Here is a 555,687-nt window from a genome sequence, read left to right as displayed (position 1 = left end):
AATCATTCACATCTAGATGCCATTTGAAGTCTTGGGACTGGATAAGTCTCCTATCCTGCTTGGACAAGTCAAATATAAAGAGACATTAGAGACATGACATCTCAGACTGGAAGACACATTAAAGATCCTCTAGCCCAACTCTATTACTTTATAAACATGAACAATGAGGCCCAGTGAGGTTAAGAGCTTTCTTCATGGCCATACAGTCGATTGGAATCTAGGATTTCCATACCTGGTTGAGTGCATTTCTATTTACCTTGTGCTCCTAAAATAGTACAACTTAATTCCAAAGTCACGGCAAATATTCGTTGAAAAAGATAATTACGCCCTGCAGTATTGGATTTTAAATAATCAAGAAAAAGTTAAAGAAGAAAAGAAACCACAAATCTATTGCTTTAAAATATTTCCCTATCAATTGGAATTCAAGTAAAGAAGCAGCTTGGTTGGCAGACTGGTTGGCTCAGTGAAAAATTAATTAGCAGAAACATTTTTATCTAGAATTTATTGTAGTTGATGCAACCTTCTTTTTAAGGAGAAGACTTTAAATTAAAAGACCAATCGTTTCTTCATCATAGAGAAGGAAAAAAAGCTTGTAATGTAAAATCCCATTTACTGAGTTGTTAAGCTAGGTAGTAAAATTCCCTGGACTGCTAGGTTTTACACACACACATGCATGCACACACACATTTGCAATTTTATTAGATAAACAGCGAGTGTGTGTCCCACTGCTAAAGCGAAGTGGTACAGAAGGAAGCTGTGAAATTCAAAGGAACAACCCTGGACATTTTGTGTTGGCACACTTAGAGCAAAGTAAAAGAGGCAAAAGTTGAAAGTGATGTTAACTGCTATCAAATCGAGCAGAAAAGAGCTAACCTAGGCACTGCAGATAAAACAATGTGGCAACAACTGATCAATAATTCCTTTTATGAAAGTACCTCTGACTTGTTTATGAAACTCTCGACAGCCATAGAAGATATTCCAAATAGCGTGTTCCAGATGTTGTGCTGCCTGAGAGCTTTTTCTAAGAAAAAAACAACAGCTGTGCCTTTCCCCCCATGTCTGTGTCCAGTAAATTCTCTGTTACCAATATAATAGACAACCATAAGCATCACTTAACCTTTTTGAACTTCAATTTCCTGATCAGTAAAATGAAGCAGGTGATCAGTTGAGAATCCCCAGGGTCTCTGAGACCATAATTCCAAGACTTGCCAAGGCCAAAATCAATAAAGAAAAGAAAATAAAGCCTAAGATAATCTGAGACTAACTTTTTTTTCCTTCTTCTACGCTTGGGCAAAGCTGTGACAAGCCCCTTGAAATGTCATATAACTTTGACCCTTTTCTTTATACCTCAAATTAAAGTAACTTTTCTTTGGTATGTTATTGAGTCCTTAAAGTAGTAAACACTGTTTTATGTAACTACAACATACAAATCCATCTTTCAAAACTGATCTCAGGGGGCGCCTGGGTGGCTCAGTGGGTTAAGCCTCTGCCTTCGGCTCAGGTCATGATCCCAGGGGCCTGGGATCGAGTCCCGCATTGGGCTCTCTGCTCAGCAGGGAGCCTGCTTCTCCTCATCTCTCTCTCTGTCTGTCTCTATGCCTATTTGTGATCTCTCTCTCTGTCAAATAAATAAATAAAATCTTAAAAAAAATTTTTTTTTTTAAAAACTGATCTCAGATAAACTCTTCAATGCAAATATAAATATAAATAATGAGTATTTTTTCAAGGTGTTATTAAAGTGTTATTAAGATATGGTAGAAGACCTGCTCTTATTGTTAAGCAAAATACCACTTGTCAAAGCCAGGGGTTGTACCCTTTTAGTAAGAAGGACCTTCTCTCTTGTTGACCAAAAACCAATCTGTGTGGTCTTTGCAGGGACTGATGTTATGCTAATGCCTGACAGGAGAGTAGGACAGAAGTCTTCTGTGTGTTGATTGCCAACTCAAGACCAAGGCCTCTCATCCCATATCTTCCTTAGTTCAGCTAATTCTCTGTATTTGGGAGGAAATTAAACTCAACACGAATTTGAGAAGTGCCTATGTGGCTCAGTTGGTGGAGCATCCAGCTCTTCATTTAGGCTCTCATGGTCTCAAGGTCATGGGATCAAGCCCTGCATGGGGCTCCATGCTCACTGGGGAGGCTGTTTCTCTCCCTCCCTCTTCCTCTGTCCCTCTCCTCCACTCATGCATATGAGCTATCACACACATGTATACACACTCTCTCTCTGTCTCTCTAAAATAAATAAATAAAATCTTCTTTAAGAAAGATTTTATTTATTTATTTTGACAGACAGAGATCACAAGTAGGCAGAGAGGCAGTTGGGGTCAGTGGGGGGGGGGGGGGGCGGCGGAGAAGCAGGCTCCCTGCTGAGCAGAAATCCCGATGTGGGGCTCTCTATCCCAGGACCAGATCATAACCAGAGCTGAAGACAGAGCCCCCACTGAGCCCCTCAAGCACCCTAAATAAATAAATCTTGACAAAACAGAAAACAAAACAAAACAAACATTAATCCCAATTCCCTGTCACCAATGAATGCTGACCCAATTTAATGTCAACTCAAATCGGATGCATGTCAAGTGTTAGAGTGGGGAGCTTCCATATGTCCCAGGATTTGGGTGGTGGTTGAACAGGAAACATTCATGATACTATTTTTTGAACAACCACAATTACGTCATTATTTTATCCCCAACAGCTAATGCTGTGCCTGGTATGTAGTAAGCACACACATTTGTGGATGGCTGAGAGAGTGAGTGAGTGAATGAATGAATGAATGAATGAATGAGTAACTGAATAGAAATCCTTAGAGTCTGGTGAGGAACTTTCTGTGATCTGATGCGGAGAGCTGGACTGCATTTACAGTTCACTCGAAAATCGCCCAAACCAGCTCCACGTCATACGTCATCTGGGACATGCAGGTAAGGACAGCAGTGGACAACCACCACATGCCTCATAGAATGGACAGAATCTGGAACACCGACACCACCACATGCCGGTGAGCTTGTGCAAGATCAGGAATGCTCTCTCGTTCACCGCTGCAGGGAATGCAAAATGGTACAGCCACCTTGGAAGATAGTTTGGCAGTTTCTCACAAAACTTAATCTGTTCCTACCATAGGATCCAACTGTGTTCCTCGATATTTATCCAAAGGGGCTGAGAACTTATATGTACACAGCACCCTGCACACGCACGTTTATAGCCACTGTTTGTAACTGCCAAATCTCGGGAGTAACCCAGATATCCTCCAGTAGGTGACTGGATACAGAAACTGTGGTGCATTCAGACAACAGACGATACTCAGCACGAAAGAGAAACAATATCAAGCCAGGAAAGGACGTGGAGGAGGCTTAAGTGCAAATGCTGAAGTGAAAGAAGCCAGTCTGAAAAGGCTACGGACTATGCGGCATTCTGGAAAAGGCAAAACGGTGGAGACAGTCAAAAGATCAGTGGTTGCCAGGGGTGGAGGGTCAGAGGAGGCATGAATAGGCAGAGCACAGAGGAATTTTTAGGGCAGCGAAGCTTCTCTGTATGATACCATAGTGATGGGCACATGTCATTATACATTTGTCCAAATCCATAGAATGAACGCTAATGTAAAATACGGATCTTGGGTGATAATGATGTGTCTGTCAGTAGACGTTTATCAACTGTAACAAATGGCCCATTCTACAAGGGGATGTTGACCGTGGGGGAGGCTTCGTATGTGTGGGGGCAGGGAGTACATGGGAGATCTCTGTACCTTTTCCTCAATTTTTTTAAAAAAAGATTTTATTTATTTATTTGCCAGAGAGAAACGGAGAGCGAGCACAAGCGGGGGGAGCAGCAGGCAGAGGGAGAAGCAGCCTCCTTGCTGGGTAAGGAGCCCGATGGCCAGACTCGATTCCAGGACCCTGGGATCATGACCTGAGCTGAAAGCAGATACTTAACCAATGGAGCCACCCAGGAGCCCCTCTTTTCCTCAGTTTCGCTATAAACCTTAAACTGCTCTAAAAAAAAAAAAGTCTATTTTAGAAATTTTAAAAAGAATTTTAAATAATACCCAGAAAAGGAGAATGAGGTGATATGCTTCCTATATTCCTTTTTCCCCAAATTAAATGCAGAACCCAATGCAGGCACCCAGTGTCCCCACTTAAGGTCTATATCTGAGTCTATAGACCTTAATTAAACTGCAGGAAGCAAAAATATCTGTTTTACTCCAAAGCCTGTCCTAGTCTCATTTTACTGTATTACTTCCATTATCTAGGAGTCTCCCAAAATATGTTATACATTCACTTCTTCTAAAATGGAAAATATTGAACATGAAATAAACTCGGTAATTCAGAGACATAGTTAGGAACACGATTTGCAGGGTAATGGAGATTACTGCTATATGTAGGACTATCTGACCGAATTTCAAATGACCTCTATTTGCTACAATTTTTGCATCCTTGAGCTTGGTACTTTTTCTGTCTTTTGTCACCCACCATCATGTCGATTTCCAGAGGCCTCTCAATCTCCTGCAAATTAGTTGGTTCTGCTTTCTGTGGGCTAAGAAACTTGGTAACCAGGTTTATTAAGATTATGTCTAAAATGGAAAAAGACAGTTGCTGAATGACAGAGAAGGAAGTTGCAAATAAAATGCATGAGCTTAGAGACTGAGATCTACAGTGTTCATTTTAACTTCTCAGAGGCCTTTTTCTTTGGGCCGTGTTCTCTATGACTGACATGATTGAAAAAATGACCTCTGGGCAGGTGAGTTATTGCTGCAAAAAAGGCACTGCTCCTTTAAAATGGATAAGAATAGCAACTAATACTATATCCTATTTTCTTCTTAGAATGGATTCTTTGTTTAAAAATAAGTGAAGGAAAAAAACCCAACCATAAATAAAGGTGGAACAATATACTATAGGAAAGAAGACCTACAGTGAGTCACATTATGTGAACAGCTAAGTTGATAGGAAAATAAATGTTGTTTTGCTCATAACACTGAGAAGTCAATAAGCAGTAAATGAACTTCAGCAGGAGGGCCAATATTCATTGAGACGTCCTTTGTAATTAAAAAACAACACCCAAACGAAACAAAGCACTAATGGTAAGCACTACTCCTAGAAGGGTTACATAGGCTGGGGAACAGATTGGTGTACTAACAGATCTGTAAAACTTATTCCAGAGACATCAATAGTTCATTAATGGAGAAGATGAAGAAGAGGTTCCTTTATTCAGGGGAGGTTCCATTATTTTAGAATTCTGTCATTTAAAGTACAGTAAAGGAATTCAGAAAACAGAAACCTAGGGTAAAATATGCAGAACACCAAAATGGGAAAAAAAACTCCTAAAAGCTCAGATACTTATATCCTTCATAATTTATTATTTGTTGGTAATTTATTATTTATTTTTGGTAACTTATTATTTATTATATTATCAACATGGTATCAACATAATTTGTTGGTATTTATTATTTATTGGTAATTTATTGTTCAATAAAGATTTACTGGCCTTTTCGTGCTTTTACTGCCACTCACTCTTCACCTGCCCCGAGACAATTACATTTCCTTTTCCTCCATCCTTCAGGATTTCTTATGAAGATCTTCAGGTGACCATAAGGATATTTCATTTTAGATTACAGGCAGCCTCTTATCTTTTAACCACCCTCTTGGATTCTAAACCTCACTTTGCATAGCAGAGATGTTAAGTAGGTCTTACCTTGTATGCCAACTCCTATCACTTGAGAGTGCCTTCCTGAGAGCAGTTACATTTGGAAAGCTTCTGAGCTCATGCTTGTGCTCGGCAGGAAGGAATCCCATGGTTGATTAATGATGTGTGCCATGGGCAAGAAGAGATGATGGAGATATGCCTGCCAAAAACTCAACACCCGGCTCCTGAGTCCTACCTACTGGGAACCAAGAGAGGCCTGGTTCATACTAACTTTTCTCTTTGGCACTAAACTCTCTGTTAAGTAAACAGATCAGCTACCTCTATCCAATACCTGCTCATGGAATAAACCAGCACTTTGTTTCTGCATATTTTTTTGGTCTTTCTTTTTTTAAGATTGTATTTATTTATTTGACTGAGAGAGACGCAGCAAGAGGGAACACAAGCCTGAAGATCGTGAGAGGGAGAAGCGCACTTCCCGCTCAGCAGGGAGCCCAATGCGGGGCTGCATCCCAGGATCCCTTGGGATCATGACCTGAGCTGAAGGCAGAGGCTTAAGGACTGAGCCACCCTGGTGCCCCTTGTTTTTGCATTTGAATAGGATGAACTGTTGAAGCGTTTCTTGATCACTTGGTGACCACATTACATAAAATATGGACATATTTTTAGGTAACTGAAGAATATTTAACACAAATATTCTTTCTTTTTTTTTTTAAGATTTTATTTATTTATTTAACAGACAGAGATCACAAGTGGGCAGAGCAGTCAGAGAGAGGGGGAAGCAGGCTCCCTGCTGAGCAGAGAGCCCGATACGGGGCTCAATCACAGTACTCTGGGACCATGACCTGAGCTGAAGGCAGCGGCCTTAACCCACTGAGCCACCCAGGCTCCCCATAACCCAAATATTCTTTTGTCTGACCAATACACACACACACACACACACACACACACACAGAGAAAACCAATCTCCCTCCTCTGAATATTTTTGACCAAATCATAGAAAGCAAGTTTTCAACTAGATTATGACAGAGAAAGACTAACAACATTGATCAAAAGGAAATATTATGATTCATATCATAGTAACAAGTTAGCCATATAATTCCATAAAACTGAAGGTACATTTGACTGAAACCAACATGGAAGGGAGACAGCTCTTCTGGAGAAATTGAAGGAGGAAAGAAAGAGAAGGAAGAAGAAACGTTCAGATATTCAGTGTTTCAGGGAATGTTGGCTTCCTGCCCTTGAGGAGTTTATAGTCTAGTTTAGGTTAGTATAGATGTGTACCCAGGCCATGCATGGAGGTTAAAAAAAAAAAAAAAAGACAAGTGTATACAAATATTTCAAGACCAAAATATCCTATCTTCTTCTTTGATAGCCTTGTTCATGATCTTGTCATGCTCTAATAAGTGGAAGTTTCTTCCCAAAAAGTCTAACAGACTTTTTTTTTTTTTTTTAAATATTTTATTTATCAGAGAGAGAGAAGGGGAGAGAGCGAGCACAGGCAGACAGAATGGCAGGCAGAGGCAGAGGGAGAAGCAGGCTCCCCGCTGAGCAAGGAGCCCGATATGGGACTCGATCCCAGGACGCTGGGATCATGACCCGAGCCGAAGGCAGCTGCCCAACCAACTGAGCCACCATGGCGTCCCTAACAGACTTTTCTTAGCGACCACCATCATTGCATTTTTTGATACCCAGAAAAGTTCAAAAGAACTATGTAACTCTTAAATAAGCAAAGTAAACCCTCACTCTCTGCTGTGCCACTTAGATGGGTTACGTCATGTGCGGTTTCACAGGTGATGGACTCTCTTTTCCATATTTATTTTGTGCTCTGGTTAAACGCTTGGAACCATTATGGACTAGCCAAAGTGTAGGTGTGGTAAGGCTGCACCCAATTTCAAGGGAAGAGTATCACTAGGGATTTTAAATGTTAGTTTTACAAGGCTTAGAGGCACTGTCATGGAAACAGTCGGGGAAACTGAGTGCAGATCAGCAGACCATTGGGACTGGCGGAAGACGTCTGACACCGCGAATGGCGTCATGAACATCGCTGCAGCCCAGGATGGAGACAAACCATGGTGGGTGGTTTGTGCTCATTCTGGGAATTTGGAAAGAACAGACGTGAGGTTTGCAGCACGGTGATGTGTGATGCTGGGCACATAGCTCCATAGGAACTGGGCTTCAATCTCTTTCCATACCGGTTGGGTAGCAGTAACATGTCTAGAAAAGCAGCCTCTATGATAAATAAGTCTGTGAGTAATATGATCATTGAAAGTAGACTTACAAAGCTTTTCCAGTTTGTTTTGACATATAGGACATCTTTGGACCTGCTTTAATAAATGTATTTTAAAATGTAGTGTAACTTACATGTTCCATTAATTATATAGTCTACCACCTAAATGGTTTGAACACAGTTTGTTTTCTAAAGCGGGTTTAATATTTTCCTCTGAAATATTTTTAAGCCATTCATTTCCATGACAAACCCTGTAATACAAAAGTAATTTCTGAACTGATCTCTGACCGAATCCCGGCAAATTTTAAATCAGCAGCATCTAAATTAGCGCTCATGCCAGCATCAGTCATTAATCTCCTTGTAAAACGGCTATTTTTCTGTTTAAAAGAAATAGTAAAATTGTGTTTTTTCTAAGTTAGGGTTTAAATTTGGAAAGGGATATATGATCTCTTTAAAGAAGATCGTCTGCTTCAGGAGGCAGTCTGTATTCCATTCTGGGTTAGAGATGGTTACCAAGGAGACAGCTCAGCATCATCAGCAGGCCTATAGGATCAGGAATCTAGTGGGCTCTCAGGAAATGCTTATAGAGAGAAAAAGAAGAAGAGAAGGAAAGAAGGAAAAAAAGGGAGGAATGGTGGAGGGTGGGAAAATGAGCTTTTTTCTATTAGAAAAGAACATTATGATGGTTAATTTCATGTCAACTCAGTTAGGCCTTGGTAGTCATATGTTTGGTCAATCATTACTCTAGATATTTCTATGAAGGCATTTTAAAAGATAGGATTAATATTTAAATCAGTAGACTGTGAGTAAGTAAAGCAGATTACCTGCTACAATGTGGGTGGGCCTTATCAAATCAGTTGAAGATCTTAATTGAAAAGGACCAACCACTATCTAGGAAGGGAGAATTCTGTCTGAAGACTGCCTTTGGAATCAAACTGTAGCATCAACTCTTCCCTGGGTCCCCACTCCTGCATGGCCTTCTCTTCCCAGCCTGCACTAATGGCCTCATGGAGAGTTCCATGTGATCACTTCAAAGAAGAGAACACATGGGCCTTGTTCACAATAGTTCTGTGTGATATGTAGCCACTCCCCAAAAGTGGACAGCTGCAGCACTTCAGCCCTTTTCTGGGACATCTGTGAAGGGCAGTGGGAGGTGAAATACCCTCAGGGGGCAGACCTTGGAGCAGTGCACTTGGTTGCCCATTTGGCTTAGAAGGAGAAATGTCCAGACATACAATTAGATACAGATTCATGGTCTATGGCTATGTGAGGTTTGATGTGGAAGGGGTTATAATTGGAAATTTGGTGAAAATTGGTCTAGAGAAGAGCTATGTGGGCAGACCACTCTGAATCAGTAAAAAATGTGACCCCAACAAAGAAGGATTTAATGAATAAATGATAGGATGAGTGATTCTATGGATACCAGTCTGTCTCTTCCCCTGCAGCCAGTCTTGTCATGGACCAATGGGTTCATGAACAAAATGGCCAGGATGGCAGGGATGGATGTTACGCATGGGTTCAGCAACAAGGACTTTCACTTGCTAAGGTTAGCCTGGTGACCACCACTGTTGCTGAGACCAACACCACATCCTTGATACAGCATCCTTCCCCAGGGTGATCCACTAGCTATCCAGTTGATGACGTTGGCTGGCTTCCATCATGGAAGGGCAATGTTCTGTCTGCAACAATGACTCCTCTAACCCGGAAGTTAAGACAGCCCCCCAGGTGCTGGGGGCTCCTCACAGTTTTGGATCAACACACAAAGAAGGAAGTTCTGTGCTGAATGGGGTAATTAATCCTGGTTACGAAGGGGAAATTGGACTGCTGCCCCACAGTGTAAGTAAAGAAGTCTATGCCTGGAGGATAGAAGATCCCACAGAAGATCCCACAGGTCTCTGTAGTCTTACCATACGCTGTGATAAAGTTGGGTAGAAACAACAGCAAGCCAACTGTGGCAGAACTATTAATGGCGCAGACCCTTCAGGAATGAAGGTTTGAGTCACCCACCACGTGAAGAACCACAATCCGTGTTTGCTGAAGATAAAAGGAATATAGAACAGAAATAGGTATTTCCTGGTAGGTAAATACCTGGGAAAAGGTATTTATAAATACCAGCTATGACTGCATGATCAGCTACGGACACACAAAAGACTCATTGTTGTGTTTATATGTATACAGTTACAGAGAGATATATAAATATCAAATATCTTTGTTTCCTTCTCCCTTCTCACCTTATAAGGTAACATAAAATATATTGACTTTATATCATAGTATTTATTTATTTACTTATTTAAGATTTTATTTATTTATTTGATAGAGAGGGATACAGTAAGAACAGGAACACAAGCAGGGGGAGTGGGAGAGGGAGAAGCAGACTTCCCACTGAGCAGAGAGCCTGATACGGGGCTCCATCTCACGACCCAGGGATCGTGACCTGAGCTGATGGCAGAAGATTAATGACTGAGCCACCCAGGTGTCCCTATATCACAATATTTAAATATTGTTAATTTTACACCATAGTATTTAATGACAGGCTATCAAAGAGAAGAGTAAATACCACCTAAGGACTTTGCATACTTTTCTGGGGTAAGGGTTAATGTGATTTCGGTTTTATGCAGGATAGTTGTGTCATGTCAGGTGTGGCTATGACCTTGTCATTGTTTTTATTTGGAGATGAAGTACAATTTAAGGGATGTGTATGGGTGCCAAGTACATGAGAGGTGGACATGGGATGGTTCATTTTATGGGTCAACACACACATATCTATACACATCCAACCACTTCTGTTTCTCTGGAGAACCCTGCCTGATACAAACAGGATATAAAATCCTATCATGCTGATATAACTACACTCTACATGTCTATTAGTGCTTCCTTTCATGGTTGCTGTTACATGGAGAGGAAAACCGGGCAATGGAAAGCTGAGGAGAAACCAGGTGTAACAGCAAGTGGTCAGAGGTAAGGCTCTCCTGCTAAGAGACATCCCAGCTTCCACTGACCGAAGTTCAGGATGAGTCTTAGATTTTTTTTTTTTTTAAGAATTATTGATTTATTTGACAGAGAGAGACACAGTGAGAGAGGGAACACAAGCAGGGGGAGTGGCAGAAGGATAAGCAGGCTTCCTGTCAAGCAGGGAGCCCAATGTGGGGCTCGATCCCAGGATTCTGAGATCACAACCTGAGCTGAAGCCAGACGCTTAACAACTGAGCCACCCAGGAGCCCCCAAGTCTTAGATTTTTAATAAAATGAAGGATGAACCCACCATTCTCAACCTTGCAGCAGGTAGGTGAGAGCAGAGGAGCCCCATGCACTAGAAAGCCCATCTCTTTCATTAGTTCTGCCAGACACACACACAGACCCCCATGCTAGCAACTCTGAGAATCAGGAGACTGGGGAAAGCTCTCATACTAGTCAAGGGGAGCCAGAAGCTTTGATCGGAGGTATAAAGACTCTACCAGGGGCACCTGGGTGGTTCAGTGGGTTAAAGCTCAGGTCATGATCTCAGGGTCCTGAGATTGAGCCCCGCAATCAGCCTCTCCGCTCAGCAGGGAGCCTGCTTCCTCCTCCCTCTTTCTCTGTCTGCCTCTCTGCCTACTTGTGATCTCTGTGGAAAAAAAAAAAGGACTCCACCAACCAAAAAAATTGTCTACAAAGCTTTAACAAAGCTAAAAGCTAAAGCTAAAACAAAGATGAGCAATGATTGATAAGGCTCAAGGATGGGTGAGAAATGTAGCAAATGTACTTAGGTATATATTTTCTTTTGTAATTTGCCCTGTGGGGGTATCTTCTTTGCTTTTTAATGTTTGCTATCTGTTTTAATAAAGAGATCTCTTCTTTGTAAAAAGAAGTTATAATTAGGTTGTAAAATAAATTAATCTTTTGGCTAATCATACCTTCGGGAGATCTGGGGTTTTTAGACTGTAAAGCACTAATGTAAGAATCGTCACTTACATGGCAGCCAGTACCCTGATCACATGCAAAGTACTAATAGAAACGAAACGATCTTTTGAGTACTTACAAACTCAATCCTATAAAGAGAAAGAAATAGCAGAGCACTGAAAGCATAACAAATTTTCTGTGTCTGTGCACTTCAGATGCTGCACTGGGTCTCCATTACAACCCAGTAGCGCTCCAGACACCCTATCTAGGATTGGGAGCTTTTTCAAGCATGAAGACTCCCTATAATATTTCCAGAATTTCCGGGATCTCCTAGAGAATGGTAGCCACATTTTAGTTTCTGATACAAACACAGAAGGACAAAAGGTTGCTAAGAATTTGGAAGTTATTTTAAATGATAATGTATATTATTACCAAATAAACATCTGCGTACAGTGGGAGCAGTAGTTCCCACGTGTGTGAGTGCCATGATTTATTGAGTCTAGGTGAGTACATGGATTCAAAGCCCATTGTAGTAATCCTTCAACAGCCTCAGGACTCTTCCGCCACTGATTAGGGAATGAGGTGTGAAACCTCTTGATAACTCTTGCTCCTTTAAGGTCTCTGTATCTGACTTCAAGCAAAGACGAGGAGGAGCTCCTCGCTGTGGATCCCATTCGCTATCCTGGCTCCCACTGACACTCTCTACAGTTTCCCAGAGGTCTCACTGCCTCGGCTCCCACCCATCCTCTCTCCCAATTCAAATCCATGCTCCACATCGTGGCCAGAGACATCTTTCTCAAAATCTCGATCTGGTCCAGCCACTTCCCCACTCAAACGTATTCATGGCTCCTCGTGACCAAGAGCAGTGGTTCTCAAACTTGAGTTCTTGTCAGACTCGTTTGCAGGACTTGTTAAAACACAGATCGTGGGGCTCCATTCCCAGAGTTTCTGACTCAGTTAGTGTGAGGTGGGGACTAACAATTTGCATTTCTGATAAGTTTCCCAGTGTTGGTGATGGTACTGGTCTGAGCACAGCACTTGGAGAAACACTGCCCTAGAGTGTAAGACCCAGACTTCCTAGAATAACAAGTAGGTTCTTCACGATCTGGACCCTGATATCTCTCAAATTCACCTCCTGCCTGGTCTGCCTTTCCGCCTTATCCATTTGTCAAATTCCTACTTGTCCAAAGCTTAAGTACCACCTTCCTCTCAGAGCATCCTCTGGGCAAAATTAATCAATTCACCTTTCAAGTCCTCCCTGACTGTGTACACATCTCTGCATCACACTTCTCTGGAATCAATTGCTTTTGCCTGTCCGCCTCCCCCAGAAGATGGTGTGCCCTGTGAAGACAAGGAACTGGAAGATAGTAGGTGCTCAATAAATATTTCTGCATGCTTTTACACCAGTATATACAGCAAACGCACACGTTTTAGGAGACATTGTGTCTCAGGCAGTTAGAAACCCTGCACCCTGCTGGCTCACTGTTGTCAGTGACTCAGAGTTCAAGACGCTGCTTGTAGGAAAGAAATACATCGTAAACACCCTGCAACTCTTTGGGACTCTGATTAAAAAGGACATATATATATGCATAAGTATATCGTGCATGCAAATAAAATGAAAAAACACGTGAAGCCTTTCCTGGAATCTAAGATTAATTAGACCAACACCAAACCAAAAACCAGTGCTTGCCTCTGAAATTCTGTATGGTTCAGTGACCATCAAAGATACCTCCACATTCATCCCAGCAACACAGCAGCTAAGCAAGGGCAACTGTATTTCAGTGATCCTTTCCATATGCTTTTTATGAATTCCCCGATAACAAAGCTGAGAAACATCGCAGAGAGTTCTCAAATGACAGAACAATTGCGAGCATAGCAATAGGAGACAGAGGAGCTTTTTAAATTTTTGAGATTCTGACTGGCCATGAGGTAATGAGAAAAAAAGAGAGAGAGAGAGAGAGAGTCTCTGAAAACATCTGATACGGCTGCAAATCAGAAGTGGACTTTCTGTGTGCTGGGTCTTAGGATTATTGTATTATTAGAGACACCTGCCCAACTGAAAAGGCGCTTCTTCATAAATCGTATTATATACAGAGAGCCTATCATTCTATTATTGGCTCCTATAGGAAGTAGAGTCTGGTTGATTACTCATTGGTTATTAGAGGATTCTGGATTATAGTTCCTCAGACAGATACACCTGGTCTGTGATTGTTACAAGTTGTCAATTCCTTTTCCTTTCTTCCTTCCCTCTGTCCTTCCTTCCTTCCAACTCTCTTGCCTGTAATAGTCATGCATACACATATGAATTTTATACACACACGCATTCTCATTTTTTTTAAAGTTCTCTTGACTTTCATAAATTAATTTGTTAAATATCTCCTCACGCTCTGGGAACAGCTGCCAAATTCGGCTTAACCTTTAACTAGCTGTTATCAGACCCTGCCCATCAGAACTCACTCAGCTTTCAAAAGGGTCCTCAGACTCATTTATTCAATAAATAACAGAGTGTCATAGGTTCTGGTGACCCAGAAGTAGATAAAATAAATATGATTCCTGGCCCCCTGAGCTCCCAGTGCTGTGGGGAGACCGCCAATGAACAAATCACATCACAAATAAATACAGAATTACCAAACACTACTGTCTTGAAAGAAAAGTCTCTCCTATGGGATATTAAGAACAAGGGGTCTAATTTAAATGAAGGAAATATGGAAGATTCCATCAGGGCCCCGATTCTTCACACCTCTCTGTCTTCAAGCCCTCTGTCATAGGACGGTTGCTGTGCCTCTCACTTCTCACCCTTCACCTCTGGCTTTGGCTCTCTGACTTGATTGGACGAAGAGGAGGCAAATGCTGGGTTAATCTTGATCCTAAGCCTGAGCACCCAAGTGTTTATTCTTGCCTGTTGTACTTCTCCCCTTACCCAGAGAAGAGCATGCCCAGGCTAGCCCACTGGTCCCAGCAGGAGGAGAGACACCCAGAGGGACCAGACCCTGCTCATGTGTTCCAGTCACTTCCAGTTTAAAGCAGAGCCTTCCACCATCCCACAGGCACATGTGTGAGCCCAGCTTTTATCAGATGACTCAGCGGACCCACAGGTGCATGACCCACAGGTGCAATTAAAAAATGATTATTTTTTTCAGCCACTGGGTTTTGGCATTGTTTGTTACACAGTAACAGCTAACTAATGCAGGGCATCTGGGAATTCTCCAAGGAAGAAGGACTGAGGTATTAAGTAGGTATAGACAAAGGTGGAAAGAGGGTCCTGAAGACTTCAGCTGAGAACAAGCTGGCCGCCCTCAGGTGAGTGAAGGAAGCGTTATGGTTGGGCAAGGGGAATGGGCTGAAGACAGAGGCCAGTCATGCCTGGCCAGGGCTTATGAGAAACCATATGAGATGGTCTTCCTAGAGAGTTTGTTTGAGATTCAGCTTTTGAAAATTGAATTCAGAGGAGAGCTATTTGTAATCAAGAACGTTAAAATCGAAGGATCGTTATCTTCCTTATTATTGCTCCAGAACCACACTGCCCCATAGGGCAGCCACCCGTCACATAAGGCTACTTGAGTTTTATTAAAATAATAGAAAATTTGAAAATGCAGTTCCTCAGTTGCACTAGCCTCCTTTCAAATGCTTGATAGTCTAGGGCTACCATATTAGCAGCACAAACAGAAGACATTTCCATTGGGGGGATGTTCTATCAGATAGTGTATTCATTTATTACTGTGTAACAAAGTACCACAAACTTAGGGGCTTAAAACAAGACAAATTTATTCTCTCCCAGTTTCCATAGGTCAGAGGTCCATGTGCACTTCGCTGGGGTCTCTGCTCAGGGTCTCACCAGGCTGAAATCAAGGTGTGGGCTGGGGTCTCCCCTGAGGTTTGGGGGTCTTCTTTCCCATTCACTGGTTGTCAGCAGAATTCATCTTGTATCTGTACCACCCAGGGACTGCTTGCAGCTCCTAGAGGCTCCCCCGGGTGCTTACCACGCATTTCCCTCTTCTCAGGACATGACAGTTTGTTTTTTTCCTTAGGCCAGTAAGATCTTATGTCTTTGGCCCTTCATCATCTTCTAAAGAGTTTCCTGATTGGGCCAGGCCCACCCAGGATATTTTCCCTTTTGAGAAACTCCAAGTCAATTGATGAGTAACCTAATCAAAGGGGTGATAGCCCATTAAACCCACTGGTCCATCCACACTCAAGAATAGGAGTTTCTATAGAGTGTGCCCACTGCCGAGGGGTAGTCTCTTGGGGGCCATCTTAAATTTCTATCCACCACCAATAGAAGCAATCTAGAAAATAGAACAAGGTTGAATAAATGAACAGAGAAGACAAATGGGTGGGGGAGCATTTGGACCCATTAGCACAGGCTTAGAGCACAGGTGTAATAGCTATTTAAATAATTTCTACATCGTGGAGGTCTGTAACAGTCTGCTTGTAATTAGCGGCTGGCAGCAGCTGGGATCAGGGTTTAGCCTGAGCAGTTTCACACAGAGCATCCGTAACTACTCAGCTGCAAGCATCCAGGGGGGAGTATACACATGCCCCCTAAAAGCAAACATGAGTCCACTTAATCGCTGACACTCCTCTATTCTATTTTCCTGCGGTTACTAACCGCCCAGAATTTCTGACCTTCTGCGAGTCTTGGTCTGCAAAACCTGATGGCTGCTTCTCGAATGAACTCATTTACTGGCTTGACACAGCCTGGCTTGGCCTGAGCAACCTGGCTTCCAGACGCTTGGCCCGGGCGACTAGCAACAACCACGGAGCTTCCATCCCTGGCTTGCAGACCTGAAAACGGCCAGATATTCTTGGGCACAGTCCCCACCGCTCACAATCTCTGTCTGGCTGCTGCCTGTCCCCCTGGGTGATGTGCGGAGGGGGGGTGAGGATTGATCAATTCTCAGGGAGCAGAGAAGGGGGAGGGGACAGAAAAAACACCACCCCCTTTTGACTTGTTTGCCCTGAATGTAGATTTCCATCACTACTTATAAGGACTCTGTAAGGCTAATTCCTCATTTTTCAAGGGCTAATGAAAAATTATGAGGAATATATTTATCATTCGACAGAGTGGGATCTATATAATTTTAAATTTCACAAAGGACTGGTTTTTAAGGGTTGCAGTTAGTTATTTTTAAGCAATTCTATTTCAGAGCTCTACCTTATTCTACAATGGCCTGCATAGTAGCACTTCCTTTAAAGTTTTTTTTTTCTTTTTTCCTTACAAGTGAAGAATAAGTGTTTGCATTCTAACTACAATCAGGGTTTCAACGGAGTGGAGATATTTTAATGCCTTCGGTGGGCATTTATCTTCTTGCCATCAGCACAATAGGACAAAAATGTACCCATATTAGCATTAATAATAAAACCAAGTCCATTATGCAGACTTTCTTGTCAGTTAAATTTGTTGCAGGCTCAGTTTTGGATTCAATTTCATACATTTGGAAGTACTTTTGCTGTCAAGCAAATTTTTGTTTTATCATTTTAATTTTGGAGGGTTTTTCCCCCCCCTCTCTCTCTCCTGTGTCTGAATTACCTTTTTTAGAGGTTGGAAAATGGCTCTTCCCACTGATAGAGGAAGGGTTTGATTTGGCCAATGTAGAGATTTTCCCTGTGATGTGAATAGAGTTAATTTTAACAGAGCCGTTTCATTTTAACAGACTCGCACAGTGCATGCCTTGCCAAACAGCTTTGTGTATGATCGTCGACTGATGTCAGCACAGTTCTAGAAATAGTATTTGATGGTTAACAGCTGCCACAGAGCCAGAAGGGGAACACGAGACATTGTGTTTCAGGAGGGTTTACAAAACTAGTGGCTATTGTTTTTATTTATTTATTTATTTTATTCCTTGACAATGGAGGAAGGATTTCCAATACCGAGTGTTGGCTTTTTAAAAAGACATTGATTCCTGGGGCACCTGGGTGGCTCAGTCGTTAAGTGTCTGCCTTAAGCTCAGGTCACAGTCCCAGGGTCGTGGGATCGAGCCCCACATTGGGCTGCTACTCAGCGGGAAGCCTGCTTCTCCCTCTCCCACTCTCACTGCTTATGTTCCCTCTCTCGCTGTCTCTCTGTCAAAAAATAAACAAAATCTTAAAAAAGAAAAAAGGCATCGACTCTTAAATAGGTCAAGTGGATCCTAGAACTTTGACACTGTTATATATTATAAATATTGTGCTCTGAAATGATATTTCATTAATTGAATATAGGCTTTATTTATCTTGCAATTGTGGATATGGTCCTCAATTATGGAACAAAGGTTTTTCTTTAGATCAAGAATTGGTAAAGTTTTCCTTTAAAGAGCCAAAGAGTAAATATTGTTGGCTTTCTAGGCGATACAGTCTCTGTTGCAACTACTGAATGCTGCTCTTATAGGCCTAAAGCATCCACAGATAATATGCAAATGAATAGGTATGGGCGTGTTTCAATAAAACTTTATTTACAAAACAAGTAGTGTGCCTAACATGACTAGGAGCTATAGCATTCCCACCCTTGCTTTGAATAGGAAGTGGAGCTCTACCATGCGTTTCCATGCAGCATTCCAGAAAGGCTAATGGTACCCACACTCTCTTAAAGGCTTAGGAATCAAGTTCCTTGCACACTCCCAGTGGAAACATATGCCATCCTTTTATGGCCACAGAGTGGTACTTAATTACATATGTATATGTGCTCTACAACCACGCTAATAATGGTCTGAGGATTACTGAGCAACACATATGCTTTTACGAACTGAGAGGATAAAGATCATGATCTCTGGTGTACAATGAACCTGATTTTTCTTCCCTTTCTTATTTTATTTAAGTTAATATCACTCTTAAAGTTTGAATTATCTTGCAAGAAGGCAGGTTCATTAACTCTGGTTCAGCTTGTGCATCAACTTAATGGGACATATTTTGTAATGATGTGAATCACAAAACAGTTCTGTGCTCCAAATGACCTATATGTTTCATTGAAGTCATTACAAGAGACGCACATGAGCAAGAAAGAGGATTTTATTATTTAAAGATAACTTACACAGGGGGGAAAAAATCCTGGGAAGAAAAGTTAAAGCATGATCTAAAAGGAAAAAAAAAAAAAAGAATATGCTAGTTGTAAAATGTTATTGCCAAAACCTTTATATGACCTCTCTGTGCCCACTCTCAACTATGAATGTATTATCATGAAAATGACCAATTTGACAGAATACAAAGATGGTGGGGGGAAACGTAACAATACCTTCCACTTTATATTTTTCTGAATTGTATCTGCACTGCTTCTGCATGTATCACATTTGTTCCAGAAATGCCATTTTAGCCCTTGGCATCTCAAAGGCAAAGTGACGGTCTTGAGTTTGAGAATGTCTGCTTAAACAGGATCCCATCCACTAACAACTTTGTGAGAAGTGGTTACTCTTTCCAAACATGCCTCTGCTTCTAGGTTACATTTTCTTCTAACAGTAGTGTTTCAAGAACTTTCCTCTACTAATGCCACCATTGTTTCTTTTCTTTTCTTTTTTTTTTTTTTAAGATTTTATTTATTTATTTGACAGAGAGAGATAACAAGTAGGCAGAGAGGCAGGCAGAGAGAGAGGAGGAAGCAGGCTCCTTGCTGAGCAGAGAGCCCGATGCGGGGCTCAATCCCAGGACCCTGGGATCATGACCTGAGCCGAAGGCAGAGGCTTTAACCTGCTGAGCCACCCAGGTGCCCCCCACCATTGTTTCTTTGTTGTCTTGTCTTTTCTTGTTTCTCCTATTTGTAACTTCCTGGAGATGGAAATGTTATCTATTTGTCTAATGGAATTCAGGATGATTGTAATACTGTGGCCTTTCTTTTGAACTTGGTCTGTTACTTGCTGTCAATATCTATGCCACGTAACCATAGCATTGCGCACAGCAGATGCTATAATGCCATCTTGATCTTTAAGGGGTTTTTCTTTTAGCAATTTAAGTTGAATAAGTAAATCATTGTACTCTAAGTTATTCCTATCCATGTACATAATTTATAAAAACTATACCTGTTATTGTGTTACTCATTTCCTAATTCGGTTAAAGCCATCTGTAGATCTCTTTGGCTCTAAGTTATCTGAAGGATGCTGTGTTGTCAGCAACCATTTTTCAATTTACTCTCACACTGTCATGAATAAACATTAGTGGTCTCAATATTGATTGCTAGAATATCTCAACCCTAACTTCATCATCACACTCTTCCAATGGCATGGAAGTGTTTTTATGGGCATTCTTCTCTTTTCCAGACCCTCCATTTCATCCTCTGGAACCCCTGTTAAGTGCCAAGCAGATTTCCTAACGTATTCCATTACTGCACAAAATATTCCCTCCAACCCCTAACTATATCTGAAACCTGCTCTTTCTTAAGGATACAGATGATTTTCATAGGATCCTCAAGAGAACTTGTTCGTTCTCACAGTACTGACATGTGACAGGGCAGGAACTGGAAGTGGATGAAGGCAAGAGGGCTTGGTACAGGCATACCCCGAAGACATTGCAGGTTTGGTTCCAGACCACGGCAATAAAGCGAATATTGCAATAAAGCAAGTCAAATCAATTTTTTCATATAAAAGTTATGTTTACACTATACTATAGTGTATTAAATGCACAATAGCATTATGTCTGAAAAAGCAATGTATATACCTTAATTAAAAGTATTTTTTTGTTAAAAAATATTTACCATTATCTGAGCTTTCAGTGAGTGGTAATCACTAATTGCAAATCACCATAACAAATATAATAATTTAAAAGTGTAAAATATTATAAGAACTTCCAAAAATGTGACACAGAGAAATGAAGTGAGCACATGCTATTGGAAAAACAGTGGTGACAGAATTGATTGGTGCAGGATTTCAACAAACCTTCTGTTTGTAAAAAAATGTAGTATCTGTGAACAGTATATCTGCAATAAAGTGAACTGTAATAAAATGAGATATGCTTGAATTTTTTAGCTTCCCATTGTGGCAGCCAAATCATCATTCCTATATCTGCATGTGGACTTCTCTTCCTTTTTGAACCTCATGCCATCTAATTGTATAGCTTCTTACCATTCTTCATGTCTGTCATCTACTGGTACAGAGGCCACCATGTTTGGAGGCATAACAGAGAGAAAGGATTCGTGTAATAATCAGCCTAATTCTTCTTTGATCCCCATATTCATCAAAGACAGTTCAGCCTCCCTCTCTGTCACAGGTTGTAGAGTCATTTCAGGGATCCTCAATTTCCAAGTGGTTTCTCTTTTTTAATTTTTCCCTTACTTTTCATTTACACCTCACCTCCAGTGACTTTTATTCCCACATTCATGAGTATGTCATGTTTATTATAATCTAGAGCACGATATCAACTTTATCAAAAAGTCTTTGAGTTCATTCTCAATCAGTCCCTGGCTGTCTTTACTTTGCTCCCTGCAAAACCATTTACTTCAGTGTCTCTCTCAATTTTGATATCTGCAAACAACTTTACGGCCACACAGGACACAGATAGATATTCAATTGTAGTTAAGTTGTTCTTAAAAACATTAATCAAAACTTCTAACAGTGGCTAAGGAGATGTTTTATACCAATGCTGCTGCTGAGGAAAATTAGAAGAGCTAGATAGCATATTAAAACATACACATACACACACACACACCCCTAACATCTGAAGATATCATAGAAATATCAAACAGAGATAATTTTTAGGATCAAAATATGAATAAGGGAAAACCTATGGGAGGTAAACCTGGTATTTGAAGTGAGTGAAATGATAAGATAAGATAAAAAGATTTGAAGTGAAAAAATGATAAATAAGCAGAGATATTAGTAGTTTCATAGATTCAAGAAGTGTTATGAACACCCAAGAAATATATATGTATAACATACATATAGTTATATATTGCTATATACAGATATAATAAAGATGCTAAAAACTGAAGACATAGAGACATTCTTAAAAGCATCCAAGGAAAAATAATAGCTTCAGAGGCAATACTATAAGACTTACAGCTGACTTTTCATCAAAGCAATGGAATCCAGAAGGCAGTGGAATCATACGTTCCAAGTGCTGAAATAAAATAAATGCCAACCTAGAATTCTTTTTATTTATTTATTTATTTTAAAAATTTATTTGACAGGCAGAGATCACAAGTAGGCAGAGAGGCAGCCAGAGAGAGAGAAGGAGGAAGCAGGCTCCCCGCTGAGCAGAGAGCCTGATGCAGGGCTCGATCCCAGGACCCTGAGATCACTACCCAAGCCGAAGGCAGAGGCTTCAACCCACTGAGCCACCCAGGGCCAACCTAGAATTCTATGCCCAGAAAAAATATTCCTCAAAAATGAGACTAAAGTACATTTCAGACAAACAAAAACGGATACCATTTTTTTTAGCAGTGGATCTACTCTAATGCAAATATGAAAGGAAGATTTTTTTTTAATTTATAATTTTTATAAGCATATATTTTTATCCCCAGAGGTACAGGTCTGTGAATCACCAGGTTTACACACTTCACAGCACTCACCAAAGCACATACCCTCCCCAATGTCCATAATCCCACCCCCTTCTCCCAAACCCCCTCCCCCCAGCAACCCTCAGTTTATTTTGTGAGATTAAGAGTCACTTATGGTTTGTCTCCCTCCCAATCCCATATTGTTTCATTTATTCTTCTCCTACCCACTTAAGCCCCCATGTTGCATCACCACTTCCTCATATCAGGGAGATCATATGATAGTTGTCTTTCTCTGCTTGACTTATTTCGCTAAGAATGATACGTTCTAGTTCCATCCATGTTGTCGCAAATGGCAAGATTTCATTTCTTTTGATGGCTGCATAGTATTCCATTGTGTATATATACCATATCTTGATCCATTCATCTGTTGATGGACATCTAGGTTCTTTCCATAGTTTGGCTATTGTGGACATTGCTGCTATAAACATTCGGGTGCACATGCCCCTTTGGATCACTACGTTTGTATCTTTAGGGTAAATACCCAATAGTGCAATTGCTGGGTCATAGGGGAAAGGAAGATTTTTTTAAGAAGGAATAAGACCCAAAGTGGTATCTGCAAGAAAGAATGAAAAATAAACACATGGATAAATTTAAATATATATTTACTGTATGGAGTAATAATAACAATGTCTTTGGGGCTTGAGAGCCCCATATACATATATATATATAAAATATATATTATATATTATATTTAATAATCATTATGTATATAATTCATTATATACTATATATATATATATATATATATATATATATACATACACAATTTAAATATATACATATACCTGGCAAAAACAGTCCAACATGTGAGGAATAAATGGTGTTAATGTGTTTTAAGTTTAAAGCACTATCAGAGAAGAAGTAAAAACAGTGATTTATATCATACTTTGAATAAATTAAAAATGCACATTGCAAAATACAGGACAACCATTAAAAAGAAGTGATTATTTCTATGTTAAATATGCATAAATAATAAGCAAAGAGAGCTGGAAAATGTAAAAATGTTGGGGCACCTGAGTGGCCCCATGGGTTAAAGCCTTTGCCTTTGGCTCAAGTCATGATCCCAGGGTCCTGGGATTAAGCCCTGCACTGGGCTCTCTGCTCAGCAGGGAGCCTGCTTCCTCTTCTCTCTCTGCCTGCTTCTCTGCCTACTGTGATTTCTGTCAAATAAATAAATAAAATCTTAAAAGAAAAAGAAAATGTAAAAATGTAATAATAGAATGGAATTAATTTAAAATATGACAAAAGAGGAAAGAAAATAAAACAAAGAACATGTAGGATAAGTAGAAAATAGATGGTAAAATGATAGATTTAAATCTACATTGGTCAGTAATGACATTAAAAGTAAATTGATTGGAGGTGCCTCAGTGGCCCAGTTGGCTAAGCCTCTGCCTTTAGCTTAAGTCCTGATCCCAGAGTCCTAAGATTGAGCCCCACATTAGGCTCTGTGCTTAGCGGGGAACCTGCTTCTCCCTCTCTGCCTGCTGCTCTGCCTACTTGTGCTCTCTCTCTGTCAAATAAATAAACAAAATCTTTAAAAAAAATAAATTTATTACATTTTCTAATTAAGAGACAAAAAATTTCATCTAAATTAGAACACATGGCTTACACCAGTCACATCTGAAGTATAAAGGTATAGAAAGGTTGAAAGTAAAAAGATGGAAGGGGCACCTGGGTGGCTCAGCCCGTTAAGCAGCTGCCTTCAGCTCAGGTCATGATCACAGCATCCTGGGATTGAGTACCACATCGGGCTCCTTGCTCCACGGGGAGCCTGCTTCTCCCTCTGCCTCTGCCTGTCACTCTGCCTGCCTGTACTCTCCCTATCTCTCTGACAAATAAATAAATAAAATCTTTAAAAAAAAAAAAAAAGAAAGCAAAAGATGGAAAAATACACACCCTGCAAATACAATGAAAAGAAAATATATTATTAATTATATTATTAATTAATTAATATTAATTATTAATATTAATATCAGTCTATATTAATATCAGTCATAGTGGACTTTTTAAAAAAAGATTTTACTTATTTATTTGATAGAGAGAGTAAGAGAGAAAGCATGGGAGGGCTAAGAGAGAGAACAGACTCCCTGCTGAGTGCAGAGCACAATGCAGGACTCGATTTTGGGACTCCAGGATCATAACCTGAGCCAAAGGCAGACTCTTAACCAACTGAGCCACCCAGGTGCCCCTAAAAATATCTTATTTAAATTCAATTCAGTTAACATATAGTATATTACTAGTTTCAGTATTTTCACTAAATAGAATTTGGTGATTCATCAGTTGCATACAACACCCAGTGCTCATTACAAGTGCCCTTCTTAATGCCCACCACCCAGTTACCCCATCCCCCCACCCACCTCCCCTCCAGCAATCCTCAGTTTGTTTGTTTGTTTGTTTAAAGATTTTATTTATTTGACAGAGAGAGAGACAGCGAGAGAGGGAACACAAGCACGGGGAGTGGGAGAGGGAGAAGCAGGCTTCATTCTAAGCAGGGAGCCTGATGGGGGCTCAATCCCAGGACCCTGAGATCATGACCTGAGCCAAAGGCAGAGGCTTTAACTCACTGAGCCACCCAGGCACCCCTAGCAATCCTCAGTTTGTTTCTTATAGTTAAGAGTCTCTTCTGGTTGGCCTCCTTCTCTGTAGACTTTAAAGCAAAAAGCATTACTGGAGAGGAGGGATAGTTAGTTATAGATCTCTATATGACAGTATTAAAATGAGAAACAGGGGTGCCTGGGTGGCTCAGTGGGTTACGCCGCTGCCTTCGGCTCAGGTCATGATCTCAGGGTCCTGGGATCGAGTCCCGCATCCGGCTCTCTGCTCAGCAGGGAGCCTGCTTCCTCCTCTCTCTCTCTCTCTCTCTGCCTGCCTCTCTGCCTACTTGTGATTTCTCTCTGTCAAATAAATAAATAAAATCTTTAAAAAAATGAGAAACAGACAAATCCATAAAGATAATGGAAAATTTTAATGTACTCCACTCAATAACTGAGAGAGCAACAGACAAAAAAAAAAAAAAAAGGTAAAACTACAAAGTAATTGAATAGTATGGGTTAAGAAACCTAAAGAATATATAAAGAATACTTTATCTAACAATTGCAGAATACACATTCTTATCAAACACATACAGAGAATTTACCAAAATTGTTTATATGTTGTATCACAAATTTAAAATAATTAAAATCATACCACATTCTTAGGCTGCCATTAAATAGATTCATATTAAATAGAAGTTAATAATAAAAAAAATAGAAACACCTAAAATATTTAGAAATTAAACAGTATAACTTCTGACTACACAGATTAAAAAGAAAGCACAGTGCAAAAGATTAAGTATTTTGAAATTAATAATAATGAAAACATAACCTATCAGAACTTGTAGGACATGTCTAAAGCAGTGTTTAGAGGGAAATTTCATCCTTAAATGCATAGATTTGAAAAAAATTTAAAAAAACTAGAAATCAATTAGCTAAGCAATTATCTCAAGAAGTTAGGTAGAATCACCTAACTGGGTGCTTATTAGCTAAGCATCCAACTCTCGATTTTGGTTCAGGTTATGATCTTAGTGTGATGTGATGGAGCCCGACCAATGTGAGATTTAACCCCCTGTGGGGCTCCAAGCTGGGCTTCGCACTGGGCACGATACTGGTTAGAACTATCTCCCCCTTGCCCTTCCCCACTTTACATATACGCACTCTTGCTTTCTCTCTAAAAAGAAGTAGTAGTAGTAATAGTAGTAAGGGAACCATAGCATAATAAACCCCCAAAAAGGAGAAGGAGGGGAAAAAACATAAACAGAAGCAGAAATCAATGAAACAGAAAACAAGCATATAATAGAACACACACAATTTAAAAAAAGAACCAACTTGGATCTTTGAAAAGTCCAAAAATTTTGATAATGCCCTAGAAATAATGAGCAAGAAACAAAAAGAGAAGAGGCACAAATGGCAAATACGAGTTATGAAGAGGTAACATCTCTACAAGCCTTACAAACATTAAGGAGATAATAAAAAGAGATTATACCAATAGATTTAAAACTTAGAATGAAATACACAGATTTGTCAAAAAACAAAACTTAACCAAAACTAACACAAGAAAAAATAGAAAATCTGAACAGTCCTATATCTGCTATAGAAATAGAATTTGTTATTTATATTTTCCCACAAAGAAAATTCCAGATGCAGCTGGTTTCCATGGTGACATCTACCAAATATTTAAGGATGTGTTAATGTCACTCTTACTCAACAGTTTCCAGAAAACAGAAAAAATACTTCCCAACAATACTTTAAAAAGGCAATATAACCTTAAAACCACAACCTAAAAAGTACATTATTAGAAAACAAAATCTGAGGAAAATCTTACTCATGAACATTGAAAGAAAATACTAAGCAATATACTAATAAACTGACTCAGTGATATGGAAAAATGTGATGCATGTAGTGAACAAGTTGAGTTATTTAGGAATCAAGAGTATTATAGCATTGGAAAATCGATTAATATAACTTTGCATCAACAGAATAAAAGATTAAAGTCATAGGATAGTTTATTTTCTTTTTCTTTTTCTTTTTTTTTTTTTGCTGGGGGCGGGGGCAGAGTTCAAGCAGGGGGGAAGTGCAGAAGGAGAGAGACAATCTCAAGCAGCCTCTTCACCAAGCACAAACTTGGTGAGATGGGGCTCCATCTCATGACCCTGAGAGCATGACTTGAGCTGAAATCAAGAGGCAGATGTTTAACCAACTAAGCCACCCAGGCATCCCCATAGGATAGTTTTTTTTTTTTTTTTAAGATTTTATTTTTGTTTAATTAATTTATTTGACAGAAAGAGAAAGAACATGAGCAGGGGGAGTGGCAGAGGGAGAGGGAGAAGCAAGCTCCCCACTGAGGATCAGGGAGCCTGAGGGGCTCGATCCCAGGACCTGGGTTCATTACCTGAGCCTAAGGCAGATACTTAACCAATGGAGCCACCCAGGCGCCTTCCCCCTGATAGAATAGTTTTAATAGAGAAAGCAAATGCATTTCACAGAATTCAATATCCATTTACACTTCTTGAAATATTTAGCAAACTAGGAATAAAAAGAAACTTCCTTTAGTCTTACATATTTATTAAAAACAAATAAATAAATAGCCCTATGGTAGACATATTCAATAATGGCATGCTCCAAATTTTCATTCAAGATTGGGAACATGATGATATTCCATACTATCCCCATTTCCAGTCAACATTATACTGAAAGGCTTAGCTAGTTCAAAAATACTGGAAAAAGAGATAAATGGTAAAAAGATGGGAAAGGAAGATAAGTATGTGTCATTATTCCCAGAAAACATGATTTCATATGTATAAACTTCAAAGGAATTCTTCATTGTTAATTATAATTAATATGCAATTTTAGCAAAATCTCTGGATGTAAGTTTAATATTAAAAAATCATTTATATTTGTATAAAACAGCAATAAGCAATTAGAAACTGATGGTTAAAAAAAAAAAAAGGCACCTGACTTTGTATGAACACAACTTGACCTCATATGATCAAAATAATTTGAGGTGGGTTATAGACCTAAATATAAAAACTAAATAATAATAATAATAATAATAATCTGTAATAATAACAACGCTTCTAAAATACAACATAGAAAAATATCTTCATGACCTTAGGTGAGGAGAGATGTATTTAAAAACATTGATAAATTGCATTGTATAAAAAATTACAATCTAGAGACACAAAAAAAGAAAGAGAGAGAGAGAGAAATACCAGGAAAAGACTAAATGATCAAGTAATAAAATGAGCAAAGATATTTCCAATATATGTAACAGATACAGTACTTGTATCCAAATCAATAGGCAAAAGTCAGGCAAAGCAATTAAAAATGAGTAAAGACATGAAGTAACAGAGCACAAGAAGACATTCAAATTGTAAATAAGCATGTAAAAATGAGATCAACTATATAACCCATTAAAGAAATTAAAATTAAAACCACAGATAGATAAAGGGGATTAAGAGTACACTAACCCTGATGAACACTGAGAAATGTATAGAATTGTTGACTCATTATATTGTATACCCAAAGCCAATATAACACTATATGTTAATTATACAATAATAATAAACTAAAACCTCAATGAGGTACCACTATATCAGAATAAATGGATACTGTATTTTGTGAAATGCTTTTGCTCTATCAGTTGAAACTATTCTGTGACTTTAATCCTTATTGTTAATGTGGAAATTACATGAATGGCAAATGCTGAACCAGATTGCATTTCTAAATGAATTCAACTTATTCATTACATGTATCACATTTTACACATTCCTGGAGTCAGATTACTAGTATTTTTGTGTCTATGTTTATTAGTAGAATTGTCCTCAAAACGCCTTAAATTAAAAAAAAAAAAAGATTATACCAAGTGTTGGTAATGATTTAGCCCAATGGATCCTCTGAGAAAAAATACAGATAGAGGGTATGAATTGGTATAACTACTTAGGAAACAGTTTGGCATCATTTACTAAATTTTTTTTTTAAGATTTTTTATGTATTCATTTGAGAGAGAGAGAGAGAATAAGAGCAGGGGCAAGGGGAGGGGCAGAGGGAGAAGCAGACTCCCCACCCAGCAAGGAACCTGATGCAGGGCTCCATCCCAGGACCCTGGGATCATGACCTGAGCCAAAGGCAGACACTTAACCAATGGAGCTACCCAGGCACCCTCCTAAATTTAAACATACAGAAAACCTGAGACCCAAAAACCGAGTCAAAGTCATGCTAGTGTCCCTGTTACTGTTCACATTCAGTTTCCTTTATTATTATTATTATTATTCTTTCTACAAAATTAGAAAGGCATGAATCACCATTATAGTTCATCTCATAAGTTATCAAGTATTTTATGGTTTTGTCGGGTAGTTCTGGGTATTTGGGTTAAACACAAAAAAAGAAGGTGGGTGGGTGGGGCTGGCTCAGTTGGTAGACCATGCAACTCTTGATCTGGGGGTCCTGAGTTTACTAGGAATTACTTAAAAAAAAGAAAAGAAAAGAAAGAGAGAAGGAGAAGAACAGGAAGAAGGTAGGGAGACGTTCTCACTAGACACTCTTCACAGTGGCAGAGTCTAGGTTAATCAGCAGGCATAACCAAAGCCAGAGGTTGGATTTTCCAACTTAGCAGAGAGCATGAACAGATATGTAACCCATGCGTTAGTTTTTGTTTTGTTCTCCAGGAAATATTTGTTCATGTTCTGCTGCAGCGTTTAGATGAGACTTTTAAATACATCCAATCCTACATCTTTTTCTTCTTTCTTCAACAAAATTTTTAAAAATCAACTGCCAAACTGAGGAATCTTCAAACACTTTGATGAAGTCCTTTAGAGTTGCGTTTGGGTTCCTAGGAAAATCTAGTTCCTTCACTTTAAGAGCAGTGGTGTTGGAGTATGGCATTTCTTAGAAAGAAAGAAAGAAAGAAAGAAAGAAAGAAAGAAAAGAAAAGAAAAGAAAAAAGAAAAATAGAAGTACTGTACCATCTAGTAATTCCACTTCTGGGTACTTACCAGAAGAAAATGAACACACTAATTTGAAAAAAAATATATGTGCCCATATGTTTATTGCAGCTTCATTTTCAATAGCATCCTGTGTCCACCAGTAGACGTATGGATAAAGAAGACGTGCTATGGGTTGCCTGGGTGGCTCCGTTGGTTGGGCCACTGCCTTCGGCTCAGGTCATAATCCCGGAGTCAGGGGAGTCCCACATTGGGCTCCTTGTCTAGCAGGGAGCCTGCTTCTCCCTCTGCCTCTGCCTGCCTCTCTGCCTGCTTGTGCTCTCTCTCTGACAAATAAATAAATAAAATATTTTAAAAAAAGAAGATGTGGTATGTATATATACAATGGAATATTATTCAGCCATAAAAAGAATGAGATCTTGCCATTTGCAACAACACGGATGGACTAGAGGGTACTATGCTAAGTGAGATAAGTCACTTATATGTGGAATCTAGAAAGCAAGACAAATGAACAGACTAACAAAACAGGAACAGACTCATAAAGAGAGAAAATGGTGGTTGCCAGAGGGGAGCTGAAGTGAGGTGGAGGGCTGGGTGGGCAGGTGAAGGGGATGAAGAGGTACAGACTTCTAGTTATAAAATAAGGAAGTCACAAGGATGAAAAGTACAGCGTGGGGAATACAGTCGATAATATATTAATAGCTTCGTGTGATGATAGACGCTACCTACACTTACCACGGTAAGCATTTCATAAAGCAGGTAATTGCTGAATCACTATGTTGTAAACCTGAAAGTAATATAATATTTATGTCAACGCTACTTCAATTAAAAACAAAACAAAAACAAAACCAACTGTGGTATTGGGACCTGAAATGATGAGGGAGGAAAACCAGTTAAGCAAGTCACTTGCTAACATAAAAAATGTCTTCACTGGCACTATTAGATTCATAAAGAGATAATTTCATCTCATCCCTCATTTAAAAATATTACGGGCACTTCGCCGCACCCCCAAGGGCCAACATACTTCAGTGTGGAAAAGCAAGATGCTTACTCCCTGTCTATTTTTCTTGTAGCCTGACAAAAAAGAAGTCTATATTCAGTGGGCTCAAGTGAATCATATTCATAAATTTCACTACATTCTTCACCCCTTCCAAAGTTGGGCTCCCCTCTTCCTTTGAGGCAGAAGTTAGCATGCAGGAGACTGACTTGGTGCTCTTGAGTGCTCAAGAGTGCTCTTGAGATGAACACCTGTAGGAGAAGGCAAAGCAGAGCTACAGTGTAGCCACTACTAAGTGTCAGTCAGCTGCACTGGGGAGCTCTGGAGCTGGGATGGCCCTCCAGAGTTGTTCTGAGTTGGGGTACTGGGGTTGGACCTTTGTACCAGGATGCCCAGCTGTTGGTTGCGGACTACCCTGGAAAAGGAGCATGACCTTGGATGAGACAGTTCCCTTTAGCCTCAATGCGGCCCAGCAACCAGGGCCAACACCATATCAATTCAGGAGGCATGTTATGGACCATCCATTATGCTATCTGGAGACACAGGCTTGAGCCGGCCTTTAGAGGCAATGTCTTTTACTCGGGTAGCCCAACTCTTTCTTTGCTGTACTTAGAGGTGCTGATCTTTGAATCTTGGGCCCCAAATACTTAGCCCAGTTGAGTTCATGGCTTATGGAATAATTTATATACCCCAATATAAGGCAAATGTGTACAAGGCAATATTCCATGAGAAAAATATAAAACAGAAGCCTTTTGGCAATTTAAATATAATATAAACTTTTAGGAAATGTAGATGAAATGGCTGTCTACTTACAATACATACTTTCATTATGTGTATTTAAAATCTCATGTTACAAACTCTCATGCAACAATCTTCTCTAAAATTGTCTTATCTTCATATACTTAACCATTTCCGTCCTCATGGGAGTCACTTTTGGAGTTTTTTAGTTTCCCAGAAACCATCACCTTTGTTTCCATCTAAATTGTTTAAGATAAAACAGTTTTCGGAATCTCTGTGTAATAATGACCTTGGAAATTGTATCCTAAGCCACAAGTAGCCATTTACTACTTGGGACCTCCACAATGCAATCTTTTAATTAAGTGCTTCTTAAAGTTGTTTTTTTTTTTTTTTCTTTTCTGAGATATAAATGACACATAACATTGTGTGTGTTGAAGGTGTACAACATGTCGATTTGATAAATCTGTGCATCCCAGTATGATTACCTCTGCGCCGTTAGCTAACACCTCTATCATGTCACATAATTATCATTGTTTTTTTACAGTGAGAACAATTAAGATCTAGTCCCTTCGCAACTTTGAAGCCTATAATACAGTATTATTGACGATAATCACTCTGCTGTGCATTAGGTCTCCAGAACTTACTTATCTCCTAGTTGCAAGTTTGTATCCTTAGGCAACATCTCCCCAATTCTCCCACCTCTTAGCCCCTGGTGACCACCATTCTCCTCTGTTTTTATGAGTCTGGCTTTTAAAAATTCCACATGTAAGTGATGGCATAGAGTATTTATTCTTATCTGACTGACTGTGCTTCCTGAAGTGGTTTTTAAAAGGCTTATTCTCAACGGTTTCCAACACAGGTAGTCAGGAGGTCATCTTACTATTCGTAACTACTAGAACTGGGTTAAAGTGTTCCTTTTCCTTTTCACTGATGCCATAACTTCACCACTCTTGGGATATGAAACCAACACCATCTTCTCCCGATGGCATTTATGATTCAAGATGAAGCAACTCAGAGGACACCACGGAACGTGGGGGACTTGGTAAAGATTCTAACTTAAGGCGACAACTTCCTCTCCGAGGGAGTATACTGGGGAGGGAGAAGACCTTGATTTATATCTGGGTCTATGCAGCAACCAGGAACTGAATGAAAAAAACGTCCCCTCTGCATAACTGTTTCCCAAGATAAACAAACCGAGAGCTGCCCTAACTTCCCAATCTCCATGCTTCCATTTATCTTTATCTTGTCTTCTCTCCGGTGTCAGATGAAACTTACTAAAGGTAAGAAAAAGAAAAGACAGACTCATCATTCAAAGCTGCACACTTGTAGCAAAGACAGATCTAAGTCACACTATTACAGAGAAGCGGGGAACCTGGTAAGACCAAATAAAGCAAATGACAAATTGCTGAGGGGGGTGGGGGAGAGAACATGCCTGAGGCAACACTACCTTATCAGAGAGATCAATGATGTGACAATATCAGTGGTCCTCCTTTATCAGAGAAGTCAGTGATGTGGCTTTCAGCCTGGGAAAGTCCAGGTGACCCTGCCTGGCTTGAAAGCCCACGACAGAGCCCGAAGCCCTTCCCACATCTACCCACCCCCTGAAGGTCCCTGTGCCCTCAACACCGATACCAACACCAACACCATTCCCAGTTGCTAAATCCAACTTTAGGGTATCATTCCTGCTTCGCTTGGTCTCCCTACAAAAGGTGAACAATTTTTGGAAACGTGCTCCTCTCTCAAAATCATTAAGCCAGCTTCTACACAGCTTTCTTCTCACCAAGCTCTGCCCGTCCATCTTTTCTAGGAAACCCTCTGCTCATGATCTACCAGGAAATGTCCCCATTCCCTAGAGTTCCGCTGCCTGCCCTCTTTCTAAGAAACTCACATATCCCTATGAATGTAGGCACATGGTTTGCTTTAAACCCCAAATTAGGCACATTCTAGCTAGGGAATCTTGGAAATGGTTGCGATAAAAGGACTGATCTCACAGGACTGTTTCATGGTTAACTGAGATCATACATATAACACGCCTAGTAAAGTGTCTGACACATGGGGTAGCACACAAACTGTCAGCCGCTCATCTTAGCATCTCTATTTCCAGCCTATTTCTCAATTTGGAGTAGTGATCTTGTGAATCATCATTTAGATTTCCCATAAACACTGCAAACGGAACTGGCCCCATTTAAAACTCACCATCCCACTTGCCCACCCCATACACACATACACCTAAGTATATTCTTCCTTTGGTAATGTACTCTCATGTCAGATAGCATCCTTGAAATGGAGAAGTCATCTTCAATACTTAATTTCGCTAAGTTGCTCTGTTCTTTTGTTTAATGCCAACACTATCCACACACGTGTTCAAGTCAGAGACCACAGCATGATTCTTGACCCCTCTTTCTCCCTCTGCCCCAGCATCCTCCCCTGCCTCAAAATTAAGAATTAAGGTAATAGGATGCCTGGGTGGCTCAGTTGGTTAAGCAACTGCCTTCAGCTCAGGTCATGATCTCAGGGTCCTGGGATCCAGCCCTTCATCAGGCTGCCTGCACAGAGGGACGCCTGCTTCTTCCTCTCCCTCTGCCACTCCCCCTGCTTGTGTTCTCTAGCTCTCTGTCGACTAAATAAATTAAATCTTTAAAAAAAAAAATGGGGTGCCTGGGTGGCTCAGTGGGTTAAGCCTCTGCCTTTGGCTCAGGGCATGATCCCAGGGTCCTAGGATCGAGCCCTACATCAGGCTCCCTGCTGAGCAGAGAGCTCTCTGCTTGCTTCCCCTCTCTCTCTGCTTGCCTCTCTGCCTACTTGTGATCTCTGCCTCTCTCTCTGTCAAATAAATAAATAAAATCTTAAAAAAAAAAAAAAAGAATTGAGGTAGCAAGAGAAAAGCCATTCCAGACAGAAAGGACAGCTTGCACAGGTGAATGGGTGAATGGATGTCCCATGTTTATTTCAAAACTGCTGCCAGTATGCTCTTTCAAGAATGTGTGTGGCAGAATTACAAGCCAATCAAAAATAATACCTAATACTTTGTGTTTGCCCCCTGTCATTTTCAGGGTGCTTAAATACACTGTCTTATTTGATTTGCACAGCAGCCATGTGAGTTGGACAAGGAAGCTATTACTTTTCCTATTTTAAACATGAAGTTGAGCCCCAAAGGGACCTCAAAGACCTGCTGGGGTTGCCTGATTTGGGATCTGTGAATGGAGCCACCCCTCTAGTGATTCCAGGACCCGTGCTCTTCTCCGCTCTGCTCTCCTCCTCCCCCCACCCCCGTGCCACCAGCTCATTGGACACTAATCAGGGCAGCAAAGGTCATATGCAAATCACTGCTTGCAAAACAAGGTCATGCATTGACTCTATTGGCCAGTGTTCTCCAGAGACACAGAATATGTATCTGTATTGTGAACAGTGCTAGTATATATAGAGTGAGTTAGAGAGATGGACAGGGAGAGAGAGAGATCTTAAGGACTTGGCTTACGTGATTATGGAAGCTTGGTAAATCCACATCTACAGGATAAAGCCAGCAGGCTAAAGACCCAGGAAAGAGTTTAGGTTGCCGCTCAAGTTTAAAGGCAGTCTATTGGCAGAATTCCTTCTTCTCAGGCCTGGTGAGTCTTTGTTCTATTAAGAGCTTCAACTGAATGGATGAGACCCACCCACATTATCACCAAGGTGATCAGCTTAATTCAACGTCCACTATTTAAATGTTAATCTCATCCAAAAAAACACCTTCACAGAAACACTGAGAAGTGTTTGACCAAATAACTGGACATTGTGACACAGCCAAGTTGACACATAAAATTAACCATCTTAACTGTCTTAGTGTGGACCCCCCCCAAAGCAGAAGTTGAGACAAAGATTCTGGGACAAGCAGTTTACATGGCAGAGCAGGTGTGTGCAAGGGTCTGGGGAAGAGGCACAGGGGAGGGAAGGAAGCCAATGAAAGGTGCATTGCCAAGCTGGGGAACTCTGGAGGCCTCTAGATTGCCAGCAGTCATTGAGGGAGGGGAGCCGTGGAGGGGAGCCATGGAGGAGAGGGGAAAGCATGAATTCTTCCTGTGTTTCCAGCCTGCCTCCAGAGGAAGCGTTGGCTCTGTTGGCCAAAGAAAGCCTTTGGACGAGGGAGTATAGCACCTGGAGCTGGGGATGGGCTTGGAAGACATGACTGGACACCAACAATGTACACTGTACTCAGTGACCTCTTCATGGGGAGGGACTTCACCATCTCCCTAGTGTCAAGGCCTCTTTCTACCTTCCATACTCTGATGTACAGTAGGACCCTTGGGAGGCGAAGTTTCATTTTCAATATGTAATTTTGTGATATAAATCATGTGGGAACAAAGATGACAGCAACTGCTCAACCAACTGTTGGACAGGTAGCGTGAACCTTCAGGAACATGGTCAGGGTTCCAATCAATCAGATGCAGTTGTAGGGTCAGTGGTCTACTGGGTGAGGCCCACAGAACCTCAACCTAACCCAAACGAAGAAATAATCAAAAAAGCTCAAAGACAGGTTCCTCAAAAAGTTCCATGTAGAATCACCATAGGACCCAGGAATGGGGACTCCTGGGTATCTCCCCAAAAGAACTGGAAAGTGGGACTCAAACATACTTGTACTCCAGTGTTCACACTTCACCCCAGCATCATTCCCAATGGTCACAAGGTGGAAACAGCCCAAGGGGCCATCAGCAGATGAGTGGAAAACCAAAGTTGAAACATTCACACGATGGTATTCAATCACAGCAGGGAAGGAAGTACTGATCCTGCCATGATATGGGCCACGATATGGATGAGTGTCAACAACATTATGTGAAAGAAGTCAGATGCAAGAGTTACAAACTGTATGATTTCATTTATAAGAAGCATCCAGAAGAGGTAAATGGCTAGTGGACTGGGAGGAGGTGGGGGACGGAGAGGAGCTGCTTAACAGGCCCAAGGTTTTATTCTGGAGTGACGGAAATGATCTGGAACCTAAGATCAAGGCGGTGGTTACACAACACTGTGAATGTACCAGTGCCACTGAGTTGTCCAGTTTTAAATGGTTAATTTTATGTTATGTGAAAAAAACTTTAGTTGTTGTTTTTTTTTTTTAATCAAAGAAAAACAGAGCTCGAGGGCAGAGACAGCCCCAGATTAAGAAATCAAGCCAGTCCACAGTGTAAACCCAAGGCAGGAAATGGATCTAAACGTGAACCCCGTGTCACCCCTCCCTCTGGTCTGCCTCTTCTTGGGATGACTCCATAAAGTAACAAAGAAACCAAATCCCTTTTCAAAACATCATTTTTACATCATTTTTTTTTTCTTTAAATGTTTTTTACCCAAGGAAAGTGTGCTCAGTGAAGGAAATATCAATACAGAGTTGATAAAATAATATCAATGGCTTATCAATGGGAAAAGCACACCCATCTCCCACTTTTGGTCCCTGAATTGAACTAACAGTAAGATGATGTCAACACATTATCTCAACTTCCCTTTTGATTTCCATATTTCAATTATTTCTTAGGCATGCGATCTGAAGTTTAACCTCTATTTCTCTCCCATAGACTTATCTCCACAGATTCCCTCTCACTGCCCCCCCCTCCCGCCCTCCATGTCATCCTTGAAGACAGTCTCTCCCATCCCCAGGACATTTGCACATGCTGCCTCTAGAGGCTCCGCCCATCCCATGCCCACCTTGTCAGAGCACATGGATCTTTTGGATCCAAGGGGAAGTTTCCCTTGATAACATCCCATCCCCTGACCCAGTCAGCTTCCCTCTATACACAGGGAGTCCTGGATTGGTTTTTCTCCCGAGCACTTAAGCAGTTAGAATTTTACATTTATATGAGTGATTGTTTGATTAATGTCTGACACCTCAACTACAATAGAAGTCCCAGAAGGGCAACACTCATGTTTATTTTATTTTATTAACTTTGTTAGTTTTATTTATTTATTTATAAAAGGTTTTATTTATTTATTTGAAAGAGCACATGAAAGAGAGCATGAATAATGGGGAAGGGCCAGGGGAGAGGGAGAAGCAGGCTCCCTGCCAAGCTAGGAGCCCAATGTGGGGCCTGATCCCAGGACTCTGGGATCATGACATGAGCTGAAGGCTGATGCTTAACTGACTGAGCCACACAGGCGCCCCTAATTTTTTTTTTTTTAATGTAGGCTCCATCCCCAGAGTGGAGCCCACACAGGGCTTGAACTCACAACCTAGAGATCAAGATATGAGCTGAGACGGAGTCAAATGCTTACCTGACTGAGCTACCAAGGCGTCCCCAATCATGTTTACTTTAGTTCATTATATTCCCAGAACTCATTACCACATACTAAAAGTATGCCTTGTCAGCAGAAGCTTCGAAACAGATCCAGAATTTAACCATTTCTCATGACCTTGCCAGCTATCAGCCAGTATCTCACTGGGGCGGGGACACTCCCCTCCCACAGGGTCTTGCGGTCCCCACCCTTTGCCACAACAGCCTGTTCTTCGCTCAGCAGCCAAAGTGATCTTTGGAAAAGATCAGTTTGATCTTGTGACTTTTCTAGGGAAGATTCTCCAATGCCTTGCCAGCCTTCTAAGAATAAAATCCAAAATCTTACCTCGGGCCTCTGACGTTCTCCCTGATCTGGGCCCAAGCGACCCTTGGGCTACATTCCCAACTTTGTTAATCTGGATTATAAACTAACTCGTGACTCTACCCCCGTCTACCTCACCGATCAACACCATTCCTCACTCTTGCTTCTTCCCTTCAGGAGTCCTTGTACAGAGAATTGGGAACTTCAAGGAAGACTTAACAAAGGGACTGTACAAAGTGATGGGTGGAGGTATAGGGAAGCTCCGGGAGAGCTCAGTGCCGGAGGGCTGTTATCGCCTCTAGGAGGGAGCAGTTCCAGGATGCTGGAGGAGGGGGTTAGGTGAAGTGTTCTAGAACACCACCCGTGAACCAGAAACCACCCTACAAGGACCTGAACACCGTCACCTTCCTCCACCCAGATCTCCTGGGGCTCCCCGTTGGCCGAATCCAGCCAACAGCCAGAGAGCACACTGGTACTCACGAATGTGGGCTCTGCCGATGAGTCTCCTGTTAGAGAGTCAGGGGCAAAGTGGCAAGTAGAGAAGCAAATGGAACAAATCTGCCATGATTATCCGAAACAGCTCTGGATATCTCTCAAGAGATCTTGGCACACGAATATCCTTCCATCTGGATCGCCTTTCTCTTTCCTGCCCTCTCCCCAACGCTCCCTCCAACCCTGGTGCCCCTTCACCGGGGTAGGTGTCCCTGCTATGTGCCAATGACACTCTGAACCTTCCCTTAGCACTGCACAGTAACCACATTAATTATCTTGTTCCTCCTACTGCATGGTAACGGCCATGAGGACAAGCGCCCAGCATGTCGAGTCCATCATTATATACCCAGCCTTATGTCTGTAGTCAGCACAGAGACACTCACTTTATATTTGTTGAACTAAATAAACCAGAGTTGTTATTTCATTTTTTAATCTCTATTTTAGCCGTAGTTATAATACTCACTGACACCCGTATTCTTACCATATGTTTGAGCAAAGAATAGACCAAAGTACTAGCTTATACATATTCAAGTTACAAAGATACTGCGGTATTTAGTAAAGGACAGTATCAGCATTTTAAGTAACTGATTCATAATTTTTATCTTTACATGTATATCTATACATTTATCTACCATATACACGGAGAGTAACACACCCTTCTAAACCACTGTTTTCTTATCTGGGATAAAATGGAGTTTGGCCAGAAGATTTCCATGGCATCTTCCAAATCTAGATTTCCCCAGTTCTAAGTGAAGGGCTGCGTTATCTCCAGAAACCTAGCATCCACAGCTTACTGAGTTCCCAGCACCCAGGCCAGAGCTCGGATAGGAGGAGGAAGTCAAGAATACAGCCCTGTGACTGTGTCTCTGTTCAAACCCAACTTGTCCACAACCTGGCCGGGCAGTCGGACAATCGCCTTAGCCCCACAGAGCCTCAGTCCCCTCCTTCGAAAAGTGGGGAGAACGATGGGCTAATGCTTGCAGAGAGCTCAGCACAGACCTCGACTCATGAAAATTGTCACGGAATGTAGGTGAACAGGTGAGCCAATGCATCTGGGATTCCAGACAAATTGCCTAGGTTAATAGCAAACTGTGTCTTATTTCTTCAGTTTCACGTTCTCTAAAACACGGAGTGATTAACATAACTTTCTACTCTCGAGTTCAAAAGTAGATATAAATTAGATCCTTGCATTGGGGGGTAAAACATTGAATATTACTAAAATGTATGGTTCAGTAATTATGTAGATGTTCCACATACTTCATCATACAGGGCAGATGCTAAATTTGCTTATTCTATATTTTATATAGAACCATAAACAGAAATTTATTATTATACATTTAAATGAACAACAGAACGAGCATGTCTGAAAGTTTTTTGTGGACAAGAATTTTCTGTTTCTAATAAAAACAGTTACCCAATTATCATATTGTTACCTAATCATTCCCAAACAAAATAGAATCTGAACTTTTATGGGGTCAAATCAGAGCTCAGGAGTTACATTATCTTATAAATCGAGTTCCTGACTATCTCGTTACATAAGAGAAGGTAGGAAAACAAATGTAATTATCAAATGTGACTATTTCTGCCAATTTTTTCCCTTAACTGTTTACTTTTTTGGCTTTGCCCATCTGGTTTTCATTTGAGGAGAGAAATCACTAATCCCACAAAGCATCCACTGATTCATAATCCTAGAAAAGACTGGTATTACTTTAGCCGCATGATTTGTTTCTCCCTCCTCCTGTGGAAATAAATGTGTAGCTTCATAGTGGATTAAAAAAGACAATTGAGAAATTTCCTATTATAAACATGTATGGTATCTCAATTTCCTAGTATAATAACAGGCAGACTAACATAATTAATTATATTTTAAATGCAAATTGTTGACAACAGTTCATCTGGTTGAAATTATTGAAGCCACATCAACTCTAAAGAAAGTCCTGCTTCCTAGTTCCTAATTTTTTAAATAAAAATAATTCTATAGTCTCTCCTGTGCCCAGCAAGCTCTTACAGATTTCACATGATATTTAAAACACCATTGCCTCAACCCCCATAGAGACAAGCAGGCAAATATAAGTGATTTATATGCAGATTTCAACCTATTTACTGAGCTTAATAGTGAGAGACAAAATATTATATGCAAAATGCGTTCATTTAAATTTTTGATCAGATCTTTCTGCTGTTTGATGGAACGAGAAAGTTATATTGGTGTAGTAGCAAATGCATTTCAGAATAGAAGTCTCAAACCACCTTTTATCTCTAATGAGAGGCCTGGACAACCGTACCATTAGTTTCACTCATTTTGATTGACAAGTGTCACCGCAGTATGAATCAATCCTGAAATTTCCACAGCGAGCGCTGAAGGCACTGAAATTATGATTTGGCTTGCAAACCAACAAGGCTGTGGGCCCCACAGAGATCCCGTTATCCACAGGATGCTAACCACATGCGGCACATTGGACAATTTTAGGAGCTACACACGCCATGGTTAAGTTGAGACTTACATTTGTCTATCAATGTGTATTAGAGAAAAAATAACCGGTGAATCGAGGCTATGATTTTATAGACGTTACTATTTAGGAAAAGGCTTGGTAGTTAGGTAAAATGTGTGAGCTGTTTTAAGAAAAATACAGAGAAAATAAGAGTGCAGGTGACATACAGAAATGACAAAAATAGTGATGGTCATATATAAGAATGAGTAAGATCTGGGCAACACCGAGCTAGTCCAGCCCCTAGTTTTACAGTTGAGGAAGATGAGGCCCTTCCTAGTTTCAAAGGGTTTGCCCCAGACCCTATGGCTTCTCATAGGTACTTCAGACTGTAACTTAGTATTCCACACTCTACATGTCCCATTTAAGATGGACTATGTTGCCTTAATACCATTTCAGCCTTGCAAAGGACACTCTTTTTTTTTTTTTTTTTCTGGAAGAATGGGTCAATGAGAAATTCAGATAAATCCTCAAGCTCTTTATGTATTTGATATTGTTTCTTTCTATGGAACAATGGATAGTCCAGTTGTCACCTGACCAGAAGGAAAAGGTGCTAATGAAAGCTGATTTCACTTGCAGCACTTTTTTTTCTTTTAATTATTGGATACATTTGACATGTAACATTGTGGAAGTTTAAGGTCTACATCAAGTTTTGTCCATCCATTTATATATTGTTACATGACTGCCCAAGCAGTGATATTTATCACAGCACATAATTATAGTACAACTTTATTGTCTATAGTTATTATTCTGTGCCTGAGAGCCCTGCGGCTTCTATACTACTGATTTCAAGTCTGTTCCGTAAAAGCCATCCCTCTGACCCCTGCCCAACCCCCCAGCCCCCACCCCCCTCCTCCCCTCCCCTGGTAACCACCACCGTGTCCTCTGTTTTAGATCGTGCATGGGAACAATGGCGAACAGTCCTGCCTTTCTCGGTCTGACTTACCTCGCTTGTCACTTTCAGCTACATTTCAACAGATCTAGGTGTGATGAGATCTGTATTGTTAATTATGAGTACAGATGTGACATAGAAGAATGACCCACTGATAATCTTTTAGATATTGTGTTAAGCCGTGAGCCTTCTTACTAAACTCAACCATGCTTATGATCTCACTTTTACCCAACACACGGAAGCCTTGGGACATTTTTCACTTTGCATGGAAAGCATATTCTGTGATACGTGCTAGAGATTCCTGAAAATGGGGGGAATCCCAGAAACACTCCACTGTGCTCTGGTGACCGGGAGGGTCATCCTTTCCTGCTGGTAGCGAGCATCTCTCCCCACCTCAATGATCAGATGGGTCACGTTGGTGGCTTGCGATGGCTGTCCGGGGGGGGGGGGGTGTCTTCACCAGCCGCGAGCTGGCAAATGCTGCAACCAGGGCCTCCGTTTCCAGAGACCTTGGGGGAGCAGTTTTGGCGGTGGGTGGAAGTCAGGCCCTTTTAGAACGCGACTTGGGAGCTTAAAGGAATGAGACGCTAATTCATTCCAGCTGAGAAGTTTCGCGAGGCAGGCAGCACAGGTGTTTTCCGGGAGAGCGTCTGACTGGGTTTTCTTCACTTTCAGGGACCCGCAGTGTAATTGGAGACGAGGAAAAACAGGTCCAAATAGTCAGAAATGGGCTTTCTTGTTATGCTGACTAGAAAGACACCGCCTGAGGCTCTTTGGAAAGTAAAGATGACAGGTGATGCCTTCTGCAGAAAGACACGTGTCCAGATAAAAATCCTCATGAATGGACTGGGTATGTGCTGTCCAACAGAACTTCCTGCAGTCACAAGCCACATCTGTGCTGCCCAGTAAGGCAGCCACGAGCCACGGGCTGCTGTTCCGCATTTGAAATCGAGGCTCATCTGAGCTGAGATGCGCCATAAGGGAAAAAAAATGCACGCTGGATTTCCGAGGCACGGTATTAAAAAGAAGAACGCAAAAATCACATTAAAATGTTTATATTGAGTACATGTTGAAATGATCTTTGTTTGCATATAGTTTTAAACATTACATATAGTATTAAAATGAATTCCACCTCTTTCTTTTTACTGTTTTTTTTCTTTTTAAATATTTTATTTATTTGAGAGAGAGAGAGAGCAGGAGCATGGGGAGAGAGGCAGAGGGAGAGGAAGAAGCAGACTACCCAATGAATGGAAAGCCAGACGCAGGGCTCCATCCCAGGACCCTGAGATCATGACCTGAGCTGAAGGCAGAGGCTTAAACCCACTGAGCCACCCAGGCGCCCTCTATTATGGTTTGAAGTTAGTCTGGTTTTACTATTCTTTAACGTGGCTACTATGAAATTTTTAATTACCTCTGTGTCACACAAATTTGTGAGTGTAGTTGACACACAGTGTTCACATGAATTTCCAGGGTATGACACAGTGATTTGACAAGTTTATACACGATGCTATGCTCACCAGAGCCTCCATATGTCACCATACGACACTATTATAATGCCAGTGACTACGTCCCCTGGGCTGTGCCTTTCACCCCAGCATTGCACACACATTTTTATTAGACACATGGAGGCTGGATCAGGAAGTTCTGAATCCGTCCTGGAGAGGGAAGAGAACGGAGGGAACCAACAGGGAAGGGCAATGATTTACAGACCGCTAAATTTTGCTTACCTCATGAGGCAAGTTTTGTAATGCAAACTCCTCCTCCAAACTGAGTGTTAGAGTGTTAGAAATGTCAGGGGATCACCAAGCACATGGCATTGATGGAGAAAGTGACACACTCAAATATTTGAAACCATGAGCAGTAAATCTGAAAGTCAAGGATAATTTGTACTTCCCCTAAACCTTCTTCCTTCAGTGGATAGGATTATGACACTGTTTGAAAAGGTTCTGTGGAATTCAATGAGAAATTAGGGTCACATTTTCTGTGCTGCTTCCCATATATATGTCCTATTTTTACCCCAACAGAGAAAGAACATTATTGTGCTTGAGAATTTATGTCAGATTGTTACCTACCTTGAAATCTGGCACCTCTTTTCTCAGATGGGGAACCATAAGGCATAGACAAAGGTGTAAGCACCCCCAGTAAATCAGGAGGATGGCTGAGGCCAGATAGGACTCATATTTCACTATTTTAATTTCAGAGCTTCCATTTCTCTAAAGGTTTAAGAAACACAACACATTAATTCATATACACTCGATGTTGAAGCTGTTATTTTTGTGTCCATTTTTCAGAAGGAGGCTTAGCTTCTGAATCAGGGCCTCTCACTGGGGGTTAGTGCAGCAGCCAGTGGAAAACAGAGTTTAATTTCAATGTTGAAAAAAAAAAAAAAAGGAATGAGAGGAAGGAGACATTTATTTTTTCTGCTGTATAGAAATCCAAGCCTTCAAGCTTTCAGCTATAAAGAATGCCCACTTATACTGAGACAAAGATCATGTTCCAATTAGGAAACTCAGGTCAAGTATAAGTTAAATAAGTTCCCATCATCCACATCACCCACAAAACCATGAAGGAGACACACTCTGGAGGCCTGAGCACTAGCGTGGCTGGTACATAAATCCTTACTTTCTAAGCACGCTCCTTCTGGGGCTTTAACATTCGCCACAGAGAGTGGGAACTGTAAAAATAGACGATATGTTTCTGAAGAAGTGAAAGACTTATTGCATAATGGCGGTAAACTGTGTCTAGTAGAACGGAACGACTGTGCATGCAAACACGGGACTCAAAAAATAGCTACCCTCCTAGACAAATGTATTTTCGAAAAGCTTCAGCCTCAGGAAAAAAAATGTGTGCCTCCATCAGGGGAGTAAAAAGCCTTGCGACCTGATCTTGGGGACACTGGAGTGACAGTAGCTAGTCTAAAACATATGGCCAACCAATCTGGGCAGTCTGTGTTGACCTCTCCCTCACCGTAAGTCTCAGGTTCTCCCTTCCTCTCTACTTCTTTTTCTCTTTGAAAGACCTCTACATAAGTGGAAAGGAAAAAATTTGTAAACAGAAGGTATCGATTTTTGCAAAAGCCGCGTAAGGCAGAGATCTACTGCTTCCTTCCTTCCTTTTCATCACCGGGAACAAGAGGAATGAGGAGAACGTTCAGACACAGACTCAGCTGTCAGACAGAAGAGGCATCACCTTTGCTTGCAGCCCTTCCCTTTCCCCGTGTGCCCTCCTGAGGTTTCATGCAGACTCTACGGATCTCTGCACAGCCAGCTCTCCCTTGATAACTACTCATCTGCCGATTCTGTCATCCATGCAACAGATATTTATTAAGCAACTAGTAGGTGCAAAACCTGGGCTAGATGCTGAGCAGGAGATGCTGGGGAGGAAGAGAGAGAGAGAGAGATGCAAAGACAAAGAAGACCCACTCACTTTCTTAAAGGAATTTAAAGTCTAGGGGAGATAGATATGGAGACTAGAATTAAACAGGGAGCATATTAAGTGCTGTGAATGTGTGGCAGGAAACCAGACGATCTCAGCGTGCCTGTGAGGGCCACGTGCAGAAGGCTTTATGCTCAGTGAACCGAGAGGCTTTTGGGGAAGGAATCGCTCTAAGAGGAGAGGGCAGGGTGATGTAGAACATGGCTGCAAATTCAGTGCTTCCAGGTCAGAGAAGAAGAGACAGGCTAAGCACAACATGGCCTTTAGTCACATCCTGAGTTTTAAGGAGTGAGGCCTGAGGGGACACAGTCTTTCCATCAGTCTCATGTCCAGTGCTCAAGTTCACGTTGTTTCCTTGCTGGGGCAACAATTTCGTCTCCCACTTGGGTTGTGGTTGGAACGCCTATGGGCAAGGCACAGACCCATGATTTCGAGCAACTGGACAGTCCAGCCAGAGCTGGATCAAAGAAGACATAGGAGAGGAACATGTGCGTCTGCCATTGTGATCCTCAGTGGCATCCTGGTGGCCTCAGGTTGCCAAAGGCCAAGGGCCCTTTGAGAGGTTTTGGCGGATGTCGGCAATTTTGCCCTCACAGCAACTGGCAGCATCATGGCTGGCAGAGCAGGATAGGAGGGAAATGAACGAGCCTGGAGAGCAGGGCTAACTGTGGATGAATGAGCCTAAGGCACCCATGGAGGCTGTGTTCAGTTTATAACCCAGTCTTGGCTGGGCATCCCCTACGTGCCAGGCACTGAACTAGACCAACCAGTCAAATACTGGCTTCTGCCCCAGATGGCTTCTGATCTGCTTGGGGCAAACAGATGTTAACTCCTACTTGTATGAGGGATTATTTCATTGAGTAAGTGCTGCAAAGGAAAAGTACAGAATTGGGAAAATACAAAGAGGTTAGGGTCAAGGTCGTCTGAGAGGTTATAAAATGTTTCCTTGAGGCAAGAAGTAGTTGGGCAAAGGAAATTGGGTGGAGATGTTCCTGCAGCTTCAGGGACGGGACTGGAGAAAACCTGGTTGTGGCTGGAGAAAAACTGTTGTGGCTCTGTTATTGGACCAGGTCTATGGACCCTGGAAAACCCAGCGTACCAAGTATATAAATAGGGAGAGGTGGGAACCATGGGAAATCAATATGCAAGGTTTCAGAAAGCTTCTTAGAAAATGTGGTGTTTTAACTACACTTTGAGATATGAGTAGGGTTTTGACTGGTGGAGGATGGAGGCAAATAGCATTCCAGGGTAAGGAAGAAACAGTAAAAGGAAAGACTCTAAACATGAAGGCAAGAGGTGAGCAATTATATATACATACACACACACATATATACATATATATATACACACACACATATATGTACATATACACACATATACACACATATATATATACACACACACATATATATATACACACACATACACAATTTTATAAAACATACGCATATACACGTATCTATCCCAATACCATGAGTAGCTGTTAATTCCTACTTTTGGAATTAAAAGCTTTGAAAGACTTGCCCAAGGTCACTGGGGTATTGGGTGACAGAGCCCAAATTTAACCCCCAGTCTAAATCTACTCCTGTTTCCTTCCTAAAAGCACATGACACATAACAAGCCCTCAGGAAGGGGCTCTCATTACAGATACAAATGTGGAACAACAGAAATGATCACACTGAGACGTGATCACGCTGGCCCCAAGGGCAGGTGCACGAAGAGGGAGGTAACGGCATATGGGAGGGAATGGCAGGAAGAATCCAGTATTGAGAGGTTCTGAAGGCCTGGTAACGTGGCCCAGGAGCAGCAGGCATGAAATGGCCAAACACCGAACTCTGGCCGAATCCATTGTCCCCAGATCCCGTAAGCTGGACCTGCTGTTTCAGTGCCTCGTAGGAGTTGTTCAGAACCAAGAACAATAAGAAATAGGAGTGAATGATCAAGATGTATTCATGGTAGTTGATGGACCCTCTGGAGATGAGGCAGGAAGACTGAGCTTTAAGGTCTGAGGCACTACAGGTGAGATAGTGTGACAACCCAAGAAGGTGACAGGTATCAGGTGGACATGCTTAGATTTCCAGAAGTGAACAGCAGTGGTGGGAGCCAAGAACAATGACCACAGAAACAGAGGATGCTGACTGAGGATAGAACGGTCACCACCACGGTTGCGCTATAGAACACTGTGGATCGTGTCAGTTACATGCTTTGTTTCAGTGGAAGCTTGTTAACATGCTGTTCGGTAATTGTGTATAGAGATCAGCCATAGTTTTTTGGGAAATTGTGCAATAATCCCTTCTGACTGTCACTCTGATTTTACAAACTCTTTCAGATTTTTAAAGAAGAGCTATCTCTAATTGACCAGTATGGTCTCTATGCTCTCGCCCTGGTAAAAATGCTTGAGAGAATTTACTCCCTGAGTGGGGGTGTTGGGGTGAGGTGGGGGTGGGGCAGTGGGCATCCTTGTTTGGGTAAGCTAGATTTTACATTATGGAATGTGGTATTTATTCTGTAGGAGACAGAGTCATGGGAAGCATCTGAAGGGGTAGGGAGGGAGATAACCAGCTCTGAGTTGGAGGAGGACTATCCCAACAGCCATGCAAGGCGTGCACGAGGCCATTAAAGCACCTTCTTCTGTCAACACTTAACCTGTTCCCCTTGGACCAGTACAAAGGGGATGTGTGTGATAGCGGGTCTTTCAGTGCCTTGTTCCTCAGTAGCTAATTAAAGTTCATTTAACTGATCTTCAACTGAAATTGAATGGTTGCGAGGAATGTAATAACAATGGCATTCTTTCAAAGGGAATTTACAAGTTCTAGGAGAAGGGAAAGTAGAGGAAACCGTTGGGTGGGTGGGTGGGGAACATTGGGTGCTCAAACCACCACCAAGCAAGTCAGTCTTTGCTCCCGCCACCCAAGCTTTTTTCACGGCCACAGATCGCTCAGATGCTTCTGCTTCGCTGTAGGATAATGCACGCATTTGAATATTTACACTTAAAAATAACAGAAATAGATTTTTTTCTTGGACTTTTTTTCCAGGATAAATTTCTGAAAAACGCAGCTATCACTGTATTTAAAGCAAGCTGCTATAACTATGTGCTTGGATGTAGCTCACAGCTCTTCCTCCTTTCACAGTTTTAACTGGGACTGTGGTTTACTCAGAACTGACATATACTTTGGGCAAAAATCTGTCTAACAGATCTCTCAGTGGAGTCTGAAAAATGGATTTCACTTCAGGACGTCGTGTATAAATTGTTTGAATGAGTGTTGGCTCTCTTATTTCTCACTTTCTGAAACCTGCTTACCACCTGCCACTTTTTTTTTTTTTTTAACCTTTCCTTCTCTGAATAGTCATCCACCCGACCATCCATTCACTCCTTTAATTGTTCATTTAATAAATATCGGTGAGGTACTGCACTGGGGATGGAGATAGGAAAAGTCTGCTACTTGCCACCTAGAACTGTGAGGTCTACAAGGGAAGATGATACCAGAGAGGCCGGAGAAGGTTCTAGAAGCTCAGAGGAGCCATGTCTAACAGAGACTGCAGAGTCAGGGAGCAATTCTCCCAGGAACTGGTACTTGAGCTGGGTCTTCAAGATGAGTAGATGCTAGTGACATCAAGAAGAAGAGAGAATTCTAGACAGAGTCAAAGGGGGTGCATTTCCTCTAGTCCCTTTCAAACTCTTATCCTGACATCTATTTTCTTTAACACTTTATAGAATAATCATCCAAAGTGGATCAAGATGGAGGGGGAAACACTGGAAACTAGCAACAGAAAAATATTTTTGAAAATGCTTGTATCAAATGTCAAAAGAATATGTCACTCCATGTACACTCAGGAAGAATGGAAACATCCAGAAGCCTGGGCTGTATCTTTCCATATCGTGAGTAATTCTTTGACTGGCCATGAGGTTTGATTTCTCAAGTCAGAAATTTAGTCCGGTGTGTTTGGTAGATGACCTGCCTCCACCAGCAAACTCTCTTTGTTCTTCATCTTGCCTGAATGCCTCGAGTTTGCACTCGAGGTATTGGTAATGTGCAGTCTTGAAAGGTCATGGACAGTGAAGACCTGATGAAAACCACAAGGGAGATGGGGAGGCAACAGATAAGTAAAGAGCATTATGTTTCTAAGGCATAACTCAACAAAATACACACCGCTCTCCAAAGGCATTAGAAAGATTGGTTGGGTTTGGGGAATTGGAGGGGTGTGAGGGAATGTAGATGCTGCTGTTTTCCTAAAACCGACTAGGCATTTACTGTGAGTCCCAGAACTGATTAATGAGGACCCCATGTCTGAGGCTCTCAGAACTGATGATCAACCTGTGGGGCACTTTAGGGAAGGATCAGGCATCCATTTACACGTGGACGGCAATTTTGCTATTTTCAAATCTTTTTGAAATGCTGTACTTGTGAGGGTTTTTCCACCCCCCTTTAAAGAAACACCAGCTAATGTGCATAGATAATTATTTTTAAATCCTTTAAAACACACACACACATACACACAAACTGCTGCAATGCTTTTTCACCGCAAGTCCATACTAAAAGATTCATAGCCCGTATCGATTTTTCTTCCCCCAAAGACATCTCAATTTTCAATAAGCGTGTAGACCTCTCTCTTTTCGTATATACTTCTCCTTGGTTTCTCTGCTATCTCTAGCCCCTGGCCACCTTCCCAGCCAGTACATTTCCTAAACATGTTTGCTTTTTCTTTTTTTATTGCTTTTTTTATTTTAATGACAATCTCTGGTTTGAGATATTTTATTGCTCATTTCCTCTGTGAAGCTGGGTTGAGACATTCAGGGGTAAGCAGGTAACATGAAATATCTCTAGGTATGGATGGATTTGAACCTGCCCATAAAAAACTCACATGGCCGAAGGTTCTGCCAGAGTGAGGGAGAAAAGTAGGGGGGATCTTCACAGAGTAACCACAGCAAAAGCTCAAAAGATGTCAAGTTTGTCTTCAACATGTTCTTACCTCCCTATTTGGAGCCCTTCTCTCTGTCTGGGTTGGGCATCCTAGTTCCTAACCTTCTAATTATTTCAGGGCATTAATCTTGTTTCCTTACATGTCAGGTTGGAAAGCAATTTTTGACATGGTGTTAGTACAACAAACAAATAAATAAACCGGCAAAACAATAGGAAATGAAACAACCACCACTAAGCCAGTTTCCTAAAGGTATTTGCAATGTGTTTCATTTATTCCCCCAACAAACAGCTGCTAAGTGCCTACAGTGTGCTAGACACGGTGCTAACGAATGGAGAAAAAACAATGAATATTCAGAATGCAGTATGCTAAATGCTATGATAGACATACACATTAAGTGCTTGAGAGCTCAAAAAAATCTAGCATCATGGGCCAAGTTTGGCATGTGTTCTGTCACGTCCTTCTCACAGCAGCCTAACTGGGAGATGCTATCATTCCCCCCATTATACAGATGAGGAAATGAAGGTTAAGAAGAATACATAAATTGGGACGCCTGGGTGGCTCAGTTGGTTGGACGACTGCCTTCGGCTCAGATCATGATCCTGGAGTCCCGGGATCGAGTCCCACATCGGACTCCCAGCTCCATGGGGAGTCTGCTTCTCTCTCTGACCTTCTCCTCATTCATGCTCTCTCTCACTGTCTCTCTCTCAAGTAAATAAATAAAATCTTTAAAAAAAAATTAAAAATTAAAAAAAAAAAAAAAGAAGAAGAATACATAAATTATTCAAGGTCACGCAGTCAATACATGGTAGAACCTGACTGACTGACTGAACCTGAACCTGCCATGACTGACTCTAAGCCCATGTATCAAGTTTTAGCTAGGCTGCTTTCCAGCACTTGGACTCCGTTTAGTAAAGAAAGGAAGAAAGAGACAGGGGAGAGAATAACATGTTCAGAGGTTTGGATGCAAGAGAGTCATGGCATGTTCTAGGACCTGAGAAGGAATCTGAGCAGAAGCAAGCCATCAGAAAGGGATGCCAGTGAAGCCAAAGAATATGACAGCTTGAACCAGGAAGGAGAGACTCGGCCAAATGAAGACCGCGGGAACCCCAGGGAATGAAGGGTGGGATTTCAGGCACATAATCCCAAGGGCTGGAGAGATGTCTTGGAGTAGAGGTTTCCTTAAATACATAAATGAAGACATCTGTTATAGGTGATCACCTATCTTCTCCCACATGGTCCAGTGACAAGGACAGGTGATGGGGGGACCAACAGATGGAATCACAAAACTTGAGAGATGGCCCATGAGATTATTTAATTTAACCACCTCATTTTCCACAAGAGGACATGGAGACTCAGAACTCTGCAGCGATTTTTTTCCTGACATGGCATAGCTAATTAGGGGTAGAGCTGTGATTAGAATTCAGATCATCTGACTCTCAAAAGGAAAGATTTCAGACATAGATTCTGTGCAAAGGATGTGAACAGACAATCCACAAATGGCCAACAAACATGAAGAAATGTGTTCAGCCTCCCTCGTAATCGAAGACTCCTCAGTAGCACAGGGAAGTAGGCACGCTCATGTATTGCTGGTAGAGATCTAAATTGTAATAATCTTTTTTGGAAGATGTCTTGGCAATAAGGAAGTGGCAATATAACACAGGGATTAAGACCAGGAGCTATGAAGTTGGACAGACAGACCTGGACTCAGATGTTGGGTCTGCCCACTGCTGTCAGGTATTAACCATTTTCTGGGCATGAGCCTCAGTTTCCCTGAGAAAAATGTAGATATTAATACTACTTATCTCCTAAATTTACTGTGAGGATTAAATGAGATTACAGCACAGTGCCTGGCATATAGAAAGTCTAATAAATGGTATTATCGTGATCATTATGTACAAAGAGTTTTACAAATATTTATTTTCCTTGGACCAGCAATTTCATGTCAAAGAATTTACCTTACAAAAATTATCAGTACGGGGCACAAAGATTTATGTACATGGATATTCATCACCACGTTATTTATAACAGTGAAAAATTGGAAACACAAATGTCCAACAATAGAGTGGGTAAATTAATGATGGTTCATCTGGTTGATGGAATACCATGTGGCCATTAAATATCATGCCGAAAAAGAACACTTAATCATCAGAGAAACATCCATATTAAGTGACAAAAACAGATTACACAACAATATATAACCATAATGCCAATTTTACCACAAACCAGGGTTACATATATGTATTCTATACAAATAGAAATTACTGGATGGCGCCTTGGTGGGAAAGAATTCACTCCCACTATACGTCCAGGCTTATCCTGCTAGCACATGTCTGTGTGAGACCTCTGTCCCCTGCATTGAGGACAACCTCGTTTAGCAGACTGCGTTGTAAACTCTGTAACAAGATTATGATAAAAGAAAGATGAAAGTAAGTTCCTTTTTCTGAGACTATCAAAACTACATAAATATTTGAGTTTAACGAACCATCTTCAACCTTCCAGATCTGAAAAGACTTGGAAGGAAATTATATTTTACAGTTGTAAACTTATCTCAGCGTGCTGGGATTTCTACATTTAACTTCTATTAATGCTTTTCAGTGCCAGCATGAAAACATCTACCTTAGACGATCTTCCTCAGTGATATTTCTTGCAGAGAGCTGATTAGACTAAATAAAATAAAGGAGTAAACTAATCTGTGGACAAACACTGAAAAGGAAGGTTAGAGTTGATTTGTTTACTAGTTTCTTCTATCAAGATATCCGAAGAAACCTACTGAGGAATTACAGTACAAATGAGAAAAAAAAAAAAAAAAAAAGAACCCAGAGGAATGAGTGATCATTTTTCCTGCGCATCTGATTCCAAATAGTTCACTTTAATAGATGTTGAAAGGACTGTTACTATGTACCCTTAGCTGTAAATCACTTAGGCATCCCTTCTAGTCATCCATTATTTGTGTAAGGTTTAGAACATACGCACCAAACAAGTCCTACAAATACAAAGGGTCCATCATGATTGGTTCAGAGCTTTCATTTACAACATAATTAAGTTATAAATGTTCTCCTAATAGTGTGCTTTTTGGCAAGCCCATCAAATTTGCAGTATCCTCATCTGTAAACAGTTGTAGGATTGAATGGAATGATTTTGAAGATTCCTGCTAGCTCTAAAATTATACACCAAACTATGCACATAAGCATGAACTAAATTTAAAAATTGGGCTTTTCCTGGGAAAGAAGTTGGCCTTAGAAAGAAGCCCTGGTGAATCTGTTGAAATTATAAAATGCCTATGTTAATATTTTTCATGTTAGAGAGACAAATTTCTGAGTATTATATTAATTCAAATTCTGATGAGCAGAACAGCATAGATTAGTTACAACTGAGATGAACATTTTTCAAGTAGTAAATGTGGGTAAGAAATTACTCAAAATTCTTGGTATACTTTGTGGACAAACAATGTGTACAATGATTTATCCTTTGGTTGTGATGATACTCTATTTTTGAAAGACACCTTCTAGTTTCAATGTATACTTTGATGTATGGTCTCTTTTGAGTATCACAACTTAATGAGTATAGGTCCAATGATGATTTTACTCTCTTTATAAAGATCTGACTACACTAAACGATTTTCTCCAAATAGCGTAGCTATTGAAGTAACAGCTAGGATTGGAAACTACGCATCAAACTCCAAAATTCATCTTTTTTCTGCTACATGACACTGTTCCCAATGCCACCTAGCTCATTTCAATGTGACTTTTTACAATAATTTGAAGGTGGCTTTTATGCACAGTGAAGATTATTCAGTGTTTATATTGCTTTTATAATTAATCTTTGACTTACTGAAGTCATAAATTTAAAAACGTATAAATTTAAAAATCCTTAATCTTTTAAATCAGAGGTTGGCAAACTGCAGCCTGTGAGCCAAGTCTGGCTGACTGCCTGTTTTGGTAAGTCAAGTTTTATGGGAACACGGCCATATCTATTCATTTACATATTGTCTTTGGTTGTTTCCATGCTAGGATGCTTGGCAAAGTCACAGATCTGCAGCGGAGACCACAGGGCCCACAAAGCCTGAGATATTCACCCTTGACCCTTCACAGAAAGTTTGACAATCCCCCTCTTGGATTTAACTTACAAATCTTATTATTCTATATTTAACACTCTTCAGGAGGCTTTAATAAATTCAGTTAAAACGACTTTAAGCATTTTTAACTGCATGTATGTATTTGTATTAGATTTCCTTTTAATGTCACTCAGGTGTTTATCTTAACAAACAAAAAACTTCTCAAGTGTTTGTATAATTCTTAAAAACCTAATAAACTATGTAGAACCTTATAACTCTAGCTATATTTCGATAACTTGCAACTATTACTATAACCTTATAACTATGTTGAGTCTTAACACTGTTAAATGTCCTAATGTTAAATGTAGAAAGATTTCAATTTAGAAATATGAAACTTCAAGCAATTAGAATTTTATTTAGGGTAACAAGACTGACTTCTTTAACCACAAGTCTAAATTCTCTTAAACAAAAATGAACAAACTGCAACAGATTCCTTCTTGACATAAAATAGAAATGTTGCAGGCTGGAGTCTCTTAAATGTACGCTAAATCATCTCAGAGTTAAAATATGGCTACTTGTGGGGCACCTGGATGGCTCAGTCGGTTAAGCATCTGTGTTCGTCTCAGGACATGATCCCAGGGTCCCAGGATCGAGACCCACGTCGGGCTCTCTGCTTAGCAGAGACCCTGTGCCTCCCTCTCTCTCTGCCTGCTGCTTCACCTACTTGTGCTCTCTCTGTCAAATAAAAAAAAGAAAAGTCTTTAAAAAAATACAATATTCTGGGTGCCTGGGTGGCTCAGTGGGTTAAAGCCTTCGCCTTCAGCTCAGGTCATGATCCCAGGTTCCTGGGATCGAGCCCTGCATCAGGCTCTCTGCTCAGCGGGGAGCCTGCTTCCTCCTCTCTCTCTGCCTGCTTCTCTGCCTACTTGTGATTTCTGTCTGTCAAATAAATAAAACTAAAGTTTAAAAAAATACAATATTCATGAAAAAATTATAGCACCCCAAATATTTCTGGGGGCTCACTCCCCAGTGATGGATGCTGCAGAATGATCAATAATCGCATTTCAGACACTGACTGGACTTTTCTTGAGAACAGTGATGAGACTTGCTAAGCCCCATTTGGAAGCCACAAGAAGGACACCATAAATTACAGGAAGGGGTGGCCACACAGTCTATATTACTTCCTAGGGTTGCCATACCAAAATTCCACAAGCTGGAAAACTCAAATTCCAGAAATGAATTGTCTCACATGTCTGGGTCCAAATTTACCCTTTTTTATAAGGATAATGGTCATATTGGATTAGTGGCCATTCTAATGACTGAATCTAAAGTTAACTAATTGCATCGGCAATGACCCTATTTCCAAGTAAGGTCATATTCTTAGGTACTAGGGGTTAGGACTTCAACATATGAACTGGGGGCGGGGGACCCAGTTCAACCCATAGCAGAGACTGGAAAGCTTAACACTATCTTTCTTGAACTCTCTTGAAGTTGGGATGATGGATATAATGTAGGTCCAGCATTCAGGCAGAATTGGAAGGCAAAAATGAATTGGAGGCCCTTTCGCTGTTTTTCTAGTCATGGTCATTTCATTTTTCTATGAGGATTTTCAGAGGACTGCTATGGTTTGGAGCTGGTGGTCCCAGTGGAGGATTCTTGACTGTGATAGCTCTCTTACTGACTGACTAGCCTTCTGACTGACTAGCCTTCCAGACTCTGGTCGCAGCAGATGGTTCTGAAGGAAGCAACCTTCACTGTGTTTGGGTGTCTGGTCCATTTACCAAGTAAGCTGTAGGGCTATCAGGTTTGAGTGGAAATGAGAGCAAGAGAAAGCTCCTGAGCTGACCCAATGCAAGCAGTTCTGCATTTTGGCTCTTATGATCCAGGATATCTAACGGCATGCAAAGCATTTGTGACTTGGGTAAGAGCACTTACGAAGCCTGTGGTAGGAAATTCATAGCAGAGGATTTAATATTTTGAGATAAAGTCACATCCTTTGGCAAGAAACTTCTTTTAAATGGAAAACCAAGTGATCCTGTGACCAGTCTTCCCATCAGGAACTGGGTGTTGTATAGATGCACTCATCCACCAAGTTGGCCTAAGCGGAAGTGGTAGACCATATAGCTAATTGAGCCTGAGCAGGTTGTGATAGCCCAGGATGCATGAGTAGGCGATTCACACTCCCAAAGCACCTAGTCCGTGAGTCTCCTTCAACACACACGTATACCCTCAGGGGGATTTTTTTTTTTTTTTTTTTTTTTTTTTTTTTTTTTTTTAAGGTAAAGAGACTAAAAAAAGCAATTGAGCCTGGTTCATGGATGGTTCTACAGGATACGCAAGCTACATCAATAGTGGGTTTTCCCCAGCATTACAGATTCACTAAGAGGTAGGGGAACAGCAATTCTCCCAATGGTTAGAACTTGAAACGGTTCCTCTGGTTGTTCAGTTTGTACAGAAAAAGAGAGAGATCAAAAGTAAGGGTCTATCCAGATGCTCAGGGACTTGGAAAAAGGAACAGGTGATCAGTTTCACTGTGGTCTGAGGAACGGGTGTCTAGACCTCCTGCAGTGGACCGGGGTGTAATGCATCCTGTAGGTTTGCTCACAGAAGAGCAGCACTGCACTGGGGAATCGAAATAGCAAGGGGGACAAGACACTTTGTTCAATGGATGTGAGCTGGCGGCTTTTCTTGATCACCCCACACTGTGCTAAAGCAGCCATGGTTAGATAGCTCAGGTACTTTGTGTTGCCAAGCGCCATGTTACTAATGGCGCACTAACACTGAGCCGCCGGCGGCACATCACGCCATCCATTAACAGGCTTCGTGTTAACTGAACTCTTCCATCACGGGAAGGGCAACCATTTGTCCTCACTGTCGTATTTAGGTCTGGGTTTACCTTCTCTGCCTGCCATGTGTTGACCAGCAATACCATGGATGAATCCACCAAACGTGTTCTTCATTCTTACAATGTTCTGCACAATGTTATTTCTGGCCAAGAAACTAATTTCATAGCCAGATTTTTTTAAAAAGCAGGTGGCTGACTTCCAGGAGACTCAGTGATCTTACTCTGCACCCATCTCTCAGAAGGCTGCCATACAGAGAGAGAAATGGCCTGCTGAAGACAGCCAAGCTATATCTTGCAAGGCACTTTCCTTCAGGATGGGGTGTATGCTCCAAGCCAGCTGCTTGTGTATGGTCTTGCTTCTCCCCTCAGCCGATCTCATAGATCTGGAAATCAGGTGATTGAAATGGGAAAGGCAGCTCTCATTATTAAGCCTGATCATAACATAAACATTTTTATTTGCATCTCTATGTCTTTGAGCTGTTGTTTAGAGATTTATGGACTCTTCCACGTGGGGAACATACGGTTCCACTGGACTATAAGTCAAGACTTTCCCCTAGTCCCTGGGTTTCTCATGATCACTGGATTTCTGACAATCAGGGAAAATTCAGGTTGCTGCTGCTCCATGAGGACCCGTAGATTCTTTGGGGTACCTCCTAGTATCGCCATAACCTGTGGCAAAAGTTAGAGATGATTTCAGCAAATCTAGACCCTCAGATGGCTCAAGCACGAAGGTTTAGGGCCTGTCACCAGGCAAAGAAGTTGGGCCAATTAGGAAACTAGCTGGGAGCAATGGCTGCCTTAAATGAGTTGTTGAGGAAGACGTTATAAATACCAACTATGGACTTGTGACAATAGCCAAAGTGATGACTGTAGTAGCTTGTCATTTATCCCCTTGCTATTTACGTATCGTTTATATGTATTAACCACTTTCCTTTGTATTCCCTCCCCATGCCTTCCATGTTTAATGAAGGGTTTTGTGGGCCATGATTAATTTTACAAGTCGGCCCATAGGTAGTGGGACATCAAGACCGGATGGTGACTGAGCTGAAGGGAAAATGAACGTTGCCCAGAGATGGATGCGGAGAAGTACTGCTCTCCCTCTGGGGAGAGGGCAAGTGCATCTGAATGTTAGGGAAGGCCTGGTGTTACTGCTCTCATTTGGTAACTTACATTTGGGAAGACCAGACCATACAGACATGTAACCCCCAAACGGGTGGCCCATCGTGGACAAGACGGATTAGAGCTCTGTAGCCATTCCATCCTCCTTTTTGTATGCCTTCCTCTACTACGGATGTGGGAATGCCACAGACTCATTTCTCAGACTTCCTTGAAGCAAAACTCAGGATCTCACTTAGCTTCTCCCGATGTGCTTGCATGATTCCAGGTTTGCCTCTGGGTTCTGCTATTCCTACTGGCAAGCATGGCCCAGGAGCCACTGAGAGCTTCTTTCCCAGGGATACACAGGTGTCAGTGGGTGGTCACTAGCCTTGTAGGTGTCAAAGAAGGGCACCTGTCTTGCTGGTGCACGTTCCATGAGGGCACCATGGCTCTGGGGCTGGCAGTGGCCACTGAGACTTACTAGGAGTCTCATCAGGAAGACATCAGAAGGCAGGCTTCCTGATGGTGGCCAAGGCAGGTGGCTCCCAAACTGGCAGTTTCCCAACTGGGCAGGCGTTTCCTGTGGCACAAGAGACAGCACCTTCTGCTGTGGCCCAGTTCTATGGGGAGAGTCGTTCCTGAAACTCAGCCTCAAGTGTTTTCCTCAACCCTAAAACCAAGTCTGAAAGCCACTTATCACCTTAGAATAAATTTGTTTCGGCCTAGACTCTCTAGAGTGGATTCCGATGTCTGCCAGGGAAACATGAGTGATTTAAAAACAAACAACAACAACAAAAAAATACCTTCCCATCTAGGTCTTAAGTCTGTAACATGTGTTAGAATTCCCCACTTTTTCATATTTTTTCAATAGGGCAGGTCTCAGTATCTTACAGGTATTTAAAAATCACCTCTCTCATGGTGTTGTCTTTGTTATGACTAATTTTATGAATATCATTCTACTGTTAGCTCTATTTTTTTTTCAAAGATTTTATTTATTTATATGACTGAGAGAGAGAGAGACAGCAAGAGAAGGAACACAAGCACGGGGAGTGGGAGAGGGAGAAGCAGGTTTCCCACTGAGCAGGGAGACTGATGTGGGGCTTGATCCCAGGACTCTGAGATCATAACCTGAGCCAAAGGCAGACACTTAACAACTGAGCCACCCAGATGCCCCAGCTCTATTTTTCATTCTCCTTTATCACCTTAGGAGCCCAGTGAGCCAATGCTGTGCCTTAGCTTTCCAGCTACTGACGTGTGCCCCCTACCAGCCACTAGCTCGTGCTCTGGACTTTTCCCTTCTCCTTGTACCTTTCCCCTCCTTCATTGAAATGTCTGTTTTATGTCCTGTCAGAATACTATCTATGGATAGTTTAATAAACTAATTTAGTCTATGTTAATTGACCACAGTGGAAATAATATTTTAATATTAAATACAATACTTATATTGTATTTATAATATTAAATATTAAATAATGTATATTATATATTATATTTATAATATAAAATAATAAAATAATATTTAGTTTTAATATTAAATAATATGAAATACGAATAAATATTTAAAATGATATTTTAATATTGATAATAAGAATGATGGCCATACCCACTGCAGACATGCATGAGCATTGACTACATGCCAAGGATGTTACGAGAATTATGCCTTTAATCCTTCAAAATTCCCAAACCTAAGGAGCTAACTGCTGTTATCTCCATTTTACAGATGAGGAAACTGAGCCCAGAGAGGTTAAAAAAAAACCGCTTGATTAAAGTCACACAGCTTCTGAACATTAGTTCTGGCCTGAGTTCCAGGTATTGTCTACTAACTCCTATGCTGTATGGTCTGTTTAAATCCAAAGGAACACTTTGAGAATATTAGGTGGCCTTGCAGCATGATGGGAGGAAATATTTTAAGATGTCCGGATGGAGGAATCTTCTAGCAACAGAAGCATGAATATTTTACTGAGATCAGGAGACCTAAACATAAGACATTAGGCACTAAATAAGAACATTCCACATTTTGTGGTAACACAGTCATTTCTGTAGTAACAAGATAAGCATTTTGGTTTATTTCGTTGCATAAGAAATGAAACTGGAAAACATGAATATTTAAAGAAGGATAAAGGTATATAGGTAAATGAGCAAAAGTAGAGGAATCTGGAAAATGGAGAAAGGTTAGTTTATTTGTATGATAAAATATTTCATTAAGGAGTCCATATTATGATAAGCTTCTAAAAGATTAAGGTAGTATAGATAAAACAGTAAATCGAGTTTAATGCAGGGTTAGATAAGAGGCTGGTAGTCGGTAATAACGATGAGATGTGCAACGCGTAAGGTCACTGATTATTTGGAAAAGAGGAAAAGGTGGACATGCAGAATGGAGCTGGTGTTTGATAAATATGGATACCTTCGCTTTTCAAAAGTTCGCATCATGCCATTTCTCTTTTGCAAAAGATCTACATTAGTACCTGTTTTTGCTAACTGAAAGAAATCAGAAGAGGATTTTCACTTTTACCAAAGGCAGGGAAAAAAATGAAAATACCTTTCAGTGTTTTGCTGCAAACTGTTACACGGGCAGTGGGCACCCCCAGCAGTGAGAGGGTCCCCGCCAAGCAAGCTCTTTCCCCGGCGATCACATTCAGCATCCGTGCATCAAGCCCTCATAGTCTAGACCTGTGTCTGAGCATTTGTGCTTTATCTCCATTTATTTTATGCATCCGCTAGCAAGATGTGTCCTAAGGCATCAGAAAAGCCTATGAGAGGTTATTTTTGGGGTCTGGGAACACTCAAAAATTTCTCCATATAAATAGGAGCTAATTGCTTCTTTGGGTATGTCATTTCAGCTTACAAAACATTTCATACAAACACCCTACTTGGGGGAAACCTGTATTTGGTTGCTGAGGAAACAATAACCATAAAAGAGAAGGGAAACTAGGGGAACTGGAAACTAACTGGAATGGTTGTATGGCGATCATTTCCACATTAACAAATAATGGGAAAAATTTAGTGAGGTTCTTAACATTCCAATGTTATTAAGAGAGTAGGGTAGCAATAAATCCTATGGGTTCCACTGCTGTCTATTTAACCCTCCAAAGTGGTTCATGAAGTCTAAAGACTGAAGGCTGGGCTAACTCGTGTGTAACTAAATCTCGATCTAGAGAACAACCAGCCAGTTAAATGGCTAATCTGGTCAGTTCCATTTGCCACACTGATGTGGACCCTTACCAGTATCTTGTAATCAAGCTGGTTTGGGCTCCTAGAGATGAATAGCCTCTGTGTAAAAAAAGATAATGAATGAATAATCAGATGCCATGAAAACCACCAAGTTTTGCAAATGCTACGGTTTCCTTATAAAATTCATGGTTACTGTTTCTGCTATTGTAACATCGAAACTATCAAATCGGAGGCAGATAATCTTAGTGATTTGCCTGATGAACAAGAAAGTCATTAGATACACACGGCTTTATGGGTTCTTTCTTTCCCCCCAAGAGTGCTAACCATGAAACTATTATTTTACAGATCCTTCATTTATCTTTCAGAATTCATCCTCTACTCTCCAACATGCAAATTAAAGGTTCTGTTTTGATACTGGGAAAAAAATGATCTACGGATAAGAGACTAGAGAGAGAGATAAATTATAGGAGCACTTTGCTCAACCACAATCACATTTTCAAACTAAAAAGTATGTGAAAGTGATTTTCTAAGAGATTTAGTACTCTGACAAAGAATAAGTTCCAAGTGAATGATCCTTTGGAGTGGAAAAAGGTTAGCTGTGAAAATGCTTGTGAAATATACTGTGGAGGATTCTCATTTTAAGATTATGGTCGTTCTTGCCTCCAGGTTCAAGTGTTGCTCAATCAGCAAGGTGCTCAATTCATAGTGATTGCTGCGCATTTCCTTGTTGATCAAGAAAATGCATAATCTCAACCTAGACACATTTACCATAGAAATGAAGATAAGAAACGGGATTTTGATTTAAATTTTCCAGTTGCAGCAGATCCAGAAAAATATATGCAAGTGAAGATTCCCTTTGAAAAGCTCTGATTCAAGTTAAGTCCAAAGAGAATGAATGCATCTCCGTGTTCCTAACGCTGTCTTCCCATTAGACAGCAAGCGTTTCTCGCTCAGAGCCCTTGTCAATTTGATTAAACTCACAGACACGTGACTGACTCCGCCTCTGTTAAAAATACTCTCAAGCCAGAGAATGACTGAGAGCAGAGTGGCTTTGTCTTTGTGAGTGGGTCCTTTAGCTGAGCAATCAAAACACTAGCTAGAGGGGTATATAGGTTTAAATTCAATACCCCACAACTGAACTGTCCAAACGCATCTCATAGCAGAGAGGGATTTGCAAGAATGCAAATTCAAGACCAGAATCCAGAATACCCTTCCAGACATGGACTTTTAGAGTTCAAAATGGCCCTTGAGAATTAGGATACTTCTTTCCAGTGGTGTTTTCGTGTTGGTGGTATAGTGGTGAGCATAGCTGCCTTCCAGTGGTGTTTTCAAAGGCTGACTTTCGAGGCCGCTTTTTGTGCATCTTGTTTGCGCATCTTGTTTCCAAGATTAAAAATCCTTCAGGTGAAAGACTAAAGGGGTAAGGTGGGGACTTGAGGAGTGTGTGTGTGAAGGTACGAGAAAGGTGGGGACTTTAGGGTGTGTGTGTGTGTGTGTGTGAGCGCTCTTCTCTTGCGTAGGTAAGAAATAAGGTAGGAGATTCCAAACCCAAAAGAGTTCACTCAGCCTAGACCCGACCGGGGTGATCAACTCCGTCCCCAGGAGACAAGCTGGAAAGTCTCCGGGCTGCCGAACCGCGGAGTCGGCCCGGACGCGAGACAGAGCCAAGCGACCTTGCGACCCCGCCACTCTAGGAGGCGGCTCGGGGACCCCGCGGCTCCCTGCGAGCCCGACATTCGCGCCGGGAAGGAACGCGAGCGAAGCTCGGACGCCTCCCCGCCGCCCACGCGGGGGCCGGAGCCCGCGCTTCCCGCAGGCGCAGCCAGCGTCGGGCGCGGCGGCCGCGTTGCCATGGCAACGGCGGCCCGTCCCCGCTTCCGGGCGCCGGCGCGCCACGCCGGGCGGAATGGGGCGGGGCGGGCGTTGCTAGGAAACGGGCGGTGGAAGTCCGCCTCCGCGGCGCGCTCGCCCGGCTTCCATACTTCACGGACGCCAGCGCCGAGGGGATGGAGGAGGGGGAGGGCCGGGGGCGGCGGGATGGACGCCACGTGCTGGCCGGGGGACGAGGGCCTCTCTCCCCCGCGGCAGGCTCGTCCAGCCGACGTGACGTGCCCTTTCCCGTCGGCTTACAAGTACTGTGTCCTGCGCCCTGGGAGGAAAAATGAGCCAAAACACTTGGGCATGGCCTCTCCCCGCACTGGCTCTGTGAGACAGTAACGTCCCCAGGCCGCCCTGAGGGCTGTTGACCGGCTCTTCTCCCCGCTCCGAAAGGAGCCATTTCTGGAGCTTTGCTGTGTCGAGGAGCCGTGCCGAGCCCTTTGCCTACACGGACTCATTTTCAATCCTGTGAAGCCGGGGCTCGTAACTTGGCTTTCAACGAAATGAAGAAAATGTGGCCAAGGTCATACGGCTGGTTGGGGGTGCCGCCAGGATTTGAAGCCCTGTCTTGCTTCAAGGTCTCTGGGTTGTTACAACGCTCAAGTGTCGTCCCTCGGCTGCTTCTTGGCTAGCACGTCACCCCCTTGGCGAGCCACACACACGCCGCACCAACCGGGTCCAGTGTCCGAAGTGGTCTGGCAAGAGGATTGAAAGAATAAAATCAAGATTGCCCCCCAAATCTGGGACATACGGTTTGCCTTCAGATATCATTGATAATTTGCAGGTGTCCTGGTCTGTAACCTACAACCGCGATCACCGCTTAGGAATTCAGATCCTTCTTCAAGGGAGAAGGTCGAAGAGGGAGATTTGCCAAAATGAGTATTGACTCCCAGCAGGTATCCCATGCTGGGCTAGGTATGGGGGAGATTAAAAGATTTTTTTTTTTCCCCTAGACTGTGTCTGTCCACAAAGAGTTTATATTCCGTTACGGAAGTGTCTTGGGTTGCCCAGGATTGTGGGCAAGGCTATTAGGGAAGTGTTTCCAGGAGAAACTAGTAAAGGGATAAAGGGAAGCAGAATAGGGCAGGAGAAGGCGGCAAGCAAGGGAGCAGTCAAGTCAAGAACCAGCCTCAGTTTGATCAAGTTCCTCTGGAAGGGAACTGGTTTTTTTAAAATCCACACACCAGTCAGTCCCTGGCTACAGGCCTTCTTGGAGGGATGGGGAACCTGACACCCAGGGCTTCCTGTTCTGAATGACTCTGGGTGAAATGGTTCCTGTAAATTAAGGGAAGGTCGTTTTCTGAAGGACGTTGGAGGTGTGAGCCATCAGGAGAGAAGTACCCAAAGGCTTCTTTGCCTGTACATCCCAAAGAAGAATCACTGGGCATAGATCCAGTGACCCAGTGAAGGGGACCTGGGCAGTATATCAAAGGCATTCACCGAAGTTCACCCTTTGCATCACTCAGATCCGTGTGCTTGTCACGTTAAGTCCAGTTCATTTTGTCACCGCTTATTCAAGATTCTAACTGATCATGGATCTAATAGGATAAATCACAGCCTGTGCCCCTGTAGCTGGTGCCAAGATTATAATCCATATCCATCATGCCATTTCTCTACTGTCCATTCTAGATTCTTCTCATCCTCAACAAGCCCTTTGCCAGACTAGGGGGCTTCCTGGGTAGGGTGACCTACATCTTCATCCTCGAGGGGGTCTGAGCTCCTTACTGCTCTGTCTTTATCAGGTAGTAGCTGTTGCAATTGCCTGCTTTCAGTTAACACTGGGCATGGGAGCAGCCGGAGATCAGGGAGACGCCAGTGGATCAGCTGAGGTATTTTCCTCCAGGAGCTAGAACCTCTAGACGTTAGTCTTAGGCTCAGAGTTATGAGGATAGGAAGGATGCATGACCCAACAGGTCACTGAGAGCAATAGTGAACCAGACTACTCCTTCCACCCCGGGTTTCCAAACCCACATATTCAACTCACTGGAGATGCAATGCAAAGTAATGACTATCGGTTTAAGGCACATACTGCATTTCGAAGGCCGGTGCCCAACCTCACAGAGTAGCATTTCTAAGTTAGTACCCACCTCTGCCTTCAGAATCTGGTTACGGCATATCATGCTAGAAGCTTCTGAATGACATTTAGTGCGATCAGTAGATTTCATAGTCATATGCCTATTTTCATACCTCCTTTGCCAAAAAAACAGAAAATGTTTTGTGGGATCCTGTATCAGTATATTAGACATTCTGAGTCTTCAGGTAGAGGAAGGCACTGCAGGCTAGAAAGATGAATTCATACACTAATTCATACACTAATCAATGCCAGTCAGAACAAAATGCTGCACTTCCAGGGTGAGAGGTATTCTACATAATTAACTTGCCACCAAGTCTCTGATTGGTGTTCTGAAGGAAGGTCACCGTCCTGGAGACATAAAGTCAGTCTCTGTTGCTCATAGGTCAGACATTCGCAGTAGCAGCACTCGATCGGTTTTGGTGAGAAGGAATGCGTCTTCCAGGCTCATGCACAGCCTCCATCTCTGCACGAAGCTAGCACATTCATGGGCCTGTGCCTGTTGCACAGGAACCATAGGAACGACAGACAACTGCTGGCTGACATTTACAGGACGAGTCATCCTGCCCACCTGGTTTCTTAAAGCCTCTTCTGCAAGGAAAGCTCCCTGGGGGGGCACTCAGTTTCCACACCAATATTTTTATTCTGTCTATCTCCTTATCTGGGGCCACCTCTCCCATCATACACATTGGATCACCAGGTGTGATGTCCTAAGCTCTGCCTGTTACAGTTTGTCTTCATTGGTCTCTTCAAAGCCCCCTCTCCGGTTGGGGGGATAGATCAGCAACTATCCAGTTGCAGTTTGTCCCAATGTACTGAGTCAGATTATCTGTGAACCAAACTGGGGATCCTTCTTCTAGCAGCTGGCTGTGGGGGATACCCATAGGTGTGAGCCAATAGAGACACGTTCGTCAGTAGCTAACATGGAGGTATAGGTCTCCATTTTGTGCGGTTTACTCATATGTTCCGGACCTGTCCAAGCCCAGTCCCACCCAGTTTCATAGTCCTTATAAGTATTTCCTGTCTCTTTCTCAAAAGCTAGCCAGTGCATCCTCTTCCATCTGTCTCCCATTACAATTCACCAAGAGTGAAAGTCTTAGTAACTGCAACAGTACAAAGATACAGGAGGCCACAGTTAATATTAGGTAGGAAAAGAGGTTTGGTTTGGTTTTGTTTTGCTTTCTTGATGCTTTATCATCTAGTACTAATCAAAGTTTTGTTTGTATATATGTCCTTAATTCAGCAAAATGAGATACTGTATGCAATCTAATATAAAATAAAATATATTGAGTTTCTAATGTATTTTTTTTTTTAAAGATTTTATTTATTTATTTGAGAGAGAGACAGTGAGAGAGAGCATGAGCGAGGAGAAGGTCAGAGGGAGAAGCAGACTCCCCATGGAGCTGGGAGCCCGATGCGGGACTCGATCCCGGGACTCCGGGATCATGACCTGAGCCGAAGGCAGTCGTCCAACCAACTGAGCCACCCAGGCGCCCTCTAATGTATTTTTTTAAAGATATTATTTATTTATTTGACAGAGAGAAAGATCACAAGTCGGCAGAGAGGCAGGTAGAGAGAGAGTGGGAAGCAGGCTCCCTGCTGAGCAGAGAGCCTGATACGGGGCTCCATCCCAGGACCCTGTGATCATGACCCGAGCCGAAGGCAGAGGCTTAACCCACTGAGCCACCCAGGTGCCCCCTAATGAATTTTTAGAAGTACAGAATGCCTCCTCCCATGAGGGATGGGAATCCCCATTTTCATCTTGCTGGTGAATGAGCTGCATCCAGAATCTTATTCTTAAAGTTAGCTTCCTGGGACTACTTGAGGTAATAGTTGTCTTTAGCAGGTCCCCCAAATGCAGACCCCGAGGAGAGAATTTGTGTGCAAGTGATTAAGCAATTTACCCCCAGAGAAATAGTAAGGGAGTAGGAAAAACAGAATAGGGAACAAAAATTAGCCAGGCAAGGTTGTGATTTCAAGTAAAGTTCCAGATTCAGTCTGAACCCTTGAGGAGCTTTTGAGAAGAAATTACCCAGTGGAGTTTATCCTACCTAAAAATAAGGGATCCAGGTTTTTATGCTTCTGTACCAGTCAGTCAGGCCACCATGGGTATTTTAACTTCCCAGGTTCTTTTGGTTCTAGGGGCATCTGAGTGTAGTGGTTCCAAAGAAAGCTACGGATAGGAAATTTTGGAGCAAGGCTTGTAGAAACTGGGGAATGGCAACACTGAACCAACAGGGAGGATTTGAGAAGAACTAGAGTTCCAAAACTTCTAAAGAAACAAATATTAATATATCAACAATTGACTTAAGGCTTCTGGTCGCTGACAAGATGAGAAAGTGAACCAAGCTTCTTTCTGTCTCCTCCCAGACATGAACTCTGAAGAAACCACTGGAGAGATATAGAGAGGTTGGATTTCCATTTGCGTGTTGATGGAGGGCATAGTGCATGACTCAGAACATCAGAGAGATGGGCGCTGTGGAGAGTTTTTCTTCCCTCACTGCCCTGAGCAGACCATTACCTCCTGTGATCAGGTTATGTTTGTGATTGTGTCTGTGTATGTCTGTGATCAGGTTAAGACTGTGACTTCACGGGGCACCTGGGTGGTTCAGTGGGTTAAAGCCTCTACCTTCGGCTCAAGTCATGATCCCATGATCGATCTTGGGATCGAGCCCCCCATCAGACTCTCTGCTCCGCAGGGGGCCTGCTTCCTCCTCTCTCTCTCTCTGCCTGCCTCTCTGCCTACTTGTGATCCCTGTCTGTCAAATAAATAAATAAAATCTTAAAAAAAAAAAAAAAAAAAAGATTGTGACTTCCATCTTGCCAGCAGACTCTCTCTCTATCGTGTCTTTGGATTGCATGCTTTCATGGCAAAGAACTGAGGGAGTCTCCAGCCAACAGCCAGCAAGGAACTGAGGCCCTTAGTCCAATAACCCTCAAGGAACTGAATTTTGCCAGCATGCATTTAGAAGAGGATTGTTTCCCACTTGAGCCTTCACATGATAACACAGCCCTGGCTGACACCTTGAGTGCAGCTGGGGTGAGAGCCTGGAGAGAGGACCCAGCTCAGCCACATATAGATCCTTGACCCATGGGAGCTGTGAGATAACAAATGTATGTTGGTTTATGCCACTAAGTTTGTGGCAATTTGTTACACAGCAATAGGTGAGTGATATTAACACTTTGCAGCTGGCCTGTAGGCTGTAGCATGTCTGCCCTGAGGATGGTTATCTGTGTACAGGTTTTATCCACCTGCTAGAGTATGAGGCCCACTTTTGGGGCCACCTCCAACAGCTAAGCTTTGCTCTGCACATAGTAGGCTCACAGTCAAAGATTCTTTGGCAGGAGCTCCAGGCATTTATGAAAATAACAAAAACTGACTGGGTTCTTAGTGTGTGCCAGGCCTTGTTCGAGGTAATTTAATCCTCACAACAATCATATCGGTTAGATTCTAATAGGATTTCCATCGCAGATGAGAAAAATGTCCTGTCCTCATACAGGACAAATCATTTGCCAAGGCAGTGACACGTGTGAGTGGCAGAGTTGGGATTTATGCCCTGGATGGTCCAGCTCCAGAGCCCACGCTGCCTCTTAGAACCGAGAAGAGATGGAGCTCGGTGCCCCGCAAACATGGCCCTTTTCTAAAGTACCATAAAGCAGTCTACCTCCTCAGCCACTTGTCAACTGGTGGAGGGCAGGCATGTATCTCATTTGACATGAAATCCCACCCTGCATATTTAAAACATAACTACAATAGGGGCCTTAAAAATTTTGGTTGAATGAGTAAGTGAATGAATGGATGGATGAGCTGCCTTTGAATAGCATGTGGAGACAAAAAAAAAAAAAAGGAAATCTATAGAATGCTCTATTTCTAGATATCATACCGGCAGACTTACGTGTCTCCCACCAACACATTTCTGTACAGTTGCTGTCAATATTAGCTCTTCTGGTGCTTATTTGCTAGCACGAGTTAGGAAATATGTGTTTTTCTTGACTTGGAATTGAGAGAAGAAATAATTCCCAAGATGTAAGTGGAGAAGGAGGCAGCTATTGTCCCTAATAAGTGCGACTGTTTTCTTACTGGTCTGACTACTCACGCATGCACAGAGAACCTTGGGTTATATCTCATTCCACACCTGTAGCAGTTTATTACCTGTAGGGATAAGTGAGGTTATAGAATGGATTGCTCTGAAGACTCTGCTTACTTGTATATGCAAATATGGCTAAATTGCTTAAAATAACAAGTTGCATAACACCCTCAACTGAGGGAATTTGGTTTGAAATGTTCAGACATCATCTTTGGGCCTGCCTGCTATAAGCATGGGAAGTGAAAGATGGCTTCTATCAACGCCAAGTTCCTTAGTGACACAGTGACTTCAGAGTGGGGAAAACAGCTAAAGTCTTGTCTCGTTTTTTCATTGTTTTCGGGTACGAGAGTCAGAATAATAGTTTAATAACAATTTCTATGATTAAGTTCCTTTGGTTTCTTATACTACAGACAAAATGCCGGCGGGGGAGTTCCATTAACTACATGGCCATCCTTTACTCCAGAAAGGTGGACTCCGCCATTGTAGGTGGTGTGTTTCATTTCCTGATAAGACTGGTACAAATGAGCTGTATTTCTGGAGCCTTTCCCCTCCGTTTTGCTGTGATCCCCGCTGCACCACATAAATCTGGTTGCTTCAGACCTGCTTACAACGTTTCACTGTTTCTTTCAGGCCCCTCAAGAAAAAGGACACACTTCTTCCCCCGATAGCCAGGATAGCCTCTCATCCAGTTTCTACTCCTCTGAACGACTTCAGCTCAGTGGTTTTCCCTACCTGCTCTCAGTCCCCAGCCTCCAGATTCCTACTCTCCTGCACTTTTCTCTTTCTCACATTTTCTCTGATCCCCAAAGCCATTGGCCTTTGCACATGTCGTTTGGACTGTATTGTTTGACTTCCTTCCCCCCGCCCCCAGCACCAACCCAGCTCTTCAAGCCTGACCCACTAAGAAGTTGTTGGCTGCATCTCAAGCATTCTCTGAGCTAAGGTTGGTGCCCTACTTGGGGCTGCTCTGTTCCCCGTGCACAACTTAAGGTGGTCCCACTGGAGGAACATTGGCCACGCCTGCTGGACGCTCAGCGCTGAGAGGGTGGGGCCTCCCCAGGTCCTATCTGGCATCTCAGCACCCAGCACAGGGGCCTGGTTCACAGAACAAATGAGAAACACATAAAATAAAATCCATTGAGTGAATGTGCTCATTACTCTCCTATTAACCTTCGTTTCTCCACTTTGGGTGGATCTAAATTGCAATTAGTACAGTTTGTAAATTTCATTCAAGATGAATGACAGTTTAAGTAAAATAAAAGCTGTTGGCACAAAAGAAAATTTCCTCAAAATAAATTAAATTAACTTTTGAAATGGATACCACATGAACCTCATGATTCAAAGCAAAAATCTGAAAACCAGTTTCTCGGATTTTAGACTGTTAGTACTCATTCCAAGTCAATCGATTTTCAGTTCTTACAGACCCTTATCATTATATGGGAATGACCTACCCAACGATGTTGTCTCTCACTCTCTCTTGCAACTTTGCTTGGAAAGTGTGATGTGCATTTTTTTTCTGCTGGTGTAATAATAAAAGGCAGGATAAATAGATTGAGACTGGCTTCTTATCGTGCTAGTACAGGACAGACAAATAGCTAAGATCTAGAGAACTCTCCTAATGTACAGTATTTATGAGCCAAAATGATTTTTATTCAGCACAGAATTCTCTCTCTGCAATGCACATGGCACAGTGTCCCTCCTTAGCTGTTATCAGCAATAATAGCAGTCTGACCAAAAAGATGAGGTTTAATCATTTGGGTGTGTTCCTAATCAGCCCCCAGTGCTCTCCTGGATGGAGGTGAATTTAAAATTGGCACTGCGAGTTGATGAAGTCGTGACTTTGTTTTTATTTTGAGGATTTTGATGGGCTTTGATTTAAATACTTTGTAAACTTTAAATCACTATTGGAGTTTTGCATACCATCTTACAATGTCTTTTATCTGTGTCAATGTTTAGAGCCAGGGCCCTATTGGTCTATCACGTGTTTTTTTTTTTTTTTTTTTTAAAGATTTTTACTTATTTATTTGAGAGGGAGGGAATGAGAGAGAAAGAGAGAGAGAGAAAGCATGAGAAAGGAAGGACAGAGGGAGAAGCAGACTCCCCACTGAGCAGGGAGCCTGATGCGAGACTTGATCTCGGGACTCCAGGATCATGACCTGAGCCGAAGCAGTCCCTTAACCCACTGAGCCACCCAGGCGCCCTATCACGTAGTTCTTATTGTGGGGCAAACTCCAGTGATAGTCTTGTTCAGGAAATTGATGTCAGCCTGACCAGTCTTACCAGGACTGACTACATAGGTCTTCTAGAAAGGCATTCAATGGCTTACCAGGCAAGAAGGGAAAGAAGAACAAAACGCAAGAGAAGGGTATGAGATACTGAGGGTGTATTGGCTTCCGATGGCTGTCATCAACATTACCATGGGCTTGGTGGCTTCCAACAACAGAAACCTATTCTCTCACCATTCCGGAGGCCAGAAGTTCCTCATCAAGGTGTCAGCAGGATTGGTTCCTTCCCATGTTTCTGAGGGAGAATCGTTCCATACCTGTCTCCTCGCTCCTGCTGGTGGTCAGAAATCCTTGGTGCTTTTTCGCTTACAGACCCATCACTGCAATCTTTGTGCCATCTGAAGACGTGGCCTTTCCCTGTGTGTGCTCCTGTGTCTAGGTCTCAGACTCCATCTCCTTTCTCTTAGAAGAATATCAGTCATTGGAGTTAAGGCCCATCTTTCTGCCAACATGCAAATGTCTTATCCAGGTGACCTTAAGATCCTTAACACAGTTCTATCTTCAAGGTCCCTACTTCCAAATAAAGTCACATTCCATGGACCTCAGGCTCCATCCTCCAGCCTCCAACCTCCAACGAGTCCATTCAAAACTTGGGCTTGAGACATTTTGGGGGGGCATGATTTAACCCAGAACTGAGGGAGATTTCACCTGTGAAAACTCCTTCCTGCTTTGACCCTCCCAAGAGCTCTCCGTATTTGACCTCTGGACTTTCTCCTCCAGCCACTGAGGCAAACCTCTGCTTCTTATTCATACTGTTTACATTAAGACCAGAATCTGAGAGACCGTGGTGAAGAGATTTTAGATCCGGATAAAGAGAAAAATCACCAAGAAACAAACCAGGAAGGAAGGCTGGTCCTAAAAATCCTAAAAGATCAAAATAGAGAACAACCAATATATAACATGGTCCCACTTTTTATTTTTTTGATGAAGCAAATTGCATATATATTCATAGAAAACTTCTGGAAGGATGTATACCATAGCAGAAGAGGTTATGTGAGGGCTCGGGGATTACAGGACCTTAAATTTCTTCTTTGTGTGTATTTACATTTTAAAAACTTATGGAATTTTAAAAATACCTCTTTATACATTAGAACTAATGGTTTATTAAAAGATAATAAGATCTCAAGATGGCAAAGAATCATCCACCTGCCCTGGTTTTTCCAAGACACCATTGTTCTGAAATCGAGTAGAGCTGGTGGAACAGAGTCCATTGGTATCTTTCCCCGATTCTCTTTTTATTACTACGAATTCCACGTATAATATCCTGGTGTTTGGTCCCCATGTGGGTGATCTTACTGAACTGTAGATGTGAGAGCTGGAAAAACCTCAAAGACCATCTGGTCTAACATCCTAATTTTACAAATGATGAAAGAGAGCCCAGAGAGGGTGGCAGGTTCTCCCAAGGTCCCACGGTCAGAAGTGGAGCTGAGACCACATGGGGCTCCAGCTGCTGTCAAGGTCTTGTGGATGGACCACTGCACTAACATGAGTCATTCTGTCTATTTTCAGTTCAACTTCTAATGAATAAATAAGCCACTTATCTATGCCACTAATAGGCATTTGTGAAGACTTATTCATTGAACAATTACTGAATACTGGCACCTTGTCCTAGCATATGCTGGCCACTGGGAACAGAAATGGATGGACAGGTCTTCAGGATTTACTCAGTTAAGAAGAAACTGTAATCTAAATGTCCCCAGGCCTACCCAGGGCTGCAGATGGGGTCATTTTCCTATAAAGGCCCAACTCTCCATAATGGCAGTTCCCAGCTGCTATCCTGAGACTTCCACGTCCTCATGCTGGTTATTTTAGGAAGTTTCAATGCAACAGGACCTGAGAGTGGGTTTTTTGCTGGGTGGGGTCTCACAGTCACTCAGCAGCAGCTCTGCTCATGTTCCCCCTCAGGCCCACTTGAGGAGTCTAAAACCATTTTTTCAGGAAGTATGATCTTCAATTTTATGTGTCAATTTGCCTAGGTCTTAGTACCCAGATATTCTGTCAAACACATTTGAAGACATTTTAAAGATAAGATTAACACATGGGTAGACTTTGAAGAAAGGCAATTACCCTCAACATTGTGAGTGGGCCTCACCCATTCAGTTGAGGGCCTTAATAGAAAAAAAGACTGACCCCTCCAGAGGACGAGGGAATGCGGCCAGTAGTAGATCTGGTCTTTGGGCTTGAACTGCAACTCTTCTCTGGGTCTCCAGCCTGGTCTCCAAAATCTACTCTGCAGATTTTGGACTCTCCAGCCTTTGTATTTGTGTGAGCCAATGCCTTAAAATCAATCTCTCTCTCTCCTTCCCTGGTCATAAATGTCCCAGGCACCCAGGGGTTTGTCAAAAGTCTCTGTGGAGAGAAGGGTGGAGAGAGCCCAGTCCCCCTTTCCCCACCTTGACCCCCAGAGCAACTCTGGGGATTCTTTTCAATAAACATATTCCCAATGTACTTTTTTCCCCCTCCCAGATCTAAATGATGATGGATGATGATGTCATTGTGATAGTCATATCTTAATAATATAAAACTAAAATTTATTGAGCACAAAGTATTAATCAAGATGCTTTAGATGCATGAATTCATCCAAACTTCTAAAGATCAGAACTGAGCCATGAAGGGGCGTCTGGGTGGCTCAGTGGGTTTGTTAGGGTCCCACGAGATCGACACAACACAAAAGTCAAGCAAAGCATTATTTCACGCCAAGAATCGAAAATCAAACCGACCAGTCGGGGCCGTCTCTTACAAAAAGGCGACGACGACCAGGACACCGACCCTGACAACGTCCCCTTACCTGGGGACTCCCCTACCCGACAGCGGCGCTGCTCCCGACAAGGCCGCTTCTCAACGATAATGCTCCTGGCGGGGCCGCTCCCCAGCAACGCTCATGACGTTCCCCACCACTATGCTCCCAAGGATCAGACGCTCCCAACGATCTGGACGCTCCCAACGACCCGGACGCTCCCAAGGGCCGGATGCTATCATCACTACTACTCCCCTGCCGCACAGACTAACCTTTATAGAGGTGGCTGAGCCCGGCCCACACACAGGTGGCCAATGAGATTGCAACACACAGGGAAAACTTTTTGCACAGTCATGCTTGGTCAACAATATGGGTGACCAACTGAATTCCAACTCACCACAGCAAATATATGCGCACCCCACTGATTGGATGTCTCTATCCCCTGGCCCGCCCCTATATCCGGGGCCTGCAAGGAAGTTCCTCTGGGGGGGGGGGGGCAGGGTCACCCAAGCCCACAACGGAATGGCTCCCTCTGACCAACCAGGCCCTTACAGATTGAGTGTCTGACTCTTGATTTCAGCTGGTGTCATGATCTCAGGGTCCTGAGACTGAGTCCTGCCTCACACTCGGGGTTCAGCCCTGGGTCTGCTTGTCCCTCTCCCTCTGCTCCTCCCTCCTGCTCACTAGTGTTCTCTTTCTCTCTCTCTCTCTCAAATAAATAAATAAAATCTTAAAAAAAAAAAAAAAAAAGAACTGAGGCATAGAGAAATTAGGAAATTGGCCCCAGATCATCTATCTAGGGATTGGCTGTGCACTCAGGCAATCCCTTGAGCGACAACGAAAATTAATGTTAACGGAGCACTTATTATGTCCTTAGTGCTGTTTGTGAATTATCTCTCATTTTTACAGCAGCCCAACAATGCAGTGACTATTATCATGCTTTCTTCCCCGAAGAAGAAGGTGAGGCATCAGAAGTTTCACTCACTCAGTCCAGAAAACCTCCAGGGTACGGAATCTGCTAGCAGTTGGCAGCCACTGCCAGTTCTGAGGAGTGGAAAGGTATGCTCAAAGCTGTGCTTTTGGAAAGTCAATCTGGCAGCACTGAAGACTGCCTCTTCTTGGCTCACCAGGCCCAGCTATAAGATTGGACCATAGTGGCGGCAAGGGCATAGCCACTCCAGGCTGATTCCCGGGCTGGGGCTCTAATCCTGCCGCGCCCCCCTCCCCCCAAACTGGATGAAGACTTTGGGCTCCGCATGGCCCCTCTCCCCAAGGTGGCTGTCTTGGCACCTCCCTCCTTTGCTGCACTTCCTGTTGTTCTGAACCCTTACCCAATTGGCCCATCCCAGCGGCAGACAGTTCCCCTGAGTAGACACTGCTCTGAAAAGCCCAAATCTACCACCAGCTGGAGCCGGTTGGGCTGCAATACTTCCTGTTGAATTGGGTCCTGGGGGCAGAAACCGCATTGTTATTTATACCCGAAGCTCTTTATTCCTGGCGCTTTACAAAACACAAAAGGCTAAGCCCTCTGTCTTAGGAGCCCACAGACCACAGACGTACAGAAGACAACAGAGAAGAATCAACATCCCCCCTCGTACACCGTGGCCCCATTCTGCCTGAGCGGTTCCTTCTGCTGCCCCTTCTAGTTCTTTCATCGCCCTTCCTCTGAACGGTCTTATTACTGAAATAGACTCCTAATTAACACATCAGGTTTCCCCTGTTCCAAAAAGTCTCTGAAATTTGCCTGTTCTCTGATGCCGCTCACCCAAAACACCCCCTGCTGTCTTTATTTTGTTCTGCTTTTTGTCCTGGCTTGTATCATTTGTTTCTTTGTATTGAAAGCTTGTCAGCTCCTGGAACCTGGCACGTATTAATTAGGAGGATGGTCTAGTGCACGACACAGCTTGATGGAAAGCCAGTCTGAGTGGGGAATTGGGCAGAGAATCAGAAAGACGCTGAAGCGAGCGGGAGTCAGGGAGACAGCTTAAGACCATGACCCAATTTTCAGACCCAGGGTGGTGGACGGGCAGCCTTCTGGGCTGTGAGTCCTCCCTGCAGCTCAGCCTGTCTTCCCCCTGTGCCATCACAGTGCACTCCGGGTCTCACCTCTGTGCCTTTGCCCAATTTGTCTCCCTCCTCCTGGATGTCCTTCCTGCTCTCTTTGCCTATCTGCCTTTCCAGGCCAAAGGGAAAGTTAATCTCCACCCTCAACCCCTAAAGCCTTCCATGGCTCCTCTGGTCCTAATTAACTGCCATTTTCATGTCACCCTTACTCTGTTTCCATCTGAGTCTCCCCCGTGATGATTGTGGTCTTCTTGATGAGCATCATCTCAGCGTGTCCCGTCATCAAAGAGAAAAGAGGTTCAGCTAGACACTGGTGGAGTAAGAAAGAGGCTTGTTAGCTGCTTTCGGTCAGATGTGAGTCTTGGCCTTCAGAGCACTCCCACACCCTGGGTCCCTATAGGGCAGCATGAGAAGAGGGACAAGCTCCACAGAGTTGCCGGTGTGAGAAGCAGCTCAGTTGCAAATGGCTTCTCCAACTTGGTGTCTTGGGCCTTTGAAATCTTGGGCTCATATTTGAAATATCTATTTCTTGTCCTGTCCACAGGTTTTAATACACGCAGTGATCACTATTGGAGCTCTGCCTGATCCCCTCAAAATCCTTTTTCCATTCTTAGATAGCTTGTAGGTTTGTAGGTTTGCTTCCAACAGCAGTGTTCTTCAGACTTCTTCAGAAGTCTTCTTCAGAAGATTCAAATCAGAAGTACCTAGAAATTTCTATGCTCCTTGAGGGGGGGCCCTTGGTTGATGACTGGCTGGTGCCCAGTATGAAAGCCCAGATCTTCGCTCAGAGTTGGGGCAGAGTCTGAGGCATAACTTCTATTCCACTGATGAGGGAGCAGGAGGCTGGCTGAGGACAAAGCAAGAGCTGAGGCCTTGCACCCCCCCCCCCCTTCATCCGCTCCCCTCCATAGGTGTAGCATTCCTCAGGCACCCTTGACTGCCATAAAATGATAAATAGTTAACTTGCTGAGATCACAATCCTGCAAGGCAGGAGTCTTCCTTGGTTTGCAAATGTCCTTCAGATTACAACAAAGAAGTTACCTTATCAATAGCCCAATTTCCAAAGACACAGAACTCAGTTCCTCAAGCCCTAATGTCACCCTCCCCTCCATAAAAAAACGAAGGAGGCGGAGGTAGAAGGAAAAGTAAATAAAGTTAAATTTCTTCTAAACCTAAATCTCATTAACAAGGATGCTTGATAGCAGGAATGTAATATTCCACCAGACTTCCAATTGTCTTTACTTGATAGCAACTAAGCCTTCAATATCCTGATAGTATTCTTTGCCCCAATAGCCCTTCTGAACACCCCTTTGTCCTCACCTACCCAACTCCTCTGTATATAACCAACCACTCCTAACAACCCGGGGCAGCAGCAGCTCTTCCTGCCCACGGGTCCTGTCCCCGTGCTTTAATAAACCACCATTTTGCACCAATGACGTCTTAAGAATTCTTTCTTTAGTCGTCGGCTCCGAACCTCCTCACCCCACCGAACCTGACTTAGGTTCTGGGACTTCATCACCACAGCTCTCCCAGGGGCAGGTCTAGGGCTGGGACTTGGCCCAAAATGACTCTTGGGTTGGCTTCTGTTGGTTCTTTGTCCTACCTGTCTTCCCCACCCCCTCCTACTGATTTGCCCTGGGGAATAGTTCCTTAGAAAATCTTTGTCCATGAATATTCATTTCCAAGTTCATTTCTGAGAGAACCTAAGATAATACATATGTCGCATCTCTTCATTGGTCATTGGCAGTCACCTCCCCCGCCCCACTCCAACCACATACTCTTCTAGTTTCCACTTTTTTAAAGTGACGCTTGACATGCTCTTTGAGGTAGCCCTTCCAGGACCTAACTCCAAGTAAATTTTGTACAAGTCAGGGGAGCCCATATTTCAAGTTAGATCATTCCACACATATCCTCTAATATAGTGAAAAGCTACCTAGTCAGTCCCTGGTAATGGGATAACAAATACACAGTCAGAAACTTATATTTATTTATTCCCTTTAGAAGATAACATTTATCTTATTTTTCCAGAATTTCCTCATTTAAAAAAATTTCTATGTAATACATTTAAGGACATCAATGTACTAAAATGTTGGTTTGTGAGATAGTGGAACCATTAGGACCAAAAAGGATTCTCAGAGCTTGTCTGTATTATTAAAACAAAGACTGTGACTTCGGGTCTTGTGCAAAGGTTTCATTTCATTTTAAAATCCCAAAGTTTGCAAAGTTAGCCAGTGAAATGACATTATTCACCCTCCTAGGAAACAGTGGTAGCTTCCCCCCAAATAACTTTGGATACTGCCAAGGTAGTCACTGATAGATTCCACGCATCTTTTTGGATCCTACATTCTTCTTCTTCTTTGTATTTTTTTTTTAAGATTTTATTTATTTATTTGACAGAAATCACAAGTAGGCAGAGAGAGGGGGAAGCAGGCTCCTTGCTGAGCAGAGAGCCTGATGTAGGGCTTGATCCCAGGATCGTGACCTGAGCCGAAGGCAGAGGCTTAACCCACTGAGCCACCCAGGCCCCCCAGGATCCTACCTTCTTGATATCCTGACTCAGGAATGCTTCTGCCTCACTGGCCGTGCCTTAAACTCTTCTGAGAAGCTGCCTCAAGCAATGAAGCAAAGAAACAAATTACCTTTTTGTCCCAGGTCACAAGTCACTGAACTCTTCCTAACTTTATTTAAATGCAACCCTAAAATCCCACCACCATTTCCCAGCTTTGCTGCAGGTGTGTGTGTTCACGTCCAACCTCCCAAGCAGAAAGCCAAGTCTTGTTCTTTGTTCCTCAGTGTGGGGCCAGGGGCACACCTGTCAACCGCATTGATCCCTCGAGGAACAAAAGTCACAGGCTACTTTGAATCAAACCAAGGCAATTTGAGTTTGTACGAGATTCAACCGATTTGTGGATCCAGGCACCTCAGCCAGCTAACGCCTCAACTGGCAACTGAAATGTACTTTTCTGAAATGTGATTTCTCAACCCCTGTTAGCTATCCGCCGTCAGATGCACCTGAGTTTTCTTTCTAGCTCTGCCGTTCTGCAATTTGATTCCTTTTCCTGCCTGAGAAATTCAGGTTTGTGTGAACTTAGGGATTCGGTACTTCAGATTTCTGAGAAAGGCAGTTTATTAGGAAACCTCGTGTTTACTCAAGTATGCGACAAGTCCCACTTGGCCAGGAGGCTAAATGTGATTCCTTGAAATTCTGTTCTGTGGACTCCCGGGAGCTAACTATAACGTTTAGTCATCAAAAGGATAATTTAGGTTCATTCTTTCTACTCGCCATCTTAAGAAGGGATTGGAGTTCACGCTGGTATTCTCTAAGAAAACGGAACTACCTTCCCGCCCTGTAAAGGCATGTTATTATGGAAAGAGCCGCCCATTTTCTGTGTTGGCTTCCTCTGTGTTTTTGGATTTAGGCATAGTGTCTTTTCAGATGTGCTAACTTTTTATGGCTGCAGCAAGGTAATAGTGTATAAATGCCGTTAGCCGCTTACCATTTGGGATTCAGCTCCACGTCTGGATCTTGTTATGTAGGCATTTTCAGAGCATTACAGCTCAGCTGTGAAAGCACTCGGGCTTAAAGCGAAAATGCAGTAGAACCTTGCTAATCTAACAACTTAATAACACTTGCCACCCCTGCACAGCCAGGACTTAATAGTAAGACTCCAAGCGAAGCTTCCTGTTTTCGGAATGCACGGAGCACATGCCACTGATGGTGGGGTTATCATAAATAACCTCTAACTATCTCTAACTTGGCTTATTAAAGCCAATGAAACAATATTACTTTATTGCTGCACTGGTCTTTTAATTCAGCCATTGAGAAGTGCCTCCTGATACTTCACTGAGAACCTGGTTGGAGCGTGCTGGCTTCTGCTATGCATCGTATCCTTAGGTACCAAGACAGGAAAATGTGCTGTTGAGCTCTGGTTTGAGTTGTACCTTAGGTTTCTTCGGGTATCCAAAGACAGTCCTTAGGGGAATGTTCAAACACGCTTTTGATTCGGAAATCCAAACTCCAAAACAGAAGATTTGTTTTACTAAGGACTTTATTCATACATATATCATTCTAATTATTTGGCCAGAATAGGTTAGTCCATTTTCTCTCTCCATGGGGGTGAGGGAAGCTTTCATAGTCACATTAAAGTTGTTCCCAATGAGGTCTGAATGATTTTCAGGGCATAGACATGTTAAATTGGTTTCTACTCACCATGTCCTCCTTCGTAAAGCAGATATTGTGTTTCAAAAAGAAGAAAGACGGGGTGGCTCAGTCAGTTGAGTGTCGGACTCTTGGTTTTGGTTCAGGGCATGTTCTCAGGGTCATGAGATCAAGCCTCGCATCAAGCCTAGTGTAGCGTCACTTAGGATTCTTTCTCCCTCTGCCCCTGCCTCTCACTCTTTCTCTCAAAATAAACAAATAAATCTTAAAAAGAAGAAGAAGGGGGGCGCCTGGGTGGGTCAGTGGGTTAAAGCCTCTGCCTTCGGCTCAGGTCATGGTCTCAGGGTCCTGGGATCGAGCCCTGCATCAGGCTCTCTGCACAGCAGAGAGCCTGCTTGCCTCTCTGCCTATTTGTGATCTCTGTTTGTCGAATAAATGAAGAAAAATCCTTAAAAAAAAAAAAAAGAAGAAGGAAAGTGTTATTTTTGACATGAAACTGATATCAGCTAAAATTTTACTAACTCTAATCAGGATCGTTTGGTAGGAAGTTTCTGTGCGTGCAAGTGTGTGTGTGTGTGTGTGTGTGTAATATCTTTATACTCTTATGTGAAGAAACTTTCTACAGATCCTAGAAGGCAGCCCTCAGTAACAAAGTTTAATGGAGGCATAAGAGGGAAAATTGATGGTTAGTGTTTATAAGTTCCCATGAAAATGACTCTTAATGTATTCCAATGAATATATTTTCTATTGAGTGTTGTGCTTGTGGAGTATGACATAAACGTGCTGTAAAAATGGTTATGGTCATTTAAAGCACCTTAAGAAATACCTTGATGTTTTGTGGTATATGTAACCCAGTATCGGGCTTCCTGTATTTGGGGCTTCCATGTGCCCAGTCTGGTTAACTCAGGATAGGGTCTAGGTGTGATGTGTGGGAATGGCTTTGTGGAGATCCCTCCTTTTTTGGCAACAAGTTCCTTAAAACTTCCAAAGTAACCGTTATTCACTCTCTTGTTCCTCCATGTATGTCTAGAGATGACATCTGTCAAGGAGGGAAAAGACACTTCAGAGCTTGTCCTGACTCGAGTTGTTCCAAGTGATGCCCATTTAACATCGCTCCTTATAAATTATGCAGACCAGATCACTGTAACCCAAGGTTTCCTTCAAGAAAATGGTACATACACATGGAGCCAGATATCTCCCTTGTTATAAACTCAGCATCAGTGAATGTGGCAGGAGAAGCCTTGGCAGCAGTCCAGTATTCCAAATACATCATAGCTGATACCTTAATCCTTGAGGGAAGACATTGCTAAAAAATCTGTGGAGAGTAACTCCCGGGGTCTGCGTCTTAACTATTCTAAGAAATTCTTTCTGGCTTCATGATCAGTATGATCTTTCCCACTGAATTCTTGGGAGCCTGCAGAAAATCTGTTGTAAATTTAAAAATAATCCTTTAAAAACATCTGTGAGATTATGTCTCTGACTTGCTCAAAACAATCCTATGACTTCCGATGACATTCAGAAGAAAAAACAGTAAGTCCCCACCCTGCCTCCAAGGTTCCTCATGAGCCAGTCTCCCCCTGAACCTGCAATGAACTTGGCCTCCCTCACTGGCTCTGGTCACTGTCCCCCCCTTGATGTTCCAGACTTGAACCTGTGCACTCATTGTTTCCCCTTGCCCAAGGCACCCCACTTCTGGTTGAATCCCCCTACAGCCATGACTTCTTCCTTCTTCAGGTCTCTGTTCAGATGTCTCGTCTTCATGGAGAAGTCTTCCTGAACCCCCCTGCTATGGACTGAGTGGTGTCCTCCTCAAATTCATATGTGGAAGCCCTATATCTCAGAACGTGACTTTATCTGATGACAAGGCCTTTAAAAATGTGCTTAAGTTAACGTGGGTTTGTAAGGGTAACACTCATCCAATGTGACTGATGCTTTATAAGAACAGGAGACTGAGCACAGAGAAAGACACCAGGCATGCGTGTGCACAGTGAGAAGATGGCCACCCGTCAGCCAAAGAGAGACTTCAAGAGGAGCCAAACCTGCCTACACCTTGATCTTGGACTTCTAGCCTCCAGAGCTATGAGAAAGTACATTTCTGAGGTCGATGTCCCCCAGGCAGTGATATTTTGCTATGACAGCCCAACCTGACTAATACATCCCCCCATCTAAAGCCCTTCCCGGGCTTTCTCCACAGCTTACTTTATATCTCTTCCTAGCATGTGAAGTATAAACCTATTTATTTGTATCTATTTTAAAATGGAGATATAATTGCCATCTAACGTGATGCTAGTTTCAGGTGTACAACATCATGATTTGATATGTGTGTGTATTGTGAAATAAGCACCATGAGAAGTCTAGTTAACATCCGTACCATACATCATAACAATTTTTTTTCCTTGTGGTGAGAACCTTGAAGACCTACTCTCTTAGAAACTTTCAAATAGATGGCACACATTATTAGTTATAGTCATCATGTCGTACATTACATCCCCAGGACTTGTTTCTTTTATACCTGAGGGTCTGTGCCTTTGACCACCTTCACACAGGGTAGGTGTTCAGCAAATATTTGATGAATGAATTAATAAATATGTTAAATAATATGCAGTAGCCTAGCTCTACGATAACTATACTAGGAGCTTTGAGCCATGTATAAACATAGATATTGAAGTCCTGTATTTAAATCAAATGAACGAACTTGTTCCCTAAATGTATATTAACTTGGACTGAAATGACTATAATTTTGGCAGGCACCTTGAAAATGACATTGAAATGAACCTAATAACTAGAGAGGTACTAAGTGGCAGCTGTGAATATTCAATCAAATTCAAGAATAGAATTTTTTTTTTCTGCTCTTATGGTCATTGTCCTATATGTGGAATAATTAGGAAAAAACACACCAGAAAGAAGTTAATATTCAAAAACACAGAGATACCCGAAAGCCTTTGAACACCTCACCAGAAATAACTTAACCCTATAAGATTAAAATTCCAGATCAACGTTAGCAAAAATACAGAAAGGGAAGAAAGGCAGTTGTAAGACTTCCCATTCCCAAACACACTGATCACCAGCAAATGATTAATAAACATGAGGTTCCCATGGCAAATAATTTCCATTTCTACCACCTGTACAGAATGGCATTACATCGCTGTTCTTGGAAAAAATGGAGGGAGGTTTCCAACACTAGTGATCTGATCGGTCTAGGAGCAGATAAACAATAGAGAAAAAATAATAAATACAGAAGGATGGATCTTCACTGTCATATAATCAATCAGTAAACACGTATTGACTATCCGCTACTACTTTAAAGTCTATCCATGGTGTTATAGGAAAATCCAACAGTAAATGCAAAAGCTTCATGTGATTTACAAAGTCAAGCAAACCCACAGCAAATGGCCATGGACATAAGCTCTGACTGGGATGGAAGGGAGGGCCCTGATCCTTACATACAGCTAGAGCTCATCAATAACTTTTTTAAAAAATTAACATATAATGTATTATTTGTTTCAGGGGTACAGGTCTGTGATTCATCAGTCTTACACAATTCACAGCACTCACCATAGCACATACCCTCCCCAATGTCCATCACCCAGCCGCCCCACTCCTCCGAACCCCCCAATCCTCCAGCAGCCCTCAGTTTGTTTCGAGATTAAGAGTCTTTTATAGTTTATCTTCCTCTCTGGTTTCGTCTTGTTTCATTTTTCCTTCCCTACCCCTACGACCCTATGTCTTGTTTCTCAAATTCCTCATATCAGTGAGATCATATGATAATTGTCTTCTCTGATTGACTTATGGTGCTTAGCATAATACCCTCTAGTTCTATCCACTTCGTTGCAAATGGCAAGTTTTTTTTTTTTTTTTTTTTTTGATGGCTGCATCAATATCTGTTGAATGAATGTCAAAATGGAAGCAGAAATACGGCAGTGGCTCCATTTCTTAAGTGATCCATGAGTCATGCATTCAAAGCTGTTAGGATTTTTTTATTTTTTACTTTTTTAGATTTTACTTATTTACTTGACAGAGAGAGAGAGCGATCACAAGTAGGCATAAAGGCAGGCAGAGATAGAGGGGGGCTGAGCAGAGAGCCTGATGTGGAGCTTGATCCCAGGACCCTGGGATCATGACCTGAGCCAAAGGCAGAGGCTTTAACCCACTGAGCCACCCAGGCACCCTGTTAGGATCTTTAAAAGAACTTGGGTCAGCAAGCTTTGTAGGGAAAAAAAAAAAAAAAAGGCTACTGGACATCTAATCCAATGAAATGGGACTCCCTACACTCCAGCCTGAAATCAGATATGAGCCAGGGTCTACTGTTGACTGCCCTCCTGGTGGCAATCATGAAGGTTCCTTTTGGCTGCCTGCATGCACACCCTCTTTCTTTGGAAAATACTATCTCAATTGGCCTTTCTTTTCTTGGGTCACACGGTTTAGGTGGAGCCAATCCCCTCTCTAACCCCTAGACATAAAGATGGGCAGTTGGATCAGGTCAGGCCAGTGCCAAGGTTTCCTTCCACTTGTTCAGAGTGATTGGTTTAGGGATAGTAGATGACTCCAGACAGGTATCTAAGATGCAATCCCAGAATTCATGCTGGGACTCCTGAGTGGGGAAAAAGCTCTGTCTTTATACTAGAATTTAAACTTTTGGGTGTAGGCTTGATGCTAGTCATTTTAATTTTGTTAATAGAGGAGTAAGCAGACTCTAGAGATAGAAAAAGTATCATGTGTGTGTGTGAGAGACAGAGAGATAACCACCATTTGCTCACTTGGATACAGCTGTGCCTGAAACTGGCACAAACTATCCAATGGTCTTGGTTATGTCACCAACAAATTCTCATACTTACTCCTACAAATTTGAGCTGGTTTCCCATGGCTTGCTAGCAAAATAACTTGAATAATAAGCAACACAGAGCAAGGTTCAAACAAGTCTGCCTTTCAGTGAGACATCAAGAGATAGGAGTTCAAATTTGGGGATGGGGAAAGTTACCTCGGTGCTCGCTGGCTGAATTTCCTCATCTGTGAAATGGGGACAAGTCATAAAACCTGCCTTATTTTGAGGATTAAGTAAATCAGTGCATGAAAAACACCCCAAATGTTAGCCAATATTGTTATTAGTATTACTCCCATTGTTAAATTTTTAAATTTTTATTTAAATGTTATTCCTATTTTTTTGAAAGATTTTATTTATTTGAGAGAGAGCATATGTGCATGTAGGGGAGGGGTTAAGGGAGAGGGAGAAGCAGACTCCCTGTTGAGCAGGGAGCCCCACAGGGGGCTGGATCTCAGGACTCTGAGATCATGAGCAGAGCTGAAGTCAGACACTTAACTGACTGAGCCACCCAGGAGCTCCATGTTATTTTCATTTTAAAAATTACTATCCCAATGCCCATGTTCTGTTGCTCTATGTAAACACACCCCTTTGACATCAGATTTGAACTGTTATCAAGCTGAGTTAACTTTCCACAGGGTCTATTGACTACTGAATAAAATAACCCTTTATCCTATCATTCAGAAAGGAAGACCATATTCATGTCTCGGGTTTGCCTAACACTTGAATCCACTAGGAGCACCCATGGCTGAACAAGAGGTCCCTGGAAGACAGGGTGACTTATCACTTCACGAGCCCATGAGGACGAGGAGGTCCAGCTTCCTCTGCACCTGCAGGACCAGCCCAAGTTCCCTTTTCTGTGGAATCCAATAGGGAAATGAGTATTTTTAGAGGAACAGAGGGAAAAGGATAATGGGAGCTTTAGCTTGAATCTTGAAGCTGTTGTAAAGGAAAATAACAGTGTCGGTAATTTCTCCTTCCTGTTTAAGCACTTTGTGAAGTGCCATCCCCTAAATTAAACTGGGAAGTAAGAAAAAACGCGTTCCCATGCCAGCATATAGACCCACAGGCCCACTTGGCCAGAGCTTTCTAGCACACAGGAGTTTTCCTAGAGCAGAGCGGGGGAACTGGGCCAGACTGCAATATAAGAATTTCCCTCTGATGTGGAAAAACGGGGGGGGGGGGGGGGGGAAGAAACTTAATCATCTCAGTCAAAAACATATGGAGGCTTTTTTCTCAAATGCTCTCCCCTTCTCCTCCCCCTTCTGTTTATTGCAGTAACACACACACACACACACACACACACACACTCTATAGAATTTCCCATCTTAAACATCTGAGAGCATACCCATTAGGGGGCACTGTAGAGTCACGCAGTTGTGCAACTCCACAGCACTGTCTCCAGACTTTTCATCTTCCGCAGCTGAAACTCCGCCCCATGAAACACTAACTCCCTACACCCTGCCCTTCCTCCCTGTCTCTGAAAACCACCATTCCACTTCCTATTTCCATGAACATGGTTAGTCTAGGGACCTCCCATTAGAGGGATCAGAGGCTATGTACCTTTCTCACTGGCTTATGTCGCTCAGCATGTTTTCAAGGTTTGTTTACATTGCAGCCTATGTCAGAATTTCCCTTTTTAAAAAAAGAGTCTGTACTATTCTGCTGTATGTACCACATGTACCACATTTTGTTTACTCATATCAAGCGATGGACACTGAGGTTGCTTCCACCTTTTGGCTTTCATGAATAACGCTCCTATGAACACGGTTATACAAATATCTGTGCAAGTCCCTGCTTTCCATTCTCTGGTGGAATTGCTGGATCACAGGGTAATTCTGTGTTTAATTACTGGAGGAACCATCATATGTTTCCCACATCAGATATACCATTTTATGTTCCTCCTACAGTGCAGAGGGATTTCAGTTTCTTCACATCTTCACCAATATGTTATTCTCTGGGTTTCGTTGTTGTTATTGTTGCTTAAGTGGCCATGTTAACGGGTGTGAAGTGGTATCTCCTCGTGGTTTTGACTTGGGTTTCCCTGATCATTAGTGCTGTTGAGCACCTTTTCCTGGATTATTGACCATTTGTATATGTTCTTTGGAGGAATGTTTATTTAAGTTCTTGGCTCATTTTTAATCCGGTTGTTTTTTTACTGTTGAGTTGTAAGACTTCTTTACATATTCTGGTATCAGTCCCTGATCAGATATATAATTTACAAGTATTTTCTCCCATTTTGTAGGTTGCCTCTTGCTCTGTTGAGAGTATCCTTTCATGCAGAGAAATTTAAAATTTTGATGTAGACCACTTAATCTCATTTTCTTTGGTCACCTGATGCTCTAGGTGTCATATCTATAAAACCAATGAAAATCCAGTGTCATGAAGTTTTTTCTCTGTCCTTCAAAACTCTATAGCTTTAACTCATATTTAAGTCTTTGATCCATTCTGAGTTAATTTTTGTATGTCATGTCAGGTCCAACTCCATTCTTTTGCATGTGGTTATCCAGTTTTCCCATCACCACTTGTTGAAAAAAAAACACACCATGTTTAGTTTCAAAATCACACATAACTGTAGACTTCGAAATCTTTCTCAGTTCTCAGCAAACACTGTGTATTTTGAAGCTCTGTGAATACGCATTTAGTTGAATACCCAACTGTTATGTTGTCTTAATGAATTGATCTTTGTATCACTGTGAACTGTCCCACTTTTTTTGGGGTTATATTCTTTATCCTGAAGTTCCCCTTGTCTGATATTAATATAGCCCTTCAGATTTCTTATTATTAATATTTGCATAGTATATCTTTGTCCATTCCTTTATTTTTTCCTTTTTTATATTTAAATTAGATCTCTTGGAGGCAATGGTTAGCTGGGTCTTGCTTTCTTATCCTGTCTGACAATCTCTGACTTTTAATTAAAGTGTTTTTATATAATGTAGTTACTGATATGGTTAGATTTAAGTCTACTATCTTAACTTTTTTGTTTTTTACTTGGTTTCCTGCCCCACCCCCCATGGCTTTCTTTTGGATTGAGTATTTTTTTTTCACTCTATTTTCTCTCTATTGGCTTATTATCGCTTATTATCCATGGCTACCTGCTTTATTTTTGGGCTGAGTTGGGTATAGAGTTCATAATATGCATCTCTAATATCACAGTCTACTTTCAAATTATGGTATACCTTGTAATGTATAACCTAAGAATCTTACAATAGTATGCATCCACTTCTCCCTTTGGGTCCTTAATGCACTTGCTGCCATACATCTTACTTCTACATGCATAATAAACCCCATAATACATTATTATTATTTTTGCCTTAAGCATTCCATTCTCTTTAAAAGAAAATTTTAAGCTAGGGAAACATATATTTTATCTTTACACACACATTCACCACATCAGTGTTCTTCTTCCCTTTATGTAGATCCAGGTTTCCAACTGGTATCATTTGCCTCCACCTAAAAAGCTTACTTAGACATTTCTTACGGTATAGGTCTCCTAGATGAAAAGCCTTTGCTTTCATTTTTGAAGGATATTTTTTCTAGATATAGAATTCTACGTTGACATTTTTTTTTTCCTTCCAGCACTGTGACAATGCATTCTCCTTGTCTACTGGCTTGCATTGTCTCTGAGAAGAAATCTGTGAATATCCTTGTCTGTGTCCCCTGTTTATAATATGTCTTTCTTTCTCTGGCTTCTCCTAAGGACTTTTCATCACTGGTTTTCAGCAATTTTGATTATATGTATTGTGATGTACTTTTTTTTTTTTTAAGATTTTATTTATTTATTTGACAGAGAGAGAGAGATCACAAGTAGGCAGAGCAGTGGAGAGGGAGGGAGAAGAAGACTCCTTGCTGAGCAGAGAGCCCCATGTGGGGCTTGATCCCAGGACACTGAGATCATGACTGAGCTGAAGGCAGAGGTTTAACCCACTGAGCCACCCAGGCACCCTGTGATGTGCTTTTATTTGTAGTTTTTCTGCTTGATATTCATTGAGCGTCTTGGACCCATGTTTTTAGTTATTAAATTTGGGGACATTTTGGCCATTATTTCTTCTAATAGATCTTCTATTCCCCCTTTTCTAAAGGACTCTTGTTTTATATCTATTTGACTCCTTAGTCTTGTCCTGCATGTCACTAAAGTTCTTTTCATTTTTTTTAAACTGCTTTTTCTCTGTGTGTTTCTTTTGTAATTTCTTCAAGTTCACTGATCTTTTCTTCAGCAGTGTCCAATCTGTTGTTACACCTATCCATTTACTCTTACATTTCATTTGGTTCCATTGAAATTCTATTCATTTCTTTTCTATAGTTTGTATTTCTTTCCTCATATCATTTCCTCTTGAGCATATTTATTTATTTATTTATAAGAACTATTTTAAAGTCCTTGTTTGGTAATTCTATTATTGCTGTCATTTCTGGGTCTGTTCCTATTGATTAATTTTTCTTCTGGTTGTGAATCATGTCTTCCTGCTTCTTTGAATGTCTAGTAACTTTAGGTTGTAATTATAAACATCACATTGTTTTGTGTCTGAATTGTGTTGTCTTTCTTTAAAGAGTTTTGAAATTTGTTTTGGCAAGTATTAATGGACTTGTGGATTCTTTTGAGCTTATTTTATAGCTTTGTTCAATTGGGTCTAGAGTATTTATTACCATAAAGCTAGTTTATCTCCACTACTATGACACAACTTCTGAGGTCTCTAATAAATGCCTCACTGGTTGTAGTATGCAGAATAAAGGCCTCCTGAAATGCCTATATCTTAATCCCTGGAACCTGGGAATATGTTAGGATACATGATAAAGGGAAATGAAGGTAGCAGTTGAATTAAATTTACTAATAGCTGCCTTTAACATAGGAAGATTATATTGGCATTTCCAACAGTTTTTAAAAAACTGTTAGAAGAAGAAACAAGAGAGATAGAGTATGGGGATTCAGCTAAGTGTTGCTGACTTTGGAGATGAAAAAAGGGGCCATAAATCAAGGAAAGTGGGTGGTCTCATGAAGGTGAAAGACAAAGATGTGAGTTCTTTCCTAGGGCTTCCAGAGAGGAATGCACCACACCAACACTTTGATTTTATGCCAGTGAGATCTATATCAGACTTCTGACTCACAGAATTGTAAGATTAATAAACACATTGTTTTAAGTCACTAAACATATAACAATTTGTTACAGTAGCCATAGAAAACAAATACAGTGGTCAGTGGGATTTTTCCACATTGACTAGGTGGAAATCAGTTGTCTCCCAGAGATCTGTGAATGCTGAGAAGCTTTCGGTTTATAGTTCCCTAGTAGTTCTTTTACCTTGCTTTGTTCCCCTTCTCTCATGGATTATAGTCCTGCTGTCCAATGTCTGAAATAATTGTATCAGATATTTCATGAGGTTGTCTAGTTGTTTATGGCAGGAAGAAAACAAGTAGTGTTGGTTATTCCACCATGACTAGACATGGGGAGTGGATAGGGACACAGAATTCAGCTCATAACAGTGCTTTTCCCTACTGAAGTTACTGTTTCAAAAAAGGTTGGGAATCTTTTCTCCCTCTGTTTTAATGGGCCATTGGCTATTCTTTATCACTGAAAGGCAGCAGCAAAAAATGTAATGAGGTAAATTTGATTTATTGGATAGTGTACCAGGATATGGTCAAGATACAGTTCCTAACCTCAAGGTCTTTTCTTTTTGTGGTGGAATTATATTCTTGATATTAAAATATTAACTGGGGCGCCTGGGGGGCTGAGTCAGCTAAACATCTGACTTGTAGTTTTGGCTCAGGTCATGATATCAGGGTCATGAGATCGAGCCCTTTGATGGGCTCTGTGCTCAAGGGGGAGTCTGCTTGAGATTCTCTCTCACCTATTCCCTCTGCCACTCCCCCTCTGTGCACACACACACACACACACACTCTCTCTCTCTCTCTGTGTCTCTCAAATAAATAAATAAAATTTTAAAATATTAACTGATTTCTTTTGGTCCATAGTCCCTTCTTCTGCCTACTGTCCCACAGAGAGACTTGTATATGCCTTGAACACTCACTTAAGCCTCTTTACTCTCACATACGTATAAGCAACATGAAAATGCTGAGACTAGGACCAATGGTGGGCAGCCTTACAGTCAAGAATGAGAGAAAACTACACACCGACAATGAAATACCCAGCAGAAAGGAGGATCGCTACAATAGATGATGACATTGAAGATCAGAGGCCCAGCTCCACAGCCCAGAACTTAGATGCATTTCCAAAAGAAATCAGGAAAACCTCAAATTAACTAGATTGGGCTGTGCCAGTAGAGCGGAAACTCAAGAAAGAAATGAAATTTTATTTTATCTTGCTTTTTTTGAAGATGTATTTATTTACTTGACAGAGAGAGACAGAGCATGAACGGGGGGAAGGACAGAGATGGACAGAGAGGAAATCTCAAGCAGGCTCCACGCCCAGCAGGGAGCCTGACTTGGGGCTCAATTCCCTGCACCCGAGACCACGACCTGAGCTGAAATCAAGAGCCAGACGCTTAACCCACTGAACCATCCAAGGTACAAGTCACATTTCTTGTACCTTGAAATCAATATCTACAATATTGTCCAGCTGGGGAACAGGACATTTCCATGAAAAGAGAGGTATCATCCCTGGGTGGTAGCTATGGGGGGTAAATAAAGTGTTGTAGAGCAGACACTTTCTACAGAAGTTCAAGGCCTCTGCAGCCCACAGAGGTGAAGAGAACATCATGAATAGTTGGTAGCCTTCTTGCAATATTAACTGAGCCTAGTGGTTAAGTTGATGCTGAGCACCTAACAAGCTAGGTGCAATGATAAAGATTCACGAAAACAGGGACACCTGGGTGGCTCAGTTAGTTGGACGACTGCCTTCGGCTCAGGTCATGATCCTGGAGGCCCGGGATCGAGTCCCGCATCGGGCTCCCAGCTCCATGGGGAGTCTGCTTCTCTCTCTAACCTTCTCCTCGCTCATGCTCTCTCTCACTGTCTCTCTCTCAAGTAAATAAATAAAATCTTAAAAAAAAAAAAAAAGATTCACGAAAACAGGAGTTTACTTTGCATAGGTAATAGATTGATAGAGCTAATCCTGGTTGCTAGGTGCCTTCTTCCACAGTCATGCAGGGCCCCGGGATGCTAGGTCTCCCAGCACAAGGAGGAACACAGTAACAATGTAAAGAATTACTAATGGAAGGAATCCTCCAAGTGCGGAGTGTATCGTGTGCCAGGCACAGTGTTGGGACTCCCCATTTGCTCCCCCCAATAATTCTTTGTGAAGAAGCTGGGGCTTCTTTACACTCAATTCTGGCTAACCCCGAGTCAGATTCTTAATCATTCTACTCTGTATCAGCCTTTTGATTTATGCTGATGCCACATTCCTGAGAAGTGACAGTTAATTCAAAAATATGTAAAGCAAAAATAAGTTTCTCACCGGAAAGGAAAGAAAAGAAAAGCAGGAGAGATGCTCCAGTAGATTGCAAAAGATTCTAGTCATGTAAATATTTTCACCAGATTGCATTAATATGAACAGTAAATAAACAGTTTATGGGGAAAATTGAATATATTAAAATTTATTCATGGAATAACAACAAGAAAAAAAGATAGCCCCTTACTAATGGACCATTTTTTTTTTTTTAGCTCTTTCATCAGAGTGAAGCATTCAGCTGAAGCCCGTGAAAATAGTAATTAATCATCATCATCATTATTTGTAGTAGTAATAGTCAAGAGTTCTATGGGCAGGCACTATTCTAAACACATGCACTTATTCTTTCAGTCTTCAGATTCTTCAATAGGATAGGTTCTTTCATTATATCCATTTCACAGATGAGGTTAACTGAGGCACTGAGAGAGTAGCTTCCTATGATAGTTACCTTGGTGTGTCACCTTGGCTGGGCCACAGGGCCCAGATATTCGGTCAAACATTATTCTGGATGTTTCTGTGAGGGTGCTTCTGGATGAGATTCATATTTAGATCAGTGGACTTTGAGTAAAGTAGATTGCCCTCCATAATGTTGGGGAGGCCTTATCCAAGGCTGAAGAGAACAAAAGGCTGACCTCTCCATGAGCAAAAAGAAATTCTGCCAGCAGGCCTGCCTTTGGACTCTATCTGCAGCATCAGCTCGTCCTAATTCACTAACACACTCCCTTTGAACTTGAACTGCAATTCTTGCCTGTGTCTGCAGTCTGCCAGCCTCCCCCATCAGATTTTGGACTTGCCAAACCTCCACAATCACATAAGCCAATTGCTTAGAATAAATCTCATTCTCTCTCTCTATCACATCCTATTGGTTGTGTTTCTCTGGAGAACCCCATGTCCCCACCTAATGCATTTGCCTAAGGTTATATACCCAGTAGGTGGTAGAAACAGCTTTCTGTCCTGCAGTCTGGTGCCAGAATCCACCCTCTTGATGGGAACTGTCCTGTGAGCCTTTATCAGCACGGTGGGTAACCTCTATTTTGTTGCTAGTAGTGATAGCTTTTTCCCACTTCATATTACCTGACTGTATTAGTAAAGATGATGCAAACTGACCAAGAAGCTAGCTGCTGTAACAAACAAACCCAACATTTTGAAGGCCAACCACAACAGACGCACTTGTTCCTTAGTGTGAGTTGACAGGGGCCTTGCTGGGTGCTAGGTGACCTTCCTCTACATACTCGTTCAGTCCCAGCTGCTAGGGGCTCTGCCATCTTCAACGTGTAGCTTCCAAGGTGACCTTGGGGCTGCCTCGGCTCCAGCCAGCCAGCCAGAAGGGGATGGGGCAGGGTAGGTCATGCATGAGAGGTTTCTCACTCACTATTGCTAAGGAGTTTTCTGTTTTTTAAAAAAAATTGGCAAGCAATATAAATTGTACTATTCTGAAATTATTTTATGTGTATGTGTGTGCTGCTCTTTCATTTTATTTCAAACGCTTTAAATTAGGAGGGTGTAAATCAGAGGCAGGTTATTTCTTAATGAATCCACCAAGTTGACTGGAAGGGCTGTTTTATATGGTGGATATTAAGAGAGAAGTTTGGAGATAAGTTTGGGGTGAGATTATGGAAGGCCTTGAAGGCCAGGCCAAGGACTTCAGAGTTTATCCTACGAGAGATCTCAAGTTCTTGGTCTTTCTCCTCTGAACTAACAGAAGTCCTCTTCACATACTCATTTAGGGCCTAGAAACACCCAAAGCACTGGAAGCTAGGGCTGGAAGACAGAGCTCCTGGGCATCTCTCTATTTCTGTTTGGTCTCTCTATATGGTCGTTACAGTATGATGGCTTCAGTGTAGCTGGACTCTTTACAAGGCAGCTCAGCACTCTAATAGCCTAAGGCCAAGGACAGAGAGAGAGAGAGAAAGAGAAACTCTAGCAGGATGGGTGCTGTGCTCTTACATAATTGTGCATTCAGAATCATGTACATCCCATTACCTTTGCCAGCTTCCACTGGTTAGAAGGCTATCATAGGTCCTACCCAAACATGTGGTGTGGGGAGTGACACAGGGCTATGACTCCAAGGAGCAGAGATCACGGGGGCCGCGCTACAGTCTGTCTGCCACATGCACTGGACGTAAGCAACGTGCTCCAGGTCACACAGCTAGTGAGCAGCACAGACAGGACTGCACCCCACGCAGTCGGACTCTGGAGTCCCCATTCTCAACGATTACACCAGAGGGACGCTCCATATGAGTGTATATTTTTTAGATTGTTTTAATTCTCCTCTTAAATTAGCACATTCTCCTCTGCATCCTCTGTAAGAAACAAAGCTGATAGGACCCTGCTTGAGTCTGCAAAGCTCAAGACCGGACCATGGAATATGGCACCTTCACGTGGGTGATGCCCCATCTGTTACTGAGGCTCCCCTGGGGACACATGCTCCACGGTTATACCTTCAGGTCACAACAACACACCCAACATATTTGTACAAATGGAGAAACCGATCTTGTCAGAAGGCTGTAAGCTTCCTTGGAACACCTTCAGGCCAGAGGCACATGGACAGGAACAAATGGGTAACATCTCAAAGGAAGGAACTGGAAGAAAATCTCGTGGATGCAGGGATTTCAGCCTTGGAAGGGACTCACGCAGCAGCTGATTTTCTACAACACAACGGGCTGAAAAAACGCATCTCTGTAAAAATAAAGAAAAGCCTAACCGAGTACAGCTGCCATCCTCCCAATAATTAGATTTGGAGGATTACTGCCGAGATGAATGGAAGATATCATATGGTCACTGCTAGAAATATTTGCCATCCCTGTCTAACTGCACTACTAGACCCTCAAGTTCTTAGCAGACCCACATATGCTTGTTTTTAATTAAAATGTGCTGAACGAACCGTTAGCTGCACTGAAATAACGAAGAAAAGCAACACAAGACAAATCAGCTAATTGACAACTCCAAACATGCTATTTTATACCCTTCAGTTACGTTAATGGAGATTTCTAATACGTTCTAGTTGAAATAATAATTACACCGTCGCAGTTACATACTAATCTAAGAGGTAGATAAAAGTATATTATCAATAACTATGGCACCAAATACCACAAATGGAGCAAAGGATTACAAACTCATCCGGCCAGGCTTTATTCTACCGAGTACGAATTGAGTGCTTATCGCTTATTACGTGCCAGGCTCCCACAGGCTAGAGTTCACTCCTGGTGTTTTCAAATACACATTTTTGTTCAAGACACATGTTCTATAGAATGTTGAGGAGTGATGCACGGTACATCTCCAACCACACGATGAAACACAACAGCAAGCAACTCTCGAGAAAACGGGCCCGTAATTTTAAGTCATTTCAAAAGCTAGTTTATGTGAAGGCAGACAATCTGGCCAAGATCTTGACAAACTACATTTTATTCAGTGCACAAGAAACCAGAGCAGCTGCCTGAAGGAAAATGTATCCTGGGATTGTGTACACGGAGCAAGGCCAAAGGGCAGCCATATTCCAAGTAGACCGTAAACAGGAGGTTTATTGGAGGCCTTTCCAAAGATCATGGCAGGATTTCAGTTGTGAGATAACCAGAAATCTGGCCAAAATGAGGAGCGATGGAAATTGTCACAAGTCTTTGGGCTATCTGGTGGAGATCATCCCTTGGCCGGCCAGTTCTCCGATCAGCGAAGGCGGATAATCAGAGTCAGGCACTGAACACCCTTGCTCTTAACATGAAGACCGGGATATCAATGAGGTAGATTAACTTCAATGCATGTAGAGTTTATTTACAACTAAACTGCAAAGCCTCTGTCTCATCCATATTCAATCAGAGAAAATTGTGGCTCATCCAAGACAAGATGTGAGCCAAGTCTGGGGCGAGGCGAAGGGTGACATCATCTGAAAGGGCTGGAAATGAAGTGTAAATTTGAATATCATCTGTATATAAGTGATAATTAAAGCTGTGAGGCTCAATACGCACCAAGAGAGAAAGTCAATAAAAATGAGGAACAACAGTGTCCCGAGCCACGTGACACCTCTGAAATGGAGATTTTTAAAAATAAAATGGTGGGGGCAAGATTTCTTTTCCTCCTGAATGATCTCAAAACAGATACAGAGCACTCTTCAGAAAAACCGTTACTCTCTGCAGATGATCACTGAATCGCCTGACGGTTGGGCGAAGCAGAAGAGATTTCCTGGAAAATTTATATTCCAAGGAAAATAAGTCAGTTTGTGGGATCTGGGAAGACCACTCCCCCACCCCCAAATGGACCATTTAGGAATCACAACAAAGAGAATCACCCATCCGAGCTGACATTTGTTGTCCTTTTCAAGTCTGGTGGTAAATTTGGGCGGGAAATAGAAGGTGCTTTCATCTGGGCGTCCGAGGACTTTGTTCATGCAGAGAAGAAATAGCTTCTCTCTTCGTAGCTGTGTTTGAACACTTCAACAGCACCATAACTAAAGCAAGAGGCACCGTGAATCAAATGAAATTAGACTGGTTCATAAGGAATTATTCATCACGAAAAGGGCAGCTTTTGCCCTAATCATCCCTCTAGAGATCTAAACTTAGGGCTTTTTTTTTTTTTTTTTTGACTACCAGCTCCCCAGACCATAGAAGCTTCCTAAAAATATCCTGTTTTTTAGTAACACTGAGCCTAGCCATGATGAATGGTGGGTGTCAAGAGCTGAACTGCGTCCCCCTTGCATCCATATACTGAAGTCCCAAACCCCAGTGCCTAAGACCATGACCGTACCTTGGAGATAGGGTCTGGTTTTTTGTTTGTTTGTTTAGAAAGGCAGATTGCCACGTGCAGCTACTCGTTTGGATGTGTCTAGAATCTTGGAAACTTGACTATCCTACATTCACCTACAAGTTGACTTTGAGAACTTGTTTGGAAGTCCTAGCATGGGTGTGCAGCTACTCATATACCCTGACCGAAGAATGGTCCAACTCTATCAGGGAAGGTAGTCCCCTTCAACTGAGTGCTTAGCTTCAGGAGGGAGGCACATGGATCACTGAGGGAGGAAGGGGACAACTGTATAGCCAGCCAGATCCTCCAAATAAAGTCTGGCGATCAGTGGGGTAACAGTTGTCATAGCCACATTGCCTTCACATAAGGGAGACAGGGTCTTTAAAGGAGTAATTAAGTTAGAAAGGGGTCATTAATACCAGCCCTCCTCTTACATGATCGGTGCCCTTATAAGAAGAGATTAGGACATAGGCACACACACAGAGGGAAGAGCATGTGAAGACACAGGAAGAGCCTGGCCATCTGCAAGCTAAGGAGTGAGGTCTCAGAGGAAACCAATCCCACCAATGTTCTGACTTCAGATTTCTACTCTCCACATCTGGGAGACAATGAACTGCTTGACCGCTCCCCACCCCACAGCCCCTGATACTTCAATATGGCCGCCCCAGCTGACTAGATCAATGGGACAAAGGAAGTAGGGCCAGCGTGTACATTCTCCATGGAAGATCCTCACCTTGAACCTTCCCTGTTATTCTAGAAACAGACCAACATCACAGATGGATTTATGTCATCTTGAGCATCTTTTTTTTTTTTTTTAAAGATTCCATTTATTTGAGAGAGAGAGAGAGCACAAGAGTGGGATGAGGGACAAAGGAGAAGCAGACTCCCTGCTGAGCAAAAAGCCCAATGTGGGGCTTGATCCTGGGACCCTGCGATTATGACCTGAGCTCAAGGCAGATGCTTAACTGACCGAGCCACCCAGGCACCCTCATCTTGAGCATCTTAATATATATATAAAACTTCTCCGAATTTTAGTCTCCTCATTTCAAAATTAGGATGAAAACTCTGGTTCATAGGACTGTTGCACTGGACATAGATTCTGAACAAGTTAACACAAATCTGTCTCCTTTACCTCTTCCATCCCCTCCATAATCAGGAAACGCTATGACTTCCCAAATATTATATTCTGTTATGTTTTTTAAAAGATTTTATTTATTTATTTGACACACAGAGATCACAAGTAGGCAGAGAGGCAGGCAGAGAGAGAGGAGGAAGCAGGCTCCCTGCTGAGCAGAGAGCCCAATGCAGGGCTTGATCCCAGGACCCTGAGATCATGACCTGAGCTGAAGACAGAGGCTTAACCCACTGAGCCACCCAGGCACCCTCTATTATGGTTTGAAGTTAGTCTGGTTTAGTCACTCCCTGTGACTTTGGAAAAGTAACTTAAACTAACTGCTCCTCATAACCTACTTTCTAAGGTCCTAAAAATTAATATTTAAATGACAATTATTTAAAGCCTCTGGTAGAGTGCTTGGCACATGGTAGGAGTTCAGGAAAGGTTGCTTTCATCCTCCTGAAGGCACGAGCCTATTATTCACCAGCAGAGAAATGTTTATGGCATTTGCTGTTATACTCATTTATTTATTTATGCCCCTCTTCAATCTAAAAGGATGTTAGTCAGCTCATAAAAATATCTCCAGAATAAATCAGTCCTCATAAGGGATAAATAGTGGGAGGTAGTGGACAAGATCATCAACCATCTTCCTATAACAGATTCAAAAGGAAGCTCCCAGGCCTGATCCCTAAAGCATTCTGCACTGCATGTCCTCGAAATGTGGCAAGAAAGAGTTTTTCTAGTGGGGCAGAGATGAAATGAAGTCCTAGCGTGCAGTTCCTTCATGGTTTTTGACTTCAAGAAAAAATACATTTAAAGTGTCTTGAGGAATAGAGAGTTGGTCATCCTTTTTGATTTTTTAAACTTCTTTAAAAATATAAGAGATACAGGGGTGCCTGGGTGGCAGTTGGTTAAGTGTGTGACTCTTGGTTTTGGCTCGGGTTCTGATCTCAAGGTTGTGAGACTGAGCCCCATGTTGGGCTCCAAGCTCAGCTGGGAGTCTGCTTGGGATTCTCTCTCTCCCTCTGCCCCTCCCTCAACTCTCAAATAAGGAGATCTTAAAAATATATATATAAGAGATACAGAAAATTACCAAGAATATTGTAACCAAACTCTCATATTCTGCTACTTAGAATGAGAAACCATTTACATTTCACTGTATTGCTTTGCAATATTTTTTAAGGAAATAAAATACTATGACTAAAAACATGTTTGACTAACCAACAGAGAGGCAATGCATCTGAATGATCCTTCCAGGACATTAGATGCTGATATACATGCATAAGATAGTTGTGTAGGTTCATGTGCATGTTTTGCAAGTGGGGAGTGGTATCATACAGTAGGTACCATTATGCATCACACTCTTTCAACTCAATGTTGTTTTCATTTTTTTTTAAAGATTTTATTTATTTATTTGACAGAGATCACAAGTTGACGGAGAGGCAGGCAGAGAGATAGAGGGGGAAGGAGGCTCCCCGCTGAGCAGTGAGCCTGATGCAGAGCTCGATCCCAGGACCCCGAGATCATGACCTGAGCTGAAGGCAGAGGCTTAACCCACTGAGCCACCCAGGTGCCCCTCAATGTTGTTTTCTGAGATGAAGTTGCACTGTCACATGTGGCTCTTGCTAGTTCCTTTTAGGGACAATATTATGGGATGAATCTTGTCCCCCTAAAATCTGTTTATCTATGTCCTCAGCCTCAGGGCCTCAGGATAGGACTAGAGTTGGAGACTATCTATTTGAACAGATAATTAGATGAAGTAAGGTCATTAGTATGGGTCTGACTCCAATATGACTGCTGTCTTTATCAGAAAAGATCAGGACACAGGCAGGTAACAGAGGGAAGACCATGAGAAGACAGAGAGAAGGTGGTTGTCTACAAGCCAAGGAGAGAGGCCTCAGAAGAAACCAACTCTGCAGACAGCCTGATCTCGGACTCCTAGGCTCCAGATTTGTGAGATAACAAACCTCTGTTATTTAAGCCACCTGGTCCCTGGCAGTCCTGGCAGATGGATACAGGCAGCCTGGAACACAAAATGCCACAGTATTCTCAGCCGTTCCCCTACCGGTGGCCATTTAGATGGAAACTCAGCACGTGGCCCCTCATGCACATGTGTGGGAGTCTCTCTAGGGCAATACCTAGAAATGGAATTGCTGTGTTACAGGGGAGGCACATTTTCAAATTTGCAAGATGCTGCCAAATTGCCTTCTAACGCGTCTGTATCTGTCTACAATCTTGACAATAGTGGATGAGAGTGCCAGTGTCCCCACATCCCAGCCAATATTTCATATTCTCCAACTTCAAAATGTATGCCAATATGATTGGCAGAAAAATATCTTATTGTTGTTTCAATTGCACTTCCCGCATTATATATGAAGTTGGGTATCTTTTCATACGTTCATCTTCCATTCTTTTTTTTTTTTTTTTTAAGATTTATTTACTTATTTGACAGAAAGACAGAACATGAGCAGAAAGAGGGGCATAAGAAGACAGAGAGGGAGAATTCTCAAGCAGACCCCCCTGCTGAGTGTAGAGCCTGGCACAGGGCTTGATCTCACAACCCCGAGATCACAAAACAAGCCAAAACCAAGAGCCGGATGCTTAACTGACTCAGCCACCCAGGCATCCCCATGCATCATACATTCTTTCTTCCTCATCTCTACATTCTCAGTTCATATCCTTTGCCTGCTTTTCCATTCATTGTATGTCTTGTTCTGCCTTACTGGTGGGAATCATATACATTGCAGAGAATAACATATCTGTCTGCTAGCTGTTACCACTTGTCTTTTAATTTGGTTCATGGTGTTATTTTGACAAAAGATTTTTAGTTAGGTATAATCAGATATTCCTCTACTCAGAGTTTGCCTTTTTTTTTTTTATGTCATCTTAAAAAAAACCAAACACATAACTTGCCTTCTCCAAAATTGTGAGAGGTGTTCTATTTTCTTCTAATCATTTTAGAGTATTTTTTTTTCTGGTGCTTAGATCTTCAGTACATCTTTTTTAAACATTTTACTTTTGAGTCATCTCTATACCCAACATAGGGTTCAAACTCATAACCCAAGGTCTAGAGTTGCATGCTCCGCCAACTGAGCCAGCCAGGTGCCATGATCTGCAGATCTTTAATTCATTTCTGTGATGGGCATGAAGTAGGAATTTTTTTCTTTTCTTTCCCATTTGAGAGTCAAATGTCCCAACACTATCTACTGAAATGTCAAATACTCTAATCAGTTAAAAAAAAAAAATCTCAGTGAAGCACCCACAGACCATCTCAATTTAAGAGTGTAATTTCCTGAAACACTTCCAAAATATATTAGGAGGCAGATGTACCCCTAGGTAAGTTAATAAGCTAACTGAAATGGGTATTTGGATATGAGCCAAGCAAATGCTAAAGGCTGTCTGTCAAAAAATGGTTTTGATATTGGGAGAGCTGGTGTTAAGCCCTTCTTCCTGACAGTCATTGGATAGTGGAGCCAGGTGTCTTTCCAAGGCCACTCCAAGTTCTTAATGATTAAACCATCAGTGGTGTATTTCTAGAAGGGTTGTTCTTCCATTGTCCCTAGCAAGGGAATGGGGCTCCTGTCCCCCAAAGCAGTGATCCATGCATGGAAGTCCCTGGAACGATGTGCTGAAGTTGGCTACAGTTTGTCTCTCAAAGATGGAGGATGAGTATTAGCGGGAATCTGAGTTTTCACTGAATTCCTTTTTTGTGACATATGCATTATACTATCAATTCAAAATAACAATTTCTTTTTAAAGCTAATAAAAAGGCAGTATGTCACTAGGACACTAAATTAAACCAGGAGAAAACATCCTTGTGGTATGCTGCTTTAAGAAGAAACAGAGAGACGAGAACTTTGAGGGGAGAGTGATTCAAACAAATTGCACTTCTAATTTTAATTATTTGAATAATTTAGACCATTGGTTTTCAAATATTTCTTGGCCACAAAACACTGTTCAAACTAGACCTTTCTTGGAAGACCAACATATAAAATAGATGAAATGAAAGTAGTTTTATTTAAAATGAAGAGGTGGGAGCCTTTGAGGGGATTTTGTGGGACCCCAAGGACCCTTTAGAATACATTGATAACTTTCTTTTAAAAATCAATGCATTTGAGAGGTGACGATAAATTATAATCATCTTTTTCACTTTCTTCATGTAGTAATTCCATCCCCTCTCCAAAATTAAGAACATATGTATTCACTCATTCTGTAAACATTTCTTGAATGTTTTCCAGGCCCTGGGATAGGTACCAAGGGAGGAGGAGATGGTTTGGAGACGGTGAGATCTGAGCAAAAGTTTTAAGCACAAGTAGGAGACAGCTGAAAGTCAAGAAGTCCAGTCCAGGCCCAGGATCCACAGGGGAAAACATGAAGGAAGCCGGCTGGCAGATTAGGGGGCCTGCGGGTGGGTTGGAGGTGCTCAGTGTGGTGAGATGCATGTGGCATCTGTTAGCAATAGCAGGTGCTGAAATTGGAGAGGCAGGGAGGAGTGAATTACCGTGTGCCTCTGGACCTTTCTAAGTTTGGACTTGGAAGACCACAAAAAAAGTGATGGAAGGATTTTAAGCAGGAGATTGACACAGTCATATTTGTGCTTTGGAACAATCACTCTGGCCAAAATGCGCATCTGAAGGGGACATGATTGAGGCAGGGAGACAGGATAGGAGATTGTTGGAGACATCCAAGAAAGAGATGATAACAGACTGACCATAGTTAGGCCACAGAGATGAAGCAGAAGGGGGTTAACTGAGACAGAATGAATTGAATGCTGGTTGGAGGAGGGAAAGGAAGTGTCCAAGGGATTCCTGGAGTTTGGGTTTGTTTGACTGAAGGAACTGGATAACTGGTGTCATTCAACCCAGCAGGGAAGATGGGAGAAAGGATTTGGGGCACTAGAGGAGTGCCATTTGGGGGCAAGTTTTGGATGAAGAACATGTGAGATATCGAAGTGGAAATATCCGGTAGACCATTGGACCTCCAGAGAGAGGTCTGGGGTGGAGATGAAGATCTAGAAGCCACCCTCAGTGTGGTGACAGTGGTGGTCAAAAAGGTAGTTGAAATCCCTGAGCGGATGTGACCAGGAAGGAGAGAAGAGTCCCAAGAAGGCAGGGGAGGGGTACCCCATGAACAGACAGAGGAAGAGCATCAGAGAAAGTGATCAGAGAGAGAAAGTGAGGGAGAGAACTCCAGGGTAGGAGGGCTACCAAGAGGTTCAGATGCTGTGCTTGGAAGACTTGTCTGACTGCTTGCAAGGACCACTGATGATGAAGGAAGCATGTACTACCTTGAGGTGAACAAGCTTCTATACTCTGATGAACAAAACACGGGAGCCTGGGCCAGAGATTCTCAACTTTAACTGCAGGATAGAAACACCCAGGGAAATTTTGGCTGTGCTGTCATTAATATCAAAGCCTGAGCCTGGACAGGGGTATATTTTTAAAGCTCCATGAGAAAGTATCATGTGTGGCCACAGTTGGAAACCACTGTTCCAGTTACGTTGTTCCCTATATTGAGCAACACGGGATTGAAACGTGTCACTTCTAGGAAAAGTCCAACAACTCTCACATTGGTCCATGTCATCAGAACACAAAAGAGTATTAAGTAGAGAAAATAGAGTCCCACGAATCAAGATGTGTCTATGTGGAGCCAATTCTTTTTGGTGGTGACAGGCCTGGAAACTGGGGGAACACCAAAGATGTTAGGGAGGGGAATTTCACAGGACTTCCCCACAATGTAAGACTTGTCCCACGAATCACATGGAATCTCTACTTACCAAATACCCTTCTGATTAATAATTAAACTTTGCCTGGTGATTTTCATATGAAAATCAATGAAATCAATAAAAATCAATATGAAAATATTTCATATTTTTCAAAATTTGGAAGGAATACATGTATAACATAAAAAAAAATTGAAAAACTACAGAAGCAACCTTGTCCCCCTCAAACCATCTCCACCTGCAACCACATCCCAAAGGCAACTGCTAGACCTGTTATTCTATTTTTGTGTCTTCTGGTGGTTACCGTCACCATGGATAATACGCTCACTCATCATTTTCATCTTTTTCATTATTGATCAATATTGGAAGCTGAAAGTTTACTTACTCTGCCTTCACTTCCCCTTCTTCCTTCCAAAGTTTGGTAGTCACAGTATTATTTTTCATTCTTCTGTTGGTTACTTTCATAACTTCAACTAATGTATTGAAATTCTATTTCTCATTCCACGAACTTGAGACAATATTTCTGAACTCCACACAGAGTGAGATGAAGGAATCTGCTTCCCCACTGAGCCCCCTTCAACTCCTATCAGCTTGATCTGTGCTTTTCCATTGTTCTGCCCAAGAGTGGGACCTTCTGGTCTGCAGCTGGAAGTTCTCTTTGCTGGGTCTACTGCTTAAGTCCAAGAGTTGAAAACGAATAAACTGCATTTGAGTTATTCTCAGTAGGTAGGCGTTACTTCCTGGAGAGCCCAGGATTGTGTTAGGACCATATTTCTCCCTCTTGGGTCCAACATCACAACTCTTGAGTGATTCAAAGGAGTATATCACAGGGAATAATCTGTGGCATGGTCAGACTGATTTTCCTTTATTACACTCTACCAATTATTCAAAATCATGGGTCATTTTAGTTTGCCTCTATTTGGACCACGATTTTCTTGCACCTTTTTGAGTTTCTCCTAAGACTTCTCTTTTTTGTTGTTGAGAGAAGAAACATATTTTATCTTCACCAAACATGCCCAGCTTCTTATTCATTCCAACTAATGCAAAATGCCTTCGTATTTTCTTCTTACAGATTTCTTGGAGCCCACTCCTTTCCTGTTTTAACTTGGACCCAGAGAAAGGCGTATGAGCGGTAACAATACAAACACTTTAATCATAGCAAACGGACGGTCTCAGTGTAAACAAAACAGTTCTCATGTTTTCATTAGTCTTGTCTGAATTTAGTTGGTGTGACTTTGTCATGGAGAGACTAATTATCTGTGGACATATAAAGAACATTCAGGGTCTGGGTCTCAGTCAACCATCCCAAGAGTCTCACCATGGTCAGCTAGAATCCTTCAGTGCACCTGGAGTGGATACTGTAACATGTTGCCAAGACCCCGGAAGGACCAGCACTCACCCTTCAGGGGCCATCTCATCTTCAGAGTGCCCTGTGGGATGGGTGAGGCTTCTTTTGCAACCGCTTTGAATTTTCACTTTGTTCTCTGTCCTGTGTTTCCTTCCCTCTCTGACAGGTATTGTTCCCACTCCCGAATAAATATCTGTCTCAAAGTCTGTTTCCTGAGGAACTGTACCTACAGCCCTACCTTTCTCTCATACCTAGAACTATAAGATGAGCAAGCAAACAAATGAATAGGTTAATTTTTTACAGGGCAGAGTGGATTATTGTGGAAGGTGGTTGTTTCCTGGGCAGGCGGGGCTGGGATCCAGGACTTCAAGGGACAGAAGCAGGAATTGAGCTTGATCAGAAAGAGGAAGAAGGGAGAACGGTGAGGGGCAATTGATGACCCCAGGGGGAACTGGAATGTGGTCGGGGAGGCTGAGAAAGTGGTAGGGATGGTTGCACCTGTGAATCTGCTTGCAGATCAAGAGCACTCTATTTCTAAATCCAGCTTTTCCTTCTGTTGTGTCGGTACTAGAGACATTGGCGGGGTTGGGGGTAGGGAGGATGGGGGCGTGGCTCTGAACTGAAGGCACAGCAGGAATCACAGCAGGTACAGAGTGATCACACTGAGGTGGGTTTGCTGCCATTCGCTTAAATTGATTTAATTAAGTACCTATTAATTAAAACTAGAATTGGTCTATACAGAACCTATGCTATAGAGGGGGGATAGGAGGGGAAGCTGGCACCCTGTGGCCTGCATTATTGATACATCAGTCCTTGTTAAATTAGTTAAAATTAACTTCAGCTTAATTCAGGATGATAGCAAACCCCAAATAATAATAAATTAGCCAAGACAGAAATGTATTGAGATAGCACATATATGTATTGATATTTCATGTATGTGTTGAAATGTCTAAGATAAACCAAGTCTGGAAGTGAGCAGGTCAGAGTTTTTCAGTTATCAGGGACATCATCTCTTATCTATATTCTTCCTCATCAATCTCAAGAAATGGGTCCACCCCATGGACTTAGATGGCTGCTTGAGCTCCAGCCTTTGCATTTGCACCATAGGATGGAGAGCAGGAGAGGAAGGACATGGCCACATTGATTTTCTTTCTTTTTTTTTTTTTTAAGATTTTATTTATTAATTTGACAGAGAGAAATCACAAGTAGATGGAGAGGCAGCCAGAGAGAGAGAGGGAAGCAGGCTCTCCGCTGAGCAGAGAGCCCGACGCGGGACTCGATCCCAGGACTCTGAGATCATGACCTGAGCCGAAGGCAGCGGCTTAACCCACTGAGCCACCCAGGCGCCTGGCCACATTGATTTTCAAGGGAGTCTAGTGACCATGTGTCGAGCGAAAGCTTGGGAGCTCTCGTGCCTGGGCAGAAGGGAAGAATGGCATTAGGGCTCCTCCACAGTCTCTGCCATACCTGTCTTCCCCCATTCCTGACATGTGCATCACTCCTGCTCTCTCTGCCCACCAGCCCCAGAGTGGTACCAACCAACACCCAGATACAGCAGTCAGTGGAACTTTATCTGCAGTCACTGCACAGGGCTGCTGCCTGGCATTTCTGGGCCAGAGAACTGGACTTCTGACTCAGTTTCCCTGCCAGCACACCACATCCACAATGGTGTTTACAATAGTAGTTGGACAGTCATTATGGAGACCATGTCACTCACAAAGGCTAAAATAAATGTGAGTCATATATGACATTTTAAGTTTTACTAGTAGCCACATTTTTTTTTAAAGTACAGAGACAACCTGATAGCCAAGAAACATCCTGATTTAAAAGGAGGCAAAAGACCCAAATAGACATTTTTCCAAAGAAGACATACAAATAGTCAACAGGTACCTGAAAAGATGCTCAACATCACTCCTCATCAGGGCAATACAAATCAAAACCACAGTGAGAGTTCACCTCACTCCCATCAGGATGGGCAGCATCAAAAAGACAAAGGCAAGTGCCAGTGAGGAGCTGAAGAAAAGGGAAGCCTTGTACACTGGTGGGAATGCAAACTGCTACAGCCATCATGGAAAGGAGAATGGAGGTTCCTCAAAAAAATGAAAAAGAGAACCACCAGAGGGTTCAGCAATCCCACTTCCAGGTATCCATCAAAAGGAAATGAAATCAGCACCTAAAAGAATATCTGTACTCTCGTGTTTAGGGCAGCATTACTTGCAACAGCCAAAATATGGAAACAACCCAAATGTCTACCAACAGATGAATGGATAAGGAAATTGTGGTATGTAGAGCCCATGGAGTATTATGCAGCCTTTAAAAAGGAGATCTTGCCATTTGCAACACTGTAGATAAACCTGGAAGACATTTTGCTACATGAAATAAGCTGGACCCAGAAAGAAAAATGCTTCAAGATCTCACTTACAGGTGGAACACAAAAACGTTGAATACATCCAAGCTGAGAGTGGAATGGTGGTTCCCAGGGGCAGGGAGGTGAGGGAAAGGGGGAGATATGGGGGAGATTCATTCTACATAAGTAGAATGAATGAATACAGAGCTCTAATGCACAACATGGAGACTATAGTATATAATGCTGCACTGTGCACTAGAAATCTGCTAAAAGAGTACATTTCCAGGCACTGTCATCACACAAGGGAAGGCTGTAAGGAGCTGGGTATGTGAATGAGTTTGACGGTTGTACACATTTTGCTCTGTATATGTATGTCAGAACATTATGGTATAGACCACATTATGTTGTATGCTTTAAACATATGTAGTTGTCACCAAAAAATAAACGTAAACATTTGGTAAGTACCAAGGAGAAAGTGAAATTAATTCGCATATGTCCAAAATATTATCGATTCAATGTTGTAATCAATATAAAATTATATCAATAAAAATAAATATAAATGATCAAGGAGATAGTTTACATTCTTTTTCTTTTTTTCATACCGATTCTTCACTTACCGCACACCTCATTTCAGACTAGCCACATTTCAGGTGCTCACATCGCCAGTGGCTATTGTGCTGGACAAAGCAGGACTATACTATTGTAAGCTATACCATTTACTTAATGTATTTCGTGCCTACTACATCTTTTTATATCACTTTTAAATTGATCAATTTATTTGTTTTTATTTTTTTTTTTAAGATTTTATTTATTTATTTGACAGGGAGAGAGACAGCAAGAGAAGGAAAAGAAGCAGGGGGAGTGGGAGAGGGAGAAGCAGGCTTCCCACCGAGCAGGGAACATCCCTGCTCAATCCCAGGACCCTGGGATCATGACCTGAGCTGAAGGCAGGTGCTTAATGACTGAGCCACCCAGGTGCCCCTAAATGGATCGATTTATTGAAAAGATTCCCATTTTCTGAATATTTATATTGCTTCCCAATCTCATAATCTTCTCATAATCATCACATTCTTCTACTAAAAGTTTCCGCCCCATCTTTGTTTCCTTAGGATAAAATTCCCAGCTGTGAGTCAAAGAGCATACATAAAGTTTGCAGGCTGTTGAAATATGTTGTTTAATAATAATATCTCCCTTACAAGGTTGTTATGAGGATTAAATGAACTAGTACATGTAAACTAATTTTATTAATTCAAGTGAGGTTAACAAAACTTCAGTTGTGCCTGGCACATAAAGGTCCTCTACAAATGGCATCTATTATTATTAGCATTATTTCTGAATGAATCTCCAGCACAGTTACATTAATTTGTGCCCTCATTAACAATGTCTAAAAATGCCTGTTTCTAGCACACTCTCTCCAACACACTTTTTTTTAATAGCCATCACAAATTTCCCAGGTTAAATTGGCTTCTTATTATTGTTGGCTTAACCTGACTGGCGTTCCTTAGTTTTCCTCTGCTTAAGATTAATTTTTCCTGAGACATCTGTCACAACCTCAGGCTAGAGTCACATACAGAGAGGGCTGGACCATTCTTCACTAGAGGGCTGAGGACAATCAGTGGCCATTCGTACCAGTCAGCTTTCCCATAGTTCCGTCCTTGTAACAAGCCTTAATATCAGCAGTTTATACAACAAATACCACATCACAAGTGAGAACCTCGGCTGAAGAAACGGTATGTAACAGGGACAAGTCACTGTCTCGGCAGATGGAAAGGAAGGGAGGCAGATGAGCAAGAAAGGAAGAGCAAAGTCTCCTGAACCTCTCCGCTCTGACCTGGTACCTAGTCTCTTCCGCTCACATCTCCATTTGCTCATCAGAACGCAAGTCATGGCAGCAAACTCAGTATCAAGGGGGTGAAGATGTATTCCCCACTATAAGAGACACTGCAAGTCACACGGCAGTGCGTGGGAACTGAAATGGGGAGCCAGTGATTGAGAACATTAATAACATGACCTACCCCACAGTCAAATTAATCCACTTACGTGGATTAATGTGGTTTATGTGGTTCCATCCACTTGAAGTCAGGAATCCCGTCTAGGACTCTTGTCCTTACGGGAGTGTTATGACTCAGCCCCCAAAAGAAACAGATGGCAGAAGTGGGTCTGCTGACCTACTTTCAATGTGTTCTAAGGACAAACTGGTCCAGAGAGAGTCAGCTAAAGGCACCTGGAAGCGCACCTCCCACGCTCTGCGTGAAGGTGCAGACTTGACAGCGAGAAGAGCTTTGTATCTCTTAGAAATCATTTCATCATCAAATAACCAGGAAACAATAAATCTCCAAATGCTTTTACAGCCCTTGAGCCAATGAAAGGTACCTCAGTTCGTTAGGAAAGAGAGTACAACACAGTCTCTTCGGAACAGGGGAGAATGGGGTTTATATCCTGGCTGCACCACCTATAAAACCAATAGCTGCTATCACCATCATCATCATCATCACCATCGCCTTTTATGGTAGCTGACTTGATCCAGCCAGTAGCACCCTGCTTGGCCACAGAGGCATTTCTATCCCAAAGGACTGACCCCTGTACTGCAGAAATGAGTCCCAGGCTCCGGCGGCCTGACTGCTTGTGAAATCGCTAAGCTACTTACAACTTCCATAAAAACATATTCCTAAAACCCCAGCACAAGAGAGTTTTGGAATTAATACACAGTTATTAAAATTAGAAGCGTATTCCACTCCAAACTGCAGGAAACCATGCTAGGAACATGAAAAACAAACAGACAGACAAAAAAGAAATGCGTGTTTCCGAAGGTATGTCACTTCATATTTGAGTCATTTATTTATATAACAAGCCTTTCTAGAGTGATTAAGGGAACTGCCAGTTACACTTAACCAACCTTTCTTCAGGTTACGGAGAAGCAAACGTTTCTTCCTGCTCTACGTGTGAGTGCCCGTGGTGGAGATTTGTGTTCCGAGACCCAGACTCTTCCCCGACTTTGGTCAGACTCTGGAAGGACTCTAGGCTCAAAGAGAAACACTTCTCATGCTGAACCAACGGCAAAGGCAAGAAAAACAACACGATCCCTTTCATCCCACAGTGCTACAGAATTTGCTTGAGCCTTTGAAAATGGTCAGGAATGAAAGTACAGTATTTTCTCCTGTATCCATTTTTAAACTCTTAGTCTTTCAACACCCGGCTCCAATCCCACCTCTGCTGTGAAGCCTTTCCTACCCCAGGGGAGCATGATTTTCCCTCCCTTGAACCCCAGTGGGTATTCCCTGACCTTACCCCCTTGTCGGCACTCTCTTCCTCCTGGTGATGTTGGCTAAGTTCCCCAGTAGCAGCAGCGGATTGTACAGATTTATTCCAATCTCCCTTCTTCTGGGGCTCATAGCGCTTGGTTCATGGGGAGCCTGTGACCCCAGTAGGACTGCTCTGCCTTTGCTCTGCATAATTAAAAAGACACATTGAGAGTGGCTCTCCTGTCTTCTCCTAGGTCATGAGCTCTAAGGAAATTAGAAGCTTGCGATTTCTCAGTGCCATCTTTTCTGGACTTCAGCAGCAAGTCAGTGCTGGAAGATGGAGAACCTCGTGACATCTTTTGAACGCCTAGATCCAGCTATGCCTGAAACTCTTACCCTAGACTTCCCAATTATGGGAGCAAACACATTCCCCGTCTTCAGTGGATTTGCGTTGGCTTTAATCATCTACAACCTGAGTGACTAATACGCTCACTCAAAACTCCTTAAGAAAAAAACAAAACAAAAACCGGTGCTTAAAGTTAAGGATTCTCTGGACCACGGAATCTTTTCGTCTTATGTTCTGCTTTTGTCCTTGTGTGGTTGAAGCTGGATCGCCTCCACGCCTGGGTCCCAGCTAGTGGGAAGAGGGCAAACACCTATGGAGGAGGGCACAGTCAGTGTCCGGACGTCCCCTCTGGAGCCAGCATTGCAGGCTCGGCCCTCGCAGTCTTGTGACATGGCCACCTCTCCCTTCTGGGGAAGCTGGGACATGTAGTCCGCCTGGATAGCTGCGTGTCCAACCATGACTCTCCTTCAGAACGAAAGAACAGATGTTGCTGCACGACCAGGGGTCTAAGGCAGCACCCCAGGCATCTGTAGATTGAGACAGTTTCCCAGCTCCACTTTAAGGGCGAGCAAGGTTGCAACCCTGCTCATGAAAAGTGCCAATGAGCAGAACTCCACGTGGGCTCCCCGGGAGGCTGGGCACCGTGTCAGTTTAGCAAAGTGGGAGCCACCTTCTCTCGAGTTCCCTTCCCTGCGTGGCTCCAAGTCAGGGCTGGCCACGGGGGAAATCAGCGCGGGACTCTAGTGCCCCCTCTGTAGAGAAGCTGCAGTCCCTAGGCTTGGAAGGCGGCCCCAGGGCACCATGCGTTGTGGCGGGCATTGCCTGTCTGCACCAGGCAATCCTTGCTTACCTGCTGGCTCGCCAGGCCTCCAGCCCCCTCTCCTGCTTCAGCTTCCCCCAGTCCTCCCCCAGGTGCAAGTGTAACTCCACCGCCAAGGGCCCAGCCCGCTCCTTCCGCAGGTCACGCGCCCCGCCCCCCCGGCCCCGGAAGTTAGTGGCCTGGGGAGACAAACATGGCCTCCTCCCTGCCCTGCAGTTCCCGGCCTTCCTCTACTTTAATTTCAGGGTTTCTCAACCTCAGCACTATTGCTCGTTTGATAATTCTAGAGAATTCTTCGTGGTATGGAGCTGTGCTGCACATTGTAGGATGTTTCGCAGGATCCCTGGATACCGGTAGCAAACTTTACCCCAGTGGTGACAAAGCCAGACTGTCTCCAGACATTGTCCAAGTCTTCTGAAGGTGAGGTGGGGAACCACACGTCTTCACAACCAGCTCTTCTTTCCAATGGCTGGCCTTGTTGACCCACGCCTTCACACGCAGAGACCCGCACAGGCTTGCTTACACCTCTCCACCAGTTCCCATAGTCACAGAAGTTCTGACCCTATAATCAATGCCTTGCCCCATGTTCCTCATATGTGCTCTGCTCGGGGCTGCGTGATGACTTGTGGGCCTGAGACATTGGACCTTCATGGACCCCTTCCTCCATTAAGAAAAAAATTAAAATTGCTGTTTTAAGGCTCTTTTAGTAGAAAACAAATATCTGGGCTGGATTCGTTATTATAGATTCATTATTACACTAATTTTAGTTACAATGAAAGCTTTTGTGGGCCCTACACATATCAATCCTGAGCCCTAGGCATCATGTGTCCAACAGAGAAGGGGGCCTGAGGTCTGCTTTTTCCTTTGAACCCTGACTGACAGGTGCACTCCCTTCACACAATTACCTTCTTTGTAATCAGAGCAAAAACAGGGGCAGCAATGATTGGCTTCGTTAGGGACCAACCTGGGTTTAGGGAAGTAACTCCAAGTCCCTGATGCCCCACTTGACGGTGGCCGAGCACACTGCGGGGAGAGAGACCTTCGCTGAGTCTGACTGTGAGCTGATTCGCTGGGTCAGTAGGAATGATAGTTGTAATTTAGGGCATTCCAGGGAAAGAGAAGTGTGAAATAAAACTCCCTTTTAAAAACACATCAAAGAAAACAAGTGTGTCTCAAGGGGAAATTGCAGACATGTGTTTTCCATGTATTTTCCATTCGATTGGTAATAATTGGATATAAATCATCAAGTGGAATCAGATGTACCAGACCCAGGGTCCTTGTCCCTACCCGGTGACGGCTGTTTCTGATTAGCTTTGGACCCCGCCGCCCTGATGAACAATGGGCGCCTCTCGGGGTCTGTGGGGGACGGGAAAGTAAGCCATCGGGCATCTTGCCTATTATTCCCACGCTTTCCTCAAGCTGTAAATCCATCAAATATGAGAGGGAGGAATATAAATTGTGCAGAGTAGGAGGAAGTGGGGGATGCTGTTTTATTCCACACTTCCCTCAGCAAGTTTTTCCACAAACGTTCAATATTCACTTCAGGATTAAAACACCTGCATTATGCCAGATGTTTCGTAGATGGGTACCTCTGTGGATGGCAGGAGGCTTGTATGAAAACACCCAATTCTTCCTGTAGCAGGAACTCTGCTTTTTTTCCACCGAAATATCAGGAAACCATTTTGAGTTGAACAACCAAACTAAAGGCGGTGGAGTTTAAGATAAATGTTATGAAAATTGCATAAAACATTATATCAAAACCCTTGGCAGTGTCGAAAAGCAAGATTTCTGAATCCAATGAGTAGCTGAAGAAGAAAATTCAATTCCATTTTTTCAGTTTGTCTGCCAATTTTATAGCACGTCATTTAAAATGGAATCTCTAAAGAATCAATTCAAATTAGCTTTACAGTTTTCCCCAAAGAATCTGCTTTAAAATAAATTGAATTGGAGCATGTGACATAATAAGTGAGCATAAAATTCATGTTAACTAGTCCGAAGGAAAAACTTCTCAGAAGGAAACAAATAATCTCACATGACTGAGCTAAAAATAGTCTTTAGATTGTCAGTTTCAAAATTGAACAAAAATAGGGGGAGTTGTTATAATAATGATATGGAGCATTTCCCCCTAATGAAATGGCCTTGAATTTTGTAATAAATTACAAAAAGAGAATCCTTTGGGCAAAAAAGAAGATACGAGACACGAGTTGCTTTCATAAATAGAGTGACACCAATGAAAATACCTTTACAGCTCAGACCAAGTAGCCTTTGTTTTTCCCTGGGGTGCCTTCACCATTGAAGACCCCACAGAGGGGGTAAGCAAGAGTTACGGTGAGGGTGATTTGTTAATAGTCTGCTGCCCTCTGTCCAGAAAACAGCTCTTGCTTCTGTATTTACTTTATTTTGATCAGGTCTATCTATCGTGAATATCTATTTAAAATCTCTTTGTAAAAAAGTTTCTTAGGACTCAAGCTTCTCAAGGACGGGGACATTTTCTTATTTGACTTGGTAACCACCTCATACCCCTCCCAGTGCCTGACACAGAAGAGGAATCCCATAAATGTTTAAAGGGGAGGCCACAAGAATGAATTAATGATTCAGTTGATTGTTTAAGTCAGATTCAACTTAGTTTTTTTTTTTTTAATTTTATCTTTGAAAAAAATTCACAGGGAAGTTGGGAAATGGGCAGTCAGTTTAATTAAGAAGGGGACAGTGGGTTGTGGTGATTTGTTTCCCCTTCTATTGGAGTCCAGAAACAAATCATGTATTTTATTGCTAAAGAAAGCTTAATGGGGATTCCTGGAGGCCCTGACTGAAAGTGAGCATAGAGGAGAAATCTACCTTCATGGAACCCAATATATTGGAAGTTGGCTAAGTCTTGAAGAATGAGCCAGCCCATCTTTTCAAGATAACGATTTATGTTTCCTTGCTTTTCTACTGTGCTCATTCAGCATAGTTTAATAAGGATTGTGTCTTATTTTTTTCTCACCTTACTTATTCCTCAATCCACCTGCTCGTTGGTCCATCCACTTATCTGATCATCTGTCCATCAAATACTTAGGGATTCAGTGATGAAAAATAATCATAGCTAATGCTCGAGTGCTTATTATATGTCAAGCATTGTTATAAACACTTCTTGCTAATGAACTCATTTAATCATGCCAACAATTCTATGAAGTATGTGCTGTCGTAATCCACACTTTGTATACAAACCAATTGCGGTGAAGCAATATTAAAGACCTTGCCCAAATTCACACTGGTAGGACACAGGAAAATCAAGATTCGGACCCAATGAGTCAGGTTCTAGTCAAACTAGACACTGGTCTGCTGTACTAATAACACAGATAGTGCCTTGGCCTTCACAGGCTTTCCATTCTAGTGGTAGAAATAGAATTTAAACAGGTAGCTGTGTAATTTTCACTGTAACGATTGCTCTGAAGGTGAAGTACAGGTGTTATAAGTGTGTGTGAAAGGGATATGTGGCCGGGCGCCTGGGTGGCTCAGTGGGTTAAGCCGCTGCCTTCGGCTCAGATCATGATCTCAGGGTCCTGGGATCGAGGCCCGCATCGGGCTCTCTGCTCAGCGGGGAGCCTGCTTCCCTCTCTCTCTCTCTGCCTGCCTCTCTGTCTACTTGTGATCTCTCTCTGTCAAGTAAATAAATAAAATCTTTAAAAAAAAAAAAAAAAAAAAAAAGAAAGGGATATGTGGCCTATTCTGAGCAACTCAGTACTGAGGAAGTTGGCCCTTAGGTTGAGATGCAAAGGGGTTGGGTGGTGAAGTTTAAGTGGGAAAGAGTGTTCCAAACAGAACAACGTGCATCTGTGTTAAGGCATAGAAAGTGGCCAAGGGGTCTTTGATGTCTACTGACGTCAGTCTGATCCAAACTCAACTTGAACATGGTCCCTTCTCCCGGTGTTCCTGATCCCATTGACTCGTACTTTGTTTACCCAGTTATGGGAGTCAGAAATGCAGGAGGTGACCTGTCATCTTCTCCCTCATCTGGTGTCCAACGGACCTAAGCGGTCACTAATTCCTGTCACCCAGTGCCTCACCATATTTAACCCATTGTCCCTCATTCCTATTGCAAACTTATTTCTTTCTGCTCCTACCCTGGTTCCTGAATCCAGCCACTTCCCTTTGTGCTTGGATACCTACAGCGTTCTCCTATATCCAGTGTCTGTCTGAAGGCACTCCAGAACCCCACATATCTGTTCTCCACACTGCAGCCAGACTGATATTTCCAAAGGACAAATCTAGTCATGCCACTTCTGTCCTCACTTAGAAACCTTCGGTGGTCTCCCACTGCTCTTAGGAAACAGATGAAAGTCCCTGCATGGCCTGGCACCATCCTAGGCACCATGCTCTACCTCATGGCTCCTTAGCCACCTTAGTCTGCCTCCCTTTGGTCTCTGCTGCTGCCCACGCTCTCTCTTTGGAGGGCTTTGGCTCCCTCTTCCTGGAATGCCCTCTTCTCCTCTTCTGGTAGTTAGCTCCTAGTCATCCCTGAGATCCCCACCTAATCCTCAGCAAGCTCACCTTACATCCCTGCTTGGGTATCTGACCTGTCTCTCTCAGTATCTCCGTATGTACCAGGTACCTCTCTGTTATGGCTGAATTGTGTCCCCCCAAATTCCTATGTTGAAGCTCTAACACCCCAATACCTCAGAATGTGGCTATATTTGGAGAAAGGGCCTTTAAAAAGGTAATTGAGCTAAAATGAGACCATTAGGGTGGCCCTAATCCAATTGGAAATAAGAAAGGGAAATTTGGGCAAAGACACACACACACACACACACACACACACAAAGGAAAGGTAAGGACATGGAGAAAAGGTGGCCATTTGCAAGCCAAGGAGAGTGGCCTCGGATGAGACTAAATCTGCTGATTCTGTGGTCTTGGACTTCCAGTTTCCAGAACTGTGAGAAAATAAGTGTCTGTCGTTGAGGCCACCGGTCTGTGGTATTTTGTCATGGCCGCGCGAGCACACTACCATGGCTGCATTCACAGCATCTGTCGTAGTTGCAGCTGACCCTTCGTTGCATTATGTGATGGCTGTCTGTCTGATGAGAACTCGGGCTCCAGAAGGACTGGAACTGGGTCTGGTTTTGCTCATCACCTCGTAATCACCAGAGCCTGGCACAGTGCGGGGCATGCCATAGTGCTCAATAACTTGCTGAATGAATGAGGGAATGTAAAAACTCATGAGTGAATGCATGAACACACACACATGAAGTAACAGTCATTACACAGTGGTTTTACCTCTGGGAAGATTCGCTTTGGGCCCAGGGCACATCCAGAAGCAAGGGCACCTTGGATTGGTTAATATAGGTATTAACATGCATTAATGTAATTTCACCAGCTACAGTGAATTCCTGGAATTTCAGGTTTTTAGTCCCTTGGAGAGAAACTGTTCAATGAAATTTAATCTCATGGATTTTATTTTTAAAGAGGCAAATATCTCTCTCTCTAGAGTAAAAAAAGATAATTCTAAGAGACATAAATCCAACCTCCTTGCAACGGGAAGAAAATATCTTGTTTCCATCAAACCACGTTGACGAATGGCATGCTGGATTTCAGCTTGGAAGGTGTCCTTGCTGGTTTCCACCAGGGCAATGACACTGTGAGAGCACTGTGGAGTTGCTGCATGGGAGGGAGGGCCCGACACACGTGAGAATTTCTGTCGAAGTCTTCCGAAGAATCCTCTTTTCCGAGAAACTCATTATTCACTTAATTATTCATTCTGTTTATTTACTGTATAGTTATTACACATAAATATGGTGCAAATCCCCAGAATCCTCAAACACCAGATGCCAGTTTCCCTCTGCAGTCCCAAAAGACGTAGCCAAGCCATCACTGTGAGAATTAAAACAACAACAACTAAAACCCAATTAAAATTGTGCCAGCATGTTCATTTCCAAAAGAAAAATCCTGCCAATGAATAAGCTTTTAGTCACTCCCCTGACTGTTTCTGTAAAGGAACAAACAAAAAAAACCCCTTAAAATGAAAACTGGCATATAATTAGTATTTGAATCACAGCTACGATGGGCTTTGTATCTGCACGGAAAGGGCATTGGCTAAGTCAACTTTATATCATCTCCCCCATTTTCAAAATCAAATGATTGAAGAAAATGGCACTTTGCTTTTCAGAATTTCCATATGTCTGGCAAAGCCCAGGGAGGGCGGTGGGAGAAGCCAAGATGGCGACAGGATTGTTGGGATCTTGGAATCTGTGGGTTACATGGTCTCTTCCTCCTGATGATCTGAGTTGGGTGAGACCAGGATGCATCCCACCTACCTGAGTATATGACTGGCATACTGAGGAGGTGAACATGGAGCCAGTACTCTTTGAACAAAGTCCAACACAGCACAGGTCACCAGCTAAGAGGAGAGGAGATCAGTCTCATGTGAGAAATGGCTGGGGGATATAGACAAAACCATAACAGCCAAGGGCAGGGCAAGGCTGACAGCTGGGTGGAGGATGTGGGTGGGTGTGTAGGGGGAGGAGAAGAGAAGGTGGGGGGTGTGTGTGTAATTTTGTATAGGTCACCAATCCTCTGGTGATGTTGGTCTGAGCACATGACTGGGACACCTCTAATACAAAGTCACAGTGTAACTGGAAGATCTCTCTGGACTTCTACTCCCATTCTAACAGAATAGTTGGCCTGAGGGTGTTGGTCACTGTGAGACCATGGTGACCTTTTCTTTTTTTTTTCAAGATTTTATTTATTTATTTGAGAGAGTGAGAGACAGAGCACGAGAAGGGGGAGGGTCAGTGGGAGAGATGGACTCCCTGCTGAGCAGGAGCCCTGACGAAATGCTCAATCCCAGGACCCTGAGATCATGACCCGAAACCGAAGGCAGATGCTTAATCCGAGATCATGACCCGAAACCGAAGGCAGATGCTTAATCCACTGAGCCACCCAGGCGCCCCTTGTGGTGACCTTTGAGATGCAGGCAAATGAGTCCATTACTGGACACACTTGAAGCTCCTCTGGTTGGGACAGAAGTCTGCGGTGCTTCCCCAGAGCTGCAACCTGACAGGACAAGTCTCCATTCTCAGTGTTCAGGTTATGAGGGTGGGCTCAAGCTTGTCCAGGTTCAAATCCCATGTCTGCCACTACTACTAAAGGCCATTCATTTCTCTATGCTTATTCCCCATCCTGAGAACAAAGATAATGCATCCTTCTTAAAGTCACCACAAGAATTAAATGTGGCAACGCATGCCAAGTGTTTTAGAACAGTGTTGGCCCATGGCAGGGATACAGGGAAACTTGGTTTTTACAATGAACGTTAGACTCAGTGCATGTGGCAGTTTAGCACGGCCCGGACTAAGCTTTGCAGTAGGCTTGTTTTTTCTCTTCTTTATTTCAAAGGCAGCTGACAGAACTGTTCATTTCACTCTTGAGTAACAAGAATATTCCTATTCCTGGCACCTCCGATTGAAATAAGTTCGGTGCCTCGTGGCCACTTTCGCTACCTGTCGCTAATACTTTCTAGTCATGTAACCTGATTTGGGGCCTTTTTGCTGAGAAAGCAAAAACATTTTCTAATCTATTTGACCACCACATCGTAAAGTATCAGGCCCACCAAAACACAAAGGTCTTCATTAATAATATATGGAGTGGGAACTCTGTATAATATTTCATTATTGCTTTCTTATTAACATAACATTAATAATCTGTTGCTGCTTTAAGAATTCATGGGCATGAAAGCCTGGTATATTAAGTTATGGCTCAAATTAGACATATTAAACAGTGACACCTGTGATATCATGAAAAAAATGTGGTAGAACTGAGAAAATCAATTTTAAATTAAAATAAAATCATTCTCTCGGTCCTATGCTTCAATTTTCAAAGCAGCCACTCTTCCAGATTAGCACTGACATAACCTCATTATCAGAGGTCCAAAGTTAAATGTGTGCACCTCAGCTCCTTCCTTCCTGACAGGCGTTTCAAGTCCAGTTGTTCTAGTTTCTCCTGGGTGGGTTGGGGGGGTGCAACGGAAGATGAGGAAACTGGAGCTGAGGGAGTGAGAGGTTACATGTATGGTTCCATGAGTTCATAGTCACACCATTATCCAAGCTGGGCACCAGGGACAGTAAAACTGGGCAGCATCTTCATAAAAGTCATAAAAACGTGGAACTGGACAATTCCTTAGAGACGAGCTAATCAACCATTTCCCAAGGTAAGATCCATGGAACATTGTCCTTTAAGATGGCTCTCTCTCAAAACACCACACACACACACACACACACACACACACAGTTCCATGGCCCATTAAATAAGTCTGAGAAACTTTTACATTCTACCTGTTTCTTGAGTGCCATAATGGGATGTTAGCATTTTAAAGTTTGGGGGACTCCTACCATAATAAGAATATCCATTTATCATCTTTGACCAAGTATTCCTAAGCTCCCAAGCTTGGCCATGGCGCTCTTTTCTTCACATAACACTTATTTATGTATAAATGGGCAATGAGGCACTTTATCTAAGCCAACCTTCCCATTGAAATTGATAAGAAAGAGGAAACTGAGGTCCAGGGAAAGTAGTTGACTTGCCAAAGAGCATACACACTGAGTGGAGAATAGAGTTCAGATCCTCCATTACTTAGCTCCAGATCACACTGCCTCTCAGAGAGATTTCCCTCTCATTCCTCAGTGTGCCCAATCCCATCATATACCAGGCATGGTGCCAGACCTTAAAGAATATTAAAAAAAAGTACATGGGGGGTGCCTTGGTGGCTCAGTGGGTTAAAGCCTCTGCCTTCGGCTCAGGTCATGATCCCAGGGTCCTGGGATCAAGCCCCGCATCCGGCTCTCTGCCAGCAGGGAGCCTGCTTCCTCCCCTCTCTCTCTGCCTGCCTCTCTGCCTACCTGTAATCTTTGTCAAATAAAATAAATAAAATCTTAAAAAAAAAAAAAAGTACATGGTCCTGGCTTCAGGAAGCTCATAATGCAAAGTCAGAGCAGATATGGAAATGTGCCAATCACACCACAACACAGACAGAACTCTAATACTACGGACCTTGAGAAGAGAATGTAAAAGTTTCTTACTGTAGGAAAGAGAAGTGTAATACAGGAGGTGTTGTCAGCATGGGGCCTTGAAGGGTGATCAGGAGTTAATCTCAGAATATTTCTCTCATACTCAATCACTTTCTAAGTTCTCACAATAGCTCTCTTATATGGGGTGATGTTTTCATGGGAAGATATCTTTGTTCACTGGAAAGTTAAAGGACTTAGAAGACAATTGTTTCAAGGATTGAAAATATTCAAAATAAATCCTCTGCCCATGATAGAATTAGTAAAAGCAATAAGGAAAACTAGAAAACCAAAAATATTTTTGAAAATGTAATAATTCATTTCTGACTACCATGCACCAAAGAAGAAATCACAACAATGAGCAGAAAGATAACAATAATGAAGATAAGACACATGAGAACTTGGGAGATGCGGCCAAAGCAGCAGTTTAGGACATTCATAGCTTACTTCATTATTTTCTAAAAAGATTTTATTTATTCATTTATTTGAGAAAGAGAGAGAACAAGTGGGGTGAGGGGCAGAGGGACAAGCAGACTCCCTGCTGGGCACGGAGCCTGATGAAGAGTTTGTTCCCAGGACCGAGATCATCGCCTCAACTGAAGTGAGATGCTTAACTGATAGCCACCCAGGCACCCCAGGACCTTCACAGCTTTAAATATAAGAAAAGAAAAAAAGCTGAAAATCAATGACCTCAGCCTCTCAAGTAGCTAGGGGAAAAAAGCAGAGTTGAAAGAAGAAAAAAAATAAGAAGAAGGGAAGAAATAATGAAACAGAAAATAAAGAAAATCAACAAGCCCAATAAAAGTGATGAATACCTACAAAGACCAGTCAAGATAAGACAACAATATATTGTTTTATAGGTGCAGTTAATGCTTAAGGAAATGTGAGAGAATTATAAAAGCCATCTGAAAGTGACAAATATTTGGACACTTGATACATACTAGAACAGTATGACCTGTATATGAGATGAAGGTTTAATGCTTTTTACAATTGCTCTGGTCTGAATATTTGTTACCCAACCCCCAAATTCACATGTTAAAATCCTAAGGTGTTGGTGTTAGAGAGTGGGATGTTTGGGAGGCAATTAAGTTATAAAGGCAGATACTTCATAAATGGGGTTAATGCTCAGGTAAGTTTACAGTGAGAAAATGAGCATCTGTAAGGAAGTAGGCTCTTACAGGTTCAGAATCTGCCAGTGCCATGATCTCAGACTTTCAGCTTCCAGAACTGAGACATAAAAGATTTTTGTCCATTAACCACCCAGTATATGGTATTCTTGTTATAGCAGCTTGAACAGACGAAGACACCATTTTAAATTTAATGAGTGAAGTATCAACCTTTACAACCAAACTTGTCTCCACCCACGATATGGCTTCCATGCTGGCTTCCATGGCTATGATGCAGGACCAAGCTGAGGCCAAGCTGCCAGGAGTTCAAGGAACATGATAGAGAGTTAGCCACAACATGCTAGTGTGCTCCATCCATTAACAGGCTGCCCCCCCCCACCAGCTTTATTGAGATATAATTGACGTATAATGTCGTGTAAGGTTAAGGTGCACAATGTGATGACTTGATACACTTATATATTGTGAAATGATTACCACCACATAATTATCCCCTGACATAATTATCTTTAAAAAAAAAAATTGTGGTATGAACACTTGAAATCTACTTTATTAGGAACTTTCAAATATGTAATAAAGTATTGTTATCTATAGTCACCATGCTGTTTATTTGATCTCCAGAACTAATTTGCCTTATAACTAGAAATTTGTACCCTTGGACCAATACTTCCCTGTTTTCCCCAGTCCTGCAACCACCATTCTATTTTCTGTTTCAGTGAATTTGTTTTTTTTTAGATTCCATGTGTTACTGAAATCACACAGTATTTGTCTTCTCTAACTTATTTTACTTAACATAATGCCCTCAAGGTCCACCCTTGTTGCAAATGGCAGTACTTCTTCTTTTCTTTTTTTTAAAAATCATTGAATAATATTCCATTACACACACACACACACACACACACACACACACACACACACAAAACCACTACATCTTCTTTACCCATTAATCCATCAATGGGCACTGAAGTTTCCATGTGTTCATGTGCTGGCTATATTAACAGGTCTTTTGAGACACAGGGAGAATCTAGGAGCCATACCTTGGGGGTGGATGGCACCTTATAACTTTCTCAGTGTTATGAGGAATTATGAAGTTCAAAAGAAGAATAAAGGGATATCTTTTCAATAGGTCCAAAGCTAAGGGATTTCTTTCCTTGAAATGTATATTGAAAGTAATATAATAGGGCAGCTGGGTACTTTTTTCTTAGTTTTTTGAAGGTTCTCCAAATGCAATTCAAAAGCAGGTACTTTAAACGATATGAGGTCTCTCCTTTGTCAGAAACCAACCCAAATCATATAAGAGGCTGTGAATATACTTCCCCATGGCAAAGGCTTGACCCTTGAGTGTTCAAAGAGTCTTATAAAAGTGCCATAAAGTGGTGGTCTTCAAAGTTTTTTGCTAAAGTATCCCATAACATTATATTGAAAAGCTATGTATCCCTTTGCATATTTTTAATTGACATCTACAGTTTGGTTAGAAATTTAAATAGTAGCATGGGATATAGCTCCACCATAGTAAAAGTGTAATATGAAAAACTTTAAATAAACTTTTAATTTTAGAACAGCTTTAGATTGATAGAAATATTGTGAAATAGTACAAAGTGCCCATATATCTCAAATCCAGTGTAACCTATTATTAAAATCTTTTATTAGTATGGTACCTTTGTTATAGTGAAGGAATCAATATTGGTACAATATTATTAACTAAAGTTCTTACTTTATTCAGATTCCCTGAATTTTTATCTAATGTCTTTTTCCTATGTCAGGATCCCATCCTGGCTATCACAATATATTTGGTTGTCGTGTCTCTTTAGGCATGACATGTCTCCTTGGCTATGACAGTTTCTCAGACATTCCTTGTTTTTGCTGACCTTGAGATTTTTGAGGAGTATTAGGCATTTTGTAGAATGTTTCTGAACTGAGATGTGTCCAATGTTTTCCTCACGATTAGGCTGGGGTTGTGGGATTTGGGGAGAAAATTCAGAGAGGTAAAGTGTCGTTTTCATCACCTACATAAGGGTTCACAGCATCAACATGATTTTATTTTATTTTATTTTTAAAGATTTTATTTATTTATTTGTCAGAGAGTGAGGGAGCGAGAGCGAGCACAGGCAGACAGAGTGGCAGGCAGAGTCAGAGGGAGAAGCAGGCTCCCTGCAGAGCAAGGAGCCCGATGTGGGACTCGATCCCATGATGCTGGGATGATGACCTGAACTGAAGGCAGCTGCTTAACCAACTGAGCCACTCAGGCATCCCTCAACATGATTTTCTATTGTTAATATTGACCTTGATCACCTGGCTGAGGTAGGGATTGTCAGGTTTTTCCACTGTTACTCTGTGCCCCACCCCCTGCTTCCGCACCGTACTCTTTGGGTGAGAGTCATTATATTCAGTCCACAATTAAGAAATGGAGAGTTGTGCTTGCTCTTTGAGGGCAAAGAACTGACATAAATTACTTGGAATTCTTCTGCACAGGAGATTTGTCTCTACTCTTCCCTTTATTTCTTTATTCAATCATTTATTTGAATCAGTATGGACTCACGGATATTTATTTTACTTTGTGTTACAACCCAATACTACTTTATCAATTTTGTTGATTATTCCAACTTTGGCCATTGGGCACTCTTTCTTTTGGTTTCTATGTTCCTTTGTCATATTCTCTGTCACAAAGGGGGTCTTGTTTGGTTTTTGTTTTTGTTTGCTTTTTTTGTTTTGTTTGCTATCTTACTTTCTAGCACTGTAAGATGCTCCAGGCTTATCTTGTATTTTTTGCCACACTAAAACCCACATATATTTAACCCACACCCAGCAAAAAACTTGATAATCACTAATCTTAATCAAAATTATAGTTTTGCCTTTTCCAGAATGTCACATTGGTACAATTTTTTACACTTTTTCACATTAGCTTCATTACTTAATACACACATTAAGACTCACTATCAAGCCACTTTTGTGGCTGGATAATAATTCCATTGCATGACTATACCACATTTTGTTTATCCATTCACTTCCTGAAGGACATCTTGGTAGCTTCTAGTTTTTGGTGATTATGAAGAAAGCTGATATAAACATTCATATGCAAGTTTTTATGTGGAGAGAAGTTTTCAAGTCAGTTGAGTAAATATGTAGGAGTATGATTGCTGGATCATATGGTAAGACTATACTTAGCTTTGTAAGAAACTGTCAAACTGTCTTCCAAAGTGGCTGTACCATTTTGCATTCCCACTAGCAATAAATGAGAGTAAATATCTCTAAACTGAAACTAAGAGAGGTGGGAAGAGGAGGAAGACAAGGAAGAGGAGGTGGCGGCAGTGGTGGGGGAAAGAACAGAGACTGAGAGACATTTCAGATAATATCCTCATTATAACATATGTATAATTGGAGTCTGACAGGACATTCTCTTCAAGAATGTGGCAAAAGATATATTTGAAGAGATAATGGCCAAGAAGTTTCTATATTTAATGGAAGACAAAAAGTATCCTGGAATTTTGGTTTTTATTTGTAGTAGGGGGAGAAACTGTTAATGTAAGTTTTGTATATTGGCCAAAAAAAGCAGGTCCAATCAGATCTAGGATGGCCCATTGCATTTAATTCTATTTGTAAATATGAAAGGGATAGTAAAAACAAAAGAAGAAAGAAGGGAAAGAAAAAGGGGGAAGAGACAGAAATAAACAAGTTTCATCCCATGAGCAGTCTAATACAGATAGCAGTAGGGAAGGCTTGATGAAGAAATGGACTCAAGGGGCACCTGGGTGTCTCAGTCAGTTAAGTATCTGCCTTCTGGGTCAGGTCATGATCCAAGAGTCCCAGGGTCAAGTCTCAAGCCAGAATGAGTCCCACATCAGTTTCTCTGCTCAGCAGGGAGTCTGCTCCTCTCTCTCCCTCTGCTTCTCCCCCTGCTCATGCCCTCTCTCTTGCGCTCTCTCTCAAATAAATAAATAAAATCTTAAAAAGAAAAGAAATGGACTCTAGCACTATCACTGCCATGTTTGGCCTTAGGAACATCATTTAAAAGTGAGGTCAGCTTCTTTCTTTAAATTGAAGATGACCAAACCTGGATTCTACTTTACAATGACGGTTATGATAATACTTGTGATGTATTTCTAGATCCTTGGTCAATTTTTTTCTATAAATCAAAAATTTATTGAAATTATTCTTCCTAAAGTCACACACTATAGCAAACTTAACTGTTTTTTTCCTCCTCTTTTTTTTTTTCAAGGATCAGTAAACCATAAAATAGGGAGTATATTTGGATTTCAGTTTACACTTTCATGTAAATTAATCTGCATTTTCTGTGAAGTTACAGTAATGTTCTTTTTGATTCACATTTCCGAGTATTTTATCAATTTAGTAATCTAAGAAATTTAGATTGAGCACTTAATATTTTATCATGTTCAACTGCTTCATGTTAAATTGCTTAAAGCCACTTTTCAATCCATGGGACCAAGCTGATTTAAATTGGTTGTATATGAAAGGTCACTTTGTGAACAGCTACTCCGATGCCATTAAATTTCAATTCATGTGTTATTTTAAATAATTCTGTAGTTCTAAACAGATTCCTCAAAAGTCACAAGAAAAAGGAAAGTAACCTATGGTTTGTTTTCATTAATCCTAAATTATACTTCTGTGAGTGAAGTGTGAACACAAAACAATATGATTGGTGAAACACACTGTTCAGAATGTGTGCAACACAGATAAGTGTTATGAAAATGCACATTTATTTTAAAAATGCTTCCATTGTTTAGAGCATTTCTAGAACTCTTCTTTGACAATTATCTTTAGAGCCCACACCACACTTTTTTTTAATTTAAATTAAATTAGCCAACATATAGTACATCACTGTTTTTGATATAATGTTCAATGATTCATTAGTTGCATATAATACCCAGTGCTCATCACATCATGTGCCCTCCTTAATGCCCACCACCCAGTTACCCCATCCCCCACCCGCCTCCTCTTCTGCAACCCTCAGTTTGTTTCCCAGAGTCAAGAGACTCTCATGGTTTGTCTCTCTCTCTAATTTTTTCCCATTCAGTTTTCCCTCTCTTCCCCTATGATCCACTGCACTATTTCTTATATTCCACGTATGAGTGAAGGCATTTGATATTGTCTTTCTCTGACTGATATATTTCACTTAGCATTAATCCCCTCCAGTTCCAACCATGTCAATGTAATGGTAGGTATTCATCCTTTCTGATCGCTGAGAAATATTCCATTGTATTTATGTACCACATCTTCTTTATCCATTCATCTGTTGAAGGATATCTCAACTTCCACAATTTGGCTATTGTGGACATTGCTGCTATGAACATTGAGGTGCAGGTGTCCCTTCTTTTCAGTACACCTGCAGCACACTTTAAAAGAGATTGTGTCTGGTGGCAAATCTTTGACTTGATTAATAACCCAATGGAATGTGGGTCTGATTAATTATCCAATGGAGTTTTGGTTAAGCCCAGTGATGTGTTAAGATGGGAATTAATATGTCTATTATGTGTTAGATGTTTGACTTGGGGTGGCCAATGAATCTGGATAAATTCATTTTGGGTCAAAAACAAAGTGTAATTATAGAATACGGACCAATGTTATGGATGATTTTTCCCACTGGAGGCAATGCAGCATGGCAGGAAGGTATCTGTATTTAGTAAGGCTGACAGGTTTGAATCATCATCCTAACACTCTCTACCCACCTCATCACTTGCCCTGAGTCAAGTCATTTAGACTCGGAGATTTGTTTCCTCATTTGTAAAAGAAGCTGACTAAAATTATCTCAATAAATTTTTAAGAATAAAATCTTTTTTTTAAAGATTTTATTTATTTATTTGACAGACAGAGATCACAAGTAGACAGAGAAGCAGGTAGAGAGATAGGAGGAAGCAGGCTCCCTGCTGAGCAGAGAGCCCGATGAGGGCTCGATCCCAGGACCCTGGGATGATGACCTGAGCCGAAGGCAGAGGCTTTAACCCACTGAGCCACCCAGGCGCCCCAAGAATAAAATCTCTAAAACTACAAAATACTTAGCATAATTAGGCCCCATTCCCTCTTCACAAGTGACAACTGTGAGGGGAAGATAGTCATTAGGATGAAGGTGGCCCAGTATTTTTTTCATGGAATTTTATTATTTATGGTTGCATTTTCCTATTTTCCTCAGATATTAATTCCAAGGTTATCTGTTACTTTCCTACTTGGGGCAAAGATCTGTTTGCCATTTTGGTGTTTTGGGCCTAAGGGACCATGTGCAGGTGTGAGTCACCTAGTTGTGGGATGGGACGAATAGGTGGTTGTGAAATATGAAGCTGAACATATAAGTTGAGACCAGATTATAGAGGGCTTTGAATGACATATTAAAGGATGAGACATTATCCGATAGAAAGGGGGGCTACTAAGAGCTTTGGAGCAGAGAAAAAATAAATTTTGTCTGTGCTCTGGGAAGATAATTGACATGCTAGACAAAATTTCCTGACAGCGGGATCTGTTTCTTACTTATCAGCACATCCTTTACTCTTCTTTATACCAATGAAAAGAAAAACGAATGGCTGGATGGGAGGATGGGAGTGGGAATCAGAACACAGCGGGGAGACCATGATGGGCTGGAAGAAAATGTCACAGAGTTACTGCAGACACAGTGACTGGCTGAGTGTCAGAGCGGAGGAAGATGGGGGAGACTTGAAAAGAACCCTGAGGCAGCTGGCTTGGATGACAGCTCAGGGTGGGTGGCCGGGTGGTTGCCATTAACAGAAATAGAAAACACAGAGTGAGAAAGCAATTTCGAAAATTAGAGGAAACAACAAGTCTGATTTTAGTTCAGTGAGTTTGGAATTGAGGTGGAAATGTCCAACAGGCAAATGAAAACCAGTCTGGGTTGAGCAGAGGTTAAGACTAACAATAAAGATTTGTTTGTGGAGTCATATCCATAAAGATGTTAACTGACATCTGGGGAGCAGAGGAAATGATCCGTAGAGAATGTTGATCAAGACTGGCCAACTATAGGGGCGCGTGGGTAGCTCAGTGGGTTAAGCCTCTACTTTTGGCTCAGGTCATGGTCTCAGGGTCTTGGGATCAAGCCGCATATCGGCCTCTCTGCTCAGCAGGGAGCCTGCTTCCTCCTCCCCCTCTGCCTGTCTCTCTGCCTACTTGCAATCACTCTGTGTCAAATAAATAAATAAAATCTTCAAAAAAAAAAAAAGAAGAAGAAGAAGAAGAAGACTGGCCAACTACAGGAGAATACTAATAATATGGGATGGCTGTAGGAGAGGAATCAGGAAAGGATAGTAGGAAAAATGGGCACAGAAATACCACGAGAGGGCAATATCATGGAGCCTAAAGGGAGAAGGGCCCAGAAGGGACAAGTGCAGTGAGGTCTGAGAGGCACTGGTAGGCTTGCCTGCAGGAGATCTGCGGTGAACTCTTTGAGAACTGTTGCCACAGGGGAAGACTGGAGTTGATTATAGTGATAGGTCAAGTAGAGGCTGGGACGTTGGAGACAGAAGGCCTTCCTCTTCCATCTTCAACTATCTCTTGCTAGTCTTTTTAGAAGACTCTTCTCTCTGCTGCCCCAGTAAATGTTGATGTTACCTAGGACTCTGTCCTTGGCTCTATGCTTGTAAGTTAGGGTTCTCTTGGTTTCAAATAACAGAAAGCAACTCCAGCTGGCTTGAGTAGAAAGATTTATTGGAAGGGTACATGGTTACCTCATAGGACCCAAAGGGTTATGACTGGGCTTTGCACACAAGCTTTAACGAGAAAGTAAGTAGCATAGGGTTTCTCCAGCTGCTTTCTTGTTCTCCTCTAGTTGTTTCATTTTCTGCTCTTGTTGCAAATCAGCTGCCTCAGTTTTCCAGGCCTTGTGGTGGAAAACATGTCTGCTGTTTCCTCCTGAGTCATAACTACCCACTCAGCCACTCAGAGGAGCACTGCTGTGTCTCACTCACTCTCATTCTTGATGTCCTCCAAGGGAAGGGATGGAGTTGATCAACTTGCATAGATGCCCATCCATTCAACTGAGGGCAGACTGACAAGGTCACACTCTACAGACAGTATCATGTGGCCTGGAGATGAGGGTAGGGACTGGGACCTGGAACTGAGAAGCTAAAAGGAAAACTCAGAGGATGAGGATTTGGATCATGCCTAGGGGAAGTGATAAGGAGGAGGAGGTAACACGAACAGTTTCTCACCTTCCCTTTCTTTTTGGTCTTCACTCTGAGAGCCTGGACCCTCCTAAGCAGCCAATCCTAGGTGTGTCCTCCATCCTAGACTAAGTGCACTCGCTTTTTATCAACTTCCACTCCCAGTACACTTGGGAGTGTCCAGTGGCCATGTCTATACCCTCTAGATGAACCAGAGTTGACTGATCCATAGGTCAACCAGAGCCTCTTTCTGGGTCTTTGGACTTGCAACTGGACAGATCATGGGCCAACTCCTTGTTCGAACCAAGAAAGGCTGATGGTGATTATGGCATAGAGGCAGGGTCTGGAGGTACTGGCACTGCTAGTTATCTTGAAACTCAGCTGCACCACTGCCTTCCTTATGTTAGACTCCATAAGCTAGCCTAGTATTTTCTAGTAAGTTCCCTCTGCATCTAAACTCATTAGGATAGATTTCTGTCATTGAGACTGAAAAAACCCTGGACTAATCCAGGGCCAAGGGAGTTGCCCGATAGCTATTCCCAGCCTGGCCTCTTGCCTCCCACGTCAACTGGAGAAAGTGAATCCTCTCTTTCTCTTGTCATGTTTCCTGGGAGAAACAAGTCCAAATAGTGACTGCAATTCAAGGTTTTGGTATCCTGGCAATTTCTGAAATACTGGCATTTTGTTGGTTACTTACTCTGATTTTTAAAAAATCTAAAATCCATATCACTTATATATTGAGATGAAGTTCTGATGAAAACACTTCCTGAACAAACTCTACCAAAGTCACAAAGGGCTTTCCATCAGCCGGAACAATTTGTACTAGAACACACAAGATACTCAAGGAACCTTGGATCCACTTTGCTTTTTAAAATAATATTTCATTTGTACTTCTCAATGATTTTTAGACTTTTCTTCATTTTTGATATTGTTTAGTTTGTTAGTTTTTGAAAAATAGTTTTTTTTTTTTAAAGATTTGATTTATCCATTGGACAGACAGAGATCTCAAGTAGGCAGAGAGGCAGGCAGAGAGAGAGGAAGGGAAGCAGGCTCCCCGCTGAGCAGAGAGCCGGACGCGGGGCTCAATCCCAGGAGCTTGGGATCATGACTTGAGCCGAAGGCAGAGGCTTCAACTCACTGAGCCACCCAGGCGCCCCTGAAAAAGTTTTTAAGGTCTTTTTATTTTGTAACAGTTTTAGATTTGCAGAAATAATGTAAAGGTAGTATTATTAACTAAAGTGCATTCTTTTTTTTTTTTTTTTTTTAAAGATTGTATTTGTTTATTTGACAGAGAAAGAGAGAGAGAGCACAAGCAGGGGTAGAAGCAGGCAGAGGGAGAAGCAGGCTACCCACTGAGAGGGGAGCCAGACCCTCAACCAACTGAGCCACCCAGGTGCCCCCTAAAGTCCATTCTTTATTAGTGTCTACCTAAGGTCCTTTTTTCTATTCTAAGAACATCAAATTATATGTTTTGTCTCCTGAGGTTCCTTTGATTTGTAACAGTTTAAGATCTTATTTTTAAGTTTATCTGCCAATAATTTGTGTTTGAATGATGCTTGTTTAATGTTTCTATTTTACAAATGCATATTTTTATTTGATCTTTAAATGTTTACTACTTCTAAAATTTGAATTAGATGTTTTCCTAATGTTAATGTTGTGATTCCTGAACCCTTAGAGATAAAACATTGGCACCGATACCGGCATTTATCTGAAATCAGTGCTGAGGGTCCCAGGTCACAGTTTCTGTTTGGGGACAGCATTACCAAACCCTACGTGCAGACGGGCAAAAGATGGAGAATGTGAACGCACACAGCTCAGGCTCTTGGTCCAGGTGCGGCCACTCACAACTAGGAAGTGTGCAGCAGAGGACAATTGGGTAGCCACACGAACCCCAGGCCCAAGCCATCCGAAAGCGTTCCCCAAATAAATCTTTTGCGCCCAGTATTCTTCTGTACTGTACACTGTTCTTCCTCTGTATCCAGCTGGAGAAGACTTAATCGTGCCAGCCCAATTTGTTTCTTTAAATTTTGTATAGCGAGTGCCCTAGGGCCATTTTTCAATGAAGAGAAATCTTAAGTCCTTGTTTTTCCAGTGCTTTTTTGTTCATCGCTTGGAATATCGTTAAGCACTCAGTACACACAGGTGCTATTATTTGTTCAAACAAAGTTGAACGCAAGAAGGAAACTGGTACCATTGGCAGGAAAAAGCAACTTCTCTCCAGACATTAGGAACCAATGAGAATCATGGAGCGAGCAGGTGGGGTGGGGAGGACTGGTGAGTGGAGTGCCCCAGCCGGCAGTGTGGGTGGGCATGGTGGACTGAGAGTGAAGAGGAGGTGTGGGGCCACCCCCAGTGGCAGAGCCAGCAGCAGCCTGGCTCAGGGCTACGAGCCCCAGTGGAAGACCATGTGGAATGACCTCCTCCAGGATTCTGCCATGCAAGTAATACCAGCATCTGAAAACCACGATGGAGAGTTTAATCAGAAGTATGCAGCATAGTTACATCACTAACGGAGTGGAGTTTGACGTTTAAATACACATTATGACCTATTTGTCTCCCCAGAGGTTGCCAAAAGCGGTTCACAATAGTTAGGCTTCATTTTGTCCATAGTTCATGGCATATTCAAAGTCTCTAAAGCTGACAAGACCATCTGAGTCTTGATCGACTTCCCTGGAAAATGAAACAAAAGTTATTTCGTTATTTACAGATTATTTTTTGTCTCACACATTAAGAGCGTTCCACAATCTTTATTTCTTTGCATGTTTATGAGAGGCACCTACTTGAAGGCAAACTTGAAGCCCATTTTTTTTCTTACATTGATAATGCCTACAGAGGGAAGGAAAGGAAAAGGTACTTACTAAAACCTACAAAAATAATATATTCCATACATTTAAAGAAATAAAGCCAAATGCAAGGGTTTTTAAAGAAAAGCAGAAATGGTTTTTCTAATCATCCTGCACATTCTTTCTGTGATATACTAACAAATATATATGCATCACACAGCAGAAATGTGGAATAAACCAACGAGAGATAAGAAAAGTGTTTGGGGAATAAATAGCAGTGACGGGGACAATGACTGACACCTACACTGTGCTGCCTTGACGTTCCTCATCTTATTGAATCTTGGCATGATGCTGGTAAGGGTCCACTTTACAGACAGAGACACTGATCTGGAAGCGGTCCATCAATTTCACAAGATCACACTGCTGGTAAGTAGCAGACGTGGAACACAGATCAAGACCACGACATTCCCAAACCAAAGCGTTCAAAGTACTCCACTGCAAGGCGGCCTCCCTACTTACACAGAACAGTCCAAGGAGAAGGGGTTGTATTGCAATTTCACGTGGCTAACTCTAGCTCCAGAAGTCTTCACTGGCTTCAGGTGTGGTGTTAAATCCTCACCTTCTGGTGCAGAGCGGTAAAGATGGGAGCCTCTGGCTGGTTGGCTGAGGCTGTGGGTGGCCTCAGTTGGGATGGCCCTATGTGTCCCTAGAACCACTGAGACAGGAGCATGGCTCCCTTGACAGGGCCAGAGAAATAGCACCCTCTCCACATGGGTAAGATAACACATGTCAGAAGGACAAAAATCACAGCATTAGAAACACATTTCAACCAGGATCAGGAAAAGTAACATTTATTTAAGAAGTGTGTTTGAGGGATGCCTGGGTGGCTCAGTTGGTTAAGCTGCTGCCTTCGGCTCAGGTCATGATCCCAGGGTCTTTGGATCGAGTCCCGCATTGGGCTCCTTGCTCAGCAGGCTCTCTCTCTCTGTCTCTGCCTGCTGCTCTACCTGCTTGTGTTCTCCCTGTCTCTCTCTAGCAAGTAAATAAATAAATAAATAAAATCTTAAAAGAAAATAAAGAAGTGTGTTTGAAAGAGTAACTGATGAGTAGTGGTCACAATTCCTCTTTGGGGGGCCTTCTAAAACAATACATTACATTCCTTATGTGGAGCTCCTGTGGTTGACGCAAATTATTTGTTGAAACAACAAATGGTATCAACCATGACACAGGGCTTTTTAAAGCAAAGACTGGCCCAAGTAACAGAGCCACTAATCACTGTAATAGTTTTAAAGCAGGCTTTTAAAATATTGAATTCTAAAATAAACTTTCTGAATATTTCATGCCAAAGTCTCTGAAGTCTATAATGGTTCTGGATAGTGATGATAATTTTTCATTCTTTTGAAGTACAGAAAATCCCTATTTCTCTGCCCCAGGGCAAAACCATGTTGCAGTGTGTTAGCGTAAAATGACTGCAGACTGCAGAGGCCATTATTCTTGCTACTGCTTTTGGTAAAATATACATGATGATTTCATGCTATAACAGGACCAAAAGCAGAATGTTAGATCTCTTCTAAGGGATTAGAAATAATCAGTATCACATGTTACTGACTATGGAAAATAAACCTTCCCTTTTATTAAATTAGATAATTGAAGATTCTTAATATTGCCTAAGTATTTTTCCCAAGGAATTGGATTAGATCAGTGGCCTTTTTTCTTTCCACTCTAAACTGGTATGGTTGAACTATAAATCCCAGAGGGTAGGTTAAGAGGATAACCTAGAAAAGTAATGTTTGGAATAAACTGCTTCTGATAATATTTTCTCAGTATGTTTGTTCACTTACTGAGATGCTGAATGTTTGTGGAAAAGGGAATCCCTTTTTCTCAGTAAATAACCTTCATTGTAATTGCATTCACTTATTTTTCTTGTTGTCTTTGCCAAAATTTCCCATCATAAAATGGGCATGGTATAACCAAGAATCATTAAAATGGAAACATTTATTCATAAGGTTCGTAGTGGCATTTTATTCACATAGTGAATGTGAACATTGTGTTTATATTTAGAATGAGACGTGGTAAAATACCTCCTATCTTCTGACTTTTCTTCCTCATTCTGTGTGTGTGTGTGTGTGAGAGAGAGAGAGAGAGACAGAGAGCAGGTCTGGTTGTCTCAAGGAGGGTAAAGAGGAAATTCACATTTCAGAGCTATAATTTTAAAAGCCGAAATATATTGTTTTTTCGAGGATGGAATTATCCTGAAGAAGGAAGGTTTCACAGCACCCACACTTGAATCGCCGCGTGATCGAAGAGCAGATGTGGCTGGCGGTTAGAAGCAGTGTGCGCGGAGATGAAGAAACGTCATTAGGTAGTGAGTTTCATCATTCCTGTTTACCGCATTCCCCCTTGGCAGGCGCTTGCTCTGGTTCTGGAAGGAGGGTGTGCTGTTTTGGTGTTACCAGCACTCACGGAGCACTAAAATACTCCACCACCTCTCACTCCAACTAGAAATGAATTCGGGGAGGATGAGAACTTTCTCTTGTTTCTGGCCGTGTCCCTACCTCTCAGCTCACTGCAGAAGACACATGTTTGCAGAGTACATCAATTTGTGGAATCAGTGGATCTGGAGAAACACCTGACAACATTAGGGAATATCCACAACCTTCCACGAAGGGTTGGGGGTCAAAGAAAGAGAGTACATCATCACTGCTTTTAGAGAGTCTGGAAACCAGCCAGAGAGAGAACGCGTGCTGATGAAGGCCCTCAGGAACCATCACTCAGGGACCCATAAGGAATAGTCAGTGGCGGTCTCCACGCCCAGTCGCATTTTGTAAACACAGACTAGGTACGAGAGAGACCAAAGCGCGAGATGAACTCTGGCAAACAAGGCTGCAGAGCAGAAGACGGATGGAAAGAACCGCTTGAGTGTCGGGCTGAATGACACAGAGGGAAATACAGAGCAGGAAACTGGAAACTGAGACAGAAGCTAGCCACATCTGAGTCTAACCTGCCCTGCAGCCAAAACCCGAGCATTCCCATTGGGCTAAGTAGCAGCTCTTCCACCAGACAAGTGGATATAGATACAGATGAGTATATGGGCATCTATTTCAGCACTGGCTTTTCAAAGGAGTGAACAAAGCTCCCACAGATGTACAAGAGGAAAAGAAATGCTATTTGTTAACAACAGCAACTGCTTTCTAGAAATACAGGTCCAGTTAAATTGAAGCTTCCTGGTTTGCTTGCTTTTGAGATGCAGAAGCAAGATGTGGGACTGATTTGTGGAGCAGACTCAGGAGAGCTCAGCTGCTCTGTGTAACTCAGCATGAACAATTTAGGATTCTCGGGTGCAAGGGGGATGACAAGCCAGATACGAGAAAGATGAGGAAGAATGGGCCACAGAGAGGCAGGAGATGGGGATCCTCCATGAAGGGACATGGCCCCTGGGAAAGTCTGTGAGGGTGCGGCGATCAGAAGTCCTTTACTCAACCGCTACGTTTACCGTGTGCTTCAAAGGTGTCTGTATTACTTGATAGAACCTCCTGTATCTTCACCAAGGAGTGCAAAAGGCAGGCTCTACTGCAGATGGTGTGTGTGTGTGTGTGTGTGTGTGTGTGTGTGTGTGAGTGTGTTGTGCGGGGGCTTCTGTGTTGACTTCGAAGCTGAAGACTGAGTTAGGAGATGGGTTCCATTTGAGCAGGTGCACAAGCCAGCAACAACTGTGGGGGATGGTTTGATGATCTATCAGCTGAATTAATGCAGAGGAAGGCGTGAGACTCACGGGCCTTCCAGATACTGTAAAAATGCTTCAGAAGTGCTTGAAAATCCTGCAGGGTGTGGAATGGGGCTCCCAGGCAACACTGAACTGTGACATACAGCAACACCCAGGCTGACACTGGGACACATTAAGAATTTCAGGCAAGACCAGACTCTGTCCACTTAGCTAGGTTCTGACAGTTTTCTGTTAAAATATAAACATTTTCTGACTCATCCTGTAAGTGGTTATAATTACTTTCATCAGCATGAGCTTTAGCATTTGTCTGTTACATCCTGACTTGTTAAGTGAGTTTCTGTTCTCTTCTTTTCGTGATGCTGTGTGGACTCCAACAGCCCGACTTAGATGGGCTGAGACCCAGAGGCTAGGTGGGTCCCACCCGGAAGGATCCAGGCTTTCACACTGAGAATCTCTCACTAAGGGAGGCCAAGAGTGTTGCTTTAATACATTGTGAAGAGAAACAGAGGGGGTTTTCAAATTTTAAATTATATAAATAGTGACTGTTTTTCACAAGTAGTGTTTCCTGTATGAAAATATTTACATAATAGCTATTTCTTGTAATCTTTAGAAAATAGCTATTTCTTGGAAAATAGTTTTTGTAAAGTAATTCAATTACTTTACATGGCCAGTTCTCCCAAGCCAGATTTCAGATTGGAGTATGTGCTTTTTCCCAAGATACTTAAAAAAAAAAAAAGGGAAAAGATTATTTAAAATTAAAAATGAAGAAAAGAAAGAGGCAATGGTTTAATCTATTACATTGAAACAATGGAATATTCTCTATCAAAATAATATAGAGAATATAAATGTGATGTTTTTAAGTGGAAACAAGAATATAAACTAGTATGTATTATAATTACAATCTTATAAACATCAATTTCATTTGGGCAGAATGTGGACGCGAATGTGAATGTGAAATGGTAAGTGGAAACTTCTCTTTGGGGTTATTTTGTCTTAGAGTATTTTAAAATATATATATATTTTAAACACACTTTTTTTTTTTTTTTAAGGTCTTATTTACTTGAGGGAGACAGAATGAGAGAGAGCGAGAGCATGAGAGCGGAGAGTGTCAGAGGAAGAAGCAGACTCCCTGTTGAACAGGGAGCCCAATGCAGGACTCAATCCCAGGATGCCAGGATCATAACCTAAGCCGAAGGCAGTCGCCTTATCAACTGAGCCACCCAGGCGCCCCAAGTATTTTTTAATATTATTGATATTTTTCAACTGAAGGAATATTTTCATTCAGTCCAGATTTTCTGAGAAGATGGCCTTATTTTACAATGTGTAAACCCTGGACAGCTAGAGCAGTGTTTGGTTGGCTAATCTTTACCGTAGGAGGCTGTCCCGGGCACCGCAGCCTCTCTGGGCTCTACCCTCCTGATGTCCGTGGCACCCTCCGTCCTTGCTCGCCAGCGATGACAGCCAAAACATCTCCAGATATGGCCAAGTGTCCGCGGAGGGACAAAATCGTCCGTAGTTCAAAACTACCAGGCTAGAGGAACCACAGCCGGAGGCAATTCTTTGGAACATTCCAGCTACATCTACACTTACTACAATAATTGCTCTAAGGACTTAAAAAAAAAAAAAAAACCAACAGATGATTTCAGGGGCAGCTGAGGCACACGTTTCTTGGATGGGTTATGCAGATAACTGTCCCAGTGCTCTGCCCTGCTCACACTAAGGCTCTGAATTGAGCCCAGAGAAGTCCGCACTCGAGAGGCAAGCTCTTGGTGTGATAACAGAGCCGGTGACAGGCATATCTGTGTTCCCAGCAAATACACTGACAGACAGCAATTATTTTGAGTTACTGTGATAGTCACACAGGGTTTTGAAAGTTGACGCTATATTTGATTCACCTGCAACATGAATGAGAAATTTAATGTGGAGGCAAAGATTTAAATTAGAAAAGTTTTCTTAGTGGAATTTTTGGGGTGGGGGGAAAAAAGAGAGAGAATCTCTTTCTCTTTGATTCTTTATGGAATAATTTAAACTAAAGTCAAAACTGCCATCACATTAGGGACAAAGCTGTCATCCTGACTGAACAGTGAGAATAGAAATTACCCTCCAAGCAAGGAGCCCCTGCTGGGGATGAGAGGACCCGCCAATTGAAGATGTGATGATGACAGCTTCTCCCGCAAGCAGCCTTCTCTTCTGAGGAGCCCGCTGGTTCTTTCCACCAGCGTGCTTGCCTCTTTGTTGATGAGAGTCCTGCAGGGCTCTACGGCAATCCGGTTGGTAATGTGTTTATTAATTTTACCTTTTTAAAGACACGTGTTAAGAAAAGCCATTCAGACATGCAGGAAAGATAAAAGAGATGTGTAGATGGTTTCTGGTCTTTTCTAGGTTCCTGTGTGACTTTGGCTGTTCACCAAAGTGTGGTGGACTCCCTGTGCGCCCACCTCATGTTCTCACCCCCATCTTTTAGCCCGGTCATGGCTGGAGGACTACCCCTCGGCACACCTAGTGCCAAGTATCTCTCACTGTCTTCCGGGGACCACTAACACCCAGATGTGGCCCTCGCACAGAGGCCATCTGGAAGTGTGAAAAAATAATGAGTGGACACCCCACGGGCCAACCCATGCCCAGGGAGGGAGCAGGCGCCAGTGGATGTCGGCTCTCTCCTGTCCCTCAGGCAGGCAGACAACTCTGAAGTTGTCCTCTCGGCTCCCTGGAGGTTCTGAGGGGATTGAGCGCTAGTTGCTTCCAGAAGTAACAAATTTGGTTCACAGACCCCTGTGCTGGCTTGCCCTCAGTCTCTGTTCTGTGCTTGCTCACGGAGGTTCTTTCCCAAACAAGCTGCATGCCATTCCTCACCGAAAGCCCAGCTTTCAGGAAGAACCCAGGCTGAGACATGGCGGAAAGTTTATTTTGAGAGATGGAAGTTCTCCCGGGGCATTTAAATTGCCATCAGCCATAACATGTCACGTCAGATTCTCATGCAGGTGAGGGGTATCTCACTACCTGAAATAGATCAGAGTGTTCCTCTAGAAACATTTTTAGAGCAAATGAAATATTGCCTTTCAGAAGAGCTCTGAAGTTTGAAGCTCCAGACAACTGAATTGCCAGGGGTCACCAGAAAATGATAGGAGCAGGCTTTTCTGTCTAATACATGTGTCTTACTTAATACTATTTAGTCTGTCAGCAAGTCATTATTCTTTTAGCAGGAGGACAATACTTTCCTAAGTATAAGAGAGGTCACTGGCTTTGTGGATACAGAGGTATAGCCACGGACTGGCCAAGAGCAGGTGGGGGAATTGGGCATGTTGGCTGAATTGGGAAGGATAAAAGGCTGGCCAGACCAGATCAAGAATGAAGAATGACACAAGCCAGGCAAAGCTTTGGTCTCATTAAGATCAGACTCAACTTTCTAAATGAAAGACAGGGTGGATTTTGTTAGGTCCTTCCCCAGCATCTATCTTATACCTCTGTGCTACTCAGCAGCTGTGGGATTTGGGTGAATGGCTTGCCACCCCAGGCTCCAGGAGGGGCAGCTAACTGGCTGAAGCCAAGCACTATAGTCCCGCCCTCCTCACCACAGGGATTGGGTTTAACGATCAACTGGCCGGTCGGCACATGGCACTTCTCCCTTGGCCACTGCTGGATGGTAAGAAGTCAGTTCGACCATAATGAAGCCTAGGAATTCCGTTTGTGAGTTAAGAAGAAGCCCTTTCCTTGGAGAGTAGGGATGCAGAGGTGAGCTGGGCAGTATAATAGTCCTTTTTCTACCACAAGGAAGCAATCTCTCCAGTGGTGCACTGATTCAGAAATTTTCTGTACATGTGCATAAATGTCAATTATCAGCCTGAGAATGGTGCTTTACACAGTGAGAGAAAGAGACAGAAGAACAGCAGAGTGAGCTGTAGCCTAATCAAACCAGGCCTGAAGCATGCCTGAGGTCAAAATTTTTAGTCACCTGACCCAATGAAGTCAAGATTCAAAGATTGTTCAAGGCGGTCTGAAATGAATCCCTGATATTAACAAATTAAAGCATTCTGACATACAAGGGATCCCATCTGAAGTCTCTTCTCAACCTTGCAGTATCTGGAACTTGGTAGACATAGAACAGACACTCATAAGTACAATATTTGTGAAATAATTATTCCATTTTGAAATGAACCCTAAAATAATTCAGATTTTCTTGTTGGGTGCGATCTCAAGATTTGGGATTACTCTCCACAGTTCTGGATTCTGAAGAAGTTACTTTTCTTGCCGCATCCAACAAAAATCTCTATTTGTAGCGCCTTAACTGATTATGTGCTGAAAGAGGCTATTGATGGGACCAATATGATTTTTTCCTTACAGAGCGACAGGACAGATTCTCCAGTCCAAGACAAAACAGAAAAATGGATGTGAAATGCAGTCACAGCTGGCAAAAGTGATTAACTATAAATAATGACTCACTTTGTCCTATTTACTAGGTTTTAAAAATGAGGAGTCTTATTTAAAGCTAGAAATATTTTAAAAGGAGGAAAGAATGTAATTTCAGTACGCTTGATTATTGACTACTTGTGGGCATGTGGGTAAATGCGATCAACATACAGCCCAATGTCTCACTTCCGGCAGAGTGTCATATTCCTTCTCTAGCAAGTGTTTTAGCAGAGCTGCTAATAAATAGTGACATGATCTTTTTTCTCAGTTTGAATCTCTGGAAGAGAAATTGTGATGTAAGTAAACAGCATAGATCAGGCAGCTTTAAGGATAAAGAATAAAACCCAAAGTGGAACATCTTTGAATCAATCACAAAAAAACCTGGTGCCTATGTCTTTGGGTCACTAGACCTCCCATTCTTTCCCCACAGCAGATCTGTGTGACAGGTTTGCTCTGAATAGGGCAGGGGGAAGGCAACAGGGTCCAGCAGAAACGGCCCAGGAGGGAGCTTTCATCTCAGCGGGGCTGTGTGACCTTGGGCAAGTGTCTTAGCTGCTCTGAAGCCCAAACTCTTCACTTGTCCAGAATGGCTGGGCTATGACTTGCCAAGATTTGATACGGCTCTAAATTTTGATGAATCTAAGCTGGATCTTCATATACAACTTAGTGTCTTTGTGCACAGAACATTTAAAAATACAACCGAATTCCTATTAGCTATTTTTGCCTTCAAAAAGTACTTTGAATCTTTAACCCTGCAGACAGTTGTAAAGAACCATACATATATAAATGTAAATGGGGAAAAAATGATCCTGCCTTCAACAGTGTGAAATATGAATGGAGATAAAGCCATTTCTATTTCAAATATATAATCACTTCAGCTGAGATATCTAGTATCATCTTGAACTTGATTATGAGATAAAAGAAATGGGACAGAGATGGCAATCATTTAATCTCTTAAGAACAGCTATTCTGAAGAGCTTTTCACTCTCTGCTCAATAGATTTCTCGCAGGTTATGATCCGGCTAGAAAGAAAGCATAATGATGAGGAAAATTATGTTTTCAATAACACACGCTTTTACAGTATGAGTCCTTCCACAAAGGAGGCAATAAAATGAACTCTGACCACTTTAACAGATGGCGTAATGGCTCAGTGCACAGATGTGGCCTCTCTGAAAGCAACAAGTTCATATCCTTGACTGGAGGTTTAGGAATGAGCTGAACTTTCAAGTGTAATGTGGGAAAGATTACATACTCCCAGACAAGAAAGTGGAGTATTAGTGGACTCAGAGGCTTGGAGAGATGATCCAAAAGAAAAGGCTTAATGAGCTTCATTTTGCTAATGCAACAAACAGACTTGAAGTTGAAATATGAACCATAAACACTCAAGTCGTTTATAAATCCCTGCTAATAACATTGCTAGCCACTGTGTGATAGAAAGCTTGCTTTTTAAAAGCATACTTCCTCGGAGTCAGAAGATACCGATTGTCAAATAATGCTTATCTTCTCTAATAGTATCATGTTTTCAAGTAGAACATATATTTAATGTTAGATGATAGGGAGACTGGAGAGTTTTTTGTTTGCTTATTTTTTTCCTTTCTTAAAAAATGTGAAGCTCAAGTTTATCTGGAAAAGGAAATGTGCCAGAAGATTCAGAATATTTTTTAGAAAATACACATAGTAGCAAAATAGAATATAGAGCTTCAGTAAGTAAAACAGTGCGATTAAGACCCAGCAATCGGTGAGAACAACATCCAGAACATGTACATAGGAATTCACCAAAGGTCAAAGGGGCATTTCGAATCTGTGGAAATAGAACAGTTTGGAAGGAAAAGGAGCTGGGATAATGGGTTATCCATTCTGACATGGATGAAGTTTGATTCCGAGGCAGAGCTTGTTATATGTTCCACAAAACTTAATTCCCTCTCTTCCTGAAAACATAGCTAAACCACATTTTCCAGCCTCCTTTAGAATTAGATCAGACTGGGAGTCCTGGCAATGGAATGATAATAATATAATAATAGAGAAACAAAAACTAGCCATTGCTTCATCTAATTAAAAGCACTCACATTTCAAAGGAGAGCACAGGACCTGACAGTCACCCTAGGGACTGTGACATGGCCGAATTACACTGTGTTAGTTTACCCTCACCAGAAATCCAAGGGACTTACTCCATATAACTTAGTTATAGAAACGTTATTTTAAAATTTGATAAAGTCAGGTTTTGTTTTTTCATTAAAGGAGGACGCAGGAATTTATAAAAATTAATATTTTTAATTGCTTACACTTTCGTTTTAAGTAATTCATTTAAGAAAATAAGATTTTATATCTCAGCCCATTTTCAGTTGATGTGCATCACTGAGCCAGTAGGAAATCTGGCCTTAGTTCAGAATAATTACAATAAATTACTTATGCTTTCGTTTACAACGTGCTCCCACCATTTGAAACCTCTGGGTCTGTGGACAATAATAAACAACATAAAAAATGAATAACGTTTCATAATGAAACAATTCTCTCATATTATCAGAAGCTCTCTATTAATAAAGTCCACTTAGAATCACAAAGTCACACCAAATGGAATGACCATGAGGACTTTTAATATGAGAATTTCACTCAAAAGAGATAAAGGAGGTTCGCAGGGCATATGACAAGTGTTCAGAAAATTATGAAATGCAGAAAAGAACATGGCTAAATTAATCAAATGCTTGACTAAGACCAAGGGACTCCAAGTTCAGAGGGGATATTTTAGGACTGAAAGCTGGAAGTCCTCCTTCATATAACAGCTAGAAAATGGGACTTGTTTCCTATCCCTGAAATGAAAATAAAATTCTCAAGGTCGGTATAGGGACAGGGAAAGAAAAGGGGATGTACCCGCCTTAATGAGGTCTCAGAAATCCCATGATACCCCCGGGCCCCCATCCTCTCCGCTCCTGCCCAGCACTGAGAATTACTTTCCAGGTGGGTGACCACTGTGCCGCAAGCTGGCATGGCAGTGGCTTTGTTGGGTAGGTGGGTGGGGGAGAAGAGCCTTCAGATGTTTCGGGCTGAAAGAGGAACTGGCTCATCATGGTTTCAGCAATGTGTAAATCACTTAAGAGTACTGGGGTGCTGGCGGGGCTCTTCGAAGCCTTGGGAAGAGACTGGCCTCTCCCATAAATGGCCACTCTAATACTGATTTCAGGGATTCAAATTACTAGTCCCATCCAGCGTGACATTTTCTGCCCATTATCTAGTCTCTCCTGCCTCCAGGCAGGACCACATCATTGATTACGGAGATTTTCAGCCACTAAAAAAGATCCTGATCATCATTAAAGACATTAAGTGTTGATCTGCGCTGACTAAGTGAGTTAAAAGGTTCGTGCCCTTCTAGTAACAACTCAAAGAGGCTATTTCAGGATATTTATTAAACAAATTAAGTATTTACATTATGCTCAAGCACAGAGGCACAGACACCGAGCGCATAAGTGTGAGAAGATGAAACCAAGAAAATTTATGGCAGCAAAACTCTGCCTTGTCAGTTTCCTAGAAGTGGGTGCTGAAGACCCACCAAATGCTTGGGAATGAGGTTGAATTGGGGAGGATCAGTGGTGTCCTGTTGACCACCTGCACAAACCTTTTTAATGTAGTTGAACTAAGGTAATCAGAAGTTCACCCTGATTCCAAATGTTTTCCTTCTAGAATGTATAAAAAGCGGTGATTAGGGATTGGAGAGACAATTTAGGAAAACTCCTTCAAAGCCTAAAGACTAAAGAAAATGGGTATATTTCTCCTACAATTCCCCCCCCCCCACACAATTAAAAATTTCAATGCCATCATAATGATGGACCTGATTTAAGAAATATTTACTTTAGCTTATGGTGAACACTATGGCAAAGTTTTCCTGAATAGAGCAATAGTCTGTCAATACTAGATCATCTATGTCATGATTATTATGAGTTTTCCTCCTACTTGGCCATAACCTTGCAGTGAACAGAGACCAATACTCCTGTTCACAATGCTGTTCCTATTCCTGGCACACACTGGCTGTAGGAAATCTGTGATGAATATATGAACATGGGAACAGGGGAGTTGGGAGAAAAGTATCACTCCCCATTCCATGATCTTGAACCGATTGCTATGATCATTATTGCACTTTGCCTTCTGACTAGCATAAGAGCATTTTATATACTGCTATTTTGAACATAATATAAACATTTCCCCCCATTGCTATAGTCTTTTTCATTTTTAATGGCTATATGGATTTATAATGATATACTTATTTGCTGAATTTTCAAAAAGCCCTTTTGCTTTTATAAATGTGTCAGTGAACATGTTCAATAAAAATGCTTTTTTAAAGAAATAGGTTACTGAGTTCATTTGGTCATTCATGGGACACACACTAAGAGCCCACTGTGGACCAGGTGCTTCAGGTTCTGAAGATGTGGGGAAGAAAGAAACAGAGATCCTTTTAGTCCAGCCAGAGAGAGAATGAAGTAATTCTGAGTTAAATAAAGTCACCAGTGTGCTAAGTACTCTGAAGGAAAGAGAGAAGGTGCTACAAGATGGTGGGACAGAGGATTGAGCAGGAAGGTCTGGGCACTGACCCTGAGGATACAAAATGGGGCTGAGATCTGAGGGATGAGAGGTAGTTGGGAGGTGCAGAAGGGCTTTCCAGGCAGAGGGAACAGCATGTGCAAGAGCCTCGTGACAAGAGAGAGCAAGCTATGTTCAGGGAATGGATGGAGCCACCGCGGCCAAAGCATAGAGTGAGAATGAGCATGGAACTCAGTGAAGCTGGAGAGTGAGTGGGATAAGACTATTCTGGAGCTGGAAGGCCACGGAAGAGTTTTGGTCATAATCAAAGGAGCCCTGATGTGCTTTAAGGAGAGGACTAATGTGCTTAGACAGAAATTTTGAAAGTTCATCCTTGCTGTAGTAGACAGAATAATGCCCCCCCCCCCCACCAAAAGATGTCTAAATCCTAATCCCCAGAACACAAGAAAATGTCACATGAGAAAAAAAGAGTAGAGCTGCTGATGGAGTTAGGATTCCTGACCTTAAAATCGGCAGATCATTCCAGATTATCCAGGCGGGCCCTATGTAATCTTGAGGGTCCTTAAAAGTGGAAGGAGGAGGGGCACCTTGGTGGCTCAGTGGGTTGGGCCTCTGCCTTCGGCTCAGGTCATGATCTCAGAGTCCTGGGATAGAGCCCCACATTGGGCTCTCTGCTCAGTGGGGAGCCTGCTTCCCCCTCTCTTTCTGCTTACTTGTGATCTCTCTCTATCTGTCAAATAAGTAAATAAAATCTTAAAAAAAAAAAAAAAGTGGAAGGAGAGAAGTAGAAGACTCAGTAAGAGTCAGCGAGAGCTTGGAAGTTGCTAAGCTACTGGCTATGAAATGGAGGAAGGTGCGTGAGCCAAGGAATACGGGCAGCCTCCAGAGGCTCTGGAAGGGTAAGGAAATAGATTTGCCCCTCAACCCTCCAGAAGTAAGGCAGCCCTGCTGACACCATGATCTTTGGCCAGCGAGGGCCACTTTGGATTTCCGATCTCCAGAACTAAAAGGCAATACATGTGTGTTAAGTTACTAAGTCAGCGGTACACAGTGACAGTGGCCATGGGAAATTAACACAAAGGGGGATGGCAATGAGTTTGGTTTCAGATATTTAAGCTTTACGTGTCCTCGACACAAAGAATATGAATGTTTGGAAGTATTTGCCTGTTTAGCCACTCACCTAACAAGCTGTGCTCTTTAAATAAAGTTATATATTGTTCATGACCTCACTTTTATCATCTATGAAAAGAAAATATATTTAAGGTTGCTCCCAGTTCTAAATCTCGGAGTTTATAAGCTTGGAAAGAAACAAATATGCTATTCACTTAAGATTCCTGTCAGTACCTGGCAATCACTGGGGAAAAGCAATATTAGAAAGAGTAGAGCTAAACTGAAGGGGGAAAAGATTCCACTTTTAAAAAAGTATCTGAAATATAAAATAATAGGGAAATACCTTAATAAGAAATGTGTTGAATTTGTATAAAGAAAAATACAAAATTCCACTGAGACATCAAAAGGATATTTGAAAATGTGGAGGGGCATGCCATATGTGTATTGCTGGTTGGAAAGACTAAATGTTGTAAAGATGCCAAATTCTCCCCAATTAATTTATAGGTTGAATGCAATTTTCATCAAAACCCCAAAGGGAGATTTTTGGAACTCCACGAAAGTGATTCTCCCATTCATCTGGAAAATAAACAGGCAGAAAGTGCCGAGAACAATATGAAAATGAGGACTACTAAGTCTGAGAACATATTATACGAATTGGGGGGATAAAAGGTGTGTCTTTTGTGTAAGGAGACCAGGGAATAGAAAAGCTCACAGTCTGGAGAGGTGTGTGTACGTGTATTAAAAAAAAAAAAAAAACTCAGTACAGAATATGATAATGAAGGCACTGTATACAAACAGGGACTATGTAATAAATGATAATGGAAAAACTGGCTATTTGGAAACAAAAATGTTTCGATTGCCACTCAATGATATATACTGAAGTAAATTCTAAATACATGAAAGTGACAGATAGCCTGAACATTCACAGATTCAAACCCACAATGAAAATGGAAGTGAATATTAACCTGGTCTCAAAAGGAGGAAAGCTTTATTAGTATAAAAGTAAATGGAAGAAATTGTAGAGGAAAAGATCACAGATTTGAATATATTAAAACTTAAAATTTCTGCACTTCAAAAACATCATAAAAATAAAAAAGAACCGGAAAAACAGTTGCAATAAAAATGGAAACAGGTAAATGCTCTCACTAAAGGAAAAAACATGAGCAAATGACATGAATAGATAATTCACAAAAGAAGGAATAGAAAGAATGGATAAACGTGTGAAATGTTCAATATTACAATCAGTGGAAAACAAACAAACAAACCAAAAATGAGATACTACTGTCACCTGTTAGATCAGAAAAGATGTGAAAAGTAAATAACATTTGGTCATTGCTGAGCACACGGTGAGAGGGGCATATGCTGCTGGAGGAACTGTCATTCGTTAATTAGGCAATGCAGTAAGAAGAATCAAGAGTTGTAAAAATGGCCCAAAAAAGCTCATACTCCCTAATATGGTATTGCCCACACCCAGGAACCTCTCCCAAGGAAATAACAAAAGTGCAGACAAACATGGTCAATATAGAGGTCTTTTAAAAGTGAAAAATAGCAAAATGATAGAAAAGCAAAGATGAAAAAAACAAAAACAAAACAAAGAACAACTCTCACGTATTTGAGCAACAAAACCTCGGAGAGCAACAGGAAAGAAAAAATACCAGAATATTAACAATGATTGTCTTTGGCTTGGTAGGAATGAGGTTGTTTTTTTATTTTCTTCTCCCCTTTCTCTAGTTCCCAGTCTATGAGCTACACACTTTACTTTCGTAACCGCAGCTCCCGCAAAGCCCCGGCCCGCACACCCACGCACACGTGTGTGCAAGTGCACATCAAGCCGCCTGAGCTCTCAGCCCACGCGCCCCTGCCTCTCGTCTATTCTGCCGGCTTCCTGTTCATGCAATCAACAGCTAAGGGAAAATTCACGTTTGATAACATCATCCCGAGCTAGGGCCAACAAAGGAAAGCCATCCAGCGCTTCCAGCGCTCAGAGAGGATGAGTTTATGAGAAAGGAATGAGAGCAAGGACGCTCCGGACCGCGCCGGGAAGGAACGCGCGTGTCCGCATCTGCAGCGGGGACCGCGGCCCCTGGGGTCGCCATCTGCGCGCACATTCCTCCGCAGCCGGCTTCCTTCCGTGACTGCATGGTCTGGCTATTCGACTCACTTGACACTCTTTCATAATAAATACCTCCCCGTATGGAAGTTTTACTGAACACAGCTCCCAAGGGGGAGAGAAAACAAAACAAAACCCTTTTCTTAGTTCCAATCAAACCGCAGGGATAAAACAACTCCGCTTCGTGCTTGGTGTGACAAACTTCTGGAGCGCGGGCCTGAACAAACACCGTGATGTGGGAACCTTCCTGCCCCCCTGAAGTCAGCTGTCCTGAGGGCGCCGGGGCTGCCACCCTTGAGTGTCACATACTCCAAAACACGGGGAGAAAGGCCACTCTCACGTCCCCATCATGCTTCCAAATTCCGATCCTCTAGCCTGAGCGACAGCAGGTAGTCATTTTTTCCCCCTTTAATGAACTTTAGAAATCACCCGACCTACTTTTTTTCATTTTCCAGACAAGAAAACTGAAGTTCAGAAGCATACAGCAACTTTTCTGAAGTTACATATCCAGCTGGCACTAAAACCAGGATGGAAAACCCGGTCTGTCTCTTGATGGATAGACAGCAGGGTTCTACACCCAGCTAATAATAATTCTGGGCTTTGGGGGATCATGAGGACCTTTGTCAAGAATCCATGTAGGTCCTATTTTACATGGAAGGAAAAGCCACGTTACAGAAAACCACCAGCTCAAAGCTATGGACACACTGCATGGAGTACTAGGAACAAGACCTCAGGACGCCTCCTTTCCAATCGTTCTAGGTTTCTGTGGGGATATGGGATGAACCCTGGGATCAGGACCACAGTGCTATGCCATCAGTCCAAAGTTTTTCACAGTGCTGCAGAATTTGGGGGTGTGTAAGCCATGGACCTGGAATGGCCTAATCACGACCTCCCAGCCAGATCTCTTCCCCAGATTTTTGCAGAAAAATAGCACAGAGATCATTCCAATAATTTGGGGGTGGGAAAAGAGAACAGAGAAATGCTTCAAAGTATTAGTGCTTAAAATATTAGTGCTTAAAAATATTAGTGCTTAAAAATTAGGCAGTAACTATACATTTGAAAATTTTCCATTAAAGTTCTTAATTAGGTTTTTCCCCCACAGATGCTGGGCTGTGCTCAAGAAAAGAGCCCTTAGCAAAACTTGAGTTTAGTAGAAGCACTGGAATCAAAATTAGAGGAATCTCATTACGAAATCCTTTTTAATTAATACTACATGGATAGCTGTAAACTTGAGTTTTGAGCAATGGTGAGGAAATAAACTATTAGAGGAGAGTGAGTATCCCTGGAACATTCTGAAGATTAGAGTTTGACTGATTTGATAGAGCATCTAACTGAAAAAATAAAAATCAATGAGAATCAAGAGGAGAGTAAAATAAGCAGACTGAGATGCTGCTGAGACAGGGGGAGGACATGAAGTCTATAGAAGCCTTAGCAACAAGATAAATGAGTGCTCAAGTCTCTGCGAAAAGAAAATTTTGGAAAATTCAGAGCAAATGATGAAAAATTTGTGAACCAAAAAGAAATGTCTTTTTATAATATAGTTAATTCACCCCTCGTCTATTTTCTGGCATTCATAATTACTCATATGTGTAATTATATAATTATAGTTGACCCTTAAAACAACATAGGTTTGAACTTACAAGGATCTATTTATATGCAGGTTTTTTTAAAGTTGACAGCAAAAGGCACAAAGCATATATTTATGATTGCCTACCCCAGTCTCCAAGGAACCCAACTGAAGGTAACTGCTGTGGAGATCTCCCTTGCTGCCCTTTGAGTATCTGGGGAGGCCCACAGAGGCCATCAGCAGCCCACTGGGGGCCCCAAGACTAGGCAGGGTTGCAGGTTGCCCCATGTGCCCAGAGGGTAGTTGGATCCAGCACCCAGGGCTGGCAGGCAGGAGGCCGGGCTGAATCAGAGGAAAGGTCCCAGAGTGGGCAGAGTGCAGTGCAGGAAGCCCCTGGCCCCAGGCATCACCCACCCCTGGAGTCCTCTGTGTGCTGGCCTTCCCAGTTGCATTTGGGTGGCTGCAGGTCTTGGGCCCCTCCGGGGAGGGACAGATTCCTCCCTGTGGGAGCCCCTCTGCCCAGAGGCCAGGCACTCATGTGCACACAGCTGCTGATGGCCACAAGCCGGTGGCACACCTCCAAGCAGTTGAGGCAGCTGCACTGTTGCCTCTGCTGAGTCAAAGTCACTAGGCAGCAGAACATTATTGTCCCCCGAGGCCAGGCCCAATGTTGTCACTGTCCCTGGCCGAGCCTGGCCTGACTGGACAGATTTTCTTTAATAAACTGAGATACAGTACTGTAAATGTATTTTTTCTTCCTTCTTTGGTTTTTTTTTTTTTAAGGTTTTATTTATTTATTTGACAGAGAGAGAGAGTGATCACAAGTAGGCAGAGAGGCAGGCAGAGAGAGAGGGGGAAGCAGGCTCCCTGCTTAGCAGAGATCCAGATGTAGGGCTTGATCCCAGGACCCTGAGATCATGACCTGAGCTGAAGGCAGAGGCTTAACCCACTGAGCCACCCAGGTGTCCCCCTTCTGACTTGCTTAACATTTTCTTTTCTCTAATTTACTTAATTGTAAGGATACACTATATAAAACATATACAGATTATGTGTTAATCAAATATTTACGTTAGGGGTAAGGCTTCTGGTCAGCAGTATGTTATTGTGGTTAAGTTTTAGGGAGTCAAAAGTTATACCCAGGGCGCCTGGGTGGCTCAGTGGGTTGAGCCGCTGCCTTCGGCTCAGGTCGTGATCTCGGGGTCCTGGGATCGAGTCCCGCATCGGGCTCTCTGCTCAGCAGGGAGCCTGCTACCTCCTCTCCTCTCTCTGCCTGCCTCTCTGCCTACATGTGATCTCTCTCTGTCAAATAAATAAATAAAAAATCTTTAAAAAAAAAAAAAAGTTATACCCAGATTTTCAGCTGCAAGGGAATCAGTGCCTCTAATGCCCATGGTGTTATGGGGTCAACTGTATTAGTATGTTAGAAGACTTAAATGGGGATTTTATAAAGTATAATGTCCATTCTTGATTTTTAATTTCTGAAAACGAAGCAAACAAAGACTTTAAAATGAAGAAACAGATATTAGTGGCATGTTTCCTAAAAGCAATGTCAAAACAAAGATACTCCTTCTCAGACAGGTTATTTAATAAAATATTAGAGGGGTCTTGACATACTGATAAGGCAGGAAAAACAAGTAAAAAAATTGGTAACAAAGGGACATCACTTGGTATTGGTAACAAAGGGGCGCCTGGGTGGCTCAACTGGTAAGTATCTGACTTGATTTCAGCTCAGGTCATGATCTTGGGGTCTTGGGATCAGGCCTTGCATCAAGCCCTGCATCAGGCTCCACACTGGGCCTAAAGCCTGCTTGGAATTTTCTCTCTCTCCCTCTATCTCTATCTCCCCCCTCCCCGCCCTGCCAAAAAAAACCAAAAAAAGACAGGAACATCACTAACTACAGAAGTCACGATTATATAAACTCAAGAAACTGAAGGAAATCTACTAAGAATTTTAGAAACAGAATTTAACTCAAGAATATTTATCATATAAAACCTACTCCAAAATAACATTAGCACTCCTTTTTAGCAATAACAGCTATTAAGTTTTTGTTTCAAACATCTATCTCCTGGGGCACCTGGGTGGCTCAGTTGATTAAGCCATTGGCTCTTGATTTCAGCTCAGGTCATGATCTCAGGGTCCTGGGATTGAGTCCCCGCTTTGCGGGTGTCCAAGCTCAGTGGGGAATCTGCCTAAGGATTCTTTTTCTCTCTCCTCTCCCTCTGCCACTTCCCCTGTTCATGGGAGGGTGCACTCTCTCTCTAATAAATAAATATATCTTAAAAAAAATTGATTTTCCTTACAAGAAGGACAAAACATATCTGTACTTAACACACATTTATTGAGTACTTACTTAGTAACTAACCCAAGGGTGGGATATATCAATCCAATATAAATAAAACTAAAATATCTTATAGAAGAAAAAAAGAAGTAAAAAATATTATAAAAATGGCAATACTTGAAGTTAATTTATATATTTAATACATTTTTTCCAATAACAAGAGGATAATCTGTTACATACAAAATTCTGAAAATCATTATCAGAGATTAATTTTTACAATAAGGAGGGGGCTTGCCTTAGGGAATATCAAATTATGTCATAAAGCAACCCACATTAAAAGTACATTGCTGACTTCAGAAATCCAGGGAACCAAGTACAGAATTGCAAAATTCTGGACATAAGTTATATGAGAATTTAATATAGGACAATCTGAGTATAACAGAAGGGAGAGCTGTTCAGATTATTCTTTAATAAAATTAAGAAATAGAAACTTAGGAGTGCCTGGGTGGCTCAATTGGTTAAGTGACTGCCTTCAGCTCAGGGCATGATCCCAGGGTCCTGGGAGTGAGCCCAACATCAGGCTGTCTGCTCAGTGGGGAGCCTGCTTCTCTCTCTCCCCTGCCCGCTGCTTTACCTGCTTGTGCTCTCCATCAAAGAAATAAATAAAATCTTAAAAAAAAAAAAAAGAAAGAAACTTAGACCCTTACTTTACACTAAATAAAATTATAAAACCATAATAAAATTATAGTGAAGAAAAATTTAACACATAATTTCCTAGATTTAGAAAAAAAAAGAATATTTATTTCAAGTGGTTACTTAGATTTACTACTTAAAAAAATAAGAGAAATTACAAATAAGTGGTAGGAGAGGTGGGGGTAAAATTAAGATGAAAGGTAAATAATATATGAAAACATTTTATGATAAATATTGTATATAAAATTTGACATCTAAATTATATAAAAAGCTCTTAAAAATCTGTAAGAATGAGTCAAAATTCCCAATGATAAACAGCCACAGGAATGAAAAATTTAAATATACTAAATTTAAGTAACTAACTGTTCAACTTGCCATATGAGTGGAATGAAATAAAACCGTAATGTAACACACTTTACACTCACCAAAATAGCAAACGCAAAGACAAGTGATAAAGTCCAGAGTTGGCAAGCCCCCAGGAAACATATTACTACTGCCCAAATACAGTGTTTCAAACTCCAAAGGCAGTCCAACAAGAGGTAACTAGAACCACGCACACACAAAAGATGATATTCTTTGACCCTTTAATCCTATTTCTGAAGATGTACCCAAAGAAAACACATTTTTTTTAAAAGACTTTATTTATTTGACAGAGAGAGAGAGAGATCACAAGTAGGCAGAGAGGCAGAGGCGGAGAGAGAGGGGGGAAGCAGGCTCCACGCAGAGCAGATCCTGGGCTTGATCCCAGGACCCTGAGATCATGACCTGAGCCGAAGGCAGAGGCTTAACCCACTGAGCCACCCAGGCGCCCCAGAAAACACATTTTAAAAACTTCTGCTCTTCCAAAGATATTAAGAGAGTGAAAAGACAAACCACCAGACTAGAAGAAAATCTTTGCAAAGCTTGTACGTGATAAAGTAATATATAAAGAATTCGCAAAATGCAGTAACGAGAAAGCAAATAACACAATAATAAATGGACAAAAGACTTGAGAAGATGCTTCACTAAAGAAGATATATGGATGGAAAATAAGTACATGAAAAGATTTTCAAAATCATTAGTCATTAGGAAAATATGACTGGAAATCACAATGAGATATACACTGCAAACCTACAAAAATGGCTAAATTTACAAAGATCCATTGTGGATGAAGATGTAGAGCACCTGGAAGTCTCATTCACTGCTAGGGGAAATGCGAACACTTTGGAAAAGTTTGGCAGTTGCTTAAAAAATTCAACATACAAATGGATTAAAGACCTAAATGTAAGACCTGAAACCATAAAACTCTTAGATGAAAACAGGCAGTAATTTCCTTGACATCATCTGTAGAAACATTTTTCTAGATATGCCTTCTCAAAACAAAAGCAAAAATAAACTAGTGGGACTACACCAAATAAAGAGTTTTTTGAACAGTGCAGGAAACCATCAGCAAATGAAAAGGCCATGTACTGAATTAGAGAAAATATTTGCAAATGATCTACCCAATAAGGGGTTAATATCCAAAATATATGAAGAACTTCTATAGCTCAACAACAAAAGTGAAATAATACAAGTAAAAAATGGGCAGAGGACTGAACAGACATTTTTCCTACGAAGACATATGGATGGCCAACAGAAATGTAAAAAGATGCTCAACATCACTAATCAGAAAAATCCAAATCAAAATCACATGAGTTATCACCTCACACCTGTCAGAATGGCTAAAATAAAAAACACAAGAAATAACAAGTGTTTATGAGGATGTGGAGGAAAAAAAAAAACAACCCTCATGCACTATTGGTGGGAATGAAAACTGGTACAACCACTATGGAAAACAGTGTGGAGTTTCCTCAAAACATTAAAAATAGAAATACCATATGATCCAGTAATTCCACTACTGGATATTTACCCAAAGAAAATGAAAATACTAATTTGAAAAGACATATGCACCCCTATGTTTATTGCAGCATTATTGACAATAGCCAAGATTTGGAAGCAGCCCAAGTGCCCACTGATAGAGGAATGCATAAAGAAGATGTGGTGTGTATGTGTACACACACACACACACACACACACACACACACACAGGAATATTGCTCAGGCATAAAAAGAATGAGATCTTGCCATTTGTGACAACACAGATGGAGCTAGAGAGTATAATACTAAGTGAAATAAGTCAATCAGAAAAAGACAAATACCATATGATTTCACTCATATGTGGAATGTAACCAAAAAAATGGAAAAACAAACCAAAAAAGGGAAAAATAAACAGACTCTCAAATACAGAGAACAAACGGGTAGCTATCAGAGGGGAGGTGGGCGGTGGAGAATGGGTAAAATAGATAAAGGGTATGAAAAGGTATAAACATCCAGTTCTAAAATAAGTGAGTCTTGGAGATGAAAAGGACAGCCTAGGAAGTATATGCAGTAAGAGTTACAATGTTACTTGGTGACAGATGGTGACTACACTTATTGTACAGAACTTATTGTACTGAGAAATGCACAGAACTGTTGAACCATTATGTTGTACACCAAAAACTAATATAACACTGAATGTTAACTCTACTTCAATTTTTAGAAGTTCAGTATTCACCTACCATATAATCCAGCCATTCTATCCCTAGGGCTTTACCCAAGGGGAAAAGAAAGCTCCTACCTGAAGACTTGGACCTGGATGTTCATAGTAGCTTTGTTTGCAACAGTCAAAACCCAAAACAAACAACAACAACAACATCAACAACAACAAAAAACCCAAAACAATCCAAATGTTCATTAGGTATGGATAAATAACCTGTGGCGTATTGACCCAGTGGACTACCACTCAGGAACCACTGATACACACTATAACAGGGATAAATCTCAAATAATTACACTGGGTCAAAGAAGCTAGACAGAAGTAGGGTACCTATTGTGTGGTTCCATTTATATAATATTCTAGAAAATGGGAACTAATTTGCACTGACAGAAAACAGTTTGATGGTTGCATTTGAAGGGGGAGCAGAGAGGTGGGAAGGGGCAGGAAGACAGGAATAATTACAAAGGGATACAAGGAAACTTTGGATGATGACAGACATCTTCATTATCTTGACTGTGGTGGGATTTCATTAGTGTGTAGGTGCCAAAAATTATAAACTGCACACTTTAAAAAGTTTATTTCATGTCAATTATATTGCAATCAAGATGTTAAAAATACTTCACGTAGAAAACCATTTAAACCATCATCTTTTATAATGGCAAAATCCCAGTAGGAAATCCATATGTCTCCCAAAAGGAATATAGCTCAATAAATTATGGCTCATCAATTTACCATGAAGCTTTTCTGTTGTTAAACATAACGTATGTGAAGGTCATGTTGATATAAACTTCCTCAGAGGAGAACGTGAAATGATATACACAGTATTATTCTAACTATACAAAGTCGTATGATTACATGTGGCTAAAGACTGGAATAGGTCACAGAGAAACCTTAACAGTTTAAAGTAAGGGATTATAAGTATAAACGCCAGTTATTGGAATAAATTTCACGTTGGCTTGTTTTCTAGGGTTTTATTAACATCTTTCTAGAGCTTTCTCCAAAGCATTTGGGAAGTCCTGGCACTAAGGAAACAAAGAAACTGAAGGAAATGTAAATGTGGAATTTTCCAACAAAATACTATTTACATGCCTCTTGCTTTTCTTTTTACACTCTCTCCAGCGGCTCTCTGCTCGTTCCCAGTGGCCCCACTACCGCTTTGCTGAGCTTTCCATCCCCAGGACGCTGCATTATTTGGGTCCTTGCCATTCTCCCCTCACTACCATAATGATTCTGCACACTCAACCTCCCTCTCCACAGCGCTGTCCAGACAGATGACATCATGTATTTCCCTCAGAAAAGCTGTGACAAGACTCCCCTTCTGCCCACATTATATAGTTAACTCCCTCATTCAAGTCTCTCAAAGCTACTGTGACCTCTACTTCCAGCCTTATTTCCAATATTATTTCCTTATCTCCAAACCCCAGTCTCTTATTTGTTCGTTCTTAATTTCTGTGCACCACCCTAGGTCCTGAGGGCGTAGAAATAGGTAACATCTGTGTGGTGGTTAATTTTATGTATCCACTTGGCTGGGATGCTCAGTGGTTTGATCAAACACCAATCTAGATGTTGGTGAGAAGAAAATTTGTAGATGTGATTAATCTTTAAGTCAGGAGACTTTGAATAAGGCAGATGGTCCTCTATAATGTGGGTGGGCCTCATCCAATCAGTTAAAGGACTTCCTTAGGAGCAAAGAAAGAAGTTTCCAGAAGAAGAAGCAATTCTTCTTCAAGACTACAACATGGGGGGAAAAAAAAAAAAGACCGCAACATAGAAACCTTGGTTGACTCTCCAATCTGCTGCCTGCCCTGTAGACTTTGGACTTGTCTGCATTCCCAGTTGTGTGAGCCAGTTCCTTAAAATGAATCTCTCTCCCCCTACGTGCATATGCCCTGTTGTTTCTGTTTTTCTGGAGAACTCTAAAACCGTATGGCACCTACACTTATGGAACTCAGAGGCTAATCCAGGGAATAAGAATATAACCAAATAATTAAATCCAACTTGGAGGGTACCACGAGCTCTTAAACCATAAATGATGAAAAAAAATTTTTTTAATGGCAAGGGTGCCGGGGTGGCTCAGTTGGTTAAGCGTTTGCCTTTGGCTCAAGTCATGATCTCAGGGTTCTGGGATCGAGCCCTGCACCCAGCTCCCTGCTCAGTGGGGAGTCTGCTTTTCCCTGAGTGCCTCCCCCGAGGTTGTGCACACACTCTCTCTCTCAAATAAATAAAATCTTTTAAAAAGTGACTTTCAGAGATGGAATAGACAGCAAGACCTATGGTCTCTGAGAAGAAAAACAAGTGAGGAGCACCCCATCACAACTGGCTTTCTGTCCAGAGGTACTATCTAGACTGAGGCGCAGGGAAGGGAAGTTAAACGCAAGCAGGGGACAGTGGTCTAGCCGAGATGAGATGAGAAGCATACCATTTTTTTGACACTCTTTCCTCTACGTGACAAAATTACTTCCAGCAATAATCATGTAATAATCAGTAAATATCCATATTTTCTTGATGAATTCTCTGGTTTTAAAACAAACTGTTAACAATGCAAAAAAAGAATCAGTATCACTTTATAAAATATTATTCAAATTTAGTAAAACCGTTCAGGTATACATTAAAATTTATGCTTAACAAATACAAGTATGATGCCTCACATTCCACACTATTTCACCATTCCCCATTTTAAATACAAATTTCAACGCTTAAGTGGCCACATAAAATGACAGATTTTAATAACTCAAATTGTTTCTTTATCTTCACAGCTATGTGCTGTCATTGCTGACACCAAATCCATTTTTAAACACGGGAGTTTCTTGTACCACGGGATGACGGAAACACAAACCATCGTTGAAGCCAGTTCAAATGATTCTGAACTGTGCTCAGCTAAGCAGACTCTCAAAAGGAACACATGTAGCTGTTTACTAGAGGGAAGAAGCAACAACATGTGATGTAAAGTTTCCATCTGGATCCTTAAAACTCAAAAGGAACCTGGGTAGCTGTTTAGGACATAAGCCAACAAAAACCCTACCTCCCACCCCAACCCCTACCCCAGGAGTATTTTATCATTGATTAGTCAGAATTGCACAGACATGGTGGTAATTAAAAGATAGACTTTTAGTCATTTCTGTAATTGTCTTAAAATTCTGTTGAGACAGCATTCCTCCAAATTTCCAACACCTAGGTTGGATTGGTCCCTCCATCCTGCATTTGGTGCCCCACTAGTTGGGGGTGGCCAAAGGTCTGAAATCTGTAGGGTAGAGTACAGCAGGGAAGGAGCTGTGCAGAAAAACAGCTCCAGAAATCATGGGTTTCCCTTGAGTCTAGCTGAGTACCCTGTGGACATGAAGCGATGCTAAGCAATGATAGCACAGAGCTGTGAACATAGAGAAATGGGACGAGGGTGGGAAGCCAATGACTTGGGAAAGGAATCTGCAGGGGTGGGACAGCTGAACCACCTCCGGGCCACACAGGGCTTGCACATGTTGAGGTTCCCACTAGTGAGAATGGCGAGATCTCAATGGATACCTTGCTTACTGAGCAGAAGCCAGAAAGGCCATACCTCAGGAACAGGGCTAACTTAGTAGCAAAGCTTATAAAGAGGCCCCTTGAAAATCAAACAGATTTACAAGTAAATTTAAAACCTGCCAGAACAAATCTCAATACTCTTTAAAAGAAGACATCTAAACCTTGACTCTTAACATCATGACATTCATATTGTGGTAGACAGCATTTCTAGGAATGGCACCCCAAGATTCCATATTCCCTAGTCCCCAGAACCTATGGATATGAGGTGATATGCCGTGATTATTATATTATCCAGCTGAGATAATCCAGTTTGACTTAATCTAATCACATGAGCTCTTAAAAGCAGAGAGCTTTCTCCAGCTGGAAGCAAAAGAGGAGGTCAGAGAGACCCAAAGCACAAGAAGGATCTAAGACACCACTGCTGCTCTGAAGGTTGAGAGGACCACATGAAAAGGAGTGTAGGTGTCCTCTAGGAGGAGACCCCACCTGCCAGATGGCAAGTAAATGAGGCCCTCCAATCCAGCCACAAGGACGTGGATTCTAGGGACAGCCTGAATGAGCTTGGAATCAGATTCTTCCCATGAACTTCCAGGTAACAGCCCAGCCTGGCCAACACCTTGATTTTGGCCTTCTGGGACCCTGGGCAAAGAACCAGACACTATTCTGTAAGTCTGGAACACACCAGACTTACAACTTATGGAACTGTGAGGTAAAAACAGGCCTTCTTCTTCTTCTTTTATTTATTTATTTATTTATTTATTTAATTTATTTGACACACAGAGAGAGCACAAGTAGGCAGAGAGGCAGGCAGAGAGAGAGGGGGAAGCCGGCTCCCTGCCGAGCAGAGAGCCTGATGCAGGGCTCGATCCCAGGACCCTGAGATCATGACCCAAGGCGAAGGCAAAGGCTTAACCCACTGAGCCACCCAGGCGCCAAAACAGGCCTTCTTTTAAGCTGTGTGAGTTTGTGGTCTAAGTTGCCATACAGCAATAGAAAACCAATAAAGTAATGCTAGAATCAAATCAAAACATTACTATACATGCTTAGAAACAAGAAAATGTGATCCTTAAGCAGGAGTAAAGTTAGTCAATAGAAACAACAAAGATCACGGAATCAGTAGACAAGAACATTTAATTATAAGTATGCTCCATGACTTTTCTTTTTTAAAACATGAAGAGAAATAAGAGAAAAATGGAAGATACAAAAATGAGCCAAAATGGAACTTCTGGAGATGAAAAGTGTAATACCTGAAGTTAAGTAATTCATGGGATGGGAGCTACATCAGATTGGATCTTGCAAAAGAAAACTTCTGTGAACTTAAATAAAGCAATAGAATCTTTCCAAACTGAGTCTGGAAAAAAGGCTGAAGGAGAAATGGAAAGGCAATCAGTGGCTTGTGGGGGAATACTGAGTGGTCTAACACATGTAACTGGAGTGCCACAACATAGAAGAAAAGTTTTTTTAAAGAATGATGGCCAAATTTGTCCAAATTTGATGAAAACTAAAATCCCACAGATCCAAGAAGCTAAACAAACGTTAAGCAGGATAAATAAGGAATACTATAAAATGGAATACCCTAACCAAAATGTTTAAAACAAGGAAAACAAAATCTGAAGAGCAGTCAGAGAAAAAGACACATGTTCAGAGAAATGAATATACAAAAATTACCACTGACTTCTCATCTGAAACAATGGGAACCAGTTAGAATGACAACTTTAAAGTGCGGAAAGAAAATATCCTTCAAAAATGAAAGTAGGATTTAAAAATTTTCAAACAGGGGCACCTGGGTGGCTCAGTTTGTTAAGCATCTGCTTTCAGCTCAGCTCATGATCCCAAGGTCCTGGGATCGAGGCCCACATCAGGCTCCCTGCTCCTTGAGGATCCTACTTCTCCCTCCCTGTCTGCCGGCTTAAGAAAAATAACACAAAATGGAAAATTGGATCTACACATACAAAAGAAGAGAGCTGTAAATAAAGGTAAGAAAGGAGGAAAAAAGAAAACTCAGGACAAATAGAAGAAAGAGAAAATATGAAAATGGTAGGCTTACATCTAACCATATGGATAATTACATTAAATGTAAATATGGTAAACATTCTAATTGAAAAGCAGAGATTGCCAGGCTGAATGAAAAAGCAGACTCAAGGGGCGCCTGGGTGGCTCAGTGGGTTAAGGCCTCTGCCTTTGGCTCCGGTCATGATCTCAGGGTCCTGGGATCAAGTCCCGCATCGGGCTCTCTGCTGAGTGGGGAGCTTTCCCCCTCTCTCTCTGCCTGCCTCTCTTCCTACTCATGATCTCTGTCTGTCAAATAAATAAATAAAATCTTAAAAAAAAACAGACTCAATTTTACCTTATGCTTGAGAAATCTACTTTGAAAGACATAAATTAGTTAGTAGTAAAAGAATAAAAAAATAATCATAAAGGGAAGGAGTGACTATATCAATATCACTTTAGAATAAGGAATACTGCCCAGGGTTAAAGAGGTAACTCATAATGATAAGAGGGCCAACCAATTAATTAAGAGGACATAACAACCCTAAGTGTATAGGTACCTGTGTATAGGTGTATACACAGTGTATAGGTAATTTTATAGCTTAAAAATACATGAAGTAAAAACTGAGAGAACTAAAAGGAGAAACAGACAAACCTATTATTATAGCTGATTATTTTAATATTCCTCTCTGAGAAAATGGTACAACACAGAGACAGAAAACAGTAATAAGACTAAATAACACCATTAACCAACTTGACCTTACATCTAAAGAGCCTCAGTCTCAGCATCTAAAAGATTTTCACTCCATTCCAACCTTCATGGAACATTCACCAGGACATTAAAAAGAAAGTTAGAATAAAATTAAAAGGACTGAAATTAAATAAGGACATTAAATTAAAAATCAGTAACACAAATATCTGGAAAATCTCTAAATATCTGGATATTAAACAACACATTCTTTTAGTAACCCATGGGTCAAAGAAGAAAACACAAGGAAGAATTAGAAACTGTTTTGAACTGAATGATAATGAAAATAAGAAATTTGTGGCATGCAGTTGAAGCAATGCTTAGGCAGAAATATAAGATTTTAAATCTTACATCAGAAGACTAAAATCAATGATTGAAATATCTATCTTAAGAAGCAATAAAAAGAGCAAGTAAGCCAAAATAAGTAGAAGGAAATGAATAGTAAACCAAAATAAATAAATAGAAAAACAAAAATCAATGACCTAGAAAATGGAAAAATAATACAGAAAATGAATGAAACCAAAGAAGGTTTTAAAAAGAGCAATAAAATCGCTCAACCTCTAGCTAGGTTGATCAGAAGGGGAGAAAAAAAACCTACAAATTACCTCTATCAGGATTGATAGTGAGGCAGATCCTACAGTCATTAAAGATATTATGAGGGTCGCCTGGGTGGCTCAGTTGGTTAACTGTCTACCTTTGGTTTAGGTCACAATCTCAGGGCCCTGGGATGGGGCCTCGTATTGGGCTTTCTGCTCAGCGGGGAATCTGCTTCTCCCTCTCCCTCTGACCTAATTCTTCACTTGTGCTCTCTCTCTCTCCCAAATAAATAAAATCTTTTAAAGATATTATGAGATCATCAAATATAGCTCGTGATAATAATTTTGAACATAGATGAAATGGACAAGTTTCATTTATGTTTAGTGGTTCTTGAAAAAATGAGAGAAGAAAGTGCAATCTGAAGTAAATATGGCCAAATGTCAAAATCTGTTAAATTTAGTTGGAAGGTACCTGGGTATTTTCTACATGCTTGAAATGCTCCGGAACTAAAATTTTAAATTAATTGATGGAAAATTATTTCCCAGTATCATTGATCAATGAATACCTATCGATCATCTCCTATGTGAGAGATATTGGAGCAAGGTCCTAAGAATACAGTAGCCAATAGGCCAGACAGGTCTCTGCCTGATGGAACACAGTTTGGTGGGGCACACGATCATGTACATACCAGAGATGTGACAGGCTGTGGTAGGTGCTGTGAAAGAAATGACTCCAGGAAGAGACACTTACTAGAGGCAAAGGTGGAAGGTTTGCTCTATGTAGGGAAGCTTGGGGAATTAGGGAACATGAGACCACATGCAGGATGAGAAGCAGTCACACATGCAGAGAGCCAGACAAAGTGAATCCCAACAAGAGGGAAACATATAAATATGGGAGCCCTGGGTGGGAAAGAGCTAGAACATCCAGGGTAAAAAGCAGTTTGAGATGAAGCTGAAGAAGTTGGATTTTATTTGAAATGTAATAGGATGTCACTGGGGGGTCTGAAGCAAAGGAGCTGGCTTGGAGGTACTTAGGTCATTATAAAGATGGATTCTCAGAACAGAGGACTAAAGGGGGAACTGCTGCAAACCTCAGGGGAGGAAGGAGGTGGCTCACACACGGTGGTGGCCGTGGAGAGGGGACAAGTCAAGTCATCTGAAGTTTGCCATTTATGACCCAAGCTGGATGTTTAATGACTTGAGTTCGTCATTTTTTTTTCTAAGAACACAGTGTCCAGACAGAAAGAGCCATCCTATTCTGTGCCCTCAGCATCATTACTACTCCAGTGGCCAGTGCGGTGGCCTCAAGTTACTTGCTTCGGAAGGCACTATGCCACCATCCATCTCGAGGGATGGGCTGAGAAATCCTGATGCCACCACATGACCCAGATTACTCATGTTCCACTTTGCGGGGGCAAGTGGCTCAGCTCCGTGTTCGGGGCCAAAGAGGCAAGCACACCACCCCCAGACCACCAGAGCCCACTCCTGATACCAAGTCGGGTTCAGTCAGGATCTAGTCAGGCAATCAGAAAGACAAGTTATTTTAAAAGAGAGGATTTAATATAAGAAATAGGTTAGACAGATACCGGAGGGCTAAAAAGGTGAAACAGAAACAATGCAGTTAAAAAAAAAAAAAAGGTGGTAAAAAATATGGTACTGTGAGTCCATGAAGCCTCCCCCATAGTCCGGGCTGAAGAAAGAGAGAGAGAAGAGGGACCTAGAAAGCCTTCTAGGGTCCCGGGAAGCTGGAGCCCTGCTGTCTGTGGACAGTGCTGGGGGCTGCTGCTGGTGGGCCCGAGACTGCAGGCTGGGAACCCAGGAGCACCTGCAGGGCCAGAGTGAAGAGTGGCAACCCCCACAGAATGGAGAGTAGACAGGAAAGAGCCACTGCTTCCCCTCCTGCCATGTGGTAGTCTCTGCAGCCCTAGGAGACCCAACGGGACGAGATGCAGCTGCTAATGGAGAAAGGCAGTTTCCAGAGTCTTGGTTCCAGGCTCACCATGAGCAGCATAGAAGGGGGTCGGGGGTTGGGGCTGAGAGACCACATATAGCTTAACAACTAACACAAAGGACTTTTTCCACAATCCTGTCTCATGAAACAATTTGTTCATTCTTCATGTGCACATCACAGAAATGTCTCCATTAGCACCAGAGCCACTTTTGAGACATGAACTGTTTTTCAGAGTGTGTTGTCACCTTCACATCTGTGACAGCTATCTAGGGCACAGGACTTTGGAATTCAATGCCTGGTACTAACACTCCATATTTTTACCCAGAGTCACCTAGTAGCTATTTGCATCACATTATGAAGTGTTTTGTTTTGTTTTAATATATATATATATATATAACCTGAGATGTATATCTGTGATCTCCAGTATGTAACTACTCACTGTATTGCTTTTGAGATGATTTTTAAGATGTCCATCGACAGGTGAATGGATAAGGAAGATGCAGTATTTATATACAATGGAATATTACTCAGCCATCAAAAAAGATGAAATCTTACCATTTGCAACAAAATGGATGGAACTGGATAGTATTATGTTAAGCAAAGTAAGTCAGTCAGACAAAGAAAATTATCATATGGTTTCACTCACATGTGGAATTTAAGAAACAAAACAGAGGATCCTAGAGGAAGGAAAGGAAAGAGGAAATCAGAGAGAGCAAACCATGAGAGACTTTCAACTATAGGGAACATACTGAGGGTTGCTGGAGAGGCGGGGATGGGCATTAAGGAGGGCACAGGATGGGATGAGCACTGGGTATTCTATGCAACTGATGAATCCCTGACCTCTATATCTGAAACTAATATATGCTATATATTAACTGAATTAAATAAAATAAGCTACAACAAAAAAAAGAGGGAAAAAATGACTTTTAAAGGCTTATAATAGTAGCCAATATCCGCAATTGTGAGTTTATCACACTGGCATAAAAACTAGATCTGTGTTAACTTTCTTTTCTCCTCTATTTGCCAATTTCATCCGAGGACCCCTGTAAGTATCAGAACCTCACACTGTGTGAGGCTGCTTTAAGCTCCACTACTATTTTGTTTTCAAAATAAAGTCACAGAGAGCATGTCTGATAGTCGGAGAGACTTTGTAACAGAATTAATTCTCATTTTATATTCAGTCCCATAAGGCAGTGCTGCTTAAATTCTCTGCAGTGAAGGACCCTTTTAAAATTTTTCCAGTCTGTTGCAAACTGATACTTTGTAAAAAAAAAATTAATAAAAATGAATTACTAGAAAAACAAAATTAAAAAAAAAAGACATACAAGATAAAAGCCGTAATTTTGTGTTATTAGTTTAACAAAGAGGAAATTACATTGTAATAAATATTGCCAGGGTAAACATAATGTGCAGAAAAAGAAAGAAGTACAAAAATTGTACACGTTGCTTATTTGCTAGAAGTATGCATATGCACAACTCATATATAGGCTCACTATTATACTTGTAGATTTTTTTTTCATCTTGAGGGAAAAAAGAACCCCCGTATTACATAGTTATAGGTATAGTTTGAATGAACAGTATATAGAAATATTTGAAGTTTTTAGTGTGGCAAATAGACTTGCTTCTTGATTAATAATTTATCTAAGACTGCCAAGACTACTTGCAGGGGAAAACATAAACCTAAACTGTTTCTGTGTTTTATTTTGATAATAATTAAGAAGAGGAGGAAGAGGAAAAGGAACAAGGAGGATGAGTAGGAGGAGGAAGAAAAAGTAGTCTCACTAAATGGAATAAGAGATTTTAGAGCAATTTCAGTAAATTCAGTTTATTCACTTTTAAATTTTATCTAAAATGAAGAAAGTGCTATTTTTTTTTTCAGAGTTCTTTAAATACTTAAATAGAAGTCAGTTCCAGCAATGTATCCTGTAAGTTACAGTTAAATTTAAATCATCCTTTGATGAAAGAAATGGATTCTGGATCCATGAATTTTTTAGACATAGATCTTCCTTTGATGGAAAATAAAATTCAAAATGCTTTATCAAACTTTAAGGCGTTTTGTGATAGCTTTTCACAGATGTGCAATATCAAGATCATCACCCACATCATTGATAATTGTTAAATTATGGAATATGTGTCATAATAATCTGTAGAAACTGTTCTTCCAAGCTTCTAACTTTCGTTTGTGCCCTTAGATCTTATCTTGAGAAACATGTTGCATTTTTTCTTTGCATGGAAGTACTGAGATCATTAAAAGTACTGAAGAGCTTTAGCAACCCTGCTTGTCCAACTCATATCTTTAACAAGCCTGGACCAAACTGTCTTCTGGTTTTGTAGAAATGTTGAGCTGTTCTGTGGATCAAACATTGTCAAGCATTTGTTCTCTCGATTATCATCATACTTCAGCGTGCCATACGAGCTGTTTAGGATCTGCTTCCTAAACTATCATATAGCACAAGAGAATAACCCAGAACTTAACATAACAGCTTTTACCTAATTCATGATTTTTAGTGTGACAGTAAGCCCTTTTTTTAGCTCCCCCATTCTTCATAGCCCAAGACTCCCTCGCAAGAGAAAAAGTTCATTGATTTACACTCTGGAGTGAGCCTCTTGATCAGGGTAACAACACCAGGATGCTCTCTGCACCATCAGAACCGGCTCTGACACAAAATGTAAACTCTAAACCAGATTTGTTAACAATGTAATCCTTCACAGTATTATTTAGTTCTGACTTAGTTATGCTTGTCAGCAACGAAGTTGGACAAAAAAAGGAATCTTCTTCCTATCACCATCTTAACAGGAATACAAGTGAGATTATACTGCAAAGAAAAAATATGTTGCTAGTTTTAACTGCTTTATGAGTTAGTCTTCCATGTCATTAGCTAGTTCCTAAATACCAGAGCTAAGCACCTTGGAAGTAGTGCCTGAGCTACCTCTTTGCTGTGGATTCACCCAAAATTTCCAAACAAATACCTTTGATACAATCTTCACCAATGTCTTGGCAACTGTATATGGATTTTAGCCTTGGCATTTTCAAAACAAAAAAACAAAAATAACCTCCTTGGGGCTCCTGGGTGGCTCAGTCGGTTAAGTGTCTGCCTTTGGCTCTGGTCATGATCCTGGAGTCCTGGGACTGAGCCCTGCATGGGGCTCCCTGCTCAGTGGGGAGTCTGCTTTTCCATCTGCCCCTCACCCCACTCGGGCTCTCTCTCACTTGCTCTCACTCTCTCAAATAAATAAAATCTTAAAAAAAAAAAAAAAGTATTTCAGAAATAACCTCCAGTGGGGCTTGTTTTACCTTCAATAACTTGAGGGTGAAAAATCACTAATATAAATTTTATTTCCCTAATTAATAATGTTAAATCATAAAATGAAAATTGTCAAAAATTGGAACTTGTAAATATGCTATAAAAATGCTCACAGATTTTTATACACTTTCAGGTTACAAGCTGACAAACCTAATAAAATATTACCTTTTACAATATGGTCCTACTGCACATGATTATTTATTATACAACTTGTACTTTATGACTCACCATTTGAGTTTGCCAATACTGAAGTGGTCTACACCCTGTTCAATGAGATGAGTTTGCCATTGTGAACTTGGCCATCAGAACAATTTTAAACAGTTATCGAAGCTTCTAATGCTTCTTCTCAATTTCTATACCTAACTTGTTACGGATCAGTAACAGTTCATGGACCAGCACCAACCTGCAGACCACACTTTCAGCAGCTCTGCTATAGGTATTGTGGACAGGGAGCCACGGTATTTCCTGATGAACTACAACCAGGATGCGGGATAAGGGAGGCAGATAAAGGAAAGGTATGATTCCAAGAAGCATTTGGGCAATTTTTAGCTGGAGTCAGTGGGTGAATAGTGAAGCCATTTGCTGAAATAGGGAGAAAAATGTTTGGATACATTAAGTTTGGGGTGCTAGGAATCACCCAAGTGTGTTTTTATAAATACCACAGATAGTAAAGATCCTCACTGAGAAGAGGAGGCTGAGCAAAGACTTGAAAGCACTAGGAAGCAAACCTTGGGTATATCCAGGGGAAGAGCACTGCTGACAGAAAGCAAAGCATATGCAAAGGCCCTGAGACAGGGGTGCTTCTGGGTGTCTGAGGAAAAGCCAGAAGGCAAGTGTGATGGAGCAGCACGAGCAATCAGGAGAGTTACAGATGAGGAAGGGGTGGTGGTGGGAGCAGATCATGAGGGAGGAGGAACAGATCATTTCAGGCCTTGTCAACCACTCTAAGAACTCTGGCTTTTATGAAGTGAGATGAGAAGCCACTGGAGGGTTGGAAGCAGAGTGGCAGCCAGACCTGATGCACATTTGAAAAAGATCTCTTTGGTTGAGGACAGACTCGAGAACAGATTGGCGTCAAAGGCAGAAGCAGGGAACTGGGCTGGGAGGCTCAGGCTGCTGGTGGTGGCTTGGACAGGGTGCAACAGTGAAGGTGCTGACATGACGGATGTGGGATGGAAGAAAAAGAAGGGAGCTGGGGGGTGATGCTGAGGTTTAGGGCACAGGCAACACAAACGATGGAGATACCATTCATTAAATTAAATTCACTAAAATGGAAAGATTATAAGAGAGCTGCTTTTGGGAAAAAGATCAGGAGTTAGGTTTTGACCATGGAGATGCCTATGATTGCTGAATCTGATCAGAAAAATAGCAGAAAACCTAGAAGTGATTTAAATGTCAGTAATAGCGACTGCTGAAGTAAATTACTGTGTACTGATAAACTGCTGAAAGAAAAGCAGAATGCAATATAAAGAATGTGATACAATTATACGATTACGAAAATCTGTCTACATTATATGAAAAAGTGAGTTGCAGAATGGTATGGTAGCATTTTAATATGATTACATTTATATATAATCTACATATATAAGTATGTGCATGTATACATCAGTTTACATGCTCAGAAAAAAATCTGGATAGATACACCACAGACTATCTATCTGTGGAATGGGATTGGCAGAGGGAGAATGGTATGAATATTTTATTTTTATATTATTAGAAGTTTTAAGTCAAGAACGTGTATCATATGTATAATATAAAAACTAACAAAGATCAAAACGTTTTTTTAAAGTGTTTTAAATGCTGGTTGGTTCCTCTATAAGCAACCACACTCAAACACAGGCACATTTTGTTAACATTGTTCTTTAAAACAGGTAGAAAATTTCTGATTGCAGCTTTCTTCTGAGGCAGCAAGCAGTTGGAGATGGTGGGCACTGGGAAGAGGAAGAGTGAGCCAAGGCCACTCCAAGGGGATGAGAGGAAATGTGTCAAGGGACAGGCATGATACAGATAGAGACTAAAACTCAAGCTGGGGCAGTACTGAGTCGCTAAGCATGTGTTTGTGTGGCCAGCTCAGGGTTTTTCAGTTCTTTAAACATGCATGCCTTTAGGCAACTTGGGAGTTCGGCAGTTTGCCCCAAGCCCCACCACTCCCCACGACCTCACATGCAACCTAAGTCATACATTTAGGTCACAGTAGGCAGTGATTTTCATGCTCCTCCGCAGACACACTTTGAGCTCTTTGCCTGGGCTATGCCCTGCATTCAGTTCTGCCTTGTGCTGTCCTCGGCATGTGGGTAAAGCCAGAAGATTAAGAGCATGAATAATTTCCTCCATGAAATCTGTACACCTCATCTATCTCCCTGTGAGCCTTAAACATGTACCTAAAAATGAAAGTGTTCACAAGATCCCTTTCTTAGTTCATATTTAGGTTGCAGAAGTGTGAACTCCACAAATCAGCTGGCAATGGAGTCCTGACTTCTGATTTAATTTTGACAATTCCTTCTTTGCCTGGACTGCCTGAGTTTTCCTCCTGCTTAGGTATAGAGTGGCACAAAGATACCATGACCTAGCTTGTTGTTACGATGACTACAGCAGGAACAGATGGAATCGTAACCATATGACATGTGGGCCTATGCACAGTAGATCTTGCTAACAGGCCGGAGGTGGGGGGAAGAAACCTTGGCAGGTAAAGACCAAATAAAGTTACAAACAAGCTCAGCAACTTCTGCCAAGTAGCTTTCCACACATTAAATAATATCCATTCTAAGATGACTGTAAGTGGCTATTAACATAATTATTTGTTGAATGAATGAATAAACAACCAAATGCTCTACATGTGGTATCTCTTTATCTCAATGAAAAGAAAGACCTAAAAGGGACCTCTGTGGAGTTCTCTTTTTTCAAACTGGGTTTCAGGATCTAATGATGGCCCCCAGGCCAGTGTGTGGCCCTCGAGTTCTACATTTGGAACATAAAGCTAAGAGAAACTTTACAACCAGAACCTGGAAGGGAAGAGGCCGTCATGTTTAACCACATGTCTCTGCGGGGGGAAAAAACAACCCGAAAATGTTCTATTTCCTATAATCATGGAATACACATTGCCTTTTAAGATTTGTTTCTCAGAACAGCAGAGATCATTTAGTCTGAGAGAACACAGAGTGGCTTAATTATTTTTTTTCTTTTCTAGATTCTCTGCCAAGAACCACAGAGCAAAATGAAATGACAGTGTGGGGAGACAGCTGCTAAGTAATCTCTTTGTTGTATTTCTAATAAGATAGCTACATCATTTTTGTTGCTAACGTATAGCCATATTAGTTCTGAAATAAGCTATTATGGTTTTTTCCCCTCAGTGGACTCCAGTTGCAATAAGTAATACATCATTTATAATTGGAAATGTGTATCCTTACCCAAAAAAAAAAAAAAAAAAAAAAAAAAGTTCGCTCCTTCTTGCTTCAACTTTGAAAGACTTTTGAGTAGACGGCTTGAATTTGAAACCAGCAGCTTGATTTACACACATAATTTGATATTGACGGAACACCTTGTACAGGTCAGGCGCCAGGGAGTCTGATGAATCAGCAGAGAAGCAGGTAAGGAGGGAACTCTGAGGAAGACGACTTTTAAAGGAAGGAGACTGGGAAAGTCAGCCAGGAAAGCAGGAAGAGCGTGGTGTCAAGGGCGAAGAGCATGTTTAGGAGGCGAGCCTGTCAGTGTCAAATGCTAAGGAGAACAACTAAAGCACCCACTGGTTTTAGCAACCAAGAGGTCATTGTTGAACCTGATCCAAGAGGACAGTGTTGAACCTGGTCAGAGCAGTTGTAGCAGCAGAGTTCCTGGGGCAGAAATGAGGTCACAATGGACTGGAAGGGATCTGGATGTGAGACCAGAGGGGGCAGTGCGGCTTCAATGATGGCTTCAGACAGAGAGGCTAACTGAGGCACTCAGCTCCATAGGAAGCAGATGGGCGCAGAATCCTAAGCTACGGTGGAAGGATCTGTCTGAGACTGTGGGGTGGAGAGAACAGCACCTTTGGCACTGTGACAGGAGGGAAGGTGTCATAGTGGCAAGTCAATGGTGAGAGGCACTGCCATCTTCCTCATCCCCCTGGTCCTTATCAACAGTGTCCAGTGAAATTGTAGAGGGAAGCAGGGAAGAAAAGACACTGGCCCTTTGAGGACTTCAATTTTCTTAAGAAATGGGGAGCAAGGCCATTTGCTGAGCGTGACAGGGACGATGGTGGGGCAGGAGCATGACAAAAGTGGCCAAGGTTTGAAAATGCTCCTGTGGGACCCAGGGAACCTGGAGGAATAAAGGCCCCATGAGCCTGGACCCGTTTATGCTGCTTACGTCATGCACTGCAGGTGCACGGGGGCCTCAGCGTAAGGCAGAAGGCGGAGAGTCAGGCAGACCCGGGGCTGCGGTTTTGCCAGGAAAGCGTGATGGAAGAACCAGTGCTGGGAAGTTGAGGGCATTGCCAAGAGCCTAATGGACCCAGGCTGAAGACTAGACAGGGTAGCAAGGCAGCCTCACAAGAGCCTCACCATCTGAGAAAAACCTAGAAGGGGGAGGGAATGGAGGGCCTGACTGAAGTTGATGATCAAGATTAGTGGAACCAGAACCAGACCCAGGCCAGAGGGGACCTGAAGTTGACAATCAAGATTAATGGAACCAGCAGGAGACCCAGGCCAGATGGAACCTGCTGTGCATCCCGTGTTCCGGAGGGCTCTGCTCTGGCCCTTATCTGGCTGCACCCGTCTCCACAACAAGGAGTATGCAGGACCAAGGGGATGTGCCCACTCAGGCCCACACACTCCACCTTTTGGAAGGCATTCCAGATACCCAGGACCCTAGGATTGATTCCCTATCCAAACAGCTCCAGGGCCACTTTCGGTGCCTGTGGAGGCCTCTTCCTGAGGGCTCCCTCAAAGGGTGGCTATTTGCAGGAAATGTGGATTAAGCTCAGTGTGAGGGCTGGTGTCCACACAAGTATGTGAGGCCCCTTTCCACAGGGAGCACAGCTGGGGACCAGGAGCCCGTGCTCCCCCTCACCATAGATGTCCCATGTGGACCTCCAAGGAAGTGATGGTTTCTAATCAAACCTTTGCCTCCTAGCTTGTTATTAAAGTATATTTGTCAAGGTAGGAAGAGAAAATATATTTAGTAGTTTACCTTGCTATATAATCAATATGGAGATATACTATATATAGACACACACACACACAACAGCATGTGGGATTCCATGTGTACTCTTGTCACAGGCATACAAATGTCAGGGGTGTGCCTGAATGAGTGAGTCAGCTGGGTAAGGGGTTGAAGTAGGGATTCTTAGACTTCTGAGTCAATATGGCAGAGTAAACACTTGCTGAAAATTCAGTCTGCTGCAACATACAGAAATAACAGATAACATATTTTTTTTTTCAAACCATATAATCCTGTTCTGTTTATTTTCTATCTGTATTCTCTGCTTTGCTCTGTACCCCTCTGGATCACATTACTTGGGCTCCCTTGTTGGCTGCCTTCCAGTTGGGTTTGGCCAGCGGAAGATACCAGCAAGAGATAGGAGGGTAGGAAGAGAGAGGATAGGATATCTCTTTCTCTCTCCCTCCCTACTTCAGGCCTGCCTTCTAACGGTGGCTACTTCCCTTCAAACTCTGCTCCCACCAGGAGGCCTCTTATTGGCACTGCCAGCTGTCCCTAGACTCCGTTAATGACATCTCCTCCTTTGCCTCTTCAGGACTCGGTGTGGTGACAGCCTGCTGCTGTTCCTACTCTCTGGGTACCTCAAATGACCTTGTTGGAGTCTTTATTCCTGCCCATATTTCTATAAATAGTTTCTTCATTAAAATCTCTTGAATTTAAGTATCTGAATGATATTCTATTTTTTGCTGGGGACTTGACAAGTTAAAATGATTTTCAAAAACAAGAAAGGCACGCCTCTGTAAATAGGAGAGTACCCCCAGTGGTAAGTAACAATTAAGACTCTGTGGGCATGGTGACAGAAAAATGAAATTGGACCATTTCCTTACACCACACACAAAAATAGACTCAAAATGGATGAAGGACCTCAATGTACGAAAGGAATCCATCAAAATCCTTGAGGAGAACACGGGCAGCAACCTCTTCGACCTCTGCCGCAGCAACATCTTCCTAGGAACAACGCAAAAGGCAAGGGAAGCAAGGGAAAAAATGAACTACTGGGATTTCATCAAGATCAAAAGCTTTTGCACAGCAAAGGAAACAGTTAACAAAATCAAAAGACAACTGACAGAATGGGAGAAGATATTTGCAAACGACATATCAGATAAAGGACTAGTGTCCAGAATCTATAAAGAACTTAGCAAACTCAACACCCAAAGAACAAATAATCCAATCAAGAAATGGGCAGAAGACATGAACAGACATTTCTGCAAAGAAGACATCCAGATGGCCAACAGACACATGAAAAAGTGCTCCATATCACTTGGCATCAGGGAAATACAAATCAAAACCACAATGAGATATCACCTCACACCAGTCAGAATGGCTAAAATCAACAAGTCAGGAAATGACAGATGCTGGCGAGGATGCGGAGAAAGGGGAACCCTCCTACACTGTTGGTGGGAATGCAAGCTGGTGCAGCCACTCTGGAAAACAGCATGGAGGTTCCTCAAAATGTTGAAAATAGAACTGCCCTATGACCCAGCAATTGCACTATTGGGTATTTACCCTAAAGATATAAATGTAGTGATCCAAAGGGACACATGCACCCGAATGTTTATAGCAGCAATGTCCACAATAGCCAAACTATGGAAAGAACCTAGATGTCCATCAACAGATGAATGGATCAAGAAGATGTGGTATATATACACAATGGAATACTATGCAGCCATCAAAAGAAATGAAATCTTGCCATTTGCAACAACATGGATGGAACTAGAGCGTATCATGCTTAGCGAAATAAGTCAAGCAGAGAAAGACAACTATCATATGATCTCCCTGATATGAGGAAGTGGTGATGCAACATGGAGGCTTAAGTGGGTAGAAGAATAAATGAAACAAGATGGGATTGGGAGGGAGACAAACCATAAGTGACTCTTAATCTCACAAAACAAACTGAGGGTTGCCGGGGGGAGGGGGTTGGGGAGAAGGGGGTGGGATTATGGACATTGGGGAGGGTATGTGATTTGGTGAGTGCTGTGAAGTGTGTAAACCTGGTGATTCACAGACCTGGGGATAAAAATATATGTGTATAAAAAATATATGTTTATAAAAAATAAAAAATAAAAAAAAATAAAAAAAAAAGACTCTGTGGGCATGGTGAAATTGGGGTAGGTGCTAGGAAGATTGCGGGGGTCTTACATTTCTCTATCTGCAAAGGGAAAGGGGCTGAATATGCCTCACAGATACCAGGGGATGGAGTAGGGTGGGATGAGATTAGTTCTATTATTTTATTTAGGGTCAAGACCCCAAATTACCTGTGACTAGAAACAAAGACACCTATACTTGACTAGCATCTGAGTTTGCCCTGCCCGTAAGCTCAGACACTGTTATTTCTCTACAGTGGAAATCCCAAGCCATGCTTAATTTATGACTTGTCTCAGGGCTAAGGATCTCAAAACCACCCCTCAGAGGAACCCTTGTAAAGCAAATCCATAGGGAAGTTATGCTCTCCCAAAAAGAAAATTATAAAATATGCAAGGATGTGCAGCATGATTAAAGACAGTCCAATGAATGAAACAACTCACATCTGAGAAGAGAGAACAGAACAGAACACTCTGAAGAAGACAAAACCCTGTCATAATGGAAAAACAATAGCTATCAAATGAGATTATAATATATAGAAGATTGTGTATAAAATAAAGCCACCATGATGTAATATCAGTGTGGTGACTAGTTAATAATGCCATATTGCATACTTGAAAGTCTTTAAGAAAGGGGATCTTAAAAGTCCTTATTACAAGAAGAAGACTTCTTTTTTTTATAAATATGGAAGGTAATAGACATTAACTAAACATTGTGGTGGTTATTTTGCAATGTGTACAAATATCTAATCATTATACTGGAGACTAATAACTAATTTAATGTTATTTATCAATTACATCTCAATTAAAAACATTTTTTAAAGGCTATGAAATAAGGAGAGAGAAATAAAAAGGAACCAGCTGAAAATCCTGGAATGAGCAAATATAATTGGCAAGTTTGATACAGCTTAAGGGAGATTCAATGAACTGGAAGACAAAACTGAGGAAATCTCCCAGAACACAGTACAGAGATCTAAAAAAGGAGGGGGGAAAACTGAAAGGAAAATTAAGGAGGAACAGACAATATAAGGAAAAGTACAGACATTAAACTAAAAGAAGTTTTATGAGAGAAATAGTGGAGGAGAAAATATTTAGTGCTACGGGTATCAGATTAAGGGAGAAAAACAACATTAGCATCTCACATGTATAGGAAAAAACATTCAAAGTAGCCCAATGCCTGTTTACAATGGAAAAAAATGAGCAGATTTAGAATATAAGAGATTTTCCCTTCCAGCCAAACCCTACAGCAACATCACACTAAGTGGTGAGACTATAGAAGCGTTTCTATGAAAAGCCAGAGATACAATAGGGATGTCACTAACCATTCTTACTACCCAGTACTGTATCAGAGGTCCTGATTTGTGGAAAACAGCTATCTAGATGTGAGATTTTAGAGATGCTGCATTTCCTGGTAGTGATCCAGGGCACAGGTAAGGGAGAGGACGTGATGGAGATGAAGGTCACTGTAACAGAGAGTGGAGGAACCAAAAAGCTACAGCTCTGGGAGGCCCCCGGGTGATGTCAGGACTTTGGGTCTGGGGGTGGCTCTGTGTGATGCACGTGACCTGGACATTGGTGGATGACAGTGCCATGCACATGAAGGGAAGATCAGCCAGAGGGCAGAATGATCAAAAGAGCAGAGTTTATCACAGGCTGGGAAATGTCGGTCTCTAAACAGCATCCTGCTTCTGGAGCAGTGTTTGCTTGAAAGACCAAGTGGGCAAAGCTCTCAGGAAAGAGCCAAATATCAGCTAAAGCAAAAAGGCAGGTGCAATGTTTCACCTGCCAGTTAAGGATGTGGGAAAGTTCATTTATGATGGGAAAAGGATGCCAGACATGTCCTTTGAAAGTCTGAAGGTGGGGGAACGTGGAGGTTGATCAGAACAAATGAAGATCAGAGTGGACTGGGATGAGACAACCAGAGGGAATGCAGGGGCTTCTGTTTCTAACAGAGCTAGTAGGACTGTGAGCTGTGTGGGATTAGGTGGTATCACGTGGCCTCAAAGACACAGCTCTCTCCATTAGCCTGCTACAGCTTCACTGACAGGAGAATCCATTATAGGAGTTTAGAAATGGAATACGAGGCCTCTTTGGGGTTACAGCAGAAAGAAATAAAATAATAAACTGACCTCCAGATTAGATCCATTAAGGATTAATAGCAGATTTTTCATTTAACGGTGCCCTTGAACCATACCATAGCCCCCACTCACACATACTCAACACAGTATATAGTGAGAGGTGTTAGGGTAGGTTATTAAAGAAAGTATCTGGAACAAACACCAAAGTCAAACACCAAAGAACAAACACCAAATATACAATGCATATTTAGCAGAGGGCTATGGACTTGGAATCTAGAAGTATTTAATGGGTTAACCTTATATGGAAGCTGCTTGAGATATTTTAATTTTACAATTTCAGTGAAGAAATTGTTTTATACTTGGCATAATTAACCTCAGAGAAATAGATTTCGGAGACCAACCTCTCTGTTGACCACTTAGCTGCCCCCCACCCCCCGCCGCCACCAAGCAACTGTCTCTATTACATCTGCCTTATCATTCCCTTTGATGCAGAACATGGCACATGCAAGTCTTAGGAAGCATCCCTTTCAATAAGGAACAAATATCAAAACAAGCAAGGATTGGCATCTGTTAGCCTATGAATCTGGACTGTTAATTATGTAAGACAAACATGATGTATTCAAGAAAATAGTACCCATTCATCCGCTTTTTTTCAAAATGGAAAAGCACTACATTTAATTTGTGGTTTTCTGAATTTTAAATAGGCAACTCAATGAAGCAATAAATGTGTTCATAATGAATAGATTTTTCTACATAGGAAACTCTTAATGGCAGTAGCATAACTGAAGATTTAACCTGGTGAACATAAAAGTAAACAACAGAAACACATAAGGATAATTTGAATTGGCCAGAAAATAATGTTTCAGTAAAAAAAAAAAAATCACTATTGTTGAGAGTAATTTTTAGGTTGTGATATAAAAATGCATCATTGTGTAAAAAGATTAAGATTGCTATAATTAAATTACCAATATCTAAAGATACAGTTCTCTGTACATCCTGCCTGTCTCCTCATAACTGCTAAGTGTGGTCACTCTGGTGAGCCCCTGTGGCCTTCAGGCTCTTCTTCCTCACACTGCTCTGTGTCTTTTCTCCTGTGACCCAAGCTCCCACTGTTCTTCTCCTCCTCCTAAACCTTTCCATTGAGCACCATAGAACTTCCGTTTATTTTTTTAATTATTATTATTTTTTTAGAGAGGGAGGATCGGAGAGGGAAAGAAAGGATGACTCCACACTCAGCATGGAAACTGACGCAAGGCTCCATCTCATGACCCTGAGATAATGATCTGAGCTGAAACCAAGAATCAGACACTTAACTAAGTCACCCAAGCACGCTGGAACTTCCATTTCTAATTAAACTATTCTATGCCCTCAGTTTCTTCAGCTAATGTCCTCTCCACATCATGCCCTGATTGGAACTTGGTACCCTGTTGGAGACCTGGCTTCCCTCTACCTGCTCTCCAAATCTCCTCCCCTTCCGACTCTTCTGGAACCTGCTCCACTGATTTTCCCTTCTCTCATTTCTTCAACCTTCTCTCTCTAATGGGCTCTTCCCCAAAGAATGAGAATTTCAAATCAATCAATCTCTCTCTGTTTTCCTGCCTCCCACACACTCTGCAGTCTTTCCCCTCTCTCCACCAACCCCTCCCCTTCTTGTTCCTCCTTTTCAAGTTCTTGAGAACCTGCCACCCCAATGACATTGTTCTGGATGCAGTCAATTACTCAACAACTATATCCTTGTTGCTAAATCGAAAAGATACTCTCAACGCTCATCTTACTGACCTCTTGACAGCACTGGTCATGACTGATCCTTCCCTCCTTCCTTGAAATTCTACTCCCTCGGTCTCAATGACTACATCTGTCTCTGGACTCCTTTAATGCTTTGGGCACCTTTTCATTCCCTCATTGTTGGTACACCCTATGGTTCTCTCTCGGGCAGTCTTCCCTTCTTGCTTAAATTCTCTCTCTGAGAGATCTAGCCCCTGGTTTCAGTAACAATATGCTGATGACTCAACATCTATGTCTCTAGTCCAGATCTGCCTCCCCCGCAACTTCAGAACTGCAGATCCAAATGCTGAGTGGGCATCTCCTCTTGGACAGCCCGAAGGTGATCCAAATGGAATCCCTCCTCCTCCTTTTTTTTTTTTTTTTAAGATTTTATTTATTTATTTATTTATTTGAGAGAGAGAGAGCATGAGAGGGGAGAAGGTCAGAGGGAGGAGCAGACTCCCCATGGAGCTGGGAGCCCGATGCAGGACTCGATCCCGGGACTCTGAGATCGTGACCTGAGCCAAAAGCAGTGGCATAACTGACTGAGCCACCCAGGTGCCCCTCTCCTTCTCCTTCTTAAACCTGTACTTCTTACATTCCCTCTATCAATGAACATTATCATTACTCCAAGGTGCTAAACCTGAAACCTAGATTCAATCTTGATGCCTACCCCACTCTTCTCTAAACACAACCAATCTATTTACCTAGATCTGTAAACTTTTCCATGAAAATACCTCTTTAATCCAAATCCATTTCTCCAACACCTCAACCATTTCATAGCCCAGATTCCACCAACTCTCTTTGATTGCCACAATAAACTCTAACCAGTACCCCTACCTCTAGATATCCATTCTCTACAGTCAAGAGAGATCTGTCTAAAATGCAATGTGATGTCACCCTCCTTTTGTAAAACCCTCCAGGATGCTCCATTTCTCCTAAGAGGAGGTCCTCACTCCTGATCTCACAAAAACCCTCATAATCTGGCTGCTGCCTTCTAGTCCAGCCTCATATCTTGCTATCCCCTCTACTCTGTGATCCAATGACACTAGACTTCTTTGTTCAATGAAGCCCTATCTCTTGCGTGGGGACATTTGTACGTGTTTTCCCATAAACCCAAAGCAATAAACTTCTCTTCTTTGCCTAATTAACTCTTAGTCATCCTTCAGGAATCAGCAGAGACTTTACTTCCCGCTGAAAGTCTCCCCAACACAGATCCAGGTGCCCCACAGTGTATTCCCATATCACCTGCTGCTTCTCCCACCACTGCACCTATCACACTCCATGGAAATTATCTGTTTCATTTTAGGTGACTATTAGCTCTGGGGGTAAGGTCCACATCTGTCCAGTACACCACACTATGCCTGCACAAGCCCAGGCCCAGGTCATGGTACGTAGCATGTTGGTGGTTCTCACAATTTTGTAGCTTTAAGATTCCCTCCCACTCTTAAAGATTGAGAATCCTGAAGAGTTTCTGTTTACAGGGGCTTTATCTGTCAATATTTGTCCCTCTAGAAATTTTAGCTGGGAAAATTTCAAAATCTTACTTCATTAAAAATTGATAGTAATTTCATTGCATTTTAACATAAATTGCATGCTTTTATGAAAACCGGATCAATTTTCCAAAACAAAACAAAAAAACCAGTGATAAGAGGTTTTACATTTGTGCAAGTATTTTTAATGTTTAGTTTAATAAATTATAGCTAGATTCTTGTGTCTGCTTCTGAATCCCTTTTGTGGTGGTATAACTGTAGTATGTAAAGAAAAAGACAGCTTCACACAGACACGTAACTGAAAGGGTGGGTAGTCTTTTCAGATAATTGCAGATATTCTTTTCTGATATTCCACTGTAACTCAATTAAGTGATAGTTTCTTAAAGCTTGGCTGCAATGTAGAATTTGAAACCACATCAATTAACTTTTCATACTTTGTTACATAAAAATCCAGTGGCATATCTTGTACTTTCAATAGATCTTTTGCCCAAGCATGATTTTGTAACATCATGCATTGGTTGTCTGAAAAATATTAATTCACTGAGTTACACAGATCTTCTAAATGTTAACACATTTCATTATACAATATAAAAAAATCACATTTGGTAATATCACCATTGAATTTACCAGAAAGGTCTTTAAGTATTGAGAAACTGTCAAGCTCACAGTAGTGGATACAAATTTCCCAAATTCTAATTTTCACTTGAAAGCTCAAATCTTCTCATTGGCAACAAACACTGTCAGTTGTTTTTCTTGAAATGACAGGCTCACTTCGTTCATTTTTAAGAAAACGCTGACCAGATACTCAAGTCTGAATAATGATAGTTTGTCAGTCATTCTTTCAAATAAAAAAAAGTGTTCCATTAAAACAGCGGCCGGTTCAGATTTCAACTTAAAGAATCGTGCCAAGAGCTTTTCCTGGAGACAACCATCATGCTGCAGCATGGGACAGGAATGCTATACAAATAATTCTAAGCATATTAAAAAGACATGCATTTGAGGATTGAGATTTCTGATCACTTTACCAGAATATTCTTAAGTGAAACTGACTTTTTTTTTTTTTTTTTTTTTAAACTCTGAGGGCAGGGTGCTAAAGAATACAATGATTCCTAGACACAGTTGGGTGCTACTTGTCTCGATTCATGCTAAAAACAGGTAAAACAATTCATGCGATCTTACCTCCCCCAGTTTTTGTAGTATGAGTGCAATGTCAACAGAGTGAAACAAGGTCTTTAGTGCCTTAGCATCAGGAAAATCATTTTGACCTCACAGACTGCTTTGGGCCATGGATCACTCGTAGGGAACCTCTGGGCTAGGTGAATGACACAGGGCAGAAGATACAAGCCAGCTAGGGTGCCCAGGATAACACTGCCCGGGACACTGGCCCTCCAGAACTGAATTCCACCCTGAGCACCTTCTGCACAGCTAATTCTTCTGCTGTTTACTCTGGGGCTTCTTGGTCACTTCCTCCCACCCAACATTTGGTTTTGCCTCAACCCCTGAGTGCTGATACATGGGCCTTAATAAAATCCTAGATGCAACTCAATTTCCTGGCTTCATTTTTGTTATGATTTCTAGGACCTGGCTTTGGATATGAGCCCTCTGGCCTTTGGCCCCATAATAAGGAGTAAGGTAAACCCTCCTTGGTATTTTTTCTGCACCATTCTGGGGTGGGCTCTCCAGGTTTACTTCTTGTTAGCTCTATGTCTTTCACTCTGTTTGTATTAGAGAAGGCAGTGGGGTAGGGGGACTAGAGGAATTACGGATTGGTACAAAATTGATATTACTTAGGAAGATACCTGACTTTGAAAGTAAAACAAAACTGTATTCTTGAAAGATAAGGTGAAATATTCTTTTACTCTTGAAGATATGGGTCAAAATAAAAAGTCAGTGAATACACACTAAAAGAAATGCCCAATATAGAACAGTTTTAAAAATGTATGCTCATGCATTTCTCTTCCGTCAGTACCTTCTGATTATGCATCAGAAATTCATCCAAGTATGAGACTGGTAAATGCATCTTTTAAATACAAAAGTTGGAGTTGGGCATGTATGGGGTAAGATATCATTTGCTGAAACCAGCTTTCAAAAAATAGCAAATTAATTTAGAAGCAAATTAATATGATTCTCAAGGGTATCCTTCCCACTGAACAAATCATTTTTATCATTACAAAAGAAAGGCTTTCTTCTCCTTGTATACCTCTTACATTACTTTTCTGGGCATTCTTACCCTAAGGCTTCCTAGTACTTTGAATAGCCAAGCTCTATCACAGTAATGTATCTGTGTGAAACAACTTTCCAATATTTCCAAGAGACAGTGATAGACTGAAATGCCTTTCATGTCATTCCTCAGCCCTCTTGCAAGAAGAGCCCGAGGTTTAATTTCAAGGGGACTTTGGGAAGACATCTCGCATTGCCCTTGGCAGTGAGGAGCACTGTTGGGGGAAAGTGGAGCTATACGGGGTGACGGCTGCTCAAAGCATGTGAGTTATGTTCCAGAGGGAAGCAGGTTGAAGATTGAGAGATAGAAGCCAGCCAGGAGCCCTAGTACCAAGAGATCTCCAAGTGGCTACTTTCCTTTTCCTTCATGAACAGGAATACACTGATGTCCAGCATGAGGCTAACCTGGATCTCCCGGGCATCGAGAGATCATTTTTCATAGTGAGGATCTTGAGTTCTGGAGGCAGACTGCCTGAATTTGAATACTGACTCCGTCACTAATGGGCTGAGTAACCCCAGGCAAGGGATAATCTCTACCCATCTTGTTGAGTTGTTATAAGGCCATAAAGATATAATCTACGTAAGGTACTTAGCACGGTATCTGGTATGTAGCAGGTGCCTAACAAATGACAGTAATTATTATTCACATTGTTCCTCTGAAAGTACATCCCCTAGAGGGAGAAGAAATGAACTAGGACTTTTATATTCGCTCCCTACCAAATCCAGGAAGAGGATTCTGAGAGACGGTAGAAGGTTCTATCAGATCTCTCAGGCACCAATGAAAGAATATGTCACCCTTCATCAGGAGGGTTTACACCTTAACTAGGAGAGACATCTTTAGATATAAACATTTGGGTTAATAACAAAGAATTATGAAAAGATGCAGTCTTTTTGGGTGAAGACTCAAGAGGATACCAATGTCAGGTCTCAATCACAACTCTAGGCCCAGAATCCCTTGATCTCCTCAATTCTGATGAACTTCACCTCTACTCTGCCTCAAAGACTAACCTTCTAAGCTAGACTGGGAAGGTTTTGCCAACTACACAGAATGTCTCTGCATATGAACTATCCAGTATCAAGATCTCATTCACTGTACACAGCTTTCCACTCTTAGAGCTCTGTTGCTCTCTGAGACTCCTAGGACCCTGACCACTCTACATTTTCTCAGTCTACAGATGTCTGTCTGGTTTTACTCTCTACCTGGCTTAGAGATCATAGTGCTATGCCTTTAGTTATATGGACCATTGTTCTCATCACTTCACTTCCTTCTTCTATCCCACGCTCTATCCCACGCAAGCTACAAAACCCACTCCCAGGCATGATCAATCCCAGTATTATCCAGTCATAGGTCTTCAACCAGGCTCTGATCCCATTCCTTTTGCCTCCTAAAGGACTTGGTTCCTTCAATCATGTTCCTATGCTTCACTTCAACTCACTATTTCTTCCCAATACATAAGTGTTGTGAAATAGCTCCCTAGATTCCAAAATTACTTCTCTAGAATCTTGTTCATCAAAGGCAGTTTACACCACTTTCCTCTGCTGCTTCATCATCGATTTGCCCCTTAACCCAAAGCCTCGGTTTCCATGATCTTCTCCCAATTGCTTTTGTTGAGATTTATTAATGCTTTTCATTTGGATTAGCAAATCCAAGGAATCCTTTTTAATTGTTATATTTTCTGATTTCCCTGTGGCATATCTAGCTGCTGATGCTGCTTCCTCTTTTTCTTTCTTAAAAAGATTTATTTACTTATTTTTGAGGTGGAGGGGAGAGCATGAGCTTGGGAGTAGGGAGGGAGAGGGAGAGAGAATCTCAAGCAGACTCTCCACTGAGCATGGAGTCCTATGTGGAGCTCGATCCCACAACCCTGAGATCATGACCCAAGCCGAAATAAAGAGCTGGACGCCTAACTGACTGAGCCACCCTGGAGCCCCACATTGCTTCCTCTTCTAAATTCTCATCTTGCCTTTTAAATACCAAGGTTGCATCATGCTTCTTTTACTCTATAGACCCCTCCAGCGTGACCACATTTCACACCTAAGACTTCAAAAACTCATGGGCTTCATAAACTGATATCCTGCAGCTTAGATGGCTCTAGTGAGTAGAGACCCTATAGGCACAATGGTTAAGAACATGGACTCTGAACTCAGATAAACCTGCATTCCAACTCCTGTCTCTGCAATGACCAGCTAAGTTAGTTCACTTAAACCTCAGGCTCCTTAACTATCGAATGGGGGTAATTATATCACTGGTATTTACCTCTTAGAGTTCTCTTGAGGATTCAATTAAATAATGCACGGAGAAGCATGTAATTAACACTCCATAATGTTAGCTATTGCTGTTATTATAGGATTCTCTACTTAAAACTCCCGAAGCAACTCAAACTTCAACTCAAATTACAAAATCAACTTAGCGCCCTCATGCTCCTCCTTCATTACAGTAATCATCATAATAGCTTCTATCTCTCAAGGATCCATTTTTATAATAAATCTGTAAGTTAAATACTAGTGACCCTATTTCACACATAAAAAAATTGAGGCTTAGGGAAGTTAATTACTCCTCTGGAGATGGGAGGAAAATGACAGTTAGGATTCAAACCCTGGCCCTTCTGACTCCAAAAAGTTAATGCTGCCTAGCCCTGCTCAACCACTTCAGTGTTTGAGTCCCAGGCAGAAACCCATTGATTTTGGACTTCTTCCGTCTCACTCAGCTACATCTAGTGGTGTGCTGGGGAATTGGTTTTCACAGTGGGAAAAAAAAGGAAAATACCCTGATTCATACATTTTGCTGATTTCAAGCTGCCAAGGTGACATCACTGAATGTGAGGTGGGCAAAGGTGGGCAGAACTGGCTTGGGAGCCTGAACGAGCCAGCTCCGGCTTACCACCGGATCCAGGAAGCCCCAGATCCTGTTAATTTGGATCTGGATAGTTCGACTGAGAACAATTTGCCAAAACAACTTTGTCAAAATCAAGTTGGTGAAAACAACCATGTGTTCCAACAATCTGGTCAGAAAGGAATACTGTTCAGTGATAGGCTACAGGTTTTTTTTTCTCTCTTTATTCTTTTCTAGAGTGACTTAATTCTAGCTAGTCATTGCCTGGGATGTCCAAGCACAGGCTCTTGGCAGCAAGGTTTCAACCTCTGCAACCTGCAGTCCTTTGGGCCTCAGAGAAGACTTTCCATTCCCCAGATGTCAAGGTCTCCTCACTTCAAGGTCTCTGCTAGGGCCTGGAATGTTCTTCTCTCTCCTCAACCTTCTCTGCTTGGCTGTCTCCCGTTCCTCAACTTTCTGCATAGGCATCTGCCACAGGGGATATTCAACAAACCAAATGCCAAACAATGGGAATTCAGTGGGAATTGTGCATGTGTCCAACAACCAGCAGACTGCTAGTTTTCAGGACATATGGTATGACCCTATTTCCATAGGGAAGAGTGCACATGAGCAAACTAAAGGATCCAGGACATTAGTCTCCGGTGGTGAGACTAATTAGCAGTGATTTTATAAATAATAGATGTAATAGATGTGATTATAGGATGATTTTTTTTTTTGGTAGTTTTTATAGTAAGCATGCATTGCTTCTGTAAGAAAAAAGTCTATTTTTGTAAGATACTTCATTGTTAATATCTTTGTGGTCCAATCGTTCAATAAGACAAACAATTTCGGGCAAGGACGACTGGCTGACTATTCACTGGATAGAAAAAGCAGCTCAAAAATAGTGGAAAACAGGTAATTTTTAAGAACATGTAAATCACCATATGGTGTACCAAAAAACTATCAGAACTGAAGAAACCAGACTCCAGAGAGGCTAAGTTTCAACTGCAGTGTGATTTCAGCAAGATTATTGGGTTGACTAAATTATATCTGGCTAAATTCTATGCTATTGTTAACTTTACTTCCTTGAGATTCCTCATGCATCTTCACAAATTCTCTTTTTCATTCCTTTTGATACCAGGGTAAGGAAACAACCAAATTCCTTAGGGTATACATACCCACTCTGATCAGAGCTTTACCTAATTCTTGGCATCTTTCCTGCTGCATATTCCCCTTCACCTCCATGCCCCCTCACCCCAAATCACCTACTGGCCAGTTATGAGCTCTTGGCTCCCGAAATGCAAATCCTATGTCCCTGAACACATCATGTGGTTTCAGTTCTCTATTCCTTTGTATGTGCTGCATTCTCTGAAATGCCTTTAAACACACACATGTGTGCATACACAGTGATACAATGTGATTAATCACATTGCAGAGTATTCACGTGAATCCTATCTGCCTTATGCACTTGTGTCTTCTTCACGTTGACATTTTGAGTGTCTCCAGATCTCTCGTACCCAAAACATGGTTTGCATACAGGTAGTATAAATATTGCTTGGGGAGTTTGTTACATAGACATGGTTTTCAGGCCCCACCATACTATCTACTGAATCTGAAACTCTGAAGATGGGCCTCAGAAAGAATTTTCTTTTTTAGATATTTATTCGTTTGAGGCGAGGAGGGGATGAAGGAGAGAATCCCCAAGCAGACTGCCCACCGAGAGGGGGCCCCACGCAGGGCTTGATCTCACGATCCTGACCACTACCCAAGCCAAAACCAAGAGTTAACACTTAACCGATTGAGCCACCCAGGTGCCCAGAAAGGTTTAAATAGCCCCCCAGGTGTCTTTTATGCATCTAGTGTTTGAGAAGTATTGCTCTAGGTAATCAGTACTGTTGGCTGAATGAATTGATGAATGGTTAAGAACTTGGAATAGTGCTTTACATTATTTAAAATACAAGTTTCTGCTTTTTTTTGTCCATTACAAGCTTCTGCTTTTGAATGTGTCAATCCAGACGTGTGGATGTGTGTGTGCATATATTAATAAATAACCAATCTTTTCAAAATGTCCAGTGAAATGTTAATTATTAGATCACTTTGGACAATAAGCTCTAAAAAGAGTCAGTTAACACAGGGCTTCATTTATTATTAGCTATTTTTTGGTAGCTAAATTTGCATTGCAGATCTGAATTTTGGTTGGAGGAACGGAACCCCAGGAAGTTACGGAAAATGTCTTGCCCAGGACCCCGCAGTAATCTAGCATGAGGCTGGGTTCAGACTAAGCAGACTCCGAATCTCCATTTGTGCGGAGCTCACCGAGTCACTCACGAGGCTGCTCTTCCTTCAGGTATATCACAGTAATTAACTTGGTGCAGAGACCTTGGAAGGTTACAGTAAACACTTCGCTTTGTGACCAGGCAGTTAAATGTGTAAAGGTCCCTACCCTCTATCTGATCATTACCTAAAGGACATTCCTATCAGGCCAGAAGTGATTTGCTGGTGCTTTAATATAGGCAGCCTTTTCACATCTCCCTCCGTAGCTGCCGGAATCTTGGCTCACACCCAAATGCCCCACTTGGGTTTTGTTCAGGAAAGATTTCCTCCAGCTGCTTTATTTGTTCCACGATTACATGTATGAGCTTCCAGAATGTACAAGATCACAAGTCAAATGAAAGGCTTCAGTTCCCAATTCACCTAAAGAGATAAAATTTGAAACCAATGAAACAACAAAACATGGCTAAATGAAGGGCTAAGTATAAATGAGACTGAATAGTTTTCCTACTAAAATGTCAGCACATGCCAAAATGCGAAAGGAAAATAGACACTGTGGGGTAATCAGAGTGTCTTTGTGCTCCATTTATGGTCACACTTACAAGGGGATTCAGACTTGCTCTTTAGCATTTACAATTTGAGGCAGAGCAGGCTGACAGAAACAAAAAAGCTTTGTATTTAAAAATAAACAAAAACTTGTTTAGCCATGTTCATAGCCGCGTAATTCACTATAGTCAAATAGTGGACGTAACCCAATTGTCCTTCGATAGGTGGGCGAACAAATGAGGTATACCCGTACAATGGAATATTGTTCAGCCTTTAAAAGGAAGGACATTCTGACACAATGTGGATGAACCTCAAGGACAGGACATTAAGTTAAATAAGTCAATCAAAAAAGATAAATACTTTAGGATTTTACTTATATGAAGGACCTCAACTAGTCTAACCTGCAGGAACAGAAAGTAGAATGGTAGCTGCCAAGAACTGGGAGAAGGGGAAAATGGGAGTTGTTCAATGTGTACAGAATTTTGGTTTTGCAAGATAGAAAAGTTCTAGAGTTGGGTCACACAACAATGTGAAAACAGTTAATGCCATTGCGCTGTACATTTAAAAACGGTTACGAAGGTTAATAAACAAAAAGAACAACATAAACTATTCTAAGGATTGGAAGAATACATCTAGAAATGGCATTTGGGCATCCTGGGTATCACTGGATCATTCTGGGCCGTCACTTACACTGAGAGCCTAAGGGTCAAGATCAAGAGATGCAGATCTAAAGGGAAAACACGCAAGTAAAAGGAACAAGGGTGGGTAGTTACTTGTCGCAGATGGAGGAGTAACTGAAGAATACACAGATTAAAACTTATAGGTCACAGGGCATGAGAGGAAGATGAACTTTAGCATAAAAATGGATAGGCTGACCCCCCAAAATCATCAAATGCCAGAAACATCTGGAAACTTAAGAGGCAAAAATCTGAGGTCTCATGAATCTCAAAATAGATGCTGGAAAGTTTATAAAAGGCCAGGGTGCAAACATCAGTTCAGCTTCAAACACATCATACATGTCGGTCAGTTGTCCTTAAACCACACGGTCTTGCCAGACAACTGCTGGATGTAAAGAGAGGACCAAACAAGATGAGACCTTCTGGGGCGCCTGGGTGGCTCAGTGGTTAGGCCGCTGCCTTCGGCTCAGGTCATGATCTCAGGGTCCTGGGATCGAGTCCCGCATCGGGCTCTCTGCTCAGCAGGGAGCCTGCTTCCTCCTCTCTCTCTCTCTGCCTGCCTCTCTGCCTACTTGTGATTTCTCTCTGTCAAATAAATAAATAAATAAATCTTTAAAAAAAAAAAAAAAAAAAAAAAAAAAAAAAAAGATGAGACCTTCTGAATATGGCTCACAAGCAGTGAAGATGCTCTCATCTGGAATAAGAGTTCGTTGAGAAGAAGGAAACATATAGAACGTGGATATACATGGCTGTGGAGGCTGCGGCGGGGGGGGGGGGGGAGAACTTCGGATCCCCCAGCTGCTGGAAGTATTACCTGCTCAGAGTTCTGGTTGAGAACCTCAAGGGTCTCCCCCCAGACAGAGGAAGTTGCCTTGCTAAAGGTGATGGCCCCCACATTCAAGGCCTGGTCACTGCGGAAGGACAGGTACCAATCCTGTCTGCTGCATCTCTGCAGAGGGGTGGGCCCAGCACGGCTCACAGCACTGGCCAGGTCTGAGTCACATTTCACCGTCTGCTAAGCCCGCCTCCCTGGCTCCGACATGTCCCTGGTTCCAGGAGCCCCCTCAACAAACTTCCTGTGTATGTATTTCCATCTTGGAGTCTGTTTCCCAGAGCCCAAACTAAGACACAGCCATAACTTGTGTGTTTTGTTTTAAATTTAAAATTTAAGCATGTATTTTTCCCTGATACTGTGATTGATGTCAAGGCCCGCATCTTAGAAACCAGGTCCATGGTTCAGCATGCTTTCTCCTCTCTCCTGCACAAACTACACCTAAAATGCATTAGCGGTGATTTCCTATTTTAGTTTTCCTGCAAGCATGAAAACTGAAAGGCCACTAGAGAACAAATTAGATATGTGGATATGGAATCCCTCTAATTTTTTTTTACCTCTCCCCTACAGTCTAATAGCTATCTCACCCACAGCTAATCTGTGATAGCTAATCCATAGCTAAATTTTTTCTAAAAATTTAAACACTTTAATACGCATAATATTCACCATCGTAACTACTTCTTTTTCTTTAAGATTTTACTTATTTGAGAGAGAGACAGGGAGACAGAGAGCACGTGCCTGGGGGGAGGGTCAGAGGGCAGAGAGAATCTCAAGCCGACTTCATGCCAAGCAAGGAGCCCGAATCAGGGCTCTATATCAGGACCCTGAGATCGTAACCTCAGCTCAAATCAAGAGTCGAACGCTTAACCAACTGAGCCACCAGGTGCCCCCCCGTCGCAGCCATCTTAGCCTTTTTAAGTGTACAGTTCGGTCATATTAAGTACATTCACGTTGTTGTGCAACCATCACATCCATCCAACTCCAGGACTCTTTTCACCTTACAAAGCAGCAACCCTGTCGCCATTAGACACTAAGTCCTCACTCCCTCCTTCCTTCAGCCCCTGGTAACCATCATTCTACTGTCTCTATGAAAATAACTACTCTAGGGATCTCAGAACTTTTTTTTTTATTTGGTATCTTTTATTAAGTCTTTCCAAACTTAATTTTTACAGAAAAAGTGGCTGTCTGTGGTACTTACATTCTGTTTGCCTAATATTTAATTAAGTCACCTAATTACAAGAACAAGTTCAACTGGCAGAGATAGGTTTGAGAACAAACAGCACAAACAGGTTTGGGAACAAACACTACTCAGTTAGCTGGAGCAGAAGCACATGAGTACCCCAGAGACAAGCCTCCCAAATTATCCGCATTCAAAGAGCTGCGGGCATCTGCACGACTGCTTTGAATAGGGACTGGAAGCTTCTTTCAAGTTGGTGCACTGGTTAAGAGAGCTTCTTCTACTATATAAAAACAGGCACTGCTAGTATTTAGTGAGCACCTATTATGTGACAGGTACTATATAATTTGCATTACCTCCCTTAATCTCATCACCCACAAGGCAAATATTATTGTCTTCATTTTACATACATACAGGAAACCAAGGCACAAAGAACTCACGCAGTTTATCCAAAGCCACACCCTGGAGAAGTAGCAGGGTTGACATTTTCTTTTTTTTCTTTTTTAATCAGAACTTTTTAAAAAAAAGATTTTATTTGTTTATTTATTTGACAGACAGAGATCACAAGTAGGCAGAGAAGCAGGCAGAGAGAGAGGAGGAAGCAGGCTCCCTATGCCCCAGGGTTGACATTTTCAAGTTGCTGTGAATTAAACCCTGTCCTCACTCTACTGACTCTACTGACCCTCCAAATGAATATTAAATAAAAGAAGTAACAAGATTAAAAATATAACAAGTAGGAACGCCTGGGTGGTTCAGCTGGTTAAGCATCTACCCTCAGCTCAGGTTAGGATCTGGGGTGTGGGATCGAGTCCTGTGTCGGGCTCCTTGCCCAGCAGGTAGCCTGCTTTTCTCTCCCTCTGCTGCTCCCCCTACTTGTGTACACACACTCTCTCTCTGACAAATAAATAAATAAAATCTTAAAAATATACATACATAACAAGTAAACCTTTGTTTTCTACTGGCATTATACCAAATGACAAAATATGTCACATCTAGCTTTTTTTTAAAAGACTATAATTTAACAAAAGAGGGATGTACTTAAATCCTCACAAGAAAGGAGTGAAGGTAGCACAATCTGCAATTGTTACTTGTTTATAGAGGAAGGATTTCAGTTAATGAAAGACGTAAGTGTTCAGTGTTTGTAAGGAAAGAACCAAAGTCAGACATGTTAATTATGCTATCAGATTAACACACAATAAAGAATAAGCTGGAAAATTTATAGAATATAATAAAAGCTAAGTGTGTTACATTTCAAGATAGTATTTTGAATTAAAAAAAAAAAACTACACAAAAAAGCCCCCCTGCCAAAAACCCCAGAGAGCCAGCACATCTAAAATAATTCATAGAGTCAGCTAATAAGTGACTAATTGAAGAGGTTGCATTACAACCAATTGCACCAAAACCCACATAGAAAAACTAAGCGACAGTTTTTTATTTAGAAGTATTTTCTGAAGAAAATAAAGCATGAGTTTGTGGTTGTCTTTAATTATTATTATTTTTTTAGATTTTTATTTATTTGACAGAGAGAGAGTAGGCAGAGAGGCAGACAGAGAGAGAGGAGGAAGCAGACTCCCTGCTGAGCAGAGAGCCTGATGCAGGGCTTGATCCGAGGACCCTAGGATCATGACCAGAGCCGAAGGCAGAGGCTTTAACGCACTGAGCCACCCAAGCACCCCTGTGGTTGTCTTTTAAAAAGAAAAATGAATGACATTTCAAAACAGATACAGACAACATTGTAAGCAAACTGGGGAAAAAAAAAAAAAAAAAAGGAGGCATTTAAGATTGCCAAATCATACTGGGTAGAAGCAAGCTCTGTGTGAGAGCCGATGAGAGACCTGGGAGACAGAAGGGCCCTTGTCCTCCATGACCAGGTGGCAGGTCTCTTCTACATCCACAATCAGGAGGTCACTCATTGGTTCCCAATGTGTCCAGGACATTGAGATATAAAGACAGCTGCAGAGATTACAAATAGTACAGCAGAGCCAAGAAAGGCTGCTTTGCTGTTTTAGCTCTTTTCTGTACTGACAATCCATGAAAGGGAGGGACATCAACAGACACACGTCTAAGACCCAGGTCTTCTCCCAGATATCCTGGGACAACTTCTCTTTCATGGAACCATCTGACCTTGATGCCCATTTCTCAAAGGAATACCTTCCCTGGTTGTCCCACAGACACATCCCAAATTGATGTCATCATCAGCCCCACCCCTTCTCTCCCCTTATGTCTGTCTCCTGTCACACTGAATGGAGCCACTATTCACTCAGACTACCAGGACAGAAGCTTAGGAGTCTCTACTTTCCTCCAGTGCACATCCTATCACCAGGGTGCTATGGATTCAGATGCAAAACCCCATTTGAAAGCATCTGTTCTTCCTCCATTCCTGTAGTTTAGGGCCTGGACTCTTGCAAGAAGTCCCCTTCTTAGTAGTGATGGATTTGGCAAGGAGGTTTGATACATAATCTCCTTATTTACTGAGCTCTAACTTTTAATCTAAATGCCATGTTCTAATTTCTTCATCAGCCAAGGTAGACTCTCTGGGGGAAAAATGATAAGAGAGAGAGGGGAGTTTCCTTTAGCAATAATGATAAATTTGTAGCATCCCACTTAGAGACAGAAAAACATCGGGTAACACCAAAAATTCACTTGTAGCCCAAACACAATGGACAGCTTATTCTTTTTTTTTTTTTTTTTAAGATTTTATTTATTTATTTGACAGAGAGAGATCACAAGTAGGCAGAGAAGCAGGCAGAGAGAGAGAGAGAGAGGAGGAAGCAGGCTCCCCGCCGAGCAGAGAGCCCGATGTGGGACTCGATCCCAGGACCCCAGGATCATGACCTGAGCCGAAGGCAGTGGCTTAACCCACTGAGCCACCCAGGTGCCCCTGGACAGCTTATTCTTAAGATTCTTTTAGCCAATCAACAACCTGTCTCCTGCAAGACTCTCTTAAACCACAGTGACCCATTCTGGGTGAACACAGAAACACTTCCTAAGTAATTTCTCCCAGGGAAGATCAGTAAAGATGCTCCTTGGGTCTCTCAACATGGTAGCCTCCTAGAATCTTCCCAAGAGTATCTGTGCTAAAGCACAAACTTCAGACCTGGCTTTGAATCCCAAACTCCACCACTTACTCTGTCTTCAGTCAAGTTATACAATCTTACAGAGAAAGAGAACATACGGTATTTGCTTATAAATATGGCTCAAGGGGTACCTGGGTGGCTCTGTGGATTAAGCCTCTGCCTTTGGCTTGGGTCATGATCTCAGGGTCCTAGGATCGAGCCCTGCATCGGGCTCTCTGCTCAGGGGAGAGCCTGCTTCCTCCTCTCTCTCTCTCTCTGTCAAATGAATAAATAAAATCTTAATAAATAAATAAATAAATAAGGCTCAAGTCTAACAACAATAGACATCAGCAAAGGGCCAGGTACTGCCTCCAGCACCTGGGATCCAATGATGAAAGTTCTAGTTCTGCCCTAGAGTTTCAGCCTAATGGGACAGAGGAAGGACACAAGGAGGGAATATTGGGGAAGATGGAGAAGAATTAAAAGAGAACATACTCAAAATGAGGTATTTAGGTAATAACCCAATGCCCGATACCTGGTTCACTTTAATAAATACCTTTTGGTTGGTTTTTTTAACCCCTCTTCCCCCACTAGGGATTATAGCTGTAACCCAACCTAACTTTTCTCTTCTCTTTCTGAAAATTCACATATAAAACCACCAACAAGACACCTGGTGGTCACCAGCTCCGTTTTCGGAGAAGCTCTCATTTCACTGTAACGTGCTCCTCTCTGAAGGCTTGTTATTTTTGGCACCTGCTCTTCTGATCATCCACGAGTGCTATGTAATTGGTACTCACTAGTTCACCTGGAAACAGGTTTCTTAAACTTTTCTCCACCTCCATTAAGAAAGTTTCTCAGGGCAGATACATTGTGAATTGATTTCTAGACAAGAAAAGCTCATAGTGTGGCACGCAGAGAGAAAATGACATCTTTTGATTCTAACGCTTCATGATTTCTACTGCTATACCTCATTATCTTACATTATCTGTTATCTTCCACAAGAGAATAAAAAGGAAGTGGACACCAGAAATAATTAAGTGGAGACTAGAAGTTCTGATACCCAACTTCTGTTCACAGATAAGAAGTGAGATAAATAACTTGGATCACAGTTGCTTTCACAACCTGGACAGTATCAAAGGCAGCAAATTGTGGTGTTCCGCGTTATAAGCTGTGGTCGTTTTAAGATGTGCCCACAGATAACCTTGAGGCCCTATAGGAGAGCTTCCTCCATGTTCTCCTGCTCTCCTGGACCACTTGTTCCAGACAAAGCCAGATGCCATGTTGTGAAGACACTCGAACAGCCCTGACGAGAGAGACTCATGTAAACCACAGGCACTAAATCAGCAGGTATCTGAGAGACCAACCCCTGTAAGTGAATTCTCCAGCCCCAGCCAAGCCTTCGAATGACTGTGACTCTGGCCAACATCTTGAATGTAACCCCATGAGAGGGTATGAGCCAGAATGACCAGCTAAGCCACTTTCAGATTCCTAACCACAGGTATTGGGTAAGATACTAAATGTTTATTGCTTTAACCTGCAGAGTATGAATACAACCCATTCATTTGATTATCAAATATTTACTGAGCATCTGATCTGTAGTGGAGGTGCCTGGTGCTGGGAGTACCACTGTATACCATAAAATGCCCCATGAGATGAGAAGGGGGAGATGATGGTCTGCCATTGACAGAGGCTGCAGTAACTTTAGGGAACAGTGAAGAGAGAGTACATGAGGAACCCAACCATACCTTCCATGGTGGAATCATACCATATGGTAGGCTTGATGACCAAGTTAAAGAATAAAGTAGTATATTCAGGTATTCTGAGATTTTCCATTGGAAATAGATGTAACTGACCCTCTACCATGGTCCTCTCACTTCATAGAAGAAAAACTCCAAACATTGACCCAAGGTCATACAACAAGGATAGGCAGAGAACTAAGTTCCTGTGACTCCAGTTCTAAATGTACTTTTTCTTGACTGGTTCCTCTTAGGAGTAAAAGGCATTTTTCAAGAACCAGAATGAGGCCAAAGTGTATTTCTCAATTCTAAAAAGTGTGTTGTTACTATAGCATACTATCTCAGGAGCTATCAATCTGGGGCATTTTTGAAAAGATACAATCAACAAAGAAAAAGCAAGGTGGATGTAAAAAATGTCTTTGAAGCTATTTCGGTTCCTACTGTCAGAAAATGTTTGAATTTAAACTCTAGTAGGCATAAAATAAGCTTATAGAAAATACTAGTTTTGGAATCTGAATCAATGACCTAGAAATAAATCTCAGAGAGGGATAAGCAAAATTTTGAAAGAGAAGAATCAAAATAAAAACGTTATTTCCAAATGGTTTGTAAAAATAATGTTTTTGAGTTACAACGTGAAAATAGGTACATTTTAAATCTACAGGTATTAATAACAGGCTAGCATTTTGTTACTAGTCTGGGAAGGAGTGGAGTTCCTTCAAAGGGGTTTCTTACTGGAAATAACTGAAGGATCTTGTATTACAGTCTCACCAGTCACACCAGCCTTTTCAGGGTCTATGGTATCTGGCATCTACTTCCACCACTTTTCTGAAGTTACTGAAATGTCAACCTTTTGTCTTTTCCCTGTACAAAATCAAACTCAGACTCTTATTTCTTGACTTCCCTGTTCACTCTGTTTTCCTGAAATACTGTCTTACCTTTGTTTCCATGAAACGATGGTTTCCTGGATCTCCTCTGACCATTCCTTGTCTGGCTTCCCTCCAGTCCATGGGCATCCTCTCCAGGCTCTGCCTGGTCCACTTCTCTAATTCTCCATTTCTGCTAATATAACACCAGGATTCTTCTGCTTGCCTAGGCTCCCAGCCCTTGGAGCAAACCTGGGCAGCTTTCTTTGCATTGCCTCTCAATATCCAATCAGCTTTTGAGGTAATCAGCTTCTTTCTGGGTAACATTTCTAAGACTTTCACATATCCTATCACATTTCCTTTCACATATCCAACTCCTTTAACCTTGAAGCAGGACCTCATCAATTAGGCCCCAGTCAGTGACAATGGCTTCTGGTGGATCACCCACCTCTTTACTCCATGGTACATCCTGCAGCCAGATGAAGACCTTTCTCATCATGTGACTTCCTTGTCCAAGAGTCAGTACATGCCCTGCTGAATCCAACCTCAGCATCTCTAACCTGGAAAGACTTTCCCCTTTGCAAGGCAAAACTAATACATTGTTAAGATCCAGCATCTTGGATGATGCCTTCACAACCTAAACCCTTCACAGCCTAACCCCCTTCCATAGTGAATTTTACTTTTCCCCACAGTTAAATCTGGAATGCTCACATCTCACATTCAATTATTGTGATGAAAAGGCAGTTCTTGTAGATGCCATAGTAATGGGGAGGGGGCAGCAGCAAAAGGGTTTCCATATATATTCACTAAATTGAACTGAATTATACTGCAGCTATGCCAAAGCTTAATTTTAATCATGTAAAGATTGAGGGAGAATAGAAAGCACATCTTGCTTCAATTGTAATGGTTATTACTTTAATTTCTTAGAATATAATAACAGAAACAGATACATACTAAAAGCATTTTTTTTTAATTAGAAAAATCACAGGGATAAAATCTTTAAATATTTTTCTTGGTTTTCGTTCCTCTGATGTTTTAGATAGATTTTATCACTCTGAATATAAAGGGGTCTTTTGGCATCTGAGGAGCTATGGATTGATGACAGTGGGTAGACTCAACGATGTGAAGGATGAATTGTGTCCAAAAAACCGTGGGTCAGACAGAGATTTTCCAAATGGGAAATGAATTCTGACAGGAAACTGCCTGCTGGGAAATGAAGGAAGGCTTTGAAAAACTAGTAATCATGATCAAATTTTCGTTGCGTTGACTGGTCTGAAACACACATGTGAAATTTATAACATAGAAGTTGTTCTGAAAAGAACTTACTTATGCAGAAGAGGAAGCCAAAGATCTTTTTAAAATTTGGCATCTATATTGTCAATGTGTTAATATGTCACAGATAACAGGTCTGCCTTACAAAATAATTGATGTTCAAGCATGTTCTGTTAGGCTTATAAATCTCGCCCACCTTCATATCTAGGGTAGCTTCTTGTTAGGTAAAACTAGTAGGAAGGAACCTGGGTGGCTCAGTTCAGTGTTTGCCTTCAGCTCAGGTCATGATCCCAGGGTCCAGGGATCAAGCCCTGCATGAGGCTCCCTGCTCAGCGGGGATTCTGCTTCTCCCTTTGCCTCTGTTGCCCCCCCTCTCTCTGTCAAATAAATAATAAATAAAATCTTAAAAAAAAAAAAAACTAGCAGGAAAGTTGCTATGAAAAAATAGATAGTTCAAAATCATGTGTGAAACTTAAAATCATAATATGTCCTTGTACCTAATTTCCTCAGCATTATTTCTTTCCATTCTGGTGAGAAATATTGTTTTCATCCACTCACGGAGCATTCACTGAACCCTGTCCAAAGCTCCAGGGACTCAACCATCCCAGGCCAAAAGGAATTCACAGCCCAACAGGGAATATCACAGGCCTCGTGGAAGGAAATGAAGAGGAAAGGGCAGGAAATAAAGAAAAACATAATAATACGGGGAAGATGTTGGGTTTACTTCTAGAGTTAATAGTTGAAGAATAATCCAACAACTCGGTATTAAAAAAAGCCAGCTAAGAATTTGGTCAACTTGATTATAGTCAGATTGTTTCCTGAGATTCTCATGTCTTTTCAAAGTCACATGAATATATTAGGCCAAGACGTTCACAAGGAACAGCCCCAAATGTATTAAGATGCTATAAAAAAGTGACTGTGTATCACTGAACACTACATCAAAAACTAATGATGTGCTACACAGCTGCTAAATGAACATAATAAAACAAACAAATAAATAAAACAAAACAAAACAAAGTGACTGTGTAGATGAGACAGTGTTTAGAGCCTATAGATAAGTATTTGTCCCTACATTTATTTCGTAAGAAATAGAACAGTTGGTATTTTATTTTCTAGTTTGCTTTTGGCAATACTTTCTTCATCACTGTAAAAGAAATTTAGAATTATATTATTATAACATTACAAAATAATTCTGAAAGACTCATAGGGAGTCATTACAGAAATGTTAGAAAATACACAAACAATTGGAAGGGATCCATATGACCAAATCTAACAATTCTGCAGAAAATATCAATACAGCAAAGAAAATCTTGGAATTGAGCAGTGCTCTAATAATAAGTTGGGGGAAAACAGAAGAAAATGCAACTACAAGTGTATACTTACTTGGCCTGAGATGTTCTTCCCTTCCTTGCCAATATCCACACCTCTCCCGTCCTCGGCAGGCCTCCCCTCTCATCCCGGCAACTGCTCCTCATTTCACCTCACTCGCTGGGCCAAGGCTGTGAATAACCTGCTACTATTTATTTTCCATGTTTTTGCCTTTCTTCCCAAATTGATCATATGACGTTCCCTGAGGACAAGAAGTGGGCCCTTCATGTCTCTCTGTTCCCAGCACCTAGGAAGCATCCTGCCCATCATTCTTGCTGATGAGGGTGTATATGCTCCTTTTTATTTATCTTTTATTTTTTAAAGATATTATTTATTTATTTGAGAGAAAGGAAGCACATGAACAGGGGGAGGGGGAAAGGGTAGAGGGACAAGGAAAGCAGACTCGCCACTAAGCAGGCAGCCTGATGAGCAGGGGCTCCGACCCCAGGACCTGGAGGTCATGACCTAAGCCGAAGGTAAACGCTTAACAGACTGAGCCACCTGGGCATCCTTCTCCTTTTCATTTTAATATCCGTGTGAATACTAACAAAACATAGTTGGTTGGGAAGAAAAGACCTGGGATTAAAATTTTTAAATGTTATATATATATTTGCCCTATTTGGAAATATTTCTAAAGAATTCAATATAGCCTTGTATTATTTAGGCAAGTAAATATTCTAAAAAATGAAACCACTCCTATTAAAAAAGCCCTGAAATTCATTTATACTGAATTTTAAAACGTATTTAAATTTAGATAGGGTGGACAGAGTACAAAGACCGTCAGACCTTTCATTAACCAATAACCCTTATTTGCACCTTCCTCTCCTCCTGCAAAACTCCAGTTTGTAAAGTTATTCTAATACATCCAATGAGGAACACTATAATTTCTTTGAATAATCGTTTTAAATAATGTATAATTATTTTATCCTATCCTGCATAATTATCCTAAAGAAACAGGATCTACATCGTTTTTTAATTCCACACACCACAGCCACACATTTAGCCTCTTTGAAGGTCAGAGACGCCCAAGTTCAAAGGCCTACAGCTTGGGGAATGTCAGAGACCACAATCACTCGATACCCTGAGCCATACTAGTAGATTGGTCACTGAATGTCAGGAGGAAGTCTGGCATGGGGACCCTTAGGATGGTCCCACTGTCCACTCTAAAAACAATTCCCTTCCCCTCTATTTGCTCTCTAACATTCTACAAATGGACAAAAAATTTTAAATATAAATAGCTCTGGGCCATCAGCATTGTCTGGCACTTTCTCAGATGCCCTCAATCCTGCCCCCACCCCACTGGTATCCAGCATCCCTGTGGCTTGGGAGGGCACAATCCCAAGGGTGTGCAGGATGCCACCCCCTTGCCCACAATGACTGGTTCTCAGATTAGGAGACACTCCTGGTCTTCATCATTGGTGCAGGGGTGTCCCACAACCTTTGGGAGAAGCCCAGGACTTCTGACCCTCCCGAGGAGAGCAGTGCTCAGCTCAGGCTGTGAGGGCAGGAGACAGCTGTAATCAGTGCTGCAACCCTAAGGGGCGTCAGGACAGGCATAGTGGACTCAGCTAAGGGCAAGGCTGAAGAATACCAGAGATGAACAGCCGAGCCGCAGCCCCAGTCAAATTACACCCAAGCACATCTTACCTCTCCTGCTTCAGTTGTGCGAACCAACAGATTTCACTTATCACTTTAGACGATTTGAGTTACAAAAGGTCACACACTGACATGCTAGGAGAAGGCAACAGACTGATTCAAAATTGCATCATAAAGTTCACCTAAGTCCTTTCTTGAAATCAGTGTTGATTTAGAGACCAACAGGTGAGTCCTGGGCATCTGAAGGAGGAAACGATGTCGCAGAGACAAGGAAAAGTCACTTTAGAAAAGGATGACTGGAGATCTGAACAATTTTTTTAAAATGTCGCCTTTTGCCTAAGCCTTGGTTGTTAGGGAACCTGAGTTTTAAAACAGAAGGATTTTTCAATTATAGGAGTTTAGACACAGTGTCAGGAGTGACTGGAAAGATATTTTGGAGCAGGGGCCTTGGTAGAATTTAGATTTCCCTTCTCTAATCTCTAACCTCCCTTCTCTAAACCTCTATACGTACAGTCGGGGCCACACAGTCTGAGTTGTCGCTCTTTCACTTAAAGGCTTAAAGTCAAACCCCAGACCTGTGAGGTTCTGAGCCTCTGACACGGCTACAACACTGGGCGACCAGTGCTGTGTGTCTCTCTCTGGGCTCCTGCATCCACGGGTCCTTCCTCTTCAAGCCTCACCGGTGGCTCCTCACAAGCACCACGGAGTTATCTTCCACTGGGTTTTGCACACAGTGTGCATTTGCCTGAGATGTTCTCCATGTGGCCTGGTCGTCGTCCCCACCCTCTTCATGTGGCTGACCCAACTGGACCCCAACTTTTTCCAGAAACACCCCATCAGAGAAGCTACCACAACCCCCAGATCCAGCAGGTCCCAGCTTACAGGCAGTGACCACAGCCTTCACTTGACCTGAGACAGCAGGGAGAGAGGTACAGGATAGGCTAGTTGTAGGGTAATTGTTTACCCAGGGTCTCCTCTCCTGACCTGACTGTACTTAAGTCCAAAGGCAGGAACAGGACTACTTGCTCACTGCCAGTTGATGGGACCTCAATTTGTTGAGTGATCTCGTGATTTCTGCTCTCTGTTTGGTGTGATACCTGGATCTCTTTCCTTCAGTCCATGTCCATGCCTTACACATAACTCACACTTGTAATCAGTTGGTCACTGATGTCCTCAGCAAATAACTCCAGCCTTCCCCAGCCCAAACCCCAAACTTCACCCCCAGCAATGGAGCATCTACTGCTGCCTTACCACATCAACACTTGGCCTTTTCTGGAACTGAGTTCAGAAGCAGTGCGAAGAATGAAGTGATAAAAACGGGGCTGGCCCCGCAATCAAGTCCCACATTGGGCTCCCTGCTCGGTAGAGAGTCTGCTTCACCCTCTGACCTTTCCCTTCTCATGCTCATTCTCTCATTCTCTCTCTCTCTCTCTCTCTCTTTCTCTCTCAAATAAATAAATAAATAAATAAACAAATTAAAACAAAAAAACCCGGGACTGGCTTAGGGAAGCTAGCCTCAGAGAGCAAACTCCACACTGAGCTGTTCTTCCCTGTTACAGCCCAACATAACTTCCTTTGCTCTCTGCCTTAATTTTCTATTTCACTTTATTTTAGGTCCTAAATAATCTACACTTGCTTATTTAATAAATAATTAATTAATATATTTTAAAAGATTTTATTTATTTACTTGACAGAGAGGTAGCACAAGCAGGCAGAGAGGCAGACAGATGGAAAGGGAGAAGCAGGCTCTCCACCAAGCAGGGAGCCCAATGTGGGGCTCAATCCCAGGACACTGGGATCACGACCTGAGCCAAAGGCAGCCGTCCAACTGATTGAGCCACCCAGGTGCCCCTATACTTGTTTAATTTAATAAACATTTTCTTTTAATGATGCAAATGCCTCTGGGTGGATTAAGCGGTATCAGTCATGCATACTTAAGTGTGAATTAGTTTAACTGAAATATTTCTCCACTATCATCTGGCTGATATCAACTACAATGAGGAAATTAAGAGTTTTGAATGGGTGCAGAGTGGGGGACAAGCAGCTGGTGATTTTGTAACAGCATAATACAAGGACACTGGGGAGTGTGAGGTACAAAGACACTGAAAAAAGGGTGAGCCTAGAGCCCAGAAAGGCAGAGAAGAGACCGCCCTTCCTTTTCTTCCTGTATTGTAACACTAACAGGACACATGGGCTTTAGGGTAGGGGCCAACCACTCTAGGAACTGAAGATGCCTGGTGGGCTAGCCTGGGAAATCAAGCATTATTTTATTCCATTTATTACTTTTATTACCCTTCTGGTCATTATAGTCCAGGTTCCAGATTCAACTTCCCCAAACTTTGGAAACCAATCCATTCTTAGCTGGGGACTATACCTTCCTTGTTTCTTCCAAAGGGGAAAACTCTGAACGATGCCCACTGTAAGTGTGCAGTAAACACCTGTTTAGCGGATCAATACTGTGTGATCTGATCACTGAATCAAAGAACTGGCCCTCAGGAGAAGCCCAGGAGAACTGAACAAAAATAAAAATTTCTTTCTGATCAGCTTCCAAGGTCTTCACATAGTTGTAGGATGGAGCGGTCTTCAAATTATGCATTATATTTCAACCATTACTGTGTATGAGATTGCGTGGTCCTCAGGAAGAATTTGTGATATGAAATCTTACTACAAGGAAAGATATTTTGATTTTTGTATCAAGCCCTCCCAAAATGAGGCTCATATAAGTATGTAGCAAGAGAAAATCATTATAAAGAATTAGGTAGTGGGCTGTCTTCTATAAAACGCTCTCCTAAAAGCACGGCAGCTGGGGGACTCTCTTCCCAGGTACTCAAGCACCAAGTACTCATCTCCCACCGTGCTGCCAGCCCAAGATCCCCCTGGGGGAGGCTCACTCGTGCTATCTCTACACTGCAGGTCCTGGTTTTAAGCATTCTCTAAGTCAGAGGAAAGTCTTTATTTTTTCTGGGGCCAAATAAAGACCAATCTGCAAGCCAAGGATAAAGACACTTCAAACTCGCCTTTGATACCCATTTCTCTTTAAGTACTTGACCTCCCTCATTAGGACCAGGAGGAAAATGACATTCACACCCCTCACAAGAATACCAGAAACCAAGCTGCCTGCATTCTTACAGAAACAAATGTGTGGACACTCGCTCTCATCCCGGCATGGTAAAGAAATATAATCATGCTTAGCTGAATAAAAATCACATGCTTGTTCCCTTCACCCCTCACACTTTAGGAATGTTTAATCCAACCTGTCCAAAAACATCAACCACACAGATACTGAAGACACTGTTTTGATGAGAAGAAAAAGTATGGAATTCATTAAAAAGAAGGGTGATCGGATCTCAGAAACCCCCAGGTTAGCCTCCCTCCAGCCCAGAGGCCACATCCTTTCCACACCACTTCTGGTCACCAAACCCTGTGGCATTCCTACTTTCATCGGATAAAAAAAAATTTTATATGCTCCCATGATATTATTAGAATTAGTGGATTTAAATGACAAGGCCCTGGTATTGTTAAAAACGTGAGTTTTAGAATCTTTGTAAGACCTAGTTTGCGTTCTCTTTAGGAGAACATGAAGAGTCACTTCACCCATCTCAAAGCTCCGTTTCAGTATAAAATGGTGGGGGATGATAACAGCCACCACCGGATGCTGTAAATATTAAATGGAAATGGGGACGCCTGGGTGGTTCAGTCAGTTAAGCATCTGCCTTCAGCTCAGGTCATGAACCTGGGGTCCTGGGATCAAGTCCCACATCTGGGCTCCCTGCTCAGCGGGGAGTCTGTTTCTCCCTCTGCCCCTTCCCCTGCTCCTGCATGCTCTCTCTCAAATAAATAAAATCTTTAAAAAAAAAAAAAAAGAAACAAAGTGCCAATAGCATTTGGTCTAAAGTAGAAAATAAAAAATATTTAGCTAGTAGTGTGATGACAACATCCTAAGGGTGAACTCACAAGGAATCTAATGTCTTAATTCTCAAGGTCAGCAAGACCAGAAGTGTGCTATCCTCCCACGGGTGATAAGGGATGGAGCTCTCAGAAACCTTGTTTTAGGCTAAGCTGTCAGCAAGGAGCTGCACTCATTCTCGGGGGTCATAAGAAGCACAAAATTCTCCTTAGAGTTTTGCCTCCTGAGAAAGGTTTGAAGAACACTTCCCTCTCTTAAAGATAGAGAAGAGAGAATTTGGAAGGGAAATAAGACGGGCTTCCCCAATCCCCAAGGACAGTGAAGTTGGTAGAGTACACATAATATTTTCCCAATTTCTCGAATGCCTGGGTAATGTCCCCTCAGCATTATAAATATAGAAAGTGTTCACAAGCTGTTTTTAGGAATGATGAAAACGAACTGTATCTAGAATTAGACCTCAAACTAAAATAATTTCTAATTAGTCTTAGCTTGAGCAAATATGAGAGCACTTAATTTGCAATGCAACAGTCCCTCCTTATTCATGGGGGATACGTTCTAAGACCCAGGGGGTGTCTAAATCAGCAGATAGTACCAAACCTTACACATACTATTTTTTTTCCTATACATACATAAAGTCTAGTTTATAAATTAGGCCCAGTAAGAGATTACAGGTATACCTCGGAGATATTGTGGGTTGGTTCCAAACCACCACAATAAAGCAAATATTACACTAAAGAAGCTGAAATGAATTTGTGGTTTCCTGGTGCACATAAAAGTTACATTTATATTCTACTTGTATTCTATTAAGTGTACAATAGCTTTATGTCTTAAAAACCCCCAATCTGCACACCTTAATTTTAAAATAACTTATTGCTAAAAATGTTAACCCTCGACTGAGTTTCAGCAAGTTGCAATCACTGATTATAGATCACCATAATAATAATAATGAAAAGTTGGAAATAGTATGAGAATCACCAAAATGTAACAGAGAACCATAAAGTGAACAAATGCTCTTAGAAAAATGGTGCTAATAGACCTGCTTGATGCAAGACCTTCAACTTGTAAAAAATGCAATACCTGCAAAGTGCAATAAAAAGAGGTATGCCAGGGCACCTGCGTAGCTCAGTTGGTTAAGCGGTTGCTTTCAGCTCAGGTTATGATCCCAGGGTCCTTTGATTGAGTCCTGCATCAGGCTCCCTGCTTCGTGGGGAGAATGCCTCTCTCCGTCTCTCATGAATAAATAAATAAAATCTTAAAACAACAACAACAACAAGAAGGTATACCAGTACCAGCAATAACTAATAAATAGAAAATTATAACAATATGTTTTACTAAAAGTTAGGTGAATGTGGTCTCTCTCAAAATATCTTATTGTGCTGGAATAGATCTTCTTGTAATGATGTGAGATGACAGAATGCCTGTGTGATGAGATGAGGTGGGGCAAATACATAGGCACTGTGATGAAGCATCAGGCTTCTGTTGACTTTCTGAAGACACATCAGAAAGGGGATCCTCTGCTTCTGGACTGCAGCGGAGTGCAGGTAACCAAAACCACAGACAGCAAGTATGCGCATAAAGGGGAACCGCTATAATTTCGCGACATATCTACCATCTGGAAAGGTAAAAGCCTGAACCTCTCCAGGATTTCTCCCACAAAGACATGTAGATATGCCATTTTCCGGTTGGATGCTGTAGGAGTCTTATAGGAAAACATCATCCTCCACCCTGCTGAAATCCACACAGAAATCTAACAGACATTCTGTAATTCATAGCAATCCGATCTAATTACGAACTAAATTTCCCTAAGCTTGTTCCAAAAACGTATTATGTAATAGTTGATACATATAAAGAGTGAATATATATAACAAATAGTTGCAAAAAAAAAAATAGTTGCATTATGAAGCATGATAAAAAAACCCAAACTTGCAAACTCACCCCATACCTCACTAGAAAAGGACCAGCATTACTGTAGCTGACGGCACGGTCTTTCCTGATCTCAGCCCCGCGCCTCATCTTCAGAAGTAATCACTCTTCTGAATTTGGAATTTATCATTCCCCTGCTTTTGAAAATAATGATTTTCCAAATACAGACCTTTAAATGTATATTAATTAGTTGGCTAAACAATATAAAAACTTTTGAGACCTTACCTCCAGCTGCATCTACAGTGTGCACCTCAGACGTAGGAGGAGGTGAGGTATAAGATGCTCTGGCTGTTGTCGTTCCTCCTTAACATTGTGTGCTCTGCTCTGCAGCTCCCAAGAGCCTTAAAACTTCAGTTTTAAGGCTGCTCTTGGGCTCTGCCCATAGCAGTCACTAATTTCCCTTCATTCTCACCCAACAGGGGTATCTGTCTGTATAGCTGTTGTCTGAAAAAGAGGCAGAACTTTCTCCCACCGAATATGAATCTTTGTACTAGCTGTCACTACAGAAAGACTTGAGGCTGACTGCCATAGTGGTGAGGAAGTCCTCTGGCCTGGAGGAGGGTTAGCGACAACACAGACACTCTCTGGGCAGCTCTCCATGACTAAACGACCCACCTCCCCAGTTCCTCTACATTAACAAGTGATAAAGCAGGCGACCGTTACGGCCTGGCTGACCATTTAATGTGGACAACATATTTGCTACTAATTCCCATGGACTTTCTTCAAATCCTGTTAGGGACCATGATTTCCTCATCCTTCTTCCAGAAAGCCATGTCACTGTCAGCATCCCATCCTTGTTGATAAAACTGTTAAGAACTGTGAAGGGTCTGGGAATTCAGCCTCCCTGCAAGCTACCAAGGTTGCTTGCCCTGGATTCAGGGACCCTGGCAGAAGCCCCAGGAAGACTGGCTCACAGACAAAGGACTCCATTACTCACGGCGCAGCAAGCAGCATGAGGGTCGGCACATTTGTGTCAGTTCCCTTTACCCTCCAAATCCCATGGGATGATGCAGATGAGCCCAGATGGATGGTGACACATGCAGAGGGTTGCCTGAGTTTAGGAAGCCCGAGTTTTTTTTAAAAAAAAATGGTTTGTAAGCAAGCCTGCCTTTTGTTCTGGAAGGAAACCCTAACTCTATCTTCTAAGCCTATTCACTATTCAGAACGTCCTTGAAAAGACATTCTGGAACAAAGGGAAGTCAATGCCTCACTCACAAGATCTTTAAAAACAAGAGAGGTCCATTGAGAAAAATCTCTCATTATCTGTTATACTTTAAAATTACTTAGAAGTTTTATTGTCTGATTGTTTTAAATTGAATCTTGAACCCAGAAATGACAGTCCTGTTTACAGAGACTCTGGGAGGAAGGATTGTATGTCTGTGTGCAGCAAAGGGCTCCCCAAAAGGTGTGTTTTTGCTAGGATCGACAAAGATGAGGTTTATAGGGTCAGGCATCCAGAAGTTTTGAGGGGATCTTTCTGACTTATTTTTTTCCTCTGTTGGGCAAGAATAATAATTTTGTGCTGTATTATTAGCTTGGAATTTAATCAAGAATTCTAAAAGACCTAAAGATCTGTTATGAGATGGAGCCATAAAAATACCTAAAGTTCTAGCCAGTGAATGCATGGCCAGCAAGTGTCCTTGATAGGATGGAAGCTCGTTGTTACAGCGAAGCCCCTACCTCACATTATCCTACAATTTGCACGTTTTCCTCCCAAATCTGCCAGTTTTCCCATGTTACTAATGTACTGACCTCTTCTTTACATTACCCTGTAATTTATACCTTTCCTTTAAGTCCATCACATTCCTTGCATTACTAACAGACTGGCCTCCCCAGTATATTATCCTGCAATTTACACCTCCTCCCCCTGACTCCATCAGATTCCCTGCGTCACTCCTAATGGACTGACATCTCCCAATTTGTACTGCATTTCTTGCCATTTGTGCTCCTATTTTCAGAAAAGCTGGGGGGAAAGCTGCATTGTTCCTGTGTGTCTTAGAGTGAAAGAACAGAGACTGCTGAGAGGTAGTGCTCTGATGGTGGATGGGGCTGGCTCGTGAAGGTGTCAGGATGCGATTAAGCAGGATGACGGTCCTGAGCTGATGGCTAAGTAAATGATGAAAAGGAAGATAAAGTCTCCTAATCTGTCCTTTAGGAAAGCTCCAGGGGCTCCACCGAATGAAGAAAGTCTATAACAACTAGCTTAATTTACATTTAACATATTCTTTTTTTATTACATTCATATAAAAGAGATGCCTTTTCATACATTAACAATTTCCCTCAGTTGGTACTATTGTCATTTGCCACATCTCCTCCGGGTTACTCTACAGTAAGACTTCTTCCAGAATGTGTTACCTACGTGGAGTTTCAGATGAGTTAGAGAGGGCCAGATGCAGGCAGGTAAGGTGAAGAATATTCCAGATACAGAATGCTGCGTGTGCAAAGGCAAGAGGAGCAGGGCCAGAACCTTAGGGAATTTGAATATTTATTTTTAATTTTTAAAATTCTTTTTAAAGATTTTTTTATTTATTTGACACACAGAGATCACAAGTAGGCAGAGAGGCAGGCAGAGAGAGAGGGGGAAGCAGGCTCCCTGCTTCACAGAGAGCCCAACTCGGGACTTGATCCCAGGACCCTGAGATCATGACCTGAGCCGAAGGCAGAGGCTTAACCCACTGAGCCACCCAGGCACCCCAGGAATTTCAATATTTCAGAGTGGTTAAAGTAGAGTATGAATAGGATGGTGGCTGAGGCAGATCATGGAAGAATGCCCTTTGAAGGAATCTAGACGTTATACTCTATGTAACTGGGGAGCCATTAAAGAGTTTGAAGCATTGAGAGTAATGTGCTTATCTCTGAAATGAGATTAGTCTCTCAGATGGTGGTATGGAGGATCCATTAGAAGGGAGATGATCCTGGAAGCAGGGAAACTAATTATGAGAGGACACACTAGAAAGGACTTGATGCAGGCGTGTGTTACAGGCTGAATTGTGTCTCCTAAAATTCATGTTGAATTCCTAAATGTCAGTACCTCAGAATGTGACTCTGTGTGGAGAAAGGGTCTTCAAACACCTAATTAGCTTAAAATGAGGTCATTAGGGTGGGCACTAACCCCCTAGGATCAGTTTCCTAGGAAGAGGGAAATAGGACAGAGACTCAGAGGCAGAAGACCAGCTATTTGTAAACCAAGCACACGGGCCTCAGGAGAAAATCAGCCCTACTGACGACTTGATCTCAGACTTCCAACTTCCAGAACTGTAAGAAAATAAATTTATGTTGTTGAAGCCACCCATTCGTTCGTTATAGCAAACGAACACAGTATGGATCAAGGATAGTGAGGAGGAAAAAATTCTGAGACAGATGTGGGTAGAAGGATAGACCGAATCTGGTGACCAGTTGGTTATAAGTAGTCAAGGAAAGAAATGGACTTAAAGGATTCTGATGTAGGTAACTGGGTAGATGGTGATATTATGAACCAGGAAAAGTAATACAAGAAAAGATCGGCAGGTCTGAGAGACAATATAAAGCATTTAGAACATGTGGAATTGGAGAGGTCAATGGAGACACCCTGAGAGGGATATTTAGCAGGACAAAGTTATGAGTCTGGAATTCTGAAAACAGGACTAAGATAAAGACATGGGACCAGGAGTCTTCCACATGGAAGGTGAGGCTGTGAATGAAATCTCTCAGAGGAAGGATATTGGTACAGGGGAGAAAATTGTAAGAATCATGCAGGCAGAGGGCCAACCACCGAAGGATACAGAATGGAATGGCTGTTAAAGGTGAGACCAGGCCCAGGAACAAGTACAAGTCACAGATACCCATGGAAAAGGGTGTTCCACGGAGGGGCTGGTCCCCAGGGCTGAATGTTATTTGTTTGTTTGTTTGTTTGTTGTTAAAGATTTTTATTTATTTGACAGAGAGATCACAAGTAGACAGAGAGACAGACAGAGAGTGGGGCGGAGGGGAAGCAGGCTCCCTGCTGAGCAGAGAGCCCGATGCGGGACTCGATCCCAGGGTCCTGGGATCATGACCTGAGCTGAAGGCAGAGGCCCCACTGAGCCACCCGGGTGCCTACCAGGGCTGAATGTTGAAAAGAGGTCAGAGACTAGAGAGTGACCAGTGAATTTGACAATTAGGAGATTACTGGTGAACTCAGCAAAATCATTCAGCCGAGCTCTTGAAGGTGAAAGCCACTCTGTACTGACTTGAGAAACGAGGCAAACACAGATCACTCTTGCAGGAAGCTGGGCAGATTTGGAGCTAGGGGCGATGCAGTCTCCAGAGTGGGCTCTACCATGAATTCCAATAGTGGAGGTGTTGGGCTGGAAGGAGGGAGGGAGCAGAACTACAAAGCAGGTAGGGTTGCCGGGGTCATCTCTTCAGGTCAGAGAGTACTGGGCCTCTCTGACGGGTTCTCTCTCCAAGACTTCAAACATCATCCTTACGAGAAGCTGCTCCTGGTCCTGTTTGGGATGGCTGATGTGAATTAGAGCAACTTCCTGTTCAAAGCGTGCTCATGGGTGCTGGTAGCTGCTCATGGGTGCTGGTAGCCCACTTGTGAATAATTCTTCCTAGGCTTCTCTACGCTGTGTGGGAGATCACACCCATTTGATGTTGTGAAGAGCACACTGGGTCAGGGGAAAAGAAGAGGGGTGGAGTAAACCACGAATGAGGCAAAGAGCAACTTTATCCCCCAGGGTGCTGCCTGTCACGGCTAAAATTTGGTGAATTCTAGTCACTTTCTATGCATGTACTCTCCCACCAGACGAATTCAACGCCTGCAGTGGTAAGCCAGTGCCGTAACCTAGAGCACCCACGCAACCCCAGGCCCTTCTAGCCCACCCAGCACTGATCAGAAGCTTTACCACAGCAGTGTAGACATCAAGGCCCTGGGTCTTCATGCCCTGATGGCCAGGTTCTGCTCACAAGGCAAGAAAGAGCCCAGTGAGCATTTCAGAGCATGTCTACACCCTCTGAGGAGGCTGGAATAGGGAGGGAAGGATGTGTAACCCAAAAGGTCAGAGGCCCAACTCTTCCAGGTAGATGGCCAAATCTATTCCTGAGCAAAGACAGAGTTACATCTGGAGAAACAGAGTAATGAAGCCATGACAAGGGTTTTCAAAAGCAGAATAAAGTAAACTGGGTGGAGATAGTATTAATACACAAAATCTGGAAAAAAATTCAGAATGGGGTGGCTACGAAATGTTTGTCTGGGTTTAGGCTGCATATTATCTTATTTCATTGATTCTCAGAGACACCTTTTCCACAATTTAAAATCTAAAATTGTGAGGCATTTTACAATCATTGGTATCATAGCATTGTGCCATAGTTTAATGGGCAGAATTTTTTTCTTTCATTAGTGGAACATATTATGATGGTGCCTGAGAATCAGTGTGTTTCAGACTTAATGATACAGTATTTTACTCTATGAAAGGGTACAGCAGTTGTTTTGATCTGCTGCTTTAATTAGAAGTATTCAGCTTTAGCAATGGGTAAATTTTGAGTACTATCTGAAAAACAGAGTGTCTCAAAAGGCACCCCTTCATATATTAAGACACTGAGTAACTATTTTGAGAACCAACTGTGCACTTTAATTTACCACTCTCCAAACAGTGAGCAGCAAGGCCTCTAATTGGCAGAAAGTGCTGTTGTGCTATATCATGAGTGATGACATTCAGGTTCTGAAACTCAATAGTAAAAAGAGCCTGATTATTACCATTTTTTTGTTCAATCGTTTGTATATCTGTAATTAAGTCGGTGCCTTCTCTCCAACACTGTGGAATGCTGATCACTTGCTTCATGGGTGGGTTAGAAAAGACTGGAGACTCTGTTCTTTCAAAAGTCAGAGGACAATTCTAGCTTGCAGTTGGGACACACTAAAGGATGGTTCTGAAGAATACTTTGAGACAACATCTTTCATCAAGTGAACCCTGTGGTAATGGTGGTATTTGGGGTTTGTAGGGATTTCAGTATGTACAAGGTCGAATTCATATATCGGGAATGCACTCTTTTTTCACTCCTGAGTATGGGATGAATCGATTTATTTGCTTATTTTTAAATTCGTCTACTGGCCTTTAGAAGCTATTATCTTATTTACATAAAGGTACTTTTGAACTTTACAAACATGTTGGATGCTGCCCGCTGTCCAAATATTTTAAATAAGGTATTAGATATATACAAAGCAACAGTTCATATTTGAAGTAAGAAAATGAAGGATGGAGATCACTGCCAAATGCCTTCCTAAATAATATTTTTAAAATAATCATTTTCACAGATCAGCTTTTGTCGTACTAAATTAAAATACACTTTCTTAAAATATTAAACCATATGAATATCTAAATCTATTTTCAATGTTTTGAAAGAATATGGAGTATATTTTTGGTGGCAATCAGTATGTCTACTTTGGCAGTTATTACCATTCAGTGTCTTAACTATTTTTTTAATTGACCTAAGAGACGATTAACAAATGAATCTTTATTTTAGCTTTCTTCAAGGTCTAAATTCACTTTTCATCTTGGCTTTTCTCATTTTCACCTTGTCCCTGATCACTTTACAAGGCATATGCCTCTTTCTTCCTTTAATTGCTTTTTGTAGTTCCTTTTTCATTCTTTTTTTAAATTGAGTGTTGCTAAGCAATGTGCACAGCAGTACGATATACATTCATTACCTTTGAACATGGCCCACATGGTATTACTTTCCTCTCCTCCTTTACATCACTGGAATTGACCTCAACTGCACTTTCTGCTTTCTTCCGACCTTTTTTTCGCCAACACACCCATCTTCCTGTCCTTTGATCACCATGACTCAGTAGCTATTGTATTCAATATTTATCCCCCTTTTTTCTATGCCCTGTTGTTTTTGTTAAACTCTGGTGGACAGACTCATTTCACAGGATTATTTTTCTTTTTAGTCTATTCTCTTTGTCTTACTTCTTTCATTTGTATTTAAAGACATTAGAAAGACACCTCTTCTTTGATGAAATTTAGGTCATTTTTTAAATTTTTCTTTTATCAATTTTGTTGTAGATATAGGTTCATCTCAGGACCACAGCACCCATTTTATTGCTCTCTTCCTGATATCACCTATTTACTTTAGTGATTATATCAACTGTAGCATAATCCTACGAAACCACATCGCTTACTTGACATAAATCTGTTCTATTTTTCAATGACCTAGAATGTATTTAATTTACTTAGCTATGGTAAGCTGCAAAAAACAAAACAAAACAAAACAAAAAAACAAAAAAAACCCTCCCCCAACACAAACCAAGCAACTAAACAAAAAAACCCAAATACCTCAATTATTTATAAACATGTATCATAATTTTCTTTTACATCTACACCTCAATAAATAGTTTTGAAGAACACAAAGAACATGCTTTACCTTTATTAACCAAGCTAATTTTTACTATTGGGCTCATATGGACTCTTGTTCCTATTATTCTTGAAGACAATGATTTCTAAGCAGCTGTGGATGGGTTATGACTCAGGATCCCCTGATATTCAGCTTGATTCAGTCTGGCCATAACTTTATAAGGTCTTGTTATTCTAATTCTAATGAAAGCCAAGTGATGCTTTTTCCCCAGTTACAATGCAGGGAAGTCACAGAGTTAGAGAACTTCAAACGAAATTCAGTGTATACAAATGCTCTGGAATAAAGCTATTCTATCAGAAACTTCAGACATGAGTACGGGTGTGCGTGTTACTACCAGTATACTCTCTTCCACATCTAGCCTATTAACAGTTTTTTGGATCTCTATTTATTCTAAAATTTACAAGCATACCCTTCTCTCTTTCTTTCTTTCTTTCTTATATTTTTTTGAGGGGGGAGAAAGAGAGAATGAACAAGCGAGGAGGAGGGTCAGAAGGAGAGGGAGAAGCAGACTCTCTGCTGAGCAGAGAGCCTGATGTGGAGCTCAATCTCAGGACCTGGAGAACATGACCTGAGCCAAAGGCACATATCCAACTGACTGAACCACCCAGGCACCCCAAGTATACCTTTCCTAATACTATTGTAGGACTCCTTCCTCTCAAATACTGGATTGCAGAGTCAAGTGAAAGGACTCAGATTAATTGACCTCATAATCAGAGGTTCTTATCATATTTCAAATTGATCCTAAACTGAGAATTTGCTTCCACATTTCTTTTCTTATGAAGGTGGTTTAGGATAAGTTGAAAAATGATAATTAAAAGTGGAAAAAAAAATATTAACAACTTAAAAAAAATAAATGACCAAAAAAAATGCCAACTATGTTATAAACTATGGCTTACTGAGGGGCAATCAGTGTCCTTAGTATGAGAACAGGCTTTGGGGTTAGCTGGATTGGTTATCTTGGTTATTCCACTAAAATGAAAACTAGTATCACTTATGAGGCAGTAGAACATAGCAGTTAAGAATGTCAGTGTGGGAATTTACGCCAATGAGTTAAGAACAGTCAAAACAATTCTGAAAAAATTACAAAGTTGTAAGACTTATACCACTAGATCATCAAGACATAAAAAGGCATAAAATTAGGAGTGTGATATTGGCACAAGGACAGACAAACAGATCAATGTAAAATAACAAAGTCCAAGAAAGGGTTAATGTTATAGTCTCTCTAGTCCAAAGGCAGTTGAGAGGCAGAAATCCTTTCTTGGAGGACCTCGGGTTTTGTTTTTGTTTTTTTAATTTCCCCCTCCTTATGTCCTTCAACTGATTACAGAAGGCCCACCCACATTATGAAGAGTAATTTGCTTTACTCAAAGTCTACTGATTTAAAGGTTAATCACATCTTAAAAATATCTTTGCAGCAGCATCTGGACTGCTGTTTGATCAGAAGCTGGGTACCATGACCTAGCCAACTTCAAACATAAAACTAACCATCACACCTGGCATTAGGCAAAGATTTCTTTCTTTTTTTTTTTTTTTTTAAAGATTTTTATTATTTATTTGATAGACAGAGATCACAAGTAGTCAGAGAGGCAGGCAGAGAGAGAGGAGGAGGCAGGCTCCCTGCTGAGCAGAGAACCCAATGCGGGGCTCGATCCCAGGGCCCTGAAACCATGACCTGAGCTGAAAGCAGATGCTTTAACACACTGAGCTACCCAGGGGCCCCTAGGCAAAGATTTCTAAGATAAGACCAAAAAAAAAAAATCATGAGTTATTTAAAAATTAATAATTTGGACTTCAAAATAAGACTTGCCTTTTAAGAAATGTTAAGAAAATGAAAACAAAACTTACACACTGAACCTGTATCTAGCATATATAAAAATATCTTACAAACCCAGTAATTTAAAAAAAAATTTTAAATATGGGCAAAAGATTTGAACACATTCTTCATTACAAGAGATATGGATGGCAAACTAGGACATGAAAAATTGTTTAAGTCATTAGGGATGTGTAAATTATGAGTACAAGGAGATACCACTATACACCTATTAGAAATGGCTAAAAACAAAAACAAAACAACAAATTAACAATACCAAGTAGCAGCAACAATGAGCAGCAACTGGCAGTCTCCCATCTTGTCAGTGAAAATACAAAACAGTTTGCCAGTATCTTATAAAATTGAAACACACACCTACCATGTAATGCAGAAATTACATTTATTAACCCAAAAGAAATGAAGACAAATATCCAAACAAGGACTAGAACACAAATATTTATAGCGGTATTCATAATTGCCCCAAACTGGAGATAACCCAATGTCTATCAACTGGTAAATGTCCATCAACTGGTAATTGAATAAACTGTAGTAGAATTCATAAAATAACACCACATGACTCAGCAATGATCAGGAACCACTGACACAGGCAACAACATGGATGAATTTCAAATGCATTATGTCAAGTGAGAGAAACCAATACAAAAGATTACATACCGTGTGATTCCATTTATGTGACAGTCTGGAAAAGGCAATAACATAAGGATAGAAATAAGATCAGTGGTGTCAGAGATTGGGAGTAGAGGTAAGGAAGTGAAAGGAATAGAAATATTTTGTATGTTGATTTCATGCTGGTTACACAGCTATATACTTTGTCCAAACTCGTATGATATGACTGTACACCTATAGTATGGTAAGGTATGATACATAAATTATACCTTAATAAATCTGATTTTTAAAAATTAGAAGTGAAAGAAAACCAAAATGATGAAAGAATATAATAAGATAAAATTTACCAGGAGAAAAGAAACAGAAAATGACTTTAAAAAGAATCTAAATCTTTGTTAAAGAAGAATTTGTTCATACCATCTTAAATGCTTACTCACACATTTCTGAAAGAAAATTAATCACAATGATATTTAGATTCCACTGGATACACTGAGGAGCCAAAGAATAGTTTTATTTTTAATGCCAATATTCACAACAAACTGGAAATGATATGCTTTGCAACCATTTAAAAAGGATTAGCCGATCAGTCTAAAAATGCTCAAGGAAGTACATTGTTTTTAAGAATCCTTTTAGAGAAATACAAAGGCCACTGCCCTAAAATGCAGCTTCCCAAAACTCTGACACAGATGGTTTATAGATGCGGCAAAATATTGAGCCCCAAATCCTCTTGGGCAGACAGACAGTCAAAAGCAACTTTTCTGTTTACCTGAAAGTGCTTTATAAATACTTATGGTCTATAAGTGCAATAAGGTGAGAAGATTGTAAAGCACTGCCCTTGAGAAACTCTTGCACATGTGTACACGTGGAAAGGTACAAGAAAGCTTATGGCAGTATTTAGTTGAAAGAGCAAATCACTAAAAACAATGTCAATGTCCATCCACAGGCAAGTGGATATATAAAATGTAGAATTATCTTTCAATGAGACTTTATACAGCAATGAAAACAAATGAAATACAACAACCACATGTAATATTGATTAATCTCAAAAACTTTATGTAGAATGAAAGAATTAAGATCTTGGCTATGAATGATACAATTATAACACTGGAAAGCATGCAAAACAAGGTAACATACTGTTTATGGATATCTATGCAGTTGTATTAAACGCATATGCACAAGACTGATAAATACCAAGATATGGATTATCCCCATTCTCTCTAGAGAGAGAGAGGGTAAGGAATTAGGGAAAAATGCATAAGGGGTTTCAACTCTACATGTATACTTTTATTTTTTTAAACATCTGAAGTAAATATGGCAATGTTAAGACTAGAAAAGCTAGGTAGCTGAAGCACAGGAGTTACCTTAAATTACTATTACCCTTCTGCCTTTAAAATATTTCCAATGAACACACAAAAAAATGAAAAAGTATGCATTTGGTATCTTGAAAGTTGGTAAGAGTCCTGATTAATTGTAGATTTGATGATTTATGCAAATTCACAATCCTCAGAGCTCAAAGCATCAGAAATATTAGCCAAACCTTGAGATTAAGTATAGCCATTATTAACTTTTTAGTTAGCTGCTTATCAGAACCTAAACCCACAGTCAGTCTGGATACCCTCTTCGAGTTCTATGAAACCCAAAGAAAATCTAATATGCTTGAAAAATAAAGATCACATATCATATCTAACATAAATAAGTTGTTTTTCTGTAGTCTCAAATAAACTAATTCATTGATTTATTCAAGAAGAACTAAACCACCACGTGCTTTATGCTAACCTGAACATCCAGAGGTAATCAAAACAGAACAGATAACACCACTGCTATCATGGAGCTATTAGTAAAGTGTGAGAAACAAACAATATGCAAACAAAGACAAAAGATAGTCTCAGAGATTGGTTAAGTACTGTGAATGACATAAAACCAGTAATAGAGATTTATTTGGGGGTGGGTCGGGAGACCAGTGAAGTCATTTTGGGTAGGGAAGCCCTTTCTGTTGATGCAATGTTTTTTAAACAGGCAACCACAAATGCAAAGACCTGGAATAGAAGGTAGCAAATGTCTAAAGACTAGATGTCCTGGGCCACATAAGCATAACAAAATAGACATAAGCTTTCTAAGTCCCTAGAAGTACAAGGACATTTATCATCATGCAGTGGGAAAGTTTACAATTCTTTTAAAAAAATTAAAACTAACGGCGCCTGGGTAGCTCAGTGGGTTAAGCCTCTGCCTTAGGCTCAGGTCATGATCTCAGGGTCCTGGGATCGAGCCTCGAGTTGGGCTCTCTGCTTGGTGGGGAGCCTGCTTCCCCCTCTCTCTCTGCCTGCTTCTCTGCCTACTTGTGATCTCTCTCTCTGTCAAATTAAAAAAAAATAAATCTTAAAAAGTTAAAACTAGAAATAACTTGTTTCCTATCCATGAATATTTAAATAACTATCATACCTCGGTCATATATTAAGAGTTCTTATATGGTATTTATGTAAAAACAACTATTACGGTATTATACGGAAATAAAATAACACTGAAAATAAATAATAGGGAATCCTTATGGTAGTCACTAAACGACACTGGTAAAAATCAACCTTTTTCTAACATATGTACTAACCATTTAGAAAAGACGACAGGCTGTAAATATATTCTTGGGAACAGGTGTTATGGTATAAAGCAAGCAGGCTTAGGCAGGGATCAAAAAAAAGCAGGTGACTCTGAACAGTGAAGTAATATTACAGTAGGACGTTAAACATCTGTATCATATTTCAGCACATGTGTTAACACTCAGACTTTTCTTGGGCGCCTGGGTGGCTCAGTGGGTTAAGCCACTGCCTTCGGCTCAGGTCATGGTCTCAGGGTCCTGGGATCGAGGCCCGCATTGGGCTCTCTGCTCAGCAGGGAGCCTGCTTCCCTCTCTCTCTCTCTGCCTGCCTCTCCATCTACTTGTGATTTCTCTCTGTCAAGTAAATAAATAAATAAATAAATAAATTAAAAAAAAAAAACCACTCAGACTTGAAGCTATCATGTACTTTCTTGGGAATGGATATAGTAAATAGAGGATCTCTTCATTTCAATCAGAAAAGAAATAATCTAAAGTACACTTTAGATTTAGATTTAGATATACTTTAAAGTACAGAGAAGCAAGCTCCATCAGTCATGCCAGTTATCAGCTAAATCCCAGATGGCCACCTAGGGGCATTTAAAGACCATTCCCCAAGTCATTGTTCAAACTACTGAGTAGAAAATACGACTAGCACAATGACGAGAATTACAAGGAAGGAAATCAAATGCTGAAAATGCTGTCCTGTCTTTGTTCATAAACCACAGAGCAGTGATACCTTCTCTGTTTGCAGTTCTGATGGCTACAGCTCAGAAGATACCAAAAGGACATAAAAAGTAGTGAACTAAATTAGTGGTCGAGGACCAAACAAGCTGTCTGTAGGGATATGGAAAAAATCCGATTCAGATCCTCTAATCCGGAAACACAAAGGCTGAGAAAAGCTTAAGAGATCAGGAAAGTTTTACATATGATAATTAGAATGGTTTTTCCAAAACTGAAAATTAAGAGCCATGAAAAAATGAAGATTAAAAGAGGTTAGATGAAGACAATTTCTTTTATCACAATTTTATGAAACATCTTAACCATGTGGTGGGACAAAATGAAAAATAAACACACACATACACACACACACACACACACACACACACACACACAAATAGGGGTACCTGGATCATTCAGTTGGTTAAGCGTCTGCCTTCAGCTCAGGTCATTATCCCCAGGGGCCCTGGGATGGAGCCCCAGATCTAATCGGGCTCCCTGCTAAGCAGGAAGCCTGCTTCTCCCTCTCCCTCCCTGCTGCTCTCCCTGCTTGTGGGCTCTCTCTCTCTCTCTCTCTCTCTCTGTCAAATAAATAAATAAATAAAACTTAAAAAAACAAACAATAAAGCATTTGATAAATCACAGAATCTGAGACCCAAGCTTGAATCTCAATTTACTACTTTTTAACTGTGCAACTTTGGACAAGTTTTCTTAACCTTTTTGTGTCTTAGTTCCTTATCCAGGAAAGTTGTGAGAGTAAAATGAATAAAGAACAGTGCTTGTTGGGGCGTGTGGATGGCTCAGTCCTTAAGTGTCTGCCTTTGGCTCAGGTTATGATCCCAGGGTCCTGGGATGGAGCCCCACACTGGGCTCCCTGCTCAGTGGGAAGCCTGCTTCTCTCTCTCCCTGTCCCCCTACTTGGGTACCCTCTCTCCCTGTGTCTCTCTTTGTCAAATAAATAAATAAAATCTTAAAAAAAAAAAACAACAACAACAGTGCTTGCTACCTAGAAAGTGCTTTTTAAAAGCTTTAGCTATAATTCCAGCCACAGAAAAGAGCTAACACAGCATACCTGATTGCTATCCTGCTTATGAGGATGGTCCTTGGTTGGCATCTGGAAACAGATTTTCAGAAATTTCTCACCGCCATTAACTCATACATGAATGGATTGCTGTGCCTAAAACTGCTTGTGCAACAATATGGTTTATGTTGAACCCCACATGCTTTCCTTCTGGGAGTCTGGAATTTTGGTACATGCCAGGTAGAGACTGTCTACATAATCATCCCACAATAAAAATCCTGGGTGCTGAGTCTAGTCTTGAATGAGTTTCCCAGGTTGCCACAACTTGCTGTTGGAAGAATTAAGCATGTCCTGTGTGACTTGAGAGGGGACTCTCAGAAACTTGCACCTAGTTTCTTCTGGACTACACCCCATGTGCCTTTCCCTTTGCTAATTTTGCTTCATAACCTTTCTCTGCAACAAACTGTAGCCATAAGTAAATTACAGGCATAGTCCTTACAGTGAATCATCAAACCTGGTGGGGGCCTTCCTTAGAGATCTATCAACACTCAAACATAGTTAAATTATTTTATACCAGATATAGGTATAGTAAAAATGCATTTTAATAAATCTTGAAGTTCAAGAGAAGTGATTTTTAGATATAATACCTTGATGAAAACAGGAAACATTGTTTCTTCTCATAAATAATACATGAAATAAAAAAGTTGAGATTCAGTGGCATATTCATTAAATTATACCACTATTTCTGGACAATATGCCTTGACATCAGATGAAAATAAATATTTAGCTTACACCTTCTAAATGATATTCAACAGAAGAACAATAGTGGTCCGAAAACCTTGGCATATCCTTCAGATAGCAACAGAAGATAGAGCACAACTGAAATGAATCCCCAAACTAGAAACATATCATTAATTTCACATATTTTCTACATCTCTTAACAAATAAGCTTAGTCTTTTCCAACACTTGGTAAATCCAATGCTCTGCCCAATAAATCAATATCTGGAAATGAGAATTTAGAATGAAAAGTTTGAGAGAAAAAGTACTTAATAATTCATGTGACTTTCTGTTTTTGGATAGTCCAATCAATTCCCCCACTGAAAAAAAACAAAAATGTTGCTTAAGAACTAAAACAAAACTTGGCGCCTGGGTGGCTCAGTGGGTTAAAGCCTTTGCCTTCGGCTCAGGTCATGATCTCGGGGTCCTGGGATCAAGGCCCGCATTGGGCTCTCTGCCAAGCGGGGAGCCTGCTTCCCCCTCTCTCTCTCTGCCTGCCTCTCTGCCTACTTGTGATCTCTGTCTGTCAAATAAATAAATAAAAATCTTAAAAAAAAAAAAAAAAGAAAAGAACTAAAACAAAACTACCTTAAAGGCACTGAGTTACAAAGATGGTGGGGTCAGGCCATATTCTTGGGATAGCTCAAACCTGAAGTGGTTATTGGAAATTCGGCATCCCCAAACCACTTTTTTCCTGAGGGTAAGGGTCCATATCTGTACTTCAGCTTTGGTTTGGTGGCTTCAGAGGAGAAGAGATCAGGAGTGAAGACTCGGGGCTTACCCACCAAGCATTATCTCACAAAGTAACTTCCCCACATTAGGCTGATACCCAAAGAGCTGCATGAAAGTTGCCCTGAGCAAAGTAGCAAGAGAAGAGTGAAAGGAAAAATGATAACCCATGTCCACAGGGTTATGGATGTTGACCGACCCTCATCTAGACTGGCACCTTGAATCTAAGCATACCTTGAGTGGGTACAGAATTTCAACATAGTGTGTACACACAGTGTGTACACACACACATCTTAAGTAAAATATTAGCGAACTGAATGTAATTGTATATAAAAGGTAACAGGCATGACCAAAAAGGGTTTATACTAAAATACACATGTCACTCACCACATTAAAAATAAAAACCAATTATCTTTATCTAAATAGATACAGAAAAAGCATGTAATACAATTTAATGCTCATTCTTGATAAAACAACAACAACAAAAAAACTCCCAATGTAGTAGACTAGGTGGGAACTTCTTTAATTGGATACAGGGTCTAATTACAAAATCTTATAGTTATGATAAAATTAAGTGATAAGAGGCTGAAGTCTTTCCCCCTGAGTTTGGAAATAAGACACTGTCAACCACTTCAAGTACCAGTTTTAGTACATACGTCAATGAAAAGAAATTAAAGACATAAGAACTGGAAAGGAAGAAAGGAAGTAGTTACTATCTTCCACTGATAGTATTATCTTCATTAAAATATCCATAGAAAACTATGAATTTAATAAGGTTGCTAGATATTAGATCAATATACAAAAATCAATTACATTTCTATTTAAGTGTTATTATAAGTAATTTAAAAACCATTTTTCACAAGATTTTATTTCCTTATTTGTCAGAGGGAGAGAGAGAATGGGCACAAGTAGGAGGAGCAGCAGGCAGGAGGAGAAGCAGACTCCCCACTGAGCACAGAGCCTGATGCAGGACTTGATCCACTTATATGGAAAAGCAGAGAACTGGATATAACCAATATACGGCTAAAGAAGAAAAGTGAAGAGGGAGAATTCCCATATGGATATTAAGATTTTATGAAGACATTGTGGAATTGGCTCAGGGTGACCAATGGAACAGAATACAAAAGGTAGAAACAGAGAAGCATGGCAGAGCTGTAGAGAAAAGAGGACACAGTTAAAAAAAAAAAAAAACAGGGCAGAAAATAGTAGTTATCCATATGGGAGAAGTTCCTACACACTATGCACTGCTCAAAAATCAACTCTAAAAGAATTAAGAACTTAATTTTCAAGGGCAAAACTTTAAATTTTATGAAGAAAATATGGGTACCTTTCTAACCCTGAAATGAGTTTCTTAAATGAAACATAATCACTCCACTACAAAAAAGATTCATAAATTCAATAAAATTAAATTTATTTATATTTCAAAAGATATCTGAGGACAGTGAAAAGACAAGCCACAAACTGGGAGAAGATACCTGTTAGAATGACAAAATATTTGTACTGAGAACATCTATGAAGAACACGGTCAAATCAATAGAAAATACAACAGAAAATGGATACAAACCATGAGCAGATATGTCACAGAAGAGACCAATAAACATGAAGATATGTAATATATGATTCATGATTAATCAGGGAATGTAAATCAAGCCTACAATGAGGAACTATACCCACTCCACTGGAAAAGATTCGGAAGTCTAATAATACCAAGTGTTGGAGAAGATGCAGATCACCAGACTCTCTCATACACTCATGGGCATGCAAATTAATAAAAATGATTCAGAGATATCATCTGGCATTTTAAAATGTTGGTACTATCAAAGTAAACATTTGCATGCTTTATAACCCAGGGATTCTACTCCTGAGAGAATCACCTAGGAGTTATGATACATGACTGTCTGTACAGTATTATTAGTTATAGCAAAAAAAACAAAATGCCCATCAATAGGAAAATGGATAAATTCTGGTAAATTCATACAATGAAATGTTATACACATTTAAAATGAATTCTAATTATATGCAAAACAGGGACAAATATTATAAACACATTACTAAGTGAAAAATGCAAGTCATCAAAGAACTATATACATCTTAACACTCTTTTTATATATAGTTTTAAAATGAGAGAGATTAAATGTTAAGGAAATACATAAGGGTGTGTACATGTATGTACATCTGTATTTACATACGCATGTGTGTGTGTTTAAGCAAAGGAATAACAAACACTTAATCCTGAATAGCAGTTCTTAATGGTAGGAAAGCAGGAAGACAGAATGGAGGACTACATGAGTATACATGAGTTAGTGGTAGTATTTCAAATCTTAGATTGAATGTACTCATTGTATTATTAAACACACTAACAAATCAAAGATAACTATGCATGGAAAAATTATATAAAAAAATTAACTACATACATCTACAAATTTACAGATTGTTACAATCTGATTCAAACTATTACACCATAGTTTTAATGTATGCAAACTGCTAATATACCATTTTGGAATAATTTATCATAACATTTAACTTACTTATACAACCTGCTGGAAAGGCTAACAAGTAAACACCAGTTGAAAATAAGGAAGGAAAAGAATATACATTGCTTCCATAAAACTAATTTAAGGAGGTATGATAAACACTTCCTGCAGTGTTAAGAAACAAAAAAGATGCCAGCAACAAAAAGCAAAATGCACTGAAACTTACCAGTCAAGGAAATCTAGCTGTAAAAACAAACATCAGCATTATAAAAACAGAGAATAAAGCTATAATTCTACAATCTATTTGTATAGACTGAATGTTTTATGTCTTCCCAAAATTCATATATTGAAACCTAACCTCCAGGGGTACCTGGGTGGCTCAGTCGGTTGAGTGTTTGCCTTTGGCTCAGGTCATGATCCCAAGGTCCTGGGATGGAGTCCCACATTGGGTTCCTTGCTCAGCAGGAAGCCTGCTTCTCCCTCTGCTTCTGCCTGTCATTCCTCCTGCTTGTGCACGCTCACTTGCTCTCTCTCTTTGACAAATAAATCAAAAAAAACTTAAAAAAAAAAAAAAAGAAAAAGAAAAAAAGAAACCTAACCTCCCAAAGTGACAGTATTCAAAGGTGGGGCTCCTGGGAGGTGGTTAGGTTGTGAGGGTGGAACCTTCATTCTGGGATCAGTGCCCTCAGAAGGGACCCAGGATAACTCCTTTGCCTCTTTCACCCCATGAGGACACATCGAGAAGATGGCTGTCTATGAACCAGGAAGCAAATTCTTATCAGACACCAGATCTGTTGGCACCTAGATCTTAGACTTCCCAGCCTCCAAAACCGTGAGAAATAAATGTCTGTTGCTTAAGCACCCCCTACATAGTCTTCTACCAAAACAGCCTGAACGGACTGAGACACCATTGCAATGGGCTGCCAGACCTGGATCTAACCTTGATCTATGCCTGCTTAGATGTGTGACCTTGAGTGGGTAATTTAACCTCATGTGTAAAATAAGAGACTATACCAACTTTGAAGGATCTTTTCTTTGATGAAAGTCCAGAATCCTGTAAGAAACTATTCTTATCAAGAATTAACAAAATCATGATGCAATTTCTTTATATAAGTAAATGATATGTAATTTAGTATTCAAGTGCCTTTGGATGAATGACAACAATGTCCACAAGCTCTGAGGAGAGAATAAAGCATTCATACAGCATTAGCATCAGATTAGCTAAAATGGAAAAGGGATGTATGCACCGACAGTTTCCAAGTGGTCTATGAATTTGATTTTTGGTAGATCAGAGGTGTTCTTTGGTATAGTCTTCCCACGTAACTACACTGAGGCAAAAAATTATAATTTAGGCATTATGATTTAAACATTAAGCATTAAATTCTATAATGGAAAGAATTTGATAAGTCTGCAGAGATTCTATCTATATTTCCATGCAGAGGAACCTCTTTTGGGGGGAATATTACCCCAGTAAATTACTCCAAAGCAATGCTCTGCTCCCCAGAGCCACAGGGGCAGGCCTCCATGTGGGGTGCCTACGATTGGAAGGGAAATCTATTTAATCCTGGCTGCAATCTAGCACGCCCATCCCTCCAACAGAGCTATTTCACAAATCGAGCTGACATTTTAATCTACTATTCTGTAATACATGTATCTATTTCTCAATTTATTCTAGATGGTGAAAAAATGTGCTAAGTTATTGTACCTCTTCAAGCCCCAACAGAATAGTATGCAACAGGGAAAGTAAACGAAAGACGTGTGTATTAATGTAAATATGTCTCAAAAATATAATGATTAGAGAAAAAGAGATCTGCATTTATGTAAGGCTTAAAAATAACACAGTACTATATACTAATTCAAATACACAGACCTGCATCATAAAATATAAAGGGACACATGGGGGCACCTGGGTGGCTCAGGGGTTAAAGCCTCTGCCTTCTGCTCTGGTCATGATGCCAGGGTGTTGGGATCGAGCCCCACATCAGGCTCTCTGCTCAGCAGGGACCCTGCTTCTTCCTCTCTCTCTGCCTGCCTCTCTGCCTACTTGTGATCTCTGTATGCCAAATAAATAAATAAAATCTTAAAAAAAAAAAAAAGGCATACATGAATGATTTTAAAAATTTAGGATAGTGATTATTTCTGGGGCAGAGGAAGGAAAAGGCAAGTAGGCAGGGCTACCCACGGGGTTTCAGTCATTTTTGGAATGGAATGATTTGTTTCTTAACCTGGAATGTATACGCACTATTTTTCTGCCTCAATTATTTTACATGTACATAATACACACTGACGCACCACATGTACATCTCCAAGAGAAGAAGCAGCAGAGCTGAAAAAGTTCTGCCCTGTCACAGTGAGGCCCTGTCAACTCTTTTCCAGAATCCCTGGAACAAAGGCAGTGGGAAGAGGCACTGACCATGCCTGGAGATAGACACTAAATGTAGCACTTGATGTAGCACTGGCTTCTACAGTTTTATTCTAAACAGGAGGAAAATCTATTAAGCCACAGAATTAGGGAGGTTAGAAAGAGTAAAGCCGAGCAGGAATCTAAGGAGGGGAATTACTAGCAGCAAACCATGGAAAGGCTTCAAGAACTTACTTTTGCCAGAATGAAACCTCAACCTCTGCCTTCTAATAACAAAATGTTTTTATTAATTATCTCTGAAGGAAGGCTCAATAAGTATTCTCAGCAATGCATTTCAATGCCTTATAAATCACTAGAAAGTTTAGTTCAGTGGAAATTTTGTCAGGATATTATGACTAATATGGTCTGAAGACACACAGAAAGGAGATGGTCTATATTGTTTCCTGATTCCCAAGTCTAAATCAGACACCCTGAATCATAACCGGGATAGAACAGAGTCCTCAAATCTGTGTTGTTTCATTTAAAAGTGTCTATACCTTTTAAGCTTTCATGTATTTTATTAGATTGTTCATTTTTCACAAGTCCCTTCCTCAAGAAGAAAGCTATTTGAGTGATTCATCCTTTTGGCACTGAGGCATGCACGTGTAGGTCTCAAGATCATTTGTTCACGTCTTGTGTCTCCAATGAGGAGGAACAGATGAAGACTACGTTCACATTACAAATGACTGACATTCAGATTAGATATTTGGTCCTTCATATCACTTTATGATTTGTAACCTAAGGATAAATAAGATGTTAGAAAAGGTAGCTGACCACGGATTGAAGTGGTAAGATATCATCTAGGAAAATGGCTTTCCAGTCCAAGTCTACCCATTTGCTGCCACATTCGTCTGTAATAGCTCAGTGGACTCATCAGTTTCTTGTGCCCAGTTTCTTGTACCTCCTCAAGAACCAACAGAATAGTATGCAACAGGGAAAGTAAATGAAAGACGCGTGTATTAATGTAAATATGTCTCGGACTCAGCACGGACTCAGGGTATCTGTTCAACTGAACTTTACTGATAATTGGAAACAAATGTGGGAAGACGGCAGGGATACCAAAAAAGGATACTAGAGTCCACTAGCTTGACTTTCTTTGTATACTGGGAACGCTCAGAAAGCCTACACGTCTTGAGGACTCTTAACATCTTTTTTTATCCTTCTATCTCTCTGCTTCCAAGGTTTACAACCTTACAGAAGGTTACAAAAATAATTAATATGAGTATAATATACACAATATGATATGAAATATAATAAAAAACAGAATATGCTATGATAGATAAAATACATGGGGCACCTGGGTGGCTCAGTGGGTTAAGCCTCTGCCTTCAGCTCAGGTCATGATCATGATCTCAGCGTCCTGGGATCGAGCCCCGCATCGGGCTCTCTGCTCAGCAGGGAGCCTGCTTCCCCCCCTTCTCTCTGTCTGCCTCTCTGCCTACTTGTGATCTCTCTCTCTGTGTCAAATAAATAAATAAATAAATAAGTAAAAATTAAAAAAAAAAAAAAGATAAAATACAGTAACACAATGATATAACATACTATGGAGGGGTATCCACGAGAGTGCACAACACGCATTCCCTCTTGTAGTGTTTAAACTTCCTTACAGCATGTTATCCCTGTCTGGAGTTAACTTTTTACTTGGTTGTCTGTCTTCTTACAGCTAAACTGTGAATTCCTCGAGAGCAGGGACCTTATTTGCTTTACTCATCGCTCTACCCCCAAGCAACCCGAAAGTGCCTAGGTACAGAGTAGGTACGAAATAACCACTTACTGAAGGGAGGAATGAATATACGCCTCCTCAATTTAAAACCTCTCCGTTCAAAGGCTTCGAAGCATGTAACAAATGCATTCCCTATTTCATCAAACTCACTGTCTTGAATACTGGGTTTACTGAAAAAGGGGGGAGGGGAGAAGAAAACGGACTCCTTACAATATATAACAGGGAGAGCTCGTGCCACAGAGAAGAGCATGGAAATGAATGCTGTTATTTGATTTACATATTTTAATCACATTCATCTGATCTATTAGAAACTAAAAATAAATCCTTTCACTATTTTTACACTAGGCACTAATTTAATTATATTCTGTGACTAAAGCTATTACATTACATATTTTCTATACAAATTACCTTGTACTTTTCTAGCAATGATATGAACTATCTCAATATGTCACAGGTATTCTTGTAGTCTGAGAAATAGTATGAGGCAAGAGGCAATATGAACATATTACTGAATAAAATGCTTATAAAATGGGATTCCTTCTCTCAGCCAGAAAAAGGAGACACAATACATTAGGTCAGTCATTAGGAGTGAAGCTCCACGAACAATACCACATCTGCTTTAGTGTGGATCTGGAGTTCCTACGTGCCTACCAGAATATGAAACACTGTGTTTTCCAGAAAACACATTCAAAGGAGAAAACTATCCCTTAAAAAACAAATTCGAGAATCACTTAAACAGAGTTTTATTGGCATCGTTTCAGAATCCATCGTGAGGTATTTTGTCTAAGTTAAATTTAAAACTCCTCATTTTTCAAGCTGACCTGTTACAACTAATAGGTTTTAAAATGATGAACAGCCACAGAACCGTAAAAAATATTTCACTTTCATAAAACCAAAGATCACTCTGTCTGAAATGAAGTTTCATTTTTAAAACTATGCATTTGGAAAAAAAAACAAAACAAAACAATCATATACTCTTGGAAGAAATGGTCATTTTCCACAAAAGAAAATGTGAGTAGGATTCAACAGTAGCACATAACTAAAACACACACTGTCAAATAAAGGCTGTTTTGCTCTTTGGCAAATACAGAGCTTATTGCTATATAATGGGTAGGAGAGAGGGGATGGGAAGTTCCAGGTATTTGCAAATCAAGAACACAAGGGTTTTTTTGTTTTTGTTTTTGTTTTATCTTAGTCTTGTGAAAATATTAGCATTTAAAAAAAATCAGTGTTAGATTTGAATTAGGTTTAGGAGATTATAAAGAGACAATGCACAATTATAGTACCAGGGCATGTAAATAATTGAAATTTATTATCTACTTTTAAGACATTTCTATAGAGATAGAGAACTTTGAAATGCACTGTCATGAAAGAAGAAACTCAAACCATGTATGTGTGTGCAAAGGGACAAAAACTCAGTGGCAGATGGGGCAAAAGGCATGGCTTCAGATGGGATCCTCTGGAGGGGACTTCCAGGATCACCCACAGGTTTGATAATTTGCTATTTTTCGCTACATCCTTTGGCCAACTTAAGTCACAAGGTGAGCTCAGATTCAGACAGGGGAGAAAAACTTCACCTCTTGATGGGCGCTCTGCAAAGGGGTGTGCCGACAGGGGTGGCGGGAGTTGTTATGGCCATCTTTGCAAACAATCGACTAGCCCATGAATGCATGTGGTCCTTTTGCCATGCAGTGGGTGTCTGAATCATAAGGTTTGGGGGATGAACAGGAGAGCTCATAACTCAATGAGTTCAATGTGAGAGATTTACTACAGTTACCATAAAGATTGCTATCCTCATACCTGCACATGGGGCATGGAAACCCGCACTTCTGGGCACACGGCAATGTTCCAGATGTCCATAAGGGTTCTAATCCCCATCCCCAAACACCACTGACAGAAAGCAGGGTCACACGCAGGAAGAGCGGTACAGTAGTGCAGGCAGGTGGCATGCCCTTACAATGAGACACAGAAACTATTGCCACAGGTGCAACAGAGGAGGGGACCCAACCTCACCCTGAGGAAAGGGCCGGATGCAGAGACTGGGCTGCAAAGGAGGGGACATCCCAGAAAGGCATTATCGTGCACATAGTGTCTGAAGGTAACAGCTCATCAGGAGGGAAGCTGGAAGACCTTCTAAGGAGAGGGGGCAGAGCATAGTCGGCTGTGAACACGGAGTTAAGGTCTGGCCTTTAGCATGTGAACTTAGGCCTGGGGCCCAGACATCTGCAAGGAGGTGACGGGAAGAGGGCTGATGGCAGAAAGACACTGCACTAGCAAAGGGACTGGTGACTGAATGAGTTTAGAGCAAGGGCAGAAAAGAAAAAAAGTCAATGATGACTGCGAGCATGAAGCTGGGAAAATCATGGTATCACTGACAGAAATAGAAGGAAAAAGCTGACTTGAGGACAAGAATAAAGATTCTCACTTTAAATATGATGAACAGAAGGTGACAACAGGCAACTGAGAACATTGCTGGCTATTTATTAACTGTGTGACTTTGGGAACATTATCTAACCCCTCTAAGCTCAGTTTTCTTATCTGTAAAATAGGAATCATACCGGTGTACAACTCATTAGGTTATTGTGAGGACTGAATGAAATCATGGCAATAGTGGGCACTCAATGGTACAGGTGCCGTCATCATTATCCAGTTTATTACTTGACAAATAGCCCAGGAACCGAGTTTTTTGGGTCACGTGAACTTATGATTATCTGATACACCTCTTATCAGGTTTTTTTCCCCTCCAGTACAACTGAGGTAATTTAAAACATTCTATTCTAATGGCAGTCCTTGTAAATTTCCCATCCCATTTGAGTCTGAGCAATTTATAACCCAGAGAAGGCTCCAGTTCTATGACAAATTCATCACCACAAACCATTAAAACTAGGATGTCAGCTGACCCATCTGGATTAGATGTGAACATTTGACAGCTACGGTTCTTTCTAAGAAGCATAACCCAGTAGGTTTAAATGGGGCTTCTTTACACCGAAAGAAAAAAAACCCTGAAAAAACACAATTTAGTAATAATTTGCAACATGCTAAGGATCCCTTTGAGATGAGAGGTGTCTGTCTGGCTCTATTTATTTGGAATATTAAAAAAAATAAGATTAAATAAAGAGTATAAGATCTTATAGTAATAAGGCAGATACAAGCAGTGGGGAAACAGAGAAGGTAAATCCCAAGTAAATCTGAGAATTTGACATTGGAATTATTGGTAATCCTGGGCAGCGAAACACATATTTATCATGTACGTAGTCAGTGTTTAATAAAGATTTGTTAAATAATGCTGAAATTGATGATGTTTGAGAACAATGATGAGTGAATTATTTTTCTTCATCTCTTGTCATTAGACACTATACTATTTCTCATAGTTTTCTTTAAAGAGTAAGTAAACAAAGGTATGGAAACAGAGAATTAAGGTATTTAAAGCTAGAGGAGAGGAAACTGAGATCTAGGGAGGTTAACAAATGTGCCTGAATCAGTTTCCCATAATATGGGAGCTGAGGCCAAACCACTGACTGACAGTCCCGTGTATACCCCACCACCCCAGCATGGAGAAGATAGAGTAATGGAGAAAATCCAGCCAGTCAATTTTGTGATTCATCTGAAGGTCTAACAAAAGGTTGAGAAATGTGGACTTCAATTATTTAAGCCATAAATGTTTCCCATTATGAGATTTAAGCAGTCATGACCATCTAAAATACAGATTTTTTTTTTTTTTGGCCATTAACACGGTCACATTTTACAGTTTGGCAGTATGAGGTTTTTGATATTTTTATCAAAAGGTTTTATGACCAAATTGTCAGAAATCAGGGAATTTTATAAAAAGGGTGTACAATTCAGCTGAAGTATTTTCATATATCCACAGCCTTAGGTCTATGAAAAGGGTTATAGCCATGGATTATATAGCTCTATTTTTGACCGTGAAAATTTATATGCTGTCCAGATCTTTATTCTATTGAAATTGAACTGGAAAGGGGCCTTAAATAAAATGATTCCTTCAGAATCTGTAAACTGTAGTAGACCTGATTGATAAAACGATTCAAAATCCCTTTCAAGGGTACACATGAGGAGAGATATAAAAGAGAAAGATAAAGGTTCTTCTTCTCATGATGGATGTGCTTATTTTGTGCTTCCAACCTGGGGTCAGACTGTCTGGGGCAAAGCCCATTTCTATCAGCTCATGTGATCTTTGCCAAGTCACTAAGCTGCTCTGTCCTTTAGCTTCCTCATCTGTAAAATGGGGGCAATGACACTAGCCACTTCACAGAGCTGTTGTAAGGATCAAAGGAATCAAGATGAGCAAAGCATTTGGAAGAGGGCTTGGCGGGCTGTTAGCACGGGATGTGTGGTCACTGTTGTTACCAGTCCCTCCTGGCCACTGACTTCCTATTCTTCCTCCATCCCCTACTCTTCTCCTTCACCTACTCCTGGTCTGTGCCTTCTCTCTCTCCAGATTTCCTCCCGGAGTTTTTCAAATTGCAACTCAGCTGTTAAACTCCTGGATCATACTGGCTGGAATCAAATCCCCTCACCATTTTATGCTTCTATAGTAGGTATTTTCTGCCTTATCTTACAGTCAGTCCATGAAAGACTGTCCCTGCCTGATTTGCTCTTGTAGTCCTGAAGGTACCCTTCTTAGTGCCTGGCTCATGGCACATGCTCAGCTAGCATTTGTGGAATAAATCAATATAGAGAGAGTTGTCATCTACTGCCTGACCAACTATTATTATCACTGTCACGACGGAGGAAAGACTGGTCCTGGGAGGCCCAAACTATAAAGTTGAGGCGAACATCATGACTGTCTTTCAAATTAAAGCACACTTTGTGAAATGCAAAGATCATTTAATTTCATGAAAACTTAGAGAATCTGTGGAACAAAATCAACACAGAATGAAATCTTAGACTTGAAACAAAACTAACTTGGTAATTACCTCTGACTGGCAAGGTGTTGTGTTACTGTCATCTCTCCATTATCCATACTGGAGAGGAGGAGTAGACCATTCAAGATTAATACCCATTTGGCCATGGAAAATTATTCCCGAAGTCAAAACGTCTTGTGTTTTCCTGTCTCTCTCTCTAGGATAGTCTAGATACCATCATTAAAACATTAATGAACAGTGAGTGTCTACCAGGGGCCAGGCATAGTGTTCTCCTGTGTATTCCCTCATGTAATCCCCCAAACAACTCTGTGATGTAGGTTCTCTAGTCTCCGTATTTTACAGATGAGGTGACTAGGCACAGAGAAGTTGAGTAACTTTCTCAAAGTCAACTGGCTAGTGCAATCCATGTAATTTCAATTCCTCTTCCTGTACTTCTTGTCCTAAATGGCAGTGCAATGGGAATCAGTGTAGAATATCTGGGATATTCAGCTGCTAGTGGAACAGGATGCCAGAGGAATTCTCTCAGGTTAAGTCCGATCTGGTCTGGCTGGGCAAAAAGGGCCAAGTGTGTGAACTGCAATGGGTTTCAGGAGTCAAAGGTGCTCAGGTTAGATCCAAGCTGGGCCTCCGAGTCCTAAGGGATCCAAGCTGGTGGGCAAAGCAATAGACTCCGACTTCTCCAGAAACACTCTGCGTGAGACACACACTCTTTCTTTGCCTGCCTATTTCTATCCTTTAGGTCTCATACTGGCTATCACTTTCTCTGAAGTCAGCCTCATGCCCGCTCCCCAGCCTTCATTAAGCATCCTATATTCCCACAATGCTTGCAGTCATCTTTCAGGATTAACCATCTTGGATACTAACTATCCATCTCCCCAACTGGACTATAAGCTCCTGGAGGGCAGGGCAGTGTTTGTCTCATTTATTTTCACATATTCCCAGTGTCTGCAATGCACAAGATGCTAACACATATTTATTTCCAAAACAGAAAAAGATACAAGCCTGAGGACAAAAGCACACAGGGCAGAGACACCTAAAGTGATTGGGGGTAAGGAGAAGACCTGTGTGCCCACTGCACATTAGGTATAAGGTAAGGACCGCACATACAATCGGGCACCTAGGGAGGATTTGGAATTGTTACCAAGAATCCACAGAGGGTCTCAATTTCAGTCCCCGATTTAAAAGCTATACACACCTGTGTCCACTGCGGTCACAAAAATATAGGTGTCTACTGAGTACCCATGTCACTTTGAGTGTTGAGAGCTTCACTAAGAAGGCACAAGAGTCTTTAAGAATTTTTAGCTGGTGGGGAGAAGCAGGAAGAGCACCCGGGAAGGGAGAACATAAGGATTTGGAAAAGTTAAACTACGCTCTCTTTTTTAGAATTGACATGAGCCTACCGACCAGGGGACAGGAAGCAACCAAAAGCTAAACAAGGAGAGCTGGAGACACTTTGGCATAGTATTAGAATGTGGCAAAGGGGAAACCATACAGGCTACTTTGTTTTAATCATTAATGAAAGTGCACCTACTTCACGTGCTATGGATCCGGTTTTGGGGAGAAAAGATAAATTAATCTGAGGCTACTCATTTTGTGATTGCTTCAAGCAAACAACTTTTAGCAATGTTACAAAGCCAGCTAGCAAAGTAAAGAGAAATGAGGTCCAAGGAACTGAAACACAAAAATTTGAAGAGAAAAAGAACTGCACAAAGCAAAACAGACCAAATACAAGGCTAACCAAACAAGAGCTAAATCCAATAAATAGGCATTGCCGTGTGCCCTGGAGGACTGCCAAGGAGAGTGAATTTCCACAAAGAATGCGTCTGCCACCAGTTCGGAAAACTTCAATTCCAGAAGGGCTGAAGGAGAGTTGCAGCCACCTCAGAGCAACACAGGAGCACTGGGGTGGAGAGGTGCAGATCAGATCGCATTTCAGCCTCTGTAGACAAATGCTGGAACTCTCCCTAGCAAGACAGAAGTGAGCAGCCCACTCCCTCCCATGCACCCCCAACACAGCCCTTTGCCACAAACAATTCAGGTCATAGAAATTTGCAACTTTGAGGATGGCCTTCTCTTCTCCATTTGTAGAGAAAAGCGCCACTGTCAATACTTTTTGGCCCAAATCCTAGGATCCTAAGTGTTGAGATGAAGTGAGTCCATGCAGCCCAGGTGAAGGCACTGGCCATCACCTGTCACCTTGGACCCTAAAGACAGAGTCCTGGGCATTGAGGCTGAAATCAAGGTAGATCAAGGAAGCCTCACTCCCTGGGTTAGAGCTCAGCTCTGGCCTGGCGTAGTCCTGGACGTAAGAGCAGTCATCCTAGGAGTAACAACCATGACCACCACTACCGCAGGCCCCCTGCCTGAGTGTTCCTATTAGGCCAGGCATACAGCTAGGCACTGTGCATGAATGAACCCTCTTCACAACCCCTTATTATCCTAATTTTACAGCTGTTCACTTTACAGAAAAAGGAACCAAGCTAAACGGAGACATTTCTCAAAGGTCTCGCAGCCAATAAGCAAAGGAGCAGTTATTCCAAACATGCTTTCTTAACCAACAGACTTGGCCAGAAATGCAATAAAAGAAGGCAGATAATCAGCAAACACTTATTAATTGTTGGCATGGTATGTACTATGAACCATGTAAGGTGAAACTGGGGCAAAAAACAAGGAAGATTAAACAGAATTCCTTTTCCTTACTCTGTTAAAAACAAAAAACAAAAAACTCGAACTTTATTAATCTTTAAAGAAAGAAGCCCCCGTACCCTAAAATCCACTGTAATCTATCCAGCAAATATTCAGGTTGTTCAAATCTGTAAGGAGACTAACAAAACAAAACAAAAGGAGAGTTGATCATATATAGCTCAGGGGCAGTTTTGGGTTCGCATTATCTCAAATGCAGACTTATTTAGTTCCAAGCATTGGGATGCCTGAGAGTCTGAAGCTCCTTAAGATTTCCTGAGCGTAAGCATTGCTTTTTTGCTCAGATTACTCTATTGCTTTCTTGATTGAAATTTCTGTACATTAATATGTGCTTTTTTTTCCCTACATGACCTATTTTCCAATGGGACTGAGGGGGAAAATCGCAAATGCGTATTTAAAGCCACAAGAATATTTAAATTCTCCCTATTTTTGTCAGACATTTTTAGTACTTTCTATTTGAGATGAAAGATAAAAACTTGTGTGCATGATTAATTGTAATGATGAAAGAATGCGAGGCAGTTGCTTAAGAAACAAGAACAACAAAAGGATAAACTACTGCAGGCATCACCAGGACTGGAATGACACTGCTCTGTGTACTTGATCTCCATGGCAACTAGCAATGGGAAGATGAATGTTTCATAGTCACTCCGCTCTGCAGTACACGTCTATAAATCAAACTTGCATAAAGAGCACAAGATTTCTGCTGTGGGCTGTACTCAGAGCTGGTTTATTTTCCTGTTACTGTATAAGTATGGAAAAGAAGCATAAGACAATGAGGTCATTTTTAGTGGGGAACAAACTCAGAAATTACTAATACACCTGTGGCATAGGATGTCATTCATCTAGGAAGAGAGGAGAGGGCAGGAGAGGCAGGCAGGGGAAGTGGGGTAGCGGGGAGGGGATGAAAACCCTGCCTGCTTCAGTAGGGGTAACAGACATAGGCTCTCATGTGTTCTAAGAACTGCGAGCTGCGTGCCTCCCTGCTCCTCTCCTTAGCTCTGCTCCGAAACATATGTGGGAGCATCTTCATCAATGGTCTTGGATACAAAGTTTCATTCTGATAATTGGGCAGAAATAATGCTCTCGGTTTAGTATGAAAGTTTAGGGAGGCTGATTAGACACACACTGGTTTTTATTTACACTGAAAATGGCTCCTCATTGTAGAAGTTAGGGCAGAAAAAAAATACGCTGGCATTGAATTGGGAGTCAGGAGACCTGGGTTTTGATCCAGGTCTGTGTAACCTTGAGGAAGCTATTAAGTTCATTGACCTCCATTTTCTTAGCTAGGAGAGAGACAGTGGACGTGATTTCTGACGTCTCTACCACCATCCAAGGCCACGATTCTGTAATCTCTAAGTCTCAAAAATCCAAATCAGTGAGATCTAACCAACTATGTTAGCGGTGCCATTTCTAAAAAAATACATTTCTTATATAGCCACACTATGAATGAATACTGTTTTATGATTTTATCATCACAGTGAAGCCTCTGCCAACATGTGTCAATCTTCTAAATACAGAATATGCTGTGGAAAATGAAACAAATTTCATTATCAGAGTTTTTAAAAATGTACAATCCTCTACCTGATATCTATAACATTATAAAGAATACTTAAATTTACATAATCTTCCTGTTGCATAGATGAGGGCTGCCTATCAGTTCCTGCCAAGCGGGGAGCATTCCACTGCTTGGAGTCTGCAGCACTCAGCAAAGGTTGGAGGCTCTTCTGGGGTTCATCACTGGAACAGTAATGCTCGGTGAGAGTTTGTGAAACAAATAAATGAGTGGAAAACCAGCTGTGAGGAACACCTTTGCTACACCTTTTAGCAATCTTGTATCGCCTTCCCTAGTGTTCAATGTTTAGGCAGATTTTGACCAACAGACAAATATCACCAGGATAGAGAGGCAAATATTTGAAAGCCAGGTAAACTATCTGAATCTCTCTTCCATGAGTCTAGGAGTCTACAAAATCCCTGTGGAACTTCACAACCTAGAAATATCTTTTCATTTGTGGAGCATGAGGCATTATCAGACACAAAGAGGACCCCTGGTCCTCAGGTCTGGCTAAGCCCAGGGGTAGGGCAGGGGCTCCAAAGGACTGAGTCCCAGCCTCTGCCGCCAATGAGGGCAGAGCAGGGAAATAACACCCAAGGAGCACTCATTATCTCATTTAATGCTTATGCCAACTCTGCAGAAAAGAGGTTATTATCCCTGTTTTATAAGTTGGGAAAGCTGACCTGTAAAGAATTTATGGAAGTGACTACAGGGTGATGGTTAGGAAGTGTGTAGCAAAATTCAAAACCTGCTCTCCCTGATCCCAAGGCCTCCCAAGGCTTCCCTAGGCTTCTGACTGCATCTCAGGACACATTCGGGCAACAGATTATTGCTCTACTGGACTTCTTTGGCACTAAAAAACCAAGGGGTTAAAAAGAGTTAAACAACCCTAGCCCTAAAAAAGCACACTGGTAGTAAAAAATAGTAGTAATCGGGGGCACCAATCAGTCGCTTAGCTGGTTAAGCATCTGACTCTTGGTTTCGGCTTAGGTCATGATCTCAGTGTCCTGGGATTGAGTCCCTTATCAGGCTCCACACTCAGTGCAGAGTCTGCTTGTCCCTCTCCCTCTGCTTCTCCCCCTGCTCACACACACTCCCTCTCTTAAATAAATAAAATCTTAAAAAAACGAATAGTAGTAATCAGTATTTCTTAATTCTAAATTCAGATCCTAAATAGAACCAGGTCTATCACTCCAGCATACATTACCACCCATACTTCAATTCCCCAGATGACAGGCTAAAGGCCATTTCCAGGATGAAGCAAGATGTCACATAACCATGTAATTTCCAATATGTGAACACTATGAGAGCCAATGACATCTTTATAGGAGTTTACTAGCAATGTATTCTACTGTCTAGCAAAGGGATTTGGTTTGGTTCTTAAACTGAGAAGATGTAATAATTTGAGCATATATTTTCTATACTAATTTTTCAAGACCTAATAAAATAACATTTATTAAGAAAGGCTTCAGCTTAACTGCCTCTTTCCAATTAGTTTCTTATCAGAGTGTTTAGCACCACCAACTGGTTAAAGAGATCTACTACAAGTTTGTTTGGCTCTCAACCCACTTTGTTCATTAAGAGAGGATCATACATTTATTTCACATTTAATTTGCGGTAAAGGAATTTACTTCAGCTACTAAATAAAATTAGAAATGCCTTTCCTTGTCAGTAAAATAAATAGTAATCTACTTTGGCTTGTTCACATAAGAAGAACGTATATTTTGGTTAGTAAATCATTAGAGAAAACTAAATCTACCCACTAAAACTAATTTGACTTATTATACCATAAGCTCGCCCTCAAAAAACAAAGACTAAGAACTACAATGAAAATTAGAAAATAAAATAGAGAGGAAACTAAATGGGACTGAATACTACACTAGCCTATAGTGTTTATATCAAACATTAATTGGGAATAAAAATGATTGAGGAGGTAATTGCACTTTTAAGAACTTTGGAGTTTTCCACCAAGATTCCTGACTCCAAGATGGATGCTGCCATCTGACAAGTAAATATATTCCACCATTTATCGTTCCTTCCTGTTTAACTGAACCCCATCTAGCAATGGGTAACTATACATATAGCATAACTGAGCCGTGAGGGTTCAAATCTGATCTCTGTACAATGAATCATTGAAAAGAAATAACCCCGAAGAACTAAGTCTGACAATTTCCCCCAAACAACCAACTTGTGAATATAAGTTGTCCATGAAAAGAACATCCAGCCAGTTATTGTCATGACCAACTTGTAACTAACAGAATAAATGGCACCAACATTATAGCAAATTTGGTCACTGCAGAAACTTTTCTACTACTCTATAAGGCAATGTACAAGAGAGAAAGAAGAAGAAGGTTCCATTTAATTAAATGAATTGGACTCTGATGGCAGAGTTCCATTAAAAGCTTTTTGATAGAGTTTAAAACTACTGTAATAATTTTCTGACAGCAGTTTAAATCTCTATACAAATATGTGGTCAAGTTCATATTTTTTAAGCCCTCTGCATCTAAATCTGCAAATGAAAGCCCCATAAGGAAGATAATCTGTGATAGTTTCAAATAAAATTAAGGACAGGCAGATGCTCCACCCAATTTAACACATAATTTGAAGATGCAAACTTTATTCTAATCCTTTGTTTACTCATTCATTCATTCATTCATATATTCATTGAACACTCTCTCCATCAAACACAGGTAGGTTTCTGCAAAAAGGGAAGAGTGTGCCTCTTCTACTGCGCTCACCTCTCCTTGGGTTGAGCCTTGAATATGCCATCTCCAAGGCAGAGAAGATTTTTATTTGAAGTCATGAATGGATTACAAGAAACCTTAACAATAATATTGACTTGGGTTGAGAAATGCATTTTGTAACTTTTATTTTTGTTACCACACAAGTGGAATGATACTTAATGCTAAATGTGTTCAGGCATTTTTATTTTAACTGTAAATTCAGTCTACCATTATTAGGCAGTGGTATTCTTAAATCAAAAGACAAAATTTGGAAGTATAAAAAAGACACATGACCATTAACAAGTACCAGCAGTGTGACTGTCATCAAATAAAGTATTTTTATTGTTTGTCAGTTTCCTAAGCCAAAGGTTAAAATAATTGAGAATTAGGTCCACTGTTGCTTGAAGTTAGGGATAACAGAGCTCAGCTTCACCTGTACAATGGGTATGAATAATAGCTGATGTGTAGCATCACTGCACAGATTCAGTAAGATTATGCTAGCAGGTGCTTAATGAATGGGAGCTGCCATCACTGGCACTGGAATGATACAATGCCAGGAAAGCTGGAGGGAGGGGGGAGGGCATGAGCATCAAGGACAGGGTTCTTTGGCAGGGTGCTCAACACCCAGAGAAGATGACAAGAACGAAACCTGAGAAAAGCAGAGCAAGCTACCTGGAGGGACTTAGGTCAAGGGAGCAGCTTTCTAGGCTAGGAGATTAGAGTATGTCTGTAGACAGTCTGGAAGTTATAAAAGGAGAGGAAATGGCTGATGGAGAAAGGTCTTACATTAGAAAACAGGGAGGGGATGATATCAGAATAAAGGGAGAGGAATTAGGAAAAAAAAAAAAAAGAGAGAGAGAGAGAGAGATCCTATTCCTTACAACTAGAATTGAAAGAAAATTGAGAACTTTGAGGTGAAGAAGAGGCAGGAAAGAAAACCCAGGCAGAGGCCATGACCATCTCCATGAAGCAGAAGGCAAGCTCACCTGCAGTGCAGAGCAGATGGAAAGGTTTGGTACAATGATGACAGAGAGCAAGTCAATCTGATCATGTGTGACAATGCTAATGAACTGACTTGGGGTGTGATGCCGAGAATTCTGAGACCCTTCAGAGGCATGCAGGCCATGGGAGGAGGAGATGCTGATGGCACTCGTGCCAACAATTTGCTATCCCTGAAATAGGAAATCAAAGATAGAGGAGACAAAGTTCTCCTGGATGCCAACGAGAGTGTGACATGACTTGAGTGACAGCTCTCCCAAATCTGAGCAAGGAAAGGAAAGCATTCTGGAATTACACAGGACCAGGGCTGGGGAACTGTACAGAAGGTGGATTCAGATAGTCCAAACACTTTGGCCAAGTAGACATAGCAGTCTCTGTCTCAACAGAGAACGTAGTCCCATTCTGGGATAGGCAGTCGGAAGATCAAAGCAAGCCACGGGAGATCTAAACAATGGGATCCAAGAAAATGGACCCAGAGTTCCTGAATCTCTCAGATTACACTTGATGGGAGAGAGACATTTTTGTGATATGTGTGCTCTGGGGAGGAGGTAGATGCATTGCAGAAAGGTGGCAAACGGCTTGTTCTAGGACACAGATTGACAAGGAGCAGGCCCAACTACCAAACCCCATTTCTCAATTTAAAATTATTTTTTGCTTTCACGGTATTTGGGGAAATACTTTACGATTATGATGTAATTCCAAAGACAAGATGTGTAACACATGGGTTCTTATCAAAACAACCTGAACCGGGATGCCTGATATAATTTTGTGTGATAGAACGCTACATCAGCTTCCTTTTGCACATTTTTGTAAACAGTTCCTTTTGTATATAGTACAGATAACCAAATGAAATCTCAAGTTTAACAATCTAAACCAAACCAATTTATATGAACAGAGGCAAACTATTTAATTATGCAACTGGTTTACCAAGAACATTTCTGGGTGGAGCGAAAATGCCTCACTTTGTCATGTTTATGTTCCGTACAGTGGGGAATAAAGCCATGGTTCCCGCCCTCGGGATGCTTATCCTGCTAAAAAGAAGTGAGAAGCAACTTGAATTGTGATTAAAAGTCAACCTGCCTGAGTTTGAGTCTTGGATCCATTACTCACCAGCAAGAGACCCTTCAGCAAATTCTTGGACCTCTCCAAACTTTTTCATCCTCTATAAAATGGGGATAGACAGGGCCTAACCCATGCGGATCCTCTAAGGATTCATTCAACACAGTGCCTGGCACACAGTAAATACTCAGTTTATGTTAGTTGCCAGTGTTATGGTGTTTACTATTAATAGATCCCTTAATGTGGCAAGTGCTATAGGAGTTCTAAGGAAGAGGAAAGAAATTTTCTGGGCTAGTGATCAGGGCAGGCTACCTAGGAGAGTTCAGCTAAGCTCTAAGGAATGGATGCCATTTAGATATGTGGATGGGGTAGTCAGAGAAGAGAGGGCAATGAACCTGGCATGAGTGAAAATGCTAGAAATGACAGGATCAGTATGTGGCAGGCAGATCAGAATGGTGGAGTAGAATTTCTGACTTGGGAAATGCTGAGAGACATGCTAAAAAGGTACACGAGGTTTCTCTGTGTGTAGGGGCCTTGCGTGTCAGACCAAGGAACCTAGGGGCCATCTGGTAGGCAATGAAAAACTACTGAAGTCAAGAAGGACAACTAAACAGTAATGCTTAAACAAACAAACAAACAAACAAAGTAATGCTAATTTCCCTCATCCAAAATGTAACCAGAAAAGCAGGCCAAGGATTTTCAAACTTAAATGTGCATATTTACCACCCAGGGATATTAAAGTGAACACAACTGACTCTATGTTTGGAGGGGGGCCTGAGATTCAGCATCGCTGATAATAAGCTCTTTGGTGCTGATGCTATTGGTCATTGGAATACTCTTTAAATGGCAAGTGTGTATGTATTCAAGATAGCCTGATGGAGAATGACTGGGTAGGAGATTGGTAGACAAGATGGCTAGACATGAGCTGGCAAACTCATTATGAGTCATTATGTCACTAAGATAAAAACACAGTACTGGAAATTTTTTGTTTCTGATTTTTAGGATATATTTAAGGAAGACTACTAAAACTCCTAAGTGTAACTCCTAATTCTGAGCCTATTTTTTTCCACACCTTAAAATAATGTTAATTTAAATATCTCATATAAAATCCAAATTCATTTTATTAAGTACAAGCTTTTCTGGTTTTATTAACACAACATAATATTATCAAGATTATTTTCCCCAGGAGTTAGCTATCTATGACAAAAGAAAAACATAAGAAATCGATTCCTTTTTCTATAAAGGAAAATGGCATGAATACATTCATGATGTATGGCTATTAATAACTTCAGGGATGACTGAAAGGGTTAGCAACATTTGGTCATAAGAAAGAAACCGTGGCAGCAGTATCTTATGTGACAGTTGGATTAAAAGAAAAATAGCCCTCATGCTATTACAGCAAGAACAGCGTATTCAACCATATATGTAGATGAGGAATTGGATACGCTGGCCATAACACTTGTTATAGTGACATCTCAAAAACTAAACCCAGGGTTGGATAGCTGTCAAAGCCAGTAATTTCCTCTTGAGAGCAGTCTTTGTCACACTGACAGACCACATCTGTATTCATGCGGTGGTGGATTCTGAATAATATCTGTGATACACGGAGAAAATAAAGGAGACCGCCATGGCACTCTCCATGATAGATAACCCTACCAGCGAGTTCTGGGATGAGAAGAAGCCTGCCAGATCATATAACACAACAGCCTCATTTCTGAGATGAGGAAAGTGCAGGTCACAGAGGCTCAGTGATTTGTGGGAAGACAGGTAAGTGGCAGAGCTGGAACTGGAACTCAGGTCTCCTGCTTCCCAGTCCTGGGGCTGACTGCTCCACTGTGACCTTCACAGGGCTCCCGGGCAGCATTTAGAGAGGACAACACCACCTACAGAATAGAAAGCCCCTTGGCTACAAAGCCATTCATTTACATGAAATGGAGTCATCTATTCAACACATACGAAATTGCGAAATTGCGTTATACTGTCCTGAGCATGAGCTCGAACACTTTGCTGGGCCTGCTCACACTCCCATACTGGATTTTATGTATATAAATAACTATGAATAAGTAAAAAGAAGATACTTATGACAGATTAGGAATTTAAAGCAGAAGGTGAAGATAATTTTCTTCTACGGGTTGCAAGGCAGTGAATAGGGTGTAGGGTAGGGCCAGCTATCAGGATAAGAACGGTCTGAACAACTAGGTCTTAAAGGTGAATAGAATTTGCATCTGGGTGGGTTTTATGTAAAACAGGACTATAAAATCTGGGCATCCTAAATGTAAAAGAGATTAAATATTCTTTCTGATCAAATAATATATCCTTGATAATATAAACTAAGGGAGTAGAACTGAAGAAACCAAAATAACAAATTATATTTGAAAATTTATAGAAAGAGGTCCTCACTCTTCTCTGCTTGTTTCCTGACAAGTAGCTGAGCTTCAACTCCTAGGTCACCAACTTTAAGTTTGTACTGGTAAAAAGACAATCTTCAAATGCAAGGATATACTTTGTGTCCACAGTACAAAATCAATTAAAAGCCCTCTGAAAAACTGGCATTTCCTTAAATGATTAGAATACATTTCTATAGTTGGATTTTTAAAGTACAGTTTTATTCAATATATGTGAAATCCTAAAGAAATGAAATTCTGAGGTCAGCTTGAACAGCTTACACACTGATACTGCCCATTCAGGAACCACATGCAAGAGGATAATCAGAAAAGGAAATCTCTGATAATATAATTTTGAAACAAAAAAAAAAATGAAAGAAAAACTAAGGCATTACCACTGCCAAGAAGATACAAAAATCTATAAAATAAAAACTGAAAATTTAAGAAGTCTATTCCTTTGGCCCTTATACTTATACAACCAACTATAGCTTGTAACAGCTCTTTGTGTATGATTACAAAGAATGAGATATGATTTCTAGGCTTTTTTTAAAAAATACTTTTCTATAGACAGAAGCATGTAGATAATTCTGGATCAATAATCATATTCATCACAGTACATACTCACTATAATAGCTGTGCTCTTATTGAGGTCACATGACTACATTTATAAGAGAACCATTCTGATGCACAAATGACTGGGAAATCTTTTCTTGTCCAAGAAAATGATGTGCAACAAGTTTGCTACCAGCAGAAAGGAGTTAAAGAAAGCTAAAGAATATAGTGAGGAATATTATTTCAAAAGAGATGAGAATGAATTGAAAAATAAATGCTATCTTTAAAGACACACACACACATGTTCTATTTATTTATTTGGGAGAGAGAGAGAGAGAAAAAAGTGGGGAGGGTCAGAGGGAGAGGGAGAGAGAATCCCCGACCAGACTGAGCATGGAGCCCAACACCGGGCTCCATCTATTTTAAATCACTTTCCTTTAGGTCCCTTGGCTCTGTAAGACTCTCTTCCATTCAGCATAACAGAAGAGTCTGTTAGTTCATTCTACCCAAGTTCATGACAACCCTTTCCTCTATAATGGCTGTGACATGAGACGTATATGATCTTTCTCCCAAGAAAATATTCATCACTCCCTAAACCCCTATCCCCACTGCAACTCTAACATTAAAAACATATTCATCCACAAGTCATGATGCTCTTATTGTCAACCAAATTTTAATATCCAGAAGAGGAGAGTTAGAGGTTGGTTTTTTGACCTTCCCAACATCATATGAGGAATGAGATTCTTACACCAAAAATATCATATATAACCTCAAATGTCTCCTGTCATGATTAGAAAGCGTTTCGGTGCCTCAGTATTTCCACGTTACATTAGTAATCTGACCATCTGCCTGCGCACTCAGAACCTCAGACAGTGGGTCAGGGAGTGGGCCTTCGGCATACCCACATTTCATTTCATGGCTGTAAAACAGAAGCTTCCCAGAGCTTTTTGCCAATTGACACGTGGTAGGCAAGTGCAAATCTCAGTGCTTACAATGAGCTGGAGAAAGCTCCTAGGCATGGAGAAATAAATATAGCCACGCAGAGAAAAAGGCCTGCCAGAAATACCACAGGGTGCTGATGGAGGGCAAAGTCAGGAAAGAGCATGAAGTCAGCTCCTTAATAACAGCTGAGGCTAAATCGTGAATTGCAAGTGACCCCAAAATGAAGCAAAGAGAGGCTATCAGAAATTAATTCATGAAAACCACATGCAAAAAGAGAAAAATGGAAGAGAAAGCCATATGTGGCTATAAAACTCCTGATTGCATTTTAAAGTACTTTTTTCTAGTTTAGAAGAAGTAAATTAAGCCATAAAAAAAAAAAACCTGAAAGTGAGAATTTCACTGTCACTGGACATTGAGAGTAAGTCACAATGAACCAACAATTATTTAAGTAAGTACAACGCACGAGGCACCATGCTGGGGACAGTGGAAGTTGCGAATAAGTTCATAAACTCAAAGAGCTTGTAGCATCTTTCCGAAGACAATCCTGAACACTGCCTTTATGTTTATCAAGTAAGTGGAAAAAAAAAATACAACCATAAATACTAACAAACTTTAGCAGAAGGAGGTAAGACTGTTCAATACAAAGAAAAAGAAAATTTTATCATGCGGGACCTTGAAAGATAGGTCTTAATATGGACAGATAGGTAGTAGAGAAAGGCACTGCCAGCAGGGGAAACAGAATGAAGTTTAAATACACATCACATGTTCAAAGAACAAGCAGTACGCCAAAGGAAACACAGTTATTTGGGGCTAATGAAAGATGAATGTGAAAAGGAAGCAGATGTTGGAGAGCCAGGTTAAATAGTTTTAACCTTACCTGTTAGAGGCACTGAAGATTTCTGAATGTTATAAACTACAACAACAACAAAAAAAAAACTATAAAATTTTCTGTAAGTGCCAATAATATTAAAAAAGAAAGTTATTTTTTAAAACTTTTAGTGCTAGGAACAGCTTATTATCTCACATTCATTCTATTGTACAAACTATTCAGTTCTCAAAACTCTTGGATTTCTGGCATTTGGAGTGGGTAGGGGAAAAAAAAAAAACTTCAGAAAAAGATTCTCTAAGAACTTCTGAATAACAAAATACCACCTCTGATATAGCCTAATTTCAGTACACAAATCATGATTATCAACTGTTAAGTAGAAAGCAAAGTTTCAAATACTGAAAGGAATCTCAAATTTTGAATCCACGTGTTAAACATTTTAGGATATTGTTAGAGGTAAATAAACTAGTACCAATTTCTGTCTTTGTTTTTTGGGTAACATATCATCTCTTGGTTTAAGAAAGTTCACTTGTTCTTCAAAACCCTTCCCTTGGTAGAAAACTTGTTTTACTTAATTTATATGAAAAAGGCTATAATCAGCAGCCCCCAAGAAATCATTCATTAAAAATAAAGTCTCAAAACCACCGTTTCCCTAATAAAGCAAACACCTCCATAAAACAGGAGTTGTAAGTAGATACAGAAAGGTTTAGGGAAGATACGATAAAATAGTACCACAAAATTGTGAAGGGCACATATTACATGGAGCACTGGGTGTGGTACATAAACAATGAATTTTAGAACACTGAAAAAAAAATTTAACTAAATTTTTAAAAAATAACAAAAGGAAATTAAACATCAGCATATGAAAGAAATGTAAAAGAGAAAGAAAACCATAGAAGACAAAAAGAAAAGCCACACTGGACATAGTACAAAGAACAGATTTTGAGGAAAGTATGTGAAGATACATGGTGAGCAAAACAAGCCAATGAAATAGAAACTAATAGACAATTTAAAAGGACTTTCAACATAAGCATAATCAGCATTCTCAAGGAAAACTGGCTCAAAAATGTTAATGTTCAATTCATTATATATTTTTATTCAAGGACAATGGCCCCTGTGAAAAGTCTGAAATGTGAAAGACACCAGGAAATGCAGTCATGATCCCTACTAGATGACAGACTTCAGCTAAGCAGAAACTATGGCACAAGGCCTGGAAGTGAGCTCTGAATCCACCTAACTGTCGAACTAAAATGATAGAGATTATGGTGGGGCGCCTGGGTGGCTCAGTAGGTTAAGCCTCTGCCTTCGGCTCAGGTCATGATTCCAGGGTTCTGTGATCAAGCCCGGCATCAGGCTCTCTGCTTAGCAGGGAATCTGCTTTCCTCTCTGCCTACTTGTGATCTCTCTCTCTCTCTGTCAAATAAATATAACAAATAAATAAAAAAGGAAAGAGATTATGGTTGCTCATCATAAATGTTATACTACATATACACATTAGAAATGTAAGTATTATAAAACCTGACAATATGTATTTTTTAACACTATACAGCTTTTATTCATGATAAAATCAATAATGTAAACATTCCCAGAGCAGTTAGTCAGCAATTCACAAATCTTTGAAAAATATCTCATTTAGCTCTTGGGATGCATTAATGAATGATCCACCCACTTGTAAGCAAAATGATCCTTTGATGTCTTCTGCCTCGAGTCTGTCTTTTTGAATTGGTTGTTTTGCTTGGTTGGTTGGTTTTATTGTTGTGGTTGTTTGATATGGCTCAAAAAAAATTAAGGTGTAATATGGATATGTAATACTTCTGAAAGAAACAACTTCTGATCTTTTTTGGTTTCTTTAGGAAGAATATGGCCGTCACTGAATTGAAGGTAATGAAAACTTCAGTCATTCACACCAAAGGTGACTCTGTCTAATTAGGATTCTCCCTCTCTAGTGGTCTTCTTCTAGTGTCTTTGGATACCAGCTTTCTCCTGGGTAACCGTGGACCTAGGAAATGAACTCCATTCCCAATGGTCAATTAAGTCAAATGCTACTCCAGCTGACAAAGAGCGAATGTCCAACCTTAGAAACATCATGTCATTTTGTATCGCTAATAGCCTTAGCATCTGATTTTTTTTTCCTTAGTCTTGAAAATTGTTGGAACCACTGAAACAGAGTTGTGTGGAAGGCAGACATCCCTGTGTTTCTGGCCTACTTCAATCTATACTTTGAGGAACTATTTTTCTCTCCCTACTTGGTTTCATAACTATATTTAATACTTGTTATGCATCATTAATTCTAGTTTAGGGATTATGGTGCTAAAAATAATAAAAATGAGTGTTTAAAATGGGCATGTTCAATTAACTAAAATGCCTTGTTTGGCAGCTGTTGTCTCCAAACTGTTTCAATCCATAATCCTAGGAAGTATAAGATTTGTGGGCCTTTCATATGTTTATTTACAGGTTATATGCACAAATGCCCCTATATTAATCTAGTATATACATTATAAGGCATAATATAGAAATTCTAAATAATTAAAGATAACACTATTTTATTTATTAATGACAAATGATTTTTGCTGTCACTAGAAATTATTAATACTAATAAAAATAATGTGACTTAATATACTTTATAATTTCCATACATCTCAATCTAATCTTTTGTGATTGAGCAATTTAATACTTGGTTTTAATGGCTGTCAGAGATACCTCATGAAAATATGTGGACCTAAGTGGGAAAAGGGCCTCATGACATTCAGTCTCTTAATTTATAATTCCATCTTCCAATAAGGGAAAGGCTCAGGGGTGTTTTGAGGGTTTTAAAACAATTATTATTTTATTGTAATTGTGAACTGAAAGTCAGCTAGTATATATCTGTCTCTTCTGATATTAGTTGCTCTTGAAAGCTTACTAAAGTTATTGAATTTTTATAGCTTTAGGAATTGTGCTCTAAAACCACTGAAACTTTATAAGATTTTTTTCTAGTTGGTTAGGACATTCCCCTTTCAACTTATTGAACATGCAGATGTGAAGGGTTTCTGTAAGTGTCACACATCATGTTTTTAAAACAGAATCACACTTCCAATCACTCATTTTCAAAAATGCTCTCCTGGAAGCATAGATTTCTTTTGAGAAATAGTTTCTCATGCATTGTTAAAACACTGCTTCTATGGGACACCTGGGTGGCTCAATGGGTTGAAGCCTCTGCCTTCAGCTCAGGTCATGATCCCAGCACCCTGGATTGAGCCTGCATTGGGCTCTCTGCTCAGCGGGGAGCCTGCTTCCCCTCTCTCTCTGCCTGCCTCTCTGCCTACTTGTGATCTCTCTGTCAAATAAATAAATAAAATCTTTAAAAAAAAAAAACAAAAACACTGCTTCTAGGGGCGCCTGGATGGCTCAGTGGGTTAAAGCCTCTGCCTTCGGCTCAGATCATGATCCCAGGCTCCTGGGATCGAGCCCCACATTGGGCTCTCTGCCCAGCAGGGAACCTGCTTTCCTTCCTCTCTCTCTGCCTGCCTTTCTGCCTATTTGTGATCTCTGTCTTTCAAATAAATGGATGGAATCTTTAAAAAATAAATAAATAAATTCTATTAAAAAAAAAACACTGCTTCTACAGGGAAGGGCTGTATTTAAATGCATTTTTCAAAAGTACACTTAAACTATGAGGTTGTACCTACTGAAACTGTTTGACATATAAAGGTCAGCCAACATGGACACTTGTCTTTTGTTAAAAGAAAAATGCAGTAACAATTCTCTATTCTTTCCTTCCGTGAAGAAGAAATACATTGATGCTCATTACTAATCATCACAAAGTATATACAAAGATGCTACCATATTTCAAAAGTCTCATTGTTCTAGGATCAACTAAGTAATAGCGTCCTATAACATTCTGTCTAGGTCTGGCTTTAACTCCTTTGCTCTTCTTCAATAGCATGCTCGATAACTTGCTTACGAATATTGCAGTAAAAGAACTCATAAAGGTCATTGTTACTGACAGTGAGAGCAAATCCTTATTTCAAATGACCTGCCTGATAATTTCTATGGAGCAGGGATGGCTTCTAGTCAGATTTCATGAAATTATTTTTATCTCAAATGGGAACATCTATGTTCCTCCATCTATGTTCCTACTATCCACTCACTCTTTCTTCCTCTCTATCAGAAACTCAGAGGCCACATGACTACCCAGAGCAAAGAGGACACTTCTCAGTCTCTTCCCCCTTGAAACCAAGTCTGGGTCACTAGGATGTAAATAGGAACAATGGATAGCCCTAAGAGGAAGAGAATCTCTTCAACTCCCTTTCCTCTGACCTAGCGGGAATCCAGATGTGATGGCTGAAATCTAAGCAGCCACCTTGCAGCAAGAGGGAGACAGCTAGTGTTGATGCAGCCTGAACAGTAAGAGGAAAGGTATCTGGGTCTTTCATGACCGTGTTGCCATCAAGTCAGCCCCAGACGGCCTGTATTCATGTGGGAGAAATACAGTGCTTTCTTTTTTTGAGTTTTGTGATTTGGGGTTTTTTGGTTCTTGTTGCAATAGGGACCACTAACAGATACACCTAGGAACAGCTGAGGAAGAGCTCACACAAAGACTCAGAGAAGACTCTGCTCTGCCGTCTTGTCACGTCAGCTCATGCTCGTGCTGTTTATATGACCTTCACTCTGCAGCTTTCTAACAGAAACTACGTTTAAGCCACTTGCCCATATTGTCAGGAGTTGTCTAAATAAAGGACGTAATACAACCATTATGTCTACTCTATCAGGGATGCATGAACTGTAACATTGATCAACAACTCTGAAAGCACATGAACAAGGGGACACCATGAAGCAACTTCCACTCTACAGACAACTTAAGACCCATGTGTAACCTGTGTCTGAACACAAGGGAACCAGCCTCCATGTTAAACATTAATAAAGCTTCAATTTTTTTTCTTGCTAAATATACATATACACAATGAAGTTCTACTTTTCCCCTTGCTCCTCTCCCACCCTTACCAACAAATATCTATACACATCTCCCTGGTCTGTAAGCACTCCACTATCAAGGGTATAGATGGAAAAATCTACATACCTAAGTGTTTGCCATAAGAATGGAAACTTGTAAAATCAAATGACAAATGGAGGGGTGGGTATTTATAATGATTTTGGTGCCTTACCTGAATACATCCAGAACAGTCCTTTCTGATAACTTGGGAGCCACCTGCTTAAATGCTGTCTTGAAATCTTCCAAAGTTAAATACCCACGATCTATTTGAAATGAAAACATAAAACATTCACTTACTTCTATAAACCCTATTAACTGTTACCTCAACCATATTTGTGTGAAACTTTCTTATTCGAAGAAAAGGAGTAAATATAAGGTAATCTGAGATTGTCTCATCAGAAGAATTTAAGAATCTACTATCACTCTCCTTCAGTGCGGGCCCAGATGATCTCACAGGTCATTAACTGATTCTCTGAGTGCCACTGGGTTTCAAGTCTATGTGAGTTGCCAAAACAATTTATTCATCAAAATTCAGGGTTTTTTTCTTTCTTGGTATCAGAATGACAATATGCAAATGTTTAGAGGGAAAACATCAAAGCAACGAAGACGCTGACCCTGGACTCCACAAGTCTTTCCATCCTGTGTGTGATCTATGGGGCAGAGGGGGTTCAAAGCCACTTTTCTCAGCTATATCCAGTGTGAGAAAAAAGAGTTCTTTCCAATCACTTGTGGGTCAAAGTAGGAGTCAAAGGAAAAGGCCATACATTTCCCCACACCTTTGTAGGTGGCTCATGACCTATATCCCCATGTAGCCAGCCCTTTTGCTATTCCCATTATAATGTAGGCAAATCCTAAGTACAATTATGTAACTGTAAATATTATCTTATCCATGGTAAATGTCAAGAGTTTAAGACTGTGATAGAGGAAAAAAAATTTCATACCAACACCTAGGTAACAGCTAATGAATACAGTAAGATAATCTTCCAAGTATATTAGTTTATTTACTGAGAGTACTTAGCAACTTTTCTTAATAGCAGTTTTTAAAATATCAAAACAATTTAAAGATACTTAACAGTGCCTGTCAAAAGCTGTGAAGATGTGTCTTATTTCATTCCAATGGAGTCGAACTTCCTTCTTTTTTCTAACAATAGTTAAAAACTCCTCAAGCAATATACCTAAAAGTTAGAAAAAACAATTTGCCAAAAGTGAACATCTTCCTCTTTAAGAAAAAACAAAAACATAAATGAAAAGTGATACATATCATGAACAAATTTTATCATTTTGATGAACAGTGCATATCCCTAAAGCTCTATAAAGTGAAAAAGACAGTTTACTAAATGCTAAATAGACCCAACCCTAGCAATGAAAGCAGAAACGATAGGCAGTTAGTTCACTGAGCTCTCCTAGGGGTTAAAGGAATGGTGACCTCGAAAAAGTGCAACACTCTTCCCTCTAAAAGATGGAACACACAGGTCTGAAACTCCTTATTTAAAAAGGTGTCCTAATTTTTCTTTCCTTATGGTTCTTTGATTCCTTTTTTCCTAGCCAGATGTCATTATGGTAGGTTTTTTTTTTTTCCAACTGGGAGATGGGGGCGAAGAAGTAGTTTCTCAAAAGTCAATACCAATTGCACACCAGAGATAAAGGTGGAGAGAATATTCCATAAACAATAGAGCTGGCATCGTCCCCAGCCTTGGGTACACCCCACCACTACTCGGCAGCCTCGGGCTCTGCTTCCTGTGATTCTCATAATAAAAGAGCCCAGCGTGATCATATGAGGTTGGATACTGTGCTTACAATGTCTATTAAAATGAATTCTAATGTGATCTTTGTAGTAGGTTTAAAGAGGAGAGCCAAGAATTTAAACATTTTAGTGAACTGAGCCCGAAATATATAATATAAAAAGAGCAGTTCATTTTAGTAACTCAGAATTTCCATTACAAAATGGATCACTATTTTTAAAAATAGCCCCAAATCATACAATAACCATGTGCTAATTTTTAAGAACTTGCACTTTTGGTGAGGTAATATTGAGCTGTATACGTTCTGAAAATAGTTCCAATGGTTTTTAAAAAATAACAAAGAAAATACTTTTCTTAAGGGAACGTTTGTGCAATATTGGTAGGAATATAAATTGGTACAGCCACTGTGGAAAACAGTATGGTAGTTCCTCAAAGAATTTAACAGAACTACCACCTGACCCAGTAATTCCCCTTGTTGGTATTTATCTATACCCTCATGTTCACTGCATGAGGGTATTTATTTATACTAGCCAAGATATGGAAGCAACCTAAGTGTCCACCGATGATGGATGAATGGCTAAAGAAGGTGTGAAACACACACACAGAGGAATACTACTCAGTCATAAAAAAAGGAATGAGATCTTGCTATTCTCCACAACATGGATGGACCTGAAGGGTACTATACTAAATGAAATAAATCATAGAAAAATAACATGAATCCACACATTTAAAAAAAGCAAAACAAATGAATAAACAAAACAAAACAAAACTTGAGAGATACAGAGAACAGATCAGTAACTACCAGAGGGGAAAGGAGGGGAATGAGCAAAATGGGTGATAGGGATCAAAAGGTACAAACTTCCTGTTATCAAATAAATAGGTCATGGGAATGTAACGTACAGAATGGTGACTATAAATAATAATGTATTGCACATTTTAAAGTTACTAAGAGACTAGATCTTGAAAGTTCTCATCATAAGAAAAAACGATTTTGTAACTCCGCATGATCACAGGTGGTAACTAGACTTACTGTGGTGAGCATTTCACAATATAGACCCATATGGAATCATTTTGTTAAACACCTTAAACTAATATAAAGTCATATGTCAATTACACTTTACTAAAAATAGTTTGATTTCCCATGTTTTTCTTATTTGTCCGTTAAAGGTTTAGAAACTTTTAAGAGATTTTATTTATTTATTTGACAGACAGAGATCGCAAGTAGGCAGAGAGGCAGGCAGAGAGAGAGGAAGGGAAGCAGGCTCCCCACCACGCAGAGATCCAGATGCTGGCCAATCCCAGGACTCTGGAATCATGACCCGAGCTGAAGGCAGAGGCTTTAACCCACTGAGCCACCCAGGTGCCACTAGGTTTAGAAATTTTAAAAGTCAATCCATTTTTATGTTCAAATGCTCCTTTTACAACTTTTTAGGACCCACTGTGTGCCACGCAGTTTTGAGCTCCGGAAATAGAGGGAAAAAGAGCACACACACACACACACACACATACACATACACACACACCAGTCCCAAGGGAGTTACCGGTCTAGTGGGGGAGAGAATGATAGCCCAGGTGCACCAACACATGTACATGTTAATTATAAATCACGGCATGTGGATGACAGAGAGAAGAAGTTATAAAAGGATCACAAGAACCCTCCTACAGAGTAGATTCTGAGGAAAGAGTACTCTCTAAGGGGAGGGAATATTTAAGATAAGACCCATGACAAGAAGGTACTAACTGGCTAAAGGTGAGGAGGAAGAACATTCCAGGAAGCGGGGGGAAAAAAGTTGGGAAGGCAGCTACATCTGTCCTAAGCAACAGGGCACACCTCCCAGCACTTCCCAGAGTGCCTGGCACAGGCTCAGTGAATGTGCTTTGTACGGAATTTGTGCCTGCAGCTTTCCCCCCCATTACAGCTAAAGATACACAGGGATGCGGCGCTGTTTTCATCTCGGCACCTTTGAGAACAGAGGATGTATCGAGACCACTTGCTGAGGATAAAATTGAAGTCTAGTCATGCCGTGTTCCTACAGGTTCAAATCTGTTAACTTTACTTTCAGGAACACCACAAGCTCATCAATTAGATAGCATCTAGATTAGTTGAAATTCCTGAATAATATATTCACTGATCTCTGCATGTCCTATGAGACCCTTTACCACCTCGCCCCAGTCTACTTTTCTGGCCTCCCTAGTAAACTTCCTGAGGCTTCCCAAGGCAACAAACCCTTTCATACCTTTGGGCACATTGCCTGGAATGAGCTTCTCCTTTTTCTCCTATTGAAAGCTTACCTCTCCTTCCCTAGGCAACCAGTACATTGCCTCTTCTTTGAAGTCTTCCCTGATTTCTCCCAATTGAGTCCCTTTTCTGTGACCCACCAGCCCTCTGTGCATAACACAACTGATTTTCTTTTTGAATCTATTAGGTCCTATGGTAATTATTTGATCACACATCTACTAGGGAAGCACTGTATGAGGTTTGAGATTTTATTCCCAGCATCTGGCATCATACCAGGCACATAGTAGGCATGCAATACATATTCGTTGAATAAGTACATCAAGTAATAGAAAGATGTTATTTCTAGTTTTCAACAAAAAACATTAAAATGTGTGTTTTAAATGATCTCATAACTCTGTAAAACTAATGCCAAAAGGAGGTTACTTTCTATTCACCTAGCCAACAAAATAAACCATCATTTTAGAAACCCCAATTTCTTAATACATATGATACACTGAAAAACAAAATTCAGAGAGAAAAGAAATGCATGCATAATATTTGCTCTTCCCTTATCATTGCATTTGATTTAGGGAAATGATAAAAAAAAAAAAAACAGGACAATTCTATGGTTCAATATGCGATTCGCACACACACACAGACACACAGACACACACACACAGGAAGACATGAGTGTATTTACTTCTAAATTACATATTCAGAAAACTTATTGGTATTTGGAACTACAAAGCAGTTAGGTCTTTATTTCAGAATCCTGTGGGATAACAAGCAAATGTTCTTTAGTTTTTCCTAGGAGAAAATGTAGATTTCAATGGAATGTTTACTATCACTTAAAAAGGACAACAATCTAGGGGCGCCTGGGTGGCTCAGTGGGTTAGGCCTCTGCTTTCGGCTCAGGTCACGGTCTCGGGGTCTTGGGATTGAGCCCCGCATTGGGTTCCCTGCTCAGCAGAGAGCCTGCTTCCCCCTCTATCTCTCTGCCTGCTGTTCTCCTTACTTGTGATCTCTCTCTCTGTGTCAAATAAGTAAAATCTTTAAAAAAAAAAAAAAAAAAAAAGGGACAACAATCTAATAACACAAATAATTCCATAATGTAATCAAGTTCTTTTACACTATTTTCCCACAGGATCATATGCCTTATTTTTTGAAGCCAGTGTTCTAATGGTCCTCAAGTAATATTAAGCCATAAAAACACATCCCCACTGCTCCCTCCACCCCCACACCCTTAACTCGTCTTAATCTTGCACAGCAACATATATCCAAGTACAAGACCTTTTTCTACAAAGGGTAGAATTTCATTCAGCTTGGCTCTCACGCTCCAGTAGTACAACCACTTTCCAAAGCCAATGAATAATAGTTTGCTATTCCTAAAGCTCTGAAATGCAAACACACTAACGTAAGTTTTATAGATTCTGCTGCTCTTTAAGTGGCCTAGAAATACAGTTTCTACAACTAGCTCCCCCTGCTGTCACAATATTCAAACCAAAAATTACCTCTTCACAAAGACTCAATAATTCTATTGCCATCAGATTTCATACTCAATGACACATGCATTACCTGTGTCCACCCCTGGAGTGAAAGAATATGTTCAGAAAATTCTAATTTCAAATACAATGTTGGGTCTCCTATGTACATTGTTCCACTAATAACAGTTGCCTAAATCATTTTATTGTGGTTACACATTAGTATTGTGACATCAGGAACCACATAGACCTATATGTTACCAGAGTTTATTATTAATCTATCTACAAAAGGTGTTCAGAAATCACCTGGGTAGTTGGACTCTACCAGTAGTTTGCAGACCCTTTTTTTTTTTAACTGTAGCAAAGGTGGGGCTCTTTATAAAACAAGAAAGTCTGACTATAGAGGAAATGAAAGCAGAGCTCTTCTGTTGGAGCCAAGGGACACCATTCCCTGTCCAGCAATGTCTCTGGAAGGACCCCCGCAGAACCTGGGATTGGGGACGGTACCTTAAAACCACTGGGACCAGTGATTTTACGAATCTTTCCTGACTGCAAATCTATGCATTTTCTATGCCATTGGAAAATGCTCCCTTCCATTTTATTTAACTACTCTTAGCAAAATGGACTCTTTCCATGTTCTATAATAAATATATATATTTGACTCTGCAAACCACTTAATATATGTGATATAGATATAACATGTACAGAGAAAGACTAGGAATGTTATCTTTCCTATTTTTTTGTTTTGTTTCATTTTTAAGTAGTTTCCTAGGAGAATAATCATCTTTTACCACAAGGGTAGATATATTCAAAAAGTCCAATAAAACCATATAAATTTTTTGCTTGAAAGTTTCATTATGTATATTTTTTTGTGGTTCACAAAACCACTGACCCCAAGCTTCAGGGCAAGTGCACACAGAGAAATCCTCTTGAAAATGAAGTCGTCTAGTTTCTGACTATCACAGTGAGCTTAAATTAGAAACTGCAATAAACCTGGGGAGAGTGAAGGAGAAAACAATAAAAATGCCAAGTTATTTAGACTCTAAGTCTGGTCCTAGACTTAGGAGAAAAGGGAGGATTCACATTCATTGTGTGGTATATTAATTTCTTCCAGGGCTTGAAAATGCCTAAAAATGAGGTTTTAAAAGGATTAAGTGGCTTTTTAAAAGGTATAATGCAAGCCTTCTCTAGTATGAGAAATAAAATTCAGATTGTGACTTCTAGAGTCCATGAGGGGAAAAAGGGACAAAATGTGTTCCCGTAAAAAGATTATAAGGACAGAAGGCACAAGTGGCATCAACAATGATGGGATGTCCCCTACATTCATCTGTTTTCTCTCTTTTTTGGGGGGCGGGCATGCACGTGTGTGAGCAAGCACATGTGCCTGGAAGTGGGGAGGGCAGAGGGAGCCAATCTTAAGCAGGCTCCCAGCTGAGCACGGAATCCCACCCCGGGCTTGATACCACAACCCTGAGATCACAACCTGAACCAATACCACCCTGAGTGGGACATTTAACCGACTGAGCCACCCAGGCACCCCCATCTGTTTTGTTTCTTAGCGTAAAAAAAAAAGAGAGAGACAAGCCATACAACAGACCCTTAACTATAAAGAACACAATGAGGGTTGACGGAGGGGAGGTGGATGGGGAGGCTGGGCTAGATGGGTGATAGGAATTAAGGACAGCACTTGTTATCATGAGCACTGGGAGTTGTTTGTAAGTGATGAATCACTAAATTCTACTCCTGAAATTAATATTACACTGTATTTTTTTTTTAAGACTTTATTTGAGAGAGAGAGAGCACAAGCAGACAGAGTGGCAGGCAGAGGGAGAGGGAGAAGCAGACTCCCCGCTGAGCAGAGAGCCCAACACGGGGCTCTTGATCCCAGGACCCTGGGATCATGACCTGAGCCCAAGGCAGATGCTTAACTGGCTGAGCCACCTGTGCCCCACACTGTATGTTAACTACGGGAATTTACATAAAAACTTGAAACAAACAAAAACAATGGGGAGCTGTCACAGTAAAATGGATGAATAAATTCTGAGGACTAACATTTTTCTTCCAGCTTCCTGAATGAAAGTAAGGGAATAAAGAGAAAAGAATCTACCTTAATGGAAGAAATCAAGTTTTACTATATCACTGGGAGGAAAATGAAAAGAGTAAAACCAGGTTACAACAGAATAGAGAAATCTGAACCAATAAAACCTTACTTCTATCAAACATGGACAGGAATTGTTACTTTTTTTATTGTGCTCATAAGCCATCAGAGGCTCCTCTTCCCCTTGATAGTACAAAGTCCCAGTACCTTATTCTGGAATTTAAAGCTTCACTATTCCTTCTAGGCAGCGATCCTCAATCCCCCTTCTTAACACTCAGCTTCCATCAGATTAGCTTACTGTTGAACACAATTCATTTATAGCTAGGCGCTAGACTCCTTGCTGGTGCAAGAGGTAAACATATCCCAAGGAGGATGGATTCCATTTAGGGTAGGACCCATTACTAACAGTATGACAGCTGATAGCTTTGGATATGCAAATCTGGAGGTGGCGGGGCAGGGATCTGGGAGAAGTCCCAGCCTCTGAGGGTGGGCAGTGGGAGTAGAAGGTCTGAGAAAGTGCACAGAGGTAGGCTACAGACAGCTTGCAAAGAGAAGACAGTGCTAACTAGGCCTTTCCCATCACTAGCTGTGGAGAGGGAGGGAAAGAGCCCTTTTCTGTACTGTTAGCAAATGCCTCTGCATTTGACATGACACCAACGTTTACATGGACATGGAGCGTGGCGAGTAAGCATCATGCTGAGCTCTGCCTCCACACTGGCATGGCAAAGCACAGAAAGCACCAGGGGCTGCGGGACAAGCACACAAATGGCGTCTTCCTTCATTCTTTTCTCTAAGTCCTCTTCTTTGCCTCTCTAATTTTGCAAACCCTACCCATCCTTTCCCATCCACCCCTGGTCCATACCTCCTGTCTCCCTCCTCTCATCTCTCAGAGGTTTTCTTGTCCACAGTAATTATTTGACATCTGGCCATAAATGAAGTGACAATACCTTTTTATCTTCCCTATCTTTGGTCAGTGTCTGTGTCTCCTAATTCTTTTCTACCCTACAGTGACACTTACTCAGCATCCTCTAAATGGGTAATGAAATAAATTAATTTAGGGGTGAATGGCCAATACTAACAAAATGGTCCCACGACTATGTTGCAGTATAAGATAAGCATAATGGGCATGCATTTTCTAATCACAGAAAAGAACTAAGAGATCCGTTGAAATCTGAAGTCAAATGAACCTTGCTAAACCCTCTATATTAGGGCTTTAGTTCCTTAGGTAGGAGCCCCAAACAAGAAAATATGTACAGCTAAAAAGGGTGTTTACAGAACTTAAAACACTAGAAAATGGACATTTACATTTAAATCTGGGAAAACAATACATTTCACAATCAACTACTTGGCTCAAAACAACTCAGATGAGATCGCAATAAATAAAAGTATACAAACCAATTGGCCATTAAGCTCTTCCACAAATTATTTTCCAATTGAATTAACGCTGGAGAGCATGACTGAGTCAAACAGTCCATAATCACTGTTACGATGAGCCAATCTCTTTGATTTTTTCCATTGTTTAAATTGGTTAAAAGTAAGTTCTTGGAAAGCCTTTCCTTCTTTATGCAAGTGAAATACGTTACTTGTTTTCAAAAGGTAATATGAAAACAGGAAGGGGGGAAAAAGCTGGATCTAATCACCTAGTGCAAAGAAAATTCTGAAGTACTTTGTTTTTTTCCGTAGACATATTTTATATGGATTTGGGATGAAAACACACCGACAGCTGTGAGGATTCAGTGGGGCAAAATTCATGCAGTTCTTACTCACAGCACTTGACTTACTTACTAAGCAAAAGTTCCATAAATCTTATTTGTTGTTATTCATATAAAATGCTCAATAACTGATCACACAGTGAAGTCAAATCATAGGATATCACCCATGGTTGTGGTCTTCCTTTGCCCCTCATGGAACTGCTGAGACATGGTTGGCATTAAACCACTGGCCTGCAATAGGAAAGTTTAAGGAAGAGCCTTACAAAATTCACTAGTGTATTTGCTGGACGGTTTGCGAACATCAATGGCCACTCATCAGCCTCTCTGCCATGTGATGTTGTGAAAGAAATATCCCAAATCAGGGATCAGGGAAAACTGTCTCTCTAGAAAAGAAGTTTCTATGGCATGGACGCGGATCACTGGACTGTCATTCCCTATTTGTTCTGGACATTAGGTAGCTCAGAAGCAGACCTGACATCAACCTCTAACAACAGTGGAGAACTTTCTGTGTACTGATCCACTCTGGACTTCAACTCATTGATGCAAGCTCCTGGGGGAGTGAACGCTGGTCTCAACCCTGTCACAATGACTAATATGACCCATGGCACTATTAAAATCAAGGGAAGGGTTTATCAAATGGTTGAGAGGGTTAGTTTGGAGATCAGAACACTGTGGTCTGCCTAAGTAGCTAGCTGGGCCACTCTAACTTAACCTCTCTGAGTTTCAGAAGGTTATAAACTTATAAAATGAGGATAATCTTGAGAGCATAGAGTCATATTAAATTGAACAATTCATGCACAGTACTCATCATGGAGTCTGCACGTGGTAAGCTTTCAGAAAGTCACAGCTGCAATTATCATCTATAATAAATATTGTAACACACGTATATGTATTTTGTAAACAAATAAAGAACCATCAAATGCCAGGATTGAGATATTAATATTCCTCTCTAGAGCCTAATTTCCTCATGTAAAAGAAGGGAACAAATAAGTTTTCTAGGTCTGTTCTAATTGCAAACTACTTCTGTTCTCTATATTTAGAGAATGTATGAACTGCATGACAGAGAACAAGGGTTATTAGGAAATACAACCCTTTAAAAGGGGTTGCATAGGCGCCTGGGTGGCTCAGTGGGTTAAGCCGCTGCCTTCGGCTCAGGTCGTGATCTCAGGGTCCTGGGATCAAGTCCCGAGTTGGGCTCTCTGCTCAGCAGGGAGCCTGCTTCCTCCTCTCTCTCTCTCTCTGCCTGCCTCTCTGCCTACTTGTGATCTCTCTCTGTCAAATAAATAAATAAAATCTTTAAAAAAATAAATAAATAAATAGATAGATAGATAAATAAAAGGGGTTGCATAATACATATTAGGACCACCCAACAGTGATCTGCTGCTTCCTAAACAAGAGGCTTGATTTTTTCGTCTCCCACTAATATGATTTCTTGTTCTGAGTCCCTAAACAGTTTTGGCTGATACCTGCTTGCTAGACATTAAAATGTCTTCTTGCTATTTCTGGCTGCCCTCAAATTCTCTCAGTGTGTCTTTCCTGAGGACACTCTACTCTTGCTTCTAATGGCTTTGACTTCACTTTTCACTACTCTTAATTTTCACCAGGAAAATCTACAGAAACGACCTGACTTTTAGAGAGACCAGTAGCGAAGTAGGACCTGGGCACCCAGGTTTCAGTACTGTGTGAAGCGTGTGCCTGGTTAAGACTTTGCCAAATCAGGATCAATCCAGATGTAAGTCTGGACCTCACCCAGGAAGCTGGGCCTGCACAGAGAATCCTTTAGGGTGGCATGTGAGAGACCAGGCCTGGATATAGAAAGAGTCACAGATAGCTGGAGAACTGCCAGGTCATGCCTACCAAGAACTTTAAAAAAATGGGATTACTTGAATAAATAGCTTCCAGAAAGCCAAGGTAAACATTTTGGTGCTTCTTCAAGATCAAACCATTAGGAAGAGAGACCATTTGACAAAACATTTAAGCTGTGCATAAACCGTCTTCCTGCACAAAAAAAAAATAACATGTAAAAGGTGACTCACATATGGAAAGAGTAAAAAGAAGGAGTTGATGGTCTGAAATTGATTCAGCAGTGAAGAGTTCTAACAGAAAAAAAATTACGTTAGCAGCAATCAGAGTTCGGCAGGGATTTCCTGCTAGGATGATTTTTTTGCTCTTTTGGGTACTTGTGGCCTTGAGTCTCCCTTTCAAGGGAACATGAATTAAAGCTAGTTGGAAAGGTCTGACTTTAAGTCTATTCCTTTAATCTTTAAGATAGTAATGCTCTGAGAAGATTCACTTGCCATTGATAACAAGACCAGAAGAAGAAGGAGAGGGGGAAAAAAAGAAAAGAAAGAGGGTAAAAAAAGAAGAGGAAGAGGAGAAAGGGAAAAGACTGGAAACTGTAGACGGAGGAGAGTCCTTTGACAAGAATTTTGGAGCCAGGCGCTAAGCACCTCCACTGTGATCTCATTACCCCCATTCTTTCCCTGAATTTCTCAGAGGACTAAGTTATTTTGTAACCTTTTGAAATATATATATATATATACACACACACATAATTATTTATGCTTACTTGGAGCAGCCTTTTGCCACAAATCAGTTCTCACTCTTTATCAGAATACACACACACACAAGAGAAACCTTTAGAAGATAGAAAACCTTCTGCCAGAATTTACCCTTCAAATTACCCATACAGGAGAAAAAAATCACATGAATGTAACACAGGCAGGGAAACCTTTTTATGAAGTCTTATTAAACATGAGATAACTCATGGTGGGGGGATCTTATGAAACTGAATGTAGGAAAAAGTTATGTGAGAGTCAATCTTGGCTCTACAATGGAGAATTCACTATACCTGTAAAAAATGTGGAAAACCGGCGCCTGGGTGGCTCAGTGGGTTAAAGCCTCTGCCTTCGGCTCAGGTCATGATCCCAGGGTCCTGGGATAGAGCCCTGCATTGGGCTCTCTGCTCAGCAGGGAGCCTGCCTCCCCTTCTCTCTCTGCCTGCCTCTCTGCCTACTTGTGATCTCTGTCTGTCAAATAAATAAATAAAGTCTTAAAAAAAAAGTCACAACTAATTGAACATTACAGAAATATTTGAATATTCTGAAAGCATAAAAATTTTTTATAAAAAATTAAAAACCTGGGGAAATTCCACCAAGTTCGAGATTTTGTTAAAAACACATTCTTCTGCCAATAATTTGCTCTAAGAGTCATGGTTCACATGTGGTTCCAGACCTTGTATACAAAAGAGCAATCCAGTAAACTCCTTTGTAAATCTAACATTTATAAATAAAAAGATCTTTAGGGGCACCTGGCTGGCTCATTCAGAAGTGCATGTGACTGTTAATCTTGTAGTCATGAGTTCAAGCCCCACATGGGATGTATAGATTACTTAAAGAAATAAAACTTTAAAAATAAAAGATTTAAAAAAAAAAAAAAAAAGCCACACCAGTCAGAAAGAAACAGGAGCCAGCTTAAGGAAACACTCAATGACCAAGTCTGTGACAAAGTGAAAACTAAAATAATTAAATTAATAGAATGTAAATTATTAAAAACATAAAATTCATGGGTCCATGCTGATAATAAACAGAACGACTGATCAAGAAGGGAGGTCTCTTGCCCACAGTCAAGGGTTAACTGGAAAAAGCACTGGGCAGGGTGTCTGGGTGGCACAGCCAGCATCCTACTCTTGATTTTGGTTGGGGTCATGATTTTAGGGTCCTGTGACAAGAGTCCCAAGTCAGGCTGCATGCTCAGTGGAGAATCTGTGAGAGATCCTCTCTCCCTCTACCCCTCCCACTCATGCTCTCCCTCTTTCTTTCAAATAAATAAATCTTTTTGAAAAAAGGTGGGGAAGAAGCACTGGGATTAGAAATCATTGCTTTGTATCCATTTTGGCAAAAACTGGGTCAGACAAGAATCACGGTTACCAAATCTAGGGGGAAATTTTGATGAGAAGCAAAATATTTGCAATGTCTTCAGTGCATCTCCACAGGCCGCTTTTTAGTTGCAAAGGAAGAAAAGATAAACAGAATACAATGGAGAAACTGGATAACATCTTGATCAGTGATAAAAATTAATAGCATCTATGAGAGACAGGTGGATATTAGGTTCCTCCAGACATGATACCTGGAGAGAGACAGGTCACTTAAACAGCATTCTGGCTCAGAATGCTTAACTTCAACCTAATTACAGAGAAGCATTAGGCAAACACAAAACAAGAACCATTCTTATAAAACAAACACTGAGAGCTGGGTTATTTCCTCATAAATATCAATGTTTTTTTTTTTTTTTTAAAGATTTATTTGATTGAGACACAGCAAGACAGGGAACCCAGCAGAAGGAGTGGGAGAGAGAGAAGCAGCCTCCCCGGGGAGCAGGGAGCCTGATGCAGCCTGATGCAGGACCCGGAGCTGAAGGCAGACACTTAACAACTGAGCCACCCACGTGCCTCAAATATCAATGTTATAAAAAAGGCCAAAAAAAAAAAAGTCTACAATTTTTTGAACTTTATAGTCCTTCTAAACTTAAACAGTCCTTTTAAAGTATTCCAGTTTAAAGGAGGCTAAAGAAACTTGGCATTAAAGACTAATTCCTGTATTAAATTCTGTTATTAAGGACACTATCAGATCAAGTGATTACACTGGAATATAAACAGTAAATTAGATTAAAAATATAGTACCATTATAAGCTTATGAAGTTGGTAAGTTTGCTGGGGTTTGGGCGCCTGGGTGGCTCAGTTGGCTGGGTGACTGCCTTTGGCTCGGGTCATGATCCTGGAGTCCCAGGACTGAGTCCGACATTAGGCTCCCTGCTTGGCAGGGAATCTGCTTCTCCAGTTGACCTCTCTCCTCTCGTGTTCTCTGTGTCTCTCTCTCTCTCATTCTCTCTCTCTCTCTCAGATAAATTAATAAAATCTTTAAAAAAAAAAAAAGTTTGCTGGGGTTTTAGGTTCAGTGCAGTAAGAGGAGGTGGCAGCGGTAGGAGGGGCCCAAAGGGTAAGATGTTAACAAGTGCATCTGGGTAAAGAGTACACAGCTCTTCTCAGTATCATTTTATTTTGCAACTTTCTGTAAGTTCTAAATTATCCACCACCACCACTACCCTGCCAAAAAAGGTAATTTTTAAAAAGCCAGTCAAAGCATGCTCTGGACTCTATCTCCAAAACCAACAGTTATTCCCATCTCTCTCATCTTCCTTTCTAAAGCATTCTGCTAAGTTCAGGCACATCTTTAAGTGCAAAAAAACAAAACAAAACTGCTCTCGACCCCCAGCCACTCTGGCCCTACTACAATGATGAAGTTCTAGAACATAGGTGAGGTTCGGTGGGGTGAGGTCTGGAACTAATGACCAAGAAAGAATTCTTGAGACATCTTTGGTGCAAAATGGTGATTTATTAAAGCGCGGGGACAGGACCCGTGGGCAGGAATTGCTGCTGCCCCGGGGATGTGAGGAGTGGTCTATTATATACTTGTAAGTTGGGAGGGGGTTAGGGATGGCGTAAGTCTCTAAGGAATTTTGGAAACAAGGTTTCTAGGACCTTGAGGGGTTAGCTATTGTCTGGGGAAAAGGTTATTCAATACCAGTAATAAAACCTTCTCTGAGACCCTTTAGATGTATATCAGTGGGCCATATGCTTAGGAATGATTGTAGACACTATCTTGGAGGTTTAGAGATAAAGTTTCCAAAGGAATTATTCAAGTAGACTTTCAGGATCCTGGTTGGAGGTAGGGGTCAGTCAGGCTAGGATTGTCCCTTGCCCTTAACAAAGCCTCAAAATGAGGGTAGTTGAGTCCCTAGAGGAGGGTCATTCTGCCTGTTTCAAGGGCTTGTCAGTAGGTAAGGAAATCTAATAATTTTCTTCTGCCTCTGTTTCCCACATCAACAAGACTTCTCTACTACTTCAGCCTGGCCTCTGCCCTCATTGCTCTTGCTAAATCAGTAAACACATCGAGTCGCCAACTCCAACAGATAAATATTCAGTAACTACCCACCTGACCTTTCAACAGTGTTGACCACAGCCTCTTCCTTGAAAGAATCGGCTTCTCCTCACTTTTGATCAGACACCCCTGATCTTCCTCCTGCCCCTCCATCCCTCTAAATCTTCTGCCACTTCCTAACTCTCTCTTGGACTTCTCGAGATTGATGTTCTTAAGATTTTCAGTCCACTCTGTCTCACTAGGTGGTCTCTCATCCACCCCGTGGTCTCAAAAACCATCTACATGCCAATGACTCCCAAATTTCTTTCTCCAGCCCACAGCTTTCCTCTGAATTCTGCAGAGTGCCTGACATCGCTGATTCAAAGGTCTCCCCACCCCGTCTTTCCATTTCAGTGAGTGCCGCTTCCGTTCATCTAAATCAGAAAATCCCCACCATCAGCTGGCTGTTGACATTCCAAGCAAGATTTTTCTTTATGGTTTTCAATGGTTTAAAACTGCCCTACAATAAACATATGTACTTATGAATGCATTAAAGAACTTAAACCTCTTTCCTTGAAACAGAACAAAACGAAGATGTGCTTTATCATCACTATGTTTGTTCTTAATTTTCGCTTTATGAATGTCTAAAAATTAATTTTAAGTTTCGTATTACCGGAAGCATTTGGATTTACTGAAGACATCGCGAAATCAGCTTCAATCTAGAAAAGAAGAAAGAATGGCACATGTAATTTCATCAAATGTTTTCACAGTGCAGGTTCTTAATTCCTCAGGTGTGGGGAAAGATTGTATTTTATGAGAAGCCAACTGTCTTGACTTCAGCAGACAAGTAATATCACAGGACAGCTGCAATAGTCATTTTATTCTTCCGTCTCTATCTAGGGTAGGGGGAGGGTGAAACAGGTGATGGGGATTAAGGAGGGCATTTGTTTTGTGAGGAGTACTGAGTGTTGTATGGAACTGTTGAATCATTACACTGTACACCTGAAACTAATATTACATTGTGTTAACTCACTGGGATCTAAATAAAAACTTAAAAAAAAAAGTGGTATTGAAGCAAAAAATATCCCTGTATCTGTAAGATACAATATGCTAATCTGCTACAGACTCTAAAAGCCACCAACTGTTCCATTGACCCAAACAGTTGAAGCATATATAATCAATTATATATAACATAATCATATGCTGTCACACATGCAGCATAACCTAAAAGGTAATCTTTCTATTTCTGACAAATACAAGTGATTATTGCAATGAGCTTGATGGCTTTATTTTTGAACTTTTTTCCTGTTTATAAAAGTAACATGATATAGAAAACTATAGAAAACTGTAGAAAAATATAAAAAATTAATGAAGCACATCTTTAAAAACAGTCACCCAGTAAGAACTACTATTAATATTTTGGCCTAGTTGGCATTTTTCCCCCCTATGGCTTTTTTTTTTTTTTCAAGATTATTTATTTATTTATTTGACAGAGAGAGATCACAAGTAGGCAGAGAGGCAGGCAGAGAGAGAGAGAGGAGGAAGCAGGCTCCCTGCTAAGCAGAGAGCCCGATGCGGGACTCAATCCCAGGACCCTGAGATCATGACCTGAGCCGAAGGCAGCGGCTTTACCCACTGAGCCACCCAGGCGCCTCCCCCCCCCATGGCTTTTTAAACATATTTCAGAATACATCCTCTATACGGTTTGGGAAACTGCTTTCACTATGTATTAAAATACGAGCATTTTCCTCTATGGTTACAGGGCCTAATAAACACTATGGAATTAGAAACTTGGCAACACCTGACACAGTTTCTCTACTTTGGATTCCATGTCCTGCACTTTCCAGGTTCCTTTTGCCCCTGTCTGGGGGCTCCTGTTGCCCTCTTCTTCGTGGAGCCCCTGGTTCCCCTGAGATGTTGGTACCCACCAGTGGTATACGCTCTCAGTACATGCTGCATACTGTCCTCAGGCAACGCCACTCAGTCTCTTGCTCTGAGCTCACCTGTAAACAGAGGCGTCCAGAATCTGTCTCCGGCCCTTACCTCTCAATTCCTCACCTGGTTCCAGATTCCTGCATTTACAAGGGGCAGCATAATCTGAGAGCAGATCGTTACCACCAGCACACTGTTCACTGAGTGACTTCACTTGGGATGTCCACAGCCTCCTTAGACTTAATGTGACTCACAAACTCACTGACTTTCCTCCAAGCCTGCTCCTCAGTTTCTCTACTTGGTGGTATTTACTATTGCTGCAGGCCTAGTTTCACAACCCTCTCTCATGGCCAACCACATCTAATCACCAGGGCATAACATCTCCCAACACCACAAAGTGCTTCTGGATACTTCGTCATCAGTGGAGGCTAGCTAGCTCTTCTAGTCTAAGTGATGCCTAAACTCCTACTTTCCACTAGAATTAGATGACCCTTTTCCTTGACCCCTATGCTTTGGGTTCTTCCTGTTCTTCTCCATGTTAGTATTTATCACAGAGTTTTTATAAGTCTCTCTACACTAAATTGTGAACTGCTTCGCAATAGGGGCTGTATACTATTCATCTTTATATCACTAGCCACTAGCAAGTGTTCATTTTATTACATGGGAACACTTCATAAATTGCATTGTGTAAAAACCATTGCATGAGTGTTTAAATTATTTATTACATGTCGTGCATTCAGTAAATATTTCATCTGCTCGGAAGCAATATTCGAAAATAAAATCCCAGGGGTGTCGGCTGGTTCAGATGGTGGAGTACGCAGCTCTTGATCTTGCGGTTGTGAGTTTAAGCCCCATGTTGGATACAGAGATTAATTAAAAATGAAAACTTTAAAAATAAATAAAACCCCAAACCTCAACCTACTATAAAAGTAAATATCTGTTACATTTCACAGAGAGTATACATTGTCATTTATTGAACACATGTTCACATGCAAATGATTGACAGGTTTACAGATGATTTGCTTTTACTTTACTGTTTAGTGATCTGCAGTCAGATAATTCGATTAAAAAATGAAATCCAGAGGCACCTGGGTGGCTCAGTGGGTTAACGCCTCTGCCTTCAGCTCAGGTCATGATCTCAGGTCCTGGGATCGAGTCCCACGTTGGGTTCTCTACTCAACGGGGAGCCTGCTTTCCCCTCTCTCTCTGCCTGCCTCTCTGCCTACTTGTGATCTCTCTCTCTTTCTCTGCCAAATAAATAAATAAAATCTTTAAAAATAAAATGAAACCCAAAACCTCAGCCAGGTATGAGAATAAAAGTAAAAATCTGTTAAATCTCGTGGACTGTACAGTGTCTTACCACATCACTGTACTTTTCATTCAGTTCCTCACCTGTATTCTAAAATTAAAGCCAATTAAGTAGATTCAGGGATGATAAAAGCAGAATGAAATGAGCTATCCTTCCAGCTGAACACAGGTTAAATACAATGCTTCAGAGGCCGGATCCATTTAGCTGACTTGTTTTAGAATTCTAGCTGAAATGAGTGCAGGTGAATGTAAGAGCCACAGTTACTGGGGGTCCACCCTATTTCTCCGCACTCCACAACCAGTATCTCAGGACCAAGCATTTGCTAGGAGGTGAACCACTTTGAGCCTACCTGGTCCATTCATGGGACATATTTGTGGTAACAGAACTTATTTACCGTGAGGTTGTGATACATTGAAGCATAATGAGGGACAGAGAAGTGAGACATCAAATGGTTCCTGGCTTTGCTGGGCATGAGGAATAGCAGCGGCCAAGCTGGTTTAAGGAGAGAACAAGGGAGGGCATTCCTGGCAGAGCCTTCCATTTGATGGCTGCAACTGAATTTCTTTTTTTTTTTCTTTAAGATTTTATTTATTTATTTGACAGAGAGAGATCATATGTAGGCAGAGAGGCAGGCAGAGAGAGAGGAGGAAGCAGGCTCCCTGCTGAGCAGAGAGACGGATATGGGACTCGATCCCAGGACCCTGAGATCATGACCTGAGCCACCCAGGCGCCCCTGCAACTGAATTTCTTAAAGCTGGATGAGATCTTGTCTCTGATTAATTCCAGTTCAGCATCTTAACAAAAGGGATCCATTTCTAGAATCAACATAACAAGGGGAGCAGGAAATCTGTCCCCCTAAAGCAAGCCGCTCCTTGAAGCTCAGCTTGACCCTCCTTATTAGTGACTTAGTGCAAACTCTTCTGAAGAATAATATCCAACAAAATTTCAAATGTACCTAGCAATTGTACTTCCAGGAATTTATTCCATAGATAAACATCCACAAGTATAGATATACATATAAAAGGATGCTCAACACAACAATGTTTGTAAGAATGAAAACTAATGGAGGCAATCTAAATGACCGAAGACTCTAAACTAGCTAAAGAGAATACTATGCAAACCACTTTTAAAACGTGGTCATGTGTACTTTTGTGATCATTGTTAAGTGAAAAAAAGCAAATAAAATAGGTATACTATGTACCCACTTATGTGTTTAATAGAATGCTAGGTATGTTTGTTATACATAGGAAATTCTGGAAAGACACAAAATTATTAATAATGGTAACCCCTGAGGAGTGGGACTCTGGTAGCAAAGGAAGGGATTTTACATTCAACTTTATACTTTTTCCAGACTGTCTGAATTTTTTGCCTGTGGAAATGTATTAGTTTTATAATTTAAATGAATTCCTGTTACCAATACCCCCGTCCGAGCCTTCCCTCTTGACACCTCCTTAGCATCTTGCATTTATTATAAGCCGGGTGGTGAGAAAGGTTTCATAAACTCTAATTCACCCTGAGTTAGGTTCTTATAAAGAGTAAAATTCACGGGGTGCCTGGGTGTCTCAGACAGTTAAGCTGCTGCCTTCAGCTCAGGTCATGATCTCTGGATCTTGGGATTGAGCCCGCATGGGGCTCTTTGCTCAGCAGGGAGCCTGCTCTCTCTCTCTTCCTCTCTCTTCCTGCCTCTCTGCCTACTTGTGATCTTTCTCTGCCAAATAAATAAATAAAATCTTAAAAAAAAAAAGTAAAATTCAGCACTGGACACATCTCTGAAATAGCTCTGAGAGACAGTGATTTTAAACATCCTAAACTAGACACTGCACTTGACTTAAAATCCACCCACTCTTTTATTGTCTGCCCCATTCCCAAAAAGATGAAGAAAGCTCTACCTTGGAGGGCTTGTACCCAAACAGCATTATGACAGCAACTTTAAAGTCCTCTCTGCTTAGATAGCCCTTGTTATCTTCATCGCATGCTTTAAATACCTAAAGAACATTAAATAGCTTCAGTTAGCCGAAACCGTTTGTTCTATTACTTTTATTATTCGTTTATATTAAATTTAGACCTCCAAAATCCAAAACTTAGCTGAGCAAGAGGGCTCGGAATTGGGAGTTGCATTAACCTAATTTTACTTCTCAAGAATTTTTCTTGTGCTAAAACTTACCACCACCACCCCCGAAATGCGCAAACGACTTAATCGTTAGACTGACGCAAATTCCTTTAAACCAGTGGGATAAATTCTACCCAAAATTCCGTCCTAGAATTAGGAAGGTGAGACAGATAGAAGGTTAGATAGAGGTTATTATTAATAAACTATGGAGCGGGTTAAAGAAGGGACTTGGAAGTTGCCAGAACACCGGACAGAGAGCGAGAAGCCGTGCAGCCCTCGGCTCAGTCATTAACCACGGGTCTTTGGAAGGACAGTGCAGTCCTTGCCAGTGCAACAGAGCTGAGTGAGACCCGGGCAGGCGATAGAAACAGGAGCCCTAGGTCAAGTTCGAGTCGAGAATCAGCCCTCCGGACACCTACTTCCACCCATTTCTTGTGTTCTGAGGGGCTGGCTTCCCACGTCCATGGCCGGGCCCGAGCCTCGGAGAAAAACATCGCGACCATCATAACCGAAAGGAACTGCAGAACTCAACACCTGCGCGGCCAAAGCCCGGTTGCCTCTGAGTGCCTCACTGCAACTAAGGAAGCTGAACTTGGCCGGGCAACTCCAACGTCTTCTCCCATTGGACAGCCTGCTAGCCACTGACGTTGATCCCACGGTTCTATTGGCCAGAGGCTTTAGGCCCGTTTCCTTGAAACAGCCTATAGCGGAGAGGCTTCTGGGCTCGCCCCCAGCTTTGCCATGCTCATCCCTTTAACTCCTTGCGCACCGCTGGTATACACCTCACCTAGGTCCTGCTTCACTGTCTCTTGCAAGGTTCCTCCCATTTTTCTAACCCCACACCTTGCAGGAAGTTACTTTGTTAATTTTTATTTATGACGCTGTGCTAAACATAGGAAACATAAAACGTGTGAACTAAGCATTCAAAGAACCAAAGAGCCAAGGCTAGGATTCACGTGCACATCGGCAAGTCAAGTCATTGGGGTCCAGCCCTCCAGGGTAGTTACTATGGTCTGTTTTGTCCTCCCCATATCCCTGCAACGAAGCAGATGCTCAGTAAAGTCCTTAGGACTTTTATGATGTGGGAAAGCCAGAAAGAAATGTAAATAAAATTAAATGTTCTTATAATCTGCAGCCCACTGACAATTACTTGATACAGGCAGAGTATAACGTTCCTCTAGGAAGTTCCCAAACTGTCTTATTGTTAATGCCTTGTTAGAGTGAAAAACAACCTTAGCTTGACAATAGCAAGTCCTACTTTATCCCTTGAGTCTTCTTTAGCAAATGAAAGTCCTTTTGGAAACTTCCTTTGTCTTTACCTCCCCCAACACCAAGGTATATACTCAGTTGCTCCTCACAATACTGGGGTAGCAGCTCTTCCTGCCCAAGTCCTGTTCCCCCGCTTTAATAAAATCGCCTTTTTTTTTTTATAAGATTTTATTTACTTATTTGACGGAGATGATGAGGGAGCAGGAGGCTGGCTGAGGATGGAGCAGGGGCTGGCGCCTTGCACCCCCTCTCCACCCACTCCCCTTGGTAATATGTGTGACATTCCACAGGCACCCCTGACTGCCCTAAAAGAAGAACAAATAGTTAACTTGCAGAGATCATAGTCCTGCAAGGCAGGAGTCTCTCTTGGTTTATAAATGTCCTTGAGATTTACAACAAAGAAGTTACCTTATCAATAGCCCAATTTCCAAAGATACATAACTTAGTTTCTCAAGCCCTAACGTCACCCTCCCCTCCATAAAAAACCGAAGGAGATGGAGGTAGAAGGAAAAGTAAATAAAGTTAAATGTCTTTTAAGACCTAAATCTCACTAACAAGGACGTTTGATAGCAGGAATGTAACATTCCACCAGGAGACTCCCAATTGTCTTTATGTTAGTGCCTCATTAGAGGGAAAGTGGCCTTGGCTTGATAGTAACCAGGCCTTCCATATCCTGACAGTCTTCTTTATCCCAATAGCCCTTCTGAACAACCCTTTGTCCTCACCTACCCAACTCCTGTGTATATAACCAGCCACTCCTCACAACCCGGGGCAGCAGCTCTTCCTGCCCACGGGTCCTGTCCCCGTGCTTTAATAAACCACCATTTTGCACCAAAGATGTCTTAAGAATTCTTTCTTTAGTCGTCAGCTCCGAACCTCACCCCACCGAACCTGACTTAGGTTCTGGGACTTCATCAGAGAGATCACAAGCACGCAGAGAGGCAGGCAGAGAGAAAGGAAGAGAAGCAGGCTCCCCACTGAGCAGAGGAGCCCCAGGCGGGGCTCGATCCTAGGACGCTGAGATCATGACCTGAGCGGAAGGCAGAGACTTAACCCACTGAGCCACCCAGGTGCCCCTAATACCGCATTTTTGCAAGGAAAGCATCTAAGAATTCTTCCGAGGCCGTCAGTTTCAGACCCCCCAACAACACTACTCCAAAAAAAATCACACCAGTTCACACCAGGCTGGTTCACCAAGTCCTCTGGGAGAAGTGCCTAGTTTGAAAGAAACTTTGAGAATAAATGTTATAAACATTATTAAAAGCCGAGGAATATGGGGAGGTTTCCGTTTTGCAAAAGTTTATTTCAGACCTCTCTTTCTTCTGGCAAACCAGTAAGACTAAAAACACAACGTTTCAAAGAAGAAACAGGTATTCGCGTTTGAGTGTGACGGGAGATCATTTATCCTTTTATTCTACAGCAGGTTTAACAACTTTGCACCCCCAGCGAGCTCGCTCCTCCAGGATAAAGGTCTCAAGCCACAGGGGCCTGGAACCTCCACTAATCCTCTCTCTGCCTTTAAGTAACTACCCTCTGCCCCGAGATCCGGGAGGCTGAAACTAAAGAGAATCCTTGCAAAGCGGATGAGTTTCGCCCATTAACTAAGGGAGGAGAGAGAGAACACTTGATTTCTCTCTCCCCCTTTTAACAGAAGCGATCAGGGGGTGAGTCGAGAGCTGGAAGCGGGCGGGATACCCCTTCCATACATTCATGCTGGAACCCTCAGCAGCCCCTTAGGATCCGGCGGGCTTTAGGACCCAGCGGCGGACGTTCCGGAAAGGGAAGGGGCAGAGCCAAGGGGGTGGAGAATGCGAGCCCGGGCCGGAAGGGTTTAAACCGCGCGCAGGCGCGGGCGGCGGAAAAGAGGGCGCGAACCCGTGGGTTGCTGTAATTTCAGGAGCGAGTTCGGCTGTAGCTCCCCTCTGGAAGTGTCAGGTTCGTGGCCGGCGGTTGCGGGACCCTGGCCGGGGAAAGCCTGCTCCTTCCGGCCTGGGCCTCGCGGGTCCCGCGAATTCTGAGGTCGGGTGGAGCTGGAGGTGGTGGAATCTGAGGGAAGCGGGGGTATCTGGTAAAGACCCTGGGGAAGGTCCCCTTCTGGGCCTCGGCTTTCTCTGTCATAGAACCTGTCGGGCGCGAGCGGCAGGCGTCGCAGAGAGCCAAGGGCGTTGGGGGGGGGGGGCGTGGGTGCGAGGGTTCCCCGCGCTCCGGTTCATACTCCGGTTTCCCCACGGGGCAGGTGGGCTGTGTCGCCCGCCAGGGATGCTGGCGCGCGTGGGGCGCCTACTCTGTGCCAGGCACTGAACCTTTCTGGGCCGGGGTGCCCTGTTCTCGGAGCCCGTCATTCGCGGGACTTTGTATAGACTTGGTGCGAGCGTGAACGGAGTTTCCTCTTGGCAGAGCGCTTCGAAGGGGGCTGGACCTGGGGTCAGAACCCAAAAGGGGTAGCCCCTGTCATTGCTTCCTCCACATACCCGGAATCGGCCCGCTTCGGTCTGGCCTCACCGCCTCACGCCGGGTTCGTCTCCCTCCAAACTGTTCTCACGGAGTTAGGGAACGTAATAGTTGAGAAAAGTAAATCGGGGCCACTGTACTCCGCCCCACCTTGTTAAAGCCTCCCGGGGCTGCTTCCCCCTACCCCGCACTTCTGAGGCTGAAATCCAGGATCTTTAACACGTACCTTCCTCCTTCCCACTCCCTTCATCCTGAACTACTGTATTCTTTGCCCAAATTCCTCCTTGTAATCTAGGAGTTATTACAGCTTTGTTCTCGCCTCCTGGTCTTGGCGGGCTGGGTTCCCTCTACTTGGAATACCACCCTTTATTCGGCTGGTTCTTTTTCCTGCTCCAGAACTCACTTAAATGTTACTTATCCAAAGGACGTCCCTGTTTTACCTTAATACACCTGTAAAATGCAACCAGTGTCTGGAAAGATAGCTTGGTTTTTCTGTTGGTGTTGAACTGTTTCCCCGCCCCCCCCGAAATACAATCATTCCGGGGACAGAAACCTTTTCTATATTAACTCCTTATCCCCAGTGCTAGGCACATAGTAGTTGCTCAGTAAGTACCTGTTAGCGTGAGCTCTGGGAGATAAAGATGATACACATTTAACGGGAGAAAACTGTCTTCACAGTGAAGTAACCTGCCCAACTGCCTATTTACCACCTACTAATGATTGAGTTTGAAATTGGGGGTCCATGTTTACATGGACAAGTGGCCATTACACAAGTGGCCACACAGGGCCTCTGTCCTTCTGGTGGTCTGCACACTCTACAAGGAGCCGCTGGAATGTGGAAAAGATCTGCCCAGTTGGGTCTGATGTGGTGAGGGGAGAGAGGCAGCTAGCATCTTTAAGAGGAGTACCTATTTGCATCACAAAAACGCTTTTCAGACACTAAGAAACTCGTTTCTAGTTTCTTAATTCCTTAAACTACCTTAAAAACCTCAAGCACCTGTTAGAAAATTCAGGGTCAAGGGTGAATATTTTTATGTTGGATTTTAGTTCCAGCTCTTTCCTCAGGCCTCTAAGAAAAAGGTCTGTGTTGAACGAGGAGAAGGTAACTAGGATTTTGGCTGTCAGTAGCAGATTCTGGGATTGTGCCTCTGAACACCTGCAGAACAGCTCATGTTCCTTACGTGGCTCAGCATCTGGTGAGCGTCAGGTGTGCTGTATGTGTTGTAGAAACTCACACTGACAGGGAATTTGAGAGCAACCGTTTGCCAATGGCCTAGAGAATGGAAATAATATTTGTCTTTCATTTCCAGAAGTATGTCTCAGGAAGGTGATTATGGGAAGTGGACAATATCCAGTAGTGATGAAAGTGAGGAGGAAAAGCCAAAACTAGACAAGCCATCTACTTCTTCCCTCCCCCGTGCTGGGCAGGAAGCGGCAAGTGAACCAAAATACACCTGTTCTGAGGCTAGGAAAGTGGCCCATAAAAGGAAATTATCACCTGTGAAGTTCAGCAACACAGATTCACAAGTTTCACCTCCCAAAAGGCAGAAGAGTGGTTCCCAGGAAGACCTAGGCTGGTGTCTCTCTAGCAGCGACGATGAGCTGCAGCCGGGAACACAGCAGAAGCAGGCTAAGAACATGGTGGTCAAAGAGGAGAGCGGCATCTCTTCTCCCCAAGACGGTGCTGCCCAAAGAACTGCAAATCACAGCCCTCCTGTCCTCCATGGACTAAAAGAGGAGGAAGAGGACTATGAAACCTCAGGGGAAGGCCAAGACATTTGGGACATGTTGGAAAAAGGGAACCCCTTCCGATTTTACCTCACTAGAGTCTCGGGAATTAAGCCAAAGTATAACTCCGGAGCCCTCCACATCAAGGGTAAGTGGGTGCTGCATGCCTGGGAGCTGTCAAGTGGCACTTGGAGAGTCCCCTTGGCAAAACAAGGAGGGTGACCTAGAATGACCTCTGAGAACCGTTCAGTCTTTTAACTACCCTCAGGAAAACTACCAGTTAGACAAGCAAATGCATTAGTTTGACAGCAAGCTGTTTACCTAGGGAATCACAGGGTGTTTCTCAGTCCTGTAGATCTACCAGTTGGAATGCTTAAATGATTGTCAACATTGTGCTAACTTTTAAAGCGTAAACTTATTAATAACATTTGAATGAAACAGCAAATATCTGACAGCAGTAGCATGACTTAAAACTTGTTAATGCAGATTTGGGGCTCCACCCAGGTTCACTGAATCAAACTCTGGGAGCAGGGCCCTGTAGTCTGTTCTAAGAAGCTTCTGGGGATTCTGATGAGGGAGCAGAAGGCTAGCTGAGGAAAAGCAGAAGCTGACATCCCACAAACCAACCCCTGCCCCAATGGGATATGTGACATTCCTCAGGCACTCCTGGCTGCCCTAAAGGAAAAACAAATAGTTAACTTACAGAGATTATAATCCTACAAGACCTATGAGTCTCCCTCAGTTTACAAGCCTTAGCAATTTACAAGAACAAAACATTTCTATCCATGGGCTAGCCTCCAGAAGGAAATGTAGATACAATTAAGTGTCCTTATAATCTGCAGCCCATTGACTGATACTTGAAGTGGGCAAAATGTAAGGGTCCTTCACAAAGCTCCCAGCTATCTTACTGCTAATGCCTTACTGGAAGGTTGGAAAACCAACCTTAACTTGGAAATGGCAAGGCCTCCTATATCCTGTGAGTCTTCTTTAACATTCAAAAATCCTTTGAAACCTCCCTTTTCCTTACCTTCCCCAACTCCCAGGTATATAAACAGCCACACTGACAAACGTGGGGCAGCTTTTTCTGCCTACTGGTCCTATCCCTGTGCTTTAGTAAAACTACCTTTTTGCACTATAGACATCTTAAGAATTCTCTTGGCCGTTGGCTCCAGACCTCACCCCACCCAACTTCACTTATATTCTAAAACCCCATCACTTATGCCCGGTTGGGTTTGAGAACCACTGTTTGGAAGCCAGATTTCAGTTTTGGTGAAGAAACAAAAAACCCCAGCATGCAAATAGATATTTCAGTTCTGAATCAAAAGATAGTCTTCGGTTCCTTTGGTTATTCCCCAGGGTGCAGCTGTGTGGTAGAGTATTTTGTCCTCATTCTTGGTTGGTTTTTGTCCCAGGCTCCTGTAAGAGCTCTGAAGTAATGAAGGTCAAAAGAATATCTTCTGGGGGGACGCCTGGGTGGCTCAGTTGGTTGGACGACTGCCTTCGGCTCAGGTCATGATCCCGGAGTCCCGGGATCGAGTCCCGCATCAGGCTCCCAGCTCCATGGGCAGTCTGCTTCGCTCTCTGACCTTCTCCTTGCTCATGCTTTCTCTCACTGTTTCTCTCTCAAATAAATAAATAAAATCTTTAAAAAAAGAATATCTTCTGGGGCGCCTGTGTGGCTCAGTTGGTTGAGCATCTGCCTTGGGCTCAGGTCATGGGATCAATCCCCACATCAGGCTCCCTGCTCATCAGGGAGCCTGCTTCTACCTCTCTCTCTCTCTCAAATGAATGAATAAGATCTTTAAAAACAAAAACAAACAAACAAAAACTTCTGTTCAGAAAAGGCCCCTTTCAGTCACACCTGGGTTTAATGAAGTGGCTTTTGGAAAACCCTTGAGGATGAAGGAGTCATTGCCAAGGGGACCCAGTTGTGTCATTGAAGTTGGAAGTCTCAGCCCCATCTCTAGGGAGGGAGAAAGAGACCCGAGGTTGTTAATCATTAGTGGCCAGTGATTTAATGGCCTTCGTAATGAAGTCTCATTTAAAAAACCCTAAGGGGTTTGGAGAGCTTTTAGGTTGGTGAACACAGGGAGGGTGGTGTATATTCCTTCCCCCATACCTTGTTCTTTGCATCTCTCTAATCTGGCTGTTCCTGAGTTGAATCCTCTTATATTAATAAACTGGTAATCTAGTAAGTCAGGTGCTTTCCTGAGTTCTGTGAGGCATTCTAGCAAATTTTCGAACCCGAACAGGGGCAAAATAGGGAATATCATCAAGAAACTGCAATATACTCCTTTTGTGTACCTCTCATAAAGGTAGGCGCTTGGGCGCCTGGGTGGCTCAGTCCATTGGGCATCTGCCTTCAGCTCAGGTCATGATCCCAGAGTTGTGGGATTGAGTCCTGTGTTGGGCTCCCTGCTCATCAGGTTGCCTGCTCTTTTTGCTCTCCCCTTGCTCCTCCCCATAACTCATACTTGTGTGTGCGCAAGGGCTGTCAAATTTATATTTAAAAAAAAAAAAAAAAGGACAGGAGCTTCCTTAAGGCGGTGACTTTTAAAATTTTTGTACCCTACCATGTAGCTCAGAATCTGGAAGAAGCACTCAGTAAGCATGGGTCAAATAAAGGAGCCTGCTCTTAATCCTTGGGCAGTTTGATGGCTGTGAGCACATGTGCTGAAGCCAGATAGCCTGGCTTCAGATCTCGACTATCCCTTCCTAGCTGTCCAGCCATGGACGACCTCCTAAGGGGAGACCCCTCATCTGCAAAGTGGGAATGAGCAACTCCAGCTCAGAAAATGGCTAGGAGATGGAAGAATGAGCGCAGGGACAGTGATAAGAACAGTGCCTGGCACCTAATAGGTTCGAGTCCAACTGTTATGATCAATGGTGGTAATCCTGTAATTCCTCTCCTAGTACAGTTTGAGAAGTGAGCTTTCTGATCTTACTTGAAATCAAGTTGGAGTGGGTGCGAGGTGCAACCGCCTTCAAGATGACCTGGAATGCTAGAAATGTGAACTTGGGGTTGTGGGTGCCTCGGCCCTCCTTCACAGGAAGCAGGGGCTCTCAGGCTCCAGAAGACAGTCTTGCTAGTACTGGGTTGGGGAGGTTTCTTGGAGGGCACTTGAAGGAGTTAAAAGTTAACATCTGGGAAGAACAACGAAATATCATTATTGTCTTTACTGGCAGTTTTTAAAATTGACCAGCCATCAAATTCTGAAGCTGACGTTTTAGTTTTACATTATATTTTGTTAAAATGTAAAAAATATTAAAGAGCTCAAATTTTCTATTGAATTTTATGGAACATTAGAGTCTGGCTTTGTAGTCCCTTCTCAGTTCAGTTTTCACAGCCGAATTTTGATTGTGAATAAGTCAGTTTGTGATTATTACCAGATTTTTATCAAAAAATGAGTTAGATCTAAATGTTTTGTCTTCTCAGATATCCTGTCGCCCCTATTTGGGACACTTGTATCTTCAGCTCAGGTGAGTTTATGGTGGTTTTTTCTTTAGGGGAGAAGGGACAAATACACCCATAAGAAAATACACGTGAGGACCTGTCTCAGTCCTATACAGGGTTCCCGAGGTGACCCATACCAGGAGGCTGGCACCAGGAGCTACGGTTGTGGTATCCAGCCATTAGCATGGAGTAAGGATGCCACGATCAGTGGAGCTTCTGCTTCTGGATTGGGTGACAGGGACTGGCCAAGAAGTCACTTTGGGAATTCCAACCTGAGGGACTTCTTTTTGGGACCCAGCTAATTTCATGGGGTTCTAGTACACCTCCTGGGAAGGTATAGGTAGGTACGTGAAGCCCCAAGTCATTTGATTTGCTTTAGGAAAATGTTTCCTACACTTACCAAAAAGCAGTGAGTAAAAGTTATTTGTACTTCTGCGTGTTTGATTGCTCCTGCTTTATTGAGCTGGCCCCTGGTGTTGATGAATCATGTTAATGCTTCATGCTCTTGAGGAAATAGTGAGAAAACAGGTCACATCCACGAAGAAACCAAAGCTGTGTGCTTCATGTTCGGCTTGGCCTCCAGAATCCTAGTCTCCCGTTGGGAACATGGCAAACTTGTGTTCTTTTAGCTAGATAGGAGGAGGAGGGCCAGGGATTACCCAGGCATGCGGAGGAGCCCCCCTGGGTAACCGTGCAGAACTTGTAGTCGAGATGTAATTGTTTTAAGCCTGGTGAATGTCCGGTCCCAGATTTCTGTTCATAAAGCAAACCCATAATTTAGGCTGAAAGACTTTTCTAAAAGTCTTTTTTATAATCACCTAGGGGAAAAGGGATAATTTTATAAATCCATTTATTTAAATTAATGAGAGGGCTCTTAGAAATATGTAGTAAGACTGTCTAGAAATACACATACTGCCAAAACCTGCGGGTTCCTTTCCTTAGAACCTGTTTTCTCTTGCACTACTCCACTGAGTCTGATTCCTTGAATTGGGTATTCCCTTCAAGAGGTATTTTAGGTTTGAATATTAGAGCACAACTGTCCAGGTTTATAAATAATATTTGGAGTTTGTCATTTGTCTAGGGTTTCTTTCAATTCAGTAACCAAACCGTTCTTACAGACTGCTTGCCTGAATTACCCATAACCCCATCCTTTTCTTTACCCATCTAGTTTAACTACTGCTTTGACGTGGACTGGCTCATAAAACAGTACCCACTAGAGTTCAGGTGAGTACCACAGGAAGACTGATAACATCCTAATTGTAACAGGGCTTTAAAACAAGATTCGTGTTTCTCAGGCAACTGCTGTTCATCTTTCTTGATTATTTCTTTTGAAACTATTGAACTCCTACAAACTTAGTTATATAGGGAAAACAGTGTTTGTTGATCTAGTCCAAGTAGTTGCATGCATTCCTAATACAGGTTTTAGCATTTGCCTCTGCAGTTTCCAGAAGTAGATAAGGACAAAGCAATCTAAAGACAACTTTGATACTAATGTGAAGGAGAAGATCATTGCTACCTGCTTTCCAGACTTGTAAGCATATCACAGTTAGTGTGGCAGTGCTGTTCAAAGAATTTTTTTTTATAGGTGTTTTTTGTCAGAGCATGCAAACACAAGAGCAGGGGGAACAGCAGGGAGAGGGAGAAGTAGGTTCTCTACTAAGCAGGGAGCCCAAAGCAGGACTCAATCCCAGGCCCCCAGGATCATAACCTGAGCCAAAGGCAGATGTTTGACTGAGCTGCCTAGGTACCCATGTTCAAAGAATCTTTGCTTTGCAAATGATTCTTCCTGTGGTTTAGGAGCTAGTGAAGGGGGTTTAAAACTTCCCTTGTCCAGAGTATGGAAGTGATGGACTTTTCAGTTTGTCTTCTACACTTCCTCAGCCCGGTGTTAGGCAGTGTAGACCAAATAAAAATAGCATTGTATGGTGCCCCACCACCTGTCTCATTTTTAACATTCACCTAGCAAAACCCCTAATAGCAGGTAGGTAAAGGAATTTAGGACCTCAGATTCTGGAAACCTTTATTAATAGTAGGCAAAATGTTATTGAAATTTCCCAAATGGCTTCGACACTCAAAGGCTTGTATTTGACCTGTGACACATAGGATTAGTTTTAGCTACATGTAACAGAAAAGCAAAAATAACCGTGGCTTAAATGAGAGGAAGTAATTTCTCCAACCTAAGAAGTCCAGATGGTAGACATTTGTAGTCTGGATTGGGGGCTGCTACAGTTCTCAAGGACTTACCCACCCATTATGTCTTTCTGTCCCATCATCCCAGTACATGTCTTCAGAGTCCCTCCATGATCCAGGATGACACCCAGGGCTTCAGGTCCACTGGTCTGTGGTTCAGATGGCAGGAAGGGGAAGGGACAAAAGGGCCACATCCTAGCTGTGCTTCCTCTGAGCAGTCTCCTAGAAGTCCTACGCAGCACCTTTTATTTCACTGAGCAAGACTCAGCCACACAGTGCCTTGATTCACTGACATATAACAACCTGTTAATCTGCATTGTGCGGTGGGCCTGGGCTTGTTCACTCTTGGATCTTGGGGGACTGCTGCTGCCGTACCTAGCACACGATAGTTCAGTGAAGATAGGTCTAATGAGGAAATGCTCTTTGGTCTAAAGAAAGGGAAAGAAAAGAGCATCCTACTAGATAACAATACATGTTTTTCTTTTAATCTGACCTTGAAAATATGAACACAGAGCTAACTATATGTTCTTTTGGACCAAAGAAGATAATTACGCAGGGACTTTCTCGAGTCACAATCTCTCTGGGTCATAACAGAGCTTTGGGACAGGCCACACGACGCTGTTGTAAATGTAACTGGTTAGTGGAGATTAACTGAGCAGTGCTACTTATTAGCTCTGTACTCCATGACCACAAAGGCCAGAAATACTTGTCTGGTGGTAAGAAAACTAGCATTCCTTAACTAATTCCTTAACTGATCAACTAGTCTTTTTTATAAAATATGTATTGTAAATACTTCTGATCTGTTTTCAGGAAGAAACCGATCCTGCTTGTGCATGGAGATAAACGAGAAGCCAAGGCTCACTTACATGCCCAGGCCAAGCCGTATGAAAACATTTCCCTCTGCCAGGTAGGCTGCCTGTGGCTGTTTGAGAATCCTGCTTAGTCTGAGAGTTGGAAGGAAATTTAGACATTTAGTCTAGCCTCCCACCTAGAGCAAGAGTCCTATCTCTAACATCGCCAACGGCTCCTTGTCTAGCCTTGACCTAAATGCTTCCTGAGAGAGCCCATCTATGCGTGGGCAGCCCTTGTTGGAAGGATTTTTCTTTATGTTGACCTGATGTCTCTGTATGTGTCAGGGTTCTCCAGAGAAACAGAACCGATAGGGTATGTGTATGTAGAAAGACTTCTTTGAAAAGAGTTGGCTCACATGATTGTGGGGACTGGCAAGTCCAAATGCTGTGGGGTAGGTGTGTGGGTGGGGCCCAGAAGAGAGGAGGTGCTGCAGCTCAGCTCCAAAGATAGTCTGAAGACTGAGTTCCCTGTTCCTTGAGGGAGTTGGCCTTTTTTTTTCACTTAGGCCTTCAATGGACTGGTTGAGGTCCACGAAAGGTAATCTGTTTTACTCCTTCTACTAAATTAAATGTTGACCTCATCTAACAATAACCTTCATGGCAATATCTGACTAGGTATCTGGGTATTGTGACCTTGCTAAACAAAAGTCCTCACCATTTCCTTTTACCTTTCAAGCTTGGGTCCTGATTCCCCTCTCTGGGGCCACATAAAATAAATTTCAATCTCAGATATGAATGATTCTTATATGTAAAGTCCTCTGTTGTTACTCCTTAGTTTTCTTTAGGATCAAGCATGGTTTCTTTGGTTGTACTTATAACAAGAATCCCTGTCTTCCCTCAGCGTGCCTCCAGTCCTCTGTTTGCATCTAGTTTGTCAGTGTCCTTCTCAAACCTAACCAGGTTGTCTGGATATAGTTCAGTGGTTGCTGCTTTCTATGAGTGCAGCTTAAAACTTTTTATTTTGACAACTTACCTGACTGTTATTAGCTGCTGCTGACCTGTGTCCAGTAGTCTTCTGATCTTTTTCACGTGAATTGTGGCGAAGGTTTATACTGGGGAGATGGACAAATTAAAAGCAAACCTGTTAGGAAACTACCTATGTGAGTCGAGCTGCAAATCATCCAAGCCTGATGAGATGTTAAGTGGTCTTATAACAGGTGTTTCTGCTTGATTTGCTGGGACCAAAGCAAAGCTGAAAAGGCCAGGAAGTTGTTGCCCAGGTTCTTGGTAGAGTCCCAGAATTCTGTCCTAATGCTCTTCAGTCCATACGTGGAAATACACTATAAGTCTTGGACTTCCGTTATGACCAGTTGCTTTTAGTTCCACCTCGAAGAGAATATTGTGTGTGGCATTTCATGCAAGAAACCGGCACATGGGGGAAAGAAAAGCAAGAATTTTTCATAGTAGGATTTCCTTCCTGTGGAAATGGTGGCTGTGAAGTGGCTGGTGTCATACTGACCTTCTCCTGTTTTAGCAACTGGCCAGTCCATTTTCAAGCAGCCAATGTTCAGATACTTCCACAGCCCCTTTCTCTCCTTGCCAGAGTGAGATGGCCTCCGGATTTCTGCTCTTGGAGTTTGTTGACAAGAGTGAACTACATGGAACCTAGATGACTTTTCTCCATTTTTTCTCTAGTGTTTTTTTCTCCGTCTTCATATAAGATGTAAGAATTCCAACTCATTTTGATGTTCTTTCAACTATACAATGTTATCTGTGTATATGTGGGGTTTTTTTTTTTAAAGATTTTTATTTATTTATTTGACAGACAGAGATCACAGGTAGGCAGAGAGAGAGGGGGAAGCAGGCTCCCCGCTGAGCAGAGAGCCCAATGCAGGGCTCCATCCCAGGACTCTGAGATCATGACCTGAGCTGAAGGCAGAGGCTTTAACCCACTGAGCCACCCAGGCGCCCCTATGTGCTTAAAGATTTAAAGAGAGAAACCTGGGGCACCTGGGTGGCTCAGTGGGTTAAGCCGCTGCCTTCGGCTCAGGTCATGATCTCAGGGTCCTGGGATCGAGTCCCGCATCGGGCTCTCTGCTCAGCGGGGAGCCTGCTTCCTCCTCTCTCTCTGCCTGCCTCTCTGCCTACTTGTGATCTCTCTCTGTCAAATAAATAAATAAAATCTTAAAAAAAAAAAAAAAAAAAAAGCTTTAAAGAGAGAAACCTCAGTCGGATCAACCTTAAGCTGGTACTAAATTTTTCCTACGATTTAACCCACAGTACTTTATATATAGGTGGAGTTTTAAAAGTCACTCCTTTACCCAACATGTTTGTGGCTCACCTTCTACACATAGATAAGCCTCAGCTTGGCATTTGCCTAAAATCCTTTGGTTGCTTTTGTTTCCAAAAGCAGAAGAGGTTTAACTGCAATAGGGTGGTGCTAATGAGACTAATTGTGGGTGGAAAATAACACAGGAATCCTAAAGACCAGTCAGGAAATCCGTGGAAATAGGAGGTCTTTTTCAGGTACTACGAGCTCCTTGTACTGAAAAGTAGGGTGGGGGTGTGTGGCCGGTCTAGTGGTGTGCTCCGGCCGGCCACTAGAGGGCATGGTCGTCTTTAGCTTGAGTAAAGAGCTGTTCAGAAGGTCTCATTTCTAGTCTAAAGTAGAGATTTGTGGCCCTATCCTGACCTGTTGAAATATAGTTATATCTTGTCTCTAAGATGAATTCTTTTTTTGGGGGGGGCGGTGTTGCACAACATAGTGTTACTTGATGAAGCTGAGGCATACTAGTCAAAGGCATACTAGTCAAAGAATCAGCAGATGTTCCCATTTTGCACATGCAGGACCAGAGGGGAGAGATTGAGACCTTGTGGTGGTCAAGGTTCAAACTGCCTGGGTTCTGCAGTTCTCTTCTCTTCTCTGCCTTTCTGGGCCCATCACTTAACTTCTGAAAGCCTGATTTGTTTATCTTTAGGATGGATTGCTAATCATTTTTTTCACTGGGTTTTTATGCTGAGGATTTGGTGTATTTGCCTAAAAAGCATCCATTAACTGTCACCTGTTCAAGTTATTATCCTTGTGCTTAGACTTGCACAAGAGCAAACAGCTTATAGCGAAACTCAACTTGGAAGCCAGACTTTTGACCATTGCTTTATCTGAGCTAAATATCAGTTTACAGGGAGACTGTCTTCAGTCTAATTCTGTAATTTTAAAGACCTTCTGTTCCCTGGTCTCTTGATTTGTGTGGCCAGAACATACAAATGAATTCTGGTCTGTGAGCATCCACAAACACTGCGCTTAGGAATGTAGTTAGCGGGGCCACCTGTCAGAGCATCCCCAAGACGGGCTGCGTCATACTACCCTGTATTCCAGTTGCATCTTTCTTCCTCCAGCAAACAGGTCCATCCCTCTGCCCTGTTGGGGCGGGGAGCTTGATTGTAGTAGTGCTTGGTTCCATTTGTAGAGTGCTTATCCCTTGGAGGCTCTGATTTCTAGACAGTCCGTGTAATTGTCTCATTTACTCCTAAAACTCTGAGTCCCCTGACAGCACCCTCATTGTAAAGAGGGGTAAGATAAGGCACAGAAATTTAAGTATTTTTCAAAGTCACCCAGAGGTGTAGGGATGGGATTTGTGTCCCTACACCTGTACTCCTCAATGTTGACCTGGTTTGACATTTCTGTTTAACTCTTTCATGGCCTCCATCTTTAGGCATATTCTACTTAACCAAGGTCTTGCTATACCAGATGTTACATAAAAATGTTTTAATTCTCCACCCACTCCTGTTTGTTTGTAAAGGTATCATTTTGTAATAGGAAAATAGATTGAATACATTATCTCTTTTCAGCACTTGTCAGGTTGTCAGTATAAGAGGACTTCTGGTTCAGCACCACAATGCGTACTGCTACCACATTGTTTTTTTTATATATGGTCTGGAAACTTTATGATACATTAATTTCTGAATAAGCCAAATATCTTAAAACTTTGCATAGGGTATCATTTTGTTTTTTGGCAACTAAAGAAATCCTGTGTCTTGCTTCTTGATTACTATAATTAAAAATGGAGTAGGTATCAAATCATTCTGGCTAATAGAAAAAAATCTTAATAAGCCTCACTGGGTAGGATTTTGAAAGTTGTAGTGTCAGTCCAGGGCTTGTCCACAAGAGGGCAGTAAAAACAATTCAAAACAAAGTTGACCTGAACCCTTTGTAACCTGATTTCCAATAGATAGGGATATGGAGTTTGTTCAAAATAAGTGACTCAATTTCTTTTTCATCCTAGGCAAAGTTGGATATTGCATTTGGAACACACCACACGTAAGCAAGTTTTTATGAGATGGGGGAGGGTATGATTTTATGAGAGCCAAGGAGGCTGTTCCAAAAAGTGCTTTTATTTATTTATTTATTTATTTGACAGACAGAGACCACAAGTAAGCAGAGAGGCAGGTAGAGAGAGAGGAGGAAGCAGGCTCCCTGCTGAGCAGAGAGCCCGATGCGGGGCTCGATCCCAGGACGCTGGGATCATGACCCGAGCCAAAGGCAGAGGCTTTAACCCACTGAGCCACCCAGGCGCCCCCAAAAAGTGCTTTTGAAGGAACTCACAGGTGACAGTTTTGCCAGGGAAAAGAGTCTATCAGTAAAAATTAGAGGCAGTGGAGCCGTTTACTAATGGCCTTAAGACAAAGTTCTGGGATTCTGGCTCTCAGTTTGAAAATCTGAATCTGTAATGCAGTTTCTGCTTTCTTTCTGTTTAGGACATTTCTTACAGCCAGCTTGAGGGGAATATTTGATGGTTGTGTGGTCTGTAGTTATGGATGACTGTATGTGTCAGTCATGTGCCTGTGGATTCTACTACCTTAACGTCTGGGGATCTCTTAGGATGTTGAGTTTCATTAAATAGACTATTGTTAGGTCAGCCTCATGCTGTGATAGAAAAAAACTATTTTACAAAGTTGGTCTTTTTTGTTTGTTTGTTTTTAAGATTTTTATTTATTTATTTGACAGAGAGAGACCACAAGTAAGCAGAAAAGCAGGCAGAGGGGAGGGGGAAGCAGGTTCCCTGCTGAGCAGAGAGCCTGATGTGGGGCTCGATTCCAGGACCTTGAGATCATGACCTGAGCCGAAGGCACAGGCTTAACCCACTGAGCCACCCAGATACCCCTATTTTACAGAGTTGTTAACTTGAGAAGCTGATGCATATTCCTGCTCAAGACTTCTCAGAAGTTCCTTTTAGAATAACTTTGAGAAGTTGTAAACTAGACAGGAAAAACCCCTATTCCTGCTTGACACATACCCAGTGATCGGCTTGACTCCTGTTCTACTGTCGTGAGCCCAGCTGTTGGAGCCTTTTTACATAATTTTTCTATAAATGAGAAAAAGAATAAGATATGGTTGTCCCTGTTTCAATATTTTTATGAATCACATTTCTCTAGAAAGGATTTGTCAGAAGGATGTGACAAAGCCTCATCTTGGAGACCAGCATTGGAAATGGGTTGGTATTGCAAACAGATTCCTTCGGATCCATCTCTGGGGCAAGAAGCAATCTCATATGAGGAATATTGGTCCTGAGTCTCGCTATGGTCATCGTTTTCTTGATGTTATAGTGACTTGAAATAAGGAAATACGTTCATCTTTTTAATGGCAAAATGCATTTTGCAGCGTAAGCCTGTTTTCAAAATGAACCAGGGCCGGAAGAGTTGAGCCATTTCATAAGAGGATGCCTTTCAGTGCTACATTATCTGGTCTAGATGCCCTTGAGTAAATGTTGCAGTGTTTACCAACCATCTGTGATTGGTAGCTTCTAATAGGACAGGGTTTGAGGATTGTTAGGAACTTTAAGCATTTAGCTCAGGTATAAATTACTCTTTAGTAGCACGGAGGTCACAGGATGCTAGCTTCAGCAAATGATACAAAATAGCCTTGAATAGACTGAATAGGTGTCTTGGGCTCCTCTCCCTGCATCACAGGAGAGCCTGGCGGTGGATGGCAATAGTCACCCTGTCATAGATAGACATTCTGCCCGCAGTGAATAGCACCAGATGGACCCTAGCTCACTGCCCTAAGCTGGACCCTGAGCTTAAAAATCTTACTGATTCTGGAATACCGTCTCCCATTTGGAGCCTGGACATGGTATGCTAGGTCTCTAGTGCCAGCACCCTGCCCTAGCCACCCATTTCGTGCCAGCAGTCAGCACTGGGCTTAATCATGCTGCAGTTAACAGGCTGGCACATAGGAGAGCCCATGTCTTCCATCTTCATTTCAATTACACTGTAAGTCCTGGGATGGACTGGGTATGTTGGGCCTGGCCAGGATCTAGCATAATGACATTCGATTGATCCTAGAGAGGCTATCTTTTTTTATGCTATTTAACAAATTATTTGGGCTTCCTTTTCATTATATAGAGGTTCTGAGTAGACCAGCAATTACCTTCCAGCTACTGTTGAAGATAGAACTACAACTCATTTTTTATTCTTGTTTGTTTACAGCTAAAAGTGACCTCATTTTTTTCCTTTGGTCTGCTCCTTCTCCCACATCCCCGTTAAACATACACACTTAGCAGGTTGAACCCAGCAGTTACTCACTTGGAGTTGTGAATGCCTAGAGAAGCAATTATAACAGAGTCCTTCCCAGCCACATAGTCTGTGTAGTTTTTACACTGTTAAAATGCCAGTATCTTGTAGGAGATTAAACTCATGCCTTGAATTTACTCCATTGCTCGTTTAAAAAAATTTTTTTTTAAGAATTCATTAAATATTGAGACACAGGGGCGCCTGGGTGGCTCAGTGGGTTAAGCCTCTGCCTTCGACTCCGGTCATGATCTCAGGGTCCTGGGATCGAGCCCCACATGAGGCTCTCTGCTCAGCAGGGAGCCTGCTTCCTCCTCTCTCTCTGTGTGCCTCTCTGCCTATTCGTGATCTCTCTGTGTCAAATAAATAAAATTTAAAAAGTTAAATAAATATTGAGACACAGTTTTAGTGTTTTGAGACTTAATAATTCTTTTAGCTCTTAGTGTTTGGGTGAGAGAGACCAAATTATAGGAGTTAGAAAAAGGAGGAAACCTTCCAGCTCCTGGTGTTGGGGTGTCATGTTGCCTCCCAACTTGAGAGTGTAGCTACCACAGTAAATAGGAAGTAGTCTTTGACATTCAATTTAGCAAGCATGTATCGACCACGTACTGTGCACAGAACATCCAAAGACAACCATGATGTAGCCCCGCTCCCCCCTGTAATCATCATCCCTATGAGGTACAATAAACATGCTTTCTCTGCGTCTCTGTAGGATGCCATGCAGTCGCAGGGCCTGTCACCCATTGCTTTAGAATTCTGAAGCTTTTCAGTGTCCCCCAGGGCTGGGAGCAAAAGTACCTCGGGCCCTGAGAATCCATAGCAGGGAAGGAGGGAAACCAAAGCAGCCGAATGGCGAATGTCTAACTGGGAGTCAGTGGCAGACTACCGGGTGGTCCAGGCACCCTTTCCTGCTTGCATCTGTAGGCAGGCTCCAACCACATATGACTTCGTCCTTCATCTCCTCCCCACATTGTCCGACCCATTCACCCACTCACATACCAGTTGTGTGGAGGTCCTTGGCCCCGTTCTTCCTCAGTGAGAGGAAGATCCCAGCACACGTGATCTGAACAAGCTCTTCTGGCTTATTTAGGAACCGTGATCATCCCATTACCTACCCAGCATAGATTCTGCAGCTGTAAAATGAGACTGGTAAAGCCTCCCGGATTGCTGTAGGGATTTGGTGTGTTGCTATTCTGGAGAGCTGCTGGAATGCCTGGCCCATAGGTGCTCTGCAGACATTCGTGTTCTCCCCCTTTACAGGAATAGCTCCAGATTTGGAAATCATCCCTTTTGCTGCTCCCACAACTTAACAGGTGACATGTAGGTCAACATTTGTTCAGGGGAGACCTCCTTTCTTAACCTTTATCCATTTTTAATTGTGATTCTCATTAGCTCATGCCATTTTGTGTGAGATGATGGCTCTCTTTAGAGTAGTTCACGATTCTGTTGGGTATGATTCACTGACAGCAGTACATGATTTTCCTGATAATTGATGCCTTGATTAATGGAAATATTTGTGAAACTTACATCTTGAATTCATAACTGTCCTTATTCTTAATTACAGTCAGCTGCTAATTTGGCAAATGTGTGTGTAAATCTGCCGAGATTTCAGGGAGCACATTTCATAAATGGAGAAAGAATGGGTTCAGCAGCTGTCACTTCTCCAGCTTTGCATTAACTTACTGTTTGCCAGCTTGGGTTAAATTCTCATTTTGGCAAGAGCTAAATCTCTCTTTTCTGTTCTGTGCAGTATATTTTTATATTAACTTCCTCCTGTCCGAATACTATTCACAGTATTGTTTGGCGAGAACCAGTGGTTCATTTTGCCCCCCATGCATGAACTGACATCACAGGAGGTATTAAGTATAAGTAGCATTTTGGCCCCAGTGGACATAAGGAAGAGTGACTGCCTCGAGGAGTGAATCTCTAGTTACATGGAGAAAACTTAGATTCCTGAAATAATTAGGAAACAATTGGGAAGCCAAAGCCCTCCAGTAACAGATGAAGAAATGAAGCAAGACACTGAGGGAGTCCTGGAAATGCACATGTGAGAGAGTTTGTTTCACGAACCATGTTATGTTTCCTTCTCACAACCCTATGCAGGAAGGAAGGGGTTGATCCTTCACTTTGTAAATGAGAAACTGAGGGACACTGAGTGACTTCCTTAGGGTCCTATGGCCTCCAACTGATGACTGGAGTTTAGGTCTTCAGCTTCAAGTAGAAAGCTCTTTTTTGTTCCTTTTCCTTCTCTTGCTAGAATTAAAATACGAGAACTCTGTCTGATAACTGGAGGCCTGGGGAAGGAAGGCCCATGGCAAAGGGAGGACTCAACTGGGTCTGATTTTAGTAAATAAAGGAAAGACTTATTTCAAGGCAAGGTACACATTAGTGATTAGTGTGGCATTTGTGGAGTATAAGAAAAGATCAGTCTTAGGATAGTGAAGCATTTTCAAATTTCTCTAAACTGCAACTCACATTAAAAAATACAATGTACACTTCAGTCTATTTGTCCATACTCATATGCTAAAACTAGCTATTTAAATGTCTACAATATATTTTTGAGATTTTATACTTTATTGCAACTTTTTTCTTTCTTTAAGATTTATCTATTTCTGAGAGAGAGCATAAGCAGGAGGGGCAGAGGGAGAGAGAATTCAAGCAGACTCTCTGTTGAGCACAGAGTCTGACATGGTGCTTGATCTCACAACCCTGAGATAGTGACCAGAGCCAAAATCAAGAGTCCGATGCTTAACTAACTGAGCCACCCAGGCGCCCCTTTATTGTAACTTCTTAAAAAATGCTAGCCATTAAAAAAAAAAAATGCTAGCCATGATATAGCAAGAGGTTGTGATCGTACTTCAAAAAACACTGGACAAGAAGTTTTCCATGGTCCTGAACAGTAGCAGATAACAGCTTAGGGTAAGGGCTCAAAGTGTCAGGCTTGGCCCTACAGGCAGGATGAGGCCAAAGTTGGTTTACTGATACTCAGAGCATTTTGGAAGGTGGTTTTCTGCCTATCACTAAAATGGACTTTGATTTTAATGTGTAGAAGAAATGAGGATTGTAAATGTTAAAAGAGTATTAGAATGGTCTAAGCACTCCTTCAGCTGATGGTATTTGCACTGGAAAAACAGTACATATTTTAAAAGTAATGTTAATGCTTTTGTTCTTCTCTTTGTTATTAAAGGAAAATGATGTTACTGCTGTATGAAGAAGGCCTCCGTGTTGTCATACACACCTCCAACCTCATCCATGCTGACTGGCACCAGAAAACTCAGGGGTTTGTAGGCTTCTGTTTCCTACACAGCAGTGGCTATGGGTGGCATTCCCTTTCTCTTATATTGTTAGAACAAAACAAAAAACAAAACCCCTCACATGTGGCATAGAGAAGAGACCTACACAGAAAAAGTATTTTGTTGCACCCCTCACCCCCCAGGCCCACCCTCTTGAAATAACGAGTGCTAACAGTTTAGTACATACACATCTGTGACAATTGTATGTGTAAACAGAAGGACCTTTTTTCATTAGCTCTTACAAAAACAGGATTATACATACTCTACAGCCAAGCGCAGGGAACAGCATATGCAAAGGATCTGAGGCAGGAGAGGGGGTGTAAAATGAAAGGTCTGAACCCATTTTTTGGTGAGACCCATCAGTAACTTGGCCCGGTACCCACTGTACTTTGGCTTGCCATTTCCCAAATGGTAGTGAAGGGGAACTTAGTGGTTAATCATCTGTTAAAAACTTCCTGTCATCCTCAGTTTATTTTTCCATAAAAGAAATCTGATGTATTTTTAGAGCCGTTGATATGTTCATATGGTCATGAATCGCCAAGAGAAAAATTGAATTTGAAATTTTTTCATGCTTTTTTTAATTACTAATCCTTTGTCCTCAGTATACTTACTCCAGATCTAGTCTTTGAGTCCTTTTAAGAAGAGGGGCTGGGGGTTTTTTTGTTTTAGAGATTTGCTTAAATCAAGTTTTAAGCAGTGTTTTCCCAATTGGTAGGCTCTTCATTCTGGCTGGCTTTCATTTCCCTTTTTTAAGCCATTGTGTACATCTCTGCCTTCTCCGGGATTAGAAGAAACTCAAGCATTCCTCCTCATCTTTCACAGTTCCCGTATTCTCCACTCTCCTCCTCCCTGCCTTACTCTCCCTGTCATTGCCTAGGCTGGGCTAGAACTCTTAATTTCAGAGCATGTTAGCAGAGCCCAAGTCATACCTTACGTTAACCTGAAATACAGGACCTTCTAGCCTCTGTCCTGTGGGCTTGATTTGCTTCCACTGCTGTATAGAACAAGGGTACCCCTTCTCCCTTCAGACAGCCCTTCCAGCTTGAAAGGCAGGCTTTTCCCTGAGCCCGACATCTCTAGCTCTCTCTCTTCCCTTTCCCCAGCATAGCAAGGGGCTTAGAGCCTCACCCACAGTGCCTGGTAGTTGTTCTGTAAACATGTTCCAGTTTTCAAGTGTCCCGCTGCTTCTCAAAATGCATTGAATTCCAGCTGGTTCAGGATGGGTGGGATCACCGCTGTCTGAAAAGCCTCAGCCACAGGAGGACTCTCTTGAGCAACAGAACTGAGTTAACTACACCTTTGCTACTCCTAGAGCTGCTTAGCTGCATGGTTGGGTTTTGAAACTCATGAGTCTTATGGAGTTAATCAAGTTGGCACTGATTCTTCTGTGGCTCAAAGAGTCCCACCCCTAGCCCCCAGCTCTATCTGTAGTTAGGAGCTTGAGCCATGCTCCTTTAAGTTGGCACATGGTTTCAAACTTTAAGTATGGAGGGTATGAAATCTCCAACTTCCCTTTGCCAGCCACCCTCAAGTAGGGTACTGTTGTACTGTTATCTCACAGCGAGTCTAGATTCTAATCCCAAATTTGCATTTTTGTGTTGTGGGTTATAATTTTTTAAATGTTTAAAAATAGTCCTTTGGTGTAATTTTCACGGTTGGTCCACTAGTTATGCTCTGCTGGTCCTGGTCTGCTGTACAAGCCTTTCAGCCATCCTTTTTAGCTGCTGCTCGGTCTGCCTGTTAATTTCTCACTTTGAAAATTATTTGGCCCACGCTAATTACACATTTTACTTTGTCAAGTGCTAAAAACACCTCACATCTCCGTATCCTGGTTTAGAAAGTTGTCGTCTGTCCTGTTCCTCATCCAGACACTGATGGGAGGGAGCCTTTAATCAGGAGGAGCCCAGCAGCCTGTGAGCTTTGAATTGCTATGAGTGAGGGAGAGACTGACACATCCGTCCAGCCCGGTGTGCTCGTTACTCATGTAGAGCGCCAGGTGCTCACAGAGCTCGTTGGGCTGGCCCCAAAGGACACAGCCAGTTAGGAGCAGATCTGGCCCCAGAACCTGCGCTGTAGTCCTCTTCACACGTTACCCCTTGTCCAAGGGGTCTCTTCAAGATGGGAAGGAAAGGTGTGACATGCCACCCTGCTAGATATGTGTGCAGAGTTCAGAAGATGTATGGGCAGGATCCTTGCAATTCTGGATGCTTCCTGCCCTGGTGGCCTGCATCTCCCCAGTCTCCTTTGCGGGGTGCCAGGTGAAAGAGGAATTGGGCAGTTTGTCTTTGGGCTTAACAGGTAGAACTGCAGGGGGGTAGCCACAGAAGCAGAAAGCTGGTGACAGCAAATACGTCTTTAGCGCTTGGTTAAGCCTGACATTGCTCATTATCTCAAGTGTGAGGCGCACACACCCTGTGATGCAGGACTGCTGGCCCGGGCAATTTTGCAGCTGAAACTGAGCACGAGGTTTGAAACGATATTTCTTTGTGATCTGTCATGGAGCATGTCATAGAGGGATGGGGTTTAGGTACGCTTTTCCCACTTGTGGGTGCATAGAAGTTTAGGTGAAGGGTACTACCCTCCTTTGCGGAGAATCGGTGAAATGAAAGATAACTTTAATACATTGCTTACTAGGTTGTTTGAAAGTGTGCGGTTAGTAAATGTAATAGCATTAAATGTGATATCTGCTCTTTGCAGGCACCAGGAAAGTACAGAATATGAAAAGATTTCATGCTGCTATAGCATATACCTCATGAAAATGAGTTTATTGTAAATAGATTTGTATATACATTTTTCTTAGTATATACATTTTTGTATATACATTTTTCTTTGTATATACATTTTTCTTATCTGAAGAGCTACATGGGGATAGCTTTCTGGAGTTGCTACAGGTGGTATGGATTTGCTATGACCATTAGGCATACAGCTATTAGGTATTGTCGTGGGGTCTTAGCAGTGTGGAGGTAGGGGGCGGGGGTAAAGAATAAGGAAGGTGTGGCCAAAGAGGGAGCATAGAGCATTGAGTTGTGAGAAATGGGCAGAGGCAGGGTCCTACATTCATGGTGAGGTATTGAAAAATCATTCTGAATATTGTGGAAGCCATTGGAGTGGTGCGATGGGATTTATGCTTATGTTCCCTAACAATGCACTTACCATGTGGACACCAAGTGCGATTCACCTCTTCCTTAGGGTGAATGTGTAGTCCGCAGAGGTATCATGGTGATCAGTTGCTTTCCTGACTGTTTTGTTGTTGTTGTTGTTGTTTTGTTTTTCTATTCCAGAATATGGTTGAGCCCCTTATACCCACAAATTATCCATGGAACCCACAGATCTGGAGAATCAACAACCCATTTTAAAGCCGATCTCATCAGCTACTTGACGGCTTATAATGCTCCTTCACTCAAGGAGTGGATAGATACCATCCACAAACATGATTTGTCTGAAACCAAGTATGTGTTACTTAGCAATTCGGGATTCTTAAAGCCAGTGAATACCTTGAGAGCCGTACCGTAGCAGCAGTGCAGGAGCCTTGGAAGGAGGTGGAATGATATCTGGCTGTCCCTCATAACGTGAGAGCACATTCTCTCACTATCTGCCTCTCCTAGATCTGAGGGGCTAAAGTGGAGGCCAGTAATCTTCCTGCTCACCATAAGCCTCCTTTTGGAGTACTCCTGAAGCTACAGTTTCACTGCTGGTACCTTACCCTTGTGAGTGTTCCACCGTGATTTGATGTGCTTGAAAATGAGTGTCAGTTATTGTCCTGAGGAGGCATCTCAAGAAAGTAGGTGGTCTCTTAGAACATCTCATGATAACATTAGTTTTTGTGTGTATTTTGTTATTTGGGGGTCCACGAATCATATCACTCTTTTCTATAACTTGTGTTTTATGTTCTCTTAGTGTTTATCTTATTGGATCAACCCCAGGACGCTTTCAAGGAAGTCAAAAAGATAATTGGGGACATTTTAGACTTAGAAAGGTAACAGAATTTTAGTGTATATTTTTCATAATATATTTGGATGGCAGCTTCATAATAGCACAATTGTGGGTGAACAGCATCCTCGATAATAGTTTTCAGTAATTTTTAGTGTTTTGCCTTTTTGAGGTATACATTGCTCTAAATGGCAGAAGTATAAAGACTTTTTTAGTTACTTTATTTCTTAGATTTCTCATTCATGCAGCTATTGTTGCTTTTGATTTCTGAAGGGAAAAAATCTGAAGGATTTTTAACATACAAATTCAACAAAGAACAGAAAAATACTATTGAGTAAAGGCTACAACTGTGCTAGGATGTATTTTGTTTACTAACCAGAGCCTTTAAGAATTATTACAAAAGCAGTCTTTGCTGCTGGTATGAAAATGAACAAAGAAAAGTCTTAACAAATTGAAACAAGCAAGTTCAAGATTATGGTTTTCTTCATCTCTGTTTAGGAGACCCATTAATGGCACTAATTTCCCAAGTGGCTCTCCTAAAAACTTTACCTTTTTCTGTGAAGTATTGGTCATGTAAGAATTACTCTTGGTTAATGAAACTTAATTTCCTTTTTTGAATTGAGACCGCAGCTGTTGAAAGCAGGTAGAATGTAGAAGGTAATATCCTCATGTCATGACCTAAAGAAGGCATTAGAGCACACAGGCTGAGTGGATAGCTTGGAGGCAGATTCTCATACAAGGGTTCAAATCCTCTCCTGTTTATAAGTCATGTGACCTGCCTCTCCTCTATAAAACAGGCATAATAACAGTACTTCACTCACAAAATTGCATAAGGATTAAGTGAACTAGAGAGGGCAAGAGGGCACTTGTTGAGCCTTCAGTGTGCTGGTTGGTGGCTGTCAGTTTGTGGCCTGATGGTTGAGAAAGGCTAGATGCTAGCACATAGTGTGTAGAATCAGTCTTCCTGGAGGGAAAAGAGCATCTTGGTTTCCAGACCACTTCTCCCACACACCTGCTGCATCACAGCTTCCTTCTAAGGAAGACAGGAATGGTCAGACTGGTCTTTCACTGACCTGTAAATGGAAGCCCAGGGACATGTCCAGGACCTTGTAGCAGATCAGAGGTCGAGCACCAGAACAGAAACTGGGTCTTATAGCCGTCAGCTTGGTCCTGTTTCTTTCTTTCTTTCTTTTTTTTTTTAATTAATTAATTAATTTATTTATTTATTTGTCAAAGAGAGTGAGGGAGAGAGTAAGCACAAGCAGACAGAATGGCAGGCAGAGGCAGAGGGAGAAGCAGGCTCCCTGCCGAGCAAGGAGCCCGATGTGGGACTCAATCCCAGGGCACTGGGATCATGACCTGAGCCGAAGGCAGCTGCTTAACCAACTGAGCCACCCAGGCGCCCCTCAGTCCTGTTTCTTACACCGTGCTGCAGAAGGGCGGAAACGGAAAACTAGGATTTTTGGTAACCACGTTTATAATATTAATGCCTAAGCTGTGTTAAGAAAAATAATACTTATGAAACTAAATAATCCATCAGTCAGAATATGATCTTCATTGGGAGCTGCTGCGGCTTATTTTTCTTCAGCCTCTTGGAAGTAGACACTCAGTACTTGTTTAAGTAGATAAAATTTCCAAATATTTTTGAATTGTTTCTGCAGCTTTGCATAATTATAAAAGCAGGAAATGCAGATCAGGCTCCTGCAGTGCATAGGGTGCTCTGTATATATACATAAAAACACTCTTTAATTTTTTTAGAGCATCACTACATGGAGCCCAAGTGTGAAATCTCTTTCAAATGATATATACAATAGTTTGTATTTTTTTGTTAGGTATTAACAATTATTTCAAGGCAAAATCTCATTCCGTATGGCAGATCAGTGGTTTATCTGGCATTCCTACCAAAAGGGATCTTTTTAAAAAAAAAATTGGTTTTGCTTTAATACAAATCAAAGAATTTTAGAAGAATACTTCTGTCCACCTATCCCATTAAAATATTTTTAGTATTTAAGCAACATTTTCCAAAGAAGAAAAAGTGAGTATGAAATTGATATGTAATATTTTCAGCATTTTTTGTTGATTATGGGTTCCTAGGACAGAACCCGGTTCTGAGTTGTTAAAGCTTTTCTGTTCACAGCTACTGAAAGAGCATGCCTCTCCTAAAGGGGAGTCCTGGCCCATAGTAGGGCAGTTCTCAAGCATTGGGTCTATGGGAGCTGATGACTCAAAATGGTTGTGTTCTGAGTTTAAAGAAAGCTTGGTGACGCTGGGGAAGGAAAGTCGGACCCCAGGAAGAAGTGCCGTCCGTCTTCATCTGGTGAGTGCCCTTCCTGCTTCACATAATCACGTTTAATCTCTAGTCCTGGAGAAGCATGAAAATCCATCCTCCCTCTCATAGAGGTTTTAGTCCATGATTCTTGCATGGAAACAGCAGTGCATTAGCATCATCGTGTGTGATCATGTGACCCTTGTATCCTCTGGTGCTGGGAGGGTGGTGCCCTCTGCTGGGAGGGTGGGGCTCCATTTCAGCCACACACTAGTCTGGGATTTTTACATTCCTTCCTTCTGGTTCTCAAGCCAAAGAAAAAAATATTTGGTAAAGCATTAGCTCAGAACATTATTAGAGACTTTTGAATTGATAATTAATTTTGCAAAAAAAAAATTAATTTTGCATTGAACTCAGGGTTAATTTGGCATTTTTGAGGGAGAAACTCAAATTGGTTTTTCATTGAATATATCTACTTCCTGTAGTTACTAGAAGTTACATTTTTTCATAAGATGGAAATTCTTAAAATTTAAACTAGATTTTCTAAGTTTTAAAATGACTTAAAGATATTATTTGTCAGAGAGTACACAAGTTGGGGAGCAGCAGGCAGAGGGAGAAGGAGGCTCCCTGCTGAGCAGGAAGCTCATTGTGGGACTTGGTCCCAGGACCCTGGGATCTTGACCTGAGCCAAAAGCAGATGCCTAACTGACTGAGCCACCCAGGTGTTCCCTAAATGAAATCTTTCCAATTGAGATTCTCATCTTAAAAACATTCCTTTTAAGAAGTTTCTTTAACATGGTACAATTTGACTGTTATTTTGTATTTTTCCTTTTTTTGAAATTTTTTTCATTTATTTTTAGATCTATCCTTCTGTGGAAAATGTGCGAACCAGCTTAGAAGGATATCCAGGTAACTGTGGGAGACTGTCTCAGTTGCATTTTTTGGTGTATCTTTCATAAATGCCCTGGTAAACTTTTTCAAACAAGTAATAAAAATGTCATTCTCCTTGAGAAAAGAACTGGTTACAAATTTGGAACATATTTTCCCTTAACTGGCTAATGATGGAAATAGGTAATATTGAGTAGTACTAGTTCCAAAGATGGTTCCGTGCTTTTGGGCAATTTTAGTATGTTACTGAATCCTCATAGTAACACTGTGAGGACTTGTTCTGATTTCCACAAGTTAAGGTGGTCCCTCTGCCAAAAGTGGGTCCATTGTCCAGACAAGATGTCCGAATAAAACCACCTTCCCTGTTGCGTTCTGCCTTTCCAGATCATTCTAATGTGCCTTTCTCTGATCTCTCTCTCCGTATCTTCCTTGCTTGTGTCTGTGGCTCAGTGTGGTTCTTCCAGATTTGAATCACAGATATATTTAAGGTCCAGAATTCTGCTTAATCTTGATGTTGCCTAGTTGATACTTGAGCTTTCTAAAGCACTTCGTCTATAAATGCCTAGGATGATTTTGTAGGCAGCTTTCAACTTTGTTCGCTATTTTCCTTTTACAGTGCTGGACACTGAACTTATATTTGGAATCCAGCAGCCCTCCAGATAGCACATTCAGGAGGCAATAACCAAAAACCCAAGCAGGTTTTGTCTCTGGAAAAAGGAAATCTGATTGACATTTGCTCGTGGCTAGAAGCAGAATGCTTTGAATTAGACTAATTTGGTCCATTTATTGCTTGTCAAACCACAGGTGACCCTGCCAGAAATAACTTGGTTAAGGCTTGGAGTATAACGTATCAGCCCATTTGTTGCTACCTAATGGCAAAGCCAAAATTATTTCGCTGAGGCTTGAGACATGGTGATGTTTTAGTTTTAGTTGGTTTTTGTCTTTTCCTTTCTCCTCTGCTGTTAGACCAGATTCATTCAAAATGTACTTTTTAATGGGGAAGAACAAGGTATTTTCCATAAAACTATTTCATAACTGGCTCTGAATACGTTTTTAAGTTATTTGCAGTAGAGGATACGACATACCTTATGATGATTCAGAAATTTAAAGCCCTTTTTGGATATAGATTATTTATGGAGAGGTTCCAACATGTGTTTAGAAATTCACTGGTGAATCTGCAATAGAACTTTTCCTCCTTTCAAAGATGAACAAAAACTGGCTACTAATTGTATTTCCACTTGGAACTGTATCTCTACTTTCTATGCAGGAATATGGCATTTAGAATTACTTTTTAAAAACAACTGTTTACCGGACTTTTTTTTTTTTTTAAGATTTATATATTTGAGAGCGACAACAGGAGGAGGAGAGGGAAGGGGAGAGAGAGCAAGAATCTTAGGCACACTCCCTGTTGAGCATGGAGCCCAACACAGGCCCTAGTCTCATGACCCTGAGATCATGACTGGAGCTAAAACCAAGTCAGACACTTAACCAACTACCACCCAGGTGCCCCTGTACATTTTAACTTAAATTTAGAGATGACTATTCCGTCTGTAAGAATGTTTAGCTAATACAAACTCTGTTTGGAAATATTAGAAAATAAGAGGTAAAGGAAGCAGGAGGACTGAGTTTTCATCTTAGTGTGCCTTCCCAGGTATCCTGCTCTTGGGCAAAAATGGAGATGCTCCAGACCACCTGCATGAGAACTGTAGGATAGGCCAGAGTTCTTTTTTTTTTTTTAGATTTTATTTATTTATTTGACAGACAGAGATCACAAGTAGGCAGAGAAAGAGGAAGGGAAGCAGGCTCCCCGCCAATGTGGGGCTTGATCCCAGGACTCCGAGACCATGACCCGAGCCAAAGGCAGAGGCTCTAACCCACTGAGCCACCCAGGCGCCCCTCGGCCAGAGTTCTTAATGCAGTTTTTCAAAAACCTTCGAATCTGTGCTGTTATTGATATGTAAATTACCACCTCTGAGTGATTAAATAGTGCCTCTTTTCAGATTGTAAACATGTACCATTTAACATGTATCCCTAAGTAAGGAAACCCCATAATGGAACATACCTAATACAAGTGTAGACTTTTTCTTTCAAAGAACCATTTCATAAGACGAAATAGGAAGTGGTATTGTTTTTTCAGTGTTTACTGTAGATTCTTAATGAAAGATCCTAAAATTATTTTCTATAATACTTGTTTTTTTCTTTTAAAAGCTGGGGGCTCTCTTCCCTATAGCATCCAGACAGCCGAAAAACAGAATTGGCTCCATTCCTATTTTCAGTAAGTAATTGGTTTAGAATGCTGCTATTGCTTCTTTAGGAATAAGAATGTTATTTATGTCAGTCTGTTCTTTTAAAAAAGAACCTTATATAATACAGCTGTATTTTTTCATCGACATATGTTAGTGATGGAAATAACTTAAAACAAGGTTTTGAACATTATTTGAAATAGGTTTTTAATACCAAAGAATGAATCTGATCTGTGAGGTTTGTATTTAAATATTGGCACTCAAAGAAAAAAAATAAAGATGATTATGGGTAACTTAGAATTTATGTAAGCAGTGTTTTAAAAAAAATGTTATTTGAGTATAATTGACACACAGGAGTGCATTAATTTCAGGTGTACGGCATAGTGTTTCAGCCGCATTTAGCTCCTATTTCCAGATTATAGTTCTTCTGTCTGCACATGAACACCCTGCGTGACTGCGGGCTTGCTGAGGGCCGACTCTACAGCACTCTTTCTTCAGGACATGGGCTCAGACTTGGTTTGTTGTAAGGGTTCAGTATATGGTTGAATGAACAGGGGAAAAGATTGTGATTTGTCCTCCTCTTGTTCCACTATGCATACTGCATGTTCTAGGCCATTGCACTTCCCTGCTGGCTCCAGGCATTTATTACACTTGATGGCTGGAAACAAAGGCAGGTTGCATGTTAGTAGATTGCAGGCTAATTCAGTGTGTCTTTGAGGGCCCGTTGGGAGATTATTCCCTACAGAGAATATTTCTTTATATTGAGCTCCTTTCCCAGGTCATTCAAGTGAATTTAATGATCGAGGGGATGGTCTACCTAATCCTAGCTTTGGTCTCAGCCTCTTCCCTTTGCAAGCAAGGATGGTTGCCTCATGATGTAGGTCCTTTTTTCCTGTAGAACTCAGTTCCTGCAGTACTGGCAAGTAAATGTCAGCCTTGGACTGAAGTGTTTCTGAATTACGCCCCCCCCCCCATTTTTTTAAGATTTTTATTTACTTGACAAGAGAACACAAACAGGGAGAGCAGCAAAGGGAGAGGGAGAAGCAGGCTCCCTGCTGAGCAGGGATTCCCGATGCAGGGCTTGATCCCAGGACCCTGAGATCATGACCTGAACTGAAGGCAGGTGCTTAACCCACTGAGCCACCCAGGCACCCCATCCTGCTTTTCAACATTGTTTTAATGTTCATCCTGTTGGCATTTTTCCCATTTTGTACTTACTTTGAACAAACTTTTCCTGAGCCTGTACTTGGTAATACACTATGGGAGCCCTATTCCTCCTTTTAAGGAGCTCATAGTCCATGTAGGAGACAAGACATGCAAACGTGCAGTTGAAAGCACAACAGAAGTAATAGACATGAGTATATACATGTCTCATTGGCAAAAAAAGTTGGGGGGGAGGCTAAATAAATACCAAAAGGCTACAGTGCTTTATTACCCTGCTCTCTAAGCAGAGTTTAATAAAACACCAAAGTTCCCGTCACAGAACTATGTACGTACTGTTTAGATTACAGGATTTTGCTTTCCATGAAGTTTCCTAATACTAGGATTTTGACAGATTTATATTTTCTTACTAGTAATGGGTCTTTTCTGTCACTAGCAAATGGTCGGCTGACACATCTGGCCGCAGCAATGCTATGCCACATATTAAAACATATATGAGACCCTCTCCAGACTTCAGTCAAATTGCTTGGTTCCTTGTCACAAGGTAAGTAATCCTTATAGTCTTGATGGGAAGAACTTTTAAAAATGTGTTAGTAACTCTTGTTCTGAATACCGAATGGGTTTCCAAAAAGTGGTTTTGTAAATTGTCATCTAGTTTTCAAGTGTGTGTGTGTCTTCTGAGCCTTATTTAAGAGTCTTATGACTTACCCTTTCTAGTGCCTGTAATCACTGCCTGATTTTATGAGTCTTGATATTTATAAGGTTTGTATAAAGTCGGCATTTACTGTTGTTACTTAATATTCAATAGTAGGAATGAGGCAAGTTAACATTCAGGGTAAATACAGAACAAAAATGATATGGTAAAACTAGTATTCCTTAATTACTTTCTCTTAGATAATTAATATTTGGCTAATCCAGTCTCTTAAGTATTTCTTAAACATCTTTATTAAATAATTAACATTTTAAGTTTTACTTATTTAGTGTGCAATCTAATGATTTAGTTGTATACTCTCAGAATTGTGCAACGAACACTATGATTTCAGAATTTTCATTACTGCCTATAAGAAATGCCTTACCTACTAAGCATTCTTGTGTCTATAGCAAGGTATATTGCTATGCTCTTAGAAAAAGAGAACTGACTCCTAGTTTGACCAAACACCATTAGGCATCTCTTACTGATTTAGTAACACAATTGATGTCATTAGTAATAATTAAGGTATGACAGTAATTTCTTTAATGAAAAAACTTTGAAACAAAAGTTTAAAAATACAAAGAAACTCTTAAGCCAGTTAGAAACAAAACCAAGTTCTTTCCCTAGCTTATGGAAATTAGTGGTTACACTTTTCACCTCCTCAGGACAAGGAACTGTGTGACGTGAACAGTGTTAGGGGTATACATCAGATGCAAGAGTGGGCTTCTGCAAAGTTTTTGAAGCACAAAAGTTTTTTCCACTACACTGGAAAGTGTAATGGAAAAACATACAGATGAGTAATGAAGATTTAAGGTGCTCTGTCATTTACTAGCTCTATGAACTTGCAAAATGGACTTAATCCAAGTCTATTTCCTATTCTTTGGGAAAAGTGGCGGTCTTTTGGGGTTGTCGTGAGAGTTCAATGAGATGCTCAAGGCTCCATACATCTGACATAATGGACTGGAGGCCATAATAGCTGGGATTATGCTAGTTCGGGCTTCACCGTCAAGACTCAAGGATGACCAGGGGAGTTGGTACACATTTCTTTGCTGTGTGTCTTTTAAAGAGAAACTTTGGCTGCTGCTTCTTCTTTTTTTTTTTTTTTTTTTTTTTAATATTTTATTTTTTTATTTGAGAAAGAGAGTGAGAGAGACCATGAGATGGGGAGAAGGTCACAGGGAAAAGCAAACTCCCCGTGGAGCTGGGAGCCCGATGCGGGACTCAATCCCAGGGCTCCAGGATCACGACCTGAGCCAAAGGCAGTTGCTTAACCAACTGAGCCACCCAGGCGCCTGAGAAATTTTGGCTTCTGAAGGAGGTTTCTTGGATGTGAGGACCTGAATTAGGTATTTCCTGGGTAGAGAAGTCATTGCCTGAGACAGATAGGTAGTGCCAGGGAGAACAGAGACCTCTAAAATGTATGGCCTGACCTTTTGGGCAAGTTCAATCCCTAGTTGCTTTGGTAAGTATGAGATTGTTGTTAGTCCCTCTCCCAATTTTATTTTAACACACTTAAAGCTAAATTATTTAAATATTCCTGACTTAGTGATGAGAAATTCTCAATGCTAGCTAGCCTTCTACAAAGCTAACCAATAAGTGCATAAATTGGGGTATATTATGGACCCTTGAATGTAATCCAAAGGAACTGGATTTTCAGAGACCACATTTCAGTGTCAACTCACCTGTTCAATAATTGTCTGTTAAGCCAAGTTATTGAGTAAAAAGGAAACTGTACTAAGTTGCAGTATTAAAACCTGGCTTTTTGAATTGCATCTGCCCCATCCTGATGCTTTGTGTGATGGTCACTTCCTGTATACCCTGATGATGAGTCAGTAAAACTAGGTGAATTATCTACCTGCTTGCAATTCTGAAATGCTACCACTGGGAATAGTTGAGTAATAGGCCGTCATTCACCCCACAGGCTAAATGTTTGGTGTTTGTTTACTTACACAACCATTCTTTTGCTTTGTGTTGAGTACCTTAAATTTGATATTTTTCTCAATCTGGTCTGACAGAATTCTCTTGACAGTGTGGGTTATGTTTTAGGGCTCTACCCATTATATGTTCATTTTTTTTTGTATGAGTCAAGGTTCTTCCTGCAATCATGACACTTTGCATGAAGGCTGAACTGAACTTGAAGGCTATACTTCCAACTTTGAGAAAAATCAGATAGGATTTTAACCAATGTAGGAGAAGCCATGTGGAGAAATATATCAATTATTTGGTAAAAGTGGTCTTATCTAGCGTCATGTTATCCTGCTGGGAAAACTGTTGCCTAGAGAAATGTAGCCATGAGTCTCTTTATACGTCCCTGGAAAAGTTGAATTTACTGTTTATTTGGGGATCGTTTTCCTCACGGTGGAGTTAAAAGATGGACGTACTTCACTAAAGTTGGGTGTTTATTGATCCTATTTTAAGGGCATAAAGTGAGGTTGAGTTTAACACTGAGTAATCCTTGTCTAAAGGCAGAGTTTTTGTAGTTGAGTATAATGACAACATTTGTTCAGCTCTGGGAATCCAGAACAAGACATGACCCTGTGCCATGCAGAGGCTGCAGGAAGAGATGGGTCCCTGTCCATTAGTTGCTTACCTGTGTCAGGATCTGATGAAAGCACCCTCAGAAATGTATTATCCGGTTGGGGGTGGGGTCGAGATGGGTCAGAGACCTGCTAAAGGTAAGGCAGTGGTATCGCAAGTAGGGCTGGAAGTATGCCTGAGAGTAAACCAGATGGACTGGAAGGGACTCTGAGCAGAGGGGTGCAGAGGCCACGGAGCTGGAAAAGTACATGGGGTTTTCAGGGAACATCTGAGTGAAGCTGCAGCTAAATGAGAGAAAAAAGATTCACGAAGCTTCAGAATGGATTTTCTCAAGCCAGAGCACCCTGTGTTCTTAAGTCCAGAAAGCGTCCACTGTCTATTCACTTCGTATCTGCTGTTTTGTATTCTGTGAATAACTGCTTATTCATTACTAAATTCTGACTCAGAAGTTAATTTGTTAAGAATTTGAAGTTTGTCATGGATTTGTGGCTTCTAATTTCATTCTGGAATACCTAGACTGAAAACTATCAACTTACCAAAATATACAAAAAATTAAAACAATTACTTGGCAATTTCAATATACCAGACACTGTTCTAAGTGCTTTTGTGTTCATTTAGTTTTCACAGCTGCTCCATGAGAACTTGGAGAATGGTTAAGTAGGCTGCTCATAGGCAAATAGTAGTAAGTTATGGAAGCAGGATTTGAACCCAAGGAATTTGACTTCACAGCTGGTGCTCTTCACTTTGGCTTTCTAATGCCACTCTTAACAGCTATTTTCTGTGTATACCTATTTTCTGTGAAGACCAGTCAAAAGAAACTGCATCACTTTACTTTGATTGTGATATGAAAAAAAAAGAAAAATCCACATAGCATCCCCGTATTGAGGTATGTCTGACATAACTGAAGTAATAATTTAGAAAATACTTAGAGCCCATTCTCAGCCCTTCTACAATAAGGAAAGCTGTAGATCCAAAATAAGAGACATCTACCAGGAACTCCATTTTGTTTCTTGGTTTGCCACCTTCTCTCCAAGTCAGAACATCCCAAACTGAGCTCTTATGTAGAAGGATATTTCCTTCCTAACATCTATCTTGACCCTGGTGGCACCTGCCCCCTCTTTTATCCTCAGGCTTACAGCCCAGCCATCCTCTTGCTATTCCTTCCTTTGAGCATTCTGCAGCATTTTCTGCAGTCCTTCCTCTTGTGAATGCGGGGCACTCGGGATAAAAACATAAGCATCAGGACACCTGGGTGACTCTGTCATTTAAGCGCCTGCCTTCAGCTCCCATCATGATCCCAGAGTCCTAGGCTCAAGTCTTGCACTGGGCTCCTTGCTCAGCCGGGAGCTTGCTTCTCCCTCTGCCTGCCTCTCCCCATCCTCGTGTGCATGTGCGTGTGTGCAGTTGCTGATGAATAATATCTTTTTAAAAATAATAAGAAGCTTCTTAAAGGCACTACCTAAATCTTATGTTCGATGTTAGAAGCCAGACACAGAAGTAATTAAAACAGGAAGAGAGTGATTCTGTGCTTGAGTTGGGCATGTGGATGCTTTGGAGGATAATCAAAGCCTGTTCATCCTTAAAGTCTCTCAGACGTTACTTTTCTGATATATGAAATTACCGAGTCAGGTACTGCCTGGACTTGTGAAGTGATTGCCTCTCTGCCATCCCATCACTCAGAGGGTCCACTTCCCAGGCCACCTTTCCTTTCCTAGTTGTTGATGCCCATTCACCTTTCAGAAGCATGAATTTTTCTCACTGTCTCATGTTCAGGTTCCCCCCACTTCCTGTGTACTAGTATCTAGAGATCTCCTTGGCATTGTGACCCTAATCATACCATTTCCTCCTTTCTTATTCTTTGTTCTCTAACATGAACTACCAGAAGCAACTTCCTGTGCCCCAGTAATCACCCTACCAGCAGCCCTCTCCTGATCCCTCTGTCTTTACTTTCTGCCTTTCCAGTTGCTGCCCACCTCCCAAGAATTGCCTCAGGTCTGGTGTCCTCTCTTGGGGACTCTGCCACCCTCCTGCCAACTTCTCTCTCGTCCACATCCTTAGAGCACTGATGAAGGTTCCACCACTGGAGCCTGTGGCTCCTACATCATTGTCTTGTCTCTTCTTGCAGAGAAGTTTATGAAAGCATCTGGATCCAAACCTCAGATCCCTTATGTGCACAGCAGCTGTAAGGGTGAGTGAGGGGCCACACTCAGTGATGTGCTCCCCAGGCTACAAGAAGTCCACAGTGTAAGTTTGTTGCGATAAAGTATAGTGAAAGAACTAGAAATGGAAGTAAAATCGTAATACAGGCGCTAAAGTTACTAGTGACAGTCTAGTATGACCACTGTGTGTGACCTTCTCAGCCACTGGAATGAGAGCATTTTTATCAACCCTTTATGCACACGTATCTGTTGTTTCTTTGAAACACTGTGTCCCAGGCAGGGCCCTCTCTTCTGTGCTCCCACATCATGTTATGAAACACACCTGCCTAACACATGCTGCCCCTCCTCTCTCAAAGAGTCCAAATTCTGTTTCCTCAAAGGCCCAGTTTAAAATTTACAGCAGGGACATCTGGGTGGCTCACTCACTTGAGCGTCTGACTCTTGATTTTTGGCTCAGGTCATGACACCACGGTCAGAAGATTGAGCCCCGAGTGGAACTTCTCCATCTGCGGGGAGTCTGCTGGAGTCTCTCTCTCCCTCTGCCCTTCCCTCGCTTGCACACTCACTTGCACGCACTCTCTGTCTCTAATCTTCAAAATGTACAACTGTTAAAGGATGTGTGGTGCTGCTTATAACACTAGTACCCTTGCTTTGAAGGGCCTTTGAAACAACTTCCCTGTTCAGTTTGTGCGCCAGTGTTTACTTGCTTTACTCTGTCCCAGTAACCAGTGATCAGCTCATGCAGGTCTGGTACCAAGTCATCCTCTTAAGTAGCCATAATATTCAGAGTGCATTTCTTGAATGCCAGTGGTATGCCAGGCAGAGAGAACACAGGGTGACACAGTATGACCTCCATTTCTTCCTTCAAGAAGTCTGGGTTGTGAGTAGCAAGAATTAAATGGAACACAGTTATTGTTAAACACTCAGGACACTAGTAAAGCCGTATGGAGCTCAAGACGCTGTATTTTCACTGAAAGCTTGAGACCATGAGCGATGTGCCCAGCAAGACCCGCCCTGTGTCAGGCACTGCTCATACTGTGGGGAACAAGAGCGACAGAGAACCTGTCCTAATAGCTTTCATTTTAGCTCGAGCAGGGTGGGAGAGGCCGACTGTATACAAACGAGTGAGTGTGCAATAGCAGACGAGGACTGGAAACAACAAAATGGGGTGATGTTAGAGTATGTCTGGAGGGAACAGGGGTCTGCTTGACCTAAAGGTGGGGTTAGGCCCTCAGTTGTGGAGTGTGTGGAACATTGGAACAGCCCAGTGCAGCCATGCAGAAGCCAGGCCAGAGCATACAGGGCCTTAAAGGCCAGAATAAGAATTTTATTCTAAGTGCTGTGGAAGTCATTTGAGAGTTGAACAGTGGAAGGACATCTGATATGTGTCTTTTAAAGATAATCCAGGCTGTTGGGTGGTGAGTGGATTGTGGGAAATGAGTAGCTGCTTGTGGGCCAGCTGGGAAGCAAGGAGAAATTATGGCCACTTAGATAGCAAAGGTGAGCATTTGTGGGGAAGAGCAGGTGGGTATGGGCTCTGTGAATGAGGGGTGGTACTGTCTGTAGAGCACATACCCCAAAATCTCTCTTGAGGAAGGGCAGTCAGGATGGTGGGAAGAGCATGGTTTTGGAGTTATACAGACCCAAATCCAAATTTTAGTTCATCCCCTTAACATTTATGAATTAATAAACTTCGCCAAGTTTATTAACTGAAGAGGCTTTAACCCACTGAGCCCACCCAGGCGCCCTGTCCTGAGACTTCTAATCACCTTGGAGAATCTTCAGTGAAATGTCAGTCCCTGGGTCGGAGACTTTTAAAAAGTTATTTCTGAGGCGCCTGAGTGGCTTAGTAGGTTAAAGCTCTGCTTTCTGCTCGGGTCATGATCTCAGCGTTTTGGGATCAAGGAGCCCCACATCGGGCTCTCTGCTCAGCAGGGAGCCTGCTTCCCTCTCTCTCTCTCTGCCTGCCTCTCTGCCTACTTGGGATTGCTCTGTCAAATAAATAAGTAAAATCTTCAAAAAAAAAAAAAAAAGTTACTTCTGCTCTGTGGGGATAAGAAAGGGGCAAGAGAGAGACTTAACCTTCATTGAGCAGCTGTCATGTGGAAAGTTCTAGCACTTTCCCTGTGTTGTTTCATTTAGCCAGCACAGGAGCCTGTGAGGTGGTTGTGTCCCTTCCACAGACAAGGAATAGGACTACAGAGCTGAGGACTCTCTCCATTACGCACCAAGTATCTGCACACTGTGGGCAAATCTGCCAACTCCAGGCATAGGGATAGAAGGATAAGCGAAAGTGCAGTTCATGCTCTCCAGGCATTTATGTTAGAACAGAAGCGGTTTTATAAACAACTTGTAGTTTAATTGCAGTTATTTAATTGCAATTGTAATAATTTTGAGTATTCTACATACATAGATTTTCACCCAGCAAGGCCTGAACTGTCCTTCAGGTCTCAACTCAACATGATGGAGACTCTCCTTGCTTCCTTAACTGGCGCCTTCCATAACATTCTGGGCCTCCTGCTTGGTCACTTTTCTTTCCGTCAGTGTGACATGTCTCCCTCCACACCTGACATGTAGGGGTGGTCAGTAACAATTTGTTAACAAGGAAGCTAGTGGTGTCCAGGATTGAGGCTGTGATCGTCAAAGTGCTGCCTAGACTTTGTGCAGAAGTGAATGTGGAAGGTGCTTCACATGCTTCCTATGTTTGGGGTGTAGTGGGAGATGGGAGTGGTCATTGTCATCCATATGGAAGTTGGGAAATGGAACTGTTTTAGTGGGAGAACGGTCACTTTGAGTGCAAATTGACTTATGGTGAGAGTGTCACATGGAATTGTCTGTTGTACTCAGAAGTTTGGTGCAGTTGGTATGCTTTGGAGTTTTCTTTAGAACTAATTATTGACACCCTGAGCCTTCGTGGCATTTTTAGGGGCGAGGGTAGCAAAAGGCTGATGTCTTGGGAATTGAGAAACCTCAGGAACTACATAACAAGCGGGCTTTTCACACTTACCAGTGTTCCATTACCAAACAAAAGAATTAGACCCTGAGTCGAAGAACAAGTGGTCACCATCCTTCAGAAATAATCTTCCTTCTACCTAAGAGAAGTGTTACACGTTCTATTTGGACGTCACAGAACTTAACCTTTCATTCAGCCTATACTGAGCATCTACTGTGTACCAGCCACTTTTCCAGGTGCTGGGGGTACAATTATATAAAATAATCCTTGACTTTATTGTGGTGGGAGTTACCAAAAAAGTAAATGTGTATGTATCAGGTAATAAGTGCTGTAGAGAAAAACAAAGTAGAATAATTCAGGTGCATTGTCTTTTACTCAGAATCCTTCTGACTAGATGTAGTTCAGTACTTAGAGTTTAGAAAGACAACATGGTACAGGCTGTACTGTGGTAGGCATTACAAGTAGCCTCATGTCTGTTTAGGTCAACTTTTACCACCAAATGAGCTAAGTGGTTTTTTTGCCATTAAATGAGTTAAGTAGAAGCTTAATTTTGAATTTGGTTCAGGTTCTTTTTAGGTTCAGAGCCAACATTTAATGCTTACTACCAGATCCAGACACTGTTCTAGTCATGCTTCATACACACAGACACACCCCCCACCCGTAATCCTCAGTCTTCTGCATGTAGCTGTTAATCCTCTCTCTGGGGAAGGGAACTGAAGAACAGGGAGGTTACAGGGGCCTAAGAACCCTCCACACCCTCTAGCCCTGTACTGTTGAGTGGTGAGTGGTTGGGTCGAGGATGGAGGCTGCTCATTAAATAGGATGGTCAGGGAAGGCCTCACTGACATGGAGACATTTAAGGAGGAAGTGAGCCTTGGGATGGATAGCTGAGGGAAAACATTCTGGGCAGAGAAGCAGAGGTGGGGATACACATGCTTGTGCTCGTTGTGTTTGAGAAGAAACAAAGTGGTGGTGTTGGAGTGCGAAGGTAGGGCAGACTGTCCTTTACGTGCTTTCAAGGCAGAGTTGCCATTGCCTTCATGTCTCCTGTGTTTCCTAAAGCTTTTAGTCCTGGGTCTATGGAAAGCAGTCCTGTGTGGATGTATTTTACAATTTGCATTGATTAGAACAATTAAGTACTTTTTAAAAATATATCTTGTTACAGATGTTCCATTAGGCTTTCTGGAATAAGACATGGTTTTAATGTTGTAGCTTATACTCAAATAATGGGTTTCTCAACAGAGCACTGTTGGCATTTTGGTCAAAATAGTTTTGTCCTGTGAGTTGTCCCATGTATTATAGGGTATTTAATAACCTGGCCTCACATAGCAAATGCCACATCATGGTAAAAGCAAAAAAAACAAACATATATTTCTAAATACCCAGTAGATTCCGCCCTGTTGGATAGTATCAGTCATCATTCAGAACTTATGAATAACTGATTTATGAATGCTGCTATCCTTTCATTTAATACATTTTCCTACTTGAGAGAGTGAGACATAGTTATACCGACAACCACAGATTCTCGTCCAAATGAAGTGATAATGTCTAGCAAATATAACCATCAACAAAGTGGCAGACAGATTATGTCTTAAGAATTGGATTTTAGCAAAAGACAAAAATATCAAAAGCTACATAAATTTAAGTTTTTGTCCCTTTTCTACTTTGTATATTACCAGTCCATGTTAAGAATTATATTTGATTAATAACTCCTTAAGTCCAACAAAATTAAAACAAGTTGACCAGAAAAAAGTAACAGTAATAAGCAAGATGGATGATAAGCAATACAGATTTTGACTCTGACATGATGAGAATTTTTCTTAATAATTGAGATTCATACATCAAAAAAGTATTGTCCTTCAAGATGGTCACCTTTTGAAACTAAGTAGTTTTACCAAAAAAACTGCCATTGCTCAAATTTTTTTGTCACTCAAGAATTTCCTTTGATGTGAATTTAAGGCACATTAACAAGCATTGGTTTTTTTTAACTTATTTTTATAAATTTTTTTGAAGGTTCATTTATGGAGAGTGCACAGCAGGGGGAGGAGCAGAGAGAGAGGAGAAGCAGATGTGCTTAGTGCAGGGCTTGATCCCACAACCCTGAGATCATGACCTGAGCCAAAACCACAGATCAGATGCTCAACATACTGAGCCACCCAGGCACCCCCAGCATTGTTTCTTAAATAGGCACTGTTCAGTTTTTGGCCATGGGTTAGTTTTCTATTTTCTGTTGATGTGTAATAAGTTACCAACAAACTAAGCTTAAATAAAACTGCAGATTTATTATCCTCCATTTTCTGTGGGTCAGGAGTCTGGACACAGTCCTCTGCACAGGATCAAGGTGTGAGCCAGGCTATGTATGATCTCCTTTAAGGCCTGGGGTCCTCTGCCAATCCTACAGGTTGTTGGCAGAGCTCTGAGGGTCCTGTGCTCTCGGTGACAGTCCAGGGGCCATTCTTGACTCCACAGTACTTCCTCTGGTTTCTGTGTCATTGCTCTTTGCAGGGGACAGGTCACAACAAAGCTGTTTGCTTCCTTTTTTTTTTTTTTTTTTAAGATTTATGTATTTTAGAGAATGAGTGTGCAGGAGAAGGGGCAGAAGGAGAGAAAAACTCAAGCAGGCTTTGCTCTGAGCCCAGAGTCTGACATGGGCCTCAGTCTAACAACCCTGAGATCATAACCTGATCTGAAACTAAGTGGGATGCTCAATTCACTGCACCACCCAGGCACCCCAATGCTGTTTGCTTCTTTGAAGTCTGTAGGGGAATCTGTTCTCAGGAAGGAACCCCACTTCCTCTTTTCAGGCTGCACCTGATAAAATCAGGTTCACCCATAGTCATCCCAAGCTTTTTGATAAACTCAGTTTATTAGTAACCTGATCATGGAATGAAATCCCATCATGTTCACAATTTCGCTCATGCTCAAAGGGAGAGGTTTCTACCAGATGGGTACATCGGGAGCAAGGGCAGGAATCTTGGGGGCCATCTTTCAATTCTGCCTTCCATAGGATTCATTGGTATTTATTACACTTAGATCCTTCTGTCCTATTCCCCAACTTGGAGTTGAAAATAATTTCTTACTGTTCTCAAAATTGAGATTTATTTTTCATAGTTAGGCAAAATTACCCTTGAACATATTTAAAAGACTGAACCTCAGCATCCAAAGGCTATTTGAGAAAAGAAATTCTATAATTATCTTGAGGCAAAGGAGGAGGCTGCTTTATTGGAGTGAAAGAGTAACTCCGCAGTGTGATTGCTTTGGAGAACCACACTGACCAGCATATGTAGAGCTGTTTAAAGTAAATCTTTTGAAAGACAAGTAGAAACCCAAAAGATCTAATTTCCTAATCTGGGAGTGGGGAGAGGGAAGACCCTTATCACCTTAGAAGTACCCTTCACTTGATGCTTCCAGTGTATACATACTGTCTTATTACGTGTCATTTCTCTGCCCATTGTAAGTAGAGGACATTGACTTTGTGCTCATGGGGACTTTGTTTACCCCATTGATATTCAGATCAGGGACTGAACTCTTATAAAAACACTAGCTTTACTACAGTTCTCATTTTCCCTTATCTTTCTAAATATACATGAATCACAAAGTTTTGGGACACCCAGCTGGTTCAGTCGGTTAAGCATCTGCTTTCAGCTCAGGTCATGATCCCAGAGTCCTGGGATCAAGTCCTGCGTCGGGCAGAATCCCTGCTCAGCGGGGAGCCTGCTTCTCCCTCTGCCTGCTGCTCTTTTTCTCTCTCTGACAAGTAAGTAAAATCTTTAAAAATAAATAAATAAATAAAAATTTTATAAATCCAGTTTTTTTTTTTTAATTAACATATAATGTATTATTAGCCCCAGCAGTATAGGTCTGTGAATCACTAGGTTTACACACTTCACAGCATTCACCATAGCATATACCTTCCCCAATGTCCATAACCCCACCACCCTCTCCCTACCCGCCTCCCCCCGGCAACCCTCAGTTTGTTTTGTGAGATTAAGGGTCTCTTATGGTTTGTCTCCCTCCCGATCCCATCTTGTTTCATTTATTCTTTTCCTACTCCCAAACCCCCCACATTGCCTCTCAACTTCTCTTATCAGAGAGATCATATGAAAATTGTCTTTCTCCGATTGACTTTTTTCACTAGGCATAATACCCTCTAGTTCCATCCACGTTGTTGCAAATGGCAAGATTTCATTTCTTTTGATGGCTACATAGTATTCCATGGTACATATATACCCCGTAGTTGCAAATGGCAAGATTTCATTTCTTTTGATGGCTACATAGTATTCCATGGTACATATATACCACATGTTCTTTATCCATTCATCTGTTGATGGACATCTAGGTTCTTTCCATAGTTAGGCTATTGTGGACATTGTTGCTATAAACATTCAGGTGCACGTGCCCCTTTGGATCACTACATTTGTATCTTTAGGGTAAACACCCAGTGGTGCAATTGCTGGGTCATAGGGTAGCTCTATTTTCAACGTTGTGAAGAACCTCCATGTTGTTTTCCAGAATGGTTGCACCAGCTTGCATTCTCACCAATAGTGTAGGAGGGTTCCCCTTTAAAAAAACAAACAAACAAACACAAAGTTTTAATATTCTCTCTGTCATTATATGTTGAGATTGAGGTTCTGACTGAAAGCCTTTTGCATAGACCCTGGGTTAGGTTTTACTGTATAGTTGCCATATCACCGAGAATTCTAATTTCTGCACCAAAACCATTTTTAATGAAGTCTCTACTTTATTGAACTGTATGCTTTAGAAGTATTCTACTTTAAGAGAAAATGAGCTTGTAATCCTACACTTTTCCTGCTAAAATATTCATCCTGTTGGAAACTTTTGTTTAATGTCTTGTTTTCAGACCAGCAGTTACCATGCCTGGCATAGCACCTGGTCTATAGCAGCCCAGAAATTTTTGAGTGAATAGATATTCCCTATAAAATGCAGTTACCAATCATTTGCTCACTGTTTCTCAGATTCTCAGTTTTTCTTTTTGTACTGTCCAGAATGATTATACTTCTCCTGAAGGTCTATTTCAAGTGTTCCCCTTTGAAAATTTTTCTAGCTCAGCAGACTGAATTCCTTGTTTTCCCTGTTGTGTGTTTGTAGCACTTTTTGTTTAGTCTTTATCTACATGTTCCTTCTTAATTATTTCTGGGTTCCTATATCTCCATACAATAGGAACTGCTTGAGAACAGGTGCCAGGTTTTATTGATCTTTAGATCCTCAACATCTGACTCTGCACAGCATTATCATTAACGACTTATACATACTTGAATGAGAGCCTTACAGAATGTTCCAGTAGGTAATGCATGCACAGAATAGGAAAAGGGTAGATGGAAAAAGTTTGTCTTCCCATTCCCCAGCCATCCTGCTCCTCTTCCTCAGACCACTACTACTAGTTGCTTGGGTTTAAGAGCTTTTAACCCTATGACTCATCAAACCCAGGTATCTCAGAGGCTGGGTGATCTTACCTCGTCAATGTCCTGTGGAGGAAATAACACTGGGATGGAGTCCAAACATCATACTCTAGTTTGCAGTTGTCCCTTATAGCCTTGCCACATAAATTTGGGGAAAATCCTTTATAATCTGGTTTTATCTTCTTTATGGAGTGTTGTGAGGATGATGCTGGAAAACATGTGCGGAAGTTACCTACCTCTCTGTATGATGTATTGAACATGAACTGCCTGATTTTCGTGGCTGTTAACAAGGTATTAAGCTCATGTTCATCAGACCTCACAAAACTCAAGAAAGCAGCTTAAAAAGCCTTTGTTTTATTCATACAATAAAGGATACATGACCTAAAGATTTGTATAGTTGGAGCCTTTTCCAGGTTCAATATGTGATTAATTGACAAATTGGTCACAATTATTCTATGAAATAAAGACGAGTACATTCAGCCAGAAATATATTATTCAAAGAAACTTAAAACTAGCATTTACACTTGAACTTAATATGTTATGTTGGCTACCAGTTTTCTCTTTCGTTTGGTTGCTTTTATTTCAGGCTATTTATAGTTTTGATCCTACCATGAAATAATCCTGTATTTGATAGGCAGTTTGTTGTTCTTGAAATTCTGGGCCATGATGACAAACACAGTGTTTGAATTTTACCACAGGACCAAGCGGGCAAGAAGACAAACTTGAAGAAGCAACTTTGGTTAAAAGATAATTCCAAGGACTAATTGGCAAACCCAGTGAGCACAATTAGGAAAGCTGTGCATTGTGGGTGGGCAGAAAGCCTTGGCAAGTTACAGTTGCCTAGCAACTGACAGGCATTGCAGGATAATCGGGGAGAAGCAGAAATGTTGGTGCTGCCACTTTAGGGGAAAACGAGACAAATACTTAACTATAAAACCACCATAGCTTTTTGAGGAAACATAAGGTATGGTACCCTGCTCTGATTTTCAGCATTGCTTTGCAATACTTCTCTAATGTCTGTTCCTTTGGCTCTGAAACAGTCTTTTTTTTTTTTCATCTGTCTGATTTTTTTCTTCTTTTTCTGCAGTGAAAATCAAATTGGGTCACATAAGAAAATATTAGTAGATTCCACTGGCTAGACGTGGTTGCCTGGAACTGTGGCTCCAAAATACTAGCGTTAGTTGGTGTGCCTCATGTACTTTGTCAAAACTTGTGTTATCAGTACCAAAGTCAGCAGATGACTTCCTTTATGCACAGGAGATGACTAGAGAGGTCCTATCCCCACCCTCACTTTCTTGGATTCTGCTACAAGTAGACCAAGGACTCAGAGCATGCCCCTTTTCATGCTCATGGGAGCGTGTCTGGTGGAGCATTATCCCTGATTGGGAAAAAGTCCTGAGCACCCCCAACCTAGGGCCTCTAGACCCTTTGTGCACTTGGACAACTAGTCATGAGTATACCTATCACTTGAGATGAGGAGGTTCTGCACCAGGTTCAGGGCCCCAAAGAAAACCCATTATAAATAATACCAGATACACTCATCATGCTTACTATATATGCTGACCAACTGGTTTTTAGGTTTTTATGGTTTTTGATTTTTTTTTTTAGTATAATTGACACAATGTTACATTGGTTTCTGTTCAACAGTGATTCAACAAGTTTATGCCTTCTGCGATGTTCACCAAGTGCTTTCTTAATTCTAATTTATTTAATCTTCTTAATTAGGAATTACAGAGTAAGGTTCCCGTTTTAGAGACCTGACAGTGGCCTGGTGGCGGTAGAACTAGGATTGGAACCCAAATAGTCTAGAGTATTTCATATGTGTCTGCTCTAGGCTTCGGTTATGGGTGGCGGATAAGGCAGGCATGATCCCTGCCCACAAGGAATTTGTATTCTGGTTGGCGTAGCCCTCTTGTCTTTCTGCATTGGGCTCGGCACTGCTGGCTGAGGTTGTGAGGAAAACACAGCTCAAAAACTTACCACACCATTTCCTTAGGTACTTGCCATGTCTTCCCTCTTCCCTGCTGACCTCCTTTAGCGCTGCTGTGCCAGGCCTTCCCCTGACTCCCCTTCCCCTTCCCTTTAGAATGCTCTGCCTTCCTACCCATTACATTGCCACTGGTTTCTCAGCCCATACAGGTTTTAGTTTCTGCCATAGCAGCCCTTTTGGCCCTTGCGGAGCCTGCTCTGACAGCTGTGAGCCAGTGAGAGCCATGGGGCTGCCTTTTCTCCGCCTGTGAGTGTCCTGCCTCTTGGCTCATTGATCAGATGTTCACTGAGCATCCATTCTGTGCCAGGCTCTGCTGGGGTACAACACTTAAAGCTTCAGTGCTTTCTCCTCCCACTCCCCTTTTTTCTTCCTTGAGAGAATGCACGCTTATACATGGAGTGGTGGGCAAAAATCTTAAGCAGGCTCCATGCTCATTGTGGAGCCTGACATGGGGCTCAATCTCATGATTCTGAGATTATGACTTGAGCCAAAATCAAGAGTTGAATCTTTAACCAGTTAGTTTCAGTGCTCTCTTAAAACATTTGTTTATCCTGGGCATTTAATTTCCACTTATTGGTCAACATCTGGACAGTTGACAGAGGTCTTGAGGACCTAATCCTCTGGCTTCTGCTCATCCAGTCTGTTTAATCCCACCCACAGCCTCCATCTTCTGGATGTTTCTCTTATCCCTTACAGCTGATTGTTGTGTGTATAAACTTTTTTTTTTTTTCACACTTTTGGAGGCCAGAAGTTTGAGATCAAGATGTCAGCAGGGTTGGTTTCTCTTCTAGATGGCCATCTGCTAAATCTGTGTGCACATTGTCTCCACTCTGTCCTCACATCTTTTTACATTTATGTTAACTGGAATTTGATTAAACATTAGCTTCAGGTGTATAATATTAGGATTCAGCACTTTTTTGGTTGTTTTTTAAATATTTTATTTATTTATTTGACAGAAACACAGCTAGAGAGGGAACACAAGCTGGAGGAGTGGGAGAGGGAGAAGCAGGCCTCCAGCCGAGCAGGGAGCCCAAAGTGGGACTCAATCCCAGGACCCAGGGATCATGACCCGAGCCAAAAGCAGACACCTAACAACTGAGCCACACAGGTGCCCCAAATTCAGCACTTCTAGATAACACCAGGGGCTCATCATGAGTGTATGCCTCAATGACTTGGATGGAGCTAGAGAATATTATGCTAAGTAAAATAAGAGGAAGACACATACCATATGATTTCACTCATATATGGAATTCATGAAATGAGCAAAGAAAGGTGGAGGGGAAGCAAACCAAGAAACAGATTCTTTACTGTAGAGACCAAACTGGTGGTTACCAGAGGGGAGATGGGTGGGAGATGGCTAAATTGTTCACTCTATTACTCATCTTTTTTGCCATTTTCAAATACACATTCAGTATCTCTTTCTGTTAACCGTGCTGGGCCTGTGGGCTTGCAGATGTCCCTCAGCCTGGCATATTGATAACTAGATGTAATCCATTAAGAGCTTGATCGATATCTAGTGAGGGGTAGGTAGGTGGTGTGTGTGTGTGTGTGTTCAGGGGAATTTTTTATACTGTAGCAATTAAATGCATCCAGGGTGGTGTTAATAATATGGGTGTCTTTCAGAGGAAAGAGATCTCTTCTGCATTAAGTAATTAGATGAAGCTTCAGAAAGTGGTACTTTTTTGATAGGTCAAGGTGGGTACTTTAGGTAGAAGATGTTTTGGGGGATATGGAGACATCACCTAGGCTGGCATGAAGCCTTGTGTGTGAAGGATGGGCAAGAAGCCTGGCAGTGGATGGGGCCAGGCTTGTGGAACTTGTATGACAGGCATAAGATTTCACTTTTCAGATAAGGATCGCTGAATATTTTTGAAGGAGACAGTGAGATGACTAAGAGTGTTGTGATAATAGTACTGATAAAGATTGTTGTTGATGGCTTTATGATTGACATCCTGTTCTTATGTTGTCATGTGCTCTGAGATATAAATGGAGCAAGTGTTGTCATAGCTATTTTTTTAAAGTAGAAACAGGTACAAGCGTCGAGGCTGCTCATCTAGTAAATGGTTGAACTGGAACTTGAAGCCAGATCTTTTGTTTCTTCTAAGTCATGCTCTTTCTGGAATTAAGTTATGGAGGAGGTTAAAGGAAATAAAAGCATTGAGGCAGAAAAACCTACTGAGTGACTGATATGAAATTCCAAACACAAGACTCTAAAGGTGCAGTGGAATTGAAAAGGTGAGGGGTGTTCACATGGAGAAACGATTACAGAAGAAGCTGAAAGACTCAGAACAGGTTGAGAGGGCAGAAGAAATACAGCTGTGAACATAGCTCTTTAGGGGAGAGAGGCACCATCAGGCTTTGTGGAGCTGGTCACTAACCCCAAGGAGGCTGCTCCTCAAGCTGTCTCAGAAGGTCCTGGTAGAAACCATCCCTGATGGTGCTGTTCATTCTGAGGTTCCCAAAGGCTGAGAAGAGCTCCTGGCAGGCGGCACCGCTGTGGGGCCCAGGCACATAAAGGCAGGGACCTACCTGCACACACTTTTTTGGGAGACCAGGAGAAGACTGTTATTCCAATGGCTTTCCAGGGTCTCTAAGGTAAATTGAACCAGTGCTGGCTGTACTTTGGACTGTAGTGTTAACCGTCTATAAACAGTCCACTGTTGGCAAGCCTTCTTGCTTCTAGGCCATTGCTTCAGCCCTCTGGGCTATTTCTCCATGTGTAAAGCCAGAGACTGGGCTGAAGTAGGGATTTTCATGCCATGTTCCTTGGAGCCCTACCGGTTCTGGAAACTCCTTTCAGAGCCCACTACCACAGTGGGTGGGGAACAGGAACACACATAATTCCTGGTTCACCTAGAGATACTTCTATCTGCTTTAAATGTTTCCTTTGAACAAAGTACTCTCTAGATTTTTATTTTTTTAAAGACTGAAAAGCCACTATGGTAATCTCCTAAGCCCATCTCACATTTTACAGGTTTAAGTATTAATACTTCCCAAACATCACCTGTTGTTTTTTCAGTAAACTAGGAACTTTCACCAAATTGTTTCATTCATTTGTCATTATTAACCAGGAAGTGAACAAATGATGTTAAACCCCATATTATAGATGAAAAAGTGGCACCCAAAAGACGTAACCCCAAGGTAGTAACTGGCCAAAATCAAAAGTTAAATCACGAGTTGATTGCTCTTTGCACTTCTTTATGTTACCTTTCCTCTAGAGGTGGACCAGAATAATGGAATATGTCAGTAGAAAACGAGATAGTAAACAGTTTTTGGTTATCAGCATGGTTGCTGTTAAACACTCACTGAAATTCTTTGGTAGGATGTTCCAAATACCAGTTTTGACCTGAAATTGACAAAGCAAATTTGATTCTGCTTGACAGTATGTTTTGTCCTTTTGGATTCGGGATACTGTTATGATGACTTCTTTTTTTTTTTTTTTAAGATTTTTATTTATTTATTTGACAGAGATCACAAGTAGTCAGAGAGGCAGACAGAGAGAGAGGGGGAAGGAAGCAGGCTCCCTGCTGAGCAGAGAGCCCAATGCTGGGCTTCGATCCCAGGATCCTGAGATCATGACCCAAGCCGAAGGCAGAGGCTTAACCCACTGAGCCACCCAGGCGCCCCTGTTATGATGGCTTCTAAAGCCCATGCAGTTCCATTTATGGGATCAAGGATAGATGGGTCCTTTATTTTTATTTATTTTTTTTTAGAGGAGAGGGGCAGAGGAAGAATCATAAGCAGGCTTGATGCCCAGCACAGAGCCCAATACAGAGCTTGAGATCATGACCCTGAGATCATGACCTGAGCCAAAATCAAGAGTTGGACTGAGCCACCCAGGTACCCCTTGGATAGATGGATCCTTTTAAAGACTAGGCTGACAGCTAGACTGAATTATACATGGTACCAAAGCTAGCCCTCCAAATTCAGTGTGAGTATGAAAGCATTTGCTTGGGGACATAATATGCCTGTGGCTGAGAAACAAAATGATGTTGCAAATAGATTTCTCAGCCTATTTGGTGAGTTGTCAGAACTGCTCCTTATAAAAGCCCACACCCAAGTAGCTGATCTCCTTTAGCGCTCTGCTCTTATCTGTGGGAAAACGTGGGTCATAATCATGTTTATTTTTCTTTTTTTGCTGGAATTTCTTTGTGAATGCCTTATCTATGAAACAAGAGAGCCCCAAAACACAACTGGCCTGTTGTGTCCCCTATGGTAACTAATTTCATAACATTATTGGACATGAGCAGAAATGGTTTAATTGTAACCATGCTATTAAATTCCTAGTCACTACGTTAAAAATTGGGGAGGACTGCCTGGATGGTTCCTTCTGTTAGGTGTCAGACTCTTGATCTTAGCTCAGGTCTCGGTCTCAGGGTGTTGAGTTCAGACCCTGTGCCTGCTAAAAAAAAAAAGAAAGAAAAAAATTGGAACATATATCTGTATCAAGGGAACCAAAATCCTTTTGACTTCCTTAACAGAATAAAATAGGAGCTCACTATATTTCTGCCCTGGGGACTTGTGCTAGAATTATGAAATCAGTGAAGCAATCCATTGTAGAAACTTTAGACCTATCTTCCACTGACATTTCCTAGGATGAAGAGGCCTGGATGGATCGGCCTTCTGGAAAATTCCATTTTTTAGTGAGTACAAGAGGAAGACCAGAGTCGTGTTCCCAGAAATTTATCAAGGGTATTAATGTTGGTAATAGCTAACATCTAATAAGCACCATTTATGTGCCAGCTTTACACACTCTTACATACCTTCTCTGATATAACCCACACATTCCTTTTATAAAGCAAGTACATTACCATATTTTACAGGCACAGAACTTGTAGAGCAGCAGTGTTGGCACTAATAGAAATGTATGCAAGCTCAGATTCTGCTCTCACTACCCTACTCTGCTGTTGTGCTTAATTTTCAACAATAAGACTTTTTCTCTAGATTTTAAAGTTTTAATTTATAACTGTAATGAACAAAATAGTCTCAATAAATTGTATCTTCTGGACCTTTGTATATTAGTCTCTTCTCTTGAGTTAATTAGATGTTTCTTGCCTATGTGACATCTGCAGGATTCAGTTGGGAGACATCTGTGGGCCATAGACAGACAGCTTCTTGACAGCAACAGGGTTTGCCAGGTAGGAAAGAGCTCAGATAGCCACGGGGTGGGGGAGTATGTAGAAGACCTTGTGGACTAGGAAATGTTTGCATAGACGTGGAGGCAGTCAGTAAATCAGTTCATTTAAAAGTAGCAGAGTCAGGAAAAGGCTGAAAAGCATAAATAAGACTGAAAAGCGTAAATCTGGTCAGACTGAAGAGGTTCCTAAATTCCGGGCTGTATATTTACCTTGTGCTTAAGTAGAAAGGACACATGGATACTTTGAGAGCCTGGAAGAAGGTGTAAATGAGAAAGGGCATTTACACCATAGACAGGGCAGTCCATTTGGATCCAGAGCCCAGTGTGAAAGAGGCAGAACTAGGGAGATCTCATTGGAGGTAGAGGATGTGGAGCAGAGAAGTCCAAAATGCACGAGATTTCTGAGCCTGACTGAATGAGACTGTGGGTAGCGGGGAAGGTGGGAGAGATCTGGTTTTCAGAGGGTAAAGGTATGCTGATAGGTTCTGTTTTTAGAGTATTGGGTTTGGATTGATAATGTGACATTCCAATAGAGAAATCCAGCTTATGGTTGGAGATATTAGTTGAATATGGTGACAGCTCAAAGCTGGTGAAGTCTGGGAGTCCTACTTAATCAGCATAACATTTGCTGTTGGTAAGCCGGACAGTAGAATGAGCCAAGGGCCGAGCCTGAATTTAGAGGGTTCATGGTGGGAAGGGCAGCAAATGAGAGAGAAGCTGAATAGTCGAGGGGAAAGAAAGCCAAGGAAGAGAGATGGAAAGTAAGTGGAGAAAATCCTATCCATGCAGGAGAGAAGTCTAAAACGGTTTCTCCACCATGGCATGATCGACCTCTGGGGCCAGGTGACTTCTGTTATGGGGGTTGCCTTCTGCATTATTGGATAGTAGCATCCCTGGCATTTACTCGCTAGCTGCCAACAGCATGCCACAGTCGTGACAATGGAAAATGGCTCCAGACCTTGCCCCATGTCCCCATAGGGGCAAAAAACTGCTCCCAGATGAGGACTGCTCATCTCTCTAGAAAAATAAGGACTCTGAAAAGACCACTGTATTTGGCAGTTGCAAATATTGAGTGAGTGGAAGTCAGATTACAGAGAATTGAAGAGGGAGAAAGGGAAGGAAAGGAAAAGGAAACAGGGCGAAGACCATTCACTCAGTACATCAGAAAGGTGGTGAAAGCAGACGCTTGGGCTCTAAACTCATCCAGTTTTTATGGGGTAGAGCCAGCATTTGTTCACTGTTCTCTTTTGATAGGTTGTCCTGGCTATTTATTCTTCTTTTATTATTATTATTATTAACATATAGTATATTATTTGTTTCAGGGGTACAGGTCTGTGATTCATCAGTTTTACACAATTCACAGCATTCACCATAGCACCCAATATCCATCACCCAGCAGCCCTCCAGCAGCCCTCAGTTTGTTTCCTGAGATTAAGAGTCCCTTATGGTTTGTTTCCCTCTCTGGTTTCATCTTATTTCACTTTTTTTCCTCTCTCCCCCTATGATCCTCTGCCTTGTTTCTTAAGTTCCACATATATCAGTGAGTCTCACTGATATATGTGGAATATGATAATTATTTTTTCTTATTCTTACATATAAACTCAATAAGCTTGTCTTGCTCTGGGAAAATAAAGTAATGGTATTTTTACTGGGGTTAAATTAAAAGTACAAATAAATTAGTCCTGTGTGCCTTCATGTGTACAAATAGTTCATTACTTTTCAAATTTAATAGACTCTCTTTTTTAAGCAGTTTAACAAAAATCTGAGCAGAAAGGACCCTTCATCTCCTTTTCTTCTGTTGTTAACATGTTGCATTAGTGTGAGACCTTTGTTATACTTGATGAGCCACTATTAATACATTATTAACTAAAGTCCTTAGTTTAGGGGCACCTGGGTTTCTCAGTGGGTTAAGCCTCTGCCTTCGGCTCAGGTCATGGTCTCAGGGTCCTGGGATCTGCTCAGCAGAGAGCCTGCTTCCTCCTCTCTCTCTGCCTACTTGTGATCTCTCTCTCTCTCTCTCTCTCTCTGTATCTGTGTTAAATAAATAAAATCTTTTAAAATAATAAAATCATAAAGTCCTTAGTTTACATTAGGGTTCATGTACATTCTATGGGGTTTAACAGAAGTAAAAGGACAGGTATCCACCATTACATTGTCATAAAGAGTAGTCACTGTCCAGAAATCCTCTGTACTTCACCTGTTCATGCTTCCTTTCTACCATCCCTTCACCCCTAGCTCTGGCAGCTGCTGATCATTTTACTTTCTGTATGGTTTTGTTTTTATCAGAATGTTGTATAGTTGGAATCATAATGTATGTAGTCTTTTCAGATTGCTTCCCTTCACTTAGCCACATGCATTTAAAGTTCCTCCATGACTTTGATAGCTAATTTCTTCTTAGTGCTATATAATAGTCCGTTGTCTGAGTATGCATCACAACCTGCTGTCTGTTCACCAACTGGAGGACATCTTGGTGGCTTCCAAGTTTGCACAGTGAAGAATAAAGCTACCGTAAACACCCATGTGCAGGTTTTGTGTGGACATAAGCTTTCAACTCCTTTAGGTGAATATTAAGGAGCATGCTTTCTGGGTTGTGCAGTGTGAGTGTATTTAGTTGCAAAAGAAACTGCCAAACTGTTCTCCCAAGTGGCTCTGTCATTTTGCATAACCACCAGCAAAGAATGTTAGTTCTTTTTTTTTTTTTTTTTAAGATTTTATTTATTTATTTGACAGAAATCACAAACAGGCGGAGAGGCAGGCAGAGAGAGAGAGAGAGAGAGCAGGAAGCAGGCTCCCCACCAAGCAGAGGGCCCGGTGCGGGGCTCGATCCCAGAACTCTGGGATCACGACCCAAGCCGAAGGCAGAGGCTTTAATCCGCTGAGCCACCCAGGCACCCCAGAATGATAGTTCTTGATGCCAGTATTTGATATTGTGGTTTTTGGAGGGTTTTGGGGTGGGGTCTTTTGGTCATTCTAACAGGTGTGTAGTGGTAGCTTGTTGTTTTAAGTTGCAATTTTCTAAGGACAAATGATGTGCAGTATCTTTTCTTAAGCTTATTTGCCATCTCTAATATCTCTTGGTGATGTTTCCGTTTAGATCCTTTGCCAGTTTTTTAATCAAGATATTTTAGTTTTTATTTCATCACACCCAGAATTTGCATTGAATTTTATTTGTTGAAGCATAATTGAAATGCAGTATTTTCAGGTGTATAGACTTAGTGATTCAGCAGTTACATAAATTGCAAGATGCTCATTGTTAAGTGTAGTTACCAAATATCACCATACAAGTTATTAAATATTGACTATATTCCTTATGGTATACTTTCCATACCCATGACTTAACCTATTTCATAACTGGAATTTTGTACCTCTTAACTTCCTCACCTATTTTACCCATCCCCCTACACCCCTCCCCCTGGCACTCACCAGTTCTATTGGTGAGTCTATTTCTGTTTGTTCATTTGTTTTTGTTTCTTAGATTACACATATAAGGAAAATAAATCATATAAAAGTATCTAATCATATAATAAGTCTTCTTTACTAAGTATTTCTGACTTATTTTGCTTAGCATAATCCCTCTAGGTCCATCCATGCAAATGGCAAGATCTTATTTTTATGGCTGAGTAATCTAACGTTGTATATATATATACCACGTTTTCCTCATTCATCTAGTGATGGACACTTAGGTTGCTTCCATAGCTTGACTATTATAAGCAATGTTACAGTAAACATAGTAGTGCATTTATTTTTTCAAATTAATGTTTTTGGTTTTATTGGGTAAATAACCAGAAGTGAAATCACTGGATCATACAGTATTCCTGTTTCTGATTTTTTAAGGAACCTCCCTGCTGTCTTCTGTAGTGGCTACACCAGTTTACATTCCCACCAACAGTGCACAAAGGTTTCCTTTTCTCCACATCCTTGCTGAAACATCATTTCTTATCTTTTGGATACTGGCCACTCTGACAGATGTGAGGTGATACCTCATCGTGGCTTTGATTTGCATTTCCCTGATTATTAGTAATGTCTGAGCATCTTTTCATAAATCTGTTGGCCATCTGTGTTATCGCCTTTGGAAAAGTATCTATTCAGGTCGTCTTCCCATTTTTAATCAGATTATTTGTAGGGTGTTTTGTTTTTTAGGTGTTAAATTGTAGGAACTCTTTATATATTTTGGATATTAACCCCTTACTGGATATATCATTTGCAAGTATCTTCTTTTGGTATGTTGCCTTTTTGTTAATTTCTTTCACTGTGCCAAAGTTTAATTTGTTGTGGTCTCAAGTGTTTTTGTTTTTGCTTTCCTTGCCTGAGGAGACATATCTGGAAGAACATTAAGGCTAATGTCCAGAAGATTACTGCTCATGTTTTCTTCTAGGAGTTTTATGGTCTAAGATCTCAGTTTAGGTCTTAAATCTGTTTTGAGTTTATTTATTATGAGAAAGTGGTCTAGTTTCATTCTTTCGTATGTTTTGCATGTCCAGTTTTCCCAGCACCATTTATTGAAAGGCCTATCTTTTTCCTATTGTATGTTCCTGCCTACTCTATCATAGATTGGCCATATAAATGTGGGTTTACTTCTGGGCTCTCTATTTTGTTCCATCTGTCTATGTCTGTTTTTATGCCAGTACTGTATATTGTTTAGATTATTAAGGGATTGTGATATCTCCAGCTTTTTTGTTCTTTCTCAAGGTTGCATTGGCTATGTCAGGTCTTTTGCGGTTCTATACAAATGTTAGCATTATTTGTTCTCGTTCTTTGAAAAATGCCATTGGTGTCTTGATAGTCCTTTATTAGGTATGTGTTTCGCAAATATTTTCTCCCAGTCCATGGCTTCTATTTTCATTCTCTTAATACTTCTATTTGCAGAGCAGAAGTTCTTAAGATCAACTTACCAATTTTTTTTTTGTTCTTTCAGGGATTGTGCTTTTGGTGTTGAATCTAAAAAGTCCTTTCTCTTTTATGTTTGTTTCTCCATTTTTAGGCATGTACCATATAAATCCAATCTGATAATCTCCACTTTAGTAGGTGACTTTAATGCTTTTGTGTTTTGTTCATACTGATGTATTTGTAGTTTTCTATTTTATGTTATGTGTTCTTGTTTCCATGTTTCTTTCTCTGCCTACTTTTTCTCACTTCTATCAGATTCATCAGGTTTGCTTTATTTTTCTTCTATTAATTATCTTTCTTCTATTAATTATCTTTCTTCTATTAATTTAAAAAGTATAGTCCATTTCTAATCTTGAATCTAAAGTTATTTGGGGTTTTCATCTTCCTAAACAACTAGAAAAATGTGGAACTCCCAATTCTGATTGTCCTATCTCTTACATGTTCTCCAGGATTGTTGTTCCAATAGTATATTGAAGCCTTGGAAATGAATCATTCTTGCTTAGAGTTAGCCACAGGTTTACAAACTTCTTTGCTTGCTTTTTTTCCTGGCATATCTGTCCTTTCTAGTGAATCTAGTTTTCTTTCCTAAACTGTATCTTTTTTTAGTTCCTTGAAACCTTTTCACTGATAATAAGCACTTGGGGGGAGTTTTTATAAAACTACCTTTACTTCTGCCCTCATTTCCGAGTAATAATTTTAACTAGATTTAAAATTCTAAGTTGGGGGGGCGCCTGGGTGGCTCAGTGGGTTAAAGCCTCTGCCTTCGGCTCAGGTCATGGTCTCAGGGTCCTAGGATTGAGCCCCACATCAGGCTCTCTGCTCAGCAGGGAGCCTGCTTCCCCCTCTCTCTCTACACACCTCTCTGCTTACTTGTGATCTCTCTCTCTGTCAAATAAGTAAATAAAATCTTAAAAAATAAAAACTTAAAAAAATAAAATTCTAAGTCAGCCATTATTTTCTCCTATTTCTTTGAAGAATTTTTTTCATTGGCTTTGAACTCATTTGTTGCTATTAGGAAATTGCCATCTAATTACTGTTCCTTTGTGGGAAATCTGCCTTTTGTCTCAGCCTGCTTTTAAGATTTTTCTTTATCTTTGGTGTTCTGTAGTTCTACTACAACAGATCAATAGATGTAGAATTACTTTTAGTCTTGATGGCATTTGTTGTACTTCAGTCTGAAGATCTATTTAAACAATTCTCTAAGATTACTGGTTTTCATCTCTGAGCATATTAACTTACCCATTTTTTGTTTTTACTTTTTAAGATTTTACTTACTTATTTGAGAGAGACATATTAGCACCGTGGTGGGGAGTGGTAGGCAGGTGGAGAGGAATGAGCAGGGAGCCCAGTGTAGGGCTTGATCTCAGGGTCCTAGGATCATGACCTGAGCTGAAGGCGGATGATAAAGCGACTGAGCCATCCAGGTGCCCCTCAATTTAACCATTTTTATTTCCCTTTTATAACTCTTACTAAATACATGTGAGACCCTTTCAGTCTTCAGCCTTTTATTTTTCATTGCTTTGCCTCTGAGTTGCTTTCTGTGTTATTTCTTCAAGATTTCTCTCTTCTAGTTCATTAACTTTTTTTTAGCTTCAACTAAATTCAGTGACTGCATTTTTCAGTCTGAGGCTTTAGTAATATATAGTATGCTTTGTGGTTTAGAACTTAGAGCACAGGTACATTGCAGGGTTCAAATTCTAGCTTTACCACTTACTACCTGTGATTAAGTTATTTTTCTCATCAGTTAAATTAGGATAATAGTATAGATATACTATAGTTAGAGAATCTAATAGTTTAGAATGAGAATTATCAGAAGAATAAAGGGATTAAACAGTGTGGTAAGTGCTGTGTATTAACTGCTATTGTCACATTTGCATTTTTGTCTTTTTATTTCACAGTCATTGTTTTTTTTTTTTTTTAAAGATTTTATTTATTTATTTATTTGATAGACAGAGATCACAAGTAGGCAGAGAGGCAGACAGAGAGAGAAGAGAGGAGGAAGCAGGCTCCCTGCTGTGCAGAGAGCCCGATGCAGGACTCAATCCCAGGACCGAAAGATCATGACCTGAGCCGAAGGCAGAGGCTTAACCCACTGAGCCACCCAGGTGCCCCCACAGTCATTATTTTAAATATATTTATTTTAAATTACCATCTTATCAGTTATCTGAAATCTAATCCTATTTTCTGTTGATTTTTTCTCATGGATTGGGATTATTTTCCTATTAATTTAAAATTTGGGGTTATAAAAGTCTCTTCATTGAGGCTTTAACTGTAAGAATCTTCTTTCATCTAAGTGTACCACTGTGTCTCCAGATTTTGTTTCTGCCAGCCTGGAACAAATGTCTGTTAATAGCTTGGCATGGAGTATGACACATTCCTGGCACTCCAGTATTTAGAGATCAGATAGAAGTGACCAGAGAGGTTGAAAATAGAAAACCAAAGTTTAACAGAAGTTGAGGGAAAATACCTCATTTTTAAAGGAGGGATCTGGGTGAGTTATGAAAGTTTTATGCTGCTAAGAGAGAAGTAAGATGAGGTCAAAGGAGTTTCCATTGGATTTGATAATGTGGAGGGTTTCTGTGACTTTGAATGATTGTAGTACAGTAGTGTGGGGAGAAGCTTTATGAAGTAAAAGATTGAAGACTGAGATTTTTTTTGTACTATACCTGATGCAATAAGAAAAAGATAAAGGAAAAAGTAGAGCTATCTGTAATATAGGTGACATGATTATAAATAATAAAGTTGTTTTGTTTTTATTTTTTTCAAGATATTATTTATTTGACAGAGACACACCAAGAGAAGGAACACAGGCAGGGGGAGTGGGAGAGGGAGAAGCAGGCTTCCTGCTGAGCAGGGAGCCTGATGTGGGGCTCAATCCCAGGACCATGGGATCATGACCTGAGCCTAAGGTAGACGCTTCAAATGACTGAGCCAACAAGGTGCCCCAATAATAAATTTCTATGTTAAAAAAATATCAAAAGCACCAAATAGCTAGAAATAAATTTAACAGAAGTTGTGTAAGACAACTACACCGATAACTGTGCGTAAAACACTGCTGAAAGAAATTAAATACATGGAGCTAGATACAACGTGTTCATGGATTAGAAGATTCAATATTGACATCAGTTGGTCCCAGCTTCTTTGATTTCATTACAATCCTGATCAAAATCCCAGTAGTGTTTGTTGTAAAAAAAGAATCAGCAAGCTGATTCTAAAATTTAAAAAATTTGAAAATGCAAGGTATTAAGAATAGGCAAAGCAGAGAGAACAAGCTGATTGCATAATTTACATGTATATATACAAAAGATCTAAAATAGCCAAGATGGTCTTAAGATAGTTACAGTACCTGTTTGGAAGACTTGGCTTAAAATGAGAGTAAGACTGTGGTAGAGTTTAGTAGGTATTCTAATCAAGGGAATAGAGTCCAGAAATAGATGTAATTAAACACTTTTGACAAAGGCACCAGCTTTTCAGTAAATGGCGGTTAAGGCAGGTGGATATCCATGCTGAATAAATAAACCTTGGTCTATCTTAAGCCATAAACAAAATTAATCTCAGATGGATGATAGACCTAGGTAAGAAAGCTAAAACTATGGTGTGAAAACTGAAGAATATTCTCATATTGACATTGGAGTAGGCAGAGGTTTAGTAGATGGCACAAAAATGCACTTGACCATAAAAAAAAAAATCGATGTATTTTTGGGCTTCAAAGATATTTTAGAAATTCAGTTCGTCAAAAAATACCATTTGAGGATGGATAAAGAAGGCCTTTCTAAACAAGACCTCAAACTCAGATGATGGTAAAGGAAAAAAATTGCAGCTTAGATAAATTGTCTCCGCTCCCCAAAAAAGGAAGAAAGCAAGCAAGAAAGACCTGAAATATAAAAGTTCTCATTAGCAGCTTCAAGAAACTGGGAGAACATTTGCTGCATAATTATAATATATGAAAAGCACCGTGAGATAAAATAATGGCTCCTCAAAGATGTCCTAATTTCCAGAGCCCGTGAAGGTAGCAGATGGAATCTTAATGAGGGAGATTATCGGAGAGAACCCAGCATAATCACAAAAGCACTTACAGGTGGAAGAGGGAGAAGTCCAGAGTGATGGCGATAGGAAGAGAACTGCACTGACCTTGGCCTTCGAAGGTGGAGGAATGGAGACACAAGGATTCCAGGTGGCCTCTAAAAACTGGAAAAGACAAGGAAATGAATTCTTCCTAGAGCTTCCAGAAGAAATCCAATCCTGCCAACACCTTGATTTTAGTCCAGCAAGTCCCATTTTAGACTTCTGATCTCCAGAAGTGTAAGATAATGAATTCATGCTGTTTTAAGCCACTAAATTTATGGTAGTTAGAGCAGCAATAGGAAGCTATGCATACTGGTTATCAGTAAAAGAGACAAGTAAACCTAGATGTCCAATAAGTACAGTTAAAAACACTGAGTACCACTAGTAATCAGAGAAATCAAATTTAAATGAGATCTGTTTTACCTATTAGATTAGCAGAAATTTTCATAGATATTATCCATCCAGTCTTCTCAAGAATCCAAGAGTCTCTTATACATTGTTGGTGATAGTCTTAATAAGAAAGATGTTTGAGAGGGAAAATCCATCAAAATTAATAAAATAATAAAGATTATTTCCTTGTGTATACCTGTATACAACTTGAATCTTTCACAGGGAGTATCTTTCCATATCACTTGTGAAACTATTTTTCAGTGCATAAAGAAACCGAGTCCAAGGGCAATACAAAAAAACCAACAAATGCAAAACAGAAGATGCATGTTGAGAGTGGGGAGCAGGAAGGGGTGCAGGGGGAGAGAGACAGGCATACTGCCTGCCGGATTTTAGGCTGGGGTGACAGCAACATTAGCTAGAGTTAATCATTTTCCCTCCTCATCACACAGCTGCTCTGTCTACATCTTCTCTCACATCTGTTGCCAACATTCTGTTTATTGCATCTGTCTGTGGAAGTATCCGTACCCCCCACCCCCGGTCCTCTAAGAGATGTGGCTAAAAGCTCAGTCTGTTAGCCATGTCTGCACTTATGGTGCAGCTGCTGCCTGGATTAAGTACTCATCATGAAAGAGATGTTTTCCATGGACACATGTGCCCTTAACAGTCATCTTGTGGTTTTATACACCTCCTAATCGTCTTGAAACAAGTACTTACGGTGGTGAGCATTTGGTAATGGAGGTAATTGTCAAATCACTGTCATAAACTCAAAACTAGTATGGCAGCTATACTTCAAGTAATAATTTATATAAATAATATTTTTTTAAATATTAAAAGTAAACTCATTGAGCAGCATAAGTAGGTGCTCAGGCCAGGATTGGAGGTGGCTGATGATGTTACCAGCCTTTAAACTTCTAAAAATGCATGAAGCCAGATGGGCCCACAGGTCTTCTTCCTTGCTCCCTTCTTTCTTGCATGGCTGTTTAAACACCCCAGCATGTTACCATGAACATTCAGGCAAACACCGCTCAGCCGTGAGTTCCCAGTGAATAGCATGAATTTAATATTTCTGGTTTTGGAATACATAGGTAGAGGGCAGCTATCTGGTTAGGAGGTGGATGTGTCTAGTCATTGTAGACTGTTGTCCAGAAAGCGTTTATGGCTTCATTGGCCAAAACCCCCTCATTCTAGGGACAAGAAACTGATGCCTAAGAAGAAGAGTGCCTGAGCATGTTGCTATTAGTGCGGAGGCCAGGACAGAAATCTCTCCCACTTGGGGGTCAGGGATCTTTTCTGAACATCTGCCTTCTTCATGTACCTTACTTGGGTGGCATCCTTATGCTTTCCTTGGACTTTGTTACACATTAGCAGTTTAAATTTACTCTTAAGGTTTCAACTTCAGACAAAATTTCCGTATTCTGGATGAGTTCAGGTCTCTAGCTAGCAGGCAGGCTTTACAAGCTGTGACAGGGTAACCTACCACCAGTTGAGCTCTTTGTCATTAAGGGCCTTGTGAATTGCCTAGTTCAAGAACTGACCATAGGTCCACTTAGCTGGTGGCTCCAGAAAAAACTTTACCCTGTGGTGGCTTCGTAATGTGTCAGTATACATAGGCTGAACCACGTTTTCCAGAATACCCGTTCTTTTATGTTTCTGGTTGGGGTGGAGCCCAGAGGAGATTCTTGTTGGAGATTTGGAGGGCACATGTGATGTAGCAGTCCTTTTTATCACCTAAATGTTGTGCTTTTGAGCCAGCTTCCCTTGTTAGCAAGAGGCAGCAGGGGACCAGCAACTGCTGTATCTGCTCCAGGTTCCTGCTTTAGCTCCTCTAACCCCGGCCTCACCTGGTGCGTGCACACAAGCCCCCCCCAACCTTCCCCATTCCAAAGCCAGAGGCAACACAAGCGGACATGGTTTTAGTCTCTACTCGTGACTTCAACTTGTTGCCTATGGTTCTAGCTTGTGGCTGTCTGTCTTTCCTGGATACTGCTAGCCCCGAAGATTTCAAACTCCAGCTCAGGGCAAAGGTGGCCCTTACAGACTGCCTTAGAAACTCCTGCAATTACAGAAGTTAAACTCCTGTAAATTAATACGTATTCTGTTTCATACACACTCATCTAGTGGTTCTGCTTCTCTGGTTAAACCATTACTGCCACGCACCTGTTCCCAAGGAAGTCACTGTATTATTCACCTTACGTAGCAGCTTAAACAGTTTCTGTGGGACAGTACAACTTTGGACATCCAGGATCCCATCCTCTGGAATTCTCCAACTTTCAGAATCCTTCCATACTCCTAAAGAACAGAAAATAAACTAAAAGCCCCAACCCTCTTTGATGAAGCATCATTTGACACTCAACAACAACAGAATGGACCCGAGCACTGGCAGAGGAGAGAGCAGCTCAGTCCAGCAGGAGGCAGAAGAAAACTGAAAGGACAGGGATCAGAGTACAAGTGAGCCTGAGTAACAGCAGGGGCCACAGCCAGAAGTCAGGAAAGGCAATAGACCTAGATCCTGAATGGAAGAGAAAAGCTAGAACTCCTCTGAAGTTTTGGTAGTAAAAAAGCTTGTCCTAAGCAGCCCTGTAATCTTATGTACCTCACAAGGCACTGGGTTTCTGCTGGACACTTGGAGATGCCCATCTACACCACATACACCACAGGCAGTAGGGCTGGAGTTTGGTAAAAATACCCCTTTGTCCTGACTGCCCTGGGTACCAGTGATCCACAGTGTGTTCAGATATAAAAAAATCATTAAAGATGCTCTTTCAAGGAATATTGACTTATCACCTAGACAGCGTACAAGTGACTTTCCGTATAACTATTCAGGATATAGTTAAATGTTCCAGATGCTTGGGATTTTATTAGATGCTGAATACAAAGGAGGGCGTGGAGGAAACTTATCTGAAGAGCTATCTTCGTGGTCTCCAGTAATCTTTACCTTGTAATAAGCCCTCCAGTTGTTGAAATGACTAGTTAGTGAAGAAAGAAAACAGACCTTCCAGAAAGTGCCTCTGGCCTGTGATGCTTAGGTGTTGCAAGTCAAGGGAGCAATCAGGTGGTGACCTAGAAAGTGGGGAAAATACTCAATGGGAGACTGCTTCCACCTCACCTCAGTGGCTGGTTGTGCCATTAGACCTGTGGCTTTGCCCAGGAGGTCACCGTGTTTTACTAATGGACTAATGGGTGAGAAACCTACAAGCAAGCTATCCTCTTGGACTTCTAAAGAAAACAGTTTTCCTGGAGTCATAATACCACTTTACTGTGAACTTCCCCACTCCCCCTGCTCTTTCCATCTTTGTGATCCATCAGATGGTGGTGTTCATGATTGTGGCTTTTGAGCAACAAAGTAGAGTTTCTTGTTCCTCAGTATGGTCCGTTAAGGATGACAGGCAAGTCTGTCCATGTGCTTTAAGTTAGCTTCATTGTTTCAGCACTTTTTAAGCTGTGATTTCCATAGTCCTTGTCTATTCCCACAGGACCCTGAACAGAGATCACACTTTTCGTCTTTCTTGGTTACTGCCTCTCTCTGATTCTGTGATTCCTGTGACGCCGGGTTAGCACTTGCTTCCAAGAATACTTGATGCCCCAGTGATCTAATTTTGAAATAATTCCATTGTCCTTGAACTCGGGCTGTAAGAGTCTGAATAGCAAAGAATATCCCCTATTCTAAAAATAAGGGAATTTGGGTGAGCCTCGTTGGGGGAAAAAGCGTTGTGGTGGGTTTATGTTAATTAACGGTGGGTGAGGGTTCTCGACCTAGTTTGGTGCAGGAGAGCATGTTTCTAGAGCTTATGCCTCAGAACTTAGGTCTGTTCCCTATCCGGATTACCTCTGGGTCTTGATCCAGTCTGGGAGCCTCTCTTCCGGTCAGGCCCAGGGCTCCTTCTTCTGCATCCTGTGACTCGTAGGCATACCTGCGACTCTCGGCCCACGTGAAACAAGATTCTGAACACACCGTTTCTTTCTGGATACAAATGCCAGTCTGCTGCCCTCCTCTGTTTTCCTTAAGGTTGAAAGTAGAATTTAGCACTTCCTGGCCTAAAACCAAAGGCAGAAGAAAGGAATGTGAAGCTTAAGATACTACCTAAGATCATATTGACATAGTTTTTCCTTAAATACTATTTTGGCATATAATAAAATCAGACCTTCCAGCTACACCAGAGTCCAGGAAAGAAAGCACTTTAGACAGAGAAAAAAAAAATCTAAAAAGGATAATTATTTTAATAGCTGTCCTTGGGGAAAACACAGATAAGGGTAAAGCTGCCCCAAATTAACAATTAGGTAAATGCTGGGGATTATAGCACAGCAGGATTTAGTATTCCATTTCTTTTTTTTTTCTTTAAAGATTTTATTCATTTATTTGACAGACAGAGATCACAAGTAGGCAGAGAAGCAGTCAGAGAGAGAAGAAAGCAGAGAGAGAGGAGGAAGCAGGCTCCCCGAGGAGCAGAGAGACCGATGCGGGGCTCGATCCCAGGACTCTGGGATCATGACCTGAGCTGAAGGCAGAGGCCTCAACCCACTGAACCACCCAGGCACTCCTAGTATTCCATTTCTAAAACAATGCACAATGCTGCCAAAAACTGAATGAATGTGATTGCAGCTCTCTGTGGTTTTGACCGATGTACTTGAGGCTGTGAAAGTTTGACCTGAGCTGAAATGCCTCACTGAGTCCGCCCTTTCTGTGTCCTTGTCCCTGCAGCGCGAATTTGTCCAAGGCTGCCTGGGGAGCGTTAGAGAAGAACGGCACCCAGCTGATGATCCGTTCCTATGAGCTTGGGGTCCTTTTCCTGCCATCAGCATTTGTAAGTTCACATTTGAAACTGCCTGAGTGGTCACATGTGAAGCGGGTTGGATTTTTATGTTCTCTTCTTTTGATCATGATGACCTGCCCGAGGGCAGGAGGTGGCAGGGCCAGGGTTCTAACCGAGAGCCTGTGCTCTCAACTGCTGGCCTGTGCTAACAGATATATTTAGCACTCACTATTCTGGGTGCCATGAGATTGCTGCTCTCAGGAAGCATACCTGATGACAGACTGAAGATAATTGCGTTGGGTAAAGTTAATCACATGTTTCACAGGATTTAAATATTGTTAAGATTCATTACAAGATGGTAGTGACAGGTCACCAAAGGGATGAGTCAGGCAAGAGCAAGATGTTCTTTTGGAGGAGGTCTTTGGAAGCTAGAAGATTTAGTAGGGCGCGGGGGAGGGGGTTGGTGGGGGAGGATGCCTCGAGTTTAGGCTAGGCAGAGAGGAGAGGGAAGGGCATCCCATGTTGGAAGTGGCATTAGCATAAGTCAGGAGGCAGGGACGCTCACAACATCTGCTTGAGAAGGAGGTCAGAAGGTCACAGAGACCCTGTGCAGTCAGACTCACTGGTAAGCCTGCTAGAAACACCCCACAATGGAAGCTGTGTCTCTCTCTTGAGGTGCCTAGCCCAGCCAGCTTGTCTCCCACCTTGGAACAACTCTTGGTTTCTGCAGCTAACACCAGACAGTATGGCTGCTTTTCATGTAGGGACTGGCTGTGCAGGCCTTCTGATTTCTAAACACTAAAACCACTCTTGGCCCAGAGAGACTTTCCCACTCGGAGGGGCACACAGACCCCAAGACCACCTATCTTGCCCCTCACATTCACTCACACATTTGGTGGAATGCAGTCAGAACTGCCCACACAATAAGATGGTTAATGCTTTTCTTTGCCTTTTTTCTTTTCTTCTCCCCCTTTTTTTTTTCGCCACCTGCTATAGTTGAACTTATGAGAACACACACATGATGCAGCTCCATTGTAAACCGCTTGGACTAGACCAGAATATTTAAGGGAGTGCTGTGTACTTGTCCTCAGGCTTCAGTCCAGACCCATGTGACATGTAGGCATAGTCTGGAAGGTTCCAGAGAGCACACTACCACCACCACCACCCCAACGCCAGCCTGACCGTATTCTACTATCCCTCCCTTCTACGCTCCAGAAAAAAGTCCTCTTCTCCGTCTCTCTCCTCCCTTCGTCAGTCTTCATCCTTTTCTTCTCCAACTCAGAGTTTTGCTACAGAGCTGTCAAATAAGTTTCTCCTAAGGGTAATTATCGTGAAATTCTAGCACATTCTGTTTGTTTTCTACAGAGTCAGAGCAGATTCTTACACTGCTTACAGCTGCTTCCCCCTTCATTTCCTTGGAGGTAGATGGTTCCCCCTTTGCTATAGACAAGGATGTGACTTTCCTAGGGTTCCACAGCTCAGTGGGCTCCAGCTCTCAAGCCACCATCTCTCACTGATCCCTCCTGTGATCTTTCAGCTTTATCACAGAAAAATAATAAATTCATAACACTAGGGTAATAATGGTAATTTGGTGTGACTAGGTGTGACTATAGTGACCATAGCTTTGAACTAAGGCCAGGATTATTTCCCAATAATAAGGAATAAATCCCATATCTCTCTTGTTTGGCTTTGGTTGTCCATGTCTGCAGAATTCTGGACATTTCTAACTGTGCTGACTCGATTACTCATCATGAAAATGATAATGTGAAAGACAACTTAAGGTCCTCTAGACCCTGCTTAGCTAATTTTTACTTCTGATTCTATTTCTGACTGTATGTTAGCGACAGCTAATAGAAGAAAAAATAGGCATAATCATTTAGAATCCCCAAATTAGACTATTCTATACTATTACAATTAGAAGGAGCCCCCATTATAGTACTTTCTCGATAAGAGATTCAGTTATATATAAAGACTATCAGGCAAGAATATTAAAAATGGATTCCGCCCTCCTATGCTGTGCTGATAGATTTAAGGGTGAGGCTCCAAGCACGGTGACTGTGTAATTAACATAGTGACTGAAAAGTCAGTGTTTTGTCGAGCAGTCCGGGTTTCTTGGCCAGATCTTAGAACAGTGCTACAAAGCAGGCTTTCTCTGTAACACTAGTAAGGACCCAAAACCATCACTATCTTGTCAGACACCCAAAACTTTCACTATCTTGTCAGACATTCTCTTTTCTGGGTGGATTCTCTGTGTCCTTCACTGAACTATAAATTATTTGGGCAGGGTGCCAAAATGAGGCATGTGGACAAAACAGAGAAGTATTTTATCTGGGCGCCTGGTTGGCTCAGTGGGTTGAGTATCCAGCTCTTGGTTTGGGCTCAGGACATAATCTCAGAGTTGTGGGATCGAGCCCTGTGTCAGGCGGGCTCTGCATTTGGCAGGGTGTCTGCTTGGAATTCTCTCTCTTCCTTCCCTCTGTCCCTTCACACCTCTCTCTCTCTTTCTTTCTCTTTCTCTCAAAAAAAAAAAAAAATGTGTTAGACCTCGCCCTCCCAAGAAGCCTACTAGTCAAGCTGAGCAAGAAGGTCATTCTAAAAAGGTACTTTCATTGAGAGATGTCCAGGTGCCGAGACCTGTGAGAGAAGTAACTGGCCTGAGTGAGCAGACCCCCAAGGGCTGAAAGTGGGTATTTGGATCCTTTTCATTGCTCTTGACAGAAGCTAACTTGAGCTTCCATAAGCCTACAACAGAGCTGCTGAAAGGCATGTCATGGAATCAGTGGCACAAGACGGGGGGCGGGGGGCAGAGTGGGCCACCCTGGGGCCCTGAGCAGTGTACCACCTGTCTGGGGGCTGCCACTGGTAACACCTCCACGGTGGCTTGTCCCCTCATTTGCCAGTTATTCCGCATTTAAAGACTGCTCAAGTTGTCTGCTTTTTACACCTCTGTACGGCCCTGCCCCTGTCCTGTAATAGTGGGCCTGTTTCCCAGACAAGGGCAGATTATTGTGAGCTAGGAAGCCATCCCAGAGGTAGCCACTGCCTGAGGGAGTCACCCGTGAGTGAGTTGATGTGTGTTTTATCAGTCTGTATAAAACCATGTCAGGAAAATTGCAACAGAGGAGACTGTCCTTAAGCTACTCTATCACTTACTGGTGTGTGAAGCTTCTGGAAAACCAGTAGACCTTTGCTTGGTCTCTGCAGAATTCACAGAATTAACATATAAACATATAAACCATAAGGGTTTTTTGTTTTGTTTTATTTTGTTTTTAAGATTTTATTTATTTGACAGAGAGAGATCACAAGTAAGCAGAGAGGCAGGCAGAGAGAGAGGAAGGGAAGCAGGCTCCCCGCTGAGCAGAGAGCCCTATGCGGGACTCGATCCCAGAACCCCAAGATCATGACCTGAGCCAAAGGCAGCGGCTCAACCCACTAAGCCACCCAGGCACCCTAAACAATAAGGTTTTGACGCTGAGGGCAGCCTAAAGATCTTTGCCACGAGGTGATTTGTCGTTTTGCTGAGGTAATTCGAACACAGTGAGACATTTAACTTGTGAAGGAGAGACTATGCAGCACAACTCCATAGCTCCCTCCTCAGAATGTCTCCCAGACTCGTCACTGAACATTCCGGCCCGCCTGGAATGATGCAGTCACTCTGTTCAGCTCCACCAGCTCCCCAAGCCTCCAGTTCAGTAGCCCTGGGAGTGGGAGGAGGAATGAGATGGCATCTTCATTCTCATGAATTTCATGGATAAGGTCAGAAACGGATTATAGTATGTGATGAGAACTGTGGTATAGGGGGTTCACGGTATAAGGACTCTGAGAAAAGGAGCATGTAGTCTGCCTGGGGGCCTGGGGAAGGCTTTTGTCAGGAGATGACATTTGACCTGGGTCTTGAAAAATGAGTTACGAGCTTAAACCCCCATCAAGGGAGATGAGGCTTCCAGCCAGAGAGAACAGTGATGTTGTATTTGAGGAACGGCAGGCCATTCCACGTGCCTGGGAAGGCGCTGGGATGTGGGCCATAGAATTTGAGGTTGGACTCCTGTGCCAAAGGACACTGGCAAGCAGGACCCACTGGAATTATACTTTGTCTCATGTGGACAGTAGAAAACCACTAGTTTTTTAAGCAGGATTAATGATGTCATTGGTAAGACATAAGATACTTCTCCAATTATGAGTATAATTTGTTATATTACTCAAAAGGTAACTGAGGATAAGGGCCTTGTGAATCTCACCAAAATCCTCTTCATCACTTAAGACATACTATTATAAAAGTTTAATTAATGATTACTATTACTGTCATCCTACCGTCCTAGCTCAAAGTGTACAGTCATCTCTGGTGACTCTTTTATACCTAAGTTTTGCTGCTTAATGCTGCTTGATAATCAGTCACCTCTGGCCATTCCTGCTGCCACTGTGTCGAGGGTGTTTCATCTCCTGGTATGGGATCCTCCCACCATGCTTCCCAAGGCAGCCTCCAAGCTGCTCTGCACCCAGCTGCCGGAGTGTCTTTGTAGACCACACAACAGGCACATCACCCACCTTCAAATCTCGTAAGATAGAAGCCAGGCTCCTTAGCATGACCTGCTGTTCTCTTCATGTCCTGACTCCTGACTCCCCAAGCCTAACCACCTCTCTCTCTTTCCTGGCCCTCATGTTCAGCCATACAGAATTTGCTCCTACTATAAGCCCATCTGTGTTCTCCAGAGAAACAGAACCAATAGGATATATAGATACATATAGAGAAAGATTTATGATGAGGAATTGGCTCGCATGATTTTGGGGCTAGGAAGTTCTAACCTCTATCAGAGAGAGACCCAGGAGAGCTGGGGGTGTATTTCCACCAGCTGTGGAGCCTGACGGTCTGAGGATCAGGAGAGTTGATGCTTTCAATCCCGATCTAAGTTTGGGAGAAGACCCATGTTCCAGCCAACAGAGAGCAAATTCACCCTTCTGCAGCTTTTTTGTTATAGTTAGGCCCTCAACAGATTGGGCAATGCCCACTTACAGTGCGGAGTCAGAGGCTGTCTGCTCTATTCAGTCCACTGACTCAAATGCTAATCTCATCCAGAAACACCCTCAGAGACCCCCCAGCGTGACGTTTAACCAGTTATCTGGTATCCGATGGCCCAGTCAAGTGGATGCCTAATAACCGTCTTGCCACCATTCATCAGCCTTAATCTGTATCAGGAACAGTACCCCTACACCCCTAAACCCACCTGCCTCCCCTCTCTCCAGTCTAGGTGCCCCTCCTCTGCATCCCACAGAATGCGACTCATCACATATCCCTTGTATTATCATTTACTTGTGTATCTCCTTGACTGGACTGTGAGCTCCTTTCTCCTAGGGCTTGGTACATCTGTTCGTTGATGTTGCTTCCTTTCAGTTCCTAGTGTACACACTGGGCTTTGTGTGAGCATGGCAAACAGGGAGAAAAGTGGCTGTGCATACCACAGGGATTTAGCCCAGTGGATGTTGTGTGTAGTAGGGGTTCAGATGTGTTCATAAGCAATTTGCAGTATAGAATCGCTCACCTGTTTTGTTGAAATTAAAGCATGTGTGCACACACTTAGTCCGATGCGCTGCTTGCAAATGCCTATCCCTGTGTGTTTAATAGATGTTCTTAAAATTTCTGTATCTGTTCATTTCAAAAAGGTTACTAATGGGAATGGGTTTGTTATAAAATGAGGCCTTGTGTTTCCCTCTTCAGTACTAGTAAGACATGCCTTTTAAATGTTTTTGGTTACAAGTTTGCCAAAAAGACTTAATACCCAGTTCTGTAATCATTTCTCTAACTGGACATCATCCAGAATCTGGTTTCTTGAGATCAGCCTACCTTTGTACTTCTTAGAGAGCTCCATGTCCAAAACACCCACGTTTCTGAGTGATCAGCAACTGGAGTTGCCACTTTTGTCCTTCCCCAGTAGGCCATCCTGATCCTTGTGTTCCAGAACACTTCTTGAGATTAGCATGTACAAACAGTTGAGCTTTGTGGCCAGAATGAAGAGTCTCAGACATTGCTGAGGCAGGCACCTGGAAGGCCCCACAGCTCCTGCACTTTACCCCGGCCATAATAAGGACCTGTCACTCAGGAACCAATAGTTGCATGGCAGGACATTCTCTGTGGTCTGAAAATAGTGGATAAGAGCCACCATTTTTCATTCATGATTCTAGGCTCGGTCTGGAAGCGAAGTCTCTGGTAACCAAACATTGATTTATTCACATTTTTTTTCTGCATTTAAGTGAATGAATCAATAAACCTACCATCTCAGGGTGACTCTAACGTGCAGTCAATAGCTTTCCCTTTGGGAACACTTTCAGGAGCTTTGGGGATTAATATCAAGGGTACATTTCACTGTGTACGTGCTACATAGCACTTAGCTATTGTTACACAGGTGCTTAAAGACTATTCTTTTGAGATCTGGTATCAATTTATCAAGTATATAATTTTTCTCGGGTTTGTCCCTTTAAGTGTATTTAACTTTTAGATTAGACTCTAATTCATTTAGGTTCAGAAAAATTTGAATATAGGAAAGATCCAATAATTTCAAAGATTGGTAGCTGTGTTCTAAATCCTCAGGTTTCTGTGAGTATATTAGGGAGAGGCAGGGTTTCTATTTCAACTTCATGCATTTTGGTGTTTATGGAGCACATACTTTGTGAGGCACTAAGTCCTGGACTCAAGCCTGCCTAGTACTTTGTGGGCTACAGCTATTGCTGCCTCTGGGGATGAATGTACGTAACCATCTGAGAATCCTCGGTCAAGGTCCAAAATGGTTTACTCCACACAAGGGTAGCCTGAGTTTTCCTATACTTGCTTTAGGGCTGAGGGACACCTCAGCTCCTTCCAAACCCTAGATGTGTTTGCCCCTAAGATGGCAGCTTCTCTTTTCTGTCATTAGAATAAAAAATGCTTGGGGAGCCTGGGTGGCTCAGTTGGTTGAGCCTCTGCCTTCGGCTCAGGTCATGATCCTAGGGTCCTGGGATCCAGCTCAGCAGGAAGTCTGCTTCTCCTGCTGACCTCTCTACTCTCGTGCTCTCTCTTTCATTGTCTCTCTCTACCTCTCAAATAAATAAATAAAATATTTTTTTTTTAAAAAGAATAAAAAATGCTTCAGTCAAATCCATAAGAACTTTGTCTTCAAGTCTCTTTTCTCTGTTCTGTTCACAATAAAACTCTTACTGTCTTTTGTTGCCAAAATTTATATATATATATATATCCGCCACAAGTATTTGCTCACATCATGACTGGCTCTGGCTGGAAGAACTAATGAAATTCACAGAAGCCACCACCTTGCTGCTCCCTCCCCTCCCCACATGGTGTCTGACCACTGGCCATCTCTTGAGGGTACTCAGTGTTTCCCATGGGGCTACAGCTGGTCGGTACTGTTTCACGTGGAATTTTCGTTTAAGTTTTCATGTTCTCCCACTCAGCTCCATTCTGGTATTCTATTCCTTCCTCTTTCCTATCCACATCCAGTTGCCACATCCTGTCCTCTGCCCTAGCAAGAGTTTTGCCGCCTGCTGCTGTGGGTCATTGTCTTCTTCCCTGGACTGATTCCATCGCTCCCCATCTTGGCTACGGCTACACTTCTGAAGCTCTTTTTGCCCATCTGCCAGGGTCTGCATTCCCCTTTGAACCTGCAGTGTCTCCTCTTGGCGCACGAGACTATGTCCAGAATCCTTTGTGGGACAGCATGGCCCCCCAACCTCTGTTCCCACCCCTCTCCCTACATCCCCTACACAGCCAGGGCTCTAGTCACCTGGGAGTGCTTGTTAGCAGGTGGGTGAGGTTGGCTGGGGCACCAGTAGCACAGCTGCCACTTATTAGTTGTGTGATCTTGTGCTACTGTTCCTCGCCTCCATTAGGAAAGTGAAATCATGTGGAAAGACAATGTAGAAGAACATGTTGGAGAAATACCAGGGACCAAGTAAAGGAACTCTGGGAGCACCCTGTGCTAGAGGAGCCAAATGACAACAGAGTTGGGGTCCTGCTTATAAGCTGTTGGGCCCTAGGCCTGTTACGTCCACAGGCTTCCTTTTTCTCAGTGTGACGTGGGGATAGTGCAGTAACTACTAACTTTGTAGCTCTGTTGGAGAATTGAGAGTTCTTGCCTACGAGTCGTTGGAACAGTGCCTCGCACTTGGCAGGTACGGAGCAGTTAGCAACAGCAGCACCAGCTCGGAGATCCAGCAGTTCAACAGGAGATGGAAGGCAGAGGTCAAAATTTTGACCTCATACCCGCAGTGATGGGATGCTGTTCCTTTTTCTCCTGAGTGTACTCCACCCCATAGACACAGCCCTTTGCTTATCAGAAACCCACCCTTCTTGGGTCTCGTGGGCCTACTCTCTGCTCCATGAAGCTTTTCAGCCCCCACCTGGAAACACAGTTGATCACATGCCATCTTATAGGCAGGACAAGACAGCCACCTCCCTGTATTGACACCTCCTTGTCCATTAGTCCATCTTTGATTAAGTGTGCTCCTTCTAGAAGGCTCACTGTCATTACTGTTTTATCCAGGAAAACTTGATGCCTTGTATATAGGGTCTTACTGCTTGAGGATGCTAATCGGATGCAACTGAAAAATAAATGATATCTCTGAGATTTGAACATGTTTCTTGTTCTCTGTGCTGGAGCTAAGCCGCTAAACTTAATCCGTCATGATGATAACAGCTCTTTTCCTCCGAGAGCTGATGAAGGGAAAAGCCAGTAATTTCTCAAGTGTGATAGATGTCCACCCTCTCACCTGGTGTTTTATAAATATATTGTCTTAACTGTCTTTTTAAGTATCTGTGCCTGGGAGGGTAGCTTCCTCTGTTTTATGAAATGCCAAGTGATACCACTGTGATATATAAATAATGATAATTAGACGACAGCTTCAAATTATCTGACATCCAGATTGAAGGGAAAAGCAGTACTTTTTTTTTTCCCCCTATAATACCCTAGAATTTAGATCAGAAATGGCATTCAGGAAAGCTTATTACTTCCTGTCAGACATGGATGGCTCAAAGCTTCTTATATGTGAAGTAAGACACCACAGAACAGGTGCATGCCAAAGCACATTGGGACATCAGATCTGGGCCAGGCCGTAAGGACTCTCCATCCTTTGTTTGAAAATAACAGAAATAGACTAGGAGCCAAAGAAGAGGGAAATTGTTTTTATCTGAAAGTCCACATAAAGTATTGAATGTCATTAAATGACTTCATTTCCCATCCTCTGGCCTGTTTTCACAAATGTCAAGAACCATGGTTTCCAGACATTGGTTCCTCCTGATTTGGTCTGCTTTAATATCACCTCTTAAATTTTCAAGGAATTCTTCCTTTGTTGTGGCTCCTGGTGGGTAAATGTGAGACTGTTTGTTCACTTACTTGAAGGAACAGAAGATTAACAATCAGAAAGGGAGGGTTTGATTTCCAGCCTTACCACTTAATAGCTGTATGGCCTTGGGCAACTATCTAACCTTCATTTTATTTCCTCCCTTATAAAATAGTAATTTTATCACAACATCCTGGATGTACATAATATACTAATTTACATCCATGTGCAAGTCATCATTCTAAATAACTTACTGTCAGCATACCATTTAATAAATAAGGAAACCCAGGCCCAGAAAGGTTAAGTAATTCACCTCTAGTCACACAGCAGATCAGCAATATGCACAAGGAACAGGGTAAGATTAGCCTCCGATCCAGAACTTGTTGAAGGTAAGCTGTGAGTAGGAGCACCAGTGTTCACTGTTGTGGAGATGACCCAGCAACCCTCCCCAGGGTGGGAGGAAGTGAGGGCTAGGGGACAGGCTGCAGTGTCCCCCTTCAAGTGTCCTTGGTCTCTCTGCCCCCTTCCTTCTCTGGCCTCACATATCCCTGATCTTTTATTTTCCTTTAGTCTCTTTCAAATCCATTTCCTTCCCTTCCTACTGACCCCACTTTCCTCCGAGTTCCCCTCGTTGATATCTGCACTTTTGCTATGACACTGGTGTTTGTATCCCCATTACCATTCACTCATCCATCTCCCATTGGTGTGGCGACAGCTCTCAGTCTTCTGGCTCTAACAGTTCCCTGACGGATCTGTTCTCATCTGTGCCAGTCTGCCTTTGTAGTAGAACTTCTCGGTTCAGAAACATGCACCTCCTCACTGTCTGTCAAAGTGAGGGCCACCCACTTGAATCACTGGGGTCTTGCGATGCTGTGGGTTGTGACAGATAACCAACTGAAACAGTGTAAGAAAAAAGGCAAACACAGAGCGTGAGTGTCTTGCTTCAGGCAGAGCTGAATCCAGGGGTTTGGGCCATATTTTCAGAGTTCATTTTGAAGTATGTGAGAGCCCCCAGCAGCTCAGGGCTCCCATCTTACCGAATGAACTCCTCAGCAGAAAGATGGTCTGATGTGGCCAGCCTGCCCATCAGGAGTCACTGTGGCCTCGGCTGGGGCCCAGCGAGATAGGTGTGAGCCACAGGCACCCGTACTGCTTCCTGTTCACACCCCCTCCATCTGGTTCTCTCAAGTGCTCTCAGCCCTCCTCCTGCTTGTAGGTCATTGACTCCCCGTCTGCCGGATGTGCTTGCTCTATGCTTTAACAACTCTGCCTTGGCTTATGCTGGTTTCCCTTGATGTTCTTTCCTGTCATCTCTGTTTATCAGAATCATCCCAATTTCCCAAGGCCCAGCTATAATGTTTTCTACAAAGCCTTTCCTTTTCCCAAAACTGGTGAAAGGCATTTCTTGCTTTTCTGTGTAGCATGCAGACAGTTATCACTTAACTGCCTTTTGCTGTTTCTCATCCCCATCTTCATCCGTGCAAGCACTTTCTTCATCGCCCATACCTTTCTAAAGTCTTCATGTGCACAGAGCATTTGGACATTGATTTGTGTAATGGAAAAGCCCATAGAGGAAGCAGGCAAGATACCTTACCCTCTTTGCAACTCAGATTGCTTGAACACCAGCTGTGCACCAAGGATAGATGTTGACGTGAAAGATATTTTAAGGTGGTGGCATCCAGGTGCTTTATTCTGATTTTACAAATGAGGAAATTGAGGCCTAGTAAATAAGTGGCCAGGTGTCCCACTAACCATTGTTTTTAGCTCCCAGAACATGCAAGCTCTTATTCTTTCCACTCTCAATACTCTTCCCACTCTCACGTCTCCTAACCCTACCCCTCTTTCAGGGTCTAATTAAAATGTCATTTTTTAAGGGAGGTTTCTATTGACCGTCTTCCACCCCCACCCCTTATCCTCCTCGTTTAAAACAGGTTTGCCCGGGCACCTGGGTGGCTCAGTGAGTTAAAGCCTCTGCCTTCGGCTCAGGTCATGATCCCAGGGTCCTGGGATAGAGCCGGGTGTCGGGCTATCTGCTCAGCAGGGAGCCTGCTTCCCTTCTTCTCTCTCTACCTGCCTCTTTGCCTACTTGTGATCTCTGTCTGTCAAATAAATAAATAAAATCTTTAAAAAAATAAAAATTAGAAAAAATAAAACAGGTCTGCAATTCTGTCTTCTGGTACTTATGTTTTTCTTCATAGTGGTAATCACAAGTATGTAATTATTTCACTTTTATAAATGCATTGTCTCCCCACTAGACTTTGTACCCAGTGAGGACAGGGACAATGACATCTTTGTTACCTCTTAGGCAGCCAGTGTCTGACACCAGAGACACTCAAGAAGTAATGTGTTGAATCAATAAGTGCAAATATCAGCCATTCTTGCAGCTCAGCAAATGCCAGAGCAGTGTTAGAACCAGACTGCCTGAAGCCCAGGTCAGCATAACCCCAGCTCTTACCATGTCCTACACTGTGCCCACAAGCAACCACCCCTACTCAGGGTAGTTAGAACTCGAGTTCTTTGTATGGGTTCCAAAGACATTAACACTGTTTGATGTGTGGGTATTTAGGTCATGAAGGGTGGGTATGTGTTTGGATGGGTGGACAGAAGGGATGAGAGACAGTGACTTGCAAACAAGGTGCTGGGGTGACCCACTGAGGGAGATCAGAAGAGGGGGATCAGTGTGTGGAGGCCTGGGGAAAATGAGGCTCATGTAGTAAGCACCTGCGCTGCTGTAAAGGTCCTAGAAGGCAGTTAGTGGTTCTTTACTTGAGTTGAGATACAGAACTTTAACTTGTACCCTGGTTAAGATCTAAAAATAATACCCTATTCTGAGTTCTTGGAATAAACCTTCCATTTTGGTGAGTCTGGAAGAGTTTTTGTTTTTATATTCCTATCACATTATATTGGAACACTTTCATTATACATGAAGGCAACTTTTATTCTTACACCAGAGTGAGCAGCCTGTTACTATAGCAATATTGAAATTATTTATATACAGTGTCTTCTACACACTCCTTGCAAACTGTACATAGTGGTTAGGAGAAATGGGCTATGATATCCAAAATTGTTTTCTCTCTTATTTCCTTTGTTAAACTTCTGTAAACTTTGTTATAACTTGATTTTTTTAAATTTGAACCTTTTATTTTTAGGAAAGATTAATTTAGGGGAGTTACAAATATATCCCACCTATCAAACATTGAAAATAGCTCTGAAATAATTTCAGTTTTGCTGTGAGCACCGTACAGATACAACTGCTTCTTGAGATCTTTTTCAGATAAAGGGGTGGAATCATAGATGCCCTCTGTGTGTTTGCAGGGCCTGGACAGCTTCAAAGTAAAAGAGAAATTCTTCTCAGGGAGCAAGGAGCCAGTGACCGCCTTTCCTGTGCCATTTGACCTGCCTCCAGAACTGTATGGAAGTAAAGGTAGGACACACGTGAAGGGAGGTCATGGGTGTTATGTCTGGAACAGAAACCGTGCCCAGAAGAAGCCGTCAGTCCCCCAGTGGGAGGTTGGCTCACAGAATACTTCGGAAATGCAGGTTTGCAGAGGACCCTTCGCTACCCTGTCTCGGGCCACTAGAGCTCTCATTCTCAAACTGGTTGGTCCAGGAGCTCCTCTGAACTCTTACCATTATTAAGGACCACAAGGAGCTTTTACTCACGTGGGTTTTTGTATCTGTTGAGATTTACTATATTAGACCTCAAAACCAAGAATTTTTTATATTAGTTTTTAAAGTAATAAACCTATTTATACACACACACACACATATACAAACACACACATATATATATGTTATGTATGTATGTACATACATATGCGTTGTGTGTGTGTGTGTGTGTGTGTGTGTGTACACATATTTGGTGTTTTTTTAATTGTCAAAAGTGAGGAAGGTGGCATTATTTACAATTTTTGCAGGCAGACCTCTTTACTCTCTGGGTTAATGAAAGACCACTGAATTCTCACAGCTGCTCTGTTGCAGTATCACGTCACAAAGCCTCTATACATTCACGAGAAGTGAAGATGACAAATAATGGCTTAATATTTTGATGAAAACAATTTGACTTCACAAACCCCTCCCATCCTCTTAAAGGGGAGATCCCCAGGCTGCCCTCAACTATGACTTTCTTAGAGGCAGTGAACAAGTATTTTTCATAATAGAAAGTCATTAGAACATTGGTTCAGGTTCCTGGTGTTCTTGGAAGAAAACTGGCTGGCATGAGTGGGACCGGCTCCATCTCAGGTCTGTCCCAGCCCCACAGCTGCACTTGTCTTAGCCCTAGAATGTCTGTCTTTAAAGCAAGTTTGTACTTACCAGACTCACACAGCAGCAGTTGTCAAATCAAGACCTGCTTATTAATTTAAAATGGCCAAAGGTATATTATAATCAGCATATTTTCCAGGGGAAGGCAGATGCCTTCACAGATAGCTGGATTATAGTCAATGGTGTTTGAGTAAATTCTGAATTTGAACAGGGAAAATGTGGTTTTTGTTTGGAAAGTTTTAATGACATCATTGCATTAATATTCCCGAATCTCTGGTTCCCTAATAGAGCCAGCCAGCTGTGGCCCTGAGTCCCTTTCTTCCCTGGGCGATGCTAGATGGACTCCAGCTACTCCCCCACCCTTACTTGCCCTTCCTGGTTTTGGTGGTAAACCAGACCTTCCCCTTCCAGTGGACCGGTTTCTTTGATGGTATTGACTTGATTGGATGTATCCATATAGTCTCATGCTGCCTGGTGTGCCACTGCCTATGGCAAGGGACTTTCTAGAGCTATAAGCAGTTGTATTGATAACAAGTTTAAGAAGTGTTCTTTTTTCCTTCTTTCTAAGCTATGTATATTTGAGTCCTCTAAATTTGTATATTTATGCATCTTCATTTTTCACTGGCAAGATTATATCGGTTTTATCAGAATTTCGGAGAAATGGTGCCCCCCACAACCCTCCCTGCACATACAAATGAAAAAGAGGGCTTTAGAATTAGGCTGTATTTGTGTGCCAACCTTTCAACTTATTAAGTGACCTTGGGCACTTATTTTCTTTCTTTAGGCCTTCGTTTCTCTATTTGTAAAATGGGAAAATAAGATTGCCTACTTCGTAGAGTTTGTTGAAACGAGTAACCAGGATGCTATCTGTAAAGCACCTAACACAGTCTTCTAGTGCAGAGTTAGCAGTCAGTAAATGTTAGCTGTTGTTTTTGTTATTTAGAATATCCAGTTCAGTTCCTGGCATGTAATAACCGGTGTTCATTTTCTCCCCTTCCCCTTGCTGAGCTGATAATGAAAAGAGCCTAAGGCCCATGTAGGACAGTTCCTGAACCCACCTAGTGTCACAGGACCTCACGGCGAAAACCTCTCCTTCCCCCTTCCAGCTTTGTGCTGTAGCTTTGTGTTTTCTCCTCTGTCTGTTCATGTTCTTTTTTTTTCCCCATCCTCAAACCTGAGTTCTGAGTAACCTTAGTGGAAGTGGGGACAGATGCACCATGGACTGACTGAGTTTGACTTCCTGTGGCCTGGCCTTGGGCTATACACTTTCCACCCCCAGCCCAGAACCTTGGCCGGAATTCCACCTCCTCCACTTAACCGTAATCTCCAAAGGTCTTCGCAAGCAAGAATGAAAGAGACCGAGGAGCCTTAAAAATAAATATCCTGAGGTTCCTTCAGTTCTGATAGAAAAAGCATTCCTGAGAATTTAAAAGTTTACAGCGGGGTAGTATCTTAGATTGTACAATGATGAATCTTTTATTTAGCCAGCAAGCAGAATGTTTTCCATTGTTCAGCGGCGTTGTCTGGGTGTATACACTTCTTTGAAACATACATACAAAGGAGACTGGAGCATTATATTTTTCATTAGTACAGTTTTACCTGCATGCTTTAGTAGCATGCAGAATGGTGCCAGTCACTCGGATATCACCAGTTCACATGTAACTAGCATTCCGGGGACGCCTACGGACTAGAAGAAAGGTATCTTACTAAGACTTGGGAAAGTGAATAGTTAAGAACATTTCAAAAGCACTTTGTTTGAAAATGATTTTCAGAGACGCCTGGGTGGCTCAGTTGGTTAAGCAGCTGCCTTTGGCTCAGGTCATGATCCCAGCGTCCTGGGATCGAGTCCCACATCGGGCTCCTTGCTCCGCAGGGAGCCTGCTTCTCCCTCTGACTCTGCCTTCCACTCTGTCTGCCTGTGCTCGCTCTCGCTCACTCCTCTCTGACAAATAAATAAATAAATCTTAAAAAAAGAAAAAAGAAAATGATTTTCAAACCACTGTAACATGTACAAGATCCTGCTCATTGTTTTTTAAAATCTGAGGAACTGTACAGAAAGCTTAGCAAAGGAATATACTGCTCTGAACCAATTATAGTTTATTACAAGACACCGGCAGACATCCTGAAACCAAGAAATTGATCAAATAATGAAGTAAAACACACACAGCTGCAGGTACACCTTGCTTTATGCAGGACTTGCTGCTCATCTCTCTCCACAGGTGTATTTCTGCTGTGTGCAGACACTGTCTAGGTCCTTGGAATATGTCCTTGAACAAGACAGACACAAACCCTTGGCCTGAGGGAGTCTAAATTACTCTTCCCCTGAGAAGTTATTCCTAACCAAACTCATTTGACTAATAGGAGTTGTAGTTTTAAAGGAAATCTTTCAGATCCTTTTGTAGTTCATAAGTGTGATGATTGGATGTTCTCACCAATGTGTGACATGCGCCTCCCTCAAACCTTGTTATGACCTCGGCACATTACCCATCTGATGTGAGGGAAAAAAAATCTTTTATAAAGCAGCATCACCACATTTTAAATCTTCTTTCCATATGTCCCACTTGTGTGACGCTGAGCCTGAAAAGAATGAAATAGACCAGTATGTGATCTCTCTGGAGCTGTTACATGCCAGAGACATCTGCTTCGTACTCCCTTTTTGGTTTATATTCTTTGTATTCTCTGATACACTATAAAGCAGGTAAAACAAGGTAAGGCTATGTAAAGCTTATCTTATTTGGACTTAAAGAGTAACTTATATATGTCAAATTTAAGAATAATTGAAGTACAGAGCTTCAGAGACCATAGTTATGTTAAGTGATCTGGGTTGTTCACGTGGTATATGTGAACAGTTGGCCCTTGCACAATGCCGGGGCTCGGGGCACTGACCACCAGTGCAACTGAAGATCTGCATGTAACTTTTCACTTCCCCAAAACTTAACTATTAACAGCCTACTGTTGACCGGAAGCCTCACTGATAACCTAAATAGTTAACACATATTTTGTATGTGATATGTATTATATACTTTATTCCTGTAATAAATAAAGTAAGCTAGAGAAAACATTATTAAGAAAGTTTTAAGGCAGAGAAAATACGCTTAAGTATTGTATGTATTTTATTGGGGAAAAAACCCACAAGGGAGTGGACCTTTGCAGTTAAACCCATGTTGTTTGGGTCAACTATAGTATTCTTTTCTTTGAATTTTTTGACATAATGTCAAATTTAGAAAAACGTTCTAGGAACAGTATAAAGAACTCCCATATTCTCTTCACCCAGGTTCCCCTTCACTTACATAATCTTCCTTTCTTATGTTAACTTTTTTCTGATCCATTTGGAAGTTGTAAACAAGATCTGTGCAATCTCTAAATACTTCAAAATATATTTCTTAAAAACGTTCTCTTACATAGCCACAGTATAGTTACCAAAATCAGGAATTAACATTGAATACTATCATCTACAGAACTTACTCCGATTTTATCTGTTGCCCCAATAATGAACTTTATAACAAAAGGGAAGTTTCAGGTTACATGTCATATTTGTTTAGCAGTCTCTTTAGTCTCCATTAATTTGGAAAAGTGCCACAAGAAATTTTGTGTGTTTTATGATGCTGACACTTTGCTGAGCACAGGCCAGTTAGTTTAATAGACAGTGAGGGACATTGTGTATTTGGTTTTCCCATTGTTTTCTCATAAATAGATCCAGATTAAGCACTTTTGCCAAGAACACCACAGAAGAGATATTGTTGTTGTTAGTGCATCGAATGAGGAGTCACATGATAAAAAATCTCCCTGATCACTGATGAAATCAGTATTGATCAGTTGGTTAAGATGGTATCTGCCACATTATGTGTATCTTTTGCAGATTTAGTATATTTTAGAATTTAAGTTATAATGTCTAGAACTAAGCTAATTAGCTGTATATGTAATTGCTCAGTAGGTGAGGTCATTGAAACCTGGCTGGCATACGAGATACACGTGCTCTAGATTTAGCATATATGTAGTGTATATAATTCTTTAAAGTTCTTTAAACCATGGGCTCCCAGATAATTTAACCATTCCATCTGCTGCTGGGTTCATTTGAAATAATTCCTTGAATTTAGATAATATCAGAATAAACTTCAGTCTAGACCTGTCAGAATTATTGCTAAATAGCAGAGACCAGATTCATAAAGTATTTTTGTAAGGACAATAGCTGATTCAACTTTCTAATCCAAAGAAAATGCAAAAGAAGTCAGTCACTTAAATCATTGTTGATATGCTTAATTTTCAAGGACCAGTTTTTGAATGATCTTTAGAAATCTGGATTTTTTGTGTGTGTGAGAACCGGAAGAGGTTTTTAGACATGATTTTTATCATCTCCTTTAATAAAATCTATTTTTGTTTCATAGTGCAAACAGAAGGCTGACACCAAACTTCCAGCTTAGCTTTTAAAATTACTTTGTCGGGACGCCTGGGTGGCTCAGTTGGTTGGACGACTGCCTTCGGCTCAGGTCATGATCCTGGATTCCTGGGATCGAGTCCCGCATCAGGCTCCCAGCTCCATGGGGAGTCTGCTTCTCTCTCTGACCTTCTCCTCGCTCATGCTCTCTCTCACTGTCTCTCTCTCAAATAAATAAATAAAATATTTAAAAAAAAAAAATAAAATTACTTTGTCAACAGAAATCTTTAGGAAATCTAGAACTATCAAAGTAAAGTAATTTTATCAGATGATATTGAAATCAGTACTTGGTTTTTAGCAATTTGAATTATTCTTCCTCCCACTGACTGGGTAGATTGTTCTCTTGTGCTTTTTTTAGTCACAGATTAATACGGGAGATCTTCACAGAAGAGAGTATTAATGGGCTTCAGATAACACTGGTATCCCAGTTACCAAAGATTGCATCTCTGCTAGGTTGGTAACCCAGTGTAAAAAAATTTTTTTTTAAAGATTTTATTTATTTATTTGACAGACAGAGATTACAAGTAAGCAGAGAGGCAGTCAGAGAGAGGAGGAAGCAGGTTCCCTGCAGAGCAGAGAGCTCGATGTGGGGCTCAATTCCAGGACCCTGGGATCATGACCTGAGCCAAAGGCAGAGGCTTTAACCCACTGAGCCACGCAGGCACCCCCAGTGTAAAATATTTTGAAGCTTTCCTTTGTAGTGCAAGCTGGCAAGTCTTTTGTACATTTGTTGATTTCAGAGTAAGCTGAAGTAAAGTGGCATCAGATATCTTCTTAGTTCATCTCTTTGGGATCACACACACGCGCCATATACACACACTTTGTGTCTGATACAAAGAAAGAATTAAAGGCAATTGCTCAGGTGATAGGCAGCAACTTCTATAGGTAGGTAAGATATCAAGTTTCCTTGAAGACAGTGGGAAATGTGGGTATGGGTGTTTGGACATGAGGGTCCAAGTTCTAACTCTTTAACACGGGGCCATTTCTTAGAGGATTAGAGGCTAGGTAGAATGGGGTATTGTACTTGGGTTTGTCTGACTGGTAAAAGAAACCTGGGAGACCTACACAGCATATAGGGTAGTGACAGCACTCACCACTGTGAGCTGAGGGTGGTGGTCATTACATTATAGCAGCTAGCACTCATTAAGTACTTATTACATGCTAGGAGCTGCTTTGAGCACATGACTTGAATTTATGGGATCCTAACTGCCCCCATGACACCAGTACTAATATAACCCCTACTTTATAGACAAGGAACCTAAGCACTCAGGTCAATTTGGCCAGGTCCCCATGGGCAGCCTGTCCACCATGTCCATGCCCCCTTTACCGTCACACTGTGCCACTTCCCCACAGAGGGCTGGGTTCCAGAGTTAGAGATGTCAGGTGCATGCAGTCCTCAACTGACCAACCACGAGGACAGATGGCATAGACACAGAGTAAAACCCCTCGGCTGTCCCCTCATCCCCAGCCTTCCTGCCATGGCCTTAATGTTGGCCTCACTGTGTCTCCGCTAGACGGCACTGCCTGTCATCTCCCCATTGTTGGTCCCCTTCCACTGGCCATCATCTCCCCTGCTGCCATGCGCCTCACGTCGCATCCTCACGTCACATTGTATCACAACAGAAAGCAGCTCATCCCATTTAGTTTCTGATCTCGGACTCTGTGTTAAAATCGCCGTTAGAACTTGGTGAGAATGTGTAATGCCAGGCCCCAGCCCAGACCGACTGAAACAAGCTCTGTTGAGGTGAGCTCTGAGGAAACGCTCCAGCAATTCGCACGTCAGCCATGTGCGGGAACCACCACGCTGACGTGGTGAAGTTCAGAATTCCGCCCCCATGGCCTGCCTGCTCATCTGTCTTCCCTCTTGGACCGCAAACTAAGAGGACCTCAGCTTTGGCTAGCAGAGCACCTGGCATCTAACCAGCACTGACAGAGATCTCAGATACATGCAGGACTGTTTCCTGAGGCAAGGTTTTCTTTCATGGGATAATTTAGGAGGATTGCTTAGAACAGGCTTTCATCTAAGCCAGAAACTGTTAATGCCGACTTCCAGTAATGGTAGCAAGACAACAGAGTCACAGCCACCTCCTACCTTCCTGTTAGCCCTTCTGTGTCTCTGCCCCAGGGTAGTGGTGAGCCTTGCTTCCGGCATGACACATGGTCAGCCGTGGGTACAGGCATTTGCTCACTTAGCCAGCGGTGTGTCTGGGGACTCGCCAGTGCTGCTTGGTCATCGTTAGCTGATTGTGAGGGAGAGGAAGAAATCGGTGGTGGTCTCTGCGTTGCTGGCTGGCCGGCGGGTGTTTGCATCACGAACCCTGCCTCGAAGAATCTAACAGCTCCTCACCTAGCAAGGATCGGGTGTCCTTTACTTTGGGGATGAAGTGGAGCAGATGTTACGCAGTGGGGCAGTTTGCAGGAAAAGATGGGAGAAGTCCGGCCACAGAAGACCGTGTTCCCGGGGCAGGAGAGCCAGTGCTCGGTTCAGGCCAGTGGGGAGCTGTAGGGAGTCTCCAGTGCTGCCGAACCTTCAGCCTTTTATGAAGCAAGCGTGTTGCACAGGCACAGGATTATGGCTCTCCCACGGGCTTGTTTAACAAGCTAGCTTCAGGCTTTCACACCATCTCAAGGCCAAAGACAAGAAAACGGGCTTCTGCTAACTTGTTGCCATCTTTGGCCTTCTTTCCCTGCGCGTGCTGCTGCGTGCTGCTGTCTGCATGCTTGCGTGGCTGTTATTCCACATCAGGGATGGTGAGGAGAGCCTCCTGCTGTTTGCCAGGTCGTCCTCTGAGCTGCCATCTGCCTCTGTTCGGGAAGAGGAGGAAGCTTCCCCGCGAGCGGCTTAGTAGTGCTGGGCAGGCCGATGGTACCTCTCACACCCCTGCTGCGCAGCCATCTCCCTCCGGGCACTCACTCTTTCAGAGCTGTTGGAGCTCCATTCCTAACCCTGGGAGTGCATTTACACCCTACCCATACTGTTTGTTGTTCTTTTGAATTGGTTTGATTCAAGCAGTAATGATGGTAAAAGTGATTAGAGTTTGTCAATTTCTGAAACCCCAGTTAAAAGGGGCTGGGGGGAAGTTCATGTTTATGAGCACCTACGATATGCCCATATGCCGGGAACTTCCACAGGTGTTCTCGCTTATGTTTCACAGCCCTCCTGAGAGGTTACTTAGGTAGCTAATTCCCATGTCACAGCTGAGGAACCTGAGGCCAAGATCCCAGTGTTTTCCCGATTTTGCAGAGAAAGACAAGGGCAGGACCTGAACCTAGGTCTTCAGTGTTCTCTCCGTTGTGTCTTACTAAGGCGAGTTGCTTGCTTCACCATCGGTCTACAGTCATTGTACAGAGACCTTCATGCCTCATCAATTATTAGCCCTAAGGAACAGAACAAAACCATTTCATGGAGGTGAACCCAGACCTCCTGATTATATGTGACCGTGACTAGCTGAGAGCAGAATGCCATCTGTTACTGTTGGTTTCTCCAGAATTGTAAAACATAGTAGCTGCCAGATGCTCTCGGACACTACATGTGTTTATCTCACTTGCCCGTCCTGACAGCGCCGCAGTTAGGTACACAGAAGGAAACTGAGGCTGACAGGCAAAGTGACTGGTCAGTGTAAGTGGCAAGCCAGGATGTGCACCCTGATTTCTGCTGGCCGGCTTCCACTGTTCACTTGCCCATGTCTTAGCACAAACCCTTGCCAACAGCCACTGTCTGAAATGGGCTGTTGTCTGGGGTTGCTTCAGGGAAGGTTCTTAAGGGGGTGCCTGGGTGGCACAGTTGGTTAAGGGTCCGAATCTTTGTTTTGGTTGTGATCTTGGGGTTGGGAGATTGAGCCCCACTTTGGGCTCTGGGATCAGCACAGAGGCAGCTTGAGATTCATTCGCTTCCCTTCCCCACCCCCACATGTGCTCACACGCACTCACTCATAAATCCTTACAAAGAGGGGAGGGGTTCTTAACGACGTGTAGACTCTGACACGTGGTGGTTTAATCCTAGTGGGTAAGTGAATTTTTTGTGATCCTGCCTGTTCAAATAAGTATTATACAACTATAATGTGTTTTGGTTTTTTCCCCAGATCGGCCATGGATTTGGAACATTCCTTATACCAAAGCACCAGATACACATGGGAATATGTGGGTTCCCTCCTGAGAATCTTAAAGCACTATGAAATTTAGGTGCAAGAATCAAGCCCCAAATAATGAATCTTCTTATTTGTGCTGGATGTTTATCCTTCGAGTTTTATCTACACCCTTAACAAAACTCTGCATAGCTCACTCTTGTGAGCACGGATGCTGGTTACACTTTTGATAGTCATTAACAGTGTCCTTAATTCACTTCTTTAAGCTTCGGAATGAAAGCTATCAAACTCGACAATGTTGAATATAGACACAAGTCATCCTCAAAGGGATACATGGAATTTCACGGTGGTGTTCGCTCTTCCGAAGTGAAGACTGACTATGTGTGTTGTACTCCGTCCGTCCTGCTCTTTAGCCAAGCAGGGGAAGGATGTGACCGTTTGCTTATCACCCGGCCCTCCGCTTTCTGAGTGTTGTCTCAGAACTGCTGGCCATGAGGCTGCCCATGTTCCTAGCCTGTCACTGAGGTCAGTGTGGCTACTCTTCTGACACACTTGAGTCCTACTACCTCCCATCGTCCTGCAGCTTCACGAGGCTTTGCATCCCAGCACCGTGCTAGCTGCCTCTCTGCTTACAGATGGGTCCTGCCATTTCCTTGCCGGTCCCCAGAGCGGTTGGGTGTCTTTCATCCCCCAAGTTTCCAGAAGAGACAGCTCACAGAACCATATAAAAGCACAAGTATGTTACTTGCAAGAAACCCTGAAAGGTAACCTAAATTGGTGCCTTCAGTTTACAAGCAAGGAAATAGAAGCCCAGAAAGGCTCAGGATGTCCTCCACATCACAGCTGGTTTGGGTCCAAGCTGTCAATGTTTCCACTTTAAGTACATCTGTCCTTTGTATTTAGGAATCGCGTTCTCCTAGGATGATGTAGACCTTCTTTTCCACGTGAGGTTGATATCCAGTTTGTCTCCAGCCTCTTTATCTTACAACTTTCAAGAGTTGTTGAATATTAATTTTGAAAGATTTCTGAAGATACCTTTTCAGACTGTTTCCCAGGCCTACGATTTTCACCTTAGGACCTGGCAGGGCGGAGCAGTGGTGCTGCCATAGAGAAGTCTGGGAAGCCAGCTGCGGTCCCTCTACTCTGCTGTCACTTCGCTTTACCTATTTTATATTTTGGGATTCTGTAAAAGATATTATCTGGGATTCTGTATGTGTGCTCACGCTGCTTAAAAAAAAAAAAAAAAAAAAGTTGAAAAGCCACTGAATTACTCCTCTTACCTGTGTAGTGAACTGGTTATACTAAGGCTTGAACCTTTCAGGACCCTCCCTTTTACTTCCCAGAATGTGCAGACCCTCACCACATGAGCCGGGAAGGCATGGGAAGGCCCCCAGGGCTGGCCCAGAGCGGTGCCCTGCAGTCTGTTTGTCCATAGGCCTTGCAGGGGCCTAGAGATTTTCACTACCATGGTGGTCCCATCCTGGGTGGGGGTGGAGCAGCACCACAGAGGCGTCTGAGTCAGCTGTGTCACCAGGACAGTGAGCAGGCTGCCTGGGCCCTGTGGGATGGGTTCAGCTACTCGAGAGGACAGTGGCAGCTTGATAGCGGTCACTGGTTAAGTCGGTCACACAGGTCCATTGCTCATCTGATCCAGGTCACTGCAGAGTGGGTCGGAGCTCGGAGTTTGCCTCCTCTGCCACTTACGGCTGTGTGACCTAAACCAGGTTATTTAACTTCTCTGTGCCTTGGTCCCCTCAACTGTAAAATGGGAGTGGTGGTGGTAACAGTCCTCACAGAGGATGATGGAGAGTGGTGAGTGAATGTGTGAGGATACTCTGAGCCCGCACATCGTGAGAACCGTCTGGTGATTGCTCCTGCTGTCGCCACAGGTGAGCCATTAGGATTAGCCTCCTTTTCCTAATGAGACTGGGACTCAGAAATGTGTAGCGCTTGCGCAGGGTCCTACTTCTAGAAAGTGCTATCCCAGTATTTGAACTCAGGTCTGGCAGGGTCCAAGGCCTGTTTTCTGCCAGGTAGCCCAACTCCCAGGCAGCATGGTATGTGAGGAGAGGGACGGATTTTACCCCCCAGTGTGTTGTGGACAAACACTTGTACAGAATCAGGTGCTTGGATGTTACGGGACTGTCAGATTACAGTGGAAGTTTCTAAATGCTTATCTTCTGTACTCCTCACAGACCAGCCCTTGTCCATGGGCTGTATTTCAAGTAACATTCCTCTACTCTTGGTGGGGACCCAAAGGGGCCCCTCTGAAAACAGAGAAGTTCCAGAATGGGTGGCTAGGTACATCAAGATAACATTAGGGGAAGCCCATGGTCAAGGGTTATGCATTCAGTGGTTGTCCAGGCCCAACTGTTAACAGTAGCCTTCTATGCCCTTCACCCTGGTCAGGATGGGCTAAGGGAAGACAGGCCAGCATAGATAAGTGGGTCATAATGTGAGCTTTCTGGGTATAGGTGATCACACACATGGAAAACAAGGCCCAGGAATAATCAACATGGGAACCCAAAAAGCAAGCAGTTCTGCCCCATCTGGTCCTTTTTAAAAATGGGACTGACCGAATTACCCAAAGTGCTACAAAAAAGCATCATCAAATGTGTCTGTTAATGTCTGAAGGAATTCCATTATTTTCAGGTTGGGGTTCAACAATTATTTCTCCCTGATCCGAGGAACACTCATCTCACCCTTGTTCTGCAGGTAGCTGCCTGCCACCTTTTATCCTCCCCCTCCCCACCTCCCCCTGCTTCAGATCTGGAAACACCAGCCAGTGACTGCATACCTGCTGAGAGCAAACATTCACATAAAAATTCAGCTTCTGCCCCTGCATGAAGTTCTAAGAGGAGACTTATTGGCTGATGAAGGAGGGTCTCAGCCTATGGACAAAAGGAACCACTGTCTTTCTGTGGAGTTCTCTCGTCCTCTTTTGAAAGCTTCCCTAACGTCCTCTTACAGAGATGGACATGTAGCCAGAAGTCTAAACAAGATCTTCATGCTAGATGATGAATTTCAACAGAATATTCTGAATGATCATTCAAGAGTCCTAAAAAATTTTGAGGCAGAAAATTCTGTCCCTACACATAGCGACCTAAGTCACTTGCCATTTTGGCAGGAGGATTCCGTGTCCCCTCCACTAACCACATACTGTCTTATGAAGAGGGGAATGGGTCTTCCACCAGCTGCTTTTGTGGGGTGAAGGAGGGAAAGAGGGATTTTATTTATTTTTTTATTTTTTTTGGGGGGGGGGGATTTTATTTATTTTTAAAGATTCATTTATTTCAGAGAGAAAGAGGGGGGAGAGAAACAAGCAGACTCTACCCTGAGCTCAGAGACTGGCGCGGGGCTTGATCTCAGGAGCCACAGATCAACCTGAGCTGAGACCAAGAGGCAAGCACTTAACCGGCTGCGCCCCCTAGGTACCTCTAAATTATTTATTATCACAATCCTGAGAATGGCTGCCTGGTTTTAACTATAGTTGATACAAATCGTCCTTAAAATTGGCTGATTCAGGAGGCTGTATTTTTCCGCATAATGTAATAGCCCGTGTTTCCTGAGCTCTTCTGTGTCTCAACTCCTGTGCTTGAGTGATTCACATGTAATCCTCACATGAGCCTGCTGTTAAATAACATCCATAAGGTTCCACGGTAACAGTGGAGCCCAGCTTTGTTTTCCTGGGCTCTTGTGTAGAAGTTAAATAGTTCTCCTTAATAGAAGTTACTAGTATGTGACTTCCAACACATGATTTTTTTTTTTTAAGATTTTATTTATTTATTTGACAGACATAGATCACAGGCAGGCAGAGAGAGAGGAGGAAGCAGGCTCACTGCCCAACAGAGAGTCCGATGCGGGGCTCTATCCCAGGACCCTGAGATCATGACCTGAGCCGAAACGAAAGCAGAGGCTTTAACCCACCGAGCCACCCAGGTGTCCCTAGTAGCCCACTTTTTGTAAGCAATATCCAGGACCAAAAAGTACTACAAACAAAACTGCAATTTCTTATTGCATTTTTAGCAGCTAGTAAATTACAGGACTTAAGTTGCTCTCATAGGTCTTCAGGGATAATATACAGCTGGCTCCTGGGAGATGCCAGCAGTGCCCAAAGCCAGAACCCCACATGGGGACAGATGACCATCTCTGAGCCCAGACTCCACTGGGCCCCGAGTAAGAACACTGACCAGCGAGTACGGAGCACTTGGAGTGTGCCAGGTACTGCTTGTGTTTTCTGTGTATTAACAAACCAAATCTTCACTATAATAACCCAATGCTATTACCATAGCCATTTTATAGATGGGGAAACTAAGATTATTTGTCCAAAGTCCAACAGCTGGCAAGGCCAGAGCTGGGATTTGAGCCCAGGCAGTGCTGCTATGAGGAACCAGGCAGCAAGTGTGGCTCATGTTCCCAAGCTCCAGCCCAGAAGCAGGCCTCACGTACAGGATGTAGAACAGTAGCACAAAATCAGGTATACCTTCATCCACTGCAACAGCAAATCCTAGTTGGCGTGACTGAACCAGCTATGGGTCCATAAAATCAACCACTAAATGCTGCATTAGTATGCAGCCCTGAGTCACTGAACCTCACCGTGGAACTGGTTCCTTTCAAGTGAGAAAATCAACAGCTGAAGGCATTGCCACATTAAGTACGTTCTATGAAATTCTCTGACTGAAACCTGATGTTTCCACAGACTAGACCTAAAGCAGAGAGCAGAAGGGATTATGCCAAGTGTCAAAATGCCGGGGAGGAGGAGGGCAAAAGCTGCCCAGGAAATGAAAGGAGGGTGCCTCCTGAACGGGGAAGGGGGGGCGCGGTTAGCGAGCAGACGTGGGGCCAAAGCAACACAGGTTAGGTCAAGTGCACTTTCCATACTTCACGGAGTTCTAAGCAAGTCCATCTCGAGTATGCGGTGTTCTCTCAGGCCTACCAGAAGGCCCACTGAAACTTTAACCAACACTCATCAGTCTAAGGCCCTGGTCCCTGGTCCCTTTGTAGCCAGGGCTCCACTGTGATTAAAAACTGGAAGGTTGGGACGCCTGGGTGGCTCAGTGGGTTAAGCCTCTGCCTTCGGCTCAGGTCATGATCCCAGAGTCCTGAGATCGAGTCGTGCATCGGGCTCCTTGCTCACCAGGGAGCCTGCTTCTCTCTCCACCTCTGCCTGCCTCTCTGCCTTCTTGTGTGCTCTCTCTCTCTCCCTCTCTGACAAATAAATAAACAAAATCTTTAAAAAATAATAAAATAAAATAAAAACTGGAAGGCATCTGGACCAGTCTTTAATACACAGGGAAGCTCAGAAGGGAAAGATGAGGGAGAAATTGAATCCATAGGGAATTTACTACAGGCATAGTCAATCACCGGTAACTATACACATCACACTGGGGAAGGTGACACCCCATTTAGGGAGGGTAAAATAAGAGTCAAGGTCACAAGTAGCACATGTTCCCTTCCGGCCCCAAAGACACAGATGATGCCACTCTGCATGCTCTTGGTAGCTCTTTGCTCGTAGGTCCTTTGGTAAGTGATGAGGGAGCAGAAACCTGGCTGAAAAAGCGAAAGCTGGCACCTTGCACCCCCTCTCCACCGGCTCCCCTCGGTAATATGTGTCACATTCCTCAGGCACCCCTGACTGCCCTAAAAGAGAAACAAATAGTTAACTTGCAGAGATCACAATCCTGCAAGGCAGGAGTCTCCCTTGGTTTACAAATGTCCTTGAGATTTACAACAAAGAAGTTACCTTATCAATAGTACAATTTCCAGAGGCAAATAACTCAGTTCCTCAAGCCCTCAATACAGTTAAATTTCTTCTAAACCCAAATCTCACTAACAAGGACACTTGATAGCAGGAATGTAACATTCCACCAGGAGACTCTCAACTGTCTTTATGTTAGTGCCTCATTAGAGGGAAAGTGGCCTTGGCTTGATAGTAACCAGGCCTTCAATATCCTGACAGTCTTCTTTACCCCAATAGCCCTTCTGAACACCCTTTTGTCCTCCTGCCCATCTCCTGTGTATATAACCAGCCACTCCACACATGCCCAGCACAACATCTCCGTCTGCCCACAGGTCTAATAAACCACCATGCTCTAATAAACCACCTTTTTGCACCAAAGACGTCTTAAGAATTCTTCTTTAGCTGTCGACTCCGAACCTCACCCCACTGAACCTCACTTAGGTTCAAGAACTTCATCATTTGACAACCCAGATGGGACTGTGAGTCTTTACATTTGGACTCTGAGCTTCAGTGCAAAATTGGTGAGTACTTTCTCTTTTCTTCCTTTAGCCTCATTCAGCCTTCTTCAGCCTCATTCAGGGGCTTTTCTAGGAGTATGGTCTTATTGGAACTCTCGCATGTCAATTGCTCAGGCTGTAATCCTCTAGCCTGTGGCTGCTCTACAGGGAGGAGAACCTCTGCCTTTTGGCTGTAAGTTAGTACCCTGGCCGGAATGGCAATAAGACCCAGAAACTTGATACCCTCTCTTTATTCCTGTTCTTATATAAAATTGTCTCTCTTGGGCACGGGACAGCCACCTAAGTCACCAGATGGCTGACAATCTTAAGACTTGTGAGGTTTCCTCCTGATTGATCTAATGTGATCCCCTATACATCCCTGGTCTAGTCACTTCTGGCCGAGAGACCTCCACTGGGAGCGAGCCGAAACCAGTACCCAATTGAATTAAAATGCAACCGGGGACTGTTTCTTGGACAAGTCGGCTGTAAGGACCACATGTGTTGGAATGTCGCATGGACCATGATGGATTTCAATCTTCAATCTTTGTAGAAGTCAGTGCCTTCTACAGACTACTTAAAGCTGGGTAATTTCCCCTTGCCAAACTTTTCTAGTATTTCCATGGGTTAAAATGGCAAAACAGTATGCAGTCTTCAGGACAGAAGATGGCATGGCATAGCACAGGTGTTTTGGTCCATTCACCAGGCACCCATCCACAGCCTAGGATGCGATGGGGAAGGGGAGGGATGCTGGCACCCCTCCAGGGCCTTTTACGGCAGGAATGCCTTCTCAGGGAAGGCAGGATGGTGATCAATAGCGATGGCTATTGATTGGCTATTGTGAGGGACGCCTCTGGTGCTTTTGACACACAGGAACCTTTGACATATCCTGCATGGGACGCCACCCAGGAGTCAGGGGGGATTTGGTCATGGACCTTCTTTACTTTTCTGGGAGCATGGCCTCAGTAGGCTTCTTCGGTTCCCAAGGACTCTACCTTAGGGTACCTTTTAACCCACTGGAAATAATTTGGGTTGCAAAACTTAGAAAAGGACTGAGCTCCTGTAACACTGCATGGCCTCAGTGGGATCTATCAGTTAGATCTCCTCTGCAGGAAACAGGACAAATGGACCTAGAATACCTTCATTGCTCATACCTAGGCCTTCATTGCTCTACACCAGATCCCCAGACTAAGGGGCTTTTGCAGAATGTGTTTGCCCAAATGAGTCAGCTAGTAAACTTCCTCCTGACATACTGGATGATAATTACATAAATAAGCCTTCTAGTAAACCCAGGTTGCTGGGCCATCCCTAGCAAAGGGGACTCTGATTTTATCTCACTATATTCCTTCTAATAGATGTGGGGGCTTCTCCCTCACTCATTTCCAGTGTTAATGGCTATAACTGGAGCCAACTGGGGTTAGTCTAACTCGAGACAGAGACTTTAAGGAATATTCCCAAGAAGCTGCCAAAAGTACCTTTGTTTCGGGGACATTCCTTGCCCACTCTGGCCCGACATGGACTGCCTACCCCTTCTCCCCCTTGCTGGTGGGAAAGCATGGCGTCTGCTCCTCTGTTGGAGAGGATGAGCTCTAAACCGGGAATCCTTTCTCTGCCTCCTGGTAGCACTTTGTTTCTTCTGTTTCCCCCTTCTCGTGTTTCTGCACCAGCATGCGTGCAGCCTGCATGACTAGCCTCTAGATCATGCACCACAGCTCCTTCTCTCTTCACTGTCAAGGAACAAAAAGAGCAGCCCCTGGACCTAACACCCCCCACTCCAGATCTTCCCACGCATGTCTCAGGTAAACATTCAAAGTGGAGTGGGTCCAGGTGAAATGTAAATCAGTATTGGAACTAAGTTAAGTTTGTTGGTTTAATTAAGATAGACGTGTCTTTGAAGTTACAGCAGTAAATGTGAAACTTCGAAGTTTACTGAAGGTCAGATAAGCTTGTGTTATTTGTTAAAATCTGTTAGCAAAGAGATGACTAAACTGATGGTTAATTATCTGTCTCAAAGTTTCAATGGGTAATTGCTGAAGTAGCTTTCAAAGTCTTAGGTAACCTGAAAGTTTAAAGTTTTGCTTGGATGACAAATGGAATTAAATTATGGACATCTAGGTCTTAACCAAACAGGATAAAATGCTAAGTCATTAATTACTGGATGTAGGTTTGTGCTTTTGACTTCTTACTGCAAAGAAACTAAGAATATTTAAATCTGTTGGTAAACATGTTTTACGCTTAACTGATTTATAAATTGGCATCTAAAGAATTCTGTTGTAACAGTTCACAATTGGTTAATAACTAAAGGTGTTTCTAAGAATACAAAAATCTGCTTACTGTAATTAAGACTTATGGAAATAAAGGAAACAACTCTATGGAAAAGTAGATGATATGTAAAAAAATATTTAAGGAATGGAAATGCATTTTATTAAAGATAAAAGGTAATTTTATCCTAAATAAGATGGTTGTTTGGAAGAAAATGGCTTGGGATAAAACCTGAATGCAAAGGAAAAGTTGTAAAAGATTTGGGAAGGGAAATCTTCAGAAAAGGAATTTTAGATATGGTCAGGACAGACAAAGAAAGAAACACAGCTCCCAAGGTGATTTAACACTCTCCTAACATACCACCACATAGATTATACTTCTAAGTGAAAGGGCCATTTGGCCTTGAGAGACTGGGAAAGCGGCCCAACCTTGAGGGACTGCAAAAACACCCTGTTACCATCTCCCATTGCCTGTAACCACTGAAACTCACTCTTATTCGTAAAGACTAAAAGGGGAGACTGATCACCTCCCATTAGCCAGGGGTACCCAGAGTGGGAGTGTCCAACCTGTTTGAATCTGAAGAGTGCCTGACTGTGTGAATCTGTCTGTATGGTTCCACTGCTTCGGCTACGAGGTCTGATGGCATAACAGTCATCTGCTCCACGGAGTAGCCTGGTCGGGGGCTTATACCGACAGACCTTAGCTGAGACGCTCCTAAGTTTCTGCGAGGGCGGCAAGCAGGACAGCATCTGAAAGACCCCCCTTTGTCTGCAACATCTTGAATAATGGGAGGGAAACCTAGTAAACCTACTACCTTAAGACTGCATACTTAAGAATTAAAAAAAAAAAAAAAAAGGAAAAGACACTGGTATAGAAAAGCTGGTTTTCTCTCTGTTTAAAAGGACAAAGTTTTCTTAGGCTAATTGAAATGTAAATGGTTTTCTCTTTGCGTGCCCAGAAAAACCAGTTTCTATGTTTTGTTTTATCAGATCTTTAACATCCCTAATCGTATCTAAGCAGGTGCTTTAAAAAGTTTTAACAAACTTGCCCAAGATTTAAATCTCGAACTAAGTCTTGATTCTCTTGTAAAAGCTTTATCTTCAAGGAGATTCATATAAAGTACTTAAAGGACAATACAGGTATTCAATATATTAAACTAAATGGGTAAGAATTTCCAGAACTAACTAAAGCTGCATTCACCAGATTTAGTAACATGGGACTAAATGAACTAAAAGATTATAGTGTTGTGTCTCTTAATGTTTTGTCTTGTTTTAGACATTGCTGGTTCTCTAATGTTTGCTCTTCCAGACTAGGGATACTTTTTCTTAAGTTATCTGTAACTTACAGAGATGTAAAAGTGCTCATTTGTAATAGAATCAAGGCATTCAACTTTTCTATCTGAACCCTCTGAAACCAAAAGGTCTCGTAAGTATTCTTTCTTCCATGGCAATCAGTCATTTGCATAAGTTCAATAAGAATCTGTTCTCCTTGTAACAGGACACCATTGGAAACATGGGTTATTTTACCAAGGCTTTGACTGGAATGTCATATTTGAGAAAGACATGCTATAGACTCAGATATGACCAGACAGCTTTAAGGAACTAAGGTTAACTTTATGAAACCTGGAGCCATAAAGCCCTTTGGAACTGTTGGCCTGATAACTTGCTTACAGAGTTCCCAGCAACCTCACCAGGTGAGTAAAGAATGTGACTTCCTGGCAGGATACTTTGGGAACCTCAGGAAGAGGCATTTGCCCAAATCGACAGGTATTGCAGGCATGCCTGATGGCAAGTACATGGCTTGGCTTCTGGTCCAGAGAGGCTACTAAAAAGTTCAACCTAGAGATTCCTTATAAAAAGTTCGAGCAAAGCAGATTCTAAAAGATCTATATGATCACACTCACTGTTCTTGCTGAGCTTATGTAAATAATTAGGCCAAGTTTGTTAAAACTGGACTTGTTTTTCAAATGAATTAGTCCTGATTTGGCTATCTCTAGAAATGAGGGTTAGAGAGAAAAATTATGTTCAGTAACACACCTTTATGGATATTAAATTCTAGATTTGATTGTCTTTAAATGTTTGTTTACCTAAGCTAAACAATTTGAGGTAAACTTCAGAGAAGTTGCACAATAGCTTCTTTAGGTGATCTTATTATTTTGTGGGGATATTAGCAGAACCCCATGGCACATGATGAAACAACTGGAAAAATGGGATTGATTCCCCAACAATTGTATAACTTAACTATCACCTTGTGTGTGACTGGAATAATGAAATTGCCTAAAAGTCAGCATTCTGCACTCCATGGGACTAACTATGGACTTGTGGAGATAATGGATGACCCCACTTTCTTTATGATTGGATCGGATGATGCATGTGGGACTCCCCTTATCTCTTGACAAGTTTTCTCCCACTTGCCAGTGATCCTCTGTAATAAGGATATTGTTAAGGCTGGACCACTCAAAGGGCTTCTTAATGGTTTCATCCCTTAGTCATATTTATCCTAGAAGCCACCTTTGTTGAGGTACAATTGCAAACAGATGCCTTAACTAAGCATAGAACAGCCCTCCTCGTAAAAAGAGCCTCAAAGCTCACTATGGGACAGTCCCTGCCTATAATGACTTCACATCATGTCCAGATTTGTCTTAGAAGCCAAAGGCCACCAATGGATGATGGAGGCCAACTTATTAAATACTGGGCTACACTAACAGATATGCCAGAAATACTTAAAACTTGTCAAACTTTAAACCTAGTTACCCATATGCCTGAACCTGACCACTGTACTTTCTCTATAGAGCAAAACTGTTCAGAGGTTATTGATCTTGCTTACTCTAGTTGGCCGGATTTAAGATGCCCCTGTTAAAAATACGAATGAGAGTTGGTTTACTGATGATAATACTTTTCATAAAAAGAATAGAAAAGCTAGATATGCCATAGTGCTCACTAGCATTTTGCAATTGCCAAAACCTTAAAAATAATTAACACTAGCTGTCATCATCAAGACAGTATGGTACTGGCACAAAAACAGACACATAGATCAATGGAACAGAATAGAGAACCCAGAAATAGACCCTCAACTCTATGGTCACTAATCTTCGACAAAGCAGGGAAGAATGTCCAATGGAAAAAAGACAGCCTCTTCAATAAATGGTGTTGGGAAAATTGGACAGCGACATGCAGAAAAATGAAATTGGACCATTTCCTTACACCACACACGAAAATAGACTCAAAATGGATGAAGGACCTCAATGTGAGAAAGGAATCCATCAAAATTCTTGAGGAGAACACAGGCAGCAACCTCTTCGACCTCAGCCACAGCAACATCTTCCTAGGAACCTCACCAAAGGCAAGGGAAGCAAGGGCAAAAATGAACTATTGGGATTTCATCAAGATCAAAAGTATTTGCACAGCAAAGGAAACAGTTAACAAAATCAAAAGACAACTGACAGAATGGGAGAAGATATTTGCAAACGACATATCAGATAAAGGACTAGTGTCCAAAATCTATAAAGAGCTTAGCAAACTCAACACCCAAAGAACAAATAATCCAATCAAGAAATGGGCAGAGGACATGAACAGACATTTCTGCAAAGAAGACATCCAGATGGCCAACAGACACATGAAAAAGTGCTCCATATCACTCAGCATCAGGGAAATACAAATCAAAACCACAATGAGATATCACCTCACACCAGTCAGAATGGCTAAAATCAACAAGTCAGGAAATGACAGATGCTGGCGAGGATGCGGAGAAAGGGGAACCCTCCTACACTGTTGGTGGGAATGCAAGCTGGTGCAACCACTCTGGAAAACAGCATGGAGGTTCCTCAAAATGTTGAAAATAGAACTGCCCTATGACCCAGCAATTGCACTACTGGGTATTTACCCTAAAGATACAAACGTAGTGATCCAAAGGGGCACGTGCACCCGAATGTTTATAGCAGCAATGTCCACAATAGCCAAACTATGGAAAGAACCTATATGTCCATCAACAGATGAATGGATAAAGAAGATGTGGTATATATACACAATGGAATACTATGCAGCCATCAAAAGAAATGAAATCTTGCCATTTGAGACAACATGGATGGAACTAGAGGGTATCATGCTTAGCAAAATAAGTCAAGCAGAGAAAGACAACTATCATATGATCTTCCTGATATGAGGAAGTGGTGATGCAACATGGGGGCTTAAGTGGGTAGGAGAAGACTCAATGAAACAAGATGGGATTGGGAGGGAGACAAACCATAAGTGACTCTTAATCTCACAAAACAAACTGAGGGTTGCTGGAGGGAGGGGGGTTGGGAGAAGGGGGGTGGGGTTATGGACATTGGGGAGGGTATGTGCTTTGGTGAGTGCTGTGAAGTATGTAAACCTGGCGATTCACACATTTGTACCCCTGGGGATAAAAATATATGTTTATAAAAAATTAAAAATTAAAAAAAATAATAATTAACACTGACTCCAAATATGCCTTCCTGGTACTACATGCCCATGGAGCTATTTGGAAGGAAAGGGGATTACTGTTGAGCCATAACTCCCCAATCAAATATGGGCCTAAATTACAAAACCCTCCTTATCGCTATACTGAGGATGGTATATATCAAATCTGGGATACATATTTGTGGCTCACACCCACAATTGGACGGCTCAGTAAAAAGGCAGTTTAATGCCAGAAACAAAGAAATCATACATATGATACTTGGGCAAATAACACAGGACATCTAGGATGGCTATCATTAGAAATGTGTTCCCAAGTAATAGTGCTCCAGGCTACTGACTGGTTTGCTACTGATTGGGCAAGGCGACCTGGCATTAGATGGTCAGCTCCAAACAGAACCTACTGGATATGTAGAACTTAACCTGTGGCTCTGCCTTCCTCCAGGGTGGATAGGTCGCTGTACTTTAGGATTTGCCTGGATTCATGGACGCATTACTAAAACCATCACCACCCCAGCTAATCTCCCCAATTTAAAGTAAAGATGGACACAATCTGTTTTTTAAATGGTATGATCACTTAGCATCCATTTTTGTTCCGTCTGTGGGACTAGAGGATGTCATGTGGCATGTAGAAGCCCTTAATAAATATACTACAAAGGCACTCACTCAGTGATTCACTAAATAGCATCTCCCTACTTAATACCGAAGTCTCACAGATAACGCAAGGCAGTCCTACAGAATAGGATGGCGTTAGATGTCCTGGCAGCAACACAGGGTGGCACATGTGCAATTATCAAAGCAGAATGTTGTGTGTACATTCCAGACTATGACAAAAATGTCACAGGACTAATAAAAGATATGAATACCCAGATGAAGGCTCTACAAGATCCTTCTCGCTCTCTCAGTGAACGGTTAAGTTCCTGGTTTGAAGGAGGACTATGGCCAACAATTAGAAATCTCCTTTTCGGGCTTCTCATTTTTATTGCCTTATTAATCTTAATATGTTGCTTTGTTCAGTGTTTCTCTACTTGGTGCTGAGACTCCATTGCTGCAATGACTTCACGACGACAGATGATCCTTACCATGCACAGAGACACTTCTTCACTGTCAGCGCTGGATTCAGCTGCCTCTGCCTTTCGTAACTCCCCTATACGTTCCTCCACTGATCAATGTTGACCTGAGTAGGTAGGGACAACTCTACGCCCCTATTCAGCAGGAAGAAGTTACAGAAGATGAAACCTTCCACCTTCAACAACCTTAAAGATTTAAGGGTCAAAATTGTTCAGAGGGGAATGATGAGGGAGCAGGAGGCTGGCTGAGGACAAAGCAAAAGCTGGCGCCTTGCACCCCCCCTCCACCTGCTCCCCTCAGTAATATGTGTCACATTCCTCAAGCACCCCTGACTGCCCTAAAAGAGAAACAAATAGTTAACTTGCAGAGATCACAATCCTGCAAGGTAGGAGTCTCCCTTGGTTTACAAATGTCCTTGAGATTTACAACAAAGAAGTTACCTTATCAATAGCACAATTTCCAGAGGCAAATAACTCAGTTCCTCAAGCCCTCAATAAAGTTAAATTTCTTCTAAACCCAAATCTCACTAACAAGGACACTTGATAGCAGGAATGTAACATTCCACCAGGAGACTCCCAATTGTCTTTATGTTAGTGCCTCATTAGAGGGAAAGTGGCCTTGGCTTGATAGTAACCAGGCCTTCAATATACCCTGACAGTCTTCTTTACCCCAGTAGCCCTTCTGAACACCCCTTTGTCCTCACCTACCCACTCCTGTGTATATAACCAGCCACTTCTCACATGCCTGGCGCAGCATCTCCGTCTGCCCACGGGTCCTGTCCCCGTGCTCTAATAAACCACCTTTTTGCACCAAAGACATCTTAAGAATCCTTTCTTAATGTGGTTTTAATTTGAATCTCCCTGAGAGCTAATGATGATGAACATTTTTCATGTGTCTGATAGCCATTTGTATGTCTTGATTGGGGAAGTGTCTGTTCACATATTCTGCCCATTTTTTGATATGTTTGCCTGTTTCGTGTGTGTTGAGTTTGAGGAGTTCATTATAGATCCTGGATATCAACCTTTTGTCTGTACTGTCCTTTGCAAATATCTTCTCCCATTCCGTGGGTTGCCTCTTTGTTTTTTTGACTGTTTCCTTTGCTGTGCAGAAGCTTTTGATTTTGATGAAGTCCCAAAAGTTTATTTTCACTTTTGTTTCCTTTGCCTTTGGAGACATATCTTGAAAGAAGTTGCTGTGGCTGATATCGAAGAGGTTACTGCCTATGTTCTCCTCTAGGATTCTGATGGATTCCCATCTCACATTGAGGTCTTTTATCCATTTGGAGTTTATCTTTGTGTACGGTGTAAGAGAATGGTCGAGTTTCATTCTTCTACATACAGCTGTCTAGTTTTCCCAGCACCATTTATTGAAGAGACTGTCTTTTTTCCACTGTATATTTTTTCCGGTTTTGTCAAAAATTAATTGACCATAGAGTTGAGGGTCCATATCTGGGCTCTCTACTCTGTTCCACTGGTCTATGTGTCTGTTTTTATGCCAGTACCATGCTGTCTTGGTGATCACAGCTTTGTAATAAAGCTTGAAATCAGGTAACGTGATGCCCCCAGCTTTATTTTTGTTTTTCAACATTTCCTTAGCGATTCGGGGTCTCTTCTGATTCCATACAAATTTTAGGATTACTTGCTCCAGCTCTTTGAAGAATACCGGTGGAATTTTGATCGGAATGGCATTAAAAGTATATATTGCTCTAGGCAGTATAGACATTTTAACAATGTTTATTCTTCCAATCCAAGAGCACGGAATGGTCTTCCATCTATTTGTGTCTTCTTCAATTACTTTCATGAGTGTTCTGTAGTTCCTCGAGTACAGATCCTTTACCTCTTTGGTTAGGTTTATTCCCAGGTATCTTATGGTTCTTGGTACTATAGTAAATGGAATCGATTCTCTAATTTCCCTTTCTGTATTTTCATTGTTAGTGTATAAGAAAGCCACTGATTTCTGCACATTGACTTTGTATCCTGCCACGTTGCTGAATTGCTGTATGAGTTCTAGTAGTTTGGGGGTGGAGTCTTTTGGGTTTTCCATATAAAGAATCATGTCATCTGCGAAAAGAGAGAGTTTGACTTTTTCATTACCAATTTGGATACCTTTTATTTCTCACCTTACACCAGTTAGAATGGCCAAAATTAACAAAACAGGAAACAACATGTGTTGGAGAGGATGTGGAGAAAGGGGAACCCTCTTACACTGTTGGTGGGAATGCAAGTTGGTGCAGCCTCTTTGGAGAACAGTGTGGAGATTCCTCAAGAAATTAAAAATAGAGCTTCCCTATGACCCTGAAATTGCACTCCTGGGTATTTACCCCAAGGATACAGATGTCGTGAAAAGAAGGACCATCTGTACCCCAATGTTTATAGCAGCAATGGCCATGGTCACCAAACTGTGGAAAGAACCAAGATGCCCTTCAACGGACGAATGGATAAGGAAGATGTGGTCCATATACACTATGGAGTATTATGCCTCCATCAGAAAGGATGAATATGGGACTGGAAGAGATTATGCTGAGTGAAATAAGTCAAGCAGAGAAGAGTCAATTATCATATGGTTTCACTTATTTGTGGAGCATAACAAATATCATGGAGGACAAGGGGTGTTAGAGAGGAGAAGGGAGTTGGGGTAAATTGGAAGGGGAGGTGAATCACGAGAGACTATGGACTCTGAAAAACAATCTGAGGGGTTTGAAGTGGCGGGGGGTGGGAGATTGGGGTACCAGGTGGTGGGTATTATAGAGGGCACGGATTGCATGGAGCACTGGGTGTGGTGAAAAAATAATGAATACTGTTTTTCTGAAAATAAATAAATTGAAAAAAAAAAAAAAAAAAGAATCCTTTCTTAACCATCGGCTCCGAACCTCACCCCACCAAACCTCACTTAGGTTCAAGAACTTCATCAGTAGTTGTGTGCTGGTTTTGTTTTCTTTAGATAACTGACAAAATTTTAAAATCCCTACATATTTGTTACTCAGTAATTTATCAATATTTTTATGAAAGAACACATTAGGAGGCTTTTATAGCTACAGAAGTCAGATTAATTAAGCATAAACAATGAAAGACTAACAGAGTCTGGCAAATGCTGGAGCCAGAGGAACCTAGCAGTCTCCAGATTCCGAATACCTGCTCTCAGGTATACGGACACCATTCTCCAGCAAGCTTTCTCCACTGGAGCCTGAAATGCCCCCACCCTCTAACCCCCTCCAGGGTCCCACATTACTTCCAGGTAGTTACTTAAAAACAACAACAAAAAACACACTAACACGACAAGTACAAAAAACAACACAACAAAATACCTTTCCCTGTAGCTCCATCAAGCCCCCTGATGCACCTGCCTGTCCCTGGTGCAAGCACTCCAGACCAGGGGACTGCCCCTGATGAGAAGGCTGCAGTTGTGGAATCCTCCAGAGACAAGTGGAACATGCCTGAAGTCCACCCCAGACCAAGAAGTATCCCTAGGTGAGCTATTAATAGTGTACCAGAGAAAGCTTTTTGTCCCATCCTTAAATGTGAGCAAGTGTGCAGGTTTCTTTTTTTTTTTTTTTTTTTAAGCAAAGGTAAACCCAGAAAGAAATTTTTAAGTCTAAGTTTCTTGTAAATTTGCATAAATAAGTAAACCCTCGTAATCTGAGTGTTCTAAAGCTGATTTTTCAAACTGCCAGTCAGTATCTTAATGAATCATGAAATCAATTCAGGAAATCATCATCAGTAGTTTTCAATGAAATCTAGTAGAAAAATCTGAAAATACATGTAGCACAAAATGAGGAGATTGTTTTCATTTATGTATTTATGAGTACATTGAGGATTACAATATATAATGTATTCCTTCCCCGGTTTGCTAGTTCAATCACGCCAAGTGAACACAGTTCCGTGGATAATGGCTCGAGATTGACAAGCCTGAAAGGTGATTCAGTTCCAGGCCCTCGGGACTCAGGATTGTCTGATCCCAGCTCTGCCCTCCACACTGTGAGACCTTAGGCAAGTCATGTGATGCCTTTAAGTCTTCATTCTCTCATCCTTTAAGAGTAATACCCATCCTTCCTGCCTCATGGGATTATCCAGAGAACTGGATGAAAGTGTGCTCTTAAACACTGGCAAGAACTCCATAAATCTAAGTTGCAGGGATTCTCGTTATCACTGTAAAAGTGCTCGGGATTGGCGGTCTCTCTCTGGGGCACTTAGATGGTAATTCAAGTGTAGAATATAAAACCCATGTCTTTGAAAACTTAGCCTGTCCCCCCAAATATTGCTTCTTAACACTAAATGCACGTCATTTCTGGAAGACAAGTAGGTTTGAGTCCCGGCTGCAGCAGGATAGCCAGTAGTCCTCTGGGAATCCACAGAAAGGGGACCCTCTTCACAAGGAATTCCGCCTCCCTGGACCCAATCTCTCAAATACCCTTTAAAACTCTGTGGAACCAACCTGCAGACTTCCAGTCCTAAAAGTCCTGCATCCACGTTGCCTGCTGCCGGTTGGGCAGGACTGCGGAGTCTATGTTAATGTGAATCCCGAAGGATGAGCTGATACTTTACCCCTGGAGGAATCCCATTGTACAAATGAAAAAACAGGCTCAGAGCTATAGGAACCTGCCTAAGGTTGCATTCTTAAAGATCAAGCTCCTGCCTCCAAAACTCCTCTGATACTAGAACAGGCTTCAAGAGATGGGCATCTTTAATTGCGCTTGAATTAGTAGAATCCACTTTTCGGTGGGAGAATGGAACCTGTCCTCTCCTTGAGCCACGAAGCACCTTTCTAGAGACAGTCTGGGAACACCTCATAAGAGCCCAGCCTCTGCTTTGCCATTACATCCTCTGGCCCTCCGGGGCACACTTGGCAATGGATGGCCTCTCTCCTTGGTCTCTAATTCTTGTTCTTGGAATGGCACCATGGCTCCCACTCGAAGTAGAACTGGCCTTAAAAAAGAATTCAGGAGTGAGGAGAGGGGACTGGCTGCATGAGGGAACTTTTGGGGCAACAGAAAACGTTTCATGATTGTGGCATTGGTTACATTTTACAAAACCCCTTTAATACAAAAAATGGGTAGGGCACCTGGGTGACTCAGTGGGTTAAGCCGCTGCCTTCAGCTCAGGTCATGATCTCAAGGTCCTGGGATCGAGTCCTGCATGGGGCTCTCTGCTCAGCAGGGAGCCTGCTTCCCTCTATCTCTCCCGCTCTCTGCCTGCCTCTCCATCTACTTGTGATCTCTCTTTGTCAAATAAATAAATAAATAATCTTTAAAAAAAAAAAAATGGGTAACTTTTCTTGTAAATGATAGCTCAATAAAGTTGTTTTTTAAAAAAAAATTTTTTTAAAGATTTTATTTATTTAACAGACAGAGAGATCACAAGTAGGCAGAGAGAGAGGGGGAAGCAGGTGGGGGCCTCGATCCCAGGACATTGAAACCATGACTTCAGCCAAAGGCAGAGGCTTAACCCACTGAGCCATCCAGGTGCCCCAGTAAAGCTGTTTTTTTTAAAACTCAAAGAATGCACAGTTCAGATATCCATTCATTCTGTGTAAATTTTACAAAGAAAGAAAAAAACTAAATTGTTGACTTCTAGTTAATTATACATATGCTGAAGTAATGGCTGCATTTCCTTTGAAAGGCACAGAAATAAAGTATAATGGATAGAGTTATGATCAAGTATAAAAAAATTTAAGTGTACAATCTAGGCTAAATCTAGGTAAAATTCTTTTACCTTTGGTGTATGTTTTTTTTTTTTTTTAAAGATTTTATTTATTTATCTGACAGAGAGAAACCACAAGTACACTGAGAGGCAGGCAGAGAGAGAGAGAAGGAAGCAGGCTCCCTGCTGAGCAGAGAGCCCGATGCGGGACTCGATCCCAGGACCCGGAGATCATGACCTGAGCCGAAGGCAGCGGCTTAACCCACTGAGCCACCCAGGCACCCCTACCTTTGGTGTATGTTTGAAAATTTCATTTTATAATGTGCGGGAGACACCACATAACCTCAGGTTTCTGGCAGGGCCAGAGAGCCCCAGTTGAACCAACTCTTCCACAGACAGAAAATACAAGCTCTGGGAGAAAAGTCTTTAAAAACCAGCTACTGAGAGTGATTGAAAACAGGCAGAAACTGAACGGGAATCAACGACTGGAAGAAAGGCACAACACTATGTGAGTTTCCTGGTTTTGTTTCTGTTTAACCACTCTGGGCCTGAGGTCATGTCTCCATGGGCACCATGGAACCTCCAGTGGCAATCTGTAGTCTTGCCGGCTAGAAGATCCAGAGTACAGGGTTTGGAGGAACCATAGTCTCTGAGCATGAAGAGGGAAAGAACAGAAAAGAGCCAAAGAGAGGATTCCCAAATTCTGTATATAAATTCTGCCCAAATCTCTGGCTGATCTCTGAGCTGTTCATGCACAGCCAAGCTAAAATAACTGATCTAAAATTTAAACCACTTCCCACTGCAGGGGAGATACTTTGCAGTTGAGTTCAGCCAAGTTAACTGCCTTTTTAAAAATAACAATTTAAAAAATAATTATTTTCAGAGGAAAAGAACAGAATTCAGAGTTTCTACAACACATCATAAATTATCTATGTTACAATGCTTAGGATATAATCCAAAATTACTCACTATACAAATAAAGAGAAAGATATGGCTTATTCTCAAAAGACAAGCAAAAGAGACCAAAAGAGTCTCCAAAGATTCTTAAACCAGCTAAAGAAATTGTGTTTAGGAGTGTAAAAAAAAAATTCTTATATTGAAAGAAAAGATAGCAAATCTCAGCAAAGCAGTAGGAATGGAAATTTTAGAACTGAAAAATATACCATTGGGGGCAGTTCCCACCCCCTACCCAGTGTGCCTGCTGACCTCTCACATGACCACCACACTCAAAACACTTATGGTCACCAGATGTGTGGGGCTGTTTTCCACGCCAAGCAATTCTGAGACAACAGCTGTGTGTCCTGCAATTTAAAAATCACACAATCTACCTGGAGACAAGTCATATCCCACAGGTAAAGGTCTCAGTCTCACAAGACTGCCCCCCCTCAACTTCAGATGCCAACCAAAGATGATTGTCACCTGTGCTTCTGAGTCATCTGCTATACATCAGAGGGTCCCTATTACCCCTCCTCAGGTTGGATTATCAGGGGAACACTTAACTACCAGTTTTTTTTTTTTTTAAGGGAATGATAAAGGACACAGACTAATGGCTGGATGAAAAAAGATGTAGGGTGAGGTCTGGGAGAGTCCTGAGACCCTCCTGGGCTCAGGAAGTTTGAACTCACAACCCTTCCATAACCTTTCCAGTGTGGATATGTTCACCAATCTGGAAGCTCCCCAAACTCAGTACTACTGGGGTTTTATGGAGGCCTCCTCATAGAGGCACGGTCAATCAAACGCCATTTCCAGTCTCTTTCCCTCTCTGGAAAATCGGGCTGAAAATTCCAAGTTTGTAATCATGGTTTGGTCTTTCTGGTGACCAGCCCCAATCCAGGAACACATCCCCCCACCCCCACCCCAAGTCACCGCATTAGAACACAAGATGTTCTTAGTACTGTTACCACTTAGGAATTTACCAGGTTTTCAAGAGCTCTGTGTCAGGAACTGGGGACATGAACCAACAGATGTATTTTCTGTTATCTCACAATCTGAAATTAAAGGCTTTAGTAGATGGGCTTAGTAGCAGAATGGAGATGACAGAGGAGTCAGGGAACTTGAACCTAAGTAGATACAAATTATCCAATCTGAAGAAGGAACAGAAAATAAATGGGGATGGAGTGGGAATTAAGGATTTGTGGGATAATATCTCAAAGTTTAACTTCTATGTGATTGGAATCCTAGGAGATGGGTAAGTATGGGGGAGAGAAAATATTTAAAGAAATAATGGCTAAAAACTTGGAGAGACATAAATTTATAGATTCAAGAAGCTCAGTGAATAAGCAATAGGCTAATGCAAAACTCCCCTGGGTGCCTCCTCATCAAACTCATTTTGACCAAACTTAAGACAAAATGTTGGAAGCAGCTAGAAGGAACAGGAACAATGATTTGAGTGACTGCTAACCTCTCATTGGAAACACGAGGCCAGAAGACAGCACAAAATGTCTTTCACAGGCAGAAAGAAAAGGGTCACCTCAGAAATCTATATCTGGTGGAAACCTCCTTCAAGAATGAAGACAAAATAACCACATTATCAGATAAAAGAAAACTAAGAGAATGTGGAAATGTGCACCGCAAGAAATGCTAAAGGACAGTCTTCAGGCTGAAGGAAGAACATACCAGAGAGAAGCTCAGATATTCAGGAAGGACGGAAAGCCACCAGAAGGAGCAAATATGTGTGCAAATACAGAAGACTTTCTCCTGACACACCCGTGTTGCGGAGCGGCGCTAAGTCCTGCACCTGGCAGGTGTTTGCCTGGGGCTCTGCAACCGGAGCAGGTGGGGTCTGTGCCCGTCAGGATGAGCATGCTCGATTGGTGTACCGTTTCCTGTTCTGTCCCCTGCCCGCCTGCAGCTGGGCCTTGCCTGACTCAGCCCAACCACAGCTTCAGGTTTGGACAAGGCTCCCACAGCTCCCACTATGCCAGCCTGAGGACAGACGTTTTCTTCAAGTCAATGCTGACTGCAGAGGGAGGCTGGAAGCGACAGTAAGATCTGGAAGAGGTGAGGTGTTGCTGGGAAAGACCACTAGAAAAGGCCGGCTGAAAAAAATCTAAGATTGAGACAAATCAAGTACGTAATGCGGCAGAAATCAAAGAAAAGCAGAACTTTTTGACAGTGAAAAGCTGCTGCTGTGGTTGATCCCATTAGAACAGGATATAAGGTGAAAATCGCGGATGGGATCGGGCAGATAAGATAATGTGGATTTCACAGACTTAACTGGAGTTCATCAATTCCTCACTGAGAATGTGCAGGTGCATTTCACAGAGGTCATTTGGTCTTTCCGTAAAGAATACAAATGAGAAGAGTTACTGCAACAATGTCTTGAAACCCATCTCTGTGGAAGACAGTTCGAAAAGAAGTCAAACAGAGTTCTCTTCTTGGATAGAAATAAAGCAGAAACCAGGCAGTGCGATTGCCTGACTCAGGTTGAGAAAGCACGAGAAGAGAAAGAAAGAGCCCTCCTACAACACAGGAACAGATCCTAGAGAGGGATTGGTGAATGGTCTAAAGAAAATTTTCAAAAATGAAGAGGATGATAGGAAGTGAACCGTTAATAAAGCCTCAGCAGAGAAGCAAGCCAAAGGAAGATACAGAATTCTTTGTTTGAGACTTTAAAGTCATTTGGGGAACTGTGATGTGGAAAAATGGATGTTTCCAATAAGGAAATGTTGGTGAGCTGCACAGAAAAATTCGACAGTTAACTATTTTCATTGCCTTCTTCTAAGTGAAGGCAATGAATTCTCCCATTTCCTACTGGAGGATTTATTTAAATAAAATAGGCTTATTAAACACTTCCTCAAAGATGGTTTCCTTGGTAATCTGGGCATTTTGTTCAAGAAAGGATAATATACATTCTTGTGTGAAATGTGAAAAAGCAAGCCTTGTCTAAGGATAATGCCACATTGTATGTATTTTTGTTCTGCTAAGAGGTAGGAAACAAAAGTAATAAGTTCCTGACCTCAGTTCCAACCAGTGTAATAAGTAAAAATAAAACCTGAATTTTTTGGTAAAAATATATGTTGCTATCTGAACAATAAAAAATATATTGAAGGTCTTAGCATATGAAAATGTGATTTGAATGACAACCACAGTAGATGTGGGGAAGAAGATGGGAAATGAACCTGTATAGTTGGAAGGCTTCTCTATTTTATACAAAGTTGTGCAGTAGTAACTGTGAGAGGGCTGTGAAAAGCTAATCCTTAAACACTTAAAAAAAATGCCAAGAGACAGAGCTAAAGAGTCAACAGATCACATGGAATTCTAAAAAATATTCAGTTAATCCAAAAGAAGATGGGCAAGGAGGATCAAAAACCAGTGGGGACAAACAAAACAAATAGTAAAATGGTAGACTTGAATCTAAATCACTGTATTAAATATAAGGGATCTCAACCTATGTTGTCTAAAATAGGGCCACTAGCCATGTGATATTTCAACTTAAATTAACATTAAATTAGAAATTTAGTTCTTCAGGGGCGCCTGGGTGGCTCAGTGGGTTAAAGCGTCTACCTTCGGCTCAGGTCATGATCCCAGAGTCCTGGGATCGAGCCCCGCATCAGGCTCTCTGCTCCGCAGGGAGGCTGCTTCCTCTTCTCTCTCTGCCTGCTTCTCTGCCTACTTGTGATCTCTGTCAAATAAATAAATAAAATCTTAAAAAAAAAAAAAAGAAAGAAATTTAGTTCTTCAGTGGCACTCAAGAGTTCACTAGTCATATTAGACTACGATACTGAAGAACATAAATATTTACAAAATATTTCCATCATTGCAGAAATTGTTGAACAGTGTTGATCTGATCAATCCAGTTAAATGTGCATGCAGATTGTCAGACCTGACCAAAAATCAAACCACCCAGCCAACTTTCAACTATACGCTGTGCACAACTAATCCTCTTTAAATATGTAAAGACACAGGCTAAAAAATAAATGGAAAAGGGGCGCCTGAGTGGCTCAGTGGGTTGAGCCTCTGCCTTTGGCTGGGGTCATGATCTCAGGGTCCTGGCATCAAGCTCCGCATCAGGCTCTCTGCTCAGCAGGGAGCCTGCTTCCCCCCTTTCTCTCTGCCTGCCTCTCTACCTACTTGTGATCTCCCTGTCAAGTAGATAAACAAAATCTTTAAAAAAAATAAATGGAAAAGATTCCTCGCAAATGTTAAGTACAAAAAGACTGTGGTGACTAGATTAATATCAGATAAAGTAAATTTGAATGTAAAGGGTATTACCAGAGATAAAGACATTTCATAAAAATAAAAGGATTACTCCTGAGAAGATGTAATAATCATAAATGCTTGAGTTTAATAACAGAACTTCAAAGTGTATGAAACAAAAACTGACATAATTAAAGGAAGAAATAGACAATTCCATAGTCATGGTTTGTGATTTTTTTTTAAAGATTTTATTTATTTATTTGAGAGAGAATGAGTGAGAGAGAGCATGAGAGAGAAGGTCAGAGGGAGAAGCAGACTCCCCAAGGAGCTGGGAGCCCAATGCCGGACTCGATCCTGGAAGTCTGGGATCATGACCTGAGCCAAAGGCAGTCCCTCAACCAACTGAGCCACCCAGGCACCCGGTTTGTGATTTTTTAAAGAAGATTTTTTATTTATTCATTTGAGACAGAGAGCGAGAGAGAGAACATGAGAAGGGGGAGGGGCAGAGGACAAGTGAACCCCCCACTGAGCAGGGAGACCGAGGCAGGGCTCCATTCCAGGACCCTGAGATCATGACCTAAACTGAAGTCAGAGGCTTAATCAACTGAGCCACCCAGATGCCTCCTGGTTGGTGATTTCAACATTCTTCTCTCACCAATCAATAGAATAACTAGAACAAACATCAGTAAAGTCAGAAGATCTGAAAAACACTGTCAAACACCTTGACCTAATTAACACTTATAGAGTCTAACTATACCACAGCCAACAACCACAGAATACATATTTAAGAGCATATGGCATGGTCACAGAGACAGATCTGCTGCTGGACCATAAAATAAGTGAGATTTAGAAAGACTGAAACACATTGACTATGGTTCTCTGACCACAGTGAAAATGTTAGAAATAAAGGATTTGTCTTAAAACCCCAAACATTTGGAAATTAAACAACACACTTCCGGATAATTCATGGGTCAAAGAAGAAAAATTAGAAACTATTTTGAAAATTATATGAAAATACAACATGCTGAAATTTTTAGGATGCAGCTAGCAAAGGGAAAACCCAGGTGGCCCCATGAGAAATCGATTTTTATTTTTATTTTTTAAAAAATATTTTATTTATTTATTTGACACAGAGAGAGAGATCACAAGTTGGCAGAGAAGCAGGCAGAGGGGGAAGGGGAAACAGGCTCCCTGCTGAGGAGAGAGCCAGATGTGGGGCTCAATCCCAAGACCCTGAGATCATGACCTGAGCCGAAGGCAGAGGCTTAACCCACTGAACCACCCAGGTGCCCAAGAAATCAATTTTTAAACAGATAATCGATACCATATTTCAAGAGATAATTTCAACATTAGTATTCAACAAACTTACAAAGGCAGATATGCAAGTGACCATAGCACATTAAGAAAGCAGGGAAGTGCAAATTAAACCACAATAAGATAGCACAACACACCCACCAGTATGTTCAAAATCACACAGCGTGCCAGGGTGGCTCAGTTGGTTAAGCGTCTGCCTTCAGCTTAGGTCATGATCTCCAGGTCATGGGATTGAGCCTGGTGTCAGACTCCCTGCTCAGTGGAGAGTCTGCTGCTGTTTCTCCCTCTCCCCCTGCTCATTATCTCTCTCACATAATCTTCTAAAAATTTAAAAAAAAAATCACAATGACTAATACTGCCAAATATATACAAGGTTATGGAACTATTGTCTATCATTGGTTGATACAGCTACTCTGGAGAAGTGTTAAGCAGTTTCATATAACCAAGTACACAGCTCCCCTATGACCTAGCAGTTCTACTCCTAGTAGATCTGAACCTGAGATCTGAAAACAGATCCACAAAAATTTGCACAAGAATGTTCCTAACAGTTTTATGATGGCAAAAAAAAAAAAAAAAAAAAAAAAAAAAAAAAAATCTAGCAGCCCTGGTTTCTATCTATAGGAGAATGACTCTTCAAACATTTAAAAATTAGTGATAAAAAGGAATAAAGGACCAAGACATAGCTCATGGATAGATCTCAAAAATGCATTAAACAAAAGGACAGAACTGTAGAATTCCATTTATATGAAGATCTAAAACAAAGAAAAGCAAGTTCTATGAAAGCAAAAGCAGTCGATGATGGGGGAAAAAATTAGAACAGTGATTTCCTCTGGAGGAATGTGGGTGGGGATTTGCTGACAGAGAAGATACCAGGAAGATATGGACTGCCGGTGATATTTGGTTGATAGGTTGGATAGGTAGGGGTTTAATCTGCACAGGTGCGTGCATTTGTCAGAACTCATCTAATGGCACACTTCAAGATTTGTGCATTAAGATTTGTGCATTTCACTATACGTTTTACCCCCAAAGAAAAAAAGTCTGTAAATATTGGACTCTCCTTAATGATATGTAGGGAAAAGTATTGGGGAGGAGATGTACTGCTGTCTACAACCTAATTTGAAATGTACCCAAATAAGATGGCTTGAGGGATGGAAAGAAGAATGGATAAATATGTAATAAGGCAAGTACAGTAAAATGTTCATTGTAGAATCTAGGTGGTGAATATATAGAATTCTTTGAAATTGATGTTTGAAAATTTTCATATTAAAATGGGGGAGGGGAGTAATTGCTGGACTTACCTTCTCTCGTTTACACGTGTCTCCTCATGGACTAGCTCCTAAAGCTCTTGCCCCCCAGTGAAGCAGATAAAATAGGGACATTCAGGAGGAGGTAAAGGAGCTGAGGGGTGGGCAGGTGCATTGGAATCCAGAGCTCTGTGTTTCTTTATGCTCTGCTCCCAACGAGTGTAAGTGGGTGGTGGGTGGGCTCGGAGCCTCGGACTACTCTCTCGGAAGGCGGGGGGGACTTCTATTTAGTTAGAAGATGCCTACGCGTCCATTCCTCTATGTATCCGTATTCACTCCCACATGCCAGGGGCTCAATTCCGGAGGGGCCGAGTGTGGCTGGGTACACAGGTGGGGGCGACACGAGTCTGGAGGAGACGGAGCGCCCTCTTCTGGCCCAGGAGGGGCCCACTCAAGCCCGCTAAGTACCCAGCCTGCCTCTCTACAGCACCCACTTCCCCGGGATCTGAGCGCGCGGTGTGGGAGCGCTGCAGCCCCCGGGTGGGCCAGTCGAGAGACCGCATCTGCCCGCGGAGCACCGCGCTGGGAGCGGGGCCGCGCGGCCGGCAGGCTGGGAACCGGGTGGAGTCGCTGCCGCGGTCAGCCTCCGGGATCCACCTGTTGCAGCTTCGGAGCGCTCGAGCCAGGCCGGGCGGAGCCCGGGGAGCTCGGCTCCCAGCGCCGTTCTGCAGAGCGAGGCCGAGGCGAGGAGGGGCCCTGGGAGCAGTGCTGACAGGGCGGCGCGGAGGGGGCTGTCCCGGGGAGGTGAGAATGGAGCTCAGAGACTGTGCCAGTGCCCCCCTGAAAGGCCAGGTCTTGGGGAGGGAGCCCCTGGCCGTGTGCTGGGGAGTCTGGCCGCTGTTCTGCACGGGGCAAGGGGAAAGCACTCCGCAGCACCAGATCTCTGGAGCACACTGAGGCGGCCAAGCCCGGATGGAGGAGCTGGAACTCTCCAGCCCCCAGTCCTCCGCCACCTCTCCGGGAACTGGGGCTGGCTAGGGACGCGCGTCGCACCCGCACAGCCGGCGCGTGGGAGCGGAAGACGCCCCCGCGCGGGACCCGGAGGCCAAGGGCGCTCGGAGCAAGGCTAGGGGGGCTGCCCGGGGAAGATGCCCCTAACTCCCCTCGTCCCCCCATTCCGACCTCCCTTTCTGGTGTCCTCCTCCAGCCGTTCTGTCCGCCGGATGCCGCGCAGCGCGGGGGCCGGACGCGAGGTAGGAACCCATGGGCCCCGCTCCCGACCGTCCCTCGGGATGCGCCCACCCAGGACCTGCTCCAGCCACTACACCCCGGCAGACGGGTAGGTGACCCCAGAGGTCTGAGGCTCCGAGCGACGCCGAGACTGGCACGCAGCCCCACGGATCCATCTGGGGAGGCACCCCCAGCAAGCGCCAGCACACGGACACCCCGCGTCCCAGCCGTCGGCGGCTAGAGAAGAGATGGGCGAAGAGACTGAGCCCACCCGGCTCCTCTAACCCGCCAGCTTCAGAGGCCGGAAGACCTTGCTGCGGGGGAAATTCAAGTCCGCCCGGATTCGCGCTGAGGACGCGCCACGCCCCCTCCCCAATCTGAGCAGATCAGGGAGGGCATCCGGGGGGAACCAGCCGACTCCGCTCTCGGTCACTCGGACCTCGAGCATTTAAGAGAACTCCGAGGCGGGTGGGGACAGAAAGCGGATTTGAAACCAGGAGTCGAGGCGGACGTGGGGAGCGGGAGCGGGCGCCGCGGGAGCGATCGAGGAGGCGGCCTGGGGAACCGCGCGGCCTGGGACTGCGCCCCGAGGTCATGAGCAAGCGGACCGTCGGGCGTGCGGGGGCGGGTTGAGCGGCCAGCCCCGGGGGGGGGGGGGGCGGAGCGACAGTCGTCCGGCGCCCACGGCCCTCCGGCGCAGGGCGGCCCCCGGGGACCCGGCCATGGCCGGCCGGGGGTGCGGCTGCAGCTGCGGCCCGGGCTACCTGAACGAGGATAACGCGCGCTTCCTGCTGCTCGCCGCGCTCATCGTGCTCTACCTACTGGGCGGCGCCGCCGTCTTTTCGGCGCTGGAACTCGCGCACGAGCGCCAGGCCAAGCAGCGCTGGGAGGAGCGCCTGGCCAACTTCAGCCGCCGCCACAACCTGAGCCGCGACGAACTGCGCGGCTTCCTTCGCCACTACGAGGAGGCCACCGAGGCCGGCATCCGCGTGGACAGCGCCCGCCCGCGCTGGGACTTCACCGGCGCCTTCTACTTCGTGGGCACCGTCGTGTCCACCATAGGTAAGCGGGCGTCGCTGGGGGGCGAAGGGGCGCCGGGCTCTGCAGGCCCTTTCCTGGGACCGCTTGGGGCTCTTGCGCTCCTCCACCCCCGCGCTCAGCCCCGCGGTACAGATGGGAGCTGCCGCCTCGTCCACAGGTGGTACTGCCTCCCCGCTTTCCTACACGCGGTCCGCGGGGCGGGAGCATCCGCAACACCTGGGCGCTCGTTCTGACCTCCTGGCCCGGGGGCCTGCTTGTTAACCCGCGCACAGGGGAGCTGAGTGAGCCTTAAGTTGCTCTGGAGGGTTTTCTATATAGGTAAGGAGACAGAGCTTGAGTTCGTGAAACTTTAGGGGAAAAGCTTAGGAATCAGAAGGACCCTACAAAGATTTACTGACTTAACACCATTCACGAGGCAGTGATTTATGGGGAGGCACGAAGGCTAAGACTGTCCGTGACTTCAGGCTTACAGAGAGAAAAATCAGATTGAATACCAAGTTAGAAGTAAGCGGGCAAAGCGCCGATGGGGATGGAAAAGAGTTTCCTACCAAGAAGGAAGGGGGGGTGACCTTCAGGTTGAACCAGCTAGTGTAAGGTATGGGTTTGGGGACTGAAGTGTTTTGCACACTAGAGGAGGAGAGAACTTCATTTCGGGGGTGCCTCATGAGCTACCTGATCTAGATGGAGCAGTGGAGGGAAGGCTAGGAAGGTCTCCAGGCTCAGAGCATGAAGGTGGACTTTACAGCCAAACTAAGGAACTAGAACTTACATAGAGGCAATCGGGAGCCATTGAGAGTTCTTGAGCAAGAGTGTGATAGCACGGCTATATGGTCGGTGATACCTTTATTTGTAGCAGAAGAAAAATGTTGGGTCTTTGTACTACACCTCTAAAGACTCCTTCTCTCTGAAGCATAATGGAGTTAGAAGGGGGTGGGGGAAGACACTGTGGAAATTCTTAGAGAAGGAGAGAGCTGAAGCGGAGGAGGAGCTTTGAAACAAGACCCGGAAAGGGAGTCGCTGCCAGAGCCCAGGAGCTGCAGCAGGGCCCCCAGGGCGCTGCGGGTGCTCTCAACCCCGGCCCCTGTGCTAGGGAGGAGAGCTTGTCAGTGAGGCAGGGTGACAAGGCAAACTTGCTTGAAGCTCCCACGCATGGCTGTCTTAGGTTGACATTCCGCCAGGAGAATGATTAGTCCAGAAAGATTTCCCAAGGTTAGTTTAGAAGCCCAGGGCTTCATCTGGTGAGGAGGAGGGGAGGGCGGGGAGGACTGGCACGATTAGGGACACTTGGGCTCTCCTTCCTCCTCCCCCCATTCTATAGCTGGTCCCTGTCCATCAGCAGGGCCTTTATGATACCACAGTCATGGGACAGCAAGAAAAGCTCTCTTTGCATTCCCTGGGGTGACTAGAACGTGAGGCCCTGAGGGAGACAGAGGGAGCAATGCCCACGGTTCTCTCTCCCAGCCCACAGTCTCTGCTGGGCTTTCTTAGCAGAATTCCCTAAATCCCCCACTGCGTCCACTCCTTTGTCTCTGAAGATGGTTCTAGAATGCCCGTGCAGGGAGGACTGGCGGGGACAGCCTGACTGAGAAGGGCTGATGTGGAGCTGACCCCAACTCTTTGCATCGCTAGTACAGTGTTCTATCTCAGACTGATGATACATTTGGGGGTCGTCCTGGCGGGAGAATGGGGGAGCGAAGTCCACTTCCCCACAAGCCACTCCTTGGTCACCCCGGTGGACATGGCGGTAGGAAGGAGCAGCTTGTAGGTATTGACTGGTGAACGTTGGTGCCTTAGGAAGGGAGAATGTCTCTGGTGGGTGGGCAGGTAAGAACAGGGGCTTTTGAGGAGCAAATGGAATGTCACCTGTTGGAAGGGAAGGAATTCTGGACTGAGAGTCTGACACTGGAGCTATTGGTCCTGTCTCCGTATCGGGGGCATTAACCATTCTTAACCATTCTGAGCCCCATCATTCTCACCTGAGATGTCCACAAAGTGGCCCCCTGGCACTGGCACGTGTTTGTGGTTCAGTAAACATTTCTGTGTCCTGCCCACTCCCTCCCCCCGAGCCTTCCCCTCTCTCAGGGCTGTGGAGGGGTGATGAGCTCATGGAAGTGAATGTTCTTTACAAAGTACAAAGCAGGGGCTTATTTCCACTTTCTCAGTTCTAACATTTGCTTTTAAATTGTTTCATTAATTGCTGTTGTAATTACAGCACTCACTCCCCTTTATTAGGGTAGATATTAGGCACATACTGTGATTTTTATGTGAATATGCGATGCAGCTAATTACCACGTTACACTTACACTTAATTTCCATCAACACAACTCCGTGAAGTCGGTATGATTATCCTCGTTGTATAGACAGGGAAGCTAAAGCTTCATGTTCCTTGTAAAATAACATACAAAGAAGGAAAAAAGTGAAGCCCTCTGCAGTGACATCACCCCAAGTTCTTCATTGTTAACATTCTGGTGCATTTCCTTCTGTTCTTTTTCTCTATGCACACACAGATGTACATATGTATTTTTTTAGAGTTGGGGTCATAGTCAATAAAACGTCTCATCTTGTATTATAGGTGTTACAATTACATGATGTTTTTCTTTTTCTTTTTAATTTATTTTAATTTTTAAAAAGATTTTATTTATTTGACAGAGAGAGATCACAAGTAGGCAGAGAGGCAGGCAGAGAGAGAGGGGGAAGCAGTCTCCACACTGAGCAGAGAGCTCGATGCGGGGCTCGATCCCAGGACCCTGAGATCATGACCCGAGTGGAAGGCAGGGGGCTCAACCCACGGAGCCACCCAGGCGCCCCTACATGATGTTTTTCGTGTAGTTCTGCTACATGAAATAGTTAAAATAGTTCTGCTCTGCTTTATTCTGCAAAGAGTTTAAAATAACAGACAACAAGAAAGCATATGGTGAAACAATGAAAAACATGGAAGTACAACTTCAGGAAAAAGGACAGAAATATGGAAAGCAAATGGATCTAGGAAGTTGCTAGAGAGGATCCTTGTCTTAGTTCAGGTTCCCTCAGAAGCAGACACTGAGCCAGGAATCTGAGTTGATGAGAAGGTGCCAGGGATATAGGCCAAGGGAAGGAGAAGAGATAGAGAAGAGGAAGCCCATCACCATAGGGTCTGTTATTCGGCGGGAACTGTAGTCGTCGGCTGGTACTTACTTCCAAGTGAAAGTTTGAAACAATGCAAGGCTCGTGACCCAGAATTACCCTAGGTAAGGGGGCTGGGGTATTTATACACCCACACCTGTCAGGAGTTGGCTCAAAGCTGCTTGGAGAGCAGGGGAAGCACAAGGATAATCCCAGGAACAGATTTCCCCCGCCATCCGAAAGTAGAGTGTTTCTGTGGAACCTTTTATAAACTGAAATGGTGTGAAAGGATAAAGCAAGTACCATCCCCTAAAAGTAAACGTCCTCGGATTTCTTTCAGTTAGCAATGACACGTTACTAACACAGGTCTTTCCTAAAAGCAAAGTGGCGTAAAGCAAACTCGCCGATAATGGGGGAAACCTGTATGTCTGGCCTGATTTTTTTTTGTTGTTTTTTTCATGGACCGCCCAAGATCAGTCCTCTGACAAAGATATAGGCACTGGGCATCTGAGGTCAGTCCAGTATGCCAAGAAATGACAAAGAGGACCCTAAGGGGTGGAGAAGGGGTACCGACAAAGGCTATTCAAACTTGAAATTTGATTCCAAGCTTCCTGCCAGAGTCAGGACCCCATACTGGAATCCTTATTATCAGAAAAAAGGAAGCATCAACCTTATCCCAGTTCCTAATCAAAAATGTTTCCCCCTTGGGATTTTTGTATAGGAGGCATTTCATAGGCTAGTGGTGACGTTCACAAACAAACATTTTCCTGAAAATGAAAGTGAGGATTTCATGTACCTGTTGTCTGAGATCTTTGATTAAAAAGTCAGAGCAGAACTAAATTCTACCCAAAACTAGTAATACACTATATGTGAACTAACTTGAATTTAAATAAAATTAAAAAAAAATAAAAGCAGAATGAAACACTGTTTGGCAGTTTCTCAAAAGCCTAAACAGAGAACTACCATATGACCCAGCAATTCCACTCCTAGGGCACATATTCAAGAGAATTGAAAGCACATGCTCAGATATTGGGCACCTGTGTCTGTTGCTGTGTTACTCATAGAGCCCAAAGGTAGAAACAACCCAAGTGTTCGTCAACAGATGGATGGATAAACACAAAGTGGTAGATATGTACAATGAAGTACTACTGAGCCATAAAAAGAATGGAATTTAAATGCATGTCGCAACCTGGACGGATCTTGGAAGCATACTTCTACTTCATGAAATAAGCCAGACACAGAAGGACAAATATTGTATCATTCCACGTGTATGAGGTACCTCGAATAGACAAATTCCAGAGGAATGGAAGGTAGAATAGGAGTTACCAGAAGCGGGGCAAGAGGAGAAGGTTGTTTTATGGGTTTGGTCCTTTTGTTGAGGATAGTAAAAAAAAAAGTGTTGGGTGTGGACAGTGGTGATGGTTAAACAACAGATTGAGTGTATTTGATACCATTGAGTTACACACTTTGGAATGGTTACAGTGGTATATATTAGGTCTCTTTTGCCACAATTTAAGAGGAGCAGAATATGAAAGCACAAGTCAGGGATGCCCATTCTGAAAGAGGCTGGTGATCAGATTGAAACGAGAGTAAATGAAGGACTCAGAGAAGTAGGTTGATAAGATATCCTGTAGAGGGGTGCCTGGGTGGCTCAGTGGGTTAAGCCTCTGCCTTTGGCTCAGGTCATGATTCCAGTGTCCTGGGATTGAGTCCTGCATTGGGCTCTCTGCTCAGCAGGGAGCCTGCTTCTCCCTCTCTCTCTGCCTGCCTCTCTGCCTGCTTGTGATCTCTCTCTGTCAAATAAATAAATAAAATCTTAAAATAAAAAAAAGGATATCCTGTAGATAAGCTCCTCTACACATCTTTTCTCTCAAATAGGCTTTTGTTAGGAGTTTGTTTCTGCATTGGCCTGTGAGTTTATAACTCAGCGTCTCTCCAGAAAGTACTTGAGGTCATTTGCAAATGATACGGTCCAGTAGGCTTTGTTGGGTTTTAGGTTACTCCCAAATCTCAGTCCCTTAACCCATCAGGGGCTTACTTCAGACTCACACCAAAGTCACTGTGGTGTGTGTGGGGATTCCCCGGGGCGACTGCCTCCCTTGCTAGCCCAGGGTTCAGGTTGCCTTCACCTTGTGGCTCCTCTTCCTCAGCTCATGCTTCCAGGACTGTCCAGGAAGGGGAGGGAAGGGCTGACGTGTGGAGTACCCGTGACCAGTGGCCATCACCTGCAAGTGACCCAAATCACTGCCACACACATTCCATTGGCCAAACCAAGTCATGTGGCCACACCCACCTTCAAGGACTTGGGGAAGCATACTGCTCCCCCGAGTCCAGAAGGGGGTGAGACTCAATATTGGTGAACAGCTCGGATACATATTATACATCCGTATGCACCGTGCACTAGAAATGGATAGAAATGGATTTAAGATATGGGTGATGAGAAAACATGAATAGGATAGTTCAATTAAGCCAGATTTTTAAAAATTTTAATTATTTTTTTTAAGTGGGCTCCACGCCCTCTGATTAAGACCTGAGCTGAGACAAAGCGTCAGGCACTTACCCCACTGGGCCAGCCAGGTGCCCCTAGCCACGTGTGGTTAACCCACCGAGGTTTATGTCAAAAGGACCTGCATGAGCCCCAAATTTGGCTCTGAGTTTCCTGTTGTCAAAAGAAAGAGGCGAGGACAACCTTTAAATGGTCCCTCTTATCCAGGCTGCCTGTTTGGAAAACACCCAAGTTCTTCAGACTGAAATAAAAATTTTCCTGCAGATGGTTATGAATGGGAGTGCGTAAGACGATGAGTAATCCCCTCCACAGCATCTGGGCCGTAAGTATGAGAGAGAACGGCGCTCTCCTACCTAGTTCCGCATCCCTCAGTGCAAGGTGCGGTTCAGGGCAGACATACAGCTCTGCTGTGGTCCACTAGGGACGTTTAGAATTCTCTACTGGAAGTTCCCAAGCTTCGGTGTCTGCAAGAACTCATCTGAGGGGAATATGGTGCTTGTTCAAAGGTATTTGGGCCCCCCTTTCAGAGATCCTGATGCCGTAAATCAGCATTTTGGGAAATGTCCCCAGAAGCTCTGATATAGGCAGCAAAGGGAGCCCACTGAGGCATGTCTGATGGGAGCAGGTGTAGTAGGGTTGAAGCCCGTGGAGATCCATGCTCTTCAAAGAGTGGCTGATGGAGCCGTGGCATCTGCATCCCCTCAGATCTTGTTAGAAACGCAAACCCTCGGATCTTGTTAAAAACGCAAACCCCAGACCAACTGAGTTAGAATCTGTTCTCTAACAAAACGCCTGGGTGGGTCATAGGCACATGAAAGGTGTTTCCTGGTGTTGCTTACTAGAGCAAGGCCCCTTGGGCTCGAGAACATAGACAAACTGGTGGCCAGGCCAGAATGGAAAGGAGGGGAGATGCGCTTATCTCTTGTCTTGGTGGCCCTCCTCTCCAGCGGGTCATGAAGTACACGAGGAGCAGGATGACTTAGCCCAGAGCAGCCTAACCAGACACAAGGATGCACTGGGATTAGGCTAGGAAGGGGATGGTGGCTTGTGCCAGTCTGAAGGGCTTGGTCAGAGAGGTGCCAAGCCCCACCTTAGTGCCATAACCCTTAAGCTAGATTTCAAGATTTGCAGCAACAGTTGTGTTCATTCTAATTAAACAGAAGTAATCATGCTGATGCCTCCTTTTGGGCCCTGGGAGTGGCTTTGGATTAGCACCTGCGCAGTGGTGTTTTACAAGGCTCGAAGGCTCGTGGAGCTCAGGAGGAGCTGGGCTGATGTGTTTAGATTTCAGCCTGGTCATTGTGCACATCTACATGGTGTGTGCTGAACTGTTTTTGGAATCTGCTTCCTCCTACATGGGAGCCGTTGAGGAAGGAGCTCATGAAATCAAATTATATCAGGTTCAAACAAAACTGGGGGTCGCCATTCCACATAGAAAGCTATCAATTGACATCATGAACAGGCACTGAGAAAGAATAAAAACATCTCATGAGGACGGTAATGATCGTCACATGTTAGGGGGTCTCATGCACGGTTCGAGATTTAAATCACACTGACTAGGCACTTTATATTTTACAAAGCATTTGTGCACAAATTGTATGAGGTCGGCAGAGAAGTTACTGACGCATTTTGCAGATGAGGAAACTGACGACAGAAAGCATAGTTCCCTTACTCAGGACTTACTCTGCTCTAATGTGGCCAAGTCAAAATTAGAACCAGATTTTGTTTACTGTCTGATGGTAAAAGAAATAGGTATTCACTTGAGAAGACTGGAAACATATGGGAAAATATAAAAAAGAAAGGAGAAATCACCCATCATGCCACCATCCAACAAGAATCACTGTAAATATTTTGGCTTATATCGTACGTCAAGTGCTATCTCATTGAATCTAAGATGCTTCCTTATTTTATGTACCATTAAGAAAGAAAAGAATGCTGCCAATTAAATTTTGACATGCTAGCCTTATGAGATCACCTCCATTTCCACGACATTAAAATGTTGGGGAAAGGTACATCTTAAAGTCACGGAAATAGATCATGCTTTGTATCTATCTGACTGTTTTCCATTTAGCTACTATGACATGAGCATATGTTGTAATTAGGTAAAATTGAATCTCAAAATTAGAATTTCTCTGATTTCTACTGAAGTTGATTAATTTTAAATACTTGCTAAAAACACTTACAGTTTGGGGCACCTGGGTGGCTCATTCGGGTGACCGTCCGTCTTCGGCTCAGGTCATGATCTCAGGGTCCTGGGATGGAGCCCCACATCAGGCTCCCTGCTCATCGGGGGTCTGCTCTGCCCTCTCTCTCTGCTCCTCCCCCTGCTTGTGTGTGCGCACGCTCTCCCTCTCTCTCAAATAAATAATAAAATCTTCAAAAAGAACCCCAAACCCCACACAGTTACAGCTCATCTTCCCTGTGTCATCTAGCTAATCCTTTCCCCATTTTGCTATCGGGAGTGAGGGGTTGTCGTCTTAATCATTGTATATGTGTGCTTTAGGTTGGAAAGTTTTGGCCCTTTGTCATGGCTGGGCCATATTCTCCATGCATATTTGTTTTCCATTCAGCAGTTATTAGATTTAGGAACGCTCTTAATTTCTGTGCATTGGATTCCAGCCTTTGCCTTGCGATGTCTTCCGTTGTTTGTGTTTGGGCTTTAAAAATAACTTTCCATCCAGATTTTATAAGAACGCTAGTTTCTGTTCAGTATTTTTCCAAGTGCTCCACACCCCTCTGCAGTAACAGCTGTTTATCAAACCCTTCCCCATATTGTCTCGTGTGAACAATGATGGCGCATTGTGACATGGTATTTAAGGAGCGATGCCGCGTGGTCGTGCGGAAAGAGACAGCACAGAGTGGCCGGTAGGCATTTGCTTTCCTCCAGGTCAGGCGAAAGGGCCATCTTTCTTGAGATCTATCTTCGAAAGCCTCAAGAGGAAGATCACGCTATGCGTCCTGTGAACCCTGGGCTTGTTCAATCATTTGTTTCCTTCTTGGTACATTTCAGCATCTTGAAATTAGCATTCCGTGGCAGGGACGCCTCTCCAGTCTCCACTGTCCAGCACGCCAGCGGGTCCACATTCGTGCTCACCTCAGCTTGTTTCATTAAATTCTTCTCTTAGGAAACATGGTGCTTTCCTCTTCTTTTATCCCAAATGCCGTCCTGTTTTCTCCCCGCCACCCCCTATACCTTTCTCCACAAAGGAGAGAGAGATGTGGCATGAATGTATCCCAGATAATTCCTGCACCCCTTTGGGGGGGGGCTAAGGGTGGTGTTTCATTCTAAGAATCACAGTCCATTAGCCCGAAGTAACAAAAAAGTAAATTTTTGTCTGCGTATTTCTAAAGAACCTGAGAGTCTCCCATTTATATAACACAGAGGAATGTTCTTTCTCTTCTCCTCTCCTAGTCTCATATATCTTAAAGGAGTTCTGGAGCCTCTTATTTCCGGTTCTCTCAGTCTGTCCCTCTGCGTCCCTCTCCCCACCCCCACATCTCTTTCTGTCCTCTGTCATCACAAGTGACTTCACCTCTCCGACTTGTTTTAGCTTTTTCTCATTCAGCTCTCTCCCCGGTGAAGGGTAGCCCTGAGGACTGGACTGGCCCAGCAAGCAGCAGTGCTGTCCCATAGGAGGATGGAGAGAAGAGCCGGGTGACATTATGATCATCACACATGAATGGCTTTACACCAGGGAACAGTCTCATCCTAGACAGGAGGCCATGGCCGTGTTTAGACCCACAAGACACAGCGCACTGAGGACAGTGGGGCAATGCCCCTCGTCAGGAGGCGTCTCCATCACCACGCGGCTCTCCCTCTGCCCTCCAGCCTTCTGCCTCCTTCAGTTCAGTTTATCTGAATTGCTAGACATCATGTCACTTTCCTGCCATGTCGCACCTCGAGCATTCCCACCGCGTCTTCCTTGGGCCCAGAGAGCCATCGGTAGTAGCCGAAGTGCTCAGATTCTGTTGGCTCCATCCTCCGGCCCGCCGCTGGCATCTCTTCTCTCGATCCCCACTCCTTACAGGGAGACATGTCAGGGTCAGGCCATGAATGACGTGAGTGTAACTTGGGGCATGGGACGTTGGGGACAGCGGGGCCTGTGCTCTCGCAGGTGCTCAGATTCAGGCTGCAAAACTGTCACCCTGGCCAGGCAGGTCTGACAATGGCTTAACTCAAGAGTTTGAGCCTCCCGGGGAGAATTTTGACCATCTGTGAGCTCCGGCTTCTTTTCCTTTGGGAGTGAGAAAGACAAGAAGCTCTTTGCCCTTCTTGGTCAGGAGCAACACCTTGATTTTTTTTTTTTTTTAAAGAATTTTTATTTATTTATTTGACAGACAGAGATCACAAGTAGGCAGAAAGGCAGGCAGAGAGAGGAAGGGAAGCAGGCTTCCCGCTGAGGAGAGAGCCCGACGCGGGGCTCGATCCCAGGACCCCGAGATCATGACCTGAGCCGAAGGCAGAGGCTTAACCCACTGAGCCACCCAGGCGCCCCAACACCTTGATTTTTACAGTTCATTTGTGTACCTATTTTTGGAAGATCCTTGAGGGGCATGGGGGAACTAGCATCTTAGCTCTTTTATTATGCACCCACTAATTTGTTAATGGACCTGGGACACTTACGTTCTCGTAACACCTCTGATCCTCATGTCTACACTTAGGTGTTATAATCTATCTGTATGTTCTACTCAGCTTGTTTCTTTTACATTATTTTCTATACACTTTCTTGGGAATTTCACGTGTTCCTATTAATGTAGCATAGTTTAATTATTCTCAAATTGTTGGGTTTGGGGCCATATATATATGTGTATGTATATATATGTATATGTATGTATATGTATATACATATATATGTATATATATGTGTGTATATATATGTATATGTATGTATATACATATATATGGCCCCAAACCCAACAATTTGAGAATAATTAAATATATATATGAGATATATATATCAAATATATATATTTGAGAATAATTAAATATATATATGTGTATATATACATATATATATATTTACTCTTGTGTGTGATAAAATTTATGAACTATATTGAGTGCTTACCATGGGTTAAACACAGCACACGTCTGTATATGTGTATATTTCTTGTAAGAGCCCCATGAGGATGATTACTATTAATATCCTTGTGCACTGGACTAGCATCCTGGGGCCCAGAGAGCTTTCATGCTTTCTGAAGTTACTTAGCTGGAAGAAGTCTGGAGGCTTCCTTCAAAGCTAATGCATTGAACCACTACCCCTTTGCTGTTTCTTCCTCTGGGGTCCTTGTTGTGGTAATAATGGCCCTTGGAAGAGCCTGCGACCTCTTTTTTCAGTGGCCATGGTTCCTGGATGACTTGGGGTCATGTAAGAAGACAGAAACGGTCTGGCTAGCAGACTCTCAGGGGATGTTTGTGATGTTGAAGTATCAGTGGTTCCATGGGTTAAAGGTTTGGGTAGTGTTCTGCCCGCTTCCCAGGAGTCCATGCACATGGAGACCAGGACCTCCTTTCAGAGTATCTCACAGTTCTTGGAAACTTGCAACCTTCCTCCTATCACCTTGACAAACAATGTGCCTAGAATGCGCCAGCCCCCAGGACTTTCATCTCTAATTCTGACATATTTGATCCAGAAGTCACTTCCTGACTGCCTGTGAGCTCTTGGCCCATTCACACCAAGATTTTATGGGTCTTGGGTCTTCCCTCATGTTGAGCATCTGATGAAGATCACAAGGCATTGACCTTCCAGATTAGCCAAAGCTGTAGTTTTCAAACTGTGCTCCAAGTAGCCCATAGGGTTCTTGGTGGTATTTTAATGAGCTCTCCTGAGGTCCTGAGTTTTTAATCTCTGTTATGTGTATTTATCTATATATGCTCAAAATATTTATCTTGTTCTGCCTTTTTATTGACAATGACTTTTTTTTTTTTTGGCATGTACAAGGGATTTTTATATAACCAAATACGTTCATTTTTACTGGCAATTTCTTCTATGGTTTTTCAAAAAGCTGGGTCCTCTCTGTGGTTGAGATAAATATTCTCATCCATTCTTAGTTTAGCTCTAACTCATCTCAAATGTTATTCAAAAAGATTGCTTTTTAAACGGTTTTGTGTGGTTGGCTATATAATTATGATTTGATTTATTTCTAAAATTATCACATAATGATTTGAGAATGTGCATTTTCCAGAATTCTCTTTTCTGTTTTGAGTGTTTCTTTGTATCCTGGAATCTGTACATGTTTCAGCTGGTTTTTCTCTTATGTTACAGAATTTTGGAGCAAGAAGGAACATCACCCCGGAACCCCTCTAACCCTAGTAAACACACCCCAAATAACATTTTGGTTGTATATATTGGGGCATATAAATTCAGAATTATTGATGTCATCATTTGTATAACTTATGTTATATTATTAATAATACCTTTGTTTACTTCTTGATGCCTTCTATACGAACATCTATTTTTAAACATAGATATGATTAAGTTCCTGCATTATGTTAGCAGATACTTGCTGACTTTTAGATCATTTCTTTAGTTGTAAGCTTTAATGTATTTTTAAGCAAACCACTTAATACATTTTGCATTTTTCTTTTTAAACAGTTTTAGACTTTTCTCTTTGTAGGGAAATTTGGCACATTTAATATTTGGTCTCATAGGCAATATTCATTTTTGTTCTGCATTTCTCTAATTTTTCTGTTCCCTTTCCAATACCATAGCATCTATCACAGTGGATTGGGTATTCTTTTTGTCACTTTAAGTGTGATCAGAATGAAAACTTATCGAAACTTCCTGGGGACAAACACTATATCTGCCATTATGTTTCATGTTTGTAAATAAAATTAAGACCCTTTCCTCTGGGTGATAGTGAGTTTTGTGTGATTGGGTTCAACTCCATTCCCTCCAACTGCCTTGCCGACCGGGTCCCTTGTTCTATCTTGTTCTCTGAAAACACATTTCTCTGTACATTACATTTTTATTGCCTTGGAACCTGCCTTGTGTTATCACAGTCTGATTGCTGAGACCACACCAAAGCCGTCATCTTTTTCTCTTTAGCGATCTTTAGTGCATCTCTTCCCAGTACCTTCCTCTTCGTTTCCAGTCCATTTCTTCTTCTTCTGCCTCTGGACCTTTAAGGCTTTGGATGATCATTCACTCAACACCAACTGCATTTTCTGAAGCCCTCTTCTGCTTCTAGAGAGAAAGTAAAGGCAAGATTTTTAGTTGTTTGAGAAGCTCCATTGTTCTGTTTCCCATGGTGCCTGTACCTACTCATGTTCCCACCACCAGTGCACAAGGGTTCCCTTTACTCCATACCCTCGAGGACACCTGTTTTTTTTCTTCTTTTTCAGAAGAGCCCTTCTGACAGGTGTGAGGTGATTATCTTGTTGTGTGTGTGTGTGTGTGTTTTTAATATTTTATTTATTTATTTGACAGACAGAGATCACAAGAAGGCAGAGAGGCAGGCAGAGAGAGAGGAGGAAGCAGGCTCCCTGCTGAGCAGAGAGTCCGATGTGGGGCTCGATCCCAGGACCCTGGGATCATGACCTGAGCCAAAGGCAGAGGCTTTAACCCACTGAGCCACCCAGGCGCCCCTGTGTGTGTGTTTTTAAAGATTTTATTTATTTACTTAAGAGAGAGAAAGAGACAATGAGCAGAGAGAAGGAGAAGCAGACTCCCTGCTAAGCAGGGAACCCAATGTGGGGCTCCACCCCAGGACCCCAAGATCACAACCAAGCTGAAGGCAGATGCTTAACCAGCTGAGCTACCCAGGCACCCCTCTTGTTGGGGTTTTGATTTGCATTTTCCTGATGCTTTCCAATATCAAGCCCCTGTTCATGTACCCGTTAGCGTGCATTTATATGTTGTTTCTGGGAAAATATTTATTCAGGTTCTCTGCCCATTTTTAAAAAAGATTTATTTAAATCTTATTTAAATCAGAGGAGAGGGAGAGAAGCAGGCTCCCTGCTGAGCGCAGAGCCTGACCTGGGTAGGGCTCAATCTCACGACCCTGAGATCATGACCTGAGCCAAAAACCAAGAGTCAGATGCTTGACCAGCTGTACCATTCGGTTGCCCTCTGCCCATTTTTAATCAGCTTATTTGTTTGTTTGCTATTGAGTTGTAGGAGTTCTTTATGTATTTTGGATATTAACCACTTATCAGATACGTGACTTGCAAATATCATGTCCCGGCCAGTAGGCTGCTTTTCCTCGTTGCCTTCGTGTGCCCACGCTCTTGAGTTTGATGAACTCCTACCTGTTTATTTTTGCTTTTCTGGCTTTTGCTCTGGATGATTTATAACTGTTCTCTCTTTTCTCCCAGTTAACGTTTCTTCATCCAATTTTGCTCATCTGTGGGGTTCTTCTTGTCTTAGTTTCTCTGGATAAGTCCTGTAAGCCACTCTCAGTCCCAGAGGAATCTAGAAATCTTTCTTTGGGACTTGAATTTTTTTAAAACTGAATTTATTCTACATTTAGGCTTGTCCTCACTCAGTCCTGTTTTATTCATTCTGGCTGTTGTTGATTGATTGATTGATTGATTTTTGCTCCAGTTGTCATATTCCTGGTATTTGGTATGGAGACATGCTATACTGTTTCTTGGCCTGCTATATTTTTAGACTTAGTTTCTGTCATTTAACAACCTGTGACCTAATACCAACACCTGTGAAAAGAAATGTGTACAAGGCCTAGTTTGACCACACAGGGATATACTGTGTTTCATGTCATGGAATGATGGATGAAAACTGAATTCTGGGAATTGATAACTGAAAACAACCACATCACTACTTATTCAATTAATTAAGACAAATTTCCTGGAGAAGATGGAGTCTAATGGGTATTTGGGAAGAGATGATGACCTGCTCATTCTCTTAACTTTCTTTTGAGCTAGGGAAAATAAGGCTCAGAGAAATTTTCCTAAGTACACACAGCTGGTAAGTAAGGGAGTTCCATCAGGAATTTTATTTAGCTTCAAGTAGCAAGACCCCAAAAAACAGTGGTAACATGTACAAGGTTTTACTCTGGGCTAGGAAAGACACTGCAGTGCATGTAGGCAATTCAGGCCTCGTATGGTGACTGTAGGATGTCAACAAGGAGTCAGGCCTCTTTGGCTCTGTTATCCCTAGGATGTTTCTCTCGCCCTCAGGGCTCAGTGTGGCTGCTGCAGCTCTGGCCATCACTTCCGCACCACAGGCAGTAGGATGAAGGAAAGGGAGAGAAAGCTCATGTGTTCTTTTTCTTTCAAAGAGATGTCTTAGGTCACGTTCCCTAATGAACGGACTTTGGGCTGAGGATTTAGGTGGAAGTGATTTATTAAGCTCGTGCTCTCAGAAGAGGCTAGTGGGAGAGTAAAGGAAGTGAGGAGGTGGAAAGAGAAGCAAAGCAGGAGGTTAACTTAAGGTGGTCTGGAGCATAAATTACACGTTGGAATTTGTCCCACATTCAGGCAAAGGAACTGTGCTTTTATATACCCACACCAGTCACTGGTTCTGGCTGGGGGAGGGAAGGCTCTTAAACTGCCGTTCTATAGTCATAGGTGTGAGCTGTGAGCAGTAAATCCTGCAGCAGCCAGGGGATGGACACACACAGCCTGTCAGGACTTTTAGGAGGAGCTGGGTGAGGCACAAACAGCAGTGTCCAGTACAGGAGGCTTCCCAGAAATTCCAGATAATCCTTCCCCTGACATTCACTGTCCACAGCTTTGTCACATGGTCGTACCCAGCTGCAGTAGTGGCCGGGAAATGGGCTCCTTATTCCAGTTAGTAACATATCCAAGAATAATTACTAAGGAATAATGAGAGAAAGAATGTCGGAGGTCTCTAACAGTGCTTGCCGCAGGAGCATATCCATGAATGAGTCACGAAGAACCTTGACGGTCAGGCCACAGGGCAGGGGCCTGGCCTCCTGTTAGAGACGGGGAAGAATTGCCTAATAAAAAGAGACATTCATCTAGCAGAAGTGTCCAGATCTCTTGGAAGAAGAGAGAAGAAGCAGGAAGAGCAGCGAAGTGGCCCCAGGCTGGTCCCCACAGGGTCTAAAGGGCCAGGAGAGAGAGGAAACAGGAGGCCCACAAAGGGCCAAATGTCTCTTGGCCTCAAAGAGGAAATGGAGTAGAGCGTGGTGAGAACAGGATGCGGGGGAGCCCCCTAAGGTAGGCAGAGAGCAGAACCCACAGCCGAGTTGGCCCTGGGGTGTGTGTTGGTGGGGGGGGGGGGTGTCCTTTGGGGCTGGCAGGTGCCATGGCTCCAGCCAGAGCCTGGCTGGCTGGCCTGCCTTCCCCCTGCCCCACCCTCCTTCCGTCCCTTCTTAACTGAGGTTGTTAATAATGTTAGTCTCCAAAGGAAGACCAATAATGCAGATGAAAAGGAATATTTACTTTTTTCTTCCTTGTTAAACGGAGGTCGTTGATAAAGTTAGTTCTCTGACAAAAACCTATTTCATGAAAATGAAAAGATTAATTTATCGATACTGTGTTAACCGAAATGTTCACCTCAGGCTGGATCTGGATTTAGACGATGTCACCAAGTGTCGTTTCGTCTTGTCTCTGTCTCAGCTTCGCATTTTTCTTATGAGGGTCCGTCTCGGGGACTGCGTCAGAGCAGTGAAGCTGGCCTCAGAACATCAGACTGCCATGGTCCTTAGCATTCAGGACTCCAGAAGGAGAAAGACCCTGTCTTTCCAGAGCTCCTGGATGGAGCTCTGTAGAGCCCCGCAAGGCTCACGTTTGCAAGACAGAGCAGGAGGTCAGGGTCACTCCGACACCTCTGGTATGGGTGGGACAGTGGAGGTGGGGAGGCGGCTGCATGCAACTGAAAGTAAAAAAGGGAACAATTGCCAAGGTTCTTGGTAGACAAGGTGGGGGGTGGGGCAGGAGGAAGGATGGTCCCTGATACGTACCTGTGTGGGTCAGAAGCTGGATTCCGAAAGGGGGACAGTTGAAAGGAACCTAAGTTGAGCTTTGAAATTGTTGATCTCAGGGAGCCTTTGGGATAAGTTGGGGTGGGGGGAGGTCGGGGGAGGGGATCTGGAGCTCGGGAGAGAGGTGAGGAACTGGAGATTCTGATGTCAAAAACCAAATTTCCATGGCACCTAGGTGGCTCAGTGGGTTAAAGCCTCTGCCTTTGGCTCAGGTCATGATCTCAGGATTCTGGGATCGAGCCCCTGCATCGGGCTCCTGCTAAGCAGGGAGGCTGCTTCCCCCTTTGCCTCTCTGCCTATTTGTGATCTCTGTCTGTCGGGTAGATAAATAAAATCTTTAAAAACAAAAAACAAAAAACAAATTTCCTGGGTCAGGACATTGGGGTCAGGAGTCATGCTGTCAGACTCGCCTTTGATGTTTTGGAACCATGTTCTTTTAACAACATCAACTGTCTCTATCATCTTTGCATCCCCAGCCCTGGGGGCTCCCCCCAACGGGGCTCCCTGGCTGGGCCCCCCCTGCTTTTCCCCCCTAAGAGGTCTTGTTCTGCACTCCCCTGGGTCTAAGGAAACTCCCATCAGTTCTTCCTCCACCCAGGACACCGAGTTGCCGGTGCCCAGTTCCTTAAAAGCTCCCGAGCAGCGTTTCTCCACCTTGTCACTGCGCTCATGGGGCCAGATGATCTGCTGTGGGACTGTCCTGTGCATTCTGAGATTCCTAGCAGCGGCATCCCTGACTTCTGTCAATAGGGGCCTCACTTGTGACCACACACACACTGTCTCCAGCCATTGCTAAAGGCCCCCTGGGGTCAAAATCTAGCAACTGCCTTAAAAGGAACAAGAGGAGAGAGATTCTGTGGCTTTTGTCTTGCAGGGGGTGGGCCTTCTGGGAGGGGTTGGGGACCTGGAGAGGAGCAAGGGGGGCAGGGGGGTTTCCAGAAAACAAAAGTATGTGAGGATTTCCATTAATAGAGGGGTTCCAGACTGAAGACAAAATTTTGAAACACAGGGTGTTTTTTTGAGTATTTGCCTCACTCCCTGCCTCACCCACAGGCCCATACCCCACCTTCAATGGCATGATTAGCCACAGGTGCCTTTTTTTTTCTTTTTCTTGTTTGCAAATATTTTTTCCATTTTAAAAAATTCATAAAGTAATACATGCATATTTATATTAATTTTCAAATTATTCCAAGTATTTAAAGTGGAAAATCAAAGTCTCCTTTTACTTTCCTGTCTTGCTCTCTAGAGCTAACCACTGCTTTTTTATTCTTTTTTTGGGGGGGTGGGTAACAAAGTTGTGGAGCTGAAATTCACAAACCATAAAACTTACCTATTTAATATGTACAATTCTGGGCGCCTGGGTGGCTCAGTCAGTTAAGTGTCTGCCTTCGGCCCAGATTGTGATCCTGGGGTCCTGCGATCGAGCCCCACATTGTGCTCTCTGCTTGATGGAAAGCCTGCTTCTCCCTCTCCCTCTACTGACTTCTCCCCTTGCTTGTGCTCTCCTTCTCTCTCTGTCAAATATATAAATAAAATCTTTAAAAAAAAATAAAGTGTATGATTCAATGATTTTTAGTATTTCACAACTATCATCACAATTAATTTTAGGACATTTCATCATCCCCAAAAGAAACCCCATACCCATCACCCCCACCCTCCCCTCCAGCCCCTGGCAACCACTGATCTACCTCTCTCTCTACAGATTTGCCTATTCTGAACATTTCTTATAAATGGAATGATAAAATGTGGCTTTTTATGCCTGGCTTCTTTTACTTAGTATAATGTTTTCAAGTCATCCACCTCACATGTACCAATACCTCCCTCCATCCTATTGCCGTATGATATTCTATTATACAGACGAACCGTGTTTTACCTATCAGTTGATCAGTTGGGTATTTTCATGTTTTAGCTATTGCACATAGTGCTGTGCAAAGATAGTGCAGTGTCCGGGTTTTCATGTATCTCGTGTGTATACCTAGGTTTCTTTTTTTTCTTTTTTAAGATTTTATTTGACAGAGATCACAAGCAGGCAGAGAGGCAGGCAGAGAGAGAGAGGGAGAGGGAAGCAGGCTCCCTGCTGAGTTAAGAGCCCGATGTGGGACTCTATCCCAGGACCCTGAGATCATGACCTGAGCTGAAGGCAGTGGCTTAACCCACTGAGACACCCAGGTGCCCCTATACCTAGCTTTCTAATAGAAACTATTCTTAATATGTGAATGAACTGCCAGACTGTTTTCCAGAGAGGTCATACCATTTTGTACCCCACCAACACTGTCTGAGAGTTTCCATTTCTCTGCATTCCCCTGTAAAACTTTTATTATGTATTTCTTTGATTATATCCATTCTGCGTGGATGTGAAGTTGTATCTTGTGGTTTTGATTTGCATTTCTCCATTGACAAACAATGTTGAACGCTTTTCATGTGTTTGTTGGCCATTTCTATACTTTCTTGAAAGAAACATTATTCAAATCCTTTGCCCATTTTTAACTGATTTGGTTTTTTTTCTTAATATTTTATTTTTAAGTAATCTCTACACCCAATACGGGGCTTGAACTCACAAGCCCAAGATCAAGAGTCACGTGCTCTACCAACTGAGCCAGGCACCCTGGCATAGAATCTTCCCAGATTCAAGTCCTTTATCAGATATATGATTTGTGAATATTGTCCTCATCTCGGTGGGTTGTCTTTTCACTTTCTTCGTGGTATCTTGAGAAGCACGGAAGTTTTTAAAATTTTCGTGAAGTCCAATTGATCCATTTTTCTTTTTGTTGCTGATGTTTCTCATGTCCTATCCAAGAAACCATTGCCCCATCCAGTGTCAGAAAGATTCATACCCATGTTTTCTTCTTAGAGTTTGTACTTTTGTTCTTACATGTAGGTGGTTAATCCATTTTGAGTTAATTTTTGTACGTAGTGTGAGATATGGGTCCAACTTAATTCTTTTGCATATGGATGTCCATTTCCAGCACCACTGGTTTTTGAAAAGATTATTCTTTCCCTCATTGAATTGTTTTGGCTGGCTCACCAAAAATCAGTTGACCGTAAATGGGAGGGTTGATTTCTGAATTCTCAGTTCTATTCCATTGATCTCTCTATCGGTCCTTATGCCAACGCCACACTGTCTGGATTACTTTAGCTTTGTAGTAAATTTTGAAATCAGGAAGTGTGAGCCTTTCAACATTGTTCTTTTCCAAGATGGTTTTGGCTATTATGAGTCCCTTGAATATCCAGGTAAATTTTAAGTTTGGTGTTTCAGTTTCTGCAAAGAAGCCTTGTGCCTAATCTGTATATCAATTGGTAGAATATTGCCATTTTAAAAGTACTGAGCATTCTAATCCAGGAACATGGGGTCATTTAATTTTCTTTCAATAATGTTTTATAATTTTCAAGGTATAAGTTTTTTCACTTCTTTTGTTAAACTGATTCCTGATTATTTAGCATTATTGACAATGAGACTTTATTTTGGGTTGTTCATTGCAAGTGTATAAAATACACTTACCTGCATTCTTAGATATTAAACCAACCTTGGATTCTGGGAATAAATCCCATTTGGTGCTTTTCATACATTTCTGCATTTGGCTTACTAGTATTTTGTTGAAAGTTTTTGCATCTATATACAAAAAAGATATTCACCTATTTTTTCCTCTTCATTGTGATATCTTCCCCTTATCTTCATAGCAGGATAATGTTGGCCCATAGGTTGTGTTGAGAAGTGTTTTAACTATGGTTCTTATAGATTTTTTCTGCAATTTCCCCAGATACACAATTGTGACATGGATGTTCAAAAATTTTACTCTTCCCCTTATTGCAGGACATGTCATTTATTTCTAATTATTTGCTAGTATTAGAGCTCTATAAAGCATATTTTAAATTAAAAAAAATTTTTTTAAAGATTTTATTTATTTATTTGACAGAGAGAGATTACAAGTAGGCAGAGAGGCAGGCAGAGAGAGAGAGGAGGAAGCAGGCTCCCCGCCAAGCAGAGAATCCGATGGGGGGGGGCCGATCCCAGGACCCAGAGACCATGACCTGAGCTGAAGGCAGAGGCTTTAACCCACTGAGCCACCCAGGTGCCCCATATTTTTAATTTTAAGTATATATAGGGACTGCCAAATTTTGGACAGCCTTTAAACTTAAATATTCTCTTAACCAGTTTGTAAGAATCTTGTTATTTCCACAGCTAGCATGGACTGTAGTCTTCCTCGGTACCACACTGAACACTGTAGACAGAATGTCCCATCCTATGAGGTTGTGCTGTTATTTTCCTCTTTCTTTGGATGAGAAAACTGAAGCATAGAGAGTTAAAGACTTTGCCTCAAGCCACACATCTAGGAAGTGGTGGAGCTTTGATTCAAAGCCACAATTTAAAGTTTGGAGAAGTTAGTTTGACTGAGATAGAATCCTAGTGAAACCGGAATAAAACCCACGGCCCTGGTTCTGTATTTATTTTTCTCATTAATGGATTTGTATTTGATGTTACCAAGGAGTGTTTTCTGCAAGCTGTTGTTTTGAAGAAGCTGGGTTACCAGGCAGTAGAGTAAGGCAGACATCGGGTTGTCCCACTCTAGGTTTGAGCAGTGTCTTTTTTCCCTTCTTAACCCCTTAGAACCACACCCAGCCCCCATCCCATATCAAACATAAAAATTCAGTTTAGTCCAGTCAAAATGGAATTGAGTCCCTACGACGCTCAATCTGACTACGGGCGTTCTTAACCTGGGGCTGTGGATAGAATTCAGAGGGTCTATAAACTTCGATGGGAAAATAATTGTCTTTATGTTTACTAACCTTTATCTTGGCAACCTCAAACACTTCCTTCAGTAAGGAATGCAGGCGACAACCGATAGCTCATGTGAGCAGCCCCTGTAGACTGGTCTCCAGGAGAAGCCGGATGTATTCTCACTGTGCAGGGCAGCACATCCCTCACAGCCCCTTCTCAAATCGTCGTAGCTATTAGACCCACTCTTGTGTAATGATTATACATGCGCTATACCACACGCGTGTTTTAATACGGTTGCTTTTGTAATTCTACACGTCGTATTTGATTCACTTAAAAAATCATTCTGAGAAGGGACCCACTGGGTTCCCCAGACTGCCCAAGGCTCCATGTAACAGAAAACAGGAATTGAGAACCAGACTGAGGTTTGGCTGATTTTGAACGAAGAGAAAAGGGGAACCTGTACCCTCGGTCATCCCTGCTGCTTTGGTGATGAGGGAAGGGCGTTAATCCACTTGGGATTGTTTGAACGTGGACTTGGATGCTTGTGTTGTTCAATCACTTCGCCTAGTCTCAGCTTTTCCTGATGATTCAGAAAACCTTTCAGGATGTTCTGATATCTTGAGAGGTCATGGTTGGAGCATCTATCACCATTACCCTCAGGGCAGTGGGGAAGAAACAAGCATTTTAGAAAAGTCCTGTTCATCAGAGTCCTCTTTTTATAGGATGGGGGACTTGGTTCAGAGATGCCTCCCTGTGTCTCTGTCTCTGTGTTCCAATGGGTTGGGTTGTTCCCCTGACTCTTAGCTCACACTTCCCCTATGGTTGCAGGGGTACACGTACTCCATTGTAAATACTGGTCTTGGAATACAGAATACTTCCTCATGGTTACGTAACCCTACTGCTTGCTTAATATTTAAATTAGAAGTTGCAATTTTGGCCACAGGCAACGTGATCTATTTGACTTGCAGATGGTAATATCCTGGTTAATATTTAACAGGTTAAAACAAACAAAACCCTGATTTGTACCATTTGCCTATTTCTGTGGTGCAAATATCCTCACCACCCCTCCTCTCCCCAAGGCTGGCTTCAAGCTATGAATGTGAAGTCGGTGAAGGCCCGAGTAGCGAAAAGAGGCGCAAATCCACTCTCTCGAGCCCATACCAGCCAGCTCCAGGATACAGTGTTTGAGAAAACGGGAATTTGTTGTCACCTTGTAAAATCAGATTTCTAGTACCAAAAAAAAAATCTTGATTTCTGAATTCTCTTGGAAAGCCGGCTATGGCTATACATAGGCCATTACTCCTATATATCAACCACTCACTAAAGATGATGAGGTATGGATGCTCCTCTTAGTGACCCCAAAGTCCCCTGGTCCCACCCCACTTAGGCTGAGTGTCTCCTGCCATTGATCATGGGTTTTGACTTCTTTCCTTTCCCTTCATGTAAATGCTGAGGTTCATCTTGTCTTTTTTTGAGATTTAAGAACCAAGTGATCTTGTCAGTTGGCTTTTTATCAAAAAAAATTTGTGAAATTGAGTCCTCCATTTTTTTATATATATATACACACACACACACACATAATTTATATATATTATATGTATTTATTATTATGTATAATATGTATTAATATATACCCATATTATGTATAATATGTATATATAATATATATATTAGTAATATATATATACACATATATATTTTTTTAATTGCTTCTAGTTTGATCACTAGGGCAGTCCCATCTCTTGATAGGGTGCATGAAGATTTTATTCCATTCCTATTGACTTCCCTCTGGTCATCTCAAATCAGGAGGCAAAAGAGCTTTTCTCCTTAGCATATTTGATAAATGAGAATTGAACCAGAAAAGCCTGAACTTTGTGACAGGCTAAAGAGGTTTCCCTCTGGGAAATTAAGATCCAGTAACTGAAATGGTGAAAAGTGACAAGTTCAAAGGAAACTCAGTTGAGTAATTAAAAATGTATCAAGCCCTGTACAGTAGGCAGTCAATACAACATAGTAAAAAGAAAAATAGCATCTCTGAGGTCTTGTTGGATACTGTCCATGTTGATTTTGGATAATGCCCCAGTGTCTGGGGGAAAAACTGCTCTTAAAACTAGAATGTAGAACATTGAGAGAAGTCAGCACTGCCAGAGTGATTGTAACATAAATACCTCATTATTTGTGGGCACTAAGCAACCCGTAAAGGGTACTGGACATTTTAATACCCTGTTCTTGGGGAGGTGGAATGCTTTTGCGGGTGATTTAGGAATATGAGGTTTAGAAAATGGGCTCAGGGGGAGTCTTGGAGTTTCCAATGCCAGGGGATATAGAAAGTCGATCAGAAAGGCGGTTAAGAATTACATTTATGTACATACTTATTTCAACATTGGCAAACGTATTATTTACAAATAAAATCAATTTCATTTGGAAAAGGGAGCTCCAGTCTTAAAGACACTGAAATGTTTTTAACATCTTCTCTCTGGAAAAACCCTCTCTGTTTTTATAAGCTGGTGTGTGTTTGGGAAGGATTTGGGATTTTGTGCTATACCATATCCATCCATTCAAGTTCTTTCCAACAATTTGTATTAAATGAAGAGAGGAGAGGTCTTTTGCTGATTAATGGAGCTTACTAAACATAGATGTGGTAAAGCCACAGTGAAGAGGAAAGATATATCCTGAAGTTTGCAGGCAGAAGATAAGGAAACCGTGATGGACAGATGTCCAAAGGAGCATTTAGAAGCAGCAGGAAAACCTTTCAGTGAATAAAGAAGATGGGTAGGAGGCAGGATAGAGAAGGCAAGTGTTCATTTCTTTGTCTTTAGGGAAGCATCTTAACACTCTCCAAAAGGAGGAGGAGAGTAAGCAGCCACCATTCCTTAGGGACCTCCTTTGGACCGAGGCTGAATCTCTTCTGGGCACTGGGCACACACTCCAAGTAGGTGTCCCAATTATAATAATTAAGTTTGTGGAGCCCTTCAGCGTGCCAGGCATTGTGTTAAGTGTGGATTTTTGTCATCCTCCCTCTGAGCCTCAGAGCACCCTCTGAGAGAGACGATGGCGTCCCCACTTCACAGATGAAGAAACAGAGACTTAGGGAACTTGGTCCTTGCCCCACAGGCAGCCGAAGGGGAGCAGGTCCATCTGGCTTTTTTCTAGAAAAGCCCATGTTTCTTCTAGACTGCCTTGTCACTTTCACAAGCGTCAGATTCTACCACGAATGGATTTATTAGTTGAGCATAACACTCCCTCAAAACATGGCGTAGAACTGCTGTTGTTCACCAAGAACTGCTGAAGAAAAGTTCATTCAAAATTATGTCCATGAAGATGGATTCAGGTCCATATCTGCTTGATTTTATTCTTCCTCGATAGTTTTTTTTTTTTTGTGAAGATTTTATTCATTTATTTGACAGAGATCACAAGCAGGCAGAGAGAGAGAGGGGAGAGAAGCAGGCTCCCTGCTGAGCAGAGAGCCCGACTCGGGGCTCGATTCCTGGACCCTGGATCATGACCCGAGCCAAAGGCAGAGGTTTTAACCCACTGAGCCACCCAGGTGCCCCAACAGTTTTTTTTTTTTTTTTTTTTTTTAATAGAACCTGTTACCATGCCCCAATTTCTCATTGTCAGCTCTGTGTTTTCAACAAGTCAGGGGTGAGTCGGGCGGGGAGAATGGTGGGTGCTCTAAGTGCTATGCTCCAGGGAACTCCTGATCCACTCCAGGGTGCCCTGCCTAAACCGGAAGTGGTGGGAATATTGCTTACGGGCTGACGGCCCCACGGAGCGAAGGCAGGAGTGGAGTTGTTTGCGGTTTCCATTCGTCTCCCCTTTGCCGGTGGAGAACATGATGAGCTGTGCAGCTCTGTAGGGTGGGATCCTGCCCATCCCTCCCCCCAGAAGACTCGATGGCCTCCTTGCCCAGGGCTGGAGCTTTATGGCAAATCTTCATTCATGGAACTCTGAAATGCAGTCCTAAATCTTTCTTGATATTTCGCATGTGCTTTTTCTATAACTGAATTACTATCTGGCTTTTAGAAATACTGATCTAGTGTATGATTGACTTGCTGTACTAGGATTCGTTTTAATGGGATTTGGGGGGTGCCACTATCCCCTCTTGCTTCTTTTTCTCATTACATCCGATCTCCTAACTTCTGCTCCAGGCTTCCCTCTGTGGAAAAGCTGGGGCATCTCCCAGGTGCTTAGGTCTTGCTGCCTATATGGAACCATGGCCCCTATGTCTTTCTCACTTCTGTGTGTCTGCATTTAGCCCAGTGCCCGGCACACAGCAGGCCCTCAGTAAATGCTGGTCAAATAGATTAATAAATGGAGACTCTGTACCATGTGCTTTGGCCATGACATCCTTATACTCTTCCTTCACCGCCACTAGATGAGAACTAGGCATTCGTATGACCTCTCAAAATGACTGTTTCTTCTGACAGCCAGAGAGCACAGTCATAGCATTGTATAATTGTCCCTTAACTGAATCATCAGAGGTGAGGCAAGTACAAAGCGCCTTATCTCAGTAATAAAATGGATTCTATCTCTTGTAATCTGTGGAAGGAAAAACACCATTAGAGTGTGGCGCTCTTGCTTGTTTCCCTTTCCTGTGTCTTGATGAGATGGAGTCCTCTTCCCAAGTCAGCTGGAAGGGGGCAGGACTCGGCCGCATTACACATGAATCACGGTATCATCAGGTTTATCCTCCCCACTGGGGACAATGTGCTTCCTTATAAGACTTTTTCTGTAAGTTAAAGTTTTGTCCAGAATTGTGTCTGTCCCAAAATTGTGTTTAACATAACCATTTTGGTGGAAGCATTTAATTATTTCTTATGTGGATACTGATCATGTATTAAGATTTATTATGGTATCCTAGTGAGAATTTAGGTTTTTTTTTTTAAGATTTTATTTATTTATTTGACAGACAGAGATCACAAGTAGGCAGAGAGGCAGCCAGAGAGAGAGGGGGAAGCAGGCTCCCTGCAGAGCAGAGAGCCCGATTTGGGGCTTGATCCCAGGACCCCGGGATCATGACCTGAGCTGAAAGCAGAGGCTTTAACCCACTGAGCCACCTAGGTGCCCTGAGAATTTACCTTTTTAAATCTAGAAGTCACAAAGATAAGACTGACAGATGTGATGAGTGAAAATAGAAAACTTCTATATATTTACCATTTAAGTAAAAAGAAAAAAAAAAACACCTGGATAAGAAGAATGTTTCCAGTTAATGAAGAGAGTCAGTTAAATGTCTAATAAGCACGTAATAAAGTAAAAATCAATACCCCCACTCCTGGGAACACCTTAATATTCCATCAATAGGGAAACTGTCAGTACATTCTAGTAACAGTACTAAGCGCCGCCATTTTTTTGAGTGTCTACCACATATTTCATATACATTGTTTCATTTAATCCTCATAAATCCATCCAGAAGTGGAATTCTATAAAGCTATAAGAAGTATGATATATATATTTTTATTTTTATTGAAATATATAAGAAGTATTTTGACATAGAAATATATTCTTTTTTTTTTTTTTTTTTTCCCATTTTATTTTTTATTTTTTATAAACATATATTTTTTATATACATATATTTTTATCCCCAGGTCTGTGAATCACCAGGTTTACACACTTCACAGCACTCACCAAATCACATACCCTCCCCAATGTCCATAATCCCACCCCCTTCTCCCCAACCCCCTCCCCCCGGCAACCCTCAGTTTGTTTTGTGAGATTAAGAGTCACTTATGGTTTGTCTCCCTCCCAGTCCCATCTTGTTTCATTTATTCTTCTACCCACTTAAGCCTCCATGTTGCATCACCACTTCCTCATATCAGGGAGATCATATGATAGTTGTCTTTCTCTGCTTGACTTATTTCGCTAAGCATGATACGCTCTAGTTCCATCCATGTTGTTGCAAATGGCAAGATTTCATTTCTTTTGATGGCTGCATAGTATTCCATTGTGTATATATACCACATCTTCTTGATCCATTCATCTGTTGATGGACATCTAGGTTCTTTCCATAGTTTGGCTATTGTGGACATTGCTGCTATAAACATTCGGGTGCATGTGTCCCTTTGGATCACTACATTTGTATCTTTAGGGTAAATACCCAATAGTGCAATTGCTGGGTCATAGGGCAGTTCTATTTTCAACATTTTGAGGAACCTCCATGCTGTTTTCCAGAGTGGCTGCACCAGCTTGCATTCCCACCAACAGTGTAGGAGGGTTCCCCTTTCTCCGCATCCTCGCCAGCATCTGTCATTTCCTGACTTGTTGATTTTAGCCATTCTGACTGGTGTGAGGTGATATCTCATTGTGGTTTTGATTTGTATTTCCCTGATGCCAAGTGATATGGAGCACTTTTTCATGTGTCTGTTGGCCATCTGGATGTCTTCTTTGCAGAAATGTCTGTTCATGTCTTCTGCCCATTTCTTGATTGGATTATTTGTTCTTTGGGTGTTGAGTTTGCTAAGTTCTTTATAGATTCTGGACACTAGTCCTTTATCTGATATGTCGTTTGCAAATATCTTCTCCCATTCTGTCAGTTGTCTTTTGATTTTGTTAACTGTTTCCTTTGCTGTGCAAAAGCTTTTGATCTTGATGAAATCCCAGTAGTTCATTTTTTCCCTTGCTTCCCTTGCCTTTTGCGTTGTTCCTAGGAAGATGTTGCTGCGGCAGAGGTCGAAGAGGTTGCTGCCCGTGTTCTCCTCAAGGATTTTGATGGATTCCTTTCGTACATTGAGGTCCTTCATCCATTTTGAGTCTATTTTTGTGTGTGGTGTAAGGAAATGGTCCAATTTCATTTTTCTGCATGTGGCTGTCCAATTTTCCCAGCACCATTTATTGAAAAGGCTGTCTTTTTTCCATTGGACATTCTTTCCTGCTTTGTCGAAGATTAGTTGACCATAGAGTTGAGGGTCTATTTCTGGGCTCTCTATTCTGTTCCATTGATCTATGTGTCTGTTTTTGTGCCAGTACCATGCTGTCTTGATGATGACAGCTTTGTAATAGAGCTTGAAGTCCGGAATTGTGATGCCACCAACGTTGGCTTTCTTTTTCAATATCCCTTTGGCTATTCGAGGTCTTTTCTGGTTCCATATAAATTTTAGAATTATTTGTTCCATTTCTTTGAAAAAGATGGATGGTACTTTGATAGGAATTGCATTAAATGTGTAGATTGCTTTAGGTAGCATAGACATTTTCACAATATTTATTCTTCCAATCCAGGAGCATGGAACATTTTTCCATTTCTTTGTGTCTTCCTCAATTTCTTTCATGAGTACTTTATAGTTTTCTGAGTATAGATTCTGTGTCTCTTTGGTTAGGTTTATTCCTAGGTATCTTATGGTTTTGGATGCAATTGTAAATGGGATTGACTCCTTAATATCTCTTTCTTCTGTCTTGCTGTTGGTGTAGAGAAATGCAACTGATTTCTGTGCATTGATTTTATATCCTGACACTTTACTGAATTCCTGTATAAGTTCTAGCAGTTTTGGAGTGGAGTCTTTTGGGTTTTCCACATATAGTATCATATCATCTGCGAAGAGTGATAATTTGACTTCTTCTTTGCCGATTTGGATGCCTTTAATTTCCTTTTGTTGTCTGATTGCTGAGGCTAGGACCTCTAGTACGATGTTGAATAGCAGTGGTGATAATGGACATCCCTGCCGTGTTCCTGACCTTAGCGGAAAAGCTTTCAGTTTTTCTCCATTGAGAATGATATTTGCGGTGGGTTTTTCATAGATGGCTTTGATGATATTGAGGTATGTGCCCTCTATCCCTACACTTTGAAGAGTTTTGATCAGGAAGGGATGTTGTACTTTGTCAAATGCTTTTTCAGCATCTATTGAGAGTATCATATGGTTCTTGTTCTTACTTTTATTGATGTGTTGTATCACATTGACTGATTTGCGGATGTTGAACCAACCTTGCAGCCCTGGAATAAATCCCACTTGGTCGTGGTGAATAATCTTTTTAATGTACTGTTGAATCCGATTGGCTAGTATTTTGTTGAGTATTTTCGCATCTGTGTTCATCAAGGATATCGGTCTATAGCTCTCTTTTTTGGTGGGATCCTTGTCTGGTTTTGGGATCAAGGTGATGCTGGCCTCATAAAATGAGTTTGGAAGTTTTCCTTCCATTTCTATTTTTTGGAACAGTTTCAGGAGAATAGGAATTAGTTCTTCTTTAAATGTTTGGTAGAATTCCCCCGGGAAGCCGTCTGGCCCTGGGCTTTTGTTTGTTTGGAGATTTTTAATGACTGTTTCAATCTCCTTACTGGTTATGGGTCTGTTCAGGCTTTCTATTTCTTCATGGTTCAGTTGTGGTAGTTTATATGTTTCTAGGAATGCATCCATTTCTTCCAGATTGTCAAATTTATTGCCGTAGAGTTGCTCATAGTATGTTCTTATAATAGTTTGTATTTCCTTGGTGTTAGTTGTGATCTCTCCTCTTTCATTCATGATTTTATTTATTTGGGTCCTTTCTCTTTTCTTTTTGATAAGTCGGGCCAGGGGTTTATCAATTTTATTAATTCTTTCAAAGAACCAGCTCCTAGTTTCGTTGATTTGTTCTATTGTTTTTTTGGTTTCTATTTCATTGATTTCTGCTCTGATCTTTATGATTTCTCTTCTCCTGCTGGGCTTAGGGTTTCTTTCTTGTTCCTTCTCCAGCTCCTTTAGGTGTAGGGTTAGGTTGTGTACCTGAGACCTTTCTTGTTTCTTGAGAAAGGCTTGTACCGCTATATATTTTCCTCTCAGGACTGCCTTTGTTGTGTCCCACAGATTTTGAACCGTTGTATTTTCATTATCATTTGTTTCCATGATTTTTTTCAATTCTTCTTTAATTTCCCGGTTGACCCATTCATTCTTTAGAAGGATACTGTTTAGTCTCCATGTATTTGGGTTCTTTCCAAACTTCCTTTTGTGGTTGAGTTCTAGCTTTAGAGCATTGTGGTCTGAAAATATGCAGGGAATGATCCCAATCTTTTGATACCGGTTGAGTCCTGATTTAGGACCGAGGATGTGATCTATTCTGGAGAATGTACCATGTGCACTAGAGAAGAATGTGTATTCTGTTGCTTTGGGATGAAATATTCTGAATATATCTGTGATGTCCATCTGGTCCAGTGTGTCATTTAAGGCCTTTATTTCCTTGCTGATCTTTTGCTTGGATGACCTGTCCATTTCAGTGAGGGGAATATTAAAGTCCCCTACTATTATTGTATTGTTATTTATGTGTTTCTTTGATTTTGTTATTAATTGGTTTATATAGTTGGCTGCTCCCACGTTGGGGGCATAGATATTTAAAATTGTTAAATCTTCTTGTTGGACAGACCCTTTGAGTATGATATAGTGTCCTTCCTCATCTCTTATTACAGTCTTTGGCTTAAAATCTAATTGATCTGATATAAGGATTGCCACTCCTGCTTTCTTCTGATGTCCATTAGCATGGTAAATTCTTTTCCACCCCCTCACTTTAAATCTGGAGGTGTCTTCGGGCTTAAAATGTGTTTCTTGGAGGCAACATATAGATGGGTTTTGTTTTTTTATCCATTCTGATACCCTGTGTCTTTTGACAGGGACATTTAGCCCATTCACATTCAGGGTAACTATTGAGAGATATGAATTTAGTGCCATTGTATTGCCTGTAAGGTGACTGTTACTGTATATGGTCTCTGTTCCTTTCTGATCTACCACTTGTAGGCTCTCTCTTTGCTTAGAGGACCCCTTTCAATATTTCCTGTAGAGCTGGTTTGGTATTTGCAAATTCTTTCAGTTGTTGTTTGTCCTGGAAGCTTTTAATCTCTCCTTCTATTTTCAATGATAGCCTAGCTGGATATAGTATTCTTGGCTGCATGTTTTTCTCGTTTAGTGCTCTGAAAATATCATGCCAGCTCTTTCTGGCCTGCCAGGTCTCTGTGGATAAGTCAGCTGCCAATCTAATATTTTTACCATTGTATGTTACAGACTTCTTTTCCCGGGCTGCTTTCAGGATTTTCTCTTTGTCATTGAGACTTGTAAATTTTACTATTATGTGACGGGGTGTGGGCCTATTCTTATTTATTTTGAGGGGCATTCTCTGAACCTCCTGAATTTTGATGCTTGTTCCCTTTGCCATATTGGGGAAATTCTCCCCAATAATTCTCTCCAGTATACCTTCTGCTCCCCTCTCACTTTCTTCTTCTTCTGGAATCCCAATTATTCTAATGTTGTTTCGTCTTATGGTGTCACTTATTTCTCGAATTCTCCCCTCGTGGTCCAGTAGCTGTTTGTCCCTCTTTTGATCAGCTTCTTTATTCTCTGTCATTTGGTCTTCTATATCACTAATTCTTTCTTCTGCCTCATTTATCCTAGCAGTGAGAGCCTCCATTTTTGATTGCACCTCATTAATAGCTTTTTTGATTTCAACTTGGTTAGATTTTAGTTCTTTTATTTCTCCAGAAAGGGCTTTTATATCTCTCGAGAGGGTTTCTCTAATATCTTCCATGCCTTTTTCGAGCCCGGCTAGAACCTTGAGAATTGTCATTCTGAACTCTAGATCTGACATATTACCGATGTCTGTATTGATTAGGTCCCTAGCCTTCAGTACTGCCTCTTGTTCTTTTTTTTGTGGTGAATTTTTACGTCTTGTCATTTTGTCCAGATAAGAGTAAATGAAGGGGCAAGTAAAATACTAAAAGGGTGGCAACAACCCCAGGAAAATATGCTTTAGCCAAATTAGAAGAGATCCAAAATCGTGAGTGGGGAGAAAGGGGATAAAAAGAGGTTCAAAAAGGAAGAAAGAAAAAAGAAAAAAAAAAAAAAAAAAAAAAAAAAAAAGAAAAGAATTTTTTTTTAAAAAAGAAAACACCTAAGAAAAATGTAAAAATATATATATATATATATTAGATAAACTAGTAAAAAATCGTTAAAAAAGAAAAAGGTAACAGTTAAAAAAAAAAAAAATTTTACCCGAAGGCGAGAAAAAAAAAAAAAAATGAAAAAGAAAAAATTAAATTAACTGCAAGACTAAAAAAAATCACAGGAAAAAAGCCATGAGTTCCGTGCTTGGCTTTCTCCTCCTCTGGAATTCTGCTGCTCTCCTTGGTATTGAAACCGCACTCCTTGGTAGGTGAGCTTGGTCTCGGCTGGATTTCTTGTTGATCTTCTGGGGGAGGGGCCTGTTGTAGTGATTTTCAAGTGTCTTTGCCCCAGGCGGAATTACACCGCCCTTACCCGGGGCCGGGGTGAGTAATCCGCTCGGGTTTGCTTTCAGGAGCTTTTGTTCCCTGAGCGCTTTCCGTAGAGTTCCAGAGGACGGGAATACAAATGGCGGCCTCCTGGTCTCCGGCCCGGAGGAGCCGAGAGCCCAGGGCCCCACTCCTCAGTGCGCCCTCAGAGAACAGCGCCCAGTTACTCCCGTCTGCCTGACCTCCGGCCGCGCTCCGAGCTCACCGAGCCTGCGACCGGTTCAAGGTAACACGGAGCTGCGAGCTTACTGTCGGCTCTGTCTCTGTAGCCGGCTTTCCCGTTCCAATACCCGCAAGCTCTGCGACACTCAGACACCCCCGATCCTTCTGTGACCCTGCGGGACCTGAGGCCACGCTGACCCCGCGTGGGCTTCGCTCCGGTTTAGCCTCTGGAGCGATGTCCCTCCGCGGAACAGACTTTTAAAAGTCCTGATTTTGTGCGCGGTTGCTCCGCCGCTTGCCGGGAGCCGGCCCCTCCCCCCGGGGTCTATCTTCCCGTCGCTTTGGATTCACTTCTCCGCCGGTCCTACCTTTCAGAAAGTGGTTGTTTTTCTGTTTCCAGAATTGCTGTTCTTCTTCTCTTCGATCTGCCGATGGATTTTCAGGTGTTTGCAATCTTTAGATAAGCTATCTAGCTGATCTCCGGCTAGCTGAAGCAGTCTCAGCTTGCTACTTCTCCGCCATCTTGACTCCTCCCCCTAGAAATATATTCTTGATATATGAAATGGAAAATACAAAACAATATGTCCCATTTCTATAAGGAAAAATACATAAATAGTCTGATAGAATAGATGAAGATATGAATCCAAACAGTGCAATAGAAATCACAAAACAGGTGATGTGATTATAAGATGCATTTTTTCTTTTTGTTTCTTTTTTTTTTTTTTTTTTAGGTTTTATTTATTTAGACAGAGAGATCACAAGTAGGCAGAGAGAAAGGCAGAGAGGGGGGAAGCAGGCTTCCCGCCAAGCAGAGCCTGATGTGGGGCTCGATCCCAGGACCCTGGGATCACGACCCAAGCTGAAGGCAGAGGCTTAACCCACAGAGCCACCCAGGCGCCCCAAGATGTGCTTTTTTCTTATGCTTATCTTTATTTTCCAGTTTTCTATCTTGTAGAAGTTACTTTAAAATTTTACACACATTGCAAATTTAATAAAGTCCTATTTTTTTAATGGATTACATTGTTACCCCACATCTTCAGAAAGTGTGTACTGAGCATAAATTAAGCCATTTTGGACTTAAAACTCATTATCCTGGGCAAGAAAATCACTGTTCCTCAGCTAGAGGGAAATTTTATTACTGCATTGTACAGAAAGGCAAGGCTGTCAAGAACCACTGTGGTTAACATTATTTGACTCTATATTAATCTGTAAGCTCAAGATTCCTTTTCTTTCCTTTTCTCCATTTCCTTTTGTCTTGGGATCAAGTGGCTCGTCACAACAGGGGTGCACATTAAAATCTCCTAGGAAACCTAAAATAACGTCCCACTGCCTTGAGCACTGGAATAGAGTTTTTGATTCGGTAGGTCTGAGGTGGGTCCCTGGTGACTCCATTTAAAACAGACACCGCAGTTTCCCCCAAGTGATTCCGACCCTTGTGCCTCCTTGAGGGTCAGTGTTCGAGTCAACATCTTCTGCTGCTGTTAATCCGCTGCCTGATTTTTCTGAGATGCCTTGGGAAGAGGACCCCAAGAAGGGGTTCTTGTTTCTCCCCACAAGTAAGAGCAGTTATTCTCACCCTTGTTCAGATGATGCGATACCTGAACCTTTAGTCCTCCTTGCAGGATGTGATAAAACGCCACGACACCTAATTCTCCAAAAAAAAAAATTGGGCACAAGTTTATTAGGAGGTAGGAGCGTGCTTTCCGTGTTGCCTCCGTCCAGACTCTGTTGCTTGCAAGTCCTGGGAACTCACTTGAAGGAGCTCAAGACAAAACACAGCCTGTATTATCAGGACACCGGGGTAGAGTTCGTGGAACTGTGGTGCAGGAAGCACAAAAGCTCTAAAGTCATCTTCACTTTTGCTTTTTGCTTCTCTCCACCCTTGGCTGCCAACCACCACCCCTCAGACCAGGGAGTTCACAATCTCCCGAGTTGAAACGAGGAGCAATGGCTTCCTCCTGTTTTGCAGCCCCGCCTCTACTTTCTTTAGAGCCTCTGATTGGCCAGATGTGGGTCAGGTGTGTAGTCATCATCCAATCAGCTAATCTTGGGGGGGTGGATCAGGTCTGATAAACATGGTTGCCAAGGGAAGAGGTGTAGCTGTGTGTGGCGTGGGGGAGGGATGAAACCCTACATTTTCTATATTTTATTTTACCAATCAGCATAAGTCCCACTTCCTGTACACCCAGACACACCTCTACGCCATATAACCAGCCGTCTAACTGGCGGCTACAAATCTTATTCCCCATCCTGGATGAGAAAGCATTCAAAGTCCTGTTAAGCTGCAGCAAAGCAAAGGCTCCTGGTCCCCAGGTAGGACCACCCTCCAGCCGCCATATATGGAGCAAACCATTAGGTCAAACCATCACAGCAGATCCAATATGCAGCACTAGGAGGAAAACAAGACAGAATTGCAACACAGATTGGCTTTTGGAAAAAGGAGTGGGAGCTAAGAAACCCCACTGTAGCATGTCCTGTACCCACCCACTGGTGCAGAGCCCTACAGCATCTGACCACCAGGGAGAAGAAGGTGAAACCCCCACTCTTTATTATTTTTTTAAGGTCTTATTTATTTATTGGAGAGAGCAAGACAGGGATAGTGAGAGAGGGCAGGAGCTGGGAGGAGAGAGAGAAACCGTCCAGGGAGCCTGATGTGGGACTCGATCCTACGACCCTGGCATCATGACCTGAGCCAAAGGTAGTCGCTTAGCTGACTGAGCCACCTAGGTACCCAAACCTCCAGCCTTTAAGACATGCTTATCAACATCCACTCAAAGTGACTTAAGCAGAAAAGGAGAGTACATCACAAAGACCCAAGACCTCTCTCAATGTACTGGGGCAGAAAATTTGGAAGATCCTCAGGAGAGATCACGCTCTCGGACTTTCTCTGGGTCTCCTGCACCTGCCTCACGTTTCCCTTTCTATGAATCTGTGCATCCAGCTCTAACCTGGAGGTTCCTCAAAGGCTTTAAAACACAAATTAGAGGACCCAGGTGTTACTACGGCAGGGTTCTCCAAGTACCACTGGACCTACACATAATTTTAGGTGATACCATATGGAAAATATTGTATTTTTAATAGGTATTTAATTGACATTTAATTTGAAGTTATAGAAATGGCAGACATACAAAAAAAAAAAAAAAAAAACCCCTCTGATTTCTTGCTCTCACTGCTTAGGATGAAATTTAGAATTTTAAAATGCTGCAATTTATATAACCACTCACACGGAAGGTCAAGTGACTATATCACAGACAGAGTCCTCTGGAGACCATAAAAGTCTCTTCCAAATTGCTTGGGGAATGCAGTTGGTCTCATTGATTGGCTTCTCTTGCCATCAGGCAGTACTAGGATCCCATTCTAAACCTTTAGAAAACAATTTTGTATTCATCTTTTGAAATTAAAGAATAGAGGCGCCTGGATGGCTTAGTCCGTTAAGCATCTGCCTTCGGCTCAGGTCATGATCCCTGCTCAGCTGGGAGCCCACTTCTCTCTCTCCCTCTGCTGCTGCCCTTACTTGTGTGTGCTCCTCTCTCTTTCTGTCAAATAAATAAATAAAATCTTTAAAAAAATCACCCATTATCTCCCTAAAGCAGAGTCACCACTTCTGTTTTTGTGGATTTCCTTCCAAATTGTACTTTGTATGATTTTCACATAGCTGAGATGAAATACTTCTAAAATACATTAGTCTATACCTTTTTGCACCAAAAAACAAGTTAATTAATTAGTTAATTTATTACATTAGTCCATTCTCCTGTCTCAGCAAGTAGACCTTTGTTCAGGATTCTGCCTGCCTCCAACACTGTTACATTCAGCCACCAAGTCTGCAGAGGATCAGAAATGGAACTGTCTCTACTCTGTTTCAGCCCACCTCCTTGGTGACTTCACTATATGCTCTAAATAAATCTCTGATATACCTTGTTTCTTATTAATGGTCTCCTTTTCCTAAAAGTTGAGGGTATGAGAAATCCCAAGAAAAATAGAAATACCCATTAGTTGGGTTCTAGACAATTGGGGATTGATTGATTTCTGTGAGCTTTTAGACAGGTTGTTTCTGGCTTAACAACTTCCCGTGTTGCACAACTGGGAGTAAGGTGCTGATCATTTAGGCAAGTTCTGAGGACCCTAGATGAAAGGCAGTGATTGCTATCACAGAGCACAGTAGACTCCGTGGGATCGAAACAGCGCATCAGCACTTGTCAAAACCTGACCATAGAGCCAAGGAGTAAAATACACTCGGGTGTGGTATTTGCAGAATTATTCAGAAGGGTTTGGAACATCTGCTTAAGGGAGAAAGTCCCAGAAGCACATTTGTTCTCCTACCCAATAAATATGTTTTTTCCTTCCAGTGGAAGCAAGCAGGGCGAACAGCCCTTCCCCCCCAATTTGGTGTATTTGGCTTTGACAATACAGAATGGTTTCTTCCCCTCCAGCAAACGTCCTTTTCTGGTAGGTACAGACAGCCTGACTAACAGCGAAGCTGGGAGTTTTCCTGAGTTGTGGTTTTATTAGCATATTACCCCAGGCTCAGATTTCTCCTGCCTTTCTCTTCACAATTCAATATTAAAATTAATTTGCTTTTTTTCTGTGTTAGAAGGGCCTAAGGGCTTGGATAAGCCTTTGGATAAAGTATCTTTGGTTTTTGTCCCACTTTGGTGTAAATAGTGTAGATCATCTCACTCAGATAATTAGGTATTAGCCATAAATAAAGAACTAAATGCAACTGGGACTCCTGGGTGGCTCAGCAGGTTAAAGCCTCTGCCTTCGGCTCAGGTCATGATCTCAGGGTCCTGGGATGGAGCCCTGCATCGGGCTCTCTGCTCAGCAGGGAGCCTGCTTCCCCCTCTCTCTTTGCCTGCCTCTCTGCCTACTTGTGATCTCTCTCTCTGTCAAATAAATAAATAAATAAAAATCTTTTTTAAAAAAGAACTAAATGCAACTAAAAAGAGCTTTTGTGGAGAAACCTGATGTAAAGAAGCGAGTTTGCTTTCAAAACTCTGTAACAGGTGCCACGGCTACATTTTTTGTGACTTAATTTTTTTTTTTTTTTGTCGGTGGGTGGTTCTCAAGCCTTAGTAGTATTTAATCCCTAGTGAAATTTGAGTTGGAAGTTGATTCTGCATAATGAAATTACACTTAATAAGCCACTTTCTAGCTGGTACTGGCGACCTCCAGGACAAAAGGCTTTTCCTTTTCCTGGAGAGAAAATTGCCTGCCTCATGAAAGACGAAGGCCTTATCTGCCCCAGGGTGATTAGGTAGACCTTCACGTGTGCAGCCGCAGATTGAACAAGGAAAACAGTAATTTCGTCAAATTAGTAGTGGTTATTTTTATAGCTTCCATTTGTACACATGAAACAGTGGAATAACTTTGAAAAAATATTCTGAACAGCTGCCACTTTTAAAATCACATTTGCATCCAAGACCTAAGGTATTTGACTCCAACAGGTGCCTCTGTGTACTTTACAAGGAGGCGGGCTTCAGCTTACTGCTGGAATTACTGCTGCCGGGGGCTTGGAGCCTCTGTGTCTCGGTTTCCCCATCTGAAACGGGGGCAAGGGGATAATAACGAGTTGTGTCGAGCTGTAAAGGAGTGACAGAGGTAAGGCATTTAGAACCCTGTCTGCTAACGGGTGGGCACTTGGTCCATCTGAGCTCTGACTGCTCTTTCTCTCTGAAATCACCGTCAGTACGGAACAGACTGGACGCTGTTTTTCGGGAATCTTCATCAGAACCCTGCTCTGATATCTTGTCCTGGGTCAGTGATCCCAATGAGTAGGTCCTGTCCTTGTATGTCAGAACCAGTCCTTAGACAAGGGGGCGGAGCCATATATTCAGGAATGGCCCATTGGAATAGACTCCGGATATGTGGGCGCCGTGTTAATTCAGGTTAAAGGCAGAGATCCACACCTTAGTGTGATCTTGGTAATAGTTACCACCATCACAGAGAAGGCTCGCTGGATGCCAGACGTGGCACAAAGCTCTTGCATTTACTAGAGTGTCTTAAAGGAGTGAAGCAAAACTCTTGCCTTTGCTCAAATACCTGGCAGTAAAGGCAGGATTCAGTCCTGGATGGTTGGACCCCAGAACCCATAAATTCAACCCCTACCCTAACACAGACCTGCTCTGAATGTTGTCCTCAATCCTGCCGCCTTCCTGGTTATTGGCAGTCAGTGACATGGATGGTATATTGTCTCCCGTGTCTTCCCGTGAAATTCCTCCCCTTGTCTATACATAGTCCTTGGAAACTGGAGCCTTTCCACAGAGCTTCTAAATCAGTATGATGTGTTTCCTTGGATGTTCACACTAAGTTTCTCTCTCTTTGGTTGCTATTTTCCAGTTGAGTTGGAAAGCTTTCGTCTAAGATATCAGACATTCGAGTCTGAGGACTTTGAGCTTTGTTAACACTTCGGGAGTTCTAAAGGCAACCTGGGTTATTTTTTCCAGGAACTCTTCCCATGAAAAACAATGCAGGTGTTTTTGGAAATCGAAAAATACAGGGAGACGAGCACATCCCCTCCAGCCCAAGGAGAGAAAGGAGTCCCCATCCCTCCCTTGGGCCAGAAAGATCTTTAAGACTCTCCTTTCTTGAGGCACCTGGGTGGCTCAGTGGGTGAAAGCCTCTGCCTTCGGCTTGGGTTGTGGTCCTAGGGTCCTGGGATCAGGCCCCGAGTCAGGCTCTCTGCTCTGCGGGTAGCCTGCTTCCTCCTCTCTCTGCCTGCCTCTTTGCATACTTGTGGTCTCTGTCTGTCAAGTAAATAAATAAAATCTTTAAAAATTAAAAAAAAAAAAAAAAGACTCTTCTTTCTTTCTATAGCTTGAACGAAGCATAGATTTTATCCACATGCTCAAGCTCAGCCTCCCAGCTTCCTCAAGCCACTTTGTCTCTGCACGCGTCCAGTTGGTAGGAGTCCGCGGCTTTGGTCCAGTGTCATCCTCAAGATCCTCTTCTGATCTTTCCCCTCTGACAGCTCACAGTCCTCCCTCCACTGCCCTGGACACCACGGAATAAAAGCTTCACTCAACCCCTCGAGCCTTCTCCTTTTCACACTGTCTGGCCTCTTCCTGCGTTCTTCTTGGGTGTCAGGAACGGAGTCAGCGTGGGGTTTTCTCTCTGGGCATGTCCCTCCCTTAAAACGATACCATTCTTTTTTGTAGACACCAGTTCAAATCCATTCTTCTGCAGGCAAGTCTTTGGTGAGTTTCAGCCTCACTGAAAACACAAGTTCTCTGAAGCCACTTTCCTCTCTTCACATGACAAGCCTCCAGCTGGCAACAGGACTCCGTGTCCTTGTCACAACATGTATTACCATGTTTGGGAACTTACATAATTTCGTTGGTTGTTTTATCTTTTGGAAATTTCCTGGAGGCCTTTGTGTGATAATCTGAAGGGTTCTTCCAGAATTGTCCCACGAGGGTGATATCCATTGTCCATTTCTCTCCCCAACCATGTGTCCTCATAGGATAACCAGGAAAGCCCAAGGGAAGCTTTGCTCTACTCAGGCCTAGCAAGGAAGATGGGAGAGTCCCAAGGAATGCCTTCCCTTGTGAGATGTGGTCGTCCTAAATTGGGACATTGACTACTTTGCCGCTCCATTTTGCTATTTACAACAGTGGGGGTGGGGCTCTGGGGTGCGGGGTCTGTCTCTCCCCCTCCAAGATATTCAACAATGCTGTCTCTCACCTATAGGGTCTCCCTTCTGTTCCAGTCCTCGAAGCTTCCTCCAACTTAAGACCTTTGACTTCCTTTTCCTTCTCTTGGCTCCATGTGAAACTGGGTCACCATCCTTCGCCTCCCCTGAAGACATTATATCTTCTCTTATCACCTATGGGGAAGTGCCTCCCCACCCCAATTTATCTCCTTTGTAGCCCGTGTCTAAAATGATGACTGTTAGTGGTAGGAGGTATCATTTGATGTTCATGTTCAGAAAAAAGCAAATAGCAGAACAACCAATGTTTGAGCAACACAAGTTCCTACACATTTGTGGGGATACTCTACATGTGTGGGGATACTCTGGATATGCAGATTAGTGCCTCCCATCCTGGGACCCTAGATTGCTGTCATTGAGAACGATAGTGTCCTAAAAGACTTAAAATCCTATTAGGGTCTTTAGCTACAAAATCCATTGCCTTCCAAATTCAAGGAAGGAATTATTTCTTTTCTTGCCACGTTTCTTGAATCTTCTCCTAGCTCCAAACAGACAAGGACAGGTGACAATTCATGCCCAAAGAGAGTCAGGAACAAGAGCTCCATTTATTTCATAATTTATAATTTGTTTCTCAGGAAAAGATCTTGGGTCAAAAAAAAGGTAATAATAATCAAGAGTCCAACAAAGGTTTTGTGCTTCCTTGAGGCTACATGATGTTATAAGTCATTGTCCAGGGCCTTGGCAAGAGCAAGGGCAGAAAAGGAGGTTTGCTCTGGAGACGATGAGCTCCCCCAACAGCTGGACAGGCCTGGGAGGGGAATGCTGGTGGCAGGAGGCCAGTCCCCGCAGGGGCTGGATTCTTGGGTTTCTGATCCAAATTGCCCCTGTGACCTTGGGCCCTCTACCTCCCTGGGATTCAGATCCTTTGTCTGAAAAAATGAAGCAAATCCACCAGAACAGCCCCTCTCAGCTTGGTCTTACCCAACAACTTCCTTTCTATATTGAAAAGTTTCTTATCATACCAAAGTGAAACTTTAAAATATAACATATTCCTTCACAATTTTGAGATGAAACCTAATAGATAAAACAAGCTATCAATACGCTTGATGTTCAAAAGACAGCACATAGACCTGCTGATCATAGAAGAAACAAAGGAAAATGTTTTATGCTAAAATAATCTGGATGTCAGTGAATAAACGCAGGGGTCTGAATCAGGAGTAGGGAGGGGCTTGCTCCTACTGGTCGACCAGCTCAGGTGGGCCCCACATCACTGCATCTGCTTACTGCCGCTGATGGTGGTATGTGCGGTGCTCAGGAGAAATTAAACCAATTGGAGGCAAATAGATACAGATATGTGGGGATTTATTATAGGAATGGGCTCACGGGGTTATGAAGGCCAACAAGGCCCACAGTCTGCTGTCTGCAAGCCGGAGAACCCAGAAAGCCAGTCCAGATGCCTGAGTGTTGGGAGTGTGATGGTATATGTCCCCATCCGAGTCCAAGAGCCCAAGAACCAGTAGCGCTGATGTCTAAAGATAGGAGGAGATAGATGTCTCAGCTCAAACAGAGCAAGCAAAAAAACTCTCCCTGTCTCACCTCCCCCCACTAGTCAGGCCCTCAACTGATTAGGTGATACCCATTTGTATTGGGAAGGGCCATCTTCTTTCATTAGTCTGCTGATTCAAATGCTAATCTCTTCCAGAGGTGTGCTCCTAGAATCACCCAAAAATAATGTTCCACTAACTATCTGGGCATTTCTTAGCCCAGTCAAGTTGGCAAATGAAATTACCATCACAGATGGTGACTAGCTCTTGATAACACTTAAAATTCAACATTTGTTGAATCTTCCTTCAACTTAAATGGCAGTTGAATTCCTGGAAATTTCAGTGTCTATTAAAATTATGCAAAAAAAGGGGGGAGGTTTATTTGTAAAACAAGAATTAGATTCTGGGCTCAGGTCAATCCAGGCAGTTGTTTTGTATGCGTGAATATCCAGCAGGATGTTTGGAAGTCATGCAGGTTGCAGGACAGTCCTTTAATGTGCTGATGGCACGTGACAGGACATCTAGCATCTCTGGCACCTGCCCACAGAATGCTAAATCACAACAACCAAACCACTTGCCAACGCCTGTTTCCTAAATGGCCTCTAGGGGCAGTGGTGCTCCCATTGAGAACTCTGTCTTCGATGAACCCAGAGATGTATACACAGCGAATTTTTTTTTTTTTTTTTTTTTTTTTTTTTTAGGATTTTATTTGTTTATTTGACAGACAGAGATTACAAGTAGGCAGAAAGGCAGGCGGGGGTGGAGGGGAAGCAGACTCTCCCCTAAGCAGGGAGCCTGATGCGGGGCTCGATCCCAGGATCCTGGGATCATGACCCAAGCCCAAGGCAGAGGGTTTAACCCACTGAGCCACCCAGGCGCCCCCAGTGAAACTTTCATGTGCACATGAATGACTTGAAAGATCTTATTTAAGTGAATTTGATGCAGGTGCTCTGAACTGGACCTAGGGTTCTGTATTCCCATCAAGGGTCCGGGGTCCACTGTGACCGCCGACCCAGGACCACATTTTGAGTATCAAGGACATAAAGAACTCACATGGCACCTGCTTGTGCTAAGCTAAGTTTCCATAGATACCAAATATCTCCCTCCAAAATATCTCCAAGGTATCTTTGGGGACCACCTGCTATCAGATCTTTTGGGGCACTTGTCAAAAATGTGTATCCCTGAGCCTTACCCCAGATGTCTTGAATCAGGAACTCCCCACCTCTCCATCTTAATAATTAATTCCCTGAATATTGCCGTAAAACCACCAAAGCTGAAAACGCCTGAGTACGTATCTAGAGGTCTCTGAATCTTGTGGGTCTTTAGGAGACAAAGCCCTGTTTCTCCCTTCAGATCTATGCACGTCACAAAACTGTCCTGGGACACATCAGATGGAGGTTGGAAAGCCGACAGTGCATTTGAGGTTCTGGAAATTTTCAGTTTCTTGACTGGGTAGTTGCTGAACAGATGCTCAAGTCACTTAACGCATTTATTCACTTTGGTCTGAATGTTACATCTCTTATACAGATAAGACCGTGCCTTTGGTGGCTTTAGTAGATGTGGTCGATTAGCCCAGGGGAAGCATGAGGGGAATCACTATTTACTACTCAAGCCCAATTATCCTTTATTTCCCAGCTGTGCTCCTTTTCTGTCACTTTCACTTATCCCAATCTGCCAGTCTGTGGGAGAGAGCGGCATGCAAGACACAGTGAAGGGTTTCCTTTTATTGCCCTGAAACCGAGCAGAGAGCTGTTGACCTGTACTGCTTGGAAAGGGGCATCTCGAGGAGGGTTGAGTCTTTCTCTCTCTCTAGAATATTCCACTTCTTTGTTTCTTTTAAAATGTTTTTATTTAAATTTAAGTTAACATAGTGTATTATAGTTTCAGGGATAGTTTAGTGATTCATCAGTTGCATGTAACATCCAGGGCTCATTCCATCACATCCCTCCTTTATGCCCATCACCCAGTTACCCACCCCCACCCCCCTCCCCTCCAGCAACCCTCAGTTTGCCTCCTATAGTTAAGAGTCTCTTACTGTTTGCCTCCCTCTCTGTTTTTATCATATTTTTCTTTCCCTTCCCCTGTGTTCATCTGTTTTATTTCTTAAATTCCACATATGAGTGAAATCTTTTGGTATTTGTCTCTGACTGACTTATTTCACTTTGCATAATACCTTCTTCCATCCGTGCCATTGCAAATGGTAAGCTTTTGTTCTTTTTGATGGCTGAGTAACATTCCATTACACACACACACACACACACATCTTTATTCATTCATCTGTCAATGGATGTCTGGGCTCTTTCCATATTTTGGCTATTGTGGGTATACTGCTATAAGTAGTAAGTTACACGTGCCCCTTCAAATCACTATTTTTGTATCCTTTGGATAAATACCCAGTAGTGCAATTGCTGGGTTGTAGGGTAGCTCTATTTTTAACTTTTTGAGGAACCTCCATGCTGTTTTCCAGAGTGGTTGCACCAGCTTGCATTCTCACCAATAGTGTAGGAGGGTTCCCCTTTCTCTGCATCCTCGCCAGCATCTGTCCTTTCCTGACTTGCTCATTTTAGCTATTCTGACCGGTGTGAGGTGGTATCTCATTGTGGTTCTGATTTGTATTTCCCTGAGACCTCGTGATGTTGATCATTTCTTCTTGTGTCTGTTGGCCGTTTGGACATCTTCTCCAGGGAAATGTCTGTTCATGTTTTCTGCCCCTTTCTTGACTGGATTTTTTGTTTTGGGGGTGTTGAGTTTGTTATGTTCTTTATAGATTTTCGGTACTAGCCCTTTATCTGATACATCATTTACAAATATCTTTTCTACTCCATATGTTGCCTTTCAGTTTTGTTGGTGATTGCTTTTGCCATGCAAAAGCTTTTTATCCTGAGGAAATCGTCATAACTCATTTTTATTTTTGATTCCCTTGCCTCTGAAGATGTGTCCAGCAAGAAGTTGCTGTGGCTGAGGTCAAAGAGGTCGCTGCCCCTTCTCATTGAGGCATCATGGCCCTGAGTGGCTTGGCTGCTGCAATAAAGCTGCCTTCCCTCTGCACAGGCAGTGCGCTACATTTCCCCCTACATTTTCCCCTAAATAAACAAGGATTCTGATTTCCTCAGATGAATCACTTTCTCTAGTAATTTCCTGCCTCCGCCCTTGTCTATGCAACCCTCACAGATGGGGCACGAGGCCATCCACCAGGCTCTGGGGGGAGTTTAAGGAGCCTACACCAGTAGTGCAGTAAATCAGCCACGAGGCTGGCCCCAGCCTGACTTTGTACCCCGCTTTCAAGAACGAGGACTCCCCGTTGACCAAGCCTCTGCCTCAGCCCCATTTCTGGTCCTTTGTCTCCGTGCAGTATTGAGCCCAGTGTCCGATTCAACTTGGTTCGCCCTGCTCATGTGTCTTCTCTTTTGCTGATCTTCTACAGCTGGGCATACAGCAGGCTGCCATCCCGCACAACTCCAAGGGTCCATTTACCCTGATTTCTATGGGCAGAGTACTACTGATGTGCAAGCATCAAAAGAAAAAAAAATATTTATGGAGCGGCTCATTGGAACTACCTGACCCTCCATTTGTCCTTGCTCTGCCCATCCATGGCACGTCACGTGAGCTCCAGCTTTCAGAAGAACGTGACGAGCGATACAATAGATCCATACTGGATAGGAGGGAGTCCCCAGGATGTCTGAGAAGCCCCCCTCAATTCTCCTGTGGCTTACCTAACCAAACAAATACAAATTATTGTCTTTTATCCAAATTTTCTGTAAGTATTACTGGTTGAAATAGCCAATGCAAAATGAAACTGGCAAAACAGTATTAACACAGCACGTAATAAAATTCATCACACATAAGAAACTAAAAAATGTAAGCTTGTTGATAAGATTGAAAAGTACCACAATTGAACTGGGAAAAATGGAGATGTGAAAGAAAAACCCACGCAATATACAATCAACAGAAGGGGACATGCACATGTAAAGTGGATTTTTTAAAAATCAATCTGTAATGTTGGCAAAATCTGGGTATGTGTAATTTGATCCAGGAAAATGATCTTGGTAGAAATGTGGTCATCAAGGAAAGCTTGGATGGTTAAAAACTGTGATAGACCGCACTCAAAGACAAGAAGTAGTTGATGATACATGTATTTTTGGTAGTTTTTTTAGATGAGAAAAGAAATCCCATTTTGAAAAAAATTTTGGAATTTTGAAAGATTTTAAAGGGGGAAGGCGTGGTAATAGTTTATACAGAAAAGAATGACTGTTGAGCAAATCAAGTGGCTTCTAATGGAAAATTTTCTGTCAAGGAAATTTCTGCAGTCTTGGTAAAATTCAGATCGAAATCCACACATTCATAAAGGCAGAATGAAAAATGAGTTTCAAGGCAAAGCATTTGAAGTCTTCAAAAGTGGTGGGGTCCAAATGAGACATCTAACCAAATGACCTTAGATGGGGTCCTGGAGAAAGGACATTGAGAAAGGACATTGATGGAAAAATTGTTGAAATCCATATGAAGTCTGGCTTTCAGTGAGTAGTTATGTACCAATGTTAGTTTTTGTCATTTTGACAAACATGTTAATGTAAGACATTCACATTGGGCCAAACTGGGTGAGGGATATATAAGAACTTTCTGCATTATCTTCACAAGTTTTCTGTAAGTCTAAAATTATTCCCCAAGATATGGTGGGGTCACAATCTCCTAGACCAACGGACAATGCAAACCAGAGTTCCCACTGCAGCTGTCGCGTGAGCACCAGGGCTCCCTTCCCAGTGGGACCCCTGGTTTATGTCATATCAGCACATTTCTCGGGAATCACAGCTGATGCCATGCCCGCCCCCTCCACACCCATTTGTAGACTGTGCACTGTCAGCCATTGGCTTCTCCCCATGATTCTTTCCCTGAACTTCCGACAGCTTTCTAACATTGCTTATCTGTTGAACTGGCTCTCTTGGACCTCCCAGTGTGTGGCCCAGGGCACCCAAACTTGGCTGCGTGTGGAAGTCGGGTGAAAAACAATTCCATCATACCTGGTTGCCACGCCCAGAAATTCTGACTTAAGCAGTTTGGGGGATGCCCTGGACGTCAGGATTTTAAAAGAAAACCTCCCTGGGTGATTCTAAGTGCAACCAAGTTTGAGAATTTTGAGGATTTATCATGTTGGCCCTTGCAAAGCCCAGCTAATCCCTACCTTAAATACAGCAGGCTCTTCCCACATGTTCTAACACAGAAGGGCTGAGTTTGTGTATTTCACTCATTCTTCTTTCCTGTACAGTAAGTAATTGGCACCCTGCGGGCGTGGTTTTTTGGCCGATTACTTTGTGTCTCCACCCCAGAAGGTGTGTCGCCTCATTCTTGGGATATTGTTGTGAGTCATCCATCCTCCAGAGTCAGTGAGTTTGCTGGTTTCTTTTCTGGAAGCAGACGGCTGCCACCATCCTGAGGGAGTTCATTGCTCGGTGATCACCGGCCTCTCCATTAGCAGCCCCAAAGTGCCGGTTTCCTTTTTGGCTAAGTAGCCCTTATCTCTGCATGCAGTTGCTGGTCCTCCTCCGATCACTTCCCGTGCAGTTGTGGAGCGCAGACATTCAGGTGCCCTCCAAGGGGGCCCGGGCCGAACCTACTCTTGATTGCACTTAAAGCCAAAGTCAGATCAAAGTCACTTGGCTCCTACTGACCCACTGCCCACTCGGGTGGCCAGCCAGTACTGTGCCTTCGAGGTGTTGGGGCTGGGACCTGGTCTCGTTTCAGCCCCTGAATATGAACATTCCCAGACCCAGAGTTGTGAGTGGAGGTCATTATTTTTTTATGATAGCAGTTGATGGACCTACTGACTCAGTCTCTGAAGGGGGAAGGCTGGGAATCTGAGTTTTATTAAGTTCCTCATATGATCTGGGGGCAGCCATCCCACTGTTGTTGGTTCTTGAGCTACACTAGGAACTGCATTACCCCAGAGCATCAAGGACAATACTTCAGGAATCAGGGCTCCTCATGAACTGTCCTGGAATTTACAAAGAAATCATGCTGAAGGCCCTACCTCGAAGGTTGGCCTCAGACGTTTCCTGGGGGTACTGGACATTTGAGTGATTTATAAACTCCCTGGGTGACTCAAATGTGTGGTCCGGGTCTGATTAGGGGATTGGCAGACTTATTCTATAAAGGGTCAGCTAGTCAATATTTTAAGCTTGCATTCCCAATGGTCTCTGGCACACCTGTTCAACTTTGCCATTGTGTGAAAACAGCTGGGGACTTACACAGATGAATTTCAGTGGCTGGGTTCTAGCAATTCTTTATTTACAAAAACAGGCAACAGGCTGACTTCACTCGCAGATCATAGTTTGTCCACTCCTGATAAAACCCCACGGGGACCATAAAATGATATTCTCATCCCATGCCAATGAAATCAGCTTCTCCATGGGTGGTGCCCAGGCCTTGGCATTTATAGAAAGCTCTTCAGATGAGTTTTCAATCAACTGGGATTAGGAACCAGAGCTGGAATCCTAGAATCCACTATTGTCACGCAAATCATTCTAAAGAGCAGCATCTAGCTCTGAGGCAATTATGTTAATCTGCTCCGGAAGGATTTTTATCTGTTTAGATGGAAGGATTCCAAGTATATTGTTTCCTCCTTGCCCTCCCCCAATTGTTTTTTTTAAAGATTTTATTTATTTATTTGACAGACAGAGATCACAAGTAGGCAGAGAGGCAGGCAGAGAGAGAGAGAGAGAGAGAGGAGGAAGCAGGCTCCCTGCTGAGCAGAGAGCCCGATGTGGGACTCGATCCCGGGACCCCGAGATCATGACCTGAGCCGAAGGCAGTGGCTTAACCCACTGAGCCACCCAGGCGCCCCACCCTCCCCCCAATTTTTTTTTTTTTTTTTTTAAGATTTTGTTTATTTAACAGAGAGAGATAACAAGTAGGCACAGAGAGAGAGAGAGGGAAGCAGGCCCCCTGCCGAGCAGAGTCCGATGCGGGACTTGATCCCAGAACTCTGAGATCATGACCTGAGCCGAAGGCAGAGGCTTAACCCACTGTGCCACCCAGGCGCCCCGCCCTCCCCCAATTTTTAAACAAGATAACAACATACAGGCAGTCAAGTGTACAAATCTTGGGTATAGGGCTTGATGAATTTTTATATTTATTGTTTGCACTCTTCACATGTATTATATCCACATAACCATAGTTCAGATCAAAATATAAGACACTTCAAGAAGCCCTGGTTCCCCTTCCAGGCTGCAGCCTCCTAACGTTTTTTGGAAGCCTGCTTTTAAATCCATATCCTCTTGGAATGGGTCTCCCTAACCCACTAAGTGTTTGGCACTTTCTTTGCCCACAGATTTTCTTGGCACGATGTGGGTGAAAACAAGCATGATGTGTGAGCAGAATTTGCTATCACGCATTTTGTTGCTATGGCGCACTGAGCCCGTGGGCAGAAGTCTCACATGCCCTGCTGGTCCATGTTCATCAGGGGATACTGAGGCCTTTCAAGCCGCAAGCAGGTTGTAAGCAGCAGGACCCGGCTGGGTCAGCCTACCGCGCTTCTGGAGATTCTGCCAGAAAGGAAACAACAATCCCAGGTAGATTGAGATGGTGTATTTCAGCGTCCAGGAAGCATGAGCTCTGTGTCCACATGGGTTCTGAGAAGCCAACAAGTTCAACTTTTCTCCCACCCGGGAGGTGGGGAGGTGGGGGGGTGGGGGGGTGGGGGGGGCCTTAACTTTATTGTTTTTAAGTTGAGGTGAAATTTACATAACAAAAGGAAGCATTTTAAGGTGCGAGATCTGGTGGCATTTAGAACATTCACAGTGTTGTGCGACCACAACCTCTATGCCCTTCTGAAACATTCCCATCGTCCTGATAGGAAACCTTACCTTTAAGAGTTCCCTGCCCCCCATCTGTCCCTCCTCTTAATCCCTGGCCACCTGCCTTCTGTCTCTGTCTTCTGCCTTCTGTCTCTGTGGGTTTATCCAGACTGTTTCATAGAAATGAAATCGTAAAATATGTAACCTTTTGGGTCTGGCTTCTTTCAGGTAACAGAATGTTTTCAAGGTTCATGCAGGTTGTAGCATGGATCAGTGCTTGAGGATCCATGGGCTTTGGGGTGGTTTCTACTTTTAGGGCTATTATAATAGTGCTACAGCCAACATTCTCCTACAAATACTTGTCCATTCTAGGTATGTGTATGTGTATATCTATATATCTATATCTGTATCTGTATCTATATCTGGAAGTGGAGTGGCCAGGCATAGGGTAATTCTGTATTTAACTTTTTGAGGAACCACAATACTGTTTTTTACAGCAGCTGTAACATTTTATAACCCATCAGAAATGTACAAGGGTTCAGATTCCTCTAGACCCTCACCAATACTTGTTTTCTTTTCATTATTATAGCCATCCTAGTGGGTGTGAACTGGTGTCTTGCTGTGGTTTTAGTTTGTATTTTCCTGTTAACTGATGATGTAGAACATCTTTTCTTGTATATATTGGACACTTGTATATCTTCTTTGTAGAAATGTTTATTCAATTCCATTGCCCATTTTCTAATTGGGTTGTTTGTCTTTTAGTTGTTGAGTTCTAAGAGTTCCTCGTATGTTATGGATACAAAATCACTAGATCACTGGGGCGTCTGGGTGGCTCAGTCATTAAGCAGCAGCTGTCGGATCAGGTTATGATCTCAGGATCCTGTGGTCAAGTCCCACGTAGGGCTCCCCACAGCGGGAAGCCTGTTTCTCTCTCTCTCCCACTACCCCCTGCTCGTGTTCCCTCTCTCACTGTGTCTGTGTCAAATAAATAAATAAAATCTTTTAAAAAAATCGCTAGAGGGGTGCATGGATGGCTCAGTGGATAAGCCTCTACCTTCAGGTCATGATCTCAGGATCCTGGGATTGAGCCCTGCATCGGGCTCTCTGCTTGGTGGGGAGCCTGCTTCCTTCTTCTCTCTGCCTGCCTCTCTGCCTACTTGTGGTCTCTGTCTGTCAAATAAATAAATAATCACTAGATCTCGAATCCTTTTCAAATATATGATTTGCAAATACTTTCAGATTCCTCTAGACCCTCACCAATACTTGTTTTCTTTTCATTATTATAGCCATCCTAGTGGGTGTGAACTGGTGTCTTGCTGTGGTTTTAGTTTGTATTTTCCTGTTAACTGATGATGTAGAACATCTTTTCTTGTATATTTTGGACACTTGTATATCTTCTTTGTAGAAATGTTTATTCAAAAGGCTGCCCTTTCCCTTTCTTGACAATGTCCTTTGATGCACCAAAGTTTTAAATTCTGATGAAGTGCAGTTTTGTCTATGGTTTCTTTTTCATTTGTGGTTTTTGTATCATATCTAAGATGGCATTGCCAAATCCTAGTTGCTCCCTGCCTTGGAGCAGTTTTGGAAACATCCTTGGACAAAGCACAGAAGATATGCAGAACACTAGAATTTTCTCCCAACAAGCTAACATGTAAAAAAGACAAGAGATGAGAAAGATGAGAATAGTCTTCCTGCCTGGATCCACGTTCCCCAAAGAAGGACTGTTTCTTATGGTCATATAAGTCATTCTCTCTTTTCCAGCTTAAACTGGGCTAAATTGGGAGTTCATTTCTTTTTCTTTCTTTCTTTTTTTTTTTTTTTTTTAAGATTTCACTTCTTTATGGGGGGGGGTGGCACAGAGGGAGAGAATCTCAAGCAGGTTCCCCACTGATTGGAAGCGCAACACAGGGCTTGATCTCACAACCCTGAGATCATGCCCTGAGCTGAAATCAAGAGTCAGAGGTTTATTTGACAGAGTCACCCAGGAGCCCTGGGAGTGTCCATTTCTTGCAAGTGATCGAGTCCTGGGAAATGCGGTGATGCACCACTGTGGTCTTCTCTTCTCCTAAGGTTTTGTAAATTCCTTAACAACAGTGGGTTCATAACTGGTGTCAGAGAGGCCCCCAACAAACTCAGTTAGCTGCTCAATGCTAAATTTCAATTTCCGTCTTTGGTTAAGATTCCTTGCGGGGCTGGGGCTTCTGGGTGGCTCAGTGGGTTAAGCTTTCAACTCATTCAACTCATGATGTTGGCTCAAGTCATGATCTCAGGGTTGTGAGATCGAGCCCTGTGTAGGGCTCCATGCTGAGTGTAGAGCCTGCTTAAGATTCACTCTCTCCCTCTTCCCCTTGCCCCCCAACCCCTTCCCCTTACGTGTGCACACTGGCATCTGAGGCTTCCCCAGGAAAGCCCTTCAGAACACACCCATCTGGGCTGCTGGCAGCTCTGTCCCAAGGTCTAGTCAGTGATGAGAATTCAGTGTTGAAGAAGTATTCATTTTTAAGAATACTAACTCATAATCATTAGCATTGTCTGAAGTGCTCTTTCAACCCTCACAGCATGAGATAGAATTCCTATTTTACATTTGAAGAAACTGAGGCACATGGAAATTAGGCTTCTGGCCCAAGGTCACAAAGGTTGCAAATGACTGAGCCCAATACAGGCCTAAACGGGATGGCTTAGAGCCCCACCGTCCTTCCCACTCCTGCCCAAACCATGATGGAGTCTGCTTTTTTTTTTTTTTAAGATTTTATTTATGTATTTGACAGAGAGTGATCACTTTGCTCAGGCAAAGAGGCAGGCAGAGGGGGCGGGGAAGCAGGCTCCCCACTGAGCAGGGAGCCCGACGCGGGGCTCGATCCCAGGACCCCGAGGTCATGACCCGAGCTGAAGGCAGAGGCCTAACCCACTGAGCTACCCAGGCGCCCCTGGAGTCTGCTTTGATTCGGGAAGTTTACCTTTGCTTAGAAATTTCCCACCCTCTTTCTTTATTCCTTTTGATTTCTGCAGGCTATCCATTTTCTTTGATTAATTTTTGATATATGATACTTGCATCAACCAATTCTGCATCCCGTTCCCACTCTGCACCCAGAGCACCCACGGCTGGGCACACTTTGAGTCTTGGTTCCTTTTCTGTTCATTCCTCAAGTGGGTGCGAGCGTGTCGTGCTGTGTGCGTGCTTGCACCATTCCAGCAAAGATCATCGGTCCCCTCCAAGAGTTCACTCCGAGTTTTGTCTCATTTCTGTTCACCCAAAAGGATCACCTTATATAGATTCCACTCATAAAATAGTCTCATAACAGGCTGTGAATAAGTGTCACTGGTGTCTTGCTTTGTTTTTCTGACAGTAAAGCAGGCAATTCTGTATTTAGCTCTGGGGCAGCAGCTTGTGGTCATAACTTAATTATCTGGAGGCACGAAAGGTCTCTTCTTACAACCAGGCACAGTGCCGGCAACCAGAGTGTAAGTCCTTGAGGCTGAGGGACCACAAACAAATGAGCAGGGTGGGGAAGGGAATGAGTGAGCTGATGGGTAGCGGAGTCTGGGTGTTTTGCCTTGTTCTGTTGATCAAGCTGCCATGGCCACTGAGACACTCTCCTTCCTGCGGGCACAAGGACACTTCGTGACACTGTGGTTCAAGCAAGACAGCCCTACCACGGCCGGAGTGGGGGCCGTTCTCCTGACAAGCTGACACACATAAGCAGTTGTCTTCAAACTCTTTATTCATAAACGTTCCACAAGAATTTTGGAAAACTAACACATGTTTAAGTTGGCATCTAGAATTTCTTCATAACTATAAATAGTAAAAATGGATTTTTGGTACATTATAAATATTGATATTTAAAAACAAAGCTATCCTGTCTTTCTTATAAATGGACCCAGTGGTCTCCTACCATAGTCAATTTTATACCCACCAACCACCAACTTATTTTAACAATACATGAACAAGCTCTTCTTTAGCTGTCAGAAATTTTATAGTGTTTCATTTTCTCTTGGAACCTGGGTATCCATCTGTTCCTTTTCCCCACAGAAATTTATACAAGTAAATACATTTTTTTTAAAGATTTTATTTATTTATTTGACAGAGAGAGATCACAAGTAGGCAGAGAGGCAGGCAGAGAGAGAGAGGAGGAAGCAGGCTCCCTGCTAAGCAGAGAGCCCGATTCGGGACTCGATCCCAGGACCCTGAGATCATGACCTGAGCCGAAGGCAGCGGCTTAACCCACTGAGCCACCCAGGCGCCCTACAAGTAAATACATTTTATACCTAAGTCTTTCTTCATCATCCTTTTTCTACAACAAAAGTATATACACAAATTGAAATTTAATTTTTCTCATTACCAGTGATTATCAGGCTTAAAAATATTTTAAATTTTCTTTCTGATTTATTCTCCAAGTATTAGCAGTACACAGTTGATCAAGTTCCCATGAATATGTAACATCCTTGGAAAAATATCTCTTAGACTTGAAAAGTGAGATTTTACTGGAAATACATTTCTAAATGAGATGAATGGGGCTTTATAATTTTTTCTAATTGATGTATCAATGAATGTTACTTACAGCTAGAAAGAGATGGGTTTAGAATAAATTCTATCCCTATTTCTCATTTGAATATCAGCATCCAAGAAGCCTTATTTACATGAATAGGCAAATGAGAATGGAAGAAAATTTTGTTAAGCATTGCCACTCAATTCTTTGAATGCCTTTTGAGTCATATGCCCAAAATCACATGTGCATTTTCACGAGAGATTGTATTTAATGTCTGTGGTGGGCTGAATAATATCTTCCCCTACCCCCAAGCATAGCTCCATGTCCTAACCCCTGGAACCTGTGAATATTACCTTTTATCAGAATAGGGACTAGATAGATGTGATCACATTAAGATCTCAAAATAGGGAGATAACCTGGGTCGTCCTGAGTGGGCCTGTTGTAATCACAAGAGTCCACGCAAGAAGGACACAGAGGAGTCCTGTGAGCAGGAGAAGGTGACATGACAATGAAGCAGAAGGTTTTGAAGATGCCGCAGTGGGCTGGGGTTGTGGGCCAAGGGATACAAGGAACACAGCTCTAGAAGGTGAAGAAGACAAGGAAAAGCTTTCTCCCCTCCAATCCTCCAGAAAGGGAAAAACTCAACCCATACTTTGACTTTAGCTCAGTGAAAGTGTTTTCAGACTGCTGACCTCCAGAACACTAAGGCAACAAATTTGTGTTGTTTTAAGCTGCTAAGTCTGTGGTGTTTGTTACTGCAGCTGATGGAGTCTCATACAGCAGCCTATCAGCTGGCTGCTCAGTGATGTCCTCTTAGTAAGGAAAGAATTTGAAGCCATGACTACCATGCCCTCATTCCTGCCGATGGGAAGGGGCCAGGGGAAGACGAGGACACACACAGTACTGAGGTTGCCAGTTACTTCTTGTAGCCACATAAACTTGCCTGATTACAAGCAGACAAGGATGTGTCATTTTTTTTTTTTCCAAGTGCTATGCACCAGATCTTTTAGGAGGGTCTGTTGCCATAGAAGTAGAGAAGGATGAATTTATTTATTTATTGTTTTTATTAACCATATAATGTATTATTTGTTTCAGGGGTATGGATCTGTGATTCATCAGTCTTACACAAATCATAGCACTCACCATAGCACATACCCTCCCCAGTGTCCATCACCCAGCCGCCCCAATCCTCCCACCCCCCTCCACTCTACCAACCCTAAGTTTGTTTCCTGAGATTAAGAGTCTCTTATGGTTTGTTTCCCTTTCCGGTTTCATCTTGTTTCATTTTTCTCTCCCTTTCCTTATGATCCTCTGTCTTGTTTCACAACTTCCTCATATCAGTGAGGAAGATAATTATCTTTCTCTGATTGACTTATTTCACTTAGCATATTATCCTCTAGTTCCATCCATGTTATTGCAAATGGCAAGATTTCATTTTTGATGGCTGCATAGTATTCCATTGTATATATATGCCACATCTTCTTTATCCATTCATCTGTTGATGGACATCTAGGCTCTTCCCATAGTTTGTCTGTTGTGGACATTGCTGTTAAAAACATTCAGGTGCATGTGTCCCTTCAGATCACTACATTTGTATCTTTAGGGTAAATACCCCGTAGTGTGATTGCTGGGTCGTAGGGTAGCTCTATTTTCAACTTTTTGAGGAAACTCCATGTTGTTTTTCAGAGTGACTGTCCCACCAACAGTGTAGGAGGGTTCCCCTTTCTCCACATCCTTGCCAACACCTGTTGTTTCCTGACTCGTTCATTTTAGCCATTCTGACTGGTGTGTGGTGATATCTCACTGTGGTTTTGATTTGTATTTCCATGATGCTGAGTGATGTGGAGCACTTTTTCATGTGTCTGTTGGCCATTGGATGTCTTCTTTGGAGAAATGTCTATTCATATCTTCTGCCCATTTCTTGACTGAATTATTTGTTCTTTGGATGTTGAGAAGGATTAATTTAGCAGGAAGACCGGTCTCTAGCTTGGAGGTGATTATACTTGTTGAGGGAGAGATGGTGGTGGCATTAGCCACAGAGAGAAGTGGATGGAGGGAGAGAGACTCAGAGTCCTTCATAAGCAGGACTTAACGGACCAGCATGGCGCCAAGAGAGGCAAGAGCAGCAACGAGTCAACCCCCAGACTCCTGGCTCATGGGCCAGCACGATGGCTGTGTCGCTCCCTCCAGAGGTAGGGACCACTCTGCAGAGTATGCTGCAAAATGTAAGAATAATATACATGCCTTATCAGAGTTGCAGGTTTGTGTAAATATTGACTTTCATCGACAGGTTTCTGTTAAATTAATTAAGGAGAATGTTTTGTTAAAGTGATGGATGAGAAGTTGCTGAAACAGCACTTGGCAGCTTCTGCCCTTTGCCTCCCTGTAAGCACTGGGACTTCCTTAGGATGTGTTTTACACCCACACCAGGAAAACGTTCTGGGAGGGATGTCACCATGCCAGAACCCCGTCATCAGCTAAGGGGAATGCGACCGTTTGTGTGCCCTGTAATAGGATAGCAGAATCCCCAGGCGACTTGGATCTCCAGGGTCCTGTTTCTGTTTTTGTTGTTGGTTGTTTTATATTAACTCTATTTTCATTATTTTTGGCACGATAAATGGAATACTTATACACTGTAGGAAAAAAAAGTCAGAAACTCCAGAGAGGTAGAAGGAAAGCAGGAGATCACACACAATTCCACCAGGTAAGGCACCCACATTATTAGTGATGAAGTTTTAGAATATAAGTGAGATGTGGTGGGGTGGTCCAGAGCCAAAGACCAAGAAAGAATTCTCGAGACATCTTTTGTATAAAATGGTGGTTTATTAAGGCATCCGGACAGGACCCCTGGGCAGAAAGAGCTGCTGCCCTGGGGTTGTGAGGGGTGGCTGATTATATACTATGGGGTTGGAGGAGGTAAAGAACTTTCGTGTATTAAAGAAGACACACAGGATACTGGAGCTTTGCTATTTGTCTAGGTAAGGTTATTTTTCCTTTAGTAAGGCAATGAAAGGAAGATAGTTGAGAGCTTTCTGGAGGAATGGCAGACTCCTACTATCACACATCCTTTATCAATGAGCTTTAGGTTTAGAAGAAATTTAACTTTATTTACATTTACCTCTGCCTCAGCCTCTCTCAATTTTATGGAGGGGAGGATGATATTAGGGCTTCAGGAACTGAGTTATGGGTCTTTGGAAGTTGGGCTATTGGTAAGAAAGCCTCTTCCTTGTAAATCACTAGGACATTTGTAAATGGAGGGAGACTCGGGTCTTGCAGGATTGTGGTCTTTATAAGTTAACTATCTGTTCTTCCGTTAGGACAGCCAGGAGTGCCTGAGGAATGTCATAGATGTCACAAGGGTGAGGGGGTGGGGGGCGCGTGGGCTGTAGGGTGCCAGCTTCTGCTTTGTCCTCAGCTAGCCTTCTGTTCCCCCATCATTAGCACCTTGTTGGATTTTCTTTCAGTCTTATCTCTATGCATTTTAAACATATGTATTCTGCATCTTTTTCTTAAGTAAACGCCAAAATATAAGTGTTTCTTGCACTTTTGAGTTTCATAACGGTCTATGTTGAGCATGTTCTATATTTTATTTATCTTCTCTCACTGGGCATTTTTTTAAAAGATTTTATTTATTTAACAGCCAGAGATCACAAGCAGGCAGAGAAGCAGGCAGAGAGAAAGGAGGAAGCAGGCTCCCTGCTGAGCAGAGAGCCTGATGCAAGGCTCAATCCCAGGACCCTGGGATCATGACCTGAGCGGAAGGCAGAGGCTTTAACCCACTGAGCCACCCAGGCACCCCTCTTACTGGGCATTTAGATGGTTGCTGATTTCTCACTATTGTATATAATGCGATAAATGTGCTTGAGAATAAACTTATCTCTCTAGTGAGAGTCTTTCCCTCAAATTGAGTAACAGAAGTGAAATTTCTGGAAAATGGGATATGAATATTTTAATAGTTTTTTTAATCTTTAATTTGATATTGCTTTCCAAAAGGGCTGTAGCCATTTAAATTTTAAGGTTCGTGTACGAAATTGTTGGGTCTTATTTGGAATGTGACATGCACAAACTGGCCCAAGGCATTCGGTAAACATGAAAAAAAAAAGCGCGGGGGGGGTGGGGGGGACTGTAACTTGGAGGATATCAATGTCAGAACTAATTTGAAAAATGGCTGCCAGAGGCGCCTGGCTGGCTCAGTCATTAAGGGACCAACTCTTGGTTTGGGATCAGATCATGATCTCAGGATCATGAAATTGAGCCCTGAATCGGACTCAGCGCTCAGCAGGGAGTCTGCTTGAAGATTCTCTCCCTCTGCTCCTCCTCGTATGGGCTCATGTGCATATGCTCTCTCTCTCTCTCTCTCACTCAAATACATAAATCTTTTTTGAAAAGGGCAGCTGGGCTGATAGAAGAAACAGTTTGCACAAACTTGCCATGACTCTGTTCATTCTTTCAGTTTATACCCAGTAAGCCCTTCCCCTGAAACCAAAGTCACACAGACCCTCAGAAAGATCTTGGTAGATTTCCCACCATACAGGTTTTTCCATCACACGTTCTCTCTGCAGTCACATGAAGTAATGGCATTTTACTGGTGAGGGCTGTAAAGCTTGGTGCCTTAGCCAACAATCACAGTCCATGAGCTGCAGACCTGGAGCAAACTCAGGGACAAACCCTGGGTGTGTTTGTTTGATTGTATTTACTGAAGGACTGCTCTATTTGCTACTGCAAGACCAACATTAGGAAACAAAGGCAGAAAGACAAGCCCCCTTCCCCTCCCCCCCCACTCCACCCCAGGAGCCTGCACTTAATAAGAACTGACCAGAGGCACCAGATGTTTAAAAGTTGCATTTGTTTGCTAGGCTGTCCCAACAAAGCACCACACACTGGAAGGTGTAAAAAACAAATTCATTTTCTTACAGCTCTAGAGACTTCAGGTCTAAGATCAAGGTGTCGGCAGGGTTGGTTTGTTCTGAGACCTCTGCTCGTGGCTTGTAGATGGCTGTGTTCTCCGTGCATGTGTGTGTCCTGATGTCTTCTTATGGGGACAGTACTCCTATTGGATTAGGGCCCACACATAGGAACTCATTTTAACATAATTACCTTACTAAAGACCTTATCTCAAAACACAGTCACATTCTAAAAAAAAAAAAAAAAAAAAAAAAAAAAAAAAAAAAAAAAAAACCACAGTCACATTCTCAGGTACTGGCCTCAACATATGGATTTCAGGGACACAATTCAGCCCATGACCAAAGGTAGTAGATCTGAAAGATGTTAAGTCTTCAGTTACAAAATATGGCTAATTCTAAGCCAGTGGCTTTGTCTCAACCTCAGCTGCACTTAGAATCACCTGAGGAGTTTTGGGGTTTTGTTTTTGTTTTTGTTTTTAACAAATAGCAATGCAGCCAGAATCTCACTTGACTGGTCTGTGGAGGCTCCTGGCAAAGGTGTATTTTAATCAAAACCACATTGAGATACCACCTTACACCAGTTAGAATGGCCAAAATTAGCAAGACAGGAAACAACATGTGTTGGAGAGGATGTGGAGAAAGGGGAACCTTCTTATACTGTTGGTGGGAATGCAAGTTGGTGCAGCCACTTTGGAAAACAGTGTGGAGATTCCTTAAGAAATTAAAAATAGAGCTTCCCTATGACCCTGCAATTACACTACTGGGTATTTACCCCAAAGATACAGTTGTAGTGAAAAGAAGGGCCATCTTTACCCCAATGTTCATAACAGCAATGGCCACAGTCGCCAAATTGTGGAAAGAACCAAGATGCGTTTCAACAGACAAATGGATAAAGAAGATATGGTCCATATATACAATGGAGTATTATGCCTCCATCAGAAAGGATGTGATGAAGTTCTTGAACCTAGGTGAGGTTCAGTGGGGTGAGGTTCGGAGCCGACGGCTAAGAAAGAATTCTTTAGACGTCTTTGGGGCAAAAAGGTGGTTTATTAGAGCACGGGGACAGGACCCGTGCGCAGAGCATGTGAGGAGTGGTTGGTTATATACACAGGAGTTGGGTAGGTGAGGACAAGGGGGTGTTCAGAAGGGTTATAGGGGTAAAGAAGACTGTCAGGATATTGAAGGCCTGGTTACTATCAAGCCAAGGCCACTTTCCCTCTAATGAGGCACTAACATAAAGACAATTAGGAGTCTCCTGGTGGAATGTTACATTCCTGCTATCAAGTGTCCTTGTTAGTGCGATTTAGGTTTAGAAGAAATGTAACTTTCTTTACTTTTCCTTCTACCTCAGCCTCCTTCAGTTTTTATGGAGGGGAGGGCAACATTAGGGCTTGAGGAATTGAGTCAAGTGCCTTTGGAAATTGTGCTATTGATAAGGTAACTTCTTTGTTGTAAATCTCAAGGACATTTGTAAACCAAGGGAGACTCCTGCCTTGCAGGATTGTGATCTCTGCAAGTTAACTATTTGTTTTCCTTCTAGGGTAGTCAGGGGTGCCTGAGGAATGTGACACATATTACTGAGGGGAGCGGGTGGAGAGGGGGTGCAAGGTGCCAGCTTTTGTCCTCAGCCAGCCTCCTGCTCCCTCATCAGATGAATACCCAACTTTTGTAGCAACATGGACGGGACTGGAAGAAATTATGCTGAGTGAAATAAGTCAGGCAGAGGGGGTCAATTATCATATGGTTTCGATTATTTGTAGAGCATGGAGGACATGGGAAGATGGAGAGAAGTGAGTTGGGGGAAATTGGAGGGGTTGACGAACCATGACTGACTGTGGACTCTGAGAGACAAACAGGGTTTTGGAGGGGAGGCTGGGTGGAGGGGAATGGGTGAGCCAGATGGTGGGTATTGAGGAGGGCACATATTGCATGGAGCACTGGGTGTGGTGCATAAACAATGAATTCTGGAACACTGAAAAGAAATTTAAAAAATAAAAAATTATAAAGAAAATAATTAAAAGTCTCTCAGTGGGGCGCCTGAGTGGCTCATTTGGTGAAGGGACTGCCTTTGGCTCAGGTTATAATCTCAGGATCCTGGGATTGAGCCCTGCATCCTACTCCCTGCTCAATGGGGAGTCTGCTTCTCCCTCTCCCTCTGCTGCTCCCACTGTTTGTTGTGCTTTTTGGCTTGCATGAGCACACGCTCACACTTTCTCTCTATCTCAATAAAAATAAGACCTTAAAAAAGGTCCTCAGTGATGCAGATTTGCACCCAGAACTGAGAACCCTGTTTCATTGAAATATTAAGCAAGACCTGAGTTGCTTTCATTATTCTAAACCTTTTATTATTCTAAACCATCAGCCTGTCTGCCCAGCAAATACTTGGCATCTTCCATAGAATACTTGCCATCAGCAATACGGCAGACAGCAGCTGGGTTTCCTGCCTCTGGCTCACACACACTCAGGGAGAGGCATTCCTTGCCTCTTTGATTCATTAAAGTGCATGGTCATTCAGTGAAGGCATCTGATGCTGATCCGATAAACTGAGGAGTGCCTCCCAAAGATGTTCCTACCTTAGTCCCCAGAACTTTAAATAGGGAGATCATTCTGGATTATCCACATGGGCTCATTTTTTGTCCCAGGAGCTTTGAAAAGCAGAGAATCTCCTAGCAGAAGTCAGAGAAATATGACATAAGACCAGGAGAGAGGCAAACCACAAGAGGGACTCCACCTACCAAAGCTACCCTTAAAGATGGAAGAGGGGGCCACGAGCCAGGGAACGCAGGCAGCCACAATGAGCTGGGATACTGGGCAGCTGGAAAGAGCCTTCAGCTTTGAACCAGCAAGGAAATGGACCCTTGCTTCTGTAGCCACGAGGAATTGAATTCAGTCAATAACCGAGTGAGCAAGGAAAACTGTCTCCCCTCGCAGCTTCTTCAGAAAGGAACATGACTTTGCAGACACCTTGGTTTTAGCTCTGTGAGACCTGCGTTGGACTTCTGACCTCTACAACTAAGAGCTGATGGATCTGTGTTGCTTTAAGCCACTAAATTTGTGGCAACTTGTTCCACTTGTTCCAGAAGTGATAGAAAAATAAATAAAGCTGAACTCTGAAAAACCATGCAACACATTTCTCCCTGTGGCCACGGAGCTCAGCAGCTCTGTTTGCAGAATTGATAAGGAGAGGAACAATTCAAGTGGCGAGGAACCAAGTCTTTGGCTCAAGAAGTTGTAGGGGTTTGTTTGTTTGTTTGTTTGATGCCAAGGCCCTGGGTTGTAGGTGATGTGTGAGGCCCAGATTCTATGCTTCTTGGTGGAAATTTCAGCTAAAAGGAGAAGGAAGAGCCTCTTACTGTCAATTGAAGGAAAAGGGCATTTTTGTAGATATAATATAGAAAGGGTTGGCTTTTTATAAAGAAAAAGCCATGGGGTGCCTGGGTGGCTCAATGGGTTAAGTGTTTGTTTTTGGCTCAGGTCATGATCTCAGGGTCCTGGGATCGAGCCCTATATTGGGCTCTCTGCTCAGCAGGGAGTCCGCTTCTCCTCTCTCTCTGCTACTCCCCCTACCCTCCTTGTGCTATCTCATTCTTGCTCTCTTAAATCAACAAATAAATAAACCTTAAACAAAAGAGAAAGAAAATGTCATAAAAATAGCTCAGATTTCAAACGAAATCCTATTCTCTCCCACCATCAGCCCCCAAACCTGCTTAATTTTAGGATGAAAGCTGATAGTACAATCATATGCGCCATTTAAGGAAATTCTCAAGAAAAGAAAAAGAAAAGAAAAACCCTCACAATGATGGAGGTATGTGAAGTGAGCACAGGAGCCAACTAAAAGAGCTCTTAGGGCCCAAAGCTGGGACAATTTGAGCAATAAAATTAAGTAAAAATTAATATTTGGATAGTCACCCAGATATAAAGTAAATATGCACAAGTCCAAATTAATTTAAGTAAATGATTCAATAAATAAATGGGGAAGGCAAGAAGAATTCCAAATAATTTATGTAGAAGCTCTGCCCTCGAAAAAGATGAAGGAACCAACTTGCCCCACTTACATGTGGGTGTGCAGTGACATCCCCCAGGGACGGAAGAGGGGGGTGGGAGGCTGGGGGCAACTTTGTAGCGAAGGAACCTAACAAACGGTCCCTCAGCCAGGCAGGTGATCAGGGTTCCAGCATCATCAGTGATGAGTCACGTGGACAGTGAGTTGCTTGGGTGTCCTATAAGAAGAGCCCTTCCACTCCTGGTCTTCGTCCCCAACGATACGTTATTAGAACTCTCCTCCCTGTCTCCTCATGAGAAGGCATCAGACAAATCTCACCTGAGGAACATTCTACATAGCACCTAACGAGTACTCCTTATACCTCCCAAGGTCACCAGAAACAAGGTCAGTGTGACGAGGTGTTACAGACCCAGGGTGCCTGTGGAGACACGGTGACTAAGGGTGAGCTGGTGTCCTGGCGGGAATCCAGCAGCAGTGACAGGACAGTCGATAAAAACAGGAGAGCTGAATAAAATATGCGACTTTAACTAATAATAATGGGCTGATATTGGTTCATTAGTACTAACCAATGTACCGTGCTCACAGAAGCTGTTAGGAATAGGGAAATGAAGCGCAGGGTATGTGGGAACTCTGAAATCTCACAATATTTCTGTGAATCCAGAGCTGATCTAAAATTAAAAGCTTATTTTTTTAAATGGAAAAAAAAAAAAATCTCATGTACCTCCCAAATGTTTCTTCCGTGGTACCGTGTATGTTCTGCTGAATAAGAAGAATCTTTCTGCATTTTCCGAAGGGACAAAAGAAGCCATGTGGATGGGTGGATTGCAGGGGGGGGGGACACGGCCCCCAGAGCAGTTCTGTAGCTGTGCCTCAGCTAGTCTCAAAGGGAAAGGCTCCTCACACTTGATTTTTTGGTACACGTTTTCCTAGCTTTACATGCGACTCCCCCATCACAGTGTCTTAAAGCTGGTTGGTGCTTCAAGAGTATGTTTCATTTATCGAGGTACATCTTGTGACCATTTGAGGACACTTTTGGGAACTAAGGAAAATACATATGGCAGAAGACAGAGGGAGCTTTGCTAGCTGCCCGCGTGGAAGGCCAACCTGGCCCGACCCTGGGCCTGCGGGGACCCCGCCGCAGCCCCTCGCATTTCGAAGAGCCCGCCACAGTTTGAAGTCCGTCTGCACAGGGAAATGAAAATGGGGCCTTGCCTCCAGTCGGTCAGAGGGAGAACGGGCATGGTGCATCCGCTTCTTAACTGTGGACATCGTGGCACAAATATTTAAGTACTTTGCGAGGTGGTTAGGTTCTGCCTTCAAATGAAACTTGTTCTTCCATTCACAGAAAGATTAGCGATTTTCCAAGCAGCAGTTTATTTCCAGTCCCAGGGAGGATTCAATTGGTGGTAAAAAATAAAATAAAAATAAATACATATACACATATACATACACATACACATATATATATATATACACACATATATATATTCACACACATATATTTTTAGGTACTGAAAGCTCCTCTACGTATCCAGTTCCTGCTGTTTCAGGGGGCCTGGGGCTCCTAGACCAGCTGCCCCCCCTTGACTCCCTCAGCTGCCTGTTGGCTCATTCCTTCCTTGTCACCAACTTCCCTGTCACTGCCCGGCACGTCGTGGGCCCTCAAGTGACCCATGGATGATATAACCCAGACAAGGCATGATGGCAGCAAAGGGGCCTCTACGAGCCTATTTTCTACCCTTCTCGAGACAGAGGTTGAAGAGGAGGAGAGAGAAGGAAATGCTCTGCATGGGTCAGCCTCCGTCACTCCACAGGTTCCTCGGAGGGCAGTAATCCTTCCCTCTGGAGAACTTTCTCACGTTTTCTCTGGCAGAATAGCTTCCCTGAGCATCATTCTCGCAACCCAGCAAGAGATGGTGTGGTATGGGGCAAAATTCATCCCCTTCCCCTGCCCTTTCTTACTTAGTATTTGACACGGATGGGAAGATATGCGTAGCGTCCATGGGGTGCCAGCGGGAGAGTCGGCCGCTGTGTGCATGGACATCTCCGTTCTGGGAGTCCCCCACAAAAGATTAACGTGAGGATCCAGGCTCCGGTAAAGACAGCCAGAAGGCAGGTCACAGGCACAAAGCAATCTTGTAAGGACCCTCTGCTCTCAAGAAGGAGGGCGGGCCGACCCAAGTGTGGTGATGGCTCTGGGCTTAGGGGTGTCTTGTCCTTTCCTGTTTGCACAAGTTCTGGGTCATGGCTGGGGCGCTCTCTCACTGAGGTTGTTAGTCATCTAAGGGACTCCTCCTTCCAGGCAGGAGGGGACATTTGGGGCTCTATAGTATTCTTGCCAGAAGGATCCTGACCCTCTTGGGGAGGGGGGGATCAGGAGAGGGCATGGAAACCACAGTGTAAATCCGTTCTAAGGAAGCTCTAGGCCACCCTGGGGTAGAAGTTAAAGAGGAGAACTCGGGTTCTGTGCCTGTGGCTGTTGTTCCGTCAGCCCCTGGGCGATGGAAGCCTTAATAAGGTCAGGAATGTTAAAAGCCCAAAGTCAGGATGTTGTGCTCTCAGGCTTCTAGTTGTCACCTACTTATCACCACCTTTGCCTCCAGCTCCTGTCTAACTGCCTGCTCTCTTAGAGCTTATGAATCCTCCCAATAACACGGACACCCGTGAACTCAATACCTGTCCTAAGAATAGGAGCATCACCTACACTGTCTCATCTCCCTACCTGTCCGCCCACCTCCTATCTGCAGAGGTGACCACTGCCTGGAATTCTGTCGTTGTCATTCCCCTGGGTTTTCAAATTTATATTTTCATGACCTAAGTATGTAACCCTGAGCAGTATCTTGTTTCATAGTTTGACTTGGAGCGTGACAAAAGAAGCATCCAACTGAATAGAGTTATCTTCCTGCATCACCTCAGGATCCTGTTTCCAGGATTCATCTGTAACACGCCAGACCTGTAACTCGTTCATTTATTTTGGGTTCCATACACTGTGCTGTCGTATGTGCTTCCTTGGGTTACTTCTCCGTTCTCCTGACTTGGGTTCTTTGAGGGTTTTCCCCAGATTTTTGCCATTACGAGCAGAGGCACCGTGAACATCTTGAGGGATATTTCCTGGTACGTACGTGTGACTATTTACTAGTGTCTAGTGTCTAGTATTTACTAGTGTCTCTGATCTCACACCTGAGCCTGCATGAGAATCCCCTGGAAGCTTGTTAAAACACAGATGGCCAGACCCCATTCCCAGAACTGCTGACTCAGCAGGTCTGAGGAAGGGCCGGAGAGTTCCAGGTGATGCAGCTGGTGCTGCTCGAGGGCCCTCCTTTTGGGCACCACTCTCCTAAGGTGACTACTTGGGGTGGCAGGGCTAGGCTGAAGGGTGGGCACCCATGGCAAGAGGATATGCAGTTGTTTTCTGATGTGGTTATGCATTTCATTTTTTCATGACAGTATGGAAAAGTTCCATTGAGCCACGTTTTCACTGTCCTTGGTTTTATTCGTGTTCTTTCTCTCTCTGCAACATGACAAACGGCCAGAAAGGATGTGTACCCTGAGACAGTGTGCTAAAAAGAAGACAGAGCTCTTTATGCAGTTTGGGTATGTTTCCTGGGGCTAAACCAGAAAAGGAATAGGCTTGGACAGGTTTGTCAAGGAACGCAAATGGTGAATGACTCCTAGGACTGGAGGAGAACGTCTTTTACCAGAGTCAGAGAGCTGGGTGCTTTGCTCACTTGGGTTCAACTGGGCCAGCTGAAACAAACCTGGGGGGGGGGGGTCCTTGCGTAAGAGGGGAAACCATCAGCAGTCATTTTTGTCTGTTCTCCTGTTCAAGTATGGTTGTTCCATCAAAAGGCACTTCATTTTGAGAAGACGGCTCAGGAGAGATGTGATTGAGCTTTCATGATATTGTGACAGATACAGTGATGAGGGTTGGTTTACAGCGTGTTAGAACTGGAAGAAGATAGGGAATGACATTTAAAATAAGGGGAGGAGCGCCGAGGAGGCTCAGTTGGTTAAGCATCAACTCTTGATGTCGGTTCAAGTCCTGATCCCAGGGTCCTGGGATTGAGCCCTGTGTGGGGGCTCCATGCTCCTGCTTCAGGATTCTCTCTCTCTCCCTCTCCATCTGCCTCTTCCCTCTGCTCTAAAATAAATAAATCAATCTTTAAAGAAAATAATAGAATAAGGAAAGCGAGAGAGGGGACAGCTCCGTGCGGGACACATAGTTACTCACCCATGCGGTAGCAAAGCTGAGCATGGTAGAGAGAGTATCCGCTTCCATCAGCCAGGCCCGAGTTTGAATCCCAGCACCTCCAGCAAAGCCCTGAGGTGAGAACCGCCCAGGATGTCTTGGTCCCTTCTGTGCCTCAGTTTCCTCTTCCATGGAATTGGAATCACTCTGGGCTGCCTCGCAGGGCTGCGGAGCTCTCCGGTCTGGGAGGGGTGGGGGGAGGGGTGGGAGGTAAAGCTCCTGGCAGCTTATGATGGACCCTGAGTGAGAGCCCCCCCCCCCCCCCCCCCCCCCGTCTGCCTCTCCAACAGACTTGCGGAGGCAGTGGCTGTGGCCGTTTCTGCAGGGGTTCCCTGGTGCAAAGCCCCTCCCCACATCCACTCCTTCTGGCACCTTGGAGGGATGGTGTTCCATGATCCTCATTCGGGGCTCGCCTGCCTCACCTGCCTCACCTCGCAGGCCTCTACCCCTGCAGTTATACTCTGCCTTTGGCCCGGGCTCCGTTTTCACCCGGGAAGCGGTGCACGTGAGCCACGGCCGGTGGCTGGGCCGGCTGAGGGTGCGGATGTCGGGCCCCTTACCCGCAGCACTCCTGTTCCACTGGTCCCCTGCCTGGCTCCGCACAGGAGCTTCAGCATGAGGAGGCCCGATGTTTCCGAGAACTCACTCTGTGCCAGGTACCTGAGAGCCCTGCCCTCTTCCAAAACCTTCCCCACCCCTCCAAAAAAAAACCCATCCGCACTGGAGGCAGATTCCGGGACTGCTCTCGTGGGACACAGACCTGGAAAGTCTCCTGCTGAGCACAAGAAGCCCGGTGCCAAAGATCGCATGTTGTGTCTAGAGGAAGCATCCAGAAAAGGCAGATCTGGAGAAGCAGAAAGTAGACTTGGGGTTGTCAGGAGGTGGGATTAGAGAGAAGAGGGAATGGCGGCCCCTGGGTATGAGGCCTCTTTATAGACTGATGATAATGTTCCAAAATGAATATGAGATTGCACAATTCATCCTCCATTTTAAGGTAGGATTTAAATATCCTGCATTTTATTATTTAAGATCCTATAATTTAAATTGTGCACTTTAAAGATTAAAAGTTTATCTTAGCTTGTGAATTATACCTCATATCTCAATAAAACTGGTTTTAAAGATTATTTATTTATTTATCTGACACACACAGAGAGATCACAAGTAGGCAGAGAGGCAGGCAGAGAGAGAGGAGGAAGCAGGCTCCCCGATGAGCAGAGAGGCGGATGCACAGCTCGAGTCCAGGACCCTGAGATCATGACCTGAGCGGAAGGCAGAGGCTTAACCCACTGAGCCACCCAGGCGCCCCTAAAAACTGTTATTGTGTGTGTGTGTGTGTGTGTGTGTGTGTGTTTAAAATTTTATCTAAAACAAGCATAAAAGAAGCCCAGAGCAGTCTAGGAGCTTGCCCACAGTTACAGAGCTAGCAAGCAGCAGAGCTGGAGTTTGAACCAGGCAGGTGGCTTTCTGAGCCCACCCTGGATGCTTCTGGATGCCTCTCTCCCTGTCTGTCTGTCTAACACACTCTAGCGCTCCCTCACTCCCTCGGCATGGCACTGATCATTTCCACATGGCCTTCCTGCTCCTGCTCCTAGGCCCTCTCTCTCCTAAAAGCATGTAGAGCTATGCATGCTTCTAGAAAAGAGAGATTAGGTCCTTTCTACCACGTAACCCCAGGACCTAGCTCAGGTCTGGCACTGATTACATCTGTCAGGTCCTGATTCTGGTTGGAATCATGGCTCGCTGGGCAGTCCCTTCCACAAAGCACCCTTTGGCACCAGCATCAAAGAAGACTCCTGAGTGCAGTGACCAAACGTGGGACACTTTTATGTACACAGTTGGGTTTGGTGAGCCCAACAGAAGAGCCCCTCACACTAATGAGGCCAAGGTGGCCAGTCTAATCTCCAGGCAGGTCACAGAGCATTGCTTTCTTTTCTGTGATTGCAAAACGAACCCTCACCCCAGACAGCCTTCTTGTAAAGCCTGTGCTGTTGATAAGATAGGCGACAAAGTAAGGATGTGTATGATTTGGGAAAAACACAGTACTGCCTCTGGAAAAATACCATGTCCAAGCTTATGTCCAGATGGTAGGAATACACATTATTCCCTCTGCACAGAGGCAACACGGTCTTGTGTTTGCTCGTCCTTCTTCCCATTATAGTCGAGGGGCCATAATGCCAGAAGATTAGTGAGAGCCCCACTGAAATTGAACACAGGTAGGAAGTTTAAGAAAAATTTAATTTCTTCACAGGAAAGATTAAAAGATTCTGAAATATTGATGTGTGTAGACACACATGTATGGAAACTGAAAGGAAATACATCAACGTATTAGCCACAATTAGCAACCCATTCTTTCGTTCTTAGCCCGTGCTAAATTCCCAATAAACTCATTTAACCCTCATCCTCCTGTGGGGCTGTTTGTGCCTCGCTCTACTGCCTTGGAGTTTTGCAGAGAGATGTGTTACCTCCCTTTTCCGGATGGCAGGATCGTGCGCGGTTTTTCATTTCTCTGCTTTTCTGCATGTTCTGAATTTTCTACAGTGAATATGTCTAGTTAGGAATAACACTTGGGGGATACCTGGGTGGCTCAGTCAGTTAAGCATCTGCCTTTGGCTCAGGTGGTGACCCCAGGGTCTTAGGATCGAGCCCCGCATTGGGCTCCTGGCTCAGCAGGGAACCTGCTTCTCCCTCTGCCTGCTGCTCCCCCTACTTGTGCTCTCTCTTTCTGACAAATGAATAAATAAAATTGTTAAAAAAAAAAAAAGGAATAACAGTTTGTTTATTATAAACAAACAATACGTGATTAAAACAAGCCAGCCGCTGAGAGAAGACACTTTTGCAGGGGGAATTCGGGAGCTCCAGACAGCCTGTCCGTCGTGCCCAGGGCCGATTTGAGGTGTCCCCTGGCTGCCAGGCTTCTGAAAGCCTCCCAGCTTCCTTTGGAAGTCATCTGTGACTTACTTTCAAGTCTTCACATTGTTAAATCGGAGAGGAATTGGGCCTCGTGGCTCATTTGGGGGACACTCACCTCCACGCTGCTGACCCGGGGCTTCCAATAAAAACACACGAATCTGTGCCTAATCCTCCAACTGGGACTCGTTCAGAAGGAAAACAAAGATAAGGATAAAGTGGGTTTCATGAAAGAAAACCCTCCGTGTGCTTGATGACTTCTTGGCAAAGGAAAGACGGGAAGTGAGTTGCTGGCCTGCCTCTCCTTGGGCTGCCTCAGGGCTTGTCTCGCCAGCGATGGTGTGTGCCCCACATTAATCTCCCTGAGAACCAAGGGAAGGGAGGTGCGGAGGGTCACCCATATCTCAGACTGTTTCGAGGCTGATAAATGGTGCCATGTAAGTGCTTTTTCAGATTCACAAAACATAAAGATGTTGGGGTTCCATTGTTTTCTGTGTGATGATGACCACCCAGTGTCAGGTATGAGAAGACCTTTGTCCCTTTCATTGACATGTGGTGGGGGACTTTCACCAACCCACAGGCATGAGACAGAAGGTGGCCTGTAATGTCATCGGATGTGGCTTGTGCGTCACGGGTGGGTGTGAGAAACGTCTGGCCTTGTGGGGAAGGTTCGAGGGCACTTGGCTGGCTTTTTAGCAGTAGATTGTGCTGATGGCCTCTTCGAGAAAAGGAGACTTTTCATTCTGTGTTGAAATTTCCACTTCTGATTGAGTTTGGGGCCATGGCATTGTTCATGGAACATTAAAGAAGTTTCCCAAAGTACCTGTAATGACTCATCAGAAGGGTCCACATTCACTGTGATGGCCAGGGCTGCTGCTAAGCCATTTGTCTTCTCCGGGGAGAGGGAAGAACGTGCGTCCTGCTGTGTTAACTCACCTGGCAGGAGTGGAACCAGCCCACAGGTTCTAGAAGCGCAGAGGCAGGTCTCAGGCCACCTGCAGTGGGTGTGAAGCCTGCTGAAGATTCTCTCTGCCTCCCCATCCGCCACTCCTCCCCTCCAAAAAAAAACAAAAACAAAAACAAAAAAACAAGCAATTGTATGCTTATCGTAAACTAAAATAAGTTAGACAATGCAGAAATACATCAACTGTGAGTCCCATTGTCCTACTCCCCCAGAGTAACTACTATCAAAAGTGTTCTTTTTATTTTTATTTTATTTGAGAGAGAGCGAGCAAGCACACATGAGGGCAGGGGTTAGAGGGGGAGGGAAAGAGAGACTTCCAGGCAGACTCTGGGCTGAGCAGAAAGCCTGACAAGGGACTTGATCCCAGGACACTGAGAACATGACCTGAGCTGAAATCTGGAGTTGGATGCTTAACCAACCAAGCCAACCAGGCACGTTGCTATTAAAAGTTTCTATTTATCTGCCCATACCTAATTCATTTTGATTTTCTAATGGGAGAATTATTTATTGATTTGGTATCTTTTGAATTCTGTAACTTAATTTTTCTTTTCACAAAGTGCCGATGTCCTGTGGTTGACAAAATGTGACACTGTGCTTAGGGTCTACCCCAACACCTGGCTGTTTAGGGCTTGGTAAGTATAGTGAAGTTTATTAAAGTAATATTTGGGGAATATCTTTGGCTATCATAGCTCCATTTCCTGTTTACCATGGCTAGTTGGGAGTTGATGTAAAATATCAGAGAACAGAGGCTCACAAAAAGGAAGCTGATAATTCACCCTATGGAGCTTTACATGGGATCTCTAAGATGACCATTCAAAGATGCTAAGGACAGCTGTGTGATGTGTGCACTGCACAAAGACCCCCAGCAGAGGAGGTGAGTAGAGAGCTAAACCCAGCCTGCGAGCCTCCACACCCTGCACCCAAGGAGCGTCATCTGCTCAGATGGGAGCCTCTTTAGGATCTGTACATAAATTCCCATACCAGCTAGCAGCATCCCTTGACTAATAGTAAGTGGTTGCTTCTTATGAAGTTATGTTTCTATTATATGCTTTGGCCCAGCAGTTATCACCCTGAACAACTTTTTCTGGAATTTTGAGCTCCCCTAAATGGGATGCTGCTAACTCCAGCAGCCCACCCAGCATACAGCTGGGTGACATTTACATGATGGACTTGCCCAGGCAGCTGGGTATCACATGTGTAGGGCTTGGGGTTCCTGTATTGAGACATGCTGGGGAAAGAGCAAGAGAAACACATTCTAGGAAGGGGGGCAAAAGAAACACATTCTAGGAAGCCGTGTTTAGAAGGCAATAGTATGGCTCCAGGGAGGTTGGCAAGGTCCAGCAGGGCATAAAGGATTGGTTCCGTTAATCACACAGAGTGTAGCTCAGAGGACTCTAGAAGGATTAGATCACATGGGAGCCAGGATGGTCCAGGGATCTGCTTAGTCCTAGAGAGATAAGGACTAAGATAAAGAATAAGATAAGGAGGTCCATGGTCTCATAGAACTTTCATTCTACTACAAGTGCATAAAGAGAGAATGTAAGATAGGGGAAAGTTCTGTTAAAAACAAAACAAAACAAAACAAAAACCCAGACTGGAATGATAGTCTGCAGGTAGACACAGGGCTAGTATGTAGGTTGCCAAGGGCCTGGGGAGGTGATTTGGAAGCAGAGACCTGGAATCAGTAGTGTGAATGAAGGCCTAGGGAAGATCCTTTCAAGCAGAGAGAATAGCAGATGCCAAGGCCCTGTGGCCAGTGAGTGTAGCCAGAATACAGGGAGCAAAGTAGACAGAATAACAGAACAGGGGAGGAGACCAGGCAAGATTTAGAGCGTGCCTGGCCCTGGAAGGCATGGTGAAGAGCTAGAGCTTCCTCTGGTGCAGCAGGACGCCACTGAAGGATTTTAAGTAAGGGAGTGACAAGATCCAATTTGTATTTTTAAATAATCCCCCTCGCACTGAAAACTTGGCCATGAACTCTGGATGCTAGAAGAAAGGGTGCTAGAGGTGGGCCAGGGCAGAGCAGAGGGTCCGTTAGGAGCATCCTCAGTGGTCCAGGTGCACAAGGAGGTCTTCACCTATGCGGTGGTGGCCCAAGTGGAGAGCTGTCAGAGTTGAGATGTCAGGGATGCAGGACCCACAGTCTCAGGAGAGGCTTGGAGGCCATCATGAGAGACACTGTGGCGGTAAATGTCAAGACAGCTCCCTGACTTGGGGGTGTCACGTTAGAGGGTAGTTATGAGGATAACCAGAACCCACACCCCAGAGCCTCTGAGCTCCTACACTAGACTTGGATTCTCCCCGTGCCTGGTCTTACCTACAGAGTATAAGATTTGAGGGACTTATTCATTTCTTCTTGTTTTTGAAAGACCTACTCCTTATTAAGAACATTCTGGGGGTGCCTGGATGGCTCAGTCGGTTAACTGTCTGCCTTCGGCTCAGGTCGTGATCTCAGGGCTCTGGGATTGAGTCCCGCATCGGGCTCTCTGCTCAGCAGGGAGCCTGCTTGTCCCTCTGCTCCTCCCCCTGCTTGTTCTCTCTCTCTCTCTGTCTGTCTCTCAAATAAATTTTTAAAATCTTATATATAAAAAAAGAACATTCTGGTTCTTGAAAGCCCATTGTGAAACAATGACCTTAAACATTTCTAACATACCGTACTACAAAGCAGTCATTTAGACCCTAGGGAAGTAGAGCCAGGGAATGATATTATTAAGGGGTACGCGTTGTTGGAGGGGCTGGGGTCATGAGTCATCATCCCATCCATGCCAGTCCCTCTGAAGAGGTCAGTCCAGTACTAAACTTGGACAAGCACGGGGATCAACTGAAATCCACTTCATTTTCATGTTGTTCCCCTGGAAATCCCACGGGACTCCCCATAAGATCCTGATGATCCTCTGAATTATCTGAGGAAGATTAATTACGTCCAGTCAAGTTTGAGGGTTGCGGATATTGGAACAGAACTGAAGATAAATTTGCCGATGGCTTCTGTAGGTTTTAGGTTCAATAATGAGACATAAATTAGCAAGGGGGGCAGTGAATATTTACGATCATTCCTCTGGCCACTTTTGGCAGAGTGCTGACATTTCCTGGGGAACAAATAAATAATGGCAACTGCAACTAAAGAGCAGAGCGGGGTTGGTGGGGGGGCTGGGGGCGGGGCTTGTCAGCCACCACTGCTCACACAGTAGGGGAAAGCCAGGTGTTTTCTTTGTGGACCAGTATAAGTTCCTACATCTGGGTTGAATGAGAGGGAGGATATAACTCTGCCAACTCAGCATCCCCTCTCCCAGACATGGGATGCTCCTGGACATCTTAGCAGTTTCTCCAGGCCAAAACCAAGAGGGTTGGCCCCTGCTAGTGGCCCTCCCCCTCATCCCTTGCCACGTGTCCAGGAGGTGACTCCAAAATGGACTACATTCTCAGAAAGGGTTTCCCCAAGGCAAACACATACAGGAATGTGTCAGTGCATATCAAGGAGCAATCGCATAGCAAGAGGGGTATTTGATTTAACTAATAGATTTTGTCTTTTGCAGCTTTATTGACATGTAATTGACACATGGTAATCTGCATGTAGTTAAGATGTACAGTTTGATGGGTTTTGATGTATTTAAGCATCTGTGAAATTGTCTACACAATTAAGATAATGAACACACCCATCAAAGCTTCCTTAGGCCTCTTTGTGATTTATCCCTCTCGCCCTTGGCTGGGTGAGCGTCTGCTCTCTGTCTCAATGAACTAGTTTGCATTTTCTAGAATTGTATACAATAGTTTGTGCTCTCTTTTTTTGACTGGCTTTTTTCACTCGGACGGTCATTTTGAGATTTATCTATATTGTTGCACGTATCAATAATGTGTTCCTTTTTATTGGCTATCCAATTTTCCTAGCATCATTTGTTAAAAACATTCTCAATTCTCAATTGAATTGCCTAGGCACCTTTAAAAAAAAAAAAAACAGTTGAACTGGGGCGCCTGGGTGGCTCAGTTGGTTAAGCATTTGCCTTTGGCTCAGGTCATGATCTCAGGGTCCTGGGATCGAGTCCCACATATGTGTCCCTGCCCAGTGGGGAGCCTGCTTCCCCATCTCCCTTTACCTCTCTTCTTGCTTGTGCTCTCTTTTGCTATGTCTGATACTGTCTGTCTCTCTCTCAAATAAATAAATAAAGTCTTTTAAAATAATCAGTTGAACACATACATATGGGTCTATTTCTAGACTCTGTTGAGTTTCATAGATCCATGTATCTATCTTTATATTGTAACTATATAGTTATAATATATTTATATTTAAATATTTAATACTTATTAAATATTTAATTTAATAATATATAATATAGTATATATATTATGTATAATATAATAAATATTATTAAATATTTATATTGTAGCTATATAATCTTGAAATCAGGTAGTACAAGTCTCTAACATTGTTGTTTTTCAAAGTTACCTTGGCTCTTCCAGGTCTTTCGCATGTCTATACAGATTTTTAAGTTCACTTGTTAATTGCTACGCAAAACAATGCTGCTGGGATTATGATTAGGAATGCATTGAGCATATAGATCAGTTTGGGAGCAGAAGGAGAGGGAGAGAGAATCCCTCCCAGGGAGAAGCCCGATGTGGGGCTCAATCTCTTGATCCTGAGGTCATGACTTGTACGGAAGTCAGGGGGACAGGCTTAACCACAAAGTGCACCAGCCAGGGGCCCCTCCCTTTCTATTGTTTTAACGTCCTTAGGATCAGCAGTGATGTCCCTCTCTCGTTCCTGATATTGGTGATTTGTGTCTATTTTCTTATTTTCCTGTCAGTTTGTCTAGAAGTTTATCAACTTTATTGATTTGCTCCAAGAATCAGCTTTTGGTATCATTGACTTCTCTCTATTATTTTCCCTTTTTAATTATTTCATATACCTGGTCTTTCTTTGTTCTCTCTTCTCCATACCTTGAGTTTAATTTGTACTTATTTCCCCGTTTCTTAAAGTATAAGCTAATGTTGATTTGAGACCCTTCCCTTTTCTCATGTGAGCATTGAGTGCTCTAAGTTTCCTTCTCAGAACGGTTTCAGATGCATCCAACTTTGAATTTTCCATATTTTGATATTCATTCCATTTGAAATGCTTTCTCATTTGTATTTCTTCTTTGATCCATGGATTATTTTGAAGTGTGCTGTTTAGTTTTCAAATAACCGGAGATTTTGTGCCTCTATTTCTCTTAGTTTTGCCTTACTTAAGCCCATTGTGGTCTTCAAGGATTTGCTCTTTTAAATTTTATTTTAACTCCAGGAGAGATAACACAGAGAATTACTTTTGCCTCAGGTGTGGAATAGAGTGATTCAACAGTTCCTTCCTTCACGGTTTTATGATATGCTTTTAAATTTGTTGAATTTTGTTTTATGGCCGAGAATACCTCTATTTTGGTAAAGATTCTGTTGCCCTTGGAATGAATGCCTATCCTGCTCTTGCTGGAAGGAGCTTTCTATAAATGTCAATCAGGTCTTACTGGTCCATAGTATTGTTCAAGTCTCCTATGTCCTATTTGTTCTGTCAGGTAGGGAGAGATGTATGTTCAGATCTTCAACCATAATCACAGATTTGTGTATTTCTACTTACAGGTCTAGCAATTTTTGCTTCCTGTATTTTGAATCCCTGTTATCAGATGCATAAACATTTAGGGGTTTTATGTCCTCTTGATGAATTGGTGCCTTTATCCATTATACTTCTTCCCCTTCAAAGGGATCCTCTTTTCCTCTGGCAATATTCTCAGCTCTAGCCTGTGCTTTATTTCCCCCTTCTTTTGGTAAGTATAAACGTAGAATATCTTTTTCCACTCTTTTGCTTCTGACCTCTTTGTGTCTTTAAAGTGGGTCTTTCATAGAAAGCATATAGTTGGATCTTGTTTTTCTTTTTTTTTTTTTTGCAGTGACACCTGGTGCTATCTAATTAGGAGTTTAAACATGTTATGTGATTGTTGGTATGATTGAATTTAAATCTATCTCTTGGCTCTTTGTTTGTCTCTCTGTTCCATTGATTATTGTCTTTTTCCTCTTTTTCTGCCTTCTTTTGAATGGAGTATTTTTCATGATTTCATTGTGTCTTCTCTGTTCGCTTGTTAGCCAGAATTCTTATATGTGTTATTTTAATGGTTACTTAGAGTTTACAATATACATGTTTAACCTATCACAGTCTGTAAGTATTATTCCACTTCACATATGGTATCATTACCTTAAAATAGTATATTTCCATTTCTCCTCTCCCAAACTTGGTTCCATTCTAAGGCTGTCATTCATTTTGCTTCTACATATGTGCTGCCTGCTGTCCAATGTCTGAAAACTCTTGTTTCATGTATTTTGTCCATTATTTTTAGTTGTTCAACACAGGAGGGTGGATCCAGGCCCTGTTATCCGTCATCCTCAAAAGCAGAAGTCCTCAAAGCTTTCCAGGCACATCTTACTATCCATATTTTATCATATTTCCCTTACATCATTTTTAAAAACATTTTCATATGATTGAACCAATATACAGTCTTATAATGATGGAGAGGAGGGACATTTTCTTAAAACATTAAAAACTCTGGGACACCTGGGTGGCTCAGTCAGTTAAACCAATGCCTTTGGCTCAGGTCATAATCCCAGGCTCCTGGGATCGAGACCCGTATCAGGCTCCTTGCTCAGCAGGGAGCCTGCTTCTCTCTCTGCCTCTGCCTGCTTGTGCGCACTCTCTCTCTCTCTCTAACAAATAAATTAAAAAATAAAATCTTAAAAAAAAAAAAAAGTTCTGGGGCACCTGGGTGGCTCAGTGGGTTAAGCCGCTGCCTTCGGCTCAGGTCATGATCTCGGGGTCTTGGGATCGAGCCCCACATTGGGCTCTCTGCTTAGCAGGGAGCCTGCTTCTCTCTCTCTCTCTCTCTCTCTCTCTCTCTCTCTCTGCCTGCCTCTCCATCTACTGTCAAATAAATAAATAAAATCTTAAAAAAAAAAAAAGTTCTTCACCAACATCAAGTATTGGCTGCCTCTCCTTGCCTGTTTACTTATTTTACTATTATCCCAATCGGGTACTTCTGTTGACATTATCATTATAAATAAGGTTGCACTGAACATTTTTATAATCACTGTCTGATTTTCTCATTTCCCTGGAACAGATCCTGAAAGTCCGTGGGAATGGCTGTTTTGAGGCTCTTGATATACACATATTGTCTGATTCCTTTCTAGAAACGTGATTCTAGTGAACACTTAACAGTGTGGAAGGGTGACTGACTCTTGGCATTTAAAAATACATTAATTTGGGGCGCCTGGGTGGCTCAGTGGGTTAAGCCTCTGCCTTTGGCTCGGGTCATGATCCTGAGGTCCTGGGATCAAGCCCCACATCAGAGAGTCTGCTTCCTCCTCTCTCTCTGCCTGCCTCTCTACCTACTTGTGATCTCTCTCTCTGTCAAATAAATAAATAAAATCTTTAAAAAAAATACATTAATTCGGTAGATAAAGATGATACGTTGCAGTTCACATTTCTTCAGTGACTAAGGGAAAGGTAATTATCTCCCAAGTTTGTAAGCATTTCTATTTCTTTTTTTTTTTTTTTTAAGATTTTATTTATTTACTTGACAGACAGAGATCACAAGTAGGCAGAGAGGCAGGCAGAGAGAGAAGGGAAGCAGGCGCCCAGCCGAGCAGAGAGCCTGATGCAGGCTCGATCCCAGGACCCTGGGATCATGACCTGAGCCGAAGGCCGAGGCTTAACCCACTGAGCCACCCAGGTGCCCCCTCTATTTCCTTTTTCAAAAAGTATTTTGGGTTTTCCATGTAAAGAATCATGTCATCTGCGAAGAGAGAGAGTTTGACTTCTTCATTGCCAATTTGGATACCTTTTATTTCTCTTTGTTGTCTGATTGCTCTTGCTAGGACTTCTAATACTATGTTGAACAAGAGTGGTGAAAGTGGGCATCCTTGTCTTATTCCTGATCTCAACGGGAAGGCTGCAAGCTTTTTCCCATTGAGGATGATATTGCTGTGGGTCTTTCATAGATAGATTTGATGAGGTTCAGGAATGTTCCCTCTATCCCTAAACTTTGAAGCGTTTTAATCAGGAACGGATGCTGGATTTTGTCAAATGCTTTTTCTGCATCAATTGAGAGGACCATGTGGTTCTTCTCTCTTCTCATATTAATTTGTTCTATCACATTGATTGATTTGCGAATGTTGAACCATCCTTGTAGCCCAGGGATGAATCCCACCTGGTCATGGTGGATAATCTTTTTAATGTGCTGTTGGATCCTGTTGGCTAGGATCTTGTTGAGAATCTTAGCATCCATATTCATCAGTGATATTGGTCTGAAATTCTCCTTTTTGGTAGGGTCTTTGCCTGGTTTGGGGGTCAGGGTAATGCTTGCTTCATAGAAAGAGTCAGGAAGTTTTCTTCAAGAAATTAAAAATAGAACTTCCCTATGACCCTGCAATTGCACTCCTGGGTATTTACCCCAAAGATACAGATTTAGTGAAAAGAAGGGCCATCTGTACCCCAATGTTTATAGCGGCAATGGCCACGGTCGCCAAACTGTGGAAAGAACCAAGATGCCCTTCAACGGACGAATGGATAAGGAAGATGGGGTCCATATACACTATGGAGTATTATGCCTCCATCAGAAAGGATGAATATCCAACTTTTGTAGCAACATGGACGGGACTGGAAGAGACTATGCTGAGTGAAATAAGTCAAGCAGAGAGAGTCAATTATCATATGGTTTCACTTATTTGTGGAGCATAACAAATATCATGGAGGACAAGGGGTGTTAGAGAGGAGAAGGGAGTTGGGGTAAATTGGAAGGGGAGGTGAATCATGAGAGACTATGGACTCTGAAAAACAATCTGAAGGGTTTGAAGTGGCAGGGGAGGGTAGGAGGTTGGGGTACCAGGTGGTGGGTATTATAGAGGGCACGGATTGCATGGAGCACTGGGTGTGGTGAAAAAATAATGAATACTGTTTTTCTGAAAATAAATAAATCAATTTAATTTTTAAAAAAGTATTTTTACACATCCTTTCTTATATCCTAGAGCAGTCATGTTTTCCTTATCAGTTTTTATTCACCTAATATTTGAGAGATCTTAGCCCTTTGCAACATTTGTGATCAGTAACTTTTCTTGGTTGCTTGCCATTTATTTTTTAACGTAGATGATATTTTAAACTTGCTATGTAGTCACCGCTATTAACAATATTTCTTCTGAGATTTCTTCTGTAGATTTATAGGTCAGAGAGACTCTCTATCAATATGTCAATAAGATAGTTATGTTTGTTTATCTCTAGTATTTTTAGAGCTTGATATTTTTACATTTAACAATTTGGCATAGTCATGATTTAAGTACATGCCTCACGGCTAAGTTGCAACTCGATTCTTTTTTTAAAAAAAGTCCAATTTTCCCAGCCTCACTGATCGAGTGAGCCTTCCTTCCTCCCCTGGTTTGCAATGCCACCTTGGCCACACATAAACCTTAGCTTCTCGGGGTCTCTTTTGGAGCTCTTCTTCTTTATGGGGGTGCCTCACATCTCTGTCCTTGTACCGCACTGTTAGTCCATGAAACACAAATCCTTCAGTCCGGAGCCCTTTCCAGGACGCCCTCTTCCTCACAGGAGCTGCTCCAAGTCGTGAGGCTGTGAATGAGATCCTCTCCCTGAATTCAAGGGCCTTTAGGCCCGTCATGTCCAGGGAGGGGAGAAGGGCCTGTAAACAGATCATTCCACATGAATACCAGATGCTGCCAGGGACAGGAAAGGACAAGTAGCTCTGTCAGGAGATGCTGAGCCAAGCTTCACAGAGAAGGTGGCCTTGAACACCAAGAAGAAGGGCACAGCAGATTAGGGATGCCGAGTAACAGAGCGCCTTCGGGAGAGCCCATACCCCGCTGCCCAGTGTGGGGAGGAGCAAGCCTGTGGGGCCCTGCGAAGAAATGTGTATTTTATCCTACAAGCAACAAGGAGCTCATAGAGGTTTTGTTTTGTTTTTGTTTTTGTTTTTAAAGACTTTATTTATTTGACAGAGAGAGATCACAAGTAGGCAGAGAGGCAGGCAGAGAGAGAGAGAGGAGGAAGCAGGCTCCCTGCCGAGCAGAGAGCCTGATGCGGGGCTTGATCCCAGGACCCTGGAATCATGACCCAAGCTGAAGACAGAGGCTTTAACCCACTGAGCTACCCAGGAGCCCCCTCATAGAGGTTTTGACAAAAAAGAATAATCCAGAAATCATCTTTGCCTTAGTCGTCATCACTCATTTTGTAAGATGCACAGATGAATGGATATCCACAGTCCTTGCTCTCTCGAGTTCGAGATTGAGTACAGAAGACAGGCATTTTGCCTGGAATTGCAAATACCCCGTTAACGTGCAGCGAGGGTCATGTGCTAGTCGGGCCTCCCTGAGGGATGAGGTCGGGAAAGGCTTCGGCGGGTCTCTCTAGTGCTCAGCAGGAGGAGAGGCAATGAGGTGATGGGAACGGGTGTGGTGAGGCTCAAGGAAGGCCTGAACTGAGTGACGGTGACAGAAAGAAGAACTGAAGAGGCCTTTGTGAGAAAGAACGTAGGTCCCCACGGATTTTGGGAAATGGGAGAGGACAGAGGGTGACCGAGGTTTCTAGCTATGTTCACAACTGTGCACAGAGCACCTGCTGGGTTTCAGGTTTGCACTGGGAACCAGTGACGTAACTGTGGTCAAGCAGCCCCAGCCCTCCAGGTGCTGGGGACTCAGATGAGGAAGAGACACAGCAGCAGCAGTCACACTGCGGAGGGAGGACTAGCGCAGGGATGGGCGCAGGTCACTCAGCGGGCCAGATGCAGGAGCTCCTGGGAGGGACGCGCAACCCACTTTATCAGAGATGTCATAGAATCGTGGTGTCTAAACTGAGCCTTGAGATACCCTGTAGAAATTATCTAGCCAGAGGAATAAGTGGGTGAGTTAAAGAGAGTCCCAGGCCAAAGTCCAGAAGTTGGTGAGAATACGGCTTGCTTGGGGAGCGGTGTGGCAGGGTAGAGAGTACGAGAGGGCTGAGCAAGAGGTGAGATTGGGGAGCCAGAGGGGCCCAGAGGAGGTGAGGAGCTGGGACTTTATCCTGCGGGTGCTAGGAACTACTGCTGAGCTTAAAGCAGCTCTGGCAGGCAACAGAGTCACATTTTAGAAAGTGGCTGGGGTGCCTGGGCGGCTCAGTCGTTGCACGTCTGCCTTCAGCTCAGGTCATGGTCCTGAGGTCCTGGAATGGAGCCCTTCATTGGGCTCCCTGCTCAGTGGGAAGCCTGCTTCTCCCTCTCCTACTCCCCCTACTTGTGTTCCCTCTCTCTCTGTGTCTCTCTCCGTCAAATAAGTAAAATCTTTAAGAAAGAAAGAAAGCTAGCTAGCTGGCTGGGTTGTTGGTTGCGGCATGGAGAGTGGTGGGGGCAGGGCAAGACTGGCACCACCCAGGCAAGAGAGGTGACCTCGTGGACTGGGGACCTGAAGGGACAGGAGCAATAATCTAGTGCTGGGACCAATGGGAGCTGAAGTGTGACCTGATGAAGGAGGCAGGGTTGGGCTAACCTCATGGGTTCTGGTTGGGATTAATGGTGATACTCTTCACCCATGTGGGAGGGACAGATTTGGGGGTTGAAGAGGATGACTTCAGTTTGGAGCAGGTTTAGTTGGAGGTATCTGTGGCATGTCTGAAAATGGAGACGTCTGGCAGGTTTGGAGCCTACTGGAAAAATCTGGGTTGAGATGTCACTTTAATGACATCAGGATACCAACAGTAATGAAAGCTTAGAGAATGTGTTAGCTCTGTCTGATCACGTTGGAAATTGGAAAAGGATAGGGGCTCCTGGGTGGCCCCGTCAGTGAAACATCTGACGCGTGGTTTTGGCTCAGGCCGTGATCTCAGGGTTATGAGATCGAGCCCCGGGTCAGGATCCACGCTGGGTGTGGAGCCTGCTTAAGATTCTCTCCCTTCTGTCTCCCTCTTCCACTGCTCTCCCCCCCCCCCCGCCAAATTTTTAAAAACCAAAGTTAAAAAAAAAAATGGGAAAAGAACAGAATACAGAGAATCCTGAGGAAAACTGACATAGACGCAGGTAGAAGAAAAAGAGAGCGTTATGCAGAACAAGAAGGCAAGCTGTAGTACTGGCTCTTGCATGGAGACATGGAGGAAGAGAGAGGTTAGGTGGTTTGCCCGAGTTTCCACAGCCAACAAGTGATAGAACCAGGTTTTAAACCTGAGGAGTCTGGCTGAGCGAGGAGTACCGTGTTGTTCACTTGCTCCTTCCTTTGTTCTGGAAGTTCCCTGGCCTATTCCACCTCTCCCTCCTAACCTGGACAGCTCAGCTCAGGCATCGGCCACCTCCCGGGGGAAACCTCTGATGTGTCTGACTGGCCTCCCCTGGCCTTCCCCTGAGCCCAGTCAGAGCTAGATGTCCCCCTCCACTGTACCCCTAACACCCAAAGAGTCCACAGGGCTGAGTGATTCGTGCACTGACTTTGGAGTCAGAAAGGCTGTGTGTCTCAGACTGGCTCTGTCTCTTGTCAGCGCGTGTGACTCTGGGCATTTAGTTTACTTCTGTAAGTCCCCTATGGAAAATGGGAATAATAACCCCAGTAGGACCTACCTCACAGGCTCCTAAAATTAAATAAAACAGGGGTGCTAGGGTGGCTCAGTGGGTTAAGCCTCTGCCTTTGGCTCAGGTCATGATCCCAGGGTCCTGGGATCGAGCCCCACATCAGGCTCTCTGTTCAGCAGGGAGCTTGCTTCTCCCTCTCTCTCTGCTTGTTCTGCCTACTTGTGATCTCTCTCTCTCTCTGTCAAATAAATAAAATCTTTAAAAAAAAAATTAAAATAGTCCCTGTAAATCTCAGAGCACCAAGCCTGGCCCCTACTGTTTGATAGATACTAACTGTTGCTGCCATCATCGTCATCGTCGTCATCATCCACTTACACCTGCCGTGGCTCCATCTCCCCCATGCCATTTGCAGGCAGAATCCATGCTCGCTTCTTCCTGGCATAAGCATGAAGCATGTCACCTGGCACGTGACAGGTGTTCAGGGAATACTGTGGTATAGATAAAGTTCCTGTCTACCTCGGGTCCTCCGTCTGACGCCATCAGAACCAGAAGGGGAATCCTGGGAGGAAATGGGGCTGCAGCCTGCAGGCCTCTGAGCTGTGAGGAAGACCCAGAGGCGGGGGTCTCTTCAGGTGAGGCAGCCCCAGACACATGCCCCATGTGTTCAGCCTTTCTCCCCCAGACAGGGACACCAGGAAGCCTTTATCCACCCACCAAGGAAGGTCATGCAAGGAGTGGATTTAGGATGTAGAAGTACCCATAGGAAGCCATTATGGCTGGACGGGGGCTGGTGGGGGGTTTGGAGAAGTCAGAGGTGGGATTGGGGAGGGGGCAGATTGCATCTGCTTTGTGGCTTCTTGTATGGACTCTGGTTTTCATCGCAGGTGAATGGGTGGCCACTTGAGTGTTCAGGGCCTTAGAGGATGTGGTATGTTCCAGAAGGATGGCTTTGGAGCTGCAGGATGGACAAAGATAACAATAGGGAGACCAGTCCAGAGGGTACTACAAGAATCTGGGAAGACATAATGTCTTGGACCAGGGCAGTGGCAGGGAAGGGGATGAGAAGTGTTGGGTTCTAACTCTATTTTGGAAGGCAGAGTCAACAAGATTTCTTGACAGATTGGATGGGAGGTATCAGAGGAAGAAGGGAGTCCAGGGTGACTCTTTTGGTCCTGAACAACCGGAAGGATATGGTTACTCTTTATTGAAATAGGGAAGACTGTGGGTGGGCCATGTTCAGGGGAAGGTCAGGAACTCCATTTTGAACTTGTCAGTTTGGGAGATCACTATTGCATATCCAAGTGGAAAAGTAAACCAGGCAGCAGGATATAGGAGTCTAGAGTTCTGGAGAAAGGTTCAAACTAGAGATGTCACTTAGAAGACATCACTGTTTGGATGGAACTTAACATTGTGGCACTGGAAGAAATCATTAAAAGAATGAACATGGAGTGAAAAAGAGGCCCGAGGACTAAGGGCTGGGGCACTCTGACACTTAAACGAGAAAGATGAGGGGTGCCTGGGTGGCTTAGTCAGTTCAGTGTCCGCCTTCGGCTCAGGTCATGATCCCAGGATCCCGGCCTCGAGCTTCATATTGGGCTCCCAGCTCAGCAGGGAGTGTGCTTCTCCCTCTCCCTCTGTCTCTCCCTACCCTGCCTGGCCTGTGCGTGCTTTCTCTCTTTCTCAAAAAAATAAATATAATCTTTAAAGGGGCAGGAGAGGTGAAGCAGAGCCAGAAAAGGAGACTGAGAAGGAGAAACTACTGAGTAAGGAAGACAACCAGAAGACTCATGTCTTGGAAACCAAATGAAGAGAATGATTTAATAGGCCAAAGGGGGAGGCTGCGCAGGAGAGTCCACACCAGGGTGTTTTAGCGACCTTCTATTCTCTATGAATACTGAAACCACCTAGAATTGTGACATAGTGTTGATGAGATTGGTGACTGTGGGCGAGGGATGAAAATATTCAGGGAATATTTTCAGGGAGAAACCTCTGGGAGGCTGGCAGGTGCCTTGTCCACTTCATTTCATGAAATCTGACCAGCAATCTTGTGGGGTAAGTATTACTGTCGTCATCATGCCATCCTACAGATGAGGAGACTGAGGCACTGACGGGTTCAATATCACATCCAGGGTCGTCCAGGCACGAGTAACTGAAGCGGGAGGTCCACTGCTTCATGGTGCAGGACTTTCTCCCTCCCCTCGATCCCCCTGTGGGATCCTTACAGCCCTGCACATGTGTCCCAGGGGCACCTTTCCAGTCAGTTCTGTATGACTCCAGGCCAGCGGTGGAGCCTTTGCACGTTGCATACTGGGTATGTTTGGATTCTGGCGAAACTAGAGCTTATTCTCGAATAAATCTAGAGAAACACATTTATTGGATATCAAGCAGTAAAAATCTCACATAATTAGACACTCCCATTGGTGCTATTTCAAAAGACTGTGTGCTCATTTTTGTGATGTGCTGTAAGAATCTGAAATACCATCAAAGATAATTATAGATATAATCTGGCAGAATCTGTGTCATAAACCCATTTTGTTGATCTTCGATATTTGCACACGTGTCTGCTATCTGTTGTAATTCCCAGTTTGCCAGCATATTAATTGAACTAGAGTCAATAAACAGGCTGCTAGGTTTGTGCTGGATCTTTTTATCCCATTAGACTTACCCTGTCTTAGCATCCAGTTTTACCAAAACCAAGAAAAATGTCTTTTTTTTTTTTTTTTTGCTACGCATCAGATGGGAATAGAGATAAGCCACCCCCCTTCCCGGGAAATCCTCTAATGAGGTTTGGTCCTGTGGCCTGGTCTGAGATGCATAAGACTTCAGGTTGACCACAGGGCAGAAGGGATGTAACCGACCACAGCCAGAGCAGACCTGTAAGTGGCCCAGAGAGAAGGTGGCACAGAGCACCAGGGGCCTCCCTTGAGGGGCTGTGCTAAGATACCCGGGCTAAAAGTGTTCCGTCTGCCCCCGCCAACATGCCTTCCCAGCTGGTGTTTATCAGGGAAAGAGATGGGAGAACAAAGATTATTTGTTTATTATCTGTCACTGATGGGGGTGGGGGAGCAGGCTAAGTCCAGGTTCTTAAAAGAAGCATTCATGATTTGACCCATGCCTTGATCTATAAATGTGGACACAGCTGGGCTGGCCTCTGGGGGCAAGAGGGAGCAAGGATGTGACTCCAACGTGGGCACAGTTCCACCTTTGAATAGTTTATAGTCTTGTTTTCTTGGCTCTCAGCAACTAGAGAAAAGGCTGTAAGGAAAGGGTGGGTTACATGGAGAAATTCAGACTGTTTGCTCTGTAGGTCTAGAGAGTCGGACCAGAGTCCTCTTCTCTGGAGAGCTGGAGAATCAGGGAAGGCTTCTTGGAGGCAGTGTTTGAGGCAGAAGTGGGTGAATAGACCATGAGGAAAAGGAAGAAGGTGGTTTTCCTGTCTGTCTGCCTACCTTTCTTTCCAAGTATTCAGCAAGCATCTATTGCATGCCTGCCCTGGCCTAGGTGCTGAGGATAGAGCCATGAACATGAGACAAGGCCCTTGCCCTCAAGAAGCTTGTGTTCTATTGCGGGAGATGTGGAAATGGCCAGATATGCAAGATAACCACAGACTGGGACAGGCCTCTGACATTGGAGCTGTTCCAGCGGGGCCTGTGGGAGTCGGGGGGCCCCCTCATTGGAGGAGTGCCTTTGTGGGAGCTTCTGGGCCCCTCAGCTAAGCAGAGCCAGGGCCTCTCTGCTCAAATTAGAGATCAGAAGTGGAACCCGAGGCCTCCGTGCCTGGTCCTCCTCTCCTTCCAGGCACCTGCTGTTCCCGGAGCCCCGTGCCCAGCCAGTCAGCGGATGCGTGGGATCACTGCACGCTGTCTGTGGCCAGCAACTGCTCCTTGGCAAACACAAAGGGAAATTCTATTCTAGGTGCCACAGTGAGGGCAGGAGGGCAGGGTGGCCTGTGCTCCATGGGATTAGGCCATTGTGATGACATAAATTTTCCCAAGGTGCACAATGAAAATGCAAGTTCACAGAAGGTATTACTTAGCCAACACCATGTGTGAGGCCCAGTGCCCAGCACCACCGCACATCAGGAACAGCTGCCTGCCATCGAGAATTAACTCTTCCAACTCTAAGGCCTTGTTCTAGCACCTCCCTGTGTTAGATCATTCAGTCTTCACAAAAATCCTATGATTTTTGTGAATCCAGCTATTATCCTGGGTCACAGATGAAGAAACTTGAGGTATAGGTGGAGTAACCTGGTCCAGGTTAAGGCCATGATCGGACCCTGCTGGGGCCCACATCCTCCCTGCACACCTTTATTCCTGAGTGTCCTTGGGAAGGTGCTGGGGCTCGGATCAGACCCAGACAGTCTGATCCCAGATTTGGTCCTCTTAGCTGGTGTGTGTGTGCGTGCACACGTACATGAACACGTGTGCATAGGGGATTCCAGGACAAGATTGCTTTTAAGGAGCTTAACACCTAACAGGATACAAGAACTTCTGATCAGGAACCCAACCCAGGCCTTCAGGCCATGGTGCAACAACAACACCCACCTTAGAAAGAGAAATTATCTGTGAGGAGAACAGGCGAGATATACAGCATGTTCTAAGTCAGCTAGCCCGCTACAGCAAGTACCTAGACATTGATGGACAACCTGTCCCTTCAGAGAAATCATCCTGCCTTCTGAGCCTTGAAGCACTTGGGCAAGGTTGGAAGAATCTCTCTATTGTATCTACTCTGACCATCCCCTTTGCCTTTGCAAAGAAACATCCAGAATGTTCAAAAGCACAAAGAGAGAACTGGTTTGTTTGGTTTTTAATAATTAAATTTTAAAGTTTTGCCTATCTGGGGCATGCTGAGCTCATGGTCTAGGAATGGACCAGTTCGTCAAGAATTGTCACCATGAGCTCAGGGAGGTCAGGGCCTGCCAGAAGCAGGAAAGGACTTTGGTGAGGGCCTTGAAGGATGAGTGCATATATTTTTGTTTTGTTTGGGGGTTTTTACTGGGGAGGGGGATGGTAATATTTTTTCCTAGTTAGAAACATAAGGGGCCTCTGGGTGGCTCATTGGCCAAGTGCCCAACTCTTGATTTCAGCTCATGACATGATCACAGGGTAATGAAATTAAGTCCCACGTCAGGCCCTGTGCTGGTTGTAGAACCTGCTTGGGATTCTCTGTCTCCCTCTGCCCCTACCCTCCATGCTCTCTCTTTAAAACACATGTAACACCTTCGTCCTACTGTATGCCACTAATAGGAAGTTGTGAACTCTGTTTTCTTTATATCCAAAAGAATTGAAAGCAAAGACTGAAACAGATACTCATTCCCCGGTGTGCACAGCATCACTCACCGTAGCCGAAAGATAGAAAAAACCCAAATGTTTGCTAATGATGAACAGATGAGTGACATGTGACTTACAAGTACACAAGGACTATGATGCAGCCATGGAAAGGAACAAAGTGGTGGCACATGGTACTGCACAGATGAACCTAGAGACGTGATACTAAGGGAAAGAAACCAAACACAAAAGGACAGATACCATTTGATTTCAAAGTCATAGAGACAGAAAATAGAAAAGAGGTTGCTGGGGGCTTGGGAGGAAGGGAGACTAGGGTGTTACCATTCCGTGGGTACAGAGTTTCTCTTTGGGATGATGCCCAAGTCGTGGAAATCAGTAGTGGTGATGGTTGTAGAAACTGTGAATGAATTTAGTACTACTGCTTTATATCTTTAAAATAGTTAAGATGGTGGGGCACGTGGGTGGCTCAGTGGGTTAAAGCCTCTGCCTTCAGCTCAGATCATGATCTCAGGGTCCTGGGATCGAGCCCCGCATCGGACTCTCTGCTCAGCGGGGAGCCTGCTTCCCTTCCTCTCTCTCTCTCTCTGCCTGCCTCTCTGCCTACTTGTGATCTCTCTCTCTGTCAAATAAATAAACTCTTTAAAAAATTAGTTAAAATGACAAATTTTATGTTACATATGTTTGTTCATAGTTAAAAAAATCAGTAAGAAAACAACCGGGGTGTCTGGGTGGCTCAGGGGGTGCTCGCTTTGGCAGCACATATACTGGGTGGCTCAGGGGGTTAAGCATCTGACGTCAGCTCAGGTCACGATCCTGGATGGATCCCGTCCTGGGATGGAGTCCCGTGTTGGGCTCCCTGCCCATCGAGGGGTTTGCTCCTCCCTTTCCCTCTGCCGCTTCCTGGCTTTTCTCAGATAAGTAAATAAAATGTTTGGGGGGAAAAAAAGGGGAAAGAAGACAACCAAAAAATGTATGTGGTGGAGGGAAAGGCTCATTCATGTCGACAGAAAACTGTGAAACAGGAATCCGTGTGACGAGATTTGGACAGGATTCATAGGAAACAAGGACAAAATTCTACTAAGGCTCGTTTTAAAAAGATTTCTATAAACAGAGAGAGATACACTGTGTTCCTGGTGGAAAAAACTCAATTTGGTAAGGGTGTCATTTCTCCACAAATGAGTCTCTAAATATAAGGCGACTCCAATCAGAATCCAAAAATCTTTTCTGGAACTTAACCAAATGACTCTACAGCTCATCAGGAGAATTGGAACATAAAAATAAGCGGGGCCGTTTTGAAAAGAAAAAGGAGAAAGGAGCAGGAAGACAAGAGGGGAGCGGACGGGCAGAGGCGTTGTCATGGGTATTGAAAGAGAACTGTTGAGATTTGGGGTTCCCGTCCCTGCATGGACAGACAGATCGATGGGACAAAATACAAAATGTTATTTCTTACCAAATGTAGGAAATTTGCTTCTGATAAAAGTGGCATTTCAAGAGAGTTTGAAAAGTATAGACTAAAACTGGTGCTGGGCAGCCTACACACGGGACAAAATTTTATAGAACACACAGGGAGCACCTGGGTGGATCAGTTAAGTGTCTGCCTTCAGCTCAGGTCATGATCCTGGGGTCCTGGGATCTGGTCCAGCACTGGGCTCCCTGCTCACTGGGGAGCCTGCTTCTCCCTCTGCCTGCCACTCCCCCCATTCGTGTGCTTCTCTCTCTCTCTCTTTTTGACAAATAAATGAATAAATCTAAAAAAAATTTTCTTGAACATACCCACATACAAATAAATGGGGGGAAATATAAGACCAACGGATTCAATCAATGTCAACATCTTGCTTGTGATACTACACTGTAGTTTTGCAAACCATTAGCTTTGGAGAAAACTGGGTGAAGTATCAGCAGACTCTGTATTTTTTCTTGAGTTGCTTATAAATCTGTAATTATCTCAATAAAAATTTTGATTAAAAATGGTGTTGAGGGGGTGCCTGGGTGGCTCAGTGGGTTAAGCCGCTGCCTTCGGCTCAGGTCATGATCTCAGGGTCCTGGGATCTAGTCCTGCATCGGGCTCTCTGCTCAGCAGGGAGTCTGCTTCCTCCTCTCTCTCTCTCTGCCTGCCTCTCTGCCTACTTGTGATCTCTCTCTGTCAAATAAATAAATAAAATCTTTAAAAAAAAATGGTGTTGAGGGGCACCTGGGTGGCTCAGTGGGTTAAAGCCTCTGCCTTCAGCTCAGGTCATGATCCCAGGGTCCTGGGATGGAGCCCCGCATCGGGCTCTCTGCTCAGCGGGGAGCCTGCTTCTCCCTCTCTCTCTGCCTGCCTCTCTGCCTACTTGTGATCTTTGTCTGTCAAGTAAATAAATAAATAAGTAATCTTTAAAAACATTTAAAGAAAAATGTGCTGAGAAAAACTATTTTAAAAATTTTAGCTAGGTTACCACACACGGAGAGGAATTCATTATTAAACGGCTTTCAAAAATTAGAATCATAAGTGAATACTAGTATTTTCCTGAAGGAATTTTCCCTCCATGACTCCTAAAGACAAAGGCCATAAAGGAAAATTAATGGAACCTGATGGCTTTTTCTACATAAAAATTACACTTTGGCAAAGCGCAAAGCATTTATGTAAAAATAAAAGGCAGACATACATTGGGGAAAATATTTCAACGTACATAAAAGGTAGCACATTAATTTTCTCAAAATATAGGAAGAGCTCTCTCAAATCAGTAGGAAAAAGAAAAAGTATCCTAGCAGGAAAATGGACTCGATAGGAGCAGGAATTTATAAACGAAGAAATAGAAAAGACAGAGAAGCACGTGGAAACGGGCAACAAAGGAGGAGATGGTGAAGAAAGCGAGCACAGCTTGTGGAAGAAACACAGTTTCGAGAAACTGGGAGCTCACATGTCTTATTCACAGATAGCTAGTAGCTGAGCGTCTGGCGTGAGGTAAACACGCTCAGTAAAAGTTTGTTGAAGACACAGAGATGAAAACAGGATGGCCTGTCAAGGAGAAGGAACACTGAGGAAAAGTAGAGAAAATAAAACAATTTTCAGGTGTAAAGGGACCACTTAGGTCAATGTTCCTTATAGAGCCGGCTAGAAATGATTTCATCAGAAGAACATCCTTTGGTGTTACCTCCCAAAAGCCTCCAGTGAGCGTCCACTCAGATAGGACCAGTCCCTGAGATCAAGTTCAAGCTTTAAACTTCTCTCTTCGGTACCTTCTGTCTGAACGTGCCCCTGTTCATTCCTCTTGTCATCACCCCAGGGACAATGATGACGTAGTCCTTTTCCAGCCTTCGGTTGTTGCCGCCAGATCTGGTCCTGCTCAGCATTAACAGTGCGGTTGACAAGAAGGCCAGCAGATTCTGGGTGAACCCGAATTCTGGTCTGTGCTGGGCGTCTCAGACTTGCCATCTGACTCTTCACACTGCCATTTTTTAAAAAATTTATTTATTTGACAGACAGAGATCACAAGTAGGCAGAGAAGCAGGCAGAGAGAGAGGGAAAAGTAGGCTCCCCACTGAGCAGAGAGCCCCATGCGGGGCTCGATCACAAGACCCTGGGATCCTGACCTAAGCCGAAGGCAGAGGCTTTAACCCACTGAGCCACCCAGGTGACCCAACACACCTCCATTTCTTTCTTTCTTTCTTTCTTTCTTTCTTTCTTTCTTTCTTTCTTTCTTTCTTTCTTTCTTTCTTTTTTTTTAAGATTTTATTTATTTATTTGACAGACAGAGCTCATAGGTAGGCAGAGAGAGAGCGGGAGGCGGGCTTCCCGCTGAGCAGAGAGCCCGATGCGGGCCTTGATTCCAGAACCCTGGGATCATGACCTGATCCAAAAGCAGAGGCTTAACCCACTGAGCCACCCAGGCAGGTGCCCCACACTTCCATTTTTTAACTTACTAAGAAGACCCCATGTTTGGGCTGACAGCCTGAGCTCATGGGTGCTATTTGTCTTTGGGATTTATTCCCTCAGTGGAAAAATAAATCCTAACGAATCAGCCCTCTCTCTCCCCATGCCTAGCTAAAATACCATTGTGCGACAGACAGTATTTTCTAACATTTCCTCTGGCAGTTAAATTATTATACCAATTCTATTTGTGCCCTGAGCACCACAATGCTTTCTGAAATGAATTCCCTACTGGCTCTGGGCAAATGAAAGTTATGACTGCTTTTTAGAACTAATAATAATATCAAAATTAAATGTTTTTAAGAAAAGGGCTCAATGGAGCGCCCTCAAAGTATAGCTTATTACAGAGCACTGATTCTTCTAGATACAACCAAGAAGGTGCCTCTAAAAAAAGAATGAGGTATGAGCCGTATGTCTCCAAAGAATCTTTTAAAGAAATGGAAGGAGGGGAGAAGGAGGCCAGAATAGAAGGAAAGAAGGAAGAAGAGGGAAGAAAAGCTTCATTTTCTGTAGGGAGCTTTGGTTCCCTAAGTCTAGAGTTTATGTTCATAGCAAATACGAGGATGTTTGCCAGATGTTTCTAGGAGATTCTAGGTCATGCAAAGTGCATAATGGTACCATAGTAACATAGTAACATACAGACTTAGGCTGCTGTAACAAGCACCATAGACTGGCTGACTGATAACCAATAGAAATTTTTTTTGTGCTGTTTTGGAGGTGGGATGTCTGAGGTCAGGCTGGGCTCTGGAGCTCCCTTCCGGTTTTCAGACTGCTAACTTCTCCTCCTGGTCTGTCTACCTCCCTGAAGCCCCACCTCCTAATACATCTCCCTGGGGAACAGGGTTTCAACATAGGAGTTTGCAAGTTCCTGAATGGTCAGTCCATAACACATAGGAAATTTCATGAGTTTATAGGGCAGATTTGTAGGCTGGGGAGAGTATGTTACCATATTACAACTAACAAATTTATTTCTTTTTTTTAATTTTTTATTTTTTATAAACATATAATATATTTTTATCCCCAGGGGTACAGGTCTGTGAATCACCAGGTTTACACACTTCACAGCACTCACCATAGCACATACCCTCCCCAATGTCCATAACCCCCCCTTCTCCCAACCCTCTCCCCAGCAACCCTCAGTTTGTCTTGTGAGATTAAGAGTCACTTATGGTTGTCTCCCTCCCAATCCCATCTTGTTTCATTTATTCTTCTCCTACCCCCTTAACCCCCCCATGTTGCATCTCCACCTCCTCATATCAGGGAGATCATGGGATAGTTGTCTTTCTCCGCTTGACTTATTTCGCTAAGCATGATACCCTCTAGTTCCATCCACGTCGTCGCAAATGGCAAGATTTTATTTCTTTTGATGGCTGCATACTATTCCATTGTGTATATATACCACATCTTCTTTATCCATTCATCTGTTGATGGACATCTAGGTTCTTTCCATAGTTTAGCTATTGTAGACATTGCTGCTATAAACATTCGGGTGCAGGTGCCCTTTGGATCACTACGTTTGTATCTTTAGGGTAAATACCCAGTAGTGCAATTGCTGGGTCATAGGGTAGTTCTATTTTCAACATTTTGAGGAACCTCCATGTTGTTTTCCAGAATGGTTGCACCAGCTTGCATTCCCACCAACAGTGTAGGAGGGTTCCCCTTTCTCAGCATCCTCGCCAGCATCTGTCATTTCCTGACTTGTTAATTTTAGCCATTCTGACTGGTGTGAGGTGATATCTCATTGTGGTTTTGATTTGTATTTCCCTGATGCTGAGTGATATGGAGCACTTTTTCATGTGTCTGTTGGCCATCTGGATGGTTTTTTTGCAGAAATGTCTTTCATGTCTTCTGCCCATTTCTTGATTGGATTATTTGTTCTTTGGGTGTTGAGTTTGCTAAGTTCTTTATAGATTTTGGACACTAGCTCTTTATCTGATATGTCGTTTGCAAATATCTTCTCCCATTCTGTCAGTTGTCTTTTGATTTTGTTAACTGTTTCCTTTGCTGTGCAAAAACTTTTGATCTTGATGAAATCCCAATAGTTCATTTTTGCCCTTGCTTCCCTTGCCTTTGGCGATGTTCCTAGGAAGATGTTGCTGTGGCTGAGGTCGAAGAGGTTGCTGCCTGTGTTCTCCTCAAGGATTTTGATGGATTCCTTTCTCACATTGAGGTCCTTCGTCCATTTTGAGTCTATTTTTGTGTGTGATGTAAGGAAATGGTCCAATTTCATTTTTCTGCATGTGGCCGTCCAATTTTCCCAGCACCATTTATTGAAAAGGCTGTCTTTTTTCCTTTGGACATTCTTTCCTGCTTTGTCGAAGATTAGCTGACCATAGAGTTGAGGGTCTATTTCTGGGCTTTCTATTCTGTTCCATTGATCTATGTGTCTGTTTTTGTGTCAGTACCATGCTGTCTTGATGATGACAGCTTTGTATTAGAGCTTGAAGTCCAGAATTGTGATGCCACCAACTTTGGCTATTCGAGGTCTTTTCTGGTTCCATATAAATTTTAGGATTATTTATTCCATTTCTTTGAAAAAAATGGATGGTATTTTGATAGGAATTGCATTAAATGTGTAGATTGCCTTAGGTAGCATAGATATTTTCATAATATTTATTCGTCCAATCCAGGAGCATGGAACATTTTTCCATTTCTTTGTGTCTTCCTCAGTTTCTTTCATGAGTACTTTATAGTTTCCTGAGTATAGATTCTTGGCCTTTTTGGTTAGGTTTATTCCTAGGAATCTTATAGTTTTGGGTGCAATTGTAAATGGGATTGACTCCTTAATTTCTCTTTCTTCTGTCTTGTTGTTGGTGTAGAGAAACGCAACTGATTTCTGTGCATTGGTTTTATATCCTGACACTTTACTGAATTCCTATACAAGTTCTAGCAGTTTTGGAGTGGAGTCTTTTGGGTTTTCCACATATAGTATCATGTCATCTACAAAGAGTGATAGTTTCACTTCTTCTTTGCCGATTTGGATGCCTTTAATTTCCTTTTGTTGTCTGATTGCTGAGGCTAGGACTTCAACACATTTATTTCTTAAGTCGTATATGATTTTCTATGCCCAGGCCATGCTCCATTCTCGCTGCTTCAGACATCTTAGTGAAATCATAACAGATGAGAGAGCAACCAATATTCTCTAGGTCTTTGGCTTTCAAGCTGGATTTCTGGAAGCACTAGGATCCCACCAAGGGGCTATAGAGCTGCTGTGGGGAGGGGAGAGAGAGGCTGTTGAGAAGGCGGGCTGGGAACCTTCCAGGTCAAGCAGAAGAATGGAGCCTTGTCCGAAGTGGGTACCATCTGCCACTCACCCACAGGAGCCTGACATCCCTCTCACCAGCAGCAAGCAATTTGAAAAGGCAGTCTGACTGACTTGTACTTCACCCAGATGCCCATCAAAATGAAGATTTTTTTTTTTCACAGCTCCTCAACAGGTCCCGGAGCTGGACCTTCTCCTTCATGCTGAAGGAGAAGCACCTGTGATCAGTTACCTGCCCCGTCTTGTAGTCACATTCTGCTTAACCATTTCTTCAGGCTCTGGGGCAGGGCAGTTTTACTCCAGAAAGAACGTAATTGTTGGTGCTTTGCTTTGAAGGAGCAGTGTCCTGCTGTACAAGTTAAGAACCTTAGGAACAGGGCACCTGGGTGGCTCAGTGGGTTAAGCCGCTGCCTTCAGCTCAGGTCATGATCTCAGGGTCCTGGGATCGAGTCCCGCATCGGGCTCTCTGCTCAGCAGGGAGCCTGCTTCCTCCTCTCTCTCTCTCTGCCTGCCTCTCTGCCTACTTGTGATCTCTCTCTGTCAAATAAATAAATAAATAATCTTAAAAAAAAAAAAAAAAAAAAAAAACCTTAGGAACAGGGACACTTCCCCAAGAGAGGTAAATCAGATGATTTCCCCCCTTTCAAATGAGGGCAAAGTCAGAACTAATGACAGCACTAATTCCAGCCATCATACTAGCTCGGTGTTCACGAGGAGGAAAAGGGCTGGAGAAGGCATCAAACCCAGAACTGATTGCCCCCCACAACTCCACGTTCTCTCCCAGGAAAACAAAATTCGTCAGATTCCTCTGCGGGCGCTGACTTTCTTCTGATTTCCGCGAGGCTTATTTCTATTACCTTCTGAGCACGGAAATTATTGTGACTTGTCATAATGCAAATGATTTCCAGAATCCTTATGTCTTACACCCCGGTTTTTGGCTTTTATGGACAGGAGACCAATAATTCATTTTTTACCTGTAAGTGACTCATTGCTGAGGAGTCTAGAAACATCCCCCAGCTCAGAAATTACCTGAAAAATTGTTTAATCTTTACTACCTACGATACCATCTTTTATCAAAGAGGCTGTGCTGTTAACAAAACGAGAGAGGAACGATAATCCAAAAAATAGCAAATTCCAGAGAAATCAGGACTCTTAAGAACCCTGAACGTGTGTCCACGACAGTAACTGTCGCAGAAAAATACCACCACATACAGCAAAGATGTCATTTCTCTTCCACTGTCGGGCTGCTTTGAGAAGTGCTTTAAATCAGCCTGTGACGTCTTTGCCTTTGAGAAATGTTACAGATCGAAATGTTTTTCACATGATCTAGCATGTCACCTGCCTGGCCTATAGAAGGAGAGAGTCTTAGAGACACAAGGTGAGCGCTTCCCAGAATCCTGAGATGATCGAGTTTGTGCTCTGCACACCCGAGTCACAGAATACTGGAATCCATCTGTCCCTGGAGTTCATTTGGGCCACCCTATCCTCATTTTACCAACGGGAAACCCAGAATAAGTGGTGCATCACACACTTACATTATTACAAGTCTGGACTAGAACCCAGGCCTCTAACTAGCTAGCTCTGGGACTCCAAGCCAAGTTCTGTCATCTCTGTGTGCTTCAGCTTTTTGCATACAAGAGGGGGACATAATATTCACGCTTTGCAAGGTCAGCATGAGGATTGAAGAAGTGAGTCTGTGCAAAGTGCTAAGCATGGCATCTGGCTTACAATGAGTGCTCCATGCTAAACCACCACCATCGCCCTCATCCGCTTACGTCACTGATCTGATGTCTTGAGGAGCTGGAGTAAACAGTCAAATGGCCTTGTTCTTAAGGACCCAGAGAACTCATGAATCGGTAGGTCATAGAATGAAGGAGGAAATTCCCCCAAATCAGCATTTCCATTGCTTTTCTCACCACCAGATGTGAAGGTAGGAACTGTTTAACTGCAAATAGGATGCAGGTATTAAATTCCTAAAAGCAGGAAGATCTTGCCAGCCCTCCTTTGGTCTACTACATCACTGAGCACTCCTGTCTTGAATGGAAAACTCCAGAACAGTGATTCTCCAGCTCTACGGTAATCATTGATATGCAGGCAGGGAACTCTCAAGCCCCAGAGATTCAGATCCAGTAGGGAAGGCTCAGGGGTCCGTATCTAACAAGCTCCTTGGGTATTCCTGGAACCAGTGATTCAGGTACTAGAGTCTGAAAGCACTGCCTGGAACATGGAATCTGGGTCTCTTTCTTTACCAAAGTGAGCTCCCAAGGCAGCAGGTGTTAATAAGCAAATGCCCGTGCAGAAAGCTGGGTTAGAACCAATGCCCCCCTCAGCCCACCGTTGTGCTCCTGAATCTCCCTCCTCCCCCACAACCCAAATAATCCAAAACCTCATATTACAAAAATAAACCATGAGTGGCACCCACCTGGTTCCATCCCAGAAAATGGATTTGCTGGGAAGGAAGTGCCACTTTCTTCTCTTCATTGCCTTTGTCACCATAGGTAATGGAGGAAGTAGGAAGTCCTTGACTACTTTGGAAGTCCACCAGTCCAAAGGAAGGGGAACAGCTGTCTAGTCTGCTGCTGTCCTGGCCCCATAGCTATCCCAGAACTTCTGAAGACAGCTTATTCAAATATAATGTATCATCTGAATGTTTTTGGCATCATATATTCATACCCCAAAGAAATGAAGGTTGCCTTTGCCTCTAGGATCCTGGAAGCATCATACCCTTCACTGGTTTTGGTGGGGCCCTACTTTAGAATCTTACCCAAGCCGACATGACCTTTGTTTCCCATCCTCCCACGCCTGTGCTCTAACACCAGCTAGTGGTATCTCCCTGAGTGGGGTCTGTGGTCCGTGTACCAGAATCACTATGGGACCTAATTTAAGATGCTGGATTTCTGGTCCCATTCTACCTCCTGATGGCAAGGTCTGAAAATCTGTAGTCTTTAAAAAGCTTCTTTGGGAATATTCATGTGTACTAAAGTTCAAGAATTTTGTCCTAAGTGACCATGGTTTGCTTCTACCTTATTCACTCACCTCACAGGGAATTCTCACACCGTAAATAAAGGTATGATCAGAACATCCATCTTCCCTGAAGCTTGGCAGCAGCCTTCCATCTCTCTCTTGTGTTTTTGCAGGTGACTCAAAAAGGGAGTTTATGGGGCACCTGGGTGGCTCAGTTGGTTAGGCATCTGTTTTTGGTTGGGTTCATGATCTCAGGGTCCTGGGGTTGAGCCCCGTGTCAGGCTCCTGGCTCAGCAGGGAGTCTGCTTCTCCCTCTCCCTCTGCCTGTCTTCCCACTCATGCTCCCTCTCTCTTCCCTCAAATAAATAAATAAATTCTTTTTTAAAAAGGTAATAAAGAAAAGGAGTTTACTTGGGGTACCTGGGTGGCTCAGTCCATTAGGCATCTGACTCTTGATTTCGGCTGCAGCCCTGAGCTTAGGGTCTTGGAATCGAGCCCCGCCTCAGGCTTCAAGCTCAGTGGGGACTCCCCTTAAGATTCTCTCTCCCTCTCCTTTTGTCCCTCCCCCAACTCACACTCTTGTGCATGCACTCTCTCTCTAGCAAATAAGTCTAAAAAAGAAAGAAAGAAAGAAAGAAAAGAAAAGAAAGAAAAGTTTACTTGACTTGACAAACAACCTAGTGCAGGTTTCCTTCTTGTGTGTTGTTATAGTACTTTCTCTCCTAGACCAGGGTTGATGCTCCTGGAGGGCAGAAGCTATCTTCTAAACACCCACCCCTGCCCCACCCTGCCTACGTTCTGGGCACAATGCCTACAACCTCATAAGTTTATTGCCTGATTTGAATGTCATGTCAACACTTGCCTCCAACGGCTCTCTCTTCAACATCTACAAATGATCCAAGAGGAAGTAAGTTCTGATGGTGAACTCTTGACCCTCATAAGCCCTTGTCTTCAAGCGTTTTCTTGAGAAGACTCATAAAACTTCATCCATGCTTCTCACAGCCTATGAAATACAGATGGCCGCCCTATGTCTTCCAGCAGCATGCACACCTCTCCCTCCGTACCTCCTGTACATGCGTCCAAACGGACCGATTTGTCCCAGTTTCTTGTTACACCAAGTTTCTATTAAGGGCCACCCCCATCACCACTCTGGCACTCCATGAAGTGTTTTCATTTCTTTTTTTTAATTCCTAGCATGCAGTACTTTCTCTAAAGGGACAGAGTCCAGTCTTCTCCCCATTTTAGCTAAGTTGCTAAACTGGGAGTTTTCCAGTGGTGGTTTTTGAAGAAAGAACCAGATCCAAGGAGAGACATTCTTAGCTTGATTTTAATTATTGGTAGGAACTGCTTTTTTTTTTTTTTTTAAGTTTGTATCAGGGAAATTATGGTGAACACAAACGTGGTATGGTGTGAAATCCCATCAAGCCAAAATGAAATTCTGTTTGTTGGCAGAATTCTGTCTTGTGGAACTCAACAAACAGTGTTTGGGATGGGAGGGCAGTGACTTTTAAAAGTTGTGGAAGGTCTTGAAGTAGGATTTTGAGTGATTAGCTTGTACCTTTTCCTTTGATTTACCAGGGTACAGGGGTTAGTCAAGTGTGAGGTGAATGGAAATTGCTTAATTTTCACAGAACAAATGTGTCAGTATCTGGTGCATGGCCAGAACTTCCAGTTAAGGGTTCAAACCCTGGTTTGTCAAATGAAGATTTTCACATGGTGTTACCATGAGTACTTTCTGGTCTTACATTGTTTGAGTGGTCACTTACCATAAGATACTTCATTATAAACAGGTAAGTGTACTTTTGTGTAAACTAACTTCAACTTATATCCTAGAGGCAGTTAACCATCAATGACTGTGTCTACTCTGTAATCTACTTTCAAGAGGTCACTGTTAAGCACTATAAATGTTGTTACCAAAATCTACTCTGTAGAGGATAGTGGCTAGCATAAGAAATGTTAGAAATAGGGGCTCCTGGGTGGCTCAGTGGGTTAAAGTCTCTGCCTTCAGCTCAGGTCATGGTCTCAGGGTCCTGGGATCAAGACCCACATTGGGCTCTCTGCTCAGCAGGGAGCCTGCTTCCCCACCTCTCTCTGCCTGCCTCTCTGACTACTTGTGATCTTTCTCTCTGTCAAAATAAATAAAATCTTAAAAAAAAAAAAAAGAAATGTTAGAAATAACTCATTGGAGGAATGAGTGCTGTGCAAGATAAGGTTGGCCAAAGGTCATGTGAACAAATGCCCTTGCTTAGATGGGGCAGTAAATTCACTGAGCAAATTGGAAACCCACCGGGGACCTAGAGATTCACTGTTCCTGTGTCACCTAGAATTCAACAACAAAAAAAGGAAATGGGCGAAGCAGTTGAACAGTCATGCTACAGAGGATGCCCACATAACCACAAAATCTATGAGAAGATCCTTAACTTAATAGGCATTAAGGAAATGCTATTTAAGACCACTGTGTACCCACCAGAATAGTTAAAATGAATACTGGCAAGAATATGAAGGAGCTGGGACTCTCATACTTTGATGGGGGTGGGGTAAATCAGAGCATCCACATTGCTGAACATATAATATCGTATGAGTCCTCACTTCCACTGCTGGTATGGGTATCCAAGAGAAATATGTATGTGTGTTCACCAGAAGACATGCACCAGAGTATTCATAGAAACACAATTCCTAATAGCCCCAAGATGGAAATGACCTAAATATGTATCAACAGTAGAATGCCTTCTTCATCCCACCCTTCCAGTGCCTTCGGCTGGTGTCTGTTTCTTAATATCACACAGGCTCAAGAATTTGCTTGATTTACAAGTGGAATTTCCATTAAATTCAAAACTCCTTGCAGACCTCCTCTTGACACTCTTTAAAATCCCTTATACTCAATTATCAATGAAGCATGAAGGGATGTGCTGGAACAACCCAGAAATGGTGGGGAGAACATGCCTGGTGAAAAAATTGTAAGCCCAAGAGAGAAGATGTTTCATTATTCATTGCTATGTAGTCAATTGCCCCAAATGAGTGGCTTAAACAAGAATCATGGACATATCTCACAATTCTGTGGATATGCTGGGTTCAGCTGGTAGTTCTCTGGCTCCTCGAGGTACCAGCTGGTATATCTCACGTTTGACCGGGGCTGGAATGCCCAAGATGGATTTACCGAGTATCTGAGGAGGCTGGAAGGGGGCTGGAACTCTTTCTCCAGCTAAATGGTCACACTTTGCATACAGTGACTCAGGGGTCCAGAGAGAGAAAGATAAAATTCCTAGGCTCCTTACTGTCTAAGCCTAGAACTAATGCAGCATGACTTCTGCAACATATGATTGGTCAGAGCAACTCTCAAGGTCATCCAGGATTTAAGGGGAAGAGAAATAGGCTTTACCTCTTACAGGGATGGGAGCAGTTTGCTCAGAATCATCTTTGAAAAACAATTTACCACAGGCAACAAGAGTAAGGGAGGGCAATATGGATGGGGAACCTGGATTCAAGCCAAGCCTCCACCCCTCAAGATTACCTGGCTTTTCAGTGCCTCTGTTTCCCTCCTCCCCCGATAACATAGACAGCTTGGACTAGAAAGCTGTGACATTCCTCTTGGCTCTACAAGTTGTGGTTCCACAATCCACATAAAGACTATGCCTGGTAAGATCTTCAAGTCTTCCATCATTGGTGCCCCAAACCCTGCCTCCATGCCCCCCATAAAAATAATCCATAGAGTCTCTCTCTTTTTTTTTAAGATTTATTTATTTATTTTAGAGCAGGAGAGCGCTGTGAGTGGGAGGAGAGGAAGGGGGAGTGGGAGAAGGAGCAGAGAAGCAGACTCCCCGCTGAGCAGGGATCCTGAGATCATTACCTGAGCCCAAACTGACTGAGCCACCCAGGTGGCCCACTGTGGGGTCTGTTTTTGCCCATTTTCCATCCCAATTAAAACTTGAAGGTCTTGTTTAAAAACACCCACAGAGGGGCGCCTGGGTGGCTCAGTGGGTTAAAGCCTCTGCCTTCGGCTCAGGTCATGATCCCAGGGTCCTGGGAACGAGCCCCACACTGGGCTTGGCAGGGAGCCTGCATCCCTCTCTCTCTCTGTCTGCCTCTCTGCCTACTTGTGATCTTTCTCTCTCAAATAAATAAATAAATCTTTTTTTTTTTTTTTAAAGAGGTTTAAAACTTCCAAATCAAAAGAGGATGAAAAGTTTATGCAAGGCAAATTTCAATTTCTTAGTGTGTTGAGAAGAATGAATCAAGAGGGATAATTGTTTTGGGGAGGTGTTTGCCTGCCATTTGAGGAAACCTTCCAGAATATGTTAACACATTTTTCTCACTTAAAAGTAATGAAAGATGGGCGCCTGGGTGGCTCAGTGGGTTAAGCCGCTGCCTTCGGCTCAGGTCATGATCTCAGGGTCTTGGGATCGAGTCCCGCATCGGGCTCTCTGCTCAGTGGGGAGCCTGCTTCCTCCTCTCTCTCTGCCTGCCTCTCTGCCTACTTGTGATCTCTCTCTGTCGAATAAATAAATAAAATCTTTAAAAAAAAAAAAAGTAATGAAAGAAAGAAAAATAAATAAATAAATAAAAGGAATGAAAGATATAAAGCATTACAAAAAATAAAATCACCCAAATTGTCACCACACAGAAACAACCTGATTAAAAATTTTGTCTCTTTCCCTTTATGTTGTTTTTTTCTGTATATGTTTGTGGCAGAACTTGGTTCTGGGGTCTGTATCTTTCCCAAGAAACTCCAGTAAACCCTGACCAGGTAATTGGTTTGAGAAGAGGGCTTATACTAATTAATGATGTATAATGGGAATTTTGCCAGGAACTTTCTGGGAAGGATTCTCTGCTCTTAGAAAGACCTACACAAGGCAGGAACATATTTTCTGGCTTTGGACATTAGTGTGTGAGGAGTTAATGCCCAAAGTTGTTGACATGGGGAGGAACTAGTCCAACCTGTTGACAGGGCCAGAGCCAGAAAGGTGAAATGGTTTGGGTTCATAGATCATTTGGAAAGCCATCTGACTAGCCACCCAATTACTCCCTGGAGCTTCCCTACCTCCAAGTTTCATGTTCTGAGAGATCATTTATATCCTCTTCCTGTTTAAGTCACCTCTATTTATGATTTGCTATTACTGGAAACCAAAAACAATATCTTCACTGCTACCATGTATATAGAGTTGCATAAATGCATTTGAGAAAGTTTATTCCTTCACCCAACAAATAGTTTACAGGGATGCCCCACACACTAGGCTTGAGTCACTCTGCACACACACTTTGATTCTGCATTTCTCCACTTTACATTTTCTCTAGTCATTAAAAACTCTCTGAATATGTCATTTTAATGACTTCATTTTAATGGCTACTTTATTTAGTCATTTCCCTACTATCTGACATTTCAGTTGCTGAGGATTTTCATTATTAATAACAAAGATATGGTGAACATCAGTGTACATAATGAGTCATATTTCTGATATTTTGGGGGGACATATTTCTAAAAACAACCAAAAAAAAAAAAAACAGAAAAAGATACAAAGGTTTTTAAGATGACTGAGACATTCCTAAATTGCTTTCAAGACAGTTTATGCCAATTTCTATGTCTCTGTACAGCGTTTGAGATTTTCTGCTGCATCTGAGGGCACTCATAATAGACATTTTAAAAAACATGTTTCTGGGGTTGCCCAGGTGGCTCAGTCTGGTCATGATCTCAGGGTCCTGGGATCAAGCCCCATGTTGGGCTCCCTGCTCAGTGGGGACTCTGCTTCTCCCTCTCCCAAATAAAAAAATAAAAAATAAAATAATTTTTAAAAATGTTTCTAGAAAGAATTGTGACTGAAGTCTATAGGACGCTTTTACCCAACAAATCAATGGCATAAAAAATGGGAGGGAATGAAAGGCTGTCAATGAATAAAGGAAACTTAAAATATATGAAGCTTGGACCTTGCCGGTGTACTGATTCATAAAGATCTGTAAAAAGATATTTTTGAGAAATTTGAATATGGCCTAGGTATTACTGGGTTTTAAGAAATTAGTGTTAATTTTATTAGGTGTAGTAGTGTGGTTATGTTGGGAAAATAAAGTTCTTATCTGTTACAGACCCATCCTTATTTTTTACATTTATTTTTCAAGCCCCAGCATGGGACTTGAACTCACAACCCTGAGATCAAGACCTGAGCTGAGATCAAGAGTCAGATGCTCAACTAAGTGAGCTACCCAGATGCCCCAGTGCATCCTTCTTAATGGATGAAATGGTGTGATATCTGGGATTTACTTTCAAATATTCCAGCAAATCAAGAAGATGGTGTGGGATAGGAGAACCAGGATTGGCAAAATGTTAACAATTGTTGGAAGTAGGAAATGAGGGTTTATTATAGTATTCTCTCTACCTGTTGTATGTTTGAAAATAACATCATGCAGAGCTTTTCAGTGTTTTACCTTGGTTAATTTTTTTTTTTTTAATGTTGGTCAACAGAATAGACATAACATGCTAGGAGACTACAGGTCTGCTCTCCTCTCTTTGTGGTTTAAATGAAAAGCTCTATTGGGGTTGACTAGGACCATGGCAGTCTCTAGCTGCTTCCTTCCTGGCCCCAAAGACACCAAGGAGCCTGGTTTGGTCCCAGGAGCTCCCCCAGGGGTCACATTGAAACAGACCTGAAATGGTTCAAGGGAGCCAGAATGAAGTGGACTGCCAGGCAAGCTTCCTTGGAGTCCTTGGACTCCAAACCAAACTCATGAGCCCTTGGTCCTCAGTCAGCTAGCTCAGGCACTCCTAGACTCAGGGGTTGGACACAAATCAGATGACCTCAGGCTTGAAGCACAGAGAATAAATTATATACTGAAAAGCACCACCTGTGACAATCAGTTTCATTTGTGTGCCTGTGAAACACACGGAGACCGAAATGCATGGGGTGTAGCACATTTTTAAAACTGACTTAATTACATCACTTGTTGGGAGAGGCACACATACATTCAGAAACATGTGTTTTAGTAAATGAAAATTGTAGGGTTTCAATATCTGATGCAAGCCAATCGCCTGATTTGGGTACTGGATTTGGCAGCCGCTGTGGTCTGGTGTCTATGTAAAGCATGAAATATAGACGCTTGGTTAATTTCCCTCCCTCAATTCTCTTGATGCTACACCTGACAGTGGCTGGCACTCACTCAGCACAGTCAGGTGGAAAGAGCACAAGAGTGAGAGACAAACCTAGGTTCTAATTCTGACTTTCCACCTTTAGGCAAGTTACTTAGCTTCTGTAGTCTTCTCATCTGTCAAATGACAGCAAGGGTGCAAGGAGACAGTGATACTCGGCAGAGAGCAGACCTTTGGTGATGCTTGTGTCTTTTTCCCCCAAGAGGGACCTGGAAGGTTCTTATTTCCTGTTCCAGGCATCCCTAATGTTCAGTGTTATGGTGATCAAAAAAGGGAAGGCTTTCTATGAAAAAATCCTGTGTTATGAGCTTCCACACTTTTAATCTTTGAGAGCAGTAGATGCTGTAGAAACCCTTCTCCCTGCAGACCATACGAGGCTGCCTCCCAGTGCTTCCCCCGCACTCCCACGTAGGCCATTTGCTGTCGTTTTGCTGATTGAAAAAATGGCGGCTCCCAGTTCAATATGGTAGGTGTTCAAAACTCGTGGCCTCTCTGTTCTTTAATCAAATTGAATGCTTTAAAACCAAATAAACAAGACAGAATCTAGAAATTTTAAATCCCTGGAACATGTCCCCACATCACCTAGATGTGTCATTCATTGGAAGTCCATTGACCAAGCTTGTCAGTTGGCTTTGGTCATGAACCGGTACGTCACTCATGCCAAGTGAGGTGACTTTCGGGCTGCTGAAGCCAGATAACTCTGTCATGCCTTTATTTTGGCCCTTGACTTTTCTATTCCTTGCTTTGTAGATATCAGTTTGTCCTAGCCTGGATGTGAGGTTCCTTGAGGTCAAGGACCTTGTCCGGCTAATCATTGTATGGCCCAAAACACTTAGTGCTGGCCCTTGAACTTCACAGGTGCTTAATAAATTACTGTTGTCAACTTTGGCTGAGAGCTATACCTAACTTCCCTACTCTCCCAGACTAAAATTATTAAGTTACCTCTAGGATCAGAAAGGAATATTTTGGAGAAGCAAACATTTGCCCATTTAAATCTTGTGCCACGTGAGAAAGCTCTCCTCTGATTGTTGACAAGAACCTCCCTCTCCCCCTCCCTTGCTGTTTCTGGCTTTCCCCATTTTCAATGCCTTTATTCAGTTCCTGGAATATTGTTGGGTCAATAAAAGGCCCTGGATAAAAGTTTCTCTTTTTTTTCCTGCTTGTTGCCTCAGTTTTGCCTCCACTGATAAAAGTTGTGAGACCCATCTGGCCTTATGGCTTTGGGGCAAGGGCTCTATCCTTCATATTTCATTTCTTAGTCCAGAAAGATTTGCAAGTTTCACTGCTTCACTGAGCCAGAGGAGGTGTCCCAACATCCGAGGATAACCAGGAAGTAATTACTCGACACCTTAGTTCTCCTCAGTGTTCTTTGGCCTGGGAGAGAAAGACATTGCTCTCAGCTCAGTCATTAAACTCAGTCAGTTTTTTCTAAATTCTCCACTCTTACAACCACCTTGTTACAACTTGAGCTTGAGGATAAGAATGAAAGATACTAATCAGAGAGAACACAGCAAAGACAGAAGTATTTCTTTTTTTTAAAAGATTTATTTATTTATTTGAGAGAGGCAGGGGAGTGGGGTGGGAGCAGAGGGAGAGGGAGAGAGAGAATCTCAAGCCGGCTCCACACTGACTATGCAGCCCAACACAGGGCTTGATCTCACCACCCTGAGATCACAACCTGAGCTGAAACCAAGAGTCAGATGTTCAACCAACAGAGCCCCCCAGATGCCCCAAGACAAAATATTTCTTTACATAATGAAGATACCTAATAAGTGACACCTGCAGTGCCAACAGTTGCAGAGCGAGTTCCCAGGGAAGAGGTGAGGCTCTACTCTTCTCTCTACCATTAGGGTCCATAACCATAACTTCCAATGGAAGTATCTCTAGCCCCTCGCTCCTTCCTTACCACATCATCCTGTTCCATCCAGCTAAAAAGCTAGATTCACCATCTTCCTCCAGTCTTCTGGTTATAGGCTGTTAACAGGGTCTACTCATGTAGACCCTTCTGGGTTGTGGAAGGAAAATAAAATTGAATTGAAAAACCAGATGGTAACACAGTATGTATAGCTAGGTGTTTGGGAAGGGTGACCCCTTGGCTCTCTGCCCAAGGACAGCAGAAGGTCATGACCCCAGAAAGCCCCCACACAGCAAGGTTTGACCTGACCACTTCCCAGCATGCACTGGGAAGCAGCCATGGGCAGCTGTTGCAACGAAGTAAAGTTTTGGCTTGGGGACAAGTAGGTTGTCATCAGGAAAGAGGATAAGGTTGAGTCCACAAGATCCCAGTGATGGGGCCCAAGTTAGGAACCTGAACTTGATAAGAAAGAAAAAATGGAAACAAGAAGGTTTGGTTTGAATGAAAGGCTGAACCCAGGGAGGCAAGCTCAGTACTTATTTTTTGAATGGCATTTGTATTCAGAGTCTTTGATGCCCGTCCCCTCAAACAGATCAGACTTCTTGTGGTTACAGAATCATTTGCTTAGAAGGATTCCATGTTCCTTGGGGTGAGCTGACCCCAAGCACCACTCAGTGAGAAACACCGAGTGAATCACTGCTCTTCTCTTTTTCTTGGTGTTCTTAGTGATGCCTATTGTCCTGGAGGTGGTATTCTTAGCAACATGTCTGTGTGCATGGGTAGAAAGGTCAAGAAGGTAGAAATTGTGAGCAGTAAGAGGTAAAGGCAAGAGAGATGTTTTCTATTTGATCAAACCATAAAAATCAACACCTTAGTGTTCACTCCCAAAATAGAAGGTATATGTTTGAAGAATTTTGTTCAAAAGATGAGAACATCTTGAACAAATTTCTCATTTCTACAGATGCTAGGATTGGCTGTTTCTCCACCTCGAACACTACTATCACCACCACCACCACTACACACACACACACACACACACCCCTCTCCTTGCCTGCCTAACTCCTCTGTAGCTTTCAAGTATCCCTGCTTAGTCTTTCTAGAACCTCAAGTCTGAGAAGGGTTCCACTCTTGGCTGCTGCCATAGGACACTGTACTTCCTCCAGCACAACACCTACACAGTGTAGTAATCACCTCACCAGGCTAGAGCTCCATGAAGGCAGGGACCAGATCTGGCTTTTCTACAGTTCAATCCCTAGTTCCTGGAATGGCACCGAATAAGTATTTATGCAATAAATGAATTTTGATGAGTCTCTGTGTAAGCCGATTTTCTGTATGAACCTTTGTCTGAACGGTGTCCACTGAGTATCGTTGTTCGGGTTGTGTACGGTATAGGACATCTAGCTGAGTCCGGAGGGGAGGCTTGAAATCCAGCTCACATTTTCATCACCCAGACATTTTTTTTGCTGCCTGTATCCACCTGGAGGAAGATGTGCCTTTTTCTGATTTACACAGTGGCCCCATACAAGCTTTCAACAGCGCAGCTCTGAACAACACTGAGTGTCTTCAAAAAGAAATGAGAGCTCTCCCCTTTGTTCCTAGAAAGGCTAGGAGTGAGTACTTTATGTAGCTGTTTCTTCAGGTCCTTTGCCGACCATGACAGCTAAGACCCTGACTGCGTTCCCTCACTCTTCTCTCCTCTGATTTTTGTCTCCTGCAGGGTTTGGGATGACAACTCCAGCGACAGTAGGAGGAAAAATCTTTCTGATCTTTTATGGTCTCATTGGGTGTGCAAGCACCATCTTGTTCTTCAACCTCTTCCTGGAGCGCCTCATCACCGTCATCGCCTACATCATGAAGTCATGCCACCAGCGGCAGCTCCAGAGGCGAGGGGCCCTGCCCCCGGACAGCCTGAAGAACTCCAGCAGGAGCGAGGCAGATAGCTTGGCCGGCTGGAAGCCCTCCGTGTACTATGTGATGCTGATCCTCTGCGTGGCCTCCCTCCTCATCTCCTGCTGTGCCTCAGCCATGTACACCTCCATCGAAGGCTGGAGCTACTTCGACTCACTCTACTTTTGCTTTGTGGCCTTCAGCACCATTGGCTTCGGAGACTTTGTCAGCAGCCAGAACGCCCAGTATGACAGCCAAGATCTCTACCGCTTCGCCAACTTCATGTTCATCCTCATGGGCGTCTGCTGCATCTACTCCTTGTTCAATGTCATCTCCATCATCATCAAACAGTCCGTGAACTGGATCCTGAGGAAAATGGATGGGGGGTGCTGTCAACAATGCCAGAGGAAACTCCTCCCATCACGGAGGAATGTGGTCATGCCAGGCAATGTCCAGAACAGGTGCAACATCTCCATAGACACGGACGGGGTGATGGACAGCGACACAGATGGGCGGCGACTCTCAGGGGAGATGATCTCCATGAAGGACTTCTTGGCCGCCAACAAGGTCTCGCTGGCCATCCTCCAGAAGCAGCTGTCGGAGACAGCCAACGGCTGCCCCCCCCAGGCCAGCGTGCTGTCCCGGGACAACGAGTTCTCAGGCGGGGTGGGGGCCTTTGCGATCATGAACAACAGGCTGGCAGAGACCAGTGGGGACAGGTAGGAGAGAGGACTGGACACTGGGCGTGGGGACCGGGAGAGTGGACATACTGGAGCTGTCCCATCACCCTCTGAAGACCCAGCCATAGAAAGCTTTTCTCCTCTAAGGTCTAAATCGGTCCTAAGAATGAATCACCAAAGCAGCCCAAGACCTTGGCCCTGTTCCTTTACCCATATGCCTCCAGGATTTGAACTGCCAAAGGGAGGGAGGGTTTAAGTAAGCCTCTGTTTCCTGCTGCTCTGTTCTTCATTTGGAAATAAAAATCCCAAACGAAGGTTATCCCGTTCCTATGGAGTCCTGATTCTGTGAAACCAGATTCTCCACCCTTCCCTGCCCCTTCGAACTAGTGGGGGGAATGTCTCACCTGACATCTGGGCCCTGGGCTTCCTTCAGAACAGATTCGTCCCCAGTGGCACAGATAGGGAAGTCACCTGTTCTATTCACTGTGTCTGCTTCTCTGCTTTTTGCTTTTCCTTTCTTTTATTGTTAAAATCTTAATGCCGGGGGCACCTGGGTGGCTCAGTGGGTTAAGCCTCTGCCTTCGGCTCAGGTCATGATCCCAGGGTCCTGGGATCGAGCCCCACATCGCGCTCTCTGCTCTGCAGGGAGCCTGCTTCCTCCTCTCTCTCTGCCTGCCTCTCTGCCTACTTGTGATCTCTGTCAGATAAAGAAAAAATCTTTAAAAAAAAAAAAAAAAGATCTTAATGCTGGGCTAAGGTGTCTGTGGGACCTCCGTGTGGTAAGAAAATGGAATTCAGCTTCAGACCTTGAAACTGTAGCCAAGTAGTGGAGAGACGCACTATTGTAATGAAAGAATATAGCTTACTGCTCTCCCTCCAAATGGTCGCAGAGACCCTGTCATGTTTTTTTTTTTTTTTAACCAGGGCTTGGGGCCTATTGCAGAGATAATGGCTGACTATTTACTAGAACTGAAATTGAATAAATCCTCGCTTTATTAACTAAGATGACATGAGTGCTCCTTATGGACGGTGGGGCTTAGGGACAGGGAGTACCTAATTAAACGGGCATTTATTGTGCTCAGAGAAAAAGAAAACACCAAGAAATTAATGCTTAGGGATACGAGCATCATCTTGGCTTCTCGGCTGGAGAAACATTCTAGGCCAGATAAGAAAATTTGGCTTCTCCTGTCCTTTGTTTCGGTTCTGCCTTCTGGGATTGTAACAAGTCTAGTTACATAACCTCCAGAGCCAGTCAAATGTCCATGCTGGGAACAAAGGCTGTTGATCTTCATAAATTCAGGAGAGAACCTTTTGAGGTTTGGGAGCAACGTTAATAAGAGGTAGTTGTTGATTTTATAAGATAAGGATGGTACACGCAGCTATTTTAGAAATGAAAAAGGTCGGGCCTCAGGAGAAAAGCAAGCAGGGAACTATGTCTAATGAAACCGAGATAAGCAGAAAGCATTAGAGCCAGGAGGACCTTGGGAAGCATCCCATACAACTTTCTTGTGTTTTAGACACAAGAACTCTGAACTCTTCAGGCTGCCAGCGAACACCTAGGGGAACCCAAGTGTCCCGACGGGGACATCCAGGCTCGTCACCCATGTTTCACACAACTTCAGAGCCCTCCTCTGCTCTGTCTTCGGCTGAGCTGCCTTTCCTTCCAGCTGGCAAACCTAAATATTTTCTTTACAATGCCAAAAGTATGCAAGAACAGGGGTCTCATAAGCAGCAGCCCTGGGCTTTGAACGAAGGGCAGTGCAGCTCCAAAGTCAGAGATCTTCATGACTTACCTTGTATTTCTATTAAAGGGAGGCATTCTGGAGCTATTCCAAAGCCCTCAGGAAGAACTTCAGGCTGCAAACCAAGCTCCCCAGGGGCTCTGCCCTGCTCAAAGCATCATGGGGATAGGGAGAGGATCTGGGTCCCTGTTCTGGGAGATTTCTTGATCTCCACATTCCAGGTACAGGGATTGACACAAAGGTCCTTGCTTCTCCGACCCATGTCCCTATACCTCAGGGGTGTGCCTGGGGGCCAAGGAGCATGGGTGTAAGTGAGTGTCATCTTCCTAGAAGGTCAGTGTACTAAATGATTTTGGCAGAGAGATGTAGTAACAAAACACGTGCCTCTATTTAAACAGGATCCAAAACTGGAATAAACTTCTGAGTTAGCCCTGAAAAAGTTTTTTCTCGGGGAGTCTTCTCAAGGTCTTGGAGAATGAGTTTGTTTTTGCTCAGGGTTGAGGTTCCCTGGTGGAAACATTTGAGAACCAGTGTAAGGAGTGAAGTGTGGCACATTTACAATGGATGATGGGAATAACATTTGCCCCCCAAAATGGCAAACTAGGAATTTATGTATTTAAGCCTCTCTGTAGTTATTCTTAGGCATGAACAGTTCACAAGGGAATTTCTAGGTAGTAATATAAAACTGGAGTTCAAAATCCAGAGCCCACAAATCCTTTAACATTGTTGCCTATGTACAGGAACCCCTTGGAGGTACTGGGGGTTAGTTTCCATAACTCCACAATACAGTAAATACTGAAATAAAGCCAGTCAAAGGAACTTTTTGGTTTCCCTGTACAGATGAAAGTTGTGTTTATGACATACTATCATACATTAAATATGCAATGGCATTTGTCATTTTCAAAAGTACATACCCTAATTTAAAAATACGTTATTGCTGGGGCACCTGGGTGGCTCAGTGGGTTAAAGCCTCTGCCTTCAGCTCAGGTCATGATCCCAGGGTCCTGGCATCAGGCCCCATGTAGGGCTCTCTCTTCATTGGGGAGCCTGCTTCCCCCTCTCTCTCTCTGCCTCCCTCTCTGCCTACTTGTGATCTCTGTCTGTCAAATAAATAAATAAAATATTTTTAAAAATACTTTATTGCTAAAAAATGCTGACTGTCATCTGAGCTTTCGGCGAGTTATAATCTTTTTGCTGGTGGAAGTTCTTGCCTCGATGTCAATGGCTAGCGGCTGATCAGGGTGGTGGTTGCTAAAGGCTGGGGTGGGGAGGGGTCCTGTGACAATTTCTTAAAAAGACAGCAGTAAAATGTGCTGCATTGATTGACTCTTTTTTTCACAAACAATTTCTCAATGGCGCGTGATGTTGTTGGATAGCATTTTACCCACAGTAGAGCTTCTTCCAAAACTGGAGTCAGTCCTCTCAAACCCTGCTGCTGCTTTCTCAACAGTTTCTGAATGCTTTGTTGTTATTTGAACAAGCCTTTGGTGTCTTCACCAGGAATAGATTCCATCTCCAGAAACAACTTTCTTTGTTCATCCATAAGAAGCAACTCTTCATCCATTAAGGGTCTTTTGTTATTTTATTTTTTTTTTTTACAGACTTTATGTAGTTTTAAGTAAGCTCTACACCCAGTGTGGGGCTTGAAGTCATGATGCTGAGATCAAGAGTCACCTGCTGTACCAACTGAACCATCCACGTACCCTTCATCCATTAAAATGAGATTGCCACAATGCAGTCACATCTTCAGGCTCCCCTTCTAATTCTGGTTCTCTTGCCAATTCCACCTCTGTACTCAGAACACACCCAACATCTATCAAGTTCGCCATCTTCTATGGGCACAGTTTGTGGCACCCTTAGACAATTACAATAGTAACATCAAAGATCACTGATCACAGATCATCCTTACAAAAATAATAATAAAAAGGTTTGAAATAGTGCAAAGATTACCAAAATCTGACACACAGACACTAAATGAACAAATGCTGTTGGAAAAATGGCACCAATAGACTTGCTCAATGCAGGGTTGCTACAAACCTTCAACTGATTAAAAAAAAAAGTGATCTCTGGGGCCCCTGGGTGGCTCGATTAGGAGTCTGACTCTCTGTTTCGGCTCAGGTCATGATCTCAGGGTTGTGAGACTGAGTCCCATGTCAGGCTCCGTGCTCAGCGGGGAGTCTGCTCAAGATTCTCTCTCTCCCTCTGCTCCTCCCCGCCACGTGCGTTCTCTCTCTCTCTCTCTCTCTCTCTCACTAAAAATAAAAATAAATAAATCTTTTTTAAAAAGCACCATGATATCTGCAAAGGTAAGAAAGTGAGGTGTGGTACAATGACGTGTCCTATACACATGGACATCATAGGGAGCACATGCATGTACATACATGTACATTTTCCTGCATACTCAACTCTACTGGTTTCTTCATGTTTCCAAGGAGTCCTTCCATCTTCCCTAGAGTTAGAATGTTTATTGCTATTTCCTCTTGTCACCTTTGTCCCCACACTGCCTGTCCCTAACCTTCCTTATCAATTCTCTCTGTCCCTTTCTCTGGACTGTGTCACATGGCCTCCCCATCAGAAATCACGTTCCTCTGCCCTTACAGCTTACTGGCCAAGAGGAGAGTGACTGTTTGCAGAAGGCATTGAAATAGGCTTGAGTCCTTCGGTTCGGGAGCTCAGAGTCTCCCCTGAGTGATGAAGGGACCCATTGACTCGACATCCAGGAAGCTTTTGGGCTTCATCCATGGCTGGGCTCACAGCTAGCCTGTCTTGAGTTCTCTTTGATGCTCTGATCATGAACTGGCCTTTCATGAGGAGGCCTCAGAGCCAAGACATGGAGTGTCTCATGGGACCCTCACCCCATATCACTGGCACAAGTTTGGGGGTATTTCCATGCTGCCTGAAATGTTATCTTCTTAATGTTTTAATCAGTTCATCAGTTCTTAATTAATTTTATCTTAAAACGAAATTTGTCTCACTAACTAAATGGGGGGCTTTTATCACTTACTATAAATAGAAAATACAGCCACTGTAAAAATCAATAAAATGAAGACAAAACTATGTTATTAAATTCTAGCCAGATCCTGTATCCTAGAGAAAACTCTAAACTGGAGACCTTTTCTCTTGGTTACAAATGCAGACTGGCAAGGGTGGGGGAGGTGTGAAAGACACTAGCACCAAACAGAATTTGTAGTGCAACCACAAGGACTGGAAGAGTATGAGAAAGGGGATAACTTCCTCACTATGTGCTTTGATGTGAATTCATTCCAAGCCTGAGGGCCTCTAAAATCATTTCATCCTCACCCAAATCATTGGTGCACATCCCACATTGGGGGCTACATAGAAGTCACAAAGTACAGTAGTTTCGGATGTGAGGCTAACCTCATAGGGAAGGAGAGTTCTTGGATTTGAACACCTGCCCATGGACACCAGTTCCAGTGTGAGAGAGGGTGGGTGAGTCTCCCTGTGCTGTGCTCCCTTTGCACCTGTGATGTGGAAATGGTAGGAACATTGGATCAAATGAAGTGATTCTCAGGGCAGGGCATTGTAGCCTCTCAGGAGCTACCAAGACAGTGGGCACTGGCTGTCCACATGCTGGGGGAACTGGGGACAGGGATGGGGAGGACATTAAATCCCACAATGAAGGATTTTATTTGGTTTTTGTGCTGACATCCTCAGCTTACCACACCGTACTTTACTCATGGCTTTTGAGTATTAAATGACATCACTTTTGGTGATGGTTTTATACTAAACCAAAAGACCCTACCAACTTTATTTCTGTTCCACTGAGTCCTTTCATTTCAGAATTCACTGAGTTAATTGTATGATTTAAAACAGTAAAATGTTTGGGGAAAGCTGTAATATTAGTATCTTGTATATTGCTAGAACTTTATGGTTGTCAAGGCTTATTCATGCACAATTGTAATATTTTTACCTCCATAACCATAATGTTACATAGGCAGAGCACTTGTCTTCAAATGGCTTTTAATCTTTTCTGAAATAAGAGGGATAAATAATCACACTTTACATAAAAATTAGCTGGGCTTCAGATAACAGACAGGAGAATAAGCTTTAAAATTACACAGACTGGATTTGAGTTTTAGCCTTTTCATTTTCCGGCTGTAAGACCTTGAAAATTATTTAATGTTTGAAAGCCTAGTTTCATCTGCAATGTGGGAATAGTTGAATCTGCATCACAACATCACCGCAGCAGATAAATGGAATGATCTCTCATTATGTGGTTCCTAAGCCCCTTGAGGGTAAAGAGGATATGTTACAACATTCCAGAAGCCAAAGAATAAGCAAGATTGAGTTCTAAAAGAGCCCCGTTTATTCCAAGATTTGGGAAGAAAAGGAAGTTTCCTTTGTTTTAATTAATTTAATACAGTCTTTTATGATCAAGTGGCATTTACCCCGGAAATGTAAGGATGGTTCAACATTTACAAATCAATAAATGTGAAACACTATATGAATAGAAAGTAAAAATCAAAAGATTATCTTGATAAACGCAAAAAAAAACCCAAACAACTTGACAAAAAAAATCATCCTTTCATTATAAAAACACGCAATAAATTGGATGTAGAAGAAATATACCTCAGCATAACAAAGGCCATATAGGAGAAGCCCGCAGCCTACCATCATACTCAACAACAAAAGATTGAAAGCTAATCCTCTAAGATCAGGAACAAGACAAGGTTTCCCACTCTCACCATTCCTGTTTAACATAGTACTGGAAGTTCTAGCCAGAACGATTAGGCAAGAAAAAAAATGCATCCAAATCAGAAAGGAAAATGTAACATTGTCTCTATAGGTGATATGATCTTATATGTAGAAAACCTAAAACTACATACACACACACACACACACTAGTAGAACTAGAATAAGTAAACAAATAAATAAAATCTTTAAAAATTAAAAAAAGCAAAAACAAAAACAATCCTCATTGGTGATTTTGATGTGCAGCCAAGTTGAGATCTGCTAGGCAGCTTATTATCTTGAGTTTCAGAAAGTATTATATCTTATTGATAATGATGATCTAATGAGAACTATACTTTACTTGGTCTAATCTTTCATACTTTATGAAGAATTTCCATGTGTTCCATGAGTCCTTCAATTCTGACAATAGTCCTGTGAGGAAGGCATCCCCATTTCCACTTTGCTGATGAGGAAAGTGAGGCTTAGGGAAATTTAATGACTTGGTAACATGTGTGGGCCTCTGTTCCTAGATGTAGAGATTGGAAGGAGCATTACTCCTGCACAAACAATGAAAAAGAGCTGGATTAATTACAAATTCACCATTTTTGAGGAAACTCTTGGTGAGCTAAGGTTGTAGAGCAACCAACTGCCTCAAAATATGAGGAGAAACGCATCTGCTGAGAGGGAGGAATCGCAAGACTCACTTACGTGGGGCAGAAGAGTTTAGAGTAAGAATGAATTATGGGTAATTATGAATTGATGAGTGCAGCCTCGTGGGACAGTGTGAGGCCTCGGAGAGCCATCGTAATTGGGAACCTACACCTTCTTGTAGGTCTTTTCTCCATAAACCTCACTGGGCACTCAGAAAAAAATCCAGAATGAGCTCATCCAGAATGAGAAAATCCAGAAAGTGTCCATGATGGTGCAAACCTGGGGAACAGAATGGCCACCCTGTAGGAAAAGAGACTCTACCAGGACCTTGTTCTCTTATTTTTTCTAAGGAGCAAAAACTTTAGGGAGAGGAGGAACAGGCAACAAAATCTGCTTCCTTTGGGCACTGGTGAAAATTTATTGCAGCTAGGAGTGGAGAATGAGGGGGGGAAGTCCCTGCTCCTGGGGGAAAGGCGGGAGTATGTGCGGCACCAATAGCTAAGCTCAAGGGACAGGCAGGAGAAGGCAGAAGACCATGCCCCAACACCCACGGGACATAGTGCCTACCTAAAACTAAGGCTGAATTGGAACAACAGAAATACTCCCAACATCCTCCCTACCAAGCTAACAAACTGCAGATAGCAAGTAACCGCAGAACACTGCTGAGAGGATAAGTGTACCAAAAACCCCTCTCTGAGACACAGTGCAAGGGCAAAAGCTCCCTCCAACAGACAGTGCTCTGGCAAATCCAGTTACATCCTACGCATAAGATATTGCTGTGGGAACATGAAGCCCAAGGTGCACGGAGGGTAACTAATGAACCTCAAATCCAGCCCAACCCCCAAATAGATGAATTCGAATATCCACACTAAGTTTTTCTCAGTAGGAAAGGCATGCTCATACATGGGCACACAAACTCTTCACGCTGGTCTTTGCTGACATACACAAGATGTCAGCTTTCGACAACAACAATAAAAAATTACGAGGCATGCAATTAAAAACATGCTCCAGAAACAAAGCAGTCATTGGATCCAGACTTAGACTTGAAACAGATGTTGGAAACACCCTGGTAGGTGTTTCCACGATTATAATGACCACGATTGGTATGTTAAAGGTGCAAAAAGAAAAAGTGTGCATCATGCAAGAACTGAAGGGTGATTTCAGTGGATGGAAATGACTAAGACAGAATCTAGTGGAAATGCTAGAAATATAAAACTTAGTAAGAGAAATGAGTAATGCCTTCCATTGGCACATCAGTCGACTGACCTAGCCAAGAAGAGAATCCAGGAACTTCAAGATAGGTCCATAGAAATTACCAAACTAAAACAAAGAGATGAAAGAGTGAAAAGTTAACAAAACATGATATCCAAGAGCTTTGGGACAATATCAAATGGACTAGCACAGAAGTAACTGGAATCCAAGGAGAAAAGAGAACAGAGCAGAAGAGATATTGGAAGAAAAAATAGCTGAGAATTTTGCAAAGCTAATGACAGAAACCAAGGTCCAAGGAGCTCACAGATTGCCTAGCTGGTGGGATTCATAACATATCCCCCACCACACACACATGCCACATATACCCAGGCATATCACACTTAAATTGCAGAAACAAAAGGGAAAGAAGATCATAAAAGCAGCTGAAGGGAAAAAAACAAACAAAACGAAGAACATTGCATTCACAAGAACAAGATAAGAAATAGCAGACTTATCATTAGAAACCATGCAATTCAGAAGACCATAGGGTGACATCTTTGAAGAAGATGTGATCCATATGTACAATGGAATATTACTCAGTCATCAGAAAGGATGAACACCCAATGTTTGCATCAACATGGATGGAACTGGAGGAGATTATGCTAAGTGAAATAAGTCAAGTAGAGAGAGTCAATTATCATGTGTTTTCAGTTATTTGTGGAATATAAGGAATAGCATGGAGGACATTAGGTGAAGGAAGGGAAAAATGAAGGGGGAGAATAAGAGGGAAAGATGAACCATGAGAGACTGTGAACTCCAGGAATCAAACTGAGGGTTTTAGAGAAGAGGGAGTGGGGGAATGGGTGAGCCCAATGATGGGTATTAAGGAGGGCATGTATTTGCATGGAGCATTGGGTGTTACACACAAACAATGAATCTTGGAACACTCCATCAATAACTAATGATGTGCTGTATGATGATTAACATAACAATAAAAATCTAAATAAATAAAAATAGTGAAATAAAATGCTGAAATTTTTAAAAAGTACACTTTTTTTTAAAAGATTTTATTTATTCATTTGACAGACAGAGATCACAAGTAGACAGAGAGGCAGGCAGAGAGAGAGAGAGGGAAGCAGGCTCCCTGCTGAGCAGAGAGCCCGATGCAGGGTCCCAGGACCCTGAGATCATGACCTAAGCCGAAGGCAGCGGCTTAACCCACTGAGCCACCCAGGCGCCCTAAAAGTACACTTTTAATACAGAGTTCTATATTCATCAAAAATATTTTTCAGGGGCACCTGGGTGGCTCAATGGGTTAAGCCTCTGCCTTCGGCTCAGGTCACAAACTCAGGGTTCTGGGATTGAGCCCCTCATCAGGATCTCTGCTCAGTGGGGGGCCTGCTTCCCCCTCCCCCGCCTTTGCCTGCTGCTCTGCCTACTTCTGATCTCTCTGTCAAATAAATAAGATCTTAAAAAAAAAAAAAAGAAAAAATATCTTTCAAAAATGAGGGAGAAACAAATACTTTCTCAAACAAAAACTGAGAGAATTCATTGCCAGCAAACCCAGCCTTTAAGAAATGTTGAAGAACTTATTTTAACATTTTTAAATAATAGGGGAGAAAGAACAACTCTTCCATGTGGAAGAATTCCAGTTAATAAACACAGAAGGAATCAGGAAAATAGAGAATTAACCTTTAGAACCTTAGAGTAAGGCTCACCCAGGCAAGATCCAATGTTGATGCTAAAGCTAATGATGTAAATGTTGAAGCAGAATCAGGATATTTATAGTCTGAAAGGATCGCCACCAAAATTTTTAGTAATTACAAAGAGAAAAATGGTAGCTTTCCAGTGGAGAGTTCTGGAAGATACCAGATTAATCAAGGGAGCAAAATTAACAGCCGCAACAGTACATAACAATGTCAGGTACCACTGAAAGGACATACTGAGAAGGGCACAGCATTCTGGGGCATCCTTCACACTAACACCAGTCTACTCAAGAGAAAACATCAGACAGACCCCAACGGAGGGACATCTACAAAAACAAGAAACAAGAAATCTTCAAAAGTCTCAAGCTCACAAAACAAAAGACAAGATGGAAGAATTGGTTGCTTTTGTTGTTTAGTTTAGTTTAGTTTAGTTTTGTTTTTACTATTTTATTTATTTATTTGAGAGGCAGAGAGAGAGAACAAAGCAGGGGAAGGGTTAGAGGGAGGAGGGGGAAGCAGACTCCCCGCTGAGCAGAGAGCCTGATGCGGGGGCTGGGTCCCAAGACCCTGAGATCATGACTCGTGCTGAAGTCAGACACTTAACCGACCAAGTTACCCCAGAGCCCCTGATGAATTGTTATAGATTTTGGGGAGCGTAAGGATTCATGGTGACCAAACACAGTATAGGATCCTGGACTAGATCCTGGAGCCTAACAAGGACATTCACTGAGAAACTGGGGTGAAACCCAATGAATTTTGTAGTCTAGTTAGTATTCTACCAAGGTTAAATCCTTAGTTTTGACAACTGTCCTGTGATTAAGAGGTTAACATTAGGAGAAGTTGGATAAAAGATATTTATGGAAACTCTCGTACTCTTTTTATAACTGGACTGTGTGTCTAAAATTATTGCAAAGTAAAAAGTTAAGAAGAAAAAGCCAAGAGTTTTCTCAAGATTGCACATGGCCCAGTACACCTCAACGTGTGCTGTGACTCCAGCGTACATCTGTGACTCCAATTTGGGTCTCATGTCGGAAGCAGGCATTGGCCGTTGAGCTAAAGTAGTCCATGGCCCCCAGAGCCCCTGGGAATTTTTCAGGCATGCAGATTCTCAGGCCCCAGCCCAGCTTCAGGAATCAGACTCTCCGAGGTTAGGGCCAGGGAATCTGTATTTTAACAAGTTCTCCAGGGCAATTTTTTTTTTTTCTAGTAGGGAATGCTCTCCTGAGCATGAACTATCAAGGGCAGGTAGGAGACCCTACCCTGGGGTCCAGCCTGCATCGCCATTAGGCTATGGCACCATTGCTGGTTCCTAATGGCTCCCAGAAATGAATCACTTTTCAGAACCAATTCTAATTATTTTAAATTGCCCAGATACAAAATAACCTCCCTGACAACTAGGCTTCCAGTAAGCTATTAGATGAAGGTAATGACTTAGCATCCTGGATTTATGCAGCAGGTACCCCCTTTTTCTTTTTTTAAAGGATTTTTTTTTTTTTTAAACAATCACCTCCTCGCTGTCCTTGGATAGATTACTGTGTATTCCTAGGGCATTTGATGATTGAATTTTGTTGAGTCTTCCCAGAAGCTGCCCTTGGACTTTAGTCATTACACAATGACCTGCCCTGTCTGTGGGAGCTGAGGGTCAGGCATGTACCGCCTTCCTCAAAATCATCATAATCACCTAGGGAGATTTTTTATGCAGATTTTCAGGCCTTTCCCTGACCTTCTCTACCAAAATTTCTATGGATCAGGGTATCTGCATTTTTAATATGGATTCCTACCATCTTCTCATAAAAGTCAGTTGTTCTGCCTGGTCACATTTGGAAAGTGCTACTTTGTGGGATGAGGTGGGGGTCAAAGAAACAGGATAATCTTAAAGAAGATGCGGGACTTGCCTCAGATCTGTTGAGAAGGACTTATGGACACCCAAGAGAATTACAGCATAGCTCTGTGCCCCAGGCTGATTAGGCTGATGGTCATTGAGATAATCAAACCCCACATGGTGCACTGGTCCCCATGATCTATTCCTGACTTTCTCTGACCTGTGCATGAACCTGGGCCACAACCCACCTATTTGTCCAAGCGTTCACCTCTGCTTTCTCAAGGCTCTTGTAAATCAGCTCAATACGCAATAAATATCAAAGCCTGCCCTGGGTGAGCTGTTTGAAGGTACAGAACAAATCTCAGCGCAGTCCCTGACTTCAGGGACATGGTGAGCACTGCAGGAACATATTATGTAACCAAGGGCTGAAAGAAAACTATTAAAAAATCTCCAGGGTGATGTCAGGAAGGGGGAGGAGTCCATGTGGCCTGGGAAAGTCAGGGAGGTCTTCATGGAATAGTTAGGCTGGGAGCTAGGACTGGAAGGATGGATATGAGAAGTAAAAAGCTCTCTGCTGAAGGCATAGGTAGGTGAGAAAGGAAGCAGGAAGTTCAAGGATTCCAAGATGGCGACTGAGTCTTCCATTAAGCACTGAGTGGGCACCTCCCAGGCACAAGGGAAATCAGGAGTGAGAAGCAAGTCCAGAACTGGGGGGAACTGCTTGCTCCTAGTTTTCTGGAATTCTGTTTCCCGGTCCTCTAAGGAGTATCTGTGCACTCTTCTCCTCCCTTTACAGGAATCTCTGGTTCTTTGCTTCCTGGTCACCCTGAGTGCTCTGGGATGGTCACTAACTGCAAGGACTCTTTAAACTTCCCCTGAGCTGCTTAAGGTCTACCTAGTACGAATGGAGGACAGCAGCCAGCATTGATGCCTCAGACTCCTGGAGGAGAAACAGTGGGACAGAGGAGTGCTGAGCTGAGAGGCACCACTTGGGGAAGATGGACAGGCAGCAGCCCATTGTGTTAGCCAGGGATCTGCAGGGGAACCGAACCAATAATATGTATAGATATGGAGACAGAGATTTATTTTGAGGACTTGGCTCTTGCATTTGTGGGGGCCGGCAACTCCAGATCTGCAGGGTTAGACCAGCAGGCTGGAAACCCAGAGAGGAGGTGATATTGTAGCTCTTATCCAAAGAGAGTCTAGAGGCAGCATTGCCTCTTCCTCCAGTGACCTCATTATTTGTTCTGTGTCGTCAACTGATTGGATGAGGCACACCCATGCTCTGGAGAGCAATCTGCTTTACTCAAAGTCCACCCATGTAAATGTTAATCTCATCTTTAAAATACTTTCCTAGCGACATCTAGACTGGTATTTGACCAAATACCTGGGTACCTTGGTCTAGGCACACTGACTCATAAAATTATGCATCACACCCATGAAAACCCTCAGAGCCTGAAGAAAAAAAATAAAATCAGAAACCGTCCTAAGCCCTGAAATCCCTCTCTAGTCAGGCTTCAGGGGAAATGTACCAAAAGGCAAACTCTCACCCGAGAGGACCAGATGTCAGCTTTGAGGGAGGGATGAGCCCTCCTCTAAATTCCTAAGGAACTTAGACTTTGACCACGCCCTCAGCTGTGGGGGCAACAGCTGCTTTCTTCTGTTGCTTCCTCTTCACCCCCCAAGAGTCCTCTTTCTCTGCACTGAGTAGCTAACCACCTCTCATCAGGTTAGCAGTTGTTTCTGTTCAATTTTCTATATTCAAACTGCCAGTGTGGCTTCTGTCTCCAAATGGACTCAAGTAAATCAGAGGAGAGCCCTAAAGAGATAGCGTCTGATCCTTTTCTTCCCTGAGATAGCCAAGAGACTGAGGGAAGAGAAGGATGGGAGAAAACCCCATCTACACTTCCCTACTCCGTGTTTCGCCTTGTACCGGGCATCCCCTAGTCTTGTAGGTTAGAATGACATGAAACTTTTTGTAAAAGAATACATGATACTCCATTCCTGTCTCAGAGATTCTGGCTCCGTTGGTCTGGGCTGGTATGGTCATGAGCACTTTTTAACAGCTTCCATAATTGTTACAAGAGTGGTTTTCCTGAAGTTCTAAGTTTATGCTCTTAATTTACTTTATATTCTGTGTTTTTATATATTTTTACATTTTCCCTGAGCTATATGTTGCAAGATTGTTTGGAAAATTTTAGCCTGGTTGAGGAGGGAGGTGGTGTTGTCCTAACAGCCTAGAAAGAACAGTGTGAGTACAAGATTCAGATCAGACATCAGTCCCTTGACCCTGCAGCAGCCCTTCACACACAAACTCTTCTTGGTGGGGTCCATGTGTTGAAATATAATTTTCAAAATGTGAAAATCATACATCCCATACAAATATATTATGAGCAAAAATAAAAGATTTCTTTAACTCGGTGAAGGAGCAAGAGGAGACAGACAATGGAGCCTAATAAACCAGACCGAAGGGACCAGATACACAGAGTATGTATTCTACACACACTCACACACACACACACACACACCAGGGAAGGAAGGATGCCAGAGTAAGATTGCTAAATTAGATACAAAATTGGTGAATATGAACAGACCATTTTTATAAATCCAGTAAAGGGATTTTTCTTAAGGGACAACAAAACAAAACAAAAAAACCCTAGAAACAATTAGACTATGAAGCTAACAGTAAATCATTTTGAGTAACATTATGGTTCACTCTTTTTTTTTTTTTTCAAGATTTTATTTATTTAACAGAGAGAGACACAGCAAGAGAGGAAACACAAGCAGGGGGAGTGGGAGAGGGAGAAGCAGGCTTCCCGCCAAGCAGGGAGCCCAATGTGGGGCTCGATCCCAGAACCCTGGGATCATGACCAGAGCCGAAGGCAGACACTTAACAACCGAGCCACCCAGGTGCCCCAATATGGTTCACTTTTAATTGCTTCTTCATAGTTACCTATTGCTTTAAAATATTAAAAAATTAAAAGCATAAAATAAAACATGTTCAGTACCAAGAAGTGGAAAAATCGACAGATTGGGATTTGAATATTGGCAAGTGTGTTAATTTCTCTTTCAGTGTCCCTGCTAGTGAAACAAAATAATTACCCTAATTCTACAGCTGAGTTGCCCAATTAAATGACGATAAAATGACCAGAAGTTCCTGGCTCAGAGTAAGCCCTCCATAAAAGAATGAAAGTTCTCTGTTCTGGAAGGCTCTACACTGTGTTTATGGACATTTGTCTCCCTCTTGCTTTGGGGTCATCCTGGCAGCTCTCTTTCTCAGCTATCACTGAGCCTGCTGGACCAGCCACTCTCTACTGTGCCTTCCCTAATTAGTGCTCCTAAAATAGACACCTATCCAAGTATCCAGTGTACCCAATGTATTTTAAATTATTTATTAAATAGGAGCTAATGAGACTGAGTGAGGGTCTAAGCAAGAAGGATCAGCTTTACTGCTGGGGTTTTATGGCGGCTAATCCAAGCACTTTTGGGCTAAATCTCTGCCCTGCTTTGTTTGTGCAATCACTCATTCATTTAGAAGACATTTATTGAGCATCTACTGCCTGCCAGCTGCTGCCCTGGGCATTAGAGGTAGAAAGGCGAATAAGGCACAGTCTACTCTTTGGAGATTCATGGGCTTGAGACTTTATTCTACCGTATGGAACTTGTCAAAAGATTGGCCTCAGATCAATGTTAATGTGAATTTTTCTGGCTCCTTAAGATCTAGATAAGATCAGTTCAAAGCCCTCCTCTCCCTACCCCCAAGATTGCTCTGAATTCTATAGGTACTAATATTTGAGTGGTCATCTCTGGCTCTGAGACTCTTAGTAATCAAATCAGTGTTTTCTTTCTTAATGGATCTATAAATGCCTTCCTGTGTGAACACAAGTGTGGTTGCTGTTGTATGTGCTTCTCACAAGCACATATGTAGTAATTTTCTCATTTCTCTCTCCCTCCTCTCTTCTGAAATGGTTAATTTTATGAGTCAGCTTGATGGGGCCACCCAAAGCCCAGATATCTGGTTAAGCATTTTATCTCAGTGTGTCTGTGAGGGTGTTTCTGGAAGAGATTAGTACTTGAGTCCACAGGCTGAGTAAAGCAGACTGGCCTCCCCAGTGCGGGTGGGCATCATCCTATCCCTTGAAGGTCCCAATAGAACAAAAAGGTGGAGGAAGTTTGGATTTGCTTTCTGCCTGGCTACCTGAGCTGGGACATCAGTCTCCTGCTCTCGGAGTTCTGACTCTCCCGCCTTCAAACTACACTGTTTTCCTGGGTCTCCCGAGTGCAGAGGATAGATTGTTGGACTTCTCAGACTCCATGATCCCATGCGACAATTCTTCATGATAAATCTCTTTAGGGGCACTTGGGTGTCTCAGTCAGCTAAGTGTCTGCTTTTGGTTCAGGTCATGATCTCAGGGTTCTGGCATCGAACCCCACATGGGGCTCCCTGCTCAGCAGGGAGTCTGCCTCTTCCTCTCCCTCTCCCCCTCCCCCCACTCATGTGCTCCCTCTCTCTCAAATAAATACATAAAATCTTTAAATTTCTTTATATATTTTATATATTATCTATCTATCTATCTACCTATCTATCTATCTATCTTCTATTTATCTATCATTCATCTATCTCCTATTGGTTCCATTTCTCTGGACACCCTAGCCAATATTCCTTCTCACTTCACATTCTCATCCTCTCCTGGGTTATTCTGGGGAACTTCCAATTCTCCTAAACTTTTGTGAATTGTAATAGTTACTTTCCTTCATTGCCCTTCCCTTTCAAATTCTACCCCTTCAATGAGAAAAGGGCATATTGCTGAATCTAATAAACATCTTTAATTGGCCTCCCAAAGGAGAAGAGTTCTTTAAAATTATCGCTCATAAGGATATTATTATATATTAAAAGTCAAAGACCTTTCTCAAATATGGAGTTACTGGGGGCAGAAATATCCAGTTACAACTATCTGTTGGTTCAAAACATTTCCTATGTAACTTTTGTTTCCGATTAATGAGGAGAATTGGGGGATAGAATCCCCCCATGATTTGCAGCCCCTTGTGTGAAGTGACAGCTTCTTCTAAAGGTTTCAAGTACCCATTCTCTGTGAAAGTTATGGAGATGATTGTTCTTCATTTCTACAGAAATCGCCTCTCACCCGGAGGCTCCCAAAGGAAAATTTAAGAAACATTCCCCCAATTGGTTTCATTCTCAAAATTTTACATAAGAGGATCCTTAGTTAGAACCTTCCGTAATTCCATGGACAAAAGCTGTAATGGATGGGCTGGGGGTGGGAAGCGGATGTCACTCACCAGACAGTCATAGTTCAGTCACTTGATCCATGTCTTAGCCTAAGTCATAGTGACAGGCTCACTGCAGGGCAGTTCCCACCGTCACTCTTCATCCAGTCAGTTGGGTGCATTTCTGCCACTCAGCATCTTCTGGCCGCCGCTGTGAGGTCAACGAAAAGATCAATTGGCAGATATTACAACCTTTCCACTTCTAGACTCCATTTTCAAGATATTTCTAGGAGGGAGGGGCAGAGGGAAAGGGAGAGAGAGAGACAGAATCTTAAGCAGGCTCCACGCCCAGGTTGGAGTCTAACATGGGCCTTGACCTCACAACCCTGAGATCATGACCTGAGCTGAAATCAAGAGTCAGATGCTTAATCGACTGAGCCACCCAGGTCCCCCGGACCCATTTTCTTTCTCAACTTAGCCCCTATGAACCCTCATTTCTTTCACATTCTTAATTTCCTGGTCCTTTAATGTCTTCACTTCAAACGCCCTTTTCTGGTGCCTTTGGTGACTGTTCCTGAGCCAGTTTGATCATTGACAATGGTTAGGCTCTCTGTGCAAAAAAGACAGTGACTCCTGAAACTCTGACATGAAAGAGAGTTAGCTCCCTCCACAAACCTCACCACCAGGAACTAATGAAAGCAACTCTTAGACCAAATGTATAGACATTTACTAAATAAGCACTTACTAGCATGCAGGTCCCAAACCAGTTCATGCAGCCTGCTCCATGAGTGCAATGAAGTCTCAGCTCCTGTCCTTCACACCCTCTGACCACACCCCACACAAAACATCCAGCAAGGGAAAAAGACTAACAGTCCGCAGCAGGTGGTCAGCACCTCTGTGTCAGACAGGAGACCGTCCAGGCGCGTGGCAAGGACGGGGCTCCATCATTTTCCCTTCCTCTCCTGCACATTTGGTGATGTCTGTGATGAGAGCTAACACTTACTGAGTCCTTACTGTGTGTCAGGCACTGTACTAAATGCATCGTGTACATTATTTTAGGCAGTCCCCCTAATAACCACACGATGTAGGAACAGTTACGTTTCCTATTTTACAACTAAGGAACTCATCTGGGGTGACTCAGAGGGATGGCTTGTCCAAGGTTACAGAAATTAAAGATCCCCATGGGGCACGTAGGTGGCTCAGTCGGTTAAGCGTCCGACTCTTGATGATTTCTGCTTAGGTCATGATCTCAGGATCATGGGATCAAGTCCCGCATCAGGCTCTGCACTAGGCAGGGAGTCTGCTTCTCCATCTTGCAAGATGGAGTCTTGCTTTGTCCCTCCCCCGACTCCATCTCTTGTTCTCTCTCTCTAAAGTGAATAAACAAATCTTTAAAAAAAAAAAAGGAAAGAAATTGGAATTGAGTCCTGCATCAGGCTCCCTGCTCAGCATGGCACCTGCTTCTCCCTCTCCCTCTGCCTGCTTCTCCCTCTGCTTGTGCTCTCTCTGTCTCTCTCAAATAAATAAATAAAATATTAAGAAAGAGAAGGAAGGAAGAAGGAAGGAAGGTGCCCAAAGTGAGAAGAACAAAGCTATACATCTGGCTGACACCAAAGCTTTAAACACCTACCATGCACCACAGTTAACTGCTGCACCACACGCAAGTCTCCTCCCAGTCAAACAAAGTAAAAAAGTAGCAAGAAACAAAAGAAATTCTTGATATGTCACCTTGCCTCTCCCCTTCCCTTTAGAGCCACACTTCCCAAGCAAGGTTTGGGGTTGCCATTCCCCTTCTCTACCATCTCCCCTCACCCTGCACACTCAGGCTCTGCCTCAAGCACACCACTGTGGCCACCAGCACCATGAGAGAGGCTTACCGACAGCCTCCATGTTGCCAGATCCCATGGATGTTTCGACATAGACCTTACTCGGGCTCCCGGAAGTATTCAGTTCTGTAGCCCACCGCCTCCCAAAAAGTGCGTCTGCCATTTTGTCCCTACTTCTCTGGGCACAGCGCCCCCTCAAGGCTCCTCTTGCTCATCCATCACATCCACATTCTCCAGGATTTGCTCACAGGCACCCACCTGGCTTTCACTACACTCAGTGGCACCCTAGAGCCCCACTGATCATTCTCTTGTCCTGCTGGTCGTGGAAAACAAGAGACAAAGCAGGTTTCAACCTGTGTAGCGGCTGCTTTCTTTGCAGACCTTGTCTCCCTGTAATATCATAAATACTTCGGTCTGAGAAGTGTCATGGGCAAGGCTATACCCAGAAGCCTCCACAACTTTCTAGGGTTATCTAATTTGCATAAGCAAGGACGGAAGCATACTTTGGTTAGTGGAGTTATAAGTGAAGTGTTGGGACCCCCTGCATGATTAAGGATGAATACTGACTGGCCCTTATGATGAGGAAACCTCTGGTCCCCTGGTTTGACCCCAGGGCTTGCCTACCTTGCCATAAGGATAATGTTGCTCGAGGCTTTTGTGCATGGGGTAGATTTGTGTCCCTGAAACAGGCAAACACCTTTCCTGAAATTCCAACCTTGTCTGAGAAGATCTGGGCAGTTTACCAGGAAATGCCTGCATGTTTGGTGAAATTCGGAGTTAGACTCGTGCTCATTATCACCAAGCACCTGGTAGGGGTCATGTGGATGGGGTCATGGGGCATCTCCCTGTCCCCAAACACCACAAGCTGCCCGGAGTCATCAAAAGAACCTGACATTCCATAAATACAAGATTAGCTTTTGGTATACAACACTCCCTTTGGAAAGGATAGCACCCCACGTAAAAAAAAAAAAAAAAATGTCCTACTTGTGGATTTCTTTGAAATTTTTATAAATAAATGTTCTACTTTGGAATAGTTTTAGATTTATAAAAAAAAGTTCCCCAGAGAGGACAAAGTTCCCATATACCCCTCAGTCAGCTTCCCTGAGTGGTAATGTCTTACCCACCCCTGGTGCAATTATCAAAACTAAGAAATTAACACTGGTGCTCTACGGTCAATTGTTCTATACAGGTTTCACTAGTTTCACTAGGTTTCCCACCGGTGTCCTTTCACCGTTCCAGAATGCAGTCCAAGAAACCACGCTGTATGTAGTCATCATGTCTCCCTCGTCTGCTCTCACCTAGGATGGTTTCTCAGTCTTCCCTTGCTCTTCACATCCTTGATTGTTTTGAAGAGTACCAGTCCGGTATTTTGCAGAAGGTCCCTTGGTTTGAGCTTTCTGGTGCTATCTCACAATTAGAGTGAAGTTATGGGTTTGGGGAAGTGTCAGTGCTTGAAGTTGTAACCCCTCCACGGAGCAGATGGGCCCCCGGGGTGCTCTACAGGAGCCGTAGGCTGGGGAGGGAGCCTGAGGGATTAGGAGATGGTGTCCAGGAATTATGGGATGGGACGTCACCCTGAAGAGCTGTGTCTATTTTGTGGTCAGTGGCAATCCCAGGGCTAGAGGAAGGAAATGATAGATGTTGAAGGAGATAAATATATCCTAGGCTGAGGGGGGAACATGGCCAGCTGTGCATGGGAAACCCCAGCCTCTGTATACATGTAGTAAATAGATGAGCCAGACATCCTGGTTAGAAACTCTCACCAACTCAGATTTTCCAAAATACAGTTGTGTCTTTTGTCCAAAAAAAGGAACGGAGGGAGAAGAGGGAGAGAGGGAAGAAGCAAGGCAGGAAGGAAAGAATACCACCCTGCATTGTAATTTACTTTATACCAATGCAGTCATAAAGTATAATCTCCAAGATGTTTTATAGAGGAAAGAGATCCTGAAAGTCACACCACAGCCCTGCTCCAAGTACAGGCAAGTGAAATTCCACTCTGAGTTTTCTCTGGATTGAATGCAGGTCCCTGAGGAACAGGATTCCAGGGACTTTATCTTGGGGGTGGATGCTTATCAGTCACTATTCCTAACAAGAGGGGAAAGATACGGCCAGAGAGGCTGAAGTGACCACAGGGGTGGGGGCAGAAGTGGTCGAAGGCAGAGTCCACAATATTGCCAAGGGTTGGACTTGACCTTGAGCATGCTTGTCCCATTAGCTCCACTGGGACCAAATCCTCATTCCACACTAACTGGATTAGTAATGAATGGCAGAAATAAGTAGACAAATAGGCTAACATGTTAAGTTAGTTTAAAATCAGAAGTGGAATGAAATGGACGGAGCCCCAGTTTCTGGAGGAAGAGGCGAGATTATTATTAATGGAACACAGCCAGGCATGCCCTGCCTTTGGGAAGCCCATTGGCTAGGGAGAGAGACACAGAAATAAACAAATAACCATGAACTAATATCATATTAAAGGAACAGTGGGAGTACAGAAGTAGAAACACCAAGCCTCAGAGAGTCAGGGTTGACTTCACAAAGAGGTTACATTTAGACTGGGTCTTGATGGATGTGTAGGAGTTTGATGATGGGTCAATGTGAGATGGTGAAAAAACAGGGGTATTGAAGCCAAGCAGACCAAGGCCACAATCCCAGCTCCATCCTTTACTACTCATGTGACCAGAAACAAATTATTTAGCCTCTGAGATTCAGCTCCTCTACCTATAGGATACCTAACATGAGGTGTCCTTGGGAGGATTGTAAACAGTAATGTATATACAGTACCTAGATGCTGTCTGGCACCCAGTAGGCTTCTCATAGCTAGCAGTCATGAGGGGAGAAGGTGAATTAGAAGTTGAGGGTATGTAATAAGGCATGTTGGAGGGAAGAGTCACACACAGGTTGGGGAGAGCGTTTGTTGGAACACTTTTGGGGTCCAGAGAACCTGGGTTTGAATTTCTTCCTGTTCTTGACTTGCCAACAGTGTGACCCTGGGCTAGGTTATTCAACTTCTCTGCAACTGTGAAATGGGATAATAACAGCACAGCTTCATAGGGCTGTCATGATGGTGCAATGAGCTAATGCATGTGAGATGTTCAGCACAGCATGAACCATCATTCAGTGGGGGCTACTATTTCTGTTGTCATCATCCTTGTTCTTTTCTTTCCATCATTACTGGGAAGAGAAAGTGAGGGAGTGGAACTAAGAAATAACAGACCACATCTGGCCCTCCATATACCCTGATGGTATTTATTGGTGGGTTTATCTCTCTGTTCTCTCTCCCCACCAGAATGTGAGCTCCAGGAAAGGGGGACTTTTCATCTTGTCCACTGCAATGAGGCTAGTATCTAGCAGAGCATCTGACATATGGGATATGCTCCACAAACATACATAGGTGGGTGGATGGGTGGATGGATGGATGGATGGATGGATAGATGGATGGGCAGATAGATATGTGGTAGATGGGTGGATGGATGGATGGATAGATGGATGGGCAGATAGATATGTGGTAGATGGGTGGATGGATGGATGGTTGGTTTGGAAAGGCACAAGCCCATTGCAGGGAGGACTCAGAGCAGGGCTATGACTACAACTCCATTCCAGATACTGTTAAGGCTCCAGAGTCCCACTGTGTGCCAAAGCTCCAGGTGACCATAGCATCATTTGCACAGCTAGATTTGTAAAGGAGCAAGTCCTTGGAAGTGTGTATGTTTGCTTTGGTTATCATAATACTGCCTAACAAACACCCTTAAAACTTCACTGGCATCCAATGGGGAGCACCGATTTCCCTCGGGTGTGCACAGCTGGGCATTGGCTGAGCCGCCTAGAGGCGGCTCCGCACCACGTGCCTGTCATCCTCCACCTGGAATCAGCAAACTGCCTGGGAACACTCTTCTCATGCTGACAGCAGAGGCCCCAGAGGGCAGGTAGAATTGCAAAAGATTAAGCACATCATCACTTCCATCTCATTCTACTGACCAGAAACTCACCTGACCAACCCCAAGGGCAGGGAACACGCACCAGCCGTGGAAGTGAGGAGAACTGCTAAGTCACGTGGCACAAGGTGGGGATTTGGGGATCCGTTCCCTTGTCCTCTTTCCTCGTAGGTGGCAGCATCGGGGAACATAGATGAGGCAGCAGGAAAATCTTAAGTTCTCGCCAGAAGATAACAGAATTGTTTGTCACCCACCTCCTTCTCATTATGATGAACTGGTGTCACTTTGACTAAACACACTTCAGTGGGTGTGAAAAGATGTTAGCTGTATTTTCTCTTTACCTCGTTGTCTCTGATAATAGGAACAATAACATAATTTACAGTTGTCTGGATCTTGAAAGATTTCAAAGCATTCATTAATTTCCCGATCTTCCCATCAACCCTGTGAAGTGTGCAGAGGAGGGAGAGAGCCCATGATCATGGATAATTAATAGGAACAGCAACTGTAACAGCAGTCAGCACTTCTTAAGCTTTTGCTGCATTCCAGGAGCTGATGCATACAACGGACTCATTTAATGAAGACTAATGGCTCATCACAGGGGCTCTGGAATCAGAATCTGTTTTGGAATCTTGGGGCTCCTGTTTCCCAGCTGTGTGGCGTTGGGCGATGTTCTTAACCTCTCTGTGTTAGTTTCCTAGAGCTGCCATAACAAATTACCACAAATTAGGTGCCTTAAAATAGCTAAAATCTAGCCTCCAGCACTGTGAGGCCATCAAGCCTCTTTATAAGGACACCAGTCATAGTGAAGTAAAGGTCAACCCCACTCCAATATTAACTCCAGTGTTCACCTACCCAACTTAACTAATGACATCTGCAATGACTCTATTTCCAAATAACCAAATAAGGTCATGTTCTGAAGTTCCAGGAAGGACATGAAGGGGAGGCAGTGGGGGAGGGGGACAGAGGACACACTATCCAGCCCAGCACACTAAGCCTTGCTTCTCTTTTCCATCTATAAAATGGTACTCTTGGTGGGTTCTATGTTAGGATATGGCAGGAAAGCCCTTGGCATAGAGCCTGGCACATCAGAAGTCTCATCAAACAGAAGCTTTCATGTCACTGTCACCACCATCCCAACTTTACAGTGAGGGTAACGAGGTCCAGAAAGGCATAATTGGCTGACATCCTGTCAATGGCGGAGCCAGGTTCTCTAATTCCTGAGCCAGTGTGCCATGTATACAATAGACACTCCATAAATGCTCCGTGACAACGACCTGAAATCCAATGGGCAAATCAAGCCGTGGAGCTCTGTGATCACTCCAGGCTGGAAGGAGAAGGAGGATCTGGAGCCTGGGCCGCACTCCCGTCAGGGTTTTCTCCAGCTCCAGCCTGCAAGCTGGCTCCCTGCCTCTCCGTTCTCTTTGCAGCCCCTCATTCTAGACACCTGAGTAAGGAGGGTCACCACTGATACTGCAATTTGGATTCCATGAATTAGTCCGTCCACTGCTGGCAGCCGTTCAGCTGGAATTTTTCCAGCAGCTGGCTTTTCAGCTGTTCAAATGCCACTGAGACTGCCACCTTCCCAGGGACTCTGTTCTGTCAAGAAGGCTTTGCGGAGACAGAGAAAGCCAAGTTTTGACATTTAGTGAACGCTCTTGTTAACAAAGTGTACCTAATCTTACCTCCAGGAGGGCTCCCCAGGCACATGGCTGATTTCTCCTGGGAGCCGGGGAAGCCTAGGGGAACGAAATGGGTGCACACCACCAGGTGCCTCTGCTTCCATGATGTGGGCAAGTTAAGGCAGAGCGAAGCCCAGGCAGACCCCAATGGAGACGGAGGTCAGTTCAGACGTTGGGTTGCTTGGCTTCTGTCCCAGGACTCACTGTGTCCCCCAAGATCTTAGTTCCATTCTCTGGGAAGTTTCTTGCATTTCCCCCATACACAACCTTCTGAGTTGGGCACAGGTGACAGGGGAGAGATACAAAAGAGTTATGGTTCTTAGTCCTGGATCCTCCAGGCTCCGAAAAGAGATGAGACAGGTACAACCTCCCTAATGAAGTCAGCAAGTGAAAAAGTTCTAAGAAAGGAGGGCAGGTGCAGCTTTGGCAGGGGGACAATGTCAGGGAAAGCTGTATTGACAGGTGGCATTCAGGTGGGTCTTGAAGGTTGAGTAGGAGTTCAACAGCTAGTGACAGAGTTAGAAGTATGAGTAAAGGCAGGGAGGTAGGAAGCCTGGGGCAGGTATAAGAAACAAAAACTGGTCCCATTTGGCTGAAAAGCAGGAAATTAGGAAAGAAGGAACTTGAGAAGTGATAAACCATCATCATCACCATCACCCCTCTGAGGAGTCAATCCATAAATCTACAAGCCCTAGAAAATGTCTGCAAGCTCATCAGAGCCCCAATTTTGCAGTGTGAGGGATAATTCGGAAGACATAGTAATTACTTAGCAAGGTCCCATCAAGGTCATAGCTAGAACACACCTGCACCCAGCTGCCCAGCAGCTGAGCTCCCAGAAAGGGTTTTCCATCCACCCAGCTCCATTCCATCCCCATGACGCCCGAGAATGCAAGGATTATAAACCCACTTCACAAATGGGAAAGGTGAGGCCCAGGGTTTTGAAGTGGAGAATGACATGCTTGGGATCTCCTGGTGGTAACTAAAGAGAGACAGATTTTTCCCAGTCACCTGACAATCATTTCAGAGTTTTGTCGTAATTTGGTGTGTGTCTTCCTTGAGGTGCTGGAGGTAATGAGCTTAGGGGAGGAACACGCGAGGCAATGATTGGAGCAGGCTGGTACTTGTAATTACTGAGGGAATGGGAAGAAAGGGCTCCTGATACTGCTTCTACAGTGAAGCCTGACCTGAGTCTGGAAGAACCTCATCAGGGCCAGGAAAATGAAGAGAGCCAGGAACTCCAGGGAGAGGGAACAGCCTGTGCAAAGGCACAAAGGGATGAAATGCAAACTCACCAGATTATATATGTTCCATTAGAACAGGAGCTTCGTCTGTCCAGCAATATGCCCAGTGCCTTGTCTATGATAATTGTTCAGTGGATATTGAATGAATGAGTGAGTGAATGAACAGCAAGTTTGTTACAATTCAGGTTGAGTTCAAACCGGAAATATTTTTAATTTTCTCCAACCTAGGGATACTTCAGTGGCTCAGCTGGTTAAGCATCTGAATCTTGATTTCAGCTCAGGTCCTGATCTCAGGATTGTGGGATCGAGTCCCCCACTCCTTATGCCCTGACTCCCCAACCCCTGTTGGCTCTACACTCAACTTCTCTCTTTCTGTCTCTCCCTCTCTCCCTCTCTGCTTCTCTGTCTCTTTCCTCTTCCTCTGCCCCTCCAACCTGTGGTTTCACCCATGCCTTGAAAAATCCTCTGTCCCACTCCTGGATGTCTTGGGCAGATCCTAGCATTTCTGGTCATTTCTAGTATTAAGAACAGTCACATTTTCGGAATGCTCACTCCGATTAAAAAGTCAGCTCCAGTCTAAAACATCCCTCAGTCCCCAACTCAGACCCAATTCATAGCTCTAAACAGCCCCTGTGTACACGCACAGCAATGGTAAGGGGTGTGGCCTCTCTTCCCCTCCCTTGCCCCTTCCCACTCTGTGGCTCTGACACAACCTGGCAGGACGGATTAGAGATGCTGCAAAAACTGTTACTGAATCTGAGCTCCTCAAGGAAGGATGTTGCATTTTACTCTTTTTATTGAGATGGAATTCACATATAACATTGTGTTAGTTTCAGGTATGCTTCGTAATGATTCTATATTTGCATGTATTGTGAAGCGATCGCCACCATAAGGACAAAATTATTTTCTTGTGATGAGAACTTTTAGGATCTACTCTCTTAGCAACTTTCAAATATGCAATACAGTGTTATTAACTGTGGTCACCACCTGTGCATTGTCTCCTGAGGACTCTCTTATTCTATAACTGCAGTTTGTACCTGTGACCACCTTCACTCATTTCATAGCCCCCTTTCCCCACCCCCTGCCTCTGGCAACCCCCAGTCTGTTCTCTGGATATCTGGGTTCAGGTGTTGTTTTGTTTTTTGTGTTTTGTTTTGTTTTGTTTTTAAAGAATCCAAGTGTAGGGCACCTGGGTGGTTCAATGGGTTAAGTCTCTGCCTTTGGCTCAGGTCATGATCACAGGTTCCTGGGATCGAGCCCTGCCTCGGGCTCTCTGCTCAGCGTGGAGCTTGCTTCCCATTCTCTCTCTGCCTGCCTCTCTGCTTACTTATGACCTCTCTCTATCAACTAAATGAACAAAAATCTTTTTAAAAATCCACATATAAGTGAGATCATATTGTATTTATCTTTTTCTGTCTATTTCACTCAGCATAATACCCTCAAAGCCTATCCATGTTATCCCAAATGTTAAGATTTCCTTCTTTTTTATGGATGGGTAATATTCCTCTCTCTCTCTCTCTCTCTCTCTCTGTGCGTGTGTGTGTGTGTGTGTGTGCGCGCGTTGTACTATAAACACATCTTCTTTATCCCCTCAACCCTCAGAGGACACTTAGGTTTCTTCCACATCTTGGCAATTGTAAATAATGTGGCAATGAACATGGGGTGCTGGTATCTTCTCGAGTTAGTGTTTTCATTTCCTTCAGACAAATACCCAAAGGTGAAATTGCCAGATCATAGGGTAGTTCTATTTTTTAATTTTTGAGGAACCTCGGTACTGTTCTCTACAGTGGCTGCACTGAAAAGGCTTCCCTTTTCACATCCTCCCCCAGCATTTGTAATCTGTCATCTTTTTGATCCTGGCCCTTCTAGCAAACGCGTGGTGATATCTCATTGTGGTTTTGATGTGCATTTCCCTGATGATGAGTGACAATGAGTACCTGTTCATGCACCTGTCGGTCGTCTGTATGTCTTCTTTGGGAAAATGTCTATTCAGCTAATTTGCCCATTCTTCATCTGATGGTTTGTTTTTTGATACTGAGTTGTCTAAGTTCTATATACATTTTAGATACTAACCTTTTATCAGAGATTGTTTGTAAATATTTTCTGCCATTCGGTAGATGGCCTTTTCATTCTGCTGAAGGTTTTCTTCACTGGGCAGAAACTTTTTCTGTAGTTCTATTGATTGCTTGGTTTTGCTTTTGTGTCCTTTGTTTTTGGTGTCAAGTCCAAGTAATCATTACCAAGACTAATGCCAAGGAACTCACCACCTATCTTTTCTCTAGGAGTTTTAGGTTTGGGGTCTTATATTCAAATCTTTTATTTTTGCATTCAAATCTTTCCTCTGTCTTGAGTTAATTGCTGTGTATGGTGTAAGATAAGTGGTCCAGTTTCCTTATTTGCATGTATCTGCCTAGTTTTCCCAGCACCATTTATTGAAGAGACCGTCCTTTCCTTATTGTGTATTCCTGACTGCTTTGATGGAGCTAAATTAATTGAACGTATATGTGTGGGTTTATTTCTGGGCTTTCTATTCTGTTCTGTTGATCCGCGTGTCTGCTTTTATGCCGGTATCATACTGTTTTGAGTACTACTGCTTTGTAATATATTTTGAAATCAGGAAGAGTGATACCCCCAGCTTTGTTCCTCTTTCTCATGATTGCTTTGGCTACTTGTTATCTTTTGTGGTTCCAGAGTATGTTGCATTTTTTTTTAAGATTTTATTTATTTATTTGACAGACAGAGATCACAAGTAGGCAGAGAGGCAGGCAGAGAGAGAGGAGAAAGCAGGCTCCCCGCTGAGCAGAGAGCCCGATGCAGGGCTGGATCCCAGGACCCTGAGATCATGACCTGAATCGAAGGCAGAGGCTTCACCCACTGAGCCACCCAGATGCCCCAAGTATGTTGCATTTTGCAAGGGCCATTCTTCTGTAAGCTGGACTGTTTCATGCATCAAAGCTGTCAGCATCCCTGCCCAATGCATGCAAGGACAGCCTCCCACCCCTGCCATCATCGTGACAACAAAGTACACCCCCTCACGCTTACAGACGCTGCCCTAGGGAGTGATATTATCTCATTTTGGGAATTGAGTCTTAGCTGGGGCTATTTGTCATTCTCTTTTGGCTGACACCCGCAGGGCCACATGTCAGCACACGCATGTCATGCTTTCATGAAGCACACAGGGGATCTGTCAAGGCTCCCCGCAGATACCCCCACAGTGCCCTGCCCCCTGACTTTGGCGTGGCATTCTCCACCTGACCTCTCATAACCCTTAGCTCCTGCCCCCGGGAGGCTACCACAAAGACTCTCTCTCTGCCAGGGATTCCTCATGCTGGCAGATAGCATCTTGGTCGGGGTGCACGAAGGTTCAAGCCAGCTACTTTTGGTGGCGTCCACTTGTTCCCAACAGACATACAGGTTGTCTGTGACTGTCCTCTCATTCCAGCTGCCACCGCGAGCTGCCCCAGTCATGCTCCCAAGTGGGTCCCCCAGCTCTAGGCACACATGTAAGTTCCCAGCAAATTACTCCCTCCCAGGCTACAAAGACACATCTGCTGACTAGACACATCTGCAATTTAGCCCACCTCCAGCCAGGGAGCAAGCCACCAGTCCCTGTTGTTATGGGAACCGCCACCCCCTACCAACCCGGGACCATCTCTAACTACTTGGGTTTTGTTCACTTGACTTGACTGGGGGAAGGGAAAGTATAAAGTGCTTTCTGCTTCCACGTGTGCCCTTTGTCTAGTCTTCCGTGAAAGGGGCCATTATGGCTGCTGGTGGGAGTTGATAGGTTTGAGCCCTGTGCGGTGCATCTCTCCCAGAAGCTGGAAGAATGTGTCTGTTCTCCATTTTGGGGTTTCCCCTAGCTTCTGAAACAGCCACCAATGCCTTTTTCCACTTCCTTTTACAAATGAATGAATAAACACAGTTCTTTGGGAAACTGTAAGTAAATCTCTGAGCCCAAAAATCACGTGGTATGTGGAGTGGATGAGAATAAATGAGTCAGCTAGAATCCTGGAATATATATAGTAAGTGATTTTCATGCGCTAAGCTCTACAGGATGGGCTTCCAGTGCATCTTCTCAGTTATGACCGAATTTTATGGGGAAGGATATTGAGGCCCAAAGAGGTCAGGTGACTTGCCCAAGGTCACCCGGCTGAGAGAGCAAGAAACTCGGCCATGAAACAAGGAGATCTCAGGAATGCCACATTCTGAACCCCTGCTCTGATTACAGGAAGTTCCTGGCAGATCTATCCTGCCAGCAGCTGGACCACGAAGCCCTGAGGAGAAGCTCAGAGGGGTCCTCATATACCAGTGACTGATACCCAGCGTCCACCAGTCCCAGGCTGTGGGAAGTCTCACTACCATTTTACGAATGAGTTCAGCCCCTATGAAACCAGTCCCCACCCAGCCACCATCCCACTGTAACCTCTTCCCAGTAGGTCAGGTCAATAAGTCTCTCCTCAGTCTCTTGCTGATGTGTGATTATCAGGTGTGATCCAAAAGCACAAATAGAACCACAAATGGTGCCAACAATACGCAGGACTTCGGGAACTCCGTGACGGTGGTGATAGCTACTCACGCCTCGGGGAAGTGCCTGGCCCCAGCAGATGTGGTGAGGGCAGGCCAGCTAACACCCCAGGATGAGAGCTTTGACGAGAATGACCTGATGGTACCATGAAAACCAACCCAGAAGTGAAAGACTTGGGATCAAACTCTCATATAGCCCCCCACAGTAATCACCCTATAATCTGCATAAGATTCATGCTTTGTTCACTTGTAAAGTGAATGCAGAATGCCATTATACCCTAAATTTCTTTGTTACTTTTATAATTGTCCGTTCTATTTTTTTTTAAGATTTTATTTATTTATTTGATGGAGATCACAAGTAGGCAGAGAGGCAGGCAGAGGGGGGGGGGAGCAGGCTCCCCGCTAAGCAGAGAGCCTGATGCGGGGCTCAATCCCAGGACCCTGGGATCATGACCCGAGCTGAAGTCAGAGGCTCAACCCACTGAGCCACCCAGATGCCCCATATTCGTTCTATTTTTTATGAAGATTTTATTGATTGATTGATTGAGAGAGAGAGCAAGCACTAGCAGGAGCGGCAGAGGGAGAGAGGGAGAAAATCCTCAAGCTAACTCCCCACTGAGCACAGAGCCCAGTGCAGGGGCTTGATCTCACGACCCTGAGATCATAACCCAAACCAAAATCAAGAGTCAGATGATCAACCAACTGAGCCACCGAGGCACTCTTATTCCTTCTATTTTTTTAATTAACATATAATGTATTATTTGCTTCAGATGTACAAGTCTGTGAATCATCAGTTGTGCACAATTCATAGCACTCACCACAACACATACTCTCCCCAAAGTCCATCACAGCCACCCCATTCCTCCCACCCCCCTCCACTCCAGCAACCCTCAGCTTGTTTCCTGAGATTAAGAGTCTCGTATGGTTCGTCTCCCTCCCCAGTCCCATCTTGTTTCATTTTTCCCCTCCCTTCCCCCATGAACTGCCTCTTAAATTCCTCATATCAGAGAGATCATGTGATAATTGTCTTTCTCTAATTGCCTTATTTTACTCAACATAATACCCTTTAGTTCCATCCACATTGTTGCAAATGGCAAGATTTGGGGGATTTTGATGGCTGCATAGTATTCCAGTGTGTGTGTGTGTGTGTGTGTGTGTGTGCGCGCGCACACACACGCACATGTGCACGCACGCGTGTGTGTATATACCACATCTTCTTTATCCATTCATCTGTTGATGGACATCTAGGTTCTTTCCATAGTTTGGCTATTATGGACATTGCTGCTATAAACATTCGGGTTCACCTGCCTCTTTGGATCACTACATTTGTATCTTTAGGGCAAATACCCAGTAGTGCAATTGCTGGGTCATAGGGTAGCTCTATTTTCAACTTTTTGAGGAATCTCCATACTGTTTTCCAGAGTGGTTGCACCAGCTTGCATTCCCACCAACAGTGTAGGAGAGTTCCCCCCTCTCCACATCCTTGCCAACACCTGTCATTTCCTGACTTGTTAATTTTAGCCATTCTGACTGGTGTGAGGTGGTGTCTCGCTGTGGTTTTGATTTGTATTTCCCTGATGCTGAGTGATATGGAGCACTTTTTCATGTGTCTGTTGACCATGTGGATGTCTTCTTTGCAGAAATGTCTGTTCATGATTTCTGCCCATTTCTTGATTGGATTATTTGTTTTTTGGGTGTTGAGTTTGATAAATTCTTTATAGATTTTGGATACTAACCCTTTATCTGATATGCCATTTGCGAATATCTTCTCCCATTCTGTCAGTTGTCTTTTGGTTTTGTTGACTGTTTCCTTTGCTGTGCAAAAGCTTTTTATCTGGATGAAGTTCCAGTAGTTCATTTTTGCCCTTGCTTCCTTTGTCTTTGGCAATGTTTCTAGGAAGAATTTGCTGCAGCTGAGGTCAAAGAGGATTGGATTCCTATCTCACATTAAGGTCTTTCAACCATTTTGAGCATATTTTTGTGTGTGGTGTAAGAAAATGGTCCAGTGTCATTCTTCTGGATGTGGCTGTCCAGTTTTCCCAACACCATTTGTTGAAGAGACTGTCTTTTTTCTATTGGACATTCTTTCCTGCTTTGTTGAAGATTAGCTGACCATAGAGTTGAAGGTCCATTTCTGGGCTCTTTATTCTATTCCATTGATCTATGTGTCTGTTTTTGTGTCAGTACCATACTGTCTTGATGATGACAGCTTTGTAATAGAGCTTGTAGTCTGGAATTGTGATGCTACCAACTTTGTTTTTCTTTTTCAACATTTCTCTGGGTATTTGGATTCTTTTCTGGTTCCATATAAATTTTAGGATTATTTGTTCCATTTCTTTGAAATAAGTTGATGGTATTTTGATAGGGATTGCATTAAATGTGTAGATTGCTCTAGCATAGACATTTTCACAATATTTGTTCTTCCAGCCCATGAGCATAGAATACTTTTCCATTTCTTTGTGTCTTCCTCAATGTCTTTCATGAGTACTTTATAATTTTCTGAGTACAGACTTTTTGCCCCTTTGGTTAGGTTTATTCCTAGATATCTTATGGTTTTGGGTGCAATTGCAAGTGGGATTGACTCCTTAATTTCTCTTTCTTCTCTCTTGTTGTTGGTGTATAGGAATGTAACTGATTTCTGTGCATTGATTTTATATCAAATTGATCTTCATCCATATTTTTTCTCTCTTTCTACTTTCTATTCCATTCCAGTCCTTGCTTTCAGAGACTTGTTAGATTGGGGAAGGAGAGAGAAAACAGAGGCCAGGGAGAAGTCTGGCAGGGGTGGGGGTGAGGGGAGGGATGGAAAGGAGGAGGGAGGGACAAAGGAGCTCTGGGCTGCACACATCCACAGTGCTGCCCCCCAGCAGCGACACTGGGAATGGCAGCTGGTGAGGGGCATTCCGGAGCTTGGTGGGCCGGACTGAGACATGATGGGTCTGGGGAGGCCTCACCCAGTGTGCCTTCTGAATGTCAGAAGTGGTTCTGGGCACAGAGGCAGGAAAGACATATAGCTCACAATCTGTGAGAAGAAAGAAGTGCATGAACAGATAATTCCATATATAGTGTTGTGTTGTGTTTGTGAGAAAAGTGAATAGTGAGTCCCTAGGGAGTGACATTGTTATAGGTTGAATTGTGTTCCCTTCCCCAAAAGGTGTATTTAAGTCTTAACTCCCAATACCTCAGGATGTGGGATTATTGGAAGTAGAATCATTGCAGATATAATTAAGATGAGCTCATGTTGGACAAGGGTGGGCCTCAACCCCACTACAACTGGTGTCCTTCTAACAAGATGGCCTCGGGAAGACAGAGACAGAAGCTGTGTGGCCACAAGCTAAGGGATGTTAGAGGTTAAGGGAAGGATGTAGAACAGCTTCTCCCAAAGCCTTCCAGAGAGCACGGCCCCTCCAACCCCTCGATTTTGGACTTCTCCCCTTCAGAATCCTGAGACAGTACATTTCTGGCATTCTAAGGTACCCAGTTTGTGGTACTTGGTTACCACAATAGACCTAGAAAACTAATGCATACGCTGAGTGAAAAAAAAAATCCCCAAAGGTTACAATCTGTATGATTCTATTTATTTAGCAAGCTTGAAATGACAAAAGTATGGTAATCAGAACAGATTCATGGTTGCTGGAGCTTGGGGGTGGGGAGCAAAGTGAATGTGCCTGTAAATGGGACCCCACTGTTGCCTGAACTACCTCCACGTTGACCCCAGTCTGTACTTTCTGACTGATTAAGTTTTTCTCCCCAGTTCATCTCTCAACTTGGGCAGAAGACCAGGCAGGCAAAGCATCCCATAGTGGGAACTGAAACTACCCCCTCCAGCAGTCAGGACTCTCCTGACGCCAGCAGGACCCGCGTGACTGACCCCAAGACGATGACCGACCTGACCTCTGCTGCCCAGCTTCGTGCGCCCACTGACCTTTGTCAACCATTTCCCTATAGAGTCCTACAGGTATTTTCAGCACTTTGGAGACAGCCTTTGGGATACTAGTCTGCTGTCTTCCCTGTTCTGGCCTCACTGAAATGAATCCCTTTCTCATTTCGCCACTGCTCTCACTCTGCTTCTGGATTTACTAGGACAAGTGGCCAAACCCAGTCTATTCGGGGCCTCGAAGCCAGGTGCTCTTGGTCTTTGGTAAATTGCCCCCGCTTTGCCGATGAGAAATTGGCGCTCTGAGACATAAAGACCATATAGCTGATCGGCAGTTGGGTCTAACTTAGACATTCTGGCTCCCAACCTGTATTTTCTTTGCCTTTTTGTCTCTAGAAAATCCAGAGAGTTCTCAGACTGGGATGCACCCTAAATTCACATTCTACAACTTCCCATCCAGCTTGTTCTGTGCCTCTGCTAACTGCTGGGGACCCCATGACCTTTGCTTGAGGACATCTCTGCCTCTCTTCGCCCTCCCTTCAGATCTCCTCTTATACACTCTGGGGATCCACTCAGAACCCCAGAGTTGGTGTGAAGATTACTTTAAGCTGAAAAGATTTGAAAGTCAACAGATGCAGAAAGAAGCCTTCTCAGAGCCTCCCTTTTTAAACTAACAGCAGCAACTTCTAGGAAATGAGGCTTCCATGAATGCCCTCTTTGGGACAAGTCTACTTCCAGGAGAGAGACCAAAGGTAAGCCTACAGTAAATCTCCTCTTTCATGGGGACATTCATGGTCCTGAAGAAGATGGAAAGGCTACACATTTGTATATAGACAAACATCATCACAAACTTTCTATCTCCCTTTTGTTTTCCTAAAAATCCATTGGTCTTCCCTAAAGAAACCTATTTGCTCTTCCCATAGAAGCTCTCACCCCACTTTCTTCTACTTAAGTACATAAGTCTCTAACTTTATCCATGTTATAAATTATATCCAACTTATAAGTCTCTAACTTTATCTTTCCGTTAGCTCCTTTTGTTATGCATACAAATAAGCCTTTTTTTCCCTCCTGTTAATATGTCTCTTGTCAGTTTAATTTGCATGTCCCCATTGACTGAATCTAAGAGGGTAGAGGCAAAGATCTTCCTCTCCCACAGCAGCGTCCACCCCAGGACCTCTTGTCCCTGACCCTCACATCTCATCTCTACCCCTGGCCATATCTCCCCACCCTACTCACTGAGCACTTACCCCACAAGAGTTAGGTGATCATTATTGGGGACAAAGGTTTATAATGCCCAGACACTGTCTTTTGGATGCCACATCTCCTGCTCACACACTCTATCCCTGCCCCAGGCACCTGGTGGGGCCTGCCTGTTTACTGGTTGAAGGAATGGGGATGTCCTGCTCAGCTGTTCTCCACGGTGTCTGGCCACGAACAGAGACATTGAAACTGAAATCACCTCCACTCCCCTCCACGGTTTTCAAACTTGGCTCTTCAGGCTTCTTTCCATCTTACATTCAGATAGATTCCCAGGATCCCCAACACCTTAAAAAAGCCTCATCAGACCCGGCTTCCCTTTCTGTTCCTGTGCAGTTCTCCTCCTTTCTGCTACGGGACTGCGGGGGCCTCCCTCCGTGTTCCCACAGTCTATTCCCGCTAACCCGGCTGTCCTGCTTCGAGCCCCATGCCTTTCTTTCTCCCAACCCTGCTCATCCATCAGAGCATTTATTTCTTTCTAACTCTGGATGCGACTTGTTCATTAATAAGTAGAGAAAAAAGTATTAATGGGGCGCCTGGGTGGCTCCGTCTGCTGAGCAACTCATTCTTGATTTTGGCTCAGGTTGTGATCTCAGGGCCCTGAGATCAAGCCCCAAGTCAGGGTCCGTGTTCAGTAGGGAGTCGGCCTGGGATGCTCTCTCTCTCCTTCTCCTTCTGCGGCCTCCCCTGCGCATGCTTTCTCTCTCTGAAATAAATAAATCTTTTTAAAAGAAATTGTTTCACTACTCAGGGAAATACAAACCCAGCTAATAATTTGGTGTGATTCCTTAAGCTTTTTTTTTTTTAACATATAATAAGCACGTAAGCAAAGTTGGGACCATACTATGTATTTAGTGTCACATTTTCCCTTTTTAACTTAAAACGTACTCATTTATCATGAATATGTTTCTCATGTCATTAACTATTCCTTGAAAGAAATGAATTTTAATAATCTATAATATTCTATTACATGGGCTTATTTCCTTCATTTGACAAATGTTTATTGAAAGTCTACAATGTGCCAAGCACTATTTTAGGCACCTTAGAGGAGGTCCCTGGCCTCTTGGTGCTGAACTCTGGGAAGGAAAGAGACAGACAATAATGTGATGTTTTGGTTGTTGGATGTGCCGTAGTGTATACAAGCCTGTATTTTTTGATATTTATGCTGCTTTTACATTTGAGAGCAGGGGCTCTGTGTCAGAAAGATCTGAGCTTTCCTGTGTTTTATGTGCCTTTGATAAGTTACACTGCCTCTTTATGCCTCTGTTTCCTTATCTGTAAAATGGGTATAAAAATAGCATTTCCCAGGGCCCCTGGCTGGCTCAGTGTGCTAAAGCCTCTGCCTTCAGCTCAGGTCATGATCCCAGGGTCCTGGGATCAAGCCCCACATCGGGCTCTCTGCTCCTCGGGGAGCCTGCTTTCTTCTCTCTCTCTGCCTGCTTGTGATCTCTGTCCGTCAAATAAATAAATAAAATCTTTACAAAAATATAGCATTTCCCTCACTGAGGTAGATGAGATAATGCAGGCCAAGCACCCAGCACATGGTAATAATCACTTCACACAAGTCAGCTGTCTTTATTATCACAACAAATGAACAGAAATCCATGTGCCCACGCTTAGTAACTTTTGCAGGATAAACTCCTAGCATTGGAATGAGGTGGGTCAAGGTTCGAATTTGTAGAGCACTGACATATTGCCAAAACGTGCCAGGGGAAAATGGCACTCTCATTTAGAGTCTGAGAGCATTGGTGGAATGTGCCCGGGAGATCTCCTTAAGGAGCGTATCCACTGGCCTTTCGGTTCCCTGTCCTGACGCCCCGATGCTGCTCTGTGCACCTGACACCCCTAACCTCCTTGAGAACTGTCTTCCCATCGCTTCCTTGACACCTATGGAGCCAGGGCTCCCATCTTACCCTCTTGCTGCCCCCTACCATGCCTCTCTGACTCCGGTCTGATGATACCCATTCCCTAGAGTCAGCCCTGGGCCAACACAACTGGCCCCTTCCTCCATGTCCCCCACCTTGGAGAGCCCTGTGGCTGCGCCAGCCCCTCTGTGAAGACCCTGTCCACAGCCGCTTCTCTACCTTCAGCCCTATCTTGTGATTGTCTTACCGGGAGTTCGTTGAACCTCTTGGATCTGTGAGTGAATATTTTTTTCACCTACCTTGAGGTGTTCTCAGCAATTCATTTTTCAAAAATTTTTTTTTTTGTTTTTGCCTTTTAAATTCCCTTTCCTTCTGGGACTGCCTGTACGTGTGTGTTACAACACTAGCTACCGTCCCAGACCTCTGAGGCCCTGTTCGTTTGTTGTTGTTTTCACTTTCTCCTGGCCTGTAGATTGTTAATTTCTATTCCTCTTTCTTGAAATAACACTGATTCTTTCTTCTGCCCATTGAACTCACCTACTGAGGTTCTTGGACTTTTGAGTAATTCAAATCTTGACCCACATCACTTCCAAGCCAAGTCCCCACAACCTCTCCGAACCCCAGCTCCTCATAAAATAGGGGTGACAACATCACTTTTTCAGATCTTAGTGAGCACTAAATGAGCTGAAAGTGTGCCAACGGGGTTCACCTAGTAATTATTCCATCACTGGTAGTGACCCACATCTCTAAAAATTAGACTTTTAATTTTGAGACAATTATGGATTCATATGCAGTTGTTAGAAACCACACAGAGAGGTCATGCATATCATTTACCAGCTTCCCCCAGTGGTAACATTTTGTACAACAGAGTGCAATGTTTATAGGGGGGCCCAAACAGACAGGGTTCAGCCACTCCCCACTGGCAAAATCCAGAGGCAGAGAGACAAGCTGGGCTGAAGCAAGAAAGGGACTCATGTCAGTGAGGCCAGCACTGGGAAGACAGCGGACTACTGTCCCAAAGGCAAGGCTGTCTCCAAAGTGCTGGAAATACTCGTAGGGCTCATAAGAAAATGGTGGGATGAAGGCCAATGGGTACACAAAGCTGGACAGCAGAGGTCAGGTCGGTCATTGTCTTGGGGTCAGTCACACGGGTCCTGCTGGTGTCAGGGCACTCCTTACTGCTAGAGGGAGCAGTTTCAGTTCCCACCATGGGATGCTTTGCCTGCCTGGTCTTCTGCCCGAGTTAAGAAGTGAACTGGGGAGAACTTAATTGGTCAGAAAGTACAGACTGGGATCAACATGGAGGTAGTTCAGGCAGCGACTGTGTCCTCTTTCAGCAACACACAGGAGGCAAAGCATTGTTGTACAGCATATGGGCACATGGCTGAGATGGTAGCCACTGGGCACTCAGAAACAGTGCAGGGGGAATCTGAAGTCTTCAGCTCCAGGGCACTTGGGTGGCTCAGCTGGTTAAGCATCTGCCTTCAGCTCAGGTCATGATCCGAGGGTTCTGGGATCAAGTCCCACATCAGGCTCCTTGCTCAGCAGGGAGCCTGCTTCTCCCGCTGCCGCTGTCTAAAAAAATTAATTAAATAAATAAAATAAATGAAAGTCTTCAGCTTTAGTCCATCTCTGGAGATCTAGAGCTCAAGGCAGAAACAAAGAGGAAGGGGTGTGGGGGTGGGACTGGGAGTGACCTGGTTCCAGCACCAAGAGGGGCTCAGTCAGGTCTTCCTCTAGTGTGGGTGGCCAGCCAGGTGGAGCCTGAACAGAGGGATGGAAGGTGGCCACAGTGATACCAGAGAGCGGATTCCAGAAGCCATGCCTGAAGGGTGTGGGGGAGGGAAAATAATTTTCCCTCCACCCTCCTAGGTTCTTAGTGGAGACACCCCTGTAACAGAGAAACTGATGAACTGGAGAAAAATCAACAAAAGTTTAATAACACATATTCCTCCTATACACCTGGCAGAGACCCAGGTGAACTGAGTAGCTCTCAGAAGTGGCCCGAGCCATTCCCTAGAAGATCATCTTCCACTAATGACAAAATGGGAGGTCACCAGGAAAGCACAGAAAACAAGGGATTGGTAGTTATACAGACGTAAGTCATTGCCTTCTCCTTTGATAAGAGTTTCCAGAGACTTGGTTCATGCCCCTCTTCCCAGTACAATGAGGGAGCCATCCTTACAGATGGAGATTTACCTACCCTTGTCAGTGTCTCATACAAAAGGATAACTTCTAGGTTTTTGGAGCTGCTCCTATGTCTACAGGTTTTGTTTTAAGATTTTATTTATTTATTTGACAGAGAGAGAAAGAGAGAGCGAGAGAGGGAATATAAGCAGGGAGAATGAAAGAGGGAGAAGCAGCCTCCCTGAGGAACAGGGAGCCTGATGTGGGACTCAACCCCAGACCCTGGGATCATGACCTGAGCCAAGGGCAGACAAGGTCACCCAGGTGCCTCTGTCTACAGGTTCTTAAAAATAACCAGCTTAAAATCATCCTTATGCCCGAGAAGCATGTTTTGGGATGACGAATTCTGCTCCTCTTCAGGGGGTCATGGTTTGAGCCTCATAGAAGCCAAATATAAGACTTCATGGACAGAAGGGGCTTCGTGAGAAAGAGGAAGGGCTAGGCCTGTGGAATGTGTCAGCACAGGGTGCCCAGGGAGAGAAACTAGGCAGTTTGAGAGTCTAGCACCCAAAACCAGCTGGGAAGGGAACTTCTTCTTTTTTTTTTTTTTTTAACAGAATTTATTGAAGACCATGGTATTTTTCTTTCCGTACTTCTTCCTGTTGGGTTTTTTTTTTTTTAAATTTCTTTTCAGTGTTCCAGAATTCATTGTTCATGCACCACACCCAGTGCTCCATGCAATACGTACCCTCCATAATACCCACCACCAGGCTCACCTAACCTCCCACCCTCCTCCCCTCCAAAACCATCCGTTAGTTTCTCAGAGTCTGCAGTCTCTCATGGTTTGTCTCCCCCTCCAATTTCCCCCAATTCACTTCTCCCCTCCATCTTCCCATGTCCTCCGTGTTATTCCTTATTCTCCACAAATAAGCAAAACCATATGATAATTGACTCTCTCTGCTTGACTTATTTCACTCAGCATAAACTCTTCCAGTCCCATCCATGTTGATACAAAAGTTGGGTATTCATCCTTTCTGATGGAGGCATAATATATATATGGACCATAGTATATATGGACCACATCTTCCTTATCCATTTGTCTGTTGAAGGGCATCTTGGTTCTTTCCACAGTTTGGCGACTGTGGCCATTGCTGCTATGAACATTGGGGTACAGATGTTCCTTCTTTTCACTGCATCAGTATCTTTGGGGTCAATACCCAGCAGTACAATTACAGGCTCATAGGGAAGCTCTATTTTTAATTTCTTAAGAAATCTCCACACTGTTTTCCAAAGTGGCTGCACCAACTTGCATTCCTACCAACAGTGGGAATGCAACTGTGGGAATGCAACAGTGGAAATCCTCCACATCTTCTCCAACACACGTTGTTTACTGTCCTGTTGATTTTGGCCATTCTAACTGGTGTAATGTATCTCAGTGTGGTTTTGATTTGAATCTCCCTGACTGCTAATGATGATGAACATTTTTTGTGTGTGTCTGTTAGCCATTTATATGTCTTCTTTGGAGAAGTGTCTGTTCATGTCTTCTGCCCATTTTTTGACATGATTATCTGTTTTGTGTGTGTTGAGTTTGAGGAGTTCTTTATAGATCTTGGATATCAGCCCTTTGTCTGTAGTGTTATTTGTGAGTGTCTTCTCTCATTCCATGGATTGCCTTATTGTTTTTTTGACTGTTTGCATTGTTGTGCAGAAGCTTTTGATCTTGATGAAGTCCCAAAAGTTCATTTTTTGCTTTTGTTTCCTTTGCTTCTGGAGACATATCTTGAAAGAAGTTGCTGTGGCCGATGTCGAAGAGGTTACTGCCTATGTTCTCCTCTAGGATTCTGATGGATTCCTGCCTATGTTGAGGTCTTTTATCCACTTCGAATTTATCTTTGTGTGTGATGTAAGAGAATGGTCAAGTTTCATTCTTCTACACATATCTGTCCAATTTTCCCAGCACCATTTATTAAAAATACTGTCTTTTTTCCACTGTATATTTTTTCCTGCTTTGTCGAAGAGTATTTGACCATAAAGTTGAGGGTCCATATCTGGGCTCTCTACTCTGTTCTTCTGGTCTATGTGTCTGTTTTTGTGCCAGTACCATGCTGTCTTGGTGATCACAGCTTTGTAGTAAAGCTTGAAATCAGGCAGCACAATGCCCCCAGTTTTGTTTTTCTTTTTCAACATTTTCTTAGCAATTCCAGGTCTCTTCTGGTTTCATACAAATTTTAGGATTGTTTGCTCCAGGTTTTTGAAAAATGCTGGTGTAATTTTGATCGGAATAGCATTGAAAGTATAGATTGCTCTAGGCAGAATAAACATTTTCACAACGTTTATTCTTCTGACCCATGAGCATGGAATGGTCTCCATCTTTTTGTGTCTTCTTCAATTTCTATCATGAGTGTTCTATAGTTCTGTAGATCTATAAAGAACTCCTCAAACTCAACACATGGACCCTTTACCTCTTTGGTTAGGTTTATTCCCAGGTATATTATGGTTCTTGATGCCATAGTAAAGGGAATCAATTCTCTAATTTCCCTTTCTGTTTTCAGAGTTAGTGTATAAGAAAGCAACTGATTTCTGTGCATTGATTTTGTATCCTGCTACATTACTGAATTGCTGTATGAGTTCTAGTATTTTGGGGTGGAGTCTTTGGGTTTTCTATATAAAGTATCATGTCAGCTGCAAAGAGAGAGAGTTTGACTTCTTCTTTGCTCATTTGAATACCTTTTATTTCTCTTTGTTGTCTGTTTGCTGTTGCTAGGACTTCTAGTACTATGTTGAACAACAGTGGTGAGAGTGTACATCCTTGTCATGTTCCTGATCTCAAAGGGAGGGCTGTCAGCTTTGCCCCACTGAGGATGACATTCACTGTGGGTTTTTCATAGGTAGATTTGATGAAGCTGAGGAATGTTCCTTCTATCCCTATACTTTGAAGCGTTTTAATCAGGAATGGATGCTGTATCTTGTCAAATGCTTTTTCTGCATCAATTGAGAGGACAATGTGGTTCTTCTCTCTTCTCATTGATTTGTTCTATCACATTGATTGATTTGAAAATGTTGAACTACCCTTGCATCCCTCGGATAATCCCAACTGGTCATGGTGGATAATCTTTTTAATGTGCTGTTGGATCCTATTAGCTAGGATCTTGTTGAGAATGTTGGCATCCATATTCTTCAGGGTTATTGGTGTGAAATTCTCCTTTTTGGTGTGTTCTTTGCCTGGTTTGGGGATCAGGGTAATGCTGGCTTCATAAGGAGAGTCTGGAAGTTTTCCTTCTGCTTCAATTTCTTGAAACAGCTTCAGGAGAATAGGTATTATTTCTTCTTTGAATGTTTGGTAGAATTCCCCAAGGAATCTGTCAGGTCCCGGGCTCTTGTTTCTGGGGAGGTTTTTGATCACTGCTTCAATCTCGCTACTAGATATTGGTCTATTCAGGTTGTCAATTTCTTCCTGATTCAGTTTTGGAAGTTTATAGTTTTCCAGGAAGGGAACTTTAACTGGTGAGGAAAAACAGGCCACTGCGCAGTATTTGGTTGCATGGCGCCCTCTTCTGGCGAGTGTCTGAATTGCATGCACCTGTTGGCCACCCAGAAAACTGGCCTCCGTTCATTCCTCCTTCAAGTCACCAAGCACAGAAGACACACCCCCCAATAACAAGCAGCCTGGGAGCTAAAGGTGGGGGTGATTTTTGGTGACAGATTATCAAACATCAATTCATTTTACACAAACACTTCATTCAAAAAGTATTTAACAAACATATGTCGTGCTTATTCCATGCCAGGCACTATTTTAAATACTTTACAAATGTCACCTAATTGGTTATTCCAAGTAGTTCTGTGGGTAGGCTCTATTAGTGCACCCATTTTGCAAATAGGAAAACTCATGCCTGGGGCCACACACTGATATGCTATGTGAGTGGTGAGCTGGGGTCAAATCCAGGGAACCTGATGTCAGTCTGTGCTCTTAACCATCACACTACTGTAGAGAACAAGATGGAGTCACTCACGTCAAGCAGTGGCACCTGTCAAGCAGTGATGCAAGCAGCCAACGGTGTTGCCACTAAGACCAGGTATTGTTGAAACCAGCCCAGGCTGATGACATCCAGATCTGATAATCAGTAGAACCAGAGAAGATCCACAAAGCCCCCAGACTGATTAAACCCCTTTTAAAGAGAGGACTTCACAGAAAACTGTCAGACTCGCCAGATGCTGACCTTTCACATCAAAAAGACAACTGCCCCCAAAGGCTCTGCCCCCTTGATCTCTGAACATAACAGAGACCCTCCAATGCAAGACATTCAAGCAGCAGGTGCCAAGAGATACCCAGAACCAACACCCCAACTGTGTGCCCTTCACCCCAGCTGTGTGTTCACAGACTGACTTCGCATTTGGCTCGTTTACCTCTTACCTCTTGTTGTATCACATTTGCTGGGTGACTTTGTCTTGTGCATTGCTTTGTGTGACATGTATGAAGCCAAATTAAACGTGTCATGAAATGCCCTTGAACTTGGAATCTGGACCCTGCTTTACAATCAGGTTAACCTTGCTTTAGGATCAAATCAATTTGACATTGCAGAAAGACATGCTCATGTGTGTGCCTTCATAGTGTGCTTGTGACAGCTGCCACAGTCCGCAGGATTCCGTCTCATGAACTCAAGGCACGTTAGACAATTTGTAAGAATCGGAAGAGACTCCTAGAACCTTGCTTGAACTGACTGTAGCAGAATTAAAAGCAATAAATTGGGGAATATATTCATGTGAATACAGACTTTCTAGGCTTCTCATTTGGGGTAAGATCCTAAGGTATCAGCAAAGGCAGGTGAAACCAAAACTGGTTCTGTGCAGGGCACAGTTGGCAGTGGAAGCTCATTGGGGGGCTCCCCACTGTGCAAGCAGAGCCTGGGGCAGAACTAGCCAGAGCCAAACCCAAGGGAGACCATTTTAGGAAGGCACTTAGAAGGTTAAGAAAAATCAAACGAGGAGCACCTGGGTGGCTCAGTTGGTTAAGCATCTGCCTTTGGCTCAGTCATGATCTCCGAGTCCTGGGATGGAGCCTGGCCTAGGGCTCCCTGCTCAGTGGGGAGCCTGCTTCTCCCTCTGCCCGCCTGCCCCCTGTTCATGCACACACTCTCTCTCTCTCTTTCTGGCTCTCTCTCAAGAAAATAAATAAAATCTTTTAAAAAAGAAAAATCAAACCATTTGGAAATATGGCAAAAATATATGCCACTAGTGACCAAAATAATCTATACCTTGGCAGAAAGATGGGAAAATATGTATACATATCCCAGGTATAAGTGGGAAATTCTATATAGCAGCTGCTAGGGTATAAAAATGGAAGAAAAATGTAGGCACTCGGCAAATGTCTTAAAAAGTGGGAAGAGGGGTGCCTGAGTCGCTCGGTCAGTAATCACCCGACTCTTGATTTCAGTTGAAATCATGATCTCAGGGTCATAAGATTGAGCCCTGCGTGGGGCTCCACTCATGGAGCCGGCTTAAGAGTCTCTCTCCTTCTCCCTCTGCCCCTCCCTGCTCGCTCTCTCTCTCAAAACAAACCAACCAACAAATGTGGGACGGGCCAAGAGACAGGACACCATATTCGGTGTAGAAGACCCGTGGTACCCACAGAATTACTAGTCAGAAAGTAGCTCACTACCAGGACCCTGGGAGATGTAACCACGGATCCGAAGGATCCTAAAAATGTAAAACCCTTATTGTCCTGAGCACCTCCTGCCGCGCTTCCCTGTCGCACCAGTGAAAACCATTTTGAAGACAGGCCAGGACCAACAAAGGGGCAAAGATAGGGTTCCGTCACTAATGAAATAATAAGGAAGAGAAAATGAATGCTTTAAAAGACAAAACACCCTTGGGACTACCCATCCTGAGGACCCAGGAAACTATGATGGGGGCGGGGAGGGAGTATCAAAGTAGATCTATAATTACAAGGAAGAGTGTTCATTTTTTTAAAAGATTTACTTATTTTATTTTAGAAGTAGAGAGTTTGCACGAATGTTGTGGGTGAGCGGGGGAGGGGCAGAGGGAGAGAGTCTCAAGTAGACTCCCTGTTGAGTGTGGAGCCCTACACAGGGCTTGATCCCCCAACCCTGAGATCATGACCTGAGCCAAAACCAAGAGTCAGATGCTCAACCGACTGAGCCACCCAGGTGCCCCAGGAGCAGTGTTTAATTAAATCACAGCAAGGATAACCCATAGAAGTATCACAAGATGGAGAGTGTACTTGTGCATTAGGACAGGTTTCTGCGAAAAAAACATCTTTCTGCTGTAGACTGGTTGCTCCCCGTGCGGGATAACGGAGCAAACACAAGAACGCTGGCAGTTACAGAGATGCTCTGGGCATGTGCTCTTAGGGGCAGCAGCCTGGGCTGCTTACAGCACTGCCTGATGAGTGACTCCGTCTTGCTCTCTCCATCACCAAATCGACTTTCTATGTCCCGAGATCCTTCCTGACTCCCGGAAGCTTGCTCGTGAAACTCAAGAACCAGTGGAGCTCCTTTCTCTCTGTTTTGTGCCACTCTCTCCATCCTTTCCTGCAGCGGTGAGTCCTGGAAAGCCAGCTGGATTCGGGAGAGGACAAAAGATAAAAGGGGATGCTGGACCCTGGTACACCAAAACTAGAGATGGTTAGCGTTTACAGACTGTTAGTCCACCATGCCCCCTAGAGGGGGAACCCGGGGAACAGAGAACAGGGCCAACCCCTAGGGCTGATAGGTGTTCTCTGGTATCTCTAGGAGGCCAACTTCAGCCAGAGGGAAACCCTGAACGAAAAGCACCTTATGCCTGCTTGCAGCCCTAGTGCCTAGCACAGTGCCGGAGGTGCTCGGTAAGTGCACATGTGGAGGAAAGGAGATGGCAGAGGGCAGGAGATGGGGGCCAAGGAGCCACGAGGGAAGAGGAGAGGTGGGTGCGTGTGGTGTAGCTGCTGTGCCCAAGTCCTCTATTCTTCAGACCACCTCTCCAACCTTCTTTGATGGCTCGGCCATCCGTAACGATTTATTTATTTATTTCGAAAAGAATTTATTTATTTATTTATTTATTTATTTATTTGTCAGAGAGAGAGAGCACACAAGCAGGCAAAGAGGCAGGCAGAGGCGGAGAGAGAAGCAGGCTCCGTGCCAAGCAAGGGGCGCGATGTGGGACTCGATCCCAGGACCCTGGGATTATGACCCCAGCCGAAGGCAGCGGCTTAACCCACTGAGCTGCCCAGGTGTGTCCCAGTAATGATTTTTTTAAAAAGAGTTGAGCATCAAGCCCCATTTGTATATTTATTGACTTATTTATGTCAACCAACCCCCATCAATGTATTTCTCTACTATATGCCCATACTTCCAAAGAGGTCATCAAATTGAGGTATGCAAACCACTAGGGGCTGGAAATCTATTTCTTGTTCTGCAGTCACCATGTGTTCTCTGTCCTAAAACTTGCTCTGTCCAAGACTGAATGTGCTTCACTGGAAGCTCTCCCACCTTTTTTTTTTTTTTTTCTCACTTTGAAACTTGTTTTATTTTAATACTGTGAACACTTCCTTTTATTATATATTCTTTATAAAACTTCACATTTTAATTTGAAATAACTACAGAACCACAGGGTGTTGCAAAAACAGTATGAAGTCCCATATAATTTGCACCCCATTTCCCAGACAGGGTTGCATCCTCTGGATTACAGTACATGAAAACCAGGAAACTGACATTGGAACACATGTGTACCATTTTAGGTCACCTTATCACAAGTGTAGATTCAGGTAACAACCACCACAATCAAGATCAGATTTCATCAACACAAAAACGTTCCCTCTTGGTAACCCTTTCCAGTCACAACCACCCACCCCACCCCCAACCTCACCAGCCCTAACCCTTTGGTGACTGCTAATCTAACTTTGGTGACTGCTAATCTAACTTTGTCTCACTCTATCTTGGGCACAGGGTCTCACCCAGAAATGACTGGGAATGTGGCTTTGGGAAAGCTCCTTTGATGACTAAAATCAAGGCACGTATGTGCTCAGAACCTAGTGTTTTCCCACCCTATCCGTATTTCTGCAGGGATGAAGCATTGGGAGGGAGGCATCCTAGCCCATGTGGGGGTGTTCTGAATTCAGATACCGGGGGACAGCGGCAACATGGGAGGGATGGCAGCTCTCGTTTGGTAGCCAGTCTTCTTTCATAAAACACATAGACATAAAATTCATCACTGTTGATGGAGTGTCCCTGGAGAGTAAAGCAAGTGGACATTAGTAAGAGATCCTAAAGTTGAAAATAGATTTTTAAAGTGTTGTCTAAATATTAGTAATTTTTTCAGCTCATCTCCATACTTGTCCTCAGGATGAAACATAACTTAGGGCAGCCAGAGTCATATTAGTTTATGACACTCTTTTCGGTATAAATACACTGTTTTCTGGGGCTACTCGATATTTCAAGATGCTTTAGGTAAAATAAAAACCCACAGATCAAATTTTAACATGGTTTCTTTCAGATTCAATATATGCTCTTCTGTGAGGTTGTTGAAACCTGTTTATCTAGTCATACAAAATATTGATTCCAACTAGAGTCAGCCCTCATCTTATTTTTCTTTTAAAATGTTTTATATTTTCTACTTCCCATTTCTGAAATTATATGTGCCAAAAAATTTTGAAAATTCACACATACACACATTTACCAAAGGAATGCCATACATTTAATCATAATCCTTGCTTCACAGGGAACTTCCATTTTTAGCTATGTTACACCGCATTATTAAAAATTAAAGAAAAACAAAGATTAATTTATCTTATTTTATAACAAGGTAAATGGTTATAAAACAGACACATTAATTCTTCCCATTTTATCTTAACTGTCTTTGATCATTCTTACCAGATCTATTCTGTAATTTATTTCTTAGGAGTTTTAAAAATAATACCCTTTGCATTACATATTAAGAAGTTTATGTAGATGCAGGCACCTGGGTGGCTCCGGTGGTTAGGCATCTGCTTCGGCTCAGGTCAGGAGCTCAGGGTCCTAGGATCAAGTCCTGCATCAGGCTTCTTGCTCAGCAGGGAATCTGCTTTTCTCTCTGCCTCTGCCTGCTGCTCTCCTACTCTCTCTCAGATAAATAAATAAAATCTTCTTAAAAAATAAGTAAATCAGGAGTCCCTGCGTGAAGGGGTAGCAGAGATAATGAATCATGTTTTGATATGTTTTGGTAAAGCATTTTGGGCGCTTTTCCCAGAAACTGAGAAGACGAGTGAATTTCATGACTGGATAACAGATCCTTTCATACATGCCATGTTTTCTTTGCAACCGCCTGGAAGAAAGACTGAACACAAGCTACCACTAATAATTGCTTTTGCTAATGGGTCATTATGTGATCTTTTGGTATATGACACAAAAGGACTTAGAAGACTTGAGTGACATTTTCGTTACTAGATTTTTTCTTGTCCCATTTATGTGAACAAGAGTTCTCAGCCCAAACATCTACAGATATGACAGATAAGAAATAAGATTGATGAGGAAACCCTTCCTCATTCTATCAATGTCATCGTCATCCACGGACAGACGATGTCAGGGAGGCATGCCTGTCTGCTCCGTTCAACCAGAACTTCAGGAGCTCCTAACGTGTGCCCAGCTTGAAGACCTCTGGAGCTGCTTCCAACGCTGAAGGCTGTGATTCTAGGGTTGGACCCCTGCCTGATCAGGGACACTGCGTTGGCCAGCGCCCAGCCAGGACATCAGACACTACTCCAAGCACTTGCAACAGAGACTTAATGCAGGTCTGAGACACTGACACCGAGCAGGAGGCAGCTTGGAGATTCACAGCAATGGGAAGTCCCTGTCTCCCCTGGGGTGGACGGACAAAGGGAGGTTTGAGATCCCGCCCCTGTCACTCTCTGGGAGCTGGAGCCATGTTTGTCCTGACCAGTGAGCAGCAGAGCCACAGTGGCTATGCGGCTGCTAACCCAAGCACGGAGGCCAAAAGTCAGGGAGAAATGCTCCTGCTTCCTCCATCTCCGGCCTCTGTTTTCTCATCAGAGCTGCTCATTAACCTAACCCACTGACACAGTGGCCTGGAGAGGGCAAGCAATGGATCGGAGGTACCATTATTATCCTCTTGAACATATGGGGAAACTGAGGCAGAGAACGGGAGGTGACAAATAGTGTCCAAATAGCTGGTGTGTTCGGCAGAGTAAGGATTCTGAAAGATGTTCATGTCCTAATCTCTGTAAACTGTGAGTATGGTAGGTTACAGGGTAAGGAGGACTAAGGTCACAGATGATGGAATTACGGGTACCAGTCAACTGACTTAAAGATAGGGAGATTAGGTTAGATTATCTGGGTGGACCTCATGTGATTGTCAGAGTCCTTAAAATGAAAGAGGGAGAGGGTACCTGGGTGGCTCAGTCAGTAGAGTGTCCTATTCTTGATTTCAGCTCAGATCATGATCTCAGGGTCTTGGGATCAAGCCCCGCCTGGGACTCCAGGCTCAGCGTGGAGTCTGCTTGTCCCTCTCCCTCTGCTCCTCCTAGCCCACCCCGATCTCCCTCTTTCAATAAATAAATTAATTTTTTAAAAAGTGAAAGAGGGGGCGCCTGGGCGGCTCAGTGGGTTGAGCCGCTGCCTTCGGCTCAGGTCATGATCTCGGGGTCCTGGGATCGAGTCCCGCATCGGGCTCTCTGCTCAGCGGGGAGCCTGCTTCTCTCTCTCTCTCTCTCTCTCTCTCTCTGCCTGCCTCTCTGTCTACTTGTGATCTCTGTCTGTCAAATAAATAAATAAATAAATCTTTAAAAAAAAAAAGTGAAAGAGGGAGGCAGAAGTGGAGTCAGAGAGAGATGTGAGGACAGAAGCAAGGCCAATGTTGCTAGCTTTAAGACGGAGAAGGACGACAAGCCAGGGACTGTAGGTGACCTCTTAAAGCTGGAAAAGGCAAGAGAATGAATTCTCCCTAGAGTTTTCAGAAAAGACTACACTAAATTTGTGGTCATTTCTTACAACAGCACTAGAAAACCAAGACAGCAGTAAGTGATGGAGCCTAGATTCAGACCTGAAAGTTCTGATGCCCAAATCTGGGGCTCTCTTCCCTATCCGGTTACATTGCTTCTACTCTAATCCCTCCCTGAGCCTCCGTTGGTAGTTATATGTCTGTTTTTCACTTCTCCACCATATGGTGTCTCCAGTCTTCATCCCCAGCAGCTCTCACCTCAGGGCCTTTGCACTGGCTGTTCCCTCTGCCTGGAAAGTTTTTCCTCTAGATATCTGAATAGCTTACTCTCTAATTCCTTGAGTCTTTGTTCAGATATCATCCTATTTAAAGTCAGAAGTACCTACCACATTGCTGCACAATCTCTATTCTTCCTCCCTAATTAATTTTCCCCAAAGCATTTATCATCACATAGCATGCTTATTAACTTGTTTATTGTAAAAGTCATTAGTAAAAGGATTTCTGTCTGTTCGCCACAGTATCCTCAGACCCTGGAGGAGAGCCTGGCACATGGTGTGCTCAGAAGCTATTTGCTGAATGAATTGTGAGATGGAATGATGAGGTAAGAACTAGGTAGTGATGGGAAGAGAGGTGAGATGATGAAACATGACAGAGTCAAAGCAGCAAGACTTGACCACTGAGCTGGCTGGGGCGGGGAGAGGGGTAAGGGGAGGCTTCTGGCCTCGGTCTCTGATTGGTGTCATTAGCCAGGATAGAACACAGGAAGGGTGAGCAGGTCCTAGAGGAAGATGCTAAGTTTGATTTGGGATAACTTTAGGGCATCAATGCATGTGTGTGTTTGTGGGGGTATAGAGAGAAAGAGAAGGGAATAGATATACACACATACTCAAATACAAGTAAAAGTATAAATACATATGCAACTATATACATTGTGAAATTCAATATTGTATTTAAAGTCCTAGATATTCTAAACACAGCCTAGTCTATTTATAAAATATTACTTCTACATGTAAGGAAGACAAAATTAACTAATATGACTCTTCACAATTTTCTGAGGGATTTGGCCATTCCATATGACCTTCCCAGGTCCACCCTTTTTTTTTCTAGGGCAAAAGGATATTCCCTGATTGGGCCCAGTTCTTCTGCCCCTTTTCTGTGAGAAATCCAAGAAATTGGTAAACCATAGCTGAAACTAAGGAGAGTAGAGAAGTTTAATTCATCTACATAATGAGTAGCTAAGAGGAAGCAGGAAGGAGATGGAAAGGTTGTTTGGAGAACTTGGTGCTTGGGGAGGTTGGAAGCTGCTAAAGTAGGGGTTGCAAAGCTGGCTGTCAATGGGGTGGAGAGTATTGGCAGGGCCAGTGACAGGGAGAAAAGAAATGATAAGTTTGTTGTGCATTAAGGCCCTTCTCAATGCAGGTCCTTCAGAATTTTGGTTTTCTTCCATATTGATTATCAGCCTGTGTTTTTTGAATGTGACACCCACCACCTCAGGAACTCTCCACTTCTTCAGGTATCCACAGTTGGCTTAGACATTCCATCCAGCTCTGGCATTTCTCTCAGCATCCGTGAGGGAGAGCTGTCCTGCCCCCCACCTGTCATACCATTTCATGTATCATGTAGACACCACATTTGCTAGTGAAGGTCAACAGCGTCAAGTCTTTCTATAATAGTATTTTATTTTATTTAGGTTTTATTTATTTGAGAGACAGATCACAAGTAGGCAGAGAGGCAGGCAGAGAGAAGGAAGGGAAGCAGACTTCCTGCTGAGCAGAGAGCCGGAGGTGAAGCTCAATCCCAGGACCCTGGTATCATGACCTGAGCTGAAGGCAGAGGCTTAACCCACTGAGTCACCCAGGCGCTCCTATAACAGTATTTTAATGATGATGAAAAAGAAGAGTAATTTCCCGTATTTTATACCTGTTGGATACAAATGGATTAGTGAAATGTTTTAATTTAAATTTTAATTAATCTAATTTAATAATTTAAATTTAAAAATTATTAAAT

The 555,687-nt window shown here is 42.6% G+C and overlaps 3 protein-coding genes, 1 long non-coding RNA gene, 1 other non-coding gene and 1 pseudogene across 13 annotated transcripts; 4 read left to right on the top strand and 2 right to left on the bottom strand.

Annotated features, from left to right (window-relative positions):
• Positions 1 to 22,611: 22,611 nt before the first annotated feature.
• LOC131836778 (uncharacterized) lies at positions 22,612 to 75,693 on the bottom strand. Its single transcript, XR_009355768.1, has 3 exons — positions 75,404 to 75,693; positions 30,406 to 30,457; positions 22,612 to 22,746 (listed from the first exon to the last, which is right to left on the bottom strand). It is a non-coding gene; the product is annotated as an uncharacterized LOC131836778 (long non-coding RNA).
• A 57,571-nt stretch (positions 75,694 to 133,264) lies between these two features.
• On the bottom strand, positions 133,265 to 274,447 carry EFCAB11 (EF-hand calcium binding domain 11). 5 transcript variants are annotated; one of them, XM_059182528.1, is made up of 7 exons: positions 274,264 to 274,445; positions 273,624 to 273,719; positions 269,167 to 269,212; positions 254,398 to 254,499; positions 253,497 to 253,587; positions 133,590 to 133,635; positions 133,265 to 133,479 (listed from the first exon to the last, which is right to left on the bottom strand). In XM_059182528.1, the coding sequence occupies exons 1-7, from the start codon at positions 274,348 to 274,350 to the stop codon at positions 133,441 to 133,443; spliced, it is 507 nt and encodes a 168-aa protein (XP_059038511.1). In that variant the 5' UTR covers positions 274,351 to 274,445; the 3' UTR covers positions 133,265 to 133,440. The 5 variants fall into 5 exon arrangements, with proteins under 5 accessions (XP_059038511.1, XP_059038512.1, XP_059038514.1 ...); XM_059182529.1 differs by lacking the exon at positions 133,590 to 133,635 and having other exon boundaries at positions 274,264 to 274,443; XM_059182527.1 differs by lacking the exons at positions 133,265 to 133,479; positions 133,590 to 133,635 and adding an exon at positions 198,423 to 198,622 and having other exon boundaries at positions 274,264 to 274,447.
• Positions 274,448 to 276,921: 2,474 nt separating this feature from the next.
• Positions 276,922 to 364,427, top strand: TDP1 (tyrosyl-DNA phosphodiesterase 1). Of its 5 annotated transcripts, XM_059182523.1 has the most exons (17): positions 276,922 to 277,048; positions 278,630 to 278,760; positions 278,875 to 279,440; positions 282,729 to 282,772; positions 283,915 to 283,970; positions 285,747 to 285,843; positions 290,011 to 290,045; positions 295,482 to 295,574; positions 298,869 to 299,036; positions 299,485 to 299,563; positions 301,655 to 301,834; positions 302,644 to 302,692; positions 304,880 to 304,946; positions 306,512 to 306,619; positions 341,005 to 341,107; positions 353,693 to 353,801; positions 363,158 to 364,427. In XM_059182523.1, exons 3-17 carry the CDS (start codon positions 278,879 to 278,881, stop codon positions 363,229 to 363,231), a joined length of 1,824 nt encoding a protein of 607 aa, XP_059038506.1. In that variant the 5' UTR covers positions 276,922 to 277,048; positions 278,630 to 278,760; positions 278,875 to 278,878; the 3' UTR covers positions 363,232 to 364,427. The 5 variants fall into 5 exon arrangements, 4 of the variants coding, with proteins under 4 accessions (XP_059038506.1, XP_059038508.1, XP_059038505.1 ...); XM_059182525.1 differs by lacking the exon at positions 278,630 to 278,760 and having other exon boundaries at positions 278,878 to 279,440; XM_059182522.1 differs by lacking the exon at positions 278,630 to 278,760.
• LOC131837305 (small nucleolar RNA U13) lies at positions 357,031 to 357,134 on the top strand. Its single transcript, XR_009355967.1, has one exon. It is a non-coding gene; the product is annotated as a small nucleolar RNA U13 (small nucleolar RNA).
• Positions 364,428 to 385,875: 21,448 nt separating the features above from the next.
• On the top strand, positions 385,876 to 386,730 carry LOC131835376 (calcyclin-binding protein-like; annotated as a pseudogene).
• A 4,298-nt stretch (positions 386,731 to 391,028) lies between these two features.
• Positions 391,029 to 504,396, top strand: KCNK13 (potassium two pore domain channel subfamily K member 13). The gene is made up of 2 exons (XM_059182521.1): positions 391,029 to 392,788; positions 502,544 to 504,396. The coding sequence occupies exons 1-2, from the start codon at positions 392,449 to 392,451 to the stop codon at positions 503,434 to 503,436; spliced, it is 1,233 nt and encodes a 410-aa protein (XP_059038504.1). The 5' UTR covers positions 391,029 to 392,448; the 3' UTR covers positions 503,437 to 504,396.
• Positions 504,397 to 555,687: the final 51,291 nt, after the last annotated feature.

The sequence above is a fragment of the Mustela lutreola genome, chromosome 7 (assembly GCF_030435805.1).
Source record: "Mustela lutreola isolate mMusLut2 chromosome 7, mMusLut2.pri, whole genome shotgun sequence".
Lineage (NCBI taxonomy): Eukaryota > Metazoa > Chordata > Mammalia > Carnivora > Mustelidae > Mustela > Mustela lutreola.
Note: the sequence above shows the minus strand (reverse complement) of the source record. Positions and strands in the feature narration are given on the sequence as shown.

What these genes read in the sequence shown, in the direction of transcription:
- EFCAB11 (XM_059182527.1), bottom strand. Translation starts at nt 274,350, where the DNA reads ATGATGGTCGCGATGTTTTTCTCCGAGGCTCGGGCCCGGCCATGGACG. An exon ending in AACACAAGAAATGGGTGGAA is followed by an intron (nt 273,720 to 274,263) that starts GTAGGTGTCCGG and finishes AATGTTCTTTAG; the next exon opens with GTATTTAAAGCATGCGATGA. An exon ending in CACAGCTTTTGACAGGCACT is followed by an intron (nt 253,588 to 254,397) that starts GTTAAGTATCTT and finishes CATTTCAAATAG; the next exon opens with ATCGTGGGTATTTAACTTTG.
- TDP1 (XM_059182525.1), top strand. Translation starts at nt 278,879, where the DNA reads ATGTCTCAGGAAGGTGATTATGGGAAGTGGACAATATCCAGTAGTGAT. An exon ending in CGGAGCCCTCCACATCAAGG is followed by an intron (nt 279,441 to 282,728) that starts GTAAGTGGGTGC and finishes TTGTCTTCTCAG; the next exon opens with ATATCCTGTCGCCCCTATTT. An exon ending in AAAACATTTCCCTCTGCCAG is followed by an intron (nt 285,844 to 290,010) that starts GTAGGCTGCCTG and finishes TTTTCATCCTAG; the next exon opens with GCAAAGTTGGATATTGCATT.
- KCNK13 (XM_059182521.1), top strand. Translation starts at nt 392,449, where the DNA reads ATGGCCGGCCGGGGGTGCGGCTGCAGCTGCGGCCCGGGCTACCTGAAC. An exon ending in CACCGTCGTGTCCACCATAG is followed by an intron (nt 392,789 to 502,543) that starts GTAAGCGGGCGT and finishes TGTCTCCTGCAG; the next exon opens with GGTTTGGGATGACAACTCCA.